The sequence below is a fragment of the Rhinolophus ferrumequinum genome, chromosome X, assembly GCF_004115265.2.
Source record: "Rhinolophus ferrumequinum isolate MPI-CBG mRhiFer1 chromosome X, mRhiFer1_v1.p, whole genome shotgun sequence".
Taxonomy (NCBI): Eukaryota; Metazoa; Chordata; class Mammalia; order Chiroptera; family Rhinolophidae; genus Rhinolophus; species Rhinolophus ferrumequinum.
In genome coordinates this window covers 2,409,355-2,986,070 of record NC_046284.1, presented here as the reverse complement: position 1 = coordinate 2,986,070, position 576,716 = coordinate 2,409,355, and the positions used below count along the sequence as shown (strand labels likewise).

The 576,716-nt window shown below is 40.5% G+C and overlaps 6 protein-coding genes across 11 annotated transcripts; 5 read left to right on the top strand and 1 right to left on the bottom strand.

The window, feature by feature from the left end:
• Positions 1–83,903: 83,903 nt before the first annotated feature.
• On the top strand, positions 83,904–111,129 carry NALF2 (NALCN channel auxiliary factor 2). The gene is made up of 3 exons (XM_033118826.1): positions 83,904–85,725; positions 107,651–107,822; positions 108,232–111,129. The coding sequence occupies exons 1-3, from the start codon at positions 84,865–84,867 to the stop codon at positions 108,615–108,617; spliced, it is 1,419 nt and encodes a 472-aa protein (XP_032974717.1). The 5' UTR covers positions 83,904–84,864; the 3' UTR covers positions 108,618–111,129.
• A 72,743-nt stretch (positions 111,130–183,872) lies between these two features.
• EDA (ectodysplasin A) lies at positions 183,873–474,362 on the top strand. 6 transcript variants are annotated; one of them, XM_033118371.1, is made up of 8 exons: positions 183,873–184,516; positions 397,969–398,074; positions 458,910–458,933; positions 463,550–463,729; positions 465,016–465,050; positions 465,943–465,994; positions 468,795–468,910; positions 470,711–474,362. In XM_033118371.1, the coding sequence occupies exons 1-8, from the start codon at positions 184,112–184,114 to the stop codon at positions 470,960–470,962; spliced, it is 1,170 nt and encodes a 389-aa protein (XP_032974262.1). In that variant the 5' UTR covers positions 183,873–184,111; the 3' UTR covers positions 470,963–474,362. The 6 variants fall into 6 exon arrangements, with proteins under 6 accessions (XP_032974262.1, XP_032974252.1, XP_032974270.1 ...); XM_033118361.1 differs by having other exon boundaries at positions 468,795–468,916; XM_033118379.1 differs by having other exon boundaries at positions 468,786–468,874.
• A 1,101-nt stretch (positions 474,363–475,463) lies between these two features.
• LOC117025069 (acyl-CoA wax alcohol acyltransferase 2-like) lies at positions 475,464–487,694 on the bottom strand. The gene is given in 11 exon segments (XM_033110837.1): positions 475,464–475,618; positions 475,826–475,855; positions 475,858–476,024; positions 476,599–476,625; positions 476,627–476,735; positions 476,993–477,191; positions 477,372–477,569; positions 477,819–477,977; positions 481,378–481,440; positions 483,690–483,771; positions 487,651–487,694. Coding segments are annotated over 11 exon segments (1,233 nt in total).
• Positions 487,695–492,726: 5,032 nt separating this feature from the next.
• Positions 492,727–493,602, top strand: OTUD6A (OTU deubiquitinase 6A). The gene has a single exon (XM_033110615.1). The coding sequence runs from the start codon at positions 492,727–492,729 to the stop codon at positions 493,600–493,602; it is 876 nt and encodes a 291-aa protein (XP_032966506.1).
• Positions 493,603–521,436: 27,834 nt separating this feature from the next.
• IGBP1 (immunoglobulin binding protein 1) lies at positions 521,437–542,654 on the top strand. Its single transcript, XM_033118115.1, has 6 exons — positions 521,437–521,959; positions 522,337–522,630; positions 528,156–528,351; positions 529,769–529,848; positions 530,564–530,676; positions 542,182–542,654. The coding sequence occupies exons 1-6, from the start codon at positions 521,766–521,768 to the stop codon at positions 542,325–542,327; spliced, it is 1,023 nt and encodes a 340-aa protein (XP_032974006.1). The 5' UTR covers positions 521,437–521,765; the 3' UTR covers positions 542,328–542,654.
• A 13,008-nt stretch (positions 542,655–555,662) lies between these two features.
• On the top strand, positions 555,663–574,432 carry DGAT2L6 (diacylglycerol O-acyltransferase 2 like 6). Its single transcript, XM_033108963.1, has 7 exons — positions 555,663–555,851; positions 565,082–565,192; positions 565,674–565,744; positions 566,108–566,312; positions 567,655–567,829; positions 572,183–572,394; positions 572,835–574,432. Exons 1-7 carry the CDS (start codon positions 555,767–555,769, stop codon positions 572,987–572,989), a joined length of 1,014 nt encoding a protein of 337 aa, XP_032964854.1. The 5' UTR covers positions 555,663–555,766; the 3' UTR covers positions 572,990–574,432.
• The last annotated feature ends 2,284 nt before the right edge of the window (positions 574,433–576,716 follow it).

The window sequence follows — 576,716 nt, the reverse complement described above, 5'->3', positions numbered from 1 at the left end:
GAGGCCTAGAAGAGGTGCTGTGTGTACAGATGCTATGAGAAGGTCTACAGAACCATAAAGGATGATTCTGGGTGTCACTGCTTCCTGAGCACAAATGTGGCCTGTGCCTCCCAGTGCATCCTTTCTGATTCTCCCAAACCTGCCCAGCCCCCAGGACCTGGCTGAGATATGACCTCACCACCTCCCTGACCTTACTAGCTTCCTGACCTCTCTGCCCTGATCTGCTGCCGACTGTGGCATTTGTAGAATTCACTAGATATTGAGTTGTCTGCTGTTGTCATCTTGAACTCTTCCTAAATCCTTTCAGAGTCGCTTATCTCTCTCCCCATCCAGACCATACTTAGTTCTTCATCATACACTCTGTTTCGAAAAGTATCAAAGCAGAAGCTAGACTGCAAGCTCCATGAGGGCCAGGACTCTGGTCTTATGCATCCTGAGCAGACTAGGTTTTGTATCAGAGTTCTGGATTATACAAACCAGAAACAGCTCTAGCTAACTTCTTCACATGGGAAGGATAGAGCTCACAGAATCCACCAGAGAATTCAGATCTAATAATTAAACAAGGGAAGTGAGGTACAGCCACAATCCTCCTCTAGGAGCAGACTGCTACATGCTGTGACTAACACTGCCACCTCTGGACACTTGTCCCTGTGCCAGGAGATTCGTGGTTCTGCTGCAGATATCACAGATAATCTCTTGCCATCAGTGAGAGCATCTATTTGGCTGCATTTGGGTCACATGACTGTGTCTGTAGCTGTCAGGGACCTGGAAGGAGAACTACCTGTCTCTCTTTGGCTTCTGGACTGCTTCCCACCTATCTTGAGAGTCTCCCCCAAACAAGCAAAGTGTTCAGAAAACGGTCAATCACCACTGCCGTCTCCCATGTAGTGCTACAGCAGCCATTCAGCAGTTGTGGGCTGAACATGATTCAGCAGTTTATAGAGGTTTCCAGAGTCCACTCAGGCTCCAGCCAACACCACTGCTACATACACATTGCTGTGGTCAGCCCCTCAAACTTGCTGCACAGTAAGGCATTGCTGCTATCCCAGACAAGTCCCCAAATGGAACCCTGAAATTGATAATCCCTGCCGAGCCTTGGTCTAGAATGACCCACCTTCATCCAGGCCTCACACGCCACCTTGTCCTTTCTGTGACTCTCCAGGCTAACATCTTCATTGTTTATCCTCCTGTTTCCAACTTCACCTCATCCTTTGACTTGGACACTCTTTCTTATTTTCTAACCTGTGATCTCCCAACAATCAATCCTGACTCTAATCCCAGCAAAATTGTTGCAGGCTGCCTTTGGCAGCATCCCACTCCACTCACAGCAGATCCAGGAAGCCCCCAACCCAACAGCCTAGCTCCACTGTCTTCATGAATCAGCCTATCACCCAGAGTACCATTTATATCTCCACTTCCACCACCAGAGCAGCACCAGTGCAGCCAGAACTGTTAGGAAGGACATGTGGTGGAGGAGGGGATGTTGGGTAGATGGCCATCTCTACTTGGGTCAGATGCTACCCATACAATGATTGACATGGCTCTGTCTCTCTTTACACCTTTAGCTGCAGCCCCATTTGCCTCAGGGAAGAGGGCCTGAAATTGCTGGGAATTTATTCCAGGTCTTGGAGAAGTCACACAGCAGTGAGTCCTGTGGTGCCCAGCACTCAGCTGATTACAGCCCGGGGCCCCTTCAGATTGGCTGGGAGCTTTCTCCCCATCTCAGGAAAGGCTTGGGGTTCCTAACCCCCACTCTCCTTGGTGTAGCTGCCAACCATTCTGTATGCCTTCCTATAGCTGCTTCTGTACCAACCACCAAAATTTGAACTTGGGCCTAAAATGTCAGCTCAGTTGCCTCAGCCTACCTCTAGTCACTCTTAATAACCTCAGCTTCAAGCTCACAATGCCAAGTGATTGTATCAACAGGGATAATCCCAGTAGATTGTGGCAGAGACAGCTGGCTGTAAGCAAAGATTTGTGCTTCCCTTCCACAGTACAAAGTTTTTGCTGGGAATCAACTGACCAACCAGGAACTACATTTCCCAGAGTCCTTGCATCAAAGTTAGGCCACATGCTGGGTTTTGTGGCAATAGGAAGTGGGCAGAAATGATAGGTGTCACTTACAAGCTGAGATAGTTAATGTGTCTTCCTCACACTCTCTTCCCCTTCTCTTGCAACCTTGGGACTTGTGCTGAATATGATGGATGAGGCGATGGATGAGGCTGGATCTCTGAACGACAAAAGGGAGCAGAGAACCCCCATACTTGCAGACCACATTGGGTTAATGTGAGCTGGCATTAAACTTTTATTCTGTTAAGGCTTTGAGATTTCAGGATTGGTGTTACAGCAGTCAAATAGCTGAAGCCAACTGTGCAGCCTAGCATCGTCTCTTGTAGCCTGGTTCTGAGAGGCTGTGGTCAGAAGTTTTGATCCACGCTTGATTCTTTGCAAGGCTTTTGGGCTCCTCTATCCACTTCCTTATATGTTTAATTTCATCCAAAAAACAGAGCTTTGGATCCTCTCTTCCATGTGGCCAAGAACTTGACATATACGTATACTTCCCCCAGCACTTTCTCTCCTCCAAAGAATTTACCGTCCACTAAAATCAACTATCAACCATGGCTGAAAGATTTTGTGCTTTCAACCCCTGTACTCCCTCATGAATGACACCCTGCAACCATAGTCTCCAGGACAGTTCTTCTTCTTTTTTTAAGTATTCTCTAGCACATCTGAGCCACTCCTCAAATTCCTTTCCCTGACCCCTACAACATACCCACCCTCAAACAGGCCACCAAACTCCAGAGCTATCGGTACCTGGCAGCACCCAACACGGGGTGAGCCCCCTGTTCTATCCCCTGTCTCAGGCCCCTGTGTTTCACAGGCTCCAATGTCTGTTTGGCCCTTCCAATCAATTCTGCCATACTCCTTGAGGAATATAGAAGGCCTTATCTCTCCAGATGCAAACCAATTGTCTCTACAAATTATGTGTCTGTGTCTGATTTCCTCAAGGAAACCTTAGGCTTGAACCTGCCTAGAAAATTCCCAACACATACACTCCCAGCTCCTTTGTGAAGCATCCATTCCCAAATGTGACCCTCCTCTGGTGACTTTAGTGCCGAGGTCACAGCTGTCTCCACCACATCCGTCTCCTATGGGCGGAGCTCCCGAGCATGATTACTACCACTTGGTCTCCTCAGCCTTAGGTCCATTGTACTAACAATTCAGGGAACACAGGCCCACTCCTGGACCCAGTTCTTCAGTCTGCTTTGTTTTGGATACAGCTAGACTCTGAGTCACACTTCAACAACACTGGCCCGGGGCCCATTTCCTGACCCCCCTCTGACACACACCATATAACCCCATTGTTATGCCCTTTAGCATCAGAAGAGTAGGCTAATACAGCCTACTGGGGGGAAACATCTTACTATAACCTGCTCTGTCACACGCAGAGTTCAGATCAATGTGAAGAATAGGTCTTTTACTCCCAGCTCTGGTTGTCTGTTGCAATCTGGAGAGTCCTCCCTCACCCTCCCCCCTCTGGGATTAGCTCCTCTGAATCAATGGCCTCAGCAGGCCTTTGTTTTCCCACTTTCAGGGCCACCCACAGAGTTGCCCTCTAGTGTCTCAAGGAGCCTCTTCTCTGGGACCCCCTCTCCCTCCTACCAACCCAAACTTCTTGGCCTCTTAAGCTCTCTGTCCCTTCAAGATCCCATCCCCTCTCCTCCTTGGCCTAAGGCTTGGGCTGTCACTCATACTGTTGTATCTAGTTTGTTCCTGAGTGGAGCTAGAAAGGACTTTGGACCCTTCTTTGCAGGTAGAAAGGGAGATGAAGGAAATCATTCCTCACTGGTCCAGCTTCAGGGTCAAACAATTACAAGACAATCAGGCCTTTCACAGTGATGAGAGTGACAGCCTCTTAGCACGCCTCCTGTGCATAATGCTTCTAAAAGAATCTTGTACTGATTTTCTCCCCTTTGGGTTGCATCACAAAAGGTCCCCAGCTTGGTATGTTCAGGGCCCAGGAAGGGTGCAGCGGGGAAAACCCTCCAAGCCACAATGGGCAACTCCATTCATAAGATATTACTAGGTTTCTTCACAACTTCTGCAGACTTCCACGCTGTCCCACCTCCCTCATCTATCCTATTCAGTCATTCATCCACTTATTTATCAAAACTCACTGTGCCAGGCCCTAAGCACGGTGTTGGGGGTACAGAGACAAACAGGATGTAGTCTCCACTCTCCAGTTGTTCCCAGAGCTGTGGGAGAGACACACAATGGAAACAGGTAAGTACAGTGTGCTGTAATCAGTACTATGACAGAAAGAAGCAAAGAAGAGTGTGGGAACCCAGAGAAAGATCACCTCAAGCAGCCTGTCACAGTGCTAGAGGACTTCGGAGGGTACCTGAGCTGAGGCTTACAAGGTGTAGGATGCCATCCAGGCAGAGGTAACAGCTAGAGTAAAGGTGGGGTGAGAGCAGCATGCTATAGGCAGGCAACTGTGTAATTTAGCTGCTGGAAGAGAAAGTGCAAGGGGAGGGTGTGGCCAGAGATGGGGATGGGAAGACTAGCAGGAAGCAGGCTTGGGGAAAAGTTGGGGCTGGGATTTCACCTGGCTCCTATAGCCCAAGGCTGCTGGTCCTGTATTTAATGACTGGAAGGGCACACTCTCCAACCAATCAGAATGAGGCAATGACCAATCAATCAGAACAGAGGCTGACTGTAAACTGTCTCACGGACGAATGACCCGGGAGAGGAGGGATCTCACCAAAGCTTTTGCTCCATGCTTGACCCCAGGATTCTCCTGAGTCTGTAGTGGGGGAAAAGATCTGGTAATAACTGTGGTTAAATTTCCCAAGAGTCCAGGAGGTGAGAATAAAAATCTAATATGGGTTGATTTAATGAAACTAAGGAAATTGACTGTATCTTGCACACCTGTGTTTGTCAGTTTAATAGAGTAAGGCAGCTCCTAAAAAGAGTTATCCTGGACCTAAAGTCCTCAGGTGCTTGCCTGTGGGTGTGGGGAGGGGGCAAGAAAAGGCAGAGTTTCTCTGGGTTTGCCTGGTGAAGCTAGCTTTGAGGGGGGCTGAAACCTCTGGGGACACCCCCTTCCCCAGTACATCTCTCAATTAAATAATTGGAGTGCCTTCTGGAGGGCTGTGGGGGCCCCAGGGCTGAGGAAACCTGAAATTGGCAGATTGCTGGGCCTGTTGCTAGGTGATGCTCTGAGCTAGAGGATTGGCATATGATATCCTTCTGAGTTCTAGGTGGCTGCAGCTGCTTCACAGCGGAGCCGGTGGGATGGGCCAGTAGCAGGGGCAGGTGATCATAATCACAGCAGGCGTGGGCTGCTCTGAGTCAATAAGCTGTGGGGCTGTGCGGTGGAATCCCTCTGGGTGGCTTCTCACTTGGGCTTGGTAAGTAGTACCAAGGGCCATTGGCACCTTTTTGTCGAAGCGTCTTCCCAAATGGGGCCACCACATAGGTCTCTGAGCAGAGGCAGATGCTAGAGAAGTGGCTGAGAGCATGGGCTTTGAAGATGAACTGCCAGACTTCAAACCCCAGTTCTAGCACTTCCTTAGCTATGCAAACTTGGGCAAGGTACTTAACCTCTCCTGTCTCAGATTCCTTGTCTGCAAAATGGGGCCACCTATCTCTGGTGATGTGGTGGAGGATTAGATGAGAGAATAGGCACAAGTGCTTAGCGCAGTGGCTGGTTGTGGGGACAGAGCCGGGAGTGCAGTTTCCAGGCTCTCGGCCTCCCGTGGACAGGTGCTGGCTCGGGTAGTGGATGGCCGTCAGCTGTGACTCGTTGGCCGTCAGCTGTAACCAGTGAGCCGTTAGCCACTGATATAACTGTCGTGGCTACACTAGGGGGTTGGTTGGTAGGCAGGCAGGGAGGCAGGGAGGGAAGTGGAGGGTGGATTGAGCATTGTGGATCGTGTGGCTCCTGCTTCCTGTGGCTCCAACCCAGCCGCCAGTGAGAATATAGTGATATGAAACCCCCAACCATGGCTCCGTGGGTGTTCCTTTTTGGCCTCGCCATATCCTGCGTTCTTATGCGGGGAGCGGGACCAGAGACCCTGCGTGACACTGGCACATAGTAAGCACCCACTCGATAGTAGCTATTGTTACAAGGGACCCAAGGCCAACGGGATTTCTGTGTTGGGGAAGGGAAGGGCCATTTTTGCAGAAAGATTGGCAGGTATGGCATAATGGCTAGAGGGGAAGGGGTCAGGTTTCCTTGTATAGCTTCTGTCCACGTCAGAATTGGGGGCTTTGGGATATCTGCACGGGACCTTGTGGTTGCCCAGACACAGCTTTTTCTCTTTCCCTTGGCCTCATAGGCACCTTGCCTCATATCCTGACAAGCCAGGATGAACAGACCTCAAGCGTCCACCAGGCTGGTGTGGTGACACAGGTGGAGGTTCTGGCTTCAGTTTCCCCAGGGATAATGGTGTTGGGGTGATGCCTAAGAACCTTTCTGCCTTCAGTCACTTCTAGCACTGTGGTGGCTGGTCCTGGAACTCTGCCAGCTCCCAGTGACCATAGGGGTTGACTTGCATCTCGTCCTGAGAGGCTTGTAAACTGCAGACAGAACCCAGCCCAGTGATGTTTCCCAGGTCCTGAAATGGGAAGTCACTGGAGAGTTCTGTAGCCCCAGCTGACAGCTGTCAGTCAGTAGTTCTGGCTTCCCCTTATAGTTACAATGTGACAGGAGAATCCCTGGGAATACAGGCCTGCTTTGGGGCAGTCTGCAACTGTTCCAGGCTATGGGGATTGCTGCTCAAGTCCATGAACTTCCAAAGCCCTTCCAAGGTGACCTTTTCAGTCATGAACTCTCCGCCCACCGCTGAGTAATCACAACGGTACATATATCAAGCACCCTGTGAAGAGTGTTAGCATGAGCTGGACCCGGATTCCAATTCAGACACTGCCAATTCTTGAACAGCTTTATTGAGATATTGTTCATATACTAGACGACTCACCCATTTAAAGTATATAATTAAATGGTTTTAGTGTGTACACAGAGTTGTGCAACAATCACCACCATCAATTTTACAACATTTTCATCACCTCAAAAAGAAACTCCATATCCATTAGCTATCACTCCCCATTCTCACCTCAACCCCTGTTAAAGAAAACCAGAGCCACACAGCAGTTAAAGTGGGAAAAACAGATTTTATTCAGGAACTATTGCAATAGGGGAAAAGAGACCTCAGTATACAACTTGGCTCAATTCCAAATGCAGCAAGAGCGGGGGCGATTTATAGCCAAGGAGCAGGTGGGGGGGTGGTGCATGTAAAATTACTAAGAGGAGACATCAGGGGTGGGGGATTCTTGCCAAACTGACATAGCAGGATTCTTGCTGAAGGCAGGCTACAGTAATCCAATATCACCTGGGGGATGCTGAGGGATAAAGAGCTTGGTATCGAGGTGATCAGATATTGAGGGTGATCAGATATCGAGAGTGGGGGTTCTCACTAAACTGACTTAGGAGGATTCTTGCAAAAACTGGGCTATGCAGGCCTGATAACAAGGCCCATGGACAAGGCCTAGTTGAGAAAAGGGCTTAGAGTAGCCTGACTAAAGTTTGGTAAAGGTGAGAGTCTTTGTCACCCCTCTAGCCCCTGGCAACCACCAATCTGTATTCTGTCTCTAAGGGTTTGCCTGTTCTGGAAATTTCATGTAAGTTGAATCATGCAGTATGTGGTCTTTTTTTTTTTTTTTTTTAGTATGTGGTCTTTTGTGTCTAGCTTCTTTCACTTAACATAATAGTTTCAAGGTTCATCCATGTTGTTACGTGGATTAGAACTTCACTCCCTTTTATAGTTGAATAATATTCCATTGTATGAGTATGCCATATTTTACATATCCATTCATCAGTTAGTGGACATTTTGATTGTTTCCATTTTTGGTTATTATGAATAATACTGCTGTATGAACATTTGCGTACAAGTTTTTTTGTTTGTTTGTTTTTCTCTGTGGACATATGCTTTCATTTCTTTTGTGTATATACCTAGGATTGGAATTGTTAGTTTATATGGTAACTCTGTATTAAACTGTTTGGGAAACTGCCAGACTGTTTCCCACAGTGGTCGCACCGTTTACATTCCCCTGCAGATATCCCAAAGCCCCAGCAGTGAATGAGGCTTCCAATTTCTCCACATCCTCACCAATATTTGTTATTACCTGTCTTGTTTATTATAGCGCTCCTAGTGGGTGTGAGGTGGTATCTCATTGTGGTTTTCATTTGCATTTCCCTGATGGTTAGTGATGTTGAGCAGTTTTTTATGTGCTTATTGAACATTTGTGAATTTTCTTTGGAAAATATTTTATTCAAAACCTTTGCCAAATTCTTAATTGGCTTATTTGCTTGTTTGTTTTTTTCATTGTTGAGTGGGAAGAGTCCTTTATTCTAGATGAAAGTCCTTTACCAGATTTGCAAATATTTTCTCCCATTCTCTGTGTTATCTTTTCACTTTCTTGATGGTATGCTTTGAAGCAAAACAGTGTTTAATTTTCATGAAATTCAATTTACCTATGTTTTATTTTGTCACTTGTGCTTTTGGTTTCATATCTAAGAAGGCTTTGCCTAACCCGAGGCTATGGAGATTAATTCTTAGGTTTTCTTATAAGAGGTTAATGGTTTTATACTACTGTAAATAGAATTGTTGTCTTAATTTCATTTCAGGTTGTTCATTGCAAGTGTATAGGAATACAACTTTTTTTGTATACTTACCTTGTATCCTGAAACTTTGCTGCACTTACTAACTGTAAGACTAGTTGTGTGTGTGTGTGTGTGTGTGTGTGTGTGTGTGTGTATTTCGTAGGATTTTCTATGTATAAGGTTATGTCATTTGTAAATAAAGACAGTTTAACTTATTTTTTTCCTCAATTTGGATGACTTTTATTTTATTTTCTTGCATAATTTCCCTGGCTTAAACTTCTAGTACAATGTTGAATAGAAGTGGTGATAGTGGGCATCTTTGCTTTCCTGATTTTAAGAAAAGAGCTTTTGGTCTTTTACTAATAAGTATGATATTAGCTGTGGATTTTTCATGTATACTCTTTATCAGGTTGAGAAAGCTCCCGCTATTCCTAGTTTCTTTCATGTTTTTATCATGAAAGGGTGTAGCATTTTTATCAGATGCTATTTCTGCATCTATTGAAATAATCATGTGGATTTTTCTCCTTTATTTTATTAATATCATGTATTACATTGATTGGTTTTCATATGTTGAACCAACCTTGAACTCCTGGGATAAGTCCCATTGGGTCATTGTGGATAATTCTTTTAAATGATGCCGGATTAGATTTGCTAGTATTTCATTGAGGATTTTTACGACTGTGTTCATTAAGAGATATTGGTCTATAGTTTTATTTGTTGTGATGGTTTTGTCTGATTTTGTTATTAGGGTAATATTGTCATAGAATGAGTTGGGAAGTGTTCTGTTTTTGGAAGCGTTTGCAAAGGATTGGTGTTATTTCTTTAAACATTTGCTGGAATTCATGAATGAAGCCACCTGGGTCTAGGTTTTTTTGTGTAGTGTTGTTGTTGTTGTTAATTTATTCTCTTTGCTTGTTATAGGTCTGATCAGATTATCAGTTTCTTCCTAGGTCTATTCCAGTAGGCTGTATCTTTCTAGGAATTTGTCCATTTTATCTAAGTTATCTTATTTGTTGGCATGTAGTTGTCCATACTATTTCCTCCTAATTCTTTTTACATCCATAAGATCAGTAGTGATATTCCCTCTTTCATTCTAGATTTTAGTAATTTGAGTCCTCTTTGTTTATTTCTTATTCAGTCTAGTCAAAGATTTGTCAATTTTGTTGATCTCTTCAAATAACCAACTTTTGGTTTTATTGTTTTTCTCTACAGTTTTTCTACTTTCTGTTTCATTTATTCTTATTCTAATCTTTATTATTCCCTTCCTTCTCCTTGCTCCATGATGTCTTGCAAGAGTAGAATCAATCAAAATATTTTACTTATGGCCAACCAAAACATTTGAAATCTAGAAAATGCTGTAAACCATTTCTCCACTGTTGCCACCTAATAGTCCTTTTAGTCCATAGAGAATGCTCTCATCCTGGATTCCCCTCCTTCTTTCCTCTGTTACTCCTTGCCCTCACTGCCACCCCCAGCATCCTGGCCCTATCCTGTTACTACTTCTTGTGGGAAAGGGTGGCAAAATCTATTGGCTCTCTGTGGCTTAGACCAGCAAGAAAGACTCTTGGCTGTGAGAGGAGAGAGGAATCTCCCATTCTTTAGATATGGTGCCTTCCAGACTGACAAGCCTCTCTGTTGTTTCTATCCATTCCCTCTCCTGAAAAAAAGTCAATGTATTATTATGATAAATGGCCTCCTCCTCACCTGAGATGGAGATGGGTAGGAAAAGCTGGATGACTTGTGATGTGAAAAGACACCCTCCCTTCTCACCAGATGTAAAGATGGTGAGAAACAAGCATCCTAGAGGAACCCTTTGCATTCTTGCAAACAAAAGTACTGCCACCCCCTTCAGGGAGTTAAGAGAGCCTGGGAGACGTGAGGGCTCTTGGCGCACCTGGCAGCAGCTAGTCACTTGAGAGAGATCTTCCCTGAGCATACTCAGCTAACTTCACATTAGTCATCATGTTGGATTTCCCAACATGCTCTGGGTGGGGACTGTCCCTGGATCCTCCAGTTAGACCCTAAGAGCATCCTCTTCTCAAGAATTCTAGCTGCATTTCTGTCACAGAAACATCTCCCACTTCCAAAGACTCAAACTCTGAGGTGTCCAGACACCGCTTTGTTGGAGGAGGGCTACTAATTCCTGATGCTTTGGAAAGAGCATTCCTACTGAAGATTGAGGTAGGCATGAGATCCCCCTCAAAATTTGTCACACACACACCACTATCTGTCCCCACATTGTCCTTTCTTCAGAAGTTTTGAGACTAAACAGCTAATCTGATCGTCATCATTATTTTTTTGAGTCGGGAGTTTCCCTTATCCTAATTACTTCCTTGAAGAATAGAGCTTGCTATGATACATTATGTGAGTGATTCTCAAAGTGTGGTCCTCAGGCGAGCGGCATCAGCATTCACCTGGGAACTTGCTGGAAATACACATTCTTGGCCTCTCCCCAGACCTACTCAATCAGAAATTCTGGAGTGGGCCTCAGCCATCTGTGTTTTAACAATTCCTCCAGGCAATGCTGATGCCACTTGAGTTTTGAAAATCATTGCATTATGGGTCCAGCTTCTGTTCCCCCTTCCAGCTGCACTTTGTAAAGCATCCTAACCAGTTCACTACCAGATACAGCATTTCTGTCCAGCAGTACAGTAGCTTTCACAAATTGTAGCAGAACCTGATCTCTGAGCAGTCATTTGGGTGAATTATACAGGTGTCATAGTGTTTTGCCTTTGTGTCTGGGGTACTGTGCTACCACCATCACCTGCCAGTCAGCAGATGGGAATGTATTCCTCAGCTTATCTGCAAACTGGGCCCTTATCTACCCGTCTGGGCCCTTGCCACTCATCCCTAACAGATGCCAGTGGTCAGATAGGGCATCTCTCCAAGTATCAGGAAGGTAGGTGGGAGACCAGGGGCATGCCCCTCATTATGTGCGTGGACTCGAAAGCCCCCATACCCATTCTACCTGCTGCTTTTATGGCCAGAGGAACCTCACCATGTTTATTTGAGTTCTTTAAATTTTCATTCAGAGGTTTGTTGGATAATGACAGGAGTACTTCTCACTTTTTAATTCCTGCCAACAGTTTCCATAACAACCAACTCTCAAATTTTCTCTCTGGCAGTATGCATCCAAGAAAAAAATGCCTCTCAGCACACCTGTGCCATCATGGATGCTCTGTGATTCCAGGTAAGGCTCACTGGGCATGACAAATGGCAAGATACCAATATATTGCCCAGGTGATGACTGTCTTATTCCAGGGAAAAAAATAATTAATTCTAGGGGTTTGGTAACTGATTTACTTCCTTGTAGGTTATTTGCATAGGCAAAATATTTACTGAATACTTGAGATGCAGTTGTCACATTTAGCCTGAACTTCCTTGGTTATTTTGGGCCAAAGAAATTTAATTAACTTTATATCCATTCCCTCCCCATATTGTTCAGTGTTACACATTGCCCATGTTCCATAGGGGCATACTCCTGAGGTCATTCCATCCACTTCTACAGCATGCTCAAAGGTATTCTGGCACTCATTAGGGACACTCTGTGCCTTTCCTGGAGCCTAACATTCGTGCTTTAGGAGGCAGCCCTCACATTCCCCAACAGAAAGGCTTATTCTTATATCTCCTCTATAGCCTGAAGTTCCAAATTACACCACTGAAGTGTGTCCCTTCTCCATCAGGGGAAATGAAGCTGGCTTAAATAGACAGAATTCATAACTACTCCGGACACAGGTTACAGGAGTAGCTTAGGCTTGGAGTCGTGCCCTTCCTGTTCAGAGAGGGAGCCCCTTTTCTATCACAGATTGTTTGTGGGCTTTGTAGGAAAGAATCCCTACGTCTCTGTCATTTACCCAGTTGCTATTGAATACTGCTAATGCAGCCACCCAGTAGTAGCATTCTATTCAGCACTGTTAAGGACATATGTTAGGCAGTTGTTACCTCCACTTTGAAGGGTAAGAATTTATCTGTGATATTTCATTTACTTCAGACTAAAAGCTCAGTTTTTCTGGTTACTTGAATTGTATGCTTAGCCCATCTATTTTTAAACCTCCTTGTTTTCCACTAAATGTCTTTATGAATTTAACTTTATTTCTGAGTACAGCTTTAGCTGCTTCCCACAGATTTTGATGTTTTCATTACCATTGGCTTCCAAATAATTTGCAATGTTCATTTTTATTTTCTCATTAACCCATGAATTATTTAGAATGTTTCAAAATATCCCATGTATGAATATGTATGAATATTTATCTTTCTATTATTGATCTTTCTTTCTTCCTTTTTCTTTGCATTGTGGTCAAAAAATATGGTCTGTATACGATAAACTTTTTAAAAAATTATCAAGAGTCAGTTTATGTAAACATTCCATGTGCATCTGAAAAGAATGTGTACTTTTTAATGGCTGGGTGCAAAGTTTTATATCACTACATATAAGTGCTACACATTATTTACATCATCAAACTTGTTAATATAGTTAGTAACACCTCTCTATTCTTTTTTTTTTTAAGATTTTTTTATTGGGGAAGAGAAACAGGACTTTATTGGGGAACAGTGTGTACTTCCAGGACTTTTTCCCAAGTCAAGTTGTTGTCCTTTCAGTCTTAGTTGTGGAGGGTGCCGTTCAGCTTCAAGTTGTTGTCCTTTCAGTCTTAGTTGTGGAGGGCGCAGCTCAGCTCCAGGTCCAGTTGCCCTTGCTAGTTGCAGGGGGTGCAGCCCACCATCCCTTGCAGGAGTCAAACCGGCAACCTTGTGGTTGAGAGCCCGTGCTCCAACCAACTGAGCCATCCGGGAGCTCAGCGGCAGCTCAGCTCAAGGTGCTGTGTTCAATCTTAGTTGCAGGGAGCGCTGCCCACCATCCCTTGTGGGAGTTGAGGAGTTGAACCGGCAACCTTGTGGTTGAGAGCCCACTGGCCCATGTGGGAATCGAACCGGCAGCCTTCGGAGTTAGGAGCACGGAGCTCCAACCGCCTGAGCCACCGGGCCAGCCCCAACACCTCTCTATTCTTAATTATTTTTTTTATCTAGTATTCTTCCCATATCTGAGAGCAGTATGTTAAAGTCTCCTACTTTAATTATGGAATTGTCAACCCCTCTTTGTAATTTCTGTTTTATATATTTTGAAACTACTTCTTTAGGTCCATATTGTTATTTTCTGCCTCCATTACATTTTCCTGATGAATGGTTCCTTTAATCAATATGAAATTTCCCTATTGTTCCCTTTAATGCTGTTTCATCTGCTAACAATAATGCTTCCTTTCTTTTTGTTAGTTATTTGCCTGGCACAGCGTTTTCTATCCTTTTATATTTTCAACCTTCCTGTGTCATTTTATTATAGCCACTGCTTTTCTTCTATACCCAAGCTAGAACCTCTGTGCTCTAACAGGTGAATTTAATCTCTTCACATATATTTTTACTATTGATACTTTTGGACTTAAATCTGCTTTATTTTGCTTTTTCTTGATTCCTCTTTGTTTTTCTGGACTGAAGAAATAGTTTTCTCTTTTCATGATTTTCTCTGCTGATTTGAACCTAAAATTTGAAAAGAAGGAAGGAGACTCAGAGAGGTGAAGTGTTTAGTTCAAGGTCACACACTTAAGTGATTTGGTGACTTTGCCAAGATTAAAGCCCATTTCTAATTGACTTCCGTCAACTGTCTCAGATCCTTTCTGGAATCAGGCAGAGTATAGATAAACAAACTCAAAAATCTGAGCTCTTTCTAATTCAGATTATAACAGCTAACCTTTACTGACAGCTGACTATGTGCCAGACACTATTCAAAGATCTCCCCATTTTGTATACCTCACTTTTGTCAGTTTGAACAGAAAGTAAGTACAACGTATGTGTGAGTTCTGCTGGGCAAGACTGCCCCCTGCCCAGTACTGGAGGCATCCACCTCGTCTACACGGACATAGCAGGCGAGGTGAGCACTCATCTTCCCAAATATATAAGGTAATCCACCAGTCTCTATCTGGGGTGTCATTCATTTTTTCATTTAACCAATATTCATTGAGCTCCTACTATGTACTATGCGTTAGTTTTTGCCCTCTTGGAGCTTATATTCTAGTGAGGAAGGCAGATAATAAACAAGAAAACAAAAAAAAAGAGAAAATTAAATTTTCACATGCACATTAACTTCTATAAGAAAATAGAGTTGAACATTTTAGAGTGACCTGAAGGTGGGAGCTACTTTAGATAGGAGAGTCAAGTAAGGCTTTCTATCAGCAGAGGTCTGTCTATACCTACAGGGGGCTATAGAGAGTACATGTATGTGTCTCACTGTCTATAGTAAGAGGTGTTCAGAGAAGCGTCTCCAGGGAAGGAATAATGAAAAGGAGCAAGCCATGTGGACATGGGGGTAAGCAGTCCAGGCAGGGGGAACAGGCCTTGAGGTGTGTTTTGCTGTGTTGAAGGTAAAAGAAGAAGGCCAGGGTGGCTGAAGGAAAGTGGATGGACAGAGAAATAGTGGGAGATAATGTCAGAAAGGCGGTTAGCGGCAAGGTTAAGCAAGGCCTTGTAGGCCATGGTTGTGAGTTGATTTTGTTCTAAGTATGATAGGGAACCATTGGAGGGTTTTGTTATTGCTGCTGCTTTTTGTTTTTGTTGTTCTATTTTTCTTTTAATCATGGAAATTTTCCAACATATAACAAATTTGAGAGAATCATATAATGAACCTCCATGTACATATCACCCAGCTTCAAAAATTCACATATGACTAATCTCATTTCATCTGTCCCCTCCACTCCTCCCATACACAGTGAATTATTAAACGTAGTCCAGAGATCATATCCTTTCATCTGTAAATACTTTATATATAGCTCCAAAAGATGAGGACTTTTATTTTTGTTAACATAACTGCAAACATTGGAGAGATTTACACATGTGGGTGGTATGGTATGATTTGTATTTAAAAGCTCACTCTGGCTATTTCTGGAGAGGAGATTAAAGGTGCTCAAGAGTGGCAGTGAAGAGATCATCTGGTTAGGCTACTGCAGTGGTCCAGGAGACAGATGGTGATGGTTTGGACCAGGAGTATCATTGGAGATGGAGACAAGTCAGGCTACTGTAGATAGAAGGTTATGAAGTTAAGAAACCTTATAATTACGAGATTCTAAGGGAGCTCCTGCCCCAAGACCACAGTTACCTTTGTCAGCATTCTTCAAATGCTTTGAAGAAAGAGGATGGTCCCACGGTACTCTACTCTGGGGTGGCCAAGGATGGTTGCTCTGCAGGTCACCCAAACCGTCAGGCTGAGGTATGCTGCCCAAATATATCTGAACTTCAGAGTCTCAAAGTACATGTGGGATACTGGTCATGACGTGGTAAAACACTCCTAGCACTGCTAGGATACCCAAAATAGGATACTTGACCTGGCGATCTGGGGTCCTACTTACTTGTGAGGCTGCTATAAACCTGCTGAGATCACTGCTCCTGCAGGCCTGTACCAGGATAAAGCCCCCGGATCACTGCTTGCCAGACCAGGGCACAGCACTGTAGCCACAGAAAGTCCTAGGTATGGTCAATGGAACAGGACAAGGACAAGTTAGACAAGTGGGGTTGAAGGTAAGATTTTATCTGGGGATTGGAGTAGGCCATAAGGTAACATGAAAGATGGGAGGAGGATGTGAGACAAATGACGAGTTTGATGCCAAGAAAACCAATAACAACTTGGAAAGGCAGTACACAAGCTGGGTCAGTGAAAGTGTTTCAGGATCTAGGCTGAAATCATTCAGGGGTGTCAGGGGCCAGTTCCAGTGACGTGGTTTGAGGCTTGGGGGAAGGTGGAGGTGGCTGATACTAGGAATCCCATCAGTCGGGATGAGACAATGGCAGATATCCCTCCACTCATCATCCCCTTCTGGGGTTACAGATGAAGGTGCATGTCTCCTGAGACCTTCATCTTCCTGAATACCAAGGCCCTCTGAGCTTAGCCAGCAGAAAAGGGATGAAAAGTTGTGGATTCAGTCTTATGTGGTCCTGATTTCTAGGCCTTGGTTGTCCTAGAGGAGTCTTAGCTTACTGTTTTGAATGGTGAGTAAAGTCTCCCCCATTTTTTCCCAGAGATTTCTGTCAATAAAAGTTCTGAATATGCATGCCTCTGGCCCTGGAACAGAGTATTCCCATTTCATATAGATCCAGGCCCTGGAAATGAGGAAATGATCCTGTCCCTCCCAGCCCCAGGAGGAGGAAGCTTCCTGAGCTTATGCTCCAAGAATCTCTCCAGAAGCCACATAGTTGGCCAGTGTTCCAGCAACTGGCAGGGTGGGCTGGACAGCTGCCTGAAAGGCCTTCATTAAGGGCTGACAACAGTAGACCAAGGTGGAAGCCACAGCCCTAGAGTAGGGAAGACAGGAAATGTGTGACCACGAAAGTCAGCAACTTATCCTTGTCGTACTCAGGGTTTCTGGAGAAAGAGTTCATGTGTAACAGGCCCATTAGTAGAGTTTATAATGGCGATGATAGTGATGTTGATGATGATAGTGTGATGCTTACCACTTATTGAGCAGTTATTGTATTCCAGACACTACACTGAATGCTTTCTATCCATGATCTCACTCAATCATCAGAGCAGTCCTGAGAGCTCTTATTATCCTCATTGTACATCTATGGAACCGCCAGACTCAGAGGGTTAATTAATTTGAAGGGTTAAGTAATGAAGTGGCTGAGCCCAAATTCAAGTGTATACATTCTGACCTCAAGGGCTGAGCTCTTCTTCGCTATGTTTCTCCTAGAAGGTGTCCATTCATAATATAACAAGTTTGCAGGGAATCGGTAAGGTCTGTGGGACTAGATCCCTGTGGATAAAACTGCATGACATTGTATAATATACTATGCCCTGGGTTGGCAAGCAAGCCCTGAATATGAAAATGGGGCATGCACGCAAGCACAACAGGAACACAACAGGAGCTCACTCCTTGGGTTATTTGTTCTTAAATCATTCCTTGTGCATATGGTAGGAGAGTAACATAGTTGTGAACATTAAACTTGTTACAACTTTGGTAGATGTCAAAGGAGAATAAAAACATATATTGGCAAAAAAAGATAAGAAAATGAGGCGAGCATGAAGGTAGAATGGCATAGACTTCCCCATGGCATAGACTTGATAATGCCTCTTCCAACATGCATGTTTGCATGTGAGTAGTAGATGGTAGGCTCACTCAAATACATGCACTCTTTTTGGCTGTGAGCAGGCAAGGCCCAAGTAACAGTTTTAGCTATGCTGGAAAACAGTTGTGGCCTCCAGTTCACATTCTAGCTATATCCACTTGATGAGATATCCCATTTCCAACACCTGAGATATTGTGTAGGAGCCCTGTCATAACCTTCTACAAGTGATCACCAAGTAAGTGGCATCATTCTAGGGAGAGCGTAGGCAAGACTGTGGAATTCCAAGGCACAGAGGCCAACTGGCTCCACCTTGACTCTTAGTGGCAGGTCATCTTTGGCAGGGATTAGTACATTCCCTTTTCAGTTCTTCCAGAAACCCAACATAACCACCATGTAGGGGAAGTTTTCCCGACCAGGCACATGGAAAAGCCCAATTTTGTCCTTTGTTGTCAGGCTAGACATCCTTCAGCTTTGCCCCCAAACTGAAAGTCAAGACATTCTATAGCTGCATCTCAAATCCAGGAGGGGTCTATAACCCAGGTGATTATTCTCATGGAGGTTAGTGTGGAGCTAAATAGGATTAACCATTCTATGTGATTGGTAGTCTTCACTCCTCATTTCCACCCTGACGTTTCCTGTAGATTCTCAAACTAACTTGGTTAGAAGTCCACAGTCTACCTTCTACTAGTTAACCACAGAATATTGTCACATGCCCTTTCAGTGAGCTTGGCAGGCACATGAGCCAAATTATCTGCCTGTAAAGTACCTGAGATACTGACCAAAGACACAGCTTTCCAAAACCGTAGAACATCTCAGCAAAATGCAAGAGACAGAAGAATTATATCTGCACTGAGATTTTGACTATCTGACACATTGATATATCAGGGCCCATATTTCAGTAAGACAACATGGTAGTCATTAATGCTATTTACCACTTACTTCTGGCTTTCCTCCTTCAGGCACATGGTAGAATTGCATTTCCCTAACCACTTTGAAGTTAGGCATGGCCATGTGACTTGCTTTGGCCAATAAAAAATTAGTAGAATTGACATAGGTCACTTCTGGGTGGAAACATTAAGTGTCAGTGAGTGATTCAGCTAGTTCTTTTTTTTAAGTTAGTGTTTTTTTTCCTTTGCATAAATACCCCAAAGTGGATTTGATGGATCACATGATAGCTCCATTTTTAATTTTTTTCACTGTTTAAGGAATTTTTATTGAAGCAAGAATTTTATAATCCAACGTACGTTTCCTTGCTCAGTTATCAATTCTGTTATTTAAAACAGAAGTAACATTCTAGGATATTCCACAGTAAATAATTATAAAACTAAAGAAAGGAATGCTTTAAATTTTCATACTTACAAAAAAACAAAAACAAAAAAACAAAACAAAAAAAACCAAAAAAACAAAAACAAAAACAAAATTTTCATACTTAGCTGAAAATTCTTTTTCCCAGAGTGTATAAAACGTTAGTTTTTTATATTTTACTATTTTTTGTTGTCTTTAAATCAATAAGTAATCTAGGACTAGCATTATATTTGCTAGACCTGGCATTTGCTTGGTACATAAGTTTCAGAGTTTCCTTTCCTTTTTAAAATTTATTTTATTAATTTTTGAGGAACCACCATATTGTTTTGTGTAGTGGCTATACCAACTTACATTCCTACCAATGGTTTACAAGGTTCCCTTTTCTCCACATCCTCACCAACACTGATTATTTCTTGTCTTTTTGATAATAGCTACTGTAACAGATGTAAGGTGATACCTCATTGTGGTTTTGATTTACACTTTGTTAATGATTAATGATGATGAACATCTTTTAATGTACCTGTTGGCCATCTATCTGTTTTCTTTGGAAAAATGTCTACTCAGATCCTCTGCCCATTTTTAAATTGGATGGTTTAATTTTTTGCTATTAAATTTTATGAGTCTTTTTTTTTTACCTACTATTTTGGATATTAGCCCCTTATCAGATATATGATTTGCAAATATTTTCTTCTATTTAGTAGGTTGCCTTTTCATTTTGTTGATGGTTTCCTTTGCTATGCAGAAGCTTTTTAGTTTGATGTAGTCCCATTTGTTTATTTTTGCTTTTGTTGCCTTTGCTTTTGGTGTTAGATTTAAAAATCATCACCAAGAGCTATGTCAAAGAGCTTGCCACCTATGTTTTCTTCTAGGAGTTTTATGGTTTCAGGTCTTATGTTCAAATCTTTAATTCATGTTGAGTTAATTTTTGTGGATGTTGTAAGATAGTGGTTCAGTTTCATTCTTTTCCATGTTGTTGCCCCGTTTTCCTAACACCATTGTTGAAGAGACTGTTCTTTCTCTATTGTTTATTCTTGGTTCTTTTGTCATAAATTAATTGATCATTTATGTGTGGATTTATTTCTGAGCTCTCTATTTTGTTCCATTGATCTATGTGTCTGTTTTTATGCCAATACCATACTGTTTTAATTACTATAGCTTTGTAATATAGTTTGAAATCAGTGCTAGTGATACCTCCAACTTTGTTCTTCTCTCTCAAGATTGCTTTTTCTATTCAGAGTTATTCATTCTTCCATATAGATTTTAGAATTGTTTGTTTTATTTCTGTGAAAAATGCCATTGAAATTTTGATCGGGATTGCATTGAATCTACATATTACTTTGGGTAGTATGGACATCTTAATAATATTAATTCTTCCATTCCATGAGAATGAAATATTTTTTTTTTATTTAATTGTATCTTCTTTAATGTCTTTCATTAATTTCTTATAGCTTTCAGTGTACAAGTATTTCACCTTTTTGGTTAAATTTATTCCTAGGTATTTGATGAATTGTAAATGGGATTGTTTTCTTAATTTTTTTCTGATAGTTTATTGTTAGTGTATAGAAATGGAACTGATTTCTATATGTTGATTTTGTATCCTACAACTTTACTGAATTTATTAGTTCTAGAAGTTTTTTGATAGAGTCTTTAGGATATTCTATATATAGTATCATGTCATATGCATATAGTGTCAGTTTTACTTCTTATTTTCCAATTTGGATGCCTTTTTTCCCTTGCCTAATTGCACTAGATATGACTTCCAATACTATGCTGAATAAAAGTAATGAGACTAGGCATCCATGTCTTGTTCCTGATCTTAGAGAAAAAGCTTTCAGCATTTCACAATTGAGTATGATGTTGGCTGCGGGCTTGTCACATATGGACTTTATTATGCTGAGATACATTCCCTCTATTTACACTTTGTTGATAGTTTTTATCATAAATGGATGTTGAATTTTGTCAAATGACTTTTCTGCATCTATTGAGATGATCATATGATTCTTATCCTTCATTTTGTTAATGTGGTGTATCACGTTGATTGATTAGATGTTGAATCATCCTTGCATCCCTGGAATAAATCTCACTTTATCGTGGTATATGATCATTTAATGTATTGTTGAATTTGGTTTGCTAATATTTTCTTGAGGATTTTTGCATCAGTGATATTGGCCTGTAATTTTCTTTTCTTGTGGTGTCATGGTATGGGTCTTTTTGAATTCACCTTATTTAGAACTCCCTGGGCTTCCTGGATCTGGATGACTTTCTTTCCCCAGATTAGAGAAGTTTTCAGCCATTATTTTTCCAAACAATTTTCTCCCTCCTTTTCTCTCTCTTCTCCTTCTGGGAGTCATAGAATGTGAATGTTAGTAAGCTTGATATTGTCCCATAAGTCCCTTAGGTATCTTCACTTTGTTTTCATTCTTTTTTTTTTCTTTTTGCTGCTCTAATACAGTGAGTTCTTGTGCCCTATCTTTGAGCTCACTGATTCTTTCTTCTGCTTCATCTAGTCTGCTGTTGTAATTCTCTAGGGCATTTTTTTTTTTTTAGTTCAGTTATTGTAGTCTTCAGTTCTGTGACTTCTGTTTGGAGTTTTCTTATATATTCTATCTTTTTGTTGATATTCTCACTGTGTTCATTCATTCTTCTCCCAAGTTTGGTGAGCATTTTTATGACCATTACTTTGAACTCTTTATCAGGTAAGTCACTCATTTCCATTACATTAACTTTTTTCCTGAGGTTTTGTTTTATTCTTTCATTTGGAACGTATTTCTATGTTCTTCATTTTGCTTGACTCTCTATTGGTTTCTGTGCATCAGATGAAACAACAACCTCTCCTAGTCTTGAAGGTTTGAAACTTATTGTTCAACCCTGTCATAGTTCTTGGTTGTCTTTCAAACATCTGTGATTGTCCAAGCAGGCTATTTTATTTTTAATAGCTCCCAGTAGTAGAGGTGTGCCAAGACCAGTCAGTGTCCCAAAGGTGAGGATTTTGGACAGAATCTAGATTCAGGTTGTTTGGAAGCCAGACCCTCAGAGAACAGCTTTTAAAGAATGCAAATATATATAGTTCTATAAGACTGCTGGCCCCCAGACCCAGACAGTCTGGAGGTGTCCCTGGGTAGCAGTCACAAAAATCAGGACTCCATATGAGTGTACAAGCTCCTTTCTGAGAGACACCAGTGAGCTGGAGCAAAGCAGAGAGAGAGCACAAAGATGGCATCCCCCAGCCTATGTTCCCTGAGAGCAGCTCCATAGCCTCTAGATGTGTGCCAAATTTGAACTCTGCATCTAAGTCCAAAACTCCAGGACTAGCAAGTAGGCCTCTTTCACAGAAAGGCTGAGGTGTGTTTCAGTCTGCTGTCAATGCAGTGTCCTGTGGGTGGTAGCCTGCCAAGAACGGTCTCTCCAGGTGATTAAGGGGTGTCCCTGGGTGGCATCCATAAAAACCAGTGCACCAGACACTAATAAGAGCTCCCCTTTGAGAAATGCTGGAACTCTGGAGCATGGCAGAGGGAGAGCATAAAGATAGTGCCTGCCCTCCAAGGTCTCAGGAAAGGTTTACAGTTAGCCCTTAGGTGTGTGTTTAATTATAAGCCTGCCCTTCATGCTGCAGCTATGATGATAAGTTAATAGACCTCTTCCTGGAAAGATTGGGCTCCTGGGCCTGTTGCTTCTTGCTGTGCTCTGGGGGGTGGTAGCTGTTTGAGAACATTTTCTTCATGGGTTACAGTCCTGTCGAACCTGTGAACATAAGCCCCACTGCTCACCAAAGCCAGGCATTGCAGAAGTGTTCCCTGGTGCAGCCACAAAAATCTGAGCAACATAGAAGGGTATAAGCTCCTTTCTGGAAGATACAAGTGAGCTGGAGCAAGGCAGGGGGAGAGCACAAAGATTATATTCACTGGCCTCCATTCCCTGAGATCTCCTCCATAGACTCCCTCAGGCCAAAGCTCCTGCACAAGCAAATAGAGATCTTGGATATTTCAGTTGCAGATCACCACCTAGTTGTGAGTTCCTCCTTCCTGAAATATTGTCACCCCAAAGGCACACGACGAGCTGTGTGACAAGATGAAGGCTCATTGCCAGGCAGATGCATGCACCATCAGGATATGGTCCACAGACTGCCAGAATATCTTCCAAAGATTAGAATAATGGGAGGAGAAAGATGCTGCTCCACTAGAAGACGACAGCCCATCCTATCAGGAGAAGCCTTCAGACAGTTCAACCATGATGCAGCCCTAGCAGACCAGTGAGGTCCATTCTAAGCACTACCGTGTTTCCCCGAAAATAAGACCTTGCCTGACCATCAGCTCTAATGCGTCTTTTGGAGCAAAAATTAATATAAAACCCAGTCTTATTTTACTATAAGACCAGGTATAATATAATATGATATAATATAATATAATAATATAATACCAGGTATAATGTAATGTAATGTAATATAACATAACATAACATAACATAACATAACAAAACATAACATAACACCGGGTCTTATATTAATTTTTGCTCCAAAAGATGCATTAGAGCTGATGGTCTGGCTAGGTCTTATTTTTGGGGAAACACGGTAGTTGTGCCACCCCAGACTTCTGATGGCCACAGATCGGGATTGCACTTTATAGGACATTGACATCCTTGGGCGTCTACAAATCCATGAGGCCATTGGGGCTAGTAAAGTCTTATTGAGACCATTGTAACCCATTCTAAAATGAGATTCTCACCTTGTGATTGGTGTTGAGCCTAATCTCCCTCCCAGGGCCACATGGCCTTATAGTTATGGTAGATGCCATTACCATGGTGACATACTTTTTCTCTTGCTCCAGATTTTAATCTACCCCAGCCACTGCTGCTTTGTTAAGTAAGAACTTCAATTTTGTCTCTCAAGTTTATAGGTTTGGTAGTCTTCAAAGTCCTCTCTGTCAACATTAGATGATTTATTACCCACCACCCACAAACTAGAGTATATACTGAGTCCAACAGCAGCACCATAGAAGGGTACCTCCTGGTCTAGAAATTACAACCACCATGGAGGCTCCACCTACCTCCCTACCACAAAGTCAATCTCTAAGAACTCCTTGTCCCTCTCCATCCAGAGCATATCCTGCTCTTCTAATTACAGGCTTCAATCTCTGCTTTCTCAAACCACAGAGTACCATCATAGCCACAGACCACCCAGGAAAACCTAACAGAAATTCTGTATGATACATCAGGAAACTACACTAGACTTATAACAGGCATCAAACACCAGCCAAGGCTCAGCTTGTGGGAAGCATCTGTATTCATCAGAGATATTGGTCTGCAGTTTTCTTTTTTTGTGTTGTCCTTACCAGGTTTTGTTATCAGGGTAATATTGGCCTCATAAAATGAGTTAGGAAGTACTGTCTCTTCTTCAATTTTTTTGAAGAGTTTGAGCAGGATTGGTATTACATCCTCTTTGAAGGTTTGGTAGAATTCACTAGTGAAGCCATCTGTTTCCGGACTTTTGCTTTTGGGAAGGTTTTGGATGACTGATTCAATTTCATTACTGGTGATCGGTCTGTTTAGATTTTCCAGTTCTTCATGGTTCAGCCTGGGAAGGCTATATGTTTCTAAGAACTTGTCCATTTCTTCTAGGTTATTGAATTTGGTGGCATATAGTCCTTCATAGTATTCTTGGATGACCCTTTGCATTTCTGTGGTGTCCGTGATAACTTCCCATTTTTCATTTCTGAATTTGTTAATTAGTGTCTTCTCTCTTTTTATCTTCGTGAGTCTAGCCAAGGGTTTGTCAATTTTGTTAATCTTTTCAAAGAACCAGCTCTTTGTCACATTAACTTTTTCTATTGTCTTTTTGTTCTCTATTTCATTTAGTTCTGCTCTGATTTTTATTATTCCCTTTCTTCTGCTGACCTTGAGTTTCATTTGTTCTTCTTTTTTTAGTTCTTTTTAGGTGTAACGTGAGGTTATTTATCTGGGATTTTTCTTGTTTCTTGAGATAGGCCTGTATTGATATAAATTTCCCTCTTAAAACAGCTTTCGCTGCATCCCAAAAATTTTGGTAGGATGTATTTTCATTCTCATTTGTTTCTATGTATCTTTTGCTCTCTACTCTTATTTCTTCTTTGACCCTGTCATTCTTTAAAAGCATGTTGTTTAATCTCCACATTTGTGGTTTTTCCTGCTTTCTTTTTGCAGTTGATATCCAATTTCAAAGCCTTGTGATCAGAGAATATGCTTGGTATGATTTCAATCTTCTTAAATTTGCTGAGACTAGTTTTATGTCCCAATATATGGTCTGTCCTTGAGAATGTTCCATGTACACTAAAAAAAAAATTTATAGTCCGATGTTTTAGGATGAAGTGCTCTATAAATGTCAGTTATGTCCATTTCATCTAATGTGTCATTTCGGGCTGCTATTTCATTATTTATTTTATGTTTGAATGATCTATGCATAGCTGTCAATGATGTATTTAAGTCCCCTAGTATAATTGTGTTTTGGTCAATTTCTCCCTTTAGTTCTGTTAGCAGTTGCTTGGTATATTTCGGTGCTCCCTGATTGGGGGCATAAATATTGACGACTGTTATGTCTTCTTGTTGTATAGTCCCCTTTACCATTATGAAATGTCCATCTTTGTCTCTTGTTACCTTTTTTATCCTGAAGTCTGTTTCATCTGATATCAGTATGGCTACACATGATTTACTCTGGGTACCATTTGCTTGGAGTGTCAGTTTCCATCCTTTCACTTTGAGTCTATGCTTGTCCTTGTAGCTGAAATGTGTCTCTTGGCGGCAGCACATGGTTGGGTTTAGTTTTTGACCCAATCTGCTACTCTGTGCCTTTTTATTGGTGAATTCAGTCCATTTACATTTAGGGTGATTATTGATATGTGAGGATTTCCTGTCATTCTAGTTTTCGTTTTCTGTTAAGACTGTGTCTCCATTGTTTTCTTTCCTCTTTGTTGTTGTCTGTTATTTGTGTGTGGTGGTATTCTATGATTTTTCCTCTGTTTCTTCTTTTATTACATTATATACTTCAGTTCTGGATTTTTTTTTGAATGGTTACCATTAAGTTTATGTAAAAGAAAGTTTCATCTTTAGAGAGTTCCATTTTCTTCATCATGCTTACTTTCTCCATTCCCATTTTCCGGTTCATGCCTTACTCTCCCCCCTTTGACGCTTTCATTGTCACAAATTATCCGTATTTGTGCTAGTTGAATAGCCTCCTTTAGTATTTCTTGTAGTGCAGGTCATGTGTTAGAAAATTCCCTCAGCTTCTGTATGTCTGGAAAGGTCTTTATTCCTCCTTCATATCTAAAGGATATCTTTGCTGGTTATATTATTCTTGGCTCATAATTTCTCTCTTTCAATAGTTTGAATATTGGTTCCACTCCCTCCTGTCTTGTAGAGTTTCTGCTGAAAAATCTGATGATAATCCAATGGGCTTTCCTTTGTAGGTTACTGTCTTCTTTTCCCTGACTGCCTTGAGGATTCTTTCTTTGTCGTTAATTTTTGACAGCTTCAATAGAGTGTGCCTTCGAGAAGGCCTGTTGGAGTTGAGGTAATCAGGTGTTCTATTTGCTTCTTGGATTTGAGAATCCAGTTCTGTCCACAAGTTTGGGAAGTTCTCATCGACTATTTGTTTGAATATATTCTCTGTTTCCTTCTCTCTTTCTTCTTCTGGTATGCCCATTATTCTTATATTGCTCTTTCTGATGGAGTCAGAAAGTTCTTGTAGAGTTCTTGCATTTCTTTTAAGTCTCAAGTCTCTTTCTTCTTCCATCCGTGTCATTTCCAGATTTCTATCTTTAGTGTCACTGATTCTTTCCTCCATCTGGTCAACTCTACTAGCTAAGCTGGCTATTTCATTCTTAATTTCTTCTATTGAGTTCTTAATCTCCAGAAATTCTATTTGGTTCTTTTTTAAAATTTCAATCTCTTTCGTAAAATGCTCATGTTGTTCTTTGATTGTGTTTCTAAGTTCATTAAGCTGCCTTTCTGTGTTTTCTTGCATCTCATTGAGTTTTTTCAGAACTGCAATCTTGAATTTTCTGTCATTTAAGTCACATATTTCCATGTCTTTAAGTTCATTTTCTGGACACTTTTCATTTTCTTCCTGAGCTGTCTTGTTGCCTTGGTTATTCATGGCAATTGATGATTTATTATTTCTCTTCCTAGAATCTACAGGAGTGGGTTCTGCAATAGGTTGATAGAAAGACGTCTTTCTTTTGTTTTCCAGTAGGTGTTGGTAGAATGTTTTATTTTCTCTCCAAATGCAGCCTTTTATTCTCTCTCACATTGTAGTGTTATATTTTCTCTGCACTATTCTGGCTTCTCACACAATGGGGAGATTCCCTGGAAGGTGGGTTTCTCCTCTGAACAGTTCGCCTGGGTCATAGTCAAAGTTCTTCCTGCACCAGATTCAGAGCCCGTGTGTTTCAGCAGTTCTGTTTACTCCTACAGGGATCCGCCCAGATAGTTGGGGCTAGGGGCGTGGTGGGTTGTGAGAGATGGACCAGAGCAATGGCGGCGACCACCACCACAGCCAGTCTTGCTTCCACAGCTCCCGCCCCTTTGCTGGAACTAGTTGGGCTGTGAGTCCGTGTCTGTGGTCCACAGTTCTCAGAACTGCAAATATTCTGTTCTTTTGATCTGACACTGCTACTCTTCTGCTTCTAGCACTGGGCAGGTGGGAGCAGGGCGAGCTCTGGGAGTTAGGGAGGGGGCAGCTAGGCTCAGTGCCTAAGGCTTCCATTCTCTACTCAGCAGTGAGGGCTTAAACCACCGTTTTCAGACTTCTTCCCTCAGTCTTTGCTCCGAGGTCTTTTCTGTGAGCGTTGGGTTCAGCTGTGTTATAAGCTGTCCCCTCTGCCCTGTAGGCCATAAGTGGAGCCCTAGCAGTCCGAGTTCTTCCCTCTCCAACAGCTGTGGTAGTTCCGGGATGCAGCGAGCTTGGAACACTGAGCTAGGTCTGCATCCTGCACCCATGCAGCCCTGTCTCCATACTTCTCCTTTCCCTCCTCCCCTGTTCATGCAATTTGCCCACTTTTAGGTGATTTCAGTAGTGTGCCTCTTAGTTTTGCCTGTCTGCTGTGCAGGGAATCCTTTGTGGAGTTAGAGTTCAATTTGTTGTAAATTCCACGGGAGACTTCAAGAGGCTCACCTCACGCTGCCATTTTTATGACGTCATCTCAAAAAAATTCTTAAAATTAGAGTAATATATACCGATACAAAAAGATGAATACAAGTCATGTTTGACTTCTGCAATTACAAGGAGTGCTCAAAGTGGTTACCATCAGTGTCCAGACACTTCTGATGATGACAAACTACTGCTTGTGCAACATTGACCAAAGTATCCACTTGTATACATTTTTGGGGCACCACTGGTATATTTAATATGAATACAAATCCCCCTTCAAGTCACACTATGTCACTTCATGGGTAGTTCATGTACCTCATAATTACAATATATTCCTAATTCTTCCTTCTTGTTCCTTATATCATTGCTATCATTCCTTTCATTTATACATATACATACATAGCATTTATTTATATATGTAAGATATATACATAATCAAATACACTGTTTTTATTTTTATTTTGAACAAACTGTTATCTGTTAGAGCAAAAAAACAAGAAAAATAAAAATTTTCGTTTTACTTTTTTTCTTTAAATTAAAATGTATTGGTGTGGTGACAATTGTTAGTAAAGTTACATAAATTTCAGGTATTCAATTCTGTATTACATCATCTATAAATCCCATTGTGTGTTCACCACCCAGAGTCAGTTCTCCTTCCATCACCATATATTTGATCCCTTTACCCTCATATACAACCTCCCTCCCCCTTTACCCTCTGGTAACCACTAAACTATTGTCTGTGTCTATGAGTTTTTATTTCTCATTTGCTTGTCTTGTTCTTTTGTTGTTTTTGTTTATATACCAAAATTAAATGCAATCATATAGTTCTCTACTTTTTCTGTCTGACTTATTTAGCATTATAATTTCAAGATCCATCCATGTTGTCACAAATGGTCCTATTTCATCTTTTCTTACCACCAAATAGTATCCCATTGTGTATATATACCACAACTTCTTTATCCATTCATCTATTGAAGGGCATTTTGGTTGTCTTCATGTCTTGGCCACCATGCATAATGTGGCAATGTACACAGGGGTACATATAGCTCTACAGATAAATGTTTTCATATCTTTGGGTAGATACCCAGAAGAGAAATTGCTGGGTCATATGGTAATTCTGTTCTTAAGTTTTTGAGAAACCTCCATACTGTTTTCCATAGTGGCTGCACCAGTCTGCATTCCTACCAGTGGTGTATGTGTGTTCCTTTCCCCCCTAGCCTCTCCAATACTTGTTATTACTTGTCTTGTTGGTAATAGCCATTCTAATAGGTGTGAGGTAGTATCTCATTGTGGTTTTGATTTGCATTTACCTAATAGCTAGTGAAGTTGAGCATTTTTTATATGTCTGTTGACTGTTGTATGTCTTCTTGGGAGAAGTGTCTGTTCAGGTCCTACACCCATTTTTTGAATTGGATTGTTTGTTTTTTTGTTGTTGAGTTGTATATGTTCTTTATAAATTTTGGACATTAGCCCTTTATCAGAGGTATTGTTTGCAAATGTCTTCTCCCATTTGGTTGGTTGCCTCTTTGTTTTATTGATGGTTTCTTTCACTGTGCAGAAGCTTTTAGTTTAATAGAGTCCCATTCATTTATTTTTGCTTTTACTTCCCTTGCCTTCGAGGTCAAATTCATAATTATGAAATCCTTTCTGAACCAAAGGTCCATTAATTTAGTACCTATGCTTTCTTCTATGCAATTATTGTTTGAGGTCTTATGTTTAGGTCTTTGATCCATTTTGAGTTAATTTTGGTGTATGGTGATAGAAAGCAGTCTAGTTTCATTCTTTTGAATGTGGCTTTCCAATTTTCCCAGCACCATTTCTTGAAGAGGCTTTCTTTTCTCCATTGTATGTTTTTAGTTTCTTTGTCAAAAATTATCTGCCCATATATATGTGGGTTTATTTCTGGGTTCTCAGTTCTATTCCATTGGTCTGTGTGTCTGTTTTTCTGCCAATACCATGATGTTTTGATTATTGTTGCTTTGTAGAATAAATTGAAGTCAGGGAGTGTGATACCTCTGGCTTTGTTTTTATTTTCCTTAGGATTGCTTTGGTGATTCAGGGTCTTTTGTGATTCCATACAAATCTGATGGTTTTTTGTTCTATTTTTTAAAAATAAAATGCCATTGGGATTTTGATGGGGATTGCATTTCAGTCCCTTTTCTCTTTGTTTTCAGTTTTGGAAGTTTATGTACCCTCAAACTTAGAGATTTTTTTTCTCAGTGAAGTCCAGTCTATTAATGAACCCATCAAAGCATTCTTCTTTTCTGTTACAATGTTTTTCATCTCTAGCATTCCCTTTTTATTCTTATAATTTCCATCTCTCTGTTTACATTATGAATCTATTCTTGCAGGCTGTCTACTTTTTCCATTAAATCCCTTAACATTTTAATCATAGCTTTTAAAAAAATTTTGGTCTGATAATTCCAACATTCTTACCAAATCTGAATCTACTTCAGATGCTTGTTCATTCTCTTCAAACTGTGTTTTCTGCCTTTAAGTTTGCCTTATAATTTTTTGTTGCAAGTTGGACTTGATGTGCTGGGCAAAAGGAACTGTGGTAAACAGATTCTCAGTAATGTAGTGGTAAGGTGTTGGGGGAGAGGAAGTGATCTATAGTCCTATGAGTAAGTCTCAGTCTTTTGGTGAACTTGTGCCCCTGGATTGTGAACTTCACTAGTGCTTCTCAGTCCCATCCCCCTTAAGTGGGACCGGACAGCTAGGTGGGGCTGGAGTTGGCTATTGCCCTTCTGCCACGTGGAAGAGTGGAGCGGGTAAGTTAGATATTTCCCTTCTCCACGTAGGTTAGGTTCCGCTAATATCCCAGCAGGTTAGGCTCTGGTTAAATAGTATACCTCGAATTGATGGTTGCCAGAAGGAAAGGGGGCTAAGGGGCTGTGTGAAAAAGGTGAAGGGATTAAGAAGTACAAATTGGTAGTTATGAAATAGTCACGGGAATGTAAAATATAGCATAGAGAATATAGTCAATAATGTTGCAACAACTATGTATGGTGTCAGATGGGTGCTAGATTAATGAGGTCATCACGGCATAATTATATAAATGTCTAACCACTATGCCATACACCTGAAACTAATATAAAATAATAAAAAATAAATAAATAAGAAAGTGGGTGATCCACTAAAAAATGTATAGCATAAGGAATATAGTCAATAATATTGTAATAACTATGTATGGTGTCAGATGGGTACTAGATTTATCAGGGGATCACTTCATAAATGTATGATCACTATGTTGTATACCTGAAACTAATATAATATTGTCTGTCAACTGTAATTGAAAAGTAAAACAATTATTAAAAAAAACAGTGTGTCCCGAGGGCAGACCTTGTTTAGAAGAACAGAGTGGTCTGGCATATTTAAAAATGATTTCTTTCCCTCTCCCCTTCCTGGAAGCATGAGGGGATTTTCTCCAGTCTTCACTGTGAGAACCCAGTGGAGCTCCTTGAAGTAAAATTCTCAAAAGCATGGGGGTCCCAGTATGACTGAATCCTCTTGGGGTTTTCAACTCTCAGTCTTGTCACTCTGAGTCTCTAGAAAGTCATCACGGTTCTGTCATTCTTATAGAGGTTTCTGCATGAGTTTCTGCTCAGGTAAAGTTTTGATGTTCTGTAACTGCCTGTATGTCTGTACAATTTGTGGGGGACAGCAGTATTCTCTGTGAGCTCACTTGACAAATCTAAGAAGAGTTGTGGATTTTTCCGTTTGCTCATCTTTTTACTTGTTGTTAGGATGATGTGGTGACTTCTAAGCACCTTACAAGCTGGACCAGAAACTGGAAGTCCTATGTGTTAATTTAAAAGATAAACATTTTTAAGGAAAAAATTCTCAACTGCACCCATAGTCCAAATGATGCCTCACTGCTTCATGCGAATGATGGTGAGTGTCATGATTTAGGCTTGAGACATGAGTTATAAACTTGTAGTGATAGCCTGTAAACGCTTAGTTTGTCTGTATGTCCTTGATCACTTAGGGGTTTGCTATTCAAGTAGTTCAAGCACTTTGTTCAGTACCAACTAAACCAGTAGTTTCCAAAAGTCAGTGGCATCAGAACTATTTTGAAAAAATTAATCCCAGTCCCCATCCCAGAATTTCTGATTTAGGAGGTCTGAGTGAGGCCTGAGGATTTCTTTGTTTGTTTTTATATTTCTTTTGTTTGACTGTGTTTTGCTTGTCTAATATTCTGAGGTTTCTATCATTTAGGAACTAGTAGTCTAGATCTCTTAGAATTCTAAGATCCAAATTCCAATGCACCAATATGCATTTCTTTGTTGTGGCCTGCAGGTGGTGCTGCTGTAGTATTCCAGTGTAACTCACACCAAGAACTAAAGGGAAAACAGGTTTAGGGAGGAAATTAACATAAATTTAGGGCCCTCGATCCAAGAAGAACAAAAGATTCCATTGTTCAGGTGACAGAACAATAAAGGTTAATTTCTACCGATCATATTACTAATATATTAACCCCGCAAGTGATTTGGAAATGACGTCTTTCACCCTTCTAACTCAAATGAGGTTATATGTAGATACCCAGCAGGTCCAGGTTTATAAATACCTGGGCTCCTCTCATAACACCAGTGCCTTAACTACTGGAGAACTGTCATTACCTGAACTCTCTCTTAACCTTTTACAAAAAGAGCCAGTGACCAAGTGGAGGAATTTGAAGACATAGTAAACTTCTGCCATAGATTTTATATGTAGACTCCTTGAGCCTGGGCTCGTGAATCAGAGTGTGAGTGTATTCACTTTTCAAGCATAGGAATCCTGACTATAAGACCCCAAAATCAGTTGAAGTTCTGAAACAGGACTAGAATTCCATGTGTTCTGAGAGCACCTCGCAAGTAGGTGACAACTTACTTGGCGAAGTGGGTTATCTGGCCACTAGCTTGTCCCAAAGACAATGTTGGCAGCACTTCTGGTGAAGTTCAGGGTCTCAATGCTTTGGAAATACCTAGCTGGAAGGTTTCAAGATAGGTATGTCTAAAGTCAAGCAGGCACAGGGCCAAGGTGTGGTGATTGATAATACTTAACTCTGGGTGAGCTTCAAGGGTATAGGTGCCATCAGAAGTGAATGCCGTTCAATAAAGCAGAGCTTCCCAACCTGTGTGCTGCAATGCAGACCTTACTCCCCTCAGCCGTAGGTGGCTGGGCAGAACCTGAGGCAGCTGGAGCCTGGACCAGTCACCTCTGACTATGAGTAGTCTCTGTTTCCCCCACTGTACTATACAAATGTTGTCATTTCTATGTGCAGTTTGGCATGAGAAAGACTGGGAAGTTCTGTAATAAATTCTGCCAGGACTAGAGCAGGCCTGGGCCACGTCAATAGCTGGGCCTACTAGACCCAATTTCCCCATACCCCAAAAGATCACCAATACATTTGTTTCTAGCTGTGTATCAACATCCTCTCTACAGTTTCTCTGATAACCAGGACATCTCCTGACTCGGTGTGAGGCTCAGATAAAATGAGAGTTATGCCTGAGCGAGCCTACCCCATTTTCCTGTCACTAGCAGTCACAATGTTTTCCAGTTATGGGTTCAGGCTATGCAGCATAGTCCCTTCTTGTGGCCTGCTCACTAAGCTGCTATCAACCAGGAATAGCTCTCTCTCCGATCCATATCCTCATGTACTGGTCCCTCCTTGTCTGCCTCAGGTGTGGTGTACACTAGTCCCTGTATCAGTGTGAGCAAGAGATAAAGTCAAATGACCAGCATGGTCTGAAGTGTAGGACATGTAGGACGGTGGCTGGTTCATTGGTCTAGATTAGACTCCCTCTTGGAAACATAGCCTCAGGGTAAGATTGTTCATGTATGGAGAAGGGTTGGTAAAATATGATAGAATGCTAGCTTACTAACCTTTGCACATGGTAGTGTCAGAACAGGCTGCTGTTGGCCTTTTCTATCAGGACTCAGATGTAACGTGACTAGAAATACCATGGAATCTTTCCTGAAAGGGATACCAGGCTCTATGTAAGGAACAAACTATCTTTTCATTGCCTATCTGCTTCCCAATCCTATCCCCTCCAGAGGTTAGGAGACAGGTAACCCAGGCTTTAAATAACAATCTACAGCAACACAGACAAAACCCGGTGGTGGAAGCCCAAGGACATGTGTCCTGGGATCATTAAAACTGTGAACACAAGATGAGCAGATCTGCCCTGGCTTCTGTCAGTTGGCTCTTGGGGAAAATGTAACTTTCCTCTATCATTCCAAATCTGCAATGAAACCTGATATTTCCATTCAGCCTTTTGTGGTGAACTGTTGAATCAAAGGAATCAAATCCATTCATAAGGGGTGTCCTGTGCCCTGTTCTCCCACTCACTGAGGCCTGTGCAGAGGTATCAACATCAAATCATGGGAAACTCTAGTTCAGGACTTGTAAGTGGTGACAGGGCAAAGCAAAGGGAAATAGTAGCAGAGATAAGCATGTGGAACAGTGTACAACTCACTGGTGGACATGAGATAAGCCTCCTATCTTCCCCCAAAATATACCAAACGGTACGGCTTTTGAGGTGAGAACTTCGATACTTGAGAAACAAGCAACCATCATAATCATATATTTTAGGAAAAGTTTAATGGTCTATAAACTGCTCACAATGTAACAAATGTAAAAAGAGACAAAGTTGTTTATGCACTATGTTTACCACTTTGAAGCTATAGCTCTATTATTTACCACTAGATAGGATAGGGACATACAAGCTCCACTAAAATGCAACAGGTGTTACCTTGAGGTAGTAGGATACTGAGTGATTTTTATTCAAATCTTTAGTTTATTAATAACTTTATTAAAATTAGTCATATATCATAAAACTCACCCCTTTAAAGTGCACAATTCAGTGGCTTTTAGTATATTCACAAAGTTGTGCGACCATCACCACAATCAATTTTAGAATATTTTCATCGCCTCCAAAAGCAACCTTGTACCCAAAAGTGATCACTCCCTAAGGTACCACCAATCAACTATCTGTCTCGTGTCAATGAATTTGTTTCTTCTGGGCAATTCATATAAACGGGGTCATATCATATGTGGCCTTTTGTGATTGGCTTCTTTCACTAGCATAGTGTTTTCAAGGGTCATCCATGTTGTAGCATGTATCAGTACTTCATTCCTTTTTATGGCCAAATAATATCCCATTGTATGAATAGACCACTTGTTATTTATCCATTCATCTGTTGATGGACATTTAGGTTGTTTCTATTATTTGGTGATTATGAATAATGTTGTTATAAATATTAGTGTACAAGTCTTTGGACGCATGCTTTTATTTCTCTTGGCTAGATATTTAGGAATGGAATTTTTGGGTTGTATCATAACTTTATTTTTAATTTTTTGAGAAATTTCCAGACTGTTACATTTCTCATTTTCCAAACTTTTTATTATGAATATCTATTACTTTTATGATCATGAAAATTCAAAATTCACAACAGAAAAAAGAAACCACAAACACTTCTTTAGCCATCATATACTAGTTGACTCAGATAATCACTCCAGGCTCAGCGTCCCACCTTCTTTTCCACATCTTTCCTTCTGTCTAACCCCTAGTTTCTGTCTCACTGGTATTGTACGTAAATGTAGGCCATTATGCCTAGAGCAAAGGAGCTACTGGCAAAGTCCCTCAGGTGAGAGTATACTTGCTGAGCTCAAGGGACAACAGCGAGTAGGCCAACGTGGCTGGAGTAGAGCAAGCAAACAAGTGAGAGTGCTGGGTGAGGCCAGAGAGGAAATGGTGTTGGTCAGGGAAGGGCCCCCGAAAAGCAGTATTTGAGCAGATGGCTGGAAGAACCTGTTCCAGACAAAGGGAACAGCCAGGACAAAGGTGGAAGCATACATGGCTTGTTTGAGGAATATCCAAGGAAGCTGGTATGGCTGCAGGAGGAAGTGAGGGTGACAGTGATAGGTGAGGAGGGCAGAGAGGTTTGGGGAGGGGCCGATTGTGTAGGGCCTTGAAGGGCACTGACAGGGTATTTACTTTTAGAGAAAAAGGGAGCAATAGGAGAATTATAAGAGAAGGAGGAACGTGATTGGACTGATTTTTTAAAAGAATCCCTCTGGCTGCTGTGTGAGGGGAGGCTGCAGAGATGAACGGGAGCTCTCTAAATGCGCTTTCTGAAGCAATTCCAAGGAACCCCAGCTTCACGAAGACTAGTATCCAGGGTAGATAGAGCGTCTTCAGCCAGAGGGGTTTTTTACTAACTTAAATCAGATCACAGCATCCCATTTACCACCCTCCAGTGTCTTCCTATCACATGCAGTAAACTGCAGCCTCCTTGCCTACGATTTCTTTGTCTTCATCACCTCTCACTCTCCCCCTTTCTCCCTCTGCTCCAGCCACACTGGGCTGCCTTCCTAGTTGTCCTTCTCCCCCACTCATCAGACTTATTCCTGCCTCAAGGTCTTTATACTTGTTCCAGAGAGGCCTTCCCTGACCTCTCACTATAAAGTAGCCCCTAGAGGCTTCCCTTCCCACAGCACCCAACTTTCTTCCTTCTCAGGACTTATATCCCTTTGTAATTATCTTGACTGTTTACTTAAGTTCGTCACCAGAATGTGAGTTCCATGAGGATAGGGTTTCTATTTTATTCAGTTTTCTATCCCCAATAACCTAGTATAGTGCTGGCACATAGAAGGCATTTATGTGCTTGCTAAACAGATGAATGAAAAAAATCAAGCCTTTCCCGCCTTGACTTCTCTACCACTGTAGACGCAGGTTAGAACTTGTTTTGAAAGAAAACGTACAAAAAGTAAAGGAGGCTAAAAATAAAACAAAGAAAGAAAATGCAACAAATATAGCAGAGCTTTACAATAAAGCACAGGTCCTTCATGTACATGCAGCCCACATCTAATGTCATATTTAATGATGACAGACTGAAAGCCTCCTGCTAATACCAAGAACAAGACACAGATGTCCACTTTTGCCAATTCTATTCAACATTGTACTAGAATTTCTAGGGCAATTAGGCAAGAAAATGGAATAAAAGACATGAAGATTGGAAAGGAAGAAGTAAAACTACGTCCATTTGCAGATGACATGATCTTGTATGTAGAAAATCCTAAAGACTCCACTAAAAACTACCAGAATCAATAAACAAGTTCAGCAAAGTTGCAGGCAGCTTCCAGGGCGACAAGGGCTAGTAGATGGGGTTTCCTGCCCCTCCCAGAGCTGATGGAATAGCCCACACAGTTCCTCGGGTACTATTTCCATGGAATGAAAGAGTCCAGACACACAAACACTCTGCCTTCCTGCAAGCCCCTCCCCCACCCCATTCCCATCACCCCTTTGTGAAAAGGTTGAAGGATTCTATTCTCATATCCTGTGTGCCCTGTTAGCTGTGCCAGCCAAGCCAATCTGCAGTCAAACTATAGTTAGGATAAGGAATCAGGACTCTAATGCATCTTTTCCTAAGCTTTTGTGTGCTGTCTTCCTCCCTCCCTCTCTCTGGTTTTGTTTTTCACTTGGTTTCCTAGCAAATTTCCTTTTGAGAAATTCCAATATTGTCTCATCTGAACCAAGGGAAATAGGATTTGTCTATATCTCAGCTGCTGCAGGGCTAACTTGGGAGGTCAGAAGTCCCTTGAGGTTAGGTGTGGGGGTGGCTGTAGCCAACACAGCTGGACATGCAAGAAAGGGATGGAGCTGTGCAGAATTAATTTCTTTCTTTTATTTTTTAGATATTTATTTATTTATTTATTTATTTATTTATTTATTTATTTATTTATTTTGGACAATGGCTTAAGATACTGGAATGATAGGCTTTTGGCTAAGAATCCAGTGCATCTCACTAGGGAAGAATGTGGTTGCCTGGAGACTTGCTGATCTGATCAAGAGGACTTCAACTGGAAATGAGGGTGGGGGTATAAAACATGCCCAATCAGAATGTAAGGCCACATACTATAGACAACAGCCTGCATGTCAGGGACAGAAGAATAATAGCGAGAGAGACATCCAGTGATTTGCAGAAAATGACTGGGAAGGAAATTGGCAATGGCAAGTTCAGCCTCAACTGTCAATATGCCAGTGTGAAGAGCGAGGAGTAAACAAAGCACATTGGGATTTTAACACAAAGAAAAAAAACCCAAAGGTATCACTGTGACTTAGAGGAAAGGGATTCACAACTGAAGTATACTCATGGGTACTTCTAAAGACACAAATCTGATAGAAGATTTGGGTTACCCACCAATAAGAAGTTGGCCCTTCGCCCACCTGCACCAACTTTATGGTATCCTGGGGGTTAGGTTAAGAGCAGAGAATCAAGGGAGGGAGTACTAGGGGAAATGAACACTAACTCCAAGAATTGTGGAAATTCATCATTTGCTAATTTATTTAGTGCCCTGCACTCATTAACAAGGAAATTAACAATATAAATTCAGATAGTGAAAAGGTCATGGAAAAAATAAAAGTGATAGACAGTGAAAGAGAGAGAAGAATTATTATAGTTTCAGTGGTCTTGGGTGGCCTATCTACAGAGGTGACTTTTGAACTGAGATAAAAACAAAGAGGAGGATGAACCATGCAAATGTCTGAGGGAAGAACATGTAAGCAGAGGAAACAGCAAAGACAAGGGACTTGCCACAGGGACAAGTTTGACCCATTGGAGAAAATGGAAGAAGGCCATTACCTTTTTCGGTTCTCCCAGATGCAGAGCCTGCCACAAGGATTTGATTGCAGATTGTTTTTCAGGCTATGCGGGAACTACCAGTAAGTCAGTAGGAAAATCACACAAAGAAAGGTAGCCAGTAAAGGGTATGTTAGTAGGCTAGCTATCCAGTGGGTAACAGTCCTAATACCTCAGGGAAACTCTTGGAAATGGGGCAAAACACATCTCAAAATTGTTCTACTCAAGGAGTAAGAGTTGAAGTACTTATTATACTTCAACTCCCAGAGTCACTGGGTAATGGCTGTTCTCCATGAGCAGAATGACCTTCCAAGCCTCCAGACAAACGCAGCCAGGCACAAAGATGCACACACTGGCCATTCTTCCAATGGTGAGAGCACACCGAAATGACAGATCTCAGGGATATGAGAAGGCATTGACAGTGTCTGTAATAGCTAGTAAGCCTGGGGACAGAATCAGGAAAAGGGCCAGCTGGAGAATCAAGCAGTGGCCAGATCACCTAGGCCCAAGGTTAGTTGCAAACTAGCAGCTAACAGAGGTGTTTGATTTGGCTGGCACAAAATTTTCTCTGGTTTCTGTTTGTTTTATTTTGTCTTTGTTTTTAATCATCAATAATTAAAAATCAAAAAATTTGATAATAGTGGATCTTCATTTGGCAAGGTGACTGTTGGAACTGAGTAGCAGATGCCCCATTTATGGAAGGATCATGTGCTGTCAAGTTAACCAGTCTTCCCTGAGTTTTGGATCAGTGGTCTAGGGCATTGTAGGCCACGGAAAGGAGTTAGGGTTTTATTCTAGGAGCATGGGCAGTTTTTTAAGCCAGGGATTGATGCAATCAGTCCACTCTGTGTGCAGAAAGAATCAAGAGTAGCAGCAGGTAGACAAATTAGGAGGCTATGGGAGGTAACCTGGGCAAGAGATAATGGAACCTTGGAAATGGGTTACAGTAGAGATGAAAAACAGTGAAGGAATTAAGTATATCATTTGGAGTGTATTTAAGAGGATGTGCTGATGTAGGAGGTGAGGAAAAAGGAGACACCTAGGATTACACCCAGATTTCTAACAAGTCACTGAGATAAGGAAGACTTGGGGAGGAACTAGTTTGAGGGGAAAATCAAAAGTTATATTTTGAACTTACTACATTTGAGATGCTTATTCAACATCCAAGAAAAGATGTGAAACAGGATATATGAGATAGCTCTTAAATGAGGGGTGAGGTCAGGGGAGAAGAAAGTAATTTGGGAGTTACCAGAATATAGAAATGGGACTGCACTTTCCATTTCTGACAATATTGTATGAGATACCCTGACAATAACTTCCTCCTGCAAAACACCTAGAAGAACTGGATAAAAGATAACAAATATTCTTTTAAATACATTGCTGAACTCAAAAGGAATCAAGAGAAATCCCCAAGAGCCAAAGCAAAGAGCTGAGCTTAAAAGAAGAGCCCTGGGCTGATGTTGCTTTATGAATGCCCTGGAGGCAACTATGGATTACTAATCAAGCAGAGGTTGAAGGGTTTTGGGTTTGTTTTTTTTTGACTTTTTTTTTTTTTTTTTTGGTTGGAGAAGAGGTATACCACCAAACATTACATTTATCATAAAAAACATCCCGTGCAGTTTTGTGTTTTGGATTTACCTTTTTTCCCTATTTTTAAAATTAGTTTCAGGTGTACAAAGCAATGTAATAGTTAGACACTTAAACCCTTCATGAAGTGAATACCCACCCCCCAAGCTACTACCCCTTTGACATATAGCTGTTATAATACCATCGACTATCTTCCCTATGTTGTACTCCACATCCCGTAACTATATATGCTGATATATTTAGTTATAGTTGGCATTCAATATTATTCTACTTCAGCTCTTCAGGTATATAGAGCATTGGTCACAGTCTATGAAGTGATCCCCCTGATAAGTCCAGTGCCTTACATGATCTTTACAACATTGTTGATTATATTCCCCCTACTGTATTAACTACCAATTTGTATTTCCTAATGCCTTCACCTTTTCACCCTGCCCCCAACCCCATTCCCATCTATCACCCTGATAGATCTAGTACCTATCTGGACCATACCTAGTTATTACAATATTTCTGACTATATTCCTTATGCTATACCCTACATCCCCATGACTATGGTGTAACAACCAATTTGTACTTCTTAATCCCTTCCCCTTTCACCCATCCTTAACCCCCCTCCTATCTTAAAGAAGTCCTTCTAAGAGTCCTTGTAATACTGGTTTGGTGGTGATGAACTCCTTCAGCTTTTTCTTGTCTGGGAAGCCCCTTATCTGTCCTTCAATTCTAAATGACAGCCTTGCTGGGTAGAGTAATCTTAGTTGTATGTCATTGCTTTTCATCACTTGGAATATTTCCTGCCATTTCCTTCATACCTGCAAAGTTTCTGTTGAGAAATCAGCTGACAGTCTTATGGGGGCTCCCTTGTAAGTAACTAACTACTTTTCTCTTGCTGCTTTTAAGACTCTCTCTTTTTCTTTAACATTTGGCATTTTAATTATGATGTGTCTTGGTGTTGGCCTCTTTGGGTTTATCTTGTGTGGGACTTTCTGTGCTTCCTGGGCTTGCATATCTACTTCCTTCACCAGGCTAGGGACGTTTTCTGTCATTATTTCTTCAAATAGGTTTTCAATTCCTTGCTCTCTCTCTTCTCCTTCTGGTACCCCCATAATGCGAATGTTGGTACGCTTGATATTGTCCCGGAGGCCCCTTAAACTCTCCTCAATTTTTTGGATTCTTTTTTCTTTTTGCTGTTCTGGTTGGGTGTTTTCTACTTTCTTATCTTCTACATCACTGGTTGGATCCTCTGCTTCATCTAATCTACTGTTTATTCCCTGTAATGTATTATTCATTTCTGTTATTGTATCCTTTATTTCTGACTTGTTCTTTTTTATGGTTTCCATCTCCATTTTTATGCTCCCTATCTCTCTGTTGAAGTTCTCCCTGAGATCATTGAGCATCCTTATAACCAGTGTTTGAAACTCTGCATCTGACAGATTGCCTATCTCTGTTTCACTTAGTTCTTTTTCTGGAGCTTTGTTCTGTCCTTTTATTTGGGACATGTTTCTTTGTCTCCTCATTTTGGCTCCCTCCCTGTGTTTGTTTCTATGTATTAGGTAGGGATGCTGTGTCTTCCAGTCTTAGTAGAATGGCCTTATGCAGTAGGTGTGCTGTGGGCTTCAATGGCACAGTCTTTCTGGTCAGCTGAGCCACACGCTCCAGGTGTGTCCCTTGTGTGGGTTGTGTGTGCCCTCCTCTTGTAGTTGAACCTTGGTTGATAACTGCACATCAGTGTGAGTGACTGACCCTTGGACTCACTGGTTATGAGGACTGGCCTTGCCTACAGTGGAAGAGTTGTTGTACAGGGACTGATGCTATGGCTCATTTTGAAGCTCGCCACTGGGGGTACCAGCTCCAGGAACACCTTGGAGGGGATCTGCTGTAGGTCTACTTCAGCCACAGCCCGTGTCCCACCTGGGGCCACCCAGTGGGAGACAGAAAGAAATCCTCAGACTGCTGCCACCTGTGCTGTACTTAGAAGCACCTTGAGAGGCCAAGCCACGAACCTAGGCTGACTGCCTCTGGTGCCAGCTTAGTACTGCTCAGCCAGAGGTACAGGGCACGCTCAAGCCAGATGCTGCTTGTCTGGGTTCCACGAACCTTTGAGAGTCTAGGAAAGTCTGCAGCTTGAGCCAAGACAGTCGGTCTGCATGAAAAAGCCACTGGAAGTGGCCTGGGTTTGCCCGAAAGTTGGGTGGGGCCAGGTCTCAAATCACCAGGGCATGGCAAACAACTGATGGAGACTCAGATATGGTGGCGCCTGTGTTTGCATGCGGGTAAAGGAGAGGCCTCAACAAAGAAATAATGGCCTCCGCTAGCTCCCCTGTCCAGGAGAAAGCCACCTCTCCATCCCCCGTCCCAAGCCAGACAACTCAATTCCCCGCCCCCCATTTGTCCCTGCTGCCTTTTCAGTTGCTGCCCCAGTGCTGGAGCTCCGAGCAAGTAATTCCATTGGTGAGTTAGTCTGTGTACAATCCCTTTAAGAGGAGCACCTGTGAGTGCAGCTGCACTCAGTCTCACTCAGTCACAATCTCTGCTGGTTTTCACAGCCAGAAATTATGGGGATTTCTCTCCCCAGCACTGAGCCCTAGGCTGGGATTTATTGCCATTCTAAGGGATGGGGGGACCCCTGCAGCCAAAATAGCCCTCCCAGTCTTTAATGGTCACATGCTGGTGTGGGACCAGTCTGTTCCGAGTCTCTGACCTTCGTACAAGTCTGGAGGTGGCTTCTTCTGCAAGTCCCTAGTTGTAGGGCTTCAGTTCAGCTAGATTTTAGGCAATTGTTTTGTAGATTAGTTGTAATTTTGATGTGGTTGTGAGAGAAGGTAAACACAGCGTTTACCTACTGTGCCACCATCTTAGTTCCTCCTCCTTGGATTTACTTTTAATATCATCTATATTTTAAGCTATTATACAACCAATCTTAAAGTAAAACATCAACAATAAAAAACAACAAATAATTTATACTAAAATACCAATGTCATCTCATGACTTATTTTTCCATATCCAAACCTGGAACACTCTCATTTTTATATTTTCCAATCCAATTTTTAAAGTAAATTTTCATTGAAATATAACATAAACAGAAAAGTACATATTATGTACCTTAACTGTATGGCTTGATAATTTTTCTTAAAGTGAGCACAATCTATAACCAGCACCCAGATCAAGAAACAGAACATTACCTCAGAAACCACCCACCTTTTATCCTCTTCTGGTTCACTGTCTCCCAAAGATAACTCCATCCTAATTTCTATCATAGATTAGTTTTATCATTTTGGAACTTTATAGAATGGACTCTTAAAGTATGTACTCTTTCGTGTCTGACCTCTTTTGCCCAATATTGTGTTTGTGCGATACATCTATACATGTTGTTGAGGATAGCAATAATTCATTCATTCTCATTGCTAGTTAGCACTCTTATGTCCTGGTAATAAAATCTTTGCTTGATCTATTCTGCTGTTGGTGTACATTTGAATTGTTTCCAGTTTGGGGCTATTACCAATACTGCTGCTATAAACATTGTGTTTTGTCTTAAACATGTCTATTGATGGGCATATATATGTAATTTCTATTGGGCATATATCTAGAAGTAGAATTGCTAATTGATAAGATATGGATATATTGAGCTTTAGCAGATACTGCCAAACAGTTTTCCAAAATGTACACTTTGTACAAATTTATCCTCCCACTAGCAGAGTATAAGAGTTTATAATTACCCTACTTCATTTTATAATTGTTAGCACTTAATTTTATTATTATTTTACATTTTTGCCATTCTAGTAGGTATGAATAAGTATCACATTGTGGTTTCAATTCATATTTCCCTGATGATTAAATAAAGTTGAGTATATGTCCACATGTTCAGTGGTCGTTGGGGTATCTTCTTTTTTTCTTTCAGGTTATCTTCCTTTTTATTATAGGTTTGTATACACACACACACACACACACACATACATACATACATATATATGTATATATGTATATATATTCTGGATACAAATCTTTTGTTGGATATAGTTGTCTGTATTACAAATACTTTCATTCACTCAGTGACTTGTCTTTTTATTTATTAATGGTATATTTTGATAAACGGAGGTTCTTAATTTTAATATAATTCAACATAATGTGTTCCTATATGGTTAGCACTCTTATGTCCTGATCATAAAATCTTTGCTTATCTTTTTTCTTTTAAAGTGGTAAGAGAAAAGTTTATTAGAAAAGATAATACTCTCCAAAGAATTAGGAGTGGGCCAAGCACTAAGAAAAGCGGCTCAAGGCCTAAATCTTTGCTGATCTCAAGGTCACGAAGATAGTCTTTATTTTTTTCCCTAAAAGCACTATTGTTTTGCCTTTAACATTAAAATCTCTGATCATATTACTTGCATTTTAATGGACATATAAGTGTAGTAGACAAGACCTTGGGCCTTTGTAAAAAAGAGGAGTAGGAACTAGGACCATCACACGCAAAAATGAGAATTCCCAAAGGACCACACCCTTAGCAAAGTATAGATTTTTAAAAAAAATTCCACTTGAAAATAAAAAGAAAACAAGCACGCTTAGCTGATTTGGCTTTAGCATTAGTGTTTATATATTAGACCCTAGCTCTAGCTATGCTATCTTTAGCTGCTTTATTTGACTCCTCACCTCACCCACAGTTTTGGTCCAGCCTGTCCAAGTTATTGACTACCTTCCTTCAGGGTGCCAGGGATGGTGCTCCACTAGGTTTTTTCAAACCCTATGAGTTAGATCAGAATTGGTGGGAGGGATACATCTAAGTCACCTATAGAAAGAGGAAATTCAACCTTCAATATAATGGTCACATGCTCTTTATTCTGACCCAGCGTCTCTTTGGAGTGTAATCCCTCCTGAATTCTTAGTTCATGTGATTTGGATGAGGGAAACCCATCCATTTGCCACACTTACAAGGTTGGAAAAATAACTTAGGCCTGGCTTATTAGATTCCTTCCTTGGACATTAGTAATTAGTCTAGGATTGGATAATAAATGTATGATCAATGACATTCCTTCTTGGTATTTTTGCTGGAACTATTGGGAAAGATGCACTCTTCCTCTCTGAGATCAAAGACACGAAAGGACCATGTAAGCCTGGAGCTTAGAGAGGCTGTCTTTATCACCACAAACCCAAGGACAAAAACCAGAAAAGAAAAGAAGCATAGCCAAGAGACAGAGAGACATAGATACTTGGTGATATCATTTGAGGCCTAGGTCCAGCTGTACCTGTAGCCAGTTGTACTCTTATACGTCCCCTTTTGTCTTATACCACTTTGGGGTGGGCTTTTGTCACTTGCAACAAATAGAGTCCTGACTATGACATTCAAACTCTTTTCAAATTTCACCTTGGGGTATATTGATGCAAATAGGCCAGAGAAATTTAGATATGTTCATGCCAGCTGAAGTTATGGAATTTACAAAAATGGTATTAATTTACAAAAATGTGATTAAGGCAGATTGTAACTTGCTCCCCTTGTCTGCCCTCCTTACCACAATTCATACATTTCTAGAAGACCACAGGTAAATTACAGAAGTTAAACCATTTTGAGTTGCCTACATCTGATCTGGAAGACACTCATTTTTCTTCTCCTAGATCCTCTGGAGATTTATTTGGGCTGCCTGAAAGTAGTCCAGGGCTTGGGATCAGAAGTCACATATGGCACCGTTAAGGATCAAGGTCATGAAGAGTACGTAAGGATTGAGTGAGCAGAAAAGATAGCTGTGGTCTGAAATAATCCTGTCCAGACTCTCTAAGTTCATCCTCTTTGGTTTTGAGGAGGCAGTGTGGTAAAGTATAAAGAACAGGGGTTTTGAGGAAAAATGGAGGAATCAAACTTCCTGATCTCAAAACTTACTGCAAAGCTGCAGTACTTACAACATGGATGGTCCTAGAGAACATTAAGTTAAGTGAAATAAGTCAGACAGAGAAAGATAAGTACCATATGATCTCACTTATTTGCGGAATCTAAAGAAAAGAATAAGTGAATGAACTAATCAGAAACAGTTTTGGAGACAAAGAGGAAAAACTGAGGGTTGCTAGATGGGCGGGGGGGGTGGGGGTGGGGGGAGGATGAGGGGATTGGAGGGCAGTCGGTGACCACAGGATGGCCACGGGGTTTGAAAATTAATCTGGGGAACGTAATTTAGTGGTTACCAGAGGGTGAGGGGGTTGGGGGGTGGGAGATGAGGGTAAGGGGGATCAAATATATGGTGATGGAAGGGGAACTGACTCTGGGTGGTGAACACACAATGTGATATATAGATGATGTAATACAGAATTGTACACCTGAAATCTATGTAATTTTACTAACAATTGTCACCCCAATAAATTAAAAAAAAAAGCTGCAGTACTTAAAACAGTGTGTTACTAGCACAAACACAGACATATAAACAAATTGAATACCATAGAAAGCCCCAAAACAAACCCTTACATATATGGTCAGTGTTTCACTTTCAACTCAGGTACCAAGACCATTCAATGGGGGAAAGGACAGTTGAAAAAACAAGAATATTCACATGCAAAAGAAGGAAGCTGGGCCCTTAGCTTACATCATATACAAAAATTAACTCAGAGTGGATCAAGGACCTCAATGTAAGACCTAAAACTATAAAATTCTTAGAATAAGACATAGGGTAAAATCTTCACAACATTGGATTTAGTAATGATTTCTTTTTTAAATTAGTTTCAGGTATAGAAAACAATATAGTGATTAGACATTTATATACCTCGCAAAGCGATAACCCCAATAAGTCTATTACCCATCTGACACTGTACATAGTTATTAGAATATTATTGACTATATTCCCTATGCTTGTACTTTACATCCATGTGACTATTTTTTAAACATTGTAGTTGACATTCACTATTATTTTATATTAGTTTCAGGTGTACAGCATAGTAGTTAGACATTTATGTAATTTATGAAGTGAACCCCCAATAAGTCTTGTACCCATCTGACACTATACATAGGTTTTACAATATTATTAACTATATTCCTCATGTTGCACTTTACATCTGCATGAGTCTTTTGTAACTACCAATTTGTACTTCTTAATCTCTGACACCAAAATCACAGGCAACACAAGAAAAAATAGATAAATCAGACTTCATCAAATTTAAAAACTTCTATGCATTAAAGGGCACTATTGAGAGTAAAAAGACAACCCACAGAATGAGAGAAAACATTTGTAAATCATATATCTGGTAAGGGATTAATATCCAGAATATATAAAGAACTCATACAACTCAACAACAAAAGAAACTAATAACCCAATTCAAAAATGAACAAAAGACTTCAGTAGACATTTTTTTCAAATAATATATACACATGACAAATAAGCACATGAAAAGATGCTCAACTCCACTAATCATTAGGAAAATACAAATCAAAATCACAATGAGATACTACTTCACACCTATTAGGATGGCTGTTATTTAAAAGCAGGATATAATGAGTGTTGGCAAGGATGTAGAGAAATTGGAACCCTTGTGCATTACTGATGGGAAAGTAAAATGGTGCAGCAGCTATGGAAAACAGGTTGGTGGTTCTTAGACATAGAATAACCATATGACCCAGCAATACCACTCCTGGGTATACCCAAAAGAATTGAAAGGAGGACTCAAACAGATACTTGTACACCAGTGTTTATAGCTGACTTATTCACAATAGCCAAAATGTGCAAATAATCCAAATGTCCATCCACAAATAAGTAGATAAACAAAATGTGGTAAGTACATACAATGGAATATTATTTAGCCTTAAAACTGAATGAAATTCTGATACATGCTACAACATAGATGAACCTTGAAAACATTATACTAAGTGAAGTAGGCCAGACACAAAAAGACAAATATTATGTGATTCAATTTATATGAGGTCCTTAGAATAGAAAATTCATAGAGACAAAAAGTAGAATGAAAGTTAGCAGGGGCCAGGAGGAGGGAGGGACAGAGAATTATTGTTTGAGATTGAGAAACTCAATCTCAAATCTCTGTACCCAGGGATTGAGAAACTCCTGGGTACAGAGTTTCTGTGGGGGGTGATGCAAATATTCTGGAAATGGATTGTGGTGATGGGTGTACAACATTGTTAATGTGCTTGATACCACTGAACTGTACACTTAAAATGGTTAAGATCATGAATTTTATATTACATATATTACCACAAAAAGAAAATGCAAAAATAATAAAGCCAAGATTACTAACTTAAAAAAAAATGAAACAGATGGAGATATAGGCATACCTCATTTTATTGTGCTTTGCAGGTATTGCATTTTTACAAATTGAAGATTTGTGGCAACAACCAGCCACAAATTATGATTTGCTGAAGTCTCAGATAATGGTTAACATTTCTTGGCTATAAAATATTTTTAATTAAGGTATGTATACAGTTTCTTTTTAGACATAATGCTATTGCACACTTAACAGACTACAATATAGTGTAAACATAATTTTTACATGCCCTGGGAAACAAAAATTACATGTGACTTGCTTTATTGCAATATTCGCTTTATTGTGGTGATCTACAACCAAACCCACAATATCTACAGGGTATGCCTATATACCATGCTAACACTAATCAAAGAAAGCTGGAGTACCTATATTAATCTCAGACAAAGAAGACTTCAGAACAAGGAAAATTATCCGGGATAAAGATGGGCATTACAAGATGATAAAGGAGTCAATTCTCCAAAAAGACATAACAGTCCTTAATGTGTATATGTCTAACAAGAGTGTCAAATACATGGGGAAAAAACTGATAGAACTGCATGGAGAAATAGGCAAATCCTCTATTATAGTTGCAGGCTTCAACAGACTTCTTTTAGTAATTGATAGATAAAGCAGGAAGAAAATTAGTAAAGATATAGTTGAACTCAACAGCACCATCAATCAACTGGCTCTAATTGACATTTATAGAATACTTCATCCAACAACAGCAGAACACACATTCATTTCAAGCTCACATGAACATTCACCAATACAGACCACATTATGGGCCATGAAACATACCTGAAAAGGTATAAAAAATAGAAATCATAGCAAAGTACTTTCTCAATCCCTAGTGGAATTAAACTAGAAATCAATAACAGAAAGAAAATTTCCAAAATACTTGGAGATTAAATAACACATTCCTAAATAACACATGGGTCAAAGAAATCTGAAGAGAAATTTAAAACCATTTTGAACAAAATAAAAATATAAATACATCTTACCAAAATTTGTTGGATGCAATGAAATTTAGAGGAAAATGTGTAGCATTAATGCATATATTAGAAACAATATAAAATCAGTAATCTAAGCTTCCACCTACACAACTAGAGAAAGTAGAGCAATTTAAGCCTAAAGCATGCAGATTAAATTAAATTAAAGCAGAAGTCAATAAAATTGAAAACAGGGAAACAATACAGAAAATCAACAAAACCAAAGCGGGTTTCTTTTTGAAAAGATAAATAAAATCAATAAAACTCTAGCTTAAACTGACCAAGGAAAAAGGGAGAAGATACAAATTTCCAATATGAAAAATGAAAGAGAGGGCATCACTACTGATCCCATGGACATTAAAAGGCTAATAAATGAATAATATGAATATTTGTATGCCCACAACTTAATAACTTAGATGAAAGGGACCAACTTATTGAAAGACACAAACTACAAAAATCACACAAGGAGAAATAATCTGACTAAGCCAATATCTATTAAATAAATTGAATCAATAATTAATAACATTACAAAAATGGAATACCAGTTCCAGGTGGTTTCACTGGTGAATTCCACCAAATATTTAAAAAAGAAATGATACCAGTTTCCTACATTCTCTTTCAAAAAATAAAACAAAGGTAGCACTTCCTAACTCATATAATGAGACCAGTATTTATTACCCTAATATCAAAACCAGATAAACTGATTACAAAAAAAGAAAAAAAGAAAACTGCAGACCAATATCTTTCATGAACATAGATGCAAAAATCCTCTACAAAATATTAGCAAATTGAATCCAACAATTTATAAAATGAATTATACACCATGACCAAGTGGGATTTATTCCAGATGTGCTAGGCTGGTTCAACATTTGAAAATCAATTAATGTACTCAGTCATATCAACAAGCTATAGAAGAAACATCATATGATCATAATTGATGCAGAAAAAACATTTCACAAAATTTAAAACCCAGTAATGATAAAAACTTTCAGCAAACTTGACGTAGAGGGGAACTTCTGCAAAACTTTACCTACAAAAGTTCATCTATAAAGAACATCTACAAAAATTCTACAGCTAACATCATACTTAATGATGAGAAACTTGACGCTTTCTCCTTAAGATCAGGAACAAGGAAAGGATGCACCTTCTCATTTACTCCTGTTCAACATTGTACTGGATGGAAGTCCTAGCTAGTTCAATAAGGGAATAAAAGGAAATGAAAGTATAAAAATTGGAAAGGGAAAATAAAACTCCCTTTGTTCACAGATGTCATTATTGTTTATGTAGAATTTTCCAAAGAATAGACAAACAAAACTCCTGGAACTAATATATACACAATATATATCAGAAATGAACAACTACAATTTGAAATTAAAAACACAATACTATTTACAATAGCATCAAAAAGATAAATATTTAGGTATAAATGTAACAAAATGTGTACAGGATCTACCTGCAGAAAACTACAAAACTCGAATGAAAGAAATCAAAGATCTAAATAAATGGAGAAATATTCTATGTTGACAGATTGGAAAGCTTGATATTGTTAAGATGTCAATTCTTCCCAACGTGCTTTATAGATTCAGAGCAATCTCTGTCAAAATCCCAGCAAGCTGTTTTGTGGATATCAACAAACTTACTCTAAAGTTTATAAGTATAAGCAAAAAACGAGAATAGCCAACACAATACTGGAGAAGAACAAAGTTGGAGGATCGACGCTACTCAACTTCAAGACTGACTATAAAGCTACAGTAACCAAGAGAGATCCAAGATGGTGGAGTAGATAAACACTGTGTGTTTCCTACCATAAACATTAAAATTACAACTAAATTATAGAACAATCAACCTGGAGAACCATCTGAGTTCTGGCTGAACAGAAGTTTTATAACTAAGGATATAAAGAAGCCAGGTTGAGAATGGTAGGAGGGGCGGAGATGAAACAGCCTGACCCCAAACCCCCATGTGGTGGTTGAGAATCAGGAGGAATATTTTGGCCACAGAAGTTCCCTCTGAAGGAGCAAGAGACCCCAGCCCCACATCAGACTCCCCAGCCCGGAGTACTGGTGCTGGGAAGAGGATCCCCCACACCATCTAGCTGTGGGGGGGAAAAAAAGGGGATTCCCATCATCTGGGTGGGATGTAAGGCTATGGGAAACCAAGACGTCCTCCTAAGGAGCCCACATACAGACTTTCTCCCAGGTAGTCACCCTGGGCTCTGGTGGGAAGATGGTGACTCAGAGGGCACCGAAGACATATGTGGGGCAGACTGAGGGGTGTGGTTTTGGGCCGAGGGCTAGAGGACAGTTGCCATTTTCCCTCTGTGGGGTACTTCTCCCATGAAGCCAGCAGGCTGGTGCCATCGCTCCTGTGCTGAGCCCACCCCCACAGGGCAAAATCTGAGTCTGATTGGCCTGGTGAGCTCTGCTGCTCCACCCTGCTGACTCACTGGGATCCCACCCCACCCAACTCCTCCAATGCCGGAGGCACTTTCTCCCAAGCAGCCAGCCCCACTCACATTGCACTTTTTCTTGGAAAACTATCAGAGTCCAGGTGCCCCAGGCAGGCAGCAACTGGCCTTGGTGTACTCTAAGAGTTTTGCTGAGTAGTTACTGGCCAAGTACTAGCACCAAACCAGATTTGACATTAACCTGGTGACCACAACTCTTCCCACTCGAGTGATTCCATGAGACCCTGCCTCACCCAATTCACATATTGCTGAGGCTTTATCAATGGATGAACCTTAAGGGAGCCAACAGGTGGCAGCAGGCCTCTGGGTGTCCTGGCTTTCTGCGGAGCTACCCTAGGCCCATACTGGTAACTGTCCTTGATTCACAGCATGGCCTCTCCCACATGCCTCTAACTTTAGCACAGGTAGAAAACAACCAAGGAACACTTTGTAGCTCCTATCAGGTAGTACCCAGGTGGTCACAGGCAGTGGATGATGTGGGCCTGCACTGGAACCCCTCCCAAGAGGCTCCAGAACCAACATACTTGGAGGTTGGCATCAGATCACAGCTAAACACCATCCAGTTAAGCCCCACAAGAGGCACACCAAAAGGGTGGTCTCAATAGGCACCAGATCCCACTGGGGCAAATCCCACACGGTGGGGAAAGTCCCCTGCACAGCAGCCCGTAAGCTGTGGACATGGCCAAACCGCACAACCAGTGGGCCAATCCCACCCACTAATGTGCCAATAGCATTCAAGGCTCAACTATAACAGAAGCGCACACGCAACCCACACAAGGGACACTCCTGGAGCACCCAGAGCAGGTAACCAGGGAGACTGTGCCACTGGGTCCCACAGGGCACCTACTACATAAGGCCACCTGGCCAAGACTGTGAGACATAGCAGATCTACCTAATACATAGAAACAAACACAGAGAGGCGGCTAAATTGTGTTTCTGAAGTAATTCTGGAAGTCCTCTTTCATGAGTGTTTCTGTGCTCTTGTGGTTGCCTTGATGTCCTGAATCGGTTCAAAACGTTTACCTTTCATGATCATTTTGACTTTGGGGAAGAGTCAGAAGTCGCACGGTACCAGATCCAATGAATAAGGTAGATGAGGACACACTGTAATGTTTTTATTTGACAGAAGTTGCCATACCAGAAGTGATGTGTGATATGGAGCCTTTCTGTTGTGATAAAAAAAATGTGGTGAATGCTGCTGCCAGGTGCCATCCAATGGAAAGGCAGGGATCTTCAATATGGGAAGTGGCATGTCGAACCTTAGTAACAGTGTGTGACAAGTTTCAACTTGTTCAGTACAGTCAGTCTGGTGTGAGCTACAGTTGAGAAAAGGTGTATTTTAAAGTGTGCCATAAATCATCTTCCGTCATGACAATGCTCTGTGTCCCACATTGCTTTGTTATATGGCAATTTCTGTCAAATAAAAACATTATGGTGTGTCCTCATGCACCTTAATCACCAGATCTGGCACAATGCAACTTCTGGCTCTTCACCAAAGTCAAAATGATTCAGGACATCGAGGCAGCCACAACACCACAACTAAAAGCACTCATGAAAGAGGACTTCCAGAACTGCTTCAGAAAGTGGCAAGAACAATGGGATAAGTGTGTTTGAAGCAAAGGGGAGTATTTTGAGGGCGATTAATGGCAATGTGTCTTTTACTGTAATAGATTTTTTTAACTTTAAGCATTCACCATATTGTTTGATCACACCTCGTATGGTGTCAGATGGACACTAGATTTGTTGGGGTGATAGATAGAAGAGGGTTGGGGGATAGGGTGAAAAAGGTGAAGGGATTAAGAAGTAAAAATTGGTAGTTACAAAATAGTCATGGGGATATAGTGAAGTATATGAAATATAGTCAATGACATGGTAATAACTATGTATAGTGTCAGGTGGGTACTAGACTAGTCAGGGGATCACTTCTTAAATTATATAAATGTCTAATCACTATGCTGTACACCTGAAATTAACATAAAATAATATTGAATGTCAACTGTAATTGAAAATTTTAAAAAGGAGGGAAAGGTGAAGGGGAATAAGAGGTCCAAATTTCCAGGTATAAAACAAATAAGTCATGAGAATTTAATACACAACATAGGAAATATAGTCAATAATATTGTGATAACGTGGTACAGTGTCAGATGGTTGCTGGACTAATCATGGTGATTGCTTTTTTAGGTATATAAATGCTGACTAACTATGGTGTACCCCTGAAACTAACATAATATTGTATGTTAGCTATGTTTTGAATAAAATTTTTTTTTAAAAGTAACCACTTGGTTTTTTTACAATAACCAAGACAGTTGGTAGTAGTAAGAGAACAGACAGATAGGTCAATGGAACAGAGTAGAGAGCCCAGAAAATTGATTCATACAAATATAGTTAACTAATCTTTGACAACGGAGCAAGGATAATTTTTTCAATAAATAGTGTTGGAACATTTGGACATCATTATGCAAAAGAAAAAAAATGAATCTAGACACAGTTCTTAAACTTTCATAAAAATCAACTCACAGTGGATCATTGACCTAAATATAAAGTGCAATACTGTAAAACTTCTAGGGGAAAACATAGGACAAAATCTACCTGACATTGGGTTTGGCAGAGTTTTTTTGTTTGTTTGTTTGTTTTTTTAATTTATTGGGGTGACAATTGTTAGTAAAATTACATAGATTTCAGGTGTACAATTCTGTATTACATCATCTATAAATCCCATTGTGTGTTCACCACCCAGAGTCAGTTCTCCTTCCATCACCATATATTTGATCCCCCTTACCCTCATCTTCCACCCCCCACCTCCCTTACCCTCTGGTAACCACTAAACTATTGTCTGTGTCTATGAGTTCTTGTTTCTCATTGTTTTTAGATATAACCCCAAAGGTGCGACCCAGGAAAGAAAAATATGGATAAATTAAACTTTGTTAAAATTCAAAATTTTGTGAAAGACACTTTTTTGAGACTCAAAATATAAGCTACAGACTGGAAAAAAATATTTGCAAACCACATATGTGATAAAGAACTTGTCCAAAATATACAAAGAACTTTTAAAACACAACAATAAAAAACAAACAACCCAGTAAAGAAATGGGCAAAAAACGTGAACAGACATGTCACCAAATAAGATATACAGATGGCAAATAAGCACATGAAAAGATGATCAACATCATACATCATTAAGTAATTGCAAATTAAACCAATAATGAGAGACCACTATACACATACTAGAATGGTGAGTTTTTTTAAAAAATGAAAATACCCAATGCTGGCAAGGGTACAGAGCAAACAGTAACTCTCATTCATTGTTGGTGGGAATATAAAAACCGCCACTTTGGGAGTCAGTTTGGCAGTTTCTCACAAAGCTACCCATAGTCTTATATGATCTAACAATTATACTCTTACGTATTTATTCAATTGATTTAAAAACTTATGCCAACTTGGAAAGCGTTGCATTTCTGGTGGCATCTAGAGAGCTCTTGCTGGCCCTTGAAAATCCAGGAGAGAAGGCATAAATCTCATGTTGGGCTGTACCCATATTTGTAGCATTTCTCCAAGGTGAACAGCCTCTGGCAGGTTGGAAAAAAATAAAAATATATATAAAAATAAAAATTAAATTAAAACCTATGTCCACACAAAAACCTGCATAAATGTTTATAAAAGCATTATTAATAATCACCCAAAACTGGAAAAAACTAAGTTGTCCTTCAATAGGTGAATGGATGAACAAGCCATGGTCCACTCATAAAATGGAATGTCACTTAATGCTAAAAATAAATGAGCTACCAAGCCAAAAATGACACGGGGAACCAAAAGTGCCAAGGAAAGTCTGAGAAAGTACCACAGCCAAGAGAAGCCCAAGGTGACATGACAACTACCTGTGATGTAGTGCCCTGAGTGGATCCTGGAATAGAAAAAGGGCATTAGGTGAAAACTAAGGAAGTCTGAAGAAACTATGGACTTTGGTTAATAATAATGTACCAGTATTGGTTCACTAATTGTAAAAATGTATCATACTGATGTAATATGTTAATAATAAGGGAAACTGTCTGCAAGGTACATGGGAAATCTCTGTAATATCTTCTCAATTTTTCTGTAAATTTAAAACTGTTCTAACAATAGTCTATTTTACAATGTTTGATAAACTAAAAGGTGACAAAGTCCATCTTATCATGGTTCTTATTTGCATTTCTTTGATTAAAAGTGATGTTGAACAGTTTTTCATAGGTTTATTGTCTATATATATTCTTCCCTTCATGATTTTCCTGTTCATGTCCTTTGTCCATTTTTCCACTGGAGTATTATCTTTTTGTTAACAGGTTGTTAGATGAAAGAAATTAACCTTTGTCTGTCATATGTACTCTTCCAATTTGTCATTTGTCTTTCAATCTTGATTATGACATTTTCTGCTGTACATAATTTTTTGTGTTTTTATGTAGTCAAATCTGTCAGTCTTTCCTTTATGGTTTGTGCATTTCATATCATGCTTTAAAAGGCCTCTTTTACCCTGAGATTATAAAACTGTTCACTCATATTTCCTTCTACTGGTTTTATGGTTTAATTTCCCCCCCATATTTCATATTGTTACACCAAAAATTTATATGGTATAAAAAAACTAAGGCCTTAATCCAGCTCTATTTATTTTCTAAATAATTAGTTTTCCAATAGTGCTTATTGAATATTTCTTCTCCCTAGTACATTGTAATGACTCTTTCATAATACAATAAATTCCATGTTTGGGTTTATTTCTGGATTTTCTGTTTTGATTTTACTGATCTATCTGTCTACTCCTAGATCGTGCAACAGTATTTTAATTACTGTAGCTTTGTAATAAACTTTAATGTCTGGTATCCTCTCTTATCAGTTTTATTTTTCAGAATTCTCCTGCTATTCCTTAATATTTATCCTGCCAGATGAACTTTACAATAATTTTGTAAAGTTCAAAAAAATAAGAACATCCCCTAAAACTCTTGGAATTTTCATTGGGAATGTTTTTAAATTATAGGTTAATTATGAGAGAATGGGCAGCTCTTACAATATTGAGTCTTCCTATCTAAGAAAAAGGTATGTTTCTTTATTTATCAAAATCTTGTTTTGTGGGGATGCTGGATGGTTCTCTTCTTTCGAACGGCACCCTCCACAACGAAGATTGAAAGGACAAAAACTTGACTTGGAAAAAAGTCCTGGAAGTACACACTGTTCCCCAATAAAGTCTCATTCCCCTTCCCCAATAAAATCTTTAAAAAAAAAAATCTTCTTTTGTGTTCTTCAGTAGAGTTTTATACTTTGAATCTCATACTTTTTTGTTAATTATATTTTCCTAGGTATTTATATTTTTCCGCCCATGAGTCTTAAACTTTTGTATTCCTAGGTATTCTATGGTTGCTTTTGCTGTTGGCAATTGAATATATTTTTTTTTATTCTTATATTTATCAGGGTGACAATGGTTAGTAAAATTACATAGGTTTCAGGTGTACAATTCTGTAATACATCATGTATACATCACATTGTATGCTCACCACCCAGAGTCATTTCTCCTTCCATCACCATATAATTGACCCCCCCCTTTATCCCTTTCTACCATCTTCCCTCCCCACCTTGCCCTCTAGTAACCACTAAACTGTTGTCTGTGTCTACGAGTTTTTGTTTCTTTGTCTTATAACTTTGTTGCTTTCAGTTTTATATCCCACATATGAATGAAGTCATATGGTTCTCAACTTTTTCTGTCTCACTTATTTCACTTAGCACAATAATCTCAAGATCCATCCCTGTTGTTGCAAATAGCAATATTTCATCTTTTCTTATGGCAGAATAGTATTCCATTGTGTATACATGGTCAGACAATTAAGTTCACAAACTTGTTGCAACTATGTTGCTAACCTTCTTTAATATCAGAGGGATTAGTCATTATGAATTTGTACCAACTGGACAAACAGTTAACCAAGTTTAGTATTTGGAAGCGCTGAAAAGGCTGTGTGAAAAAGACAACCTGAATTTTTCACCAACAATTCATGGCTCTTACATCAGGATAATCCACCAGCTCCCACAGCACTGTCAGTAAGGGAGTCTTTAACGAGTAAACAAATAATGGTATTGGAACACCCTCCCTGCTCACCTGATCTGGCCCCCAATGACTGCTTTCTTTACCTGAAGATAAAGGAAATATTGAAAGGAAGACATTTTGATGACATTCAGGACATCATGGGTAATACAACGACAGCTCTGATGGCCATTCCAGAAAGAGAGTTCCAAAATTGCTTTGAAGGGTGGACTAGGTGCTGGTGTCGGTGCATAGCTTCCAAAGGAGAGTACTTTGAAGGTGACCATAGTGATATTCAGCAATGAGGTATGTGGCACTTCTTCTAGGATGAGTTTCTGAACTTAATTGTCCAACCTTGTATGTGCCACTCTTCTTTATCCAATCATCTATGGAAGGACACTTGGGTTGTTTCCATGTCTTGGCAATTATAAATATTTTTAAATCTTTGTTATTTTAAATCTTTTTTTATTGACATATATGCAGCTGTTGAGGCAGGGATAAATAAATGAGTTTGCATAAATATGTGTATATGTATTAACACACACACACACACACACACACACTTCATTGAAACAGAGACCTCCAAGAGTTGGGGGCCGCTTTGTTCCTAGAGGATCCAAGCTCCTATTACTTTCACCCCTGAGCATATTTCTCCAGCTGAGGGCAATTATCTCAAGTAGGAAGGAGAACTATTAGCGATCAAGAGTACCATACCAGTGTAGTGGTGAAAAGAAAGGTCTCTGTGGTCAGACTGCCTGGAATCAAAATCAAGCTCCATCACTTCCTAACTGTGTGACACTGGACAAGTAACTTGGTACGTTTATGCTACAGTTCCCCCATGTACAAAATGACAATGATAATAATAGCATGTACTTCAGAGGATTGTTCAACATTAGATGAATTCATAGACAAAGTATTCAAAACAATGACTTGGAATAGTAAATACTACCTAGTAATTACTAAAATTACCTTGAACACCCCCATTCTCAATCCTGTACCATTCACACCATATAGCATTGTTGTTTTTATTTTTTCTTTAATTACTCACATGTAAGTTTTTAATATACAATTAGTGTGCATTGTAAGTTTATATTGAGTCAATCAATTTTACCTAAAATGTTACCCGGCTGTATAGCACATTATTGCCCACATGAAAATGGAAAACAAATGAATTTACAATAACTTTTGGCTGTTTTGTATTCTGAAAGTGTACACCTACCCTGTTTAAACAAAACACATCTGAACAAAATGTACTCAGACCATGTAATTTAGATTTTACGTATAATCTCACCATTTTGTGACTTTAAACACAATCTTGAATTTAAAAAAGGAAAGAAAAGAGAAGAAATAAAATGTATCTAATAAAATATTCAATGTAAAAAGAGGACTAATGGAATTAAGTGGCTCCTTTTCCCATTTTTACACTCTAAACAATCATCCCATCAAGATATATAATTAAAAAGTGCTAATCATGTAACATAGTTTTAAAATCATGGCAATCTAAAACATCTAAGCCAAAAAAAGAGAAATTGAGCTCTTGCCAGAAAAAGTATCAAGTCTTCCTAGGCAGCCAGACAACCAGAATCACTGGCACAGAGTGAGGGTGTGGGGGTTGGGAGAGAGAGAGAATTGCCCTCTCTCAGAAACCAAATTTGTGGACAGGGGGGATCTTGCCACAAGAAGCGTCTGACTAGAAAGCAATATGCTTCCCACATGGAGCCAGAAACTTCCTTCCACAACAGGTGACAGGCAGCACCAATGGCAAGGAGGATCCCACTGCAACAAGTGGCTTGGACCAGGAGGCACTCTTCATCCCTTTGGGCAGAGAATTCCTTTCCTCATCTAGATGCATCAGTCAACCAAACCTGGGAAAATTGTTTCCGCCCCCTCAGAGATCATTGGAAACCCAAGCGGCACCAGAGAAACCAAGCAGATGAAAAGAGAATAATAAAAGCTATGGAAATTACATTATCATTGAAACCAGAGCCTATAAAAGTAGGCCATGACCTATGTGCTATACCTAAACAAGATGACTGCCTGCTAAATAAAAGATTTAAATAGGACCCAGAGTCTCTAACATAATAGCCAAAATGTCCAAGACACAATAAAAAAATCATCTGATGCTTCATAAGAAGAACTAGAGCCAGGAAAATCACAACATGAATAAGAAAAGGAAGAAAAATACCAACACTGAGATAAATCAGATATTGGAACTATCTGTCAAGAATCATAAAACAGCCATCATAAAAGTGCTTCAACAAGCAGTTACAAATTCACTGGAAACAAATGAAAAAATGGTAAATCCTAGAAAAGTAAATGGAAGCTATAAAAAAAGAAATAAATGGAAATTATAGAACTGGAAAATACAATACAGAAATTAAAAACTTTCCACATGGGCTCAATAGTAGAGTGGAGATGGCAGAGGATAAAACCAGTAAACTTGAGGAATAGTCAATAAGAATTTACTATATCTGAGAAACAGTCAAAAGGATTGAAAAAAATGAAGAGAGTAGCAAATGCCTGAGGGACAATAACAAAAATCCAACATTCTTTTCACCAGAGTCCCAGAATGAGAGTGGAACTGAAAGAGTATTTGAAGAAGTTATGTCTCAGTACTTCTTAAAATTGGTGAAATACAAAAACTTACAGACATAAGAACCGGAGTGAACCCCACATTCAGGATAAACCCAAAGAAATACAAACCAAGGTACATCATAAGTAAATACTAAAGCACAGTCCCTAAAAGGAAAATTTGATAAACTTCATCCTAATTAAAAACTTTTCCTCTGCATAAGACTCTTTTAAGAGGGTGAAAAAACAAACTAAGACTGGGAAAATTATTTGCAAACCACATATCTGGCAAAGGATTCATATCTAGATTATTATATAAAGAATTCTCAAAACTCAATAGTAAAAAAGCAAACAATCCAATTGGAACATATGCAAAAATATGAATAGACATTTAAAGATTATATACAAGTGGCAAATAAGCATATCAAAATATGTTCAAGTCTTTAGGGAAATTCTAATAAAAATATACCTGTCAGAATGGCTAAAATAAAAAGTAGTGACAACACCAAATGCTGGCAAGGATGCAGAAAAACTGAATCACTTTTACATTGCTGATGAGAGCGTGAAGAGCAGATGGGAAGTTCATTAAAAAACTAAGCATATATCTCCCAGCAATTGCACTCTTTTATCCGAGAGAAATGAAAACTTATGTTTACACAAAAACCTGTACAGAAATGGTCAGAGCACTTTTATTCATAGTAGACAAAAACTAGAAACAATCCAGAAATCCTTCATCAGGTAATAGTGAAAAAAACTGTGGTACACCCATACCATGAAATACTACTCAACAATACAAAAAAAAAAAAACTACTACTGACAAACACAACTGCTTGGATGAATCTCCAGGGAATTAGACTGAGTGAAAAAAAGCTAACCCTGCAAGATTACACACTGTATGATGCCATTTAGATAGCATTCTTTTTTTTTTAACTTTTTATTTATTTATTTATTTATTTATTTTTTTTTATTTATTGGGGTGACAATTGTTAGTAAAATTACATAGATTTCAGGTGTGCAATTCTGTATCACATCATCCATAAGTCACACTGTGTGTTCACCACCCAGAGTCAGCTCCCCTTCCATCACCATACATTTGATCCCCCTCACCCTCATCCCCCTAGATAGCATTCTTGTAGTGACAAAATTATAGAGATGGAAATAAATTAGCGGTTGCCAGGAATTAGGGAGAGGCATGGAGGCAGGAGAAAGGGGGCTATGGTGATAAAACGGCAACATAAAGCAACCCCGTGTCTTAAAACACATATTTTATTATTCCATTTATATCTATAGAGACATAAAATAGATTAATAGTTGTTTAGGGCTAGGTTGTTAGGGGTAAGGGTAGGAGATACATGGAGGGTGTAGGGATTCTTTATGAGTTAAATGAAAATGTTCTAAAATCAATCATGGTGATGGATGCATGACACTGCATATACTAAAGACCAGTGAATTGCACACTTACATGGATAAATTGTATGGCACACAAGTTATAGCTCAATAAAGCTGTTACTGAAAAAGGAATAAAGTTTCTGATATACTCAATAACATGTAGAATATAAAAAATATATATGATCAAAAGATGTAGAATCTAAAAGAGTATATCATATTTGGCCGTGTATAATGTGCTACTGTGTATAATGCACACCCATGTTTTTGGCCCAAACTTTCAGGGAAAACAATCTTTCATTTTAATTTTTTAATTCAAATTTTATTTGTTTACATTTAGGTACTTGTTTTTTATATAATAAAGGAATTTTAGCTTTTTTAAAAAACATATTATGGCACAAGAAATTTTATGTAACAAATAATTACAAAACACAAGAACAGATTCAAGGTGCAAGATATTTTATGTAACAAATTTACAATCGTATAAGGTTAAGAACTCTTCGTCGTTGCAATTTCATCATAAGTTCCACGAAACTGATTATCGTATTCCAAGGTATTATTTTGCGTACGGATATTGTTATGGATTTCTAGAGTTACATTTTTAACACATGAGCATAAATAAAATAACTAAAAACATTTATACAGATATGGAATTAGTGCTACCCATGTATAATGCACATCCTTGTTTTTCCTTCAAAAATTTGGGCAAAAAAGTGCACATTATACATGGCAAAATATGGCATGTTATTCCACTCATATGAGATTTTAGAACAGGAAAACTAATCTATGGTAACAGAAAACATATTCATGGTTACCTGTAGGGGCCAAGGATTAACAGAAAGTGGAAATGAGAGACCATTCAAGTGTGATGGAAATGTTTTATATCTTGATTTCAAGTGATAGAAATACAGTGTATACATTCATGAAAACTCATTGAGTTGTACACTTAAGATACGTGCATTTCACTACATATAAATTTTATTTCAATTAAGAGAGAGAGTATAGGAGACAGAAGACAGGAGAAAGGAAGAGAGGGAGGAACAGAAAGGGAGAAGGGAGGGAGCAGACATAGGAGCTATTTATAAGGTAGAATCTATAAATTTGGGATCTTGTAGGATATAAAGGATCAGAAAGAGGAAGGGATCTAAAACAAAAGGTGGCAGAGTTATATTCTGTAAGAATCCTGACTTTAAATCCAGATAGGTGTGTAAGGGACTCCTCCAAGACCTAGTTGTGGGACTTGGTGGCAATCATCTCACCTCTCAGAGCTTTGGTTTATTCATCTGTAAAAATAATAATGATCCCTCTTTGACAAGTGTTTTATGAGAATTAATGAAATACTACATGTAAAGTACCTAGAGGGCTTTATTATTATGACTTTAGATTTCTGCCCCTAGATAGGTCAAGCTCTGCCTCTGAGGTGGGATGGGGTCTCAGATACAGGAAGGAGTTGTACAAGGGATACCAAAGAAAAGAGCCAGAATTGAGGGTGAGCAGCAGTTTTCCAGCATGCTGATGGATGGATTTGGAACCCAGGACAACAATTGCTAGATGTACTGCTAGAAGCCCGCTTCCCATTCAATTATTAAACTGGAAGTTGGGATCCCGGTTATATCTTCACTCTGCCAGCTCATACTCAAACAGGCATGAACCCTCCAAACCTGTTTTCTTTTCTCTGCCTGGGTGGTCAGGCTTGGCTTTCAACTCATTTTCTGGCTCTGTAGGTAGAGTGGTATTCTCTCTGAGAACAATGGTACATTTCCCTGAGGTCTACGGGGGAGCCTACATCTTTTGTATCAGATCAAAAGTCTGCTTCCTCTTCTATCCATGCCCAACAGTGTGCAGAGCCCAGAGGGTGGGAGTTGGGCCCACTGGGCTCTGGGCCACCTCTGACCTACCAGAGCTACCAGGCAAAGAGCAGTATAAGCTGAGTCATGACTCCGGGGTTAACTTGGAAGCACACTTGGAAGGATCACCCTCTTAGACTCTGAGATGGGTGCTTGGGCATCTTAGGAGGCTTCAGGCTGGTGATTTTGAGGCTGAGCGCACTCGGAGAGAAATCATCTCATTCCCAGTGGACGACCTGTTTCTCCATTTACTTCCCACAGCCCTAGGAGAGCTGTGAGGTAGGGAGTCTGGATACAGGCCAGAGGACAGCAGCACCACCCAGTCATGACCTGAACCTCCCCACTCTCAGGACTTGGCTGAGTTGTGTCCTGCCACTGTCCCAAGACAGACAGTCATATTCCTGACAGCACTGCAGAGAGGGCCTGGGTGGCTATAAAGTGTTGGGGAATGTGGCTAATCATTTGGAGGGCTGACAGCCGTTTTTTCAGAAGTCACCTCAGGTAGGAAAAGTAACCTTAGTTACCATGGGGGGGCAGCAGAGGCCAATTTATAGTACCCTTGGCTTAGACTCAGAACTGGGTTGGTATCTGTCTGCATGAGTGCAGGAACCATAGCCCAACTCACCTCAATCCCAGTACAGACCTGGGATCCCATCTAGGGGGTGGGGGGCAGTCCAAAGAGCAACCAGAGAAGTCAGAGGAGAGAAAAGCCTCCAGGACAGTGGGGCAGCCTTGGGGACCAAAAATGCCACAATAGAGAATTCCAAAACATAGCATGGGAAGAAGGAGATTATTTGCATATAGTTTAGTTCAGTCCTTACTATGTCTGTGCATAGAAATCTCCCCCTTACTAATTGACTTTCACAGAGAAACATTCTTCTCCCACTTTTGATATTCTAGGCTGAGCTCTCCCAGCCTAGAACTCAGAACAGCTGCCTCAACTTCTCCCCCAGATCACTCTAGCAATGGCTGTTTTTCATGTCATCCATGCAGGCCTCTCTGGCCTGGAAGAGACACCTCCCTACTTTTGTGATGCATAAATTTAGGGTACCCACATTTTATAAGAATGCAATTCAGGGATTGTAAGAAGGGTTTTATCCTCCCTCTGGGTACACCAAAAGGGTGAGTCATCAAAGGGGAAGAGTGTGAGTCTGGTAACCACTGCTAGCTTGATTAATTACTAGACTCAGAAGACATTGGACATCCATATCCTGCAAATGAGCTAAAAGCCAGAAGCAGTCCTGAAAGACAGGTTCTTACTGGCAAAGTTCAGAAGCGAGCTCAGGCTTCAGAACAGAAAGCCTGTTAACTGACATAGCAGAGCCCAAGATGGCATTCACTCAGGACACCATGTAGCTGATTGAATAAACAGGCCGAGATATGAGTTTAGACCAATCTGTGAAGGTGCTGAGCTTCACTGAAGGTTACCCCAGGGGAGTCTCATGTGCTTTTCTTCCTAAGATCCTAGACCATGTGTCAGGTTCACACCCACCCTGAGAGTTCCACTGGCTTGCCTCCTGAAGGCCTAGGGATTCAGCCTCCCCTTTCCTCTCTAAAGCTGCTGTTGGCAGTCATCCCTTGTAGTGCGGCACAGCTCTCCTTTGGGCTGGCTAAAGAGTGAGATACAGTCATCCTGGCACTCTCCCAAAGATAAATCTACAGACAACCCTCAGGTGAAGAGCTCTACCAGCCACCACCAAGGCAAAATGGAATGGAGATAACAAAAGCAACACATTGCACATAATAGGTTTGGTGAATGGATACACTGAAATGAACATAAAATGGCAATGGCTCCATCTTTCAAAGTCCCAGACTGAGGAGACTGAGATTCAAGAGGTTTAGCTCTATCTCTTGACTCCCTTCTGAGATGGCCACTAGAAGCTCTGTGAGGCTTTTTCCTTCTTTATTACTTATCCTGAAGGTGGGGATCACTTCTGCCTAAGCACCACCCACATATTTCTCCCAACTCATACCTGAGAAGCAAGGGCATGTAGGCCCCCTTTCTCTGTATCTCTGAAGATGGTCGCCTTGGAGGATGAACATGAACATCCAGCCCACAAGCCTGTTTCTATACACAGAAATTGTCCCCTCTGGGAATTTCCTCCCCACCAAGAACCAGACTTACTCTGCTGCTGAATGTGTCTTAAGCAACAGAACAGAAAAGAAAGATACCACAAGAGAAGCAAAAGGGAATGTGTATCTTGTCCTACAAAGGAAAGTTCAGGGAGGGCACCTGTACTGAGGGCCATGTATGAGGCACTTTAGAACCGTCATGATATTTCATCTATTCAACAGCCGTATGAAGTTGCTGTTTTTCCTATTTTACCGTAGGGAAGTACATAGGCTCTGATTGCTCCTGCTCAGAAGTGCTGGGCTGAGATGTAAACCCAGGCCTGCCCAACTCCAAAGTCTGTGCTATTTCCATTACCAATGTGCTGCTTCCCAAAGAGCCCACAAGGCCAACTGAAAGAGGCAACTTCTAGATCATGGTATCATGCCCCAAACTTTAGGAGGGGAACCACAGACCCTCCAGGACACAGGACAGTGACAGAGCTGAAATGCAGCACATGCCAGAAGCAGTGTGAGAGCAGATAGTGTGAAGGACTGTGGGAGAAGCTCGAGTCTAGGCAACACAGACCTTCCTTGGGTTGAAGTCCCATGGTGATCCAGATTCTACTGCTCAGGCCAGTTCCACTGTTTTAAGACCTCCACTCGCTTCCCTTCTATATCCAGCTGTGCTGGAGGCAGAGCATGTGGCAGACAATGAGCTGGCACTGAGTTGTGGAGGATGAAGGCCTTCCTTGCCCCCTGAGCCTACCTTTCACCACCTTCACTAGGCAGCTCCCTGTAGCACAATGAGGCAGGAAGCTGCAGAGAGGGGCTTTCTGGCCTTCACAGGCAATCTGCACCAAGTCCCAGACCAGGAGTCCTTTGGCCAAAGGCTTGCCCAGCTTAGGGGACTGGCTCCAGAGAGGATCTATAGAGCAGTGCTGGAGGGGGCCCATGTGCCCACTGCCAGTTGGAAAATCTACCCCTGTCTCTATAAGCAGGTCTCTTCTTGACCCATGAGAACGTACCCAGTGAATAAGGAAACTGCTGCCCTTGTTAGGAGAAACCCATTGCACTGAAAAGAGAATCTCCACGGGGAAGAGGCTGTGGTGGTCTCCCAACTCTGGCCCATTGAATGTTCCCTCTCCTCTCAGGGTCCTAGTTATTAATCTGACCTTACCACTAGCACTCCCTTGGTAAAAGAGAACACGGAGTCTCCAAGATTGGAGGAAACAAGACTTTGGGAAGGAGGCTGTGCAGGAGGTAAACTCCCAGGACCCTGACAGTGGGCCCCATGGTAGGGCTCTGCCGCTTTCTCATTGTCCTTGCTGCCACCTACTCGGCACCAGGCATATGCCACTCTCTTTAACACTCTGGCCTAACAGGGCCACAAAGCCCATCTTTGGTTTTCCCTTGGTACAGTAGAGACAGCAGGAAGCATTTGCATGAAGAACTTCCTGAAACACTCTGGGGAAAGTAAGAGCAATGCCAGCCATCCAAACAGCCTGGCTTCCACAGCACACATCTCTGAACCAACCATGGCTAACTCTTCTGGGACTCACACACTCCATATCCAGACTTGAGTGGCAGAGGCTTGGCTGCTTCCTTCTCTGCCCCATGGCCTATGTTCACAAGGCAGTCACCTCTTACCTCCAACCTCAGTGAGCAAGTATTTGAGGGATGGGTTCCTTCTGCAGCCAATACTACACAACCCTGAGTCCCAGACTTCCCAGAGGCCTCCTCCCCAGCCCTGGTTCCATCTCTGACAAATACATTGTTTTCTTAGGTGATCCTCAGGACTCCATTATCATTGATACCATTTATCATCCAACAGTTTGGATGAGAGCCAATCCCCTACATTGAGAGGCATGGCTTTGACCTGTACAGACCCCACAGTCTGACATCACTTCAGCCTTACAAGACCCTTAGCATTCAAATACCAAGAGTAGCCCACATACAGTATAACAAATGGTACCTCAAATTTCTGTACTGTGACATGTGGAGACTTGTACTCAATCCAAAACAGTCACCTTTATTATATTAAAAAAAATGTTTTGGATACAGCTGGGGCAGTGTACTTCTATCCTTGCCACGGGAAGCACAAAGAAATAGCTTTAAATTTAAGCGTGAAAGATAAAAATTGGAAGACCATTGCCAGTAAATGATGGAACTGAGACAGCTCTGGAAATTGAAAAGCCTCTACCCCATGGCCATCGTCAGCGTGGAAAAAATAATGGCCCTCCCAAGTATGGACTACAGGAGAACTTCTTTTGGGAGGGAAGGAAATAAATGAGGTCATCTCAGTGGGGCTAGGATCCTAAAATAGTTTCTTCCATGTCTTTTCCATTTTCCATCCCAGAGGGTGACTGAATCCTCTTTGCTCAAGCCACCCTTTCTGTGTATCAAACCCTAGAATCACAAAACCTTGGAATGTAAAAACTTTAGAAAGCATCTATTCCTCTTGTGGATATTCAACCACAAGCAGTCATTCAACTTCTGCTTAGATACCTGCTTGAAGATACCTTCACTGAGGGGAATTCACTACCTCTGGAGGCAACTATGATAGAAAGACCCTCTGTTTCTACATGTTATGGTTCATATTTGTTATTATAACAGTAATGCTAACAGATCTTTTAAAGCCACACCCCTGTGATGGTCTCACTTGAAGTATCTATTCATATACTCATTCATTCATTCCCTCATTCAACAAATATTGAATGTCTATATGTTAGGCACTATACTTGCTGATAAAGAAACAGGGAGAAACAAAAACAGACATGACTTCTGCTCTGATGGAGTTTGGAGTGTAGTGGGTGAGACAGTAATAAACGAAAGAATCACACAAATAAGGGTGAAATGCAACTGGGATAAGTTCTAGGAAGAAAGGAAGACAGTTCTATGAGAGATATAACAAAGGAAACTGACCTAGCCTAGAGGCTGGTCTAGGAAACGTTCCCTGAGGAAGTGATGCTGGAACTGAAATCTAAGTATTAATTAGAATTAGCCAGGCAGAGTGGATGGAGGTAGGTGGAGACAGTGTTCCAGGAAGAAGAAAAAGAATGTGCAAAGGCCCTGTGCCCAAAAAGGAATGGTAGATTTGGAACTGGAAGCAGGCCAGTGTGGATGGAGCATAGAGCATGAGGAAGAAAGTTATGTGAGCTGGAGATGTAAGTTTGCTCAAGATCTTACAGGATCTTTTAGGCCACATAAATGATTCTTCTTTCTCTTATGGGCCATAGGAAATTATTGGAGAGTTTTATACAAGATCGTAACACAATCATATTTAACTTTTGAAAACATCACTTTGGATGCTGTGTAGAAAATGAGTTGGAAAGAAGCCGGCATATATGTGTAGAGATCAATCTGTTCTAATAGATAAAATGAGAGAGATGGTAACATGGACAAGAGTGGTGGCTGGCAGTGTCATAGGGAAAATGTGGAGGCACTAAGAAACTTTAAAGAGGTAAAATAGATGAACTTAGTGATGATTGGATATGAGGGAGAGGGGTTGCCAAAAATGACTCCTAGGTTTCTGAATAGCATGACTGGATAGTTGTGGGTGCCATTCATTAAAAAGGGGAAACTGGCAGAGACAATAGGTTTGGTCTTGGATTTATTGAATTTGAGCTGTGTTTTAATCATCTCAGTAGAGATATAAATATGAGTTACATACCATAGGCATGGATGAGATTTCCTAGTGAGAGAGTATAGAGTGAGAAGATAAGGCAGCTTTGAAGAACTTCAACATTTATAAGCCAGTTAGAGTAAAATAAGCACCCAAAGGAACTGTAGGAGTTCTCTGAGGTAAGAGAAAAGCAAAGAAAGGAGGCTAACAGAAGAAAGTGTCTCCATAAAGAGAAAGTGGTCAATAATGTCAAATGCTACTGGGAAGTCAAGTAAGATAAGGATTAAAAACATATTTTGGATTTAATAACATGAAAGTCATTGGTGACCTGAGTGAAAGCACTTTCAGGGCAGTGATGAGGCAGAAGTGTGATTGGGGTAGGCTGACAAGTGAACAGAGACAACCCTTTTGAGAAGTTTATTTGGAAGGGAAGAAAAATGAATGATAATTGGAGGGGGTTGTGGAGTTGAGAGGGACATTATTTTAAGATGCAAGAGACGGAAGATGTCATCAAATGGTGGTGAGCCTCTGTAAAGCTCCCCTGGAATTTACAACTAATCAAACAACAATAACTCCACAAAGGACTCCCTGCACAGCAGACAGGCAAGACGAAGAGGCCCACTACTGAATTCACCTAAAGGTGGGCGAATTGCGTAAGCGGGGGAGGAGGGAAGGGAGAAATGCGGAGACGGAGCTGCCTGGGCGCAGGACGCAGACCTAGCTCAGTGCTCCGAGCTCACTTCATCCTGGAACTACCGCAGCTGTGGGAGAGGGAAGAACTCGGACTACTAGGGTTCCGCTTATGGCCCACAGGGCTGAGGGGGCAGCATATAACACGGCTGAACCAAAAGTTCACGGCAGAGACCTCGGAGAAAAGACTGAGGTAAGAAGGTTGAAAACGGTGGTTTAAGCCCTCTCTACCGAGCAGAGAACGGAAGCCTTAGGCACTGAGACTAGCCGCCCCCTCACTACCCTCCCAGAGCTCGCCCTGCCCCCACCTGCCTGGTGCTAGAAGCGGAACAGTAGCAATGTCAGATCAAAAGAACAGAATATATGCTGTTCTGAGAACTGTGGACCGCAGACACAGATTCGCAGCCCAACTAGTTCCGGCAAAGGGGAGGGAGCTGTGGAAGCAGGACCTGCTGTGGTGGTGGTCGCCGCCATTGCTCCGGGCCACCTCTCACAACTCACCCCGCCCCTATCCCCACCTATCTGGGCGGATCCCTGCAGGAGTAAACAGAACTGCTGAAACATACGGGCTCTGAATCTGGTGCAGGAAGAGCTTTGGAAGTTCAAAAGCTCTTCGCATACCCACACGGACACTGTGCCCTGTGACCCAAGCGAACTGTTAACAGAGGAGAAGCCCATCTCCCAGGGAATCCCCCCATTGTGTGAAAAGCCGGAATAGTGCAGAGAAAACATAACACTACCGTGTGAGAGAGAAAAAAAGGCTACAGTCAGAGAGAAAATAAAACATTCTACCAACAAGTACTGGAAAACAAAAGAAAGACCTTTTCCTATCAACCTGTTGTAGAAGCCACTCCTGTAGATGTCTAGGAAGAGAAATAATAAATCAGTAATTGCCATGAATAACCAAGGCAACAAGACAGCTCAGAAAGAAAGTGAAAAGTCTCCAGACAAGGAACTTAAAGATATGGAAATATGTGACTTAAATGACAGAGAATTCAAGATTGCAGTTCTGAAAAAACTCAACGAGATGCAAGAAAACACAGAAAGGCAGCTTAATGAACTGAGAAACACAATCAACGAACAACATGAGCATTTTACGAAAGAGATTGAAATTTTTAAAAAGAACCAAATAGAATTTCTGGAGATTAAGAACTCAATAGAAGAAATTAAGAATGAAATAACCAGCTTAGGTAGTAGAATTGACCAGAAGGAGGAAAGAATCAGTGACATCGAAGATAGAAACCTGGAAATGACACAGATGGAAGAAGAAAGAGACTTGAGACTTAAAAGAAATGAAAGAACTCTACAAGAACTTTCTGACTCCATCAGAAAGAGCAATATAAGAATAATGGGCATACCAGAAGGAGAAGAAAGAGAAGGGAACAGAGACTATATACAAACAAATTGTTGATGAGAACTTCCCAAACTTGTGGACAGAACTGGATCCTCGAATCCAAGAAGCAAATACAACACCTAATTACCTCAATCTCAACAGACCTTCTCCAAGGCACATTGTATTGAAGCTGTCTAAAATCAACGACAAAGAAAGAATCCTCAAGGCAGCCAGGGAAAAGAAGACGGTAACCTACAAAGGAAAGCCCATTAGATTATCATCAGATTTTTCAGCAGAAACTCTACAAGCCAGGAGGGAGTGGAAACAAATATTCAAACTATTGAAAGAGAGAAATTATGAGCCAAGAATAATATATCCAGCAAAGATATCCTTTAGAATGAAGGAGGAATAAAGACCTTTCCAGACATACAGAAGCTGAGGGAATTTTCTAATACACGACCTGCACTACAAGAAATTCTAAAGGAGGCTATTTGACCACCATCAATAGGGACAATTTGTGGCAACCAAAACATAAAAAGGGGGAGAGTAAAGGACTGAACCGGAATATGGGAATGGAGAAAGTAAGCGTGCTGAAGAAAAGGGAATACTCTAAATATCAAACTTTCTTTTACATAAACTTAAGGGTAACCACTCAAAAAAAATCCAGAACTGAAATATATACTGTAATAAAAGAAGAAACATAGGGAAACATCATAGAATACCACCACACAGAAATAATAGACAACAACAAAAAGGCAAAGAAAGAATGGAGACAAAGCCTTACCAAAAAACTAAAGCTAGAATGACAGGAAATCCTCACATATCAATAATCACCCTAAATGTAAATGGACTGAACTCACCAATAAAAAGGCACACAGTAGCAGATTGGATCAAAAAACTAAACCCAACCATATGCTGTCTCCAAGAGACACATCTCAGCTACAAGGACAAGCATAGACTCAAAGTGAAAGGGTGGAAATTGACACTCCAAGCAAAAGGTACGCAGAGAAAATCAGGTGTAGCCATAATGCTATCAGATGAAACAGACTTCAGGGTGAAAAAGATAACAAGAGACAAAGATGGACATTTCATAACGGTAAAGGGGACTAAACAACAAGAAGACATAACACTCGTCAATATTTATGCCCCCAATCCGGGAGAACCGAAATATACCAAGCAACTACTAACAGAACTAAAGGGAGAAATTGACCAAAACACAATTATACTAGGGGACTTAAATACATCATTGACAGCTATGAATAGATCATTCAAACATAAAATAAATAACGAAATAGCAGCCCGAAATGACACATTAGATGAAATGGACATAACTGACATTTATACAGCACTTCATCCTAAAACATCAGACTATACATTCTTTTCTAGTGTACATGAAACATTCTCAAGGATAGACCATATATTGGTACATAAAATCAGTCTCAGAAAATTTAGAAGATTGAAATCATACCAAACATATTCTCTGATCACAAGGCTTTGAAATTGGATATGAACTGCAAAGAAAAAGCAGAAAAAACACAAATACATGGAGACTAAACAACATACTTTTAAAGAACGACTGGGTCAAAGAAGAAATTAGAGGAGAGATCAAAAGATACATAGAAACAAATGAGAATGAAAATACATCCTACCTAAATTTTTGGGATGCAGCAAAAGCAGTTTTAAGAGGGAAATTTATATCATTACAGGCCTATCTCAAGAAACAAGAAAAATCCCAAATAAATAACCTCATGTTACACCTTAATGAACTAGAAAAAGAAGAACAAGTGAAACCCAAGGTCAGCAGAAGAAAGGAAATAACAAAAATCAGAGCAGAACTAAATGAAATAGAGAACAAAAAGACAATAGAAAAAAATTAATGTGACAAAGAGCTGGTTCTTTGAAAAGATTAACAAAATTGACAAACCCTTGGCTAGACTCACTAAGATGTAAAGAGAGAAGACACTAATTAACAAAATCAGAAATGAAAAAGGGGAAGTTATCACGGACACCACAGAAATACAAAGGATCGTCCAAGAATACTATGAAGGACTATATGCCACCAAATTCAATAACCTAGAAGAAATAGACAAGTTCTTAGAAACATATAGCCTTCCAAGGCTGAACCATGAACAACTGGAAAATCTAAACAGACCGATCACCAGTAACGAAATTGAATCAGTCATCCAAAACCTTCCCAAACCACATGGCTTCACTAGTGAATTCTACCAAACCTTCAAAGAGGATCTAATACCAATCCTGCTCAAACTCTTCCAAAAAATTGAAGAAGAGACAGTACTCCCTGACTCATTTTATGAGGCCAACATTACCCTGATACAAAAAACCTGGTAAGGAAAACACACAAAAAGAAAACTACAGACAAATATCTCTGATGAATACAGATGCAAAAATCCTGAACAAAATACTAGCAAATCAAATACAACAATGTATTAAAAAGATTATTCATCACGACCAAGTGGGGTTCATCCCCGGGGCACAAGGATGGTTCAACATCCGCAAATCCATCAATGTGATACATCACATAAACAAAATAAAGGACAAAAACCATATGATTATATCAATTGATGCAGAAAAAGCATTTGACAAGATACAACATCCATTTATGATTAAAACACTTAGTAAAATAGGTATAGAAGGAAAATACCTTAACATAATAAAGGCCATATATGACAAGCCCTCAGATAATCTCATAATCAATGGTGAAAAACTGAAGCCCTTTGCTCTACATTCAGGAACACGACAGGGCTGTCCCCTATCACCTCTGCTTTTCAACATAGTGTTGGAAGTCCTTGCCAGAGCAATGAGGCAAGAGAAAGAAATGAAAGGCATCCAAATTGGGAATGAAGAAGTTAAATTGCACTCTTTGCAGATGACATGATGCTATATATAGAAAACCCTAAAGACTCCACCAACAAGCTATTAGAAACAATCAACGAATACAGTAAAGTTGCTGGCTACAAAATCCACGTACAAAAGTCCATTGCATTCCTATATACTAACAATGAAATCTCAGAAAAAGAAATACAAAAAACAATTCCTTTTGCAATTGCAGCAAAAAGAAAAAATGCCTAGTAATAAACTTAACCAAGGATGTGAAGGACCTATATGCTGAAAACTATAAGACATTTTTGAAAGAAATTGAAGAAGACAAAAAGAAACGGAAAGCCATTCCGTGTTCATGGATTGGAAGAATCAACATAGTTAAAATAGCCATATTACCCAAAGCAATATACAGATTTAATGCAATACTCATCAAAATCCCAATGGCTTTTTTTAAAGAAATAGAACAAAAAATCATCAGATTTGTTTGGAACCACAAAAGACCCCGAATAGCCAAAGCAATCTTAAGGAAAAAGAACAATACTGGAGGTATCACACTCCCTGACTTTACCTTGTACTACAGGGCTACAATAATCAAAACAGCATGGTATTGGCAGAAAAACAGACATATAGACCAATGGAATAGAATTGAGAACCCAGAAATAAAACCACATAAATATGGACAGATAATTTTTGACAAAGAAGCTAAAAACATACAATGGAGGAAAGACTACCTCTTCAATAAATGGTGCTGGGAAAATTGGATAGCCACGTGCAAAAAAATGAAACTGGACTGCTGTCTGTCACCATGTACCAAAATTAATTCAAAATGGATCAAAGACTTAAGCATAAGACCTGACACAATAAACTGCATAGAGGAAAACATAGGTAGTAAACTTACACACCTTGGGTTCAAAGAGCATTTTATGAATTTGACTCCAAAGGCAATAAAAGTAAAAGCTAAAGTAAACGAATGGGACTATATGAAACTTAAAAGCTTCTGCACAGCAAAAGAAACCATCGACAAAATAAAGAGGCAACCAACTGAATGGGAGAAGATTTTTGCAAACAGTGCCCTCGATAAGGGGCTAATATCCAAAATATACAAGGAACTCATGAAACTCAACAACAAAAAACCAAACAACTCAATTGAAAAATGGGCAGAGGACCTGAAGAGACATTTCTCCAAAGAGGACATACAAATGGCAGATAGACATATGGAAAAATGCTCAACATCACTAATCATCAGAGAAATGCAAATAAAAACCACAATGAGATATCACCTCACCCCAGTCAGAATGGCTATAGTCAACAAGACAAATAGTAACAAGTGTTGGAGAGGCTGTGGAGAAAAAGGAACCTTCATACACCGTTGGTGGGAATGCAGACTGGTGCAGCCATTATGGAAGGCAGTGTGGAGGTTCCTCAAAAAAGTACGAATAGAATTACCATATGACCCAGCAATCCCTCTCCTGGGTATCTACCCAAAAAATCTGAAAACATTTATCCATAAAGACACGTGTACTCCAATGTTCATTGCAGCTTTGTTTACGGTGGCCAAGACATGGAAACAACCAAAATGTCCTTTGATAGATGAATGGATAAAGAAGTTGTGGTATATATACACAATGGAATATTATTCGGTGGTAAGAAAAGATGATATAGGAACATTTGTGACAACATGGATGGATCTTGAGACTATAATGCTAAGCGAAACAAGTCAGACAGAAAAAGCAGAGAACCATATGATTTCACTGATATGTGGTATATAAACCAAAAACAACAAAAGAACAAGACAAACAGATGAGAAACAAAAATTCATAGACACAGACAATAGTTTAGTGGTTACCAGAGGGTGGGGGGGGTTGGGAGATGAGGGTAAGGGGGATCAAATATATGGTGATGGAAGGAGAACTGTCTCTGGGTGGTGAACACACAATGGGATTTATAGATGATGTAATACAGAATTGTACACATGAAATCTATGTTTTTTTACTAACAATTGTCACCCCAATAAATTAAAAAAAAAAAAGAGTGGAGAAGATTTGAAGTCGTCATCCTGGACAGTGAAAGGTACTACAGCAATTTAGTACCTGGTAGGTTTATGTAGCACTCTTAAGGACTCTATTGACATTGGTGATTTATAGTGGAGCCGATCCAGTTTGTCACAATGTAGGTAATTGGCTGAGGTGAAATGGAAGAGATGAGGATGTTTAGGAACCAGAAGGTCCAACTGATGGCTGAATCATCAACTCGGAACCTGATGTTCCCCTAGGATGATGGCAGGACTTGCAGTGGGGGTGGGAAAGCCAGTGAGACAGAAACCAAAGTGTTCATTGAGAAAGAGTGTGTATTCAATTCCTAGAACTGCTATAACAAATGGCCACAAACTGCGTTGTTTAAAACAACAGAAATTTATTCTCTAACAGTTCTGGAAGCCAGAAGTCCCAAATTAAGGTGTTGGAAGGGTTGGCTCATTCTAGGGGGCTCTGAGGGAGATCTCTTCCATGTATCTCTACTAGTTTCTGATGGTTGCCAATAATCCTCGGCATTCCTTGGCTTGGCTTGTGGACCTGTCGCTCCAATCTCTGCCTCACATGGCTGTCTTCCCTCTGTGTGTGTTTCTGCATCCAAATTTCTCTCTTCTTATAAAGACACCAGTCAGCCCCCCTCCCCATCCAGTATGACCTCATCTTAACTTGATTTTGTCTACAAAAACCCTGTTTCCAAGTAAGGTCACCTTCACGGGAACTGGGGGTTTGGAGTTCAACATATCTTTTTGGGAGACACAATTCAACCCACTACAGAGGACATAACTAGGAGGTCTGTACATGACAGCAATGAGAAGGAGTGAGTGATGTATTATAATGATGTGAGCCTCAAAAGAGCTGTAGTTTTTGTAGGAGGAAGAAAAAAAGTGGTCTGAAAGTAGCAGTGAGGAGCAAGCAAGACACATGCCCCACCTCCTGACCCTATGGGATGGAAAAGACAACAGCAGCCTCAAGTAAGAAGGCAGCAGGAGAAAGAGAGCCCTCTGGGAAAACTAGGGTTTCTGTTAGTTACAGAGGTTGAGAATGCTGATCAGGGAGCAGCTGGTCTAGAGGGCAGCTGGTGGAGGGCTTGGGGGAGGTAGCAAAAAACTGGAGGGATGAATTGGGTCAAGAACAAAGCAGAGCAGTATGAAAATCAATTTAAGGATAGATGGGAGGCTTACAATCTGGAAGTACACTGATGATTTGAGGAGGTGCGGGGCAGGGTGGCTTTTTTTCTAGTACCTTTGAGAAGTTATCCGTCTCTGGGCCTGGTGGCCAGAAAATCTCTCTCTCAGCCTGGGTTGGAGGCAGCTGCAGGAGCTACAGACTCTGTATACCAGAAGCTCTAGAGTAATGGTGGCCCCAAAGGGGTTACCTCTCTGTACCTTTGCAACCTAGAGTGGGATGGAGTCTAGGGTGAGGTCACTGTGTCAGTTACCTAGGAATGAAGCTAGATTCCTCATATTAGAAATTAGAAGTGAGAGGGTAAGCCCAAGGTGGACTAAAATGTGGACATTTATTTCTGTTGGTTTTGACTGAGAATGTATTAAAATATCTAAGAGGAATCCCCTCAGTTGTAGGTCTTAAAATGGGGCTCTCTAGCTCTCTGACCCATCTGTGCCAACTCACCCAACAGAGCCAAACAATCAAGCAAGCTGCAAATGGTATTTGGTACTCAAATCTAGGCAATTGTCCAGAATCACTAACCTCTTCTGAGAGGAAGTAAAGTGAGCATGAACTCTTATGTTCAAATTCTGTCTCAGCCACAGCTATCTGTGTCACCTTAGACAAGTGATTTAACTTGTCTGTCCCTCACTTTCTTCATCTGGAAAATGGAGACAATAACAGTTTCTACCTCACAGAACTGCTGTCATGGAGGATTAAGTGACTTAATACATATAAATGCTTAGAACAATATCTTGTGCATACTAAGAACTATATAAGTGGTTTTTTTTTATTAGTTTCAGGTGCACAAGACAAAGTAATACTTAGACGTTTATCATTTATATCCCTCACACTGTGAACCTCCCTCCCCCATCCACTATCTCTCTGACATCGCACAGAGCCATTACATTTCCACTGTCTCCACTCCCAATGCTGTACTCCGCCTCTTATAAGTGTATACATACATATATATACATATATATAATATTATAGTTGGCATTCATTATTGTTCAGCTTCAGGTGTACAGTGCAGTGATCAGGTATAAGTGTTTGTTTTTATTGTTATTGATTCACTCTGCCATCCTCCCACCTAATCACTTGATACTACCCTGCTTGCTGAAATCTCCCAGGCTCTGAACCCTAACTTGAATAACTGCTTCTGATCCTTCCCTTATGGGGGCTCTTCCCTGGGTCTGTTTATCACTCAACAAAATAAGCCCAGGTCCTTCAACTGTTCCTCATATGATGTGGCTGCTGGTGTACCAGCCTAGTGACTCACCTTTGGACACTTTGCACTTTGTCATTGTATCCCTGTTTAAATGGGTTGTCCAGAAGGGAGCACAGTGCCCTGTGTGGTATGTGACAAGTGTAGAGAAGGGCAGAACCACCTTTTCTCTTGTTCTAGTTCTATATTTCTATTAATGCAGCCTAAAATCTAATTACCTCTTTTGGCAGCATCATCACTCTGTTGGCTCATATTGACTTCACAATCAAATAAAGGTCTTTTTCACATGTGCTGTTGTTGAACCAGACAGGTCTCTTCTATCCTGTGCTAGAGGACCAAACCAGCTGTAGTTGCTGGCAGTAAGTCAAGTCCAGCAGTGAAAGCCCAGTATCTGAGGGGTTTACTAAAAAAGAAAAGGTGGTCTAGGCAAGCAGTTGGTGCTTGGGGTTCATGGCAGATGCTACGCATTGTCTGCCCAATAATGACTTTCCTCTTCTTTGTTACTTCCAGAATCCCAAATTTGTTCAAAGCAACAATGTGCCCAGCTAAAAGTACTGGATTTCCCAGCTTCCTTTTCAGCTTAGAGTATCCATATGACACAGTTCTAATCAGAGAGATGTAGGTGGATGACACGGGGGAGAGTGTTCCACTCCGAATAAAAAGGCAAAGTCTCTCTAGAAGGTCCTTTGTTCTTAGCCTTCTTGCCCTGTAGCCGTTTCCCCTTCTTCCTGTCTATAATACAGATATGAGGCCTGGAGCTGCAGCAGCTGTCTTGTGAGCATGAGACAAAAAGCAAATAGATGAAAGCCTGCCCTAAGGATGATAAAGATGAAAAGCCAGGGTCTCAATGGCATTGTTGAGCTGCCTTATCAGCTCTGGACCATGCATCCAGGGAATTTTGTTGCATAAGACAAACAAACCTTTACCCATTTAGGCCACTATTGTATAGTTGTCTATTGTTTGTAGCCAAAAGTATACCTAACTAACATAGGGTTACAACATAGGAAAACTGGGGATCCAGATGGAGGGTAAACATGACAGCAGCAATTTAGACATTTAGAAATACCAGTGGGATCAGAGGAGTCCATCAGTACGCCATCAGGCCTCAGCCACAGGGTTGGGGCTCAGGGCCAGGACTCTCTCCCTAGATGGTAGATTAAAAGAGCGTGACTAGGCCTAGGCCTTGACAGGGGGCTCGTGGTCAGGCCAGGTCTCTGACTGCAGGACTCAGACACAGGACATGACACAGATGGCCAGGAATTAGAACTTAACAATAAGGTAGAGGGTCAGTGGAAACTTGAGATCAGACTCCAACTGGTGTCAAAGGGACTATTTGGTGCTGAGTTCCGGTGTGCAGGGTGGGGATATTTCAATCCTTCCTGTCTTAGGACAGGTGTAGTCTGCAGGTGGGAGAAAAATTACTCCAACTATGGAGGTAGGAGGAGAACAGAGGGTGGGGTCTAGGCAGAGCCTGACAAGCTTCAGCTCCAGCTATGTTTTAGCCATCCTGACGTTCTTCTTATAGGTTCTTAGATCCACCCTTAATTCCATGCTCTTGTTCCCATCTTTTGCCCATGACCTTTTAAAATCTGAGAGCTTAATGGAAATTTAACAAATGTGTAACCACATTAGTCTCTTTAAACGGTTCCCACTTTTTCTTCTTCCTAATTGTCAGAATTTCAATGTGGAAAACCTTCCCCTCCTCCCTCTACTTTAAATTGTCTTCCCCACTCCTGCCTTGTTTGAGAGCACTTTATCCCTCTTCCTGGGAAGTCTGGGTCCCCTCAGAAATGACCCACCTCTATCCCCTGGCTTTAGCCTCTGCTGACCTGAGAGTGGGTAGAAAGAAAGGGAAGAAGGCTGGCCAGGAACCACCAGCTCTGGGGAGAAGCAACCCTCTTCCCCACCTGGTTATTTTGCTCCAGGGGTCTGATGAGAGGCCAATGCCTTCCCTTCCCCCATCCCCATTTCTTGTGTATCTTGAGCAACAGAATGAGAGCTTCTTCGGACCACTGGTGTGCTACCATTTCTTTTTTGTGTGCAGCGGGTATTGTGTGGGTAAGTTATTGTTATATTGTGCTCCTGTGATAAATGGACCTTTGTGAGACACTTTCCGCCCTGTGTGTGCTGGGTGAGAGGGAGGGAGTCTTGCCTGAGTGACTTCTCACAGAAAGCTCCAGAGGTGCTCAGAGCTGATAGCCTAGGCCTGGCAGGCTGCTCCTTCATTGGCATTCAAAGGTGTCAATCACTGTGGCCCTGCCAATCAGCTATGAACTAGGTATTCGTAAGCTATTAGCCTTCTTTGTTAAACAGAACACTGAACCCTCCAAGGACTAAACAAAGAATGGCTCTGGAAAGGCAGTTGCTAGGTGGGCAGGGGGCAGTCATGCCAATGTCACGAACTCAAACCCTTTAGTTTCATCTTCCTTCTTCAGGCCCTGTCTCTACTTTATGCCTTACATTTAGGCCAGTCCTAGGTCCTTTCAATTCTACATCTGTCATTTCCCTCCCAAGTGCATTTCTTCTTTCCACCCCTACTGCTGCTGTCTTTGTTCAGCCCTCAACACCTCTCACCTGGACTATTAATCAGTCTTCTAACCAGTTTCCCTGCCTCAGGTCTCCCCCCAACCACCTCTTCAATCCAGTCTCCATCCTGCAACAAAAGTAATCTTCTAAAATTACAAATCTGATTGTGTCATCTCCTGCTGAAAATCTTTCAACCTCTTCTGTGACTCTTAGTATCCATGGGATAGTCCTAACTACTTAGCATGGCACCCAGGGCCTTTCATGATATGCTCCCTGCCAAATCCGTAGCCTCGTTTTTGGCTCCCATTTCACACCTAGTCCCAATGAACTACTTTGTAGGTTTCTGAACATGCCATTCTTGGCTTTGCTTCTGGGCATTTACACATGACATTCCCACTGCCTAGAACACCCTGCACACACCACCTTCTCTCCTATCTGTCTAGCCAAGTCTTACTCATCCGTTAAGACTTCAACTAAATTCCCTCAGCCCAAGATGTGTATTTTACTTATGTCTATATCTCAGATGCCTAGCACAGGGTCTAGAATATAACAGATCCTCAATAGACATTTGCTGAATAAACGAATGAATGAATGCCCCCCAACTCAAGTAGCTGTGTGCAAAATTTTCTCTGAGGGAAGCTGACAGAGTTGATCAGTACCACCCCCACCATGGGAGGAAGATGTCTCTTTCCTCCCATTCATATCCTCCTTATTACACTGGGTTGCAATTCCTTCTTTAAATTGTCGGCCTTCCTAATTCACCTGTGAGCATGTCGAGGGCAGGGCCATGTCTGATCCACCACAGTCTCCTATCTAGTCCCCAGCATAGTGCTTGAAACATAATGAATGAACAGGCCTCCCAAATGCCTGAGAGTTTTGTCCCTGGTCTCATATCCCCATACTCCCTTCCCCACTAGTCCCCACCACCAATGTAGCCAAACTGTCATACACTTAGCTTCACAACCATATAAGGCTCCTTCTCATCCTTGAAACTTTTCACCTGCATTCTTCTTGCTTGGACTTCCCTTCCCACCCACCCACCCAAATCCTGCTATTTCTTTAGGAACCAGCTCAAACTCTCTTTTCCAGGAACTTTTCATGCGTCCAACCCAGCCCACTCTGAGTAGTGCTAATGATGCACACCCATCTCACTTAGCCCTCGGTATCCCCTTATGTCACTCAGAGGAAGACCAAGACTCAGAGAGAGAAAGGAGTCTCTCAAGGGCACACAGCATTGTCAGTGGTAGAACCACTACCTGAACCCAAGCCTCCAGTCCATGAATCCTCCCACTAGACAACATATACGCCTTGTTTCCTCATGTAGACTATAATTTCCTTTAAGACAGTACTGCGTCTTCTACCCCTTAATCTTTCCAGGGCTTTACTGGAGTGTCAAGAAAGCTCTAGAGTCAGGCTGCCTGGGTTTCTGTCTTGGCTTCATTGGTTACTAGCTGTGTGACCTTAGGTAACTTAACCACACCAAATCTCAGCTTCCTATATGTAAATGAAGATAACAGCGGTGTCTACCTCCTAAGATTTTTGTGAAGTTTAAATGAGATAATGGATGTAAAGTACCTAGAGCAGTAACCTAACACCTAGTGTACACTCAATAAAGGCTACTTTCTTTGTTGTTACTATTCTTAGTATTAACAAATCTTTACTGGTAATTGTTGATTAAAAATTACAGTGTGGGAGTTACTGGGAGTGGGAAGGAGTGAGGAAAGGAAGTAAGCAACCGGACCAGTCTGAGATTTGGTGGAATCCAAACAAGGTTAGTGGCGGGGCAGGATGTTTGTACGTCTGAGTTCCTGGTGCCATGTGACTCTGTGAGGGCCCCAAGCACATGGTTCCATCGGGGCGGCTCAGCTTCCCTGACTCTCGCTCAGCTATTCTAAGCAGCCTATAGGGGGAGCCAGGAAGCTAGGACCCGGGAGAGGCTGCTGGAAATCTTACTAAGGGCAGAAACGACACCCCATCACTACTACCCATCTTAGCCCACAGTCTTGCCCCCTCCAGGACACTCTCCAAGCTCTGTCCTCTACAGCAGCTAAGCTGGGAGCTGTCCTTCAGCACCAGGGCCGTCCTGGCCTCGGGCAGGACAGTGACAGCGACAGCGGAGTTAGGGACACGGGACTGGTCCGATCTGCAGCCGGCTCCAGCGTCGCCTAGTCACGGGGAGCGGGGAGGCGACTCAGGGAGGAAGCAAGAGGCTACGGAGATGCCTCCTGCCTCCAAAAATCCCCCTCAGAAGTCCCCTAGCTTACGGGGGTAACGAGTGGCCGCCCTGGGAGGGAAGGCGGGCGCCCGGGTTGGCAGTGGAGGGACAGAGCCAAGGCCTGAGACTCAGCTTGTGGCGTGTGCACGCCGGGAGCGGGCGGATGAACGGAGGCGCTGAAGTGAATGGAGTTGGGGGTGGACTGGAAACATCCCAAACAGCACAGGCTGCGGCCGGGGGGGGCGGGGAGGGTGGGAAGAGTCCTGAGGCGCAGGCGCAGTCGGGGCCCCAGTCCCGCTCCCTCCTCCTCTCGGTGCCTCTTTCTCCGCCCCGCTTCCCCCCAAACACACTCGCACACGGACTCTCAAGGTGTTCTCCGCACAGCGGAAGATGGCGACAGACTGAGGGGGCATGGCCAGCGGGATCCATGGGGCCGTGCCGCTCGGCGGCCGCCACAGCGGTGCTAACGAGAGGCGGAAGCGAGAGGCGCACTAAGTAAAGCCCGGTGTCCGCGTCCGGCGCCTGTGGCGCCGCCGGGAGCCAGGTGGCCCGCCCGAGCCGGAACTCCGGGAGCAGCGGGCTAGGAGCCGGAGCGCAGCCGGCCCGGGACCGGCCCCAGAGAACGACCAAAGCACGAGCGAAGCCCGAAGGGCTGGGCAGCGGGTCGGCCGGCGGGCCTAGGAGAGCGCGAGCGAGGCAGGGAACGGCGCGGAGCGGGCAGCGGGTGGGAGCGGAGCGGCGCGGGGCGAGCGAGTGGAGCGGAGCGGGGCGCGGCGGCCGGGCCCGCACGGCGGCGCTGAGGGGCGCAGAGCTGCGCCGAGCCGAGACGGCCGGGACGGAGTGCGAGGCGGGCAGCCGCCGGCGCCGAGTGGAGTGTCGCGGAGCCGAGGGCAGCTGAGGGGCCCGACACTATGAGGAGCGCGGCGCCGCCGCCGCAACCGCCACCGCCTCTGTGCCTCGCACCGCCCCCCGCCGGGACGCCGGGCAGCGCCTAGCGGGCCGGGCGGCCGCTCCCGGGCTGCGAGCGAGGGAGCGCGGGAGGAGCGCGGGGACGGCACCAGAGCGCCCCGCGACTCCGGCCTGAGCGGGGCCCGGGGCGGGCCGGCCTGCCCGCCTCACCATGCAGCCCCCGAGGTAGAGCCTGGACGGCGCCGAGGAGCGCGAAGCGGCGCGCAGCCCGCCCGCCTGCCCGAGACGGCCGTCCGGCCTCGCGCCTGCCTGCTCCCTCCAGCCCGGACCCCCCTGAAATATGTTCAGGGGCGCTTGGATGTGGCCCGGGAAAGACGCCGCCGCGCTGACTATCTGCTGCTGCTGCTGCTGCTGGGCTCCCAGGCCGAGCGACAAACCTTGCGCCGACTCCGAGCGGGCGCAGCGATGGCGACTGTCCCTGGCGTCCCTGCTCTTCTTCACCGTGCTGCTCGCTGACCATCTGTGGCTGTGCGCGGGGGCCCGGCCCCGGGCCAGGGAGCTGAGCAGCGCCATGCGGCCGCCCTGGGGGACCGGCCGTGAGCGGCAGCCGGTGCCTCCTCGCGGGGCGCTGCCACTGCCGCCGCCGCCGCCCGGTGAGCCCAGCGCTTCCCCAGGCACCTGCGGCCCCCGATACAGCAACCTGACCAAAGCCGCCCCCGCCGCCTGTCCCGGGCCGGACTGCGGCGGCGTCCGAGAACCCAAGGGGCTGGACGCAGCTTGCACCAAATTGCAATCTTTGCAGAGACTTTTTGAACCGACCACCCCAGCCCCCCCTCTGCGGCCCCCTGACTCCCCTTCCCGTGCCCCGGCCGAGTTCCCCTCCGCCAAAAAAAACTTGCTCAAAGGCCACTTTCGGAACTTCACTCTCTCCTTTTGCGACACCTACACGGTCTGGGACTTGCTTCTGGGCATGGACCGTCCCGACAGCCTGGACTGCAGTCTGGACACCCTGCTGGGGGACCTGCTGGCTGTGGTGGCCAGCCCGGGCTCTGGGGCCTGGGAGGTGTGTAGCAACTGTATCGAGGCGTACCAGCGGCTCGACCGACATGCTCAGGAAAAATATGACGAGTTCGACCTCGTGCTGCATAAATACGTACAGGCGGAAGAGTACTCAATCCGGTCCTGCACGAAAGGCTGTAAGGTAGGGACTGGGGTCCGCGGCCATCACGACTGCTTGGGCAGCGGGAGCCGTGGCGGTGGAACCCGGAGATAAAAGGAGGTCTCCCCCTTGCCCACCCCACCTCCTCCCATCACCACCACCGTTCTCAATGTGGCACCGTGAGTGCTACCGTGGGACCCTCCCCAGACGAGGGGCCTCGGAATCAGGTCAGGTCATCACCTGGCCAACTTCTATTAATTCCAGGTTTGGGCACGGTCCGACTGGGGCCTCCTGGCGCCCCGCCCTGCCTGGGGAGGGAGGGGTCATGGGGCCCTGGACTGGCATAAAGGGTGGGAAGAGGGATCCGGCTCCCCCAGCCTCCATCTTCAGTCAGCAGTGCCCCGTCCTTTTCCTGGGCTGGAATTGAAAGTCCTGGGACCGGCTGGTGCAGGGGGGAGGCCAAAGGCTAAGGAAGAATATTTGGCAACCTAACCCTCACCCTTTGGCCCCTGTAAATGGCCGAGAAGAGGGGCACGCCACATTGTTGACCTTATGTGACCTGTGGTGACCGGTCAGAACCTAGGCAGGTGGAGCCCAGGGCTGCCTGTCTTCTCCCGAGGAGAAGCTCCTTGCCAGCTCCTCTTCCCTGACAAAAGAAGGAGCTGGGAACAGAGCACAGCGACTTGTGGGAGGGCTGCTGAAGGTTGGTGCATTACCAAACTCCCAGTGCCTTCCCAGCGACCTGGGGTGGCAGTGGAAGGACAGCTGGCTTTCTGGATGCTGGGGATAGGCATCCAGAGGCCAGGCGAGGCGAGGCCACTGCAGAGCCGGCCTGCCATGGGGCAGAGCTGAGTTGAGAAACTTCTTGACCCTCTGCAGGGTCATTCTGGACAATAGGTCTATGGGGGCTGTAAACATTTGGGACGTGGGGCAACCCTGTTTGCTCAGCCTGGCCAGGTGGCCTGCCTTTGGGAGGAAAGAGAACAGCAAGGTCAAAGGGTCAAGTGACAAGGAGACAGGGTGGGGTGGAGACTTCACCCATCCTGTAGTGGGGGGCTGAGAGCTGGAGAGGGAGACAGTTGCCTCCTAGCCTAGCTCATCTCCCATCAAGGCTTTGGGGAGGGGCAGAAAGTGCTCCTTTCCATCCAGCGTAACCCCTGTGGACTTGTGCAGGGTTCCATGCTCTTGGTGGGCTCCTTAGGGATTTGGTCAGGGGACTGGGGAGGAAAGGGGTAGCTCCTTGCTCCTGACTTCACTTTCTCCTTCTCCTTTTTCCTGTTCTCCTAACCTAGCAGTCTCCCTCCCGCCTCCCTCAGCCTCAGCTGACTCACTGCCTCACTCACACTACCAAATGAGATATTCCACTTCTTAAAGGTGTACAGACAGAGAGACACACACACTGCCGTACACCACCACCACTACCCCGGGCAAAGTCACACAGAGATACAGAGAGGTTGTCACACCCACAAACAGTGCTATAGGAGCACACACCGTGTCACACACGCTCATTTCCCCACAATGTCAGAGACACACAGGCAGAGGTACTGTGACATGAAGGACACATTTTGTCATATAGACACACACAATGGGAGCAGTGGGACATGGTCCACCAGCAGAAGAAATAAAGAATGTATGTCTTTTGTGGCCCCCCCTTCAACCCCATGGCCCCAACTATTTCTTTTTCCTCAGTCACCGAGATGAATGAGAGACCATGCCACAAGTTTCCTGTGGGGTTTTCCCCATGTTATAGCTGACTTCAAGCTCTATCTGATCCCGCACTAAATCATAATCGTTCATGTTGATTATTTTTACCGAGAAGTTTGGTGTAGGAGAAAGACCACTGGTCTCGTGGATTCAGGAGGTCTTATCACCTCTACCACTTGTTAGCAGTGTGACCTTGGGCATGTTACTTCACTTCTGTAAGCTTTCATTTCCTCATTTGTAAAACAGGGATAACAATCCTTGCTCTGCCCACATCCTGAGTCTTTTGTGAGATTCAAATGGGAAGGGGTTAGCTTTAGTATTTTGAAATAATCATATGACACGTAACATTGATGTAATGCCTAGGGTTTTCAACCTCTGTCACATATATAATGAGATCACAACTGCTGGCAATCCCAGCACCATTATTCCCATTTTACAGATGAGGAAACTGAGATGCAGGAGAATCAAGCAGTTTGCTCTAAGGTCACTCAGCCAATAAGCAGGAGGGCCCAGCCTCCAATGCGCATGTTCTGGTGCTAAGTCCATGCTTTTCCCAGGGCCTCCATCAAGTTCCTGATGGCCAGGACCCTCCCTCCTCTCCTTTGTCTCCTCTCTCTCACTCTCTCGCTCTCTCTCGCTTTCTCCCTCTCAAGTGAACTCCACCTGTTCTCTTGCTGCCTGCTGTGCCAAGAGAAGGGCAGTGCCAGCTCTACAGCTTTCTTCCTATCTCCCCTACCCCTCTCCAATGCTCTCTCTCAGCTGAGGCCTAGACCTAAAGGTCTCTTGATTCCAGCTGTATTGTGGGCCCTAAGGGAAAAGCCAGCCCTGCTCTCCTCCTTGCTGCAGCCCCTCTCTCTCTACCCTGTCACCCCACTTGTATCCCAGGCCTTCTTTGCCAATCCCTGATCCTGCCCCCAGGCTCCAAGCCTGCCTGTTCAGCCTCTACCCCAAACAGGATCCCTTTGAGATGATACCCATCCTCAAAGTTTCTCCTGGGTGGTGAGCCCACAGCCCCAGGCCAGGATAAGGGGGCTTCCTCGACTTCTAGAACCAAGCTTTAAGGCCAGGTGACCCCCATTTCCGCAGCCCTGTCCTGAGTGTCTCAGACAGATCTTTCCTGGGCAGCCTCAGAAACCCTCTTCTCTCCCTTTTCAGTGTCTGTCCCTGTTTTGGGCCACACAGGGCCCCACGAATCTTACCTGTCCTCACTGCTGCCTGTGACACCTCCCAATTTAGTACCAGCTGCAACATTTCCTTAATGTGCGACTGACTTCCTCTCTCTCGCACAGCAGGGTGATGAGAACTTAGGCAGGCCAATGCCCATCCCCACCCTGGCCTCTCCCAACCCCAGCGGCCATGCCACCCCACCCTTATATCCCTGTGCATACCCCTCCAAAGCCCTTACCACCCCCTCCATTGGCCCTCCTGGCCCTGCCTTGGGTTACTGGACAACCACCTCACTCCCCACAGCTTTCCATCCTCACCACCCTGCCTGGCTCTGATTGCCTCTTCCCCACTTCTGTCCCTTCCCTCCTCCAAATTCAAGGCATTCTGATTGAGGGGCGTGGCGGAGGTGAGAACAAAACCCTGGCCTCTTCTCTCACAGCTCTGGCCCAAGCAAGAGGGAGTAGAAGCCCAAGAGAAGGCCAGTTCTCAGCTCTCTTACTGGCCATAGGGCCACATCAGTGAAGGTCAGCGCCGAGTAAGGATGTGGTAGTTGTGCTCTATTCCGAATTGGCTCAAACCCACCTAGAAGACTGTATGTTTGGTTCTGGGTGTCACACTGAGCAGGTTGGGAGGAAGCTGGAACCCAGGTTCTCTTGGACAGAGTTCAAGGGGCTGTTTGATGTGGAGAAGAGGAGACTCAGAAGGCTGTGGTACAAAAGAAGAGGCCTGTCCTGCTGGTCCCCAGGAGGACTTTGAAAGTCCTGGGTTCAAGCCTAGCTCTTCTATGTATTATCTGTGTGACCTTGAGTTAGAGACTTCACCACTCTGAGTCTCACTTTTCTCATCTATAAAATGGAAGTAACAGCCTGTGAAGTTGTTATTAATGAGTCTGCACAGTACCTACGCCTGGCACAGCACAGTTACTCAGTTCACAGCTGTTTTCTTCCAAAGAGGGAACAGACTGCCTTAGGAGAAGGTGAGCTCCTGTTTCCAGGAAATGTGGGGCCTGATTCAGGCAGACCCCTGGAGGAAATACTGTGGAGATTACCCTAATTCCAGAGTATGGGGGGCATTGAACTAGATGACCTCTGAGGTCTGTTTCAGCCCAGAGTTTAGCATGAGCAGAGCCTGCTCTCTGAACAGCAACACTAGATGGGAAACACCCACACATGGGGGAGGGAGGCTGTCAGAGCCTCGCCTCGCCTCGCCTCGCCTCTGCCCATACCCACTGGGGCCCTGGTCTTCCTCCACTCTGGCTGGCAGCTGTTTCTCCCTCACTGCCTTCCTCTCTCCTCCCACCTGCCACAGCTTTCCTGCCAAGCAGGACTCCTGGGCTAGTGCTGGTGCTGAGAGCAGGGAACTCAGGGAACTGGGCAAAGAGCAGGGGCCCCAAGTTGGCCAGTAGTCCCTGTTATCACCCAAGCTTGCAGGCAGGGAGCAGTGCCCGACTATCAGCCTCCCTGACCTAGGATTCTTGCGGGCAGAGAAGGTACCATGGTCGCTGTTTGGGGGTAGAGGAAAAGGGCAGTGGTCAAGAAGCCACCTCCTGGAAACCATTGCAAAGCCTCCCCTGGGGACGGGCCTCGACATCCATGGGAGCTCACTGCCAAGGAATGTAAGCACTGGCTTTTCCTGGAAGAGGCAGGGATAGCGAAGAGAAAATGTTTATAGCTCAGACAAGGATATAGTGGGTTCAATGTGGGTCTGGGAAAGTGCCCTGGTGCTGCCTATACCTCTCAAAACCCCTTGAGTCCCATCCTGAGCCCCACTACTCTCACCCCCTATATCCCCCTCATTTTTCACCCACACTCAGCACCCTCCATCCATATACCTATGATCCCACAACCTTCCCAGTCTTCTGATGTTAGATCACCCTAGACCCTTCCCAAACCACAGCCACACCTCACTCTCTAGTCCTTACCCCACATCTACAATCCTCTACACCCCACTCCTCCCAACAGTTACCTCTGCCCCTTCCCACCCTCTCATTCGCTCCTCCCCTTCCCCCATGCCCTGCCTTGCTCCTCTCTATTCCCATGCTTCCCTTCTCCCATCCCTCTCTATTCCTCTCATCTCCCATCTCTATCTCATACCTCTCCCAACCTTTACCCCAGGTCCTTCACCCCAGCCCTCCTGGCAGTGAACCTCTTGCCCTTGACTCCTTCCATGACCCCTGACCTCTCACACCCCTCACCCCCCATTCACAGTTCACCTCCCTTATCCCCATCGCTCCTCCTGCCCCCCCCCCCCCCCGCTTTCATCCTCTGGTTCACTCTTCTCCTGCCCTCTTTCCCCCTCCCCTCCCTCTTTGCTCTTTTACTCTTCACAACATTCTCTCGTTCCCGCTCAGGTGGACATGTGCATGTGTGCACGCACACACACTTAGACACATAGACTCACACTCACACTGACACACAGTCTTCTTTATGTCTACTTCCCATCCTTCCCACAGGCTGGTGCCTGACTACTATAGTCACCATAGCAACAGGAACCTCCAAGAAGGATACAGTGGTGTCTCCTGAAGGTGGGTGGGGGGCCTTAAGTGGAGAAGGGAGCTCAGCAGCCTCCCACCCAGTCTCATGGTCTGGCTGGAAGAGTCTGCTGAACACAGAAGAGGGAAGGGTGAGGAAGGGGAAGATAGTGGGTGGGGTGGAGATTAAAGGAGGGTCACAGATCTCCGGACACATCACAAGTGTGAGCTTCTAAACCACATAGGTACATGTCGGTCTCCCAGGCATTGGTACCTAGGGGAACAGGCACACTCAGCCTTCCGTGTTGTGTGTGGGTGCGTATGTAGGAGGACACATCAGGCTCGAGGGTGGGAGTTTGCCCTAGAAAAACTTCTTCTTTAGGGCAGTTCCTTTGTGTCCCATCCTCTGAGGCTGTTTACCTGCTGTGTGCCCATGCAGACTGGGCATCATACCCGCCCCACCTCAGCTCAGGTCTCAGTCACGTGCAGATGTCAGCTGCATGTGTTTGCTACAAAGCCAAGGGCAGCTTCTGAGGGGTCTAGACAAGTATCGGCGTCCAGAAGCGCCATTTTCTGATGCTGACCTGGGAGTTCTCTGGGGAACAGGTATGTCATGTTCCTGTGGATATGCAGACCAGAGTGTGTGCAAATGACCAGAGATGCTGGACTAGACTTCTCTCCCTGGGCCTAAGAGTGGGTTCAGAAAAGCCTGCATTTTTGACGCCTTGAGCCAGGCAGGGGCTTAGAAGGGAGAGCAAGGGTACCAGATGAGCTACAGCTGGCCCTGGGAAGGGAAGGACTTACTATGGAGTGACAGGGGCTGCCAGTGCCAAAACTCCTGTTCGAACAGATTCTGGAGAAAGGAGCTGGAAGCTGAGCCACAAGTCCCTGGACAAGAAAGCTAGGCAGGCTGGCACCAAAGAAGAAAAGGGTCAGAAAGGGAAACAGAAGAAAATGGCAAGCTTTATGAGTGCCTGGGAGATGGCAGGGTCTTTGTATGTGTCCATGAACTCATTTTATTCTGACAGTCATCCTAGCAGACAAGTACTAGCATTGTCCCCATTTTACAAGTGAGAAAACTGAGGCTCAGTGAGGAAAAGTGACTTACCCAGACCACATAGCTAAAAGGTAGGAGGACTGGGCTAGAAACCCAGGCCTGTCTGTTCTTTCCCCAGTGCTCACATGTACAAGGAATGTGTTAATAATCTCCTCCAGCTATCTGAGGCGATGCACAGCTGGCTGCTGAGAGACTGGGCTGAGAAGCTGCACTGACCACAGAGGAAGTCCAGCTTGTAGGGCCCCCCTGGAGGGTCTTGGATCCAAAGTGGGGACCCACCCACATCTTCTTTGTTCAGTACCCTAGTCTCATGTTCTTGAGGCCCAGTGCCAATCACCAGTATCCTCTTGGGACAGTGATGGAGGATGGGCATGAGGAAGGGGGGTATTTGCTCCCTCCTTTTTCTGCAGGCTCTACAAATGAGACGGAGGAGCTGGGCTCCTCTTGACTGGAGAAAAAAGTATCAGTTGTGTTCTCAGCCTCAATCCGTTGGAAGGACCACCTGGGGCAGAAGAGAAGGTCCCTCATCACCCCCAGAGCCTGCTTAGGGCAGAAGTTCCCATGGAGGGGTTTTGGTGAGCCCTGGCCTGGGACGGCTAGGCTTCTCTTGGGGTTAGAAGGAAGGGCCAACTCCCCATATTCTGCCAGGAGAGGGATGTGTGCCAGTGGTGGGTGTCACTATTATTTCCTGTTTTTTCGTTGTTTCATTTTCAGTAGATAGCATATCTACCTGGCTGATCTGTGAAAGGTGACCATATCTGCTTAATATTGAACTCAATTAAAACTTCCAAACAAGTTAATCCTTCGAAATTATTATAGACTCAGAATATTTTTAAAAATACCCTTTCTTTCCAATTACAAAAAAAAAAGTCTTGGAGAAATTTTGGAAAATAGAAATATAACAGAAAAAAGGTCCCAGAGACACTCTTAATGTTATAGTGTATTTCCTCCTGATATGTCTTTCTGTGTCTTAATATATCATATATATGTGTATAACAATTTTTTATTGTGGTAAAATATGCATAACATTAAATATACCACTTTAACCACCTTTAAATGTACAATTCGGTGGCATTACATACATTTGCAGTGTTATGCAACCATCACCACTATCCATTTTTAAAATGCTTTTATTCTCCTAAACAGAAACTTTACACCCATTACACAATAACGTCCCTCCTGCATTTCCTCCAGCTCCTGGTGATAACCTCTATTCTACTTTCTGACTCTATGAATTTGCCTACTCTAGGTACCTCATATAAATGGAATCATATATTGTCCTTTTGTGTCTGGCTTATTTCATTTAACATAATGTTTTCAAGGTGCATCCATGTTGTAGCCTGTGTCAGTACTTCATTCCTCTTTATGGTTGAATAATATTACATTGCCTGGATGTACCACGTTTTGTTTATTCATTGCTATGGACACTTGGGTTGTTTCTACTTTGGGGTAATTATGAATAAAGCTGCCATGAATATTCATGGACAAGTTTTTCTGTGGACATATGTTTTCATTTCCTTCCACCTTTTGTCTATTGTCAATGATGTTGTTACGAACATTGGTATACAAGTATTTGTATCCCTCCTTTCAATTCCGTTGGGTATGTACCTAGATGTGGACTTGCTGGGTCCAAATGTGTAACTTTTTGAGGAACCTACAGTCTGTTTTCCAAAGCAGCTGCACCATTTCACATTCCCACCAGCAGTGCACAACAGTTCCAATGTCTCCACATCCTCGCCAACACTTATTATTTTCCATTTTCTTATGATAGCCATCTTAATAAATGTGACTATATATTTTTACATAGTTAAAATCATATAGATTTCTTTACCCCGCTCTTTTTAAAATATTGCTAAAGTTATACTGAGTATCTTTCCATGTAATTAAATATTCATAAACATCATTCTTGATGACTACAATATTCCATCACATGAATATAGTGCGATTTACTTAAGTAGTCCTCTGTTGTTAGATATTTACTCCCAACTTTTACTATTATAAATAATGCTGTGATGAATGTCTTTGTTCATAAATCTTTGTCAGATCTGTGATTCCTTTTTTTAATAAGTACTACCTTAATTATTTTTTCTTATTTCTCTACTTTACTGAGTTTCTGAAATCACAAAATAACACATGCTCATTGTACCAATTCTAACAATACAGAGACTTACAAGGAAAATATTAATAATGCTCCCATTCCCATACCTCCCAGTTCCACTGGCTGAGGTCACTGATGTTACAGTTTGTGTGTATCCTCCCGCCCCTTTCTCAGAGCTTACAGAAACATTTGCACACAAAATGCCTTTTTCTTTCTTTTGTTTTGCATACAAATGGGAGCGTAAACATTAATTGTGCAAGATGAACATTTGGGACTAATTTTACAGAATCAGAGTATTAACCTTTTAAAGGCTTTTTGACATGCAAATTTCTTTCTTACTAAATTTCTTTCCAAAAAGGATTAATCTAGTTTATACCCTCGCCAAAAATGTGGGACTAATTTCCCTCTCTTTTCCAGTATTGGGTATCGTATTTTTGAAGCTTTACTAATTGGGAGTTGGAAGTGGTATATATAACATTGGCTTTTAATTTGCATTCCTTAGGTCAAACATTTGTTTTTCTTGTTTATAGGCCATTCGTATTTCCTGTTTTGTGAATTGTCTGTTCATGTCTTATGTTTTTCTTATTGATTTCTGTGTACTGTTTTATATGTATTAATGGTTTTAACCTTTTCTGATCACATTTGTGGCAGTTTTTTTTTTCCATTTATTATTTGAATCTTAGAGCTAAAAGGAGGGAATGGGGAAGAAAGGAACTATACCAGCCACATTTTATATACTTTATCTCACTTAATTCTTACATTTGCCTTGTGAAGTGCATGTATATTTATGCCCACTTGACCTAGGAGAAGACAAGCTCAGCGAGGTTAAGTAACTAGCTCAAGGTCATCCATCTAGTAAGAGTTGGAGCTGAGATTTGAATCCAGGTCAAATCGAGGGATTTGATTGCCAGAAGGCAATGCTACTACCCAATCTGTGTCAGTGTAATTATACTATAGGTAAAGCTTTGTGCTAGTTGCTTTACAGATATTATTTGCAGAAAGGTTAGGATAGGTGCTTTTATTATCTCCATTTTGCAGATGAGGAAAATGTAGATCAGGGAATTTAAGTAACTTGCTTGAGGTTTCGTAACTGTTAAGAGCAGACCCTAGATTTGCCTGCAGGACTGATTGTGTTTAAAGATGTTTGACCCTGTTTTCACCCCATATATGCTGCCTCCCCAGGGACCATCTCTGTGGATCCAAATTGAGGCCCAGAGAAGGCAAGTACTTTGCTCACAGTCACACAGTGAATTAGTTGCTGAGTCCCTGCTTCCTTATAGGTGACTTGTCCAAGACTACCAGCTAGTTAGTGGCAGAGCCAGAATCTGAACCCAGCTCTGGCTAACACTCCATCTGACTGGAGCAAAGGCTTTGCAATGAACATTTATGGAGCAAGCTGGGAAGAAAGAACAATTAGGTAGAGTGTGCAGCTGCCCCGAGACCTTTCGGAAGGAACAGATTCTGGCATTGGAGTCTTCCAGGGCAAGGCAGTTCCAGAAACCTGTAAATGATAGGACCTGGCACAGGACTCATGTCCAAGGGCAATAAAACCTTTCGACAGGGAGACCGCTGCCCTCCCTTCACCAGGTGCCAAAGAGTACAGCAGTAATAGTGAACCCGGGGCTCTGAGTAGGGAGTTGGTGAGTTTGGAAGAAACAAAGCAGCAGTTGCTTCTTTTCAACTTCTGTCTCCCAGAGTGCACACATGCACGTGTGTCCATGGGAAGGGAGTGCTTTGATAGGGGAATGGTCATTTGTAGCCCCCAATACCCAAATGTTCTTCCCCCCATACACTGCTACCAAGAAAACCTTACTCATACAGGGAATGGGCTGAATACACTGATTTTAGAAAATCATCCTCCCATCCAGTGTTAGAAATGTCTGCAACTTGATCTGAAATTGCATCAAAAAGATTTGAGTAACAAGCTAATGACTTTGATGTTGATAGCGAAGTGGAGAGCCATCCAAGGAGAAATATGGCTTTAGATTCCAGGTTAATGCCTGTCTTCTCCATAAAGTAGGTGTGGAGACCTTGAATGTATTCTTTCATCTCTTGGAACCTCACTTTATTAACATTCGAAACTAAGGAATAGTATTGTGAGGCTTAAATGACATACAACATGCTAATCTCTTAAGATCACACTGCTTGTGAGATCAAAAGTCCTCAACAAATGGTAGCTACCATTATTCTTACTGGCTGTGTGACCTTGGGCAAGTTATTTAAACTCTCCTGTCCTTCCTGTACTCCCCTGTAAATACAGAGGGTGCCAAAAAATGTATACGCATTTTAGGAAAGGAAAAAAACTGTATTAAAATCATAATACTTGATATATACTGATGAATACAAGTCATGTGTATACATTTTTTTGGCACCCCCAGTATATCTCAACCTCGGGGTGGTTGTGAGGATTCAATGAGTTAATAAATGTCAGTTGCTTAGGACAGAGCCTAGCATCTAGTAAACACTTAATAAATGGTAGCCATTATTATTTTCACCTTAATTAGATATGTTTAATCCAAATGCCTGCTTGATACCCAGTTCAGATTAACAGCATTTGGGATATTCTGCTTAGGAGAAGGGAAAGGTAATTTGGGAGCAGGAGGTGAAGTTATCTGATGTGGAGGTGGGAGGTTAGGGACCACAAGGCACCTGGAGAGATTCTAGTGAGTGAGGGCACAAAGACATGCTTAGGTGGGCCGAGGCCTTGATTTACCTCATCCCCAGACACCAAGCACTGCGGACCAGTCCTTTGATCAGGTCTCTGTTCTCCCCATCCTCTCCTCTGTCTAGCAAGGCACTGCATTTGCGGAAGGGGGTAAGGCAGGGGTACGAAGCTGGTTTCATGAGGATCCCTGCAGAAGACGAGACATTGCTTCAAGCGCCTGGACCCAGGACTAGCAATGCGTGGCAGACAGGCATGCCTGGGAGGGGGCAGTGAGATTTTATGCCACGCACATCTATCTGTGTGCAACTCAGAGGAAGCTGTGGTTGTCACTCTCATTCTTGTGGTGGCCTGCACAGCCATTGGGCACAGAAGTCCCCAAAGCTCTCCTCCTCTCATTACTTCCTCTCTTTGGCTCTGGGACCACTCATTCATTCTCTTGGCCTGTTAAGCTTATTTGGCCCAAGCCCATGGCCCAGACAGTAGCGATGGAGTAGTGATCCAGGACTGGGCAGTGAGAGGCCTGAGGCTTTGGACTTTGGGGCTGAGTCTGGCAAGCTTGCTCAGGTCGTCTTGGGGATTTTGTTTGTTTGTTTTTTTTTTTTTTTGAGGTTCATGGCTGTAAGCTCAGTTTATATTTTTATTTTATTGTATTTTATTAAAATAATATATTTTCATAATTTTAAAAGACATGTATAAGCTGCATATATATGTGTATATATATACACACTCACTCTTCACACTTGAAACTCTCTTAGCTGTTTTTTCTGATATTTATCTCCATATTTCTGGTGGTATGCCAATACTGCCATTTCTTGACTTTTCTGTTTTAAATAACTGTGTATGTATGTGTGGGTGTGTAAACACACACACAGGTAGATATATACATATACATATATACACATGTATATATCATATATGTATCCTTGTTAGCATATATATGCTAATATATATCATATATACTGTTTCCCCGAAAATAAGATGTAGCCGGACCATCAGCTCGAATGCGTCTTTTGGAGCAAAAATTACTATAAGACCGGTATTATATTATATTATATTATATTATATTATATTATATTATATTATATTAAAGACCCGGTCTTATATTATAGTAAAATAAGACCGGGTCTTATATTAACTTTTGCTCCAAAAGACGCATTAGAGCTGATGGTCCAGCTTGTCTTATTTTTGGGGAAACATGGTATATATGACATATATATATATAAATATAAATATATAGTACATATAATATATATGGTATACATATTACATGTATATATATAATATATATATCCTTGTAGTTTTTACCTGTCTTTTAAATAATAAATATAGATCTCAATGTTTATAATTAAAAGAGCCCTCTGCTCTACCCCAAGCCTCACTCTTCAGAGTTAAGTACTTGCAAATCTCTTACCTGTTTCTTCTGATATTTACCTCTAAATCTCTAAATGGCATGCCAATACTGCTTTTTAAATTTTTTTTCTGTTTTAAGTATGTATTGCCTTATATTTTATTAGAGGAGGATTTGGTCCTATCATTACCAGAAGCACCATATGTGCACAAATACTTCCCCTCTCCTCGTACGTCCAGTATGGGCACATCACAGGTTCTGGTTTTAACAGCATTCCATGTTTACAGTATTAGGATTATAAACATTGTTCACTGCTGAGTCGTGTAGAATACTGTGATTACATCTCCTTCCTCGGTCAACTTGTTTTCCTGGAGTTAATACGTGCCTCTTTGTTTCTGTTTTCTTTGTTTCCTATGACCGCCAGTACATCCCCATTTTCTCCGTCAGTACTGTAAATTCATGCAAACATTAAACAACCCATTACTTGCACCTTTTTCTGGAGCTATCCACCTCGCTCCGATGTGGGCTAGTAGCTGTAGGCTTGGATTTCAAGTACATGGCAGGCCTCTCTTCTTTATACCCAGTTCCATGTGAAACCCAGAAAGCAATACACAGATAAGTAAGGTACCATCGCCACCCTCAGGGAGCCTAGGGTCTCAAGGATGTTTAATTTATACAGATATTTCACCAGGAGGCTCAGGCTCTTTGCAGGGACTGTGATCTAAGCTTTCTTTGATTCCACACTCTAGGCAGGCCTTCCCCTCTCCGTCTGCACTGAATACCAGAAGAAAACTGTACAGTCCCCCAGACAGCAGATGTACTCTTAGGCTGCATTAACAGAAATAGAGCTTCCAGAACAGGAGGGCTGATATTCTACTTGACTCTGTTGATAAACTCTATCTGGGGACTGTGCTCAGTTGCAAGGGAAAAATAGGAACTCATCTGAATAGGAACAACCAATATAGAAGAGAGAAGTGGAAACTACATCCCATGAAATAGTTGAAAAAACTGGGCATCTCTGGCTTCTTGGAAGAGTCTACACATAACTATCTCCATTTTTCTTCCCTCATGTTCCATTTTAAATTGGCTACAGTCTGGTTTTGCCCCCCCCCCCCCCCCCCCCGCTTCACCGATACTGCTGTCACCATGGTGAGACTGCCAACATGTTCCTGTTCCTGTCTAAGGACATATCTGCTGACCACTCCTGTTCTTTCAACTCTCTCTTTCCTTAATTTACAGAATGCCACTCTCTTCTGTTTCTCCTTCAATCTCTTAAACTACTCCTCCATCTTCATCAGATTCCCTCCCTCCATCTACCTCTTTTTTTCCCTTCTTTTTCCGCCTCCTGCCCCACTCCGGTTCAAGCCTTTGTTTCTCTGTCTAGTTGTGTAGGACACAGCTAGACTATGAGCCTTGCACTGCCCCCGGCTGAGGCAGTCGGCCGCTCACAGCGGCTCTCAGCAGCGCTTGCCAGCTGCCGGCCACTCATACTGGCTGCCGGCCACTCACACCAGCCACTGGCCAGTCATGGTAGCCCATGGCAGCACACAGCCACTCACACTGGCTGCCCCTCGCCGCACACGGCAGCTCACGGCTGCTCAGCTCCAGGGAGAGGTGTTGTTCACAATCTTAGCTGTAGAGGGTGCAGCTCCCTGGCCCATGTGGGAATTGAACCGGGGACCTCAGTGTTAGGAGCACGATGTTCCAATCACCTGAGCCACCCGGCCAGCCCCTCCATCTGTCTCTTAAACGTGTTTTCCAGGGGTCCACTGTTGATCCTTTTTCTGTCTGTACTCACTCTCCCTAGGCAATATCATTCACTTCCTTGGCTTCCAGTATTGCTTTATCAGTCAGGGTGAGCTAGGTTATGCTGTGATAACAAACAACTCCCAAATATCGGAGGCTTAACCCAACCAACAGTTATTTCTTGCTCACAATACATCTCTAAAACAGGTCAGCAGGGATCATGTGCTCATGATAGTCACCAAGAGACCCAGGCTAGTAGAGGGTTCATTTCAATACTGCTTCCATAGTCAGCATCAGAGGGAAGATAATATGGCATATCAAACACTAGCTCTTAAAGCTTCTTCCCAAGAGTGATCCATGTCACTTCAACTTACATTTCATTGGCCATGCCAAACATCAAAGAGTGTGGGAAAGTATAGTCCTACTATGTTACTAATGATTAACCCCTTAACTCTCGATGACTCCCAAATCTTGATATCTACTCCAGACCCTCTTTCTGAGTTCAGACCATTATATCCAACTGCCTCCTTGACATTTCTACCTAGGTGACCCACATATACTTCATATACTTCAAAGTCAACATGACCAAAAACTGAATTCATCTTCTTCACTGCCAAATCTACTCCTCCCGGTTTCCCTTCCTTAATGAATGAAAGTACTGTTCATCCTGCCACCCAAGCCAGAAACCTCGTTGTCATCTTGGACCCCTCCTTCTCCCTCATTCCCCACATCCACAAGTTATCCTGTTCATTCTACTTCCTTGACATCGCTTCTCACATCCACCCTCCCTTCTCTCTATTTCTTCTGCTGCTACTGCCCATCGTCTCTCACTCAGATTGTTGCAATAGTCTCCTAATTGGTGTCCCCATCTTCAGTCTTCATGCCTACACTCTGTCATACACACTTTCAGACATACTCATAAGTCTGAAAAGTTAGTCACAGAAGTGATAAGCTGTCTTTTAAAAAGCAATGGTTTAAAACTTGGTAAAGGCTGTCCATTTCCTCAGCATCCAGAACATAATATATGCGTGGCCTTATCACTGTGACTTACAATGAGTGATTCACATGGTTGTCTGTCCTGCTTCTTGAACATGGCAATGTTGTCTTACCTCTATGATCTGTAGCTCCCTAGAACAGTGCCAGACACTCAGAAAATGTTCAGAAAGTGCTCATTGCATGGACAAATGAATGGGAAGACCTGATTTGGGAAAGTTTACAAATACCTGCAGGGCTGGCATGAGGGACAGGAAGCCGACTCTTCTGCATGGCCCCAGAGGAGCTAGTAGGAGCCATGAGTAAAGCCACAGAGAACCATTATCTCAGCTCAAAAGAAGGAAAATCTTCTTTAACTGCTACAGTTGTATGAAGATATGAGCTGCCCTAGGACAGAGTGAGTGCCCTGTGACAAGAGGTTTAAAATGAGTAGCTGGATAGTGTTTGGCAGTAATGTTGGAGTGGAAATTCCAACCACAGATAGGAAAGTGGAGTGATGCCTCTCATAGTCCCTTCCATTCTGGAGTGGACGTGAGCCTGCCTCCTGTGTTTACCTGATTGATATGGATCATCTCAGCTCCTTAAGAGCTGCCCCTGCACTACGGAGACTACTTCTCCACTCCCCAGGCTGAGCCTGGCCAATCCAGGATCACCCAGCCACTGGCCTTTGAGCAGATGGTCTAAGAGGCATGCAGGCATGAGGGCCCTCTGGAACTGCACTGGCTCTGGGTTCTCAGCCACCTCTCCTGCCATCTCCCATGCCTTCCCTCCAAGCCAGTCCAGGCCAGACCACTTTGACTCATGACTGCTCATTCTGAGAAGCATGAAAGCTGTTGGTTAGTTTTACAGCCACTTAAGTGAAGCTATATCATCCACCTGGATTTGTCCTGTAATGCCTCTAATCCCAATTTGACTGTGGCAGCCCCAATGAGGTACAGCTGTGAGCAGCGCCATGCCCATGGTGTCCTCCCCCTGGGGTGGAGACTGATTTTGACCTTACCCTGTTTTCATCCAACTCTTTGAAAGCCCGGAATCAGGAAGAGGGGCATGTGGCTCTTTTCAGACCCTACCCAAGGAGGTTCCTCACACAATTCTAGCTGTGCTGATGGATGCAGTGCAAAGAGGCATCAGATTAGTCATCAAGGTACCTCCCTTCCAGCCCTGGCTTTGTAGTTGATTTCTTGCATGCCTCTGATTTGGCTGAGCCAATCCCCTTTGCTGGAACTCAGTTTCTCCTAGGTAAAATCTGGGGGCAGGGTGCTTACTGGTGTGCTGTGGAGAGTGGGTTTCATTCCCAAGCCCAGTCCAGATTGCCGCTGTGCCTGCATAGGCTCTGCAGCTGCAGCTCCTGGCCAAAGGTCCCAGGGGTATGTCAACAAAACAAGCCACCGAAGAGAAGGTCCGTAGGGAGAAACAGCCCCTATGGAGGGAAGCCACTTGGAATCCGAAAGGGAACTTGCCAACTTCCTGGTTGTCAAGAACTGAAGCTCTCCTCTCCAGAGGGTTTTCTAGCCCCAAACGAAGGAGTCCAGAATGGCCTCCTCTTTCTAAACCCTCTGGCCCAAGTCTTGGCTTTGGGCTGTGTGTGTACGCACACACTTGGATGCATTCACACAGCACCATGGGGGCCAGAAGTCAGTCACTTCTTTCTAGAGGAGCATGGGGATGAGAATGCCCTGGCCAGGGCTTCCAGCCAGGGAGCAGGAAGGTAAGACTCTCCAGGTCTTCCCATTCTTCCCTAAACTGGCAGCTTCAGAGCCCAGGAGAGGTGGGTGTCCCCCTTATCTTGCCCACTCCCATTTCAAGAGTGGCTTAGCAGCCCAGCTGGAAGGAGGGGTGGGACAGCCTTTCCAGCTTCCTTTTGGGGTTAATTGGTGTTCCCTCTAGTTACTCCCTGCTTCTGTCCCCTCCCAATTCCCATATCAACTTGGCTGTAGCATATAGAACTTGATTGCCTCAGATGGAAGAGGGGGTTCTGTAGGGAAAGAAGGGCACCCATCCTCTACCGCTTGAGGGTCCAGGGTGGTTAAGGTCACAAGACAGGACACGAAGAAGTCTTTTCCAACAGGGCCGGAGTTTGAAGAGCCTGAAAGCCCAGAAGAGGCCTGGTTCTCAGCTTTCCTCCTTTACCCATGCTCTTGTGTCCTGCCCCCTGAGTTTGGACTTCAATGGCACTGGCAGGATTGTCCAATAGGAAGAACCCTGGAGTTGGGGTCGAAAAACCAACTTGCAAAGTTTCTCCTTTTGCCACTATTTTATGACTATAGACAAGTCCTTCCCCCTTTTCTAGGCTTCAGTTTCCTCAACTATAACATGATGAAGTGGGGCTAAGGTGATAATTTTCTGCATATTAAAGTTACTTGAGGTGTTTTGAAAATCTACAGATGTGTGGGCCCTACCCACAAGCATTTTGACTTAGTTGGTGTGGAGTGTGAAGTGGGCCAAACGGAGAATCTTTAAAAGACTCTCTGAGTGATTCTAATATGCAGCCAGAATTGACAAACTAGAGCAAATGGTCTCCAATCCTCTGGCCCTGAGTCTTGGCTCACTGGGTCTCCCAAATGACTGTTGCCTGGAAATTTACTTCTCCCTGAATGCCCCAGCCCCAGCCAGCCCCACAGCGCGCCTAACAATGGCTCTTCCCTATGCTTGTGGAAGAATGCCCAGGCCCCCTCTGGCTCAGTCCTAACCCTAATGAGACAGAGCAAGCTACTTAGGCCCATCTAGCAGGGAGGGCTGCAGAGACCAAGGCCAGATTGCTGCCCAGATGGTAGCACTGAGAGTCAGACTTTTCACCTGAGAAAACCACAGGCTACCTCTGAAGCAGGTGAGCCAGCAATGGCTTCAGCTGGCTGTCTGTGGGCCAAGGAATTGGATTACCTCTCAACCCACCGCTCTTGTTCTGCCATTCTCCTCATTAGCTCCTTGCCTGTTCCTTTCTTGCCCTGGTATCCTCCTCAGGCAGTGTGCTCACCCACTTGTTGCTACAGTGACTCTGGCTTGGGGTTGTGGGGCTTGAGGGAGGGTCGTCTTATTAAGAAGGAAGGACACACTCCCACTGTGAAGCCACCTCTCTCCCCAGTCTCCCTCCCTAGACTCCCTCCCTCTCATTCAGAGCAGGTGAGTGGGAGGAGGGCTGGAACTCCAAGAGGGCCTCCTCACCTAGAAGTAGAAATGTTGAACAGGAAGAGCTCAGGGAGAATCCCATAGGGGCCTCTGAACCCCACCGGTGGAAGAGGGGCTGATGTCACACAGTTTGGGCTGAAGGTTGAGGTTAACCCTGGGTCCAAGCTGCAGAGATTATGGCAGAAGCTGTGGCCAGAGCCTCATCTTGGTACTGAGGCCCTTAGCTGTAGGGATTTGCATTTCTTTCTTGCCTTACATTTATTTCTTTCTCCTACCTACTTTCTGATCTCTTATCCCTCTTTCTTATCCAGGCTTTCTTCACAGCCCCTTCTTAGTCTCATCGTCTTATCCCTTGCTCTTTCTTACCCTTCATCTTCTGTCACCCTCCCTACACCTCTTTACTTCCCTTACACCCTCCATCTATTATTACTCTGCTATTTCTCCCCAACCCTGTTTTTCTTACCCCCTTTATTGCCACCATTTCTTACCCTCCAACTGGCTACTCTTACTTGCCCTCTCTCTCTTAGCCTCCTCCTCCCTTGTGCCCCCTTACCCCACTGCCACTCTCCATTACCCGTTGGCCTCCTCTCTGACCCCTCCAGCTCTCTCTTACTCTGCCTCTTACTTTCAATTCTTCCTTTCCACCCTCCTGTCACTTCCTTATCATTCCTTTGTGCATACCTTTTATACCAATAATATAAATAAAATGTAACACAACTATGCAAGAGACATGTATACAAAGATATACACTGAAGCATTATTTATAATAGTGAAAACTTGGAAATAACTTGGAAATAATAAATCTCCATCCACAGAAGACTGGTACCCTTTCCACTCCATTCATATAAAATCATTCTCTGTTCTTTTAGCACAGCATGCATTCACTCACCTCCATAGCTTTACTGAAGCTGTTGCCTCACCCTGGAATGCCCTTTTGTGCCATCTCTACCCAGCCATCTAAAATCCTGCCATGAGTCCTCGTTCACCTATTATCCCCTTGCCAAAATGTTTCCCAACTTTTCTATTTGCTTGCCTCCAGTGGCCAGGTTTAACCTCTTCTGTAGTATAGATCATATGCCAGAGATTAAATTTAGATGTGTCTACCCATAAAACTGCAATTTCTCTGAGAGTAGGGACATCTCTTTACTTACTCGACCTGTTCATTCAATCAAGAAACATTTTTTTTATGTATATTGTGCTGAATACACAATGGTGAATAAGTCAAACACATGTCTGTTGTCATGAATCCCACATTTTAGTGAGGTTGACAGAGAAAAACAAAACAAGGATGCAGCCAAAGTCATACCTGTGGTGAAGAAACAGTTAAGAGAAAGAGAGAATGATGAGGGAGCATCCTCTATCCAGAGTGGTGAGGGAGACCCTCTCTAAGAAGGTGACATTTGAACTGAGGCCTGAAAGATGTGAAGGACCTAGTCATGCCAAAAGACAGGGAAGAGCATTCCAGGCCAAGAGAACAGTGTGTATCAGGCAGAGGTAGAAAGTGAGGTTAGAGAGACAGAGGCTTGAAGTCTATGTTCAAAAGTTGGGGTTCTATTCTAAATGCTTTGAAGAGTTTGAAGCAAGGGCGTAACATGATTCGATGGCATTTTGAGATCACTCTTACTGCTGTGTGAATAGTGGATTGGAAAGACCAAGGGTGGAGGCGGGAAGGCCAGATAGGAGACTGTCATCCAGGTGACAAATGGCAATGGACTGCACAAAGCAGTGAAGTGAAATGAGAATTGGCATGCCTCGCGGATGAAATGTATGTGGGGACACAGGGAAAGAGAGGAACGAAGGCTTAACACCTAGGTTTCTGGCTCGAACACCCAGGTACATGATCATGACACTTACCTGAAATGGCCAAGACTTGGGGGTGAGAGCAGCTTTGGAGTAAAAAAAAAAAAAATTTGAGAACTTCATTTAAAGATTTAGAGCATATTAAATTTCAGATGCCAGTGAGATATCAAAATCCCAAGGAGTGCTTTGGTCCTCAGGGGGTTGATTTGCACCACTACCCAGGACCACGCATCACCACCCCCCTTTGGTGATGGCTTTGGAAAAGGCCACTGTGGCATTAAGTTGCCAAAGTCCATGTTCATAGTGGAGTTATTTGTGTTGCAGTTTGAATGTTCAAAGCCAGTTTAAGAGTAAGAAGCTTAGACCATATTGCTCAGAATGTGGTTGAAAGGCCTTCGGCAACAGAATGACCAGGACCCTTGTTCAAAACACGGATCCCTGAGCCCACCTCAGGCCTCTTGAAGCTGAGGGGGAGGGCCATGTGCATATTTAACAAGTGGCCCAGGGGATTCTGAGGCACACTGGAGTCTGAGAACCATTGCTCTGAGGAGCAAGTATGAGAACATGCCCCTGAAGATACGAAGACTGAATGTGGGCAGGGCTTTAACCAACCCCATGCATGAGTGCCCAGTGCATCCTGTTAAAATTCAGCTGCTGACTTGGGTTTGGGGTGGAGCCTGGACTTCTGCACTTCACATGAGCTTCTAGGTGATGGTGATGCTGCTGATCCAGGCCCACACTTTGAGTAGCAAGGAGCTAAATTAGTGGTTCCGAGTGTGAGATGATTTTGCCCCCTCCTCCCCAGGGACATTTGGCAATGACTGGAGACATTTATTGGTTGTCACAATTGGGGGGTGTGGGGAGAAATGCAACTGGCAACCACTGGACAGAGGTCAGGAATGCTGCTTAGTATCCTACAATGCACAGGAGAGTCCCCACTACAGAGAATTATCTGGTCTAAAATGTCAGTAGTGTTGCTGTTGACAAACTCTGGGCTTGATGATCACCAAAGATTACAGAGCAGGGAACCTTTCTTAGCTAGGACCCAGTACCTGATAGGAGTGGGCTAGAGGAGGGACAGGAAATATACCCATGAAGTGAAACTGCACAGCAAAGTTTCCACATGAAACGTGGTGTCTGCTGCACACCAGGGCTGAAGCCAACAGGACAGAGCATGGATTAGGTAGCGCTTAAAAGCACATGTGGTGCCTGCTAAGGCAGATTCCTGTTTTTATTAAAAATAACCCCTCACGTTTGTATTACACTTTAAAGTTTACAGAACGTTTTCATATGTGTCATATTATTTGATCCACACAACACCCTTATGAGATACAGCAAGGATTATTCTCTTTCTCAAATTTAGAAACTTAACACCATCAGCCAAAGAAATGTTTGCTGAATTGACTAGAACTGAAATTTACCCCATTGTAGGTGACCTCAGACAAGCCAGGACACCTGTTTGGGCCAACTGTAAAATGGTAGGATTGGATGGGATGATTGGTCAGGATGCCTCTGGCTCAGACATAGACATAACTTTGTGATTTTACCAATGAACAAATTCTAAGTCTTGGATGATTGCAGACTGGGAGACTCGGGAGTCTTGGCTATGAGATGGGAGATCTTGGGGTACGATGGAGTGGTCTTGACCTAAATCCTTCTTTTCCACCCCCGGGATCCTGCAGTTGGGTTGGTGACCACACCACCCAAAGAGTACAAGGACACCCCTCCTTACCCCTTTCCTCTGAGGTGGGAAGGGGCTGACACCTGGCTAATGCTCTTTCCTCTCCCCGCAGGCTGTCTACAAGGCCTGGCTGTGTTCAGAATACTTCAGCGTGACCCAGCAGGAATGCCAGCGCTGGGTGCCCTGCAAGCAATACTGCCTGGAGGTGCAGACCCGGTGCCCCTTTATACTCCCCGACAATGAGGAAATGGTGTACGGAGGGCTCCCTGGTTTTATATGTACAGGTAAAGGCAGGGCACTGGGGAGAAGGGAGGAGGCTGGAGCCCAGGGCAGGCACCAATTCTGGGGTGTGGTAGCAGGGAGGACAGCAGGGAAGTCAGGTTAGAAGCAGGTTAGTGGCTGGAGGAGCGGGCAGTGAGGTCCCCAGGTTGGAATAGAGCGAAGTGGAATGGGGGCAGACAGCAGAGAGGCCATCTCTATCTAGAACATGCCTGGCCAGAGAGTCATCCCACAGAAACCATCTGGGGTCCCTGGGAGAGGCATGGCCAGAAGGGGAAGGTGACAAGGGGCAGGAGGAAAGGAGTCTTGGGCAGGGCCACCACAGCAGTCCCAGCTTTGAAATTGTCCTCTCTCGGAAAGGCATAGCCTTCAGCCCCCTTAGCACCCCACCACAGCTTCCTTATCCATCGGCAGGGTTGCTGGATACTTCGCCAAAGCAGCCGGAAACCAAGTGCTGTGACGTGCAGTGGGTCTCCTGTGACTCGGAGAAGAAGAAGTTCAAGGAGTCTAAGGCTCCCAAAACCCACTACCAGCAATTCCACCACTCCTATTTCCATCACTACCACCAACAGTACCGCCACTACCACCCCCTCCATGACCCTCCAGGTCGCATCAGCCACAAGCCCTCCCTGCTGCCGGTCTCTGGGGGCTCCCGCCTCAGCCCCAGCAGGATCCGGCTCTATGTCCTTGTGCTCATGCTGCTCCATACCATGGTGTCCTTCTCCAGCAGCCAGGGTGGTGGAGGACTGGGGCTGGAGGCACTGCCTGCCCTAGATGAGGGCGTGACTCGGGAAGAGTGACAGCGGTGAGGGAGGACAGACCTCCACCACACACTGACGTCAGCTCTAACTCCTCCAGGGGGAGGGGGAGGGGGCTCCTCCGTGGGCGATAAAGGACCAGGTGAGGGGCGGGGGAAATGGGGGACCACACATAGTCCCCAACCTACCCCTACCCCAAAAGCAGCTCCAACAGAAGTGCCCGAGGGCCCCAGGAAGCTGCAAAACTCATCCAGGAGAAAAAGGCAGGAGCAGCAGGTGCCCCCTCCCAGGCCCCCATCTGTGGTGGGGCTTAGCAAACAAAAGGGGGTGAGCTGGGGCTGGAAATGCCCTCCCGTGCTGAGAGCCCTGACCCCAGGGAAAGAGGCTGCTCACCTAGCCTTGGTCCTGCAGGGAATGTTGGGGGGCCCAGAGGGGAGAAGCTCTTCCCCCCTCCACATTCCTTCTGTTGCCAAGATCCTTAATTCCCTCCTGCCCATACCCCTACAGGCAACGGCAGATGGTGCAGTGGCCCTCCTCCAGCGCCCCTGGCCCCACATGGGCGTGGGGCTGCCACAGGGAAGAGCCAGGTTGAGAGATGAGGGGAACACAGTCGCAGCTAGGTCGAAGCCCCAGTTAAACTGTGGCCCACCACCGTACACAATGAGGGGTAGTGGTGGGGTGCAGAGTGAGTGGCGAGAGTGAAGCTAGGGAAGAGGAAGAGGACAGGGGTTTGGGAAGGTGGCTTACACAGACGGCTAAATGGGCTGTTGCCACCTGGCTGTGGGGATGTGGATGACCAGTGTTGAGCCAAGCTCAAGGGCAGCTCCCCGAATCACTAAGGGTTGTATAAGGAGCCCTCTGGGGAAAGAGCTCAGGAACTGCGTCGTTGGGCTTCAAACCAGAAGGCTGAGGGCACATGGTCAGACTGCCGCTGTCTGAAGGGCCATATCTTACAGAAGGTGCACATTCTCCCAAGGGCCAGTCTTGCCCTGGAGATCTTGGCCTTGAGGCCAAAGACATTTCCATTTCTGATCTCCATGGAGAGGAGGGACTTAAGCCCAAGTGGGTCAGGCCTGGCCTGGGTCCCCATACTCCCCCATCTTGTCCTAACCCAGGCCTCCATGAAGGAGAATCTGGTGGCATTGCCCCAGGGCTTTCCAGAGATGAGCCTCCCCCATCCCCACCATGTCCCTGTCCCCAGCCTACCAAAGAGTGTCGATCCCTTCCCATCCCTGACCCCATGGGTTGCTATCTCAATTGTGGAACAACCAGACTCCTCCTCACCATGTAGTGGGTCCCCTGATCTAGCCACCTGTGCCCCTTGCTGGAGAACATCCAGAAACTGGCAAGAGGACCCGCTGAATAAAGAGAATGTACTGTAGTCCCTTGGTTGAAAGACTTGAACTGTTTAGTCAGGCTAGAGGGTTGAGCCAGAGTAGAGTCATCGAGAGCCCTTTGGGGGACAGCCTTGTGCTGATCTCCTGGGAGCGGAAGGCCACATTGCCTGGGACGTCTCAAAGCCAATAGTAGCAAACAAGCAAGGGAGCCAGAACTATGTCCCTGGGACAGGCCAAGTAGCTTTTGATGCCAGAAGGGTCTGTGTCCTAGAGTGTGTGGCCAGTGACTTAAGGGGAGGGGAGCCACATTAGGTGAAACCAAGAAGGGGATGGGAGAGGACAGCTGAAATTGGTTGGCTGGGAGATAAATGGGAGACTTCCCTTGTAGAGAGGGAATCATTCAAGGGCCTCAGCTGGGTCCTAATTGGACTTAATGAGACTGGGGAGTCCTTCCCTGCCAGTTTTCTCATTTCTCACAGCAGATCCCCTCCCCCACCCATGTGCCCTGCCCACGTACTCCCCCACTCCCCATTTGGCCCTCAGCACTTCGGGCCTAGTCACATACCCCATGCCTAGAGTGCTCTTTTCAGCTGGGGAGGGAAAGAGGTGCTGGCTCCTTTCCAGAGATTCTTATGTGGACGTGAGAGAACCTAGGTACTGCCTTCTAACTCCTGCATCCTCAGGAGGGGAAAAGGGACTGGGAAGTAAAGGGGGACCTTGGGGCCCCAGGGAATGGACCCTTGGAGACTCCCATCCTCTCTTCCCCCTCACCAAGTGCCCAGGAGACCCCTGGCTCAGACCAGCCCAGGGCCTTGCCCGGTGGCAGGGGAAAGGGGCACCTCACTCCACCTTGAAGTCATTTGACTGTCCCTATCCACTCCACCACCCAGATCTCCGACCACCCCTCAATCTGCCCTGCCTTCCTCCACAGGCAGCAGAGCTGGGCAGCTTTCTTACGCCATTTTCTACACTGTGCTTCATGAGTAGAACTTTGTTGCACTAGTTCCTATGACTGAGTCTCCAAGTTGGATTCCTACTAGTCCCCTGTCCCTTCCTCCCTCACCTGGCTATGATTCAGTTTGCCCCCGCCCCCTGCGTCTGTGTTTCGGTGAGAGTCTCTGTGTGTGTACTGCTTTCTGTTTTGTTGCATTGTGGGGCAGAGGCCTCTCTGCTCTTGTTCAAACCCCATAAAGAAATAAATGGTAAGACTTGATGATGACCTCCCTTCGTGGTTTTGTTCTGTGATGTCAAGCGCTGCCCGAGGAAAAAGTCTATGGCATGGGGAGGAGGTAGGACCAAAGGATGCTTGCTCCTTGTTGGCTCAAGTCTCAGAAAAAAAAAGGGAAACTGAGTAGGCCATTCTAGACAAGGAGTCACAAACTTGGCCTTCTGCACAGATCACGCAGATAAGTGTGTGAGCGAGTGAGTGAGTGTGTGAGTGAGTGAGTGAGTGAGTGAGCCGGGCAGGATAGAACTACACAGCTCAGTGTTGTGAGTGGTGAGAGCACAGGGCACAGGCAGTGTATAGGGGACAGCTCCAGCTCAGGGTGGCCTTGTGGAAATGTGGGCCCAATGTTGTCAGCTGTTCTAATTCTTCAAGGGGAGTCAGGACTCAGGGTTTTTACATGAAGCCCTCTAATTTCTAAATGTTGGTTCAAGTCAAAAACAAACAAACAAAGAAACCTCTGTGTGGACTAAATACTTCTGCAGGTCCCACATAGCCTGGCCATGGCCAGTTTTGCACATTTGTTGCGGCCTTTGGTTCTAGTGTACCAGGCCCATCTTGCCACCACTGGAGTGAAAGGCACTCAGGAAGAACTGCTGGAAGGACATCAGGTAAAGCCATCCACAATGACCACCTTGTCACTTAAATGGGGGGAGAGAAGAGGGTGAATTAGGAGGGAATCTGGTGTCCTCACTGAGCTGCCAAATTCCTTTGCCGAGGAGACACAAGTCCCCCAACTCCCCTGAAATCAGCATAGCACGGCTGTTAGGAAGTGGTCTCCTGAAGCAGTGTATGAGTTCAAAGTGTAGCACCGCCTACTTTTCTGACTTTGCACAAGTTCCCCGACTTCTTTGAGCCTAATGTTCTCATGTATCAAAAGGGTTATTGTGAGAATTAAATGATGTACACAGAGCACTGTGCACAACAGCTGGCGCAAAGGAGCTGCTCGAATATTGATCATTGTTATTGTCATTAGTCACTCAGTCTTTCTTCTCTTTCCTTCACCTCCACCTAAAATGGTCACCACGTTCTTTCCATTCTGCCTCTGTACTGCATGTCAAACCCTTCCTCTCCTTTCCACCGCCACTCCCACTCAGTAGCTCTTGCCTGGACTACTGCAATGGCCTACCAACTAACCTCTTGTTCAATTACTCCGGCTCCAATCCACCTTCTCCCCAGCACAGTGCACTCAGGCACTTAGGAGGCACTCGATAAATATTTTGTTCAAAGAACTGCTGCCATAAAGTACACATCTCATCTTCCTAAAGTGAACACATGACACCCGTGATCAAAAACATCAGATGGCCCCATATTGCCTGTAGAATCAAGTGTAAACTTCTTAGCATGACTTCCACAGCTCTTTGTGTTCTGATCCTATGCTCCCGCTCTGATCTTCCACCACAGACTATCACACACTCATGTTCCAGCTACGTTTCACTGCTGGTTGTTCACTGAATGAGCTCTGCAGCTTCTTGTCTCCTGCCCTTTGCTCACATTGTTCCTTCTGCCTGGAATGTCCTCTCTCCATCACTGCCTATCGCTGCCTTACGTTTTCCGTCTTCCAAGCTGAAAACTGTCTCGTCCTCTTCTGTGCTTCTGTAACACTTTGTACCTTCACCATGGTATTTATTACATTCTATCAGTATTCAGCTTATTCATTTAAAACATGCCTATTGAACAATTACTACTGTGTGTGAAGCACTGTACTGGGTGCTGGGGGACAGCAGTAATAGACAGACATTATAGACCCACAAGATAACATGATGTTATGTGTTTGGCAACCATAATGTGCTTACTACAACATTCGAGTTTTTGTCTTACCACATGTCCATGAGGGGTGCTGGGCTCTCTTGGTCTTGGGCACAGGAAAGAGAGGCAAGGTATCAGAGGAGACTACACAGCCATATTGCTGAGCGAGTAAAGAGCACAATGGCTGTGCCAAAGAAGTAGTCCTCTCAGCCACAGATTGTCCTTTGGCTCCTGGACATTGCCCTGCTGCAGCCCAACACTCTGAGCGACCCCTTTGACCTGGGCCCAGGCCCTGGTGTTCTCCCTTCAGTTCAACCTAACTGTAGACAGCCTCCATGTCTTCCAGCCTCAGCATGTGCAAGGAGGCATGGCGGCAATGGCTCACAACCCTGGCTGTGCAATAGAGTTACCTGGAGAGTGTTCACGCTGGCCCCAAGCAGAGATTCAGATTTAATTAGTCTGGGTTGGGGTCCCAGCTTCAGTACTGTGTAAGAAACTCCATAAGTGATTCTAATGTGCAGCCAGGCTTGACAATCATGGGATGAAGAGAAGGCTGGAAGTACATGAAGTCCTTGTTATTTTGAGGATAAGTGGTACTAGAAAAAGGTCACTTATAATGAATCCACTTGAAGTGGGTACCAACATTTCACAGTAGAGTGGAGAAAAGGGGACAAGGGTTTGATTTGGAGTTGCCTTTGAGAAATAAAATTGAAAATGTGGAAAATATTTTTGTTTAAATTTAAAATGTGTAAATAATTGCAAATATGCACTATTTCTAGAATAAACAAAAATGAAGCAAGCATTGGGGGGAATCACAGTTTCCTGACCAAAGTGCGTGAGAGCACGACATTGACTTTGGCTTCACAATCATAATCACATAATCAGTTTTTTCATTACTACTTCAATTTCATTGCTAGTAATCCACCTGTTTAGATTTTCTATTTCTTCCTGGTTCAGTCTTGGAAAGCTATATGCTTCTAGAAGTTTATCCATTTCTTCTAGATTGTCAGACTTGTTGGCATATAATTGTTCGTAATATTCTTTAATGATTCTTTGTATTTCTGTGGTGTCGGTTGTAACTCAATCATAAACAGAGCCTTGTTTTGTTTTTCCAAAATTAGAGAGCTTCTTCAATTATCCCAAGGACCTCTTGCAATCCTTTGAGAGTTGAATCATTCTCTTTGAAGCCTTGATCCTGTCATTACCCAGGTCAATTTACTCTTCTGCCAGTGGTAACTGGTCTATTTCTGCCAAATCCCATTTATCAAGGACTTTACATGACATTAGAGATGGTCTTCGACATCATTTTCATTGACTTCATGAAACCCTGAATCTTTTACAAGGCCTGCAGTTTCTACTCTGCAATTTATTTGCATTGCACACTACTAATAATTAACAAGGGGCTGAAAACGACCTTAGATGATGGCTGTGGATAAACAGTATTAGGGGAGGAGGGACTTATGTAGGACTCAAAATAGTGAAAATTGTGTGCTACACAACTTTGCCTTTCAGAAAGTCCCTTTTCCTTTGTGGGTTTTTAATCTGCTTACCTCTAAAATGAAGGGATAGGATTAGATGTTGTTATAAAAAATAAATAAGTGACCTTAAATGAAGTAACATATCTGAAAATGTTACACACAGTTCCTAGCACAGAGGAAGAACTCATAATTCCTGCTTTTTCTTCCCTCCCAAAACACTGTTAGATTCTTTTAGAAGACATTGAAGGACAAAAAAAGAATAGGGGGGAAAGGCATTAGAATAACTAGAAAGAAGACCCAGAACTTCTGGCAGGCTAAAGTTCTGACTTAATACTATTCCCTCTTGTCATATTCTCTGTGCAGGTTCACTAAACACTGAGCAACTATTAGGCTAACTGCAAAGGTGTGTAGAATCCAAAGATCACTCAGACAGGGAATCTGCCCTCAAGAAACTCCTGGGTTGGTTGGGAGGAAAACACATGAACAGGAAATTGCTCAAAATACCTCTAGAATGTGACAATTCTCCCAACTCCATTGTTCCCACCTAGACCAGACCATCGTCAACTTTCTCCTGGACGACTGCAGTGGCCTCCTAACTGGTCTTCCCCTCACCCCAAACACACACAGTCCACCCAGGGTGATCTTTTAAAAATGCAACAAATCATGTCTCTCCCCTGCTAAAATCCTCCAGTAACTTCCCATCTCAATGAGAATAAAATTGAAAGTCCTTACCATTGCCCACACAGCCTTCCCTACACGACTTGTCACTTGCCTACCTCTCCAATCTCACCCAGTATACTCCTTTCACTATCCTCCAGCCAACCCACCTTAGTTCTTTCCCTGATATACTAAGTTTGTCCCTAGCTCAAGACCTTTGAACATGCCCTTCCTCAGCCTGAAATGTTCTTCCTCCCGATTTTTGCAAGGCAGACTCCTTCTCATTATCAGATCTCAGCTCACATGTCACTTTCTCAGAAAGGCCTTTCCTGACTCCTCTAGGTACGGTAGTGCCCTTCTTGCCCCAGACACTATCAGATCACTCTGCTTTTTATGCAGTCGAGTGCTGGTAACAATTTGAAATGATCTTGTTTATACGTTGGTTTTCTTGTCCATTGCCTCTCTATGTGAATGGGAGCTCTGACAGACAACAGAGCAGACAACAACGTGTGTGTGCCCTGTCTTCCCAGTGCCTTAAGTAGAAGTTCACTGGGCGAATGGATGTGGATGTGGGTGAGTAGTGGTTTATTTGCACAGGAGTGAGTGGTAGTAGGATGTGTGGAGTGGGTGGCGACCGGTGAAGCTTGAAAGACAGCCTGCATTCAAAACATGGAAGACCTTTAAGGTCAAGCTAGGGAATTTGGGCTTTATACGGAGACTCACAGGAAGCCATGGAAGATTGTTGAGCTTAAAAGGAATATTACCAGTTCACCCGGAGTAAGATTTATCTAGTGCCACGTGCCAAACAAATTGGTGGGTGAAATGAATGGAGAGTCTGCTTTAACAGTCCATCAACCACTATGTGCCCCACCTTCCCACTAGCTTGCCTCCAGGCCTTCCTCCGTGGTTCTGTTCCTTTCAGCTCCCCCACTGTTCTGGGGCCACAAAAGAGCCCTGACTGCTGTTCCCTGCCACCGGCCGCTGGGTGGTGCTGTGGCTCCTCCTACCCGGGCTGGAGGCGTCAGGCAGGCGGAGGCGCAGCCGCCGAACCGGGCCTGGCGCGGGGTCCGGCGGCGGCTGCTGAGCGGGCTCTTTCTAGTCCTCCTCTTTCTCCCACTTCCGCGCTGCCCGGCGTCCAGGCCCGTTCCCGCCCTCACTCCCACCCCCACTCCCACCCCCACCCCCACCCTAGCCGGCCCTTGCCTGCTTCCCTCCGCCTCTGGCGGTCCTTGGCTTTCCGACCTGCCAGGCCAAAGTGGGGCCAGAGGCGGGACGCCGGAGCGGCTGGGGCTGGGTGGCGCCCTCTATTTTCAGCCCATCCAGGCCTCAGGCCTTCCTGGACCCCAAGGAGTAGACAGAGCTCCTGCAGCCTCCACCCTGAGCCGGGTCCAGCTAGGCCCTAACTAAAGCGAGGTCAGGGCTGCAGGAGCGGCCTTTTGATGAAAAGATGCCAGAGCCATTAAGGGGCCAATACACCGTTTATGTTAATAGCCCTGCCTTTCCTCTTGGCCTGTGGACCATGAAACCAGTCATCTGGGACTTCTCCTTTGGTCCCTTTAAGTCCCCTACTCCTCTATAACCCAGATGTCCTATACCTCTCTGTGTATGTTCTATATCCTCAGCTGATCCTTCCATCCTCACTGCTATTGTCTGCCCAGCTCCTCATTATCCCCCAACTGGCCTCCCTGCCTCCAGCCTCCAGCCTCCTGTCCTTGCAGCCCAGACTTCCGCTCACAGTGCCAGAAGCTTCCTGGAGTGGTGGCCTGGCATCCTACCCCTGGAACGGCTCCAGCTGCTTGGAAAAATCCAAAGCTGCCCTTCAAGACCCTCCACACTCTGACCTCACCATTTTGGCCTCGCCTCTACTCACATCTACAGTAAAAGGTAGGTGGCCCTGAGTAGAGAGGAGCTAGAACAGGAACTGAACACAGTGGGAGGCTCGCTTGGGCTCTGTACAGGGCTCCACCGGCATATGTTTGAACAGCCTTAACTCACGATCACACTGTCACAAGATTGGAGAGATGCAGAGAACACAGCACTGCCTCCCCTAGAGCACAGGAGCACATCCACGGTTATTCCCTTTCCCCCTCCCTTTGTCTCGCCTGTCCCCTGGATCTGTTCTGCTCACCTGCCATCTCTCTGTACCCCTTCCCAGCCACGTGGCCCACTCTCGTATGACCCCCCTGCTGGTGCATGAAGCTTTTTCTCAACAAGGATACACCACCCTTTCACAAAGTACTTGATGATATGCATGACCAGGTTTCTCCATAATGTTGAGTCTGAGTTTCAGCAGTTTTTTTCTTGAGGAGACTAATATTCACAGATGCTAAGGCTATAGATAGCTCTTCGTGAGCAAAGGTTGGAGACGCCTATATTGAATTTAGCCTTGTTGAATCCAGCACACAAACATGTAAATGAACGTGGAAAAGCATAAAAGTGAACAGGAAAATTGACAAAGGCAGATTTATTGGCAAACAAAGTACTGATGGTAAATTTCAGGCTGTCCTATACGTTTGGACTCCAGGAATCCGTGCCCAGAGTTACAGATGGCTTATTTGTGGTCACAAAAGTGGCCTGGTGGACAAAAGAGCTTGGGATGAAAAACTTAATCATGAGAAGGGGGAGCTCAGAGGAGACAGCCCATCTTTCCTCGCTCCATGTTGAGGTAGCTTCCCCTGGGAAGTCACAGCTTCCTGTCCCCCAAACAAGCTCTCCTGCTAAGAATATCTCCTTCCATGTGTACTACACATGTACACCCAGTGTCTTCCTGCTCCTCTGTGCAGTATGGATTCTTAGTTTGGGTTTGTGGATGAAGACACTGAGGCTCAGTGAGGCCCAAAGACCCACCCTCCTTCTCCCCCCCTAAACAGAAAACCATTAAAAACAAAAGAGCGCCAAAGGCTGGGACTAGAAGCCAAGAATTCCAACTCCAAGACCAATGCCAGCATCTTTTCACCCACAGTTTCGTGACCTGTTAAGGACCCAAAGCTAGGCCAACTGGCCCCGGCCCTGTACCCTCACTCTGTTCTCAAGAGCGAATATAAACACAGGCAGTGTGACTGAAACAACAGAAAGGGCTTTCACCTGGCTCCAGGCTATGCTGACACCTGGCCTGGGTCTGAATGATGGCAAGGGGAATCACTTGAGGTCTGCAGGACCAGGAGAGCAACAGCCAGCCTTAAGCCAGACACCTTCTAAAGCTGAGGTCTCCAACCAGAGGCTTTCAGAGATATTTTGTTTGGCTTGGCATTGTTGGTCTGTGCAGTGCTTACATTTGACTTAGGTTTCCGCAATAAGATATTTAATAAGAGTGTTTACTAAAAGTTCAGTAAGAGTATAGTCATTAAGAGCACGGCTTGCGTTTGTATCCTGAGTCTGCTGTTTGTGATTCTGGGAAGGTTGCTCAAACTCTCTGTACCTCACTTTGCTCATCTGTAAAATGGAGATAAACAATAGAGTTACAATGAATATTGAGTTATGATATCTAAAGCACTTGGAATAGTGCCTGACCTACACATAGTAAGTACTGTATAGGTATTCACTATTATTATTGTTGTTGTATATAAATTGAGGAGAGTTCGTATACAATCCATATTTCTAGCTTCTTAAACATTCCGAAGATCTGAGAGTACTGGGCCCCCATTGCCAGCTGGAACTGAATCTGTCTTCTTTAGGTGAAGTGTGCTCTCTCCTAGTCAGCCTCAGCCCCACACCTCCCCATTTTGTCCTTGACACAGAAGGTAGGTATCAGTTGCCATTTATCATCTTACATGCAGCTTGCTTCCTGTGTTTCCATTGTCTCTCTGGTTTCTAAAACTAGTCTCTCATCCGGCTGCTGCTTAAATGGCATAAAGATGTCACCATGTAGGAATTCTTAGCCAATGGGGGCATTGTTAGTCAATTGGGATTAGACCCCTACCATGCTTTGCCTGCCTTCTTCTTAATGTCCCAAAATGGCACTTAGATGCGCCCACTTGAAGGTCAAGGAAAGAAGCAAAGTGGTTAAAGGAGGCAAAATTAGGCCATGATATTCCAGAGAATTCCCTCCTACAGCCTCACAGTTGGGCTTAAAATCTGTCTCAAGGGTAGTAAGATAGACCCACACATATACCAAATTATGTATGTTCAAGAGTATTATAGCATTGTGAATAATAGAAATGATTAGAAGCAACCCAAATGTCATCAATAAAAGACTGGTTAAATAAATTTTGATACATATACACAATGGAATACTATGCAGCCATTAAAAAGAACATGATAAGCAGTGTATATGGAATACTTCCATTTCTGTGGGAGGGGAAGTGGGGTATATATATATATATATATATATATATATATATATATATATATATATGTATTTGAATAGAATATCTCTGGAAGGATATATGAATATAGCATAGGCATACAATATCTGTGGAAGGATATGTGAAGAAACTAGTGACCATGTTTGTCTCTGGGGAAAGGAATTGTGTGACTGGGGAAGGAAGGAGACAGTTTTTTTTCAATATATATCTTTTTACTCTTTTAAAATTTCGCATCATGAAGCTAACAAAAAGTATATCTCATTTTAAGAAATTCTGCAGTAGGTACAAAAGTGAAAATATAACAAACAAAAAAGTAACAACACTAACTCCAAAGTCTTTCAAGAGACAACTTGAAATCACCTGCCAGTCAAGGATGGCTGCGTGGGAAGCAACCTGGCACTTGTAGCACCCAAGTGCTTGTTTAGTAAGCTGCTTTGGAAAGTCATTTCCCCAGTCATCATTCCATGTCCAAGTGCACTTAAATCAGTTTCACTCTGGTCCTTCTTGCTCAGGCCACCTGCTTTACTCTGGTAAGCTTGGCTTTACTCAACTTCTAAAAAAATCCTGGTTTGGGCTGCCTCCTTGGCTCCCAGAAGTGAAGCCTTCTGGGAATGGCAGCCAAAGTGAAAAGGGATTTGGCAAGAGTGATGTACCCAAAGACCAGTACTTAGCCCCTCCTTCTCCAAAAGTGCTTCTCCCAGTTGTCTGGGAGGGAGCTGCAAGCAGGCAGAGCGAACCCTTGCATCTGGGGTGGGCGCCTTCCCAAACAAGGCACACCTCCTTTACCTGACCAAAGGTCCCCAATTCAATCCAACAGAACTGTTAAACCTTTGTTTAAAAAACTCTTCAAAGCCCTGGGCCAGGTGTAAAGGTACCAAGGTGCTGTGGATGCAAGGTACAGGACATAGTGCCTGCCTTCTAGGGACACACAGTCTGTTTTCTGAAAAAGTCTGAGTTGGAAGGAATCTAGAGAAATAACTGAGGTGATGGCTTTCACCCTGAATTCGAAGGGGGCTCTTGGGCTTTATAGAAGAGCTTCAGGGCTTCTGCAAACATTGGATGCATTGGCAGATTTCAGACAGCAGCCATGAGCTGTAACACTTCATTTCAAACGATTGATTTGATCAAAATCGCCCAATAATTTTGATTGATTCACTTGATAATAACGCAAATGACATAAATTTGAACTCAATAAACACCTTTCTATTAACAAAGCACTGCTTTTATGTGTTTTATATAGTAGGATTCTGTGTAAGATTTCATTAGAAGGGGGAGGGTTCTGCTGCTTGAAAAGGTTCTCCCTGTTTGACAGAGAATGGAACAGACTTAGAGAAAGGAAAGGACTTGCCCAAAATCATACAGCCTAGCAGAAGTACAGCCTGGTCCAGTACTAGGCCATGCCCACTATACATCTTAAATATTGAATACAAAATCTGAGTTAAGAATTGAGTTGGGTTAGGTGCATCCTGCCCTGTGGGATCTTAGAAGGGCTGGAATAGATATCCCAGGATACTTTGGAGCTCAACCAGTGCAGCAAACCGCCAGTTTTTCCATCACATGACCATCTTACGGGGCCTAAGCTTTCAACAGACCCCAGGCCTAGGCTCCTTTCTGTGAGAGGCACCACCCTCCTGCTTGCTGTGTTCTCTGAGACTTGCTGGGATTCCCGCAAGCCAGGGCCTGGGCTAAGAAAGCTGGAATTTATTACTCGCTCAACATGGCCTGACTTCCAGAGGCTGGGTTTGAGCCTCTTGCTTGCCCTTCCTGGGGACTCACATCTCTTGCCTTGTTCCAGCTCATTCAGTTCCTCCCTCCCAGGTGTTCACCCCCTTCAACACCCGCTTGCTGGCAGACATTCTTGTGAGCCCTCCCCCTTAGTCACCACTCCCTCTGAAACCACTACTGCAGCCTCACACCTCCTGCCTTTTATCTTGCCCCAGAAGCTGAGCCCTCTGGTCCCTTAATTGTTCAAGTTGCTCTTTTCTGAACTCACTCCAATTGAGCTCCATAAATTGAAGATAATTGGACTATCTCACTCAGGTTATGAGCCCCTGGGGCCGTGTCTTCTTGGTCTGGCACAGCGCTGCTCAGAAAGGGGGGTGGCAAGGGGAAGGGCACAGAGGAGCCAACCTAGGGGTCTGGCTCAGACCCTTGGGGAGAAGGCACAGGGTCACATACAAACATTCCTCCACCAGCTAAACTGCACCCTCGATCCCTGCTCCCTGCCCTGGTCCTCACAGGTCACACTGTGAGGAGACAGCCCTTCTCCACCAACAATGTTGAAAGCAACTGTCTGGTATATAAAGTGGTCTTTTCACTAGTGTCCAAGAAGTTCTAGGATTCTGGATAAAAGAAAGACCCTCACCTGAAATCTATGTAACTTTACTAACAATTGTCACCCCGATAAACTTTAAGTAAAAAAAAAGAAAGACCCTCTTTGGGGACCACCTGAGTGAGTCACCAGTGAAGAGCCAGAGGCTTATGAGGGGAAACTCTGACTGAGGAAGAATCCCAGGCCACTTGTCGTGAACATGTTGCGTTCCACACAATAAGATCTTCCCAGAGAAGTGTATGTTGCCACCCACCTTGGACACTGCTAAGAAGGTTGACTTGGCCACATCTAAGGTATCCAGGGAGATGGGAATAATTGTTGCTCTAAGGGGTGGTCAGAACAAGGAGTGAGGGGCTGAAGAAATAAGGTTTTGCTCCAAACGCAGGACTCCTTCTCTGCCCACCGTCTCATGACATCCCATTGTCTTGGTACTGCAGTGGACCAGGACATATCCTGGAGCAGCTTTTTGGCCAATCTCCCTGGACATGGGCGATGTTGTTTCCCCACCACCACCGAAGTCATGCTGCACAGAGTTATCCCTTCTACTTCCCATTTTGTCAAAACTCCTGTCACTGTCCATCAATACTCCTGAAGGCAGTGGAGCCCACCATCACACCTTTAGGCACACAGCCTGGCACAAAGTAAATGGCTGTTGAGTAAATAAGTGAATTAATGGATGCAATAATTGTGGTCTGAATTCATCCATGCTTTAGACCTCTTCAAAATCTACCTTTTTCCTTCCCTAGTGGGTCTAACATCATAGCATTCCCTCATGGGAAGTGACAATGGGAGGTCATACTGTCTGTCCTGTTGCCTCTAGTTGGGACTGCATCCAAATGCCCCAAAGTGGAAGGTTTCTAAGACTCTCATAAAATGAGGCCAAGAGGGAAGCCGTTGGGCTGTAGTTGAAAGATCACTCAAACTTGGGATCAGAAGATCTGATATGAGATCTGCTCTTGTACTTACTAGCTAGAACCTAAATTATAAGGAGGAAATGAGGCTTTGTGTGTCACTCCAGAGAGCATTTGGACATCCATTCATTCCACAAAACTTTACTGAATACCTAGTATGTCCCAAGTACTGTTCTAAAGGCTTTCCATCAATCTGGCTGCTAGGTGAAGTAATCATTGAAGAGCAAGAGTGCAGACAGGGAGAGAAGTTAGGAGGCTGCATCACTACCATGTTTCCCCCAAAGTAAGACCGGGTCTTATATTAATTTTTGCTCCAAAAGACACACTAGGGCTTATGTTCAGGGGATGTCATCCTGAAAAATCATGCTAGGGCTTATTTTCCAGTTAGGTCTTATTTTTGAGGAAACACGGTAGTGATGAGAGATAAAAACCTGAATGGAGGCAGCAGAAATGGAGAGAATAGACACTTTGGAGACCTATTTAGGACATAGAATTGATAGGACGGGATGGTTAATCAGAGGTGGGGATTGTGGGAGAAAGGACACTCTAGATAACTATACCCAGTTTTCTGTTGTGAGAGACTGAGTGGATAATGGTGTCACCAATAAAGACGAAAAACATGGGCTCTAGTTTCATAGTTTGATGGAAGAGGATTTAGGGAGATAATGAGCTTGGTTTGGGACGTGTAAAATTGGAGAAAGAGAAGGAGGAGAGATCCAATAGACAGTTAAATACATAGGTCTAGAGCTCAGCCAAGAGGCTTGACTGGACAGAGTTCTGGGAGTCCTCAGTGTGAGGCTATCTAGGGGAAATGATGAGGGCTAAGGACAGAACATTCAAATCTGCCAACTTTTAAAATACATAGAAAAGACTATGTATGATGTAGCGGTGAAGACAGAAGAAGCAGTCCGAGAGGTAGGTGGTGAGCCATGGTAGAGGAAAATCATGAGAGCCAAAGGAACTTTTCAAAAGGCAGAATTGGTTAGCACAGGTGGTGTGGAGAAGAGTTCCAATGGAAGAAAGATCTGGAAATGTCCCTTTGGATTCCGCCCTGACCATTGCCCATGGAGTTAGTGGAGCAGTGGGAGCCTGGTAGCAGTAGTTTGAGCAGCAACTGAGAAGTGAGGAATGGAGACACTGAATTAGACTACTCTTTCAAGAAGCTTAGCTGAAATCAAATAAATGAAGATGGTAGATGATGGAAAATACAAGCTCGAGAGAGAGTTTTTAGAACACGAGACACGTGTGTGTGTGTACACGTGCATAGTCTCAGGGGAAGAAAGCAGCAGAGGTTGAAGACTCAGTAAAGGAGTCATGATGATAGTATCCAGAGCACACACTAATTAGCCTCGTGCAGGAAAAGAAACACTCCTCTCAGAGCAAAAAGAAAGAGGAAAGGACTCTAGGAGGTGCAAATGAGCTTATAGCTGTGGAAGGGGAGCTCACACACATGGCCTCTATACAAAAAGGGGCAACGGTTTAGAATAGTGATGAAAGGAAATGGGAGACAGAGTTGAATAGAAATCAAAGGATCAACAGTGTTCAGAGAGCAACTAAAATTAGAAATCAGACATTTGTAGTGGTACCCATCTGACTGGCATCCCGTTTTTCTCCAGAAGTTCTGGCAGAACAGAGAAGGCAGATTTTCCAGTTGATTTGTAAGGTAAGTGCAATAGACAGGCAAGAGAACTTGGGTGGTGAAGTTATACTGGTGAGAATGATCCACCACAGGAGCCAGGATATATAGATAAAGAAGCAAGGGTGGGTGACTGCTAATAAATTAGGAGAATATGGTGGGGTCAAGGTCTGAAGTTGCAATGAGATGAAAGAAGTACCAGAGTAGGGAAATGCAAGATTGTAGTGGCACTCTTGGGATGACAGAATTTAGAGGTAGCAAGATTCTAGGTGATGTCAAGGTCAGGATATGACCATAAAGTTGGTTTTCTGAAGTGAAACTCATTAGAGTTGAGGATGTGAAGGATCTTTGAGGCCAGAACAGTGTTCCTCAAACCCGGCTCATAATGGAAATATTCATTGCAATCCTGGCACAGTAAAATCACCTGTAAGCTTTAAAATATATATATCGATGGTAAAGCCACATCCCTAGACATTCAGATTCAATTGGTTTGAGTTGGTCCCAGGCATCAGTATTTTTAAGTTTTCCAAGAGATTGCAGATTGAGAACCACTGGGCTACAGAATTAGGTGGAATCATCCACATGAATGTTGAAATTAGCCAGTGTGACAACAGGAGTTGGAATGGAGAAGGAAAATATAAACCAGAAGGGATCAAAATCCTGTAAGAATGTGGGAGAATGGACTACAATGATGGCGGGGGAAGGAGGACAGAGGTTGATAATATCAGATGGAAACAGGGTTGAAGGAGGAAGGGATTTTGCCTAATAGTGGAGAACAGTGGTCTGGGAGCAGCTGCAGGTATTTAGGTGATGCTGATCCTACTTTGAGGCAATGAGCTGTTGGGATGTGGGAAAAGGAGTTGGTTGCAGAGGAAGTATTGTGCCTAGGAAGAGGCAGATTTTAGGAATTAGTGCAGGAGGTATAGGGAGCACTCAGAGAAGAATGCTCATAGAGTGGCATTTACAGAGCATACATTGGAATCAGGGCTGCCACACTGCTCAGTTCCAGGGGTGCCATTCACATTGGGGGTGATGGGGGTGATGAAGAGGAAAGTCCAGAGCAGTGTGGGAGTGAGAGATTAAGATGATATTTGTGACCATATGAGATTTCAGTGCTCAGTCTTCTTGCTTCCGGTTTTTCTTTGGCTTCACGAAGAACTGATTAACGTACAGGTTTTGGATCCTACTCATTTCAGGTGGGTCTCTTCTTATGGCCTTCCCCTTATATTTCTAAATTCACTTTTTCTCTCAATTTTTCTCCACCTTCTTGGCCACTTACTCCATACAATTTTCTGATGGGCCCCAGCTTGAAAGCACACTATCGGGACTTGATTTCACCATGTCACGAAGTACAGAGGGACAAAAGAAGTCCCCTGGCTAAAAGAAGTCACAGCTGAAAGAAGTTTCACCTTTGGGCCCCAAACACTGCTGAATATCAGTGACAGAACACTGATTCTAGTGAAGGTTAGAAAATAGATTGCAAGCAAATGGGCATTCCCTATGTTAATTGTGCCTAACACAAATATCTGCTTGAGTTGCCTACTCCATGCTCTATTTTTCAAATAAAAGGCTCATGTAATCATGACCTTCCCCCCACCCCATGCTTCACCTCATCATCAGAGCTGTTTAGTCCAGAGTGAGACCACCCAGCCCTAACTCTGGGAAGGAACAGCCAAATCATATTTTGCTTGGTGTGGGTGGGGCCATTAAATATGATGAGCTATCAATCCCATAATTATGCTACTATATTAAAAAATGGATGTTTCAGATGTAATTAAGGTCCATAATCAGTTGACTTTGAGTTAATCAAGAGGGAGATTATGCTGGGTGAATCTGACTTAATCATGTGAGTTCTTAAAAGAAACAATAACTTTTCAACAAATGATGCTCTTGCATTTGGATATCCATAGGCAAAAAATTAAACTTGCCATAAACTTTGCACCTTATATAAAAAACAATTCAAAGTGGATTGTAGATTTAAATATAAAAGGTAGAGCTATAAAACTTTTAGAGGAAAACATAGGAGAAAATCTTTGCAACCTAGGAATTGGTGAAGAGTTACTAGATTTGACATGGAAAGCATGATCCATAAAAGAGAAAATTAATAAATTTGACTGCTTCAAAATTAAAAACTTGTGCTCTGTTAAAGACCTTGTTAAAAGGAAGTAAAGACAAGCTGCAAACTGGGAGAAAATCTGTGCAACCACGTATCTGATAAAAGAATCTAGAATGTATGAAGAACTCTCAAAATTCAACAGTAAAAAACAAATAATCCAATTACAAAGGAAGCAAAGGATATGAAGGGACATTTAATTGAAGAGAATATACAGATGGTAAGTAAGCACTTGAAAAGATGTTCAACACCATTAGCCATTAGGGAATTGCTAATTAAAGCACCTATCCAAAAGGCTAAAATAGACCCCAAAAAAGTGAGAACACCAAATGCTGGTGAAGGTGTGAAAAATTGGGTCACTGACACATTGCTGGTGAGAATGTAAGATAGTACAGCCACTCTGGAAAAGACTAGAGCAGTTTCTTTAGAAACGTTATATGCACTTACCATATAACTTACCAATTGCCATCTTACACATTTATCCTGGAAAAATGAAAACCTGTGTTGACACAAAAATCTGCACACAATTGTTCATAACCGCTTTATTTGTAATAGGCAGAACTGAAAACAAGCAAAATGTACCTCACAGGGTGAATGGTTAAACAAACCATGGTATATCCACACCATGGAATACTACTCAGCAATAGAAAAGGAAAGAACTACTGATACATGCGAAAGCTTGTATGGATCTCAAGGACATTGTGGTGAGTGAAAAAAGTGAGTCTCCAAAGGTCACACATTGCATGTTATATAACATTCTGAAAATGACAAAATTATAGAGTTGGGGAGCAGATTTGTTACCAGGGGTTAGAGACAGTGGGAGGGAAAAAGGTGGGTTTGACTATAAAGGAGCAGCACAGGGGGACATTTGAAGTGATGAAACAGTTCTAATCTTGACTGCAGTGGTGGTTACACAAATCTGTACATGTGATAAAATGGCATAGAACATGCACACATCTTACCAACATCAATTGGCTAGACTGGATATTGAACTGTAATTCTAAGGTGTAACCATTAGGGAATACTGGATAAAGTTTACATGGCACCTCTCTGTACTATCTTTACAACTTCCTGTGACTCTATAATTATTTCAAAATAAAAAGTTAAAAATGAGGGAGAGAGAAAGAGAGAGAGAGAGAATATGCAAGGAAAGGGCCATGTTGCAAGGACCCGAGGGTGGCCTCTCTAGGAGTTGAGAGTAATCCCTGGCCAACAGCCAGCAAGAAAATGGGGGGTTAAGTTCTACAGTTGCAAGGAACTGAATTCTGACAACAACCAGTGAGTTTGGTAGAGAACCCCAAGCTTCAGATGAGATAGCAGACCTGTGAACACCTTGATTTCAACCTAGTGAGACCCTGAGCAGAGGACCTAAGGACCCAGCTAAACTGTGCCTGGACTTCTGATGTATGGAAACCATGAGATAATAAATTTGTGTGGTTTTACACCTCTCAGTTTGTGGTAATTTGTTACGCAGGAGTAGATAACTAAGGCACAGACCCAAGGATGACATGCCATTGAACAGCTGGGAGTTTTGCTTCCAGGGGCCACAGTGGAGGCCTACACATTGTGACAAAAGAAACCAGCAACATCAGTGGGGAGGAGCCAGCCTCGGAGTTGAAACAGATGCTCATGGTCTTTCCCCCAAAATATGGTTTTTCAGTTCAGAGGCTTGAACTCCCTCCAAACCATCACAGCTCGGCTGGCTGCTTGACCCTGCAGTCGGCTGTCACATCCCAAATATGCTGTTCACAATCACAAATCAATTGCACACTGATGGCACTATGCACTTGCCCTGCTTCTTGCTGCAGATTTTCAGCTGCAGCTAATTCCTCTTGCAGCCTTCCTGGGCCTGCCTGGGAAGGTGACCTCGTACCCAGGGAGGGCCCCAGCTGCTCGAGCAGCCCTATCCAGTTCACAGGTGGCTGCGTCAAGCCAACCTGAGCCTCAAACACTGGCCTTTCCACCCTTCCTTCTATGCCCCAGAACCAGGGCTGGCCGGACACCCAGGCTGGCTCTCAGTGAATGCCATAAAGGTCAAAGACATAGAGTAGGATTGCACAAGTGGGTGAAAGCTTTCTTTCCATCTTGATTTATGCTGTTGCATATCATGGTCAGTGTCTTAGCCTACTCAGGCTGCCATAACAAAATACCAGAGATTGAGTGGCTTAAACAACAGAAATTGATTTTCCCACAGTTTTGGAGGCTGGGAATCCACGATCAGGGTGCCAGCTGATTTGGTTCCCAGAAAGGGCTCTCTTTCTGGCTTGCGGATGGCTGCCTTCTCATTATGTCCAAGGGAGAGAAGGAGAGAGAAAGCTGTGGATTGGCCTAATCTAATCACAGGAGTCCTTAAAAGCAGAGAACTTTCTGCAGCTGTTAACAAAAGAGGAAGGCAGAGGGAAAAGTCAAAGTTGATACACTGTTGCTAGTTTGAAGATGGAGGGGGGCACAAGGAAAAAAGATCTCCCTCAAAGCAGTGAGCGGTACCCCAGCTGACAGCCAGCAAGGAAATCGGGCCTTAGACCTACATCAACAAGACGTAGATTCTGCCAACGACCCAAATCAGGGTGGAAGTGGGTTCTTACTCCAAGCCTCTGGATAAGAGCCCAGGCCAGCTGAAACCTTGATCTTGATCTTATGAGAAGGATGGGCTATCCATCCTTCTGACCTACGGAATTGTGAGTTGATAAATAGGTGTTGTTTTAACCTGCTAAGTTTGTGTTAATGTGTTATGGCAGCCATAAAAAACTCATACAGAGGCTTTGGGATTTAGTCATATGAAGTGTCACCATCCCAGGCCCTAGAAGTTTGTTGCTAAAAGCTTTATTTACTTAGATATTTATGCATGAACTTTTCCACATATTTGTTGAGTGCCTCCTACGTGCCAGACACTGTGCTAGCCTTTGAGGATACAGTAACAAGTATAGACAGAGCTATAGCACTTGCAGCCTAGACCAGGGGCAGTAGTCTCTTCCTCTGGCCAAATCTGGAGGCATGCCTTATGACCTGTTACAGAATCCCCTTGGGCCCTCCCAGCACCTGAATGTTTGGTGCTATTCCCTAATGGTTGTGATAGGAATGGCAGAAAAGGGCACTAACAGAAAGGTGTATGCTGGGAAAATCTCTCTGAGGCCCTCAGCCCGGGCACTGCAATTCTGCTCCATAGCATGTAGGCATTCCTCAGGGATGCTTGTGGGGTTTTGGTATGGCTCTCAGCATCTTGGGACAGACTGAGGCCCAAACAGCTTAAATTGAAAGTTCTGCTTGGGTTTCTGAAAGAGTAAGAGTGGGGGTGGAGAGGGGAGGTGACTGTTATCTAGGACCCTTTTCAAGGTCCATAGTGGGTATTTGAAAGGAGGCCCAGAGAGGGAGGCACAATGATGGTAAATGTGCTTGAAGGGTATTGGGAAAGTGGCTGGGAGCAGTGAAAAACTGGCAAAAGATGGCAGAAGTGCCCAAGGGAGATGGACAAGAGCCCAGTCTTGAGAAGCAAAAAGAATTGGAGTGGGATTCTGGGTGGAGAAGCCAGGGAGAAAGGGGCAACAGTGAAGAAAGGCCCAGGCCTGGCCAAGCTCAGGGCTTCCCTCAGCAACTGAGAGGCTGGGTGGGGCCTAGACTTTGGAGAACCAATCCTTTTTGGGCAAAGCTGGGGCCTAAGCTTTCGGGGAAGTGCCAGGGGTGGGGCTGGGGACAGCTCAGCTCTCCAGCCCCTTAGCAGCCCTTCCTGACTCACGGGTAATCTGTTTATGTGTTTATTTGCAAGATTGGTTTCTGCTTCAGTGAGGGGGAGCTTGGCTCTCTGCCCTCAGGCCCCCAGTTCTGAGTTAAACTTCCCTACAGGGCGAGCTGCCTGCTCCGTGCCCCATTTGGCTGACTTTCCCCTGCCCTCTCTGTTCCTTTGGCCCCTTACTGGTAGACAAGGAAGCTCTAGGGGACTGGTCCTCCGAGACTGGCCAGGGTTCTGGTTCCCTACAGGCCCAGACATCTGGGGTGGGGGCAGGGTGGGTTTGGGCAGGAACTCAGGCTCCATAGGAACCTGAGAAAATCAAACTGAAATTCTGCCCAGGGAAGTCTGCAGTTGTCCAACAAGAGTTTCACTTTAATACATGTGGTAATTTTTTTGTTGTGCTTATTCAGACTGCAGCAGCTGCAGAGGGAGAGGCCCTGTGAGGGGGGCAATGAGACTGGAGTGGGGGTGGCAGGGTGGGGAGAAGGTAAAGGCTGGGTTGCCACTGAAGGCCAGAGCCTAGTGTGGGGAAAGGGGAGAGGTGCAGGCAGTTGGGGTTTAAGAGAGGAAATCCTCAGGAATCCAGGACGTTGTCTGAAAGAAGAGAGGGAGGGGAGGTGCAGTGGCAGCTAACGGGTGGGGTAAGGGCCTGATTGGGGTGGCACATCGTGTAGATGATAGAGGGGGGCAGAGGAGGGAGGGCCTGAGAGAACAACTCTTACTGTCTATTATCTAATAGAATATTGTCTATTATCATAACTCAGCACGTGAAGTATTTTTTTTATTGCAAAGCTGGAGAGATAAAATTCTGGAAGGTCATTCTGAAGGATAGGAAAGAGGCACCTGAATGAATCATCAGAGAAACCCTGGGGAAGTGGGTGGAGTTCGTAACCTGAACTGGAAAAGGCCTGATGATTCATTGGGCTCCAGACCTGCCAATCCTCTCTCCTCTGCCAATAGACTGAGAGCTGGAGGCATTCCTCAGACAAGACACTGGAACTCAGTGAGTGCTGGAATAGAGGGAGGGGAGTCAGTTTTGAAAGAGGAACAGACAGGGAAGCTCCTCCTGTCTCCCACCTTTGAAGGGGGGTAACCTGAGTCATAGAACTAGAAATGACTTGGTGGTCATCTGACCCAACATCTTTATTTTACACTTAAGGAACTGGAGCTCAGAGAAGGAAAGTGATTTCTCCAAGATCACAAAGTTGTGTTAGTGAACTAGGCAGATGAACAGGCTTTAGAAAGACGCCACATAGGCTATGAGAGAGAACAGCCTCACATAGCCTAGATAGAGTCTGCAAATTCTTGGTACTACTTAACCACTCCTGTGCCTACGGTGGACATTGCTAATTGGTCACTGCACCCCAACTTCAATGCTGAATCTACATCAACAGAGTGAGTAGGCAACTGCTACCAATGGATCAGCATTGACACGCAATTGAAAGCAATGTCAGGCCTAAAATAAACAACTGTGTCACAAAAGGGTAGAAGTAGTCCTAATGTTTCATTGGTTAGATGTCATCATCTAAAGCTCTTTTGGTAGCAAGCAACAGAAGGAAGAGTTGCCCTCAAGAAAGGCAGGAACCGAACAGCTTTGTAGACTTAAACAGTAGTTTAAGTGTCCTTAACTCATTGTTGAGTAGTCTACTTAACTACTTGACCCTTCCTCATTAGAGCACTACCATTTGTGGGAATCAGCTCCAATGACCAGCTCCCATGCTTTGTGTCCCCCTTTACCAGTTTCAAATTCCCCGGAGAGTGAAGTTGATTGGACAAACTTGGAAGAGATTTTTAAACCCTGAAACAATAAGTGATGGAGGGAGGAGAGAGTCCTATAGCGTACGGCAGACGTGACCATTGGGTCTGTGCATTGGGGCATTCCCAGAGATGCTTTCAGCTACAGTTGATAGAAAACACCTTAAAAAGTAACTTAAGCTAAGAGGGAAATTCATTGTCTTGTTAATATGATGCCCAGGGGCATGGAGTTCCGGGATTGATTGGTTCATTCATCATCAAGAACCCAGCATACTTCCATCTGTTTGCGTAAATAGCTAGTGGATAGACTGTCAACTGACTGTCACAGGGGTGTGACCACCACCCAAGTGATGTCTATCCCAGATATGCCTCAGGAAAACCAAAAGGGACCAAGAAAAACAGGCTAGGATTAAGGTGGGCTCTTCAAAGACCAGAGCCATAGAGACCTCTCAGAGGAGTTATAGAAACACCTGCGAGGCCTCCTGAAGAGCAGTAAAGTCCTTTCTATGGCTAGATGAGAAAGTTTCTTCTTCACTCATGGGACCAGTAACCAGGGTACTTCTCTGAGGATCAGTAAAGACTTTCCCAGGACCAGGAAGTAATTGGAAATGTTCCTCACCTTACCACCCCCACCAAAGCTAAATTAATAAAGCAGGTTCTGGAAAGGACAGAGAATCCCACCAGCCCTAACGGTGGCACCAACTCAGGCAATGAGTCTGAGTAGCGGTAGTTGAGCACCCAACTGAGACAGGATTTAGGCCAAGAATAGGAATGGGGATCGAGTGCCCTGTAAACTGTGTCAGCCAAGCTCATCAGTGGAAAGATCTGAGTTCCATTAGGAAAAGGAATCGGTCTTCTGCAAACTCATTATTTCTAGAGTTTTGTAATTTAAGAGAAAAAAATTGTTGTGTTCTCCTTAGCCTCTGAGAAAAGTTCCTTTTGAAAACTCCTATCTTGTCTCAGATCAGTTCAAGCAAAAAGGCATTTGGCCACATGGATGGGTCGAGATAGTTAGGAAGATTATCACGCTCCCAGAATGGAGGAGTGGAGGCAGTTGTGATAGACCATTTGAAGTCTTGGGATGAAAAGATGAAACCAAGGTAGACAGGGAGTTTGCATTTCTATGAGACTTGAAGTTTCTTCCTGGACTTTTCTGTCATGAAGAGGAGATACAGCTGACTGTTGTCTACAAATAGGGCACCATTTGAGGACTTTGGGTCTGAAGGCAAGATGGAGCTGGTGAGGATTCAGGTTGGGGCCCTTTGCAGGAAGGACTACCCTTGGGGAAGTTCAATCAATTCATCATCTCTCTCTCTCTCTCTCTCTCTCTCTCTCTCTCACACACACACACACACACACACACACACACACACCTTTGCCTCTGCCTTGAATGTGAAATTATGCATGTTACCTAACCTCAGTGAGCCCCAATTTCCACATTTTAAGATGGAGATATGAGATAGGGATTCTGTGAGGATCAAATGAGATAATAAAGTATTTAACATTCTTGGCCCAGAGCAGGTGGTCAAAGAGACAATAAAGTCAATAAAGCATAGTTTCTTTTTTCCTTACTTCAATGTGTGAGAGTGTGTGTGTGTGTGTATCTTTGTGCCTGACACTGGACACTCTGTTAGGGGCTGGGTATTCAGACATGAAATTACACAGTCCCTGCCCTCAAGTATCTTGCAGGCTAGAAAAGAAAATACTTAAGGAAACATAATTTACAATGAAGCCTCTAACAAAGGTATATGAGGTATGATCAAAACATATGGTGAATGTTTAAATTTAAAAAATGTATTACAGTAAAAGACACGTTGCCATTAATCCCCATCAAAATACGCCCCCTTGCATCAAACACACTTATCCCATCGTTCTTGCCACTTTCTGAAGCAGTTCTGGAAGCCTCTTTCGTGAGTGTCTTTACTTCATCTTCCATCATGACAACACTCTGTGTCACACATCACTTCTGGTATACGGCAATTTCTGTCAATTAAAAACATTACAGTGTGTACTCATCTACCTTATTCACCGGATCTGGCACCATGCAACTTCTGGCTCTTCTCCAAAGTCAAAATGACCATGAAAGATAAGTGTTTTGAATTGATTCAGGACATTGAGGCAGCCATAACCACTTAACTAAAGACACTCATGAAAGAGAACTTCCAGAACTGCTTCAGAAAGTGGGAAGAACGATGGGATAAGAGTGTTCAAAGTGAGGGGGAGTATTTTGAGAGGGATTAATGGCAATGTGTCTTTTACTGTAATTTTTTCATTTTAATTTAAACGTTCATTGTATTTTTTAAAATCATACCTCATACATGGGCTCAGTGGGAATGTGGGGGAAGTGAGACCAAGGTCTACCTGAGGAACTCAGGGAGGGCTACACATGGGAGACAGCATTTAATCTGTGATCTGAAGGATGAGTAGGAATTTGCTCAGTGAACAAGTATGGGGACAGTCTTCAAGGCAGAGGAAACAGTATGTACATAGCAGAGATGTATGAGAGAGTATACCTAACTCAATATTCCTGGGGCAATACCCCAGGTCTGATATGTTAGCATATCAGACAAAGAAGGTAAATTTAATCCAACAATTTGAGGCATGTTACTGAAGATTTTTGAGCAAGAAAGTGGCTTATCACATTAGTGATATTTAGGATGATTTGGAAGGATGGTGAAAAAGATAGGCAGGGGTTAGATGAAAGCCTACAATTTGGGGCAAGATGGGACCATAAGTGGAGTATTGGAAAAGTGAATGAAGAAGAGGAGGTGAATTGGAGGGTTACTGAGCAAACAGAACTTTTAGAACTTGATGAATAGGATGTGGCAAATGAGGGAGAAAAGGAGTCTAGTATTTTTCTGGTGTTTGGTCCACAGGGTAGATTATGAGAACATGAACCGTGATAGGCAACACGGGAGGAAGAGGGAACACAGTATGAGGCAGGGAGGAGATGATGAGTTCCATTTTGAAACGTTAGGTTGAAGAGCCTGTGGGATGTTCAGGTGGAGATGTTTGTAGGCGGCTTAGGAGAGAAATCTGAACTGGAAATGGATATTTAGAAAATAGCGACTGTTAAGAGGAGAAGAGGAACAGCAACATTAAAAGGTGGAGAGAGTTTGTCGAATCACTATGTTGCACACCTGAAACTAATATACTGTTTTATTCTAACTGTACCTTAATACAACTTTTAAAAAAAGTGAACAAAGGCCCTTGGAAGACAGTTTGGTAGTTCTTTAAAAGGTTAAACGTAGAGTTATCATTTGACCCAGTAATTCTGCTCCTAGGTATATACTGAAGAGAAATTAAAACATGTCCACACTAAAACTTGTACATGAGTGGATGAATGGATAAACAAATCGTGGTGTATGCATACAATGGAATATTATTCAACCATAAAAGGGAATGAAGTTCTGACACATGCCACGATATGAGTGTACTTTGACAATTATGGTAAGTGAAAGAAACCAGACACAAAAAGCCACATATTGTATAATTCCATTTCTATGAAATGTCTAGAATAGGCAAATCCAGAGTGACAGAAAGTAGATTAGTGGTTGCCTAGGGCTGGTGAGGATTGAGAAATTGGGGGGTGATGGCTAAGGTGTACAAGGTTTCTTCTGGGCAGAGGAAGAATGGCCCTCCGAGGAAACTGTAAAGGAAAAGTCCCAGAGATAGGGTAACCCAGAGCAAGAACTAGGGCAGATACATGTAAAATAGTTGCAGATCAGGAAAGTGTTCCAAAACAAGGGTCCATTCTGCCATGGACAAGCTATGGAAGAATAGGACCGCCTTTCTTCTTTCCTCCTCTGTTTTTTCCTTCTGCCTGGATAAAGAGACATCTCTGCTGTGGTCCCTAGAAGGCAGGAGGGTCTGAGCCCTCTCATAATCAGGCCGTAGGATCTATACTTATGCAAAACCCTGGGAGTGTATGAACACAACAGAAGCTTGTTTAGACAAAGGCAGGGCCAAACAAGAGGAGGGGGCAAAATCCTTACTAATGAGAAATCTTAGGATAATCATCCAGTCTCTTCCAGATGACCAGTTTTTTTCCTGGAAGGAATAGGAATTTTGTCAGCTGCTGCTCCTGCAGAGCTAAACGTCACTGGGACATGGTATGATGAAGTAGAATGGCCCTTGAATAGCCTTTGCTTTGGCAAAGTCCTCGTGAAAGTATACTGAATAAGTTGTTTTCTATGCAAGAGTCTACATAAAGTGTTTTAACCAACTGGATTGTTTGCCTTCACAATCCAAATCCATGAAGGGCGTGTTTACACTGGACCATGAGTACTGCCAGTGAAAAGGTCACTTGTCGTTTGTTTCTGTATGCCCAGCCTTCCACAGTGGACCTGATACAATATAGGTGCTCAATAAGGATTCCTTCACTGACCAATCAATTGGCTGAATAAATGAGTGAAGCAAATGGACATACATTAACCAAACAGCAACGTGTGCAAAGGTTGAAAGATAGGGGAAATTAAATTCCTGTGCTAGAGGAGTAAGGAAGTGAGAGAAGATAATCAAATTTCTAGGTTTAGTTGAGGGGAGCCTAGTTTGCCAGTTCAGACAAAGCAAGGAAAATTCCTGAGTGGAGCTGACATAATCTGAGACAGTAGGCAGTGGTGGACCTGGGGGAAGCGAAGAGGCATGCCACAAGCACTCCAATTCCAACCTTTGGAAACACTGTGCCAAACAAACAAACCTGCATGCCCAATTTGACCTAAGGGTCTTGCTTGATTACCTTTAGGAAGGCTTCTTAAGAGGAGGTGGTCTCAGAGATGTTTGAATGAAGGAAGAAAGAAAACTTATAAGTCGTATGGAGTGTGCATTCCAGGGTCAAGTTGGGCAGATTGCCCAGAGGAAGGGGACTGTGAGTTAGGGACACCGAAAGGCCAGCCAAGAGGGAAAGAAAAGACTGGAGAAATGAGGTTAATTGGAGCTGTCAGGTAGGAGACAAAGTCTCAGTAAGAGGACCATGACAAGCCACCCCAGGAGAAACAGACAGAGTTTGTCATTCCCTACACTGGGTTCTGATAGCACTTACAGCATGTCACAATTATTTGCTGAGGTGTTTGTCTTACCACCAGACCGAGCACATGGCCCTCGTCTGACTGTTCTGAGCATGCGCCCCAATGCCTGGCAATGCTTGTTAGATGGAATGATGGGTGGATGAATGGATGAGTGAATGAGAAGAAGAGGTGTATTTAAGGTGATAAACAGTTTTGGAAACCATCCAAAAGAAAAAAAGCTCTACGTGTAACAATGGTTATTGCAGCATTATCTATAATAGTGAAAAATTGGAAATATTTCAGTAAGTGACAGTGCAGCCACTCAATGGAATATTATGTGGCCATTAAAGTGATAATCATGAAGACGCTGTAGCAAATGATTATGATATAATTCTAAGTAACACAAGCAGAATATGAAATTGCATCTAAGCTATTGTTACAAGGATGTAAACCTGATGTATGCATATGGCCAAGCTGTGGAGAGGGGAACATGCAGGATGGACACTTGTCTTGTTAGGGAGACCACTTCATGGACGGTGTAGATGCCTGACTGCTGTAGTGTACACCTGAAGCTGAAGTAGAATACTATTGAATGTCAACTATAATTATATATATATATATATGTATATATATATATATATAGTCACAGGATGTGGAGTACAGCATGGGGAATAGAGTCAGTGGAATTGTAACAGCTATATACTATGTCAGAGGGGTAGTAGATTGGGGGAGGGGGTTATCACTTTATGAGGGGTGTAAATGTCTATTACATTGTTTTGTACACCTGAAACTAATACAAATAATAATAATATCAAGTTAAAAAAAAGAATGAAAACACATGACTCATCGGGGTGGCAGGATTATCAGTGAACTGTTTTGTTTTTTTCTTTCAATTTATGTTGATGTCATTTATGTCATTAAGAAGGAAAAAATAAAGTTGATAGGTGGGAGACAAAGTGAACCACGACCTTGAAAATGTGCCAAGATGGGAATCCCCACAAAATGATGGTGCTGAAGTGAGAGAAGGCTGAGGCTGAGGCTGCTGGCATGGCAAACAAGGGGTAAGTTTGAGAGACGTATGTGCTTATTGTCTGCTTGCTCCCACTTCTGCAAATCTGTGACCTTGCCAGGCTGTACCTGTGCTGAAATCAAGAGAGTAGAGATTTTGAAGTCGGAAGACCAAAGTTCTGCTGCTTGCTAACTCTGATCTTTTGGGTAAGTTTATTAATGTCTTTGAGTCTCAGTTTGATAATCTGCAAAATGGAGCTAACAATCATTCATTTACAGGGTTGTTGTGCAGATTAAGTGGAAGAGAATGCATATGAAAGCACTTTGTAAATGACAAAGCCTACACAGCTATAAATAGTTATTATTACCGTAATCATCATCATTATAGTTATTATGTTTCCCAACTTGGCCAGAAATTCCACCCATTAGAGATTTATTTCAATAACAAGCAAACACTTCTGGAAGAATTTGAAGGAGGAACTAGCAGTCAGTCATTCAAGAGTCAATATAGCCTAGTTCAGTAGTTCTCAACTCTGCCTGTTATTAGAATCACCTGGGGAGATTTTTTAAATGCCAATTAAGGCAGAATCTTTGGATTATTTCTTAAAACTCATAATTTGTGACTGGGATTGAGATGCATTGGCAAATGGGCCCTGAAATCAGGCAGCCCTGATTTCAAATTCCAGATTGAATTTTGTGTTCTTCACTTGCTGTGTGTGACCTTGAGTAGTTATATAATGTCTCCAGGCCTCACTTCCCTTATCTTTGAAATGGAAACAATATTACCTACCTCATATGGCCCTGCTGAGGATTAAATGAGTTAATATATGTGAACCTCTTTAGCACAATGCATGGAAAATGATAAGTGCTATGAGGAATTAGCTAGTTTAGGCTGCATTCCAGAGTCATTCTGAGGGACAAATCTTGACCTTAGCAGGGGAAGAGAAGATGCAACATGGAGTCTGCTTTATCACCAGTCTTGCTCTGACTTTCTAACGCCAGGTTTCCAGTGGTTGACCTCTTCGCTCGTATGTTCTAACACCTTGAGTTTGGGTTCCGGACATATGACTTTCACAACTGGCCCTCTTTAATGAAAAATGGCTTCCCTTAGAGATCCCATATGATATGCCCATTTCTCTCTTCAACACCCAGGCGTACTGTTTGCTATAGACTAGTTTTGGGTGCTGCTTTAGTAACAAGCAACCAAGCCTGTCAGTTAGGTCAGATCCCACCTGCCCACTTTCACCTAAGCCTTGCCCAGTCATGTCCTGCCCAACCAAAATCTTGCTTCTGAAGCATTTCAGAAAAAAAAAATGCCCACTAGATTTGTACACTCTGTCTTTCTGGAACAAAGAACACAGATAAGTGACCCCAGACTTCTCATCTAATTGGCAGGTGAGAAGGTAGTAGAAAGAGGCTGGGCATCTATGTTCACTGTGTATAATCTACATTGGTGACAGAGCATCTACAATAACTAAAAATGCCTGTACATGTTTTGTACTCTGTATTAGTTTCCTGTGGCTACTGTAACAAAATATCACACAGTTGGTGACTAAAAACAACACACATTTATTTTTTTTCCCACAGTTCTGAAGGTCAGAAGTCCAAAATCAGTCTCCCTGGGACAAAATCGAGGTGTCAGTAGGGTCATGCTCTCTCTAGAGGTTCTAGGGGAGAATCCAGTCCTTTGCTCTTCCAGCTTCTGGTGGCTGCTAGCATTGCTTGGCTTGTGGCTGCATCACTCCAATCTCTGCCTTGTGGTCACATTGCCTTGTCAATGTTTTCTCTGACTTCCTCTTATAAGGACAGTGTAATTTCATTTAGGGCCCACCCAGATAATCCAGGATAATCTCCCTATCTCAAAATCCTTAATTTAAGCAGATTCGCAATGTCCTTTTCTGCCATATAAGACAGTATTCACAGGTTCAGGGCATTCCGATGTGGATATCTGTTAGGGGCCATTATTCAGCCTACCACACACTGCAAGGTGTTTTCTCCTTTAATTCCCCTGAAGCCCTCTGCCTTGTTACCTCCTGCCTAAGAAATGAGGCCATTCAAGCTTCACGGATTTTGTTGTGTCTCTTCTGTATGTGTTTATGGTCTTTTGTGGTCTGTTATTCCTTTGAATTGCCATTGCAGGACCCTGCACACCAATGGGCTGGGAATACTGGCATTCTTACGAGAGATTCCCTTTGTTTGGCTTTATGGATCTAGGCCTCATTGGGCAGGCCTTTGAAGGGGCTGAATGGTTTGTTTCTCTGGAGACTGGACAATTACTGGCCTGGAGCTTTTTGTTCTAGCTTGAGCCCCATGCCCTACCTTTTTGATTCAGCCCCTTCCTGTTAGCACCCACTCCTTAGGCATAGCCTAATAGCCTACTCTGTGTCATGAATTAAGGGGGCTGTGCTGATAGATATATACACATAGATGTAGAGATAGACGTAGACATAGATGTATAAATAATAGCAGGGGAGAAAGAATCATAAGCATGATTCCAATGCAGTATGCTGGGTGTGACACTAGGAATCCTAAGATGTTATGACCCTGAAAGAGGAGAGGCCCCTGACCCAGATGTTCAGGTGGTCAGGAATGCCTGAGCTGCTTAGATAGAATCACTACCTCATTTGCCCTAATTCTCCCTGCCCCAAGATGCTCTAGGGCAGTTAGTACACTTGAATCGGAGGCCTAGCTTTCTCATTAGATTGCTACATGATTTGCCAGGTTACTGTATCTTCTGAGCCTCAGTTTCCTTTTATGCTAAAATTGAGAAGGGAGCATTTAATCCTAATAGTTATAATCCTTGTGAGGATTCGGTGGACAGTGTTTATAAAACATAAAGTACCATAACCTGTTCTAGTTATTCTTAGTTAACTATTCACTCAGTCTGTTCCTTCCTTGCCCACTCGCCAGCTTCCTGCAGGCTATTTCATGCTCATCTTTTGTTTTAGCTAATTCAATCCTGATTCTTTTACTGTTTCCTGACTCATTTCTTGCTCTACACACACCAGGGAACAATTTGTTTCTCACCTATTGTTCTGCTTCCAGTCAATCTCTTGCCAGTCATACATTAACATTTGCAAACAACCACACTTGTAGAGAAGCACTACTTCCAAGAGGGTTGTTTATCAGCCTTCTAAATTTATGCCCAGTCGGGGTGAAATTTCTCTATTGAGTTCCAGCCACTCATGCAGTAAACTGATATTTATTGAGCACCTGCTATGTACCAAGTACTGTGTTAAGCACTAGGGGTACGGTGAGAATAAGACAGCCTAGTCTATGGCTTCAGGGAGCTCATAGGCTTGTGGAGAAGTCATATTCAAGTTTAGTGTTAAGGTACCATCAGAAGAAAGCACAAAGTTTTGTGGGAACAAATGAAGGGGCAGTCCTCCCTTGATCACACATACTCAATGGGTAGGTGCAGTCAAGAGAGGCCCCCCCCCCAAGGGGATGATACTCTTGAGGGGGTGATATCTAAGCTGAGTCCTAAAGGATGAGTAGGGATTAGGGGAGATGGGGAAAGAACTTGCCTAACAGAGGGAATGGCATCTATTCTGGAGGAATTGAAAGAAAATTAGTGTGGCTGGAGTGTGAGGAGGGAACTGGTGAGTGGTGACCAATAAAAGATGAGGCAGGTCAGAGAGGCAGCTGCCTGAGTGTACTGGTTCATACTTAAAGTCATGTTTTGACTTTAATTCCAGGCAAATGGGAAGCCGCTGAAGAGTTTTCAAGAGTTACATATCTTATCTGCATTTAAAAAATTTCTTCTCACTGTTTCATAGGGAACAGATTGGACGGAAGCAAGAATTGGATGCAAGGAGACCAGTTGGGAGGCCCGTGCAGGGATCCAGATGAGAGAATATGGTGACTCAGATTGTTGGCATCCGGGATGGAGCAAGTTAGAGCAATGCAAGAGACATTTAGGTGGTAGGATCAACAGGATTTGCTTGGTGATTGATCAGATGTGGGGCTAAGGAGCAGGAAGGAGTCAGAGTTCCCAGATTTCTAGTCACCTCAGTGGACAGCAATGCCTTGAGCGAGGATAGAGAGCACTGGAGGAGGGGCAGGGGCAGGGTGTAAGAAAATAGATAATTGAGTTTTGACATGTTGATTTTAAAGTGTCTGCAAAATATCCGAACAGATTTCTGGATCTTAAGTGCAGGACTTAAGAATAGATGGGAGGGCGGGAAGCAGGGGGGAAAGGAGAGAGGGAGGGAAGTAGGGAGGGAGAATGAATGAGAATCAACTGAATAGGGTTGATAATTGAAGCCATGCAGGTCAATGGGATGACCCAAGGAGAGCATATAGAGAGAAATGAGGAAAAGGACTGAGGACAGAGCCCGGAGGAACCCCAGTCTTTAAGGAATGAGGCAAGAAATAGGAACACAAATTCTGCCTCATAGTAAATGTTGCTGAATGAATGAAAGGAGACTGAGAATAGGCTACAGATAATTAACCCTCTTTGGAATGGGGAGAAAAAGAGAGACAAGTCTTCAGAAAGAAGGTCAGACTGGAGCTAAATCGTGATACATGACTAGGAGTGCACCAGGAGACAAGGGATGAAAGTTTCATTTCAAGAATAAAGAGCATATTCAAAGGTACAAAAACATAAAAAAGTCATGACCTTTGCACATGGATTCCTCCAGATCCCACCTGTGTCTTTTCCTCTTATGATCTAGCTGTGTATCTTTAATAAATCCCTGTAAAAAATCTTAGCCATGAGTATGAAAAAAACAAAAGTCTGATTTACTATACAGGTGTCTTAGTGTCCAGTTAGACCTGTGTTCAGGATCTCTCCATAAGCAAGGAGGCCTAGATTCAGGATGGTAAATACATTCAAGGCAAGGATCTGTTTATTGTGATCTGGTTTTATATATATATATATATATATATATATATATATATATATATATATATATATATATATATATATATATATATTTTTTACCTTAGCTTGTGCTGTATTTACTGGCCCAGGGAGCACAGAAAAAAAGGGCTGCTTGCTGGTACAAAAACTTATCAATCATATAAGCATTGTCATCACAGTCTGGCATCCTTTTTCTCACACAGCAACTGTTCAGAGCTTGTTTTGTGTCCACCTATTATGTATTCTGCACCCCTTATAGAAGGCTTCAGGGCCAGTTCTGGGGATGGCAAGGTTGGTAATCATCCCTCTGCAGAAAACTGGCTGTGAAATAGGTAATTGCTACAGGCCAAACGCCAGAATTGAAAATGTGAACCCTTTCAAGGCCTGGGAAATTTGAAGCAACTGAGCTTTTTAGCAGCTGATAGGTGGAAGTGGGGAGGTGGAGGTGAATGACTTTGGGGGCCGACACACCCAGATAGCCTCGTGAGCAAGCGACAGGTAGGGTGCAGGATGGAGGGAAAGGAAAACCAGTAGTGCCTGCAAAGTCACAGTGGTGCATCTCAGTTACCTGGGTGTGAAGAGAGCTGTTACTGATTGGAGTGTGTTGTACCTGGGAAAGCTGTGGAGGCAGGAGGAAAGCTTTGAGAACCATGGGCCTAAACACAAGGAACAGGGTTTGGGGACTCGGTACAGAAATCTTTTCACTGCTTTTACTGGGATTGTGAAATTCAAAACCTGTAGTGTAGAAACCTGACTGTGCTGTTACTGCTTTCTATAATTATTTTGTTTTCTGTTTGGATCTAGTAAAATCCCTTTAGAGAATATAAAATACACTAAGGAAAATTGAACAATTGGACTTTTTCTTCAGTGTGGGCCTGATTTTTAAAGGGAGAGTGGAAAACCCCAGAGGTTCAGGCATCATGCATTCATTTATCCATTCATTCATCAAAGAGTTACGTATTTGCATTTGATAGGTGCTGAAGATTCAAAGAGGACTAAGGCACATCAAGGAACTTAGATTCTAATAGATGAGACATTCATGTAAACAAGTAGGTGTACTAAATGATTAATAATGGTACAGAGCTATAAATATAATCAGGGTAGATGATGGTGTAATAGTTAAGGTAAGTAATGCTACTTGCTATAATACTGTATGACCTCCCAAATATAAGGGACTTAACACAACAAAGTCTATTTCTCGTTCACATCAAAGTTTATTGTGGGTCAGCTTGGGAAGGGAGGCTCTACTCCACAAAGTCATTTAGAGATCTAGGCATGTTCCACCTTCCACTAAAGATTACTAGGCATCACCTAGCTGGCATATGGGGTGAGCCAGAGTGGAGAAGACATACATTCTCGTAACCATTTTGTCCCAGAAGTGATACAGCATGTGGTCATGTGACTCCATATAGATGCAAGAGGGCTGAGAGATACAGTCCAATGATATGCTGAGGAGAATATTTGAAAACAGAGTTTGGTGAATATGTAGGTAGACTGCCCCTGGAAGAGGCAGGAGAGGCTTCATAGAGGAGATGACCCTTGAGTGGAATATCTAAAAAGAAATAGTTGTTAGGAATTAGAGTGAAATAATCCTGTGGGAAAAATGAAACCCAAGAGGATGAAATGGGGTTGCTATTATAGGCTTATCTTTCCAGCTGGAAAATCTCTTTCCAGAGCTCATTTGACTTAGATCATTTAACTCTCCCTCACTCCCCACCCATCTTTTTCTTTCCTACTCAGTTTAAATAACATTTCCTCTAAAAAGTCTTACCTGATCAATAGACTAAGGGAGGTTGTCCTGCTATGTGGTCCCACAGTATCCACTGTTTTTGTTGTAACTATTTAAATGTCTACCTTTCTTCCTCTTCTGTATGGACCACAAGGCCAGGGACCGTGTCTCGTTTTATTCATCATTGTATTTCTAGTGATTAGCACTGTGCCTGTCAAATAGTAGGCCCTTGATAAGTATTTGTGTAATGAATACATCTGCCTTCGCAAAGCACGCTTTCTTATATCACTTTTCTTAGTCATTCATGCAGTTGATCAGTCAGCAGATATTTACCCCACCTTCAGTACTAGATATTCTTTTGTATACTGGGGTTAGTCATAAATGAAAGAAACACTGTCCTTTTTGTTTGATCATAATTGCCTGTATGCCCATTCCCTTGAGAGAAGGGTAGGGCGGTCAGCTCATCCTGGTTTACCTAGGGCTTTCCTGGATTTAGCATTGAAAGTATCATATCCCAGGAATCCCCATCCCCCCCAACACACACACACACACGAACCCAATCTTTGGCAATCCAGGACAGTTGGTCACTCTAGAGTAGGGTCTGTTTCTTATCTCTAACCTAGATATGTAGCATTCTACCTGGAACATGATTAGTTTTCAATGAATATTTGTTGAGTGCAGGTGGGTGAGATGGTGCATGAACATGGATGTAGACTTGGATGAGTGAATGGATGGCTAGGTGGGTGAATGGATATGCGTGCTCTGGGAACTTTTCAGAATTTGGAGAAAAGGAAAAGAGACACCAAGAGAGCTCAAAACACTCTGGAAAGGTCTACAGTAGAGGGCTGGGAGGGAGGGGGCACCCTTCCAGGAGTTTAATGTAGTAGCACTCTTGTCCTTCTTTCCCAGTCACTGGGATTAACATCCCCTGGCTACATCCTCAAGGGAGGTCAAGGTATAAATTAATATTTTCAAGACCTTACTTTGGGAAAAAAATGCGACAACCTTTGAGGCTATTGCATGGAGGAGAAATGTGGAGAGGTGAGAAAATAGCCAGAACTTCATAATAGTTGCAGCTAATTATATTTTAAATGATTTAATGGATATAATATAGCTAATAAAATTACATTTACTTTTTTCCTGCTCAGATTTCTGATAGAGAACAGTCAAAATTTTCAAATCATTATTTTAAGGACATTATAATGGCTCTGGATTTTTAGAAATCCATTCTCTACCGTCTTCTAGAATGCCCTTCAGCCCCAGCTCCACCCTTATTCCTCCTCAAAGATGACTCACTTTGGGTAAGTCTTTTTGGATTCCTCCAAGCACTCAGAGTACTCTGTTCATACCCTTTTACATCTACCCTGCCGCTTATTAGCTGTGTGACTTCCAGCTACTTACTTAACTTCTCTGAGTCTTAATGTCTCCTATAAAAGCATACATTATTTATCTCATAGAGTTGCTGCAAGGATCAAATGACATCTTCTAGCACATTACCTGGCATGAGCCGGCCTTTGACAAGTGTCAGTTGCCTCCCTCTTCCCCTTCTGTGAGCAAGGAGCTGTGCATTACATATTTATTTTTGGATCTCCAGCACAGTGGGCCTCAAATGTTTTCCAAGTTGAACTGTCCAAGAACTGTGGTCACTTTGGGGGATGATAGTAGGCAAACGCTCAGTTATACTGACATGGTGTAAAACGTGGGAAACAGAAAGAGCCTGGCACAAAACCATTTGCAGAGTTAAACTCAAGCCATGTCCAACTCATGAATTTCTGTCTACTGATTCAGTACTAACAATGTCTTTTATTCACTTTTTTGTTCACATCGCACCACTGGCATACTTATATCTTAGCAATTATCATATTATAATAAAATTACATGTTTATACTCTGTCTCCCCAACTGGGTTATAAATCCCTTGAATGCAGAGAGTGCTATATGCACTTATATTTCCTGTATCTGGGATAATTCTTGGCATGTAAGTAGCTATTTTATTTTTAAAATAGTTGAGCTGTTTTCACTTACTTTGACATATCTACCTTTGGTGAGAAACTTCTCCCTAATATGAATCTTGATTTTCAACTTAATTGGAAGTTCTTTCAAGGATGGAAGCCATGTGTCCCCTGTAGAGCTTAACACAGGCTCAGACCCACAGTGGGTCCGAGAAAATAGAAAAATTAAATAGAAAAATAGACAAATAGAAAAATTAAATACGCTCATTGCATATTTAATTGACCAATGCATATTCTCCTACAATAGACAGATGTCATTCTACATCATAAAGAACATTTCTGTGTGAACTAAGGATGCACAAGGTTCTGATACAAACCTTGCCATATCATTAATGCAATGCCATGTCAGATAAAATTTTATTCCAGTAAAACCAAAGAACAAATACAGTGTTCTTTCTTCTGAAAAAATAAAAAGAAAATGATGTTTCTGTTTTTATAAAAATAAAAAAGCAACAGATCATCCAAAATCCTACCATCCAGAAATAATCAGTGTTAATATTTAGCGAACATCATTTCAGACATCTCTCTATGCACTTATTCAGAAAAGAGATGGATGAATGTCTAGATAAAAATGATTTTATGAAAATAGGATCATAATGTTCAGGCCAGTTTTATTAAAAAGTATTCAATCTAATTTTATTTGAATTTAACAGAAGACAAAAATGAAACCAAAGGAATTTTTACGCTTTGGATAAATATTATTTTACCTCAAGAGATACTGACTCCACACTATGGACGAGAAGATTACACTGTTATATCTCCTCTCATCTCTTCTCCCCCAACTTCCAGATTTTTATTAGTTATGTTATTACTCTGTCAATGTTGTTAAGTGTTACATGCTGCTTTGCCACCAGCATCACCTCAGTTATTTAGGCAGTGTCTATGTAATCTCTCTCTCTCTCTCTCTCTCTCTCTCTCTCTCTCTCTCTCTGTCTCTCTCTGTCTCTCTCTCTCTCTCTGTCTCTCTCTCTATATATATGTGTGTGTGTGTGTGTGTGTGTGTGTGTGTGTGTGTGTGTGTGTGTGTATTTTACTTAAATGAATTCAATGTTCCACTTGTATTATTTTATCATGGTTTCTCTGTTCCTAGATTTTTAAATTTGATTTTTCTCTTGGTTGGCTGGATTTTGTAGAAGGTTTTATGAGTGCTATATTCCCTGAGTTCTGCCTGTAGCCTTTTTATTTAAAGAAATAATTGGCTGGGTATGATATCTTTGAGTCTCACTTAAACTTTCTGTCAACATTTTATGGACCTGCTCAATTGTCTTTTGGTTTTGAATATTGTTGCGAAGTCTGGAACCAGGCTGAATTTTCCTTCATATAAACAGCTTGGTTTTTTCCATCTCTACACCTGAAGAATAATTTCTTTATCCTTGATGTTTAAAAGCTTACTTACAATAGATCTCAATATCAGTCACATTTTTAAGTTTTTTGTGGAGCACAGTATGTCCTTCCTGTCTACAGATGTGGTTCTTCTTTCATTTCAGTGATAATTTTCTCTATTATATTCCTAACTACCTTTTCTACCCAATTTGTTGACTTCTCCATAGATTTTAGGAACCCTAGCCGGCTTAGTGAGATTGTCTTCATTTTCTGTGACTATTATACTGTCTATGATTGATGCAATGCCTTTGTCCTTTGCTTTGATTCACTATGATTATCACATACCTTTTATATTTTCTTTCATGTCAGTGATTCTATTTGCAGTGATGGTTATTTTGAGCCACAGTGTTTCTAATTAATTTATTACTTCTGAAACAGTATTGTTTTGTTTCTTACTCTGTTTCTTTAGTTATGCGATATCCTCATTCTATTGTTTATTATCTTTTCGTTCTTGTGTATTGAATTCATGTTTTATTGATTTCTAACATGTAAAACACTTTGAATTTTCTTGTGTTTCTTGGGTTATATATTCTTCTGTATGTTTTTCTTGTAAGAAATAATACAGGTAGGTCCCGTGCATTCTTCACCCGTTTCCCCCCAAAGGTAACATCTTGCAAAAGTACAATCATGTGCCCCATAATGACATTTTGGTCAAAGACAGACCATGTATATAACGGTGGTCCCAAAAAGTTCTAATAGAGCTGAAAAATTCCTATCACCTAGTGGTATCGTAGTCATCTTCATACTGTAGCGCAATGCATTACTCACGTGTTTGTGTTGATGCTGATGTAAACAAACCTACTGCACTTATCTTGTATACCATGTTTGTACTGTACCTTTCCTATGTTTAGATGCACAAACACTCACCATTGTGTTACAATTGTCTACATGCTATTCAGGTTTGTAGCCCAGGAGCAATAGGCGACACTATGTAGCCCAGGTATGTAGTGGGCGGCACCATCTATAGTTGTGTAAGTGTACTCTGTGATGTTCACACAATGACGAGATCACTTAATGACACATTTCTCAGAACATATCCTTGTCATTAAGCGAGGCATGACAGTATAGTACAAATCACAACCAGGATACTGACATCAATACGATTCATTTTATTCAGATTTTCCCAGTTTTATTTAACCTCATTTGCTTTCGTGCATTTATTTTTATGCAATTAACCAGGTGTACAGGTTAGTATATCCATAACTGTGGTCAGGATACAGAACAGTTCCAACACAAGGATCTCCTTGTGTTGCTTTTTTATAACCACACTCTCCCACCTGATTTTCACTATCCCTGACTCCTGGCAGCCACAAATTCGTTTTCCAGCTCTATAACTGTCATTCTTAGAATGTTATATAAATTAAATTATATGTTTAGGGATTGGTATGTGACCTTATAGGATTGGCTCTTTTCACTCAACATAATTTCCTGGAGCTCTATCTAAGTTATTGTGTGTGTCGGCGCTTTGTTCCTTTTATTGCTAAGTAGTATTCCAGGGTATGGATGTACCATAGTCCATCTAACCATTCACCTGTTGAAGGACATCTGGGTTGTTTCTAGTTTGAGGCTATTATTGGGAAAGCTGCTCTGGAACATTGGTGCACAGGTATTTGTGTAAATGTAAGTTTTCATTTTTCTGGGATAAATGCCCAAGACTGTAATTGTTGCCCCATGTGGATTTAATCTCTTGTTTACATGCTTTGTTTCTTCCCTCTCTCCTTTGGCTGTGGTTGTATGTTGGCACGATAGCCATACCATTTCTTTTCCCCTGCTTGTGCTGAACATGGACAGGTCTGGCCAGAGCTTCTATTTGCTTTGATATAATTTGGATGAGTTCCCTATGACACCCTTCCAGTGTATCTAGGACCTTTTCGTATATCCCTCCAAGGTCTTGTTTGAAGGCAGAATGTTCTGTTCAATCCATTATTCAGTAGCCTTCAGGTAAATTGTGGGAAGGGTAAACTCAGCTAAAGCTGTGACTCTCTTGCTGAGGGACCTGGACTCTCATTTCTGTCTTCTGATGTTTTATTCAATGTCCATATGTGGCCCATTTCCAAATGCCAGAGGTATATTCCACTCCCAAAGCTTTGGCTCAATATGCTGAGAAATAGGGAAGTGGGGAACCTCCAGAAAATGGCAAGCCCTGACAGCACCCACTGCCTTGGCTGAGATCCTACAGTAATATGTTGGGGCTTCTCCTCTTGACGGTATTTTCTGGACACTTCCCCAAATGCTCTGTTCCTCAACCCCTCCTTTTGCCAAATCCCTGTTGATTACTCTCCAAATGGGGTTTACTGCTAACTTACAGGATTTTGTTAACTTGCCTTTTTCCACCTAAGTGCTGGTTCTGAGGGTGGGGACAGTGTTAGGAACCTTGTAGCTCTGTCCCAAGGACTTCAATTTCCTTCCTTGGCTGCCCACTTTTTGAAATTTATATTTTGAAGCTTTGCTCTTTTTTCTTGTTTGTTTGCTGCTGTTGAAATTGTTAGTTTTTTATTACGATGTATCTTTGTTTATTTTGTTAGGTATTTGGCAGCTGAGGTAAGGGATTGAGTCAGAGTCTGTAGGTCAGCTTTATTCTATCAGCTTTTCCAGGAAATCTCAGATGGTGTTTTGTTTTGTTTTTTTTTCTCCTCTTTTGTATTGAAGGGCCTGAGGCTGGAGAAGGACAGCACTTTTAGGAAAGCAAGGAATCCATCTACAGAGATGGACCTGACCTGGGACCCCTACCTGATAATGAACCTTCACTTCTTTCATTCTCTTTACTCAACTCTTTCCAAGTTCTGTCAATTTGCCTCCAAATTCTTTCTCACGTGTGTCCCTTCCTGTCTATCTTGTTGTCATTGCCTTTAGTCTAGCTCTCATGTTTCTCCTGGATTTCTGAAATATTCTCCTAACAAGTCTCCATGCTTCTAGTTTCTTTCCCATACTGGCTATCCTCCCCACACTGTCACTGAGTCAATTTTCCTAAAACACCACTTGTATATACCCTCTCCATTCAAAGTCCATCAGAGACCTCCCAATTGCAACCACAAAAAAATATGAAGTTCAAACTTCTTAACCTGGACTACAATATTAAGAGCACCTGATATTTCTATGGTACTTACTAAATACTAGGAATATTCTAATTGATTTTTGTATATTGAATCATTTCCTCTTCAAACCTTTGAGGTAGTTGCAACTATCCTTATTTTACATATGAGGAAAGTGAGATGAGGGAGGTCAAATAATTTCCCCAAGGCTACACAGCTAGTAAACTGAAGAAATGGGATTCAAATGCTGGCTGTGTGGCTCCAGCGTCCATGACATTAAATCACCTCATGACATTGCATCCCTACAATGCCCTTTATCATTTGCCATCCTAAATGACCTTTGTAGCCTTATCATTCTCTCTTCACCACCCAAACACTGACATTTTGGCCACATCAAGCTACTCACTGTTCCCTAAACACACCATATTCTTTCACACCGCTGTTCCTTTTCACATGCTGTTCTCTCCATGGACGACTCTCACTACCCTCTACAGAACCTACATGGTAAACTCCTGTTCATCTTTTTTTTTCCTGCTGTTTTGTGCTAAAGTGCAAATCTAATTTTGTAATTTCTGGTTTGCCCTTCAGTGAAGCCCCATCACCTCTAAGATACTTGTATACCCAGCTTTCTCAGCACAGTAAACAAAGCCCTGCAAGATCCAAGCCCTGCCTACCCGGCTAATATCTTCATATCTCACATGCCACCCATACCAAACTACTTGAAGTTGCCTAAACTCACCATTCTGTCTCATGCCTCTACATTTTTGCCCATGTTCTTCCTTCTGACTGGAATTCCCTGTCCACCTGAAAGACTCCTACATATGCTTCAGTATTCAGTGCAGTCACCTTCTCTGTGGGGAAGCCTCCCTCCCCTTCCATTCTCTGTGATACCTGGCTCTTCCCTGCCCTCCTTTACTCTCTTTAAGCAGAGTTGGCTATTCTCTTCTCAGTGTCACACATGCATCTTGTACATTACTTCCATTGTACGTCTCATCACACCATTGCACCTTTTCTTTTTAAAGCTGTCTCCTTTTTTTGACCTACTCGAGGGGAATGACGGGATTTTTATCTCCTTAAAGCTTACTCTAACTTGTACCTGACACATAACAGGCACTTCCAAAATACATGTTGAACGAATGAATCTTAATAGTCCCAGTGCCTAGCACAGTGCTAGGACACAGTAGCTGTTCAACAAATATTTGTTTAGCTAACAAATAAATGCTTAAGCCCTTTTCTCACTATTATGTGCTCTTTTTCTAGGTACTTTCCTACTTCTTCAAATAGATCCTTTAGTGGAAGTTGCCAGTGCCCCCGAGCCAGCTTGTGTGTCTATTTTGCAAAGCAAAGGGTTACCCTGAAGGGAACAGCATTACCTAAGAAAACATGGCTAGAGGAGAGAGGCTGGGTCACGCTGGGAAGAGCAGAGAAGGGTAGAATATCTGCCAACACCTAACAGACTTAAGTATGCAAAGCTGTAGATATGGCTAAGTCTTTCTGGGGCAATGATTCCCAAACGTGAGTAGACATCAAAATTTTCAAGAAATAATTCTCTATGGGTCTCTGCATTTCTTGTGAGTAGAGGACATGACTGCTTATGTCTAGACTAGCTTTTCAAGGGTATTTGCACAGTGAACAGACTTAGAAGATAGAGATAGTATCTCCTTCCAGAAAAGGACAGATTTATTTCTGTCTCCTGTAATAAAGATAATCTCTCCTTCTAGAGTAAAGATCAGGCATGCTTATTGCCCATTATAAAAGATTCAGATTCCCTAAGCCTGGTGTTCTTCTGTAACACAGCCCACTGCATGTGCTTGCATCACTTGGCCCTCTTCAGGTCATCCTGTGAGAATTAGGACATGGGAAACTGACACACATGCCAATACTCTGAGTACTGTTATTGCTAAGTAATAATAATTATAACTATGTAATAATAATAATAACAACAATAACAACAACCACCATTGGCTCTGACCCAGGAATTTCATGAGTTCTGCCAGATCCATGAAACCATGCCACACTAACCTGTTAACTTGCAAGTTGAGTAAAATCTCAAACCCTTCACAATTGTTGACAAGAATCACCTAGAGAATTTGTTTAAAATGTAGGTTCTTGGGTTTTCCCTCAGATTATGATTTGATGGTTCTAGAATGAGGCCCAGTAATATGCATTTTTGATAAGTGAATCTGGTGTTTGAGGTTCTTAGACCTTCTTGAGAAATACTGACTCTAGGATTATGCTAACTTAGGTTTAACTATAGACAGAAGACAACGTTTTCTTCTCTCATGGACAGAGATAATCAGAGATTAGCACATGAGATCCTCTGGCAGTTTTTCTGGTTCAAAAGAAACTTTTAAAATAGAAAATATTTGCTCACAATAAGCAATACATAAGAGAAACTGGAGGCATCATCAAAATGGCGGCGTGAGGTGAGCCTCTGTAAAGCTCCCCTGGAATTTACAACTAATCGAACAACAATAACTCCACAAAGGAGTCCCTGCACAGCACACATGCAAGACGAAGAGGCCCACTACTGAATTCACCTAAAGGTGGGTGAATCGTGTGAGTGGGGGAGGAGGGAAGGGAGAAGTGCTGAGCCAGAGCCCCGCAGGCACAAGACACAGACCTAGCTTAGTGCTCCGAGCTCACTACATCCCAGAACTACCGCTGCTGCATGAGAGGGAAGAACTCGGACTGTTAGGGCTCCACTTATGGCCCACAGGGCTGAGCGGGCAGCATATAACATGGCTAAACCCAACGCTCACGGCAGAGACCTCAGAGAAAAGACTGAGGGAAGAAGGCTGAAAACGGTGATTTAAGCCCTCACTGCTGAGCAGAGAACGGAAGCCTTAGGCACTGAGACTAGCCGCCACCTCCGTACCCTCCCAGAGCTCGCCCCGCCCCCACCTGCCTGGTGCTAGAAGCAGAACAGTAGCAGTGTCAGATCAAAAGAACAGAACATTTGCTGTTCTGAGAACTGTGGACCACAGACACAGATTCACAGCCCAAATAGTTCCGGCAAAGAGGAGGGAGCTGTGGGAGCAGGACGGGCTGTAGTGGTGGTCCCCGCCATTGCTCCAGGCCACCTCTCACAACTCACCCTGCCCCTAGCCCCACCTATGTGGGCGGATCCCTGCAGGAGTAAAGAGAACTGCTGAAACATACGGGCTCTGAATCTGGTGCAAGAAGAGCTTTGGAAGTTCAAAAGCTCTCCGCATACCCACATGGACACTGCACCCTGTGACCCAGGCGAACTATTCACAGAGGAGAAGCCCGACTCCCAGGGAATCCCCCCATTGTGTGAGAAACTGGAATAGTGCACAGAAAACATAGCACTACCGTGTGAGAGAGAAAAAAAAATGCAGCAGTCAGAGAGAAAATAAAACATTCTACCAACAAGTACTGGAAAACAAAAGAAAGACCTCTTCCTATCAACGTGTTGCAGAAGCCACTCCGATAGATGTCTAGGAAGAGAAATAATAAATCAGTAATTGCCATGAATAACCAAGGCAACAAGACAGCTCAGAAAGAAAGTGAAAAGTCTCCAGAAAAGGAACTTAAAGATATGGAAATAAATGACAGAGAATTCAAGATTGCAGTTCTGAAAAAACTCAACGAGATATAAGAAAACACAGAAAGGCAGTTTAATGAACTCAGAAACACAATCAAAGAACACCATGAGCATTTTACAAAAGAGATTGAAATTTTTAAAAAGAACCAAATAGAATTTCTGGAGATTAAGAACTCAATAGAAGAAATGAAGAATGAAATAACCAGCTTAGGTAGTGGAGTTGACCACATGGAGGAAAGAATCAGTGATCAAAGATAGAAACCTGGGAATTACACAGATGGGAGAAGAAAGAGACTTGAGACTTAAAAGAAATGCAAGAACTCTACAAGAACTTTCTGACTCCATCAGAAAGAGCAATATAAGAATAATGGGCATACCAGAAGGAGAAGAAAGAGAGAAGGAAACAGAGAGTATATTCAAACAAACTGCTGATGAGAATTTCCCAAATTTGTGGACAGAATTGGATCCTGGAATCCAAGAAGCAAATAGAACACCTAATTACCTCAATCCCAACAGGCCTTCTCCAAGGCACATTGTATTGAAGCTGTCTAAAAACAACAACAAAGAAAGAATCCTCAAGGCAGCCAGGGAAAAGAAGACGGTAACCTACAAAGGAAAGCCCATTAGATTATCATCAGATTTTTCAGCAGAAACTCTACAAGCCAGGAGGGAGTGGAAACAAATATTCAAACTATTGAAAGAGAGAAATTATGAGCCAAGAATAATATATCCAGCAAAGATATCCTTTAGAATGAAGGAGGAATAAAGACCTTTCCAGACATACAGAAGCTGAGGGAATTTTCTAATACACGACCTGCACTACAAGAAAGTCTAAAGGAGGCTATTCGACCACCATCAACAGGGACAATTTGTGGCAACCAAAACATAAAAAGGGGGAGAGTAAAGGACTGAACCGGAATATGGGAATGGAGAAAGTAAGCGTGCTGAAGAAAAGGGAATACTCTAAATATCAAACTTTCTTTTACATAAACTTAAGGGTAACCACTCAAAAAAATCCAGAACTGAAATATATACTGTAATAAAAGAAGAAACCGAGGGAAACATCATAGAATACCACCACACAGAAATAATAGACAACAACAAAAAGGCAAAGAAAGAATGGAGACAAAGCCTTACCAAAAAACTAAAGCTAGAATGACAGGAAATCCTCACATATCAATAATCACCCTAAATGTAAATGGACTGAACTCACCAAGAAAAAGGCACACAGTAGCAGATTGGATCAAAAAACTAAACCCAACCATATGCTGTCTCCAAGAGACACATCTCAGCTACAAGGACAAGCATAGACTCAAAGTGAAAGGGTGGAAATTGACACTCCAAGCAAATGGTACCCAGAGAAAATCAGGTGTAGCCATAATGATATCAGATGAAACAGACTTCAGGGTGAAAAAGGTAACAAGAGACAAAGATGGACATTTCATAATGGTAAAGGGGACTATACGACAAGAAGACATAACAGTCGTCAATATTTATGCCCCCAATCCGGGAGCACCGAAATATACCAAGCAACTACTAACAGAACTAAAGGGAGAAATTGACCAAAGCACAATTATACTAGGGGACTTAAATACATCATTGACAGCTATGGATAGATCATTCAAACAGAAAATAAATAACGAAATAGCAGCCCTAAATGACACATTAGATGAAATGGACATAATTGACATATATAGAGCACTTCATCCTAAAACATCAGACTATACATTCTTTTCTAGTGTACATGGAACATTCTCAAGGATAGACCATATATTGGGACATAAAATCAGCCTCAGCAAATTTAAGAAGATTGAAATCATACCAAGCATATTCTCTGATCACAAGGCTTTGAAATTGGATATCAACTGCAGAAAGAAAGCAGGAAAAAACACAAATACATGGAGATTAAACAACATACTTTTAAAGAACGACTGGGTCAAAGAAGAAATTAGAGGAGAGATCAAAAGATACATAGAAACAAATGACAATGAAAATACATCCTACCTAAATTTTTGGGATGCAGCAAAAGCAGTTTTAAGAGGGAAATTTATATCATTACAGGCCTATCTCAAGAAACAAGAAAAATCCCAAAATAAATAACCTCATGTTACACCTTGAAGAACTACAAAAAAGAACAAGTGAAACCCAAGGTCAGCAGAAGAAAGGAAATAACAAAAATCAGAGCAGAACTAAATGAAATAGAGAACAAAAAGACAATAGAAAAAATATGACAAAGAGCTGGTTCTTTGAAAAGATTAATAAAATTCACAAACCCTTGGCTAGACTCACTAAGATAAAAAGAGAGAAGGCACTAATTAACAAAGTCAGAAATGAAAAAGGGGAAGTTATCACGGACACCACAGAAATACAAAGGATCATCCAAGAATACTATGAAGGACTATATGCCACCAAATTCAATAACCTAGAAGAAACGGACAAGTTCTTAGAAACATATAGCCTTCCAAGATTGAACCATGAAGAACTGGAAAATCTAAACAGACCAATCACCAGTAACGAAATTGAATCAGTCATCCAAAACCTTCCCAAAAGCAAAAGTCCGGGACCAGATGGCTTCACTAGTGAATTCTACCAAACCTTCAAAGAGGATCTAATACCAATGCTGCTCAAACTCTTCAAAAAAATTGAAGAAGAGACAGTACTCCCAAACTCATTTTATGAGGCCAACATTACCCTGATACCAAAACCTGGTAAGGACAACACACAAAAAGAAAAATACAGACAAATATCTCTGATGAATACAGATGCAAAAATCCTAAACAAAATACTAGCAAATCGAATACAACAATGCATTAAAAAGATTATTCATCACGACCAAGTGGGGTTCATCCCCGGGGCACAAGGATGGTTCAACATCCTCAAATCCATCAATGTGATACATCACATAAAATAAAGGACAAAAATCGTATGATTATGTCAATTGATGTAGAAAAAGCATTTGACAAGGTACAACATCCGTTTATGATTAAAGCACTTAATAAAATAGGTATAGAAGGAAAATACCTTAACATGATAAAGGCCATATATGACAATTCCTCAACTAATCTCATAATTAATGGTGAAAACTGAAGCCCTTTGCTCTACGTTCAGGAACACGACAGGGCTGTCCCCTATTTCCTCTGCTTTTCAACATAGTGTTGGAAGCCCTCGCCAGAGCAATCAGGCAAGAGAAAGAAATGAAAGGCATCCAAATTGGGAATGAAGAAGTTAAATTATCACTCTTGGCAGATGACATGATGCTATCTGTAGAAAACCCTAAAGACTCCACCAACAAGCTATTAGAAACAGTTAACGAATACAGTAAAGTTGCTGGCTACAAAATCAACGTACAAAGCTCCATTGCATTCCTATATACTAACAATGAAATCTCAGAAAAAGAAATACAAAAACAATTCCTTTTGCAATTGCAGCAAAAAGAAAAAAATGCCTAGTAATAAACTTAACCAAGGATGTGAAGGACCTATATGCTAAAAACTATAACACATTTTTGAAAGAAATTGAAGAAGACACAAAGAAATGGAAAGACATTTCGTGCTCATGGATTGGAAGAATCAACATAGTTAAAATGGCCATATTACCCAAAGCAATATACAGATTTAATGCAATCCCCATCAAAATCCCAATGGCATTTTTTAAAGAAATAGAACAAAAAATCATCAGATTTGTTTGGAACCACAAAAGACCCCGAATAGCCAAAGCAATCTGAAGAAAAAAGAACAATGCTGGAGGTATCACACTCCCCAGGGCTACGATAATCAAAACAGCATGGTATTGGCAGAAAAACATAGACACATAGACCAATGGAATAGAATTGAGAACCCAGAAATAAAACCACATAAATATGGACAGATAATTTTTGACAAAGAAGCTAAAAACATACAACGGAGGAAAGAGAGCCTCTTCAATAAATGGTGCTGGGAGAATTAGATAGGCATGTGCAAAAGAAGGAAACTGGACTGCTATCTGTCACCATGTACCAAAATTAATTCAAAATGGATCAAAGACTTCAGCATAAGACCTGACACAATAAACTGCATAGACGAAAACATAGGTAGTAAACTTATGCACCTTGGGTTCAAAGAGCATTTTATGAATTTGACTCCAAAGGCAATGGAAGTAAAAGCTAAAATAAACGAATGGGACTATATGAAACTTAAAAGCTTCTGCACAGCAAAAGAAACCATCGACAAAATAAAGAGGCAACCAACTGAATGGGAGAAGATTTTTGTAAACAGTGCCCTCGATAAGGGGCTAATATCCAAAATATACAAGGAACCCATGAAAGTCAACAACAAAAAAACAAAGAACCCAACTGAAAAATGGGCAGAAGACCTGAAGAGACATTTCTCCAAAGAGGATATAGAAATGGCAAATAGACATATGAAAAAATGCTCAACATCACTAATCATCAGAGAAATGCAAATAAAAACCACAATGAGATATCACCTCACCCCAGTCAGAATGGCTATCAACAACAAGACAAATAGTGACAAGTGTTGGAGAGGCTGTGGAGAAAAAAGGAAGCCTCATACACTGTTGGTGGGAATGCAGACTGGTGCAGCCGTTATGGAAGGCAGTGTGGAGGTTCCTCAAAAAATTACGAATAGAATTTCCATATGACGCAGCAATCCCTCTCCTGGGTATCTACCCAAAAAATCTGAAAACATTTATCCATAAAGACACGTGTGCTCCAATGTTCATTGCAAGCTTTGTTTACAGTGGGCAAGACATGGAAACAACCAAAATGTCCTTTGATAGATGAATGGATAAAGAAGTTGTGGTATATATACACAATGGAATGTTATTCGGCGGTAAGAAAATATGATATAGGAACATTTGTGACAACGTGGATGGATATTGAGAGTATGATGCTAAGCGAAATAAGTCAGACAGAAAAAGCAGAGAACCATATGATTTCACTGATATGTGGTATATAAACCAAAAACAACAAAAGAACAAGACAAACAAATGATAAACAAAAACTCATAGACACAGACAATAGTTTAGTGGTTACCAGAGGGTAAGGGGGATCAAATATATGGTGATGGAATGAGAACTGACTCTGGGTGTTGAACACACAATGGGATTTATAGATGATGTAATACAGAATTGTACACCTGAAATCTATGTAATTTCACTAACAATTGTCACCCCTATATTTTTTTTAAAAAATAAGTAATAAATAAATAAATATATATATATATATATATATATACAGACACATATATATATATAATATATATATAAAGAGAAACTTATGCACTGGATAGAGTAAAATGGAAAGAAATAGACACACAAGAATAAACATATGCCTTTGTCACTAAACTCAATTGTTTAATCACTGTGTAAACTAAACTTGAACTTTTCCTTCTCTTCTGAGAAAAAGTGGGAAGTCGGCGTTACATTCACATATAAATCTTTATTAGATTGGTTCCTCCAGACTGAGTTTCAACAAATTTATTGAAAATCTATTATGTGTTGAGCCATGTTTTAGGTTTCAGGAATACAGTGATGAATGAGACAAAGTTGCTGCTCTTGTGGAGCTTATATTCTAGTGGAAGGACACAGACACTGAACCCATAGACATATACGAGGTCTGACAATTAAGTTAGCAAACTTATTGAAACGATGTTGCTAACCTTTTTTGATATTAAAGGGATTATTCATTATGAATTTGTACCGACTGGACAAACAGTTAAACAAGTTTACTATTTGGAAGTGCTGAAAAGACTACGACGTGAAAAAGTTAAACAACCTGAACTTTTCACCAACAATTCATGGCTCTTTCATGATGGCAATGTAACAGCTCACACGACACTGTGTATGAGGGTGTTTTAGCCAGTGAACAAATAACTGTATTGGAACACCCTACTTAATCACCTGCTCTGGCCCCAAATGACTTCTTTCTTTACCTGAAGATAAAAGAAATATTGAAAGGAAGATATTTGGATGACATTCAGGGCATCAAGGGTAATACGATGACAGCTGTGATGGCCATTCCAGAAAAAGAGTTCCAAAATTGCTTTGAAGGGTGGACTAGGCACTGGCGTCTGTGCATAGCTTCCCAAGGGGAGTCCTCCATGGCCAGCGTCACCCAGCTCCTGCCAAGCCTGAAAACATATAAGTAGCTTCTTTTCACTGGTGGCTGACGTTCAGAATTAGCCCGCTTCCCTAAGGACATAATCTGGTATGTTTGAGGAAATCTCTAGTCTGAAGAATTGGGCTTCATTCGACATATGTTTACTGAATACATACCTGTATTCAGTGAACAGACTTAGAAGTCTGTGTCAAGAATTATTCTAGGCACTGGGAACACAGCAGTGAATAAGAGTGACCCCAACTCTCATGGAGCTTCTATGGCATTTGCCAGTTTGAACTCCACCACTCCTACCAATTTACACCGTGTCCACTCTCTTTCACTAAATTAAAAAGGCAACTGGATCATCTCATGATTCTCCAGCTGTGGGCTTGAATCCTCTTCAAACCAGATCAATCCCTGGAATCTAGAAACTTCTACCCAAACTTCGGTGATTATTACCACTATGCAAATACTACTGTTCCTGGTCCCCAAACTCCCAAGTGGCTCTCAAAACAAGTGTAAGTAAGATCTGGATTAGCCCCATCCCCTTGGACACTGTTCCCTTCCCCCATCACTGCCTGCCAATCTACTCTGTCCTCTTTCCCTGCCAAGGTTCCAGCATGCCTGTTGCTGTGGTTATGACTCTGACTCCCAGAACTGCTTCTAGCTTGCTTACTCATCGCTTGATGATTAAAGCTAAATGAAAACCAAGATAATGGGGGCAGCAGTGCCAGCATCAGCAGCTCCTCTCCAGTGAAGGCTTCCTTCCAATCAGGAAAAGGTTGCTCTGGCAACCAGACTTCCCACTTCTAATTTACCCTAATCCCTTTTTTATCAATGTCTATTACAACTGAATGAATTTACTTTTTTGAGACAAGTTTCTCAACTGTTTTTACAACGTGCTGTATGTCACCAATTAGCCTTTTCTTAAAGTGAATAAATCGTTTTCCTTTCTGAATGCTTTTCAACAATTATTTCAGGGTTTATTAGATGAAAGGCAGAATGCTGGACCTTGGTGGTAGATATGAAGAGGAGAATATATCTATGATGTATACGAAAGGGCACTGGATTTTGAGTCAGAATACATGGTATTGTTAAACAACTTTTTAAGTTTACAGGAGTCATACAAACTCATGACCAAAACCTAAAACAGCACAGAATAGCATAAAGTAAAAAATAAAAGTACTCTCCTCTCATTTCTCACGTGTAATATTTTTGTGTGTTCAAGTAATTTTTTGTATATATATATAAGCATATATGTATTTCATGATTCCCCCCACAAATGAGCTCACTAATGTACATATCATCCTGCTACTTGATTTTTGCTTACTATTTATTGAGCATTTTCTCTATCACATTTTTCAATTTTTGTTTTTTATTATTAGTTTCAGGTGTACAAAACAACATAGTGATTAGACATTTACACACCTCACAAAGTGATAACCCCGACAAGTCTACTACCCATCTGACACCATACATAGCTATTATAATACCATTGACTACATTCTCTGTGCTGTACTTTACATTCTGTGACTATACTTTTTGTTTGTTTGCTTTTTGTTTTGTTTTTTAATAGTTAGACATTTATCATTTATATCCGTCACACAGTGACAACCCCCCTCCCCCATCCACTACCCCTCTGACATTGCACACAGCCATTACATTTCCACTGTCTCTATTCCTAATGCTGTACTCCACTTCTTGTAAGTATATACATACATACATACATATATCTATATACACATATGTATACATATGTATACATATATACATACATACATATATATATATACATATATATATATATGTGTATATAATTGTAGTTGACATTCATTATTGTTCAGCTTCAGCTTCAGGTGTACAGTGCAGTGATCACGCATCTACATCTTCCCTGAGATGGTCTCCCTAACGAGACAAGTGTCCATCGGGTACCCTACAAAATCTTTACATTATTGATTACGTTCCCCAAATTGACGTTCATATCCCCGTGGCCATCTTGTGGTTACTGACTGTGCTTTCTAATCCCCTCACCTTCCCCCTTACCCCCACCCCCCCGCCCATCTAGCAACCCTCAGTTTTTCCTCTTTGTCTCCAAAACTGTTTCTGATTAGTTCATTCATTTATTCTTTTCTTTAGACTCCACAAATAAGTGAGATCATATGGTACTTATCTTTCTCTGTGTGACTTGTTTCACTTAACATAATGTTCTCTAGGTCCATCCATGTTGTTGCAAATGGTAAGATTTCTTTCTTCTTTATGGCTGCGTAGTACTCCATTGTATAAATGTACCACAGTTTCTTAATCCAGTCATCTACCGATGGGCATTTCGGTTGTTTCCATGTCTTAGCTATTGTGTATAGTGCTGCAATAAACATAGGAGTGCATAAAGATTTTTGAATTGGAGTTTTGGATTTCTCCGGATAGATACCTAGGAGTGGAATTACTGGATCATAGGGTAGTTCCATTTTCAGATTTTTGAGATACCTCCATACTGTTTTCCATAGTGGCTGCACCAATCTGCAATCCCACCAACAGTGCACAAGCGTTCCCTTTTCTCCACATCCGCGCCAGCACTTGTTGTTTGTTGATTTATTGATGTTAGCCATTTTGACTGGGGTGAGGTGGTATCTCATTGTGTTTTTTTTTTGCATTTCTCTGATGGTTAGTGAGTTTGAGCATTTCTTCATATGTCTGTTTGCCATCTGTATGTCCTTTTTAGAAAAATGTCTCTTCAAGTCCTCTGCCCATTTTTTAATTGGGACGTTTGTCTTTTTGGAGTTGAGTTGAGTGAGTTTTTTATAAATTTTGGATATTAACCCCTTATCAGATATATCATTGGCAAACATCTTCTCCCATTCAGTAGGATCCCTTTTTGTTTTATTGATGGTTTCCTTTGCTGTGAAAAAACTTTTTAGTTTGATGTAATCCCACATGTTTATTTTTTCTCTTACTTCCCTTGCGCGAGGGTATATATCAGTACAAATCTTACTCCAGGTAATATCTGTAAAGTTTCTTCCTATATTTTCTTCTAGAAATTTTATGGTTTCAGATCTTACATTTAAGTGTTTAATCCATTTTGAATTTATTCTTGTATATGGTGTAAGGAGGTGGTCCAGTTTCATTTTTTGCATGTGTCTGTCCAGGTTTCCCAGCACCATTTATTGAATAGACTGTCTTTACCCCACCATAAATATTTTTTAAAACTATAGTTGACACTCGATATTATTTTGTGTTAGTTTCAGGTGTAGAGTGTAGTGGTTAAACATTTCTATAATTTAAGAAGTGATCCCCTCCCCGGTAAGTCTAGGACCTATCTGACACTATAGTTTTTACAATATTATTGACTATATTTCCCATCCCCGTGACTATTTTGTAACTACCAATTTGTACTTCCTAAACCCCCCAACACCCCGCCTCTTCCAGCAACCATCAGTTTGTTCCTATACCTATGAGTGTCTTTCTGTTTTGTGTGTTCATTTATTTTGTTCTTTAGATTCCACATATAAATGAGATCATATGGTATTTGTCTTTCTCAGTCTGACTTATTTCACTTAATATAATACCCTCTAGGTCCATCCATGTTGTCACAAATTGTAAAATTTCATTCTTTTTTATGGCAGAGTAATATTTCTTTGCACAAATGTACCACCATTTTAATCTAATCATTTATTGATAGGCATTTCACTTGTTTCCATATCTTGCCTATTGTGAATAGTGCCGCAGTAAACACAGGGGTGCATGTATCTTTTCAAATTAGTATTTTGAATTTCTTTGGATAAATACCCAGGAGTGGAATTGCTGGGTCATAAGGTAGTTCTATCTTTAATTATTTGGGGAACCTCCATACTGTTTTCCATAGTGGCTGTACCAATTTGCAATCCCACCAACAGTGTAGGACGGTACCCTTTTCTCCACATCCTCACCAACACTTATTTGTTGATTTGCTGATGATGGCCATTCTGACAGGAGTGAGGTGATATTTCATTGCAGTTTTAATTTGCATTTCCCTCATCATTAGTGATGTTGAGCATATTTTCATATGAAGTCTGCCAATTAAGTTCAAAAACTTGTTGCAATGGTGTTGCTAACCTTTTTTTGATATCAGAAGGATTATTCATTATGAACTTGTACCAACTGGACAAACAGTTAACCAAGTTTACTATTTGAAAGTGCTGAAAAGACTGCATGAAAAAGTTAGACAAAAACGACCTGAACTTTTTGCCAACAATTCATGGCTCTTGTATCACGACAATGCATCAGCTCACACGGCAGTGTCTGTGAAGGAGTTTTTAGCCAGCAAACAAATAACTGTATTGGAACACCCTCCCTACGCACCCGATCTGCCCTCCAATGACTTCTTTCTTTACCCAAAGATAAATTAACTATTGAAAGGAAGACATTTTGATGACATTCAGGGCAGCAAGGGTAATACGACAACAGCTCTGATGGCCATTCCAGAAAAAGAGTTCCAAAATTGCTTTGAAAGGTAGACTAGGTGCTGGCATCGGTGCATAGCTTCCCAAGGGGAGTACTTCAAAGGTGACCATAGTGATATTTAGCAATGAGGTATGTAGCACTTTTGCTAGGATAAGTTCACAAACTTAATTGTCAGGACTTTGTATGCCTATAAATTTGGCAATTTAGATGAAATGGACAAATTCATTGAAAGAAAAAAATTACTAAAGCTCACATAAAGAAAATTAGATGAATAGCCCTACATTAATGAAATTGAATTGGTATTTAAAAACCTTCCCACAAAAGTTTGTTGTTTTTTTTTTTAACGAAAAAGAAAATTAATAAAAAAGAAAAGACTTTCTAAAAAAAAAAAAAAGAAAGAAAAGAAACAAAATCTTCCCAGAAAGAATGCCAGGCCCCAAATGACTTCACTGGTGAATTCTACCAAAAATTTCAGAACGAAACAACAGCAATTCTACACCAACTCTTATCAAAAATTGAAGAGGAGGTAATATTTCCCAACTCATAACAACTGATAACAAAATATTTTCTAAGAGGCAAGCACTATCTTGATACAAAAGTTTTCTAAACAAAATTTCAGCAAATTGAATCCAACAATATATAAAAAGGCTAATAAATATATCATGATGAAGTGGGATTTATCTCAGGAATGCAGAGATGGTTTAACATTTCAAAATCAGTTAATGTATTTCAGTATATTAACAAACTAAGAAGGAAAAACCGTATGATCATCTTAACAAATACAGATAAAAAACCACTTAACAAAATTCAATATCTATTTCTGATATAAATTCCCAGCAAAGCAGGAAGGAAAGGGAAATACCCTCAACTTCATGAAATGTATCTACAAAGAACCTGCAGCCAGTATTATATTTATTAATGAAAGACCAAGAACAGGAAAAGGAATGTCCACTTTTACCCTCTATTCAACGTTGTACTGAACATTCTAGCCAGTGCAATCAGGCAATACAAAAAAATAAAAGACATCAGGTTCGAAAGGAAACGTAAAATAGTTTTTATTCACAGATATAATCATCTAAGTAGAAATTCTTGTGAGATTTTTACAAAATCTCCTTAAACCATTAAGTGTGTTGATCAAGGCTGCAGGATACAAGATCAATATATTAAAATTATGTTTCCATATACTAGCAATGAAAAATCAATAATCCAAATTAAGGAAGCAATACCATTTGCAATAGCAACAAAATACTTACTGGTAACTAATCCAATAACTAATTCAAAATACTTAGGGATGAATCTGACAAAAGATGAGAAAAATCTGAACACTGAAAATCACAGAGTGTTGCTGGGAGAAACTGAAGAAGACCCAAATAATTGGGGAGATATATCATGTTTATGGGACAGAAAACTCAATGTTAAGATGTCAACTTTTTCTAAAATAATTTATAGATTCAAGTGTAATCCCAACTGATCGTTGCCAGAGGGGAGAGGCGTTGGAGAGCTGCGTGAAAAGGGTGAAGGGATTAAGAAGTACCAATCAGTAGTTACAAAATAGTCAAGGGGATGTAAAGTACACCGTAGGAATATAGTCAATAATAGTGTAATAAGTGTGTATGATGTCAGGTGGGTACTATACTAATTGAGGGGATCAGTGTATTAATTATATAAATGCCTAACCACTATGCTGTACACCTGAAACTAATATAAAATAACACTGAATGTCAACTGTAACTGAAAAAATAATAAATTTTAAGAAATCCTCAAAGGCTCTTGTAGAAATTGACAGGCTGATTCTAAATTTCATATGGAAATCAAAAGACATAGAACACCTAAAACAACTTTCTAGAAGAGCAAAGAAAGCTAATATTACCTGAATTCAAGACTTCTTTTAAAACTATAGTAATATAGACAGTGTGATATTGGTGCAAAATAGATAAAGAGATCAATGGAACAAAATAGAAAGCCCAGATATAGACTTAGACATATATGGACAATTGATTTTTGACAAAGATGAATAGGCAATTTAGTGGAGAAAGAATACTCTTTTCAATAATGTTAGAACAATTGGATGGATATCTGTATTTGAAAATAGAAAAACAAAATTCCATCCATACCTTGCACCTATAAAAACATTAACTCAAAATGGATTATAGACCTAAATGTAATACTTTGAGATAGAAGATCATAAATCTAAATATAAAACTTGTAGAAGAAAACAGAAAAAAGTCTTTGTGAATTGACATTAGCCAAAAATTTCTTAGATATAACACCAATAAAAAAATCCATAAAAAACTGATAAATTGGACTTCATAAAAAGGAAAAACTTCTGTTCTTCAAAAGACATGGTGAAGAAAATCGGAAGACAGCCCACAGAACGAGAGAATATATGTGCAAAGCATATATCTGATAAAGACTTGTACCAGAATATATAAAGAACTGTTGAAACTTATCACTAAGAAAATGAACAACCCAATTAAAAATGGGCAAAAGATATAAACAGACATTTTACCAAATAAAATATACCGGGGTTGCCAAAAAATATATACAAGTGAACACTGTGGTCAACGTTGCTCAAGCAGTAGTTCGCCATAATCAGAAGTGTCTGGACGCTGATGGGAACCACTTTGAGCACCTCTTGTAATTGCAGAAGTCACATGTGACTTGTATTCATCTTTTGTTATCAGTATATATTGAGTATTACAATTTTAAGTTCTCCTTTCTTAAAATGTGTATACGTTTTTTGGCACGCTCTGTATGAATGGCAAATAAGCACATGAAAATATGCTTAGCATCAATCATTGGGGAAATGTGAATAAAACTGCAATGAGAAGCAAACTATTAGAATGGCTAGAGTTAAAATTTTGACCATACCAAGAGCTGGCAAGAATGTGGAGGAAGCAGAACTTATACATTGCCAATGGGAATGAATATAAATTGTACAACCATTTTGGAAAACAGTTTGGCAGGTTCGTAAAAAGCTAAACATACATTTGCCATATTATCCAACCATACCCAAGAGAAATTAAAGCATATATCAAAAGAAATACTTGTACATAAATATTCATTGCAGCTTTATTTGTACTGGCCAAAAACTGAAAACAACTCAAATGTCCCTCAGTTAGGGAATGGATAAACAAACTGTGATATGTCCATACAATAGAATACTTCTCCACATTAAAAAGAAATAAACTATTCCATATGACTCCTTTTATATAAAACTCTAAGAAATGCAAACTAATGGATGATGACAGAAATTAGATCAGTAGTTGTCTTGAGACAAGACTGAATGGAGAGGGATTACAAAGGAGCATGAGGAAACTTTGGAGGGTGATGGGTGTGTTCTGTATCTTAATTGTGGTGGTGTGTGTATATGTCAAATCTTATTAAATTGTATACTTTAAATATGTACAATGTTATTATATGCCAATTGTATACCAATAAAGCTGTTAAAATATCCCAGCTACTTTTTTTCTTTGTAGATGTAGACAAGCTTATTCTAAAATTTATATACAAAGGCACAGGACCTTGATTGACTAAAGCAATCTTCAAAAAGAAGAATATAGTGGGAGGAACCACTCTACTTAATAGTAAGACCTACTAAATAGCCACGATAATCAAACAATGTCATATTGGAAGAAGGATAGACACATAGATCGATAGAACAGACTAAAGAACCTAGAAATAGAGCCACACAAATATATCCAACTGATTTTTGACAAAGGTACAAAACCAATTCATGTGAGGAAGCATAAACTTTTTAACAAATGATGCTAGAGCAATTGAATATCCATAGGCAGTAAAATTAACCTCTATCTAAACCTCACACCTTATACAAAATTAACTCAATATGGATCACAGGCTTAAGTGTAAAACTAAATTTTACTAACTTCACTAATTAAAACTAATTCCTACAAAATTTAAGGGAAAATAGAGAAAATTTCTGGGATATAGGACTATCCAGAGTTCTTAGACTTTACACTAAACAAATGATCTATAAAAAATATATTTATAAATTGGACTTTATCAAAGTTAAAGAAAACCTTTTGCTCTGTTAAAAGTTGTGTTAAGGGTTGGCCCGGTGGCTCAGGTGGTTGGAGCTCCATGCTCCTAACTCTGAAGGCTGCCAGTTCAATTCCCACAAGGGCCAGTGGGTTCTCAACCACAAGGTTGCCGGTTCAACTCCTCGAGTCCTGCAAGGGATGGTGGGCTCCGCCACCTGCAACTAAGTTTGAACACGGCACCTTGAGCTGAGCTGCTGCTGAGCTCCCAGATGGCTCAGTTGGTTGGAGCGCATCCTCTCAACCACAAGGTTGCCAGTTCGATTCCTCGACTCCCGCAAGGGATGGTGGGCTGCGCTCCCTGCAACTAGCAAGGGCAACTGGACCTGGAGCTGAGCTGCGCCCTCCACAACTAAGACTGAAAGGACAACAACTTGAAGCTGAACGGCACCCTCCACAACTAAAATTGAAAGGACAACTTGACTTGGAAAAAAGTCCTGGAAGTACACACTGTTCCCCCAATAAAGTCCTGTTCCCCTTCCCCAATAAAATCTTTAAAAAAAAAAAAAAGTTGTGTTAAGAGGATGAAAAGACAAGCTACAGACTGCGAGAAAATATTTGCAAATCACATATTTGAAAAAAGGACTTGCATCTAGAAAATATAAAGAACTCTCAAAACTTAGCAGTAAAAAATACCCAATCCAATTAGAAAATGGTTAAAAGACATGAAGAAATCAAGAAGATCTGCAGATGGCAAATAAGCTCATGAAAATAAGTCAATATCACTAGCCATTAGGACAATGAAAATTGCTCTGTGTTGTGGGCATAACGAGATATTCCTACATACCTATCAGGATGGCTAAAAAAAAAAAAAGTAGTAAAAACACCAAGTGCTGGTGAGGATTCAGAGAAACTGGGTTACCCATACACTGCTGGTGGGAATAAAATGGTATGTTCTCTCTAGATATTAGAATATCTCCTCTCGCTTTCCCTCCTTCAGGATTAGAAGCAGACAGCAGGAGCCAATAGACCTGGAAGGGTAGGCCAGGGAGAGGAGATATTCTAATATTAGGCTCCTAGATGGTAGGCCAGCACTTGTTTTATTTATTCATTGGCTTTAAAATGATCTGTAACTTACTTTAGAAACTGTACTCTGTAAAGGAAAAAAAAAGAAATTCTTTTTATCTGTTATTCTACCACCCAATACAATGGTTTCTGGAGATATGTTTTATAGAGTTACAATGAAAATGTCTATGCAATTGTGTGTTCTATTTTTGCTCTTAACCTCTTAATTTTATTGTGTTTAGGTTTTCTATGTTTATAGCAGTCTTCAGAATTATGATTTTTATAGCCTACATAATATTCCATTCAATCTATGTGTCCTACTTCACTTAACTACTCTGATTTTATTGGACATTTGACTATTAACAGTTTTTTTGAGATTGTACATAATGGTATATACGATGTATTTGTATATATAGTTTTTTTCCCTCTTTTGAATGATCACCTTAATCACAAATTTCCAGGAGTGGAATTGCTACATGAAAGGACATGAATTTTTTTGTTTTATGACTTCTGATATGTGTTGCCAAATTGCCCTTCCAAAGAATTGTCCTAATTTATCCTGCTGCTGGAACAGTATGAGGATATCTTTCTATCCTTTCCCCCCCAGCCAAATCAACATTGTGTTTGATAATATTTGCTACTTAATAAGTACAAAATAGTTATTGTTCTTTAGTACCAGTATGGTTGAATGTGTTGAATCACATCATTAAGAACCGGAAGGAATCTTGCACCTGGGATTAGATCTGGGTGGCTCCTGAATCATAATCTAGTGCTTTATTTATTTTTTTGTATATAAATTGTCTATTTCATACGTATTCCAGCTGCTTAACGGTGTGGGTTGTTGCTGGAGAGGGGCAAGGGTAAAGAGGCAACTACAAAAACACTCAGGTTACTCTATGCCATGTGTTGCTCTTCCACACTACATAAGAGATGCTAGGATGCCAGGTATCTCCAAACCGGTCAATGAAGGGATGAGACAAAAGGCAAGCCTAAGTACTGCCTAAGAATCGAGAACACTGCCAATGGAAAGAAAGACAGCGGCTTGCTTTTTCTTTCTGGACTTCTACTGGTTTTCAGGCATATAGAAAACCAAAAGGTGTGCAGGCACTTAATATAAATCAGTTACACAACATGTGAAGTGCTTGAAAAATTGGCAGAATTCTTCACAATTCTCCCTAATGTGTTCCTGGTTTCCCGATGGGTCTGTTCACGGGGATGGCATTTACTTGTACTTTGCTGCTAGACAAGAATCAAGGTGTATTTCAGCCAGATGTCCTGAGTTGGGCTCTGCAAGGCAGAATAAGGGAGGGAGATGTGTATTTTCTTATACAGACCTTCTCAGGCCATCACCCACTATTTTCAGTCTCATGGGTAGATTTTTCCACTTGTCAGATTTTCTAACTCTGGAGACTTTGGAAGAGCCACCTTGGTTTCTTTCTTTTCCTTTCTTCCTTTCCTTCCTTCTTTCCTTCCTTCCTTCCGTCCATTTTTCTTTGTTTTCTTTCTCTTTCTTTTTTTGTGGTTATGGAGCACTTTGATTTTTTTTAAGTTTGTTAAAGTTTATTTGGTATACAAGCCACCTTAGTTTCTTTAATCCATTTTAGGCATTGCTAATTCTTTTTTAAGCATCAACTTATATTTCCAAGAGTTTCCTCAGGCCATCTCCCTGGCTACCTCATGACCAGGGCCCCAAGGGTTATGGGGACTTGCTGACCTTATAGCAGTCTGGCTGCAACAATTCTTTCTAGTGTCAAGGAAATTTGTGAAAGACTTTGAATGGACAAAAAAGATTATCGGTTGCCCTGACTTATGCACTCTTCTGAGTTATGTGCCTTTCATTGGCTTGGAGCTATTTAACAACTGTATAAATTATAGAAAGCTGAGAGTAATACAAATCTTTTTCATCCATAGAAATGCAAATGAATTTTGTCTGGTGTAATGCAATTGATTTTTGTCCCATGGATATTGACCAGTTTTGCATCTATTTGAAAATTAATTCCAGCATTCCTAATTGCCTGTGGGAATCTGTGTCCTTTGAATTCTCCTTTGAACTGCTTGTAACATTTTACTGCTTCCCTCATTAATTAATGAGTTAAAAATTTTTTGACATGTGTTCCTTTTACTATATTTGCATAGGAGTCATGATTTTACCTTTAAAAATTATTCTTTAATGCCAGCTTGCCTTTTGACAGGGCCTTACTAACCCAAATGGGCCTCTTTTTTTGCCTTTTTCTATGAACTGGAAGCATTCAGCTCTGTTCACCATGATATTTTTAATTTAACTATTTTTTTAAATTAAAGTTTACTGGGGTAACAATTGTTAGCAAAGTTGCATAGATTTCAGGTGTACAATTCTGTAATACATTACCTATAAATCCCATTGTGTGTTCACCACCCAGAGTCAGTTCTCTTTCCATCACCATATGTGTGATCCCCTTTACCCTCATCTACCAACCTCTACCCCTTATCCTATGGTAACCACTGAACTATAGTCTGTATCTATGAGTTTTGTTTCTTCATTTGTTTTTCTTGTTCTTTTGTTGTTTTCAGTTTTATATACTACATATCAGTGAAATCATATGGTTCTTGACTTTTTCTGTCTGACTTATTTCACTTAGCATCATACTCTCAAGATCCTTCCATGTTGCTGCAAATGACACTATTTCATCTTTTCTTATGGCTTACCATACAACCCAGCAATTCCTCTCCTGAGTATCTACCCCAAAAATCTGAAAACATTTATCCATAAAGATATATGTGCTCTGATGTTCATTGCAGCTTTATTTACAGTGGCCAAGACATGGAAACAACCAAAGTGTCCTTCAATAGATAATTGGATAAAGAAGATGTAGTATATATACATAATGGAATACTATTCTGCCGTAAGAAAAGATGAAATAGTGCCATTTGCGACAACGTGGATGGATCTTGAGATTATTATGCTAAGCAATTTCTTAAAATAAGACAAAAATTAAGTTTGCTGCATCAATTTACTCTTCTTTTCATGAATGACATCTCGGTAGCATGTGATGCTGTCTGATAGTATTTGACCCACAGTAGAACTTCTTTCAAAAGTGGAGTCAGTTCTCTCAAACCCCGCCACTGCTTTATCAACTAAGTGTATGAAATCTTTTAAGTCCTTTGTTGTCATTTCAACAGTCTTCACAGCATCTTCACCAGGAGTAGCTTCCATCTCAAGAAACCACTTTCTTTGCTCATCTGTAAAAAACAACTCCTCATCCATTCAAGTTTTACCATGAAATTTCAGCAACTCAGTCACATCTTCAGGCTCCACTTCTAATTCTCGTTCTCTTGCTATTTCCACCACACCTGCACTTACTTCCTCCACTGAAGTCTAGAACCCTCAAAGTCATCATGAGGGTTGGAGTCCACTTCTTCCAAACTCTTGTTAATGCTGATGTTTTGACCTTTTCCCATGAATCACTAATGTTCTTAACGGCATCTAGAATGGTTCATTCTTTGCAGGTTTTCAATTTACATTGCCAGGATCCATCAGAGGAATCACTATCTATGGCAGCTCTAACCTGACAAAATGTATTTCTTAAAGAATAAGACTTGAAAGTCAAAATTACTTCTTGATCCGTGAGCTGTAAAATGGGTGTTGTGTCAGCAGGCACGAAAACAACATTAATCTCATTGTCCATCTCTGTCAGAGCTCTTGGGTGACCAGGTACACTGTCAACGAGCAGTCATATTGTAAAAGGAGTCTCTTTTTCTGAGCAGTAGGTCTTCACAGTGGGCTTAAGATATTCAGTAAACTGTGTTGTAAACAGATGTGCTGTCATCCAGGCTCTGGTGTTCCATTTGCAGAGCACAGGCAGAGTAGATTTAGCATAACTCTTAAGGGGCCTGGGATTTTCAGAAGGGTAATTGAGCGTTGGCTCCAACTTCAAGTCACCAGCTGCATTAATCCTTAATCAGAGTCAGCCTGTCCTCTGAAGCTTTGAAGCCAGGCACTGACTTCTTCTCTCTAGCTACGAAGGTCCTAGATGGCATCTTCTTCCAATATGAGGCTGTTTTGTCTACACTGAAAATCTGTCGTTTAGTGTAGCCACCTTCATTACTTAGCTAGAACTTCTGGATAACTTGCTGCAGCTTCTCCATCCGCACTTGCTGCTTCATCTCACACTTTATGTTATGGGGACGGCTTCTTTCCTTACACCTCGTGAAGCAACCTCTGCCACCTGCAAACTTTTCTTCTGCAGCTTCCTCCCCTCTCAGCCTTCATAGAACTGAAGAGAGTTAGGGCCTTGCTATGGATTAGGCTTTGGCTTAGGGAATGTTGTGGCTGGTTTGCTCTCTATTTAGACCCCTAAAACGTTCTCCATATCAGCAATAAGGCTGTTTCACTTTCTTATTATTTGTGTATTTACTGGAGTAGCACTTAGCACTTTCAATTTACTTTAAGAATGTTTCCTTTGCGTTCGCAACTTGGCTAATTGTTTGGTGCAAGATGACTAGTTTTTGGCCTACCTCAGCTTTTGACACTCCTTCCTCACTGAGCTTAAGCATTTTTAGCTTTTGAGTTTAAGTGAGAGACGTGTGACTCTTCCTTTCACTTGAACACGTAGAGGCCATCGTAAGGTCATTAACTGGCCTCATTTCAATATTGTTGTGTCTCACAGAATAGGGAGGAGAGGGCAAGAGATGGGGGAATGGCTGGCGGGTGGAACAGTCAGAACACACACATTTATCAATTAAGTTCGCCATTTTATATGGGTGTACTTCATGGAGCCTCAACACATTTACAATGGTAACATCAAAGATTGCTGATCACAGATCTCCATCACAAATATAATAATAATGAAAAAGTTTGAAATATGGCGAGAATTACCAAAATGTGACACAGAGACATGAAGTGAGCAAATGCTGTTGGAAAAATGGTGCTGATAGACTTATTCCATACAGTTTCCACAAACCTTCAATTTGTAAAAACGCAATAACTATGAACTGCAATAAAATGAGGTATGTCTGTAATCTCCTGGGTCTGTATGTATTTTCTGCTGCTATAATTTTAGTTTTGTTATTTTCAAGATCTAGTTTGGCTTGGCTGCAATATCATACCTTCCCATTACACTGTGAAATCAGATTGGGATGAGGAAAGGGTATCTACCATCAAACATCTAATAGATTCTACCTTGAAAATTACAGAAAACTCCTTATTTGGGGGGCTTCTGAATGTGCAAAAGAAGTTGTTCATCATAGCATAATGGAATGAATGTGGACTTTTCAATCAGGAAAGACCTAGACTTGAATCCTAGTATTACCATTTACAAGCTAAGGGAAATTACGCACATTACTTCACTTTTCTTTGAGCCTTTTTTTAACATGTAGGAAAATGAGGAACTTACCTTGAAAAGTGGTTCCTGAAAATTAAATTAGATAAACATAATGTAATTTTGTCTAGCATAGTGCCTGGCACATAGTAGCTACTCATTGCAAGGTAGCTATTATCTTAATATCTTACATTTATATAGCACTTTCCATCTTAAAAAGCTTCCTCTCGTACCTTCTCTCTCAGTATGTCTCAGTCTCTGTCTCTGTCTCTGTCTCTCTCTCTCCACACACAAACTGAGGTCAGACAATTAAGTTCGTGAACTTATCCTAGAAAAAGTGCCACATACCTCATTGCTGAATATCACTACAGTCACCTTTGAAGTACTCCCCTTGGGAAGCTGTGCACTGACATCAGTGCCTAGTCCACCTTTCAAAGCAATTTTGGAACTCTTTTTTTGGAATGGCCATCAGAGCTGTTATCGTATTACCCTTGATGTCCTGAATGTCATCAAAATGTCTTCCTTTCAATATTTCCTTTATCTTCGTGTAAAGAAAGAAGTCATTGGGGGGCAGATCAGATGAGTAGGGAGGGTGTTCCAATAGTTATTTGTTTCCTGGCTAAAAACTCCCTCACAGACAGTGCCGTGTGAGCTGGTTCATTGCTGTGATGCCAGAGCCATGAATTGTTGGCGAAAAGCTCAGCTCGTCTCACTTTTTCATGTAGCCTTTTCAGCACTTCAAAATAGTAAACTTGATTAACTGTTTGTCCAGTTGGTACAAATTCGTAATGAATAATCCCTCTGATATCAAAAAAATGGTTAGCAACACTGCAACAAGTTTGCGAACTTAAGTGTTTAACCTCGTATACATATAGAGAGGGTGCCAAAGAAATGTATACACATTTTAAGAAAGGAAAAAACTGTATTAAAATTGTTAACGCTTGATATAAACCGATAACAAAAGATGAATACATGTCATGTGTGTACATTTTTTGGTATCCCCAGCATGTATATAAAACACACACACACACACACACACACACATATATACACACATGTCTATATTAAACACTGATGCCCTAAGACTCAAGTTCAACTGTTCAACTTGGCACTTAACTTAGGCACTGATTATTCGTCTTGGAACTAGCCTTCCAAATTTCCCATCCTTCCAGAAGCCAGGCTTTTACCCTGTAGATTCCTTCCCTGGGCTTTTACTTAGCAAGTGCTAAGCAGATAAGAGAGGTGCTTAAATTCTAACAATAGGCTGCTTAATTTGCATTTCTTTGTCCAGGGCTAGTTTTCCTGAGTTGTTTAGAGGAAAGCCTTTGAATTGCAGTAATTTGGAGTCCAAGAAACTGTTAGGACATGACACTTCCCAACCCTTAAGAGTGAGTCTGTGAGTCTGGCCCAGCTCAGTTATAGTGGGAGAAGAGATAAGGCCATTTAAAGGCACTTTGTTGTCATGTTGTATTTGTGAAAAACAGAGTTACTTTTCAAAAATGGTATTCTAATTGTACATTGTATTAATTCTTCATTTATTCAATAGTTGTATCCCCAGCACTTAGAGTGGTGCCTGGCACATAGCAAGAACTCTATGAATATTTGTTGAATGCATGTAATACTTAAACCTTCCAAAGCCAATAGTATTCTCTCAGTATAATCTAGTAGGGGTACGGTAGGGGGTAGCTGAGGAGAGTTTGGGAAAGTTATTATAACTCTAGAGCTTTCAAATTCTATCTCAGGTTGCTTTTCCCAGAGTCAAGATTGAATCCTAAAAGTGCCTGACTCTCCCGAGCTCAGACCCTTAAATCTGTTCCCTAATTCTGACCAGGAAATGAATACTATGGGCACAGTCAAACTCTTTGGCTAGACCAAATAGAAAACATAAGCATGATAGCCAAATATGACAGTTTAGTAAGAAAAAAGAACTCTAGACCAAGAGTCAGGTACTCTGATAGAGTGACCTTAAATAAGTCATTCTATCTCTCTGGGCTTCACTTTCCTCCCCTGTTAAATAAAGGCAAATGGCTACTCTATCTACCACACATAGTTGTTTGGAGGATGTGAGAACCTGTAAGGATACTCACTGCTGAATACTTTCTTAAAGCCTTACTCTTGCCCCAAACTGAATCTGTGATCTCACTGTGACATGTAGCAATGTCTCTGTGGAATATGCACTCTGTTTCTAGGCTACCTGGTGGCCTGAATGGTGGTGCTGACACACATTGCAGGGTATCGATGCAAATGACATTCTGAAAGCAACAAGGTTTTCTATTTTTGAATGAAAAATTCTTCTCATGAAGTGAGAGCCTCCCCATATGCTCAGCCACCCATGAGTAGCCAAAGACTTTATTGCAAAAATAAATATTCCATGTTAATGTTGTGCCATCTTGTTCCCTTACAGCAAGAATTTTTATCTCTTTATCATTGCTTTATGAATTTCTGCAAATATTTCTATGCCAGCCATCAAACCCAGACCGCTTCTGCCTTCAACATCCTGTTTAAAATTCATCTCAGCAGTCTTTAATCCATTAGCAAAGATTTTCTAAGCACCTACTCAAGGTAGGCCTTGTGGGGGCTAAGATAGGCTCCCCCCTTTGAAGACCATTGGCTATAATCTGGGAAGAAATGAGACCCTCACGCAGAATGGGGGAATAATTAGCAATAGTTAGTTCTGTATTTTGAGTGCCAGAGGAGTTGTACAGGCAGTGTCCTGGTGGGGGGCACTGGAGGCCGGCAGGGTCAGTAGAAGGAACTAGAGCTGGGCCTTGAAGAATGTGCTGATTTTCAGTAGGCAAAGGGGAAGGGACAGGATATTGGAAAGAGGAAGGGGAGTAATGTCAGCAAAAGGCAAAAAGGCAGGAATGTAGACATTTGTTCTGGACAATGAGAGCTGCAGTTATGCAGAGGCAGAATTTTGGCAAGGCCTAATAATAGCATGGCTGAAATGGTAGTTTAGGGCCAGATTGGAGGGCTTTGGATGTCAGGCTAAGGAGTTAGGTTACTGTTCTGTAGTCAACGGAAAGTTATTAAAGGTTACTCTACAGAAGAATGACCTGATTGGGACCCAGATTTCAGCATATTCATCTAACCATAGTATGCACAGTGGCCTTGGAATTGGAGCACAAAGGTGGTGGCAGTAGCAGCCAAGCTAGTGGAAGAAGAAATCTGACTTCCATCTGGTTTATTACTCTGCCACTCCAGAAATCTCACAGTCTTTGTGTGTCTAGTTCTATGAAGCTGAATTTTGGATCTTTCTGTCAGTAGCTGGTAAGGTTGAGAACAGAATATGGAATTTTTGAGCCAGCCAAACGTGGATTCAAAGTTACACTCTACCACTTAAGTTACAATACGAATTTGGGCCAGTCATTGAACCTCTCGGTTAAATGCCTCCATTTTTCATCTGTGAAATGTTCATAATACTAACCTCACACAGAAGTTAATGAGAAAGTCTGGTGCATAGAAGATAAATGTTCAACCAATGTTCCTTTCCTTTCTTACCCCCTCCTCTAGTTAGCTGTATGGCCCTTTTGCATATCTTTCTCAGGGGGAGTTGTCTCATATAAAATGAGACAGATGTTCCTTCCTGCTTTACTATGTTGGAAGAAAAGTCCCACCTATCCAGTGACACATCTGACCAGTCTTTCTTTGTCATTCCTCTTACTCTACTGATGGAGGAATTCAATCATTCTATTCACATTTATTGAGAGTCTATTATGTGTTATGTGTCAGGTACTGTTTTGGTCTGATAGATAAAACAGTGACCAGAAACAGACAGTAATCTCTGCCCTCGTGGAACAGATATTCTAATTGTGGCAGTAAGGGAGTTACACAACAAAACAAAGACATATATAATATGTCAGATGGTGATAAATGCTAAGAAGAAAAACACAGCAAAGGAAGGGGGCAGAGAATGATGGGATACTGGTCAAAAAAAGGTTCTTTGATAAGGTGACATCTAAGAAGAGACCTGGAAGAAGTGAGAGAGATGTCACATGGCTATCTGGAAGAATAGCATTTCAGGCAGAAGGAAATACACATAAAAAGACCCTTAAGTGGGAGCATGCTTTGCAAGTTCAAGGAACAGCAAAGAGTTAAACGTGTCTGCAGCAGAGTGCAAGAAGAGTAGCAGGAGAGGAGCCCAGGAAGTGGCTACCAATCAGAACATGTAAGGCCTTGTTGGCTAAGGTAAGGACTCTGAGGGAGGCAGGGAGCCACTGGGGGATTTCAAGCAGAAGAGTGGTAAGATATGACTTAACTTTTAACAGAATACCTCTGAATACAGGGTAAGGAATAGACTGTAGGGTGGCGAGGACAAAAAACAAAAAGCATGGAGACCTGAGAGAAGGGTAAAATAGTAATTCAGTGAGGGAGCATGGGGGCTTGGACTAGTATGGTGACGGAGGTGGTGAGAAGTGATCAGGTTCTGGTATCCTTTAAAGGTAGAACTGACAACATTCACTGACAAATTGGATGTGGGGTGTTCAAAACAGAGAGGATTCAAGGCTGACTTCATGTCTTGAGCAATGGGAAGATGAACTTGCCATTTGCTGAGATGCAGAAGACCAAGGGATAAGCACATTTTAGGGGAGAAGAGCTTTGGTTTGGGTCATGTTGAGTTTAAGATGTCTGTTAGACATCCAAGCGGAAATGGAGAGGAAGAAGTTGGACAGAGGAGTCAAGAGTTCAGGAAAGGATGATGGGAACCAAAGGGTTCCATCTCAAACTTTAAGAATGCAAAAGAAGAAGGCGTAAGCATTTGGCAAGGGCAAAGTATGTAGATGCTTTTTTGTATTTCTGTTATGTTTTTGAATACTGTTATATGTTTTTCCTCTCATCTCCTTTTGGTGGAAGTCTCTTAGACAGCAGGAACTAGCATTTACTGTGCATTTATTATGTGCCAGACACTTTGACATATAGTATCCCATTTAAGCACAGCTATCTTACAAAGCACATGTTGTCATCTCTGTTTTACAGATGAGAAAATTGAGGCTCTGCAAGACAAGCAAAACCTACTTGTCCTGAGTCACACAGCTGATAAGTGAATATGCTGGGATTCAAAACAGAATCTAAGTCCTAAACCCGTGTTCCTCCTGACGGTCTATCTCCCTAAGTGGGTCAGAGAGTTGTCTCTGTGATCTCTGTGTCAATGATTTGTTCTGTGGATTAACTAAAGCTAAGCGGTATTAAGAAACCAGTTCCTGCCTAACTGCTTATTGTATTCCACCAGAGGCTGTCAATTCATTTTGAATATTTATTATTCAGGTATTGTCAACTAATATTATTTTAATATTAGGTCCAGACAAACAAAATTAGGAAAGGAAACTTGATGTGATGGAAATCCAATGAAATACTACAAACCAAAGATATTTGAATTTCTCAATTTTTTAGTTTTCTGGATTGTGTACAACTCTTAACACTAAATACAATAAAAGGATAATTGCACAATTGTCCTTTCGGCTCAATTTCTTTTATATCTTTCCATAATGTGTTATGTAGCTCTGCACACAGTAGGTGCTTCATAAGTGGTACTGACAGGCCATCCCTTGGCCCACTTCCCTTTTTGGAATTCTAGGTAGTCTAGGTTACAGTAGCAGGTTTCATGCCCCATTCATTTGACAAACAATACTGGTGCCTACTATGTGGTAAGTGCTATGTAGGTACTGAGACTACCAAAATGGAAAGGACACGGTCCTTATCATCAGGGAGTTCACAGTTTAGTGGTGAGAAATAAGAATACAATGTGGTAAGGGATATCATTGAGATATGCTCAGGATATGGTGAAAGCATAAAAGAAAGTCCATTTGAAGTGAGTTGTTGGGCCAAACCAGAGGGAACACATGATCTGATTCTTGAAGAATTTATCAGGTTTCCAAGGTGAGGGCATTCCTGGCAAAGAAACCAGTTTGTGGAAAGATACAGAAGTGTGAGAAGTGTTAACAAGTTTAATATTGTGGGAGTATGGGCTCCTTGTAGGTTGATGGAAGACGAGGTTGGAGAGGCAGATTATAGGTCATGCTAAAGAGCTGACATTTTGTTTCCTAGAGTATATGGGGCCAAAATAGTAAGAGAAATGAGTGACAAGGACAGTAATGGAGACTAGAGGAGGGACGTGGGGATGACTGTGTGGAAATTGATTACTCGCGATTTTCTTAAGGGGGCAGTTCTAGCTGACTGCAGCCATGTGGGAATGTGGATCCAGTGTTAGCAGACTTTCTCATTTGTTAATAGAGAAGCAGGATGTCGGATTTTTTAATATAAAATCTCCTAATTTCTAAATGCTGGCAATTAATTTTTTTTAACTCAGAGTTTTAGCCAACACTGAACCAAACACATATCTGTTTGTTGGATGTGGCCTGCAGGCTATCATTTTGAGACTTATGCTGTAGAGGATGGGATACTTATGGAAGCATAGTAGCTGACTGAAATAACACTTCAAAACTCTAACAAATGACTATGTACATCAATGGGATAACTATGTTGTCCCATTCCAACATTTCTGCTGCATATGAAGCCTTGTGTTCTTCCTCTGGGGAACCAAGATGAGGTCCCAGGTCAAATGCAACTTGTAGGGCCTTCTGAGGGCAACGGTGCAACCCAGTGTCTTAGTCAAGCTATTGAAAGCCTGATAGAACATGGTAAGCTGAGCCCAGTAAGGTCCCTGAGCATCACTAGCAGGAGACGGCTGTTATCTCTTCCCTTTTCACTTAGGGGGAGAAGGGACAGCCTTTTTGAACTGTGTATGCAACCAAGTTAGCACAGCTTATGATGACACAGGTAAAACACAATGTCATAGCTGTTAAAGTTCAAACTACTCATTTCACAGTTGGAAAAAACAAGGTCCCCAAAAGCACAGAGACTTGCTCAGGGTGACCCAGCAAATCAGTGGCAGGGGCAGGTCTACTGACTCCTAGTCTAGCATTATTTCTAATAGTTCTGGGCTGTGATAATTAAGGTAAATCAGCCAGGCAGTTTCCCTAGCATCTAGAGTTCCTAGACTGCACAAGCAGCACGGGAGATGAGCTGTTAAATGCCCCTTTTTATTTTCTTATCTGCATGACGGTGGTATTCTTTGCAAACTTGATATTTCATGAATAAGGGCCTGGAGTGTCTGGAGGAAAAAATTGGCTGTGGCTAATATATGTAAGGTTTTAGACCTCTGTGCTCTCCGGATTGACCTCCCCACCATCTGCTTTGTTTCTGTTTTGTTGTTTCTCTTCTTTTGTATTCCCTCTATTTTTCTTCTTTCCCACCAGCCTAGGTCTTACTTAGGCCTACTCTCTGCAAGTCAATAAAACTGCTAATTATTCATAACTTGGGACTGGGAGTGCCTAGTGGCCAGGAAGTATACATAACCTTCCCCCTCCCCTCCCACTATGGTCATGTAGCTGTCTAGAATCTCAGACTAGTAACTCTTGTCAATGGCAACTCAACTAATCCTTTTCATCCTTCACTTCAGGGTCTATTGTTCTGACGTTTGCCACTCTTTTTATTGTTTTGCTCTGAACCCGTTTCTGATTGGCGCAGCTGTTGAAGATGCTGCGGTTGCAGCAGTGTACATCTGGAACATTTGGCTGACTTGTTGAACCTTCCCCAGGGACTACTCCAGGGAGAGGAAGGGAGGGGTGGAGAGGCCAGAACAGTTGCCTGCAAATAGAGATGCCAATATTGTCTGGTCCTTCTGTGGGCCACCCTTGTAAAAATCCACCTCATTCTGTCTCTCAGTTTCCCCATTTGCTCATTGAAGGCACATGTTCTCCACTCAAAATTCCTTCTGCGGTGGAAGAAGAGAAAGTATACTGGCTATAGATTCTCTCATACAGCACTTTCCACATTGTAAAGGGATCAATATATATTTGTTGAATTAATTAGTATATCAAGAAATCCTAGGGGACTGTTATACCCTGCGTGGGGCAACATCATTTCAGTGCCACCCGGCACAGGTGGGCTTCTTCATCACTTAGATTGAGGCCCCAGACGCACATCAGGAGTGGGGCTGCCTCAGTCGCAACCCATTCTCACTCCCTGTGCCTCCCTGGCTCCTGAGTCTCCTTTTCTTTTGGCGCGCCATTGGATTGCAAACACAGCAGGCATGGTTTCATTCCAAACCCAGAACTGTTTTAATTAGTTTAACGTCTGTTAAATGCTTTGAAGATTGAAAGCAACAGATAAGTACTGGATGATGTTATTAGCAACTGCAGTTAATTGCAAACATTTCTATTAATACTAGTTTCTGCCTCCTTTTCTTTGCTCTACTTTCTTTCCAAGGTTCACCAATTCTTCTCAGACTCCCCCCTCCCTCTCTCCCCTTCCCCGTACTGGCGCTAAAGGGTTAAATTGGGGCGGAGTCCAGGGATGAACGACAAAGGCAATCACCAACTGGAACGGGGCAAGCGGGAAGAACTGGGTGGGGCCACTAGGCAGAGGCGAACCCACACGCCCCCAGGCCCCGCCCCACGGCTGGAAGCCCGGGGTGGAACGAAAGGGGGCGGGGCACCTAGGCTTGGCGGGCCCGCTGGTTGGGTGCCCCAGCAGCCGCTCGAGGGATGGGGCGGGGTCGGCCTGGGCCTCCTCCCTCATTCCCTCGGCGGGCCGAGCCGCCCCTCTCCCGCCCCTCCTCCTCCCTTTCCCACCCCTCGGAGTGGAGCTGCACATGCGGCTGCTCCCTGCTCCGTCCCGCCCAGCCTCGGTCGCGCTGGAACGGGTCCCTGCAGCCCCCAGCCCATGGCAGGACAGTAGCCGCCTGTCAGGGGTCGTGAACGGCTAAGGCAGACGCGGCGGCTCCCGGGCCTCAGAGAGTGGGCGTCTCCGGAGGCCATGGGCTATCCCGAGGTAGAGCGCAGGGAGCCCCTGCCCGCTGCAGCGCCGCGGGAGCGGGGGAGCCAGAGCTGCGGCTGTCGCGGGGCCCCTGCCCGGGCGGGCGAAGGGAACAGCTGCCGGCTCTTCCTGGGATTCTTTGGCCTCTCGCTGGCCCTCCACCTGCTGACGTTGTGCTGCTACCTAGAGTTGCGCTCCGAGTTGCGGCGGGAACGGGGAGCCGAGTCCCGCCTTGGCGGCCCCGGCACCCCGGGCACTCCTGGCACCTCTGGCACCCTGAGCAGCCCCGGTGGCCTGGACCCCGACGGTCCCATCACCCGCCACTTTGGGCAGCCGTCACTTCAGCAGCAGCCGCTAGAACCGGGAGAAACCACACTCCCCCCAGACTCCCAGGACGTGCACCAGGTGAGTCACCTAGTAGGGGGGGGACCCTGCCACCTCGAGCCTCGTTGGAGGGCAGGACCAGGGAGGGGGCGCGCAAGCCGGAGAGAGGTTGCCCCGGGGCAGGTTGTTCCCGGTCCCTGGCCCAGCTCACCCAGACTTCCTAAGGACCCCTGGGCTTGGGAGCTCTGGCCGGCGCCCGCCGCCCCCGGCTACAGGCTGCCTCTGGGAAAGTTGGCGACGCTCCCGGCCCGGCCGCGGCGCGGAGGTGCAGGCGCTGCCCCTCTGGCGGACTAACGGCAGCAGCTTGGCCCTTCCGCTCCTGGTGAGGTTCTCTGCCCGCGGTGCTTGTTTTTTCGTGTCCAGAGCTGATGCCAGCACTAGCAGGCTCCCCTTTGGAATTGGAGCTGTAAACAGCTGTAGTAACTGCTCCACGCCCGTTGAAACAACTTTTAATGGTACTTTCAGAGCAGGTCCTTGTGCGCTGACCAGAACGTGGGCTTGTTCACACTTACCTGCAACTTGAGACTGATTGTCCTCGGTGTTCTAGTGAGGATCAGCGCCCCTGAGGAATTCTGGTAGAAATATGCCGTCTTGCTAGGCAACTTCTAAAGAGCAATTTAAAAAATCTATGGAAATAAAACTCACCCTTTGCATGCCGGTTCAGACTTTTTTGGGGAGTGGGATGGAGAGGGACGGTGTGAAGTATCTTCCCTGCTGCCAGCTTGAGAACCGGAAGCTACTGGTGGAATACATTCCTCAGGAGTAATCTCTCAAGACCAGGTTTTTTGTTTGTTTGTTTTGTTTTTGCAATCTTAATGGTGTTTAGCCCTTGTTAGCAAACTATTAGCTTCAGTGTTTGTTTTCTACTTTTTCTAGCTCTTATTCAAGTACGTTTAGTGCACTTAAAATAAGTATTCTCTTGACCTCCATATTTTGTCTTATGTGAAACTTAAAAGGAGCATCCACGAATCCTTTTGAGATGGCTAAAGAATAATAGTGAATTTGTTCCTCTTGGGTAAGAGGGTAATTTGTGCAAATTAAGTTTCTTGAGGTGAGGGACCCAGGCCTTCTGTAGTTACTTCCACATCCAGTGTCATTGTCATACTCTGTAAACATTATTTTGCTACTTTGACCACCCATCCAAAGCTGGTGTCACATTCACGATAATACCGGAATATTAAGACTGACACGTTTTCTGTAATGTGCATTGTAAAGTTGCCCTGAGCCTTAAAATTTCTTGCTAGCACACTCCAACTTATATAACAGCTTATCAAAGAAGAGAATCAGTAGACATGCTTCTCATACTTGAAACTTTAAACACTGTAGCTAAATGATAATTAACTAGGATTCTGGCTCCCTTTATCTATCCACCACCCCCTCCAATGCCCAGTAGAAATACTTAGCAGCTAAACATTGATATTCTGTGAAAAGATGAAGGACTTGAACTTCTTTAGTCAAATGGTGGCCAAGGCTTTTTGGCATTAGGAATGGACAGACCCATGTTTAGAGGCTGAGGATTAGCAGGACAGCTGGACTCTTGGGCTTCTGTGATGATGCAGGACTCTCATAGGTCTGTAATGGCACTTAGTTGCCTGTTGTTTGCATAGTGCTTCAAGTAGTTCTGTCTAGGTTTAAATACAGCTCCCTATCTTCTGTCCTTTATTCTCTCTGTTCTAATCTTTTTGAGCAGTAGAAGCAAGCATACTGGCTCTTTACATTTGCTGACATCAATTGGAATCCATTTTTTAAGAGTTGTAAGGGACTATATGAATCCGTTTTGTGTCATCCCCTTGGAGAACACATAGGCTTTGAGGGGAAGTGATTTGTCCAAAGTCATACAACTATGGTCAAAATTAGAATGGAAGTTGGTCTCTTGACTCCTAGTTCAGTGCCCACTCCCCTAAAGAATACTATGTCCCAGAACCTTTTGCGGAGAGTGGGGTGGAACTCCATAGCAGAACTTTTACGAAGTAGATGGCTCAGGTCTTCTTCTATTCCACCTACATTTTGGCCAGACTAAGTTTAACCATGTATTCCTTATTCATCCTGAACTTCTCTTTCAGGAGTATTGGAGTATGCTTTGAAGGAATTTTAGCCCAGATTCAAATTAAGTTTATCTTTAGTATACCAAAGCACAAAAAGAGAAAAAGTTGATTGGCTATTAGAGTTAAATTGATACTGCTACATTTTGGGTAAAATTTCTAGTGCCCTGGTGCACCCTCTGCTGGCTTTGCGAGGATATTTAATTGCAGTATCTGCTGACAATCAAGATTCTAAGTTGTGCTGACAGATTCTGATTCATAAATAAGGAAGTAAACCGCCTTGTGGGATTGGGCCACGTAGGTCATATTTTTATATTTTAGTTTTCCAACACAGACAGTTGCTGTTACAGCAACTCTTAGGTAGAGAGGAAGAAAGATAAAAATAATACACCCTTTAATGGGCGGAACATTTAGGTTTCTCACCAGTTTATCTGCAAGGAGTGAAGGCAAACTGATGAGAAAAAATTGCAGGAAGGTCTCTTGAGACCCAGTGCGCAGAACAGTCAGAGCTACTTCATTGTATAAGGTCATTCAAACCCATCCATGCTTATGATACGATGGGCTCAGTTATTACTCAAGAAAGGGATCTAGAAACCACTGAAGATGTATGTATGTTATCCCTCAATTTAAAAACTTTTAAAACAAGATACAGAAAAAAAATAGGGCAGTCAGGATACATGGCAGAGAGATCAGCAAAGCTCTCCAAGGAAATTGTTACAGAAAAGCCTCCCCAGTAGGGACATAGTTGCTGATGATGAAAAGTGAGAGGGTCACTTCAGACCTGGAATCATCAGTGTCTCCTTCAGCGGGAGTACCTGTAGATTTATCTGGATACTCACCGGAGATGATCTCAAGAGAAACATCTCATTAGTCTCTGAGTTAGACAATACACAATATGATTATTAGAGTAAAAAAAATCACTGTTGATCATTCTGAGAAGAAGTTGGCCCAGTTGTGATTGTGGTCCTCAAAGACAAGAAGAACACAGTGGGCATCATCAGGAAGGGTGTTGAAAACAATGACAAAACCAAACCCATATTTTTTCCATATAAAAGACCAAAAGTGGATTTACATCCACAATCATATAGGGATTTCTCATAGTTGCTCCTGCAGGAAAATGTAACAACTGATAAAAGTCCCCAGAAACTCCATCAAATTAATCCAAAGGATGGAGGGACTTTCTAGTTGTTGTTTTTTAAAGTCTGGAGAGAGAGAGGTTGAGAGAGGGATATAATTAATCCAAGTCTACTAAACCTTGAGAGAGATGACTAAGGTTAATGGATTGGTGTAATTTAACCATCTAGTTCGGTAAACAGAAAGTCTGCTATGAGCCAGATGCTATGTTAGTTATTAGATATCTTTCAATACCTGAAAGATTATTTGAAGGAAAAGGCAAATAAGAGTAGTATCTCATTCAAATGATTGCCCCAAGAGATAATCTAAACTGAAACTCTAAGGCAGGGGTGTCCAAACTTTTTTCAACGTTTTTTACCAAGGGCCATAAGCGATAAAATACACAAACAGCTGGGCCACTCACTCTAGGTGAAGTACGTATTGCCTCACCTGGTTTATTTAAGTAAACTAAATCTATTTATGGAATTTGTTGTGGGCCAATTAAAAATGGATTGTGGGCCGCAGTTTGGACACCCCTGCACTAAGGTTTAAGAAGTATGTAGAAAAATATGTGTATGAAGTTGGACAATTAAGTTCACGAACACATCCTAGAAAAAGTGCTATATGCCTCATTGCTGAATATCCCTACGGTCACCTTCGAAGTACTCCCCTTGAGAAGCTATGCACTGATGCCAGCACCTAGTCCACCCTTCAAAGCCATTTTGGAACTCTTTTTCTGGAATGGCCATCAGAGCTGTATTACCCTTGATGTCCTGAATGTCATCAAAATGTCTTCCTTTGGGTAAAGAAAGAAGTCATTGGGGGCCAGGGCAGGTGAGTAGGGAGGGTGTTCCAATACAGTTATTTGTTTACTGGGCTAAAAACTCCCTTACAGACAGTGCCGTGTGAGCTGGTGCATTGTCGTGATGCAAGAGCCATGGATTGTTGGTGAAAAGTTCAGGTCGTCTAACTTTTTCACGCAGCCTTTTCAGCACTTCCAGATAGTAAACTTGGTTAACTATTTGTCCAGTTGGTACAAATTCATAATGAATAATCCCTCTGATATCAAAAAAGGTTAGCAACATTGTTGCAACAAGTTGGTGAACTTAATTGACAGAGCTCCTAGGTTGTTTAATAAGGGTTGATTCTGGACTGTTGGAGATATTTGGAATATGTTCCTAATTAGTTGAGTTGATGTCACAGAAGTCAACCTTAACTTTTCACAAAACATCTTTTGGTTTAACTAGATAGAACATCATTGTATCCAGATTTGACATTATTTATTAAGGCTGGTTGATGAAGAAAATAACAGGGAATCATTAAATCCAAGAATTTTTTTTAGAGATGTGGGATCCAGCTAAAAAAGTTTCCTATAGATTTAAATCTAGACTTTTCAGTGTGACTTTCAAGGCATTTGATCAACTGGCTCCATTATACCCATCTCATTTTCTCTCTCAATAACTCTACTCTTGTAACCCACCCACCATATCCTGTCTTAGGATCACTCTATAGTTGTTATGGCAGTTGTTTTGTTTAATAAATCTTGTGTCTTTATACTACAACTCCTCAGAAATCTACCTTCTTATTTGTTTTTTTTTCATAATACCTGACACAGTGATTGTTATAGTTAAGGTACTTAAATACTTGTTGAGTTGAATACTATTTTGGGCCGTTGGAGATATTTATGTGAAACAAAGACATTTTTCTCTTTATGTAAGAAGCCTGTTTTTCTTAGGACTTGCTAACCCTGTGAATTGTCAGCTCTGCTTAGGTGAGTAAATAGTTCCACTGGCAATGTTTCACTGGTTTCTAGAATCATTAGAAAGTGAAATGGAGAAGAACCTTAACTATATTACCTCTAAGATGGTGCAAAAAGCTTTCTGGAATGTGTCACTTGATATTTTGTGTTATTTGCTTTTAGTTCCTGTCTCTCTCTTTCTGTCTTCGATCTTGTGAAAAATAATCTGTAATTTATCTGTCACTACTGTATCGAGAAGCTCTCTTTATAATAGACAACTTCTGAAGCCATTTACTCCCCAACAATAATACCAAGAGAAACCACTTGCCTTGCCTTAGGGTGGCCCTCATAGAGTACCATCTTTATCTGACTACTCTATAAATGCTCATCACTTAGCTCTTCATTTCCTTTCTTTTTAAAAAAATTTTCTGTTGCCGTATAATATGCATACAGCAAAGGTCATAGGTCATAATTGTACAACTCGATGAATTTTTGCAAAGCGAACATACTAACGTTAGCAGAACCCAGGTCAAGAAATAGAACTAACATCTCACAACCCCCACCTTATGCTCCATCCCTATCTCTATACCATTCTCCTCTAAAGTTAATGACTATCCTGACTTCTAACATCATAGATTAGTTTTGCCCATTTTGAACTTGATATAAATCAAATCAAACAGTGTATTTTTTTCCCTCTCAACACTGTTTGTGATATACATCATGCTCTTGCATGCAGTTGTAGTTTTTATTTGTATTTTTGTATATTACTCCCTTGTTTGCATATACCACAGTTTGTTCATTTTGCTTATAATGAATGTTTGGATGGTTTCTTGATTGGGGTTATTATAAATAATGATGTTATGAATATTATCATACATGTTTTTGGTTATATGCACTTGAGTATCTGTTGAGTATATACCTAGTATTGGAATTTCTGGGTCATAGTGAATGCATATTTTCAAATTTACTGATAATGACAGTTTTTTTTTTTATTGGGGAATATTGGGGAACAGTGTGTTTTTCCAGGGCCCATCAGCCCCAAGTCGTTGTCCTTCAGTCTAGTTGTGGAGGGCACAGCTCAGCTCCAAGTCCAGTCGTCATTTTCAATCTTTAGTTGCAGGGGACACAGCTCACCATCCCATGTGGGAATCGAACCGCTCTAACCAACTGAGCCATCTGGCCGCCCCTCTGGAAGCTCAGCGCAGCTCGTTGTCTTCAATCCGGTTGTGGAGGGTGCAGCTCACTGGCCCATGTGGGAATCGAATCAGCGACCCTGTTGTTCAGAGCTCACGCTATAACCAACTGAGCCATCTGGCTGCCCCGATAATGACAGTTTTTATGTAATTTTACCAATTTACATTTTCACCAGCAATGTATATGAATTCTAGTTGTTCTACATCCTTGCTAATACTTCTTATTATTACTCTTTTTAATTATAGCCATTCTAGTGGGTGAGTTTGTAGTAATATCTCATTGTGATTTTAATTGGCATTTCTCAGAAGATTAATGAAGGTATACTCCTTTTTATATGTTTGTTATCTATTTGGATTTCTTCTGTACATATACAAGTACTTTGCCCCCATTTTTTAATTGGGTTGTTTGTCCTTTTCTTATAGATTTGTGGGAATTCTTTATATATCCTGGCTATGAACAATTTTTGTATTTTTTTATGTTACACTTTCCAAATCTCTATAGCATCCTTTGATGAACAGAAGCTTTTAATATTAATGTGTCTAGTTTTCCAGTATTTTCCTTTGTGATTACTGTTTTTTGTATTCCATTTAAGAAGTATTTCCCTACCTTGAAGTCATATAGATGTTATCCTATTTTTCTTCTAGAATTTTTATGTTTTTGCCATTCACATTAGATCTATAATCCATCTGCAACTGATTTTTGTATGTGGTGAGATACAGGGGTCAAGCTTTATCTTTTTCATATAGATATTTAACTGACCTAGTAACTTTTATTATAAAGAATGTCTTTTTCTCCACTTCTCTACAGTGTCACCTTTGTAATAAATCAAGTGTCTGCACATGTGTGAGACTGTTTCTGAACAGTTTGTTCTGTTCTATTAGTCTGTTTCTCATTGCTCCAATACCATACTCTTACTGGACTTCATAGTAAGCTCTTGATATTTGGTAAATCAAGTCCTTCTACCTTTCCCCTTTTCTTTACAAGTATCTTGGATGTCCTTGGCCCTTTGCATTTTTAAAATATATTTTAGAATCAGTGTGTCACATTCCACACACAAAAAAAGAGTAACTGTGGAGAATGATGTCAGCAGGGTGGTGGATTAGAAAGTCCTGGACCCTGTTCCCCCAACAAACACACCAATTCAGCAACAATTCATTGACAAATTCCCTTTGTAAGAAATTGAGCTAATTGAAAGGTTTCTGTACCTGGAGCAAACATGAAAGCAGACTCACTGAAGCCTGTGGAGAGATTTTGGACACCGTCTCACCAGAGTCCTTGCTACCAGCATAGCATCATATAATAAGGAAAAGACCCCTAGCTTCTCCTAGTTGAGGGAAGGGGTTGGTTCACACACCCAGAACTTCAAGTTTTCTGAGGACTGGCTTCTGTCTTGCCAGTCTGTGGGTTCTGCCTAGAGGAGAATGGAGGTGGTGGCTTGGGCTGGTAAACACCATAGATCCTCCGTCCTGCTGAGCACAGAACAAGAAGACAAAAAATTCCAGCTCTCAACATTCGCATGGGGAAGGAAAGAGTCTAGCTGTCTGTTCAGTGCTCCAACTTCTCCAAGGCTGCCCAAAAAAACTGGCATCTGACTTGCAAGTCTAGGAGCTCTGAGGGGTCCAGCACAGTCTAGCCTCCTGGGGGAGAACAGAGATGGTGCCTGGGACTGACAGATGCCATAGATCCTCCCTGCTTACATAGAGTGAGTGGATGAAACATCCCAGCTTTCAGCTTACTCCTTGGTATGGAAAAATTGACCTGTGCTTTCAGTGCCACAACTTCTCTGGGGCTGCCCAAAGAATTGGCATCTGTCTTTCTAGTCTTGGAGATCTGATGGATCTGGCACAGTCTACCCACCTGGGAGAGAATGGAGATGGCAGTTTGGACTGGCAAATGCCAATTTGCCCCCCCCCACACACACACACACTTAGCACAGAGTTGAGTACACGAAAACCACAGCTGCTTGCTTTTCCCTAGAGGGGTGGAAGAGTTGATAGCAGCCCACAGAATTTCTGACAGGGCTGATTGGTGGAGGTCTTCTCCTATACAAGGCCAGTCCATGAAGACTGGGAGGAGTGCTTGCTTTGTGTAATGTGCAGACACCAACACAGAAATTCAAGCAAAATGAAGAATCAGCAAAGATGTTCCAAACAAAGGAACACATTAAATCTCCAGAAACTGACCCTAATGAAACAGAGTTATAAGATTCACCTCATAAATTCATCAACAGATTTTTCAGCAGAAACCTTGCAGGCCAGAAGCAAGTGGGATGATATATTTAAAGTGCTGACAGAAACAAACGAACAAACAAACAAACAAAAACTTGCCAACCAAGAATACTATACCTTTCAAAACTGTCCTTCAAAAATAAGGATTTATAAAGACATTCCTAGACAAATAAAAGGTGACCTGCCTTATATGAAATGCTAAATGGAGTTTATCAACTTGAAATGAAAGAACACTAAATACCTAAATGGTAACATAAGAAAGTATAAAACAGTAAAAGTAAATATATAGACATATACAGAATACTGTATTACTGTAATAGTAGTGGGTAAATCACTTTTATTTCTAGTATACAAAGTTAAAGTACAAAAGTATTAAAATAACTATACTAAAAATATGTTAAAAGATACACAATATGGATAGATGTAAAATGTGACAAAAATAACAGTGTTTGGGGGAGAAGTTAGAATGTAGGTTTTGTATGCAATTGAACTTAAGAATGTAGGTTTTGTATGCAATTGAACTTAAGTTGGAACTTAAAATACACTGTTACAAGGTATTTTGTGTGAGTCAAGTTAACCACAAAAAATACCTATTGAAGTTACACAAAAGAAAAGGAGAAAGAAATCAAAGCATAGCAATACAAAAAAATCAAAGCACAAAGTAAGACAACAAGAGAGGGAATACAAATAAAACAATCTCAAGACTAACAGAAAACAACTAACAAATGTAAATCCTTCCCTGAAACCTATGTAACTTTACTAACCATTTGTCGCCCCAATAAGCTTTAATAAAATAAAATAAAAAACTGAAAAAAAACCCTTCCCTTTCAATTATTAATTTAAATGTAAATAGATAAAACACCCCAATCAGAAATATTGTGGCTGAATTGATAAAAGCAAGACCCAACTATATGCTTTCTACAAGAAATTCACTTTACATTTAAGAAAATAGGCTGAACATAAAAGAATGGAAAAAGATAGTCCATGCAAATGGTAACCAAAAGAGAGTGGGGATGCCTATGCTATGCTTTTATCAGACAAAATAAACTTTAAAGTCAAATACTATCAGAAGAGACAAAGAAGGACATTATATAATGATAAAAGAATCAATAACTATTATACATGCACCAGCATCAGAGGTTTTATATATATACATATTGACATTGACAGAACTGAGGGGAGAAATAGACAGTAATAGAATAACAGTAGATGACTTCAGTACCCCACTTTCAATAATGGTTAGTTTTACCAAGGATTGATCAATTTTATTAATCCACACTATGGATTGTTTGTTTTCTATTTAATTAATCCATTATCTTTTACATTTTCTTATTTCTACTTTTTTTTGCTAATTTAAAAATATCTAGTTTCTTGAGAAGATGCTTAAATCATTATTTTTTTTTCTAATAAGTGCATTTTAGAGTATAAATTTCCCTCTAAGTCTAGTTTTAGCATGACACATAAGTTTTGATATGCTGTATTTCCCTTATTCAGTATAAAAAATATTTTCTCATTTCTTTTGTGGTTTCTTCCTTAATCATTTTAAGTATATTGGTTTTCAAACATGGTAATTTTCTAGCTATCTTTTTGTTATTGATTTGCAGCTTAATTCCACTGTGGTTATAAAACATCTCTGTTTGATTTAGAATGCTTGCTATTTATGGAAACTTATGGCCTAGCAAGTAATTAGTTTTCATAAATGCTCTGTGTATAGTCGAAATAATATGTCTTATAATGTAATATTATTTATGAAACAGATCAAGTTGTGTTCAAATATTTTTTTGTCTACCTGTTTTATAAGCTGCTGAAATATGTGTGTTAAAAATCTCTCATGATGATTATGTGTTTATTCATATCTTCTTTTAGTTCTGGGAATTTTTGATTTATATATTTTGAGGTCATGTTATTAGGTGCATACAGATTTAGAACTAGTATATCTTCCTGTTGAATTGAACCTTTTATTATTATGAAATATCCCTCTTTATCTCTAGCAATGCTTTTTACCTTGAACTCTACATTGTTTAATATCAATACTGCTATTTTCTTTTGGATACAATTTGCATGACATACCTTCCATCTTTTAAAATTTTTAATTTTTCTACATGTTTTAAATGCATCTCTTGTAAACAGACGTAATTTTATTTTTTAATATGGTCTATCTCTTTTAACTAGCACATTTAATCAATTTTTGTTTAATGTAATTAATTATATATTTGGCTTTAAATATACTATAATACTCTTTGCATTCTACTTGTCCTGCCTGTTCTATGAACTTTTTATCTCCTTATTACCTACTTTTGGATTTTTAATCTCATATTTTTTTACCCTTTGTTAACTTTGTAGATATACATTCTTTTACTATTGTTTTAGCGTGTATTCTAAAGATTTCAATATGCATTCTTGACTTATTATAGTTTGATATAAATTAATTCTTTGACCTCTTTCTATACAGTGCAAAGGCCTTAGAATACTTTAACTCCATTTACCCACTGCCAACTATAAACTATTGTTGGTTTATAACTTAATTATATAATTTAAATCACATAAGACATTATACTTGTTGTTTTGTAGTCAATATTTATTTATAGTCCCCCATGTTTTCCCTTTTCTTTACTCTTTATTCCTCTTTTTTTGGTTCCCAAGCCTCTTTCTGGGATAATTGTTTTCTGCTGCAATAACACCCTTTAACATTCCCTTCGCACCCTTTAGTTTGTATCTGCTGTTGATAATTTTTTTCAGTTTTTGTTCTGAAAATGTCTTTATTTCACCTTCATTTTTGAAGGACATTTTTACTGAGTATGGAATTCTTTTTTTTTTTAACATTTTGAAGATTCCATGTCATTGCCTACTGGCTTTTATTATTTCTGCTGGGAAATCAGATGAAAATTTTATAGTTGCTTCTTTGGTAGGTAATGTGCCTCTTTCTCTTGCTGATTTTGATGTTTCTGTTTATCTTTGGGTTTTAGTCATTTAACCATGATGTTCTTAGGTGTGATTTTCTTTATATTTATCTTCATTGAGGTTAATAGTACTTGAGTTTGTGGCTTGATGGTTGTTCACCAGTTTTGAAACATTCTCAGCTATTATATCTTTAAATGCTGTCCTTGCCTTATTCTTATTCTACTTTTTTTAAGATTCAGTTACAACCTCTTTTAGACGTTTTCTCTACATCCCTTATGTCTCTTACACACCTTTTTTTTCTATATTTTATCCTTTTTTCTCTCTGTATTTCATTCTGGATATCTTACTCTGACCTATCTTTCAATTCATTGACTCTCTTTAGCTTTGCCTAATCTTCTGTTAAACTCACCAACTGAGTTCTTAATTTCACTTTTTACATATATTTTTCATTTCTAGAATTTCTATTCGATTCTTTAAAAAAATAGTGTTCACACACAGTGTGATTTATGGATGATGTGATACAGAATTGCACACCTGAAATCTATGTAATTTTACTAACAATTGTCACCCCAATAAATTTAAAAAATAAAATTAAAAAAAATAAAAAAATAAAAAAAATAGTGTTCAATTCTTTGCCAAAATTTACAATTTAATCTTTTCTTTTTTGGAATATATTAAGCACAATTATTTGAAATTCTTCATCTGGAACTCCATTATCTCAATCCTTTAGGGTATATTTCTATAGTCAATTGTCTCTCTTGATTTTTTAAATCATTTTGCCTTGTTTCCTCATATGCCTGGTTAGTTTGAGTTGAGTGGCAGATATTATGTATGAAACACTATAGTAGATATGGTTTGAGGCCTCAGTTTTTAAATCTTCATCCAGAAAGGATTTATACTCACTTCAGGCGGGTGGTAAGGGGCACTAGCAACCCCTTATCACCTTCATTCAGTCTGAGGTTGAAATAAATTTGAAGCTGGCCATGTGAAGGCTAATTTAGCCTTCCTTTCAGTATCTGTCCTTTCTCAGTTGCAACCTGACATCTAAGACTTTTTTAGGGTTCCCCTCATTGATGGGTCCTGAAGTCCATTGTTTGTTATTTTAGCTCCATGAGCCTGTCAAAAGCTCTGCTGTCTCTCAGCTACCTATTCTGTAATAGCCCTCCCTAGTTTTCTTGTTGTTTTCAGCAGGAAATTTGATCTGAATTACTTAGTCTTCCATAACTAGAAGCAGAATCAGTTCATCATTTCTTCAACAACTATTTATTAATTATCTCCTATATATCAGATACTGTATAAAGCTATGGAGATGTAACTGTTGAACTGGTTAGAGAGGATTAACCATCATGGAGCTTACAGTCAAGTGAACAGGCAAATAGGATATAATGTGATAATGTAATGATAAAGTTAAGGAGCACTAAGGAACAGTACCTGACCCAGACTTGTGAAATTAAGGAACATTTTCTGGACAAAGCATGTTTTGAGCTTAGACCTGAAAAATAAGTAAGAGATATCTAGAATATAACTGTTTTGGGCAGAAGCAATAACATGTGCAAAGGACTGGAGAGGTGAGACAGAACATGGCGTATTCAGGGAACAGAAAAATAGATTTCTATAAAGCTAAAGTCATCAAGACAGTATGGCACTGGCATAAGGATAGTCATATAGATTAATGGAACAGAATTGGTTGTTCAGAAACAACCCTAACATTTATGATCAATTGATTTTTGACAAATATACCAAGGCAATTCATTGGGAGAAAAGATACTCTGTTCAACAAATGGTGATAGGGCATTTGTATATGCACATGCAAAAAAGATCAGCTTAGACCCTCACTAGCCCCAAAATTAACTCAATGGAGGGAGACCAGAAGTTTGATAGTGAGCATGCAAGAGAGTATACAGGTATTGAATTATAATGTTGTACATCTGAAATTTATATAATGTTATTAACCATGTTACCTCAATAAATTTAATTTAAAAATGTATGATAGACAAAAGTGTCAGTGCCAAAACAATAAAACTTTTAGGTAAAAACAAAAAAAAATTCTCAAGACTTTGTGCTGGACAGGATTTCTCAGATATACCATCAAAAACACAGTCCAAGTAAGAGAAAAACCTGATAAACTGGACCTAATCAAAATATAAAAAATTTTGTTTCTCAAAAGAACATTAAATGATGTGATACAGAATTGCACACCTGAAATCTATGTAATTTTACTAACAATTGTCACCCCAATAAATTAAAAAAAAAAGAAGTCCAACCCAGTGAACCGAAACCCTATCAAAGATTAAAAAAAAAAAACATTAAAAATGGAATAAATGTGACAGACTTGGTGAAAATATTTGCAAAACATATTCAATAAGGAATTTATATCCAGAATTTATAATATAAAGGGCTCTTGGAACACAATAGTAAGACAACCAGAATAAAAATGGGCAAAAGATATAAACAAATATTTTAGCACAGCAGATATTCACATAACTAAATAAATGCATGAAAAGATGCTCAACATCATTATCCATCAGGGAAATGCAAATTAAAACCACACTGGAGACAAACACCGTGTAATCTCATTTATATGTGATCTTTCAAAAGATTTATATGGAATCTTTCAAAAAGCTGAAAAAACAAGCTCATAGATACGGAGAACAGATTGGTGCTTGCTGGATGTGGAGCGTGGGGAGTGGGCAAAATCGGTGAAGGAAGGCAAAACGTACAATCTTCCAGTTATAATATAAATGTCATGAGAATCTAATGTACAGCATGGTGACTACAGTTAATAAAACTCTATTACATATTTGAAAGTTGCTAAGAGAGTAGATCTTAAAAGTTCTCATCACCAGAAAAAAATTTATTTAACTATGTATGGTGAGGAATGTTAACTAGACTTATTGTGATATTTTGAAATATATACAAATATTGAATCATTATGTTGTACACCTGAAACTAATATATGTTTGATATCAATTATACCTCAATAAAAAATTGAGTTACCATTTCACATTTACTATAATGGCTATAATGAAAAAAGAGAATAAGAAATGGAGATGTTGAGAAATGGAAACGCTCATACATTGCTGGTGAGAATGTAAATGATACAGCTATTTTGGAAGACAATTTGGTAGTTCAGTAAGTTGACACAGAGTTAGCACATGACCCAGCAATTCTACTCCTAGGTATACCCAAGATAAATGAATGTATACATTCACACATAAACTTCTACACATTGATAACAGCGTTATTCATGATAGCCAAAAAGTAGAATCAACCCAAATGTCTGATGGGTAAACAAAATATTCTATACAATGGAATATTATTCAGCCATAAAAAGGAATGACGTACAGATACATGCTATAACATGGATGATCCTCAAAAATATTACACTAAGTGAGAGAAGCCAGTCACAAAAAACATAATGTGTGATTCCATTTATATGAAGTGTCCAGAATAGGCAAATATGTCGACAAAAATTAGAGTAGTGAATACCTGGAGTCGGAGGGGGAATGAGGATTAAGGGAACATGGGCATCAGAGAGCTTGTTGGATGGAATAAAATATTCTAGAATGGATTTACCACAGCCAGGGTGGTAGCAGTGGAACCAGAAGGAAAGGAAATGATGCAAGAGACATCATGGTTATACAGTTTGGTAGTTACTAAAAATCATTCCATCGTACACCTAAAATGAGTAAATTCTGTGGTATGTGAATTATATGTTATACAATATAACTGTTGTTTTTAAAAGTGTTTGGCACATAGAATATGGTCAATAAATATGTAGATGTTGTTTGTTCCTGAATGATACCTATCTTTAGAGGAAGAGAATCTTCAAGACTGTTCATTGCAATTACCCTCAGATGTAATCTCCCCCTAATTGATGTGTCCAGGATTCCAACTCAGAATCAACTCACTCAGAAGCTCCAGGGGTGGGGCGTTAGTCATGTATAATTTTAAACGCTATTGGTGATTCTGGTGTGCACTCCAGGGTGAGAATCTGTGATTTATGTAATTGTGGTTGGCTTTGGTATGGTTAGAAACTAGAGTACATGTGGGGTCCAATGGCTACTTGCACTACAGTGGACATACAGTAATCAGGAATCTTGATATCTCTCTCTCTCTCTCTCTCTCATAAAAATAGCTAGCTATCCCCAAATCCTACTAAGAATTTTTTTTTTTTTAGAATTGTAGGGTTAAAACATACATTACAGATCATGTATTACAGTCGTTCTTAATTAAGGGTGTATACTAGTCTTACCTAGGGAACTTTTTCCAAGCACACACATCCCTGGCCACACTCAGACATATATCATCAGAGTCTTTAGAGTGGGACCATGAGCATATATTGTTTGGAAAAAATATATGTTGATATGAGGTGATGCTAATGTCCATTCCATTTGAGAATTAATGCTCTAAAGGCAAAGATAAAGGAAGACTATAAAGGAGATAACATTTGATTCCCTGTGTCTAACTCCAGCTCCTTGTTATGGATTATTAGGTCTTTAACATATGTGATCCTAGGACTACCTTTGAAGACCAGTGGACCATGAGCTTGAATGGTAGTAAATGCTTAATGACCATCTCTGTGGGACACCATTTGGGAAATCAATTTATAAATTCTGTGTCTTTTGGGGAGAGAGTGATTTTAGTTGCCAGTTTCTCAGCCAGATGAAAGTCCTGTGTGCTTGGAATAGCAAAGGGAGGAGGGTGGTTCCCTGTCTCCAGTGGATTCACGGGGACTTCCCTGCTGCTAGCTGTCGAAACCACTTTAAAATAATAGGCTGCTGGGTAATCTTCTCCATGCACAGCCTCCTGTGGATGGCCTGCACTTCAGAGATAAAGAGTCATTTTTATTGGAGTGGTGGCGTACAGCAAGGCTTGAAATGAAATAGCCATAATGAAATTGATTTTCAAAAGGAGATTACTTCTGAATTTTTTCTGTGGTTGTGGATCGCTTTTCTTGTTTCATCCTGCCACACCAATGGCTTACAAGGGCAAGAAAATGTTGACCGTTACTAAGGTTTTGGATCAATCCACAAGGCTCCACGCCTAGAAGCATTATGTGCCTCTAAAGCACTTTTACTTGTAGTCTAAATGCTTAGGCTGCAGAAACTCTGAGGGTTTATTATGGAAGGAAGGGTCTTAACACTTGTCACAGTTAGTTAGACTTAGGGTGTGAAGGAAGCGAAGAGTTCAGGAGTTCCCTCAACTCAACCACCACTTCACTGAGTCCCTATTATGTACAGGATCAACCAAGGAGAGCAAACTTGCTTTGTTCTTAATGACATTACACACATTTTTTTAGTGCAGTTTGTTTCTGCTCGGATTCCAGCTGACATCTCAAATTCAGTAAATTAAACTGAACTCATCTCCATTCCTCCTCTCTCCCACCACACACACACACACACACACACACGCACACACACAGACACTGAATTTTACAAAATTCCTAGTTTCATTCAATCACTCAGGCATAAAACCTTGGAGGCTTTTTTCCTTTCCCCTTTCCCTTGCTACTCATATTTAGCAAGCAGTTGCTATGCTGATTCATACTCTGTGAAGTTGTTTTATACTGTTTGTGGTATCTCTTGCATCACTCCCTTCCTTTCTAGTCCCACTGCTACCACTCTGTGTTTGGCTTAGAGGATCTTCAAGGTTCCTCCTAACCAAGAAAATCTGCAATTCTACCTCAGTTCCTTATTACTTCATTCCTGCTGTGATTTCCCAGTTGAGAGTTATTTTCTTCTCGACTCCATATGCACACCTCAGCTTGATTATTTTTCTTCAAGTGCTCCTTTGCGATGTCACTCATTAGAGATCTTTTATGTCTCCCTACTGCCACTCTTCAAATGTCTTAAACTGCCATTCCAAGCCCCTCTGCAACCAAACTTGAACTGCTGTTCCACTCTTCTTGCTACTCTCTGTCTAGACTGGTCCATTCATAGGCTCCTCACATTCTGGCCTTTGTTCACACATTTCCCAAAGCAGAATGTCCTACCCCCAACCTGCCTCTTGGATCCATCCCTTGAGTTCCTTCACAGCTCAACTTAAACCTTAGTCTTTCAGTGAATTCTTCCTTGCCCTTCCATCTCAACACTTCTCTAAACCCCTTTTTTGGCATTTGTGTTCGGTTTTAGGTTATCTTGTTTCCTCAACTAGACGGGAAGGTTTTTGAAGGCAGAGACTGAATCTTATACTTCTTTGTAGCTCCTACAACTATAATACCAATCTGTACTCTTTTAAATATGAAAGTAAATCTTAAGATATTAAAACAATGTCCCTAGGTATTGGACTCTAAAACACAGTTGTATACATTCATTGAGGGTAATATCATGCTATCTTAAGGATCAGGTGATCGTTAATAGCATCTATCACTAAGGCTTCTTCCTTTTGGAGCCCTGATTAAGGTCATGCACCCTCCCAGAAAGCATGTTGGACCTTGGAGCCTCCACCTGCAGTTCCTTTCCCTCCTTCATATCTTTAGATGCCTTCCATAGAGCACACATTCATATTACACTTTGACCTGTTATGTATTTCTTGATTCTCTCAACCCAGCAAGTCCTTGCCTTTCCAGTGCTTTTGGAATTAATTTCTCCCACAAACTAGTGAAGGTACCTCAATTTCTTGACCTTCAGATCCTAACTGATTTGCTAGGTCATGGAAGGCTCCATACCCAAGTTTTCTTTCAAGTGGAAAGCCCTCCTCCATCATGTATTCTTTTTTTAAAAAAACAGTATCTCATTTAATGTGCAAATATGGATAAGCACTTACCGCAAGGACTCATTATATCTTGTATAACACAAAACAAGCCAGTATTGCAAATAACACAGGCCTAGGGAAAAGCCAGGGTTGTGGTTAGGTGTGTGTGCACCTGGTGTGTGTGTGTGTGTGTGTGTGTATGAGAGAGAGAGAGAGAGAGAGAGAGAGAGAGAGAGCAGAGAGACTGTGTGTGTGTATGCTTTTAAGTATTAAACTAGAATTCTGTCCACTGGGAGATGTCGTGTTATGTATCACAGCTATGTAGGTAATATCATTTTGTCTTTTGACATCATCCCAGTAAGAGCAATTTCAGCATTATTTCCATCTCTAGCAGGATTCACAAAGCATATGATTGTGACCTGAGCATAATGACATTATGAAGATATATTTACCAACCATAAACAATGTGTATGTAGATTGAAATTTCTGCCATTAAATTATCAAATCAAACAAATAATTACTCTGTTACACTGTGTAACAGTATTTCTAGGAGACATGTGATTCATAATTAAAAACATAAGACAAGTACTACTACTATTTTATAAACTGCCCTCTAATACTCCTAATTAACCCATTTTCTCCTTAGTCTCTGCCCTTACCTACTCATTCACAAAGTATCGCTTCCACCTGCCAAACCAGAGTGCCTCATGCTTGTTTTGGTCTAGTTTGGAGATTTGCATTGTCCTGGAAGTTGTGGAGAGTACTGGAATGAGTTCTGGCTCTTCACTGAGCAACTGATACATTGTTCTTATTTGTAAAATGGGAAAGGTAATACCTTCCCTGACTCCTTCACAGTGTTTTTCTGAAGATCAAATACAAATATTAATATATGTGAAAAATATAAAGCTGTTGTATACCTGAAACTAATACTGTATGCCAACTGTAATTGAAAAAAAATTAAATAAATATTTAAAAAACAGAAAAAAATATAAAGCTATACAGTTATTTCTTAGAGAACTTAATGATCGATGCATCTCTTTGTCTCCTTAATTGTGTAAACTTTTATTCTGATTGTTACCTTACATATTCCACAAAAATTCACAGGAATTGATGGCAGTATTGCAGTTCTTTAAGTTACGTACCTTTATGTGTACTTCCTTTTTATATTTGCAAATGCTTTCTTTCGGCCCGGACCTGTGGTAGTTCCTTTGCATGTGTGGTAAAAGGAGAACAAGACTGGAAATTGGGATACATGGGTTTGGGTCCCAGGTGAGTCTAGTTATATTCCCCTATTTAAGTTGGGTCACCTTTGTCAGGTCACTGTACCTTTCTGGCTCTCAATTTCCTCAACTGTAAAATGTCGGAAATTGAAGTCAGTGACCTATAAGTTCTCTTGTAACATTAACAATTTTCTTAGCCTGTTTCCTGCCTTGAGAGTTACTAGCCTAATAATTACCGTAGTCTAAATGCTTTAGGTAGCTATTCAAGTTCCACATCAATGTTGCTTTGCCAGCACCGTTATCTACAGTTTATACAGTAGATAACGTAGGAACCCCCAGTTATATAGAGATTGGATTTCTTATTGCATATTCCTACCTTCATTGTCACTTGCATCATTCCTCCTGTTAAAATTCCCTTTTTGTTGGTAGAATACTTCTCATCTTTAAAGACAAGTTTAAATTTCACACTTTTCTGTGAAGCCTTTCCTGATCACTTAGCCCTTCGTGATTTTTTTTTTCTATTTCATCTGAACTCAACTGAGCATTTGTGACATGCCAGACTCTCTGCTTGACACTGTATGAGACAGAAAGATAAAATAAATCCCTGACTTTAGAGACAGGCTGAAATTGCAAATGAGCATTCTGAGCAGAGGGAGCGAGCAATGTGAGCAAAGACTTGGAGACAGTAGAGTGAAGGGTGTGATTGGGTAAAGGCGTAGAGCCCATGGCCCTTAGTTATTTGGTCTATATATAGTCTTGCAACAGTTCTTGTGTAATATGCTACCATATAATATGAAATGATGGTTCATTTGTAAATTATTTGCCACCCAATTTTCATGTGTTTTTCTTAATAGTATTGCAGTTTCCTTTTGGAGTAGGCCCTCTTCATTATTGGGTAGGTAGTTTGGGTGGCATGGGAAATCTTGGTGCCTGTATCCCACAAGAGAAGCCAAAGGGATCAGGTCTTTCTTCTTACTACCCCAATAAAACTAAAGAGCAATGGCCACATCATGTAGGTCAACCAGATTACATTTTCATGTGGAACTGGCTTGACTTTTTATCTTACCAGTCTAGATCCATTCACCTATCACTCAAATCCCCCTCTTCCAATTACCCTCAAGTCTCTTGACTCCTTTTCTCTAGTTCTCCCTGCCTTAACAAAACTTCCCAAACTGGAGGTGTTCCATTCTCCTCACTCACTGGAATGCCCACAAATTTAACTCCATTCACACCCACTCTTGTTCTCCTGTCTCCGTAAAGTATGTATATTCCTTTGGTCCAAGACCAATCCTTTCACTTGGGCTTCGGATCCTCACCTCTCCCACTTTTTCATGGCCCTTTCTCTAGCACTCATTTTTTATCTTTTCTCTCAAATGTATTTTTCTTCTTAGCATATAATCATGTTCACGTTTCGTCTTGGAGAGGTGGGGGGACTTTCTTCAACTGAATATCTTCCTAAAACTACCCCTTTTCCCATTTCTCCTAATACTCAAGCGTCTGAAAGGAATGGAATAAACTTGCTGTCTACATTTTTAACAACTCATTGATTCTTCATCTTATTATGGTTAGGTTTCTATGCCCTGCTCACCACTGAATCTGTTCCTCCTAAGGTCACTGGTGACCTCCATATTGCAAAATGCAGTGGGACTCTTGTTGTAATCATATTTTACTTCTCTGTCATGTTTGATATTGTCCAATTCTTTATTCTCTTTTTCATTTGCTATTTTAAAAAGTTTTGGTAATAACCAGAGGAAGCCATTTGATATGAATTTATTGATGATAGGATAGTGTTGTTTCAATTATTAATGTTTCTCGGTGAATATTTATTAAACGTAAAGTTTATGTTTCTTAAAATTTTGTAATTGAGATATAATTCACATGCCATAAAATTCACCCTTTTAAAGTGTACAATTAATTGGTTTTTAGTATAGTTCCAGAGCTGTGTAACTATCGCCACTATCTAATTCCAGAATATTTTTATTACCCCCCAAAAAACCCTGTACCCATTAGCGATCACTCCACAATTCCCCCTTCCCTCTCTCCCCTACCAACTACTAATCTACTTTCTCTCTACGGTTTGCCTATTGTAGATATTTCATATAAGTGTAATCATATGTGTCTGGCTGCTTTCACTTAATATAATATTTTTCAAGGTTCATCCTTACTATAGAGTGTATCAGTACTCCCTTTTTTATGGCTGAATAATATTCCAATGTATGAACATACCACTTTTGTTTATCCATTTATCGACATTTGTATTTTTTTCTACCTTTTGGCTGTTGTGAACAATGAATGATAGTGTACAAGTTTTTGTTTGAACACCTATTTTCACTTCTTTTGAGTATATACCTTGGAGTGAAGTTGCTGAATAATAACTGCTAAACTTCCCATAATTGCTGAAAATTTTTACATTCCCACTGGCAGTGTATGAGGGTTCCAATTTCTCCATGTCTTCACAGACACTTGTTACTATTTCTCTTTTTGATTATATCCATCATAATGAGTCTGAAGTGGTATTTAATTGTTGTTTTGATTTGCATTTCCCTAAAGACTAAGGACATTGAGTATCTTTTCATGTGTTTATTGGTCATTTGTATATCTTCCTTGGAGAAATGTCCATTCAAATCCTTTGCCCATTTTTTATTGTATTCTATGTTCAATTGTAGGAGTGTTTAATGTTTTCTAGATACTAAACCCTTATCAGAGATATGATCTGCAAATATTCCTTCCCATTCTGTGTGTCGTAGCCCTTTGTTCTTTAAACTCTCCTCCTGGTTTCTGTGGCAATGAGCTTTCTTGTTTCCTTACCTCTCTTGCTATTCCTTCTTCAGATTCTTTCAGAAGATCCGCTTCTGCTCATCTCTTTCTTTAAATTATTTTTTTATTTCTCAATTACAGTTGACAGACAATATTATATTAGTCTCAGATGTAGAGCATAGTGATTAGACATTTATATAACTTACAAAGTGATCCCCCTGATAGGTCTAGTGCCCACATGACGCCATATGTAGTTATTAACATATTATTGATGATATTCCCTATGCTGTATTTCATATCTCTGTGAATAATTTCTAACTGCCAATGTGTACTTCTTAATACTTTCACCCTTTTCACCCAGCTTCCAAACACCTCTCCCCTCTGGCAACAATCAGTTTTTTTCTTTATGTCTGAGTCTGTTTCTATTTCTTTTGCTCATTTATTTTGTTTTTTAGATTCAACATATAAGTGAGATCTTATGGTAGTTGTCTTTCTCTGACTTATTTCACTTAGCATAATACCCTCTAAGTCCATCCATGTTGTTGTAAATGGTAAGATTTTATTTTTTTAATGGCAGAGTAATACTCCATTGTATATATGCACCACATCTTCTTTATCCATTCATCTATTGATGAGCACTTAGGTTGCTTCCATATCTCAGCTATTGTAAATAGCACTGCAGTGAATATAGGAGTGCATATATCTTTTCGAATTAGTGTTTTGGATTTCTTTGGATAAATACTGAGAAGTGGAATTGCTGGGTCAGAAAGTTGTTCCATTTTTAATTTTTTTGAGGAACTTCCAAACTATTTTCCATAGTAGCTGTACCAATTTGCAGTCCCACCAACAGTGCACAAGGGTTCCCTTTTCTCCACATCCTTACCAGCACTTGTTTGTTGATTTGTTGATGATAGCCATTCTGACAGGTATGAAGTTACATCTCATTGTGGTTTTTATTTGCATTTCTCTGATGCTTAGTGATGTTGAGCATCTTTTCATATGTCTATTGGCCATATATAAGTCCTCCTTGGAGAAATGTCTATTCAGGTCCTCTGCCCATTTTTTCATTGGATTGTTTATTTTATTTGGTGTTGAGTTCTTTACAAATTTTGAATATTAATCCCTTATTGAATGGGGATCATTAGTGAATGATACATAGGTTGTCCCACTCAATAGGTTGTCTTTTCGTTTTGTTGATGGTTTCCTTTGCTATGCAAATTCTTTTTAGTTTCATGTGGTCCCACTTGTTTATTTCTCCTTTTGTTTCCCTTGCTCAAGGAGATAGATAAGAAAAAATATTATGCAGAACAATGTCAGATAGTTTACTGCCTATGCTGTCTTCTAAAAGTTGTATGGTTTCAGGTCTTACATTTAAGTCTAATTCATTTTGAGTTTATTCTTGTATATGGTGTAAGAAGGTGGTCCACTTTCATTCTTTGCATGCATTCTTTGCATTCTGTCCCCTTTGCCCACCATCATTCATTGAATAGACTGTCTTTACCCCACTGTATAGTCTTGCCTTTTTTTGTCATAGATGAAATGACCATATAGGTGTGGGTTTATTTCTCGGCTCTCTGTTCTACTCAATTCATCTATGTGTGTGTTTTTATGCCAATACCATGCTGTTTTGATTACTCTAGCCTTGTAGTATACAGTTTGATATCAGGTAGCGTGATAACTCCAACTTTGTTCTTCTTTCTCTAGGTTGCTGTTTGGGTCTTTTGTGGTTCCATATAAATTTTAGGATTGTTTGTTCTAGTTCTGTGAAAAATGCCATTGGTATTTTGATAGGGATTGCAATGAGTCTATAGATTGCTTTGAGTAGTAAGGACATTTTGACAATGTTAATTCTTCCTACCTGGGAGCACAGTACATAGTTCCATTTATCTGTATCATCTTCAGTTTTTTTCTTCAGTGTCTTAAAATTTTCTGTGTACAGGTCTTTTACCTCCTTGGTTAAATTTATTCCTAGGTATTTTATTATTTTTTGATGCAATTGTAAATGGGATTGTTTTCTTAATTTCTTTTTGTGATTTTTCATTATTGCTGTATAAATATGCAAACAATTTCTGAATATTAATTTTGTATCCTGCTGTTTTGCCAAATTTATTTATCAGTTTTAATAGTTTTTTGGTGGACACTTTAGTGTTCTCTATGTATTGTATCATGTCATCTGCAAATGACATGATACAAAAAAACAGTTATCCTTCTTCCTTTCCAATTTGGATGCCTTTTATTTCTTTTTCTGATCTGACTGCTGTGACTAGGACTTCTAGTACTGTGTTGAATGAAAGTGGTGAAAGTGGGCATCCTTGTCTTGTTCCTGATCTTAAGGAAATCCCTTTCAGCTTTCCACCAGTGAGTATGATGTTAGCTGTGGGCTTGTCCCATATGGCCTTTATTATGTTGAGGTATGCTCTCTCTATTCCAACTTTGCTGAGAGTTTTTATCGTAAATGGATGCTGGATGTTGTCAAAGGCTTTTTCTGCATGTGTTGATATGATCATATGATTTTTATCCTTCATTTTGTTTATATGATGTATCACATTAATTGATTTGCGGATATTAACCAGCCTTGCATCCGGGAGTAAATCCCAGTTTATCACGTTGTATGGCCTTTTTAATATATTACTGGATTCAGGGTGCTAATATTTTGTTGAGGATTTTTGCATCTATATTCATCAGGGATATTGGCCTATAATTTTCTTTTTTTTGTGGTGTCTTTGTCTGGTTTTGGTGTCAGGTTAATGCTGGCCTTGTGAAATGAGTTTGGGAGCCTTCCCTCCTCTTCAATTTCTTGGAATAGTTTGAGAAGGATAGGTGTTAATTCTTCTTTGCATATTTGGTAAAATTCACCTGGGAAGCCATCTGGTCCAGGACTTTTGTTTTTTGGGAGTTTTTTGATTACTGATGCAATTTTATTAGTAGTAATTGGTCAGTTCAGATTTTCTGTTTCTTTTTGCTTCAGTCTTGGAGACTCAGATATGGAGGCTGCCTGTGCCTGCATCTGGGACTGGGCAGCGCCCAACAAAGAAACAATGGATTCTGCCAGCACATTTTTCTAGGAGAAAGGTACCCCTCTAGTCCTTGCCCTGAAGCAAGTCAATTCAGTTCCTCCCCCTATGTCCCTGGCATTTTTTGAACTGCTGCCCTGATGCTGGAGCTCCGAACAAGTGAGTTTGTAAGCCAGTATGTCTCTGTGTATTCCTTTTAAGACCAGCACAAGAGGTTTACATTTCCAGATATAAAACAAATAAATCATGGGGATGTAACGTATAGCATGGGGAATATAGTCAATAATATTGTGATAGTATGGAACAGTGTCAGATGGTTGCTGGAACTTAATCATGGTGATCATTTCTTTAGGTATATAAATGTTGAATAACTATGGTGTACACCTGAAGCTAATATAATATAGTCTGTTAGCTGTATTTTAATAAAATTTTTAACAAATAAAAAGACCAGCAGTGACTAGGTTTCTGACAGCCCATTGTCTTTTTGGACACAATCCCTGCTGGTTTTCACAGCCAGATGTTATGGGGGCTCCTCTTCCTGGCACTGGTGCCCTGGGTTGGGGAGCGTGGTGTGGGGATGGGACCCCTCGCTTCTCAGGGGGGACCTCTGCAGCTGAGAGAGCCTTCCTGAGTTTTAACCACCACACATGGGTGTGGAGTCAGCCCATTCCACATCTCCTCCCCTCCTACCAGTCATGGAGTGGTTTCTTCTTTATATCCTTAGTTATAGGACTTCTGTTCAACTAGTATTCAGATGGTTCTCAATAATGGTTCTATAATTTAACTAGTTGTAATTTTGAAGTGGTCATGGGAGGGGGCGAACACAGAGTCTACCTACTCCATCATTTTCTGCTCATTTCTTAAATGTTGATATTCTCTAGGTCTACATCCTTGGCTCTTTTCTCTTGTTTTTCTATACATTCTCACAGCATGACCTCTTTTAAACTCATGGCTTTAATTGCCACCATGTATGTGGGGAATGACTTTGAAATCAATACCTACAATCCATACCTCTTTCCTTTACTCCATTCCCACTGAGCTCCAGTACAATTTCTATTGGAAATCTCTTGGGTGTCCCACAGACAACTTATCCTAGGCTGAATTTATCTCCCTTCTACCCCAAACCTGCTCCTCCTCTGCTGTTTACTATCTCAGTGAGTAGTACTACTATGCATTCACTTATCCAAGTCAAAAATTTGGGAGTTGTTTTAAATCCCTCCTTCTCACTCCTTCCCCACCAAAATCCAAACACCGAATCATATAGAGTCTTTAATGATTGTTCTATCTCTCGTCTCATTTCATACTGCCTCAAATGTCACCCTCACCACAGTTTAGTTTAACTTCTGCTTTTCCCCTCAAAAGCTCAGTTCAAATGTCACCTACTCCAAAAAAAATTTCCCTGACTACTCTCTCCCAAGTCTAAAATAGATGCTCTTTTGTGTTCCCATAGAATTCTAGGCACACTGCTGTCACTGCTCTTACCTATGATATACTGTACTCTGTGAATGTTATTTAACCATTCGTGTTTCTCTACTAAACTGAAGTCCGTCTCTACTAAACCCTGTCTTATATCACTTTATATCTTCAGTGCCTAGAATGATGTTGTATACACAGTACATGTACAAACTTGTTTTGTTTCGTTACTCAAACTTTTGAAGGGAAGAATGAGAGTGTGATACTTTATCATGTATTCCAGAGCCAAATAACATTCATCCCTAGGCACAATAATGTTCAGGGAAACTGTTCTTTCTTCAGACTGTATGTAGTTTTGTGTTATCATATTGTCTGCTTAGGTCTTATTTTTGGGGAAACATGGTAGCTGTTCATTTATTGAAAGGACTCTGTTCTTGGTGGGACCTGGACTTGTGTGAGATGAACAGAAAAAAGAATAATTGTGCTCTGTCAGACAAGCCATCTCACTTTTTCAATCTTGTTCCAGTGGCGTGTTGCAAGGTTGTGACATTTTTACAAGTGGGACAAGGGATTGGAAGGAAAGGACATTGACACTCTTCAAGCAGCATTTTTTTTTTTTAATGTTGCTCTGGGAGATCACACAGTAGAGCTGACGAGAATTTGAGGAGACTGTCTTGTCCAGGTCCTCTGCCTTCAATCAGGTGAATTCTAAAGCATTCATGACAAATGTTCATTCAAGAATATCCAATGTGAATAGGGAGAAAAAGTATAAAAAGCATATATAAGAGTGCAAAAATTATTTATGCCAAGTAGTCTACAGGTGTACTTCAATATAGAGAAGAGATAAATGAGGAAATGACTGACGAAGATACAACTCTATATTATTGAATTCTGTTTTCTCATTGCCTTCTGTTAACACATGGGAGGTTTTTCTCAGAGTACTGAAGTATTTTTCCTGTTGAAGAGCCAAAGAAAAGAAGCCATTAGAGAGCAAAGAAGGATCTGGGCTAAAGGAGTGAGCTAGCTGCCTTGGGAAAGACCCATATCAGATAAATGAGTTACACTGCTTCAGGCTGCTTAATTAGTGAGTTTGAATTTGTAACTGACTGTGGATATAAAATCTGAAGACTGATGTTAGAACATAGTTTTATAAAAATATTTTTCATTCTAAATGGAGGATGGTAGAAAAGTAGTCTACATGGCAGTTAGATACATGGGCATGGCAGCCTGAAGTCAGGATTAGAATCCCAGCTCTGCCATTTACCACTAATCTCCTACTAGTCTTCTCCATTTCCTCACCTATAAGATAAAATAGTAAGCTATCTACTGTATAAAGTTATGATGAGAATCAAAGAGGAAATGTATATAAACCTTATAGCGCAGTGCTTGGTATATAGTAAGTGCTCACTAAATGTTAGGTGGTAGTAGTAGTAGTAGTAGTATTTTAATTAGTATTGTGCTATACTGATGAGACACTGAAAACACAAAGGGGGAAAACCTTGTTCAGTCTTAAGTAGATAAAATTCTTAGTTATTTGGTAGTGGTGATGATGGTAGCAATGAAAAAGGCTATCAATATTGTAAATGCATAGAGAGCCTTCTCGTAGGTACCTGGTCTCTATGATATTTCCAATGTGAGACAACATTTGCCCATTATATGAGGATTAAAGCTATCATATGACATTTAGCTTAAAAAATATCTCCACTGTCGGAGTATTACACAGCCATAAAGAAGAATGAAGTCTTACCATTTGCAATGATATGGATGGACCTAGAGAACATTATGCTAAGTGAAATAAGTCAGACAGAGAAAGACAAATACCATATGATCTCACTTATATGTGGAATTTAAAGAAAAGAATAAATGAACGTACCAATCAGAAACAGTCTCAGAGACATAGAGGAAAAACTGAGGGTTGCTAGATGCAAGGAAGGGTGGGGATAAGGGGGAAGGTGAGGGGATTAGAAAGCACAGTCAGTAACCACAATGTTGCCGAAGGGAAACAAAAGTCATTTTGGGAAATGTAATCAATAATGTTATAAAGATTTTGTAGGGTATCCGATGGACACTTGTCTCACTGGGGAGACCACCTCAGGGATGATGTAGATGCCTGATCACTGCACTGTACACCTGAAGCTGAAGCTGAACAATAATGAATGTCAACTACAATTATATACATATATATGTATATGTATATGTATATATGTGTGTGTGTATATATATACATATATATTCACAAGAAGTGGAATACAGCATTAGGAATAGAGGCAGTGGAAATGTAATGGCTGTGTGCGATGTCAGAGGGGTAGTAGATGGGGGACGGGGCTTATAACTGTGTGAGGGATATAAATGATAAATGTTTAATTATTACATTGTTTTGTACACCTGAAACTAATAAAAAGAAGTTAACCAAAAAAACCACATTTCCATTGTCTTAATACTTTAGGTTCTGCCTCTCCTTCCAAAAATCAATACAAACCAAAAAATTAACTGAAAACTACTTTACATTTTGTTTTTTTAATAACTCTTTTTAAAAAAATTTTGTTGGGGAATATTGGGGAACAGTGCGTTTCTCCAGGGCCTATCAGCTCCAAGTCATTGTCCTTCAATCTAGTTGTGGAGGGCACAGCTCAGCTCCAAATCTAGTTGCCGTTTTCAATCTTTAGTTGCAGGGGCCTTGCTATCCCATGCGGGAATTGAACCGCAACCTTGTTGTTGAGAGCTCACGCTCTAACCAACTGAGCCATCTGGCCGCCCCTCTAGAAGCTCACCGGCAGCTCGTTGTCTTCAATCTTGTGGAGGGCACAGCTCACTGGCCCATGTGGGAATCGAACCGGCAACCCTGTTGTTCAGCGCTTGCACTCTAACCAACTGAACCATCTGGCCGCCCTTACATTTTGTTTCTTAATTTAAGAAATATTGTAGTTCACCCCCCCCCACACACACACACCAAATTTTGACACTTTGCCTATGAATTAAACATAAAAAGAGGAAAAAAAAATAATGATCATGTTGTACCAAAACAGCCAGTGTTTTCATCTGATGGGTCTGTGACTTACAAGCAAGAGAAGGTCATGAATAGTTCAGTATTTGGAATCTGACTGTTTGCTAGATTAGGAAAACTCATGTAACAGGTTTTAACCCCAGTTTGAGGGAGTTGTTTTAAAAACAACTTTCTGATAATCATTTACAGTCGAGTTAGCTATTTTCATATTTGTAGTAAGGGTTTTTTGTCAGCCTGCTCTTTTTTTTTAATTAAAGGTTATTGGGGTGACAATTGTTAGTAAAATTACATAGATTTCAGGTGTACAATTCTGTATTACATCATCTATAAATCCCATTGTGTGTTCACCACCCAGAGTCAGTTCTTCCGTCACCATATATTAGACTCCGTTTAGCATTTCCTAGAGCCCCCCTCCCACTTACCCTCTGGTAACCTCTAAACTATTGTCTGTGTCTATGAGGTTTTGTTTCTTCATTTGTTTTTCTTATTCTTTAGTTGTTTTCAGTTTTATATCCCACATATCAGTGAATCATATGGTTCTCGACTTTTTCTGTCTGACTTATTTCGCTTAGCATTATAATCTCATGTTGTCGCAAATCATCCTGCTCTTTTACAGTTGGTTTTCATTACAGTTGGTAATGCGTTTGGGTCTTGATAACTGCATAAATGATTTTCTCAAGTAGCGTTGTGATGATACCAAGTGCTCTGTGTGCTTTTTATGGCTTCACCACCACTTTACATTTGAACCTGAATGTGCTGAAGCAACTTTTCTCTGGGCTAGTCTAAACAGCAACAACTAGGCACTGTAGTATAATAGATAAGTATAGGCTGAAGAGTCTCAGACCTGCTTGTTTTGTTTATTTTTTATTGCAGTAAAATATGCATAACATAAAAATTACCATTTTAACCATTTTTTAGTTAAAGGTAATAACATTTATACAATTCAGTGGCATTAAGTACATGCATAGTGTTGTGCAATCATCACCACTATCCATTTCCAAAATGTTTTCATCCTCCCAAATTGAAACTGTCCCCATTAAACAATAACTCCCCATTGTCTCCCCATCTGCCCCTGGTAACCACCATTCTGTCCTCTGTTTCTATGAGTTTGATTACTTTAGATACCTCCTATCAGTGGATTCTTACAGTATTTGCCCTTTTGTGACTGCCTTATTTAACTGAGCATATTGTCCTCAAGTTCATCCCTGTTGTAGAATGCATCAAAATTTCTTTCCTTTCTAATGGTGAATAATATTCCATTATAGGTGTATACCACATTTTGTTTATCCATTCATCCATTAATGGGCACTTCAAGTGCTTTCACCTTTGGCTAATGTAAATTATGCTGCTACCATGTTTCCCCGAAAATAAGATCTACTCCGAAAAGAAGCCCCAGTTAAGATCGTCAGCCAGACGGATGCATTTAGTACATTATGACGATGTTCCAGAAGAAGATGGCATGACTGTATTTGAATAAATGTAGATTGTTGTACATGAAAAAATAAGATGTCCCCTGAAAATACGCCCTAATGTGTCTTTTGGAGCAAAAATTAATAGAAGACCCAGCCTTCTTTTCGGGGAAATATGGTGTAAACATGAGTGTACAAATATCTGTTTAAGTCCCTGCTTTTTATTTTTTTGGGGTATCCAGAAGTAGAATTGCTGGATCATATGGTAATTCTCTTTTTAGTTATTTGAGGAATCACCAATTTATTTTCCATAGCAGTTGCACTATTTTATATTCCTACCAGCAATGCATAAGGACTCCGATTTCCTCCCATTCCTGCCAACACTTATTTCTTTTTTTAAATAATAATAATCTTACTGGGTGTGAAGTGAAATCTCCTTGTGGTTTGCATTTCCTTAATGATTAGTGGTACATTGGGCACCTTCTCTTGTGCTTCTTGGACATTTGTATATCTTCTTTGAAGAAATGTCTATTCAAGTCCTTTGGCCATTTTTTAATTGGATTGTTTGGTTTTTTGGTTGTTAGTTATAGGATTTCTTTATGTATTCTGGATACTAACCCCTTATCAGATATATGATTTGCAAATATTTTCTCCCATTCTATGGGTTTGCTTTTCATTCTGTTGTCCTTTGATGCACAAAAGTTTTTAATTTTGATATAGTTCAACTTATCTACTTTTTCCCCTTTGTTGACTATGCTTTTGGTGTCATATCCAAGAAATCATTGCCAAATCTAATGTCATGGAGCTTTTCCGCTTATGTTTTCTTCTAAAAGTTTCATAGTTTTAGCTCTTTTATTTAGGCCTTTGCTCCATTTTGAGTTAATTTTTGTATATGGTGTAAAGTAAGGGTCCAACTTCATTCTTTTGCATGTGGATATCTAATTTTCCCAGTACCATTTATTGAAGACTGTCCTTTTCCCATTTGGATAATTTTAGTGTCCTTGTCAAAAATTGATTGTATATGTGAGAATTTATTTCTGGTGTTTCTGTCTTATTCACAGTCCTGCTTTGAATCTTGGCTGTAATACTTACTAGGTGATAATCTGTGGGTTACTTGACTTCTCTGATATCTTCCCATGGTAGGAAGTGAGCTCCATGAGGGCAGAAATTTTTGTCTATTTATTATTATATTCTTAGTATTTAGAAAAAAATCAATCCACAATTAATTGCAATTAATAATATTCACTGTGGAATGAATCAGCAGTAGCCTCCCTCAGAAGACTGTTGTAAGAATTAAATGAAATAATATATATTAAGCATTCAGCACACTGCCTGGCAAAAAGCATGTAAGAAATGATAGTTATTTAAAATATTTGTATTAATTGTATAATACCTACGAATAAATTAAATGGTGAATATTAAACTGATACTACTATTGGATGTGTCTCTCTTCAGAAATAAGGCAAAGAGTGGTGTGGGTGTGGAGTGACCTTAAATTGAGTGTCCCTCAATTGAGGGGTACACAAGAACCAACACAACTATTTTCCTCCTGCTAAATCTCTGAGACTGGCTCTCTTATTTCTGGCACCCCAGTGACACAGGCTAGATGAACTTTGCCATTGGGATGCCAAAGGAGAAAATGAGGACTGTATGGGAAAGTGGAGGTAGGAAAGAAGGCATCTCAAAGGAATAGAATCAGTATTACCATGATTCTGTAACCATTCTGCACTAACACCAGGCCTGGTAGGAGGATTAGAGGGATTTGGATCATTGAGGGTCCATGATGTGCTAAGTGCCCACCACTGGACTATGAGATTTACATCTATTCTAATTCAGTCTTCACAATTTACCTGCAAAGTAGATATTATCCCCATTTTACAGATGAGGAAATGAGCTCTGAGAGATTAAATAACGGAAAGTAGGAGAACTGGGGTTTAAACCCAGGTCTATTTTGATGCCAAGGCCTATAATCTGATGCAACATAGATTTTATTTAGTTTCTTTTCCAAATTCCAACCCTTCTGGTAAGTGAGAACAACTAGTACAAATTTTTGAACTGATGTAATGCTTTATTTTGTTGTTATTTTTCTGATACATAAACTGCTAAGCCTTTTTGCCTTATCACCATATCCTATTCTGTTGTTTTAACTGGAAATTTGGAGGTTCCAAAGCTGCTAGCAAAGTTTTTTTCTGAGAAATGTAAAGTTTTCTAAATTATAAGCTTATGCATTTTTATACTTTGCAGTAGCAATTATAAAATGCAAAAGCAATTATGTTATTTGTAGTTTGTTGCATTTGGCAGGATTTGTGATGATGTGGGTGGTTGGGAAAGTGAGTATGTAAGTGTATGTGAATGTGTATGTGTGTGTGGATACATACATGTGAGTATATAACGTGTGTGTATCCACACACACATATAGGACAATAGTAGAAAACATTTGAGTCAGTAAAATCGACATTGAGAGAGATGGCTATAAAAGTTCCCAACTTTTAAAGTATGTCATTCTGGTGCTAAGTCTTGGACCAGTTTGTTTTACTCTGCCAGACCAGTCATTTTATAAACTCATGCTATTGTTACCAACATAATAAGTACATAAAATTTAGCTGGTTCATGAGAAAAGTTATTACCTTTGCCATAAGTTGATATGGAGGGATACTTTTCTGGGAGATTGGTGCCATCTTTCCAGGAGAATTGGCTGTTGCTTGGGTGTAAGCATGTGTCAGGACTTCCAGGGGTGCATTCCATCTGGACTGTGAGAGGGCAAGAGCTCAGACTTCAGAGCTGGACTGCATGGCTTTGAATCTTTGTTCTGACACTAGCTTTATGACCTTGACTAAGTTACCTAAAGAACTGAGGATTAAAGTTTATATGAAAAATGGGAATAATAACAGGTTATCTACCTCATAGGGTAGTCATGAGAATAAAATAATACATCTAAAGCACTTAGAAAAGTTCCTGGCTCACAGAAAGTGTTCAATAAATGTTAGCTGTTGTGGTTGTTATTGTTGATACTATTGTTATTATTAGTGTTAGTAGTAGTCGTATAGATCTGTCATGGTGATAGTGGGTGGGGAGGCAATACCATATAGCTGCAAAATTTGTGCTTTTGAGGCTGTGTAATTGAACCCAACTTCAGATACCCAATGTGTAATAAGACCAATCACTGAGTCATTGAGTATGCAATAAGGACATATTTATTTCAAGAGGCAGCCAAACCAGGAGATGGGGAGAAAGCCCAAATCTGTCTCCTAGATCCAGGGTTTGGGCAGGTTTTAAGGGTTTGGGAGGACAAATTTTAATTGGAGGACCTTAGAACCTCCTACAACACTGTATCTTCCCGGACAACAGACCCTTCACTTCTAAAAGGGTTTGGTGATCACTTCTTTAGATATATAAATGTTGAATAACTATGGTGTATACCTGAAACTAATGTAAGGTTGTATGTTAGCTGTATTTTAATAAAAATCTTTTTTAAAAAAAATAAAAAATAAAAAAAAATAAAAGGGTTCTGGTGTCAAGTTCCAGTTATATGCTCTTTTGGTTCCCTGAGGAGGGTGCGAGACTTTGGTTCCAGGTGCAGCAGGAGGTCAAAGTTCTGTCCTCTGCGCATGCTTCAGCTGCATGACTTGTGGTTTTGGTCTGTTGTCTCTGGAAAGCAACTCAGTATCTTATTAGGAACAGGACAGAACCATTTTGAGCTGGTTCTGCCTTTATAGCTAGAAGGCATGAGTTTCATTACTGCTTTTACTATTTATCAGCTGTGGCTTAGAACTTACCTGGTTATTCTTTCATTTGTAAAATGAATAATATCATACTCCTAATGTTTTCTGTAGGGGAGCGGAGTTTGTCACGCCAAAATGTGTCTTTGGCATAAAGATTGTCTTAGGCTGGTTAACTTTTAGAAATACAGTCATGGGAGAAGCTCTGAAAACCAAGTACACCCATTTGTTTATTTATTTATTTTTTTGATTTCCTTTCCCTTTGGAGTCAAATTCACAAAAACACCACTGAGACTGATGTCCAGAAGCTTAAGGACTATGTTTTCTTCTATGTATTTTATTGTTTCAGGGCTTACATTCAAGTCTTTAATCTATTTTGAGTTAATTTTTGTGTGTGGTGTAAGATAGTGGTCTATTTTCATTCTTTTGTATATGGCTATCCAGTTTTCCCAGCGCCATTTATTGAAGAGACATTTCTTTCTCCATTGGATATTCTTGCGATGTAAAAAGACAAAAAAAGTGATATATTTTCACTCATGTGTGGAATATGAAACAAAAAAGTAACAAGGGACCTAACAAAACAAAACAAACTCATAGATACAGACAACAGAATAGTGCTTATCAGAGAGGAAGGAGGGCAAAATGGGTAAAGGGGGTCAAATATATGGTAATGGATGGAAATAAGACTTTTGGTGATGAGCATACAATGGAATATACAGATATTGAATTATAAAGTTGTATACCTGAAATTTATATAATGTTGTTAACCAATGTTACCTCAATTTTAAAAAGTAGAAATTACTCTTTGTGAAAGATATTTACATTTGTGAGGGAAATCTCCATTTGTAAGGGGGTCTTTCTTGCTGTACCAGGAAGCGGGGGTTGACTTTATCTCTAGAAATTGTTATCAATGCAGAAGGCAAAGACTTAAATCTGGATAACAACCTCGCCCTTATTTCCTGTCTTTCCTGATCAGCTCCCATAACTGACTTCTTCCCCCCCCAACATCGTGTCTTCAGCTGAATATGGCAGTTCGTTAAAATGGTGGCTTTGGCCATTTTAATGAGTCACGCAGTTTTCTTGGGTTTCTCCTTCGTATACTGGAGGTATACATGTTATTAAAGCTTTGTTTGATTTTCTCCTGTTATTCTGTCTCATGTCAATTTAATTCTTAGACCAGCCAGAAGAACTTAAAAGGGTAGAGGGAAATTTTTCCTCCCCAACGTTGCATTACAGTATTATTGTGAAGACCAAATTGAAATCAAATATGTAAAAGTATTTGGTAAGGGAAATACTTCTATATGTTATATATGTGTTACTGGCATAGGGGTCCTTGCCCCTCTCAGGATAGACATCAAGAAAGTGAGTGAAACAGTTTGCAGAGAGAAAGGTTTATTAAAGCAAAAGCTTGGTGCACCAAGGAAGCACACTCCAAAAGAGAATGGGCATGGCTTCCCAAGGTCTGTGGGCATAGCATTTTTATGCACCCTAGCGCTTGGGGGCTGGGTTAATTTTGACTGAGGAGAGGAATATTCATCAGTTTTCCTGGAATGGGGCAGGGAGTTCTGCGAATTAGGTTGCCACTCTTTTTTGGTCTCATATGGGCCACTCCAGATGGCATGGTGCTGGCGACTGTGTTTAGTATGATAATAAGAACAGGTCACCCAGAGGACAACTCCTCTAACTGGTGCATAGGTGCGCTTTTAGGGACCTCTCCTAAATCTGATTACATCTCTTTAGCAGTTACTGCTCAAACCGTACTTGTTTCTTTTTGGTGAGAAAGTATGACTCAAGGTTGCTTCTTCAGCAGCAGATTTTGGCTACGTGACTACCAACCATATTCCCTCTACGTATCTACTGACCACATATGTATGTTGGTGTTTACCAACTTTCTTATAAAGAACCCAAGAGCTTTGAGAATGACTTATTTAAACTGACAAAGCATTGATGCCACCACAATTAGTATAATATAAAAGATAAACCAAGAGTAGAAAGCTTTTAATTATTATTACACTATTTGTTGAGTATTTTCTTTGTGGTGAGTCCTGTTATATACATTTTATAAATCTTGCCTCATGTATTTCTTGTAACAGCTCTGCCAGCTGGAGGTTGAGGAAAGAGCTTATCAGGAAGCGAGAACATGTGCGAAGTCCCTGGTGCAGGAGGGAGATGGCACATTTCAATAGAATTGCAGATAAAATACTGAATGCTCAGTTAAATTGGAATTTCAGTTAAACAGTGAATAATTTTTTAGTAGAAGTATGTATCATATAATACTTGGGGACATACTTCTACAAAATATTTGGTATTTATCTGAAATTCAAATTTAACTGGGCAGTCTGTATTTCTATTTGCTAAATCTGGTAAACCTAATTTAAGAGACTGAAAGAAAGCCAGACTGGCTGGATTAGAGAAGGTAGGAGGGAACATGGTGTGAGAAATCAGAAAGGCAGGCAGAACAGAGACCATGCAGGGTCTTTGGAAGCTTTGAGGAGGAGTTTGGTCTTTATTTTAAGGGGAGTGGGGAACTATTGAAGGGTTGTTAGGTAGTACAGCAAGTTGATCAAATTTGAGTTTTCAAATAGTACTATAGCTGCAGTGTGAAAATCTCACAGAAGAAACTGCAATTCAGCGAGGTTAACTTGCCAGTGCTCACAAAGCCAAGAAATACCATAGCCAAGACTATAATTTAGCCCTGATTTCAAAGACTTTTCTCTTAACTGAAATTGGAAGATGGCAGTGGCAGGTGAAAAGATTTTGGGAAAATACTAGAAAAGATGGAGTAGAAGCTATACATGTACAGAATTATTGAAGATACTGGGATATTGAGAGTCATCAAGATGTCTTTTGTTCTGTTAATGAGATGACTTTTGGTTGGAAAGCCCTTAGGGTTCAATCACCAATGGCCAATGATTTATTAAATGAGGCCTAGTGAGGCCTCCATAAAAACCCAAAAGGACAGGGTTCAGAGAGCTTCCAGGGTGGTGAACACATGGAGATTCGAGGAGAGTGGCTCGGAGAGGGCATGAAAGCTCTGTGCCCTGTGCATCTCTTCCATCTGGCTGTTCCTGAGTTATATCCTTTTATAAAAAAAAACAAATGGTAATCTAGTTAAGTAAAATATTTCTCTGAGTCTGTTAGCCACCTTGGAAAATTAATCAATGTCAAGGAGGTCATTGGGACCTCAAATCTGTAGCTAGTAATTCAGAAGTACAGGTGACAACCGGCTTTACAATTGGTATCTGAAAATGGGGCGGGGTAAGTCTTGTAGGATTGAGCGTTTAACCTGTGGATCTAACACTATGTCTAGGTAGATAGTGTCAGAATTGAGTTAAACTATGGGATTCCCAGCTGGTGTCACAGAGAATTGCTTGGTGTGGGGAAAGAACCCACTGCTGCTATTGGTATAAGAATTGCAGATAATCTTAATATATGTCTTTCTCCTTCTATTTTCAACCTTAATAAAAACATCTATGCAAAAAAACTAACATGCAGTGAATAACCTGAAGAAACCAAGGAATATAAACTTCTGTGTGAGCAAGAACTATTTCTTCTTTACTGTGTATCCCATGTGCCTAGAATAATGCCTGGTACATAGTAGGCTCTCAATAAGTAATAGCTATTACCTTTATGTATAAATGCATCACAACGCATATGACAATACAAAGAGCTAGTCATATTTTGAATTCTTATGAAATAGACTATTAGATAATGCATGATAGTTCCTGAAATGGTTTCAGTGAATTTTAAGTGCATATAAACTTGAGGTTTGGTAAATTATAACCTGGTCTATTATATTTAATCCAATTGTCAGAGTCAATAGGAAAATGGTAACTCTATTAAGTTGTGTAAACAATGCAATTTTGGTATCTCTCTGGGAACTAGATATTGGGAACTTACTGACAGATTTATAAAGTAGGGCTATTATTTCTTTACTTTCATTGGCTTACAGCAAGCTTCCCAGTAGAATAACGTTGCATGTTATGACATAAATTAACAAACATAATACCCAACCCTGTTTCCTTTGTCTCCTTGTAGTATGTGAAATAATAGTATGAGGCATGATCATCCGGGTAGAGGGCAGAGGAAAGTGATAGAAGAGGTTTGAGAGAAAAAAGATATAAAATAATTTCCCCAGAAAGCAAGCTTAATAGAGGTAAGACATAGATTCCAAATAGGCAGCATTTAGTACTTGCTTGTCTATGATAATGAATTTAAGTACAACCTGTCAGCAAGGTTGTATGATTTCCGCTAGGACCATTCAGCTTGCTCAGGTGCAAATTCAGAACAGGTAAATGGTTGATTTTATCCAGGATCAGCGATTTGCCAGACTAGCTTAACGGCAGGGAGAGATTATAATGGTAGGTTATAAATATGCTGGACAGGAGGAGATGAGAAAGTGGCAGGCTCAATATATTGGAGACTGGGTTAATTTCATCCATTTGTTCATTCAACAAAGAATCTGAGGGGTTAATATAGAATTTACAATATAAATATAAAAATGAAAAAATATTAAAATTAAACATAAAAATAAAATTATTAAAGTTAAACATAAGCATAAGATATATAACTATAAGTGTAAAAGATGGATGGAACAGAGAAGACAAATTATAATAAATGGTATTGACTGGGAGTAAGGGGCAAGTAGAAAAGGTAAAGGGATCATTAGGGATAGCCAGGACATATTTTTGGTGCAGGTAAAAAAAAGAGCTTTTAAACTGCTCAATATGTTTCATATGTGACTACACAATCTTTCATTTTGCCTTTTTTAGCAGGCTTCCAGCTTAAATACTCCCAGTAGAAAGTAGCTTCACTGTTCAAAAAGTTCATCATTCTTGTCTTTGACCTTTTGCCTCTGGCCAATGGAGCTGGTCCAAGAAATAATTTCAGAATTAACTGCTTAAATTCTCCAACTGATGCCTGTTGAGCTACTGCCAGTTCATAACTATCTCCTAAGAAAGGAATCAGATATAGTGCTTAAATATATTTATCAAAACATTAGAGAATTTTATATTGCTATAATGAAAAACAGTTTTTATTTCATATGAATGATTAAGGAGGTAAGTCCATACTTGATATTTGTGTAGAATTCTTAGCTATAAAAGCACTTTCCTGACAAACCCTCAGCTACTATCATAATTAATGGTGAAAAACTGAAACCCTTTGCTCTACGTTCAGGGACACGACAGGACTGTCCCCTATCACCTGTGCTCTTCAACATAGTATTAGAAGTCTTAGCTGGGGCAATCAGGCAAGAGAAAGAAATAAAAGGCATCCAAATTGGGAATGAAGAAGTTAAATTGTCACTTTTTGCAGATGACATGATGCTATACATAGAAAGCCCTAAAGACGCCACCAAAAAGCTATTAGAAACAATAACTGAATACAGTAAAGTTGCCAGCTACAAAATCAATGTACAAAAGTCCATTGCATTCCTATATACCGTGTTTCCCCGAAAATAAGCTCTAGCCAGACAATCAGCTCTAATGCGTCTTTTGGAGCAAAAATTAATATAAGACCCGATCTTATTTTACTATAATGTAAGACCGAGTCTGAAACATAACATAACATAACATAACATAACATAACATAACATAACATAACACATAACATAATATAACATACATCATAACAATATATAATATAACATAATACCAGATCTTATAATAATTTTTACTCCAAAAGACGCATTAGAGCTGATTGTCTGCTTAGGGCTTATTTTCGGGGAAACACGGTACTAACAATGAAATCTCAGAAAAAGAAATTTAAAAAAAAAGACAATTCCTTTTGCAATTGAAACAAAAAGAATAAAATGCCTAGGAATAAACTTCACCAAGGATGTGAAAGACTTATATACCGAAAACTATAAGACATTTTTAAAAAGAAATTGAAGAAGACACAAAGAAATGGAAAGACATTCCATGTTCATGGATTGGAAGAATCAACATAGTTAAAATGGCCATAATACCCAAAGCAATATACAGATTTAATGCAATCCCCATCAAAATCCCAATGGCATTTTTGAAAGAAATAGAACAAAAAAATCATCAGATTTCTATGGAACCCCAAAAGACCCCCAATAGCCAAAGCAATCCTGAGCAAAAAGAACAGTGCTAGAGGTATCATACTCCCTGACTTCAGGCTTGTACTACAAAGCAACAAGAATCAAAACATTATGGTATTGGCACAAAAACAGACACACAGACCAATGGAACAGAATTGAGAACTCAGAAATAAACCCACATAAATATGGACAGATAATTTTTGACAAAGAAGCAAAAAACATACAATGGAGGAAAGACGGCCTCTTCAATAAATGGTGCTGGGAGAATTGGATAGCCACGTGCAAAAAAATGAAACTGGACTGTTATCTGTCACCATGTACCAAAATTAATTCAAAATGGATCAAAGACTTAAGCATAAGACCTGACACAATAAACTGCATAGAGGAAAACATAGGTCTTAAACTTATGGACCTTGGGTTCAAAGAACATTTTATGAATTTGATTCTAAAGGCAAGGTAAATAAAAGTTAAAATAAATGAATGGGACTCTATCAAACTAAAAAGGTTCTGCACAGCAAAAGAAACCATCGACAAAATAAAGAGGCAACCAATGGAATGGGAGAAGATTTTTGCAAACAACACCTCCGATGAGGGGCTAATATCCAAAATATAGAAGGAACTCATACAACTCAACAACAACAAAAAAAACAAACAACCCAATTGAAAAATGGGCAGAGGACCTGAAGAGACATTTCTCCAAAGAGGACATACAAATGGCAAATAGACATATGGAAAAATGCTTAACATCACTAATCATCAGGGAAATGCAAATAAAAACCACAATGAGATATCACCTCACTCCGATCAGAATGGCTATCATCAACAAGACAAATAGTAACAAGTGTTGGAGAGGCTGTGGAGAAAAAGGAACCCTCATACACTGTTGGTGGGAATGCAGACTGGTGCAGCCGCTATGGAAGGCAGTGTGGAGGTTCCTCAAAAAAATTACGAATACAATTACCATATGACCCAGCAATCCCTCTCCTGGGTATCTACCCAAAAAATCTGAAAACATTTATACATAAAGACACGTGTGCTCCAATGTTCATTGCAGCTTTATTTACAGTGGCCAAGAGATGGAAACGACCAAAGTGACCCTTGACAGATGATTGGATAAAGAAGTTGTGGTACACATACACAATGGAATACTGCCATGTTTCCCCGAAAATAAGACCTAGCTGGACAATCAGCTCTAATGCATCTTTTGGAGCAAAAATTAATATAAGACCTGGTATTATTACGTTATATTATATCATATCATATATCATATCATATCATATCATACCCGGTCTTATAGTAAAATAAGACCTGGCCACATATTAAGTTTTGCTCCAAAAGACACATTAGAGCTGGTTGTCTGGCTAGGTCTTATTTTTGGGAAAACATGGTATTCTGCCATAAGTAAAGATGAAATAGTGCCATTTTTGACATGATTGGTGGATATTGAGGTTATTATGCTGAGCAAAATAAATCAGACAGAAAAAGTCGAGAAGCATATGATTTCACTGATATGTGGTATATAAAACTGAAAACAACAAAAGAACAAGGCAAATGACGAAACAAAAACTCATAGACACAGACTATAGTTTAGTGATTACCAGAGGGCAAGTGGGGAGGTGGGTGGTAGATGTGGGTAAAGGGGATCGAATATATGGTGATGGAAAGAGAACTGACTCTGGGTGGTGAGCACACAATGTGACATATAGATGATATATTACAGAATTGTACACCTGAAATCTATGTAACTTTACTAACAATTGTCACCCCAATAAACTTTAATTTTTAAAAAAAGTCCTTTCCTGTAGTCATTCACTTAAATATTCATAAGCTCCTGCTATGTACCAGACTAAGTACTAGAGGTATACTAGCAAACAAGACAGTAAAGGTCCCTGCCCTCAGAAATTTTCCGTTCATTCCTATGCACAGACCTTATGATTGTGTAGGGAGGGCAGCATTACCTGCATTTACAGATGATAAAAGTGAAGCTCAGAGTACTGGACTTGGACTCAAGCCAGGTCTTCAGATCTCGTTTTGTCTTTCTTCTGCTCTATTTCCTTCTTAGCATGATAGTGTCTGCCTTTAGTGATCAATTTTCGATAAATATGAAGGACTTTTGACCACATACTTCCCCCATGTGTCTGCATTCATTCCATTTGTATGTATTTATATGCAGGATAACTTAAGAAAGTTCTCCACCATTCTTTACATCATTAGAATATGTATTGTACTTTGTGATTTAAATTATGCTGTAACAGGTAGGGGGGGCATGTAAGCGGAGACAAGCCTAATCACACACAGCAAAATATTTGTGCTCCTGCCCCATGATTCCAGTCTTTGTCACTGATCTTATCATAGGAACCCAGTCTGTATCTCTGCCTTACTATCACTTAGGTGATAAACTACTCCTTTGTCCACTGACCTTGCCCACCATCAAATCTATTGCCAATTTAGGCCAACTTGTCTTTGCTTTCCACTCCTAATTTCCCAAGACCACTCTTTGCCAGGTCTTATCTGCACATCTCAGGTAGCTAGCTCAGTACTACTTGAGGGCATCTAGGATGACAGCTAACCTCTAAAATCCCACCTGTGCAGTGCTCTGTGCGCAACAAGTGTTCAGATGCTGTTATTGCCTAACTACAACCCATGTTGAGGCATTTTTGAACATCTCATGCGTCTTAGCTAAATCCTATCAACTTGATCTTCAGAGAGTCTCATAGTCTTATCCTGTTCCATTTCCATGGCCACCACTCTCATTCAGTCCCCTGGCATGCATGGACACTTACCTCCCTTGCTTCCTCTTCTTTTATTCACTTGGCAAAATCACAGTCTTAGTAACTTTCTGCCTCCTTTGTGCTTGTACTGTTGCAGTGAAAGAAGCTAGAGAAAATCACGTGACCGCACTGCCCATCTTACTGGTTCTTGACAAAACTGAAGTTAGACCCTTAACGCTGTTCTCCCAGTAGATCCCATCCTTCCCTCTTCCAGATTTTTAAAAATACTTTCTCCTCAAACCCCTGACACCACTACCCCCATCCTTAATCTTAACTGACAACTTTGTTTCTTATATTTACACAGTACTTAAGAGTTTAGGATGTACTTTTGCCTGTCTTTTCTGATTTCATCTAGCTTCTGTTCTAGGAAATGGCTGCTATGAGCAGCATTCTTCTTGAGAGCAAATAACTTGCTTATGCAGTTGGTTCTAGTTTTAGTTTACCTGTCTGCAGTTTAGAATTCTTCACCACTTAAAACTGTGCAGATCAACTTGTGCTTGCTAGCATTTGTCAATCTGATAAAGGAGGATCCGCACACCTGCCATTTTCACTCACAGGAACCTTGTGTGAGCATCTCTCTGTACACTGATCCTTTTACCAGTAAATCTTAGAGTAAAAAGAAACAGACTTGCCACTCACATTCTTTGCCAGATTAATATACAGCATTACAAAAACTAACCTCCGTGGACTGACTGGAGATTCAGTGAGTACTTTTACTGACTCCAAAATATATGATCGCAGTTTGATATTCAAGAAAAATACCATTTGGACTATAGCCTTAACTAGCTTCTATGGAAATACTCATATTTTAATAGCTCTCAATGTATTAACTTAAAAATTTCAGAGCAAATAAAATAAGGACGAGTTTTCATTTTCTTAAAGTATTTCTTTTTTATTAAAGGATTCTTTTTAGGTTGAGTGGGTCCTTGGTAGATTTTAAATGACTTCACTGATAGAAATTCCGTTTGTACCACTTTTCAGGAACATAACCTTTTGTGAAAAGGGAGCTGCACTTGTACAGGCAGGCCCTGATCTTCACTACCGTACTGTTCCTGGAAACTGCATCATAAAATGGATCATATTTTCCCACAGGAACAATATTATAATTGGAGCTTGTGTTCCTGACCAAAGACTCAGCATCAAATAAATCATAGATATAATCAACGACGTGGCATAAAAGCAAAGATATAGAACTGTAAATATCTAATCATTTAAAGTAGTTAAAAATTATGCTCCAGATCCTATAAAATGGACATAAATGTAGCATACACAATCATTATGCAAGGGACATCCATACATTACAAAATGTGCATAAAGCACTTAAAATGCAACCCAATTGTGCAGTAAATTTTATTAAAACATAACCTGCCCCAAGAAATCGATTTTTAGAAATAAATCGATAGTTTCTTTTGCTCTCCTGTAATACAGAAATTCTTGTGGGTTTGGGGATAGTGAATAGTCTAAATGATCTCACCTTGGTTCTCAAACCTGGCAGCGCATCAGAATCACCGGAGGAGCTTTAAAGATGCAGATTTCTGGACCTGAACGCCAGAGATTCTGAGTGGGAGTGGGGGACAGGAATATGTATTTAAATTGTTTCCCTAGGGAATTCTAATGCAAAGCCAGCTTTAGAACCCTAGGCATGAATATGTCAGTACCTCCTTTTTTATTATTAATTTTTATTAGATTTATTGGTTAGCAAAATTATGTAGGTTTCAAGTGTACAGTTCTATAACACATCATCTATATATCACATTGTGTGCTCCCAGAGTCAGTTCTCCTTCCATCACCATATATTGGATCCCTTTTACCCTCATCTACCATGCCCGTCCCCCCTTACCCTCTGGTAACCACTAAACTATTGTCTGTGTCTATGAGTTTTTGTTTGTTTGTTTGTCTTATTCCTTTGTTGCTTTCAGTTTTATATCCCACATATGAGTGAAGTCATACAGTTCTTGACTTTTTCTGTCTGGGTCTTGAGATTATCATGCTAAGTGAAATATATCTGTCAGTACCTATTTTTCTTTCTCTTCCCTTTTCTTTTTTCAGCAAATTGATGCATTCAAATTTATTACACTGAACATAAAATTTGTGCAGGTAATAGATTTAACAAATGTTTTCAAGGTGTTTCTTTCATTGAAAAACATTTTAAAAAGTAAAGAGTGTCTTGAAATTTGAAAAATATTTTAATAAGTCAGGACTCACTCCATGTTTCTCTACTCACCCACTCCTATCTAGCTTTGAATAGTCTCAGGAAGTGGCAGTTTTTTGACAACCGTCAGAGCTCTTCACACTTGATTGGGAGGTAATAAGAATTAAGTCATTAATCACTAGTCTTTTAAAAGTTGCTGCACATGTCACCTGTTACAGATATTTGTATGAAGTGTTTCTTCCCCTAGTAGATTGAAAGTTCTATAAAGGCAAAAACCAGGTCTTACATAGCCTTTATTCTCCACTGTATATCCCTACACATAGAAGGAACTCAGTGAGTATTTATTGAACAATGAATTATAGCACCTCCCCTAACTGGGAACACAGGCATAAGATGGTATTTCCTGGCTACTGCTTGTTCACTTTGTTTTGTTTTTTATTATTAGTTTCAGGTGTACAAAACAACATAGTGATTAGGCTTTTATACACCTCACAAAGTGATAACCCCAATAAATCCATTACCCATCTGACATGGTACACAGTTATTACAATATTATTGACTATGGAATCTAAAGAACAAAATAAATGAACAAACAAAACAGAAACAGACTCATAGATACAGAGAACAAACTGATGGTTACTAGATGGGAGCGGAGTTGAGGGGCTAGGTGAGAAAGGTGAAGGGATTAAAAAGTGCTTGTTCACTTTTGAGAAAATCTTTCTCTGGACAGGTTGCATTCATACGTCCTGACGTGAACCTAAATTTTATTACCATATCATTGAGAGCTTGGGGCTACTTAGATGTTACACACCTACCTCTTCTTTAAGGTCAGAAAACTGAGGCCTAGAGAAAAGGAAGTGCTTTATTTAATGTTGTCATGACAAGTTTTTCTCCTTTTCATGCTTTTATCCCTTTTTCCTTATTTATCACTATATTTGAGTACCTACTATGTGCCAGCCGTAAGCAACTAATGGTCTGTTTCTTCTAGGAAGTAAGAGGCATTTTCTGACAATGGGTAGAGCTGGAGAATAGTGTTCTGGAGGTTTGAGGACAGTGAAGAAAATTTGAAAACAGTTGTGATAGAGAGTGAAAAAGAGTATATTGACCACAGAAATACAGCAAGATTGGTGAGCAGGGTTCAGGGCCCTGCTGTAGGTAGTGAGTTTGATTTTATGTGTTTAAACCCATCTGCCTATTCTGTGAATGTGCCCCATCACTGGCGACTGGGTCCTGGTGGAGGGAAAGTGGTCAATAGGAATGATTAATGGTTGGACTTTGGCTATATGAGTACGAAAACATTAACCTCATCAACAACATCAGAGTGAGGCAAGAGATTTGTGATTTTGGCAGCGGTGTTACTACAGTGATGTATTACGGATCCTAAGCTGGATAAGGAAGGCAGTGAACAAAATTCTGACGAATAGGAAGAAAGTAGAAGGGGCGGGATCCATGAACCGGACATCTTGATGAGTTAAGAATGGTGATAGTAGGAGTAGTTGAACCACCAACCTGGAATATTGTGCTCAGAGAATGTCATATTTGAATTAGTAATTTTGGAGACAATGTTAAAGGTGATGATAACTTTGAAGGTGGCGGTGTAGGTGACTGATATGGAATGGAAAGAGAAATTCATTGGAGATGAGGTTAAGGAACTGAGAGGTCAAAGTATTAGATATATGGGTTGTACCACACTTTCATTATATTGTCTTTCTTTTCATGATAATAAAATACACCCCACACCCAGCCAATTTTTACTCTGTTAAAAAAATCATTTAGAAGCAAAGTTATTGGAATGAGGTGAATACATGCTATAGTCTGAGGCAATTCCTGAGAGCTAATAATGTTCAGTAGCTGTTTCTTCCATGTTTAGTAGTTTTACTATGAAATTTATTGTCTGAATCAAGCGTTTTTTAGGTGGAGGATGGGATCTTTATTAGTGTTCACAGGAGACACGTTTAAATGTCAGCTCTATGACAGCTATTCTAGGCTATGCAAAGTCCATTCTCCAAGGAATCTGAAGAACTTTCAGAATGGATATGTTAAATTAGCTGTTGCAGTAAGAAAGAGGTGTGAATTTGCAGTCTCTGCCTCCGCTATTTCCTTTGTCTTTGACACATGCTCAGGTTTTCTCTTTTAAAAAACATTTCCTCAAACACTGCTTTCCCCCTCAAGAACCTTCTCAAATGTTCTTCTTCCTTTCATTGCTATAAATATTTACTTTTTCTCCTTATTTGTTGGAAAGAGCTATTTTTCTTAAAATATATTGGAGGGAAGAGAGCCATAATCCTATCATCATAACATACAGCTTTTGTCATTGAGGGCATATACTCCTCTGTTTGCATATATGTATATAATTTTCAGTTTTAATCATAGACTGTGCATCTTAATAAGGCTAGAAGGCCTACCCGTTTGGGCTGCCACCGTGTATCTAGTATGTGCCTATCACATTAGATGTGCTCCGTCATTAAATGTCAAGGATGGGCTCTATAATTATTTGCCAAATGAATAAATGGCATATATTTTAAGTTTATATTTTGATTTTTTTCTGTTTTCCTTTTTCTTCATATGCTTTGTAATATTTATCAAGCAGTTTCTTATTTTGATATATCATAAATTACTAAACTATTTTCCTGTGGTGCGACATTTGAAGTAGTTTACATTTTTTTTTTATTACCGACAATGAAATATACATCTTCCTGCATTCATGTATTTGTTTACTATTATTCTTTTGTTGAACCATTTTTAAAGATAAATTCCAAGTAGTGGGTTTAGTAGGCAAAAGGATATGAGCATTTTTATTCTGTTGAGCTTATTAAAAGTACCTTTCTTAAATGCCTTGGAGTTTGGCTTCTGCCACTGGCACTTCAATGAAACACCTCTCTCAAAGGTCACCAAAGGCTTCCTAATTGCCAAATCAACCTGCTCGTTCTAAGAACCCTCTTGACTTCTCTTGCAATATTTAATACTAATTTACCATCACCTTCTTGAAATTCTCTTCTCTCTTGGCTTGATGACATGATATTATTTTGGTTCTCTGTCTACCTCCCTGACTGATTTTCTTCCTTGAATCCCCCAAATATAGTCTTTCCCAAGGTTCTGTCCCATCCGCTCCAACACTATTACCTCTACACCTGAAGCTGAAGTATAATAATATTGTAGGTCAGATATAATTACACACACACACACACACACACACAGTCACGGGATGTGGAATATAGCATGAGGAAGATAGTCAGTGGTATTATAACAATTATATAAGATGTCAGAGGGGTAGTAACTTGGAGGAGGGGGGTAATCGCTTAGTGAGGGGTGTAAATGTCTATTATGTTGCTTTGTACACCTGAAAGTAATTAAAAAAAATAACCCTTAAACCTATATATTTATCTCTGACCTCTTTCTTAAGGTCTAGATTTGCATTGCTTGATCTCTCATTAGTGTCCCATACCACATATTTATCACGTCTAAAATAAATTAATTTTCTCTCCCCAGTTTTCCCTAAGTATTCTATTCATGATAATGCTACTGCTATTCCTGGAGTCTGGACACAACAGAAACATTTTGATCCTTTCTCCTTCCTCATTCCATTCACTCCGTCAGTTGTCTTGTTCTACAAAACCTACTTCTTTTGTGTCCCTTGTTTATTTCACTTTGTTTTTTTCTGAATTCATTCAATTCAGTATTTCATTCATTCATTCAATTCAACAAATATTTATTGAGAAGTACTGTGTGCTAGGCACTATTTAAGGCACCGAGGATATAGGAGTGAATACAACAAACAAAAATCCTGGCCGTCATGGAGCTGATATTCTAGTGGAGGAAGACTCAAAAGCAGCTCAGTAAAATATATAGAATGCCAGATAATGAAAAGTTACATAGAGAAAAACTGGGAAAGTTGCATAAGAAAGATTGGGATAGAGTGTATGTGCGTACACAGTTTTAAATAGTATACTCCAGGAAAGCTAACTGAGAATGTGACTTTTGAGCAGAGATTTGAAGGTTAGGAGAGAGCCAGGCAGGCATGGAGGGGGCAAGCAGAACATTCTAGGCAGAAGGACTAGCAAATGTGAAGACCTCAAAATGGGGGAGAACATAAGTGTCCCAGAAACAGCAAAATGAGTAGTGTGACTAAAGCAGAGTGAGTGAAATAAATAGTAGGAAGTGAGATCAGATTGGTGAGGGGAGAGGATAAGATCACCTAGGGCTTTGTAGGCCATTGTAAAGATATTGGCTTTTTACTATGAGTGAAATGGGAGGCCATGGGAGGGTTTTGAACAAAGGAGCTACATGATTTGATTTTTTTATTAGCAAGATAGCTCTGGCTACTGGGTTAAGAATAGACTGAATAGACTGTAGTGGGGCAACGGTGGAAGCAGGCAGTAAGGAAGGAGTCAATTGAAGTATGCCAGGTGAGAGTTGATGATGGCTTGGACGAGGGATGTAGTGGTGAAAGAGGTGAAAGATTGTTGGGTTCTAGATTTGCTATTGATTGCATGTAGGATGTGAGAAGAAACAGGAATCAAGGTTTTGGCCTGAACTGTAGTTTTTCAATTACTGGTGTGTGTGTGTGTGTGTGTGTGTGTGTGTGTGTATGAGAGAGAGAGAGAGAGCTTGTTTCTTGGAACTCACATAATTTACATTATATCATATTATATCCGTTAATTTTCACCTGGGCTGTGTCAATATTCTTAATAAATGCTCAGTGGTAAATCTGATCTCCTCTCCTGGCCTCTCTCCTCACTGCTGTTCATCCTTCATAAAGTGAGGCACTAGTCATATGATCATCTTTGATGGTTTCCAATCGCACTTCATTCAGCAGGCAGACTCCTCTGGCTTACATTTAAGTACATCCATAGTATAAGCCCACCCTATTTCTTCAGCATTAGCCTTCACTATTCCCTTATGTATGTTCCAGGTAAAGGTTTACTGCTCTTTGAATATAGTGTTTAAATCACCATCTAACACTTTATATAGATCATACTTAGTTGGTATAGCATAATGGTAACTACAACAGTGCCTGATATATAATAAACACTCAGTAAATATTTGTGAAATGAATACCGTGTTTCCCTGAAAAGAAGACCTAGCCGGACAATCAGCTCTAATGCATCTTTTGGAGCAAAAAATTAATATATGACCCTGTCTTATTTTACTATAATGTAAGACTGCGTATAATATAATATAATACCGGGTCTTATATTAATTTTTGCTTCAAAAGACACATTAGAACTGATTGTCTGGCTAGGTCTTACTTTCGGGGCAACACAGTAATTGCAGTTTCCACAGCCTGAGATGCCTACTACTGCTGCCTCTTCCTCCTACTCTCTTCTCCTCATCAAGAACCCATGCAACCTGTAAAGCTCACCCATTTATTCCATGGAATACTCTGTGATTTCTGACCCTTCTCTCCAAACTAAATTTAATCTCTCTCTTTTCTTTGAACTCCCATGCTATCTTGTTTATGCTATTCTTACATCCCTTACCTTTCTTTGCCTTTCATTTGTATTCACTTTTGTTTACTAAATACTAAGTTCTTAAAGCAAGCACTGTGTGATACTCATTTTTATGTCCCCTGTAGTGTCTAGTATAATGCCTTGAACATAGTAGATGCTCAAGAAACATTTGCTGATTCAACTGAATTGAACTTCTTCTCCTATTTATATACTTAGTTTTATGTGAATTTTCAGAATTCCAAATCATGCTTCCAAAGTATTAAATCTCTATGCAGTTTATTTCTTAGGTATCCTAAATGTTCATGCTTAGAAAATTATACTTTTCTTTATCTGCAATTGCAGAAGAAGTAGATTTGTCTTAATCAACCCTTGTTTTAATTGCCTAAGGACTTTGTACTAGATCATAAATTTTTCTGATGGTAAAGGGAAGGGTTTGTCAGATATGGTATCATACAGCTGGAATCCAGTGGTCTAGAAGCCTCACCTAAGAACTAGGATGGAGAAGAAAGGCTTTGTGAAGATCAAGTATGTGTCCCAAAATCCATGCACTTAAGCTCATGCACTTTATAGGGTGAGCTCCTCAAATCCTCATTTATAATTTATTTACTCATCATTATGCTTAAATCATGATTATCGGATTTTCCAGCCAACAGCTGTGGAGAGGCAATTTAGAAATGTTAGAAAGGCTCATAGAAGGCCAAGGACTCAGAGCAGTGTGGGACTGGTAGCCCTACATTGCTTAAATAATGGGCCTCGAGGGCATCAGTGCATTATAACATAGTGTTATTGGTGTTCATAATGATGACCCAAATTCATAAAAAAAAGATTAGATTGTGAACACCCACCATATTCTACTCATGAATCTAAGCAGTGAGTATTGTCTTTAGATTTCTACCCAACAGATTAAATTAAAAATGGTTTCTTTTTTAAGCATTAAGCTCTCAACTAGCTGGGCAACTTGATTAACTCATTTCTGAAAGGTTACGGATAATCAATGTTTGCCTGCATTCAGCGTAGACTTTCTTGTTCAGGTCCCTCTAACTAGAATTGAAATACAATGGTGAAGCAGCATGAGGCAGTAAATCCAAAAGAATGAATTGTTCGTCCACACTACATTTATAACATGGGAAATATGATTATAGAACTGATGTTGGCTGATTGAAATGCTGTATGCTCAATCATGTTAGTGTTTCTTTGATAAGGCATGCCATTTGTTTAGCTTTGCTTGTTTATTCCAGTACTCTGGCCTGGAATTTTATTAGAGACTGTATAGCTAGCTGTACTTCTCCACCCACCAGAATGCTGACAGAATCTGAGCTCGAGTGAGATTGGGTAATAACTTGGAACTTTTTAACTTGGAGTGAAAATGGAAATAAGTATTTTGGAAGGTTTTCAATTTTAAACCTCTTGGTTTTGTTCTATTTGCTTTATAATGGGTGCCAGAACACACAAGTGTCTAATAGACTGGCAGTATTCATTACTTGTTAAACTTTTTTTCTAAAAACTTGCATCTTTCTAAGTCTTTTCAGTGACTACCCAGGGAGAGAGAGAACCAAGAAAATTTCCTGAAATGGAACCATTTACAACCGATGTGTTTCTGAATAATGGAGAAAACTAAAATTTAATTTTAAAAGTACTGTAATACTAAACAGCTCTTATATTTGAAATAAATTATTCAACTAATTTTTTATTTTCCCTTGGAGCCAGTTAGCAAATAACTTTTGTGTTGTAGCAAGATTGCAGCAAATGATTTCATGGGAACATTTATTCAAATGTTGTATTTTATTAGCTGATAATATCTGGGCCTTTATGATATAGAAACAAATACAATAAATATTTGAATGAATAGATTTAGCACCTAGATAATTTGGAAGAATCATTTTAAAACTTGGATGAACTATGACATCTAAAACTAGCATTTTAGGCCATCTTGCAACATGTACAATGCAAGATGCAGGGAAACAGATTTTAAAAATTAAGACCTTAAGCAACGTATTTTAGAAAGAACTTTATTTTAAGAATAATATAGATAGGTTTCTAGCATACCCACCCAAATATTTTTGTATATATTTTACCCTCCTGAGAAAGGCAGGACAGGATTTTTCATTGTTGTAAATGTGGATCAAGAGTTGTTAACCTCTACAAACTGAACAACCAAACTGAAGTCGGTTTAGAAGGATGTAGTATGTTATATAAATGTAGTATGATATGTAGCACCATAAGTTTCTTGTAATTTCTATAAATAGCCTTTTAAAATTCTATGCATTTATTTAAAACTAACAATAAACCCAATGCATGTTAATATAAATAGCATTTTTAATGAACAAGAACTATAATTTCTACTGCTTCATCAAGAACATTCTTAAGTGAAATAGTATTTCTTTTTCCACAAGTGCATGGTGGTAAAGAATACAATGGCCGCTAATATAATTCAGTGCCCTGCCTTAATCCATGCCTAGGTGCCAGCAATTTGCTCCACTACTGTTTTAAACAACAGCTTTATTGAGATATAATTCATATCCCATACACTTTATCCATTTTAAAGTGTACAATTCAGTGGTTTTTCATATATTCACAGAATTGTACAGCCACTATCAAAATCAATTTTATAGTCACCAAAGGAAGCCCAGTATCCATAAGCAGTCACTCTTCATTGCCGTCTAATCTACCCCTGCTCCAGCCCCTGGAAAACATTAATCTACTTTCTGTCTCTATAGATTCAACTATTCTGGACATTTCGTATAAATAGAATCACATAATGTGTGGTTTTTTATTATTGTCTTTTTCACTTAGCATAATATTCTCAAGCTTCATCCATGGTGCAGCACGAATCAGCATTTCATTCTTTTTATCGTTAAAGAATATTCCATTGTATAGATTCCACATTTTGTTTATCCATTCATCAGTCGATGGACATTTGGGTTGGGTTGTATCTGCTTTTGGCTATTGTGAATAATGCTGCTATGAATGTTTGTGTACATGTTTTTGTGTAGACATATGTTTTCAGTTCTCTTAAGTATGTACCTAGGAGTGAAATTTCTGGGTCGTATGGTAACTCTATGTTTAACTTTTTGAGGAGCTGCCAGTCTATTTTCCAAGTGACTACACTGTTTTATATTCCCACAAAGAATGTATGAGGGTTCCAATTTTTCCACATCCTTTCCAACACTTGTTATTATTTGTCTTTTTGACTACAGTCATCCTAATGAGTCTGAAGTGGTATCTCAGTTGTGGTTTTGATTTGCATTTCCCTAAAGACTAATGATATTGAGCATCTTTTTTTGCATGCTTATTGGCTAATTGTGTATCTCCTTTGGAGAAATGTCTGTGCGAATCCTTTGCCTATTTTTTCATTGCATTATTTACATATTTAATGTTGAGTTGTAAGACTTCTTTATATAGTCTGGATAGGAGTCCCTATTCAGATATATATGGCTTGAAAATATTGTCTCCAGTTCTGTATGTTGATTTTTTCACTTTCTTGATGGTGTCTTTTGCAACATAAAAAGGTTTTAATTTCAACAATGTCCAATTTATCTATTTTTTCTTCTGTTGCTTGTGCTGTTGGTGTCATTTCTAAGAAGCTATTGCCTAACTCAAGTTAACAAAGATTTACTCCAATGTTTTCTTCTAAGGCTTTTATATTACATTGAAGTCTGTGACCCATTTTGAGTTAATATTCCTATATGACACAAAGAAGGAGTCCAACTTCATTCTTTTGCATGTGGGGATAAAGTTGTCCCAGCACCATTTGTTAAAGACTATCCCTTTCTTCCATTGAATTGAATTATCTTGGCACTCTTGTGAAAAATCAATTGATTGTAAATATGAGGGTTTATTTCTGGATTCCCAGTTCTGCTTCATTGATCTATATGCCTATCCTTATGCGAGTTATGTTGAAAAATAGTCTATCCTCATGCCAGTACCACATCGTCTTGATTACATTGTAGCTTTGTAGTAAGTTTTGAAATCGGGAAATGTGAGTCCTCTAATGTTGTTCTTTTTCAAGATTGTTTTGGCTGTTCTGTGCCACATGTGAATTTTAAGATCAGCCTATAAATTTCTGCAAAGGTTCTGGCTGGGATTTTGATAGGGATTATGCAGAATCTGTAGATCTATGTGGGAAGTATTGCCATGTTAACAATATTAAGTCTTCTGATAGGTGAACGTGGAATGTCTTTCTATTTATTTACTTCTTTACTTTCTTTAAACAATGTTTTATAGTTTTTGATGTAAGTTTTGTACTTCTGTTCTCAAACTTGTTCATAAGTGTTTTCTTTTAATTTTTCTAGCTTTATTGTGACATATTTGACAGATAACATTATATAAGTTTAAGGTATACAATTAATGTTATATTGCAAAATGATTACTATGGTGAGGTTAGTTAACACATTCATCACCTCATATAGTTACTATTTTTTCGGTGTATGTGGTGAGAACTTTAAAAATTTACTTTCTTAGTAATTTCCAAGTATACAATACAGCAGGGTTAACTATAGTCACGATGCTGTACATTACATCCCCAGTACTTATTCATGTTATAACTGGAAGTTTGTACCCTTTGACCACCTTCATCATTCCAACCCCCACCACCCCTAAAAACCACCAATCTACTCTCTGTTTCTATAAGTTTAGATATTTTTAGATTCCACATATAGGTGAGATCATACAATATTTGTCTTTCTCTGACATATTCGCTTAGCATAATGCCTTCCAGGTGCATCCATGTTGTCACAAATGACAAGATTTCCTTCTTTTTTATGGCTGAATAACAATATATATGAGTATTCATGAGATATTGGTCTATAGTTTTCTTGTGATGTCTTCGTCTGGTTTTGGTATCAGGATAATGCCGACGTCATAAAATAAGTGGAGAAGTTTTCCTTGATCTTCTGTTTCATGGGAGAGTTTGTGAAGGATGGATGTTAACTGTTCTTTCAATGTTTGTTCGAATTCACCAGTAAAGCTACCTGAACCTAGGCTTTTCTTTGTGAGTTGTTTTTTGATTACTAATTTAATGTCTTTACTTGTTATAGTTCTATTCAGATTTTCAGTTTCTTCTTCAATCAGTTCTGGTATTTTTGTCTTTCTAAGCATTTGACCATTTTACCTAAGTTATCCAATTTGCATATATACAGTTGTTTGTTTATAATCCTTTTTATATCTATACAGTTGGTAGTAAGGTCCCCTCTTTCACTCTCAATTTTAGTAATTTGAGTCTTATTTTTTGCTTCATCAATGTAGCTACTTACGGTTTGTCAATTTTGTTGATCTTTTCAAAGAATATAAAACAGCCTTTCAAGAAGGGAAGCATCAAATTAATAATTAGAAGGCAGCTTCATAACCCCTATATAGTAGTCTCTTGTATAGTAGTAGTAAACATGTTTTTAGCCACATGTTTCTTAACATCTTGGAACTTTAGTTGGCTCATTTATAAAATGGAGTGATGAGGCTTGCCTCACAGATTTGTCTCTAAGATTAGATGAAATAACATGTAAAATCTCTAGCCCAATACCAATTCATGGTAGACTTTAAAAAAAATTCTCTATCCTTTTATTCTGCACCATTGTTCTTTGGTTGCTGGGTCTAATTTAGCAAAGTAAGCATTAGAAGTGAATTCTATTGAAAAGTCTGAAAATATATTTTTTGCACTGTCTGCCTACTGTTAAACCAAGATGATATTCAATTTTTTCATTAATACTTACGAACACACCAGTTTCTGAATGTAATCAGGTGAAACAGTGGTAGTTTAATATTAATCATTGGTGAGTCTAAAAGCACAACAGAGATCCTATGTAACAAACTATCATGCTGTATGTTATTTTCATCTATTTCTTATCTCAGTAATAATTTCATTTTTCTATCAAATCTCCATAGAGATAATTTCTCTCTTCTTAAAGGGGAGCACCATCTCTAAGATAACTTTAACATTTTCTTTCATGACATTGCCTTTTTAAGATTAAATTTATTGGAGAGACATGGGTTAGTAAAACTTTATAGGTTTCAAGTGTACAATTCTATAATACCTCATCACATTGATGTATTACAACAGATATATCACATTGTGTGTTCACCACCCAAAGTCAAATCTCCCTCCATCACCATATATTTGATGCCCTTTAGTCGGCCATAAGAAAAGATGAAATGCTGCCATTTGTGACAACATGGATGGATCTTAAGGTTGTCATGCTAAGTGAAATAAGTCAGACAGAAAAAGTTGAGAACCATATAACTTCACTCATATGTGGGATATAAAACTGAAAGCAACAAACAAACTAGACTAACTTTAACATTTTTGAGAGAAAATTATGACCTTTTAACAAACTTTTATGAGCTGTATGATAGTTTAGTACTGCTATAAAAATTCTCAAAACTCCTTTCAAATTGTGGTGTACAATTTATTTAGGTAAAGAAAAATATCTCCGACCCAATTTTACTTTTTATTATAAGTTTCTACATCCTGTTATTAGGATTTACATTCTCTTTCCTGAGTATCCTTTGGCCTAATCTCCTCCATAGGTGTGCACCCTCATTGTTTACTAATAATTTGAGGAAATAACATTTTTCTTAGAAACTTTGAGTCAACTCCTCTTTGGAAATAGGGGTTGAATATTGTCACATGTATGAACTTGGTGTTTGGCTCAGATGTTTCCATTCTTCTGAAATGAGGAATATTTGATGGTGCCTCACTTCACATGTTGTAACATGTAGCTAGCTGTTGTAACATGTAGCTCCCTGAGCCCCATCACTGGCTTTACCCTGTGGATGAATTGCAGAATGGGATTATGACTAGATTGTAATAGGATTTCCGTGGCCCAGCCTGACACAAGTAGATCACAAAATGTTGTAATTCTGATGATAGGAAAGCATTCCATTCCCCACGGTCCATGTCAGTAGAGTTTCCAAGAGCAACCTCTCCTCTCAGCAGGTCCCCAACTCCAGCCAGAATATTTTTTTCCCTATGGGATAGACAGTGAAGACTCTGAATGGATGAGAAGAATACATTCTTAAGGGACCTGCCTTAGCTAGCTCATGTACTTTACTAGCAGTGTGACCTTAGTCAAATTATTGAACTTCTGAGCTTCAATTTCCATGTGTATGATATGTAGGTAGTGAGAACAGGGTGGTTGTGAAGTTGTAATAAGATGATGTGTGTAAAGTACTTAACACAGTACTCAGCTAAGTGCTAGGAATCTTTGTCAAAATAACTTCTGTGCTATGACCCACCTGGGTGTCGCAGCAGGCTCATTAAAGCTTTCTCTGACTGCATTTGAAACTTGGGATTTTGGACTATTCAACCTTAGATCTGGTTTATTTTTTGGTTGTTGTTAAAGTTTATTGGGGTGACAATGACAATGGTTAGTAAAGTTATATAGGTTTCAGGTGTACAATTCTGTATTACATCATCTATATATTATATTGTGTGTTTACCACCCAGAGTCAAAATCTGGTTTAATTTTTGTTTTAAGATTTGTACAAGCTACATTACTACTGGTAACAAACTATGCTTATTTACCCTGTCCTATAATTGCAACTAACTCTGCCGTTGCCGGTCTCTTTTTTTTGGTTTCTGCCATGAAACCGTGTTTGTGCTAACTTATATATTGCCACCAGATCTTATAATCCTTCAGTGTCCCAACTAGTGTTCCCTTCTTGTCTGGGATGGATCAGGTCCCCAACTCAGCTAGGTCACATAGTGTCTTACCAGGAAAAGAAGACCCTGATGGCTGGGACATTGTTGTGAGGGCAGTAGATGAAGAGACTCTTGCGTTATAACAGGCAGGAGACAACAGGTGCTATTACCAAAGTATGTTTACAGACCCATAGGCTCTTAGAATTGGAAGATACTTAAAAGATTATCTAGTCCCATTCAGCAGTAATGACAGCGAACATTTATTGTGTTTTCTTTTTCTTTTTTTTAAAGTTATTTTTGTGACAATTGTTAGTAAAATTACATAGATTTCAGGTGTACAATTCTGCATTACATCATCTATAAATCCCATTGTGTGTTCACCACCCGGAGTCAGTTCTCCTTCCATCACCATATATTTGATCCACCTTACCCTCATCTCCCACCCCCCACCCCTTACCCTCTGGTAACCACTAAACTATTGTCTGTGTCTATGAGTTTTTGTTTCTCATTTGTTTGTCTTGTTCTTTTGTTGTTTTTGGTTTATATACCACTGATATTGTGTTTTCATTGTATGCCTGGCACAGTGATAAATGCTTACCTGCATACTTTCATTTAATCCTCACAAGAAACCCTAAAAGTATCCTATGGTTAGCTGCATTTTTATAAATGAGGAAACAGATTCAGAGAGGTTAACTTGTCTAGGTTTACATAGCTAAGAATGGACAGATCCAGGTTTCAAACCCAACTCTGATTCCAGAACTGCATTCCTCAATATACTCAATATAGTGCAAGTAGCCCTTCTAGAGTATTCCTGAAAGATTATTTGGTATTCTGCTTGAATATCTTCAAGGATGGTCAGTTTACTATTCTCTTGAGGCAGCTCTTTCCATTATTTGACAAATTCAGTGGTGAGTGGGGAATGTGTTGAGCTAAAATCTGATCCTTTGTAACAACAAAATCATGGATGATTAGAGTAGGAGGGACTGGAGGATTGCCTCATTCATTCCCTTCATTTTACAGATGAGAAATTTCAACCTAATGAAGGCAAATAAACAAGATCTCACAGGACTTCCAGAAATTTTGTCCTCTGGAGCCTGACAGAGTAACTCTGTTCTATACTCTTCATATCAGTGCTTTTCATAGTTAAGATAGTTTTTATGATTCCTCTTAATTTTACCTTTATGCCAAACATCCCCAGTTTTTTCATTCCTTCCTTCTATGAATGATTTGCAGGATTTTTATCATTCTGGAAGCTCTGTTGGAGCCTACTCAGTTGTTTATTTCCTCCTTTAAAATGGAGCACACAGAACTGGACCTCATACTTTAGAGATTATTTGTGCAGCCCAGAGTACAACAAAATGATGCCTTCCTTTAATCTAGTCATTAGACTTCTTTCTATTAGTATAGACTAAGATTGCTGTAGACTTTTCTTTTCAGCAACTATGTCATGAATTTGTGGCCAGATCAAGGGAACCATTTTTGAGACAAGAGGCATTTTTGAAATCATAGTTCTGAACCACTGGTTCAAGAATTATTTTCTTCAGCTCTGAATCTCTACATGCTGATTTCGTCAGTAATCTATTTTCTTAGAAGTTGATTTACTGGAAAAATGAAATAACATTTATAATTGTGTATTAGACCTTTTATTTTTATACCTAAATACCTACACGTAATTGGTTAATTTATAAGCACCAACATTTTTCATGTTTGCTGTCAGATCTTATTTAGATGGATTAGTTTATAGACCACTGACTTCGAATGGAACTGTGAAGCTAATCCTTATCCTAAGTCTAGGTGATGAAAGGCTTTCTTTCCCAATCAAAACTAATGATACCCCAGAGTTAAATGAAAATGGCCGATCTGGAAACCACCTGTATGCTGCCTCCTCAGTGCTCTTTCTCTGCTCTCTATCTGCACGTGGGAAAAGGTTGCAGGAGTCAGAGTAGCTGACCTGCAACTGACCTGAACGATATTGTTAAAGGGAAAAGAAATTGCAGAATGAAGAGAGGATTGGTTTTGATTGGAACTCAGACATCTTTACTAGTCCTTGGATGATTCAGGACAGACTTTTAAAGGAACAATCTCAAAGAATGGGAGGAAAGCACTAAGGATTGAACCTCTTTTTACCACTTTAGATGGTATCAGAATAATTGTGTTACATTAATGTTTGAAGATGCATATGCTTACTTATATTGTGGTATGTAGAAGGACTGTCATTTGCAAATATTTGAGTTTTTTTGCCTTTGAAAAACTTCGGCTCCCTAGACTACACTCTGTATCTCAATTTCCTTATCTATAAAATGAGGGTGAGTACTTAGAATGCTCCCTAGTTTCCTTATCTATCACCCCATACACAAAGTCCTGGCTCTCCACTTCACTTTTCTAGTACTTTAAACTAACTATGCTTATGACTGCATGTATAAATTGTGGTTACATGTACATCTGTGTTTTCTGTCTCCTATTAAATTATAATCTTGAAGGGAGGGACTAGTTTTCATCTTTTTTAACCTTTATAATTCCTGGTCTCGTGCTTCTATATTTAATGCACTTCAATATTTATTGTAATAATTTTAGTGGCCGCCTTGAAGTCATGATTTTATCTCATCTTTTTTCCGATAGAACAGTGAGAATTTATTTAGGCATATGGAGCAGCATGAACAAGAAATAAGTACAAAAAAGGAAAGGAGAGCAAAATAAGTGTACCTGACATAATAGAAGAGCCAAGTTAGCACACAAGGAATGAGAAATTATGTAAGTGGTTTAAAATTTCAGCAGAGAAGTGTCAATGACTGTTTCGAGAAGTCTGAGGGAAACGGCTAAGTGACATTACTCTTACTGATAGTGAGAATTGACTTGATTAGGCATGGGAACAGGGTTGGAGAGGAGCAAAATTAGAAGAGATGGGGCTGTGAGAAGTCAGTGGTCAATGTGAGAGCATTCAAGCCATAGATCTTTTTATCTCTAATAGTTCATTAGTGATATGTTCTCAAGTGCTCTGAGTATGAAGGAATCTAAGGAAAGCAAATGCTTTGGAATCAAACAGCCTGGCGCTCTCACTTACTACCTGTTAGCTGCATGAACTTGGCCAAATGACTTCATTTTGTTTAGCTTCAGTTTCTTTCCCCTTCTGTAACATGAGTTTTATGGTATGTATTGCAGAGGATTGTAGTAAAGATCACACAAGGAAGTGTGTGTCGGTGTAATAGTGCAAGCATTCAATAAACATTAGTTGTTGCTGGTTGTGTCTTTATGAAGTTTAAGTTACAGGGGGACAGCAAAAAGATGTGATGAAGTAGGAGGGTGTGAGCAGAGGTACTGTGTGAGAAAGCTAGGTGACAGGGAAGGGTGTGAAGAGGGCAGGAGTGAGGTGGAATTATTTTATCATCATCATAATCATCATCATCGATAACGGATATTTAGCACTTAATAATGTACAAAATGTTCCAGTACAGTATGTCATTTGGTCCACACTTTACTTCAACCCATCTAAACCATCCTCTGGAGACCTGATTGCTTTTGGCACGTGTGTGTGGAAGAGCTGTTGTTTAGTCAGGATGGTTAAGCAGCCAGAGGGAACAGAGTAGCGATTGTCAAACCTATCACCTTTTCCACTTCTTCTACCCCCATTCCCTTTTCCCTAATCTCTTTGGTTGGAAAGGGGTTGACCTTAGTCAATTTACTTGCCAGAGGATGTGACAAACACATTCACCTTTTCTCATGATCCCATTTTTGTCACCCACGCACAACCTTTGTTTTTTTAAAAAATTTATTTCTTTCCTCTGTTAATTTTTATTATTATTATTATTATTATTATTATTATTAGTTTCAGGTGTACAAAACAATTTAATACTTAGACATTTACACCCCTCATAAAGTGATAACCCCCCTTCCCCAATCTATTACCCCTCTGACATTGTATATAGCTGTTACAATGGAGTATTACTCTTCCATAAACAAGAATGAAATCTTACCATTTACAACAACATGGAAGGACCTAGAGGGTATTATGCTAAGTGAAATAAGTCAGACAGAGAAAGACAAACACCATATGATCTCAGTTATATATGGAATCTAAAGAACTGAATAAATGAGCAAACTAAACAGAAATAGTCTCAGAGATATAGAGGAAAAACTGACAGTTGCTAGATGGGAGGGGTGTAGGAATAAGGGAGAAGGGGAGGGGATTAGGAAACCTTTACTCTTTTTAGCAACACTTAAAAGAGGACAGTCTTTGAGGTTTGAAGTAAAAACTTCAATGAAACCCAAAGAAAGTTATCTGGAGCATAAATGAGCAGGTGAAACAAATTTGTTAAATCTGTTTTGGGAAAATAACAACCAGTTTTAAAGTCATAAATCAGCCTCAGGTTCACTGTTCCATAATCAGCATGGGAATGAGAAAGAATAGAATGTATAGGTTTTCTGAAGACATCCGAGAATACAAGCGCTGCCTCTAACATGGCTGATTCCAATGGTGGAAGGGAGGAATGTCTTTCTAGTCATATCCATAAAAATTGGGAAGCTTGTCCTTAGCTCTACTGTGATGTAGATGGGAGTTCAAAGAGCCCATTCATTTCGTCTTGTGTACATTGTGGTAGATAGCATTTCAAACTCTCACAAAACAAGAAATTTGGGGGATGAGATTAAAGTCTAACATGTACTACATGGAGAGACATAATTTCTATTAAATATTGATCTTTCACTTAAGACAGAGCTGCACAGATATATTTAGTATAGGATTATTGTTTGAAAAGATTGATTTTTTCCCCTGTGTCTATGTAAAGCAGAGACCCATAGTACCAGAGAATCTCTGGGTTAGAGCGGACATAAAGGTCATCCAGCTCAAGTCCTTATCTCCTCTCAGAATCATCTCTACAATGTCTCTACCACGTGGTCATCATCCTAGACTTGAAATGTGTCAGTAATGAGCAATTTGCCCTCATCGGAGACAGCCGCTGCCATTTGCAGGCTGATTTCGTTGTTTTAAAAGTATTCCTTATTTAATACTGTAGTTGGGTACCCTGTGCCTCCCCTCTATGGAAGCATAAATTCTCTTCCACCTTGACAGCCGAAGACAGAAATCACCATGTCCACCTGAATTGTGTATCCCCTGCTGCAGGCTAAACATCTTCTTTCAACTGTTTCTTTGTTACTTTGTTGCTCTTTCCACATTATGTATTGTGCTCATAATTTTGAAGCTGTATTTTCACACATCCTCTTGAGTTGTGAGCTTCTTGAAGGCATGGACCATATCTTATTTACTCATATATTTCAGTGTCTCTGATATATATAGCAAGTATTTGAATGAGAGAAACATGGTATTAAATCTCTTCACTGTCTAGGCTATTCTTATTTGGATGTTCTCCGGTTTATCCTTCATTAAACAAGTATTTGCTGAATGCCTTCTATGCCATTAGACACTGCCCTGTGCCAGCATTTAGGAATGTAACAGTGAAAGAGAGACACAGTCCCCGACTTCATGGAACTTAAAATCTAGTGTGAGATACAGACAAGGGAATGGGCATTATAAAACAAGGTGGTAAGGGCACGATACAGGAAGGATCTAGTATGTGGTTTCCAACCCAGGCTTTTGGGGTCAGAGAAAGCTCTTTCTTCCTATTGTTAAACAGGGAAAATGTTCTAGATGTGGTCTAACCAGGCCTGATGGATATATGTCTGTTATTGTAGTTTCAGGTAATATTAACCTTTTTAATGCTGATACATATTGTTAATTCATTCATTCAATAAAATTTTAATGAATACCTACAATGCCCAAGGAGCTGTGCTAAGAACTGGGGCTACACCAGTGGCTGGGGGTAGATTTACTATGAAGCTAGTGAAGTTTAAGTTCCAAGGCCCCTCATTTGCAGTGGTCCCTCCCAAGGTCCTATTGCTAATTTTGTATTCTTTTCTTAGCGAAGATCTTGCAATTTGTATATTATTCAAGCCCACCAAAACCGGTATCTGCCTCTGGCTAGGACTCCATAAATATACCACAGTTTGTTTAACCATTCATCTATTGAAGGGCATCAAAGCTGATTTCAGTTTTGGGCAATTACAAATAAAGCTGCTATGAACATTCATATACAGTTTTCATATGAACATAAGTTTTCAGTTTTCTGGGATAGATGCCCAGGAGTGCAGTTGCTAGGTGATATGGTAGTTGTATGCTTAGTTTTTTAAAAAGAAGTTGCCAAACTGTTTTCTAAAGTCCCTGTACTAGTTTACATTCCCAACAGCAACACATGAGTGATCCTGTTTATCCACATCCTTGCTAGAATTTTGTGTTGTAACTATATTTTATTTTAGCTATATGGATAGGTGTGTAGTGGTATCTTGTTGTGGTTTTAATTTGCATTTCCCTAATGGTTAATGGTGTTGAACATCTTTTCATGCACTTGACTATACTTATTATATCCTCTTTGGTTAAATGTCCCTTCATATCTTTGTCCGTTATCTAATAGGATTACTTGTTCTTTTTATTCACTGTTGATTTTTAAGAATTCTTTATACATTCTAGATTAACTCCTTTTTAAAATATGTTGTTTGCAAATATTTTCTCCTAGTCTTGTCTTTTTATATGTTTGCATAGGCTTTCACAGAGTGAAAGTTTTTAATTTTGGCGAGGTTCAGTTTATCAATTTTTTCTTTTATGGATCGTGCTTTTTATGTCGTGTAAGAACTCTGCCTAGCCCTAGATCCCAAAGATTTTTCTCCTATGTTTTTATCTACAATTTTTATAAGTTCCCTTTTGCATTTAAGTTCCATGATCCATTTTGAGTTAGCTTTTATATGAAGAGTAAAGATTAGGTTGAGGTTACTTTTCTTACCTATGGATATTCATTGCTCCAGCACCACTTGTTGAAAAGACTGTGCTCCCTCCATTGAATTGATCTTGAACCTTTGTCAAAAATAAGATGAGCCTATTTATGCGTTCCGATTTCCGGGTTCTGGTATATGTATAAACATATACATGGATCTATATGTTTACTCCACCAATACCACGCTCTTTTGATTACAATAACTATATAGTAAACCTTAATATGTGCTTAGAGTGATTCTGCCCACTTTTTTGTTCTATTCCAAGGTTTTTCTAGCTATTCTAGGACCTGGGCCTGTACATATAACTTTTGGAGTAAATTTGCCCATGTCTATAAACATCATTGCTGAGATTTTGATAGGAATTACAATAAACTTGTGGATCATTAGGAGGAGAATTGACATCTTTACTGGATTATCTTCCAATCCATGAACACAGTATATCTCTCCATCTATTTAGGTATTTGATTTCTTTTATCTTAGCATACATGTCCTGCACATGTTTTGTTAAGTATATACCTAAATATTCTTTTAGTTCAGAGCAATTTTAAGTGGTATTGTATTTTTAATTTGTGTTTTTATGTTTTAATTTTGGTCTTGTGTTTTAAAATTTGGTTTCTGTGTTTTTAAATTTGTTTCTTTTGTTTTGTTTTTGTATATAGAAAAGTAATTTAACATTTGTGTGTTGATCTATCCTGTAACTTTGGTAAACTTTCTAATTGGTTCTAAGAGTATTTCTGTAGTTTCATTGGGATTTTTTTACATACATATAGCGTCTGCAAACAGGTATAGTTTTATTTCTTTCTTCTAATCTATACATCTTTTCCCCCCAACTTCCAGTACAACGATGAGTAAGAATATCAAGATATCCTTGCCTTATTTCTATCTTAGGGGAAAAATATTCAACCGTTCACCATTAATTGTGATGTTAACTGTAGGGTTTCTGTAGATACTTATAATCAATTTGAGGTAAATGCCCTTGATTCCAGATTGCAGAGAGGTTTGTTTGTTTGTTTGTTTGTTTTTCATGAATGAGTGTTGGATTTTGTTAAATACATTTTCTGCATCAACTGATATAATCATATGATGTTTCTTCTTCATCATGTTGATTATGATGGATTACATTGATTGATTTTAAATGTTCAACCAGCCTTGTATATAAAACCCCACTTGGTCATGGTGTATAATTCCTTTTATGTATTATATAAAATATATTTTAAAATATAACAAATTGGATTCAATTTGTTAATATTTTGATGAGGAGTTTTGCATTTAAGTTTGCAAACAATTTGGTCCTTAGTTTTCTTTTTTTTGTATAGTCTTTTATCTGGTTTTAGTATCAAGGCAATATTAGCCTCATGAAGTGAGTTGGGTAATGTCACCTCCTCTTTCTATTTTCTGAAAGAGATTTTGTAAAATTGGCATTAATTATTTTTTAAATGTTTGTTATAATTCTCCATTGAATCCAGCTGAACTTAGAGAGTTGTAATTCAACTTTGAATTACAAATTGAATTTTTCTTTTTTTTTTTTTTAAATTTATTGGGGTGACAATTGTTAGTAAAATTACATAGATTTCAGGTGTACAATTCTGCATTACATCATCTATAAATCCCATTGTGTGTTCACCACCCGGAGTCAGTTCTCCTTCCATCACCATATATTTGATCCCCCTTACCCTCATCTCCCACCCCCCACCCCCTTACCCTCAGGTAACCACTAAACTATTGTCTGTGTCTATGAGTTTTTGTTTCTCATTTGTTTGTCTTGTTCTTTTGTTGTTTTTGGTTTATATACCACATATCAGTGAAATCATATGGTTCTCTGCTTTTTCTGTCTGACTTGCTTCGCTTAGCATTATACTCTCAAGATCCATCCATGTTGTCACAAATGTTCCTATATCATCTTTTCTTACCGCCGAATAATATTCCATTGTGTATATATACCACAACTTCTTTATCCATTCGTCTATCGAAGGACATTTTGGTTGTTTCCACGTCTTGGCCACCGTAAACAAAGCTGCAATGAACATTGGGGCACACGTGTCTTTATGTGTAGATGTTTTCAGATTTTTTGGGTAGATACCCAGCAGAGGGATTGCTTGGGTCATATGGTAATTCTATTCGTAATTTTTTGAGGAACCTCGACACTTACTTCCATAGCGGCTGCACCAGTCTGCATTCCCACCAACAGTGTATGAGGGTTCCTTTTTCTCCACAGCCTCTCCAACACTTGTTACTATTTGTCTTGTTGATGATAGCCATTCTGACTGGGGTGAGGTGATATCTCATTGTGGTTTTTATTTGCATTTCTCTGATGATTAGTGATGTTGAGCATTTTTTCATATGTCTATTTGCCAACAAATTGAATTTTTCTGTTGGCTAAAAGGCTATTTAGATTGTCTACTTCATCTTGATTGAGGCTAGTAGTTTGTGGTTTTAAAGGAATTTTCCCATTTCTTCTTAGTTGTCAAATTTATGATCGTCAGGTTATTTGTAGCATTCCTTTATTATCTTTTTAATTGCTATAAGATTTAGTGATAGACTGTTTCTCTGTTGACACTGTAATTTTTGTCTTCTCTCTTTTTGTAAGTATTGCTAGAATTTTGTCAATTTTATTGTTTTCTCAAAGAAACAATTTTTGTTTCATTGATTTTCTGTTTTCAATTTCATTGATTTCTGCTCTTCATTTCTTTCCTTCTGCTTCCACTGGGTTTATTTTGCTCTTTTTTTCCCCCTAGTTTCTTGAGGTTGGAACTTAGGTTGTTCATTTGAGACCTTTTCTCATTTCTAATGACAGCATTTAGTGCTACAGATTTGCCTCTCAGCACTACTTTAGCTGCATCCCAGATAATTTCCTATGTCGTATTTTCATTTTCACTCAATTCTACATTTTTTTTTTTTTGGATACGTCCTCTTTTACTCATGGAGTATATAAAAGTGTGTTTTCTAATTTCTATGTGTTTAGAGAGTTCCTGTTGTCTATTACTATTTTCTAGTTTCATTCCATTATGATCAGATAACGTACTGTATGATTTTAATTCCTTTAAATTTGTTGAGGTTTGTTTTATTTGCCACCATATGGTCTGTTTCATGAGTACTTGAAAAAAAATGTGTATTCTTCTGTTGTTAAGTGGAGAGTTTATATGTGGGAATTAGTTCCTATTGGTTTTATTTTTCTGATCTTCTATATCACCGTTAATTTTCTCTGTTGCAGTTCTATCAGTTGCTGAGGGTAGGGTGTTTAAGTCCCTAACTATAATCCTGATTTTTCTATTTCTACATTTAGTTCTATCAGTTTTTTCATGTGTTTTGAGGTTTTATTGTTTGTTGTACAGTCATGCATTGCTTAATGATGGGATATATTCTGAGAAATGTGTTGTTAGGCAATTTCATTGTGCAAGCACCATAGAGTGCATTTACACAAACCTAGATGGTGTAGCCTACTACACACCTAGGCTATATGGTATAGTCTATTCCTTCTAGGCAATAAACCTGTACAATATGTTACTGTACTGAATACTGTAGGCAGTTGTAAACAATGGTAAGTATTTGTGTATCTAAACATATCTAAACTTAGAAAAGGTACAGTAAAAATACAATATAAAAGATAAAAAATGGTACACATGTATAGGGCACTTACCACGAATGGAGCTTGCAGTACTGGAAATTGCTCTGGGTGAGTCACTGATTAAGTGGTGAGTGAATGTGAAGGCCTAGGACATTACTGTACATGACTGTAGACTTTATAAACATTGTCCCACAAGTCCTCCCCCTGCTTCCTTCCAACAGGATCAGAAATAGAACATCGAAGCTGTCAGTGCTGCTCCATGAACAGGGATGTGGGCTGGATTGATTGGAAATATCAAGGAGAAACTGGCTTGGTAAGGCGTAGATCATTATAATAGTGACTTGTCAGGAGGGAGTGAAAGGTGGCCTGAGGATCAGTAGGAATAAGAATCAAGATGGAGAGATAAAGGAACATAGGGGATTATCATGGCGATGTGGTTTTGACTATTACATGTTGGAGCAGTGGTCACATTAAGGAACTTTATGGTATTTATCAGAAAAAGGGGGTGTTTCACATGGAGAGGGTATAGAACTTAGGACTCAGTAATGGACTTTGGAAATTTGTTTTTGGTTCCATTGACCCTATCTAGCACAAAGGGCTCTCTCTCTGGCATTGAACTGATAGAAGAAATAAAACTTATCTATGCGTTACACCATTACAACCTGAAAATATTTCCAAAGTGCAGGGACAGGCTGGCTGCACACTTCCACAGAAAGCAAAGTGGCAGTTGCATTGAATACTTGTTAAGGTAACTCCTGTGGACCTGTGTGCTTGTACAGGATCTTAAGTCCTCAACAAAGATTTTATAGCGATGTACTCTGAAGACCACAAAGCTAGATCTGGAAGGGCTGTAGTATCCTTTGAATATGTAGCACCAGGGGAACATGTAGCACTAGGTTCCCCTGTGCTGAAACAGGTCGGTGGCTGACTGATTAAGGTGTAATCTATGCACTCAAAATCGAGGTGCCATAAGTGAGAGGGAATGTATTGCCAAGCCCCACAGATAATGCTCCCATCAGAGAGAAAAAAATTACTCCTGAACTACATATCCTTCCATTTCTTACAGGAAATTCAACTCCATTATATAATATTGTGGGACCAGTGTCGTATATGCATATGGTCCATGGTTGACTGAAACATCATTATATGGTGCATGACTGTACACACATTCAGAATTGCTCCGTCTTCCTGGTGGATTGATCCTTTATCATTATGTAATATCCCTCTTTGTAGTAATTTTATTTGCTCTGAAGTCTACTTTATCTGCTGTTAAGATAGTCACTTTTGCTTTTATTTTTTAGAGTAATGTTTGTGTGGTGTACCTTTGTCAATCATTTTACTTTCAATTTACCTATGTTGTTGAATCTAAAGTGAGTTTCTTATAAAAAATATATAGTTGAGCCATGCATTTTTATCCACTCTGTAAGTCTCTGTCTTTTAATTATTATATTTAGACTGTTTACATTTAAGGCAATATGTATATTGATGGTGCTTAAGTCCACCATTTTATTATTGATTTTATCTGTTTGCTTTCTCTGGTTCTCATTCTTCTGTTTCCCTTTTCTTGTATTCCCATGGGTTACTTGAACATTTTGAGCTTGGTTTATTTGTAGTGTCTTTGAGTGCCTCTCTATAATTTTTATAGCAGTTGCTCCGGGTATTACAATATACATGTTCGTATGTGACTTATAACTGTCTACTGGTAACATTTTACCATTTAGAATGAAGTTACCATTTAGAGTGAAGTTTGGAAATCTCACTTATATTTAGGTCTCTTTACCCTCCCCACATTAAATTATCGTTGTCTTGAGTATCAGATGGTGTTATAATTTTTGTTTGTTGTCAATGTCAATCATCAAATAAGATTTATGCAACTCATGAAAAAAATTGGTAGTCTATTGTGTTACTTACATTTCCGCTCTTTCCATTGTTTCTTTTTCCTAATTGTTCCTTATTTTATCGTTTCCTTTGTGTTTGAAGAACATCTTTTGGCCAGTCTTTCAGGGTAGATCTGCTAGCAATAAATTCTTTTTTCAGTTTTTCTTTACCTGAGAATGGGTTTATTTCTCTTTTGCTCCCGAATTATAATTTCACAAGATATGGAATCTATGGTTGACAGTTGTTTTCTTTTAGAACTTGAAAGATATTGTGATACTTTGTACTGACCTCCGTGGTTTCAGAACTGAAATCCTCAGCCTTTTGAACTGGCGTTCTCCTATAGATACTGTGTCATTTCTTTTTGTCTGCTTTCAAGATTTTTTTTTTTTTCGGTCTTCAGTTTTCAAAATTTTAATTACGATGTGGCCTGGCATGGATTTCTTTTGAGTTTATCCTGTTTGGAATTCACCCAACTTCCTGGATGTATGTCTTTTGCCAAAGTTTGGAAGTTTCAACCATTATTTCTTTAAATATTCTTTCATCCCCACATCCTTTCACTTGTCTTTCTGAGACTGCAATGATGCAAGTATTGAATCTTTTGTTATTGTCCCACAGGTACTGAGACCCTGTTCATGTTTTTTTTCAGTCTATGTTTTCTCTGTTGTTCAGATTGGATGAATTCTACTATTCTGTCCTCAAGTTCACTAATTCTATCCTTTGTTATCTCCATTGTACTATTGAGTCCTCCAGCAATCTTTCTTTTCTGGCATTATATTTTTTATTTCTATAGTTTCTACTTGGTTTTTTAAAACTGGTTTATATCTCTATTTTTCATTTGTTTCCAGAGAATAATTTATTTTTGAAGCATTTTATGATGGCTGCTTTAAATCTTCTCATATAATCCAAGTATCTGATTCATCCCAGTGTTGGCCTCAGTTGATTGTCTTTTCTCCTTCAGGGTGTTATTTTCTTGTTTCTTGACATGATGGGTGACTTTTGACTGTATTGTAGATATGTATCTATCACTTTAGGAGACCTTGGGTCCTATTTAAATCTTTTATTTTAGCAGACAGCCACGTTATTTAGGTTTAGCATGTGAGTCTTGGCCTAATTTTGTGGGTTGTGGTTCAAAGGGCAGTTTGATTTTTGTAGACTTTCTGCTGTTGTTTTGGTGCTTGGTTTATCTGCTACTGCTGAGGTTCCTACTGGTCCCTGTTGGTGGTGCCTGACGGGGCAGAAGGGGTTTGCCGAGACCTTCCACTAGATGTGTCTGAGTGAGGGAGGGGCACAGTGGGATTATCCACTAGTGTCCCCCACCCCCACACTGGCCCAGTGTCTCTGGGTAGGAGAGGAGAGTATTGGGTCTGTGAGACAAAGAAGCTTTCTGGAACCAAATGTTTCTTGTGATTTGAGTACCATTTCTGGTTCCGTCTTTGCTTGCTACCAGTGTATTTGGGTGGGGGTGGAGAGTTTGGGGCCCATAGGGACAAAGAAGCTTTCCAGACCAGGCTGCCTGCTGTAGCTGGGTCTGTCTTACGTGCCCTCCCTGTCAATCTCAGTATGTCTGGGTGGGCAAGGAGAGTCTTAGACCTGCTGTGGAAGGAGAGTACCTCTCCTAGCTACTTATTTCTGGCTAGGCTCCTGTGATATTGTTATTTATAAGAAATATGTATTTGTTCATTGAGTTGACTAAAATATGTTTCTCATATATATTTGGTCTTAGTTCATGGAATGTAGCTGACAGTTACCAAAACACTTGGAATTTCCTGAGTGATAAGAGCAATGGGAGCTTCTTTTGTTATAATATTTGGTCTCTTGTCCTCAGTCCTGGAATCGCTTCAGAGTCCTTAAGGTGAAATGGGTGTCTTGTGATTCATAAGCCCCTTTTTACCACAACTCGGTTTATGTTACTGAGGTAACTTTTAGGAAGCACCTAATGGTGGGGCTGGTTTCCAGAGGAACCAATCCTGATTAGAGGGTTGGAACTTTCATTTCTACCCCTTGCTTTCTGGGGAGGGGAGAAGGGCTGGAGGTTGAATCATTGATCATTGGCCAATGATTTAATCAGTCATGCCTATGTAATGAGGCCTCCATAAAAGCCCGAAAGGACAGAATTTGGAAAGCTTCCATGTTGGTGAACACATGGAGATTTGGGAAGAGTGGAATGCTCAGAGCAGGTATTGAGGCTCTGTGCCCTTCCCCATGCTTTGCCCTATGTATCTCTTCCATTTCACTGTTTCTGAGTTATAGCCTTTTATAATAAACTTGTAATCTAGTAACATTTTTCTCTGAGTTCTGTGAGTTTCTCTAGCAAGTTAATTGAACCCAAGGAGAGAGTCATTGGAACCTCTGATCTATAGCTGCTTGATCAGAAGCAAAGGTAATAAGCCTGGACTTGAAACTGACATATGAAGTGGGGGGAGGGTGGTTTTGTAAGACTGAACCTTTAGCCTGTAGGATCTGATGTTCTCTCTAGGTAGATAATATCAGAATTAAGTTTAATTCTTGGACACCTTACTGGTGTTGGAGAAGTGTTGGTGTTAAAACACCTCCCTAATCCACACATTAGAATTAGATCCAGAACCCCTTTATTCCCAATGGATCCTTTGTACTGGTGATGCTGGGCTTGCCTAATGTTGTCAGGGGGCTCCTGTTTGATTCTGGAGAGGAATGAGTACCTGGGTGGAGAATCTGGGTGGCCTTTTTCTGTTGGCTGAGGGGATGCAAGACATCCTGTTATTGTGCAGTTTCTCTAGTTCTGGGGTCCCACAACAACTCAGTTTCTGCTTACCACCCTTCAGAGTTCTCCTTTGGTTGTCTCTTGTGCCATTTTCAGGTTTTATGGTTGTGCATAGCTGGGAGGAGAAGGGAAAAAAACATTCTGCCCAGACCAGAAGTCTTCCTTTCTCTTTAATAATGTGTTCTATACAACTTGTTTAGAATTGCGATTAAATTCACCAGCTTGCAAACATGACGTTCTTCTTTTTGAAAATCAAGACTACGTTTGCCTCTCTCCAGACTTCTGTCCCTCTCTTATTAGTCACAATTCTGTCTAGACAGCAGTTTGGAAATCTTAGCCCAAGGTCTTTCCAGTGTCCTGGAATGTCATTATTCTAGGACAAGTGCTTCTTAATCTCTTCTTGTGTCTCTGTTTTCAGTTTCCTTCTGCTACTATTTGTTGTACCCTTTCTTGTTTCTTAACAGAGGATACATGGAAATAAAGTAGGAATTTACAACCCAGTTCCTACTTCATATTTCTTTTTATTGCTGATGGCAATTTGGAATCCCCTTGATTATCCTCAGAAAATACGTCTTTCCAAGGCTTAGGTTATTCTGAACCTTGGCCTTTTTAATATTTTGTCACTCTCTTGTGGTTATTATCATTGGTTATATCTCCTTTGTTACATCAGTAGAGTGATGTATACCAACTTGAGAGTCAGAGAGACTTGTGTTTGAATCTCACCTCTGTCTCTTTCTAGATATGTGACATGGATTGGTTATTTCATCTCTGAGCTTTAAGCTTTAAGCTTAAAAAACCAATTCCATAAAATGGAAATACTACTACTACTACTAATAGGACCAACTTCATAGGGTGGTTATGAGGATTAAGTGAGATAACAAACACTAAGAATGTAGGACAGTTCCTGACGAAGAGTAAGTACTCAATAAATGCTATTAATGTTGTTATTATATATTTTTAAAATCTGAGATTATAGACAACTTTCTACAGCTACCTCTTTTGATACTTGTCTTTTTCTCCCCTTTAAAAATAATTTTATAGTCAGAATTTCATTTTTGAGAGCCTTGCAGTCAGCTTATGTAAATTAAAGTTCTCGGGGAAGGAGATTGTGTACTGTTAAATTGTGAAATTTCATCTAATTTAATTGCGACTAGCATTCTTAATGTAGTGCTGATGATGGTCCTTTCACTGAGTAGTAAATGCAAGTTTTTCATAGCTCTGTCTCCATGCAATTGATGTGTAGGTGTTAAATTAGCCTTTCTGGTTAACCATCCATAAATACTTCAAAATACATACCTCATGTGGGTACCCAGCTTGCTTCTACATGCTACAAAAATTCTTGCTTGTTAGACATTTCACATTATCATATGTCCTATCTGTATTTCTTGCTGTGTTTTAAAATACAAGTAAATTCATGGTTATAGTACATCAGTATACTTCTCTGGTGAAAAATGAAGTTTATAAGACACTTGAATTGAACTCTCTGAGCAAGAATCATATCTAATTTTATATTTTGTACAGTGACCAGCCCATTGTTATTCAGATGTTTGTCACTCATGGTTGTTCCTAAACTGATGTAGCAATTGTATGAAGGTCAGTAAATTGACATCATTATGACTGTACTGTAACCTGTTTCTTCCAGTGTGTTTTTCCTCTGAGTTAAAGTTGATAATCTTTTTAATCTTGGTGAATTCTTTAGGTTTCATGTTTGATACCTATAATTCTGGAACCTCCCAAAACCATCTTAATTAGAGGCATGTTGGAATGTGTTTGAAATTTTTCTGCTGTAGTTTGGTTAGTTCTGGGCAGTATTATGTAATCTTAAGGATGTGAGTTTTCTTCGGGGATTCCAACTTTCCTGCTTTCTCCTACCTATTTTTTTTTTCTTTTCTTTTTTTTTTTTTTAGCTCTCCACCTCCTCCCTTGGGGAGAATAGGATTCCAAATTGTTATTCTTTTGGAGGTGTTTGGAACTAAGGTCTTGGTAACTAACCTTTGAGGGCCAGCACTGGCATTATGGTCAAATTCTAAATTGGGTAATTTAGATTCTGGTGTTAGGAGTCTAATTGAAATAGCACAAGGTCTAGTGTTTTCCTTATTGGTGTCATGAAATGGTGGTGTTCAGTGGCTAGGTAGGTGCTATGCTTTCTTAATGATGTTTCATTGGTGAATTAATTCCTAGATGTGGTTTGTTTATATGTTTGTAGAATGTTCTCTGGGGGAATAAGGGATTGGTTAGTGGTGGTTGGGGATGTTTTATGTTCAATTACAGGATTGTAACTTGATCTAAATAGAGATTTAAGGGACTGAGCCCTTGGTCCTGAACAGCAGATTACCCCTCTTTGGGCTTTCACGGCCCACTGTCTTTCCCTTGTCTCTTCCTTTAACCCAATCCATGACTTTGCTTTACTTAGAGAAACATATCCTGGTTTCTTCCTTGTGCAGAATCCTCTTGCTTCGACTGCTTCTACATTGTACCATGTATCTGGAATAATATCCTCTCCTTTGTCTGCCAAACCCTTTTTCTGATGTCAGCCTGAGAGAGCTAGAAATCTCCTCTCCTTCATTAAACTCTTCTGACCTGAGTGTCACAGAAGTGACAGCTCCCTGAGGTATGTTCATGTAAATACTTCTTGTCAGTCTATGTAGATGTTCAGTGTATTTATACTGCGTTCATGGTATGTTTGTGGGATAGTTATATGTGTTGTCTGGTATTTCAGATTTTTATATCCACAAAAGGGAGAAATCCTATCAGACTTTCTGCATATTCAGTCTCACCAGTAAGAAGTAGGCATTTAATAAATTGCTCTTCGATGGCAATGTCATTGAGGGCAAAAGTGGACAAATTTTCTCTGAAAAATTAGAACTTTTTTGCTTCTTGTTGAACTTCATAATAAATAACTGAGCTGATAAGCTTAGGAAATGAGACTCAAGTCATTTTAATTCTTGGCCACACAGTATCTATTACAATGTTTTAGAAGTTTTATTTCTTTTCCCTATAAACTAGTCAGGTGACTCAAAGATTTTATTTCATTGCTTAGTAATCTTACTACATTGCTTTGTAAGCACGATAATGCTGCCTTTGAATTTACAAGCTATTGGTTGGAGAAGTCTTAAGTTTCTGTTATTGAATTCTCCATGAATCTGACTGAACATGTGGTGGACTCTTACCTCTGGGAATGCCATTATCCATTAACTACCTGAGCAATAACTTTAAGGACAGAAACAGAGCCCTCCACAGTCAGAGCTTTGCCTTCATTTCCTCCTTTATGCTCTACTATACCCTGTCACTCAGCTCCACCAATACTATATATTTACTCAAATAAATAAAGATACTGTCATATCTTTACTCAAATAATGTTATCTCCTCTTGAAGTACCTTTTTTCTCTCTCTCCAACTTCTTATTCATCTGTCATATTCTTCTTGACCTACCTCAGATGTCTTCTATTCTGTGATTATTTTTTGACCCCTGCACCAGACAAAGATAGTTACTTCCATTTCTACCATATAGCATCTTCTACACACCTCTAATTTTAAACATTTCAGCATTGTATTTTCACCATTTGTGTCTATGGTCTTACCCCCACCAATTCTACTATGAGTTTCTTAAAGACAGGGACTTTTTGTTTTCCCAGAGGATTGCAGAGTTATTGACATATACCCTGTGCTCAATACATGTTGGAATGAATGAACCAAGGGCAGGCATGTTAATGGAATTAGAAATCATGACTGTAGGGACTTCTGTTTCTGGCTTTGACAGGCTAACTTGTATCAGACCAACCATCCCTCAAGAAGTACGATAAAATATGGATAAAATTATAAAATATTTGTTTGAAAGCATCAGAGAGCTACCAAAGCAACTAGGAGTCAAAATCCAAGAGAGCAGAGATGTACTGAGAGAGCCCAACTTTCTGTGCTACATTTCCCTTCAAAGCATTTGCCAGTGTAAGTGGTATGGGTAAAGAGACTGAAAAGCCAAACTGAAAGTAGTAATTAAGAGACAGAGAATTTGAGCTGAGGTTTTAGCAGTAGGACAGGGCTGTAAGGACAAAAGTTAGAGTTCAGGGCTACCACTATAAACAGACTTCGGGGCCCAAGATGTCTGAGCAAAAGAAAATACAATGAATTTAGTCCAGTATTTTATGATACTTTCCCCCTTGTGTCATTTACTGGTTTGTAAGTGGTACAGGTCAAAGAGTTTGAGAAGTTAAGCAGAAAGTGGCAGATACAAATCTGAGTAGCTAAGCATAGCTTACTGCAATTTCACAATGCTGGAGAGACAGAAATTGGAGTTTAGAGCCTGCCAAAGAGGAGGGACCCTGTTAATTACCCCAGGTTTTCAGTTGGGATCCCCAAAGGGCTAAACTCTAGGAGTAAGGACGAACTAGAAAAATACCATTCCTCACAAAGACTAAAACACAGCTTTAAATCAGCTCAATCTCAGGTAGGATTGAGGTGATCTGTCCTTCATCACCTGGCAGAAGCAGAAATAAATCTTCTCTGAAGGGAGATAATATCATCCAGAGCGCCTCTAACATTTAATATGTAGTGTCTGACATTTCATCAAAAATTACCAGGCTTGCCAGTATAAGTTTGCTAGGGCTACCATAACAAATTACCACAGACTGGGTGGCTTAAACAACAAAAATTTATTGTCTCATGGTTTTGGATGCTAGAAGTCAAAAATGAAGGTATTGGCAGGGTTTGTTTCCTTCTGAATGCTGTGAAAGAAGGATCTGTTCCAGGTCTCTCTCCTTAGCTTTTCCCTATGTCTCCACATTGTCTTCCCTCTATGTGTATCTCTTTGTCCAAATTTCCCCCTTTTTATTAGGATACCAGTTATATTGAATTAGGACTCACCCTAATGAACTCATTTTAACTTGATTACTTCTGTAAAGACCCTATTTCCAAATAAGGCCATATTCTGAGATAATAGGGGTTACAACTTCAACATGAATTTTGAGGGAAGACACAATTCAATCCATAACACTAGGGCATACGACTACAAGAAAAAACAGACAATAGAATGGCCTTGACATGAAGTCGAGACATTAGAGTTAGGAGACTCAGACTAACTGTGATTTCTATTTTCATAATGCTTGACAAGATGGAGAATTTCAGCAGAGAACTAGATTCTGTATGAAAGAAAGGAAATTCTGGAAGTGAACATTATAACAACTAAAATTAAGAATTTAATATAGGAGTTTAACAGCAGATTAGACACAGCTCAAGAGAAGATTGGTCAAGTACAAGATTGATCAGCAGAAAATGTTCTATTCAGACTGAAGAACCAAGAGGAAAAAAAAAGATGGAAAATACAAAAAATATATCAACAGTTTATTGGCTTCACTTTAGTGTACTTGTTGGGAAGCCATGAAAATATCAACTCAGCCTGTATAGTGAGCAATAGATTTACAGTCAGACGTAGGTTAGAACCTCAGCTCTGTCTCTTGATCTCTTACTGACTATGTGATCTTGCATTAGTGATTCTCTAAGCCACATTTACTCATCTCTAAAAGGACAAATAACTACCTGACAGGGTTGTTGTGGAATTAAATGAAATAATACATGTAAAAGTGCTTTGTAAACTGCAAATCCACACACTTGACAGCCTTTGTTCTTTATTGTGTAGAATATACAGTAACTTGGGCTATTTCTACTATTATGAGCAGTAATTTACAGATTTTTTTTCTATAGTCAACATTTGTCTTAAAAACACTTCAAAATAAAAGCATATTGCATCTGTGCATTTTCCTGGCAGGCCTCATTTTACCATCTTTTTTTTTTTTTTTAAAGATTTTTTTGGGGAAGGGGAACAGGACTTTATTGGGGAACAGTGTGTACTTCCAGGTCTTTTTTCCAAGTCAAGTTGTCCTTTCAGTCTTAGTTGTGGAGGGTGCCATTCAGCTTCAAGTTGTTGTCCTTTCAGTCTTAGTTGTGGAGGGCGCAGCTCAGCTCCAGGTCCAGTTGCCATTTCTAGTTGCAGGGGGCACAGGCCACCATCCCTTGCGGGACTCGAGGAATCGAACTGGCAACCTTGTGGTTGAGAGGATGCGCTCCAACCAACTGAGCCATCTGGGAGCTCAGCAGCAGCTCAGTTCAAGGTGCCATGTTCAATCTTAGTTGCAGGGGGCACTGCCCACCATCCCTTGCGGGACTGGAGGAATCGAACTGGCAACCTTGTGGTTGAGAGCCCACTGGCACATGTGGGAATAGAACCGGCAGCCTTCGGAGTTAGGAGCATGGAGCTCTAACCGCCTGAGCCACCGGACCGGCGCTCATTTTACCATCTTTGTTAAAAGTTAAATCTGCTTCTTTAAGATTGCTGAGATTTTCTGTTGTTTTTTTTTTGTTTGTTTGTTTTTGTTTGTTTTCTTCCCTATTCCTAAAACACGTCATAGAAATTTATCTTGTCTGGGTGAGTTAAAGAATTTTTATATGTGTTTCACCTATCAGCTTATATTTTCATTTTATTGCTGCTTTTAATCTTCACTTCTACAATCAACTCATTTAATAAACATTTGTTAATATACCGTGTGCCAGGCACTGTGCTAAATGCTTATGATAAAGGATGAATAATAGAGCTAGTAGGGAAGTTAGATAGCTTTATACTTTTGATACAGTAAAATGAGTGCTATAGGGGAGACGTGAGCATAAAAGAAAGGTTCCATCTATCTGTGGTGCTACTGAGAAGGTGAAATTTGAGCTAAGTGTCTAATGACTAGTAAAAACAACCTTGTGGTGAAAGGGCAGATGTGCATTTCATGTAGAGGAAACAGGGGAATTGAATGATTTGATGTATTCAGGCATCAAATGTAATTTGGCATGGCTAGAGTGTAGGATGTGAGACAAGAGAAGGGGATGGAGTGACAGACTCAGCTGGAAAAGTTGGCAGGTCCTTAACTTGAGAAAGGGAAGGGGGATAATAAAGGATTTTAAGCAGAGGAGTTGCATAAACTCTACACTGACAGTGATATGGAGGACGGACTGGAGAGAGGGGAGAGGAAAGGTAGCCAGATGAGTTAGGAGGCTGGTGCAACAGCCTAAGTGAGAAATGTTGAAGGCCTAAAGTAGGGCATTGATCGTGGGAATGGAGAGAAGAGCCCAGATTCTAGAGGTGTGAAAGATGTAGTAGATAGAACACATCTATCCATACCCCTTGGTATAGGGGTTTCCCTTCATAAATAAATGGATGGTTTGTATCTATTGTTCTCTCCCTAGGAAATTGCACATTTAGAATATCCCCATTGGGTGGGGGTTTAATGAAGGAACCAGAACAAATACAGAGAATACATGGACATATACCAGATAAGTAAAATGAATCCAGCTGGGTGGAAATTGATGTGGAAGTTCTTAGGATTTGGTGAAGTGAATAATGGGATCTGGGTGAGTTTGGTCAGAGTGGATATCCTTGGATGACTATTTCCTGGCCTCTCTTTTCTCCTTAAATGTCCATCACATCTCTTCTTTTCAGCTCCATGTTTCTCCTTTTACTGAGAAAAGAGAAACCAATCAGTTGTGAACCCCCAAAAGTTTCTACTCCCACACCCACTCATCTGCTTGTATCTGTGCCTATTTTCTCTCTCTCTCCTGTTACTATAGATTAACTGTCCGTGCTTTTATCTAAAGCCAATGCCTTCAACTATGCACTAGAGTCCCTCTTTTGCCCACTGCTACCACCCTGATATAAACCACCATTATCTCTGAACTAGATTATTTCAATACTCTCCCAATTGCTGTCTCTGTTTCCATCCTGAATAGGCATTACCTAGAGAACATTATGCTAAGTGAAATAAGTCAGATTGAGAAAGACAAATACCATATGATCTCATTGGCTTCTTATCTTAACAGTCCCTAACATGGCCTACACAAAGCTACCTCTGACCACCTTTTCTACCACTCCACCCTTTACTCTTACTACCAGTTAAACATGCCAAGCATGTCTTGGGGCCTTTGCACTTTCTGATCCCTCTGTTTAGAATGTTTCCCTCCCTCCTCCACAGATACACACCATCTGGTTTGCTTCTTCACTTCCTTTGGGTCTCTCTTCAAATCACACATGTCCTTCCTGGACCACCTTTTGCAGAACACACAACTCTTCTGCCCACTATCTTTGTTTGGCATGTTCTCCTGCTTTATTTTTCTTCATATCATTTATCCACTACTTTACAGTTTTCATTTATTTATTTTTTTTTTATTTTATGTTCTCCCCTTACAATGACAGTAGTCTTTCAGGATTGGGATTTTGTTTTGTTCACTGCTGTATCCCCAGTACCTAGATGTATTAGGTGCTTGATAAATATTTCTGAATGAGCAAATAGTGAATTAATCAATCAGTTAATTCATCCTGGAGGAGATGAGTCTTGAGGAGGGTTTTCAAAGCATGAAGAGATACGACTTGGTAGAAAAGAGGGGGAAAGGGCATTCCAGACAGAGGCAGTGTAGTGTCATTTATCCAGACAAGACTGTAAGAATGAGCTCCTGAGGTTTGGGGGACAGCAAGCATATTGTCTTACCACTATGAGATGGCTGCTAAGATGGGAATGGAAGTGATCTTCTTGCTTTTTAAATCCTATTGAGTCTTCAAACCCTCAAATTGTACCTCTTCTGGGGCCTCTTTTGACATTACAAGTTTTACTTTTACAACTAGACTGTTAGTTCCTCGGAAGCAAAAACCTTAGTTCAGTCTTATGTACCCAATAGATGTTCAAAAAGTATGTATGTGATGTTGGAAAGGTAAATTGCCCAGTGTTGTGAGTGCTTTAGTAAATTAGAAGGTCTACGTTTTGTGACTTTTTATCAGTGGACCACAATGAAAAATATTTATGACAGTTTTAGCCTACCCTCTTCATTGCTTTATGTAAGGTAGTGCTACTGAATTTGTATTAACTCCCAGATTAATCAATTTTCTGCTTTTATCCTGGGAAGATAGTCATATATGTCAACCTTCATCAAATTGTTCACTTAAAATTGATGAGTTTTATTCTACTTTAATTCTTCTTTAAATATTTGGTAGAATTCTCCAATGAAACCATGTCAACCTGGAGGTTTCTTTGTTGGAAAGTTTATAATTATAAATTAAATTTATTTAGGAGGTATAGAACTCTTCAGGTTGTCCACTTCTTCTTGAATGAGTTTTGTTATTTTGTATCTTTCAAAGAATTGGTCTATTGCAACGACGTTGAATTTATCGTTGAATTTATGGGCATGGAGTTGTTGTGTTAGCTCCACTTTTATTCTTGATATTGGTAGTTTGTATCTTCTTTTTTTCTTAGTTTGTGTAGGTAGAGGTTTATAAATTATGTTCATTTTTTTCAAAGAGACTTTTATTACATCAACTTTTCTCAATTAAAAAAATCATTGATTTTCTCATTATTTATTTCATTTTGGTTATTTTGTGCTTAATTTGGTATTTTTTTCTCAGTTTATTAATTTGAATGCTTAGATTATTGGATTGAGACTTTTCTCCATTACTAATGTAAGCATTTAATGCTATAAATTCCCATAGCCCTGCTACAGCTGTAGAATAGGAATGGCGAGAATGGACATACTTGTTTTGTTCTTGACCTTAGGGGGAAAACATTAAATCTTTCATTATTGTCTGGTTAGCTCTAGATTTTTTTTTATAGATGATCTTTATCAGACTGAAGAAGTTTTTTTGTCTATTCCTAGTTTGCTTAAAGTTTTTATCAAGAATAGACATTGAATTTTGTCCAAAAAAAATTTTTTGGTACCTATTGTGATGATCATCTGCTTTTCCTTCTTTATTCTGTTGATATGGTTAATTATGTGACTAATGTTTGAATATTTTATTGAAGATTTTTACATCTATGTTCATGATCTATAGTTTCCTTTTTTGTAATGTTTTTGTTTGACTTTGGTATCAGGATAGTACTAGCCTCATATAAAATGAATTGGGAAGTTCTCCCTTCTCTTGTGTTTCCTGGAAGTTTGTGTGAAATTGGTATTGTTTTTTCCTTAAATATTTGGTAGAATTTACCAGTGAAGCCATCTGCTCTTGAAGTTTTTCTTGTTGGAAGGTTTTTAACATGTCAATTTTTAAAATAGATGTGCAACTATTTGGATTAACTATTAGGTTGGTGCAAAAGTAATTGCAAATTAAAAGGTTAAAAATAATTGCAAAAACCACAATTACTTTTGCACCAATCTAATAATTCTTCAGTGAGCTTTAGTAGTTTTTATTTTTCAAGGAATTGGTCCATTTTGTCTAATTCATGGGCATAGAGTTATTTGTAGTTTTCCCTTACTATCTTTTTAATGTTTGTGGGGTCAAGAGTGATGCCCCTTTTAATTTCTAAAATTGGTAATTTGTGACTTCTCTCCTGTTTTCTTGGTCAGTCTGGCTCTAGGTTTATCAATTTTATTGATCTTTTAAGATGACCAGATTTTGGTTTGATTAAAAATAGAAATATAACAGAGACAAACAATGTCATTGATTTCTACTCTTATCTATATCCCTTCTTCTCCTTGCTTTGGGTTTAATTTGCTCTCTTTCTCTAATGTTTTAAATTGGGAGCTTAGGTTACTAATTTCAGTCCTTTCTTCTCTTCTAATATGACAATTTAATGGTGTAATTTCCCGTTCACAGTGCGATAGCTACATCCAAGAATTTTTTTTTTCAAGCACAACCATTTTATTGTTTTAAAAATTGGTCTCTAAAGCTCCAAGAGATTTTTATATGTTGAATTTTCATTTTTATTAAGTTCAAAATATTTTAAACTTTCCTTTAGAATTCTCCTTTGACTTGTGGTTTATTTAGATGTGCGTTGTTGAATTTCCAGATATTTGGGAGATTTTTTGCATACCTTTATGTTACTAATTTCTACTTTATTTCCATTGTGGTTAGTGAGCATTGTATATTTTCAATTCCTAAAAAATCTTTTTGTCACACCTATTCAGATAGCTACTATTAAAAAACAAAATAATAAGTATTGGTGAGGATGTGACAAATTAGAACTCTTTTTTTTAAAATTAAATTTATTGGGGTGACAATTGTTAGCAACGTTACATAGATTTCAGGGGTACAATTCTGTATTACATCATCTATAAATCACATTGTGTATTCACTACCCAGAGTCAGTTCTCCTTCCATCACCATATATTTAATCCCCATTACCCTTATTTTAAATTGGTGCAGCCACTATGAAGAACAGTATGGAGGTTCCTCAAAAAATTAAAAATAGAACTACCATAGGATCTAGTAATCCCACTTCTAGATATATAGCTTTTGGTAATGGTATTGGTATTGTGGAAATGTAAATGGTGTGAAATTACATTCATAAATTTACATTTCATCTCACTGATTTGGACTGACTGCTCAAATATGTTTTCAATCTGGAGCCTGTAATCTAGGTACAAATACATTGAGCTGAATTGTAAAATTTTAAACAAACAACAAATAAATCCTGCTGTCACATGCTATAGCATGGATGGACCTTGAGGACATTATGCTAAGTGGAATAAACCAGTCATAAAAGGACAAATACTGTATGATTCCAGTTATATGAAGTATCTTAAGTAGTCACATTTATAGAAACAAAATAAAATAGTGATTACTAGGGGTGGGGAGGAGAGGGAAAAGGGACGTTGTTTAATGGTTATAGAGTTTCAGATTTACAAGATGAAAAACTTCTGGAGGTCTGTTGCACAATGTGAATATACTTACTACTGAACTGTACACTTAAAAATGGTTAAGATGGTAAATTTCATGTTATGTGTCTTTTACCACAATTTTAAAAAAGACTTTTTGAGGTTTGTTTTGTGAGCCAGAATATGATCTAACTTGGTGAATACTCCTTGTGCACTTGTAAAGACTATTCTGCTCTTGCTGGGTGGAGTGTTCCATAGATGTCAATTAGGTAAAGTTCATTAGTAGAGTGTGCATTTCTATATCCTTACTAATTTTCTGTCTACTTGTTTTGATTGCTAAGAAAAGAATGTTAAAATATCGAACTGTAATTGTGGACTTCCCTATTTATTCTTTTCAGTTTTATCACTTTTTGCTTCATGTACTCTGAAACTCTGTTATTAGCTGCATACATATTCATGATTGTTATGATTTCTTGATGAATTGATCCTTTTATCACTCTGTCATATCCCTACTTATCCCTGGTAATATTCTTTATTCAGAAGTCTACTCTGTCTTAGTTTAATATAGCTACTTCAGCTTTATTTGAATTATAGTTTACATGATATATAATTTTTCTTTCTTATATTTTTATTTCTTTTCAGGTTTTTTTTTAAATTTATTGGGGTGACAATTGTTAGTAAAATTATATAGATTTCAGGTGTACAATTCTGTATTACATCATCTATATATCACATTGTGTGTTCACCATCCAGAGTCAGTTCTCCTTCCATCACCATATATTGGATCCCCCTTACCCTCATCTCCCACCCCCCACCCCCTTACCTTCTGGTAACCACTAAACTATTGTCTGTGTCTATGAGTTTTTGTTTCTCATTTGTTTGTCTTGTTCTTTTGTTGTTTTTGGTTTATATTACCACATATCAGTGAAATCGTATGGTTCTCTGCTTTTTCTGTCTGACTTATTTTGCTTAGCATCATACTCTCAAGATCCATCCATGTTGTTACAAATGTTCCTATATCATCTTTTCTTACCGCCGAATAGTATTCCATTGTGTATATATACCACAACTTCTTTATCCATTCATCTATCAAAGGACATTTTGGTTGTTTCCATGTCTTGGCTACCGTAAACAAAGCTGCAATGAACATTGGGGCACATGTGTCTTTATGTATAAATGTTTTCAGATTTTTTGGGTAGATACCCAGGAGAGGGATTGCTGCGTCATATGGAAATTCTATTCGTAATTTTTTGAGGAACCTCCACACTGCCTTCCATAACGGCTGCACCAGTCTGCATTCCCACCAACAGTGTCTGAGGGTTCCTTTTTTCTCCACAGCCTCTCCAACACTTGTTACTATTTGTCTTGTTGATGATAGCCATTCTGACTGTGGTGAGGTGATATCTCATTGTGGTTTTTATTTGCATTTCTCTGATGATTAGTGATGTTGAGCATTTTTTCATAAGTCTATGTGCCATTTGTATGTCCTCTTTGGAGAAATGTCTCTTCAGGTCCTCTGCCCATTTTTTAATTGGGTTCTTTGTTTTTTTGTTGTTGAGTTTCATGAGTTCCTTGTATATTTTGGATATTAGCCCCTTATCGAGGGCACTGTATGCAAAAATCTTCTCCCATTCCATTGGTTGCCTCTTTATTTTGTCGATGGTTTCTTTTGCTGTGCAGAAGCTTTTAAGTTTCATATAGTCCCATTCATTTATTTTAGCTTTTACTTCCATTGCCTTTGGAGTCAAATTCATAAAATGCTCTTTGAACCCAAGGTGCATAAGTTTACTACCTATGTTTTCGTCTATGCAGTTTATTGTGTCAGGTCTTATGCTTAAGTCTTTGATCCATTTTGAATTAATTTTGGTACATGGTGACAGATAGAAGTCCAGTTTCATTCTGTTGCACATAGCTGTCCAATTCTTCCAGCAGCATTTATTGAAGAGGCTGTCTTTCCTCCGTTGTATGTTTTTAGCTTGTTTGTCAAAAATTATCTGTCCATATTTATGTGGTTTTATTTCTGGGTTCTCAATTCTATTCCATTGGTCTATGTGTCTGTTTTTCTGCCAATACCATGCTGTTTTGATGATTGTAGCCCTGTAGTACAAGCTAAACTCAGGGAGTGTGATACCTCCAGTATTGTTCTTTTTTCTTAAGATTGCTTTGGCTATTCGGGGTCTTTTGTGGTTCCAAACAAATCTGATGATTTTTTGTTCTATTTCTTTAAAAAATGCCATTGGGATTTTGATGAGTATTGCATTAAATCTGTATATTGCTTTGGGTAATATGGCTATTTTAACTATGTTGATTCTTCCAATCCATGAACACGGAATGGCTTTCCGTTTCTTTTTGTCTTCTTCAATTTCTTTCAAAAATGTCTTATAGTTTTTAGCATATAGGTCCTTCACATCCTTGGTTAAGTTTATTCCTAGGTATTTTATTCTGTTTGCTGCAATTGCAAAAGGAATTGTTTTTTGTATTTCTTTTTCTGAGATTTCATTGTTAGTATATAGAAATGCAATGGACTTTTGTACGTTGATTTTGTAGCCAGCAACTTTACTGTATTCGTTGATTGTTTCTAATAGCTTGTTGGTGGAGTCTTTAGGGTTTTCTATATATAGCATCATGTCATCTGCAAAGAGTGACAATTTAACTTCTTCATTCCCAATTTGGATGCCTTTCATTTCTTTCTCTTGCCTGATTGCTCTGGCAAGGACTTCCAACACTATGTTGAAAAGCAGAGGTGATAGGGGACAGCCCTGTCGTGTTCCTGAACATAGAGCAAAGGGCTTCAGTTTTTCACCATTATGAGATTAGCTGAGGGCTTGTCATATATGGCCTTTACTATGTTAAGGTATTTTCCTTCTATACCTATTTTACTAAGTGTTTTAATCATAAATGAATGTTGTATCTTGTCAAATGCTTTTTCTGCATCAACTGATATAATCATGATTTTTGTCCTTTATTTTGTTTATGTGATGTATCACATTGATGGATTCGCAGATGTTGAACCATCCTTGTGCCCCGGGGATGAACTCCACTTGGTCGTGAGGAATAATCTTTTCAATGCATTGTTGTATTCAATTTGCTAGAATTTTGTTTAGGATTTTTGCATCTGTATTCATCAGAGATATTGGTCTGTAGTTTTCTTTTTTTGTGTTGTCCTTATCAGGTTTTGGTATCAGGGTAATGTTGGCATCATAAAATGAGTCAGGGAGTACTGTCTCTTCTTCAATTTTTTGGAAGAGTTTGAGCAGGATTAGTATTAGATCCTCTTTGAAGGTTTGGTAGAATTCACTAGTGAAGCCATCTGGTCCCGGACTTTTGCTTTTGAGAAGGTTTTGGATGACTGATTCAATTTCGTTACTGGTGATCGGTCTGTTTAGATTTTCCAGTTCTTCATGGTTCAGCCTTGGAAGGCTATATGTTTCTAAGAACTTATCCATTTCTTCTAGGTTATTGAATTTGGTGGCACATAGTCCTTCATAGTATTCTTGGACGATCCTTTGTATTTCTGTGGTGTCTGTGATAACTTCCCCTTTTTCTTTTCTGATTTTGTTAATTAGTGTCTTCTCTCTTTTTATCTTAGTGAGTCTAGCCAAGGGTTTGTGAATTTTATTAATCTTTTCAAAGAACCAACTCTTTGTCACATTAATTTTTTCTATTGTCTTTTTGTTCTCTATTTAATTTAGTTCTGCTCTGATTTTTGTTATTTCCTTTCTTCTGCTGACCTTGAGTTTCACTTGTTCTTCTTTTTTGTAGTTCTTCAAGGTGTAACATGAGGTTATTTATTTGGGATTTTTCTTGTTTCTTGAGATAGGCCTGTAATGATATAAATTTCCCTCTTAAAACTGCTTTCGCTGCATCCCAAAACTTTTGGTATGATGCATTTTCATTGTCATTTGTTTCTATGTATCTTTTGATCTCTCCTCTAATTTCTTCTTTGACCCAGTCGTTCTTTAAAAGTATGTTGTTTAATCTCCATGTATTTGTGTTTTTTCCTGCTTTCTTTTTGCAGTTGATGTCCAATTTCAAAGCCTTGTGATCAGAGAATATGTTTGGTATGATTTTAATCTTCTTAAATTTGCTGATGCTCATTTTATGTCCCAATATATGATCTATCCTTGAGAATGTTCCATGTACACTAGAAAAGAATGTATAGTCTGATGTTTTAGGATGAAGTGCTCTATATATGTCAATTATGTCCATTTCATCTAATGTGTCATTTAGGGCTGCTATTTCGTTATTTATTTTCTGTTTGGATGATCTATCCATAGCTTTCAGTGATGTATTTAGGTCCCCTAGTATAATTGTATTTTGGTCAATTTCTCCCTTTAGTTCTGTTAGTAGTTCCTTGGTATATTTCAGTGCTCCTTGATTGGGGACATAAATATTGATGACTATTATGTCTTCTTGTTGTATAGTCTCCTTTACCATTATGAAATGTCCATCTTTGTCTCTTGTTATCTTTTTCGCCCTGAAGTCTGTTTCATCTGATATCATTATGGCTCCACCTGATTTTCTCTGGGTACCATTTGCTTGGAGTGTCAATTTCCACTCTTTCACTTTGAGTCTATGCTTGTCCTTGTAGCTGCGATGTGTGTCTTGGAGACAGCATATGGTTGAGTTTAGTTTTTTGATCCAGTCTGCTACTCTGTGCCTTTTTATTGGTGAGTTCAGTCCATTTACATTTAGGGTGATTATTGATATGTGAGGATTTCCTGTCATTCTAGCTTTAGTTTTCTGGTAAGGCTGTGTCTCCATTGTTTATTTGCCTTTTTGTTGTTTATTATTTCTGTGTGGTGGTATTCTATGATGTTTCCCTCTGTTTCTTCTTTTATTACAGTATATATTTCAGTTCTGGATGTTTTTTGAGTGGTTACCCTTAAGTTTATGTAAAAGGAAGTTTGATATTTAGAGTATTCCATTTCCTTCAGCACGCTTACTTTCTCCATTCCCATATTCCAGTTCAGGCCTTACTCTCCCCCTTTTTATGTTTTGGTTGCCACAGATTGTCCCTGTTGATGGTGGTCGAATAGCCTCCTTTAGTATTTCTTGTAGTGCAGGTCGTGTATTAGAAAATTCCCTCAGCTTCTGTATGTCTGGAAAGGATATCTTTGCTGGATACATTATTCTTGGCTCATAATTTCTCTCTTTCAACAGTTTGAATATTTGGTTCCACTCCCTCCTGGCTTGTAGAGTTTCTGCTGAAAAATCTGATAATAATCTAATGGGCTTTCCTTTGTAGGTTACCGTCTTCTTTTCCCTGACTGCCTTGAGGATTCTTTCTTTGTCGTTGATTTTAGACTGCTTCAATACAATGTGCCTTGGTGAAGGCCTGTTGGGATTGAGGTAATTAGGTGTTCTATTTGCTTCTTGGATTCGAGGATCCAGTTCTGTCCATAAGTTTGGGAAGTTCTCATCAACAATTTGTTTGACTATATTCTCTGTTCCCTTCTCTCTTTCTTCTCCTTCTGGTATGCCCATTATTCTTATATTGCTCTTTCTGATGGAGTCAGAAAGTTCTTGTAGAGTTCTTTCATTTCTTTTAAGTCTCAAGTCTCTTTCTTCTTCCATCTGTTCCATCCAGGTTTCTATCTTCGACGTCACTGATTCTTTCCTCCATGTGGTCAACTCTACTACCTAAGCTGGTTATTTCATTCTTCATTTCTTCTATTGAGTTCTTAATCTCCAGAAGTTCTATTTGGTTCCTTTTAAAAATCTCAATCTCTTTCGTAAAATGCTCATGTTGTTCTTTGATTGTGTTTCTGAGTTCATTAAGCTGCCTTTCTGTGTTTTCTTGCATCTCGTTGAGTTTTTTAAGAACTGCAATCTTGAATTCTGTGTCATTTAAGTCCCATATTTCCATATCTTTAAGTTCCTTTTCTGGAGACTTTTCACTTTCTTTCTGAGCTGTCTTGTCGCCTTGGTTATTCATGGCAATTACTGATTTATTATTTCTCTTCCTAGACAGCTACAGGAGTGGCTTCTGCAACACTCCTGTAGGAAGTTGGTAGGACGAGGTCTTTCTTTTGTTTTCCAGTACTTGTTGGTAGAATGTTTTATTTTCTCTCTGACTGCTGCCTTTTTTCTCTCTCACATGGTAGTGCTATGTTTTCTCTGCACTATTCCAGCTTCTCACACAATGGGGGGATTCCCTGGGAGACGGGCTTCTCCTCTGTGAATAGTTCGCCTGGGTCACAAGGCACAGTGTCCGTGTGGGTATGCGGAGAGCTTTTGAAGTTCCCAAGCTCTTCCTGCACCAGATTCAGAGCCCGTGTGTTTCAGCAGTTCTGTTTACTCTTGCAGGGATCCGCCCAGATATGTGGGGCCAGGGGTGGGGTGAGTTGTGAGAGGTGGCCCAGAGCAGTGGCTGCGACCACCACGACAGCCGGTCCTGCTTCCACAGCTCCCTCCCCTTTGCCGGAACTGGTTGGGCTGGGAATATGTGTCTGCGGTCCACTGTTCTCAGAACAGCAAATATTATGTTCTTTTGATCTGATAGTGCTACTGTTCCGCTTCTAGACCTGGGCAGGTGGGGGCGGGGCGAGCTCTGGGAGTGTGGGGAGGGGGCGGCTAGTCTCAGGGCCTAAGGCTTCCGTTCTCTGCTCGGCAGTGAGGGCTTAACCACCGTTTTCAGCCTTCTTCCCTCAGTCTTTGCCCCGAGGTCTCTGCCGTAGCGTTGGGTTCAGCCGTGTTATATGCTGTCCCCTCAGCCCTGTGGGCCATAAGCGGAGCCCTCGCAGTCCGAGTTCTTCCCTCTCCCGCAGCTGCGGTAGCTCCGGTATGCAGCGAGCTCGGAGCACTGAGCCAGGTCTGCGTCCTCCCCCCGCGCGGCTCCGTCTTCGCGCTTCTCCCTTCCCTCCTCCCCTGCTCGCGTGATTCGCCCACCTTTAGGTGAATTAAGTAGTGGGCCTCTTCGTGTTGCCTGTCTGCTGTGCAGGGAGCCCTTTGTGGAGTTATTGTTGTTCGATTAGTTGTAAATTCCAGGGAGCTTTACAGAGGCTCACCTCACGCCGCCATTTTGGTGACGTCTCCATATACATCTTAATTTATCATAATCCAGTTCATATTTTTACTAACTTAATTTCTGTGACATATAAACACTTTACCCATATATTTCTCTATTCCCTCCTCCCCTTGTTATTATTGTTATACATACTATATCTATGTATGTTACAAACCAAACAATACATTGTTATATTTATTACTTTATATAATTTATACATTTTTTTGTTTTTTTCTCATTTTATTTTTTTTAATTGTGGCAAAATACATTTAACATAAATTTACCATCTTAACCATTTTTAACTATATATTTCAATGTTGTAGAGTATATTTCATATTGTTATGCAACCCATCTCCAGAAGTTTTTCATCTTGCAAAACTGAAACTCTGTACCCTTTAAACAACTCCCCATATAATACCCCTTGTAAGTGGATTCCTATAGTATTTGTCTTTTTGTGATTGGCTTATCTCACATAGCATAATTTATATTTTTTAAAGAAGCTGAGAGAATAAAGGAGAGCAGGTATATATTTATAGAGTTTATTATATTAACCTTCTTACCACCATTCTGGTTCTCTTTCTTCCTGTAGATTCAAGTTACCATCTGTTATCCTCTCATTATTTCAACGCCGCTTGTTCTCACCCACCTTCCTGGTGCTAGTATTGTCAAATGTATTATATTTCTATATGTAATTTGCCCAACAATTCAATAATATACATATTGTTTCATGCAATTAAATTAATTAAAAGAAAGAGAAAAATATGCATTTTACTATCTTTTAAAATTATATACTTACCTTTACCAGTGCTCTGTTTTTTATTGTGGAATCAAATTACCAGGGTTCAGTTTCTTTCAGCCTGAATAACTTTTTTTTTATCAGTTTCAGGTGTACAAAACAATGTAATCGTTAGACATTTCACCCCTCACAAAGTGATAACCCCCCTCCCCCAATCTATTGATGCTCTGACATTGTATATATCTATTACAATTCCATTGACTCTATTCCCTATGCTGTACTCCATATCCTGTGACAGTGCAGTGGTCAGGCATCTGCACCATCCATGAAGTGGTCTCCCTAATAAGACACGTGCCCATCTGACACCCTACAAAATCTTTACAACATTATTGATTGTTTTCCCCAAACTGCCTTTCATATCCTGTGGCAATATGGTGGTTACCAATTTGTGCTTTCTAATGCCCTCCCCTTCTCCCTCAGCCCCACTCCTCTCCCATTTAGCAACCCTCAGTTTTTCCTCTAACTTCTTTTACTATTTTTTGTAAGGCAGGTCTGCTAGCAACAAATGTCTCTCAGTCTTTGTTTATCTGGAAGTGTCTCTGTTTCACCTTCAGTTTTGAAAGATCGTTTTTCTGGATTGACTATTCTTGGTTGTTTTGTTTTCTTTCATTACTTCGAAAATATATTACTGTCTTTTGGCCTCTCTTGTCTTTGATGGGTCTTTAGCTGTTAAACTTGGGTTGCCTTGTTTGTGATGAGTTCTTTTTTCTCTTGCTGCTTTCAAGATTTTAACTTTGCCTTTCAACAATTTTTCAACTTTTTTTATATGACTTGCTTGTATATTGATCTCCTTACCTTTATCTTGCTTAAAGTTTATTGAACTTCTTGTATGTGTAGGTTAATGTTTTTCACCAAATTTGGGAAGTTTTCAGCCATTATGTCTTCTAATATTTTTTCTGCCCTTTTGTCTCCTCTCCTTCTGTTACTCTGTTACATACGTTGGTATATTTAATGGAGTCCTGCATTGCTCTGAGGCTCTGTTTATTTTGCTTCATTCTTTCTGTTCTTTGGGTTGCATAATCTGCTGATTTTTCTTCAGGTTCACTGATTCTTTTTTCTGCCTGTCAAATCAATTATTTAGCCCCTATAGTAAATTTTTTACTTCAATTGTTTTTTTCAACTCTAGAATTTGTGTTTGGTTCTTTTTAAAAACATCATTTCTATCTTTTTATTCAGATTCTGTATTTGATAAGGCATTGTTATGATAGCTTTGTTCTTTAACTGTGGTTTTCTTTAGTTTTTAAAAAAACATTATATCATTTGCTTTGAAGACTTTATTTGCTGAGTCCAATGTCTGAGCCCTCTCAAAGATAGTTTCTATTGCCTACTTTGTTGTTCCTGTGTATGAGTCACACTTTCTGTATCTTTGCATGTCTTATAAATTTTTTTATTGAAATTTGGATAATTTGGATGATGTTGTAGCAATATGAATACTGGTTACAGCCCTCCCCTTCCATGGCTTGTTGTTGTTGTTATTTATTTGTTTAATGACTTGGCTCTACTAGTTTATTGAAGCCTATTTTTCTCACATTGTGAAGCCTGTGATGCCTTCAGAGGAGACATCAAGTCTGGTATATGCACAGTCACCTTGAGATGGCAGTGGTTTTAGCAGAGCCCTATTTGACTGTCTCTTTCTCTGATTTCTCTGTTTAGGTATCTGTCTTTATTGGCATCACAGCCAGCTATTATCACCATTTGTTTCCATGTGGTTATTTTATTGTTTTTGACAATGTGCTGGGGTGTAAACTGCTCCATCTGATCCAATTAAATTGAAGCCCTTTTGCAGGGGTAACTTTGAGACCAGTAATTGAGATTTATTCTGATCCTGGGATGCCTCTTGTTAGCTGTACCTTCCCTGGTTATCTCTGTTAAGCTATCATGGAGGAAGCAGTCCCTTCTTAAATGGTCACCATCAAAAATCTCCATTGTTTTCCACAGTGCTCTGAGGCTTGAACTTTCTCATACTCTGTTCCAAATAAAGTAAGAATGGAGGACTCCATAACTTGGGAAGAGTTATGGAGTCCTCTATTCTTATGGCCTTCCTGTGCCCCTGGGGAAAACATCTATAGCACTCCTGTAAAGCTGGAGGTTGAGACAGTGGTCTGCTTCTCTTTCAGTTGTTACAGCCCTCCTTTATTTATGGTGTGATATGTGGAGGTGGTAGCTTCTGGACTTCTTGGTTTTCCTCTCCTGGTGTGCAACCTCATCTTATAAATGAGCTTAGATGAGGGCATTTGAGGCCCAGTATTGTTGGTCTGCCATGCGTGGAGTAGAGATTCTGCCCTACAAATGGTAGCTGGGTAGAAGGGGGTCCCAGAACTTTCAGCCATGCCTACCCAAATTAGAGCTTCTGAAACACCAGGTTGGGGGATGACTAATATGGGAATCCTACCCAACTCCACATAACACTGTAATCGTAGGTTGTGAGCTAGGGGGAGAGAGGGCCCTGTGTTGTTGTTGGCTGTCACTGCAAGAGTAGAGTTTCTGTCACACAGCTGGGGAGCTGAGGGGTGGGGACAGGGCATGCGTCATGTCTTACATGCCACAGAATCTCATTGCTCTTACTAAAATTTAGTAGATTTTTTTGAAGAAATGTTTCGTTATTTCCTGTGTACACTTTAGACAATTTCCAGAGAGTCTTAGTGGTTGTTAACTTTCTTTATATTTTTCACCAATTATGGTTCTTTAGCTGGGCCGAAAATCTGTTGAGGTCTTTATGCCACTGTCCTAGAAGTCATTTCCCCACCCCTGTTCCTTTCTGATGGTTTTATCCCCAGCTTTGAGTAGCTTCTTCTCATGCATATGCAAATTTGGTAATCAGCCAAAGATTCAAGGGGACCTCTTTGTAGCTCTCTGGATCTTATATTCTGTGCAACTCCCTTATCTCTTGTACTTTCCTCCACAATTTCAAATCACATTGGCCTCTCTGAACTCCAAACTCTGCCTCTTCAACACAATGAGACCAGTAGTAGTAGGGCTGTTTTCGAATTCCCTCTCCTTGTACTATGGCTTGAAAACTGCCTCTACACAGTAAACTGGGGCAATAATTGCACTTACATCATTTATTTTTCTTTAGAGGGATCAAAATCCTGTGCTACATGTTGTCTAATATTTTTTTTAAATGTTGTTTGATACCTTTTTTTCTGGTTTTCTAGTTGTTTAAGGAAGGAGGGTAAATCTGATCAATTTTACTCTATCTTGGCTGGAAATAGAATTCCTGGTTTAGTGCTCTTCAGCTACTTTCTTCTTGCATAGTGATTAAGAGCTGAAACTCTAGGTTTGAATTCTGCCTCCAGTGGTTAAAGCAAATCACTTTACTTTGCCTCATCTTCCTCTTCTACAAAGTGGAGATAATAAGAGTACCTCCCTTCTAGTGTTATGAGGATTTAATGAGTTAATACTTGTTAAGTGTTTCTAACAGGATATGGTCTGTAGGAAGCTGAAATAAGAGCTTTACCTACTATTATCACCCACACCACTGCTGCCTCCACTATTACTACTACTATCTTTATTTCCCACATATCCATGGGGAAATTGCCTAAGGTGTCACTTGTAGGGATATAGAAAAGGACTGGACCGTAATATTTAGTAGTTGTTGCTAATATTGACATTATATAGCAGTTGGATTTTTTTTTAAAGATTTTATTGGGGAAGGGGAACAGGACTTTATTGGGGAACAGTGTGTACTTCCAGGACTTTTTTCCAAGTCAAGTTGTTGTCCTTTCAGTCTTAGTTGTGGAGGGTGCCGTTCAGCTTCAAGTTGTTGTCCTTTCAGTCTTAGTTGTGGAGGGCGCAGCTCAGCTCCAGGTCCAGTTGCCGTTTCTAGTTGCAGGGGGCACAGCCCACCATCCCTTGCGGGAGTCGAACCGGCAACCTTGTGGTTGAGAGGATGCGCTCCAACCAACTGAGCCATCTGGGAGCTCAGCAGCAGCTCAGCTCAAGGTGCCATGTTCAATCTTAGTTGCAGGGGGCGCTGCCCACCATCCCTTGTGGGAATCGAGGAATTGAACTGGCAACCTTGTGGTTGAGAGCCCACTGGCCCATGTGGGAAACCAACCGGCAGCCCTCGGAGTCAGGAGCATGGAGCTCTAACTGCCTGAGCCACCGGGCCGGCCCCAGCAGTTGGATTTTTTATGTATGAACTCTCATTTGTTTGTCTTAATGTACAGACTTAAGATGGTAGACTTTTAGAGATGGAAGAGATTATCTGTGTCGATTCACTTACTTTGTGTACAAGTAAATAAGACCTATACAGCTTATTCCCTGGGCTAAGATTACATGACAAGTCAGTCTCTGACTTGCATTAAGTGCTCTTGGTGTCACACTATGATATTACTTGGCTTTTCTGTAACCAATGCCCTGCTCTACCACCATCCAAGTGAAAATGGTGCTAGTACATCTCGAAAATTGTGTGATTTTAAAAAATTGAGGTATAACCAAAGATAGTGTTAACTGCCCACATAAAGTCTTAGGGTAATTCCCCCTAGATAGGTGGATATGTCCAATACCCAGACATTAGCAGAATATCCATGGCCTGTTTCTATTTTATAAAGATCTGGAAATAGTTAAGGTAGCTAATTTTGGAAATGTGTTGCATTTCCATCTGGTCTAAATCAATGAACTTCAACTTCATGCTACATGAGATGGAGACATTTTATGAGACACCAGATTTAGAGACAGTTATATAATGTTCCCAGAATCTTCTTTTGGTGTTATAAGAGAAATTTAATTACTTATTTGGGCACAAGTGATGTGGTATCGGTAACATCTGATGAAGAAAGCAAGTGCATGCCTCCCGTTGACTTGGATACTCTTCTTTTAGCCCTCTAGCCTTCCCTCTATGAATGATGTGTCTTTCAGGAAAACAGTGCATTGGTGTCTTACTCTTCAGCATATCAAGGTGATATAATAAAACTGGTAGCCCGTTATTGAGCATCTGTGTGCCAGGTATTGTGCTATGCTCTTTACATGTGTTACCTCATTTAATCCTTTTAGACACATTTGGAAGTAGGTGTTATATTCCAATATTACAGAGGAGGAAACTGAAGCTCAAAAAGATGAAGTATCTTTTCCAAGATTACATAGCAAGCCAGGTGTAGACATGCAATTCTGACCCAGGTGTCTGACCTGTGCCTGTCATAAGCCTTGTCATTGGAATTATTACTGTGTTCTTTGGTCATAGCTTTACTATCTAATACATGGCTCTACTGCATGAAGTCTTTTAAAAAAATTTGTTTATTTCTTTTTTCAGTTACAGTTGACATTCAATATTATTGTATATTAATTTCAGGTGTACAACATAGTGGTTAGGCATTTATATCATTTATGCAGTAATCCCCCTGACTAGCCTAGTACTCACCTGACACCATACACAGTTATTACAATATTATTGACTATATTCCCTGGACTGTACTTTACATCCCCATGACTGTTTTGTAACTGCCAATTTGTGTTTCTCAAACCCTTCACCTTTTTCACCCAGTTCCCCAACCTCCTCCCCTTAAAGGCGATGTTATAAAGATACTCCAGCATATCTTTGTACCCAAAAGATTAACAGAGAAAACAGGTAATTAAAGGTTGTACGTTAGATAAGAGTTTGGTTAAATAATACAAGAAGCTAGAGAAGTACTATGGATTGGACCCCTAAATGGTATCCAGCCACTGGTTTTACCAGACAGCAGGCGATCTTTGAGAAAAATAGGATGTTAGAGCCTAAGCAAAATGACATTGTGATTTAGAGTAATAAGGGTTGTGGGGCAGGGCAGGTGGTGCTGCTAGGTGCTGTATATACTTCTTATCTGATCCTCATAATGGTACTTTAAAGTGATATCATCCCCATTTTCAGTTAAAGAACTTGAAATTTAATACCTTGCCAAAGGGCACAAACTGGTATATTCTTGTGGAATTTGGGAGTCACCCTCTAAGGCTGTCTTCTTAGAACCCATGTTTTCTCCTCTTTCTTACTCTGCCTAATGTGGTGTCCAGGTAGCACTGACCTTCCAACTAACTCTTCTTCATCTCTGCTTTGGAATTCTGGATTATTTTTCAATGGACAGAAAAATGTATTTCATCACTTATTCTTTTTCCACTGAAGAACTATGTGGGGTTTTTTTGGATCACACTTAATTCATCTGGAGTCTGTGAATGACAGGAATGGTGATCTTCGAACAGTTCTCACATACTAATTAACATGTCCAGTTTCTATGCTTTATCTTGCATATATAGCATTATCAACTCGATAATGCTCATCATCTCGTACTGATCACAAGCTACGATATGTTTTCAATTAACAAAAATCTAAAGAATGATTATCTAATAAATACCATTTATCTGGGAGATTAAACCTTTCAGAAATGTGGTCCTTTGAGGGAAAAGAGCATAAAATAACCTTTTGTGGAAAGGTTGGGAAGCCACTGCACTAATAGATCAGAGCAGCAGTTCTTGTAGTTAATACTATGTGAGATTGGTGATCTTGCCAGCTAATGATTCTGCCTCCTGTCTTCCAAGAACTAACCTTTAATCAGAACTATCACAAAAGAAAAAAACAAATACATGGCTTTTTTTTTCTTTAGCTCTCCTGTACTCTGGAGAATCAAAGCAGTCTTTTTTTTTTTTTTTTGCTAATTAGGAAGGGAAAGACCCCACAAATAAAATACTAAAAGCATCACTAATGGAGTTGACTTATCTCATCAGTATTCCAAAATATTGAGTGTCCCAGAAACATTTAGTCATAAAAGCTACATTATGACCACCAAGATCCTCTACTGTCTCCCTCCAGCCTTCCTTTCCCCTTACCCCTCTCTCATTCTCTCTTGTTTTCTCTCATTCTCTTGCTCTAATTTTCTCTCTGTCTCTCTTCTTCTCTGTCTCCTCTTTCATTCTCTCTCTCTGTCTCTCTGTTTCTTGCTCTCTCTCTCCCCCATGGTTTGCATTGTAGCTGCCTCTCCTTTATGCAAACACAAAGAGGTCATGTTTGCTCCAGGTTGCCATGGAAATGTTACAAGTAGGCCTTTGAAGGAAACTGGCCTGCTCCATTAGTAAAATCACACCCAGATCTTCTAAGGTTGGTAATTCAGGGAAAGTTTCTACACAGAGATTATGGCTCAGAACTCTGAAGTTTAGCTACCCCTCCCAACACAAATGTCTGTTCTCCTACAGATAGTTTTCTTCTGTTGTGTCTTCTTGGAGATGTGGGTGTAATTTTATTATGAGAAAGGGTGGATTTCTTCAGACTTCTCTTATGATTTAATTTCTTTTCTTCTTCTTTATTCCCCCCACAGAACAGAACATCTTTTGTAACTTTCAGTATGCTCTTTTTCAGAGCAGAAAAGAGGGTACAAATTGGAGTCTTGGGCATATAAAATCTGGCTTGGAGTGGAAGCAAAAGTGTTTTGAAGTGAAAGGTGAACAGTCTTAACTCCTGCCAGGGGATGCAGATAGGAAAAGATGAAGGTTTCTCTGGTCAAAGGGGATTCCTCTTCCCCTTCTTGGCATCAGAACAAAGAAGTTGAAGAGAGCCACCAGACTCTGCCTGGTGACAAGAGAAGTGGGCCATATTTTCCTGGCTTCTAGAAATGTAATGAGAGAAAATACTTGGTACTGCCGTAGTCCCAAGTGGGAAGTGATTTGCTGTCTGGTATAACAGTAGAGAAGTGCAACCTAGGGAAAGTCTAAGCTTCAGTTAGAGGTCTAACCCTAGCAGAGGCTTCCTCCATGCCCTGCAGTGGGCAGCTATTTTCTCACTCCCAAAAATATGTTCTGAAAATGTAGGGACTGGAGGAATTACAGTTATGAACGGACATAGTCCCTACCCCCATAGAGCTTACAGCCCTACTGGGGAGGGGGGGTGATTTCCAAAATAGCTAAGAAAATTTCATATATAATAAATATGAAGAAGGAAATCAACAAGATAGTAAGATAAAGATAATAATGGTGGAAAGGATACTTATTATTGGATGGTTAGAAGGCCTCTTTGAGGAGATAACATTTAAACTAAGCCTTATAGCTGAGATGGATGTAGCCATACAAAGAGCCAGGAGGAAAAGGATGTTACAGGTAAAGGAAAAAATAAGTTCAACGGTCCTGAGATTAGAAAGGGTTTGGCTTTATTTAGGAACCAAGGGAAAACATGAGTGGTGTGAGACTTCAGCAAAAGCCACATCACTCAGAGTGGGGTTTATTGGTCATGATAAGGAATTTGGATTTCATTCTGATTGCAATGGAAGGCCATTGGAGGATTTTAAATAGTGCAATCGATCAGATTGTGCTTTAACAAGATTACTGTCTACTGAGTGGGCAATGGATTGTAAGAGGTCCAGAGTGGAAGCAGGGAAACTAGTCAGGAAGCAACTGCTTTTGTTAGAGAGATAACGTGATCTTGAATTAGGATGGTAAAAATGGAGAATGAGAGAAGTGGAAGGATTTGGGTTATAATTTGAAGATAGAATCAACAGGGCTTGCTGATAGATTGGATGTAGAGATAGAGGACAGAATTGAGACTATCTTCTCTTTCTAGTTTTATAACTGTCTAGCTCAAAAATAGAGTGATGGAAGGGTGGTGGTTAGGACTAGCAGGTAAGGCAGTGATTTAGAAAAGGACAAGTCTGAATGAGGCTGACAGAGCCCTGGACCTGACAGACGGACAGCAATCAATTCAACGGTGAGCCAATGGAGAGGGCAAGTGTAGGAGGAGGGGAGTAGCTCCTCGGAGACTGAAGGTGAGGGGAGCAGTTAGCAGATACAGAAGAGATCCTGCCTGGCCCAGGAGAGAATGGGAAAACCTGCAGTTCCAGGATTTGAGGGGAGGGTTTTGGTTTTTCTTGTTGCCTTCATTGTGATCCAGATGCCCTGATTTTAGCCTTCAGGTTAATAGGATCCAGAGATACACCTGTTAAACCTATAATATAAAAGTCTTTGAAAATGAAAACCACATTCTTCTGCTTATAAAAGAGAGTTGATTAGATAAAGGGATGAGAAATTAGGTGATTTGCAAAGTTCTGTTCCTGCTCATCTCTCAGAAATGTGCCAAGCTTTATTACTATGGAATGTGTTAAAAAAGCCTATCGGATAAGTGTGCGTCATGTAAACAAGGGAGGATCGGTGATGCTAGTTGCCTTTAAAGAATTGTACCTTTTATTATTATTATTATATTTATTATTAAAATAATAAACATTATTACATTTTTTTAAAAAAAGGAAAGAAGCTGATCTTTAGGATAATCAATAAACCAACAAACGTCACTTGTCTCCTTCATGAAAACAGCATAGTATAGTGCCTAAAACATAGACTCTTGAGCTGCCTGGGTTCTAATCTCTGCCCCACCACTTATTTCCGGTATGGTGTATGAGTCAGTTAATTAACCTTCTCCAAGCCTAAATTTTTATCATCTATAAAATGAAGATAATAGAACCTCCCTCATAAGGTTGTGTTGATCATTAAATGTTTTGATTTTTATAAAGTGCTTAAAACTGTGTCCATATTAATGTTTGCTAAATAAGATAAAATAAATAAGTACTTCAATAGGAGGCTAATCAAAGAATGTAGGACAGGCCCAGAATACTAGCTCATTGGATAGAGTAGGCAAGACAGAGAAAGACAGGTTTGGAGTAGCTGTGAAGTAGGACCAGAGGTGAAAAATCCTTAACTTCTCTAAGATCACTGAACTACATACAAGTACTATAGACAACTCCCTGTTGACATACGGTCTAATAGGGTATTAGTCCCTGAAAACCACTGTTGGTCCAAAGTTTAATACCTATGACTCCCAATGTGTTCTTTCAGAAACAGTTCCTCTCACTGGAGTTTCTTTTTTCTCCTTTCTTTCTTTCTTTTCTTTCTTTCTTCCTTCTTTCCTTCCTTCCTTCCTTCCTTCCTTCCTTCCTTCCTTCCTTTTGTTCTTTCTTTCTTTCTTTCTTTCTTTCTTTCTTTCTTTCTTTCTTTCTTTCTTTCTTTCTTTCTTTTTTTCACGGGGGAGCGGGAGGGGTTATCACTTCTGTCAGAAAGATGGATGAAGTAAAAAAGGCCTTTGTCTTATAGTTTATCTTTTTCTTGGAGAAGTGGCTATAAACTATTTATTACATACATAATGTGTTTTTTTTTCCCTGTTAACCAGGACTTGTCCTCCTCCCCCGCCCCCCCCTCCCGAGTAGTTCCATCCAAAAAACTTACAATTGCATTCTGTCTATGTTAGAGGAACTATCAAGTGGTGCTTTGTGAGCATCAAATGGCAAAAGTCGGCATCTGTGGATGGCTCAGGTTAGTAATTATAAGAAGCACATTTATCTTATTCCATCTGTGGAGTGCAGCAGAATTGAGGCCCTTTTTAGAGTTACAGGGCTGCATGGGTTTGGAGAGGTCTCATCCATCTTCCTTCCTCTAGGCTCAAGTCTACCTAAACCTTTCTAGAAAGATGAATATGTTACTTTTAAAGGGCCTTTGGGAATGAAATTTGGTAACCTCCTTCTAAGTCATTTCTGTGTTCAGGACTTTCACTGTCAGGACATTTTTCCTTTTATTCAAGTAAAATCCCGTTACAAAAACAAAAGTATTTCCGTCCTCTTTTGGAGACTCTATAGTGATGGTGCTTCATTGCACTGACTACAGTGGACAAAATTTCTACACATCTATACAAGCGTTGTTTTTTTTTCTCTTGGCCCTGATTCACTAACAGCTAGTTTATAATACAAATATCTGGTTTTGTGTCTGCTTTGTGGGGGGAAGAAGAAGTGTGAGAGGTTTGCTTTTATAACCTTTCCTCATTACTGCTAGGTTGTGATCACTTGCTAATTTACCATTAACAGCATGAGGTGAGCTCTCTTATTTTCTGCTCCTATGGGTTGGGAATGTGATTTCCAGCAATACACCAATTATATAAAAAAAAAATCTACTCAAAACATAAACAAGAGGGTCAGTTGAGGGGAGATCAATTAGTGATAAACTCTTACCTGTATTTAACATGAGTCCCTTTTCTCTTTCCCAGTGTTTGTTAGCCTCCTGGTTCTTTTGATTTTTCTCATTTTCCTGAATGTAGCCCATGAAAAAGTCCTGGTAGATCCTGCTGGACTAAGAAGAAAGTAGTTAAGCTGTGTCTCTTTAGTAATTACAGTGTGCTGCAAATAATTTAGTAATTAAGGGGGTGCTGGCCAACCATGGATGGTCAAGTGTGATACCTCACAGTTAACATTTTCTTAGCCAACTTAGTTCCAAAGTTGAGCATTAGTTGAAATCTCTCTTTTTTGAATAGTGTTGATTGTATGATCCCAAGTATTTAATGTTAATCATCTAACCCAATGTATCTCTTTTAGGAGGTACCGTGTTTCCCTGAAAATAAGACCTAGCCGGACCATCAGCTCTAATGCGTCTTTTGGAGCAAAAATTAATAGAAGACCTGGTGTTATTTTAATATAATATAAGACCAGGTAACACAACACAACACAACACAATACAATAGACTGGGTCTTCTATTAATTTTTGCTCCAAAAGACGCATTAGAGCTGATGGTGCGGCTAGGTCTTATTTTCAGGGAAACACGGTAAAAGGTTATCACCTGGTATACATTAAAGACTTCCTGTAATTTTTTTATAACTGAAAATGTATTCTAACTTCATTCCAGCAGATACTGTGTTAGCTGCTTAACAGTAACATGTTCATAAGCAAGAAAATCTTACTCATTTAATTCTACCTGGAGGGGCACTGAAAAGCATTGTGAACAGAAAACTGATTTTTAATGATAAAGCCATTGTAGATATTGTGTCAAGATGTCATTTTTTTTAAATTTTATTTTAATAATCCAAATTTTAATCATCCTCATGTCACCTGTCATGTCATATGTTATTTTTTATTAGCCATACACCTCTGAAATGTTCACTAAGGGGCAGTGCTGATGGAATCTACACCTGTCCAGATATGTTTGTACTGCCAGGTATTGATGGAAGAATAACTTGAACATTGTGCATAGATCTCCATATGGGCTCAGTCTCTTTATGGAATTTACTTTTTATGTGGCTACACATATGAACGTAACAGTATCTTTTGGTGATGGAGCCATTATTTTCTGCCAATTTGTCTCATTTTTGTGGTGTATCACTCAGAAGTAGGGTTTATACTGAATTGTACTTTGGATGCTAAAATGATTATTGTTTCTATCCCTCCAATTCTACTACCGTATGCTCTTCTTTGGAATTTTCCTTTAAGACTATTTGCAAATGTCGGGTACAGTATTCAGAAGGTGTCCATTTTCATCTGGATACACAAAGAGCAAGGGCCAGGCATTGTGATTCATCTAGATAATTGAGCATAAGCCCCAAGTTCCAGTGGGGAGGGGGTAGGGCTATTGCCCATGAATTGGATGAAATGGGGAACTTGGATAAATTGTTCCAATGACATAGACTGTTTTCCTAGAGAAAGAAGATTCAGTGTCAAGTTGTTATCTCTCTGTCTTTAGAAAGAGCTTGTTTAGCAATCACGGTTTATGGATTATCCTAGTGTGCTTGCTTCTCCCTCTTCCGTTGCCCACATTTGGGCTTTTTCACTGTTGCTTAGACCTGGGGATAACATTTATAGTCAACAAATACTTTCTGAGCAAATACTTAAGTATAAACTTAAGGAGACAATTTGTAAAAAAAAAAAAAAAAGAAAGAAGAAAGAAAGAAGAAAGAAAAAGAAAAGAAAGAAAGAAAGAAAGAAGAAGAAGAAAGAAAGAAAGAAGAAAGAAAAAGAAAAACAGATAGAGACCACATCTTTTTCTTTCTATATTGTTACTTATGAAAATAATTGCTGAGGTTGGGTTTTTTAATCAAATCTGACTGCTGATTTCCCATAAGAATTTATGTACTGTCTGATCTGGTTTTCTTCTAATGCATTTTTTATTTTTGAAGTTTACTTCAACTTATTAAATATTTGCATTAATTGAAGAGTGGGATTTATTGTTCAGGGGAAATCAATGGCTTTATTTCCTTAACCAGCATTGTTCTCCTGATAGAGCATTGTAACTAATAGTAGCTGGAATATACTCCATTCCAAGTTTCCAAGTAGACCAGTGTCATTTTTTCTGTATAGCAGGAGTGAATAAGATTATCTGTAGATTAGCCTGAAGGAAAATGGCTTTGTGTCTTACCTTTGTAACAGCCTCTTGGAAGGTATTTAATTTGATACTGTTATCTGTAAGAAATAGAATAAAGCAGGATGAAGCATGTACACTCAAATGTGTAGCTGACAGCACTCTTGAAAGCAGAAAGTGCTAATTTTTTACTTTAAAAAAAACTGAGAAAGGGCCCCAAATAATTCAGGGGAAGAAAAATGATGCTCAAGTGAAATCACATGACTCAGTGGATAATTCCAGTGAAACCCAGGAAGAACCGCATTAGTGATAGTCTGTAAGTATACACAGTGCTTTATAATAGGTTGATTGCACTAAACAAAGAAGAAAATCCTTTCTCTGAGGAGCTTACAATCTAAAGACACAAGTTGGTGCGGTACAATATGGAATGAGAACAATAAGTGAGCCCCATGGTGGGTGGTCTTCATAGCTGAAATGCTTCAAAAACAAGTGCATTCCTGGAAAGGTGCAGGTTGGAGAGGGAGTGGCCCAGGCGTGCAAAGAAGTGGAAGGCTGTTCTTTGGGGGCTAAGGGGTAGGGAAAAGGAAGGGAGGGTTGGATCCTGTGTCTGAAAAGAGGCTCAAAATAAGAATAGGTAAAGACATCTGACTGACACTGGCATGGTAGAGCATTGTAAGCAGCAAAGAAATATAAGTGTATGTCATTGTCATGTCCTGCTTAGCTTTGATTTCATTACATTTTTGTTTGGTGAAATATTTTAACACAAAAGGTTAGCATTAGAACTTCCTATTTTCACAGGTGTTGTCGGGAACAAATTTGTTAATAAATGCTTCATTGTTTCCATGTTAGCTTGTTACAGATTCTCATAGTAAATGTCCCCCAAAGGGTCTCTACTTTCCTTACAATTGAACTAACGCTGACCTTCACATCAATGAAGATCCTCATTCTCACCCTCCTTCCTGCCCCCTTTTCACTACCCAGACTCTTCTCCACCTCTGTGCATAAGGTATTTCCTTTAGTCTCACTATATCCTTTCATACTCTGCCTCATTGTAACAGGGATTTGAGTTGATAACTGAGAAATGAATACAATAACAGGATTAATAAGTTGGCAGCAAAATGAGTCTAAAGGGAAAATAAATGTAAGAAGCTAAAGAGAGCTCAGGTTAAAGTTTACACCAAGTAAACAGCATTGGGGACTTCGTGGTTGTGCCCTTAGTTTGGTTCTGAGTGTCTTAGCTGACAGACCAAGGAGGTCTGTTATAAGATTTGCAGGTGTCAATATGGTAAAATTAACCAAGTTCTCAAAAGAAACACAGATTTTTTTTTTCCTGAGACCCATGAGAAATTCCTCCCATGGGTTTCTATGAATGCCAGTTTGGTGAGTTTGGATTTTATCCTGAGGGCACTGGGAAGCCAGTGAAAACTTGCTCCAGGGGATGACATGCGCAAAGCTGTATTTCGAGCAGGTATGTATACAAAAGTTCAGATAAGTGAGGGGAAACTAGAGGTAGGGGAATCAGTTAGACATGAGCTCTAATGGTCTGGACAAGGATGTATCAGAGAATGGAAAGGAAAGGAGAGCTAGAAGAGGGGTTAGGAAGATGAGCAGGGTCATTGCTTAGCTATGAATGGAAAGGGAGGAGTCATGGCTGTCTGTGGGGTTCGGGTCGACTTAGAGTGATAGTACCATAATCCTTTGCAAATGTGTTCAATTAGAAAGCACAGACAGTCAGGAAAAAGGTAACATAACCACTCTGGATGCTTGTAATCATATTTTGGAGCAAGCAGAACAAAGAAAATTGAAACCTACCATTTTATATTTTATGAAGTGTTTACATACAGTATCTTATTTTGTCATCATGACAGTCCTATGAGGGTAATAGTGAATGTTCACATTTTTCAGTTAAAGATCTGAGACTTAATCATTAAGTGATGCGTCTAATGCCATATAACTAGTACGTGCCTCGTTTCCCCTTCTCCCCCATCACACTGCCTTAAGAAGGCCTTCTGCTTGGCGCTGTTGGTATAATATTACCAGATGACAAAAATCAGGACAAGCTTAGAGTTTTGCTATCATTATGAACCTCAGTTTCTTACTTTGCTTTACTACAATTTTTCCACTGGGGACATTTGCTATGAATAGGATTGTTTGCCCCTACACTAAGTGTCCCCAGACTGCTATGCTTTTAAAATTTCATATCTGCTTTTTATAGTTCTTTAATCTCTTCCACTGCTGTCAGCTGTTACTACTTGATGTATTTGGCAGCTCCCCTACTCCAAATCAGTTGTGCCCTTGGAAACCAGATAAATATGCTTGTTACTTTTAGACACAATTTTAAGAGTAATATATATTAAATGAGGATCGTCATATGAACACCTAATCCTAATGTTATGTTATATATTTTTATGAGTAAAGCACATAAGTGTGATCATCCTTAGAATGTACATTTTTGTCTGTCTTCTAGGTTATTGGCTAATTCTGGATAGTTGAAGGTGTTGGATTAAGTTACCTAGAAAGGTAAGGGGTTGATATATAGATCTAGTACATAACCCCTGACCGTTACTTTAAAAAAAAAAAAAAACAACGACAGATGTTATTGTTGGCAACAGGGAAATGTAATAATACTTTACAAACAGGAGGTTGTGAATTTTGGGTGAATATAATCTATTTACCAAATGTTTAGAATGACTGCCCAATCCCCTTTATTCTAGAGAGATTTGTCACTGTTTCTCTCAGTCCCCAGTCCCCTCTGCTGGAAAGGTTGCAGACATTCCCTTTCGTCTCCAATAAGTCTTCCCTACAGAAAGTGTCACAGAAACTTCCAACCAGCCCTCCTCCGGTTCACTTGTGTCTCCCTTTCTCCCTCTGTGAGGAAGGCTTTTAAAAAAGATTTATTCACTATCCACAGGGACACTGTTCCTGTAGAAGCACTGCACTCCTCAGTGTGAAATCCGTCACAATTTTTTTTTCCAAATCTACTTTTCAAATTAATTTTTAAGATGATGGACCATTGGTACTACTTAGTACATTCATTAAGCAACCTGAACGGGGTGGACATGATAGAGAAGGAAGAGGAAAGGTGATTTCCCTTTCCACCCTGCTGAAGGATGAAATTAAGAAAAGTTGATGCCCTTAGAACTCAGCAAGGTCAATAACTAAAACTCTTGGACTTTAAAATGTTGGTAGGTAAGATTATATTCTTCATAGTCTTGGGAAGGGAAAGTGTTTCTTTCTACAAGTAGTTTGGAACAAAGGAGCTACTTTTATTGTTAGCTAGAAATAGCCACAAATCACCTAGTGCCCAGAGAAATGGGAATGATTTTGGATTTGCTGTGGTCTATGGAAAATAAAGCTGTGATTATAGAGCATTTTATGGCTCTGAATTGGGATTTGGTAGAAAGTTTCTGGTTTGATGCTCTTTGGAACCTATGAATGAAGATAAGATTTACAAAGATGATTGGTAGGATCCAATTCCTGATGCTCTTATCTGATTTCATGAAAGGCATGAAAGTATTTTCTAGAAATAGGCAGCGCATCCAGCCTTGATTCATGCGAGGGAGATTTCCTAGAAGCGTTTGCTCTTTAGTAGTTGTCCTGCTTTGCATGTCAGTATATCCATTTTAGAGAGACCTTTCAGAAGGAGAGAAATTTGCTTTTCATGTTTTTGCTTTCATGTATAAGTGTCTATTACAGGAACATACATTTGGTGGGCATTCAAATGTCTCTCATGAGATGTTTATTGGGGAATGAAAAATGTTTTCTGAGGGGAGCAAGTGGTATGCTGTCTAAAGATAATCAGACGTATCAGTTTGAAAATATAACAACGCAACTGAAGTATCTAGATTGAAAGGAAAGCTGTGAATTATGCCTACAGAAGGCTGCAACTGCTCCCTTATGTGACTTCAGTGCTGTCAGTATAATGAAGGTAAATTATTGAACGTTTAAATAGCCTCACTTACTGAATTAAACCAATCAGTGGCTTGATGTGTTATGTTTGGACCTAGAACTAGAGAAGCTTCACTTGTTATGGTGCTTGTGAGCGCTGAAGCCAACCCGGTATTTGAGGGACATTATGCAAATTTCCCTAGAACAGCAGGGTTTAAAATTCTGCCTGATGCATCAATTAGCTTTAGCGCCCTGTGGCTAAACAGGATATGATGATGGGTGAGTACCCGGCCTAAGATTTAAAATAAACCAGTGAGATTTGAGGTTTTAGACTTTAATTGCATTTCATCTGTCAACTACATTGAACTTTCCTTTAGAAAACCAGACTAAATTCACCTGCCCGAGTCTACAGGGCAACTCTGCTATAATAAATCTTCATTGGTATCAGTAGATAGAATAGGGACAAACAATGAGCTAGCCAGAAAGTGAGAGGTGGGCAGAAGGGATATTTTTTGAGCTGAGAAGAGAATAATGGAATTCGACCAAAAGAAAATTTTATCCCTCCTTGCCCTTCCTCTCTGCCACTAACTTGGTCTAGTACTGAGCCTTGCTGGTAGATCTCTTCTTATTTTTCTTTATTTTAGCTTTATCCCACCACTACCACCTTCATTCATTCCTTACTCTTGAGACCCTCTGTCCTAATGGAAATTCCCTATTAGGTATGAAATAATACTTTCCCTTACATAACAAGAGAAAAATACCAAGGAAAACTGTTAGTTTCCCTTTGTTTTTGCTGTATTTTTGAAAAATACTTTCTACTTCCCCCCTTACCTTTATTGATGCTACCCAAATAAAACCTTTATCAGATAATCTCTTCTCCCATATTTTTTATAAAGGGACTCTATTATAAATGACTGGAGCTGAGAGCATTGTGTATATCCAAGGAGCAACATTCTCTGGATGGTATCTCGATCACTCTGACATCTTCTCATCTACAGTGCCATCCCAGGGTATTTATAATCTTATGAATGGTTAGCATGAAATTCTCAAACCAAAATTATTTTGAAGTCACTTTAACTTAAAATGATTTGGATAAGATCCCCAAATAAAAACTGTCATAAGCATGGTAGTGACTAACAGTTAGAAATTGCTGCTTTGGAACAGTGGGTTTTAAACTATTTCATTTCTGGAGAAAAACAAAATTCTATTGACACTCCATCCTAAGGAGAGGAACAATCATGTATCACCAAACAGCTAAATTTCTGTTCTCCCCTAGTTCCCCGTCCCCAAGAAAAGTTTTCTAAGGCTGTGAGAGAATGTGACATGGATAAGGAAGGAGCTGGCCCATTCATTCATTTATTCTACAACTATATATTGATTGCCTACTGTATTGCCACCATTGTTCTATCTGCCTTGTCATTCTGAAGATAATGTTCCTTCGTTTGAAAATGCCCATTCTCTAGTGACAAATAAACTATGGTTGAATTAGAGTTACCCTCGGTTCCATTTCTCTTGAATAGTCAATAATTTGGTACTATGTCGGGTGATTATGAAGTACAGTAGTACCTTGGTTTTCAAACATCTCTGTTGACGAACATTTCGGTTTACGAATGCCATAAACCTGAAAGTAAATGCTTCGGTTTTTGAACACACCTCTGAAGTCGAACATGTCACACAGCTTCCGCTGAGTGCAAAATCCTGAGGCCTAGCTGTCGGCTGTGTTCAAACGTTTCAGAACTTGAACGGTCTTCCGGAACGGATTACATTCGGAAACCGAGGTACCACTGTATAGCACTTTTGCTCTCCCACTCTAGTAAGTCTCTCTAGCCTGCAGAATCTTACCTATCATTCATAACCACCATTCGTGTTTGTTGAATTATGCTTCTAGTTGTTTCCAATGTCTTGATTTTATTTTTCATTTCTTTGTAAACATTTTATGTTAAAATAATTATTATTGATATAATTTAATATAAATTATAAAAATTAATATAAAATTATATTTTAAAATAATACAAAATTTAATGTAAATTTCCATCAAATAACATTTTACTTAAAAAAATTTTACAGGAATTTGCAAAAATAGTGCAGAAAGGTCTGTGTACCCTTTGTCCATCTTCCCCCAGTGGTTGCATTTTACGTAACTAGAGTGCAATATCAAAACTAGGAAACTGACATTGGTACAATGTATGGATATAGTTCTTTGTCGTTTTACCACATGTGAAGGTTCGTATAACCAATCAAGATACAGAACTATTCTATCACCATAAATATCTTCTTCTTGCTACCTACCCCTGTAGAGTAAACCTCACAGCCTCCCATCCTTAACCTCTGCAACTATTGATCTGTTTTCCATCTCTAAAACTGTAATTCTATAATATGACATAAAAGAAATGACACAGTATGTCACCTTCTGAGATTGACTTTTTTCCACTGAGCAATGTTGAGGTGCCTCCAAGTTGCTGCCTATATCAAGAATTTGTTCCTTTTTAATTACTGAGTAGTATTCCCTGGTATGGATGTACCATAGTTTGTTTTATCTTTGGCCCATTTAATTGTTCTGTTTCCAAATTCACGGATTCTTTCATTTGTTCTCTCCCTTCTACTGTTGAGCCAATCCATTGAGTTTTTAATTTGGCTATTGTATCTTTTTTAGTTCAAAAATTTCCATTGGGTTCTTTATATCTTCTTTTTCTTTGCTGAGCCATTCTATTTTTCATTTGTTTTAATTGTGTCCATAATTTCTCCCTGAAGAATTTTATGATACCTGGTTTGAAATTCTAGTTAGATAGTTCTAATCTCTTGTCATGATATTATTGGGGTCTGTTGCTTGTCTTTTCTTTTTCAAGTTGAGTTTTTCCTGGTTTTTAGTATCATGAGTGATTCTTAATTGAATCCTGGACATTTTGGGTATTATGCTGTCAGTTCTGGATCTTTTTAAAACCTGTTTCAGCAGACCTCTTCTGAAATTGCACCTGTAGGGGAAGAGGATACTGTCTGTTTCCTGCCAGGTGGGTATAGATGTATAGGTTCCCCACTCAACCTTCCTTTTCCTAGTCAGGGAGAGGATGCCTTGTTATTGCTAGATGGAGGTGGGAGTTTAGGCTCCCCTCTAGGCCTCTACTGACCCACCCTGGCAGAGATGGGGAGGACTGCCTGTTTACCATTAGACAGGGGTGGAAGACCAGACTTCCCAAATGGTTTCTGACACCAAGGATGGGGGAAACCTCGTTATTGCCAGGCAAGGATGAAGGTCCCTGCTCCCCACTCAGTCTTCTCTGACACTCTCCAGTGGGAGGTAGTAGGAGTACTTCCTTACAGCTGGGTGGAAGTGGAAGTCTAGGTTTCCCACTTGGCCTTTGCTGAAGGTGATGTGGGTGGGGGCACTGTTTTATCTATGGTGTTTGGGTGGGATAGGGAGGTGATTATCTAAAAGTTTTCTCTCTTGCAAGTCTGCCTTTTTCCTGGTCCTTTGGCTAGAAAGAGCAGGTTTTCTTGGAGCTTAATGTTAAAAACTTAGAAATCCTTAAAAATAGTAACATAATTCCAAATAACATTGTGATTATGTTAAATATGCCATATTTTTTCTTACAGTTTCTCAACACTTTTATTAAGGTATAAGAGACATACAATAAAGCATGTGTTTTTTTTAATTAGTTTATTGAGGTGACAGTGGTTAGTAAAGTTACATAGGTTTCAGGTGTACAATTCTGTAATACATCAGCTATATATCACATTGTGTGTTCACCACCCAGAGTCAATTCTCCTTCCATCACCATATATTTGATCCCCCATACCCTCATCTACCATCCCCTCCCACCTTACCCTCTGGTAACCACTACTGTCTATATCTATGAGTTTTTGTTTCTTCATTTGTTTGTCTTGTTCTTCCGTTGCTTTCAGTTTTATATCCCGCATATCAGTGAAATCACATGATTCTTGACTTTTGCTGTCTGACTTATTTCACTTAGCATAGTAATCTCAAGATCCTTCCATGTTGTTGCACATGGCACTATTTCATCTTTTCTTATGGCTAACTACACTACCCAGCAATCCCTCTCCTGGTTATCTACCAGAAAAATCTGAAAACATTTATCCATAAAGACATATGTGTTCCGATGTTCATTGCAGCTTAATTAAGGGTGGCCAAGACATGGAAACAACCAAAGTGTCCTTCGATAGATGATTGGATAAAGAAGATGTGGTATATATATACATATACAATGGAATACTATCCTGCCAAAAGACAGTAAAAGGGACCACATATATTGTGATGAAAGGAGAACTGACTCTGGGTGGTGAACTCACAATGTGATATGTAGGTGATGTATTACAGAATTGTACACCTGAAACCTTTGTAACTTTACTAACAACTGTCACCCCAATAAATTTAATTAAAACAAAGAAATAAACCAATCCTTTTGCAATGTATTACTTTTGCACTTTAGTTAAAAATCAATTGATAATATATGAGCAGGTCTATTTCTGGACTCTGTAATGTTTCGCTGATTGTTTTGTCTATCTGTACACAATAATATACTCTCTTGATTACTGTAGTATTATATTAAGTCCCAAAGTAGTGTAAGTCCTCCAGCATTGTTCATTTTCAAAATTGTTTTGACTATACTAGGTGATTTGCATTTCCTTATAAATTTTAGAATCAAGTTGTTAATTTCTACAAACATTTCTTCTTTGTGGATTTAATTGGTTATTTTACTACTTACTTAATGTAGGAAACTGAGATCATTAATTTGAGAACTTTCTTATTTTTTACTAATGTAGGCATTAAGTGCTATAAATTTCCCCTGAATTATTAATTCTGATATATTGTATATTCATCATCATTCAGATAAAAATATTTTTCTCATTTCCCTTTTGATTTCCTTCTTGACCCATGGATTAATTAGAAGTATGTTATTTAATTTCCAATTACTTGATGATTTTCCAGATGTATTTCTATTCTTGATTTCAATTTTTAATTCCATTGTGGTGAGAGAATGCTTTGTGTGACTTGAATCCTTTTAAATTTATTGAGACTTGTTTTATGGCCCAGAATATGGTCTGTATTGTTAAATGGTCCATGTACAGGTGAAGAAAATATGCACTCTTCAAATTCTTAGTGAAGTGTTCTATAAATATCAATTCATTCACCTTGGTTGGTAGTGTTTGTAAAGTCTTCTATTCCCATACTGATTTTCTGTCTACTTATTCTTTCAATTCTTGAGGAAGGAGTAATGACATTCCTGAGTATAATTGTGCTATTTGTCTATTTTTCATTGCAGTTCTATCAGTTTTTTGGTTATGTTTTGTGAAGCTCTGTGATTAGGTGCATAAGCATTTAGAATCGTTGTCCCCTTTATGAACTGACCCCTTTATCACTACGAAATGACCTTTTTGTCCCTGGTTATATTCTTTGCTCTAAAGTCTACTATGTGTGATTAATATAAAAACTCCAGCTTTCTTTTGATTAATGTTAGCATGATATATCTTTTTTCATCCTTTTAACCTATTTGTGTCTTTATATTTAAAGTATATTTCTCATATAGTTGAGTCTTGCTTTTTTTTATCTAGTATGACAGTCTCTGCCTTTTAATTGAGGTGTTTAGACCACTTACATTTAATGTGATCATTGATACAATTAAGTTTAAGTCTGTCATCTTGTCATCTGTTTTCTATTTCTGCCATCTATTCTTTTTTTTATGAATTTGCTTCTATTTGTTTATTTTGTTCTGTAGATTCCACTTATAAGTACAATCATGCGACATTTGTCTTTTGCTGTCTGACTTATTACATTCAGCACAATACCTTCTAGGTCCATCCATGTTGTTGCAGATTGCAAGATTTCCTTATTTTTTATGGCTAATTAATTTTCCATTGTATATATGTACCACCTCTTCTTTATCCATTCATCCACTCAGGGACACCCAGTTTGCAGTATTATTTACATAAGCCAAGATATGAAGGCAATCCCATCTATTCTTTGTATCCTTTCTCCTCTTTTTCTGCTTTCTTTTGGATTAAATGAGTATTGTTATGATTCTGTTGCATGGCCTTTGTTGGGTAATTAGCGATAATTCTGTTTTATTACTTTAGTGGTTGCTTTAGGGTTTATAGTATACACAAAAAGAAAAAGTAATATTCACCCATGTAATTATCATTCCTGATATTCTTTGTTCCTTTGTATAGATCCATATTTCATCTGTTGTCATTTTACTTTTTCCGGAAGGATGTGCTATATCATTTCTTGTACTGTGGGTATGCTGGTGATGAATTCTTTCAGCTTTTGAATCTTTGAGAACGTCTTTATTTCATCTTCTTTTTAAATTAAAATAACTTTGTTTGAGATAATTGATTGGTGTGCATATGTGAGAAATAATACAGAGAGATCTTATGCACCCTTTACCCAGTTTCCCCCAATAGTAACATCATACAAAACTGTAATACAGTGTAACAACCAGGATGTTGACATTGATGTGGCAAAGATACAAAAAAATTCCATTACCATAAGGATCCTTCCTGTTGCCCTTTTATTAGCCACAATCACTACCCCTCCCCTATACTCAACTCATGGCAGCCACTAATTTATTCTCCATCTCTAGAATTTTCTCATTTCTAGAATGTTATATAAAAGGAATCATATATTAGTTGTTCTTTTGAGATTGGCTTTTTCATTCAGCACAGTTCCAAGTTGTTTGTATCGATGGTTCATTCCTTTTATTGTTATAGTTTAACCATTCACGTGTTGAAGAATACCTGGTCTGTTTGCGGTTTGGGGCTATAATAAATTATGCTGATTGGAATACTTATATACAGGTTTTTGTGTGAACATGAGTTTCCATATCTCTGGGATTACTGTTCAAGAGTGAAATTGCTCGGTTGTCTGGTGGTCGCTTAGTTTTATAAGAAACTGCCAAATTGTTATCCAGACTAGCTGCATCATTTTCCATTCCCACCAGCAACATATGAGTGGTCTAGTTTTCTACTGTCTTTCCAGTATTTGGTGTTAATCACTAATTTTTGTTTTGGCCATTTGGATAGGTGTGTAGTGATATCTCATTTTGATTTGAAGTTGCAATTTTCTAATGGCTAATGAGGTGAAATATTTTTTTTCTGTTATACATGTCTTTCATTTTGCTTTTTTGTTTGTTTTGTTTTTTTTGTTTTTAGTTTCAGGTTTTCAAAAAACATAGTGATTAGACATTTATATACCTCACAAAGTGATAACCCCAATAAATCTATTACCCATCTGACACTGTACATAGCTATTACAATATTATTGACTATAGTCCCTAAGCTGTAATGAAATCGAATCAACAAATAAAAATCAAGAGGTGAAACATCTTTTTATGTGCTTATTTGCCATCTGTATATCTTTTCTGGTGAAATGTCTTTCTCTTCATGTCATTTTCTGATTTTCTAATTGGATTTTTTTTATTAGTTTCAGTTGCACAAGACAAAGTAATACTTAGACGTTTATCATGTATATCCCTCACACTGTGGACCCCCCTACCCCCATGGATTTTTTTTTAACCATTGCATTTTGAGAGCTCTTTATATATTTAACATACTAGTCTTGTGTTGGATATGTGGTTTGCAAATATTTTCTGCCAGTCTGTAGCTTATCTTTCCATCCCTTTAAGAGGGTCTTTTGAAGAGCAAAAGATTTAATTTGGATGAGGTCCAATTTACCGCTTTTTTTTTCAATGGATCATGCTTTTAGTACCAACTGTGAGAACTCTTTGCTTAGTTTTGGATTCTGAAGATTTGTTCCTGTGTTTTTTTTTTGCTTTACTTTTTTAAGTTTTGTAGTTTTACATGTGGCACTTAAGTTTGTAATCGATGTTGACTGAATTTTGTATAAGGGTGAAGTTTAGTTCAAAATTGATTTTAAAAAATCGATGGATATTCAGTTGCTCCAGCATCATTTGTTACATTGAATTGCTTTTGCTTCTTCATCAAAAATCAGTTGCGCCATGAAAAATAATAAAGTATGTATACATGCTACGACTTTCATGAAACTTGAAAACACACTAAGTGAAAGAGTTAGATGCAAAAGGCCACATATTGTGTTATTCAATATTTTATTAAATTGTTATTCAATATTTTTATGAAATGTCCAGAATATTTTTATGAAATGTCCAAAATCTATAAAGACAGAAGGTAGATTAGTGATTGCAGTGGCTAATGTGAAAACAGAGTAGGAAGTGATTATATTAAGGGATTAAATTTGTTTTCGAGTGGTAAAAATGTTCTAAAATTTGATACTGGTGATGGATGCACAACTCTCAATATACTAAATACCACTGTACACACCTAAAAGGGTGAATTTTATGGTATGTGAATTATATCTCAATAAAATTGTTATAAAAAATAAACAAATTGGGCATATTTTTGTGGGTCCATTTATGGATTCTCTATTTTGTTTTATTCATGTGTACATGTATCGCTCTGCCAATACCACACAGTATGATGTCAGCTGTAGGCATTTTGTAGATGCACTTTACCAAGTTGAGAAACTTCCTCTCTATTTCTAATTGCTGAGAGTTTTTTCATGAATGGATGGATGTTGGATTTTGTCACATGCTGTTTGTGTCAATTGATATGATCATATGATCTTATTTATCCTGTTGATATGGTGTACTTACCATATTAATCACATAATCAGTAATGCTAATTGTTTATCGTATGTTGAACCAGCCTTGAATACCTGGAATAAGACCTACATGGTCATGCTGTAAATTCATTTTATATTTTTATTGTGGCAAATTTCATATAACATAAAATTCACCATTTTAACCATTTTAAAGTGTACAGTTGAGTGGCTTTTAGTAGATTCACAATGTTTTGCAATTGTCACCACTATGTAATTCCAGAATATTTTTATCACCCCCAAAATAAACCCTGTCGCCATTAAACAGTCACTCCCCTTTTCACCCTTTTCCCAGGCCCTGGCAACCAGTAATCTACTTTCTATCTCTATAGATTTAGACATTTCATGTAAATGGAATCATATAATACATGGTCTTTTGTGACTGGCTTCTTTCACTTAGCATAATGTTTTCATTCATGGTTCATCCATTTTGTAGCATATATCAGAATTTTATTCATTTTTAAGACTGAATAGTATTCCATTGTGTCAAAATACCACATTTTGTTTATCCATTCATCTGTTGATGGGCATTTGGATTGTTCCCACCTTTTGTGAATAATACTGCTGTGAACATTGGTGTATGTAAGTGGCGATTTGAGTCCCTACTTTCAGTTCTTTTGGTTATGTGTCTAAGAGTGGAATTGCTGGATCATATGGTAATTGTTTGATTTTTGGGGGGAACTGCCAGTCTGTTTTCCACGGTGGCTGCTGTGTGTCATATTCTCATCATCGATGCACACGGAGTCCAATTTCTCTACATCTTTGCCAACATTTGTTATTTTCCTTTTTTAAAAAAAAATACCCATTCCAATGACTGTGACATGGTATCTCATTGTATTTTGATTTACATTTCCCTAATGATTAGTGATATTGAGTATCTTCATGTGCTTATTGGCCATTTGTATGTCATTTTTGGAGAAATTTCTGTTCAAGTACCTTGCCCATATTTTTAGTTGAAATGTTCTTTTGAATATTGTATTGTAGGAATTCTTTATATATTTTGGATGTTAATGCCTTATCAGAGATATTATTTGCAAATATTTCTTCCATTCTGTGGGCTGTCTTTTTACTCTCTTGATAGTGTCCTTGGATATATAAAAGTTTATGGTTTTGTGGGTGCTGGATACTTTTGTAGTCCATTAAATATTCTTTAGCTCTGTTGTGGGATGTAGTAAGTTTCTAGGAGACAGTTTGATCCTTTCAGGTATTGCTTTTAAGATTAGATAGATATAGAGTAGAGCTCAGTCTACTACTAATTAGTCCCTACTCCTTGGGCAATACGTTATTGGTTACTCTACGCAATGCCTCATGAATTAGGAGTTTTTCCATTCTAGCTGGCATAAGCCAGCATTATTCATGGGCCCTGTGTGATCACTGGGTGCTGTGACTTTCTAATACTTTTGGATGTCCCCACCCCTCACCCCCCACCACCACCCAGCTCCGGTTTTTAGATTGTTTCCTCACATTTGTGCAATGGCACTGATCAGTACTCTGCCAAATATTCAAGTGGGAAATTTTATAGATCTCCAGGATTTCTTTCTGTCCTGCCTCTCCTCTCTGGTACTTTGTACTGTGAATAAAAACAGAATACCCGGGTCTTCTCAGACTTTCAGCTCTGTCTCAACTCAGAGAGTCTGCCAATCTCTACCTGGGTTCTTCCTGCACTGCAGTCAGGAACTCTCTCAGAGCTCTAAGTTGGGTAATCATTGGGCTTACTTCATTTGTTTCCAGTCTCTCAGGGATCATTTTTCTTTGCTGTCTGGTGTCCAGGGTCTTGAAAACCTTTGTTTTATATATTTTGTATTAAAAAATTTTTTTGATTGCTTTGTTTTGGGTGTTTCAGGCTGTTACTCCACCTTGACCAACAATAAAGCTGTCCTATTGTTGTAAATTATAAATTTTTACTGGTTACTCTACTCAGAGAAATCTCTGACTCCAGAGACTTCCCTGAAGGTGTACCACTTGAGTTCTTTAGATATGTCATATTTAAAGGTTAAATACGCAAAGGTAATAGGGAGATCAACCTAATCATCTTAGTTGTTCACTTTTTAATTTTCCAGCTCTACCTACTCAACTAAATGGAAACCTTTGTCCCTCTGCAAAGCACCTCTCAAATTATTATTCTATGTTAAACAAAGACATTAAGGAGTGGGTTGTAGAATAGCATGATTGCTCCCATTGTCCCCAATCTCCCATGTTTAAGATAAGCTCCATGTATCCTAGTTCTCCCAGTAAAATATTATGGCTTTATTATCCGTGAACCTAAACTTTTAAAAAACATTATTTGTATTTACATTCGGACCATCTTTTTTTTTACTACCCACCACGAGAAGTATTCCTTCCGTTTTTGTTAGTGTTTCCTAGACTGAAATCTTTGAAACTTCAAACAGAACTCCATTCTTCTAGTACTTTTGATAGACATGTTTGGGTTCACCTCCTCCATGCTGCTCATGTTATGGTATGACTTTCAACTCCAAAGAGAACTCACTCATCTTGTTAATCTATTATTATCATAATCCCTTTGATCATTTCTTTATTTCCATTCTATCTTAATATATTACCTCCCAGATTGTATCTAAAATATTTATAACACAATGTGGCGGAGAAGAATAATATCCTTCCATTTGTTTTTCTTGAAAATCCCTAGTATTTTTAAAAACTTTTTAACTTTAGAAGATATCACATAGATTTTATGTCTTGTGGAAATATTCCCACGTTTCTTTTTTGGCTTATACAATTAACTCAGAGTATATCACATTGTAAGTTATTTATATTATAACTCACCAAATTCATTCCATTATCTATATAAAAACTCACCTAATTGGTATAATTTGTTTTATAAGCTCAATTTTTTTCTCATTTGTTATAAAGCCAATAAATTAGAATAAAAATCGCTTTAATGAATACCAAAATTTGAAATAAAGAGGTTATAGATGATAGTTACATCCTGTATCTGTCTCAACATCTATTATATTTCTTTATTTTGGTTTTGATGCATAGTATGGAGGAAATCCTAATTCACACAGATGAATAACTCTAAATGCCAACAAATTTTAATAGCTCATCTTGCAATCATAGATTATTATTTGATTAACTGATCCTAAAGCCTAAAAGAGTAGTAGGAAACCTATTTTAAAGTGGAATTACTATAAGACAAGCATCCCAAGCTCACAAATAAATGCATAAATGATAATACAGAATATTAACATCTTCAGTTGTTATTTTACAACTGATTCTTATAACCTAACAAAGGCATATTTCGGACAGATGTACAGAGGCTCAATTTGATGCCAGGCAAGTCTTAGGCACATATGCCATAGTACTGTACTTGCTTTAAATTTTTATAAGAGCAGAAATGCACAGCCCTGAATAAGAGGGAAGCAATGACCTTCCTAATCATCAACCTATCCAGAAGAATTTTAATAAATTCACAGAAATGCAGGACAAGATTTATTCTGTGGTTTGAACAGACACTAGTTGACTTGCTAAAACAAGTTAATGAATAGGTGACCTTCAACATTATGTATTGGTATATAATATAATCAATGTTTGTGTTGATAGTTTGTCATTTTTATTATAGCTTTTAAAATAGCTAAAAGTATTTTTGAATGATTTTCAAATTAAGTATTGGCAAGAACCCCTAAAGAACCTCTGTATCCTAGAGTTCTGAGACTACATTTTTAAAACCATTCAAAATCTAAATATTCTTATCCTTTGACTAACTTATTTTTGTTACTTTTTCTTCTCAAAATTTTCAAATGCTGTTAGTTAAGGATATTTCCTTTATACAAAACTTTGAGCTTTTTCTCCAATAGCTTATGACAATGGTTTCTTTTGATTCCGTTTCATTTTTTTGGACAGTTTTTATAAACTTGTCTAGTACGGTGGTTAAACTTGTTACTTTGAAGGTCTATAGAGATCTCTAATGAATGTGGGGATGAGTGTCTAGGTATTTTGTTTGACAGTTTCTCAGTTCTTTGGTATGATGGCCATAAATCATGGCAAATTGTATCTTTATAAGTGGTAAATTTGATTTATCACCTGTGTTTCTTAAAAATCTTGGGTGAATGAGACCCCAATTAATGTAATTATGTAGAGTTTGTCATTTTGGGGTTAGGAGTTACCATCAGTGAATTTAGTACATTTAACCTGTGTGTTTCATAAGCTAATTTGGGAATAAAAGACTATCTAATATCCTCTAGGCTAGTACGGACTCAAAATGTATTTGTTTAATCTCTTTGCTAGTCCTTTTTCATGTATAGCTATATCATTTTCACTGTGATCTTCAGGTGGCCCTGTCACTTTCTTATATGTCATGTGGTATGACCAGAGCCATGAACTGAGCTAGACTACATTATTTTACTTGTGATGCTATATGAGTTTTATGGAGAAGAGAAGTTTTATGATTGCCCCCAAATTAAGCATAAGCCGTTTCTATACAACATAGTTTTATGACATTGAAGATAAATTAGCATTTCAGAAAAACTTTAGCTAAAAATGCATGTGAATGTTGAATATGCAGCATATGAAAACAAACTAATACCTTTTCTTGTTTAGGGAATGATTTTTACATGAGCCTCCGGTAAATAAGCATTCTTGTAGATTGTTTCCTCTTCATGTGATTTACGACTCCTGTCATAAGAGTCACCACTGGGTTTTTGTAACAAAGTGTAAATTCCTATTCTTGTTGAATCTATATAATGGCTGCATTTAGTGAGTTTCTGAGGTTTATAATTTAACCCAACCTTTTCTTAATTTTTAATGTATAAGTTTTTCCCAATGGTATTTACATTTGATTATAGTAGTGTGATACAAAAGTCAAAGTTAATGTGCTGGGATTTAGAAATGCTGACAAGTAGAGGCTCCCCTAAATATTGCTGAAACTTTCATTAAACATTTGAATTCAAACTGGTGAACCAAAGTGAGGATATTTATAGTTACAGATAAATGAAAGGAAGTATGGTTTTGCTATTGGTCCCTAATATTACTGATTGAGGGAAAATAACTGGAGACAGGAGTTGAGCCACCGTCCTAAACAGTGATAAATAGTGATCTGAAACTCCTACCACTAAGGGTTTCAGAGTCTGAATGCCAGGAAGTACTTGTTAAATGTCTCCTCCATGATCTATTTACAGTTATGGCTTTTGAATGGCCCTTCATTTTCCTGTCTTGAAGAGCTTGCTAAGTAAACATTCTAAAACTGCTTGTGGTAAACCATGATTACATCCTATGGTTTTGACAATTGATAGGTTCATTGGATCTTTATGCTGGCTGTTAAGTGCAATAATCATTAGTTTGTACAAAGTCTCAGAGGTCTGGCTGTCTATCTCCCTTGACTTTTAAGTTGCAGTTAAGGTAACCTCCTGTTTGAGCTTGATTCCTGCTACTCCAAGTTTTCTTAGTGATGAAATTGAACAAACCACTGAATGACCTATGAATCTTTAGAATGGTACAGTAAAAACACTGTATAATTTTCTGGCCCAAACTTCTATCTCAGGAGTCAGCAAACATTTTCTGAAAACGACCTGTCACAACTATTCACCTCTGTTCTAGTGTATAAGTAGCCCATGGACAGTATATAAATAAAAGAGCACAGCTGTGTTTCAATAAAACTATATTTATAAAAACATGTGGCAACATTTCTCCAAAGAGTAGATATGAATGGCCAACAAGCACATGAAAAGATGTTCAACATTATTAATCATTAAGGAAATGCAAATCAGAACCACTCTGTACCCCACAAGCATAGCTATAATTTAATAAAAATAGAAAATAATATGTGTTGGTGAGGATTTGGAGAAATTGGAACTCTCGTATATTGCTGGTTGGAATGTAAAATGGTACAGCCACTGTGGAAAACAGTTTGGCAGTGCCTCAAAAAGTTAAACAAAGGATTACCATATGACCCAGCAATTCCACTTCTAGGTAGATACACAAAAGGATTGGAACCAGGTATTCAAATACTTGTACACAAATGTTCATAGAATATGTTCACAATAGCCAAAGGTGGAAACCACCCAAATGTTCGTCAATGGATAAATGGATAATTAAGTAGTTGTATATTCATACAAAGGAATATTAGTCAGCCATAAAAAGGAATGAACCTTGAAAAACGTTGTGCCAAGTGAAAAAAGCCAGACACAAAAGGCCATGCTGTATATGATTCCTTTTATATGCAATATCCAGAAGAGGCAAATCCATAAAGGCAGAAAGCAAATTAGTGGTTGCTAGGAGCTGTGGGGAGGGAGGAATGGAGAATGGGGTCTCCTGTAGGGGTGATAAAAATGTTTTGGAACTAGACAGACCTGATAGTTGCATAACATTGTGAATGTACTACATGGCACTTAATTGTTCATTTTAAATGGTTAATTTTATGTTATGAATTTCACCTCAATTAAAAGAAAAAGACAGTGACCCTGATTGTCCAGTGTGCTGACCCCTGCTGTCCCTAATGCATAAGTACCTTATATTTTCTATCTCTGAAATCTCTTCTATCCTGATGTCATTTTGGTTGCTTGCAAATATGTTCTGAAATAGCAACAGAAGCTTTATGTCCATAATGCAACTTGACTACCAATAACTGACTAAGAATATAACACCAAAATTTCTCTGAGCACTTTGTCAGTCACTTTAGTATTTGTGATTTAAAGAGAGAAACAAAAACTTGTGACTACCGGTCTTAATAAAAAATATTATTAAGCTATCTGTATATGTATGTGGTGTGTGTGTGTGTGTGTGTGTGTGTGTGTGTGAATGCATTTCAAAAAAGAAAATTCTGTACCGAATGACCCTTAGCCTCTATAATATTATAATGGAAGACACAAACATTAATAGAGCACATATGGATGAAATCCTGTGTGTATATATAATATCTCTTATATCTTATAATATGTTCTTATATCTTTATCCTATAGGGCAGAGATTGGCAATTAGGGCTTTTAGGCCATAGCCCAACCCACTGCCTATTTTTGTAAATAAGTGTTCTTTTAATAGAAGCTTTATTGAGATCCAATTTCACATAACATGCAGTTCACCCATTTAAATTGTACAATTCAGTAATTCTTAGAATATCCACAGAGTTGTACAACCATCACTACAATCAATTTTAGAATTTTTTTTATCACTCCAACAAGAAACCCATTAGCAGTCACTTCCCATTTCCCCCTAATGCCCTCAGCTCTTGAAACCACTATTCTTTTTTCTATTTCTATGGATTTGTCAATAATGGACATTTCATATAAGTGAAATTATATACTATGTAGTCCTTCGTGACTGACTTCTTTCACTTAGCATAGTGTTTACTAGGTTTAACCCATCTTGTAGCATATATCAGTACTTAATTTCTTTCTATGGCTGAAGAATATTCCATTCTGTGAAAGTACTACATTTCATTTATCTACTCATCAGTTCATGAACATTTAGGTTGTTTCCATCTTTTGGCTATTATTAATAGTGCTTCTATGAAAATTTATGTACAAGTTCTTGTGTAGTTATGTATTCATTTTTCTTGTATACCTGGGGTGCCAAAAAATGTATACAAGTGGACACTTTGGTCAACATTGCTCAAGCAGTAGTTCACCATAACCAGAAGTGTCTGGATGGTGATGGAACCACTTTGAGCACCCTCTTGTAATTGCAGAAGTCAAACGTGACTTGTATTCATCTTTTGTTATCGGTATATATTGAGTATTACAATTTTAATAGTTTTTTTTCCCGTCTTAAAATGTGTATACATTTTTTTGGCACCGTCTGTACATACCTAGGAGTAGAATTACTGAATTATATATTAACTCTGTGTTTAACCTTTTGAGGAACTGCCAGATTGTTTTCCAAGGTAGCTGAACCATTTTACATTGCCACCATCAGTGTGTGAGGGTTCCGATGTCTCACTACCCTTACCAAGACTTGTTATTATCTGTCTGTTAATAAAGTTTTATTGGGCTACGAGCACACTCATTCATTTATATATTGTCTGTGACTTCTTTCACAGTACAATGGCAGAGTTGATTAGTTGTGAAAGGCACTGTATGTCTCACAAGGGTCAAAATTTTTACTATCTGGTCCTTTACAGAAAAAAATGTGCCAGCTTCTGCTGTAGAGGTATTCTTATGAAGTTGAAGTTTATCATGTTTGAATATCTTAGTGAAGTTTGCTAATTAGAGAAATTCTCTAGTACATTCCTTGTATGACCCTCTTAAGTGTGTATAGAAACCTATAGTTGCTTAAACCTGTATAACCAGTATCCGAGATATCCAACTGTATCTATTACACAGAAGTTTGATGATTAAAAAAGAGAGGATAATTCATTGTCATAGTTTATTATCCAAAGTTTTGTGATAATTGTAAAAATACCAGAAAAGGGAAGTACAGTATCAAAATATTAAATAACAGTAACATGTCTCCGAACATGGGAAATATATATCTTGAAGTATCATAGAATGGGGAGAGAAAGGTTAAGTTTTTAAGGCAGGGAGGGGAATTTTCAGAGAAAAGACATATTGGACAGACTTTTGAGGATGAGGCAGGTGTTAAATCTTGGAAAAATCTTCAGTGCTCACTTTGTTCCCAGAAGCAGCTTGTTTTCCACTAAGGGAGCTGAATACAGACTGGGGTGGCCAGAAATATGGATAACTGCTATCGAGATCTTTCCTGTTTTGATAAGGAAAAAAAGACTATAAATGAGGTGTGCCACTGAGATGGGGATAGGAGTGGGTGGGGAAAAGAGTTTAAAAGGTGCATCTGTCACACAGAAAACTTGACTTCTTGGCCCCTGAACAGTTTTGTTTACTTTCAATTGTGTGTAGATAAATAACATTAGATGTACTAGAAAACATTAAACAGCCACTAAGGTGCCTTGGACTGAAGGGAAGAGGAAGGGTTAAGAATCATGGCCCACAAGTTATTTTGATCTTCTGTGGCCACACAACATGTAGCTTAGCAACTGTGCTCACTTATGAGGCAACTAGTGCTGCATTGTGTGATTATGAAGTGGTACTTGTTTTAAATAGAGCCACTTTCATTGTACAGGTGCTTTATTCCTAGAGGATTTCTTAATCAAGGTGTCCCAGTGCTAGAGTTCTGTTTTAAATATATTATAAGAAGTCACAGCATAGGCTAGGGAGCAAGCCAATAAAGCATACATATGATGCCTGGCTTCTCTTTTGTGAATTAACAGGTAAAAAGACCTTTGAAGCCAACGCAGGACAGGGAGATTTAACAAAGCACCTAAAATATAACCCGTCTGAACTCTCAAACTATTAATGGAGCAAAACAACATGTACACACACACACTCGAAATGAAAAGAGGTTTGAGTGAGTGATATGGGATACTTTCATCTTTCTTCACTTGTAATACAGAATTACTTCTTGTATAGAATAATTGAGTTCATTCACATCAACAAATGATTTTCAGTGAATCATTTACCAGGTAAAAGAAATAGTCATATTCTTCAGAATCTCAATGTTGTCTTGATAAGTGTGAAGCATAAGTGTATCTGTAGATCAATAGTGAATTATAAAATAAGGAATTAATATTAGTTATGTCAGAAATAAGTTTCAATTAAAATTAAACGTAGGGGTACTGGAGGAGGGTACACTGTTGCCATTGCAGTTAAAAGTTAAAGCAAAGCAGTGAACTAGTTCTCATTGGATGAAATATGAATCATTTCTTGAAGGATCTGAAAATTTTTGAGCAGGCTGAATGGCTGAAGAGATGTTTGGTGAGCTCACAGTAAGGAATGCATCAGATCTTTCTTTCTTTTTTTTTTTTAAGATTTTATTGGGGAAGGGGAACAGGACTTTATTGGGGAACAGTGTGTACTTCCAGGACTTTTTCAAGTCAGGTCACTGTCCTTTCAATCTTAGTTGTGGAGGGTGCAGCTCAGCTCCAGTTGCCGTTGTTAGTTGCAGGGGGCACAGCCCACCATCCCTTGCGGGAGTCGATGAGTCGAACCCGTAATCTTGTGGTTGAGAGCCCGCGCTCCAGCCAGCTGAGCCACCCGGGAGCTCAGCAGCAGCTCATTGACTTCATTCTAGTTGCAGCTCGCTGGCCCATGTGGAAATCGAACGAGCAGCCCCACTGTCCAAGTTCGCGCTCTAATCAACGGAGCCACCCGTTCACTCTTGGATCTTATTTCTTAGCAGCATAATAACTAAACAAAAGATTTATGAAATTAACAGAGATCTTGGGTAAGGAAGTCATCTCAGATCCTTGGGACACATTTTTCAAATGACTGCTCTAGGCCAGCTATCTATATTTCCTCTGTACCTACCCTCCTTTCTTAATGCCTTTCAGTATAGCATACATCCACTGTCAACATTCTATGAAAACCAGTATAAATGTAATTTCAGGCTAAATCCCCAACTTGTTGGCCTTTACTCAATCCTCATTCTTTATGACTTCTTTGCCATAATTGATGTACCTTCTCAAAAGTATTCATTGGTCTCTTTGGTACTGTGCCAACCTAGCTTTCCTTCTGCCTTTCTTTTTTTTTTTTTAAATTTTCTTCTGTGTCCCTTCTTGTTTCTTTCCCCCTCCTTTTTTCTGTATTCATTCTCTTATAAGACTGTCTACTTTTCAGGCTGCAGTTGTGTAGTCTCTTGTCATAGCTTCAGAAAGTAGACAGGTGATCTGTTAATATAGTTTAACATCCAGGGGCTGATGGCAAAGCTTTCCAAAATGAAGAGGGAGAAAGAAGTGCTTGGAAATTTGGTAAGTGGTAAAATAATGTATTAATGTTGGCTCTAACGTGAACATAAGGCTTCTGACTCCCAGGCCTGTTTTAGAGCCCTTTGGGAGATGTTTTCTGAAGGTTTATTCTGTCAGGTATCTTGAGCATCTGGAGTACTTTTTTGCTATCAGTGCAGTGTCCTGCTTAACTAAATTATCAATCCTTAACAAAAACCTTAATTATCTCTGATTTTGTGAGTATTCACTAGAGATTGGTGATGAAAATATACAGAGGAAACCTAGGAATAGTCAATAGGACCTTGCCATGAGAAGGCATTTTAAGGCCTTTTTTCCTAGGGGTGTGTGGTGTGTGGTGGTGTGGTGTGTGTGTGTGTGAGAGAGAGAGAGAGAGAGAGAGAGAGAGAGAGAGAGAGAGAGAGAGAGAGAGAGAGAAATCATATCCTACTTTTGCCTGTTATGTTGCTTAGCAACATAGTTTATTTAATCCTAGTTCAGTTGATAGCTCATTAATCAAAAAGAATATCCATTTTGTGACCAACTCAATGACTGAAATAGCCTGCTAACACAGGAGTCCCTTAATGCATGTATCATACTTGTATATTTAGTGAGACTATTTAGGACTGCAAGTATAGCAGAACAAAGGATGAAGCACCTGGCAACAAACTTTGTGTGATATTACAGAATAATAGTTTAACATGGACAGTGTCTGACTGTCTTCTTGGAGTAAGTGGAGCAAAGTTTCTGGAGGCTCTGCTCCACATTATAATTTATTTATTTTTATTTTATTATTTTAAAGGTTTTATTCAAATATAGCTACAAACAATAGTATATCAGTTTCAGGGGTATTCAACATTTATATACATAAAGAAGTGATCACCATGATGAGTCCAGCAACAGTCTGACACCGTACCACAGTATCACAATATTATTGACTATATTCCCCATGCGGTACATTATATCTCCATGACTTATTTGTCTTATACCTGGAAATTTGAACCTCTTATTCCTCTTCACCTGCTCCCCTTTAAGTTTTTCAGTTACAGTTTACATTCAATATTATTTTATATTAATTTCAGGTGTAGAGTATAGTGGTTAGACGTTTGTATAATTTAAGAAATGATCCCCCTGACCAGTCTAGTACTCACCTGGTGCTATACATAGTTATTACGACATTATTGATTATATTTCTTATGCTTTACTTCACATCCCATGACTATTTTGTAACTATCAGTTTGTACTTCTTGCTCCTTTCATCTTTTACAACCCAGTCCCCCAACCCCTTCCCCTCTCACCCCAACAAATCTAGTACTCATCTGGCACCATACATAGTTATTGCTATATTATTGACTATATTCCTTATGCCATACCTTAAATCCCCCTGACTGCTTTGTAACAATCACTTGTACCTCTTAATCCCTTCCCCTTTTTCACTCATCCCCAACCCCCTCCCATCTGGCCAACCATCTAAAGGTTCTCTGTATCTATGAGTTTGTTTCTGTTTTGTTTGTTTATTTTGTTCTTTAGGTTCCACATGTAAGCAAAATCGCATTTCATCTGTCTTTTTGTGTCTGACCTACTCAACTCAGCACAACACCCTACAGGTCCATCCTGATGTCAAGATTTCAAGAATCCTTTCCCTTCCATGGCTGAGCAATATTCCATTGCATATATGTACCACCCTCCTCTTTATCCATTCTTCTATCAACAGACACCCAGGATGCCTCCGCATCTTGGCCATTGTAAACAATGCTGCAGTGAACATATGGATGCACACGTCCCCTTGAAGTAGCAATTGGGTTTCTTCAGATAAATACACTGAAGTGGGATTACTGGTCCTTGTCTCTTGTTATAGCCAGTGTTTTAAAGTCTATTTTGTCTGGTATAAGCATTGCTACCTCAGCTTTCTTTTTTTCATTTTCATTTTCATGAAATATCTTTCTCCATCCCTTTACACTCTATGTGTGTCTTTCAATCTGAAGTGAGTCCTCTTGTAGGCAGCATATGTAAGAGTCTTGTTTTCTTATCCGTTCAGCTACGCTATGTCTTTTTCTATGTATTAGGTAGATCTACTACGTCCCCCATTCTTGGCCAGGTGGCATGTAGTAGCTGCTCTGTGGAGTGCAGTGGCACAGTCTCCCTGGTCACCTGTACTTGTGTTCCAGGACTGTCCTTTGTGTGGGCTGTGTGTGTCTTCCTGTTATAGTTGAGCCTTAGTTGCTATTGGTACATCAGTGGGTGGGATTGACCCACAGCTGATTAACTGTAGGGTTATGCCACGTCCACAGCTTACGGGCTGCACTGTAGGGAGCTTACTACAGTGAGTGGGATTTGTACCAGCAGGCTCTGGTGCCTGTTGAAACCACCCTTTGTATGTGTAATTTGTGGGGCTAATTGGGCAGTGCTCTGCAGTGGTCTGAAGCCAACCTCCAAGTATGTTGGTTCTGAGGCCTCTTGGGAGGGGCTGCAGTGCAGACCCAGGTCACCTATTGCGTGTATCTGGCCAGGGACTACATGGTAAGAGCTACAAAGTGATCCATGGTTGTTTGCTGCCTTGCTAACCCTGGAGGGACATGGGAGAGGCCATGCTGTGAAATGAGGGCATCTGTCACCAGTACTGGGACTGGGGTAGCTCTGTAAAAAGCCAGGACACCCTGAGGCCTGCTGCCACCTGCCAGCTCCCTTAAGGTTCAGCCACTGATAAAGCCTCCTGCCGAATGCAAGTTGGGTGTGAGGCAGGGTCTCAGTGAGTCATCAGGACGGAACTGCAGAGCTCACCAGACCAATCAGATTCAGATTTGCCCGTGTGGGGCTCACCAGACCAATCAGTTTCAGCCATAAACTTAAGGGGCAGGCTCAAAACAAGAAAGATGGTGCCAGCCTGCCGGCTGCACAGGAGGAGCACTCACAGCAAAAATGCGGACTGTCCTCCTGCCCTCGTCTCAAAGCCACACAACTCAGTCTGCCCCCCAAATGTCTCCGACACCTGAGTGACTGTCCCTTTGCTGGAGCCCAAGGTGAGTGCCTGGGAGTGAGAGAAGTCTGTGCACAGGCCCTTTAAGAGGACACCTGTGTTTCCCGCTGCCTTCCGTGTCCCACCTCTGTAGTCAGAATCTCCAGTTTTTCACAGCTAGATGTGGGGGGCTCCTCTTCCCGGCATGAGTAACTCTGGGCTAGGGAGTCTGGTGTGTGGCTGGGACCCCTTGCTCCTCTAGGGGAACCTCCATGGTTGAGATATCCCTCCTGATTCTCAACCACCACACGGAGGTTTGGGGTTAGCCAGTTCGCATCTCCGCCCCTCCCACCAGTCTTGGCATGGCTTCTTCTTTACATCCTTATTTATAAAACTTCTGTTCAGTCAGACTTCAGATGGTTCTCCAGGTTGATTGTGCTATAATTTAGTTGTAATTTTAATTTGCTCACGGAAGGAAGCAGGCACAGTGTTTATCTGCTTCTCCATCTTGATCTTTCCACACTATAATATTTATATTTATAAATATACCACTGGTGCCAGCTGTTCACCTGTGGTCCAAGGTGCCTCATAAAATTTCTTGCATGAATTGTAAATTTTGGCAGCCAGTAATTTTCTTGTTACTTATTTTTGGTTTACTTAAGCAAATGCTCTAAATCTGTATAGTTTTTTCACACCCCATCCCCCCAAAAAACAGGCAATTAAGCAGTGTAAGTGAAATACAGTGCTTTGCTTTGCATTGCAATAAAATATTGCCCTTTGAATGGCATATATGCTTGTGCATAATTTATGACAGGGGCAATGTACCTCCTTTGAGCTTTTTTACTATTTTATTAGGAAAATACAAGCATATACACAGATAGAATAGTATATATGGACTCCCCATTTATGCATACATCACCCATCTTCAACACCGTCAATCCATGTCATTGTTTGAAAACAATATTTGAATTTGCAAAATTGGAAAATTAATTAAGGATTCTCTATTTCTATCTAAGAACTTGATAGAATTCAGAGATAATTTGGGAAGTTCTGCAGATTGAAAAAAAAAAAGAAGAAGAAAATGTAAATATTTATGTATCGTGCAAATCCTTTTTAAGTGTTTCCCTGTATTAAATACTTAATTCTCACAAAAACCCATTTTATAGGAACGATATTATTATAATTTGGAGTTAAAAAAAATCATCTGAGACACAAAAAGATAATGTGTCTAGAGGTACCCAGCTTGTATGTGAAAGAATTGGATTTGATCCCAGAAACCTGTCTCAAAAAATCTATGTTATTAACCCGTCACAAGAGGGATAAGATGGAGAGAATAATGTGATATCCAATTGAAGGCCAATCAGAAATGAAAGCTGAGTTATATGAAATAATGTATGCCAATAGGAAAATTCAAATTTTATAAAAATTTGATTAACTCAGCTTTTCAGGGCTACATCTGGTTCACAAAGTTAAGGCACACCTGGAGATTGAAAGAGAACCCAGTTAAAAATGAGAGAAACCCTCTGATACAGGTTTTATTTTGTAGTCTTCTTCTTTTATCAGTTAAGATCCCTTTATCAGTTAAGATCCCTTTGGCTACAAGTAACAGAAAAGCCAAGTAACTCCAAGTGGCTTTAACAAAACAAGATATCTTTACATATATCTTAGTAAGGGGTTCACTATTTGCACCTGTCATTCCAGTATTTTTTAACTCAACAAATATTTAATGAATGCTTTTCACTCAGAAATGCGTGAGTTGAAATCTGAAGGATGAATAGGAGTTAACGAGGCAAAGAAAGGAGTGACTAGGAGAGATTCTTGATAGAAGAAACACCCTGTGCCAAGACCAAGTAGCGTAAAAAAAAAATCATGGCATATTCATGGGACTGAAAGACTAGTGTGGCAAGTGCAGAGAACAAAGGGAAGAGTGGTTAAAAAAAAAAAGAAAAAGTAAACAACTAGGTTTGAGACCTAGGCAGAGGTCAGACTCTGCAGGGAATTGTAGGCCACAGCGAGGTTCCTAGCCTTTAGCCTAATCGTGATGGGAAGCTACTGAAGAGCTTTAAGTAACGGATACTGTGATTAGCTTCACATTAAAGTTGTTTTTTAACTTTTTATTTGGAAATAATTTAGACTCACAAGAAGTTTCAAAAATAGTGCGGGGAGTTCCAATGTATCCTTCATCATATTTCCCCAGTGATAACATCTTAAATATCCATAGTACAATTATCAAAACCAGATAACTGATGTTGATACACTACTAATAAACTACAGACCTCTTTTGCATTTCACCAGTTAGCTGTAACTATTTAAAAGATCGCTCTGGCTGCAGTATAAAGAATGCTTTGGAGGACTAGAGCAGATGTGGGGACACCACTGAGGAGGCTATTGCAACTGTGAGGTGAGGCGATGGTGACTCAGACGAGGATGTTGGCAGTGGAGATGCTAAAAATTAGATTCAACAGATATTTAGGAGGTGAAATACATAAAAAAGACTAGGTGATTCATTTAATGGGATGTTGAGAGAAGAAAAATAAGGATAACTTCTAGGTTTCTAGCTTGGAGAACTGGATAGAAGGTGGTGCTGTTCCCTGAGATAAGGACTAGGTTTATGGTGGGGGGGGGATCAGACGCTCACCCTTGGATAGACAGATGGAACTGTTGAATAGGCAGTTGGATGTGAAACAGAAGAGTCTCTGAAGCTCAGAAGAGGGACAATTTGGTGTTTTGTAGTGTGGATGTACCATGACATATTTAATAACCATTCCTGTTAGACATCAGAATTGTTTTCAAGTTTTTATCTTTACAAACAGTGGTACAGTAAAACATTATTGTAGCTAAAACTTGTTTAACAGCCATAATTATTTCTTCAGGATAATTCCCAGAAGTGCGATTTCTGAACCAAAGAACACATATGTTTTTATTTTTAATACCATTCTCTAAATCATTAAAAACATAATCTGATACTTTATTAATAGTTTTTAAGTTAGAGTGCTTGATGTAGAAGGTCTTGAGACCTGGTAGATTGTGATATTGCTGTTAAGCACCAAGAGACATCATAATCAATCAAAAACGTTTCTTGTGCTATCTGGAGTCAGTGGATTCCCAGGCATGCACAGAGTTTAATATTCTAAGAGAAGCTAGAGGCTTGACAGTAATGGAAAGAAGCTTAGAAAATTTTGCTAAGGAAAAGCAATGTCTATCAGTGTCCATCAGCCACTGATAGAATATGTTATGATAGTAACCATCTTTATCCATTCCTCACTGTGTATTTTTTATTTAAAATATTAGATAATTTCTCTACGTTTTAGGAAAGTAAATTTTGTTTCTCTAGAATTCATTCTGTGTCAAACTTTTGCTGTTCTTTAAAGCAGAGCATATTTGAGAAGTTACTCTTTTTGTTTTTGAAACACAGAAGGAAGATTTATTAAGTAAGAGGAAGGTCGCAGGGCAGAGTGTGCTGGAAACTACTGCGTTGAGTCTTGGTTTGGTCTCAAGTTTTATCGAGAAGTTACTCTTAAAAGCATAGGAAATGTATTTAGGACCTTGGGTAGGGAAATTCTTTTTTCTTTTAAAAATGTTTTATTTTAAAATGTCATACATATAGATAATATATAAAATATATACATAAAAATTTGAGGATTACAAAATGAATACCTGTGTACCCAACACCTATCATAGGAAAGGGAACAGATTTTTTTTCTTAAATCTAATTTGATCAAAATTAGGTTATTATTTTGACTTTGACAGAATTGCTTGAGATAAACCAATGATCAACCATAACATAAAAAGTTGATAAATTGACACATTCAAATTTTAGTTTCTGTTCATCAAAAGATACCATTAAAATGTGAAAATGCAATCTACAAATTGGGAGAAAATATTTGTAACACACATACAGGATTGTTACCTAGAATATATAAAGAATTTCTCAAATCAGTTTAAGAAAAGACACTCATTAGAAAAATGGTTTGAATAGGCGAGTCACATAAGAGAAAGTATATATGATCCATAACATGAAAAGACTCATTCTCACTATCAGGAAAATGCAAGTTAACACCACCAGGTAACATTTCATGCCTATCAAATTTGCAAAAGTTACCAAGTCTGACAGTTTCACTTTGGCGCCAGAATGTAGAACATTGAGACATTCTCTACAATGCTGGTGGGGGTGGAAATAGATATAATGACTTTGGAGAACAATACGATAATATCTGTTAAAGTTGAAGATGTATATTAGCTATGACCCAGCACTTTCACTTCTAGGTGAATTCCTAGAGAGTCTCTCATGATAAGTCATGAGACGTGTATATGAATATATGTTTACAGGCACATTGTTTGTAATAGCAAGACTTTGGAAACAATTGAAATCTCCACAAAGAGGAGGATAAATAAATACAGTATATTTATACAGTGGAATAGTATACAGTAGAGGGAAATGAATACACTAGAGCTACATGAATCAATATAAATGAATATCATAAACATAGACGTGTATATAGAGAGACATGGAAATGATAAACACCGAAATTCAAGATGGTATTTAACTACTGAGCAAGAAGGGTAAGGTGATCAGGGATAAGGTACATGGTACGAATTCAACTGTACTGGCAATGTTTTGTTTCTTAAGTTGAGTAGCAGGGACATAGGCATTCATTGTATTATTCTTTGTGCCTTTTTATACATTTGAAACATTACAAATGGTTTTGGAAGTGTATTAGATTGGATTAGAGTCAGAAGGAGAACCTAGCTTGCCACGAACCAACTGCAAAAGTTGGGCCTATTAAACTCATTGTCAAACTATAATAAGCACTTGCCAATGACTGTCTGGAAATGTCTGTGCTGTTCTCTCTCAGTTTCATCATCACCCAAATTCGTAAAATAAAATTATACACAAAGGCCATAAAATACAAAAATAAACCTTGCAATGTCATAAACTTTGCCTTTGGTCTAACACATACCTGACCACATGGTGTTTAAGTTGTTTTGAATTCTTTATTCTATCCCTGGCTACCTTGATATCTTGCTAGGCTGACAAATAGAAGATTCTAAATGATTGAGAACCAGCCATCTGTATTTAAAGACCTGAAACAAGCAAGCCTAAGTGATCAAAGAGTAGATTCAGTAGATGTTGTTTCTTCTTTTAGTGTGTTAAGGTTTTTGTGGCGGCTGTAATAGTTCTGCATAGCTGATACAGATACAGAGATTTTTGAGCTGCATCCATACCAACCCTTCTGTGAATGTTCTCTGTACTGAAATGGATTTTTTCGTTTCAGTATTTGAAAAAGATGATTCAAAGGATGATTTTTTAAAATTTGTTTTAGAAAAATGGTTCACATGCCATACGTGATCCCTAATATCACTGAATTCTATTGCTCTTAATCATCACTATCCTAACTTATCTTTGAGAAAGGGTGTGCTTTACTTTCTAATGGTTCTTTGTTATAATGTAGATAAGATTTATGATTATTTCTTTGAAGATATACAACCCAAAGGATCATAGACATCAGAGTTGGAAACATAAAGTTATTTCATCTGCTGAGGATGCGGAGGCTGTGACTTAATCATTGTCTCCACATCCATGAAGTATTATTTCAAGAGGGTGCCAACCACCAGTTCTCTCATGAGGACAAAGCTATAATATAAGAAACGGGCTTGAACTATATTGAGAGTGTTCAGTTACACATAAGGAAGAGATGCTCAATAATTAGGTTTATTAAATACTTGATCAGTCAGTCAATCAAGGGAGATAGCTGAATCCACTCCTGAGAAAAATCCTTTGAAATAGGATAGGCAATCATCTAATATGATTGGCTAGTGGGAATGATCTTCAAGTAACTAAACGGTCTCTTAGGACTCCTTCCAAATTTAGGATTCTGTAGAAATAAGTTAATTAAAACCTGTTACCAAAATAAATATGTAGTTTTAATACTAGGTAGAATTGTTTCATAGGTTTACAGTAAGTGTCCACCAAATTGGCATAGAAATCTGGAACACCCTGTATGTAGCCTCATTATAATGTTGTTATAGAATCTTTGTTATTGATACTGTTGTTATTGTTTCAGCTGGAACATCAATCTAATACATGACAAAACTCAGGATCAGACATTAAGTAACTTGCATAAGGTCATAAAATGGCACAGCCCTAGAACCTAGCTCCACATTTCTACTCCTCGTTCACAGTTTTCTATCGCATCACTCTAGTAACCCCGGACTTTCTGTTCTGGGACTGCTGGGAGGTGAGGATTTCTTTAACATGGCTTTCTGAAACATCCTAACCAAATCCCCTGAGATGTCCTGGACCAATTTACTAAAGTCAAATTCTGTTCTGTATCAGAGCTACAAGAAGTGTAGGAGGAGCTTCAAAAAAGCCTTGAATTAACAAACATTGTCACTTTCCCTGCCTCTGGCGTGGCCTGGGTAATTATGTAGTCAGTCTCCCTCTACTACACTCAGAGGAACCAGGTTTACTTTTGTTCACTACTGAATCTACAGTGCCTGGCACAGACAAGGTACGTAAATATATGTTAAATAATGAATAGTTATGAATAAAATTAACTTTCTTTTATTAAACAGGCGTATATGTTACACTGGGCCACTGGATATTTTTAAAGCTGGTATATCCTCTCTTTGTTTTTCAAAATGCTTCCCCTAGATAAGTCTTCTTTCTTCTTTCTTTCTTCTCTTTCTTTTCTTCGTCTTTCTTTCTTCTTTCTTTCTTTCTTCTTTCTTTCTTCTTTCTTTTTTTTCTTTTCTTTTCTTTTTCTTTTCTTTCTTTTCTTTTTCTTCTTTCTTTCTTTCTTTCCTTTCTTCTTTCTTTCTTTCTTTCTTTCTTTCTCTTCTTTTTTTCTTTCCTTTCTTTTTTTCTTCCTTTTCTTTCTTTTCTTTCTTTCCTTTCTTTCCTTTCTTTCTTTCTGTCTTCCTTCTTTCCTTCCTTCCTTCTTCCTTCCTTCCTTCTTCCTTCCTTCCTTTCCTTCTTCTTTCTTTCTTTCTTTTCTTCTTCTTCTTTCCCTTCCTTCCTTCCTTCCTTCCTTCTTCCTTCCTTCCTTCCTTCCTTCCTCCTTCCTTCCTTCCTTCCTTCCTTCCTTCCTTTCTTTTTTAGAAACATGGACAAAGCTAAACTAAACAGAAAACCTTTCACTATTTCCCAGGTAGGAGTTTCCATGTTGGTTTGCCTCTTGTGGTTAAGTCAAACTCACTGTAACAATTAACAACATGTTACGCTATTAAACTCAGTACCAACACAAAATGCTTTAATTAAGCAACCACGTGCCCAAGATGCTGGTTGAAATTAAGCAGCTGTGGTCCCTGCTTGTACTCTCAGACAACTGATCAGGACATGCTGTATGTGTAAAAGGACTCAAATCTCTACAAATGGCAAATAGGTTTCCTAAATTATTTACATGCATGTGTTTCACTTGGTAGGTAATATGCTCTGATATAGGAAAACCCACTATACAAAATTTAAATATTAAGATGAACAAACTAAGGTTTAAGTTCCGGCATATCTACTGTTCATTGACTACTGTGTGCCAAGCATTATGCTGAGGGCTCTATATATTTTTTCTAATTTTTGCAAAAACCCTGTATGATAGACACTATCCTCAACACACAGAAAAAAACAGGCTTGGAGAAGTTAAATATTTTCCCATTGTCACATTGTATGACAGAATTTAATTTGAATTGATCATCTATGATGTTTCTATTGTACTATGTACCTTTTGTGATGTAGTAGAAGGAATGCTGAATAGGCAATCAAGATCTCTGAAGTTTAGACTTTGTTCTGCCTTGGGGAAGTCACCTAATCCCTCTAGATTTCAGTTTTTCTATAAATGGCGAAAGATCATTTATTGTCAATGTTAGGGTATGCCTGTCGTGATAGTATTTCCTAAATGAATAGTCTTGACTCATTCTATGAACAGGAGAGAGTATTTAAAGCTGTGACTATCAACATAGCTAAGGCCCTTTTGTATTTTTTTGGAAGTACATATTTATTCATCCAACAAGTATTTGTTGAGTACTGGAAATATTCAAGGCACTGTGCTACGTGCTGGAGATACAATGGTATGGGGAGACAAAAAGACAATAACCTCCCTTCATGGAGCCTACAGTAACTTAGTGGGAGAGCTAGACACCAAAAATCCAATAAATGTAAAAATATATAATTGTGTTATGTGCTACAAAAGAGAGAAATATGATGCCATGACAGCATATGATAGGGTGCCTTGAACTCAGTTATTATGACAATGATGGAGGATTCCCAGAAGAAATGATGATAAGGCTGAATCTGCAGGAAGAGTAGAAGTTAACTAGACAGAGAGGGGAATAAATAAGATATTTCCTAGATGAGGAATGACACATTCAGGGTCCTGTGGTGGGAGAGAGCATGGCAAATTCGAACAGATGAAAGGATTCAAGTGGAGATGGATCAGAGAAGAAGAGGGAGAGAGTGAAGCAAGAGGAGGCTGAAGGGTAGTTAGAGATTGAACCACTCCGGGCTCGTAGGCCATGTTAAGAACCTGGTTACACTCTGGTTAAAATCCAGCTTGCTTTGGACTTTTCAAAAAGGAATGATGCATTTTATATTGTATACTTCTGTGTACCCAATGTTTTCACAGAGAAATTATGTAGTTATATGTCCTCTACACCTCAGCCAATTCAGAAGAGTAAAGAAAGTTGGAAATGTGACTAAGTGACATACAGTTGTAAATGGGAACTAGGAAGAAAATTCTAGATAAGGAGAATTAAAAATCTGACACATAGTATCTTAAGAGGATTCAATATACTAAGTAGGCAAAATTTAAAATGTAACATGTTCTCCGTATCTATGAGTTTCTTTCTGTCTGTTTGCTCATTTATTTTGGTTTTTAGATTCCACATATAAGTGAAATCATGATATTTGTCTTTCTTTTTTCATTTAGCATAATACACTCTAGGTTCATCCTTGTTGCAAATGGCAAGATTTCTTTCTTTTTTATGATTGAGTAATGTTCCATTGTATATACCACAATTTCTTTACCTAATCGTCTATTGATGGACACTTAGGTAGCTTCCATATCTTGGCTATTGTAAATAATGCTGCAATGAACATAGAGGTGCATATGTGGTTATATTAAGAAGAGTTTCTGGGCCGGCTTGGTGGCTCAGGAGGTTGGAGCGCAGTGCTCTAAAACCGAGGTCGCCTGTTCGATTCCCACATGGGCCAGTGAGCTGCGCCCTCTACAGCTGAGATTGTGAACAGCAGCTCTCCCTGGAGCGGGCTGCCGTGAGCACGCAGAGGAGCACCCGAGGTGGGCGGCCAGCGAGAGCTGCCGTGAGCCGCTGTGAGCGGCCCACCGACTACTGGCGACCGACTGCCTCAGCTGGGGGAGCGCAAGGCTCCTAATACCAGTCTGGGCCAGGGAGTTGTGTCCTACACAACTAGACTGAGAAACAACGGCTTGAACTGGAATGGGGGCGCGGGGAGGCGGAAGAAGGGGGGACAAAAAAGAGTTCCTATCTTTCAATGATACTAAAATATTTATAAATAAAGGTGTGTCTAGAAATTGCTATTATACTGGGGGGTGCCAAAAATATGTATACACATGACTTGTATGCATATTTTGTTATCAGTATTTATTGAGTATTACAATTTTAATACAGGTTTTTTGCTTTCTTAAAATGTGTATACATTTTTTTGGCTGTTTTCTCTCTCTATATTTATATATATATATATAGAGAGAGAGAGAGAGAGAGAGAGATATGTGTATATGAGTTCTGTTTTGTTTGCTCATTTGTTTTGGTTTTTAGATTCCATATATAAGTGAAATCATATGATATATATATATATATATTATATTTTTTGAACAGATATTGTATGAGATACTGCTAAATAAGAAATAGTACTGTATATAAGTAAGAGCTAAAGTGGGTATTGATAGTGCTGATGGATCAGGACAGATTAGTGCTGATAGAAATGAGACAAAGAAGAAATGGCTGTGGGCTAGAGCAGTCTGGGAAAACACACTGTAAAGGTGATTGGAGCTGAATTCTTCCCTGGGTACTAAGTAACATATGGAGTACTGGAGGAGGGCATATTAGATAACTCTACAATGTCTCAAAAACACAAAGTAATAATTTCAGATTCTGAAGGATAGAGAAAAGGAAATTGATTTCTTAGCCTTTGCCTCTGCTTGCCATAATTCTCCCATCCATCCAGAGTAGATAATCTAAAGACAAGTTGAGGAGTCATCTCCTAGACCAGATCCTGTGCGTGTTTATCTAGCAACCACTTCTAATGCCATACACTTTCAAAGTACAACAGTACCTTAGAGACCATCTGGTCTACTTCCTTTATTGAATAGATTGGGAAACAGGCTCCTATCATGCATTGGTTCAGAGCTATCCACGTCCACCCATCTGATCACTAACAGGGAATACTCAGAGAGATATCATTTAAAGAAAGAAGTGGGGGCAGGAGAAGACCTGAGTGTGTCAGTATAAAGAATGTGAACTTTGGAATCAGACAGGGTATACCAAACCAGATTGTATAACTAATGACAGCAATTATACTGACCTTAGAGTTATATTTCAGCTTCATCTTTTTATCCCTATTTTGTTAATTTTATTATTTTCTTATTTTTATATTGTGTATTTATTATAGATTGTTAATTACAGGGAAAGGATGCAAATTACAACAACCAAGGAAGAAGCCCATAGAGCAGAGTCAGGGAGGGTTCCAAATATGAAATGCCCATTGTCCTCCCGGCATCAATATGTGTCAACACACAAAGTATCGCCAACCCAGGAAATTCACGTGAGCTTCAGCGTCCACACTTTTTACTGAGGCTTCATTATGTAGATATGATTGGTTGATTGAGGCTTCATTATGTAGATATGATTGAGGCTTCATTATGTAGATATGATTGGTTGATTGATTGCCCATGTGGCTGAACTCTGTCTTTAGGTTGACTGATACTGCATGACCCAAACCCCGATCCTAATTGATATCATTGTTCTTTCTGGCATGGCCAGCCCCCACACTAAGATTCTCAGATGTATAATATACTTGCACTCCTGGGAAAAGTTAGGTTGCAGTAAGATCTCACTGGCAAATATTGTGTTTGATAACAGCGTTTTGAGGTATCCTATGGGTAGCCAGGTAATGTGATTGTATCCCTGTGAAGGTGAAGGCAAACTGCAACTGAAAGGATATTGAAATAGGCACTGAATATTAACCAAATCTATAAAGCAAAATATTTTCAATTGTTGATTGGATGGCGTTAGTAATTTTAATGTTATTGGGTATGGGGGCCTTAATCAGGAGTACCATGATCACTGTTAAATTTCATTCATTTTTATCAGCTTTAGGCATTGACCAAATTGGGCCTGTTCAAGGGAAATACAGGGGAATAATGGCCTCTGTCTCAGCAGATCTTGTATAATGGGTCTTAACTCCCGTAGGCCTTTGTGTGAATCATCTTGAGCCACATTAATTATTTTAACTGTGTCAGGAGGTCCTTGGGGGTACCACTTGTGAAGCTTATTGTAAGTGCCAAATACTTAACTATATTTCATTCTGCTATTCTTCAGTCACAGCATCAATGCCTATTATGGGATATTTTACTTCAAAGAGCACTATGACCATGGGAAATTTAGGCAAGATAATAGTTTCAATTGTTAAGATGAGGCATACCTATTTGTCTCTATTTTATGTTTGGTGACTCCCCTAAAAGTATAGGGGGTACCTTGTTTAAATTTAGTGGGATCCTCAGGTATAATTATAAATTGAGAGCCAGTATTGATTAAGGCCATGAAGATTTGCCAATTGGTGCATCTCCATAGATGTTGAAATTAATTTAGAATCTGTGTTGTAGAGCAAAGCCAAATGGCACCCTGTAAATCTCTCTATTGCATAAATTTTTAAAGTAAATTTTGAGTTTCTTGTTGGGGTAAAACCATGGGCCTCTGTTTTAGTTCTTTTCAAGTTTTTTTCTTTTGTTTTGTGGTTGTTGGACAGACTTTAGGGAGAGGAGTTCCTCTCTTCCCTGCTCATATTTATAAGTTTCTTTCTCCAGAGAGTCCCAATTCAGTACCTTCAAAGTTAAGGGCCTCTCCATGATGATTGTTGCTTTATTGGGATTAATGACCCAGGCTTAAGTTGAGTTTGAATTAATCTCATGACATGTTGACAAGCTACGGCACTCAATTGAACCCAGGGTCTTTCTTGGTCTTTTTACAGTTGTTCAATAGGGTCATGGTGTCCTTTGAATCTTTAAAAGGGGTGGGAGTGAAGCATTCAAGGCTGCTTTTCATAAGGTCCTATGCCAGTGGGTGCCGGGGTTGTCTTTCTATAACCCTGAGGATCAGGATCTTTTGGTGGACATAGGCAGCAACAAAGGTATTCATAGAGTCCTAGTGAGCCATCTGATTTTCAGAGTGTAGACTTCAGCTTGCCACATGGTGACTTCTTTTCTTTAAATAACCAACCACCTCATGGGCCCATATATTATATAGGATATAGTCTTTCCCCTGAACAACCTATAAAATGAGAGCAAAGGCCTCATTAAGACATATAAGCAGGGCTCTGGAAGCGGGTAAACGGGGTCTTATATATGGTAATGGAAAGAGAACTGACTCTGGGTGGTGAACACAGAATGTGAGATATAGATAACGTATTACAGAATTGTACACCTGAAATCTGTGTAACTTTACTAACAATTGTCGCCCCCAATAAACTTTAAAAAAAAAAGACATATGACCAATGGTCATTGGGTAAGAGTCATTCCCCGGAGCAAGCATTAGCCATGCCTTATGCTAGAATCAAAACACGTAATTCAATATGAAACACATAGCTAGGCCCCAGAAGGTATATACAACCCAAGGCTACTTTAAGGATGGCCCCAATCTCATACTCCTATCCTTAAAGTCATTTACCAAAACGGCTGAATTAGATTGGCTAATCCATAGCAGAGGAACAGGGGGAAACGCGGTTATAGAGCAGCACAACTCAGCACAAGCTGGCCAGCAGGCAGCAGCACAGCTCAGACTGCACCCTGGCCTGCAGACAGCAAGCCAAGAACAAGAGAAGAAAGACCCCCGGACTGTGGGTTATTGGCCCAAAATCCTACTCACGGTGCCAGTCGTACAGTAGTTACCTTGCAAGGGTGGTATCAACCCCCGACCCAAAATGTGGTTTGGATGTCAAGACTAAGGATGTCACACACACGCTAAAAGACTATGAAAAGGTTTATTACTGATATAATAAGGTTTTCTGGGAAGAGCAGAGCTGGCTCCCAAGCCTGTCTGAAATGGTTTGTGTGAAGGGAGAGGTGAGTGGCTTGGTTTTTATGTGGTTAGGTGGTAGGAGCAAGGTGAGCTTTATTACGCTGACTGTGACTGGCATGGTTTGAACTTCTCTGCCAGCACCCTTGAGCCATGTCAGGCCTTTCTTATCAGCCTTGCCCTGATATGGGGCAAAAAAGGGAAGAAAGAGGGATGGGGCTGAAATCTATCATTGGTTATAAATCAAAAATGGAATCAGACTCTATTATAATTGTCATCTCTAGAAATAAATTCCAGTAGAAGGCAAAGTAGAAGCTTGCCAGCTAAACAAGAAGGCTAGAGGGAAAAGGAAAGCATGTTCAGCTTTTTAAAATAACTACTAGCATTTTAAAGTAGTGATACTAATAATCTCAGATTTCTTCTTGTTAAATACATGAGCCTTCTTTTGCCATTATATTGAAAATTAAAATGTAGTAGTGATATTTATTTCCCTTCCACTATGTAATTCTATTTTTAGGAGTCCTATATAGAGTTGTTATGTTTTATTTTAAACATGTATGGTTTTATTCCTAAAGATTTCTTATCTATCTTAAAGCCAAATATTGCCTCACAGTAACTGAGATCTTTGGTCTGGTGGGGGACATACATGTCTACCATTGCAATATGTGAAGAGTGTCTACATGGTGCTGGGAATAATAATTATATGGATGATATTTTTGCTGTATTCCTCACTAGGAGGGAAATAAGTTGAGAACAACCATATTGAAGTACTTTGAGATGTATAAAGCAAAACAAAATGGCAAGTAAATACCATGCCTCCTTTTGTCTAATTTATTCATTTTGAGCTTAAGTACTTAGAGCTTTTGGTCCTCTTAAAATATATTTTTAGAATTTGAATTACTTTGGGACAGTGTTTGATGTATTTCTAATTAAGATTCAATTGTAGTTTCTAATGGTCTTATTCTCCAGATTATGGAACTGTGTGTTCCTCTTTCCATAATGGCTGATTGCTGCTGGAACAAATGACACAACTGTGCAGATTGCTAATACTATAAAAATTATGGTTTCCAAAGACCTCAACTGGGCCCTTGGCACACCATTTAGCAATCCTTGTATGTATCCTTAATTATCCCCCTCTCCTATTGGCAGTGGCTGCCATGGTAAATCTTCTCCACCTTTCTCATGACCACTGCTCCAAGCATTCTCCTTGGTATAATCTATGCCAGTTTTATCAGCCTCACCTCCTATCATTCTCTGAGACAGTTGTGCTCTGTGCATGTCTGACTACTGAGTGGGCTGTGTTGCTTTAGGTATCTGTACCTTTACACATGTTAGTCCTCTCTCTGCCTGGAATCTACCCCCTGACACCAAACTTGACTAAGTGCTGCTTTTTTCCAGACTCATTTCACGTGTCAGCTCTCTGGGAGGTCTTCTCTGACAGCCCAAGCATGGCTGGCCATTCCTTCCTTGCAGCATCACTGGATGTAGTATTTTATGCTGCTATAGAATGTATTATACTATATTGTACTTGTTTACCTTTATAACTATCTTCTCTAATAAACTGCAAAGTCCTAGAGAGCAGGGACTATCTCGTTTATCTTTGAATCCCTAGTTCCTAGTATAGTGCCTGGCATAAACAGAAATATTTATTGAAGGAGAAAGGAAAAGTAAACAACATAATATTAGAAGTATGCAGCTTTGAGAACACAAAACCACTTTTTTATTACTTTCAAACTTTTAAGTTAATTTTCTATGGTATATCACTGCTTCCTTTTCTCTTAACCTTTAGGAAACTTTCTTTCCATTTATTATATGCTGAAAAAATTTTAGAGAACTTCAACAAAGACAGCTGTCTGACAGCTGTACACCATCTGTGCTTTCAGGCCTGGGTGAAAAACATCTGGCTACTTGAGAATAGAAGCTCTGTCCTAAAGGGGTTTCCCAGGCTGGTGGCATTAGTATTCTACAAATACGCCTGGCATTGTCCCGTTTTGCCATGTCCATCTAAATTACGAAGCTTCTTTTTGCTTGTGCACCTCAATGAAGGTAAAAAGAAGAAATATTAGCATGTTGCTACATTTTACCCATAAAAAATGCTTTTGTAGTAAAAGACATCACAGTAAAGTAAGTAATCCAGAGCAGCGTATACACGTGGACTCACACATTTATGCTGTTAGGCAGCAATCTTCTCTTCAAACATAAAAGCAAAGTAACCTCCAAGCACTTTTTCTTTATTTCCCTGATTTGGAACTACTGTAGAGTCTAGTTCCATTTTTAAAAAGGCTTGTAATAAATTAGGTTCCCTATGTCACCTGCAGTGCTATCTAGCTGTACTTTACCCTCGTTGGACAGTGTCCTCTAACTTACTTATACAGACCAATTCTGATAAATATTAATTACCGTGAGTAGCATCTTGTGCGCACACATGGTCTATTTCAAATGTCCTGCCTTTAATAAAGCTGTGCATAGCTATCAATAATGATAGTGTTTGAATTTCCAAAATTGTATTCAAATACCATTTATCTCAGATTTCACAACTGTGATCCAGGATCATCCAATATCATTGATGTTATATTCTGCAATCAAGGAATAAAATACTTAATAAGTGGTTAATCTTACTAATAATTTAAAGGTACCTGAATTTATAAATTTGGTAATTAACCTTCATTAGCTTAACTTTAATATTAATGCAGATTGATAGTAGTTCAAATTTTAGTGCCAAAATCCTGACCTGTGTGTGTGTGTGTGTGTGTGTGTGTGTGTGTGTGTGTAAAGCATACACATGGAAGTCTAATATGCCAGCAAATGGTTAATAAAATGAGGTAGCATGACAGTGGTGCCTAGCCCATTTGCAACACGTTTTCTTCAGAGTACCCATTATATTTTATCTATACCTATTATAGGGCACTGGAGTGCATGACTCTTGCTCCCACTAGAGTGCAGTCTTCTTGAGAGGACCATTTTTAATTCAATTTTAAATCTCTCTAGCACCTAACATTGTGTTTTGCATATATCAAGTTCTTAACAGATGATTGTTGAATACACTTGGTGAGTATGCCACAACTCTGTTATTGAGAATTGGGGCCCTAATTCTTTACCTTCCAAATTTTTGTAGCTGCTCTCAGAGGTAGTATGGTTCTAAAGTAACTTACTAAGAAATAGTGTGTCCAGAGGAAGCAAAATGTCTAGATGATCTAGAATCCCTAAACAATGGCTGAAGGACATGGGTCCTAGAGCAGAGCACTAAGGGGCAACATAATACTTGCCTTTGAATATTTGAAAGGGCAGAACTACAGTCAATGAGGGAGATTTCTGAAAAGCCAATATTGGCTTAGATTAAGAAAAAAATCTTCTAGTATCTGAGATGCCTCACAATTGAGTGGGATGCCTTAAACACTGAAGGTGTGTAAGCAGTAGAGTGGTGACCGTGTGGAGTGTGTTATGTGGGAGGTAGACTAAATGAATTTTGATGTTCTTCCGTGATTCGATTAAAGATGTAAAAGGCATTAAATGGTAGTCATGTTTCCTGTTATATCATATTTTTCATTAACCCACCAATGAAACAGCCTTCTTAACCTTTGTAAATTGTTATACCATCTTATTCAATGGCACCCAGTGTACCCTTTAGCTCTTTCTGTTTGCTCTGGCTAGAGTATTCTTCCTGTAGATAGAGCTTCAAATAACAGTGCCATTTTTATTGCTCCTATCTCAGCTTCACTTCAGAAAAGCCTTCCCTGACCATCCTTTTAAAATAGTTCACCCCCCTCCTCCATCTCCATCCCATTACTCTCTATCATATAACCTTGTTTATTTCCTTCAGAGAAATTATGTACTCTATTATTTTCTCGTTTGCTTGTTTCTGTCTTTCTCCGCTCAAATGTAAGCCCCCTGGAGGCATGCACGAACCTTGTCTGTTTTATTCCTAGTCAAAGTCCTAATTCTCAGGACAGTGCCTTGCATAAAGTAGGAACTTGGTAAATATTTGTTATATGGATAGATGAAGACCCTCTCGCACATGTTGGGTTTTCTGTTAAAACCATTCTGGAGTTGGAAGGTCCTTGCTCAGAGAGGTTTTGTACTTCTCTACCACCCCCAATCAAGTACTTGGATGTCCAAGGTTGATAATGTATCAAAAAGTGGCCCTTTTTCTGACACTCCTTTCAATAAGTTTTCTAAAATACAAAAACAAGAACTAGAGCATTCGTGGGAAAGAATGTTATTGCAATTAAAATTTTGTGTGCTTTATTTAAGAATAAATGATGGCCATAACAGAAGGTTGTTTGCAAAGATATATGTTCATGTTTGGTTACTTGGGCATCCTCCAGTGATTTGCTATAATTTAATTACTTAACTGATGGCATCAGAAAATAGAAACACCTGAGACATTATAGTAGCACCTGCTTCTGAAATCACTACAAAAGTGATCTTTATGGCATTTTCCCCCAGGGTTTAGTGAAGCTCCCCACCTACTTACTTCCTTACTTCTAGGCTCACTACGTAGTCATGTTTCTTTCTCTTTTTTTTTTAGTTTCAGGTGTACAAAACACCGTAATGATTAGACATTTACACTGCTCACAAAGTGATCACCCCAACAAGTCTACTACCCATCTGACACCATACATAGCTATTACAATACCACTGACTATATTCCCTGTGCTATATGGGGAATATAGTCAATAATGTTGTAAAACCTGTACGGTGTCAGATGGGTACTAGACTTATTGGGGAGATTGCTTCATAAATTATATAAATGCCTAACCACTGCACTGTACACTTGAAACTAATATAAAATAATATCGGATGTCAACTATAATCACCAGTCATGTTTTTTTCTCCTAACTTTAATGATTTTTAAGGACAATTTCATCAGTTCTACTGATATCAAGTCACATTTGTCTTTTCATAAATTCTCTAAAAGCACATCCTTTTATCAAAACATTTTAGTTTGCAATGATCTTGTGTTATAGTTTGCCATGACTTTATTTTCTATATTCTACAGTATTATCTAATGTTTTTGGTTAGGGTTTTTGGCCAACTTTTTATTGACATTGACAGTCAAATATTTCCATTAGTCCTAGTCTTCCTCTGTCTTTTACCCCTATATTCTTTCTTCCTATCTTTTCTTTCCTTTTTCTTCCTTTTTTTTTTTTCAATTGGGGAATACCAGGGAACAGTGTGTCTCTCCAGGGCCCATCAGCTCCAAGTCATTGTCCTTCAATCTAGTTGTGGAGGGCGCAGCTCAGTTCCAAGTCCAGTTGCTGTTTTCAGTCTAGTTGCAGGGGGCACAGCCCACCATCCCATGTGGGAATCGAACCGGCAACCCTGTTGTTAAGAGCTCGCTCTCTAACCAACTGAGCCATCCAGCTGCCCCTCCGGCAGCTCAGCGGCAGCTCGTTGTCTTCAATCTAGTTGTGGAGGGTGCAGCTCACTGGCCCATGTGGGAATTGAACTGGCAACCCTGTTGTTCAGAGCTCACGCTCTGACCAACTGAGCCATTCAGCTGCCTCTTCCTATCTTTTCATTTTGCTTCTTCCCAATACATTTTTTTATATTTATCTGAATTTTTTTCTTGTGTGATGTGCCATCAATTGTCACGGACGAAATGGTTCATCATAAATTATTTCTTGAATTTACTGCAAATTTTAACTGAATTATTTGAAGCCAGAATGGCTCCTTGTTTCCTTCCAAAGACAAAAGGCTGTTCATGTCCACACCTGCTAATCTGAGCCTTGGGTGTTTGATCCTTTGAAAGCCACAAACCAGTGTTCAGAAAAATGTGTGTGTGTGTGTGTGTGTGTGTGTGTGTGTGTGTGTGTTTTAATGCCAGAATACTGGCTGCTGGTGAGGTAATGATTTATTAGGCAAGTTAGCCACATGTTTTAAATGTTATCATTATGGCTGTTAAAGTTCCAAGTATGAGAAATCCTAGAAACTAAAAAACAAAACAAAACAAAACAAAAAAAGACAATTCTGCATAGACCTCAAAATACTAAACTTTCATAAGCATTATTTGCATGTATGCCATGTAAGATTGCCACTGAAAATCAAAAGAAATTAATGAAGGAAGGAAGGAAGGAAGGAAGGAAGGAAGGAAGGAAGGAAGGAAGGAAGGAAGGAAGGAAGGAAGGAAGGGAAAGGAAAGGAAAGAAGGGAGGAAGGGAGGAAAGCAGGGTGGAAAGAATTCAAGGAAAAGCAATACTTGTATAAAATCATAAATGACTTTTAACCATTCAAAAAATAAAAAGTATGATAACTGATTGTGTATCTTTTGGGTATCCCATGGAAATTTGCCTGAAATAGGGAATAGGATAGTGTTTGATATGAAATAAGCTTGTAGAAATTATCAGGGGGCTAAGTGAGTGTTTGATGAAATCGAGTGTTTCCCAAATACCAGCCTCTGCTGGAATATTCTGAAGCCTTGAATGTGTATGTTTGTAGAGTAGCTTTTCACAGACTTGGTTCTTCAGAACTCTAGTGTAACAAGATATGAATAGTTTTACTTGAGAGGAATAGAGGATTTTGCAGCCAAAGAAGTTTGGGGAACACCACATAATGTACTCCCCCCTTGGATACTTATAAGTTAATGTATTAAAAGCAGTAAAAATATATTTTCTTTACCTTGTTTTATCCAATGTTTCCAAACTTACTTGATGAGAACTCCTTTATTATGGGTCAAATATTAGTATCTTATGAGACACTTGCTTTTCTCAGAGCACAGTTTTGAAAATTCTGTTTTAGAATATCCCCCAAAATCTACTAGCTGGATAAGCCATTCTCTTAATTCTCTAATTGGAAACATGCTATATCTTTTCTTTAGCAAGTTTGTTAATGTGTCTGATGTATCTCATCAGCAAACTTGAAAAATAAGTCTAGATAACCGTCTAAAGGTGCATGAACAGTTGAAACAAGCACTGCAATCAGAGTTACGTCCCTGTTCAGTTCTCCATTCCTTATTTCTGCAGTCACTCCATGGTGCCACCACACAACCCTGTGCCACTGCCGCAGAACCTGTCTTCTGGCTTTTATTTTGGATTCTTTTGTTTTAATTGTTCCATGGGATGATGGAACATTGTATTGAAGACTAACTGAATTTCCTGGCATTGCTTAAGAGACTCATAAACCAGAGTTAAATGAAAGCTTATAGAAACAATTAAAAATGGAGTTGTAGTAATTTTATATAATTGTAACACAGCTTTTCTTAGCACCATGCTTCTTTTTCTATTCTCCAAGGCACATATGAATAAATCCCTATTTCTATTCACTGTATAACATGCTACAGAGAGTTCTCTATGTGACAAGCAGTTCAACTGAAAGTCTATGCCTGCAATTTAGAGTACCTGACCTTGTGATTTATGAATGGTCATGGAGATATACACTCAGCAGGAAATGCAGATCTCTGAAAGCAAATGGATCATCCAAGGGAATTAGTGTTATATCTGTGGAATTAATTGTCCCCTTTACCACACTTTGTTGAAATGTGTGTTGGTGAGACCTAGTGCTGTGTGAATTCCCTATGGGGTTCTCCAAGTTAAGCTTTCAGGGGGACCTGGGAACTGAGAAACTGATCCCAATATGATCCTACCATTCCATTTAAACTGACCTTTCCATTTTAGAGCTTGACAGTGGTGACACATTTCAGACCTCATACAGATGTTAGATTCCTTTGGGGCTCCTCTTTGAAACCACTGTTCGCTTTCTCTGCCATAGTATTAGGTTGGTGCAAAAGTCATTGAGATTTAAATAGTTAAAAAAAATTGCAAAAACCGCAATGACTTTTGTACCAACCTAATATCTCAACAATGTAAGGAGGACTTCTCACTTTTTTTTAAACTTATGAGCATGCTTTAGTCTTGAATCACAAGCAATATCAACTATTATGTATTCTAAGGATATTCAGTATATTAAACATCTGGATTTAGAAGAAAATGTCACAAAAAATTAGAGATAAGAGGGACTTCAAAGATGATTGAGTACAACCTGCTACTTCTGTGGATGAAGAAATAGAAGCCAATGAAACCTGAGGAGTGTTTTTGTTTGCATCAGCATTCTGGCTTCAACAGAGTTGAGGATCTCTCACTTTCCATATCCACATATCTCCTCATTTTGAACTTCACCGTATACTTCATGGTAAAGAACAGACTCTCCCTTTCAGTAAGCATATAGCATATAGTAGTGAAAATCTATTTCATCTACTCTACCTTTCAAATCAACTGCCAAAATGATCGTCACATCATGTATCTCTTGTTTGCCCTCAAAACTGCCTATCTCTCTTGTGTGGCTCTTAAGTTATTTATTTCACACTGACTTTCAGATTCTCATTAGCCTTTAGTTTTTGGCAATCCAGATTTCTTCATTTTCAAAATGTCATTTTCTTAGTCTAATTTCTTGAGCATACACAATGAAAAAAAGTTAAGTCCAATATTGTAAATATTTAGAAACCACTTGTACCCATATTATTTTATTTTTAATTACAGTTGACATGAAAAATTATATTAGTTTCTGGTGTGCAGCACAGTGGTGAGACATTTGTATAACTTATGACATGATTCTCCCCCCCATAAGTCTAGTACCCACCTGGTACCATACATATTTATTACAATATTATTGACTCTATTCCCTATGCTGTACTTTACATCCCCATGACTATTTTGTAACTACCAATTTGTACTTCTTAATCCCTTCATCTTTTTTACCCAGCCCCGCAACACCCTCCCATCTACTAACCATCAGTTTGTTCTCTATTTGAGTTTGTTTCTGTTTATTAGTTCATTTATTCTGCTTTTTAGATTCCACATGTAAGTGAGATCACAAGGTATTTGTCTTTCTCCATCTGACTTATTTCACATAGCATAATACCCTCTGGGTCCATCCATGTTGTCTCAAATGGTAAGATTTCATTTTTTATGGCTGAGTTATATTCCATTGCATATATGTACTACATCTTCTTTATCCAATTGACTATCGATGGACACTTAGGTTGCTTCCATATCTTGGCTATTGTAAACAACGCTGCAGTGAATATAGGGGTGCATTTTTTTTTTAATTAGTGTTCTGGATTTCTTCGGATAAATACCCTGAAGTGGGATAGCTGGATCACTTGGTACTTCTATTTTTAACTTTTTAAGGAACCCCCATACTGTTTTCTATAGTGGCTGCACCAATTTGCAATGCCATCAGTAGTGCACAAGGGTTCCCATTTCTCCACATCCTCACCAGCACTTGTTTGTTGATTTATTGATGATAGCTATTCTGACTAGAGTGAGGTGGTATCTCATTGTGGTTTTTATTTGCATTTCCCTGATTAGTGGGGTTGAGCATCTTTTCATACGTCTATTGGCCATCTATATGTCCTCTTTGGAGTAATGTCTTTTCAGGTCTTCTGCCCATTTTTTAATTAGATTGTTCTTTTGGTATTGAGTTGTATGATTTCTTTATATATTTTGGATATGAAGCCTTTATCAGATGTATCCGTAGCAAATATCTTCTCTGATTCAGTTAGTCATCTTTTCATTTTCTTTATGACTTCATTTTCTGTGCAATTTTTTTTTTTTGGTTTGATGTTCCATTTGTTTGTTTTTTCTTTTGTTTCCTTTGCCCAAGGAGACATAGCCAAAATATTACTAAGAGCAATGTCAAAGAGTTTACTGCCTAAGTTTTGTTGTAGGAGTTTTATGGTTTCAGGTCTTACATTTAAGTCTTTAATCCATTTTGAGTTTATTCTTTTATATGGTGTAAGAAAGTGGTCTTGTTTCATTGTTCTGCATGTATCTGTCCAATTTTCCCCACACTATTTTTTTTTTTTAAATCGAGTTTCTAGGTATCCCATCTTTTTTTTTTTAATTTATTTTTAATTTATTGGGGTGACAATTGTTAGTAGAATTACATAGATTTCAGGTGTGCAATTCTGTATCACATCATCCATAAGTCACACTGTGTGTTCACCACCCAGAGTCAGCTCCCCTTCCATCACCATACATTTGATCCCCCTCACCCTCATCCCCCACCCCCCAACCCCTTACGCTCTGGTAACCACCAAATTACGTTCCCCAGATTAATTTTCAAACCCCGTGGCCATCCTTCCCCACACTATTTTTTGAAGACACTGACTTTACCCCTGTGTATATCCTTGCCTCCTTTGTCTTAGATTAAATGACCATATAAGTGTGGGTTTATTTCTGGGCTCTCTATTCTGTTTCATTGATCTATGTGTCTGTTTTTATGCCAATACCATGCTGTTTTGATTACTGTAGCCTTGCAGTATAGTTTGATATTAGGTAGCATGATACCTCCAACTTTGTTCTTCTTTCTCAAGATTGCTGTGGCTATTTGGGGTCTTTCGTGGTTCTATATAAATTTTAGGATTATTTTCCAGTTCTGTGAAAAATGCCATTGGTATTTTGATAAGGATTGCATTGAATCTGTAGATTGCAGATTGTAGTATGGACATTTTAGTGATGTTAATTTTTCCTATTCATGAACATGGTGTATGCTTCCATTTATTTGTATTGTCTTCATTTTCTTTCTTCAGTGTCTTATAGTTTTCCTGTACAGGTCTTTTAGCTCCTTGGTTAAATTTATTCCTAGATATTTTATTTTATTTTATTTTATTTTATTTTATTGATGCAATTGTAAATGGGATTGTTTTCTTAATTTCTCTTTCTGATAGTTCCTTATTGATATATAAAAATGCAACTGATATCTGAATATTAACTTTTTATCCTGCTACTTTATTGAATTCATTTATCAGTTCTAATAGTTTTTTGATGGAATCTTTATAATTCTCTCTATATAGTATGATGTCACCTGTAAATAATGATTGTTTTCCTTCTTCCTTTCCAATTTGGATGCCTTTTATTTCTTTTTCTTGTCTTCTGCTATGGCTAGGACTTTCAATTCTATGTTGAATAAAATTGGTGAAAATGGGCATCCTTGTCTTGTTCCTGATCTTAAAAAAAAAAAAAAAAAGCACTTTTAGCTTTCCCCCATTGAGTATAATGTTAGCTGAGGGTTTGTCATATATGGCTTTTATTATGTTGAGGTATGTTCCCTCTATTCCCACTTTGCTGAGAGTTTTTATCATAAATGGATTCTGGATTTTCTCAAATGCTTTTTTTGCATCTATTGATATAAGCATATGAGTTTTACCCTTCATTTTTTTTATGTGGTGTATCACATTAATGTGTGGATATTGAACCAACCTTGCATCCTTGGTGTAAATCCCACTTAATCATGGTATATGAGCTTTTTAATGTATTACTGAATTTGGTTTGCTAATGTTTTGTTAAGGATTTTTGTATCTATGTTCATCATGGATATCGGCCTCTAATTTTCTTTCTTTCTTCCTTTTTTTTTTTTTAAACATCTTTGTCTAGTTTTGGAATCAAAGTAATGCCAGCTTCATAAAATGAGCCTGGGAGCCTTCCCCCATCTTCAATTTTTTAGAATAGTTTGATAAGAATAGGTGTTAATTCTTCTTTGAATGTTTAGTAAAATTCACTTGTGAAACCATCTGGTCCAGGGCATTTGTTTTGGGGGTAGTTTTTATATTACTGATTCAATTTTTTTAGTAGTAATCAGTCTGTTCAGATTTTCTGTTTCTTCTTGATTCAGTCTTGGAAGATTGTATGTTTCTAGAAAAGTGTCCATTTCTTCCAGGTTGTCCAATGTGTCGGCATATAACTGTTAATAGTATTTTCTTTTTTTTTTTTTTTTAATTTTGTATTTTTTTTTAATTTATTTTTAATTTATTGGGGTGACAATTGTTAGTAGAATTACATAGATTTCAGTTGTGCAATTCTGTATCACATCATCCATAAATCACACTGTGTGTTCACCACCCAGAGTCAGCTCCCCTTCCATCACCATACATTTGATCCCCCTCACCCTCATCCCCCACCCCCCAACCCCCTTACGCTCTGGTAACCACCAAATTACGTTCCCCAGATTAATTTTCAAACCCCGTGGCCATCCTGTGGTCACCGACTGCCCTCCAATCTCCTCACCCTCCCCTCCACCCCCCACCCCTCCCGCCCATCTAGCAACCCTCATTTTTCCTCATTGTCTCCCAAACTGTTTCTGATTAGTTCATTCACTTATTCTTTTCTTTAGAATCCGCAAATAAGTGAGATCATATGGTACTTATCTTTCTCTGTCTGACTTATTTCACTTAACATAATGTTCTCTAGGTCCCTCCATGTTGTTGCAAATGGTAAGATTTCTTTCTTCTTTATGGCTGCATAATACTCCATTGTATAAATGTACCACAGTTTCTTAATTAATAGTATTTTCTTAAAGTACTTTCTGTGGTGTCAATTTTTACTTCACGTCTTCATTTTTATTTTATTTATATAGGTCTTCTATTTTTTTATTGATGAGTATGGTTAAAGATTTATAAATTTTGTTTATCTTTTCAGATAACCAGATCTTGGTTTCATCAATTATTTCTATTGTTTTTTAAGACTCTATTTTGTTTATTTCCACTCTGATCTTTATTTCTTTCCTTCTACTCGCTTTAGGCTTTCTTTGTTCTTCTTTTTCAATTTCATTTAGGTATAAGGATAGATTGTCTGTTTGAGACTTTTCTTGTTCCTTGAAGTAGGCCTGTATTGCTGTGAATTTCCCTTTTAAAACTGCTTTGGCTGTTTCCCATATTTTTGGGGAGTCTGAAGCTGGCCACTGGGTGTGTTCTTTGGTTCCTCTTGAGAGGGGCTCCAGTGCAAGCCAAGGTCAGCCTCTATCAGTACCCAGTCCTGAGCCACCTGGTAGGAGCTATGAAATAACTTATATTTGGTAGCTGCTTGTGCTGGGTTTGGAGGAAACTGGAAGGGGCTGTGCTGCAAACCGAGCCCATAGTGACAGGCCCATATTATGACAGATACAAAATATGTAAAGTTATGAATCCAACTAATCAACATTTTAAATGAGATACATCCTAGCCCATATTTTAAGTTAGACTATACCAATTTTATTGAATTATTGAATTTCTATCCAGCTGTTTTCAACAGTATGGTAACAAACAGGCCAAAAGTTACTTTTGTTTATAGAGATTATGTCCAAATGGCTTTAAAGCCATTCACCAGGCCACTTCAGACATGCCTATTTCCTTTTGCTTCTATTTATCATCTATCCTCCTCTCTTCATGAAATGCATTTATTTATCCCCTTCATCCTTTTTTTTTTTTTTTAACCTAGACCTACAGTTTAACTTTTCCAAAAGCTGTAACTTGGGCTTGGAACTTCCTACCCTAAATACCTCAGCTTCTTCCCTTCGTTCATCCAGGAAGCTCTTGAAGTCCCACATGCTCATTTTATCATTTTGCATTAACAAAATAATTGAGGGAAAAGCCATTCACCCTTTTTCTATCTCAGTCTAAAACTACTGGGCTACTTTGTCTTAACTTTGTCACATCACAATAATTACTTACTCCTTTGCCTAGTCATAAGGATAATGTTATTTTAAAAAATGTATTCTATTCAATATTCCATTGTGTATATGCTCTTCATGCCTATCTATGTGAGTTTCCTCCTTACTTTTTAGAGAGTATGCCACAAATTTTTGCTGACAAAGAATGAGATAGAGGGTGAAGGTGGGGAGAGGAAGCCAACTCTGTCATCAATAGGTGACAATCAGTCAGGTGGTAAATTAGTTTAAGAATGGCATTATTAGCTAAGGTTGGGTAGCAATATGTGGTATGGGTAGCAATCAAATTGGTTATGAGCCGAAAACTATTTAAGAGTTAGAATGGACTGACTCTCTGTCCCATTCTTTCCCAAACTCTGCTGCAGTATGTTAACAAGTGTTATAAGAAAGAAGGGGAATGTGATGACATTTAACCTGCTGTGTTTACTTATCATTCCCTTGCCTGAAACTCTTCAATAGCTATACTTTGGCATCAGTTCCTGCCTACCTCTAGAATTTCATCTGGTGCCATGCTGCTCTGAATTCAACTGTGCTCCAGCCACACTGACTTTTTCTTTGTTTTCCCCCTCAAACTCACCAAGCTTGTTCCTAATTCAGACTTTGCATGTGCTCTTCCTTCTGCCTGGAAAACTCTTCACCAGGCTCATGCATGGCTGGAAAGAGAGATCACTCCTCTTTCATGTCTCGCCTCACACGCTAGCTCCTAAGAGAGGTCTCCAAACCCATTCTTTTATCTGTTGATTTATTTCATTGAAATTATTGTGTTTAATTAATTTTATTCTTTATTGTCAGTCAGTCATTCATCTAGAATGAAAGCAGGGTCTCTGCTTATCTTGTTTGCCTTTGTGTTTCCAGAATATATAGAACAGTGCCTGACATATGGTAGGGGCCCAATGAATATTTGTTCAATGAATGAATGAATGAAGTGAGAGAGATGTTGTGAAAAAGAATGTAGGAAGTAATGTATGTCGGAGTCTAGTTGACCAAAAGAAATCTCAATGGATTAGCCTTTTTAATATGGTCAATGGTGTAGAGAACAGCAACAGAAATTTCAAAAATCATGATTAGAGTGCCAAGGTTTGTGCTCCAAATTTTGTCTTGAGGGATATGGAGAACTATGGAAGGTTTAGGAGAGTTGGGATACAGAATTAATGGAGAAACACTAAGGCAATTCATTTCCTTCAGGCAGAATAATTTTATTTTGTAGTCTCTATTGAAAGCTGGATAAGCAGTACGGGATGTGAATTACAGTAAATTATGGAATTATAGAAATAAACTTTTGGAGATGACTTTTAAAAGCAATGAATTTGTGACAAACAGAGTTTTTGGCATCTTCTACCCAGGAGAGCTGTTAGTAACAAGGAATCTGGATGATTCATTTTTAGTCTGGACTAGCCTGAGTGTAGTCCAACGTGAAGGTAATGGAAAAGATAGGTTTTCTATAGGACTCTTTCAGTGTTGTCATTCTGCTTCTCTGACTTTGAGAAGAAAGAAAAATATTTTTATCATCTACTATATAGACTAAACTCATTTCTTTGAACAACTGGTTTACTAAGCATTTATGTTGTTCAAGGCTAGAGACTGTAAGGTGTGATATACAAAGGTGCATCTAAAGAGGAAAGTGCCTTAAAGCAGCTTATGGATTAGTAAACTACATTTGATAAAAATAAATGAACAAAGGAATACAATTTTCTCTAAAAAGTTAAGATGTAACCTCCACTAAACCACTGCAGCAATCCTTCAACACTTTAAATTTGCTAATTTTACAGAGACTTGAATTTTAATAGGTTGTCCTTATTCTCTTCTATTTGACCATTTCCACCTTGAGAGATATTTATCATACCTTTCATTTCATTATGTAAAATATTTCTTAGTCAATGCAGTACAGTGGAAAGCATACTAGATTTGGAGTTAAGAGATCAGATTTTTCCATCCTAACTTTGCTTCCCATTAGCTGGGTAAGTCAGTTGCCTTCTCTGTGTAATGAGGATAAGACTCGCCATGCTTACCTCATAGATGTACTTTGTAAACTGTAAAGTATCATGTATATTGAATGAGATTATAAAGACTCCATTAAAATGAAGTAGTGTATAAATGAGACAACACTTTCAAAAGGGGGGGGATATAAGGAGAAAGAAATGTAGTTTATAGTGAATTTGTAACCTAGCCTTCTATGGTTTGTAGGCATCAATAACAGAGCTCTGGCCCAATTTTGACCCAATTGAGATGGAAGAGAGGATGAGAAAGAAGGATGAGAAAACCTCGAATATCCCCATGTTTTTGAAAGATAAACTCTGAAAAATCTTATTGATTGGAATCACTATTTTCTGACTTCTTAAATATCCAAACGGACTTTTGATTAGCTCCTTTTATATAAATGGTGAGAAATAATGGATCTTGTGCTGTTGTGTTGATCTTCTAGTAGAAATCAAGGTGTTTGAATTTCTGGTACAGAGTTACGCTCTCAAACATGGTAAGTTTTACCTGCCTTGACACAGCCACGCAGTACTCTTAGACATTGTGTGCCTATCCCTTATACCTCAGCCTTGAGGTGCATTGGAAAAAATGTATCAGGCTACTAAATTGTCACAAGCCCAGTCTTCCTAGACCTGGCAGAACAAACTGTGTACTGCAGGGCCCCTTCTCTCAATAGTTTTTGGTTGGATTCTGCAACTTTGGCCACCACTTGCATGTGGTTTTCCTCTGCAGACATTTGTTTAGAACACACCACATCTGCTTTTGTCTCCAAAGTCCCACAAGCACAATTCATTCAATCCTATATAAAAATGGCATGAAATGAGGATGATGAAACCTGTTATAGTGGTGACCAATGAGTTTATTTCCCACTGCCACCTGACATAATTGACATCAGCTACAGCCTAATTCCACTCATTGTTTCCCAGGAGTGACCTCAGTGTAAGTACATTTCTCCTTTTCAGGCTTAAATTTGATTCTGGTGGAATGTGTAATTAAAGCCCTGATGAGTGGAGAAGAAGGAAATGAGAGAGAGGAAAATAAGTAATTATCACCAGTTGGTAACCTCATAAACTTGGCTTTTCATGGGTGTCATAAAATAGCATTCAGAATGTATTCAACTATAGTTATTCTCCTAGAAACTCCAGACATATTCAAGCATGTTCATATATTAGAGTAGCTCTAGTTCAAACACAGTTGAACAGGAAAAAAACATTTTCAGTTTACGTCTTTGATTTGAAACAGAGACTTTGCTTGTATGGTAGTTTGTGGATAACATTTTACATCTAGTTTTGTTACAGTTGGTTTTAGTGATGGTCTTTTTAACACAGAGATCTGTCTGAATCTTGGATACATTCTTCATACATTTGACTAATTGGAAAATAAGTGAAATTGGTCTCTTCATTTGTGGATTTTTCAGGATACTTATTCTTCATTTTTCTCTTTGACATGCTTTTGTCTCCCAGTGCCTAATTGTAGCTTCAGACCTACCTGTATAAGGCTTTATCTGCCAAATACTTGACATCCTAATAGGAAAGAACAATTAGCAACCTTACGTATTGTTTCTGTGTTAGACTTCTTTTGCCAGGGTTAATTGGTTAGCCTTTGGCCTTGATCAAATCTGTTAGTTTGAGAAGTTATAAAACTCTTCCTTTGATCTGGAGTGGTGATCGCCAGTCTCCAAGATGTCCTCTATTTATCCCAATTTTCTGGTACTTTCACGCCCTTGTTGTTCCTACCCACAATTAATAGGGCTGATCTGTGTAGGATACTATGGAAATGATGGAGAATGACTTTCAAGGCTACATCATAAAAAACATCGAAGCTTACACCTTGCTGCCTCTTGGACACTTATTCTGGAGGAAGCCAATGCCATGTCATGAGGGTACTCAAGCATTCTACAGAGAAACTAGAATTGAGGCCTCCTATAAATAGCCAGAAAATAGCTGAGGTCTTCTGTCAATAGCAATTTGCACCATCTTAGAAGAATCCTCCAGTCCCAGTTACATCTTCAGATGACTTCAGCCCTAGCTGACATCTTGATTACAACCTCATGAGAGACCCTAAGGCCAGAACTATTTAGCTAAGCTGCTCCTGAATTTCTGATCCCAGAAACTGTGTGAGATAATAAATGTTTGTTGTTTTATGACACTTAAGTTTTGGGGTCATTGGTTATGCAGCAATAGATAACTAATACAGGAGTCAATGTTGAAATTCAAACATGGTCTGATTTACTCAGGGCCAGGCTCAAAAAACAAATTTTCAAGTAGGTAGTTTTTAAATAAACAGGTTTTTGAAAACAGGGCTAATGGGAAATATAAGTCATGAAGGTTTTACTTTTTATGTTATTGTTTGTGTTATTAATTCCATCAGTCACCAAAAAGAAAAAAAAGTGAGAAGGGACTACCTGTGTTAGAAAACAACAAAAATGTGGTCTCTCCCTCCACCCACTTGTCTTGGTAGTATTGAGAAGAAGGAATATCAGTTTGTTACCATATTACCAAATACATAACTCTCGGGAATAGTTGCATGATTCTGGGTACGTGGGAAATCTTCAGTAACATTTGTCTAATTAATTTCTGAGACGTACTAAAAGGAAATCTTGGTCTCTTCAGATTCCCGGAAAAAATGTGCTTTGGAACCCATTGATACCAGCCCCAAACTACATTGTTCCCCCGCTCTTACCTAATAATTCTCACTGCAAAATTGAAGAGAACAGAAAATTTTGAGCATGTGAGAGTGGCAGAGATGTAACTAAGCAGCTTGTTCAGATGTTAACGAGAGTGCAGGACTAGCTGCTTTTGAATAACTGATTGATAAGTGGATCACCGTGTGGAATAAGTTATGTGTATGGAATTTGGAAAAGTGAAATGGAACCCAGGGTTGTGATAAGAATTATTGGTGATTATTGAAAGATCCAAAACAGCAGTAATGCAAGTACCTTTCTAGCACCAGTGAGCAAGGTTCTTATAGACATATGCCTCTCAGTGGCCTCTGCTAGATATACCAGACATTTGGACAAGCATGGTTTCAAAAATATTGGGGGAACTGATAAATAAATGCCTACTATTTAATTTTTAAATTACCATACAGTAAAATTTGTTTGGGGAGGAGAGTTGTACCGTTCAATGAGGTTTTTTTAAATTAAAGTTTATTGGGGTGACAATGGTTAGTAAAATTACATAGGTTTCAGGTGTACAATTCTGTAATACGTCATCTATATATCATATTGTGTGTTCACCACCCAGAGTCAGTTCTCTTTCCAACACCATATATTTGATCCATTTTACCCTTATCTACCACCTCCATACACCCTTACCCTCTGGTAACCACTAAACTATTGTCTGTGTCTATGAGTTTTTGTTTCTTCATTTGTTTGTCTCGTTCCTTTGTTGGTTTCAGTTTTATATTCCACATATCAGTGAAATCATATGGTTCCCGACTTTTTCTGTCTGACTTATTTCACTTAGCATTATAATCTCAAGATCCATCCATGTTGTTGCAAATGGTACTATTTCATCTTTTCTCATGGCAGAATAGCAAGCATTCCATTGATATATACCACATCTTTATCCAATCATTTATCGAAGGATACTTTTACATATATAGATTCATTCAACTACCACACAGTCAGGATACAGAACAGTTCCATCACTCAGAAAAACTCTTTTGTAGTGCCTATTTATAGTCATATTCTCCTCTCTCCACTTATCCCTCGCAATCACTGATATGTTGTGTCAGTGTGGTTTTGTCCTTTCAAAACTATTATATAAACGTATGTAAATGCATGTAGCCTTTTGAGACTGGCTTCTTTCATTCAGCACAATGCCTTTGAGATTCATCTGACTTTTCGCTTGTATCAGTAGCTCATTCTATTTTGCTGAATAATGTAATATATCTTGGTATGGATGTTCCACAGTTTGTTATCTGCTCACACACTGAAGGACATTTAGGTTTTCTGCAGATTTTGCTGATTATAAATAGAACTACTATAAACATTCAGGTACAAGTTTTTGTGTGAATGTAAGTTTTCATTTCAATACAAACCTAGGAATATAGTTGCTGGTTTATATGGTAAGTTTATGTTTTACTTCATGAGAAACTGCCAAGCTGTTTTCCACAGTGGCTGTGCCAATTTACATTCCCACCAGTAATGTATGAGAGTACCATTTTGTCTACATCCTTGCCACCACTTGGTGTTGTCACTAGTTTTGTTTTATCTTGGCCATTCTAATAAATGTGTAGTTGTATATTCATAATGATTTTAATTTTATATTTCCCTAACGGCTAATGATGTTGAACATCCTTTCATATGCTCTGTTGCCTATTTTTTTATTTTGCAAAAGATATTTAATTAAATACAAAAGACCATTTTAACACCAAAAAAGTAAATAATTGTAGCGTCATGAAAGTATCAGCACATTGTGTTGATTATTTTCATTTTACCACAGTCCAGTTGAAATTTGAGTGTGACTATGCATTGGTCTACTGACAAGCCTTTGGGATCTCTACAGTCTAGCACTTGTTATTTTGGCATTAACATTATTGTAAGAATGCATGGATCGATGTAGTCAATTCCTTTTACTGAAGGCTTCTACTAGATAAGTCATCACTGTCTCTCCACCATTTGTAGAGAGACACCATTTGTAGGGTCACATGTAAACTTTGTGGTGTGAAAGTTCAGATGCTTCATTATTTTTCTTCCCACTACCTTTTTTAGCTTTATCTTCTACCATCCCCTACTACTTTGCTTCCAGCAACCTCACTTAGTTTACTGTCCCTCATGGGACCCCAGTCTTCTCCTTTCTCTGAAATGCCCATCAAGCCTATTCAAATCCTATTTATTCTCCAAGTTGTTACTCAGTGGTACACAAAATGTATTCTGAGAAACAGCTGCACTAGAATAATCTGGAATTGTTAAATATGTTGACTTCTGGGCCTTGCTCTGAGCTTACTGAGTTAGACTTTCTGGTGGTGGACTGCAGTATGTTCCATATGTGATCCTTAGGCAAAACTGAGTACGCAGACCCTTGAATCTAGCTTTAGAATCTGGATGCTGAAGTCCTGTCTTGGTGAAGCTATCGTATGTGTCTCCCATTCCAGAGTAATTTTACCTTTTTCTAAAGGACTGTGGAACTCCCCTCCAATTTCAATTTGTCAGCAGCAGTCATTTTGGCATTTCATCTATTATATTTTATTGTGGTTTAAATGATAAGTATTATTTAGTTTGTAATCCACTGAAGGATAGGGATTCTTTTCATACCCCTCTTTAACATGTGTCTAGTGTAATATAGCATGATATAATTCACACAAATATATATATATATATACACACACACACATATATATATATTTATATACATATATATACATATACATGTGTATATGTGTGTGTGTGTGTGTATATATATATTTGAGCTAAAGAAAGTAAACCAGAAAGAGAGAATGTGAGAGTAAGAGAGAAAGAGAAAAGACAGTGAAAGAGAAAACAAAGTGCAAGCATATGGCCCATGTACACACACACACACACACACACACACACACACACATACACACACGCAAAATTCCTATTTGTATAATTAAATCATGTATATGCTTTTCCCTCTTCCATTACTCATTCCTTGAATTTGTCTTTTTTCTGCCTTCTTGGCCCTTTGGGAAAAATAAGGACAGGTGACATGTACATACACAGTAGCTAGAAAAGGTCAATTTTATGGATAGCAAATGAAACCAGTACATTCTTCTTGGAAGAGGGTCCAATACACCTCTTGCATCTAGGTACTCTAAATGTGTTAGGAACTTTGTGAAATATGAAGACACACTGACCTTCACTTATAGACATCTAAATTTGGACATATTATTTCCATCTCTCCTGGTAGTGGAGTTCCGAGATTCAAGAACGATTGTTTCTAATCATTTTTCAAAGGCATAGTTACTCTGTGAACAGTGATGATGTAAAGCTTTGGGAATTTTGCCTTTGATTTGAAATACTTTCTACTTGCAGTGCTAAATTGATTTAAGCCTTTGAGCATCCTATTGACACTTTAAAATATCTTAAGTATTTGTGATATGAAGAAGTGGCAATGTCTCATTGCTTTTGTAGTGTGTTGACTAGCCAAGCATGATTGTCCCTGAAACACATAATGTTCATTCCACTTGCTCCTCAGTGTTTTACTCATACCATCAAAATTTCATGTACTATCCTCCCTTCCTGCCCAAATCTTTCCCATTATTCAAGTCCCATAGTGGTTCCCACCTCCTCCATGAAACTTTCTGTTACCACTCAAGCCCACAAGGGTTTCTTCTTCCTGTGAACTCTTAGTTCTTTCTGTCTATAGATCTTATTTGACACATAACATATAGATTGTCTGGTAGCATAGGGTTGTTTTGTTGTTTGACTCTTGCATTGTTTAGCTCTCCACAGGTGAGTGTCTCGTTTTGGGAGCTAGCTAAAGTTCCTTGATGTTAGGGACCTTTCTTTTAAGACTTTTCTAGCACTGAAGAAGTGAACAAATGAATAATTAGGTAATTATAGCAACACACTGACCTTTGTAGAGACAACTGTTGGTGAGAACAGGTGGAAAATGCCACAAAGTTAGTTTCTTAAAGTGACAACCAGTATGAAAATAATTATATGTAAGTAGATCTACTGGGATATAACACAACTTTAAATAGTGTGTATTTTTTATCCTTTGCTTATAAAAATGTGTTCATAATTTGCAGTGGAGAATAACTAATGATGTGACGGTGTGATTGAAGCTGTATCTATACTTGACCTGCATACTGATCCATGACAGGCATGGCCGAACTGCTCGTTTTCACCATCTTTATAATCAATATTAATTGCTGTGTCTGAATCCATCATGTGATGAGTCCCATTGGTTATTTAGACAATCCTAGAAAACAGATGGTTAGTGCCTTGGTCTGTTGGTTCTACACATATGGATGTAGCCTTATATCCCTAAGGACAAGATAACAGTATACAGCAGTGCTGTGGCTTGTTAGTAGACTTGATCTATTTCAGACGGTAGCTAAGAAACTGGACTTTTTGCCGTTTTACAAGGTCCAAAGGAGGAGGAAAGGCTTGAGCCCGTGCCATCTTGTGAAATTCTTTTTGATTCAGATGCTACTTGTCTAACCCAGCCACCTAAGAGTCACCCTTAACTCTTCCCTTTCTCTGACTTGTTTCATCCAATTAGGAACCAAACCCTACGCAGTCTAGCTCTATAGCATCTCTTGAGTCGATGCTCTACTCTCATACTACTGCTGCTGCCTTATTTCAGAGTTTCCTATTTCATCAGGATTAACATTTTCTCTGCCTACAGTCTAATCTGCCTCTCTAAAACATCTTTTAAACTGTCATTGTGGGGTGGATAATGGTTTTCCTTCTTAAAATGCTTTCATGACTCCCATTGCTTAAATGATAAAAATCTAGTCTTTAGGATGGCACCCAAAGCCTTCAGTTAGCTGGTCCCTGCCTAGCCTTCCAGACTCATCTATGGAAGATTTTATTTGTATTCTAACATTATACGAGGTGTGATTGAAACATACAGTGAGTGTTTAAAATAAAAAATAAAAATTATTACAGTAAAAGACACATTGCTATTAATCCCCCTCAAAATACTTCTCCTCAATTTGAACACACTTATCCCATCATTCTTGCCACTTTCTGAAGCAGTTCTGGAGTGTCTTTAGTTGCGCTGTTGCTACTGCTTCAGTGTCCTGAATCGATTCAAAACATTTACCTTTCATGGTCATTTTGACTTTGGGGAAGAACCAGAAGTCGCACAGTGCCAGATCCAGTGAATAAGGTAGATGAGGACACACCATAATGTTTTTATTTGAGAGAGATTGCCATATACCAGAAGCGATGTATGACACGGGGCATTGTCATGATGGAGGATGAAACCATTTGCCCATTTCTCAGGCCGTTTTCTACACACATCATTTCTTAAATGCTCTAATAAGCCCTTAAAATATTCAGAGTTCACCATAGTGTTTCTGGGTACAAACTCAGCTCACAGAATTTTATCAGGGTCAAAAACACAATTAACATTACCTGGAAGGCACTAGGCAGCAGTAGTCACCATATTTTTCGATCACACCTGTATATACATATTATCTATCTACCTACCTAGCTACCTACCTATCCTTAATTAACAGTTCAACATACTTCTCTAATACTTTTTTACTATGTATTTTTGGCTACCTATTTTTAAAAATTGTGGTTAAAAACACCTAATATGAGATCTACCCTCTTAACAAAATTTTAATATGGTATTGTTATCTGTAGGCACAATGTTTCACAGTAGATCTCTAGAACTTAATCATCTTGTATAACAAACTTTATACCCATTGAAAAGCAATTCCCCATTTTCCCCCTCCCACCAGCCCCTGGAAAACAACATGCTACTTTCTGATTCTATGAGTTTGACTACTTTACATACCTCATATAGGTGGAATCATGCAGTATTTGTCCTTCTGTGACTGGCTATTTCACTTAGTATAATGTCTTCCAGGTTCATTCATATTGTTCCATATGGCAGGATTTCTTTCTTTTCTTTTCTTCTCCTTTTTTAAGGCTGAATAATATTCCATTGTATGTACATACCACATTTTTCTTATCCATTTATCTGTTGATGGACAGTTAGGTTGTTTTCACACTTTGGCTATTGTGAAGAATGTTATACTGACCGTTGGAGTGCTGCTATCTCTTCAAGATCCTGATTTGTATTCTTTCAGACATATACCCAGAAGAAGGATTATTTCATATGGCACTTCTATTTTTAATTTTTGAGGAACCTCCATACTGTTTTCCATGACAGCTGCACCATTTTACATGCCCACCAACAGTGCACAGGTTTCCAATTTCTCCATATTCTCACCAACTCTTGTTACCTCTTATTTAATTTATTTTTTTAATAGTAGCCATCTTAGCAAGTATGAGAAGACATCTTAATGTGTTTTTGATCTGCATTTCCCTGATGATTAGTGATGTTGAGCATCTTTTCATTTACCTCTTGGCCATTTGTATTTCTTTAGAGAAATGTCAATTCAAGTTATTTGCCCATTTTAAAAATGGATTGTGTTTTTGCTATTGCATTGTAAGAGTTCCTTATATGTTATGAATATTAATTCCCTATAAATGGTATGATTTGCAAATACTTTCTCCCATTTTCAGATTGCTTTTCACTCTGTTGATGGTTTCCTTTCCTGTGCAGAAGCCATTTAGCTTGATGTGGTCCCATTTGTATATTTTTGCTTTGATACTTGGGCTTTTGGTCATATCCAGGAAAACATTGCTTTAGACCAATGTCATGAAGCTTTGCCCCCTGTGTTTTCTTTTAGGAGTTTTATAGTTTCAGGTCTTAATATTTAAGTCTTTTTTTTTAATTAAAGTTTATTGGGATGACAAGTGTTAGTAAAGTTACACAGGTTCAGGTGTACAATTCTGTAATACATCATCTACATATCACATTGTCTTTAAGCCTTTAATCTATTTGGAGTTGATTTTTGTGTGTGGTGTAAGATAGGACCCCAATTTCATTCTTATACATGTGGATATCCAGTTTTCCCAGTACCATTTGTTGAAGACACTATCCTTTCCTGTGTATTCTTGACACCTTCGTCAAAGATGAGGTAACCATATAGACATATGTTTATTTCTGAGCTTTCTTTTCTATTCCATTAGTCTATATTCCTGTTTTTATGCCAGTACTATACTATTTAAATTATTGTAGCTTTGTAATATATTTTGAAATTACGAAGTATGATGTTTTCATCTTTGTTCTTTCTCAAGATTACTTTAGCTATTCAGGATCCTTGTGGTTCCATATGAATTTTAGGTTTCTTTTTTTCTATTTCTGTTTTAAAAAATGCCATTGGGATTTTAATATTGATTGCATTAAATCTGTAGATTGCTTTGGGTAGTACAGTCATTTTATCAATATTAAGTCTTCCAATCTATGAACATGGGATAACTTTCCATTTACTTGTGTCTTCTTCAATTTTTTCATCAATGTTTTATAGTTTTCAGCATAAAAGTCTTTCTCTTCCTTGTTTATCTCTAAGTATTTTATTCTTTTTTTATGCTATTGTAAATGGGATTGTTTTCATAATGTCCTTTTTAGGTAGCTCATAAGTCTATAGAAAAGCAACTGATTTTTGTATGTTTGTTTTGTATCCTGCATCTTTACTGAATTCATTTATTTTATCTAACAGTTTTTTTGTAGATTCTTTACAGTTTTGTACATATATGATCATGTCATCTGAAAACAGATCGTTTTACTTCTTCCTTTCCAATTTTGATTATTTTTATTTATTGCCTAATTGCTTTAACTAGGAGGACTTCAAGTACTATGTTTAATAGAAATGATGAGAGTGGGCATCCTTGCTTTGTTCCTGATCTTAAAGGAAAATCTTTAAGATTTTAACCATTGAGTATCATGTTAGCTGTGAGTATTCATATATGGCCTTTATTATAATTCATTGAGACAAATGAAAATGAAAAAACAACATACCAAAATTTATGGATACAACAAAAATAGTACTAACAGGGAAATTTATCAGGATAAATTTCTACATTAAGAAAGATATTAAATAAACAAAGGAACTTTATGCCTCAAGGAACCAGAAAAGGAAGAACAAATGAATCCCAAAGTTAGCAGAACAAATAATGAAGATTAGAGCAGAAGTAAATTAAATACAGAACAGAAATGTAATAGAAAACAACAACAACAAAGAAACTCGGGTGTTTTTTTTTTTTTTAAAAAGATAAACAAATTAACAAACGCTTTGCTAGTCTAAATAAGAAAAAAGAAAGAAGACATATAAACAAAACTGAAAGAAGAGATTACAACTGATGCCATAGAAATACAAAGGTTCATAAGTGACTACTATTAATAGTTGTATATCAACAAATTGGATGTCTAGAAGGAATGGATAAATTCTAGAAACATACAACCTACCAAACTGAATCATGGAGAAACAGACTATCTGGACAAACCAATAATGAGTAAGGAATTTGAATCAGTCAGTAATCAAAAACCTTCCAATAAAAAAAGCTTAGGGCCAGATGGCTTCACTGGTGAATTCTTCCAAACATTTAAAGAATTAACACTGATTCTTCTTAAACTCTTCCAAAAACACTGAAGGAGGAACACTTCCAAACTCATTTTACGTGGCCAGCATTATCCTAAGACCAACACTAGACAAAGACACTATAAGAAAAGGAAACTACAGGCCAATATCCCTGATGAACATAAATACAAAAATCCTCAACAAAATACTAGCAAACAAATTCAATAGCACATCAAAAGTATCATATCCCATGACCAAACAGGATTTATCCCTGGAATGAAAAGATGATTTAACATATCTAAATAAATTAATATGCTACACTGCACTAACAGAATGAAGGATAAAAATCACATGATCATCTCAATAGATTCAGAAAAAGCATTTTACAAATTTCAACACCCTGTCATGATAAAAAGTCTCAACAAATTAGTTATAAAAGGAATTTGCCTCAACATAATAAAGGACGTATGTGTTACTTTGTTTTTTTAATAGCATGTCCATTCTTTCTTACAAGGCCTGACAATTAAGTTTGTGAACTTGCTACAACAATGTTGCTAACCTTTTTTGATATCAGAGGGATTATTCATTATGAATTTGTTCCAGTTGGACAGTTAACCAAGTTTACTATTTGGGAGTGCTGAAAAGGCTGCGTGAAAAAGACGACCTGAACTTTTCGCCAACAATTCATGGCTCTTGCATCACGACAATGCACCAGCTCACTGGGCACTGTCTGTGAGGGAGTTTTTAGCCAGTAAACAAATAACTTGATTGGAACACCCTCCCTACACACCTGGCCCCCAGTGACTTCTTTGCCCGAAGATAGAGGAGATATTGAAAGGAAGACATTTGATGACATTCAGGACACCAAGCGTAATGCAACAACAGCTCTGATTGCCATTCCAGAAAGAATTCCAAAATTGCTTTGAAGGGTGGACTAGGCACTGGCATCAGTGCATAGCTTCCCAAGGTGAGCACTTTAAAGGTGACCATAGTGATATTCAGCAATAAGGTACATAGAACTTTTTCTAGGATGAGTTCGCGAACTTAATTGTCCAACCCTGTACAGTTTCAATCTCTTTGCTGAAATTACCCATATGTCCTTTTATGCTGTCCACCTTTTTCAGTAACGTCTTTAACATGTTAATTGTAGTTGTCTTAAATGCCTTGTAAATTCCCACATCAGAGCCTGGTTCTATTAATTGTTTTGTCTCTTGACAATGGATTGTTAACCTCTGTGCATGCACATGTGTGTTTTGTGTTTGCATCTCACAATATTTGATTGATTGACCTTGTGTGTAGAACAATAGAAATTGACAAATCCTCATTTTAAAAGGCGTCAGTCATCTCTATGTTCACTATTGCACATAGCAATCAAAGATTTAAATTGTTGCTCCAGGTATTGTTACAGTATATAGAACTACTTCTATTGAAGGATAGTATTTCTGTGCTGTGTTTGACTAATCCTAATGATCTTTTCATATACATTTTATTTCAATATAAGTTGACCACAGAACTCATTGTGTCAAAATAAATATGAGTTTTAGATATAGTAGTAAAGATAATGGTAGCTGTAGTGAGGAGTAACTAAATGCAAAATGACATCTGTGCTGAGATAGTGCTTAGCCTTAGCTGTTAACTTTTGAAGCAGAATGAAAAAAAGAATGCTAAATTGAGATATACATACCATGTTTCCCGAAATAAGACATAGCGGACAATCAGCTCTAATGCATCTTACGGAGCAAAAGTTAATATAAGATCCGGTATTATTACATTACGTTACGTTACGTTACGTTACGTTACGTTACGTTACATTACATTACATTACATTACATTATATTATATTATAAAATAAGACTGGGTCTTCTGTTAATTTTTGCTCCAAAAGACGCATTAGAGCTGATTGTCCGGCTAGGTCTTATTTTCGAGGAAACATGGTACAAGAAACATTTCACTTTCTCTTCTTTGCTCTTTTAGAATTGAAAATAATTCACTTATCATATAACTCACCCATTTAAAGTGTACACTTCATTGGATTTTAGTGTATTCACTGAGTTGTGCAACCATCACCACAATCTAATTCTAAAACATTTTCATCTCCCTAACAGGAAACTCCATGCCTGTTGGCTGTTATTCCACATTCCCATGTCTCCCTCCCTCAAGCCCTAGGAAGCTTTGAATCTACTTTCTATCTCTATAGATCTGCCTGTGCTGGATATTTCATATAAATGGAATCGTGTAAAAGTTTGCCTTTTGTGATTGGCTTCTTTCACTTAGCATAATATCTGCAAGGTTTATCCAGCTCATATGATGAATCAGGACTTCATTCTCTTTTATTTCCATTAAATAATCTAGTGTATGGATAGTCCACATTTTGTTTATCCATTTATTAATTGATGGGCATTTGGATTGTTTCCACCTTTTGACTGTTATGACTAGTGGTATCTCACTGTAGTTTGATTTGCATGTCCCTAATGATTAGTGATGTTCAGCTTGTTTTCATGTGCTTTTATTGGCTGCTTGTATATATCCTTTGGATAGATATCTACTCAAATCCTTTGCCCAATCTGTAATTGTTTTTGTCTTTTTTATTATTGATTTATAAGCGTTCTTTATATATTTTGGATACAAATATATGACTGTAAATATTTTCTCCCATTCTTTGGATTTTCATTTTAATTTCTCATGGTTCTTAAAGCACAAAAGATTTTGCTTCTGATGAAGTCTAATTTATCTATATTTTGTTGTTATTGCTTGTACTTTTAGTATTGTATCTAAAAATCTATTGCCTAGCCCAAGGTCATAAAGATTGATTTCTGTTTTCTTCTCCAGTTTTATAGCTTTAGCTCTTTCATTTAGGTCTCTATGATCTACTTTGAGTTAATTTTTATTTATGGTATGGCATAGGGATCCAACTTCATTCTTTTGCATGTGGGTATTCAGTTGTCCCAGTACCATTTGTTGAAAAGCCTGTTCTTTCTTCATTTAGTTGTCTTGGCATCCTCTTCCCTTTTCTTTAATTCAGAGTGAGAATGTACGAGGTGTATGGGTTGTTAGAAAAGGACAGGAGAGAAAAAAAATCTTATGTAGTGGTCTTTAGAAGTTCAGCTTTAAGGTTGTTAAATCTTCATGTTTCTCGTGAATATAATATGCTAATGGACTTAGTAAGATACTGCTTCACTACAAAGTATTGGAAGGTACATATCACATTTTCAGAAAGTGTGTAACTTCACCATTTGCAAATATAAGCCACAGGTATGTTTCTTGGATAAATATGCACCACTATAAATACTGTGTACAGAAAGGTAACTGAGTTTTTAAATGCCTTTTTTGCTGAATAGCCTGGGTTCTGGTGTAAGTGTCTTGCCACATGTGAACTAATACTACATTTTCTTTCAATTTCTCTTTCATACCCAATAAGACGTTCAGTAAACGGAAATGATGCAGGTAGATACCATACTTCCTGAGGTTTAACAGGAAAAGTTTATGAGCTGCCAATTTTAAATAATCCCAGAAAATAAGTGTTTGTTATGGCTTCTCTTTTAGACATGAATAAACAAAAATTTCATAATTATTGTGTGACCCCAGCTACTATTGTCTCAACAATGCTAGGGACCAAAAAAATCTTTCAGCTCTCATACCATATTACAACACTAGTATGCACCAATTGAAACATAAGAACATTAGAAATCATTTAATATTTAGCCCTCAAGTTTAGTTTGTTTGACACATAGTGTTGTACAAATTAAAATTCATTTCCTCAATTTTTTAAATAAAGAGATTTCAAATAAAAGGTTGAACTTTAAACTTTTCTTGAAATCTAGACTCTGTGGCAATACTGTGCCTGCATTCCTACATTGCATAGTTAGGCTGGAACTATATAGTTAGGCTGGATGCTTGTTTCATTTTCATTCATTATTGCACTTACACTTGTGTTTTATGTAGTAATGCATTTCATTAATTTCTGTTACCTGCCTGGCCCCTCACACCTGATTCCATAGTTGCCCTCTGTATTAGTTTTCTAAGGCTGTCATAACAAATTACCACAATTGAGTGGCTTAAAACAACAAAATTTACTCTCTCATACTTTAGGGTGCCAGAAGTCCAAAATCAACATGTTGGCAGGTTTAGTTTCTTCTGAAGGCTCTGAGAGAATCTGTTCCATTCGTCTCTCCTAGCTTCCTTGCCTTGTAGACTCACCACACAGTCTCTGCCTCTGTCTTTTCATCATGTGCCTTCTCATCTGTGTCTGAGGGTCTCAACTCTCCCTCTACCTGTTTCTTATAAGGATACCTGTTACTGGATTTGGGTCCCACCCTAAATCCAAGATGATCTAATTTCGAGATCTTGATTATATCTATAAACACTCTTTTCCCAAATGATGCCACATTCACTTTTTCCAGGGGTTAGGACTTTGATGTATCTTTTTGGGGTCACTATTCAACCCATTACACCCCCATTTTTCAAATAAGAAAACTGAATCTAATATAGGTTAAGTTACCCATCCAAAATTATATTGGTTGGTGCAAAAGTAATTACGGTTTTTGCAATTGTTTTTAACCTTTTAAACAGCAATTACTTTTGCACCAACCTAATACAACTATTCTGTAATAGAGTTGATTCAAGAACCCTAGTCTCCTAACCCCCAAATGGGTTTCCTTTCCACCATCCTATGCTGATGGTTCACTTCTGATCAGTTTATGTTCCGAATAAAATAGAGAACAAACAGAAATAATAAGTTGCCTCTAGTTTTGTTTGTTATTTTGCATGTTGGAGACCTTTAAAAGTCACAGTTCCTTTGAAAGTTTCTGTTACTCTATATAAAAACAGCAGTTTTGTTTGTTATTTTGCGTGATGGAGACCTTTAAAAGTCACAGTTCCTTTGAAAGCTTCTATTACTCTATATAAAAACAGCACAGATTAGTAAAAAACAAAAACCAGTTGCATGTTAATGCAAAGCTGTCTGAAGAAAATATTGTTCTAGTTCAAAGCCCAGCTCTGCTACTAACTTGCTGTGTGATCTTGGGCAGGTCTCTTCTGTCTAGGCTTCCATTGGCCCATTGCAAAATAAGGGAGATACACAAGATGACTTCTAAATTTCCCTCCAGCTCCAACGTCGCGGAATTCTGTTTTTGCAGAGTTATTCTGAATATGGTTAGTCAGCCACTTTGAGGTCTAATTGTTCAGCTAAGGTGTCTGTAACTCTAGCTTGTTGGGGGTACTTTACATTTAGTTTTCAGTGGTGAGAATGGATTTGTGCTGAGCCATCCATAGCCGTCTTCCCCCACCCCTTCTTTGTATCCTTTCCTGACCTACAAATATGGACTCTGATGCCACTGAAGAACAAGGCAACTGGTAGACCAAGATATCAAACACTGATTTTAGACACATTAACACCATCCTAAAACAAACAAACCAACAAAGTACTATTTTGATTATAAATTAGGTAAAAGAGTAAAACTAAAAGATTTTACATTATATCAAATTTGTTCTGATAAACTGTTCTCACCCTGGTTTTTCTTCATTGTGCTATAAGGTTTCGATCTCCTTGACATTCAACTTCATAGGCTACGACTTTCCAAAACAGCAATTATCATTTGTTCTGTGGCTAGTTTGGGAAGCTTACAAGGTCTGAATGAGGAACCAGGAAATTTGAACCTTCAGCGAAATCATCCTGAGTACAGTTCATTAGCAAAGATGTGAAAGTTTATTCCCTTTAAAATAAATTGAGTTTTTATGCAAATGGTGCAGTATATTACTTTGCTATGACTGCTATATAAAATACCACAAACTGGATTGCTTAACCAACCGAGGTTTCTTTTCTCAGTTTTAGAGTCTGGACGTCTGAGATCAAGGTATCAACCAGGTTGGTTTCTTTGAGGCCTCTCTCCTTGACTTGCAGAAGGCCACCTTCTTGCTGTCTCTTCACACAGTCTTCTCTCTGTGTGTGCCTCCCCGGTGTCTGTCTGTGTCCTAATCTCCTCTTTTATAAGGACACCAGTCAGATTGGATGAGGGCCTGCCCTGACAGTCTCATTTTAACTTAATCACCTCTTTAAAGGCCCCTTCTCCAAATAGTGTACTGGGGGTTAGGGCTTCAACATGTGAATTTGCAGGGACACAATTCAGCCCCTGACACGTACCATATTATTTCACACATTTTGAGATATTAGAGTTAGAAGGGACTTTAGAAACTTAGTACAATCCCTTATTTTGCAGGGGCTAGAGACTGAGGCACAGGAAGGTTAAGGTGCTAGCATAGAGTGAGTGGCAGAAGCAGAATTACAAAACAGCCTCCCTGGCTCCAAGTTCCATGCCCTTTCCGCCAGCCATCCATATTGCTACTTTAGTTCATTTGATTTGTTCATGTCTTTAACCCCTCTCTTGCACGAGTGCACTCTCTCGCTTGCTTGCTCTCTTGCTCTCTGTCTCTCATTTGGGATAGAGCTAACAAAATATACAGTTAGCTCTTTTAAAACTATATTTATTTCTATTTTCCTATACGCATTCTCCTCTACAACTCACATTTTGAAAAGGAAAAAAAATGAAGGGATTTTTCTGCTTAATTTCTTATCACTTTTTCCATTTTATACATACACTTTTCGTTCTTGCTTTGAAATACCAGAATTTGTTCTAAAGTAAATGAACTGGTCCTTAGCTGGATAGACAAAGGACTAAAAATCAAAGGAACCTCAGCTTTTTTCCACCTTCTGGGGATCCAAGTTGGAGAAAGAAGATTAGCACAAACCTACGTGTCTCCCCTTTCTTTTTACCTGGTCTCTTTCCTCTTACAGTAGGAAGTCAAAAAGTAGAAACTTTGATACACACCCCTCCTCTCCACCTACCCTTGCATCTCCCCTCATCCTCTCAAGACAATAAGTAGCAGTATTGAAATGGTGTTGTAAAAACTGCCTGAATGTTCTTTCTTTAGCCAGACGTATTTAAGCTCAAACCTTGGAATTTGAAAGGAAAGAAAATTCTTAATGCAAATGTACCTTTTCTTCACTTGTAAATCTTTTACATTCTGCCTTTTTAGAGTGAAATACCGAGACGAAAAGTAGGAGAAATTTTGAGTTGTAAAGTGCAGGATCTGCACATTCCAAAGATTTGTTAAAATTAGGTATACTCTTCCATGTAATTCTTGAGGGCTTATTTTTACTTAAACTCTTGGCATAAGCTATTTGTTGTCAACAATCAGTTAGTTACTTCAGTGGACCAGGGAACACTTTCCTTTCTCTAAATCCCCAGTTGTCTGTGTCTTGAGAGATAGGTGTTTAATGACAAAAAGCCATTCTTTAAACGAGTCTCTTTGGATAACAGTTCCCCTGCTGTCCCTCTTTTACCCTGCTGATGACAAAGAGAGCCATCTGGTTAAGTCATCCCTTATGGAGACATGAGAGGTGCAGGGATTCGGTCCCTATTGCCTCTGGTGTGATGTGTCAGAGTTTGATCTTGTTGCCCACTTATTCAGTGCAGACAGAAACACTGGGAGGCACTAAAATATTAGAGATGCCTGTGCCACCGAGGTGCAAAAGGCAGTGAAATCTGTATCTGTCAAGCAGATCTGTATGGCACCACAATCTTAATGATTTTGACTCCCTAGGAGATAGAAACATAGATTAAATTTCATTGGCATGATCTCAGACTGGATGTGAATATGGAGTGAAAATAAGTGCAGGCTTATATTATTTAATAAACAATTTGGACAACATGAGATAATAAAGCCGTGATTCCTGTCTCAAGATTCTAGGAATTTCTGATTTGGCAGTTAGGGTTTGGCTGTAGGGCTCTCGTCTTTCCCCTACCCAGTCATTTCAACTGTCATTTCCTATATATATATTTTAAAACATGTAACGTAAAGTTCCACTTTTTGTATTTCAAAATTTTAGTTTCTATTTAAATTTATGTGAACAGAAAGTTCCTTACCTTCTAAAAAATGTTCTAAAGTACTATGAGAAAGAATTTCTTCCTGGTTTGTGAATATATTTATATAAAAGAATCTTGGGTATACAAAATAAAAAATAGTGTTGTTACAGCCTTAAATATTTTTCTTATTAAAAATGATGAAGTTGGAACTGCCCTGGTGCCCTGGTGGCTGCACGTATTGAACACGTTTACTTTGCACAGTGATAGAGCACATGCATCGCCAGCTTTTTCCCATCCTTGTTTTCACTGGTTGGAATAGCAAGTGCCACTATGTTTGTCGTATCTGGAGCCAGGTTCTGACAGACAAAGTACTCTTGCTTTCTTCTCCTTTTACAATTATTAAGGCATTTGCACTGCTGTAATTTGGTGGCTGCTACTCTCACTGTGATTTTGAAGTGTTTTTCTCTATTACGAAGTATCGTTCTGAAGAAGAGCTATTGTGTAGTGGGATAGAAATGTTGAGCTCTAGTGGATGGTTTTTTTGTGAGATCATAGCATCCAATAAGCCGCAGAGGAATGTACTGAAGGCAGATATTTGAGAACCACTTCTATTCTTCTCCAGCACCACTGCTCATCAGAGGCATAGAACTCGCTCTGTGGGCTATATCTGGTGGGCTAGATTTGCCGCAGTGGATTTAGCGAATGTTCCATGTTAATCATAGCAACCAGCAATTGCTTTAGCATTGCTCCAGGTTGTTGTTTACCACAGTCTTTGATTGTTTTGTAATGAAGTGTCCTTAGGCTGACTACAGACCTCAGGTCTGTTTACCAAACCTGAGACATTTTCAGAAATACGCTATTCCTAGTAGCACAACCCAGAATTCTAGAAGACCATGTTGCAAATAGGATGGAGGTCATAATTCCTGTCTGAGTACTGAATGGTCCACTTATCACACTTTACATATGTAAGCATAAAATTTCTTAACCGTTGCTACCCATTCTATCACTATTCATCAATTCCATACACTTACATAGCACTTTACATTCTCCAAAGTACATTCACATACATTCTTGTTTAATCCTTACTCTAGCTAGCCCTGTGAGTTTAAAATTGTTTTCCATTTTACAGATAAAGAAAGTACGGTTAAGATTTCGGAGCTAGGAAATATTAGAGTTGGACCTCCATTGTTTCCATCAGCTCCTAGCCCATTACATTTTGCCTGTTACACCCCAGCTCTCGTCGTTGTGGAGTCCGTGTGTTATAATGGAGCCAGACTGCCTGGATTCAAAGCACAGTTCTTTTACTTCCTTGTAGCATGACCTCAGCCAAGTCATTCAATGATGAAATGAGTCGGTATATAGAAGGTACTTGGAACCGTGCCTTGAATAGTCTGCATTATATCAGTGTTGCCTTGGATGCTTCTATTAATCAGTAGCGACATTATTGCATAGTGCGGTGGTTACAATCTCAGAGTCATAATGCTGATTGCCTGGATTCAAATCTGGACTCCACCACTGAGTAACTGTGTGATCTTGGGCAAGTTACACCAGCACTCTGTGCCTCAGTTTCCACACATAGAAAATGCTGGTTACACAAAGAAGGCTGCTGTGACTATTAAATGAGTTAGTCCATGTAACATGCTTAGCCTAACACTCGATGCATAGAGCCCCCACTTGCCTTATTCCTAACATCTTGGCTGCAAACTCAGACCCATGAAGTGTCTGTATGGCAGTTGTGTAACGTATATGGCATATGTAATTCATCAGTTCTCTATAGTCTAATCACACAAGCCAGTGGTTTGGTTGTCATGGTACTTGTTCGGTAGGAATGTATTCGTCATATAAAAAGTTATTTTTGGTCAATCAATGTGGTATGGTAAAATGAGCATTCACTGGAGATCTAGTTCCAGTGCTGAATGGGCTTTCAAGTGAAATTACAGAGCCTACATAAAGTATTTTAGCAAGAGTAAGAAATAATAAGTTCCCAGTCACCCTCTTTTCTTTCTACCACTTATGCTATGAAGCTATAGTTTCCAGCCTATAGTGGAATGGGCCTGCACTGGTAAGATAGCATGACACTATGTTTAGGGACAAGAAAATGTTTCTAGTTTGAATTTGAAGGTTTTTCAAGTACTATATTAGAAGTTAATTGGCAAATGAGATTTATTTAGCAGTTACTTTAGAAGTCACTTGGCTAGACCTCATTTGTTAAGCACTTGAGTGGATCCTATGCACAGCTTGCTGGGCAATCCCTCAGTTTCTGGGATGATTTTATTCCAGAAGGTCATTTTCAGTCTGGTTGCTTGGCAATTGTACAAACAATGTTATTGTGATGGCAAAGCGCCCAGGTGAGTCCACAAAATTGGATTTAACCTGTGATGGGACTGAAATTAGTACAATACTGAATACTATGTAGAAACAATGTCATGTGCAAGAATGCCATCTCATGAGAATGGCAGAGTTAATTACAGGTTGGGGATATAGATGGGGGCTCTGGGAGATTCTTTCTGAAGAGTGCTTCCGGGTACTTCCAGTGGACATTAGAATTTGGCACCGGTTTTATGTCTAATTTCACTTCAGAAAGGGTGGCTTTCCTTTTCCTTGATACAGGTACCTCACTAACAGTGTTCTGACAGCTATCACACATGATTACAGTCATTTGGGGTTCACAAATAGAACAAAGACACTGAAAGACAGGTTATCTTTGAAGTAACTAGGCAAGAAAAAGGGAAGATAGAATGATTTGCAGGGAAGATATGGGTCTGTGTGAGAATATGTGATTGTTTAAGGTGGAGTTAAGTAAGCACAGTGAATGGTTGAAGAAGACAAGTGGGAGCTCCGCTCGTGCACAGGCTCCCAGCGGAAAGGAAAGGGAGTTTTCCGTGCTACCCCAGCACCTTTTGAACTTCTAGCCACACATTCTTCCTGTATTACTGTTCTTCACACGTGACCTCTCTCCCCTGCTAGACCACCTCTTGGAAGGCAGAAATGATTTCTTATTCACTCATATGCTTCCAACAATACCTAGTACACAGTAGGTGTAGGACACACCATACATTGACATAAAATCAGATATGATGTCATAGCTGAATCCATTTGCTTTTTATTGGCCAGGGCAGTCAAATCTATAAAGCTGTCCCCTTAACTACCATGAGGTACATAATACTAAGTATTTGCCAGAGTTGAATTCAGAATTGTGGTATCCCAAATGGAGAACTGAGAATCCATTCATGAATGGCCAGTCTGGTTATAGACATATTCTCTTCCTCCCTTTGACTCAGCTCTTCTTTCTCTATCTTCCTGCGTTGGAGTAGGTTCTAGCCAAACGGAGTTTGCAAACACTCTCTACATGGGGTTTTTGGAGTCTCCCTGACTGACAGAGCTCTCTGGGAATACGGATTTTATAGCTTCCCTCAGGAAAACATAGCAACATGCTGCTTCCGAAGAGGTGGGGGTAGAGTTTGACGGTTGATTCTTTGTCTTCCTCTTTGCTTTCGTTCTGTTTGACCCCTTCCCTGATTCATTCCTGCTGGATTCAAAGCCGCATGCTGAACCACGGGGAACAGTGTGTAATGAAACAACAAGCTGCTCCCAATTTTAAATATTGCATGTTCAGGCAAAGGCAGAGTTCCTTTTCCTCTAAAGCTATAACATTAAAAAAAAAATTCCGTTTGATATTCAGAGTTATTTGATCTGGCAGTTTAACAACTGTTGATGTTTTAATTGCTTCTTTAAAGGATTTCATCTACATTTCTAGGTTTATTTTTATTTTACTCTGAAGGAATGTCAATATTAGCCATCACTCTGCCCAGTAAGTTACCATTGCAGGATGTTGGAGTAAAATCCAGTAATTACTGGGGCTGGTAACTTAAGAGCACGCTGAGAAACTTGGCAGTCTTCCTTTTCCTGAGGAGGCATCCCTTCCCGTGGAGCTAGAAATCACTTATTGTTCTGAATCAATTCTAAGCGGCTGTTGTACTTTGGAGATCAGCTTTCTGTGTTCCTTTGGAAGAGATTGAGGTCATTCTATTCTGGGTGAAAAAAAGGAATTTTAAGTCACTCTTAATTCAGACAAACGTGCAATTGTAAGATGTGCTAGCAAGAAAGACTTAGTGATCTTATAATCTCGTAGGGTCTCACTTCATTTTTCTTTGTTTATTCATATTCTCCCAGGACCAAATAGAATACTTTGTTGCCATGCTACTTACATGTATGCAACTAGCCACTTGAATTCTCTGAACAAAACCACTCACATTCAAAGCTCTTTGGAGATGAAAAGGTCTTCTGAGATCATCTAGTCTAGCCCCCTCTCAATGCTTTAACTTGTATTCGTTAATAAAAAGGAGGGCTAGTTGAACTCGCATCTTTGCTCTTTTGTTATATTTCCTTTGAATTATTGCCATCTAAAAATGTTTATTAAGTACTTACAGGCTGACCCCAGTATGAAGCAATTGGCTTCAGAAGGCATGGTTCTTAGAGTTTGTAGCTTACATGAGAAAGCCAATGGCACTGGCGCACTACATATTGACTTTCACCTTTTCTCTTCTGAAGTTTCTTTACACTCCCTCACTGCCACCCCCGCCATATGCGTACATTTTGAGGAAATGAAAACAAATCTCCGAAACATTTATTTTTCTGCTTTGAAGCAGCACTGCCAGAAAAGGCTTACTTCTGCAGGACATGCTTTATCCTTGTCAGGGATAATCAAAGGTTAAATGAAAGGACCAGCCAACTGATTGATGAGGAGTGCACTGGCTAGGATGGTGGGGAGAAGTGGCCTTAAGCACCAGGTGTATTATTCAGCTGCCCTTTATCTTTTCCTGCCTTTACCCTCTCTCTCCTATAGTAGGAATATCAGACTTTATACTTAAGACCAAAGATTTTATATTTACAACTGTATTTTTAAAAAAAATTTAGATTATAATGGGCATTCAATATTATATTAGTTTAAAGTGTACAGTGTACAGCTGAGAAATCTATATAATTTATGAAGTGACCCCTCCACCCTTGATAACTCTAGTACCCACCTGACACCATATACAGTTATTAAAATATTATTGACTATATTCCCTGGACTGTATTTCACATCCCTGTGACTATTTTGTAACTACCAATTTGTATTTCTGAATCACTTCAGCTTTTTCACCCAGTCCCCCAAATCCCCTCCCATTTGACAGCCATCACTATCTTCTCTGTATCTATGAGTCTGTTTCCGTTTTGTTTGTTCATTTATTTTGTTCTTTAGATTCCACATATAAGTGAGATCATATGATATTTGTCTTTTTCATTCTGACTTTAGTTAGCATAATACCCTCTAGGTTGATCCATATTGTCACAAATGGTAAGATTTCATTCTTTTTTAATGGCAGAGTAATATATACATATATCACCTATTCTTTATCCAGTCATCTATTGATGGGCACTTAGGTTGCTTCCATATCTTGGCTATTGTGAATAGTGCAGCAGTGAACATAGGGGTGCAGATATCTTTTCGAATTAGTGTTTTGGATTTCATCAGATAAATATCCAGGGGTGCAATTGCTGGGTCCTAAGGTAGTTCTAAATATTTATGTATTAATACTTTATACTTACACAATACTCTCAACAATCTTTTTTTGGTAAATGGACCCCAATTACTAGTTTGGCTGTCTGGTTCCTCCTCTGAAATAAGACTAAAAGTGCTTAAAGTCTAGAAACTTCCAAATGAAGCTCCTGACTTTTTCTTACTGGTCATTTCTTGTGCCGCATCACTAGCCTTAAGGTCAGCCCTTCTCTGGGCTGTGACTTTATGATTGTAACTCTGGACTATTTTCTTCTTTTCAATAGATAACACTCAGACATTGAAAATTTAAGAGACCGCTAGCATGTGAGGAATTTCAGAATATAAACTGTGGTAGTTAGAAAATGATATGTACACAGTATAATGTCAGAACCTCTTCTTGCCTGGATCCATTTTACTGAATCTGTCAATGTTGACCCCCCACCAACCCTTCCCAGCCCAAGTGTCTGTCTTATTCACTGCTATAAATCTGTACCCTCAACTACCTTCCCATTTCTAATTACAATATTTGTGTGATCACTCACTCGTGAAACTCTTCAAGTGACCTCTTCTCACACCAAATTTCTCTCCTAACTGGTCATCCTGACTCATTCTTTCCTTTATTTATTGTGCACGGGTTTTTTTTAAGATTGCCTGGGTTCAACACATTTCATGCAATGTCCCATTCTTGCAGTCAGTCTCTTGCTTGACCTCCTACAGGGCACAAATTTACATTTATACTTTTGTTTGCACAATAAGGGACAACTCCTTTCTACCCTGCAGAACGGCTACCCCAACTTGCAAACAGTGGGGAGGAGGTTTTGAACACAAGGACACAAAGAAGCAGGGTAATTTCACTTTTTTAAAGCAATTTCTAAAATATCACATTGAGGTGATGGTGTGAAAGTACTTTCCTGAAGTTAAATTTGCAAGTGTCTGCCTTCCTCTTCTCTCCTCTGGATATCACACTGACACATCTGCTGTTTGAATTGGATTTTGTGAAGGTTTGGAATCGGGAGTGGCAACACAGAATGCTGTGGCTTTTGGGATGTCTTTCTGTTGTTTCCTCCTGAGAGCCAGGATGATGGGATATGTTACAGTGGTGCTGTCTATATTCCCAGTCATCAGTGCAAATTGACAGCAGCACCATAAAGTCAGGTTTATTGGCAAAAAAAAAAAAAAAATCCCACAGCTTGTTAGAGTATGAGTTCTACAGTATTTATGCAGGAAAAAAAAAGAATACTTTTAGCTAAAGATAATATCGTATCTTCTCTTTATTACCACGCATAGCTGGGAACATAGAAGACGTTCAGTAAGTATATGGCAAAGTTAAAATTGTTGCCTTGATGACAATTTCACTTCTCAGAATGTGGAGTAATTTAAACAAGGAACTGCTACTCTGGTCATAATGCTGCACAAGAAGGACAAGCTGGTTGGCAAAATAGTGGTGATAGGAACCTTGGGAGAAAGTGAGTGTGTCTTCTTAGAGTTTGTAGTAATGAAGGAAGGAAGTTCTGTTGTTTATGGTCCAACATTTTTTATAGGCTTTAAAAAACATATTTTAAAAATTAGGGAAATGAAAGATAAGTATGTCCCCCTTGTCCTGACATACCACATTTTCTTAAACGATGAGCGATTCTCAGAATCAAATACTCCTAATTTCTGGGTGATAGAGAAAGGAAGGGAGTGTCTAAAACTGTCATACTCACGTTTTCTTATGCCCAAAACACTAGAAAGGACATGACACATACCTAGTAATAGTACTCAAGAAGCTACAAGAACACATACCACAATTTGTAGAGAAGAATGTGCAGTTTGAAACCCAACCAAAAGAGGCATTCTCCCTTCTCTAGCCCCTAAAGCATCATTGATCAGTGTGACTTAATAGGAAGTTCTTTGGTAAGTTCCTATGTGACACAATAATTGGAAGAGCATAGAAGCAAGTACACACTGCAGAGAAGGCTATGATAATTTTAAGAATAATGTCAGGAAGGCCGGAGCCTTGTAAAAAATGTAAGGACCACTCAGTGTGCACATATATTTAGTTCCATTTACAGCAAGAACAAGGAACAGCTAGGCCTGCTTGGCATGCTGTTAACAATAACAGCTGTCAGAATTATTCACCCAGACTTCTTTATCAATGGGAATGATGTTCAAACAGAAAAGAGTGGATGAAACATGGTTAAGAAGCAATGTGAAGCTCAAGGTAGATGAAAATTTAGAAAATATATATCTATTCATTTTGAGTATCTTAAGTCTCCAGGATCTAAGGGCACTGAAAAAAACTGCAAAGGTAATCACAAAACTTACCACCTTTTGAGGCATCATAAAGGATGAGTTCCATAAGATCAGAAATGGACAAAAGCCCTGATTTTCTCAAAGCAGGGGTGGGGGCGGTGGAATGGGAGTGAGTTGCTGAAACTATAGCTCTGAAATATACCAGTGACTCCCAGCACAATTCTAAAATAGATTTTCAGACAGTTGATAGACATTCATTAAAGAAAATAATGATCACCGAGCTCTCCAAGCTGGTTCTGTAAGAATAAGTCCTTAAGAAAAGAATACTTACGTGTCATTTCCTGATAGGATTCCTAAGTGAGCCTTTAAGGGAGAGACATCGTGAGATAGTTAATCTTGTGTTATCCATGTGGAAAAGAGGACATAAGAGAACTTTGAGAGCAATTAGAGGGATTTGTCCTTAGTTAAACTCTATGTATTTATTTCAACCTTCAGATAACTATGCAGTGCCTTACCATAGAGCTCTCTCCTGGTCAACATTTTTATCACTAACTTGGACCAAGATATTGAAGGTGTACATGTTAGGTTTTTAGATCATACAGACCTAGAAATAATAGCTAATATGTGCATGACAAAATCAGGACTCGGAATTAAGAAAGGCTTGAATTATAGGCAGCAAGATTCAAGTCACAGTTACTATGTACTTATCATTGGTCAACCTGGTACTAACCGGGGCTGAATATCACACTTCAAGAATCATTGGGAAATACTGCATCTGGAGAGGGGGAAACCTCCAGATAGCTATAAAGCTTTTTTCCCCAAATGATTTTTTCCCCTTTTTTCCCTACCTTTTCTCCCTTCTTTCCTTCCCATGTATCCATTAAAAAATATACTAAATTAGTAATGCTCTCATAGTGATAATCAGAGCTCTGCTTGTTTCTACTTTGTACAAAAGATTCTTTGTGCCACCAGAGTGAACTATCAATATGCCTGCTCTTTTCCTTTGTAAGTATGTGCTTGAGGAAAAAACAAGCACAGTTTTAAAGGAGTAAGTCCATAATCATTCTGTGGAAGGGGTTAGGCTGCTCTGTGTCCACTATTCACACAGTGAAATATTTTGTCTTATAGATGTCTCTAGAACTGTTTTGTCATTTAGGATGTCACCTGAAAAGATTAAGGATATAGTCCAAGCATTCCAGTATCCCCTCTCTCGTCTACCAATGCATATAAGTTTTCTTGAACTGTTTTTATGCATTTCTGTTTCTAGTCTAAATCATTTCTTAGTGTAATAATAATGAATTCATAAACCTTGGGTAAAGTAGTATGAATTTTCTTTGGCATAGATGTTTAGTATTGTTGTATCTCTCTTTTAATTGAATATTCAACAGGTATTGAGCTATATGCTAGTTATTGCCTATGTGCTAGGTAGTTTCATGCCTATTATCTTTGCCCCTTTTTGAAAGTGCTTGTGAAGTAAATGGCATTGCTCACAGGTTTTAACTTTAGTTTTCAGCAGGTTTTCTTTGATGTGAGCAGGTAAAGTGGTGTGTGTGTGTGTGTGTGTGTGTGTGTGTGTGTGTGTGTGTGTGTGTGTTGATCCTGCTAGGGGTTTACTGTACTTCTTGAATCTTTGAATCTATGAATTTATATTTAGGTGTTAGACTGTTTGCTATGTCACAGGTCTCTGAGGCTCTGTTTATTTTTTTCTAATCTTTTTTTTTTCTGTGTTGTTCAGATTGTACAATTTCTATGAGTCTATCATCAAGTTCACTGATGGTTTTGTCATTTCCAGGGACTGCTGCTTTCAAGTCCATAGAGTGAATTTTTATTTCAGATTGGATTTTTCTGGTTTAAATTTTTCATTTGGTTCTTTTTTACAGTTACTGTTTCTTTGTCGAGATTTCCTGTCTTTTAATTCATGACAAGTATATTTTCCTTTATATCCCAGAGTATAGTTACAATAGGTGCTTCAAAATCTTGTCTACTGATTTCAAATGTATGTATCATTTCAGAGTTGGTCTCTGTTGATTGTCTTTTCTATTCAGAATGGATCACCTTTCCCATTTTTTATCTGTTAAATAATTTTGGATTGCTATACTGGATATCATGCCAGATTATGTTATAGATGCTGTCGATTCTATTATGTTCTTCTACATTTTTTAAAGTACATATTTAAGTTGGCTGAAAATGTGTAAACCCTGTCCTTCCTGCAGTGGGAGGCAGCTCAAATCTAAGTACAGTGTTTGTAGGTTTAGCTGGGCTGCTTGCAGTCTGCTCTGCGCATAGAATTCTGTGGTGAACCAGAGTCAGACAGAATTCATATGCAGACTTTGGGATAGCCCTCTGGCTTTCTCCTTTCCAGGAATTCCTCTCACTTTCCAATGGCTGTGGTTGCCCTGGAACTCTGTTCTCTAGTTCTGCAAGCCAGTGAGACCACAGATTCCTGACTTCTAGCCACCCCATGAGGTGCTAAAAGCCATTTTGAAAACTGGGAAATTCATTCGTTTTCCCATCTTTCAAATCTAACCCCCCCACCCCGCCCCCGTACCTGATATCTGCCTGCTTTTGTTTATTCTCCAGTGCCTTCAGGTATTTTTTTTTTCCATTCTATCCAGATGGACAGTTGCTATCTGCAGGAGGGTTAGTCTGACAGGACCTTATTTGGCCATTAGCAGAAGTGGAACCATCCTGTAATGTATCTACTCAAACATTTTAGAAGAGGAGACAGACTCAGAAAGATTAAGTGACCTTCCCAATGTGACATGGCTAGAAAGTAACAGAGCTACAGGGTAAATACAGGTTGTCTGGATCCAAATCCACAGTATCTCTATATGTTACTTTTAAGTGTCAGTAATTTCTCTTCCTCAGGCATTATTCTCCCAGATGAGTGAGTCTTCTTTTGTCTCTCCTCACCTAATACCTATTACCCATCACCTTTATTAATTTTTCCTATAGATGTCCATTAAATCTTTCCCAACTTCCTGCTAATCACCTTTAGGTTCCAACCATAGTTCAGCAGTGGGTTTCATTGCATAAGAGGAGGAAAGTTACGTTTGCCTTTCTTTCTACTGACCTGTCGGATGCCCCAGCAATGTCTTTATGGAAGAGCTTATGGGGCTCTTATAGATATCACATCTGTATGGAAAAGCAGAAGCTTGGAGACTGTAATCTTCCATAATTCAGATTATTCTCATTCCTGCTAAATATATTACCCTACTGAACCCTCACAGGAAATTTTACTTTTTCTGCCCTCTCATGAGTCTCATTAGGTCTTGTTTTTGTAATGCTTTCCTGTTGTTATAGCATCTTCTACAGAGAGAACTTTGTGTCATCTTTCATCTTAAATGAACCACACTCTTCCAGATCACCAGCGAAAATGTTAAAATGCGCTGTGAGGTATGACTAAAAAGAACATCACAGCAGGTACGATGCATGCAGAAACTACCCTGCACCTATCACTGTGCTAAGAGCCAAGGTATAATAATGAGTAAAACAGACGTAGCTTTTGCCCTCCTGGGGCTTTTGTAGTTTAGTGGAAAAGTCAGGTGACTCAATACGCAATCATCGAAAGAAAAGTAAGTGTGGGCGCGAGGAGAAGTGCAGGGTGCAGTAGTACCTCTCTGGGAGGCGGAAGATAGCGAGAGTCTTCCACAGGAAAACTTAGATTCTGATCTCTGTTCTGCCACTAACTTGGGCGGCTTCCTTGTCGTATCTCTTCTTTTGCCTTCAGTTTTCTTACGAGTTAAAGGGAAGTTGTTGGGCAAGGTGTTCTTCAACATTTTTTCTAACTAGTTAATTCTTCAGTCTCAGTGGTGATGTACGATACCCTAAGCAGACTTTGAACGCAGAAACACCTGAGTTTGATACCCTTTCTGAGCCCCAAGTTCCCCAGCTACAAAAATGGGAATAATAACTATTTCAGGATGCTGGTATGAGAATTCAATAAAACCAGATATGCAAAGCTGGGATTACAGAACTGCCATTGGCTAAACATGCACCGTAGCTAATTAGTGGTTTTAATCAATGGTAAGTGATTTAAAACACTATTTTTATAGTAAAATTTATTGAGTATGAAGTAGAATGCAAAGATTATGTGAATGTCTAAGATTAACCGAAGGAATTTTCTATTTCAGTACGTACTCACAGCCGCTAGTAGCATTAGTCTCCTCTGCTCTTATGGCTATTTTCATACAAAACAAAATTGAGAAGCGCTGTGTGAAAATACCTAGAATGGTGCCCAGTGCATAGTAGGAGTTCAATAAATTATAGGATCAGTACCAACACAGATCTGGGGAATGCTCATCATTTACAATTTCTCATCCAGAACATTCTCCTTTGTTTACTAGCTTTAAAATTGTTCCCCTGCTCCGACAACTCATTTTTATTTTTAGGCAATCTTCAGTGTGTGATGTTTAAAAAAATGAACTTAACTGAAAACCCAAATGAATTGCATCCATTGTTTCCCATTGGTTACGTCCTTATTTACCTCCTCAAAGAACTCTTGAAAATGAATCAAAATGTGATTTCTACTTACAGAAAATATGTTGCCTTTCCCCCACTGGGTTATATTTTCATTTGTATATTTGATCTCATAGAGATGACGGAGTTTGAATTTAACACTAAGAGACTGTTTCAGAACCACAGTAAGCTTATGAAGCCCAACTCCTAGGCAAAGGAATATCATAACATGGATAAATAGGATGCACAGATAATCCTCAAACCTTCCTTTAGCTATTGTTTGAACACGTTGTCTTATCAAAAACTGCATGCCAGAGGAGGAAAATGGCCTGATTTCTCTTTTCATTTTCTCCGCCAAGTCATGCCTACTGTAATTCTATTTTATGCTAATCACCCCTTTACCCCTAATTCCCTGCCATTTGGATTTTCTATTGTTTAATAGTAACATGTTTAATGCAATATGGTTTAAGTCGACCTCAGATTTTTTACTACCCTAAAAAGATCACCAATCCCTGTGCACGTACAAAATGTATTTTGAGGTTCTCTTTTCATGTATAGCCTATTCTGTAACATCTGGTAATTTACAAACGTTGCACAATGTAGATGCTTAGTAACCATCTATTAACTAACTGTATACCTTCTCATGGGTATAATTACACTGGAAAAAAAACACAAAGGAATATCAGCAGGAAGGAAATGGAAGGGAATTAATGATGGTAAAGTACTCATGGGGATGAATTACCCACAAACCGAATTATTTCCCAAAATCAAGTAGACTAACCCATCGTTTCTGCTAAAGAGAGCTGAAAACCTGTTGAAAGTGAAAGGTAAGTTGAACTCTCTGGAAAGAAATCATTATTCTGAAATAATCTGCCTTACCGTGAAGTGACAGTTCTCTAGAAATGTGTTACCTTCTCCTACAGAAAGAACCTTAACTCCTTTAACAGCCAAGTGGGTTCATTTCCTTTCAGTTTTTTTTCAAAACCATTTCTTAACTTTATCTGACTTTCTCAAGTGAAGGCAGTCAACTCTGGTGGTACCTGTACACACACCCTGGCTTGAAAGAAAGCAAAGCAAAACCAAACCTCTGGAAGAATTAAGCATAGGGTTCTTTTGAAAGTAACTGGTTGTGTTCAACCTAAATAGATTTATTTTTGACAGATACGTGAAGTATTTGTGACTGGTTAACAGTAGGAACTATAATAGATTTTGTAGTCTAGCAGGAATTGAAACTTGAGAAATGGCTATTGACGATGAAACCCATAGCTGAAAGATAATTAACCATTTGGAGTACTATAGACTGGGGCAGAAAAGCCACTGTTAATTTATTACGTTTTTCATCCCTATTACAGAAGACCCTTGGGTGCATTTACAAACACATAGACACCAAACATAACTAGGATCACACCTGGGCTATTCAGCTTCTCCAAACTCATTAACTAAAAAGATATAGATTAACTGGAGAGAGTTCAGAGAAGAGTAACAAAAATGATTAAGGGGCCAGAGGGATTGATTTATGAGCAAAGATTAAAAGAATTTTGTCTATACAATTTAGCTAAGTGATGACTAAGGAGGGAGGGGGTGGGGACACAACTGTCTGAAGGGTGTAAACACCAAGGAGAGAGGAGAATAATTTACTATGCAACATGAGAATATAACTAGGGCTAATAAGCTATAATTACCCAAAGGAATAACAGAATAAATATCTCAGGGAAACTCAGAACCATAAGACTGCCAACTTGTTTCTCAAGGAGACAGTCGCAGACACTTACAACCCTAGTCTGGTCCAGATTAACAAGCATGTGGTATGAAATAATCATCTGATGCCATTGAGTGCCCTCCACCCCACCCCCTCTCCAACGGTCTTGCCTTTTATATTGTTACGGCACATTTCAAGTCCAGCCTAGTACACAGGTCTATATAATTTTGCCTTTATTGGTGCTTGTGAGTCTTTCAAAGTCTAATTCCAATAGTGGCATAGGAGAGCCCTTCCTTTAGGATTTACTATGAATTCAATTGTAAAGCACCAAAATAAGGGACCAAATCTGCAGGTGAGAAAATCTTGGATTCTGCTTGGGGTTGAAAACAAATCAGAAGTCATACTGTTTATGTTTGGAATCTCCCATAGTGAACTTTCAAATTGTATTTCATATGTTAAAAAGTTCAATTGGAGCATTATCTGAAGGAAAAAAAGACACTAAATATAAATCTTTGTAGACTTCATGATTTGTGTAAACTTTGGAATGTGGTTCTTCAGAAAACAAATTATTCTGTGGGTAACTGCAGGCTAAGTTATTTGGCTAATTCCTATTGTGCTATCATGACATTCCACAGCCAGATAAGATTTGGCATGTCACTGCAGTGAAAGCAGCTTCTTTTGTATGCATACTTTTCTCCTCCTTTTTCCTTTGTGTTGGGGATCTTCATAGGGTGATCCCACTCTGGAAATATCTTTGTCTTCTTCTTCTTCACTATCGCTTTGACAAGTTCTTCTGGTTTTAGCTTAGATTACATACTTCTTTGTCGAGTTTTTTCCTAGGTAAGTGATACTTAATGCATTATTTTAGATAAACTTTTTTTATTTTAGAGCCGTTATAGATTTTCAGAAAAGTAGCAAAGATAGTAGATAGTACAGAGTTCCCGTATACTCCATCCCCACTATCCCAGTATCCTATGGCATTGGCATGGTACATTTGTCACATCAAGTGAACGAAGACTGATATATTATCATTAACTAAAATTCATGCTTTATTCACAGTTCCTTTGTTTTTACCTAATACCCTTTTGCTCTTACAAGGACCCATCCAGGATGCCACAGTACATTTAGTCGTCATGTCTCCTCTCCTCTTAACTGTGGCAATTTTTCAGTCTTTCCTTGTTTTCAGTGACCTTAACAGCTTTGAAGAATGCCGCTGGTTGGCTATTTTGTAGAATGTCCCGCAACTGGAATTTGTCGGATGTTTTCCCCATGATCACACAATAGGTTTGGGGGAGTAAGACCACAGAGGTAAATGCCATTCTCAACACATCATATTAAAGGTAAATACTTCACAGGTGTTATTAATCTTGGTCACCTGGCTGAAGTAGTGTTCATCGTGTTTCTCCACTGTAAAAGTATTGATTTCCCCCTTTATATGCTGTAGTCTTTGAAAGTCATGATGCACAGCCTACACTTAAGGGATGGGGAGTTATACTCTACCTTCTTGATGGTGAAATATTTATGTAAATTATTTTGGATGCTTCTGCCTGGTTGATTTGTCTGTTCTCACCCATTTGTTTGTTTGATCATTTATTTATAAAAGTATAGACACAAGGATATTTATTTTATACTTTGGGTTATAATCCAATACTACTTTATTTTGTTGTTCAAATTGTTCCAACTTTGGCCACTGGGAGCTCTTACAGTTGGCTCCTGTGTCCTTTTGACATACCACCATCCATGTGCACTTTTACTGAATATTTCTTTACTCGATGGCACTACAAGATGCTACAGACTCATATGCATATTTCCTGCCCCAGTCAGTCCTATTGTCAACCAGTTCTCCAAGGATCCTTGATTCTTTTTATTGAAGATGGTATTAAAAAGCAAGATCTCAGTGCTAGATGTACTATCGCTAAAGGGGTGTCATTACTTCTAGGTCTTCTTAGCTGACAGACGAAATACCTATATGTATACTAGCGCACATGTGTACACATATGTATAAACTTTTCTATATGTAACCATCTGTGTCTACATTAAGCTACACATGACTTTATACTGATGTCTCCAACTCTAATCCATTACCATATGGATCATTCTAGCCTTCTGCCCTGTTTGTCTGTAACCTCCCATTCCCATCTAACATCCATTTACTTAATCATGCAATTCCAGTACACATATGTAGTGATTTCAGAATTGTTAACCTATACCTGCGTGGGACAACTTTATCAACTAGAATGCATGACTATCTATAACTAATTTTCATATTTAGTCTGACAAACTCTACTCATTTCCAAAGTTACTTAGGTCACCTCTTTTTCTCCCCACTCCCTTCAGTGAGGTTGTTTCATACGTATGTAATATAATTAGATTCTTCTGTCACATTCTGCATTCCATCCTGTGATCAATCCCCTGATGACCTCTTAAACAACTTTTTAAATTTTTTTGGTGTACGTTAAGATTCACTGTTTGTGCTGTAAGGTTCTATGGGTTTTGAAAAATGCACAGTCATGTATCCACCGTTATCGTAGTATACAAAATAGTTTCACTACCTTAAAAAAAATCCCGTGCTTCACCTATTCAAGCTTCCCTCCTCCTAGTCGAACCTCTGACGACCACCAGTCATCTGTTTACCATCTCTATCGTTTTGTCTTTTCCAAAATGTTACATACCGTGTTTCCCCAAAAATAAGACCTAGCCGGACCATCAGCTCTAATGCGTCTTTTGGAGCAAAAATTAATATAAGACCCGGTCTTTTTTTAGTATAATATAAGACTGGATCTTATGTAATATAATATAAGACCAGGTCTTATTTTAGTATAAGACCGGGTCTATAATATAATGTAATATAATATAATATAATATAATATAATTAATATAATACCAGCTCTTATATTAACTTTTGCTCCAAAAGACGCATTAGAGCTGATGGTCCGACTAGGTCTTATTTTTGGGGAATCACAGTAAATGGAATGATGCAGTATGTAGCCTTCTTAACTGGCTTCTTTCACTTAGCAATATATATTTCAGATTCATCCCTGTCTTTGTGTAGCTCTTTTATCACTGAGTAGTATTCCGTTTTACGTATGTATGCAAATTTGTTTATCCACTCACCTGCTGAATGACATCTTGGTTGCTTCTAGTGTTTAGTGATTATGAATAAAGCTACTTTAAACATTTACTACTTTTTGTGTGGAAATAAGTGTCAGATTAGTTGGGTAAGTATTAAGGAGTGCAATTGCTGGGTTGTATATTAAGACTATGCTCAGCTTTGTAAAAAATAACTGCTAAACTGACTTCCAAAGTGGCTGCACCATTTTGCTCTCTCACTGGCAATGAATGAGGGTCCCTGCTGCTCTCCATCCTCGCCAACATTTGGTGGTGTCAGCGTTTTCGATTTTAGCCTTTCTAATAGGTGTGTGGTGGTATCTTGTTGTTGTTTTAATTTGCATTTCACCAGTAATAACCTTGTCCACTTTTGATTGGTTACAGTCTTTGAATGTTTTAAATAATAGTTTTCGTTTTCCTGAACAATTCTCCCTTTATTGGAATTGAGGGAGCAAATGCTTATAATGTATTAGGCTTTGCTTATATTGGAAAAATGTACTTAGAAGTCAGGCTACTACCTTTTTATAAATGTGTGGGTTTTGTGCTGCTGTATTGATTAACTGCAACATAAGCAAAGTCAATTGTTATGCAGAAAGTTGGGGAGTTTTATTGGTAAGCAAGATGCCTGTAAAATAATTGGGGTTTCTTTGGATGTGTCCAGAGCTTCCTTTATTCTCTTCTCCCTCACTACCATCACCATGCACACATAAACACAACACACCCTATTTCTATTCTTGCCACCTGAACATGGAAATGGCAGTGAGAGCGACTAAACTGTGCTCAAAAGATATATGCCTTATGATTTCTTCTTGCCTTAGGACTAGAGTGGCATTCATTCCTTTTCCCTTCACAATGTGACTAGCAGATATATAGTTTTTTCTAAAACTATTAGTTGCATCTGATTTTGATTGCCCTGTAACCCAAACTTAGGTCCTCCCTCTCTGAGCATACCTAGTACTACCATGTTCCCCGTTTCCCTTCCACACTGCAAACTTGCCTTACCCACTTCAGTCCCGATTGCATCTTATCTGTGTGTAATTCCTTCAGGGTCACACTAGGTACAAAAAGTTAATTGGTTAAATCAACTTTCTTTTAAATGTTAGGGAGAAGAATGCAACTTGATGGAAAGAGAACTGAGTCTGGGTGGTGAACACACAATGTGAGATATAGATGATGTAATACAGAATTGTACACCTGAAATCTGTGTAACTTTGCTAACCATTGTCACCCCAATAAACTTTAATTAAAAGAAGAATGCAGCAACGTTATGTCAGGCAGTGTGGTGGTTCCTCAAAAAATTACGAATAGAATTACCATATGACCCAGCAATCCCTCTCCTGGGTATCTACCCAAAAAATCTGAAAACATTTATACGTAAAGACACGTGTGCTCCAATGTTCATTGCAGCTTTGTTTACGGTGGGCAAGACATGCAAACAACCAAAATGTCCTTCAATAGATGAACGGATAAAGAAGTTGTGGTATATATACACAATGGAATACTATTCGGTGGTAAGAAAAGATGAAATAGGAGCATTTATGACAACATGGATGGATCTTGAGAGTATGATGCTAAGCGAAATAAGTCAGACAGAAAAAGCAGAGAACCATATGATTTCACATATGATATGTGGTATATAAACCAAAAACAACAATAGAACAAGACAAACAAATGAGAAACAGAAACTCATAGACACAGACAATAGTTTAGTGGTTACCAGAGGGTAAGGGGGGTGGGGGGTGGGAGATGAGGGTAAGGGGGATCAAATATATGGTGATGGAAGGAGAACTGACTCCGGGTGGTGAACACACAATGGGATTTATAGATGATGTAATACAGAATTGTACACCTGAAATCTATGTAATTTTACTAACAATTGCCACCCCAATAAATTAAAAAAAAAAAGAATGCAACTAACCTGGAATGAACGTCTACAGTGCACTAGGCACTTTCACACATGTTCTCATTTCATTCTCACAACAACCCCAGGAGGTGACTGTTAGTCCCATTTTATAGGTAAGAACATTTAGAGGAAAGTGGTCTGCTTTAATACGTTTGTCCATGCAATTCCCTCTGCCTCGGATGCCTCTTCGGTTCTATCTCTATCAAACTACCAAATTTTCAGAAGCCACTTCAGACTTTACTTCCCTAGGTGTTGGTCTCAGCCTTGCCCATGTTAATTTCGAAAAGACTCTCCAAGTAATTCTGATACTTGCCCTGTGTTAAGAGCCACTGTGCTAAAGTGTGCCTATGTAGAAGTCAAGGTCCATATCGTCCTGATATTTGTATTCCTACTACATTGCACAGTATCTTCTGGATTCCATGGTATTTTATGAGTCAGTGTTTAATAAATGAATAATTTGGGGTTTTATGGAAATGCAGGTACTTTTTGCGTGTTACTGTGGGTGGGTAGATTTAGAACCTTTTGAGTAAATTTATTCAGATAATTTCTAAATCTTTGGGGAGCAATAGAAGTGATTTTTGGAAGGAAGAGGATGCTTGTCATATTTTTATTCTTTTTGGAAACAAAAAACTACTGTTCTCATAATGCAAACTGCAGAAAGTAAAGTCTGATCGTCTATTTAGCTGGTGCAGATACACAGCTAAATAATTGTAAGCAGATAATTGTAAACCAGGGACACTTCCCTGGGGAAATGGGTTGCCATCGGAAAGAGGAACTGCATCAAGTGTTAAACATGTATTAAAGCGGGCAGAGATTACATTTTTAAATAGTGGAGAAACACTACAGTAGGAACTCAGAAAAGTTTTGGTAACCTAATATCCTTTACAAAAAACAAACTCCCCTTGGTAATTGAAATTCTTTGATTGCCTTGATCTCTATTGTATTGAATGTTGCTAGAAATAAATGTGCCACCAACTTACACTTAGAAGCTTCCATTATATGGGAAAGGTATTGTTTCAACAGACTTTGACCTTTACTGGCAAGAAATAATATAAAACATTTCTAATCATTTCTCAAGCAGGATATGGCAGCACTTCCCACACAACTAGCTATCAGCTGATCAGAGATGAGGGCTCTGATTACTGTTTCAACAGTTACCATTAGTACAACTCAAAATGAAAATTGCTCAAGGATCTTAGTACTAACATTTCCTCGCATTATTTATTTCTTAGAACTAGGCTCTGCATGTTTCCAGTTCAATGTCAATTCAAGACCCCAGCAAGACACTGTACAGCTGACTTGATTTGCCAAAGAAATTTGAAAACTTCTTTAAAACTATTAGAAGCATTCTTGCTGTGTTTTGGCTCATCATAGAGCTGGGGTAATCAGAGAGTGAGCAAATGATAATTTAGGTCCTTAGGCAAACATACAAGCTTTGAAGCTAGAGTATTTCTAATTGCATGCCTAATGCTTGATTGACATGATTCTGAGGTTAGACAACAACTACCCCAAGAAGCTGCTCCTAGTTTCTGATTGTTTACCAGTGACCCTCAACTCCCTCACTCAGACCTGTGCTTTGCAAACTGGCAGTGGTCAGCCAGGGTTCAAGATGTGTCTTCCTGGAGCATAGATTCTACTCTGGGTTAAAGAAAATCACTTCATTATCCTTAAACAAATTTATATTTTAACAGAATGCAAAATTTCTCTAGAATGGGTAGGAAGGGCATTAGGAAGTGTGGAAAAACTTGTAAAGCACTGCCCTGAGTTATGGCCCCTTTTCTGGAATGCCCTTATCTCTCACCTCTGCCTAGAAGTCTCCAGCTTACTTTTCAAAAGCCAGTTCAAAAGATCTTCCTCCCCATCTTCCCTTCTCCAAGCAGAATAACTCCTTCCTCTGTGATTTCATTGACTTTCCTCCATCACCTTACTATGGCATTCATCCCATTAATATGGTTAGCTGATTATCTCCTCACTAGATCGACTGTAAGCCTCAGAAGAACAAGGTCTACAAGGTTCTTTATATCCCCAGTGCCTTGAACAGTATTTAACTAGAGTAAGTGCCTAACAAACAGTGGATGGATGGATGGATGGATGGTTGGTTGATAGGACAGACAGACAGGAAAATGTCCATTTATCAGTGTCTACCCATCTGAACAAGAAATTGAGCTCCTCTCCTAATGTCCTAATTGAGGCCTCTGAATACAGAAGTAGGTGCCCACTGGGTTGCTTTCAATTTGTGTCTCAGTTATGCCTTAACTTATTTTTTTAAATGGGGGAAAAATCGAAGTGACTCATCCTACTAAAAGGCTCAGGAAGAAAAATCATATGATCAAAGCAATCAATTTAGGCAAAACATTTAATAAAATCCAATACTAATTTATGATAAAAACTCTCAAAAAAATTAGGAATAGAGGGGAACTTCCTCAATCTGATAAAGGACATCTACAAAAACCCTATAGTTAATGTCAGACTTTGCGGTGAAGACTGAAAGTGTTCCTTCTAAGATTAGGAACAAAGTAAGGATGTCTGCTCTCATCATTCCTAGTCAACATTGTGCTAGAAATTCTAGCCAGTGCACTAAGGACAGAAAAAAAATATATAACAGGCAGCCAGTTTTGACAGGAAGTAAACAGTAAAAATCACATGAAATCTACAAAACAACTACTAGAACTAGTAAGTGAATATAACAAGTTCTCAGGACTCGGAATCACTATTTAAAAATCAATTATATTCCTATATACTAGCAATAAATAATCAGAAATTGACATTTAGCAAATACCTCTCACAATAGCATCAAAAATATGAAATAATGTTAAGATGTTAGTTTTCCCCAACTTGATCTGTCCTAACTTTTTTTTGGAGAAATTCACAATGAGATTCTAACATTTGTCTGGAAGGGAAAAAGGACCTAGAAAACAACTTGAAAAAGGAACAAACTTGGAGGACCTATGCTATTTGAGTCAAGGCTTATTAGAAAGCAACAGTAATCCAAACACAGTATTAACATAAAAATAGATGGTAGGTCAAGGAGCAGAATCCTGAGTCCAGAAATAGACCCACACATCTATACGTGATCAAATGTAAAGCAATTCAATGGAGAAAGCAATGGAGAAAGCTGGAACATTTGGACATCATCATTATCAAAACCAACCTTGATGAACACCCCACACTCGATGCAAAAACAAACAAACAAAAACAAAACCTTCAAAATGGATCATAGACCTAAATGTAAATTCTAAACTATCAGGCAAAGATTTTTGAGATATGACACCTAAAACATGATCCATAAGATAAAAAATTGGTAAATTGAACTTTTCAACATTAAAAACTCTTCTTCTTTAAGACGCTGTTAAGACAATTAAAAATAAAACATAGACGGGAAAAAAATATTTGCAAATTACGTATCTTATAAAGAACGTGTATCCAGAATGTTTAGTGAATTCTTAAAACTCAATAATAAGTAACAAATAACTCAATTTTTAAAATTTGTTTTTCAATTACAGTTGACACTCATTTTAAAATGGATGAAAGATTTAAACAGACACTTCACAAAGATATATGAAAAGATACTCAACATCATTAGTCATTGTGGACAAGCAAATTAAAACCACAATGAGAGACCACTACACACCTATTAGAATGGCCAAACTTAAATAGACTAACCATGTCAAGTTTGGATGAGGATGTGAGAAATTGCAATTCTTACAAAATGTTGGTAGAAATATAAAATGATGCATCCACTTTAGAAAATAGTTTGATAGTTTCTTATAACATATACTTACCATGTAACCCAGCAGTTCCATTCCTAGGTATTTCCTAAGAGAAATGAATGCATATGTCCACACAAAAACTGGTACATCAATATTCATAGCGATTTTATTTGTAGTAACTAAAAACTGGAAACAGCAGGTGAACGGACAAACTCTGTTACATCCACAGAATAAAATACTACTTATCAATAAAAAGAAATGGACTAGTGATACATGTTATATATAACATGGATGAATCTCAAAAATAATTATGTTGAGTGAAAGAAGCCAGACCAAAAAAAATAAATAAGCGTGCACATTGTATGATTATATTTCTCTAAAATTCTAGAAAATGAAAACTAGCCTGTAGTGGCAGAAAGCAGGTCAGTGGTTGCCTGGGAATGCAGAAGGCATCGGAGACTGAGATGAGTGGGACAGGATTACCAAGGGGTAGGAATCAACTTTTGGGGGCAATGGATATCTTCATAATTTTGATCGTGACGATGGTTTCACAGGTGCACATGTATGTCAAAACTTCACAAGTTGTACACTTAAATATGTGCAGTTTATCGTATCCCATAAAGCCATAAAAAGTTACTCTGTGGCTGAGAATGAAGCTGGTCAGAACTTACGCATCGTTTGTGTTAAATTCCCGTGGTTAAGAGAGAAAGAACACAATGGTTGGAAGAAAGGCAGGTTGAGTAATAGAGACAGGAGTTAACGCTTAGCTGGCCCATTGCCAGCACTCATTTTCAGGTGAGGGTTCTCAGAGTCTGGTTTGAGTTTAGTAGGGGCAAAAGATTTCTGTTTCAAGTCTCCTGGTAGGTTTTGAAGTAGCCAAGTAATATCTGCACGTAGTTCTAAAAAATATGAACTATGTACATGAAGGCTTACAACGTAAGCAACATTTCACTGTTCTAACCCTCCCCACCCCCCGTCCTAATCCTCTAAGATTATTATCTTTAACTTTATTAACTGTTTCTGTTTAGTTCCTCTGGTGAATCCTTCCCTATACACGGTTATTACTTGATTGATCTATTTTAGACTTTATTAATTTTCTGCTATGATAAATGAGGTGTTACCTCAATTATTGTACCTCTCATCCCAATGTAGTTGTCATGCTTTTTATTTCCTCTGTTCGTTTGTTTGAGGAACATACTTAGACCTTCATTTCTTGTTCCATAAACTATAGACAGAATCTCTTAACTCTGCTTGTAGGATGAGCCCTGCTCGTCCCTTTATCTCTCATCTCTTCGACCTACTAACTCATGTCATTTGTACTTTTACTCTTCACGTTGCCAAGAGGGATAACATTTATATTTTGTCCTTTATCTATAATTAAGTATCTCTAAAATTAAGTATCATGCTTTTGTATATTGGTTATTTCTGAAATTTGAAAATCAATATGCAGTGTTTTATTACTATAGGCATTTAACATTTTTCTCCTGTCAAGTGTTATGAGAACATTAGCATTTCTTAATTAGTATGATGTTTTGTTTTTCTGGGTTTTTCTAATTGCCTTTATTTTTATTTTTTCTTGCACTGTATGTAGCATTTCTTAAAGGTGGATACAATTTTGAGCCCCACTCCTCTTTTTTTTGGATGCCTCCATCCTGGAGCCCTCCTTGCTTCCATTCGGAGTGAATGCTCCTGAGATCTGTTGTATAACCTTGGACTTTTATTAGTCTCTAGTGTTAGGTCCACTGTTTCCAGAATCCAGTGTGTTTCTCTGACTTTTCTTTACTCCCTCATTTTGCTGGAGTAGATTCCTTACTTCCTAAAAAAGGAAGTGAGAGGTGAACTTGGATTCTTTGCAATCTGAAAATGTCTTTCTTTTGCTAGCAAGCTCAATTTATAGTTAGCTAGGAATAAAATTATAGGTTCAAAATAATTTTCCCTCAGAACTTTGAAGGCATTTCTCCATTGTTCTCTCTAACACCCTGTGTTGCTGATGAGACTACCAACCTATTCCAGTTCTTGTTCCTTTACCCGTCAATGGTTTTCCTCTCTGGAAGCTTTTAGGGTCTTCTTTTCATTTTTGATTACCTGAAAATTTAAAATGTGTCTAGGGGTTGAGCGAAATGGCTATCTACCCCAAATATGAGGACTGTAAGCCTCATTCGTGTACATAGAGCCATTATACTGGGGTGGGGGCGCGTCTATAAATTCTAGAATGTAGATGTCTTTGCTCTGGGACGCTAATGCTCAGGCTCTAGCTACTTCAATGCTTACATAGCTTACTCAATCTTTTCAGAGAAGAACATTCCAAATTTTTGTTTGTTTGTTGTGTTTTTTGCCTTGGAAATAAATGCCTGAATGCTAGGGGTTGTATACATGGGGGTGGGAGATGATTATTCAGTACACGGGCTTTTAATGAATTCCTCACATTTCATTTTCACCCTCTCCCATACTTGGCATTTTCAATTTTCAAACTTCTCTGGGGTCCTGCAGGGCAGACCAGCATCCTCCCAGCCTATAAGCCCCCCTCTGTCACTTTCTCTGCCCTTCTTTATCAGGCAGCATCCTATCCACTTTGTCTTTCAGAAAGATATTGAAATCTCTCTTCTGTTGATTCATTCCCTCTATTATTCTCTTCATTGTATATTTTTTATTTATTTAATGGAATCTTGAGAGAGAGAGGAGCTAAAATCGTTTGGTCAGCTGCCTTGATCCAGATGTCTACATATTTGTCAAATTTTAAAGTTTGTAAGCTTTTTGTGATTTTGGGGGAAAATATTTGTAAATAGGAGCAATTAGCTATAAACTGGGCAAACCTACATTGTTTACCCATTAGGAGAAATTAGAGGATTCGTTAGGGTTAAAGCTCTGTGAAAGAGATTAGTAGACAGCGATGAAATCTAATTCTCCATTGCTCTGTGGAAAGATGGCTTTAGTCCCTAAACTAACAATCAAACAATGGATATGCATAAAATTGACTCTAATGAATAGACCATTTTGCTATACTTCATTTCATTTGTTTATGTTTTATCCTAATTTCTTTTCTGTTGAGATGTTCTGGAAAAGATTTATGAGGCAGTACCCAGCATGAGGCTTTCTTCACTCACTGTCACGGTCATAAGCAAGAGTCAAGAATTTTCTTCTGATTTCCATAGAAACACCCCGATACTGGATTCTAATCAACAGCTGTATTGAAAAAAAGTTTCTCTCAGTTTTACAGCTATCGGTCCACCATCATGTCACATAACCAATTGTCTTGTATTTACCTCAAGGGGGGCCCTGGCTGCACTTGCATGCAAGAGGCGCTAAAAGCCCCAGTTATCTGAGGCCAGCACAGCGGCTTTAGATTTAGCTAACCTCACAGTGGAATGGTCTTCCTGGCCTCGCAGTTTTCTCACCAGTCGTTTTCTGCCCTTGGTGATTCTAGTTTCACAGTGTTTAAAGTTCTGAAGTTGTGTCCTAGGCCCTTTACCATTTGCCCCAATTCTCAGGTTTCTACTTCACAGGCATTTATTACAGGTGAATGTCTGCTGATTACGTCACCACTGATTAACCTCTCTTCCCCTAAGATCCTTGTAACTTAGACTCTCCTTTGAATTCAGTTTCCTGTACTTACACCCTATCCTGCCTGACATCACCCTTTGGACTGATCTCTGAGATTCACCCTCTGTACTCACATTCCTGTTACCTATCCAGCCCCATAGGTATGTCTGGACCATTGTATCTAGCCTTTTATTATCTGAGCCCTAGTTACAATAGTTGAACTTCTGTCTACAACGCATTTCCACATCAACATAAACTGAATTTGACTCATCTTTCCCTACAATCTCTCCCACTGCTTAATTTTCTACAATGTGTAGAACATTTGTGCCTTCTTAGAATCAATAGCCATCTGTTTCTTAATTTGCTTCTTACCTGTGTCCTAGTCCCCTCCCCCTCAACTTCTGACTGTTGCAATTCTCACTTTTAATCTTGAATATTGTGGTCAAATGTGACTTAGAGGTCGTTTATGTGGTTTAGGTCTCCATTGGGAACCAAAACGGATTTTGTAAAATGCTAATCATAGGGAAATTTTAGACAAGGGGAAACCATAGTTTAAAATAAATAGATTGCACAGGCAATCTTATTTTGGTCATAATGCTGCTCTAACCCTCATTAGTCCATCTGTATAAAGGTAAATTGCAACATTGTTAGAAAATTTTCAAGAGCCATTTAAGAATTCATAATTACAAGGATACATTTAAGCTAATGTTTTCTGAATCAAGAGCTCACGTTTGGCTGGGATGGTTTTATCCTGGTGCTTCTATAAGTTCTATAGATACGTTCTAATTTATAAACTTATTCGATTCACAAATTATAGCCTTTAGTGATTTCCAGGTATTACAAGTGGGAGTGTATGTTTCTCTCCTTATGTGTCCAAGTGCCTTTCACTTTAGAAGTAGGGAGTTATAAATTAAATAAGCAGGAACTCCCAAGTGAAGTCAGTGACATGCAGTATATATCGCTGCCCTTCTTGTTATGCAAAGATGTCACTACTGATTTCACCCACCCTTGTGGGAAGCAAAGACTGAATCTTCCACCAGACGTTCTTTCTATATGACTTACATACACACTGCTTTTTGAACTAGGGCTGCAGCTGCTATTTATACAGCCTGTCACTGTCTGTATTTCTGTGTTCATCTTGTGGTCAGCTAAAACCCTTTGCTCAAAAAGAGTTTCTAAATTCCATAGTGTTGCATTCCAAGCTGCTCTCTGCTGCTGTTTGCCCAAGCAGCCCACAACTATGTAATGTTATTTGAAGCTATGCTTTAGTGCATCCTTTAGAGTATTTCGTATGCCACCCCTGCTTATGGTTATTCCATAAAGCTCACCATACCAAACATACTTGGGTATCCTTCTGTCATTGCAGCTCTGTACATGTCACCAGTGAATATTGTTTTAAGTTCATAAAGCAGCTGACTTCCAGAATCTCAGTAGTGGTGGTCCTCTCTTGCCATTTCACATTAAGCATGACTCCAATTCTGACAATAAAACAGCTCAATGAGGTAGATGTGACATCTGTGGTGGGTGTGAATTTCAAAGTCATACAAAAGCTGGGCACAGCTTGCATTGTCCATTGATGAGAATCAACTCAGTAAGCTTCTATTTTGTCAGTTCTGTTCTGGATGTTAGGAATAGAGCCGAAGCTAGGCTACAGATGATCACAGCAGGAGTCCATTTTCCCCCTTTGTGTTAGTAGTTAGTTGTGTTTTGAAAATAACTCATCTTTCCCCTTAATGTGCATCTTAAACAGATTTCACCTTGTCCAGAGGATAAGTCCACACAGGTTCCGAACCTACAAATAGAGCTACCTTTGAGTGGCTTATTACCAACAGGGTTAAGAAAAATTAATATTAAAGATACATTAGGCATTATTTGATTAAGTGTTAGCTGATCCATATAGCCCAAAAATCGGAGGTAAGAAAAGCCAAAGACGGAAGTGTTCTGTAGTATGATTTCTTTCTGATACCATACTATGATAATATCTGCAAAGAGCGATAGTGTTCCTTTTTAGTCTGCTTTCTACTTTACAGTCACTTGCATTGTTGAGCAGTGATTTTTTAACTCAAGCTGCCTAGGGAGCAAAATTCAGTGACTGCTTTTAGCTGTATGTGGCAAATGGTGCTTTGTGTTTAGCTTCCATGTTTTGCTTTACTCTATAATTTCAGTTGCCATCAGACATTTTTACAACAGGGGATAGCAGTCCCTGGTACTCATACCAGAGATGTCAAAGGTGCCAGTTTCCTTTGACATTTGGCTTGATTGCTGCCACCTCTGTCCCCACCCTGCTGTTGGCAGCCCCCGTGGGATGCTGTGATCATTGTTGAGTGTTCTTATTTGCGTGCTGTCTTGGAGGGGGCACACTCCATTCAGCAAACAGCTCATACTGCGATTCCCTTCTTGTCACAGTGCTTTTAAAACCTTACTACCTCCTGTGCTGTAGTGCTGTCATTACACTACAAAGCATCTCAGGATGATTTGCATGTTGTTTGTCTGTTAAAGATCATGTCTACTTCACTGCCCTCCATATGATAAGTACTCAGTGTTTGTTCAGCAGACACCACCACCCTGAGTGACTTTCTCCAGGCCTTTTGTGGAAAATCAGAGCATGTTGAGTTAAGGGTTCTTACAAGATTGGAAGTATGTTCAATGTCAGCTTCTTTATCCATTTTCTGTCCATGACATACCCATCAAACTAATTTGGGCAAACCTACTTCACTCATAGGTACTCAGATGCTCACATTTTGGTATGGTGGAATCACTTAGCATTTTCAGTGTCCAGATAATGAAGAGGTCGAGGAATGAACAACAATACAGCAGTTTCTCAGAATGTGGTTCAAGGACTACCTGCATCAGAACCCGGTGGTGAGCAAGTTAGAAAGTCACATTCTGGGGTCCCACCTCAGCCTACTCAATCTAGAACTGGGGAGGGGAAGGGCCAGTATTCTGCATCTTAACACTCATGCCTCATGATCCTGATGCCACTGATCTATAGTCTCTCTTTCTTGAGATGCCTTTGATTTCAGTACTGTGAGTAATGCTGCGAGTAATGAATGAGTCCTTACTCTACGTCCCCATGGTTGATCGTAAGAAATGAGGTCCAGTTAGGGGGAAAGACAATCCTGCCTTTAAAGGATGAATTACTGTCGTCCTATTATTCTTTCAACAGATAGATATCTATTAGAGGCCTTCTATGTGCCAGGCCCAGAGCGAGGCATTGGGGATAAAATGGATAAAATGTGGCCTCTACCCTCAAGAAACTTATGAGTAATTTCCTATGAATTATCTAATACAATCAAATACATTAGCCATGAAATATAAAATAAATTCAATTATTCCATGTCATGGTAAAAAGAAAAAAGTACCCAATAATTTTGTGGGTTTAGATATTAGGGCAAAATACCTTTGTAGTAATATCTGGAGAGTCAATAATGGATGCATCCCTCATGTCTCACTATGAACGAATTGTTTCCAGCTGAGATCCCTGTAACCTGCAGGTGCTGTTTACCATGTAATTTTACCATAGGAAACAAGGGTGTAATCAGTTAATAAAGTGTAAAGAATTAGATTTTTTTTTCCCTTGAGCGAAATGCCTGGTTGTGGCCAACATTCCTGATGCCTCCCCTCTTGTGCAATAGGAAAGCAATATTCAAAGAGAGAAAGCTGCTTTGTTTATACTCTGCAACTTGCCTCTGAAGGCGAGGCTTCCAGACTTTTGGTATGAGCAGCCACTGATCTTTGTCTCCGTTAGGGGCAGGAGGCTAGTTTTCCCTCCTGCCCCTAACGGAAGCTCCAATAAGAGCTCTGTGAATAAGGATCTTCTTTCAGTGTAAGAAGGGGTTTGTGTTTTTTTCTTCCGGTTTATGGAGAAAGCAGAAAGGATATTCAAAGCATTGTCACATGCAGGCAGTCCCCTTCTAATAAACACTTGGTTCATGAATGTGTCATACTCATCAATAGACTCTCTTAAGGGGCTTTAAGCTATTCCTACTACCCATGGAAACTGGAGTTGTTTCTGCTGTCTGCACGATTTTGTTTCTCCCTCAGTCCCCTCTTCTGGGAGCTTGAGTTCTCACAAGCTCCCATCAGACGCTTAGGAACAATTACTATGTAAGCACGTTCTCCTACTGCTGCCGCCAGGATGCAAGAAGGTGCTGGAGGCCCTGCCAGAATACCCACAAGAGCTGAGCCCATGAGGGAACATAAAGAGTATGAAAGAAATTCTGGAATTGTAGCTGTGATGGTGGGGACGTACTTCATGTGGACTTCAAAATTCCTTTCCCCTAGACATAGCGTTATACTGTAATAACATGCCCATTTAAAACTCAGTTATCTGACAAATTCACCTATCCAGACCAGTCAGGACTCAAGCAATAAACAAATGGCCTATAAGCCACCAGAGAATATGCATCTTATGTATTGGAAAAGCCATTCAAAAACTCATTGACTGCCTGTTTATTCTGTTTGTACATGGTTCTAATTAGTTTTAACAAGATGTCAAGCCTATAGCAGATTATAAGCAGCAAATTTGAACATACTAGAAAAGATGTTTACAGGTAGGTAAAGTGAAATCTGATAGTTGACAGTAAAGTAAGAGACAAAAAAAACATTAAAAAGAAGCTTAAGCTTTCAAAACACAACCACAATGAAGCACTATTTCACATCCACAAGAATGGCTAGAATTAAAAATATTGACAACAGTGTAATGAAGATCCAGAGCACTGGGGATCCCTCAGACATTGCTGGCGGGACTATAAAACGGTACAGTCAGTCTGGAAAACAGTTTGGTAGTTCCTTATAACAAATACTTACCATAGAACCCAGAGGTTCCACCCCTTGGTGTTTATCCAAGATAAAAGAAGACAGATGTCCCCACAAAGACTTGAGCATGAATGCCCATATCAGCTTTAGTCATAATAACCACAAACTGGAAATAACCCAAATATCCCTCAACAGGTGAATGCATTTAAAAGTTGAGGTACATCCATACAATAAAATACTACTTAGTGATAAAAAGGAATGAACTGATACCCACAACAACATGAATGAGTCTCAGAGATATTACGTGGAATTAAAGAAACAACACACAAAAGTCATGCAATCCTATTATATGATTTCGCTTATGTGAAGTTCTAGAATAGGAAAAACTAAGCTATGGTGAGAGAAATCAGAACAGTGGTTGCCTAGAGTGGGGAGTCACCCTGAAGAATGACTGATACGGCACAAGGGAAAATTATGGAGTGATGGAAATGTTCTATCTTGATTTGGGTGATGGTTACAAATGTGTGTACAGTTTTTCAAAACTCTTCAAACTTGATGCTTAAAATTTGTGCATTTTACTGTATGTAGATTATAACTGAAATTTTCATAAAGTACAAAAATTTATAAAGGGGAAAAAAAATCCTTCAGAGGAGCCCCTGCTGCAGGATGAAGTCTAAATTCCTTAACAGGGTCTGGCCCTTATTTCATATCTTTTGGCTCATTACTTGCCATTCTTCTCCACCTCCTACCACTTATTCTAAGTTACTTGTCTTTCCAAAAACTGCTATTCTCTCTCTTTCCTCCGAACCTTTAAAAACAATGCTCCTTTTGCCTGGAATTCATTTTCACTTGCCCATTCATCACTAAATCTTTGACATCCTTCAGGACTCAGAGAAGTAGCTCCTCCTCCAAGAAGCCTTGTCTACTCCCAGTCTGTATTATGTTCTTTTCTTCTTGCTCCCATAGAACCCTATATTTCTCTCTAACAAAGCATGTATTGTTCTGCAATATAATTGTAATTTTTAAAAACCTCAAAACCATAGTGGACTGGGCCCATTGAATGTACAAATAATCTTCTACATATTCAGTAAGCCCTGAGTTAAGTCATATATTGTACAATTTCTGTTTAAAATAAGTTTCAGTACTCAAAGTTATCAAGAAAACTCTTCTATCCAGAATAACTTGTTCTTTTGGTGTTGCAAATGATTGTGATTGTATAGCAGCTTGGGTTTATATTATTAGTAGTATAATAGCTTATTTCTGTTGTGGGTTAAGTAATTTTCTATGGGCTTTATCTGGAAACCTAGCTAGACTTTATTATGTTGATTCTAGGGGAAAATGCATTTTATAATTCAATGAAGTGTCTCAAAAATACTGCTCAGTTGAACCATGATAAATTGCTGATATTCAACCATTTTTGACATCAAAAATTACACTTTCATATGGTTCAGCCTCAGTGTTTTTAAATTAACCTTATGGCAGGTTGGAGATTACCTAAACATTCATTTATTAACTTTGTATTTAACACATGTATATATTCTGTAAGATGCTAATCTTGCACATTAAGGCTATTGGGTATAATTGTTCTATGTAAACAGTAAATCACAGGGTTTTAAAGAAAGTTTGTGTAGCATGTTAAGGCTTTCTTGAGTCCTACCCATTTTTTTTTTCAATTAGTGAGAGATGCAGCAGACATGAAGATTCTGGAATTGTTTATTTTTTGAGATAACACTAGGGTGAAAATACAGATTCATTTTTTCTTTTTTAACCCTCAAACTGTCTAACCAGTCTATTTTGAAAATTAATTTTAATAATAGTAATAGCTACCATTTATTGAGTGCATACTACATACTTGGTACTATGCTGACCCTATAACTACTTTATGAGCAAAGTACTATTTATTATCCCTATTTACAGATGAGGAAATTAAAGCTTAAGTAACTTGCTCAAGGTTATACAGCTATAAATGGCAAAGTCGGGATTAGAAGCACTGTCAGTCCTACCACTCTGTCCACTATTTACCTCGAGCACATTTTTTAACCACAAAGAGGCACTCGTGCTGAAAGATTATGATTCATTTCAGCAAGTATATATTTAAGCTGTGATTATCGTTAGTGGAACCAGGCCCATTCACATATGAAATATTATGAGAAGTCATCAAAGGACAGCAGCACATCAAGTACCAAAATGAGTCTTAGAGACCCAAGTGCTGTAGGAGTTCTGTAGGAGTCTAAGTAAGGAAGCAAATAAGTGTGTGTTCTGTTATGAGTAACTCCCAGGAGAGCATTGACATAAATGGTATCTTCCGATCATAATTGAATGCACAACATTCTGGGAACAAACCAAAAGTTTAGTGTAAATAGGAATGTGGAAAAATCATGGATGCATAATAATGAAGTCCAAGAGGGAGTAGCAAACTCAAGTCTAATTCTGGGCAGACATCAGTACTATGTGAGGAAGGTTAGAAATCCATTCCTGGGCTCTCTGAATCCCAGAACTATATGGAGAAATGGGACTTGAAGTATTACTCCTTAGATATTTGGGGCAGAAGAGCCTAGGGGATTCAGAGCTTAGCCAAACTGCCATGCCTAATGGTATCAAGAATAAAAGGATTTGTACAGTGGGGGGGAATATGGGCTCAGACTTTAGATACTGAATTTAAGGTGAAGGTAGATTGTCTACACAAAACTAGTTTTTTATGTTGGCTGTGGTTGACTGGGGTCAACTTTTGACTCATCTACTGGTTATTTTTACAGATGGCCCTTCTGAATTTTTTCTTCCCTGAAGAAAAGTCATATTCTGAAGCAGAAAGTAGGCGTGTTCGTCGCAATAAAAGAAGCAAAAGCAGTGAAGGAGCAGATGGTAAGTCTCCTTGGGTGGTCCTTTATCCTATCTCAGTTAATGAGAGTACCATCCTGAGAACTACCTTCTCAAGTGTGCTTCACCATCTCATATATTGTCCACAGGCCCGAGGTCACAGAAGAAGATTTTTCCAGCCTATCCTACTAGTCAGTTGTTTTACATAGAATTGACCATGTAGGACCCTCCCTCCTGCAACCCCAGATACCTTCAGTCCTTTCACAGAATGTGTCTGAGAGCCATGGTAGCATTTGTATCTCTCAAGATCACCCTCCATAAGGACCTCATCTCTCCTGGGAACATCCCATATCTACTAAAGGTTCCCAGGAGGATTCAGTGCTGTCCTTGGAATCGACATAGTGTTGTGCCATGGTGGCACTTGCATGATATGTTAATTCCAATGATAATCGTGTCAATGTTGATTTCAGTTACCATGTTCAAATATGAGCTAGAGCTTCTAGAATTTATTTGTAAGTTTCTTGACAGCAGGAATTTCTTTCTCTTTGTATAACCCCAGAATCTAGACTAGCATGTGGCAAATTGTTCGTGTTTATAATGTAAGTTGATGATGTTGATTGCCCCTTCAGCTAGGTTATCATGTGCCGTGAAAACCATCCCTACTGAGGGTAAAATAGATTTGAGTCAATTAGCAGTGCATTTTGTTGGGCATAACAAAATGTTGAGCTAGCTCCTGGGCAGGGTCTTTGAATTGCTCTATTTCAATATTCCTCTGTCAATGATAGAGTGCTACCTCTTTGGCACAGGCATTTGCAGAATGCATAGCTCTGGGCTGCTGCAAAGCCATCTGGATTCAGAGGCAGCATGTGCTGGCTACCTCTGCCAAAGATGTATGTCTGGGGTTATAAAGCAATATGACTCTATAAAGATGAAAATGAAAATTTTAAGCTGACATTTGTCAATGTGAGTAAGGGCCAATGATGGAGGCAGTACCAGGAGGCATAAGCTATTAAAGAAATGGGGCCAGGACTTTGTCAGTAGAGGCAAGAAGAAATAGAATGGATGAAGTTTGAAAAAGAGCCCAGAACAAGGACCCTGTAATAAAAAAAGAGAGAGACTCAGAGAAATAAGATAAGTGGGGTGTTCTAGTCAATGCAGGTGGCAGCAGCATTGAGCCCTTGAATGGAGAACTGGATCAGTAGGGCCATTTTCTAGAGCAGACACTTTGCATACAATTGATGACCAAGTGGAAGCCTAAGGAATGTGGTCCATGAAGTAAAAGGCACCTGTTATTTGCATACTGCTTGCAACCCATCTCCCAGAGGTGTCAGAAGGCTAGAGGAAGCTCAGAACTAAGAGTCATGGTCTCTTTCCTCTCACAGTCACCTCACCCTCCGATGCATGTAGGTCTTTCCACCATTGAGTCTTCCCCTGAGGCTACTCCCAGTACCATGAAATCTTTTATATTCCCTGGTTACTAAGGAGGAGAAGAGAGAGATGGTAAGAGCAATATCACCTTATGTGGTGGGCATGGTCTTCCCTTCCTCTCCAAATGGGAAGTCTAATAACTTCTAAAGTTTACCTCTTCATCTGGCCTCCCGTTTTGTCTTAAAGAAGGCAGCTTCCTCCACTTTCCTAAACCACTTTATCTGGATCTGGCTACCAGCATCTTTGCTACTGATCTTCCTCACAGTGTTTATTCTGTTTTGATACAAAATAGTTTTTCTCTCTGGTGAAGGCCTAAGCCTCTCTTCCTAGTTTTAGCACTTCTTATCCAATTTCCTCCTGATGTCATACTCTAGTCAGTCATTAGACTCTAGTTACTTTGTGCCAATGCCAACTTTCTCATGTAATCACGGATATTTTTCTTTAAACAGCATAGCTAGGAGGAATCCAAGAGTCCCATAGAGTTAAGAGTATAGAATGTCTGGAGGTCCTGAGATTTGATTAGATTTCCAGCCTTTTACCTGGGGGGCTATAGAACCATTTCTGTAGATGTGGTGGGTGCTTCAATGAGTTAAAGGGTGGCAAGCCAATTCAAATCTCCCTTACTTGTGAACCGTTCCTTTTACTCTGCTGAGTGGATGCTATATTTATGCAACATATTTATCAAATATTTCCTGAGAAAATATAGCAGCTAGATTATATAATACTAGAATAGAAATGCCATGAGGATATTGGTATCTGTCTGTTTTGTTTACTTTTACATCCCCATTGCCTAGAAAAGGATCTGACACATAGTAGACCCTCAATAAATACTTCTTGTTGCCCTCAAAGAGTTTAACTTACAGTGTAAAGAGACAGACAATAAACAAAATTGGTGTAAGTGCTGTGGAGAAAAATAATAATAGGGCAAGAGGAAGAGAAAGTGATTGGGTATGCTATAACATGATCAGGAAAGGTCCTTCTAATAAGGGAACATTTGAGAAGAGACCTGAATGAAATGAAGGTGTGAGCCATGCAGATATTTTGTGGTGGGAGGAAGGAGGAGAGAAGAACTAGTAAATACAAATGTTCTGAAGCAGAAGAATGGGGTTGGCGTGTTCCAGAAAGATCAGTGTGGCTGGGAGCAGAGTGAGCAAGAGGGAGAAGGAAGGAGATGAGATCGGGGAGCAAAGCCCAATCTAGAACCTTGTAGGCCAAGGTGAGGACTCTGGCTTTTACTCTGCCTGAGATGCGGAACCACTAGAAGATTTTGAGCAGAGGAATGACAGAATCTGGTCTATGTTTTAACAGAATCCCTCTGGCTGCTGCACTGAAAATAGCTGCAGCGAGGACAGAAGCAGGAACATCTGTTAGGGGAGTATAACTAATCCAGGCGAAAGATGATGGTGGTTTAGACCAAGATGGAGGCAGTGTGGGTGGTAAGTGGTCAGATTCTGGATAGAGTTTGAAGGAATAGCTGACAGGATTTGGGGTTTGATTAGATAAGGGGTATGAGAGACAGAGAAGAGTCAAGGATGGCCCCCAGCTTTGGACATAAGGAACTAGACCAGTAGAATTGATATTTCTGAGATGGGGGAAAAACCAGGGAAGCGCAGGGTAAAGGGATGTAGAGAAGGAATTAAGAATTCCGTTTGGCATGGATATATGTTAAAGAGGCAGCCGGATACATAAGTCTGCATTATGTCTCATGACAATGAGCTGACTCTGTTTTATGAAAAGAAAGAACTTCTCATTGAAGAAGTGAGTCAATCTATTATATAAACCCTGTGAACAGAGTAAGAGGTAGGATGGGATAGGTAAATCAGAGTGGGGTGATTTAAGGCCAAAAATAAAAACGAACAAACTCTCAGGTGTTGATTCTAAACCCACAAGTGACTTGACATATTAGAACAAAAATGTAGCTATCCAGATCAGATTTGCTTCACAAGCGTCAAAGAAAAGGTGATTTACCTTGAATATTTAAGAACATGACAGAGATTTCAGGAAGAAAACGTTTTTCTAAAGTCAAATTAGAGATAAGTTTAAAAAGAGAGCAGGGAAATCAGTTCTAGCGCCTTGTATAATTTTTTTTGACATGTTACTATCCTTTAATTTCATTTCAGTTCACGAAACTTTGTTATTTAGCAAGCCTTCTAGGCAGTACCAGAAGAAGCATAACGATGATAAGACCTTCAGAGAAGCTTGCAGTTTAATGAGGGAGCAGATACATTTGTAGGCAATGGGGAGTTAGGTCCTGGAGTTTACCAGTACATAGAAGGCCCTCAAATATTTGTTAAATGAATGACGGAACAGACAAATCAGGGGAGGAGTCTAGATTTGCCATCGATGAACTATAGATATTAATTTTGATGATCTTCACTACTCCCTGTGGGAGAAATTTTTTTTTTCCAAAAAATGGTTAATTCATACTGAGGAAAAGCAAGGGATGTAATGATTCTTAGGAGCTGTGTAGGTTCACCAAGAATAAGTCAGGCTATGGAAGCCTATGGCCCTGTTTGCCCCAATCTTTCTGACCCACTATTCAAGAAACGATTGCTTCATCTCCATTTCTCCACTTGTATTACTCTATAAATGAAGGTGCTGACTAGGAAACAGGAGCCCCAAATACAGGGTTAGTTCCCCTCCGATATAAATCCTGGCACTTTATAACTTCAACTCTTAAAAAATAAGTGAAGTCTTTTTCTTGACTACAGCTTTGCCTTAAATTCACTCTTCCTTTTTTGACTTGGCTAAAAGTATTTGATACAGGTTTTAAGTTCAGTTTTGCTAATTATATGCTAATTATATAGTTGTTGTTGTTCTGCAAGGAAAGCATGATCCCTTCATTGTAGGTGTTGTGAGTCACAACAGTTCCAGAAATCCGTGCCAGGATTTCCTGCTGGGACCCATCCTTGTGATGTGTTTCTGAAGTAATCATAGCTCTAGGTGACTTCTTGGTCACCTCTTGCAGGGTACTCCAGAAATCTGCAGAACTCTGTTTTCTAGTCAGAATGAAATGTAGAATATATTCAGAGGGTCATGAGGGCTTAGAATCAGATTACATGGATCCAAAATTCCCATGGAGATAGTTTCCTTATTTTAACGATATTATTGTAAAACCATTTGTACTCTTCCTCTAAGAGCATTTGCAGGAATCAATCAAAATATTAATCTCTCTCCACACCCACCCTCTCCCCATGTTTCTGTCCTAATAAGACAATAAAAATAAAAGTGCAGTATGGTGTAATAGAAAAGGTACTAGACTGACTCATTATTTCTGGATCCCAATCCTGAAATCATTGCCACCTTACCAGCTATGTGACCTTGGAGGAATAATATCTCTCTGAGCCTCAGTTTCCTTAGCTATAAATGAGGATAATTAGCCCTGCTTACCTCATGTAGTTGTACTAACCAAAAGTGTTAATGTATGCAAAAGTGCTTCAGAAATTATTAACTGCTGTTACTGTGTTCTCTCGGGAAAATGAACATAATAGCATGGACTCTCAGGCATTTTAGGCACCCATATTCATTTTTTTAAATTAAATTTGTTCGAGTGACAATTGTTAGTAAAATTACATAGACTTCAGGTGTACTGTACAATTCTGTATTACATCATCTGTAAATGCCATTGTGTATTCACCACCCGGAGTCAGTTCTCCTTCCATCACCATATATTTGATCCCCCTTACCCTCATCTCCCACCCCCCTCCCCACTTACCCTGTGGTAACCACTAAACTGTTGTCTGTGTCTATGATTTTTTGTTTCTCATTTGCTTGTCTTGTTCTTTTGTTGTTTTCAGTTTTATATCCCACATATCAGTGAAATCATATGGTTCTCTCCTTTTTATGTCTGACTTATTTCACTCAGCATAATAATCTCAAGCTCCATCCATGTTGCCACAACCATATTCATTAATTTACAGATAATCATTATCATTTCCGCAAGGATACTCTCTTTCAGCCAATTGTCCTTTTTCAAGCTCACTGATGCTATCCTAGCCCATAGGAAGAAGACTTGAAGCCTCAAATCATGGCCTCCCTCATCACAACAAATGATCACAGCTGTATAGTTTGGCTGGCTGGCTGTGGATGTGTGTCCCTTTTGGTCAGTATCACTTCTTTGTAGTTATCTTTACTTTTAGACTGATTAAAAAAAAAAAAAACCTTAGTGTTCTTTTTGCTATTATAACAGAGTAAAGGGAAAAACTAAGATTGAAATATATCCTTTGTCAGTTGTTTCTTAACAATAATAATGGAATGGGGCACAGCTACCATTAAATTGATACAGATGGATGTGAAAGGCTATAGCTCAAAGAAACACTTTCTGCCGATAGAAATGCTAGAATTAAGAAGTGCCCTCATTCTAGTATTGCTCTAGCATTTATTGCTTTTCAGTGAGCCATCACTGTGCTATTATCAAATGAAAGAGACTAAAATAATTTTGAGAGCTGATAGACCCTCAGGGGCTTGTCCGCAAGACAAAATTAAAGTTTTGAAGGTTTACTATATGTGTACCCTTGAAGAGGATGTTGATTTCAGATGTAGAGTCCTGAGGGTTGTCTGCTGGTCATAGAAGCCAACAGCCAAAGTGCCGACAGCAAAACACTCTGTAAAGTAGATTTATGTCAAATAAACCATGTGATTTCACTGCTATGTGGGATATAAAACTGAAAACAACAAAAGCACAAGACAAACAAACAAAAAAACAAAAACTCATGGACACAGACAATAGCTTAGTGATTACCAGAGGGGAAGGGGTAAGGGGCAGGTAGATGAGGGTAAAGGGGATCAAATATATGGTGATGGAAGGAGAACTGACTCTGGGTGGTGAGCCCACAATGTGATATATAGATGACGTATTACAGAATTGTACAGCTGAAACCTATGTAACTTTACTAACCCCAATAAACTTAAAAAAAAGGACACTAAGTAAGCTAAAATGCCTTAGCTTGCTCATCCCTCAAAATGCCCTTTAAAGCTATATTTTCTCTGATGGAACTGCAGTAAATGATCTCTACAGTCTTTTACCACTGACACTTGGTTGACAAGCATTTTTAGAGTAGCAGCTACTTATAAGACATTGTACCAGACTCTGTGGTCAGTATAGCTACAAACTCCTGTCTTCAGTACCTCAGTCCTAAGGTGAACTGTGTACGGAGGTTAGTTAAAGATTGGGCTGCTTAAAAATATTTATGAGATTTTTTTTAATTACGAAAATAATACATACTCATTGTAATAAACATAAGGAATACAAAATAATGTAAGGTAAAATGTGAACATGCCTGCCTCCTACTAGAACATGCTGTAAAGGTAAGGTATCTTTGAGGCATAATAATCTCAAGATCCAACCATGTAAGTCAGACAGAAAAAGTCGAGAACCATTTGATTTCACTGACATGTGGGATGTAAAACTGAAAGCAACAAAGGAACAAGACAAACAAATGAAGAAACAAAAACTCATAGACACAGACAACAGTTTAGTGGTTACCAGAGGGTAGGGGGGAGAGGGGTGGGAGATGAGGGTAAAGGGGGTTAAATATATGGTGATGGAAGGAGAACTGACTCGGTGGTGAACACACAATATGATATATAGATGATGTGTTACAGACTTGTACACCTGAAATCTATGCAACTTTATTAACCATTGTCACCCCAATAAACTTTAATTAAAAAAAAAGATATCTTTGAGGAATATCTTACTTGCCTAAAGGGGGTCACAGGCCCAGCTCACCTGAGGTTCTCTAAGGGTACTTCTGGTCTATCTCACTCTCTCCTAAATTCCTTCTAGTTATTTGTTTCTCAATATTAAGAAAGGTGATGAACTCTAAGCCAGGACACCTAGACTCTAGTCCCAATTGTTATACCAGCAGTATGACCCTGGGCAAGTCTTTACTTCTCTGCTCTTTGTTTATTTTCCCTAAAGGTTAGACCAGAATTGGTGATTCTCAACTCAGGTGTAAGAGATTCAAAGTCATCTAAAGGAGTTTTTCAAGGTGTACACACCCCTGGAAATTCTGACCACTCTGCACACCATGAAGAAATCTATAGTGGGGTAGTACTATTACTTATGAGATTGTATCATATCCCTCAGATGTATAAGAGTAAGAAAATGATATTCAACTCCTAGAATAGATGGTCTGATTGTTTTCTTCCAATTCTGTTACAATTGCTCCCAGCTATTCCTGATTTCTATAATATGATAATAGCTTGGGTAGTTTTAGCCAGTTACATGATGTCTGGATGATTAAACACTGAGGGTTTCAGTGTAGATGGTCAGATGAGCCTTTTCATTACCATCCATGAAGAGGCTCAGGAAGGATTAAGAGCATGCACATGGCTTCAAGAAGTGAAGGCTGAGAAGGTTAACCTGTTGGCTAAGTGGTGAACTGCCAGCTCCCTTTTGGGTGGCTCCTCAAAATATCACAGGCAGATAGATGTGTAGGCAGATGGCTGCTGTTGGCTCTGTAGTGTATTGTTTATGCTACCCTGCCTTGTTCTAGAGTCTACTCCTAGACCAGCAGGGCCTTTTCTGTCTCACAGGTGAGGAACTACTACAGCTTCTTTTTTTTTCATTCATCCATTCAAAAAATTATTATTAGTACCAACTAGTTGGTGAATAAATGTTTATTGATCACCGTTCAGAACACTAGGGACACAGTGGTGGACATGATATGAGTAGGTTCCTACCCTCGTCAATCTCACAGTTGGTTCAACACTGTATAGTAAGTGGGACACTGAGGTAGAAACAGGGTACTACCGTGTTTCCCCGAAAATAAGACATCACCGGACCATCAGCTCTAATGCGTCTTTTGGAGCAAAAATTAATGTAAGACCAATATTATATTATACCCGGTCTTATAGTAAAATAAGACTGGGTCTTATGTTAATTTTTGCTCCAAAAGACGCATTAGAGCTGATGGTCCGGCTAGGTCTTATTTTCAGGGAAACACGGTAGGGAACATCTCAGCAGCTGATCTAGACCTGGGAATTCCGACAAGTTCTAATGGGGGTAACATATGACGTGCAACCTGACCAATACTAACGACTTAGCCAAGTGAAGATGTGAGGGAAAGGTAAACCAGGCAGATAACACGTGTTGGAAGGCTTCCAGTAAAGGGGAACTGGGCTCATTTGAGGAACTGAAAGAAATTTGTGTGCTTAGTGTACATTTCTAAAGCGCAGGTGATAATAAATGAGCTGGCCAACAGGGGCCAAACCATGCAGGGCCTCAGAATCCAGTTTATGGAGCATTGAAACGATTCTAACAGCAATGGGGAAGCACTGGATCAATGGCAAGAATAGATTATATGGGAAATATCTTCAAATGCTAAATGCACATATTCTGATCCAGGAATTCCACTTTTACTTCTAGCTATACTCACATGTGGGAAATCATTTGCCAACAGTAATATTATTTGCTGTACCATTTGTAATAGCAGAGTATTGGAAAGACTCTAAATGTCCATTATTTAGGAAATGATTAAATAAATTATGATAAATCTGTAACTGGTAACTGTAGTTACAACTCTGGGGAAGAAAATTGAGTGTTTGAGGTTGGGGTGGGGAGAGAGTTAACTTAATTTCCATGCTTCTGTATCTTTTGAATTTTTTAAATATTGTGTGTGTTACTAATTTAAAATAAACAATGAATTTATTTTTTTAAATAAGTAAAACATGCATATGTCATTTTCTACCCATCACCGAAATACATTGCTAATGAGGAGGTGGGAAAACCTATATGTTTGTGGAAAGAATATAAGTTTCGTTTTTTACAGCTTTATTGAGGTATAATTCACATTTTAAAAATTGTACATATTTAAGGTGTACAATGTGATATTTCAATATACATATACACTGTGAAATTGTCACGTCCAGTGCAACACGGGCAGTGAGGGTGCAACAAGGGGCGGCCTGGGTTAAGTTTTTTAAGAAAGAAAGAAACAGAGACTTAATGCAGTTAAATCTCTCCGAAGGCCTTGCGTCTTGCAGTCTCAGAGGACTGGAGCCCAGAATAAGGCCGACTGGAGGTTTTTATTGATAGGTATACAAATACAAGAAAGTAACATTGTTTCTTACACCGTCTGTGAGACTCGTACATCATAGCAGAAAAATGTTTGTTCCAATCACCCTTTGTCTGTAAACAGCCAAAGCACAAGGTCCCATGATGTCTTAATTAAGGTATGTACCCTCTCAGGGTCAAGTCTCTCATATTGTAACAGCTCTGTTGAGATAAGTGGAGAGAACTGTTCTTTGTTGTCCTCATGACTTCTCTCACAAACAGGTGCAAGGGAAAAGCCAGAGCTAGCTTTTCCCAGGCAGGGGGAAGGGGAGGCAAGGCCCCTTCCCATATTTTTCTAAGGCAGCTCATTGGGGGTCCCCACTCGGTTCCACCTGGCTTAGGTTGTATCTCCCATGAGATATCTTACCCGTCTTTGGCTGTAAAACATCTTTTGGGGACGAGACAGAGAGACATAAGGTGTAAACACAAGGATGGAACAGAGTCCCAGAAAGGCACAGTCTCACAGACTCTTCTTTCCTTAAGGAAAGACACGGGGGAGACAGTTGGCTAGGCTGTTGTATGACTACATGAAATGATTACTACAATCAAGCTAGTGAGCATATCTGTCACCTCACATAGTTACCTTATTTTTGTGGTGAGAACACTTAAGATCTATACTCTTTTAGTAAGTTTCAAGTACAGTACACAATATAATTAACTATAGTCACCATGCTGTACACTAGATCTCCAGAACTTATTCATCTTGCGTAATTGAAACTTTTTATCCTTGGCAAACACCTCCCCGTTTCCCTTACACCCCAGCTTCTGGCAACCACCATTCTACTCTCTGCTTCTATGACTTTGACTTTCTTAGGTTCCATATAAAAGTGATATCATGCCATATTTGTTTTTCTGTGTCTGGCTTATTTCACTGAGAAAGTAATGTCTTCCAGGTTTATCCATGTTGTAAATGGCAGATTTCCTCCTTTGTAAAGGCTGAATAATATTCCGTTATGTGTGTGTTTCTCACATTTTCATTTTCCATTCATTTATTGATGGATACTTAGGTTGTTTCCATATCTGGGCTATTGTGAATAATGTTTCAATGAACATGATAGTGCAGATATCTCTTTAAGATCCTAATTTCATTTCCTTTAGCTATACACCCAGAAGTGGGATAGCTGGATCATATGGTATTTCCATTTTTCATTTTTGAGGAACCTCCATACTGTTTTCCATAGTGGCTGCACCGATTTACTTTCACCAACAGTGTAAAAGGGTTCCCTTCTGTCCAGATCCTTGTCAATAGTTGCTGTCTTTTTTCTTGATAATAGCCCTTCTAACAGGTGTGAGGTAGTGTCTCATTGTGGTTTTGATTTGCATTTCCCTGAAAGCTAATGAAGTTGAGTACTTTTCATATATCTGTGGGCTACTCATATGTCTTCTTTGGAAAACTGTCTAATCAGGTCCTTTGCCAATTTTTAAAAATCAGGTTATTCATTCATTCATTCATTTTGCTATTTATTGAGGTGTTTAAATTCGTTACATATTTTGGATATTAACTCCTCATCAGATATATGGTTTGCAGATATCTTCTCCTATTCTGTAAGTTGTCTCTTCACTCTATTGATTGTTTCCTTTGCTGTGCAGAAACTTTTTAGTTTGATGCAATCCCACTTGTCTATTTTGTTTTCATTGCCTGTGCTATGACCTATTTTGTTTGAGGTCATAGCCAAAACATCATTGCTCAGACCAATATCAACAAGCTTTCTCCCTATATTTTCTTCCAGTAGTTTTATAATTTCAGGTCTACGTTTAAGTCTTTAATTCATTTTGAGTTGATTTTTGTATATGCTATGAGATAAGGATCCAATTTCATTCTTCTGCATGTGGATATCCAGTTTTTGCAGTACTATTTATTGAAGAGACTGTCCTTTACCCATTGTGTATTCTTGGCACCCTTATTGAAGATCAGTACTCTGTAAATGCATGGATTTATTTCTGGGCTCTTTATTCTCTTCCATTGGTCTACTTATATATCTATTTTTATGCAAGTACCGTACTGTTTTGATTACAGTATCTTTGTAATATATCTTTAAATCAGGAAATGTAATACCTCTAGCTTTGTTCTTTTTGCTTATGGTTGCTGGGGTTATTTGGGGTCTTTTGTGGTTCCGTATGAATTTTAGGATGGTTTATTCTGTTTCTGTTGGAAATGTCATTGGAATTTTGATAGAGATTGCATTGAATCTATAGATAGCTTAGGGTAATATGAACATTTTAATAATATCAATTCTTCCAATCCAAGTACAGAGGATGTCTTCCCACCCCCACCCCTTCTTTTTGGTCTTTTTTCAATTTCTTTCATCAGTGTTTTTGCAATTTTCAGGGTACAGATCATTCACTCCCTTTGTTAAATTTATTCCTAAGTATTTTTTTCTTTTTTATGATATTATAAATGGGAACATTTTCTTCATTTTTTTTTGGATAGTTTGTTGTTAGTGTATACAAATGCAACTGATTTTACATGTTGATGTTTTATCCTGCAACTTTACTGAATTCATTTATATTTCTAACCGTTGCTTTTTTTTTTTTTTTTTGTAGAGTCTGGGCTTTTCTATATATAGGAGCATAACACCTGCAAACAGACAATTTTACTTTTTTTCTTTCTAATTTGGATAACTTGTATTTCTTTTTCTTGCCTAATGACTCTGGCTATAGGACTTCAAGTATAACACTGTGTTGTTTAAAAGTGGTGAGGGTGGACGTGCTTGTCTTGTTCCTGATCTTAGAGCAAAAGCTTTTGGGTTTTCACTGTTAAGTATGATGTTAGCTGTGGGCTAGTCATATATGGCCTTTATTATGTTGAGGTACATTCCCCCTCTGCCTTCTTTGTTGTGAGTTTTTATCAGAAATGGGTGCTGAATTTTGTCAAATGCTTCTACTGCATCTATTGAGATGATCATGATTTTTATCCTTCATTTTGTTAATGTTGTGTATCACATTTGAGAATACAAATTGTTACACCCATTCTGGACATTAATCCAAGGCTCTAATAAAATTAAACATTAGGATACCTTTGATCCAGCATTACAGTTTTGGGAATCTATCCTACAGAAATATAATACCAGATCATAGGTCATATATATAGAAGAATGTTTATTACAGCACTTTTTTAATGGCAAAAAAGGGATAACCCTAATATCTATAAATAAGGAAATGGTTGACTAAATTATAACATAGCCATACTATTGAATATTATACAGTTATTAAAAGGAATAAGTTAGAGTTTTATGTATGGACCTGAAAGAATAGCCATGTTCCTTTGCTACCGTGTTTCCTGAAAATAAGACCTAGCCAGACCATCAGCTCTAATGCGTCTTTTGGAGCAAAAATTAATATAAGGCCCAGTCTTATTTTAATATAAGACCGGGTATAATATATAATATAATGTAATATAATATAATACCAGGTATAATATAATATAATACTGGGTATAATATAATACAATACCGGGTCTCATATTAATTTTTGCTCCAAAATATGCATTAGAGATGGTGGTCTGGCTAGGTCTTATTTTCAGGGAAACACGGTAGGTAATAAAAAGCAAGTTTCAGAGTAATGTGTACATTATAATCCCATTTCATCAAAAGAGAAAGATTTTAAAACTCTAAAAATATTTATAAATGTAGATATAGCTATATAGATATGAACATATCTATAGATGTGAACAGATGTGGGAAACAGAGGCACCAAAATGAATTACTGATTTCCTCGGGTGGAAGGGGGTTGGATGGGAAAGGGATGACTGTTAGGTGGTTCTTTATAGAGTTCTGTATTGTTTGACCTGTTACAATAAATGTGTGTTACCGTAATTGATAAAAGTGTAATAAAAGAGTGAATAAAATGGGGAGAAAAATGGACTGGAGGGGACATGAGGGAGACAAAAAAATCAATCAGGAGGCTGCCGCCATGATACGTAGAAGGAATGATGGTGGCTGAATTAGAGTAGCATCAAAGCAGACAGAAGTAGACAGATTAGTTAGTAGATAGAAAAAATTAGAACTTGGTGATTTGATTGAAGGGAGAAAAAGAGGAGTCAAGGAAGCCACCCAGGTTTCTGGCAAGGTACTGTATTATTCACTGAGATAATGATCAGAGGAGGAAGATGTGTGGTTTTAGACAGATTGAGTTTCAGGTATCTGTGGGAAATTCAGGAGGAGAAAACCTGTAAGCAGTTAGAGATATGCATCTGAAGCTCAGGAAAAATACCTGGGCTGGGAATATAGATATGGAGATCGTTAGCTATGTTAGGTCTCACTGTTACAAGTGACAGATAGCTGGACTAAACTGGATTAAGATTTTTAAAAATAGGGCATAGGGTTTATTGGCTCGTTTAACTTTAAAGTCCCCCATGAAGCTGGCTTATAACATGGCAGAACTTTGGGGCTCAAGTGATGTCATCAGACTTTCTCAGCCTTCCTTTGTATTGACCTCATTCTTCAGGCAGGTTCTCCCTATAAGGTAGCAAAAGTAGCTATGTACTAGCAACTCTAAGATTACATGTTACCAATTTAGCAAGGCCAATGGAAAAAAAATGTGCCTTATCCATCCATTGAATTCAATAAGAAAGATGTTGGCAAAATTGGTGAGAGCAGCTTTAATAGAGTAATAGGGACAGAAGGGCTGAGAGTCAAGTCAGATGAGTAAGTAGAAAATAACAAATGTAAATTAAAGAGGGGGATATTTTGTAAGCATATACTATTGCAAAGCACTGTGTTGTACTATACCCAGGGATTCAAAAATCAGTAAGATAAGGTTTCTTAGTTCTGGAAGCCCGTGGTCTTCATCAAAGAGAGAATCTTGTAAATAATTCCCAGAGGTGATAAGTACTTATATGGAGGTATGATAAGATTGCAGTGGAAGCACAGAGGAGGAAGCCACAGAATGACCAATCAAATACAGCAAATACATCTCCAAGAGAAGTACACAATGGCTGGCACATACTAAGCATGCATACATGAATGGATAAGGTGACATTTCAATTGGATTTTGGAGGGTGAACGGGACTTTGATTAAGAAAAGTAGAAAGTGCATTTCTGACAAAGGAAACAGCAAGTGCAAATGCTAACCAATCCCCTAGGTTTGTTGCCTCTCCTTTTGGCTTAGGAAACCTAATATGTAACATAGGAGGCTTGGAGGAAGGACTGAAGTAAGCCAGAATCATTGGGCAGACAAAAGATAACAAGAGCCCAGAACCGCCTGACAGGCTTTCAAATGCCCACTCAGGCATTTGATAAATGGCATTTTAATCCCAAATTATCTTGGCATCTTCTCTACCTCACTACATCTCTCCTGTACCCTCCATGCACTTGAGAAATGGACTCCAAGCTGACTTAGAAGACCTGGATCCTATGCCATTAACATGTATAGAAATGTAGAGAGAGCTGTTTTTGAAATGGTGAAGTACCAAGAATGCTTTGTTGTAGGCTTATGAATCTCGGCTGCATCTTACCACTGCTTCCAACAGACAGTCTCTAGTACTGTAGTGCATTAGGTCAGTCATTTAGTGTCTGGCCTCACTGGGGTTATATATACCCCAAGCCAGGGATCTGATCAACCTGTGCTGTTTGTCACATGGTATACTAGAAAGAAGGTGGCTTTGTGCAGATCTATTCTCCCTATAGCAAAACAATTCGTGGGCCTGGCCTGCTGCCAAAAAGTTAGAGCTGTCATCTTTATTGATGAAATTCAGGGCATCATGATCTTACATTGTGCCAGAAGAGTGACTTAGTAATTCGCTATGTTTTGATCCTAATCTATTTAGAAATATGATTTCTTAAAAAGGAAATAGAAAAAGAATGTGTTTCTCATGATAGCTTCGTGGTATCTCCTGAGAGGATGTTCAGTTATTATGGATACAGCAATTTGATTCTCTCTTCGAATTTCAGATATACATCCTCTCTTCAAAAAAAAAAAAAAAAAAAACTACATTGAAATGATCAAATTGTAAACTATGAATTGCATGCTTCCAAAAATGAAATTTTATATTTCAGGTCACACATTTAAATCTCTACTTTGTTCAAAAGAAAAAACAAACTTCTTACATGAGTCATGAAGTCATTGGTTTGGATAGTGCACTATCTTTACGAGTCATCTCCAAAGCTCTTTAAAAACATAGCTTTACATTGTAACCTATTTAAAGGCGAAGGGTATATTAGTGGTGCACATATTTTATCTCAGTTCAGCATTTTGAACCTAATCTGTTCTCCCTACCCCCTAGCATGGTATGTAAGATCCAGAAGCTTTCAGAAACAAGGCCCGAATTTAGTACAGTAAAGCTCCCAGTACATGGACGAAATATGCATGCAAGAAGGAAAACTTCAGTTCATATCAGGAAGCAACCTTTATGACCCTTGATTTCTCTCAGACTGCTTGGGTTAAGGAAAGAGCATAGAATTTAAAGCCACATAGACCTGATTTCAGGTTTAAAATCACCGAGACCTAATTTCAAATCCTAGCTCTGCGGCCTTGGCCAAGTCATGTAACCTCTCTCAGCATAAGTTTTCTCATTGTATAAAGACAGTAACGATGATACTTCCTTTTATTAGCTATTATAAGGATTACAGATAGTATAAAATGCCTAATTCAGTGCTGGCACGTAACAGGTGTTTTCTCAAACACCGCAATCAGTTAGCCACTTTAATAGTTGAGAAAAGAAGTTCTCCTGCTTATTTCACAGGATTGTGATGATCGAAAGAGATAAGACATACTAAAGCACTTAAAAAAATATAAAGTACTGTCCAAGATTAAGGTGGAATCTTTATTTTAAATAAGGGTTGTCTTAAGTGTTCTTTTTTCTTCTCCCACCAATGAATTAAAAATTAAAGAATAAAAATTGGGTATCACAAACTGCTATTACTATTATAATTTAATTGTTACATCACATTTTGTCCATCTTTCAGAAATATACAGAATATGATTTTTGTAAACAAAATGGAATTATTATTGGTACACCCCAATTATTCAGAGGTCCTTTATTTAGCAACCTCAAACATCTAGAACAGAGCTCAGAACTGCGCAAAGACGGAGGGTGAAAACCCCATGTCTGGGAACTAAGTCTCAATGCACTGAGGCCTCTCACTCTGTACCTGTAAGAGACGCTTGGCACCAATCTCACGAAGCCTCTTATTTTAGTGTTGTATTAGGTTGGTGCAAAAGTAATTGCGGTTTAAAAGTTAAAAGTAACTGCAAAAACTGCAATTACTTTTGCACCAACCTAATACATAAAACAAAAGTTACTTACCAATATAATGAACTTGTCGGACAACTAATTAGAATGGGAGAAGGTGTCTACTAGATATGAGAAAACTGATACCCTAAGAAGGCACAGTTAGAATTCTAACTGTGCAAACCACAAAAGAATTCTAAAAATAACTGGCAAAATAAAATCACTCGGGACTATTAACATAGGGGTTCAAACTTCCCCCTACACCTTGGTAAACACTGAGTGTCTCACGGTATGTTCCAGTAGGTCATTTTCATAGTGATGCTTAGTCCTCAATAGACAACTGTATCTGACATGACAGGACAGGGAAATCTCAAAACATTCTAGAAATATTTCCCTCACATTTCAAAATCTGCCGTTAATGGAGTACTTTAAGTTACCCAGAAAACCCACGAATGTGGGACCTCTTACATGGTGCCAAGTAAGTGAGGTGTTAACTGTGTATAAAGCTGTTAGGTGAGAACAATATCTCATTGTAATTAAAAAGAAATCTGAGGTATAGTGTGTTCAACCAACTCTATTAGAAACTGTCTTAAAATTACATAATAAATTCTGAAATATTTCATAAGGATTTTTAAATCTTTAATAACAATCAAATATGCTAAACACAAAAATTACCCAGGACATAATTGAATAATTCCTGATGTAAGATGTATATCAGAATCTTATAGGACCCTAACTATATCACTTATGAATATCAAGTATTGGTCAAAGCTGTACATGTAAATGTTGAAGATTGACTGCCTCTGACCTGGGTTGAAGTGCTGAGATCCCCGCTGGCTGGTTCTCTAACCTGTAGCAAATCAGCCTCCTTGTCGTGTCACAGAATGGCTGTAAGGGTCAAATGAAGTGATGTATGCTACATAAGTGCAAATGCTACGTAAACTATACAGTGAGGTTCAAGTGTGAAGTGGGACTTTGCGTAAAAGTTGAATGTAGAAAAAACATAGTCTGTAGGAGTTTATTGGTTTGGGGAGTTTCAAAGAAATAGGGCAGTACAAGAAAACCAAAGACCTACTTGTACTTAGTCTATCATGTAACATTGCCATGGGATGGCAACCACAGCCACAAAGTAAGCGGTCTTCCCTTTGTCACCGGACCCTGCTGCTTACAACTTCTTGCTTTTACTAAATCAGTCCCCCCTCCTGGACTGCCTTCTTACTTTCCCACTTCTAATCCTTACCCATCTTTTCAGGGCCCCGCTTGAAAGTTACATGGCCTTAATGAACCTCCATTCAGAGAGCGCATCTGCTTATTGACAGTCTTCCATGTGCATCCTTACAAAGCAGTTTGTAGATCTCGTTCATGGACTTCTCTAGATGAGGAGCCACAAGAGGTTAGGGATCCCTTCTACCTCAGCATAGCGACTTGCATAGGATGAGCAAACAGTCAACTAGTTCATGAGTGTTTGCAGATTGGAAGGAGACCTGCTCCATAGGCCCATGCTAAAGCCCTCTTTGAATGGAGGATGCTGTATTTGAAAAATCTTAAGAGATAGGCAGTAGACAGTGCACATGTCTCGGAGGCCACAGGAGTTGCATATAATGGCAGGTATTTGCTGAGTCATGGAGACATTGACGGAAGGGTTGTTATCAATGTTTGTTCATGAGGGAGCAACCTGTGGGCCCTTTGCATTTCTACTCCTGTACCACAGTAATGATGCTGGCCACTAACGGCTTTTTCCAAGGGCAATTCTGTTCAACACACATAATGTTCCATTCTCACATTTAAATAAACACAAAGGAAGAAATAAAAGTTGCATTGTAATTTATCATCACATTTTTATTATCTCACCCTTCATTCCCCAAGTTTTATTACTTCTCTGACTGCTGTGGTATCGTGTGGCAGATATTGACCTTTTCTCAGCATAATTCACATGAGGGACTCCCTCCCTGGCGTCCCTGCCTGCCGTTCTCTACATTTTCCTAGCATGCTGGCCATAAAGAGGCCCCTTTCTTCCCTGCTCAAGGAAACCTATCAGAATACCAATGAGAGTGACACTATTATAGGAACACTATTAAACCTATTCCAGTTTTTATTTAAGTAAATCATGAGTGACCTTCAGTACTCTGTTAGCAACAAAGTATTTCCAACACATTGCAATAACTTAGTTGTAAATCGCTGGGACAGTAACACAGAGTTTGGTTTTACATTTAGGGGCATGGGTTCAAGTTGCAGGTATGCTACTGATTTGCTACGAAACTTTGAACATGCTTATTAATCTCTTAGCCTCAGTTCCTATAAAATGGCAATAATCATAAAAGCTACTTCACTGGTTTACTGTGGAAATTAAATATAGTATGATTTGAAAAGCACATTTCAAAGTGAGGGTTGCTAGATGGGAGGTGGAGTGGGGATGAGGGAGAAGGGGAAGGGATTAGACAGCATAAATGGGTAACTACAGTATTGACACGAGGATATGAAAGTCAGTTTGGGGAAGATAATCAATAATGTTGTAAAGATTTTGTAGGGTGTCAGATGGGCACTTGTCTTATTAGGGAGACCACTTCATGGACGGTGTAGGTGCCTGACCACTGCACTGTACACCTGAAGCTGAAGCTGAATAATATTGTATGTCAACTATAATTTAATATATATATATATAGTCACAGGATATGGAGTACAGCATACGGAATAGAGTCAATGGAATCGTAACAGCTGTATGCGATGTCAGACGGGTAGTAGATTGGGGAGGGGGCTTACCACTTTGTGAGGGGTGTCAATGTCTAACTATTACATTGTTTTGTACACCTGAAACTAATAATAATGATAATAATAATAATAATAAAAGAAAAGCACATTTCAAATATAAGCCCTGGACAAATCTGAGGTCTGCATCCCCACACACACCTGTGTCGTTCTCCTTTTCCACACTTGGCCCATGGCTTAGGCCCTCAACTACAGATTGCTTTGTTTCATTCCTAACTTTCTGTTCCTCAGTACTTCTTCCTTCAGAATCATTCCTTGTAGTTGATCCAGCTAATACTCTCAGATCCCTGTCTTTCCATTAGAACCAGCTATGTTAAGTCCTAACTCCTAGAAGTTATGCTTACTGTGCTCCTAGTGATGAACTTGAATGCTCTTCTCTTGCCCTGCCAGTACCCCCAGTATATACCTGCACACGGCCCAGTACAGAAAGACAACTTAGGGGATGCAGAGGAAAGGGATTGAATGCCAAGAACAAGAAAGGTGGAGGGTCTAGGGAAGACGGGACCTCAGTTCTTTAGATGTGTTGGCATCGTCCAAATTTGTAAGGGAACCTTGAGTGGTAGGGCCTGGCCCTACCCACTGCTGTTTTTCCAAGCTTTCACTCCACTTGCTGCAGCCCAGGAGAGCAACAGGCAATTGGAGAACTGGGACCAACTACCATTCATAATGTTTCTTGGGCCTCCGCAATGAAAAGTCATGGCTTGAAGTCCGTGCCAAGCAGAGAGCTAAAGCAGGGATCCCCACCTTAGGAGTTACAATCTCTATTGTTGCCTGGATTTTGGATTTTTTTCCCCAGGCCAAGACTCCTTCTCCTCCCTAAAAGAAGTGCCATTTAACATATATTTATACAAAAAGCTAAAATGAACTGAAATTAATGTTTCAAGAATCTCCTCAAAAAAATCAGAGACCCAGTGGGATACTGTAAGACCAGAACTAAGAATCACCGTTTTGGTGTATTGATCTCCAACAAAGGACCCGATCCTTTCTCCTAGTGGGGATGAAACAGGCCTCTGATGGAAGCGTCATGAGCTGGAGAAAACATGATGCATCCATTTTTCTTCAGTCGTAGGTTTTTCTCTATTATCAGGAAACAGTTTAATGGAGGTAGCTGTCAGGGGGGAAAAGAATCCATAGGTCAGATTTGGATTATGTGCTAGATCTTAAAAATGTTCTTTCTAAATTCCCTGAGGTCCTATACAAAATCATTAATAAAGGAATAACTTTTTTCTTTCCAAGGCTGGGCTAAGTGCCATGGAGATTACAGAAGCTCTGTTCACATTATTGATTGATAAGTTCAAAGATTTGGGATGCATTTCTTGGAACAAACACCAAATAATTTAAAATGTTTTCTTGTTGTCCATTCAATGAAATGAATTCGTTCAACATCATGTCCTTAAGAAGCATACCAATGAATGTTTAAACCATATTCCCTATGATCCCAGCCCCTTGCATGTGTTCAGACCTGCGTGAGAGAAATAAATACAAACCACCCTTACTGCTATTCTGATTAGGATCTCTTTCCTCGCCCTTTTACAGCGAAATGGCAGACTTGAACTAGGCATTCCAACCAAGGCTTTTCTGAAACACTTTTTAAGCCATTGTTCAAAGTTGTCCTATCTACCCTTGAGTCTGTTATCATTTTTCTTTCAACCTAACTTTTTACTCCTAATTCCAATTTGTTTGTTTCTTTATTGGTTACATATTTGTTTTTGTCTTGCCTCCTCCTCCTATTAGATTGGCAGTTCCTTGAACTAAGAAACCATGTCTAGGTTTACTTCCATAGCAACATAATACACATGTCCAGAAAATACTTATCAACAAAATTATTACCTTAAAACCCATTTGCCCCAAACCCTGCCTGGGTTTATCTTATGCTACCTATACCTTTGTTTAAAAGCCGTAACTGCACATAACATGGTAAACTTGATCAGAGCTCACAAAAAGATAAATTGGATCTAGAAACACAAATGGACAACCTGTGAGAGTTTTACATATTAGTGGCCTATTTTTCACATTTTTAGTTTGCTTATATAGAAATGTGTTCCGTTTATGGAGCACTGTGTGATCTAATTTATTGAACAGAATGGTAGACTAGACAGAGCATTTAGTTGAAAATAGATTTGGAATTCAGATGTAGTTCAGCCTCTAACTAGCTGTAGGACTTAGGTGAATCAGCCTCTGTTTAATTTATTGGGCAAGGGAGAGGAACAGCCAAATACCCATCCTGATCACCTCACAAGGGTATTAACAGGACCAATACATCAGAAATGTATCAGATGAGATCTCACTGTGGTTTTGATTTTGATTTCCCTGATGATTAGTGATGTTGAACATCTTTTGATGTGCCTGATAGCCGTCTGTATGTCTTCCTTAGGGGAAAAAAAAATGTCTGTTCAGGTCCTCTACCTATTTTTTAATCAGGTTGTTTGTTTTTTGTTGTTGTTGAGTTGTATGAGTTCTTTATATATTTTGGATATTAACTCCTTATCAGAAATATCATTTGCAAATATATTCTCCCATTCAGTTGGTTGACTTTTTGTTTTGTTGATGGTTTCCTTTGCTGTCAGGAAGCTTTTTAGTTTGATGTGGTCCCATTTGTTTGTTTTTGTTTCCCTTGCTATTGGTGTCAAATACACAAAAACTAACACCTGTCAGAATGTCCTTTATCAAAAAGACAAGAAATAACAAATATTGGCGAGGATGTGGACAAAAGGGAACCCTTTTGTACTGTTGGTGGGATTGTAAATTGCTGCGGCCTCTCTGGGAAATTATTTGGAGGTTCCTCAAAAAACTAAGAATAGAGCTACCATATGATCCAGCCATTTCTCTTTTGGCACTTGTTGGTAAAAAATGCCAGCCTTTAGACACACGTGTAATTTATTTGAAAAAATATTAGCTCACTTTTATTTTTTAAATTAAAATAGAACACTTTATTAAAATACCGAAACAGTAATATGAATAATGTATTAAATATGATACACAGCAAAATTCCAAAGCATCTAAATAATACATCGCTCACTAATTATTGACTGTTATGATGCTCATTATTTTTAAAGCAAGTTTATTGAGGTGTAATTCACATACTTTATATACTTCACCCATTTAACATGTACAGCTCGATGGGGTTTAGAATGTCCACAGAGTTGTGCAACCATCAACAAAATCAATTTTAGAACATTTTCATCACCCCAAAAGAAACCCTTTAGCTATCATTTCCCCAGCTCCTTCATTTCTTCCCCCAGCGATAGGCAACCACTAATCTACTTTCTGCATCAATTGATTCACCCATTCTGGATGTTTCAGGACAATAGACTTATACAATATGTGATCTTTTTCTTAGCATGTTTTCAAGCTTCATCCATTTTGTAGCATGTATCTATACTTCATTCCTTTTTTCTAACGTGATAAGACATATGTAACATGAAATTTACCATTTTTAAGAATACAATTAAGTGGCACAAAGTACATTCACAGTGCTGTGCAATCCATCACCGTTCTCCATTTCCATCCTTCCAAAGGGAAATTCTGTATCCATTAAACCGTAACCCCCCATCCCCCACTCTTACCAGCCCTGATAACCACTCCTTTACTTTCTGTCTCTATGACTTTTCCTATTCCAGGTACCTCATATAGCAGAATCATACAATATTTGTCTTTTTGTGTCTGGCTTATTTCAATTAGCATAATGTCTTCAAGGTTCATCCATGTTGAAGCATGAATCAGTACTTCATTCTTTTTATGGATGAATACGCGTAATGTTCCATTGTCTGAATAGACCATATTTTATTCATTTACCAGTTGATGGACACTTGCGTTATTTCCACTTTGGGCTCTTAGGAATACTGCTGCTACAAACATCCACATACACATTTCTAATGAAAATATGTTTTCATCTCTCTTGAGTATATACCCAGGAGTATAATTTCAGGGTCAAATGGTAACTCTATGTTCTACCGTTTGAAGAACTGCCAGATTATTTTCCAACGCAGCTGCACCATTTTACAATCCCACTAGTAGTGTATGAGGAATCTAATTTCTCCACATCCTCACCAACACTTGTCTTTTTGATTATAGCCATCTAGTGGGTATGAAGTGGTCTCTCATTGTGGTTTTGCTTTATATTTCTCTGATGACTCATTAGTCAAGCATCTTTTCATGGGCTTATTGGCTATTTGTATCATCTTTGAAGAAATGTCTATTCAGATCCTTTGCCCATTTTTCAAGAGGGTTATTTGTCTTTTTATTATTGAGTTCTTTATATTCCTGTATTCAAGTCTTATAAGATATGTGATTTGCAGATATTTTCTCCTATTCTGTGGGTAGTCTTTTTACTTTTTTCGTGGTATCACTTGCAGCACAGTTTTTAATTTTGATGAAGTACAGCTTATTTTTTTCTTTTTTCACTTCTGTTCCTCATTATTTTTTTACTGTTTCTGTTATAATTTAGAAAATAAAAATGCAGGATATGTTTTCTACTCCCCATGTGATTTGATGTTCGGTCACAACTCAAGTGGCCCTGCTTTTTCTATTTACTTGCAGGTCTCCATAGCTTCTTTGACAATTGTAGTCTACCTTTGCCATCTTAGCTTCCCTGCAGAACTGGATAGTCTAAACTGGAAGACAAGGAGCCATTATTTCCTCTTCCTCGCCTTTCTATATGGACTGTTCCTTCCTGCTTACAGTGGCAGAAATGGAATGAGATTATAGTCATAGAGATATCTGTGCATTAACATCTAACCAACCTATACATGGTCTCTTTAATAATTGATTGAATTTTGCTTACAAAGACCTACTATCGTAATTATTCTGTAACACTTAACTATGATATTAGTTATTAGGCTCTAGCAACCTGTACTTTTCAGAATAGCTTAGTTACAGAATGTTTTAGCCAAAGAATTTGTCTGAGCTGATTTCTATCCGAGATAAAATTTCTGCCAGAACAAAACTCATACACATTTAAATCAAGGACCTTCGATGGCCTCCAGGGTTCCTTTCAGCCATGAAATTATATTAATTTTAGGCAGAGTTGAAATTATTTCATTGAAACTATTTAACATATCTAATTCATTTATCCTGGACTAAATAAGGCAAGTGCTGTGATACAGACCTCAAACTCTGTTCTAAAAAATAGCTATCATCGAGGCGGCCAGGTGGCTCAGGTGGCTGGAGTGCATGCTCCTAACACCGAGGTCACCGGTTTGATTCCCACATGGGCCAGTGAGCTGCACCCTCTACAGCTAGACTGAGAACAACGGCTCAACCTGCCGTGAGATGCCGTGAGCAGCCAATGGCCGGCGACTAACATGGGCCAGTGAGCTGAGTCCGAGAACAACGGCTTGACTCAGAGTTGTGGGGGGGAGAGGGAGGAAGGGGAGAAAAAACTATCATCTATTGCTTTCTGACTCTGTTCCAGGCACTGTGCTAGGCTCTCTCATCCTCCCATCACCCCTGCACATAGATGGAAGTTATTTTCATTTTACATAGACATAGGCATCACCCTCTGAGATGGTAAGTCATTTGAGCAGAGGGGACAGGTAGTGAGAAAAGATGAGAACAAAAATCAAGTCTTTCTTGTCTTTGTTTGCCCCTCTGGGCAGGAGTCCATTTTGCCTTTTTGATGCGTCCAGACCTAATCTTAACCTTAAAGTAAATATTCATGTTGCACTTCTCTTGCCTGAGTTTTGGGCAAGCTGAGCTTTCTGAGCTACTTAGCTGGAAGCTTTTTCTGGCCATAAGCATTCCACTGGGGTTACAGGGCATCAACTCACATTACTGTCTCTGGGTGGAAAAAAGGTAAAAGTGAATCTTTTTATTAGTTTCAGGTGTACAAAACAATGTAATAGTTAGACGTTTACACCCCTTACAAAGTGATAACCCCCTCCCCCAGTCTACTACCCCTCTGACATCGTGTATAGCTATTACAATTCCATTCACTCTATTCCCTATGCTGTACTCCACATCCCGTGACATGAATATATATATAAAATTATATATATATAATTATAAAGTTATAAAATTTTAGTTGACATTCATTATTATTCAGCTTCAGATTCAGGTGTACAGTGCAGTGGTCAGACATTTACACCGTCCATGAAGTGGTCTCCCTAATAAGACAAGTGCCCATCTGACCCCCTAAAAATCTTTACAACATTATTGATTATATCCCCCAAACTGTCTTTCACATCCCCATGGCTATATTGTGACTATTAATTTGTACTTTCTAATCCCTTTACCTTCTCCCCCTCCCATCTAGCAACCCTCAGTTTTTTTCCCTATATCTTTGCTAAAGAACAGAATAAACAAACAAACAAAACAGAAATAGACTCGGAGATATAGGGAAAAAAATAAAAGTGAATTTTTTTAATGAAAGTTTAGACTCTTTAATAAAGCTGCAAGACATGGACCCACCCCCAAAGTGCTATCATGGTAATGTCCATCTCTCTCTACCACTAAATTGTTTTAGGTTAGTGGATAGGACCTTGGACATTACTGCCAGTGGTATACAGTATCATTAATACACCATGAAAACTCAAAATTTAGCTTCAATTTTCCCATTCCTATACCAGAGAAACAATCTTGTACTATAAAAAGAAGCCTATACTATAAGATAGAAGAGAAATGAACAGAAAATGTTTAGGTTGCATTGCATAATTTTTTAAAGTTTATTTGTAGCTGTTAAACATCTGCCAAGTACATATTTCCTAAAGGAAAAGAAAACAATTTGGTTGTTTTTTGCCTTTCTTTGAGCATCTTGGGCATATATTCTGGAGACTATTGATAGTAAATAATTATAAATATTAGGATACGATGAACATATCACCTTTCCAGACATACGGAAGCTGAGGGAATTTTCTAATACACAACCTGAACTACAAGAAATACTAAAGGAGGCTATTCGACTACCATCAACAGGGACAATTTGTGGCAACCAGAACATAAAAAGGGGAGAGTAAAGACCTGAAGCGGAATATGGGAATGGAGAAAGTAAGCGTGCTGAAGAAAATGAATACTCTAAATATCAAACTTTCTTTTACATAAACTTAAGGGTAACCACTCAAAAAAAAAAAATCCAGAACTGAAATATATACTGTAATAAAAGAAGAAACAGAGGGAAACATCATAGAATACCACCACACAGAAATAGTAGACAACAAAAAAAGGCAAAGAAACAATGGAGACACAGCCTTACCAGAAAACTAAAGATAGAATGACAGGAAATCCTCACATATCATAAATGTAAATGGACTGAACTCACCAATAAAAAGGATAAGATGAACATATCAATCTTTTTCCGTTCCAAGTGAATGATGGCTCTTGGTCCCATAAGCTGTAACATACATAAGTACAGAGATTGAATTTAAAACATGGGAGAAGCAGAAAACAACCATTATATGGTCAAGTGGTAGAAATATTAGATAAATGTAGACGTAATTGTCAGAGATTAGTCATGTTCTTTAAAAACTTTTTCAGAGTTGTTAATCACCAACTTTGGGCCCTCACTTTATGTATTTTATGTCACTGAATTCTCATAACAATCCTGTAGAGTTAGTATTATTCTCATTTTACAGATGAGCAAACTGTGGCACAGAGAGATTAAGTAATTTGTTCCGAGCCACCCAAATCATTAGTGGCAGATGCAAGAGTTGATCCAAGATCTTCTTGACTCCAGAGTTCTTTCAACCATACTGCCTCCAAGTGACTTTAGCATGGTCAGACAGTTGTTGTTGTTTTTTTGTAATATCCAGTGCTATAATCAGCCTAGTCCTAATAATGCAACGGCATCTGAAGCATACGGTTTGAGAGGGTAGGGAGTGTTTAAGGGCCAGAAAATGGCTTCTAAGACAGGTGTTGTAAAGTGAAGACATGGGCCTCACCTCTTCTGAAATGATTAATTTCAAATTGTGTACTTTATACCAAGAATCCCAAAAAGTCACTAGTATTTAGAGTTGAGATTTTCAGTATGGGGAAATGTTGCTGCTATTGCTTTTGAGACTTAAAGCAGCTGCTGTTGCAACCCCCAGCCTGGGGATCCTACTTCCACCATTCTTACTTTTACTTAACAGTAACTGTGAAGGTCAAATCTTATTTTATGCACGAGGAGCCAGTTTCCTTGCTACTTATATCTTTCCCCCAAGAAACACAAAGAACTTTACAAACCCACAGAGGAGTGTTGTATAGAAAGAGGACTTGGGCCACACCAAGAGTGATCAGTTTAACATTCCACAAATTTCCAGTAAAGTTAGGAATTGTATCTTACATGGCTTTCCATAACACTAGTAAATCTCCATCTCTTTAAATTTTCCTAGACACTCTTTCACTATGGTTTATTCCTTAAATCGTTACTACTGTCAGAAATCCCCTTCGCTATCAAAAAAATCTGTTTTTGAGGATGTTTTGTGCTCTGCTGATTTTTTTCTTAAAAAAGAAAATAGGAAAGTTTGTGTTTCTGCCAAGATGGAGAAACTCCACTCTTTCTAGGTCCTCCCTCTTACAACTAAGAGCTCCTAGACATGACGCAACAAACAAGACTCTGAAAAGTGGACAGAACAAGGCAGACTACCTAGGAACTTGAGAAACAGTGCAGCAGTGGGCTCTGTGGGTTTCCTTTCTGCCTCCCAGACAGTACTGTACAGAAGCCTCCAATCTATAACTTTCAACAGGCACGGCCAAAACAAACAAACAAACAAACAACCTTCTAAGAAAAGCCTGATCCCCATACCTAAAGGAAAGGGGGAAAGAGTTGCCTAACAACAGAGAATCTTTTTGACAATACCTGCCTTACTCCAGCCAAACAAACACCAATGGAAAAAATTGTACCACCACCCCTACTGCCCCACAGCTTCAATGGGGCCTAGTAGGAAGTGAATCTTCCACTCCACCCCTTCCCACAAAAAATCAGGCAGTGTGCTCTGCTTCCACTGCTGGGGTAGTGTTGGCAGAACTAAGCAGGCAGTCCTTCAAATCCCCCTATCCGGCAGAAGCAGATGGTGCTCCTATTCTCTTCCAGAGTAGTGACAGCCCAGTCCAGTGACAAGCTAAATTGCCACCCAGAAATGAAGAGAGTTAGCAGCTTGGTGCAGGCAATGCTAGTTGCACTGGACTTCATGTCCATGTCAGTGGGGCCCAGTGGGGAGGCTGAGCTTCCACCCCTTTCACATCAAATAGACAAAGGGATGCATGTCAGAGCTAGTAAGCACTCCACTTTCCCCTACCCAGCCCTGGTGTCAGGAAGGCCCAGTGGGAAGCTGAACCTCCACACCCACCTGGCAGCAATGAGACTGAAAGAGGCAATGTTAAGCAAGGCTAGTCAGCACTCATGCCCCCCCTCCCCTGGTGTCAGTGGGGCCCAGTGGGGAGTAATGAGGCTTAACAGCAGTAATGAGGCTTAACAAGGTGGTAAAAGGTAGAGCTAGTTGTTAATTTGCTTCTCCCCCTCCTTCCTGGTGTCAGCAGGGCTCACCAGGGAGCTGACATTATATTTCCATTCAAAGATAACAGAAGCCAGAAGCCCTGTGGATCAGTACCCCACTTTCACTGGGATAGTGTCATTAGAGCCAAGGGGGTAACTGAACTTCCACTCCACCCATTTGCAACAAGGAAGTGTGAGTCAGTACCCCACTTTTCCCAGGGGGAATGTACATATGCACCCAGCCCTCACATTATACCTCCACACAGGGACTGCCTGCTTTTAAAAGAAGATTAAATGGGATCCAGAGTCTCATAATATAGAACCCAAAAACCTTCAGTCAAAAATTACTCGTGAATGAGAACAGACACCAACACTGAGATGAATCAGATTTTATCGGACAAGGATCCATAATAAAAAAGATCCAACAAGTAATTACAAATTCTGTCAAAACAAATAAAAACATACAAAATATCAGCAAAGAAATAGAAATTATATAAAAAAGAAGCAAATAGAAATTGTAAAACTGAAAAATACAATAACTGAAATAAACTCAGTGGGTGGGCTCAATAGTAGAGTGGAGATAACAGAAGATAGAATCAGTGAACTTGAGGTCAGAGCAGTAGAATTTACTCAATCAGAATAATAGAGAGAAAATAGACTGGAAAAAATGAACAGAGTCTCAGAGAATCTGTGGGACAATAACAAAAGATCCAGCATTCATATCATCAGTTTCCAAAAAGAGAGAAAAAAGTACTGAAAGAGGACTCAAAGAAAGAATGGCTGCCTTTAAAAGGAAGGAAATTCTAACATATGCTACAACATGAATGAAACTCAAGGATATTATATTAAGTGAAATAAGCCAGTCACAAAGAGACAAATACTATATGATTCTACTTACATGAGCTGAGGTACCGTGTTTCCCTGAAAATAAGACCTACCCCGAAAATAAGTCCCAGTTAAGACTGTCAGCCCGACGGACGCATTTAGTACGTTATGACGATGTTCCAGAAGAAGGTGATGTGACTCTATTTGAATAAATGTAGATTGTTGTACATGAAAAAATAAGACATCCCCTGAACATAAGCCCTAATGCATCTTTCGGAGCAAAAATTAATATAAGACCCGGTCTTATTTTTGGGAAAATACAGTTTAAGACCTGGCCTTATTTTCGGGGAAACACGGTACCTACAGTACTCAAATTCATAGAGAAAGTAGAATGATGACTGACAGGGGCTAGGGGAAGAGAGGAATGGAAAGTTGTTTCATGGGTATAGAATTTCAGTTTTGCAAGATGAAAAGTTTTAGAGATTGAGTGCACAACAGTGTGGAGGTACTTAACACTACTGAACTGTACACTTCAAAATGGCTAAGATGATAAATTTTGTATCATGTGAATTTTATGACAATTTTTCAATTTAAAAAAGAAACAATGGCTAAAACTCCCCAAATTTGGCAAATACATAAAGCTGCAGATTCAAGAAGCTGAGTGAAACCCAAATATAATAAACCCAAATAAATCCATGCCAAGACACATCATAATTAAGCTTCTGAAAACTAAAGAGTGAAAAAAATCTTAAGCATAGCCAGGAAAAAAATGATGCTTTACTTATAGGGGAACAACAATTCGACTGTCAACAGATTTCTTATTTGAAAGCATCAAGGCCAGGAGGAAATGGTACAATGTTTTTCAAATGCTGAAATACAACTGTCAACCACAGATCTATATCAAGAGAATCCCTTCAGGAATTATGGGAAAATAAAGGAATTTTCAAGTGAATCAGAGTATTTGTTGCTACCGTGTTTCCCTGAAAATATGACCTAGGTTGACAATCAGCTCTAATGCATCTTTAGAAGCAAAAAATAATATAAGACCCGGTCTTATAGTAAAATAAGACCGGGTCTTATACAATATAATATAATATAACATAACATAATATAATATAATATTGGGTCTTATATTAATTTTTGCTCCAAAAGATGCATTAGAGTTGATTATCCAGCTAGGTCTTATTTTCGGGGAAACACGGTAGCAAACCTCCACTTAAACAGCCAGGTGGCTCAACTGGTTAGAGCGCGAGCTCTGAACAACAGGGTTGCCAGTTCGATTCCCAATGGGCCAGTGAGCTGCGCCTTCCACAATTAGATTGAAGACAACGAGCTGCCACTGAGCTTCCGGAGGGGTGGCCAGATGGCTCAGTTGGTTAGAGCTCGAGCTCTCAACAACAAGGTTGCCGGTTCGATTCCTGCATGGGATGGTGGGCTGCACCCCTTGCAACTAAAGATTGAAAACAGCAACTGAACTTGGAGCTGAGCTGCGCCCTCCACAACTAGATTGGAGGACAACGACTTGGAGCTCACGGGCCCTGGAGAAACACACTGTTCCCCAATAAAATTTATTTTTAAAAAATGGCTAAAAGAAGTTCTATAAACAAAAATGATAACAGAAGAAGGCACAGAACTTATGAAAGGGAAGAAGTATATCACAATGGTGAAATTAGGGGTAAATATAGTACATTATGCTAGTTCTCATGATTTTCTTAAATCATTTCTGATGATTGAAGCAAAAGTTATACACCATCTGATGTAGTGCCCAATGTATGTGGAGGAAATACTTAAAACAAGATATGTAACTCAAAACCCCAATCAGATATAACTTCACACCCACAAGGGTGGCTATAATCAAAAAGACAGAGGCAACAAGGACATGGAGAAATTGGAACGATCATGCACTGCTGGTGGGGATGTAAAATGATGTACCCCTTTTGGAAAAAATCGTCTGGCAATTCCTCAAACTAAACATACAATTACCATATGACCCAACACTTCCACTCCCAAGTATATAACCAAAAAATTGAAACAGATATTCAAACAAATACTTGTACATGAATGTTCATAGCAGCATTATTTATAGTAGCCAAAACTGGAAGCAACCCAAATATCCATCAACTGATGGATGGATAAATAAAATATGGTATATTTATACAATGGAACTTTATTTGGCAATAATACTGGTGTATGGTACAACATGGATGAATCTTGATAACATTATGCTAAGTGAAAGAAACCAGTACCATTTTCTGATTTCATTTACAGGAAATATTCAGAATAGGCAAATCAATAAAGACAGGAAGTAAATTAGTGGTTCTGGAGGGGTGGGGGGAGTTGGATGGAAATGAGGGGTGACTGCTAAAGAGTACAAGGTTTCTTTTTTGGATAATAAATTGTTCTAAATTGATTGTGTTGATGTTTGCACAACTCTGAAAACCATTGAATTGTTCATGTTAGATGGATGAATTGTGTGGCATGTGAACTACACCTCCATAAAGCTATCATTTTAAAAATGGTACATAGACCTAAATGTAAGTAAGATTTCTAGACTTCAGTAGAAGTACTAAATCATTGATCCCAGTAGACTGTCCTAAGTTATGTATGTATTGCAATGCCTACAGCAATCACTAAGAGCCACTAGGAAAACTAGACTGAGTGAAATACTCAAAAGCATCATAAATGAAGATAGAATCCTTTTAAAGTATTCAAATTACCCACAGGAAGGCAGGAAAGAGAAAACAGGAATTACAATAACGGAAACAAACAGAAAACAAAATGTAAAATGGCAGACTTTAGTCCTAACAGATCAATAATTACATTAAATGTAAATGGTCTAAAGACACCAAAAAAAAAAAAAGAAAGAGATTAGCAGAGTGGATTATAGAATATTACCCAACTATATGCTGTCTACAAAAAAATTCATTTTGAATACAACAAAATAGGTTTTGAAAGTAAGAATGGTAAAAGATATGCCATGCTAAAATTAATGAAAAAGAAGCAGGAGTGGTTATATGGATATAAGATAAAGTGGAATTCCAAGCAAAGAGAATTATGAGAGACAAAGAGGGACGTTGATATGATAAAATAATCAATCCATCAGGATGAAGTACACCATCCTAAATGTGTACACACCAAACAACAGAGCTTCAAAATATATGAAACAAAGAAGAAAGAGATAAATCCACAAATGTAGCTGGGAACTTCAACAACTTGCAACAATTGATAGTACTACTAGACAGAAAATCAACAAGGATATCAGAACTGAACAACACAATGAATCCACAAAATTTAATTGGTACATATAAAACACTATTCTCAGCAACACCAAACTACACAATTTTTTAAGCAATCATGGAACATTTATCAAGATAAAACATGTCTAACCACTATGCTATATACACCTGAAACTAATATAAAATAATATTGAATGTCAACTCTAATTGAAAATAAAAATATAATATTCAGGAGTCAAGAATTTAAAGTCATGAAATTCTTGTGTGCTCTAGACTTTGCTTTAGTGTTGTCTGTTGAAATTAGTATATTTTTGTTTGATTCATCAAATTCCCTTAGCTATTTGAGGGGTCAAGTATTCTATTTTAGAAATTAATAAATTAGCTTTAAAACTTTTTTCAAAAGCATGTCCTGGGCTATAGAATAAACATCACCAAATTTAGGAGAATTGTAATAATAATAGAGTATGTTTTTCAATCATAATGGAATCAAACTAGAAATCAATAACAGAAAAACAACAGGAAATTCTCCCAACACTTAGAAATTAAACAGCATGCATCAAAATAATTGATGGGTCTAAGAGAAGTTATCAAAGGTAATTTAAAAATACAAAGACCTCAGTGTAATTAAAATCTCCCCCAAAAGGAATTTCTAAGCCCAGATGTTTTCACTGAATAACTCTACCAAATATTTTAAGAATCATCACCAATTTTACACACTCTCTTCCAGAAAATAGAAGAGGAGGGAACAGTTCCCAACTTATTTTATGAGACCAGTATCACCCTGATATCAATACCAGACGAAACAGTGCTAAAAAGGAAAACTAAAGACCAATATCTTTCATCAAATTAAATGCAAAACTCGTCAACAAAATATTAGCAAACCAAATGTCACGATGTATAAAACAATTATACACAATGAGTGAGATTTATTGCAGCCTTTATGCAAGGCTGGCTTAACATTTGGAAATCAATAAATTTAGCCCCACATAGCAACAGGCTAAAGAAGAAAAATTATATGATCATATCATTTGATGTTGAAAAAGCATTTGACAAAATCCAACACCCATTCATGATTGAAACCCTCAACAAAATAGGAATAAAGGGGAACTTTCTCAAATTGATCAAAAGCATCTAAAAAAAAAAAAAACCTACAGCTAGCATCCTACTTCACTGAATGCTTTCCTCCTAAGATTGGAACAAGGCAAGGATATATGCTCTCACCATTTTTACTCAACATAGTTCTGTAAGTGCTTTTTTTGGAGAAGAAATAAAACTTTCTATTTGCAGATATGATTATAGAAAATCCCAAGAGATCTACAAAAAAAAAGTCCTAGAACTAATATATGAGTTCAGCAAAGTCTCAGGATACAATATCAAAACAAAATTCAAATACATTTCTATAGGCACTTGTCATATTTGAAGTTAGTTTCATGTAGACCACTGTACTTGAGTTATGTTTTTTAATCCACTCTGCCAATCTGTCTTTTCATTGGTGTAGTTAGACCATTTACATTTAAGGTAATTTTTTTTATATGTTAGGGCTTAAATCTGCCAAATTATTTTTTCTCTTTATTCTCCATTTTTCATTTCTGTTTTCTTTTTCTGCTTTCCTGTGAGGTACTTGACAGTTTTTAGAATTCCATTTTAGTAGTGTTTTTTAATGTATCTGTTTGTGTGGATTATTTAATGGTTGCTCTTGTATTACATTATATGTACACAACTTATCAGTTGACTGGTGTTGACATTTTACCAGTTTAACTAAACTTTAGAACGCTTGCCTGTCTTTAAGTCCCTTTACTCTCCACCCCCCATTTATAATTGTCTTAAATATTTTTCTACATGCATTGTGAACTACATAAGACAGTGTTATAACTTTTTTTTTAAAGCTTTTTTTTTTTTAAGATTTTATTGGGGAAGGGGAACAGGACTTTATTGGGGGAACAGTGTGTACTTCCAGGACTTTTTTTCCAAGTCAAGTTGTTGTCCTTTCAGTCTTAGTTGTGGAGGGCGCAGCTCAGCTCCAGGTCCAGTTGCCGTTGCTAGTTGCAGGGGGCATAGCCCACCGTCCCTTGCGGGAATCGACCCGGCAACCTTGTGGTTGAGAGGATGCACTCCAACCAACTGAGCCATCCGGGAGCTCAGTGGCAGCTCAGCTCAAGGTGCCGTGTTCAATCTTATTTGCAGGGGGCGGAGCCCACCATCCCTTGTGGGACTCGAGGAGTTGAACAGGCAACCTTGTGGTTGAGAGCCCACTGGCCCATGTGGGAATCGAACCAGCAGCCCTCAGAGCCAGGAGCACGGAGCTCCAACTGCCTGAGCTACCCGGCCGGCCCAGTGTTATAACTTTTGATTCAATTGTCAAATGTAATTCAGAAACGTCAAGAGGAGAAAGACTATTGTATTTACCTTATTTTACTCTTTTCTTTTGTTCTTTCTTCCTTCCTGATGTTTGACGATCCTGCTTTTATCTTTTTCCTTTACTCACTTTTTTAGGTTAGATCTGCTTGTGACAAATTCTGTTAGTTGTCCCTCGTCTGAGATGTCTTGATGTCCCTATAATTCCTGAACAATATTTTCACTGGGTATAGGATTCAGTGTTTGACAGTTCTTTTCTTTCAGCACTTAAAAAATGTTGTGCCACTTCCTTCTGGCCTTCGTGGCTTCTTACAAGAAATCCATTGCCATTTGAATTGTTTTTCCCCACTAGGTGAGGTTTCAATTTTCTCGGCTGCAAAGGCTTTTTTCTTTGTCTTTAGTTTTCAGAACTTCAGTTTAATGTGACTGCTATTTTGCCCATCAACTGAGCTTTTTGTTTTTCTTTTTCACTTCTTATATTTCCATTTAGTTCTTCTTTATATCTTCCATTTCTTTGCTGAGACTTTCCATTTTTTGTGAGGTTTTTCATTGTTTCCAAGCGTGTTCATAATTATTCATTGAAGCATTCTTATGATGGCACACTTAAAAACCTTTGTCGGGAGCATTTGAAATCTTGCTCTCAGGCACATAGCAACAGTTGGGTTCAAATAAACTCATAACAATTCTCTACAGGTAAAAAAAAAATTCTCTACAGGTTTGGAAAATAATAATAATAATAATAATAATAATAATAATAATGAAGAGGAGGAGGGGGAGAATGAGAAGGAAAAGGAGAAGAAGAAAAAGGAGACCTTTGTCATAGAATCCTATCATCTCACTGTTGGCTTCACTTGATTGTCTTTTTTCATTCAGTTTGAGACATTCTTGGTTCTTGGTATGACAAGTGTTGTTGTTTTTTCTTGTTTTTTTATTGAAACCTCGATTTTTTTACATTTTGTTTTAAGGCTCTGTGTCTTATTTAACCATTCTGCTTTAACTGACTTTTTGTGATACTGTTCTGTCAGGGGAAGAAGGGGTTGCCATCTCATTACTGCCAGGTAGAGGTAGAGGTACAGGTCCCGCACCTGTTCTACTTTGACACCTGAGGGCTTCTCATTACTAATGGGAGTTCCAACTCATCACATGGTCAGTCTTTTCTGACACTGTGTGTGGGGTCTAGTTACCTGCTGGCTGTGATGGAAGTCCCAGCTCCCTGCTTGGCCTTCTCTGACACCATATCAGGTGGGGATTGGGGCACCTTGTTATAACTTCATAAGGGTGGAATTCTAGGGTTCCCACTCGGCCTTTGCTGCTATGGGTGGGGGTGGGGTCACAGGTGTTTTTCCTGTAGTGTTTGGCTGGAGTAGAGATGTTATTTTCCAAAAGTTTTTGCTCATGCCAGATTGCTCCTTTCCTGATGCTTTGGCACGAGAGAGGAGGATTTTGTTAGGGCTTTTTCTTTGTCTGTTCCTGTTGGTATTTCTGGGTTTCTGGCTTCTTCAGTTTCAAGTGTGGTATATGAGGCAAAAATAAAACCTAGGGAACTTATCACTCTGTTATTCTTCAGGTCCCAAGGTCCCTAGTCAGTTTGCCTTCTTCTATTCACCTTTCAGAGTTTTCTTATATTTGTTTTATTATACAGTATTCAGGATTTTTTGTTGTACTTAGTGAAAAGAATAAGGAAAGGTATGTCTACTCCAGGAAACTTTTATCTAGTTAATGGCTACATGATCTGTAATGATTCCCTGTTTCATTCCTTATGTTGGTAATTTGTGTCTATTGTACTTTTTACTTTATCAGTCTTGCTACAGGTTTGTCGTTTGTTAAATTTTTTTTTTCCAAAGAGCCAAATTTTGTTTCTTTGATTTTCTCTTTGTCTTCCTGATTTCAATTTCATTGATATCGGCTCTTGTGTTTATTAATTTCTTCCTTTTGATTACATTGGGCATATTTTGCTCTTCTTTTTCTGGTTTCTTAAGGTAGGAATTTAAATTATTTCTTTGAGACCTTTCCTCTTTTCTAATATAAGCATTTAGTGCTGCAAAATTTCCCTGTCAGCACTGCTTTAGTTGCATCCCATAAATTTTGATATGTTGTGTTTTTATTTTCATTCAGTTCTGTATATTTTTTGTTTCCTTTGCACTTCTCTTTGACTCATGGGTTGTTTGAACTGTTTTCTAGTTTGCAAGTGTTTGTAGAGTTTCCTATTTTCTTTGTATTGTTGATTTCTAGTCTGATTTCCTTTTGCTCAAAGAATGCACTCTGTATTCTTTAAATGCTTCTAAATTTGTTGAAGTTTGTTTTTTGACCCAGGATTTGGTCTGTCTTTGTGAATGTGCCATAAGCATTTGAAAAAAATGTGTATTCTGCTATTGTTGGGGAGAGTGTTATATAAATGAAAATTAAACCCATTTGGATGATTGTAGTGTTCAGTTCTTCTCATCTTTGCTAATTTTCTATCTAGTAGGTCTGTCTGTTGCTGGAAGTGGGGTGTTAAAAGTTCCCTAACTAGAGTTGGCCCGGTGGTTCAGGCGGTTAGAGCTCCGTGCTCCTAACTCCGAAGGCTGCCGGTTCAATTCCTACATGGGCCAGTGGGCTCTCAACCACAAGGTTGCCAGTTCAACTCCTCGAGTCCCGCAAGGGATGGTGGGCTCGCCCCCTGCAACTAAGATTGAACACGGCACCTTGAGCTGAGCTGCCTCCCAGATGGCTCAGTTAGTTGGAGCACAGGCTCTCAACCACAAGGTTGCAGTTCGATTCCTCAAGTCCCACAAGGGATGGTGGGCTCCGCCCCCTGCAATTAAGATTGAACCCGGCACCTTGAGCTGAGCTGCCGCTGAGCTCCCGGATGGCTCAGTTGGTTGGAGTGTGTCTTCTCAACCACAAGGTTGCCGGTTCGACTCCCACAAGGGACGGTGGGCTGTGCCCACTGCAACTAGCAATGGCAACTAGACCTGGAGCTGAGCTGCTCCCTCCACAACTAAGACTGAAAGGACAACAACTTGACTTGGAAAAAAAGGCCTGCAAGTACACACTGTTCCCCAATAAAGTCCTGTTCCCCTTCCCCAATAAAATCTTTAAAAAAAAAAAAAAAAGTTCCCTAACTATAATGTGGGATTTGTCTATCTTTTCAATTGTTTTCATTTCATACATTTTGAAGCTCTACTGTTTGGTGCATACACATTTAGGATTGCTATGTCTTCTCGGTGTATCCAGACTTTTATCATTTTGTGATATCCCTCTCTGTCTCGTAATTTTCTTTGCTCAGAAGTCTATTTTATCTCCTAATAATGCAGCCAGTCCTCCTTTGAACCCATGCTTCCAAGCTCAGTCTTTTAATTGATGTATATTTATTTAGACCATTTATATTTAAAGTAACTTAATATGTTAGGGCTTAAGAAGTATACCATTTATTTGTTTTTGTTTCTTTTTTTTTTTTTGCCTTACTGTGGGTTTTTTGCACATATTTTAGGATCCCATCATGTTTTATTTATGCAGGTGTGTGTGTGTGTGTGTGTGTGTGTGTGTGTGTGTGAGAGAGAGAGAGAGAGAGAGAGAGAGAGAGAGAGAGAGAGAGCGAGATTTATCATCATCTACAAATATCAACAATTTATCATTTTGAATTAAGTAGGAACCTTACGACACTTAGGACCATTTAAATCCTTCCCACTTTTAAACTATAATTGTCTCAAGGATTTCCTCTACACAAATTGAGCACAACAGCAGACATTGTTATAATTTTTACTGAACCATCAAATATGACTTAAGAAACTCATGAGAATCAGGATAATGTATTATATTTACTTATATTTTTACCTGTTCATTGTTCTTTTCTTTCTAAACTCTGAGCCTTTTGTTATTCTTTTCTTCTGGAGAGCTTCCTTTAGCCATTTTTAAAGGCTATATCTGCTAGCAAAAGATTCTCCTAGTCTACCTTTGGGATTCTATTTCCTCTTCATTCCTGAACGATAGGTTTACTGGATATAGAACCTGTGGTTGACAGTTCTTTTTTATTTTCAGTACGTAAATAATGCTGTGCCACTTCCTTCTAACCTCCATGATTTCAGATAAGAAATCTACTGATCTTCAAATTAGTGTCCCTTTAAAAGGAATACATCATTTCTCTCTAGTTGCTTTCAATATAATTTCTTTGCTTTTAGTTTTCAGAAGTTTAATTATGTTTATTGGTGTGGAGAGGGAGAGAGAGAGGGAGGGAGAGACAGACAGACAGACAAACAGAGACAGGAACAGAGAGAGACAGAAGAGGAGTAGAGGGAGAGGAGAGGGGAGGGGAGGGAAGAAGAGAGGAGAGAAGGAAGGGGGCTGCTTATCTATTTGGTGTTAGCTTGTTGAGTTGGTAGGCTTATGTCTTTCACCAAAATATGGAGAATTGTCTGCCATTATTTCTTGGAATGCATTTTCAGTTCCACTCTTTTATTTCTTAGTTTCAGGTGTACAAAACATCATAGTGATTAGACACTCTGTCCTCTCCTCTTAGACCTCCCATTACATTAATGTTAGCTATTTTGTTACTGTTTTGCAGGTCCCTGAGGCTCTCCTCACTCTTATCAGTGCATTGTTTCTCTGTTGTTCAGATTGAATAAACTCCATTCATCTCTCCTCAAGTTTATTGTTTCTGTCTTCTGTCCTCTGCACTCTACTATTGAGACTATTTAGGGAGATTTTTGGCTTCAGTTATTTTAATTTTTAGTTCTATAATTTCCATTTCATTGTTTTTTTATTTATATTTCTTTGCTGAAGTTTTCTATTTTTTTCATTTATTTCAGAGGAATTTATAACTAATCAGTGAAACAATTTATTGTGGTTGCTTTAAAACCTGTGCCAGATGGTTTCAACAATCTAATTCATCTCAGTATTGCATCAGTTGATTTTCTTTTCTCATTCATTTGTGACTTTCTGGTTCTTGGTATTATGAGTTGTTTTATTGTATCCTTGGATATCATGTTAGGAGACTCTAGATCCTATTTCAATCTTGTATTTTAGCAAGCAGCAGGTCTGCTTAGGTGTCATGTGTCAGTTCTGCCCTATTTTTTGTGAGCTATAATTCCAACAACAATTTAATTTTCTAAGCCCTTAGAGTGTTACTTTGGTCTGCTCATGCTCTGGCTCTACTTGAGCTCTTGAGCTCCTGCTTGGCCTCTGATGGTGCCACCTGTGGGGGCATAAGGTGCTTCCATTGGCCACCCAGTGTCATCATGTAGAGGGTTAGGAATGCCAGAAATGTGGGACCGAGAGCATTTTCCCATGCCTGTTCTCTGGCCACCCAGCATTGCTGGGTCCTCCACTCTATCTCTGCTGGTACTTAACAGGGGAAGAAATCACTTAACTGAGATGCTTTCTGCTGCTAGATAGAGTGCCAGGAAACACAGGTTCCTTATGGGTCTTGGGTAGAGGTTCAGAAATCCCCGAGCCTGGTTCATCTTCTGCCACTCATTAGAGGGCCGAGAGATAATTTTTACAGGAATGGATTTCATATGTTAAAGTCACCTAATATAATGCCTATGTGATATAAGCCGTAGTGTAATTTTATCATATTGCCACCACTGGATGTTGGTGTTGTATTGAACTATCATTTTTTCCTCCTTTGAAACCAGTGTCCATTGTTTTCCAAGACTGTTACGAAGAAAGTTGTAATAAGTGGCAAAAAATGAAAGGTTGGACATCAGAAAACCTGAGTTTGAGTCTTGACCTGCTTTTGGCTGAAGGATCCTAGACAAATGATCTTTTCTTCCTTGTAAAACGGAGATTCTCTCACCCACACACAGAGTTAATGTAAGGATTAAATAAAAAAAAAATTGCAAATTCACTTTGTAAAATGATATTCAAAGGGAGGTGGCACTTTTCTTACCCATCAGTTGTTCTCTATAAGTCGTTTCTGTTCTTGTCATATCTGTACCATCAGCATCCCACTGGATGACCCTCGTGCACCAACCCTAATGCCCTTGTTCTTAAATTTTAATCCTTGGCTGGTACCAGGCTGACTACATAAGAATCACCTAAGGCTTGCTTTTGAAATTCAGATTTCCTGGCTCTACCCCAGATTTTATTTAGTAGATCTGAGATGAGGCCCTGAAATCTGTATTTTTAAAATTCTCTCCAGAAAATTCTTTAAACACAGCCAGATGTGGGACCCACTTTGCCTGAAACACTTAGCTCCAATACCTTGCACATGAGAGACAGTCAGAAAACAGTTGTTAAATTAAAGAAATTCTGGAAAAGAGCAATCCATATGACTACAAGGCTAGAAAATTGGATCTTTGGAGGAGAGCAGAAAAGAGCTAGAGTATATGAAACCAAAGAAAGGGGAACATTTCATGGCTTTTTTTCTATTCCAAGTGGATTTTGTGAAGACTCAAACAAGATGTTCTCCATTTATGAAACAAAATAAATAGGCAGTGCGCTTAAATGGTAGCAAGAGCAATTTTCAGTATATACCAGTAAGAATTTCTTGAACTTGGGTGGGATTCAGTGTTAAAGCAGGTTATAGTAAGAGGTTGTAAACCGGCCTTCCATAACGTTCCAAACTCCTACCCTCCTGGGTCAAAGGGGACCTAGCCACATGATCTCTGAACATTCCCTTCCACTTATGTGATTCCAGCTGCATCATGGGTCTTTAGAAGAAAAGCCTGGTAAATTAAACTAGCAATTATTGCCTGTTAAAATGCTAGTGATATTAAGGGTTTTCTTTGAAAAGTCTTAGTCAATAGGAGCATAAGACTATGAATAACACCAAAATATTTAGCTGTCTATTGAAACTTCTTTACAGTATCAAATAAAATGGGAACAGACACAACTAGACCACAGCTTGGTTAGTAGGTAACAGATTTATTGGACTTGCTCATTTTAAAAATTAAGGTTATAAACAACATATGTCAAAAATCCTATAAAACTGCTCTGGGAATCATCTTCCTGGAAAGCCAAAATCCCTACTAATGTTCTGAATTTGCTTTGCAAAACTGAAAGATGGCATCTTATAGATTTGCAGTGCTGGTTCAAACAATGCTTCTTTGAAAGAGAGCTTACTCTGCATGGGTGTGCATTCAGTAGCAACCCCAAAGTTTTAAACACCTGGTCTCTTCCCAGACTGTAATCCATCCAATCCCTTGAGAGAAGACAGCTTCTCTATTTACAAATACAGGTGGTGTTGCTATGAGTTACCATTTTCTGGACGTTTTCGAACATAGTTTATGATCTGAAAGCAAGAGGAAGTCATATGAGAGTGAAATCACCAGATCTTCAGTTTATCCTGAAGGCTAGAGACTTGCGGAGAATCTCAACTGGCTCTTTTTGTTTTTGCTGTCACATATGCAAGTCTCCTGTTGAATCTCTCTGGTCCACTGTTCCCTCTAATGAAGACATGTTCTGTGCTCAGTGCAGTAATATCCTCAGAAGCAGATGTCTCCCATAAAGCATGACCTCATTCCTTGGAATGGGAAGAGCCAGCAGTAGACTGTTGGGGTAATGTGGGGGGAAAGGCTTTGTTTAAAAATAGTTATCTTAAATAATGTGTTCAACATTTTTATAAATTTTTATTAAGAGGCAAATCTAGTTTGTTGTTGTTTTTGTTAACCTCACTCCTCAATTCCAAAAGAGGCAACCACTAGGCCAGAAGGAAAAGAGTCCTGACAGAGCAGAGACACTTCCATCCAGTTGTTTGTTAAAGACAGTGTGACAAATTTGGGAATAGAAGGGTGAAATGTGGGATTTTTCCAGATGCTAAATCTAGGCTCTGTATCAGACCCCACTGAATCACAGCCTAGATTTCAGCAAGCATTTTATAACAGTCCTGTAGCTCAGAGGAAATAAACTCAAGTGCCCAAAGAAAGTTACTGACCCAGATGCTCTCAGCAAATTAGGCAAGTGGGAGCATTGCTATACAAGGAAAGGGGAGAGGGAAAGAGTAGTCCAATTAGAAATATACAGCTTGAAGCCAGTCCAAACTTGCTCAGGTGGATGGGCTTTCCAGGCTATTCCTATTCCACATATAGGGCAGTTCCTGAGCCCTGACTTCTCAAATTATTAGGAATAACTAAAATTCACGAAACCCTGCACTCTCTGACAACCTATAACCAGTCCACATGTCCCAGCACACAAACTTCTGTTTGTGTCTATGCCCAGAGTGGGCACCCTAAGGAAAACAAAGGTCTGAGGAGCTAATTTCCTAAAGACGAAAGGCAAAGACCTTTCCACAAACAACTTCACAAGGAAATATAAGGTCCTTACCATCTGAGCTCTGTACCTGCAATTTGTAAATGTAGTCACTACATTCCCATAAGAGATCTGTTTCAGTGACAGATGTGCATTAATAAATGAGGACATGCCAATAGTTTTGTAAATATTAATGGTAATAAATACTGAAATCATATTTCCTTCTCCAACTCCCTCATTAGTCACCTTGGCCAGCAACTAGTCCTCCTCCAAAGAGCAATTTAAGTTTCATCCCTGCCGCAAAGCAAACCTTTCCAGAGCAAACCCCTTAGGCTTCATTTCTCATGCTCCTTGAGTCCATCCATTCTTTTCCTTCCTTCCACACTTCATCTTTCATTCTTCCCACATCTGATTCCTCTGGAGGCAATGACATTGGTACCTAAAATGAAAGTACACAGAAAACCGGTAAGAAGAGATCAACAGACATTTTTAAAGTTAGTGTGACTGGGTAAACTGGTAAACAACAGCAACTGAGTTCGTATTATCAGTTGTTCCTCAAGGAAGTGGTACACACTAGGAAAAGCAGTACATTTTTTAAACAAAGGGTCTTCTACTTTTTTTTTCTACCAGGGAGAAAAACTACCCAATGACATCCTAGGAAACAGAGGAGTTAGGCCCAAATCAAGATATGACAGAACAAATACTTCTCATGGTATAAACTGTTTCAAAGTATAGAAAGAGAAGGAATGCTTCCCAGTTCATTTTATGAAATTGGTATAACCTTGATAACCCTTTCAAAAACAGCACCAAAAGGAAAACTAAAGCTGTCTCACATAAAAATCCTAAATAAACTACTAGCAAACCAAACCCTGCAATATAGTTAAAGTATAATATGTCGTGACAAAGTAGGGTTTGTCCTAGGAAAGCAAAAGTGCTTCCATCATAGGAAATCTCTTAATATCACATTATCAGCTCAAAGGATAAAAATGATACGATCACCTCAGATGCCACAAAGGTATTTGATAAAAATGTAATATCCTTTTCTGATCATTCTTTGAAACTAGGAATAAAAGGACATTTCTTTATAAAGGACATTTGTAATAAAAGGACATTCATTTATTTAATATGATAAAGAATTTCTTGGCCTAATAAATAGCATAGTGCTTAATGGTGAATAAGAGGCATTCCTGCCAAAATCAGTAATAAGATGAAGAGGCTCAGTATAACTGCTGATGTTCATTCAACATTATTCTTGAAGTTCTAACCAACACAATAAGGCAAGCAACTGAAATAAGACGCATAACTATTGGGGAATTATATAAACTACCATTATTTACAGACATGATTCTATAGCCTGAAAACCCAAGAAAACTGATTGAAAAAAAATATGATAAATAAAAGAGATCACCAAGATGGCCAGGTCTTTGTGTGTAATACAAATATACTACTAAACTCGAGTGTTCAAGCAACATTTAAGAGTTGAATATAATTGAAAGAATCAATTGAAATGAAAAAAGACTTTCTACAGGAAGTTTAATCCTTCAAGGCCGTTTCAGAATATTGTTGTGCCTTAGGATCATAATTCTGAACATCAATTCATATTAGATTAAAAGGCTTGGTTATTTGAGCTTTCTGTTTGCTTGGGTTTTGAATGAATAATATTTATATGATTATGAAATTTTGCAAAGAATTCACTTTGTACTTGTTGAGTGCCTAGAGACTATCTTATACATGCCTTTTATGTTATCTCTTCTAATCCTTACAATAACTCTGTAAGGTAAGTACTAGTATGCCCATTGTACAAATGAGGTTGCACTCAGAGATGAAGCAATTTGATCAACATCATACAGTACTTAGGAAGTGGCAGAACTGGGACTTCAATGCAATTCTGTGGCTTACGATTATATATTCAATCTCCCTACAAGGGAAAAGGTATTTCCTGGAACAAAATTCTGCAGAGTACAATGTGTAGAAGATAGTATGGACAGTGGGGGTGGCAACACTGAAAATAGAAAATACAGGCTAACATTATGTTGCAGGATAACCTCAGATGAAGCCAGGCATTTATTTTCCTCCTGGGGAAAAAAAAATTGGATTGGCTCTTCTTAAGTCAAAGTATTGAGCAGCACTTCCATCCCCGAGCAGGCACTAACGTAAATCACCAGAGTACACACAAGTTGAGCATCAGAAATCCCCAGGTTGTTCCATTGTAAGAAGAACCCAGTGTGACTCACGTTGAGCCCCATCTCTGATTAAAGGGACACCACATGCACAGCAACACATCAGCCATCTTGAACTATTCTAGGACTAAGTCTAGAACCGTGTTGCATATGTGTGGTTCTCCGTGTAACTGCTGTTTGTGGTTTGGCTGATCAGCTGATGTAACTGCACTCCTCCCCAGGGAAGGAGAGCCAGGGGACCACACACCCACTCTTAGCAAGGCTGACAGAATTACTTTTGGGAACAGCACATGGTACCAACCATCTGAGCCCATTGATGGGGTTGACCTGCCCACAGGATGATAGGGTAGCTCTGATGATTTATGTCATGTCCCAAAAGTAGATTTTTCTCTGACCCCTCTCCTCTACCCAGCAAAAAAGGATGATAAATTGCTAGTGTAACCTTTTAACATGTTTAATGTGTTAACACTTCTGAACTACTAAAGCAATCCACTTGATTCATGTGCATACTGCATAAAATAATTCCTTGCATTTTCTTAGCACTCCACACTTTCCAAAACTTGATTTTGTTTCTATTATTTCATCTACCGACACCCCCATTTCTACCATGTTTCCCCGAAAATAACACCTAGCCAGACAATCAGCTCTAATGTGTCTTTTGGAGGAAAAATTAATGTAAGACCCGGTATTACATTACATTACATTACATTATACCCGGTCTTATATTACAGTAAAATAAGACTGGGTCTTACATTAATTTTTGCTCCAAAAGACGCATTAGAGCTGATTGTCCGGCTAGGTCTTGTTTTCAGGGAAACACGGTAAAGATTGAATACCCCAGATTTCAAGGCCAAGTGAAGAGGAGAATAGTGCTACCATTAACAGAAATGAAGGAACTGGCACTCACAGCTTGACCTATAGCAGTGGTTCTCAACCTTAGCCATACATTAGAATCATCTGGAGAGCTTTTAAAAATTCTCATGTCCATGCCCAGCTCCAGACCACTTGCATTAGAATATCTAGGATGGGGTCCAGGCATTGTGTTTTTGAAGTTCTCCCGATGATTTCAATGTATAGCCAGATTTGAGAACCACTAACTTAGAAGATGGGTTCAGTCTGAAGCACATGAGTTCCAGGTAATAGGAATGCATTCAAATGTCAATGTCACAGTGATAGTTGGAGACGTGCGAGTATGATTCTCCATAAGGATTGAAGCCCTGGAAAGAAATATACTGATGAGAGAGTGTGTAACTAGAGAAAAGTAGGGGCCTGAAGGCTAACCTTTGCTATTCATAGTGTTTAGATTTCTCTGTTAACCTAGTTTTCTTTTTTAATGCACGTGATCTAATAATGTAAAAATCATATATGACTAATGGAGGCCTTTGCGGAAGGAGCTGTACATGCATCTGAAGGGATCAATGGATGTAATTTATTTAAACATTCATAAAACCTTTAATTGAAGTTCTGCAGCAAAGGTTATTATGCTTTCAGTTGTGTCACCATGCACTGTAGAATTAGAGGGACCATCCTATGAACAGGGCTTAAACTCAGGGATAACGGATAGTAGTAAACGCCCATCTTGCTAGGTTGGGAAGCATAAACAGTAGAGTTTCTCTAATAGCTCTTTCTGGTTTTCTTTAACATTTTCATATATGGTCTTGCAGTGAAATCTGTGAGTTCGCAGATGATAAATCATTTAGTCCAAATACCCATAGTAAGCTGCCACTTACTAGCTGTGTGACCCCCTGACAAGTTTCTTACCCTCTCTTGTACTGTTTCCTCAGCTGTAAAACAATGAAATTGGACATAAGCATCTCAGCTAGAAATTCTATAGCTTAGCTCCCCTCTCTGTGTGTACAATGAAAACAACACATAATCAAGTTCTTTAGCTGATTAGAGCAATGTTAGAGAGTGACGATTATAGGGTCAAGGACCATAGAAAGCAATTGTTATACAGAATTATTCGCTATACAGAGTTTATTGTCACCAGATTGGCAAAGCACTCTTTCTGCCAGCCATCTGCTGAATCATAAAAATAGCTTTGTTATACAGGACCATCCTTTGTAATTGGATTTAACCTGTACCGAAGATTTCTTCAACAATAGATTTATAGATCTCTTATATAGCATTTTAGAGCTGAGGTTCACAAAATTTTAGAGTAAGAGGTCATCTACTCTATACCTATATTTGGCAGAAGGAAAGAGAAATGCAGACAGGTGAAGTGATTCACCCAAGGTCAGATACCAAATAAATCCTAGAGCTATATCTCTGGACAACTTAGTACAGTTCTCTTCTCCCTACACTCAGTTCCCAAAGCAGTCAGAAATGTAACCATTTGGGTCCTCAGACAGACCTATTTTGAAGCTGTCTTAACAGGCCTATCAAGTAAGAATGTGGCTTGATAATAATGGTGATGAAAAATGAATGTGATGATTATAACTCCTATTTATTGAGTACCTATATGTTCCAGGCTTTGTGCTAAATACTGCACATTATCTGACTAATCCTCCTGACATCCTTTTAGAGGTCTATATTATTGTCCCAATTTTCAAAAATGAAGAAACTGATTCAGAGAAGTAAAGTAACTTGCCCGAGGTCATACAGCTATTGAATTCAAACCCAGTTCTGAAAGAATAACAAAGGTCATGCTCTTTCGACAACCTCAGTGTTTCCCAAACAATATAATCCAGAACATTAATTCAACAAAAGATAGGTATTTCTTGAAAAAAGTTCTGTGGCCAAATAAATTTGGGAAATGCTTCATTTCATATTGCATTTCAGAGTCACATTTCCCATTTGTGTATTAAAAGATGTGAGAAGTCTTCAGTGAAGAAATCTTTTCTTTTTCCTTAATCCTTTGTTTCCCAAACTTTTTTGACCAAGGAATCCTTTTTCTAAGAACATCTGTTAAATCAAACAGGACGCTGGTGCTCCTTGAAACATGGTGTGAAAAACACTGCACTAGACTGCATAGTCCATTCCATTCATCTTTGTAATTTTCTTCAGAGATTGTGGCTCTTAGCCCTGGCTTTTTCATCCTACCCATTAAAGTGACCAACAGCTCAGTGTTGCAAAATATTTCCTTAGCAAGAATACACACTTGTCACTTAGGGAACATCTTTGGTGATATGAAGAAACCTGCATCTCATGGAAGTTTGAGAGACCATTAAGCATCTGAAATGTCAGCAGTCAGTGGGACTTGTTTTAGTGTTGCCTGAACTACAATAATATTTTTGATACCATTTTTACGTCTTTCCCAAACCAAACCAGAACTGAGCCAAAAAATTTTGTAGCTGATCATAGTTCATGTTTTTGGAGCCCAAAGCTCCAGACATGAGCCCCTGGTGCAAGGGTTAGAGAGGAAATCCTTGGATGAACAACACAAGCATTCTCACCACAGAAGTACTTTCAGAGATTAGGTTGGGGTGGGGTGGGAGGAAATCAATTTGAACAACCCTACCTTTTTGTTGCCTTTTTGCCATGCTTCAAGCACATGTTAGAACAGTAATCTGGGCTCTGAACATGGGCATTCCATGTGGTTCTCATTCAAAATTCTCACTCTTTGAAGCTAATGGCTTCCATCTTCTTCAAATGTATTAAACTTGACACACGTATTTGTGCATTCTCTCTGTTTACAATTCTAATAGTGTGAGATAGAACATGAAACAAACTCTTAAAGTTACAAGATTTGAAGATACAGACTATGTTGAAGGTGGTTTTCATTCTTTTTAATAAAAGTTCCAATCCTATACCCTCCTCATCTGCCAGCCATTGTTTTTATTCCCCACTTATTGTTTCACTGTTGTACTGAAAAAATGTTGGCCACGTCCAGTTCTCTGGTGTAGCTCTCAGTATAAAGGGAGGAAGGCATGAAATCGTTGAGCCTACTACCTGTATAACTAAAGAACAAATAAAATTAAATAAACATTTATTGAGTACCTACTATAAGCACATCACTTTCACTTATTTAGGCCGCAAGACAACTCTAAAAATTGATAGAATTATGCTCATTTTACAAATGGGCAAATTTGATACTATTATTGGTATTATTAGCATGACTCTGTTTCAGTAGAAGGTACTGAATTCAGTAGAATTTTTGGCAGTTATGACCTTGGAGTCAGAAGAATCTTTGTTCACATCCCAACATTACCACTTTCTTCAGTTATTCACTTATTCATTCAACAAAAATTGTATCAAGTACCTACTATAAAAGAAATACTTTTAGGTGCAGGACACACAGAGATGAATAAGGCATAGACCTTGCCCTCAAGGATTTAACAATCTAGTAAATGGAATAATCACATAATTAGAAAATTGCAATTTGATAAGTGTAACAGTTTATTATGGAAACACAGAAGAAGTGTTGACTGAGCTGAGTCTTAAAGGATAAGTAGGCATTGAGAGAAAGATGGAATGGAGAAGGAAACTTCAGGCTGACAGGCTGGCATGAAGAATGGTACAGTCAAGAGGTATGTGGAAGGGGGTGTGATGGATACAGAGCCAGGGCTTAGAGGTCCGTGTTGAACCACATGCAGTTCAGTGTTGCTTTTAAACTTAGTGGATGTTTTATAAATTTATTTTCATAATTAATATACTATGTTTTAGAGTCGTTTTAGGTTTACAGGAAAATTGAGCAGAAACAAAGTTCCCATATACTGTTTCTCTCCCCCACACTTGACAACCACTTACCTTTTTACTGTCCCCATAGATTTACCTTTTACAGAATGTCACATGATTGGAATCACACAGTATTAAGCCTTTTCAGATTGGCTTCCTTCATTTAGCAATATGTATTTAAGGTCCCTCTGTGTCCTCTCATGGCTTGATAGCTCATTTCTTTTCATCACTGAATAATATTCCATTGTATGGATGGACCTCAGTTTGTTTATCCATTCGCCTATTGAATGACATCTTGGTTGTCTAATTTTTGGCAGTTATGAATAAAGCTGCTATAAACATTCATATGCAGGTTTTTGTGTGAACATAAGTTTTCAGCAAATTTGGGTAAATACCTAAGAGTGTGATTGCTGGTTTGTGTGGTAGGACTATGTTTAGCTTTGTTAAGAAACTGCCAAACTATCTTCCAAAGTGGCTGCACCATTTTGCATTCCCACCAGCAGGGAATGAGAGTTCCTGTTGCTCTATATCCTCACCAACATTGGTGTTGCCAGTGTTTTGGATTTTAGCCTTTCTATTAGGTGTGTAGTGCTAATTGTGTTAATTCGCTGTTCCCTAATGACGAATGATGTTGAACATCATATGCTTATTTGCAATCTTTATATCTTGTTTGGTGATGTGTCTGTTCACATATTTTGCCCATTTCTTTTTTTTTTTAATTAAAGTTTATTGGGGTGACAATTGTTAGTAAAATTACATAGATTTCAGGTATTCAATTCTGTATTACATCATCTAAATCCCATTGTGTGTTCACCACCCAGAGTCAGTTCTCCTTCCATCACCATATATTTGATCCCCCTTACCCTCATCTCCCACCCCCCATCCCCCTTACACTCTAAACTATTGTCTGTGTCTATGAGTCTTTGTTTCTCATTTGTCTGTCTTATTCTTTTGTTGGTTTTGGTTTATATACCACATATCAGTGAAATCATATCGTTCTCCACTTTTTCTGCCTGACTTATTTCACTTAGCATTATAATCTCAAGATCCATCCGTGTTGTCGCAAATGGCATTATTTCATCTTTTCTTATGGCAGAATAGTATTCCATTGTGTATATATACCACATCTTCTTTATCCATTTATCTATCAAAGAACACTTCGATTATTTCCATGTCTTGGCCACCGTAAATAAAGCTGCAGTGAACATCAGAGCACATGTCTTTACGGATAAATGTTTTCAGATTTTTTGGGTAGATACCCAAGAGAGGGATTGCTGGGTCATATTTTAATTCTTATGAGTTTTGTGTGAAAACTTACGTTCATACAAAACCTTGCTGGGTCATATGGTAATTCTATTTTTAATTTTTTGAGGAATCTCCACAGGATGTGAAAGACCTATACAGTGAAAACTATAAGACATTTTTAAAAGAAAGTAAAGAAGACACAAAGAAATGGAAAGACATTCCATGTTCATGGATTGGACGAATCAACATAGTTAAAATGACCATATTACCCAAAGCAATATACAGATGTAATGCAATCCCCATCAAAACCCCAATGGTATTTTTTAAAGAAATAGAACAACATGGATGGATCTTGAGAGTATAATGCTAAGCAAAATAAGTCAGACAGAAAAAGCAGAGAAACATATGTTTTCACTGATATGTGGTATATAAATCAAAAACAACAAAAGAACAAGACAAATGAGAAACAAGAACTCATAGACACAGACAATAGGTTAGTGGTTACCAGAGGGTAAGGGGGGTAGGGGGTGGGAGATGAGGGTAAGGGGGATCAAATATATGGTGATGGAAGGAGAACTGACTCTGGGTGGTGAACACAATGGGATTTACAGATGATGTAATACAGAATTGTACACCTGAAATCTATGTAATTTTACTAACAATTGTCACCCCAATAAATTAATTTAAAAAAAATTAAAAAATTAAAAATTAAAACAATAAAAAAATTAAAAAATAGAACAAAAAACATCAGATTTGTATGGAACCACAAAAGACCTCAAATAGCCAAAGTAATCATAAGAAAAAAGAACAATGCTGGAGGTATCACACTCTCTGACTTCAGCTTGTACTACAAAGCAACAATAACCAAAACAGTATGGTATTGGCAGAAAAACAGACACACAGATCAATGGAATAGAATTGAGAACCCAGAAATAAACCCACATAAATATGGACAGATAATTTTTGACAAATAAGTTGTCAAAAGTTTTAACTTTCATGATGCTCAACTTAATTTTTTTCTCTTTCATGGGTTGTGCTTTTAGAATTCTACCTAAAAACCTATTGCCAAACCCAAGGTCAGCTAGAATTTCTCCTATGTCATCTAGGAGTTTTAGAGTTCTGTGTTTTAAATTTAGATCTGTTATCCTTTTTTTTTTAATTAAAGTTTATTGGGGGTGACAATTGTTAGTAAAGTTACATAGATTTCAGGTGTACAGTTCTGTAATACATCATCTATATATCACATTGTGTGTTCATTATTTTTTTTAATTAAAGGCCTTTTTATTTTCTTGATGGTTTTCTTTACTGTGCAGACATTTTTCAGTTCGATGTAACCCTACTTGATTGTTTTTGTTTTTGTTGCTTTTGATGTAAGATTTAAAAAATCATCACTAAGACCTATGTCAAGGAGCTTACCACCTATGTTTTCTTTTAGGAGTTTTATGGTTTCAGGTCTTACATTCAAGTCTTTAATCCATTTTGAGTTAATTTTTGTGTATGGTGTTAGATAGTGGTCCAGTTTCATTCTTTTGCATGTGGCTGTTCAATTTTCCCAACACCATTTATTGAAGAGACTGGCTCCTTTTCAAAATTGAATATTCTTGGCTCCTTTGTTGTAAATTAATTGACCATATATGCATGAGTATTTCTGAGCTCTCTATTTTGTTCCATTGATCTGTCTGTTTTTATGTCAATACCCTACTGTTTTAATTACTATAGCTTTGTAATATAGTTTAAAATTAGGGAGTGTGATACCTCCAGCTTTGTTCTTTCTCAAGATTGCTTTGGCTATTCAGAATTTTTTATGGTTCCATACAAATTTTAGGATTGTTCTGTTTCTGTGGAAAATGCCATTGGAATTCTGATAGGGATTGCATTGAACCTGTAGATTGTTTTGTGTATTATGGGCATTTTAATATTAATTCTTCCAATTTATGAGCACGGAATATCTTTCAATTTATTTGTGTCTTCTTCAATTTCTTTCAGTAATGTCTTGTAGTTTTCAATATACAGGTCTTTCACCTCCTTGATTAAATTTATTCCTAGGTATTTTATTCTTTTTGATGCAATACTAAATGGGATTGTTTTCTGAAATTTTCTTTCTCATAGTTCATTATTCATTTATTGAAATGCAACAGATTTTTGTGCATTTATTTTGTATCCTGCAACTTTACTGAATTTATTATTTCTAGCAGTTTTTTGGTGAAGTCCTTAGGGTTTTCTGTATACAGTATTATGTGGTCTGCAAATAGTGACAGTTTTACTTCTTTCTTTGCAATTTGGGTGCCTTTTATTTATTTTCTTGCCTAAATGCTCTGACTAAGACTTCCAATATTATGTTGAACAAAAGTAGGAAGAGTGGACATACTGGTCTTGTTCCTAATCTTAAAGGAAAAGCTTTCAGCTTTTCACATTTGAGTATGATTTTAGCTGTGGGCTTGTCATATATGGTCTTAATTATGTTGAGGTACATTCCCTCTATGCCCTCTTTGTTGAGAGTTTTTATCAGAAATGGATGGTGAATTTTGTCAAATGCTTCTTCTGCCTCTATTGAGATGATCATATTTTTATCCTTCATTTTGTTAATGTGGTGTATCACGTTGACATTTGCAGATGTCAAACCATCCTTGCTCCCTGGAATAAATCCCACTTGATCATGGTATATGAGCCTTTTAATGTATTCTTGAATTCAGCTTACTAATATTTTGTTGAGGATTTTTGCTCTAAGTTTACTAAGGATAATGGCCTGTGTGGGGTGTGTGTGTGTGTGTGTGTGCGTGCGTGCGTGCGTGTGTGTGTGTGTGTGTGTGTTAGAGAGAGAGAGAAAGACAGAGAAAGAGAGAGATCCTTGTCTGGTTTTTGTATCAGAGTAATGCTGGCCTCATAAAATGAGTTTGCAAGAGTTTTCTTCTCTTGTATTTTTTAGAAGAGTTTGAGAACTGGTATTAATTTTCCTTTGAATGTTGGGTAGAATTACCCAACAGTGAAACAATCTGTCCCACACTTTTATTTGTTGGGAAGTTTTTGATTACTGATTCAATCTTCTTACCAGTAATTGGCCTGTTCAGATTTTCTATTTCATCATGATTCAGTCATGGTAAGTTGTATTTTCTAGGAAATAACCCATTTCCTTAGGTTGTCCAATTTGTTGGTGAATAATTGTTCATAGTTGTCTCTTATGATCCTTTGTATTTCTGTGTTGTCAGTTATAACATCTCCTCTTTCGTTTCTGGTTTTATTTATTTGAGTCCTCTTTTTTTCTTGATGAGTCTAACTACAGGTTTGTCAATTTTACTTATCTTTTCAAAGAACCAGCTCTTTGTGTGAGGTTTTTTTTTAGCATTTTCTTTATATTTCTGTCTTTATTTTATAGACCAGTTTTATTTTCACAGAAAAATTGAGAGGAAGGTAAAGAGATTTCCTCTATATACCCTGCTTCCACACATGCAAAGTCTTCCCCCATTATCAACATCCCTCACTAGAGTGGTATATTTGTTACACTTGATGAACCTACATTGCCACCCAGAGTTCACCCAGAGTTGACAGTTTACATTACAGTGCACTCTTGGTGTTGTATGTTCTATGGGTTTGTGAAAATGTATAATGACGTGTATCCCTCATTACAGTATTATAGAGAATATCTACACTGACCTAAAAATACTGTGCTCCACCTGTTTATCCCTCAGTCCCCAACCCCTAGCAACCACTGATCCTTTTAGTGTCTCCATTGTTTTACCTTCTCTAGAATGTCATATAGTTGGAATCATATAGTATGTAGCCTTTTCAGATTGGCTTCTTTCATTTAATCATATGCATCTAAGTTTCTTTCATGTCTTTTCATGGCTTGATAGCTCCTTTCTTTTTAGTGTTGAAGAATATGCCATTGTCTGAATGCACCATGCTTTATTTATCCATTTACCTACTGAAGGACATCTTGGTTGCTTCCAAGTCTTGGCAACCATGAATAAAGCTGATATAAACACCCATATGTTAGTTTTTGTGTGGACACCTTCTTTGGGTAAATACCAAAGAGCATTAACTACTGAATTGTGTGGTAAGAGTATGTTTCCATAAGTACCCTGTTTCCCCGAAAATAAGACCTAGCCAGACAATCAGCTCCAATGCATCTTTTGGAGCAAAATTAATATAAGACCTAGTATTATATTATATTACATTATATATATTATATTATATTATATTATATTATATTATATTATATTATATTATATTATATTATATTATATTACATTATATTATATTAAGACCCGGTCTTATATTATAGTAAAATAAACCCAGGTCTTATATTAATTTTTGCTCCAAAAGACGCATTAGAGCTGATTGTCTGGCTAGGTCTTATTTTCAGGGAAGCATGGTACTATCTCCCAAAGTAGCTGTACCATTTTACATTCTTACCAGCAATGAATGAGAGTTGCTGCTCCATATCCTCAACAGCATTTGATGGTGTCAGTGTTCTAGATTTTGGCTCTTCTAATAGGTGTATAGTGGTACATCATTATTGTTTTAATTTGTATTAATATTTCCCTAGTGACATATGATGTGGAGCATCTTTTCATGATTGCTTGCCATCTGTATATCTTCTTTGGTAAGATGTCTGTTAGGGTCTTCAGCCATTTTTAATTGCATTGTTTGTTTTCTTATTGTGAAGATTTAAGAGTTCTGTGCATGTTTTGGATAACAGTCCTTTATCAGATGTGCCAGATGTCTCATTCTCTTGATATTGCCTCTTGCAAAGGAGAAGTTTTTAATTTTAATGAAGTCCAGCTCATAAATTATTTCTTTCATGGATCTAAAGTCATTGTCATACCAAAGGTCATCTATGTTTTTTCTTATGTTATCTTCTAGGAGTTTTATTGTTTTGTATTTTACATTTAGGTCTGTGATCCATTTTGAGTTAATTTTGTGGATAGCATAATATTTGTGCCTAGATTCATTTTTTTTTTAACCTGGATGTCTAGTTGTTCCAGTACCATTTGTTGAAAAGACTATCTTTGTCCCATTGTATCCTTTGCCCTTTGTCAAAGATCAAGTGACTATATTTATGTGGGTTAGCGTTTCCTTTTGATTCTTTGAGTTTTATCTCTCTGCTTATATTACCCACCTGTTTTTGCATGTTGTCCAGTTTTTCCCTTAGCATATTAATTATAGCTATTTTAAATTCCAGGTGTGATCTCCAGAATCTCTACCATATCTGAGTCTCGTTCTAATGCTTGGTTGGCCTCTTCAGCATATATATATATTTGCCTTTTAGCATGCCTTAGACTTTTTTGGCTGAAAGTCAGACATGATGTACTGGATAAAAGTAACTGAGATACATAGGCCTATAGTATAAGGTTTTATAGTTATCTTACTAGTAGGAGTTTGTGTTTACTCTTTGCTGTAGCTGTGGTGTCAGATGCTAAAATGTCTTCTATTGTTCTTGTTTTAGTCTCCTCTTATTGTCTTTGGGTGTCCCTAAAAACTCCTTAAGTCGAATGTGAGACTTGCAGTGTTCTTAGCCGTCATCCCATTATTACACAGGAGCCTTGTTCAAGTGGTGGTAAAGTGTGAGGGGAGAGGAAGTGTTCTGTAGTCCTAGGATTAGGTATCAATCCTTTACTGTGCCTGAGTTGGGTATTTCCTGTCCCCCGGGTCAGTAATGCTCTGGGAAAACCCAAGTCAGGCTCTGAAAAAATAGTTTTCTTTGAGGGCAGACCTTGTTAAGGAGAATAGAGAGATCTGGGTATATTTCAAAATAGCTGTTGTTCCTCTCCCCTTGCCAGAAATACAAGGGAATTTTTCTCCAGTCGTCACAGTAAGAACTTGGTAGGGCTCTTAAAGGTAAAATTTGTGAAAATGTGAGGGCCCCGATAAGACTGGACCCCCTTTGGGTTTTTAGCTCTTAAGCTAGTCTACACTGAGCCTCTAGCAATCTTTCCATTACATTTTTAAAGTGTTCTTACTGATACTGGCTTTACCTGCAGACTTCTACTCCCCGTAATCTGGGATTCTCTGTATCCACCTGTCTGTCTCTTCATCATTCAGAACAGTGGTTTGCCTTGTGAATTCAATTCTCTGACGAATCTAAGAGATGATTGTAAGTTTATTCAGCTTTTTTCTTGTTGTGAGTATGGGAGTGACAACTTCCAAGCTCTTGACATGTCAAGCCACAAACTGGAAGTATATACACTTATTTTGAAGTTTTCAAAACACATCTAGAATAACATGCATCTTTCTGACGTTTCAGCTTACCTTAAAATACCTATGGGCTGTGTGACCTAGTGCAATTTATTTAATCCATCTCTTCATCAATAAAATAAGCATAAGAATATCTATTTTGCTGGATTGTTCTAAGACCTAAATGAGATAGATATGTAACTAGCAAAGTGCAGGGCTCATATCTATTCACTCAATGTTAGCTTTAGTTATTATTTCATCTATCTTCATCAGAACCCTAAGCCTTGAAAACAGACAACATATACAAAGTGTTCCCCAATTTAGAAGAGGAAGAATCAGAAGAAAAGGATAACTTGTCCTATGGTCAGTTTGTGGTTGAGTCAGGACCAGAATCTGGCTAACCCTGATGCTGTTACGAGACCCCCTTTTGTTAATGTCAGATAGAAAACCGCCTGCCCATATTGATCCAACCTGTCAGATCTCAATTTTCCTCCTTTCAAAGCAGTCCCAGGGACTGCACAGCTGTCTGCCCACTCTAATGCATTTGTGCTTTTGGCCTACAGAAAGCATGATGGTTGCAAACAGAGGGAATTGGAAAATGGTATAGAAATGTAGCCTGTTACTATGGAAACAGGCATGTGACAATGGTAGTGCTCCAAGTAGGTATGAGACAGGTTCTGAATCATATAGAGAAAATCAGTGAATAACTCTGAAAGTTCATAGAACTCAGCAGAGGATACTGCTTTTGCTCTGGTTCGAGATGCTCATGTATAGTATGGGATAGTTCTAGCTCCCTGGCATTTTCTCTCTAGAAACTGGAAAACTACAATGGCCTCAAGGGAAAGAAATGGGTATGGCGGTTATAGGGCCAGGACTTAGGAGGTTCATGTTGAAACTCATCAGAGTTATTTACTGGCCATGTTGAGCTATATTAGAACAAAAGGAAGTCCTCTACTGCTCAGATGGTGTATTCACTAGCACTTGTGGGAAATGTGATAGTCTGATGACGACCTTTTACATACTTTTTCATCGTCACTTTTGTCCCAAGGGATAATGCATTGTCCACTGAGTAGAAGCTCTCTGAGAGCCCTTTTGTGACACAAGATGAAGTGGAAGAAAGAACTGGCTTTGAGCCCCTATTGCTCTCAGCACTCTTCATATCATGGTCATTTTGGAAAATAAAAATAAAACTTTTAGTGAACAGCTTACCTCACATGATATACTACACCAGATTAATTAAACATTTAAATTAAAAAATGAAACTGTAAAACAACTAGAAGAATATAGTTACCTGGTATATCCATACTAACAAATGATAATGTAGAAGTTATCAGGCATTTTTATTTGATTGTAATTAAAGTTGTTATTAAAACAGTGCATTTTGTAAAAATACATATTCATATGCATAGAAAATTTCTAGATGTGCATAAAAATGTTAATAGTGGTCATTCGTGTGTAGTTTAATAAGCTATTTTTTCCTTTTTGCTCCCCTTTTTTATGTCTCTATGTATGCGTACATTTGTGTTTGTATAATGAATAGGTATTTCTGGTAGAAAGAGATCAGAAGTTAGAGATTTTTAAACTTCCCTTTCCCTCTTTTCACTTGTACATATAGGTCAAACTTCCTGCAGGAAGTTGGTTTTCCTCAGCTAGCCAGTATAATTCCTTAAGTCTCCCCTCTTTAGTATATTCTTATCCAACTGTAAGTTCTTTGACGATGGAGTTGTGTTTCCTTATTTACTGTGCAACCTTCCGTAGGACTCCTGGTTAACACCTGGGTGCTTGCTGATGGTCTGATGTCCTCAAAGCCTGCTTTGAAATCTCATGTGACAGTGCTAACCCTTTCACCAGCAGAAATGGTCAGCAACTTGGTACAACTTGTCTGGGAGGGCATTGTGGCTGCTATGGCTGTCACCCGGTGCTTTCCCAGGCTGAGCTGGCTGCCTGGTGGCTGGTCACTGCCCAATGGGCTGGGCCTTCTGTGTAACTCCTCCCCCAAATAGCTTTCCTATTCAATGAGGTGGTCCTTCCCCAGTGTAGTTGCTGCCTCTTAGTATGTGTATAGCTGTGCTTCCTTGCCAGAACCTCCATGCACAGCCTCAGGAATTTCTCAATGCTGTTAAAAACATAAAGGATGGACAACAAAGAAAGAATCCAAAGGATTTCCTATTTTCAAAGGACCTGTGTCAGCTCTGATGGCCACACTTGGCAGCCATGTAGGTTAGAGACTTGACTGACTTCTAATCGAGCCTGCTCAGATAGAACCTCTGAGAGAGCTGCTCTTCTAGGTAAAAATCATTCCGGGCTCGTTGCAAGGATAAAATAAGATGATAAATGGAAATAGGTTTCATAAACTATAAAACAATATACAAATGCTTCGTATTCTTTTTGTGAGTTCAGTGGCTTAATGCTGTCCAATAGTGTCCTCATGGGGTGTGGAACAGATTTTAAATACCTGTATCTAAAGAAAGTCAAATACACCTACACAATGAAGAGAGTTGAGTACCCAGGAGGGAAACACGTACACTATGGATGTCTGGGTAGTGGTTGTCACCCAACTATCTGAGAAAAGCCCGGGATTTTCTGAGTGCCCTCAATTGATTAGAATTGTTTCCTTTGGAAGTAATTTCCAAGAAAATGCTTGTGATTTCATTGCTGATAAAACTGTTGACACTTCTTTTAAAGTGTCCATTAACTCTTGGTAAATTACAGTGAGAGTGCATGTGGCCCCCATATGAATATACGAGTAGTATGGTTGCACTGTTTTAATAACTACCCACTTCAATCACAATAAGGAAGTGACTGAAAAGTAAATTCTCACTGCTCTGCGCCTTCCATGAAAATGACCCTTTTTTCCTTCCAGCTTCATATCAGTCCCTCACCTGAATGCATGACTCTTCATTCTCAGGACTCGCAGAACGATGGGAATGCCGTCCTCAGGTTGAGTTCTGCGCTTCTGGGCATTTCAGCTCTATGGAGGAGCACTCATTCCCTCACTCCAAAGACTGAGCCTGAAAGATTTTTTTCTCCCTTAGAAAGCATCTTCCTTGTAATTTCCTTGTTACAGCGATCAGAAAACAGTCAGAAACAGACGGGGAAAGTTTGATAATTGGGAGGTAGCTTACCAATTACCTAGTCCTTGGTGTGATGCTCCCTCAAATTTGCAGCGTCTTGGGGGTCCTCCTGGGACTGTCTTGAACTTTCTGTTCATTTCCAGTGCATTAATTTTCCTTTTTCTTTTTGTAACAGGTCCAGTTAAAAATAAGAAAAAGGGTAAGTTAAGCTCCTGATTTTATAAAATTGCTGTTATGTCACATCTTTTCTAAATTTAGAAGAAAAAAATCCAGGGAGTAGGATTTTTATATTATAGTCTTTCAGTGATGGTTGTCTATTAGGTTAGTCAATCGCACGGGATCTTCTTGAGTATTGTAGCTTCCAAAGAACGAGAAATAGAGATCATTTCTCAATGATGATACATGAATGATAGAATTGCTTCTATGGCAACATATGAAAGTTGGTTTCGTTTTTCTTTCTGGCTCCCTCTTCCATGCAATTCAGCTTACATATCTTTCCTTTATTCTTTGTTGCTCTTTCCCCGTACCCTCTCCTTTCTCCTTTTCCCCCCTCCTTTATCAAATCAGTGATCGTGTATGAATGAAGTCGGGAGACAGCTTGTAGGGATTAGGGATACTACCTCCTGAGAGATGTCAGTACCCTATTTCTTGGCCTAAAAGCTATCCCTATCCTATTTCTAAGCTAATCAGGGAAGGTATTTCTTGCTTTAGGGTTTCCATACCACATTCTCTGTAATAGAAAAACTACGCTAGAGTAATACCCGGATCTTTTAGTCTTTTCAAAGAAGCTCTAATTGAGTGGATCCATTGTGCCTTTGTTGGGTCAGTAAGTCTGGCCACGGGACTGGCCCAAGAGCTTGTACGAGTGCTTACCTGAGGACAATCCAAAGACAGCACAGTTTCCCAAAGACAGGACCAGGCAATAGGGGCCCCTCCTGAGGACTACAGAACCAACTGCTAAACCAGCTCTAAGTACCTATTTGTTTGTGTTCTGAGCTGGGAGGAAAAATAGACTGAAATTACTGATTTTTCACTAGAATGCTTTCAATGAAATTATTCCATCTATTAAGATTTCTGGAGCTTTATAGAATAGATTATCAACCCCAGACTACGCCCAAAAGACTGGCTTCAGCTGCTGCCAGCCTCTTGTCTGAGCACGAGGGGACTTTGGTGGCTTGATGTGCCATATACCCTGTGGAAAGCTGCATCCCTGTGATGAAGAAGCTGAGGAGTGGCCTAGATATTGTCTTTTAAGAAAGTAAATTTGACTTTCAATGATGTCGTTTGTAACTCTTGTCACACATCCCTTTAAGACAGAAATTATAACAAAGCTAGAATGCTCACCTTGCTTGGACAAGGATACTCTCTGCTCTTAATACAAGTCCCGGATGACTTCCCTTTTTAATAAGTAGACTTGAGAGCACTTTTTAATTACGGCTCCAAATTTAGTTTTGGTTTTTTTCTTCCCCTACTCAGTTGTTCACTAGACAGTGAATAAGCATCTTATATTTGTTAGGAGGAGAGATACAGACATGAAGAAAAACAGTTCCTTCCCTCAAAAATCTCCCAGTGTAGTCAGAGTCGTGGAAGTACACATAAGTAATTACAGTACAGTGTAAAAAGTACCATCATAGAAGCGTGAACAACGTGCTGTGGGAGCACACAGAGAAGGAACAAGTAGTTCTCCTTGGGGGAGTGAGGGACCCCATCTCAGAGAAAACAGTATTTGAGCCAGACTTTGAAGGATGAGGGGAAAAGAGAGGAAAGGACATTCCAGCAAAGGGAATAGCATCTCAAATCTCTCAGAAGTATGAAAGAGCATGGCATGCTTGAGGAACAGCCAGTAAGCTAGTGATTTACTAGAGGATGGGGCATGTGGGTGGCGGAAGGCCCCAGTGGTGAGCACTGAGAGAACACACTTGCCAGAGGCAACAGAAGGCAATTGTCTAGGCTAGAAGCTCTGGAATTATAACTCAGATTTCAGTGCCTCTGGGAAGGACTCAGGTCACTGCCCTGCACTGCTACCCTGTATAAGGGCCATTACTGAGGGGAGAATTCACATAAGCCTTAAACATTTACTTTGGCTGAAAGTGATTTAGAAGCCATCTAATACAGATTTCCTCGGACATAGTGAATAGGCACATGCCTGAAGAGGTGAATTGAGTTGTTCATTTAATTTCCATTCTTTAATGGAATTTCCTCTCTCTCTCTCTCTCTCTCTCTCTCTCTCTCTCTCTCTCTCTCTCTCCCTCGCTCTCTCACTCTCGCTCTCTCTCATTCACTCACTTTTCATTGTTCTTTCAACAGTTTGGACTTCGCTAAAAGGTTAGCAAAATACCCTTTCATGAAGGTTAGCTTTGAAAAGATGTATACATTCTTTTATCTAAGACTACAAAGGGTAACTTTCTAAGTACAAAAGTCTCTGGGCTTTTGTGCCACGAAGTGCTCTGTTAAAGTAAGGAAATCGGAGAAAGAATTCGATCTTCTAAAGTCATCTTCTCAGTCCAGGGGTCATCCTCCTCTCTGGGCCAACTTTCCACAAGTATGAGAAGCACACGTGCTTCAATCTGCTTGCAGAGGAGCAGAGACGCCCAGCTGCAGAACTAGATCACAGCAAGAGCTTTTTCCCAAATGCCTTCTAACAATTTCATAAGTGAACATTCTCTATTTACACTGCAACCATTATTATCTTTGACTGGAGTTTCTGGCTGTAATTCTTCCAAAATTACATTACCAATCACAGGAGATTCACTCTTGACACTGAAGTTTGTACTACCCACAGAACGCCCTCTTGCTCGAAAATCAGTGTTAGGCCTAGAAAAGCTGGGACATAGCCCAACCTGATATGCACCAGCTTCTGTGTCTACGCTGTCCAGAGAACAATGTGGGAGAAGCAAGCCTTATAACCAGGCTAGGGAAGTTTCCTGACTGCCAGGGGTAAGTCATTCCTCCTCATGGAAGCTCAGTCTTGCGAGGAAACAGAAATCATTGAGACCAAGCTCCTCATTTCACCGATGGAGAAACTAAGGCTCAGGGAGAGGAAGGGATTTGCCCAAAATGTGTCCGTGGCAGAACTGGGGCTAATAGCCTTATCTCTTGACTACAGATTCCTTGTCCTTTACACTACACTGGCTGGAATTGAAACCTGGGTGCCGAATAAGCCTGACTTGGAAGCTACCCAAATCTGAAGGGAGATGGCTTTCCCATTCAGCATCTTGAAATTGGCTAGATCTAGAAACTGGGCAGATCCAATCTTTGTTGCTAAGTTCAGGGAAAATGCTAACGCTCCTGCCTCTAGGCCCTTAAGGCTACAGGGACACCCGGGAGTGGCTCTCTGTGCCTTCCTTCCTTTCCTCCCTGGAGTCAGGGCCCCACAATGACCCCTTGTTTCATTCCAAATGCAGATGTACTTAGATGTGGACAACTGGCCTTTTGAGCAGCGTTGCCATGGGGATTGGGTTTTCGAACATGCAGAATTATTCTTCAAGGGGGACCTGATAAATCAGGATAGGATTCTCCTGCCTGAGAGTCTGGGGAGCAGGGAGTTGGAGTCAGTAAGGAGGTATATAAGTGAGACTTGGGAGAGTTATATTTAAAACTAAGAAAGTACGACAAGTAAAAACACTGTGATGGAGTCCGATAAAAGACTTCCATTCCTGGGACTTGCACAAAATTGTGAGAAAGTGGTGAAGGAAGAAAGGAAGGAGACCACCACCTGTTGACCACCTGCAGTGCTTGAATTGGGCTGCAAGGAGCAGAGGAAGTCAACAGAAGGAGCTAGAGGTTTGGGTTGAAGACTCAGTTAGCCTAAGTACGTCCTGGTGGGAATGTTGCAAGGACTGGAATGTGGAACAGGGGCCAAGACTGTTCTGGAAGGGGGATTTGCTGGGACTCTGAGGAAAGACTCTGGGAAACTGGATTATTTAGCCTATAAAAAGGGGAGTTGATAAGTGACTTAATGTCTTTGAGCATACATAGGTTATTATGTGTATGATGATAACTCTTCTTCTCTATCTACACAAAGAATCGAATAAGAACTTAAACTGCCACAGAAAGGATTTCCGTTAAATATACAGAAGAACTTCCTAACAGTGAGGATGATAAACATTGGAACAAATGGGGTTTAGAGAGGTCAGCTGAGAAAGCAAAACCTGTCTGCTGCCTCCTCATCAGCTCTTTCTACTCCACTTCTACTCACCCCCTCTCTCCACGCCCCCCTCATAGCCCAAACTCCTATCCGTTCCTCATCCCCAGCTAGCAGCACCTCCATCGCCGCAGCTCCTATAGGAAACCTTCCCGGAGCTGATGTTATCTGTAAGGGCAGGCTGTCCTCCTAGCTTCCTCTTCTCATCTGCATCAAGTCCACTGAACTGGGAAGTAAACATGAAAGCCCAGCTCTCAGTTCTAGGAAGTGACCCATAGGTCTGGCCCACTTGGTGATTCAGATCCTTTGGACTCAGCTGCAATGTACCCTCCTGTTTTAAGCCTCCCCTGAAGTGATCTCTTCAACATTTGTCCATTCAGGTAGCTTTTCTACTTTACTGTGACGGTGTCTGTTCTCCCACTAGACTAAGCAAATTGACGGCCATTTATTTCTATATATTCAAACTCAGCTCTGTAAATGATGATTCATGAAAGGGCGTGGTGGGGGGGGGAGAGAGAGAGACAGAGACAGAGAGACAGACGATAAAGTTGTCACCTCTTCAGCAGCCGGAACTCCCAGAGGGCTGACTTTGTCATGGGAAGTCTGCAGAACTCTTGACAGTACATTGTGAGTCAATAACTGCAAATATAACATTGAATCTTGTCTTCCAGGAAAGAAAGCAGGACCTCCTGGGCCCAATGGTCCCCCAGGACCTCCAGGACCCCCAGGACCCCAGGGACCCCCAGGGATTCCAGGAATTCCTGGAATTCCAGGAACAACTGTTATGGGACCACCCGGCCCTCCAGGTCCTCCTGGTCCTCAAGGACCCCCTGGCATCCAGGGACCTTCTGGTGAGCTCCTGTTTCTCCACCCCTCAGGCTTCTTCCCAGTACTTTAATAGAGCATGGCTGGGAGATCCTGGGAGCGGTTTCAAATGGTGCTGGTGGCATTGGTGTGCTGTAGGAAATGCAGGTCTCCTGGCTCAGTGTAGAGCTAGGAATTAAACAAGCCAGTAGGGCCTGACCTGCTCAACCCTTCCATCACAAGCCGTCCCTTCCTCTAGGCTTCTCTGGAATGGGCCAGTAAATTCATATGAGTCTGACACAGAGGCCCTGAGGGATTGCTGGAGTTCTGGTAGGAGATGGATTGGCTCTGCTCCACAAGCTGATGTTTGCTTGGAAACAACAGTCTCGTCCCATGAACTCTAAAGCACCCTTCTCATAGAAGTAGACAAGTAGTCGCTGATGGCCAGGGAGTTAAAGACTTACAAGGCACTTAGGCTATGAAAGAAGCAACCCAGGCACCAAGACCATCCCGTCAAAGAACCAAGGGCTCCTTGCCTCACCACATTGCCCATTTGAATGGCATTCAATCTCTTTCCATCTTTCCCTTTGGGCCCAGAAGGGCATCCAAGAGGTATAGATGAAGATCCTAACCTGATAACTGGACTTCTGAGGAGTCAGACTGCCTGGGCTTAGGTCAGTTGTTATGTCCCTCTCCTGCTCCCCTCTTGTATCTTGGGCCTTTAAAGAAATGGACTCCTTACAGCTGATTTCTCTGGGTCCAAGAATTCTGTAGCAGGACTCAGATTCTTTGACTCACAGTTCACACACAGCTAGTCAGTGTTACTGTGCCCACAAGAAATGCAGTTGGGGAGTTTTTTTCACTCAATGTTTCCACAAATATTAATTGAGCACTTTCTACATTTAAGAGAGGTATTGCTAAGTGGTCCTTGTTCTTGTGGAGTTTATGTCCTAGAGGAGGAGAGAGACGATTAAAGAAGCAAGACACTTACAAATGACAATGCACTCTATGAAGAAAATTAATAGAAAGGGAGCAAAAGGCTAAAGAAGCAAACAACATCATCCCAGGGTCACACAATGACAGCAATGCCCTCTCATCTGGCTCTATGGGACCTCGGTGGGACTTCTCTGGGGCCAACATTGGCAAGAGGCCAGTACTGGGTGCCAGGCCCCCTGAAGATGCAAGTCAGGGACAACAAAGAGAACGAAGGGGTGTCCTCTCCCATCCCGGGGTGTGGCTGCAGGGAGTCGGGCTCCCTGCCACTGGCTGCCTGGGTGAGGAGAAACGGAAGTAGCAAAAGCATGCCCTCTGATGGACCGGTCCTGTTTTGCAGGTGCTGCTGATAAAGCTGGAACTCGAGAAAACCAGGTTAGCTGGGAATTGCTCTTTTCCTGGGGAGGAGGGAAGGCCACAGGCTGAGCCACCTTTGAGTTTGCTGCCTGTTAAATTTGTGAGGATACCCTGCAGGTTCTGAGGTTCTCTGAGACAGAAAAGCTTTGCCCCAGGGCCTGCCTTTAGCTAAGGGAACTGAATCTCGCTATGGTCATTTTCCCCATTCCACAGGAGACAGACTGTCACCATATCCGGGCTCAGGAGTCAGCTGAAATGAGCTGCCAGACAGGCCTACTCACCTAGGCCTCTGAGTCCCCAGCCACCCAGACCCCTTGTCGACACTCAGACTGCCCTCAGACCGCCTGGGATCAGGAGCTTAAAAGTTTAAGAGTATGTCCTTGAAAATCAGCCAACCAGCTCCAGGGCAAGCCCAGCCTTAATGGCCTGAAGGGCTCCTCCCTAGTCTTTGAGCTCCCTAATCTGTCTCTATTGGCAGGTTCTGCTGCCTTCCCTTGTCTCATCTCAGCCTCCCTCTCTACAGCTGTGTGGCCACAGTTAAATCTCCACAGCTGTACAGTGCTGGATGGCTTGCAGGGCAATTTTGTATCCATCACCTCATTTGATCTTCAAATATCCCTGTGAAAGAGGGCAGACAGAGAGTCTTATAATCCCCATTTTATAGGTAGGGAAAGAGGCTCAGAGGCACTACATTCGGCTGAGCTCACATAGCTAGGAAGAGACAGAGCTACAAAATCATATTACCGTCTAGTAGCAATGTGGTCACTAGCATCCCAAAGACAGGGGAGAGGGACCAGAAGTGAGATACGGAAGGAGACAAGAAGTCCCAGGTGCAGACATGGAAACTGGTGGCTGAGCAAGCAGTCATTTCTCCTAGTGACGTCTCTCTCTGTCCTTCTCGTCCTCCCAGCCCGCTGTGGTGCATCTGCAGGGCCAAGGGTCAGCAATTCAAGTCAAGAATGGTAAGAGTCCAAGTAGCTTGTCTCTAAGGGGAGCGTCCACAGGGTCACCCGGCCTAGCTCCTGCCTGCCCCCAGGTACCCTTGGCACTAAGGGCCCAGCCTCTACTCCATTTTGCCCTCTGCTGTCTGCCCTGGGTAATTGCTTGTACCAAGGCCGGTTGCTGCACCCAAATTGTAATTAGAAACACTGATAAGGAGTTGAAAGGGACTTGAGATGTCATCTAGACCTGGAATTCTTGGCAGATGGAGGTCATTTCCACATCACCATGAGGATATGTGTAGTTTGGTCAACATGTTCACAATACACGTTAGAGAAGGTAAAACGACATATACTTCAATCCTTGTTGTCTGATGGGTCTGCACAGAAAATAGGTGGAGGGAGTGTTTCAGGGAGTACGTGATGCTTGCGTCTACAAAAAGGGGGAACATGTTTAAGGAGGTTAAGAAACATTGACTTAATGTAATCCCTTCATTTAAAAGATGGAAGCAGAGTCCCAGAGAGATTGGGTAATACCATAATAAATCTCACGGCCCTATATTTGTGTGGCATTTAGTTTTCAACGTGCTTTCTTTGCTTTTTATTTTATTTTTATTTAGGGGGAGAAGTAGTTTTCAGTTTATCAAGTTATTATATAAAAGACTTATAATGATGTCTCCTCCTTTTCAATTATTTATTTAGTTTTGCAGTTACAGTTGCCATTCAGTATTGTCTTACATTAGTGTCAGGTATACAGCGTAGTGGTCGGACAGTTATATAATTATGCAGTGATTCCCTCGATTAGTCTAGTTCCCACCTGGCACTATATGTAGTTATTACGATATTATTGACTATATTCCCCATACTGTACTTGACATCCCCGTGACCATTTTGGTAGCTGTCTTTTATTTTATTTGATCCTCATGGCAGCCCTATGAGGTAGGTATTAGCTCCGTCTTACAGAGATAGAAACTGAAGCTCAGAGAGGTTAATGAACTGGCCCAAGGTTTCAGCTGGGATTCAAAACCATATCTGTCTGACTCCACTGCGCTGTGCTACTGCAGTGATATGTGGGTACACTCCACTGAATGATTAGCTTTAGTGTTTTCCTCAGAGAGATGTGAACATTCATTAAAGAACAGTGCTTTGAAATAATGTCCAGACCCCAGGGTGCACAAAGCCTAAAATGCATGAACCCCCAGGAACCTTGAGAAGCAGCAAGCCAGCCAAGATGCCAGGTGTTTACAGAGCTCGGAGGGGAGGGGAAGGGCTGTGAGTGCAGACAGAATAAATGAGGGTTCAGAAACCTGCTGCATGGGGACAGCTTTGAATAGCCCAGTCAATGCTGAACTGGCTGGGCCAAGCTTCCTTAATGACTGACCTTGGCTACATCCTGGATTGCCACCTGTATGCCAGACTGCATAGACTCAGAAATATAAGTAGGAGCAGAATGGCACCAAAACCCAAACAGTCCTGCTGGGACCAGGTGCCTTGGGCCCCAGGGCCTTGGCTGGGCCGTGATCACCACCTGTCCAGGAAGGAGTGAGACAGGCAGGAAATAGATTTGTTTGGGTGTCTGGATGGGTGGCCTGTGTTTATTCTGTACCAGAAGCAACTGATTTTGCTCCCATTACCACATCACAAGTTCCAACCCGTCTATGCTGATCTTTAGTTACAAGGAGCAGAAGTGAGGGGTCAGGGGTAGGAGGACGTCATGCAGAGGGGTTTCAAAGGGCCTGAGCCAGGACTCCTCCCAACTCCTAACCCATCCATTTATCACCTCAAGGGAAGATGGCTGCCTTTTCCAGAAGGCCAGTTTCCTCACACCTCAGAGAGGGAGGCCTCCTGAGACTTGCCAAGGATGAATGTTGGAAATGTAATTTCTTGGATGAAGAATGGTTCCGAGGGGGAAAGATCCAATGGGCTTGTACTCCCTGCTCTAGTGGTGGGAAGGCACCACCCCATTTCCACGGGCTGGAAAGGAAAGCTTTTTTTCCTCCACCCTCACATGCGTGGTCCCAGTGTCTAGCCAAGGCAGTAGGACTGCCCCACCACCCCAAATGGGGTGGGGCGGACAGACAGATGCTTTGCCAGGGCTGCTTCAGTTCCCAGACACCCTTGCCACCCCCTTGGCTGGTTCTAATGCTGCTTGGCAGTCTATCCCTCCCTCTCATAAATACCCTTCTCCCCAATGGGGCCTTATTACTGGCGGTCATGCGCTCTGGCTGCCATGAAGTCTGACTCACCCCTGATCCCTAAGGTTCTCCAGGTAGACAATTCCTTGGGCTAAGCGGTTTCCTGGGGGCCCAGGGAGACTTTGCAGAAAGGAGTGGGAGGGCAGGAATCTCTTAAGGAGAAGGAGAAAATCCATGAACCTATAAGACAGGAGAGGGATTCAGGAGTCGTGGCTGGTGAAATGGAATAGTAAGACCTAGTCTGCCACTCAGTGTCAGAATTTTGCCTGTGCAGGCCTCAGAACAACAAAGAAAATAGGTCAGGGTGCCCACTCTCTTCTTACTCCCCTCCCCGAATTCCAGCTAGAAGGTGTTGGTTCAAGACCCTTCCAGATGGAGGGGTCAGCAAAGGAGAGAGGAAGACAAACTGGCAGACCCCAGGGGCCTGAGGCCAGCCTGGCAGCTGCTTTACAAACAGAACACTCTCTCTGCTTCCAAATACTGTTCTTGAAGCTTGGCCTCCTGGGCTCTCCAGGTTGCATTGGGAGAGGGGCGGGGGTGTGTACTGCTTGCAAGTTTTTGTTTCTGTTGCCCAGATTATTCTGACATGTACTGAGTGACTGCCCTTCTCTCATACTGAGATCTTTCAGGTGGAGTGCTCAATGACTGGTCTCGCATCACTATGAACCCCAAGGTGTTTAAGCTACATCCCCGCAGCGGGGAGCTGGAGGTACTGGTGGACGGCACCTACTTCATCTATAGTCAGGTAGAAGTGAGTACGGTCTTAGGCCTAACTCTTCTTATATCCAGAATGCAGATCCGGTGCACGCCACATAGGGGCACTGTGGAGCCAGCCAAGACCAGCCAATGGCTAACTTCCTGCTTTGGCGGGTGAGGGGGCTGGGGGGCACCGCACTGGGAGGGATTTGAAAGAAGGAAAGAGAGAGGGACCTGTTTTGTTTTGTTTTTTCCTAGCCAAATATCATTGAAAAACTGAAAAGAGGTCCCTACCACACCCTGCCATCTGATCCCCTCTTGCAAGGCCCCAGGCCCTTGTTTCCCCTGCTAAGCTGTTTGGTTCTACTGCCAAAGTTGAACTCTGTCTCAGTACAATCTCTGAAAGTCACTTCCAGAGCTGCTGAGAACCCCACATACACATCGCTAGCTTTATAATGAATAGTGCTCTCCGCCTCAGAAAGATTTCTGACTGTCTTTCCTTCTTCTCTCTCCCATTTGTTTCTCTACCTTTCTGTTTGTTTCTCTGTTATTCTTGCCTCCTTCCTGCTGTCATTCTCCCAGCTCTTTTCTCTTTCTGTTTTTGACTTTGTCCTGCCCGGGGCCCACTCCCCAGGTCTGCCAGTGCCCATCCACTTCCACCCCTGCTGGTTGCTGCCACTGGGTGGCTCTTTAGAGCTAGAGATAGCTGAGCCTTGAGGTTGGCACTTCCGTGGGCGGGCATCAGGCAGGCAGATGGACAGGAGGACTATGGAGCCAGCACAAGGGTCTCACAGGAAAGTGGCCAGAGTAGGTGGGTTAACGGGCCTTTGCTAAGCCCACTGAGCATCCTGGCACAGATTGGGACTTGATCCAAGAAATTGCGTGGCAGCTGAATATACTATTCCCTCCTGAAGAGCCTGTGGAGGAAACAACGCTAAGAAAGTGATTTAGGGTGACAGATGAAGGTCCCAATCCCCAGGGGGCGCATGGATATAATCCTAATGTCCTATAGGCTGTTTGTTCTAAACTCCATTTGGTGGGGAAAGGGTTCAAAGCTTGTGGTGGGGTGTGAGGGATAAGGGTAGTGAAGGATAAAAAGAATTAATTTTCTGGGCCTAGGAGAGAATTGGGAGTCGCTTCAGGCAACTCGATGCAAACTGGGAAAATCCCCTTCACACCCGGCCTTTGAGCATAGGTTAGCACTTCCTTCTAGCCACAAAGTAACGTTAGGGGCCTGGGTTTTACCCTTCCAAATTCTTTATCTCATTTGTGGTGGATAGCTCTCCATGTCTCTCTATCTGTTTCCTCACTCATCAGACGAGAGGGCCAAGGGACACTGAGAATCAGTGAAAGAAATTCAGCCACAGAGCAGGGTGGGGGCATTGCAAGCTGAGTGAGCCGCCGCCATTAAAGAGCTGAGGAAATGGCAAGTTGTCACTGTTCCCTCTGTAGGAAATCAGCGACTTCTAAGTTAATCAGCAAATAGTCCTTGGGACTTGAAACTAGCAGTGAGTTTGTATCTGTCTGTGTCTGTAGCACTGACAGAGCACCTGATGTGTGCAGGGCACTGTGCTTCATGCCAGGGTGGGGGAAGGGGGATTAAGGGGAGGTAAAGAGGCCAGGGAGGCGTGGTCCTTGCCCTCACAGAGAGTGTGCTGTTGGAAGAGAGATTTACTCAGCCACCCAAGCCCCATGAAGTACGGGCAGGACGGTGAATAAGTCTGCCATCCCGCCTTTCCTGTCGGCTAACTAGCACGCCTTCCCAGGGAAAGTCCCATCCGTTGGTCACAGGGGAGGGCCCCACCATTTTCCTCTCTCCCCCAATCCCTTCTTGTTGCCTCTCACCCAGGTGTACTACATCAACTTCACGGACTTTGCGAGCTATGAAGTGGTGGTGGATGAGAAGCCCTTCCTGCAGTGTACCCGCAGCATCGAGACAGGCAAGACCAACTACAACACGTGTTACACGGCCGGTGTCTGCCTCCTCAAAGCCCGGCAGAAGATCGCCGTGAAGATGGTGCACGCCGACATCTCCATCAACATGAGCAAGCACACCACCTTCTTTGGAGCCATCAGGCTGGGCGAGGCTCCTGCATCCTAGACTCCCCGCGATTGGCCCCACCCATGCCCCTGCCCCAGGTTTGGGAGCCGGGAGCCCCAGAACCTCTAAGTGCTGCTGTGGAGTGAGGTATATGGGTGTCGCAGCTGCAGAGAGAAATACCCCACTGCTATTTATTCCCCAGTGACTCCAAGATGACAAGGCCTGCTTGCCTTTCCAGAATGACCTTGAGTTCACAGGACAGTTGATGGAGGCCCAGGGATGACATGACGCAGAACCTTCTTCCTTGGCTCCATGTTGACTCTTCAAGCTCAAGGTCCCTGTGTCAGAGTTACCGTTTGTTGCACTACAGTGAGGGTCCAGGGCAGCAGGCAAGAGAAAGCAGAGGTGTACTCCAGACTGTGGGGGAAATGTCCAACCCTAAGGGGGCTGCTGCTCCTCTCTGGGGTGGGGGTGGGGGCACGGGTGGGTGACGGGGACGTGTTGCAGACTAAGGAGATGGGCAGGGAGGGAAAAGGTGGGTGCCTGTGGCAGAGACCAAGGGAGAAACCTGCCAAGCGGGCATCCTCGCCAGCTCTGTGCTGCAGCCAGCCAGAGGGTCAGAGAGCTCTTCCCACTCAGGCCAAGAGCCAGGCTTTGGGGACAGGAGGTGTGCTCTTCCTTGGAGCGGTTACAGGGACTGGCCACAAACCTGCCTGCATGAGAACCTGAAGCCAGACTTAGGGCCACATGTGTTTCACTTTGTTTACAGCTGTGCTTCAGGCTCAGAAAACTCCCTGGGTCCCCTCCCAATTGCCCCCCTCCCAGCCTGACTAGACCTCCTGTCTTCTTTCTCCACAGAGCCTACCTCTGTCTGAGACAGGTGCCTAACCTGGGACCTGTGCTTATGTGAGTCTGGCATGCTCTTTCTATTAACTGGGCACAGAGAATCTTCCATTTAAGATTTAAGCAACACAAATATTCATCTAGTCACGTTGTGTGGGGGGCCAAAGTGTTGGACTGGATGACCTCCAGAAGTCCCTTCAAATCCTAATATTTATGCAGCTACCTTAATAGCCTACTTAAATTCCAAACCCTCGCCTGCCGCTGGGCCTTGGCAAGGCAGAGCTTTTCTGCCTGACCCAGAAAGGACGGCATTTTCTTCCAGTTTGCTACAACTCAAGTGGTCATTAGCCCAGGCCTTACCTGAAAGGGCAGCTTCTCACCAGATCATACGGTAGGACTGTCCAAGGGTCTTCTAAATGCCTGGGCCCAGCCTGCTCCGAGGTGCTGGGTTTAACCCAAAGCTGGGAGGTCCGGTCTTGTCCACTCTGCTACTCTTGCTCCTTTTGAGGAGATGCGGAATAAGTTCTTTCGGACAGCTGAAATTTACCAAGAGCAACAGGTACGCATGCCTCAGTTGTGCCTTCCTTTCTAAGCAACTGCACTGCTTGGTCCTTCAATTGTCAGGGCAGGAGGTGATGGGCTGTGCCACCATTGTCGGATTGTTAATGTCAGTCTTGCAAACCCAGGTGAAGCAAACGTGAGGCGTGTGTCTGGCCCCAGCTCCTATAAAGTGCCTTAGACAGTCCTCAGTTGTAGCAGGAGCACATGAGAATTTCTCCTTAAAGTTTAGAAAGTATTTCTCTATTATCTCCTTTGATAATGTTACAAATCCCACTGTGTAGACGAGGCTCAGAGAGGTTAAGTGCCTTGACCGGGATTTCACCCAGCTTAAGTCACGGGTCTGGGGTTCATTCATCCAGGTCTGACTCCAAAACTATTCCATTGCACTGCTGAATTTTATTGAATTTGGGGTCCAGAGAGAACCAATAAAAATGGTAACCTCGACCCCAAATCCTCGAGGGTTCTAGGGAGAAACCCAGAGATGCTCATTTTCATCCCTTAATGGTAACACCTGTTCTCTTGGCTGCCAGGGGCTCTGTGGCAGAATATAGTAGGACATACCGTTGCGAAACGGCCATCAGCCTTAGAGCTCTTGTGTTCAGAAGAATCATCTTGGCACCACGTCCAAGCAGCTAAGGCCTTCGCACCCACAGAACTTACACCCCTCATGTATGGAGCCCCTACTGCAAGTGATTACCCTACAGATGGGTTACAGCAGCTGGCCCACCTCCCACAGCTACTAAGTGACTCCCGTCTCTTCCGACCATACCACAGACAACTCGGTACCAGCAGGATCACTCAGGAATGGCGGGAAGAGCAAGGACTGGTTCTAAAGCCCAAAGGCTGTGAGGAAGGGAAGGAAAGGGCTTCCTAACTGTGCCCCTAAAGGACATTCTGACACCCATGCTATTCTCCCGATATGGAGGGCATTGTTGGGGAACTAGGATTCCCACAGGACCCATTATTCGTTGTGAACCCTCAAAGGGTACCCTAGAGGTAGCTGGGGAGCTCTGTTGCAGCCAAGTTATTGGCGAAGTATTGAAGCAATGTACTAGTAAGAGAATGTGGAAATAGAGTTGCCGTTTGGAATTAGGCAGTGGGCCAAGGCTGGCGTGGAGAATGGGACGACACTGGGCAGCTAGCAGATGACGGATTTGCAGGACAATTACATGGTACAAAAGGCAGCTGTCAGGGGCTGCTCAGCTACTGGCTCCTTGGAGAAAGGAGTTTTATATCCCCCTTCATCCATCCTGAGCCACATTTCTTTTGTTGAACAGGAAAGGGCTAGGAACCCTGGAGGTGAAAAAGACTTTGATTCACATGTGAGTCCGTGCGTTTTATGTAGCTTCTGGTGGATGCAAATAGCTTCAGAGGACTTTACAGCTAGAAAGGCCCTGCGAGGGATTCTAGCCCCACCTACATTCGACCCCTTGTTACTCGTGTGGAAACTGAGGCCCAGAGAGGGCAGGTGGCCTGCCCAAGGTGAATGAGCCACGGCTCGCAGACTCAGCAGAGTGAGTGGGTGGAGCAGTACCTGTCCCATGCAGCCCCCCTCTAGCTCCTACCCACAGACTCAAGGCTGGAACGCTTGGCCCCCTTCAGGAGCCTGGCCAGGCAGGCAGAGAGTGGCTGCAGCCTTCATCAGAACTCTTCCTCCCCTTAAGGCATTCTCCCAGCTCCTGCCCCTGGGCTGGAAGGCTCTGGACTGGCCTAACACCAGGAAGTTGTGAGGCCGCCCTGGCACAGCCTCGGGCCCCATTCCTGCCTGGAGGCTCTCCTAGACCTTGTGAGCACAAAGAAGGAACCGGGTTTTTCCTTTTACTCCATTTCAGGGCTCTCTCCAAGCGGAGGTGGGATATGTGTCATTTCTTTAGTCAGAAAGCTTCCAGCTGGGGTAGGGGTGGGCTTTGTTATGGCCTGGAGCAGGCCCAGTGCTGCTTTGGGGGTCAGCATCCAGTGTGAGATACTGTGTACATAAACTATACATAATGTATATAAAGTGGGATGTAAGTTTGTGTAAATTAATGGTTTATTCTTTGCAAATAAAGCTTTTTTCCCCTCTGTTCTGGAAATCGGCTTGAGCACTTCCGAAGTGCTAGGTGCTTCTTTGTAAGTGATGCCACGCATGAGCCAGGGAAAGACCAAGGCACCCATTCCAGAGGGGGCGATAGAGGGATGGTAGTCTGAATTTCATGTCAGATAATGCCTCCTCCTCTTTGTGGCCCAGACCACACATCCCATCCCATCACCTTAGGTCTTTTCCTGTAACCACATGTCGGGTCCTGTGAAAAGGAACAATACCCCGAGGCAGACACAGCAAGGCGTCACCCTCAGCTTGAGGCCGTGTCCTCTATAACAGAAATTTCAGGCCTGGGCCCGAAACAGCTTGGGTAGATCGAGCCTCCAGCTCCGCATGATGTCATCCAGTTTTGCAAATGAGGAGACCAGTGTTCGACGAGTTTAAGTAGCTCACCCAAGGTCACCCTACTGGACTTAATGGTTGTAGAAGAATAATTCTGTGTAGCTTTCCCAATTACAAAGTTCAGTCACATTTAATATCACTTGATCTTTCCCAACAGCCTTTGAGGTTAGCAGAGGAGAGATCACTAGTACCATTTTACAGATGAAGAAACTGAGGCTCAGAGGTGATTCGCTGCTCCAGGTCACATGGCTTGAAGGTGGTAGAGCCTGAACTCAAAGCCAACTGGATCTCAAGTCACCCAGTCCTGGAGGACTCTCGATGCCAGGAGATGGGGCTGCTTGAGAGCTGGAGAAGGAAAGGTGCGTGGGGAACCCAGGCCCTGAAAACAGACTAGTTGGAACAGAAGCAGTATCAGAAGGTTGGCTTTTTATTCCATCCATTGTCTTCCTCAATGCTGATGAATGGTCACATGTGAGGGATCCTAAAGGGCACCTCTCCCCAGGGCCTTCCCCGCCTTTTGAGGCCCTCTCTCTTGTAGCCCCAAGGAAAGGCAGAGAAGAGCTGGAAGGAGAAGAGGTAGGAAAGAGGAAGAGGGATCCGGCAAACAACCAAACAGCCCCTCGTCATATTGAGGGCTGGCCAAATCGGGAGCAGGAGCCCCATAAGTGATTTCTGGTCCCTGTTTCTGTGGTTCCACACCTTCCAGCCAGCCTGAGAGGCTGTTGGGGATGTCTGTCAAACTTTCACCAGCTCCTGAGTGTCTGAGCCATCAAACTTGACCTTGTGCTGGTCGAACAGTCTGCGTAGGGTACCCATATAGAATGCGTGGTATTTGTCCACCATCTCCTGGCTCAGCTTCTCAATCTTGGGCACCGGGAGAGGCTCCCCAACTGCCAGAGCAGACAGACGAGGAAGAGACAGAAGCATCAGAACAGCTCACTCCTGAGAAAAGGCCTCAGCCCTAAAGCCCAGTTTCTCCCCATCTTTCCCCCACCTCATCACTCATCCTGGCCAACCTCCCTACCCATGCACACAGGTGCAGCCTCAGAACTGGATCTAGATCCTGGACAAGGCTGTCAGCAGAAGGGCCCACTCACCGATGGTGCTTACAGGCCGAGCACAGGGCGCAGCGCCCAGGAATTCTCAGTGAAGTCATACCCAGAGAAGGCACAAGGATAGATGTGTGCCATACTGTGCAACCACTTCTGGAAGCAATCGACCAAGCCTCCAGGAGTGAAAATGTACTGATTGTAGAGGCCTGTCTCCCCAAAGGCATAGGCAGGGAGTAGAGGCCCCCTGCAGAGGAAAGGCATGTCCTTTGTTGGCCAGAAAGGTAGAGACCCAGCTGAAAGCAGACATGCTCCCCGCTATTGGTGCCTGGGTCTGCCTATGGGCTCCTCAGCCCCTAACTTAGCTAGGCCTAAGTCCAAGCCAAGTGGGAGGGCCTCAAGGTCTACCCTAGACTGTCTGTGGGGGCAAAGTAGCAGCAAGCTAAAGGAAGCACGCCCCAACTCTCCTGTGAACCCACGGGTCTAAAACACTGGAACACGAGCCAAGGAACATTTCATTCAGCTTGCGCCCCTTTAACCCACACGGTAATTTCAGCTCTCGCTAAGATGGAGTCGCAGCTGATCACCTTTCACAGAGGGACCGGCCCAGATCAGAGGCTAGTGTGAGGGACACAAGGTTCAGGACTGGCCCTCTAGCCTTTCTTCATAAGCAGAAATGGCTCCAGGACCAAGCCCAGGCTCTACTCCAACACAGAAGCAGCTGTCCACCTCCATTTTTGGGTATCATTTCCTCAAAATGCCTTCTCCTTCCCTGTTGGACTTGCGGACCCTCCCCCAGTCTGGACCAGAACTGTCCTTACCCATGCTGAAGGGCCGTGCACACAAAGCAGGGTGGTACAGCCTGGCCAGCTGTCTCTGCACTCAGCCAGCATGTTTCCTGTGCCCTTCTGGGTAAGCAGACAGTCCATGGGGGACTGGCTCACAGAGCAGGCCCCTGGCAGGCAGAAAAAGCCGAAAGATCATTGGCCGCTTCCCAAGCCTCCTAGCTTTCCTTTACCTCTTCGAAGGAGGGGGGACCCTCATATCAGGCAGGTGAGCCTGGGGCAGCTTGTTAAGACCAGAGGGAATCACAGAGTCGGCCTTTTTCTCACCCACTCCCCCAGCACTTCCTCCTCAGGGAGCCATTTTTACTTTGGCTTTAACACTAGGAGACAACTCACCTGGCATAGACAGGTGAGGAAAGAGCCAACTCCCTAGACATGGCATAGTCTCTGAGGAAAGACACCCAGAAAAAGGCTCCCAGTGTGAGCATCCAAGGGGTGATACCGGGAAAGATCATGGAGAAGCCTGAGGTGTTTGTGGCAAAGTGGCCAAAGCATGAATATGACATGAGCCCATGAGGGTGGCGGACAGGGACGTAGTTATGGCTGGGGGAGATATGAGTCTTCAAAACCTGTGGAATCAGGAGGGGCATGGCACGGAAGAGGGCTGTTATGCCCGGCCATGCAGGTCGGGTAACGCACAACTCCGGGGGTCATCATTCACGTGGGCCTCTATGTGAATGATGTCCCTGACCCCCACCCTGACCCAGCTTCTAGCCCTGGGACCCAAGTGGGGATCTGGGGCTACTCACCTGGAGTGGGAAGTACTCGTGGTACTGTTTCCATACGCACGACACCTCATCCAGGTAAACCAGCAGCCACCTGAAAACAGAGCCAATGTAGCCAAGTTTTGCCACCCCCATTTTCTTCTTCAGAGTCCTTCTGGGGCTGCCACAGGGAACTGTCACTCCCTGCCACTTCCTGCTCTCTAACATGACGACCGGGATGGGCTATGGTACATCAGGGCCAATGTAGGACAGGCCTAGCTTTGCTTCACTAGCTGCCCTCCCCTAACCCACTACAATTCTGATCTGGGCCTTTCTAGCACCTTGAAAAGACCCATCCCCTCAGCTTCTCCAGGTCAGGAAGGGACAGGCTGAGGGGCTACCTGGGAATTGGCCAGAGCCTCTCAGGATTATAGGCAGAGAAGAGGAAAGAGCATGTGGCAGGTGGAAACAGAGCCCCAGCAAGGCCCTTACCTCGCTCCAGGGTCTTCCAGGCAAAGCCAGCCAGGTAAGAACGAGCACAGTGACAGGCCAGTAGGGCGTGAACACCACCAGGTACAGGTTGAGAAGGATCCCGGTGGTTACATCAGTGAGTTGCGAACAGTCCCTAACACTTGCCCTCCCTCCGGGGTTCTGTCCCCACCAAGGTCGCACACACTGTCACCCATGCTCACTCATTCAACATTTTCACGTGCCCACGTCCCCAGTTCCCCACATCCTCTCTGGCCTAGGAAACCTGTTCTGGGTCTAGAAGGCAAGGTGTTTTCCTCCCCAGCTCTACCCCAGGCAGTAAGCCCTCTACGCCCCAGGACCTGCTCCAGCACTGCTCTGGGCAGCGTTCAATGGCCAAGAGCCAGTGGTGGGTCACACTGATGTGGCCACCAGAAGTTGGGAGTCCCAGAAAGACAGAGCCAAGGACAGTTTGCCTCCAACTAGTGCTTTCCATCAGTGGAGAGAATACCAGTGAGAAGACCCACCTCCAGCCAGGTTGGGAGCACACACACTGGCTAGGATAGAGTCAAGTTTGGGGCTGTGTTAAGTTCCAATAAGATCAGGACACTGTAGGTTAGAGTAGTTGGGACAGACTTAATGGAGATGACTCATAGGGAAGCACACTCTCTTAGAAATATTCCTGGACTGTTTTGAAAATCGCTGTGAGTAAGACTGTGTGAGAGAAAAATGGGTCAAAATAAAGGTGAGAAAGGATAGAAATTGAACATGGCAGATTGAACACAAGTTTTTATCTTGACTCCTCGAGGGAGCCTCATGAAAATTACCATAAGAATATTTTAAAAGATGTATATCCACAAGGAGAAAGAATTAGAGAGATGCCACTGGTGGGTTAGAGATATCAGCAAAATGTTTGCATGCTGGAAAGTATAAGGAGGAGGGAGCAACTGACTTCAAACAAAGGGAGCTGAAAGCTAGTTACCTGCCAGGGCAATGAAAGCTAGTTACCTGCCAGGGCAATGCCTACAAGAGCAAACCCGGGAACGACTCAGAATTTGGAACCACCAGGTGTCACAAAAAGCAAGTGTGACGCTCAAGGCTTGATTGAAAGTCTATCAAAGAAGTACTTACAAAGTATGAAAAGATGCTCAACCTAACTCATGTTTAAGGAAGTGTGAAATAAGGCTACAACTCATTGTTTCCCTATCACTTTGGCTTGGAGGAAGTAAGTGTGCATGAATTCTCCATTCTTTGTCCTGCCTTTGCTGTGCTAATCTCTGAAGCCACATTTCACAGCATCCCCATTTGGTGAGACCTCCAACAGCCTGAACCTTAGCATCCACAGAGAACAGACTCCCACCAACCTGTGTTGGACGTTCAAGATGAACAAGAAGTACACATTTGCTAGGTTTGCTCCTGAGATTCCAGAGTTCATTTGTTACCACGGCCTACCTAAGCCATCCCAATGAATACACTTGGATTTGCCCATTTTACAAATGAACAAAGCAAGACTCAGAGAAAATACATAACTTGCTAAAGGTGTGGAGATAGAAAGCAGTAGAGCTGGCATTTCAACGTAGGCAGCCTGGCTCTAGAGGCTGTGTTGTTAATGCCCATATTTCACTGCCTCTTGGCTATAGGTGTGTGCCTGTACATGTGCATGCGCGTATTTGTGTCTATAAATTCTGGTTATATACTCAGGAAACCTTTAACAGCTCTGAGAAGTGTGACTAGCGATGGATTGAGGAGGGACACCAAGCCCCTCCCTCCATGTGGCCTGGCTAGAGTGGCCTTCAATAAATGGCCATGCTTTCGCCAATGCAGTGTCAGCTCCTAGCCTTGGGGACTCTGCTCTCTGTGAGAACATAGTGGCATTGAGGGCTGGGGGTGAGCCAAGTGTGTGGGACTAGGACAAGAATTCAAGAAAGACAATAGGACAAAGCCGAACATCCTAAAGCTTCCGGATCAGAACAGGAGCTACACGCAGAAATTGGTTGCAAGTGCCACGAGGATGCTGACTCTGATTTCTGAGGAACCTGGAGCCAAGGCCAAAGAAGAAAGTGGCCTTGTTAACAAAGCAGAAAAAGCCCCAGTCCAGACAGCGAAGCTGCTCTTCCTGAGAACAGTAGCAGCAGACGGCAAAGCTACGGCCCGTTTGGAAAAGCAGGTGCTGAAACAGTCCACCTCTGAAAAGACCCCTTCCAGTAGATTCACCTCAGACTTTTCTGAGCCCCGGTAGCTGGAGGGATGAGAGTGAGGATAGCTGCCACTGCAACCAGACAGTGATGGGCTCAGCCTCACTAAAGAGCGTGGCCCCAAAGCCGCCACCACTTGGAGGGGGCATGCAGAAGCCCAGCGGGGCCCTCGTCCTCAGTAAGAGGCCATTCTGAGTGGCTGTTTTTCACGTTTCATCAGGACTTTTTACGTATGCAGAAGGCCTGGCTTCCTCCTTCCTCTCTGGTCTAGCATGTTCTCCAAGGCCACGTCCATACCCACCCTCCCAATCCGCAATGAGTAAGGACATGCAAGAGGTAGGGAAAGGAACCCATAGGCTAGAAGCAGGTTCAGCTCCCAGGCCAGCTCCTCCACTTCCCAGCTGTGTGATCTTGGCCAGACCCCTTATCCTACATGAACTTCAGCTTCCTCATCTGAACAATGAAGATTATTAGACACATGAGGTACTTAGAACAGTGCTTGGCATGAAAAAAAGAAAGGGAGTGCAATACATGTTCGCTAATACTGTGTGCGTGTTAGCTATCATCAGGAGTGTGTAGTCATGAGGATGTGTTATTATATATAATAATAGTCTCTAGCTCATAAGGTTGGCATGAGGCTAAAATAAAATAATAGCTGTGAAAATACCTGGTACAAAGTACCTAATGCACATAAATTGCTTTCTTCTGGTCTCTTCGGCTCTGACTGCCTGTCATTCCTGGATTAACATTGCTCTTCTCAGCACTGGGGGGTCCTGGTGCCCACCCCATCAGGCCTATAAGGCCTCCATGCCCTGTTCTCTAGGCAGTCCTCCCTATTCAGTGGCAAGCCCCAGGCTCACAGAGCCTGCCAGCATTCTTTCTTCCCAGATCTCATACAAGGTCATTTAGTCCATGCCCCCTGCCTCCAGCCAGCATCTAACTCACCTTCACACAGTGTTTGTGGCAGAGATGCTGGGACATGTGGATTCATAGATGGATGATTTCTTGCGGCCCAGAGGTTTGCAGAGCTTCCCTCTGTCACCAGGACAACTGTCTCCCACCAACGCTCTGCTCCAGCCCCTGCCATTGCCGTTAAGCCCTTTTCCTTGGCTAGCCTCAGTGGAACTGCCCTCTGTGCCACAGTGTAGACCCAGGACAGTTCACCATACACATCTGCAGCAAGGCTCTCCCACACACACGTGCACACACACCCCTGCCTAGGCACTCACAGATCCTACGAGTACCATGCCCACGTATGTCAGGCTAGAGACCAGGGTGACCAGCCGTCTTCCTTTGTTGGGAGCAGTCCAGGTTTTAGCATCACAGGTTCTGCTTAGTCCCAGGCAAACCCAGAAAGTTGGTCACCCTGTCAAAGGCTGAAGACTCACTGATAACCAAGATGCTGAGAGCCCACTGGGAATAGCAAAGACCTCCAGGGCAGCCTTGACATCCTTCGTGGGGCGTGGGGGGCAAGACCATGATGCCTAGGGTCCAGTGGCTCCAGGTAAGTGCTGTTTCGCTCAGGGGCCTGTGTTGTTTCGTCTCTTCATTCTTTCTTCTCCACCTCCTGCCTAGTCTCCCCACCCCTGCACAGGATCACAGGACTCCATGCTACCTCTGCTTGTCCAGTTCCTTTCAGCTGCCTACCCACCTGCAATTGTACCCACTTGGACGTGGCCTGGGCTAGGATTGTGACACCCCCTTGCACACCTGCATAGACAAGTGTGGATGAAGCTGTGGTGTGGGAGGTGAGTGGGGGGGGTGGGGCTGACAGGAGCCTTCAGAACCAGTGTGGCTGGAGGAGCGGCAGGGAGGAGCCAGCATTCCTGTTTGAGGCCCAGCTGTCTATGGTCGCTCGGTGACGGTGTGATGGAGGGGAGGAGAGAGGCCATGGGCCAGCCTAGAAAGACTTTGGCCTTTTGGTCAGTCTAGGAGAACTCACTAGTTTCCGTGAACAGATAGCAGGTACAAGTGTACAGTAGGCGCTGAATGCATGATTTATTGAATAAATAAACAAATGTGACTACATATCAAGTTATTCTGTGTACATGAAATTCTAGAACAGGTAAAACAAATCTATAGTGGAAAAACCCAGAGCACTGGTTGCCTCTGCTAGGGGTTGACTAGGAAAGGATACGATGGAAATTTTGAGGGTGGCAATGATGTCCTCTATCTTGGCAGAGCTTTTGAGTTACACAGGTCAAAAACTCATTTGTCAAGCTCAGCAAATACACACTTAAGATTTGTGCATTTCTCTGCATCTAAATTTTACCTGTAAAGTAAAAAAAAATTAATTACCATAAAGTAATTAATGTATCCATTAATGCTTAAGTGTTTGAGGGTGTAGATTACTGATGGCTGCAATGAACTCTGACATGCATGTCGGATGGATAGATTGATGGATGCATTGACGGGTGTGTTGATGGTAGGTGCGCTAAATCAATATAATGCAATGTCTATACGGTCTCGTTGTGGGTTGGTCACTGTACAATTCTTTCAGCTCTTTTGTAGATTTGCAATTTTGTATAACAGGACTTTGCAAAACCTTTTTAAACGTGATTTCTCCACACTTGTACCTCTGCACATTGGCCTTTGTGTGTGCATCTATATGTACAAAGGTACATGCGGATCTAGTCGTCAATCCGTGCTTATATTCTACCTCAGTAGGCGGCATCTCCAGGTATGTGTCGGTGAGCTAAGGCGATGTGTGAGTATGAAAGCATCTCAGTCCAGCCAGCTGTGTGCTACGGGCCAATCAAATGAAATTGTGACAGGCAGGATGCATTTCTCAATACAGCACATGATCAATGAGGGCATGTACATGACAGGAACTGTTCCGGCCAGCTGTGTGGTATGAGTGAGCAAAAGAAATTTTAAAATTCATGCTTTCGTGACATTTACGTTCTGGTAGGGAAAGACAGATGATAGAAATTGGTTAATTAATAAACAGATTATATAATGTGTTATAAAGTGATGTGTTCTAAAAAGAGAAAAATTGTTGGGACAGAGTAAGACGGACCCGTTGGAGGGGGGAAGGGATTGGGTAGGAAGAGCAGCAGACTTTGCAATTTTAAAAGGAGCACTCAGGAAAGGCCACGCTGCAAAAGGCTGACCAAAAGCTTGCAGGTGATGAGGAAGTGAGCCATGTGTCTGTCTGGACTGTGAATGTTCCAGGCAGAGTACAGCCAGTGCACAGACCCTAAGGTGGGGTGTCCCTGTGGGTTGTGAGGAGCAGGAGACTTGAGCAAAGTGAGTGAGAGGAACTGAGGAGGTGAGGTCAGAGAGCTTGGTGGGTCCAGATGGTGTAAGGCCTCGGCCTTGCACTCTGATTCAAATGGTGAGCCATTGTACAGTTTGGAGCAGACGAGAACTTGTGGTTGCCTCGTGGTTTTAAAAGGCCAGGGAAAGAGGAGGAGACTTATGAGGGGCTAGCACAATATTCCACATGACAGATGATGGTGACTCAGGCCAGATTGGTGCTAGTCAGGATGGTGGAAAATGGTCAGTTTCTGGATGTCGCCTCTGAAGTAGAGGCTCCACGTGGGCACTTTCTTTTCTGAAGCTCAGATGCCTCTACAGGGTAGTCCCATTGGTGAGCACCCACCATGAACCCCACTTTGGCCCGGGTAACTTCCTTGCACTCAGCCTGGTCCCATCCAGTTCTGCAGGAAATATGTGGAGAGTGTGGGGTGCAGCTCACCTGCTTGGATGGAATGGTGGTTCTGTGGAGGAGCTGGTAGGAAGTGAGGCTGAAAATGGTGGCAGAGCCAATCTCCAAGAGTCTGGACACAGGGACTAGTTTAAGCTAAATCCTATGGGCACTAAGGACGTGAGATCAGCTTCTGAACAGTGATGGTGACTTGTGCCAAATGCCACATCAGGATGACTTTCAGTCACAGGGTAAGTCAGGGCCCAGGGGCCCACCTTCCCCCATGACTGACACACAGGTTCCCCCTTTTCTCCTCTAATACCTACTTGCAAGACCAGCTTCACCTCCACTCAAAGTAAGTGGATGGGCTTGTGGGACTTTCTCCAACACAGAAAAGCCTATGGGCCTAGCCATTTCTCCCCATTAGACTGACTTGATAGCCCACATCTTATCCAGGCTCCTGTTTGGGAAATTTCTTGAGACTATCCCCTATTGGGGAACAAAGGTCCATAAACACTGAACAAGGTGAATGGCGAGGGATAGAGAAGGCTCTGGCAGATACGAAATAGTCTGTCCTGGCTATCTGGTGTGGAGTTGGTGGGGGGAGGATGGGGAGAGGAGCCACAGACAAGGTTCTGACTCGGCCCCTGGGTCAATAGTGAGGATGAGGAAAATGGGAGGAGGAGCACTTCTTGCAGGGGGTGTGATGGAGCGGATTATAGCTTAGTTTGGGCCACCATTTGTGAGAGGGGCCTGCAGGACACACAGGCCCTGTGATGGCCAGGAAAGCTCACTGCTGTTTCTAAAATGTGTTCTGCTGACCTGGTCTTTCAGAGACGTGTTCCAAGGTCAACCACAATGGGGGCCAAGCAGAAGACTCTGGACTTGTCAGCTCCCACTTAAAACAGAGCACTGGCTGTTTTTTTAAGATTTTTTTTTTTTAATTGGGGAAGGGAAACAGTACATTATTGGGGAACAGTGTGTATTTCCAGGACTTTTTTCATTGGGAAACAGTGTGTTTTTCCCAGGACCCATCAGCTCCATCCAAGTCAAGTTGTCCTTTCAATCTTAGTTGTGGAGGGTGCAGCTCAGCTCCAAGTCCAGTCACTATTGTTAGTTGCAGGGGGCGCAGCCCACCATCCCTTGCAGGAGTCGAACCAGCAACCTTGTGGTTGAGAGCACGTGCTCCAACCAACTGAGCCACCCGGTCACCCGGGAGCCCTGGAGCTCAGTGGCAGCTCAGCTGCAGCTCATTGTCTTCATTCTAGTTGTGGAGGGCGCAGCTCACTGGCCCATGTGGGAATCGAACCAGCAGCCCCGTTGCCCAGAGCTCGTGCTCTAACCAACTAAGCCACCCGTCCGCCCCACCCCCACCCCGCTCTCTTTTAATCTGCTTCCAATGGAAGCCCACAAAGATTGTATTTGACAAAAGGGCGGGGTGGGGGAGGAGAAGCTTCTGCGAGGCCCAGGGGGAGCCTAGCAGGGAAAGGATCTGAAGTTCCCTGCCAAGAAGAAGCTCCCATGGTGGGCTGTGGGCCAAGTGCATGGGGCCCAGAAACACGAGGGGCCAGCGCTAAAGCAGCAAGTGGAGACTGTGGCCAGCCTGAAAAGAGAGGAAGAGCTCCTAGCAGAGAAAAAGAATGCCTGGAGGCTGAGTGGGTACCCCGTGCACTGACCCACCCCTGAGGGGTTCTCATTTGTATCCAGCTGGCCCTGAGGACTTGTGTTTTGTTATTCCTGCCTCTTCGTTCATCTGTTCACCAACTGTGGGGACAGAGCCCCAGAGAGCAGTTTCCAGGCTCCCGGCCTCACGTGGAAAGGTGCTGGCTCAGGTAGTAGACGGCCGTCAGCTGTGACTAGTTGGCCATCAGCTGTAACCAGTTAGCCACTGGCCAGTAATATAACTGCCGTGGCTGAGCTAGCAAGCGTGGATTGTAGTTAGCAAGGGAGTTGGTTGGTTGGCAGAGACGCGGATGGCGGATTGCGGATAGTGTGGCTCCTGCTTCCTGTGTCTCCAACCCAGCCGTCAGCGAGACTATAGTGGTATGACTCCCGTATTTATGGCTCCGTAGGTGTTCCTCTTTGGCCTCTCCATATCCTGTGTTCTTATGTGGTGAGCAGGACCAGACACCCTGCCTGACACCAACCCTGACTTCTCACCCCCACACCCTGATCTGGGAGCTCTCAGGAGCAGAAACTGGGTGATACTGGGTCATACTGTTCTCATATGGCCGGCCCCCAACACAGGCCACACAGTAGGTACACGCTGATGTTTGTTATAAAAATGCCTGAGTGGGTGGAGGCCTGACTTGTGTGACTACCACTAGGCAAATCTCTGGGGCTTGGTTTCCTCAAATGTAAATTTTTCAACTTGTGAGAATGCAGACAAGTAACAGGTGGCCAATCACTTTGTGAACTGTGAAATATTGTCTACCTGTAGGTTGCTGCTGTTACTATCATTAAGAAGGGGGTGGGGAGGGGAGGGCACGGCACTGAGGAAAGAAAGCCCAGAGTTCAACTGGGCCTACCCTGGGATGTGCTTTCCTGCAAACAGTGTTACCTTGGAGAATGTGTGTCAGAAAGTCAAGAGCAGAATCAATGACAGGGTGAGTATTTGGAATATTCTAGAAGCTCTGACTCCCCATCTGCACAGAGAAGGCCATGTGCCCAGCTCATGCATCTGCACGCATCCCACCATCGTAACACCAGACAGAGAAATGGTCAAGGCTATTTGGGGGCTTCCAGTCCTCAGTCCTATCACCCTCTATCGTGTCTCCATCTCGTCCTCTCAAAATCTCTGTAGATTTTGAGGATTAGAGACTGTCAGAACTGCAAAGTTTCTCTGAGATTTCTAATTCCAAGCTACCCAGGGAGGGCTCTTCATAGCCTTCATTGAGCCCTTTGCCAGTGACATCCCTCTTCCTGCTCTCAGACCCAGGCTCAACTCCCCACTGATCCTACTTTAGGCCCTGGGAAACAGACAATAATAGAGAAGGCTCTGGCAGGTACGAAATAGTCCAGCCTGGCTATCTGGTGTGGAGTTGGGTGGGGGAGTGAGAGGAGCCACAGCCAAGATTCTGACTCGGCCCCTGGGTCAATAGTGAGGATGAGGAAAATGGGAGGAGGAGCACTTCTTGCAGGGGGGCGGAGTAGATTATAAGCTTAGTGTAGGCCACCATTTGTGAGAGGGGCCTGCAGGACACGCAGGCTCTGTGACGGCTAAGAAAGCTCACTGCTATTTCTAAAGTGTGTCCTGCTGACCCTGGGCTTTCAGAGACATGTTAAAAGCTAGTCCTTCCCTTACATAGCAGTTTTTACCCCACCCAGGTAAGGTTACCAGATGAAATACAGAATGCCAGTTACATTTGAATTTCACATCAACAACCAATAATGATTTAGTATAAGTATGTCCCAATTATTGCATGGGATATGCTTATACTAAAACATTATTTGTTGTTCATCTGAAATTCAAATTTAATGGAGTCTTGTGCCTGTATGTGCTAAATTTGGCAGCCCTAAGACCAAGGATCACATAGTCAGCAGTTGGCACAGTGTGGCAGCCAACACCAGGCCTTGTCTATCATATCCAGACAGCATACCCCACTCAGTGGCTCAGGAGGTCTCTGTGTCGCCCTCAGTTTCTCAGCACTTAGTGGTTAGGTCAAATTCTTTCAAAGGGTGTCCTCACTGTGCTAGGGGAGTTTTCCTGCACACCTCACACTCACCCCTATCCCATCCATTTCCTCTGCTTGCTGGGCAGGCATTGGGGTTCAAGTGCCAGTTTTCCCTTTGTCTCATCTGCCAAACTAAGAATGATCAGGGGGTGGAGGCCTGACCAAGAAACCAAAACGAGAGGTTAGTGATGGGAGAAGGAGAGGCTGAAACTGATTCAACTGGAAGGTGCCAGAGCCCCAAATGCCTCAAAGGACTTGAGATGGCTGCTCTCCTCTGCCCTACTGGGCAATGGGTACCTTTCCTGTTTCAAAGGGACCCCAGAATTTGGGGGCCTCACCTGGCAATTTCTCCCAAAAGACTCACTTCCACCTCTAACCTCATGCCACTGGAACAGAAATGAGTCTAAAACCTTCTCTTGTGTACTCATGTGGTCCCTTAGCAGATGTGGATGGGGACAGAATTTACTCTGAGTATAGAGACCATCAATGAGGAGGAACAAAGGGAGAAGCAGGGCTAGAACCCTAGTCACAAGTGAGATTGTAAACATCTGTTCCAAAGCTCAGCTTAATTTTTGCATGTCATTCTGTAGTTATGTATTTTTTTGTCTGTCTTTCCCTGCTTGGCTATAAGCTCCTGGAGGTTAGGGATCTTTGCTTATTTTATTCACTGCTTAGAACAGTGTCTGGCATGTAGCAGGACTGATAAATGGGGGCTGAATGAATGAATGAATCAGTGAATGAGCAAAGCAGATCAGGGGTAAGAGCAAGGTCAGAAGCAAGGTTGGGATCAGTACAGAAAGTAACCATGAACAGAGCAAGAAACTCTTGTGACCTTGGAGCCTTAAGGGACAGCTGGGAGGATGAAGAAAGAGTAAGTCCTCAGTGATGTACTCAGAAACCTTCAGTGAAGTTGGCTCCCTGTTGCCCAATCTCCCATATGCCCTTACATTCCAACACCTACAGCCCAGTGATGTAATCCCTCATTAGCGAGTGCTGGGAGGAAAGTGATTCTACAGATGCCCAGGAGCTGTGAGTCCTGGATAGTATGAGATGATTTCCTCACATCCTCTCTTGTTATACCAAAATATCCTTGTGTGCTATTGTGTCTAATTAGGATGACTTGAATATAATGGCTTGTATTTGACAATTTCTCAACAGCCCTTGAGTTCACTGGAAAGCTCCCTCTGATGTGAGCTAGGAGCCCAGTCCAGACAGACACTTAGGGACCATTAAACTCTAAGCTAATGAGGATGCTGATTACCATGGAAACTGCTGTTTCTGGTGGCCTCTGAAGGGGAGGAGGAATGAAGGTGGTGAAGTGGAAAGGAGTGATGTGGGAGGATGGAATGGGAGCAGGAGCTGGGAGATAGGGTCTAGGATATGGTAGAGGGAAGCACCTGCCCTTCTTTACTGTCTTCCTTGGTGCCAGACACTGAGCTGGGGGCTTGACATACATTTGATCATCACAAGATAGGCATTCATTCTCTTGCCCCTCCCTCCTCATTGACTGGCAAAGCATATGTTGTTAAATCAGCAAGACATCTTACCGCCATTCCCACTGCTTCGTGTTGGAAAAAGTAACATTGAACTCCTGGCTGTCTAATTCTTATCAAAAGCTGAGCTGTGAGAAATGATACTCATAGAGAGCTTCCTAAAAAGTAGGCAGCCCATCCATTGCTAGGGATGTCCTTCTTGACAATGCAGGCAGGGCCCATTACCTGGAGGTTAGATCACAATCTCCAGATGGGACAGTGTGTGTTGGGGGGAGGGAGGAGCGTAGTGGGGGTAGAGAGGGTGGTAGACTTAAGTGCAGAGCTGGAAAAAGCACATTCTATATTGTAATAACTGTGGGTTCTTAACGCAAACTACAGATAGTAAACCTCAACATTTGCAAAGCTGGTTTTTCTGCACTTCAGGCCACAAGAAAACAATGCACACAGTGGGGCTTGACATTCAAAGGACTCTGTCATCCTTTCTGCTGAATCTGAAAAAGTAATCTGGATTGCAGCAAACAAGCACACTCAATGTGACCATAACTATCATGCTATCAAAGTCTGAAAGATGTCTCTTTCAGGCTCAGCATAATGGTTTTCTAAAATTATTGCGTTGGTTCATTTTTAAGCCACAGTATTTAATTTCTTTGAAAGATACAATTGACAGTAAGGGAGGGTATGAAGTATATCTGTTTATTTAAGATAAGATGAGGGAAGATGGAATCAATGTACTTTGCCCTATTTGTCCTATTACAACTAAAAACCCTGGACATTACGTATAAAAGAAACAGAAGAAGACTCTGAAAGAGAGAAGAAGGCAGACCACCTCGGTCCTCAGGAGGGGAGGAATGATATCAATTTTCTTGTTGCCTCATATATCTCAGACTTGGAGCTGAAAAAGTCAACAGCCCAGACACACCAATAGGCACAGACTGAAAGAGCCCTGACCAAAGCCTACTCCAACTCCAGCCAAAACCAGAAAACAAACTATGGCCCTGTCCCCACCTCCACTAGCAAAGGCTAAGGTGGGGGGAGGGCTTAAGCTTCCACCCTCACGAGGCTGGAGCAACACCCCACACCCTTTCTTGCTGGTGTGGTGTCAGACAAAGTCAAGTACAGAGAAGAGACTTTCATCCCCACTGTCAGGTAACAAGACCCACCCACACTCTCTACCAGCAGAGACAATGTGGGGAGCTTAGAATTCCACCCCCACCTAGCAGTAATGAGGTACCCCCTCTCTCTCCCTGAGATGACTATCAAAGAGGACCCAGCAGAGAGTCAGGACTTTCACCACCACTCAAAAATAAGGAGGCCAACCTCCCCGAGTTGATAAATGGCTTTAACACAATTCCTATGAAAATCACAGCAAGATTTTTTTTCGTAGGTACAGACAAGATTATTCTAAAATTTATATGGAAAGGTAAGGGAATTAGAATAGCTAAAACAATTTTGAGAAAGAATAAAATTGAAGGAAAAGGTCTACCTAATTTCAAGACTTATTACTTAGCTACAGTAATCAAGACTGTATGGCGCAGGTGGAGGAATGGACACATAAATCCATGGAATAGAACAGAGAACCCTGAAATAGGCCCACACAATATGCCCAACTGATTTTTGACAAAAGTGCAAAACCAATTCAATGGAGGAAGCATAGCCTTTCCAACAAATGATACTGGAGCAGTTGGACAGCCATAGGCTAAAGATTGAACCTTGACCTAAGCCTCATACCTAACACAAAAATAAACACAAAATAGGGCGGCCGGATGGCTCAGTTGGTTAGAGCGCGAGCTCTGAACAACAAGGTTGCGGGTTCAATTCCCGTATGGGACGGTGGGCTGCGCCCCCTGCAACTAAGATTGAAAACGGTGACTGGACTTGGAGCTGAGCTGCGCCCCCTGCAACTAAGATTGAAAACGGTGACTGGACTTGGAGCTGAGCTGCGCCCTCCACAACTAGACTGAAGGACAATGACTTGGAGCTGATGGGCCCAGGAGAAACACACTGTTCCCCAATATTCCCCAATAAAATTTTTTTTTAAAAAAAGATTGCTACTTTTTAAAATAAAATAAACAAAAAATAGATCACAGATTTAAACTGAAAGCCTGAAGCTATACATTTTTCAGTAAAAAAACAGGACAAAAATCTTTGGGATCTAGGGTTAGACAAAGAGTTTTGACACCAGCAACAACCTGCAGAAGGAAAAATGGATAAATTGGACTTCACCAAAATATAAAACTTTTTCTCTGTGAAACACCAGCTAAAGAAATGAAAAGGCAAGTTACAGTGTGGGAGAAAATATTTACAAACCACATATCCCCCAAAGAACTAGTATCTAAAATATATTTTTTAAAAACCTCTCAAAACAACAGTAAAAAAAAGTCCAATTATAAGAGAAGCAAATGACATAAACATTTTACCCAAGACGATATGGCACAGATGGCAAACAAGAAAATGAAATATGAACATGTTTAGTCACTAGAGAAATACAAATGAAAACCGCAGTGAGATGTCACTATACATGTATCAGAATGGCTAAAATAAAATAAAGAATGACCACACCAAATGCTGGTGAGGATGCAGAGAAACTGGGTCCCTCCCACAATGCTGATGGGAATGTACAATGGCACAGCCACTCAGGAAAACAGTTTCTTAAAAAACTAAACATACATTTATAATATGATCCAGCATTTGCACTCCTGGACATTTTCCCTAGAGAAATGAAGATGTGTTCACACAAAAACTTATATATTGATGTTTATAGCAGGTTTATAAATAACCCCAAACTGGAAACAACCCAGATGTCCTACAACAGGTGGACAGTTAAACAAACTACAATACATCCTCATCATAGAATACTACTTAGCAATAAAAAGGAATGAAATTTTGATATATGCAACAACTTGAACAAATATCCACTTTCCTCATTTGTAACAAGGGGGAGGTTGTCTCAAGGGCCTTCCCGTTTGGGAATTCAAGATACAACTGAGCAGCGTGGGACACGATGAGACCACATTCAAAAGAGCTTGGGGCTTCTTAAAGCTGAATTGAATTTTTTTAGAAATTTTAGAGATTCAGAATAATCTGAAAGAAGTGACTTGATGAACGCCAGCTGTTGTGCTTCCTGAGCATCCTAGGGAGCCCATTTTGGAAGCTGGGAACCCAGAAGAGGAGGTTAGGAAAGGTGCATTCTGTTAGCACAAGCCAAGAGATCTGTGCAGTTGTGGTGAATGACTTTAGGGAGAGGGGCTGTTACCTTTTTACACTGAAATAGGACAGGGTAGATTCGAGACCTAAACTAAAAGGACCAATGTTCCCAGAAACGCAAGGAAATGTCTTTGTTCTAATATACAAAATTAAGGGTTCACCAGTCAAGGGACCTCAAAAGCTGGAAACAGCCACATTATTTCTTGAACATTAGGAGTAATGGGAGGTCCAGTGTCAGAGCACATTCAGCTGGTGGTATATTTGTCATGCGATTCTCAAGTACAACCAGTGCCTGAATTGTGTTCAGCCTTGGAAATGAAGTAGGGAGTAAAAGTCTATGAAAAAGTCTACAAGCCCAATCGCTGCAGGTACCATGCAAAGGTAGAATCACTGCACGTACGGTGCAAAGGCGGAATCTTACAGGTCGAAATTTGAACCGGCCGTTGCTACAGGGTCTACGGGGGGCGTATTTAGGGTCTCCCAACAGCCAATCCTAGTGTGAGACGTATTGGGGGCGTGGCCATTGAGAGACAGTAGCCAATGGCTGAGAGGGCCATGAATAAAATTGGGATACCCAGCCCCCTCGAGGTGCGGAGGAGCAGTGGCTAGAGGAGGGTGAAAACCTGCGGCCTAGTCGGGACTCTGAGGTTTTAGTGTGAACTGTAGCCGGTATTTGAACCATCACCGCACTTCAGTTCTCGCCTGCCGTTAAACACCATGGAGGAGGCGCAGAATGAATACCAGCGGATGTTACGACGCCACCAGCGCGAAAAGAGGGAGCTGCAGGCCCACATCATGGCCATGAAGAGCGCGGTCCCGAAGACCGACAGGAAGAAAAGAAGGCAGTTGCTTCTTGAGGTGGCTCGCCTTGAGGCCGAATTGGAGCAGAAGCAGAAGCAGGAGCTGGAGGATTTCCGAAGTGCGTTCCCTGAGAACAGCGGCCTCGGTTCCGTCACTGAAGATCTGGCAAAGATGGATCTCGAGAACCAGCATCCCCGCTTCCTGAGGGCCCAGAAAAGGAGGGAAAGGAAGGCGGCGCTCGAAAGAGAGCGCGAGGAGAGGCTTACGGAGGCCCAGGTCGAGCAGCTGACCAGCTACCAGCGTGATGAGGAGAAGAGGCTGGCCGTCATCCTGGAGGCCAGGAATCTGGAGATAAAGGAAATCCAGGCTGATGGCCACTGCATGTACCGCGCCATCCTAGACCAGGTGACGGCCTTCGAGTCCGTGGAGAACCTACGGGCCCGCACCGCCGAATACATGCGGTTGCACGTCGACGAGTTCTTGCCCTTCTTTAGTGAATCTGAAACCGGCGAAGCCTACACCCGCGACGACTTCTTGCGCTACTGCGACAAGGTTGTGTGCAGCGCGTCGTGGGGAAGCCAGGTGGAGCTGAGGGCCTTGTCGCACATCCTGCAGAGCCCCATCGAGGTGATCCAGGCCGACGCACCCATCTTAATCATCGGGGAGGAGTACACCCGGAAGCCGATCACCCTCGTCTACATGCATTACGCCTGCGACCTCGGTGAGCACTACAATTCGGTGAAGCCTCTGGAGGCCGGGGCTGTCGGGGGCGCCCCCGCGAGCCTCTTCTAGGCCGCTGCCGTTGCCGTCCTTGCAGCCGTTGCTGCCGTTGCCGTTGCCGCCGCTGCTGCTGCCGCCATTGCCACGGCTGCTGGTGCTGTTGCTGCCGCCGCTGCCGTTTCTGTTGCCGGAGATGTTGCTGTTGCTCTTCCTGCCGCTGCTGTTGCCGCAGATGTTGCCGTTGCTGTTGCCGCCGATGCTGTTGCCGCCGATGCTGTTGCCGCCGTTGCTGTTGCTGCCGTTGCTGTTGCTGCGGTTGCTGCTGTTGCCGCCATCGCTGCTGTTGCTGCCGCCACCGCCGCTGCTGTTGCCGGAGATGCTGCTGTTGCCGCAGATGCTGCTGTTGCCGCCGCCTCCGCCGCTGCTGTTGCCCCAGATGTTGCTGTTGCCGCAGATGCTGCTGTTGCCGCCGCTGCCGCCGCTGATGTTGCCGCCGCCGCTGCTGTTGCCGCAGATGCTGCTGTTGCCGCCGCTGCCGCCGCTGATGTTGCCACCGCCGCTGTAGTGGTTGCCACCGGAGCAGAAAGCCACCGCTGTGCCTCCTCAGTAGGCTGTTTTTTCCAGTTTCTCTTTCTTCATTTCTCAGGTTTCTCTTTCTTCATTTCTCAGGTTTCTCTTTCTTCGTTTTACTCAAAATTCCGCCCCAGCCCTTTCCCCCTCCTGCTTTCCTTTCTCGCCATTCTGTCTCTTCTCTCTTCCTTCATTGGGTCCTTTACCCTGCAGGGTACAGGGACTCGGTACAGGGAAATGTCTGTGTTGTATCCCTCGAGGGGAGTCAGTTTCATAAGTTCCAACCACTTCTTGCCCTTAAGGGTCTTGGCCTCTCTCGCTGATAAGAATTAGTCATGTTACGATAACTGGAGGATAAAAGTGGAAGCTTGGTTTGATGCATTGTTAATTTGGGAGAAATCAGTTTAGCTCAGAATCTTCAGATTGGTGCATGGCTGTATTGCATTACTTAGATAAAGTTGGTGTTTACATGCACAAAATGCTTTGTGATTGCCTTTGGCTTAATTCTTTGACAAAAATGTATCGTGGGCTGTTTTTTGCTTTCCTTTTCACTTAAGCCCACCTACTCAGGAAAAGTGTCAAGTTATGAGCAAGACCTCCTCTACTATTGCTTTTTCTCATAAAAAACGTGTGATTTCAAATTAATTTTAGTTGTTTGTATGTTTGCTAAATTCTAAATAATAGTGTTTGTTAAATTTAGAAGTTAAACATAAGTGTTAAATATAGATTTATATATAAATATACACTGCAAGCTAGATAAGGTTTACTTTAAGATGTGAAAGATCTCAATTTGTTAAACATAGGAATGGATATGACTTTATTCAAGTAGTTGATGTATTTCATTATATCTACAACTGGTATGAAGCAAGGAGACAAACAGATAGGGAGTTTAATTTGCTGTAAGGGGTAAGTTTCCTTTATTTTCAGAAACATAGAAGTATTAGTTTATTCAAATAGTTGATCCACTTTGTTATATCCACAACTAGTATGAAATGTGAAAGATCTGAACTTAGTCATTTTCGTTAATTCGTATGAGTTCTTAGAGATAGAGAAGTATTTGTAAAAGATTTTAAAATGTATTAAAGCAGATGATCCATTTTGTTATATCTACAATTGGCATGAGATAAAAAAACGAGCAATATACTTTTTTCGATATGTGATACTTGTTGATATTTTGAATTTGCCAAAAGAATAGTAAAAGTGAAATGGTTTACAGTAAACAATTCAAATTTTTGTTAATATTCAGATGTGTTTCAGTGATGTTACTTAAATTTATTTTTAAAAATTCTTCATATACACTAAATGTTCTAAAATAAAATATAAAATGTATGCATTCCAAAAATTTTTTTAAAAAAGTAATTTGTTTAAAAATTAAAAGCAGTTGACAAAATACCTGGTTCTCTATTTTTATGTAGCTGACTTAGCTCATACAGAGTTTGCATCCCAGCGAAGGAATCTGGAAGGTTGTGGGATAGGAGTCGAGGGACAGGTGAGGCCCTGAGCGGAGGCATGGGCCTGCGGTTTGGGTGGTAGCCTGGAGCAGAGCGTTTCTCAGGGAAAGCTTTAGGGGGAACTTTATCTTGAGGCTGTCCTGAGTTGATGTTTCAGTCTATGAAAAACATGAAATGGTTTCATGGGGAATGGGAACTACCTGGAGGGCCTGGCTCTAAGCAGGTCTGGATTAAGGAGCAGGATTAGGGAAGTGGACATGGGTGAGGAAGGGGTAATAGGCTGGTGACAAGGACCCTCAGCCTGGCTGGTCTAGGGTCTAAACTGATATAGGATGAAAAACGGATTCCTGGCTTTTAAAGGGGAAGGGCTAGGGAGGAGGCACTGGCCAGAGGGTTATCTGCACATAAAGGAGGGGTGTTTGATGGGGATGGGGCAGTTGCAGGGTAAGGGTACACTGACTGAGGAAGGGGGCATGGACCCTGGCTGGAGAAGAGGGCACTGCCTGGGTAATGTGGGCTTTGCTGAGAGTGAGGACAGTGGCTGGTGCTACCCAAGAAATTCTTTGGCAAAAGATACCAAAGACAACAGAGTCCCATTTTACAGGCTTCTCCCTGAATGCAAAAGTTCCAGTCTTGGGAACCCTTAAGATTTCACTGGGCCTGTCCCAGCTGCCTCCCCTGGGTCTGCCTTCAGCTGCAAGGAGAGGGAAGAGATAAACCAGGCCAGATTCTTCCCCGGGCCAGGGGCACAAACCTTCACTGGGATCTGGCAGGACCTGAGGGATTTGCAGCATGTTGCATTTTGTACCAGTGACCACAGTCCCTGGGGACAGTGACTATTCATGGATAAAAGCTATGGGGCACTGTTCCCGAAAGAACCCAATTCCAGAAGTCACTTTCATTCATTTACTTACTGTTTTTCATTTGCTCACTATCATGTCTTTCCCACTTTTGCCATAGCAGCCAAAAATAAGGTACATCCATCTGGGTTTGAAGCCCAGCTCCTCCATCCACATCTTAGCTTTGTGACTTGGATAAGTCACCAAATTGTTCTAGACCTCAGCTTCATCACCAATAACATGGATAATTAATACCTATCTTAGAGATATATCTTTGCATGTTAGGTGCATTAAATGAAAATACATATAAAGTGCCCAATAGATGTTAGCTATTGTTAGTTTCAAGTTTCATTATCTAGGAGTCCAAGATCATAACATTATCAGCTGTGACAAAATCCCTTGATTTTGTCTATGGTGACTTTTGGGACCACTTGGCCTCTTCCCACAGATTCTGCGGTGGAAGCAGAGCCGCTCCCAGGGCTGTTTGCCCCAGCTGTTGCTGCCACAGCTTCCTGAGCTGCAGTGCAAAAGCAGAAGCCACTGGAACTCACCCAGAATGCCCTCCTGGGGCAAGGTAGCCTCCAAGCAGTGAGTCCTCAGGCCACTCAGTGTCTTCCTTCCTGGCTTTTTGTACACAAGCACATACATACAAGCACATGCTTTGAAAAACAAAATTGGCATCATTCGATTCAAGCGATTTTTTTACTTAACAATACATTATAAGCATTCAGTACGGTTATTTTAATGCCTGCATCCTAGCCTGTGAATCTGCCATAACTGAATTATCTTGTTCTGCTCTTAGACATTTAGATAGCTTTCAATTTCTCACTACCATCATTATGCCACTGTAATATCCTTGTAGCTGAATCTTTGCCTGTATTTCTGTTTGTTTCCTTTTGATAAGATTTCTAGAAGGGACCTCTGTCAAAAGGAGAGGCTTTTAATGCATACTGGTATACTGCCCTCCAGAAAGATTGCCCAGTTTACACTCTCAGGGTCTGAGAGTGTTATTTTCCTGTGAAGTTGCCAGCGGTGACAATTATCATCTTTGCTAATTTGTTGGATGGAAAATGTTGTATTAATTGACACTTTGTTGACTACTAGTGAGGTGGAAAATTCTTCTGTTTATTAGCATGTCTATTTCATCATGCAGAAACAAATAATTCTTCATTTATTGCCTGTTCCTGAGCTTTGCTTAATTTTCTATGGTTAAGTTTGTTTTTTTTCTTAAGGATTTTTAATAGGTCTTTCCACTTATCATTTGAATATTTAAAAAATTAGTTTTTCCCCTACATTATTAGCCTTTTAGTTGTTTCTGACTTTTTGCATATGCTGAAGTTTAAAATCGCAGTGGCATCTCTCTATTAATCTTTTTCTTTATGGGGTTTCTGTGTTGTTATCATGCTTAGGGTTTTCCCATCCCAAGGTTGGATCAATATTCATGTATAATTTAATTCAGGTTTCCTATGCTTTCTCTTTCTATTGAACTATATTTAACATACCGTATCCACCTGGAAGTTCCTTACATATAAGATAAGGACTTAAATTTATTTTCCCCAATTAAGGCAATTAACCAGTTAACCCAGCACCATTTATACTACAGATACGCATGCTACACAACATTGTATTTTAAAAATGTTCATTACAGCCTTTTTCGTCAAAGCAAAAATCTAGATACAACCTAAATATCTTCAGTAAGGACTAGTTGAATAAATTTTGGATCATCCATATGAATGGTTTCCTCTAGGGAGAAGAGGTAGAAATGGGTGAGTAGGAGGAAGATGGTGAGCTTAATTTTTTGACTATATACTTCTATATAGTTGAACTTATTTATTGTGGAGATATATATATATATACATATATATATATATCTACACATATATATGTATAGCAAAAGAATTGTACACATTTTAAGAAAGGAAAACTGTATTAAAATTGTAATACTCAATATATACCAATATATACTGATAGCAAAAGATGAATACAAGTTACGAGTGACTTCTGCAATCACAAGAGGTGCTCAAAGTGGTTACCATCAGCGTCCAGACACTTCTGATGACAGCGAACTACTGCTTGAGCAATGTTAACCACAGTTGCATACATTTTTTTGGCACCCCCATGTGTGTGTATATGTATATATGTGTATATAACCATTTAACTATTTTGAAGTATACAGTTCAGTGGCATTATGTACATTCACATTGCTGTGCAACTATCAGAACCACTCCTCTCCAGAAGTTTCTTATCTTCCCAAACTGAAACTCCATGTCCGTTAAACAATAACCCCATTCCCCTCTTCCCAGCCCCTGGCAACCACCAGTCTACTTTCTGTCTGTCAACTTGACTACTCCGGGTGCCTCATAGAAGTGGAATCATACAATATTTGTCTTTTTGTGACCAGCTTATTTCAGGGAGCATAATGTCTTCAAGTTTCATCCATGTTGTAGCATATGTCAGAATTTTTCCTACCTTTTCAGAGCTGAATAATATGCCACTGTGTGTGTTCACCGTGTTTTGTTTATTTATTATATTGAATTTTTATGTAGAAAATTTAATCTATGTATTATCTAAAAATAGAAAATTTAATTTAAAAAATTAAGATGGTTTCCTTTCTTCTTTTTGCTCTGGAATAATTTAAATAGGATAAGTATTATCTGCTCCTTTAAAGTTTGAAATAATCCATTCACTTATGAAACTGGGCCTGGGCCTTTTTTAAAGTGAGGGTCTTTGACAGTCAGGTACAGTCCTTGGAAGAAAAGCTGTGCAATGTAAAAATAATCATAATTTATCAAAAATATATAGGGACGAAAAACAGGAAAGAGACAAACATGGAGGTATGAGTGAATGTGACAATTTTCTTATCTCTTAGTGGGTGAATCAAAGATACCATTTCACTTTTCAAATTAAAAAATTGAGATACAGGGTTAAGCATGGTGCTTAACATTATAAAAATAACTACTAGTAGAACTAAAAACAGATTGCCTATGATCCCACTTAGAAGACTAAAAAGAAAAGAACAAAAAAAAGAAATCTAGCACTTGGTGCAACAGATAGAAAACGAAGGCCTTTTAACATGGGTGTGGGAGGAACACGGTAGCTTGTGCATTTTTCTCCTGACGTCTTCATTTTGACTTTGATTTAAATTATTTTGCATACGGAAATACCAAGGTTGTGCTATGCTGCCGTGGTCTGTACCTAGTTTCAGAAAGAAGACATCTCTTTTGGGTTCCTTTTTATTTCAGTGGGTCTTTTCTAGGGCATTATGCGAATGCATATTTACTCAACCATCAAGTCCCAACTTCACTTTGAATGGGAAAAACGTGTCCCCTAAAAATGTTTATTGCTTTTGAATTAATCTTGCCAAAAAACCTCGTGAACCACTGACCTAGATGATTTCTACAGGGCCTTTCAGTTCCCTCTGTCTTTTTGTCTGTCTGTCTATCTATCTGTCTGTCTGTCTGTCTGTCTGTCTCTCTCTCTCTCTCTCTCTCTCTCTCACACACACACACACACACACACACACACACACACACACATCTAGGACCTGTCTCTGAATGCATTGTGTGTGACCCCACAGCACCACCACAAAGCAGAAGCAATGGAGAAGCAGTTTTGGTTTGGCCTAAGAAAGAATGTCCTGATAATCAGAGGTATTCAAAGATATAAAGACCATCTCACAAGGTGGTGAGCTCTCTGTAATGGGAGGTGCTGTAAGCCCAGGCTGGATAACCACCCCCTCCCAGAGGCTTTCAAGTCACTCAAGCATCTAATGGCAATTTACAAGCTTTCCACCTCACCTGAGCAATTAGAACACCAAGGTGATTTGTTTTGCATGGAGGTGGGGAATGAACCAGAAGACAGGCACGAAAAGCCCCAAGGCATAGGACAGTCTGGCCTGGGAGCTGGGGGAGCAGCAAAGGAGATTTGCTAGGCCCCTTCAACCCAGCTGAGTCCTCTTTCTAGAACCACAGAAATGTGAATCCCTCCCCCAGGCCTGATCAGTCTGCAGGAGTTTGGGAACACACCAGTACGGTTGAGCTGTAGGAGTAGCCTGATGTGGAGACACCACAACTGCAATGTTGACTCCAGCCCTTGTTCCTAAGTGCAAACCTGCTGCTTCAGCCAGCTTGGAGAGTTGCTCAAGGGACCTGCTCTAATGAATAGCCTAGAATGACTGGAACACATTCTCAAGTGTGTAAATAGTGCTTCTGCAATATTTGAGGGGGCTTGAAAACAGCTTGTTCTCTTAAGTGTCCCATTCAGTTCAACCAAATATATTGAGTATCTTCAATAGCAGACACTGCTGGCTGGGTAGGGGCCCAGGAAGGCCAAGGCCAGAGCCCCAAAATAATTAGTACTGTGTTCGTGCTCTCCAAGGTAGCCTCAGAGCCTCGGAGGTGAGACTCACACAAATCCTGTGACCGCGGAGCCAAAGCCCACCAGTAAGTGCTGGGGTCCACTAAGAAAATGAGGCAATGAACTGGGCCGGCTTGGGGCTGATTGGAGCAGGGAGGAAGAGGGAACCGGTAGCCTTGAAAGGTCAGCTTAGATGTAGGCAGGCAGCCATGAAGGGAAGGTTATTCCAGGCTGAGAGGACTCATTAGGCAAACACAGGTGGCAGTGGCAAGACGCCGATAGTGAACAGTTGTTTGCATCTCCAGCAGTTTCCCTCCATTCCCACAAAGAGCTCCCACCTTCCTCTTGAGGTGCTATCCTTCTGTCACCCTCTTGAGGTGAAAGGGGTTCACTGCCAGGTCCCCACCCCACTTCAGGCCTGCTAATCAAATCACCACTTCTTCCTGGTCACGGTGATTGGTTCAAAATAATCTGGGGCCCGTCCAATCAGAGTGAAAAAAACAGGATTTGATGAGCGCATGCGCTTTGTTGCTCTTTTGAACCCGTGAGAAACAATTTGGAGCAGTCGTGGTGGTGTGGGGGCGCTGCAGTGACCGGCAGCTCCGGTGAAGTCACCATGGGAAAGCACCAAATTGAATTAGCTCCTAGGAAGAGGCTAATAAGGCCTTTCTGGGATTGAAGGTGAGTGAGTTCAAAGTTCTTAGAAAAAATCTGTACTGTGGAGCTAGAGTGTTACTCTAGGCAGGCAGTAGAATCCTTTAAAAGTTTGTTTTTCAGAAGGAATGAGACATCAGAGCTATGCTTTAGGGATAAGGAATCTGATGGCATTTGGGGGAAAAGATGGATTGCGAGGAGAGAGGTTGGAGGCAAGAAGATGATTTGAGAGGCTCTCTTTTAATCCATGATGCTGACCTGGCCTGGGGCTGTAACAGCAGAGAGAGAAAAGGGGACCAAAGTGATGGACGCTGGGAGTAGAATTAACATTTGTTTTATGTGAAAAGTAAAGACGAAGGCAGGATCAGAGGTGATTCTCTGGTTTCTGGCTGGAGTAACTCAGGAAATGATTCACTGAGATAGGCCCTTAAAATCCTTTAAATTGCCAATCAAGTAGAATATTCCTAGCTTCGTGTATATGCAGCCTTTGGACACTAAAGTTTTTTTGTACCTCTGAGCCAAAGTAAAGGGAGTGTGTAAATATGAGCGAGCATGGGCTATCTTAGAATGGGTACATAAGAAACTGCAAGGAGACAAACTCAGTGGCTGAGGCTAGGCTGTGAAAGCACTGCTTATTCAAAATATAAATATAGTTTAAAATTTTAAATAGAAAATTAAAAAATAAAGACAGTATCAAGCCAAGCATGTTTCAACAGTCACCCGGAGTAACTCTCAACCATACAGTCACCAAACTGAGAATTATTCAGCTGATAATAAGACAGACGCTTCAGCAGGACAATGTAGGTAAGGCTCGGGCATTCTCTCTGCAGGTGTAATGTACTCTGCATCCTTCCTCCTGTAGTTGTCCAGTACATAACTGCTTGACCAGTGTCCATAGCTTCTCTTTGACATCTACACATCCCGTCCCTTTCAAGGAAAGCAACGATTCTCAGAGATAATAAAGTCTAAATCCACATGTTAAAAGCAATATCATTTTTTCTTGAATTTGGATCCACGATGTATTTTGCATTTTGCATCATTTAGAAAGCACTTTTTCTTTCTTCTCCTTTTCCTGGCACAGAGACGTAAGGCCCACGGCGATAGCTCACCCTAAAGCAGAACCACTAACCATGGTGACACCAAGAAACTGTAGCAGCAGCTTTGAAATTCAAAAACTTTTTGTTTTGCTGTGTGTGTGTTTTGTTTTGTTTTACTTTGAGCCAGGTCAGATTTTTTGCCTCGGTGTACTCCCCTCACTGGTCTTTGAAAATACAAGGGAAGTCCCCAGAGGCTAAGACAGGGAGGGTAACAGGCAGATAGGATGGCAGGGAGTAACTCTTACAGTTCCGTATGCATAGAATTAGCAGGACAAGAATAGACACCACTGTATTCACAGTTTTCTCCCAGTGGAAATATAGGTGAATTTAATTTCTCCAGATTATGGACAGTGAGCACATATTTTATTTTAAATTATATTTTAATAAAAACAAATCAGTGTAAACATTCCTAGGTACTGTAAGACACTCATTAAACTGATTTTGTAGTATTTTACTGCAAATAAAATACCTTTCTTTAAATAAGAAAAAAATCATTTTAAATCGCAAATGCTTTTTTTGTAATAAAAAAAGAATCAGTCATGATTTTTTTTCAATGAATAAAATTTCCCCAAACAGGCTTGCTCTAGATGTTAAATTTTTAAATGTTTCAGTGATGTAGTGTGCTAACTCTGTACCCAATAGCTAACATCATTAAAAGTTAAAATCTTCCTTTAAACACTGAAAATCATTATAACGAAAAATTAAAATTAAAAATTAAAAAACTCAATGTTTTCCTAAAAATAGCTTCATATTTTAAGGACTTATTAGAAAAATTAAGCTGCAAAGTAATTTGTAAAACAAGATCATACAAGCAAATAGGTAACCTATGATAAAATTAATTGTCCTTCTAAATTTTTAGGTATTATATAAAAACCATAAACGTTAAAAATAAATTTTTACAAATGGGACAATAATTATGAGAGCAGGGAGAGTGAGGCAGCTGGGGGTTATGGGACTGCATTTCTTGATCTGAGCACTAGTGATATAGGTATATTCATTGGAAAATCTCACGGACTTGTACCCTTATGAAATAAGCACTTTTCTGTATGTGTATTATTCTTCAATAAATAATATTAAAAACTAAAAAAGAGGAAGAAGTCAAACAATTGAAGGTCACAGAATTTTAGGATGAGGACTGAGACTAACTCGGTTGATGGATAGTGTGAATAATAATAATAACTACCATGTACATGGCTAATAATTATAGTGAACACCTACCGTGTTTCCCCGAAAAGAAGACCTAGCCGGACCACCAGCTCTGATGCATCTTTTGGAGCAAAAATTAATATAAGACTGGGTCTAATATAATTAATATAATATAATATAATTAATATAATATAATACCAGGTCTTATATTAATTTTTGCTCCAAAAGACGCATTAGAGATGATGGTCTGGCTAGGTCTTATTTTCGGGGAAGCGCAGTACCATGTGCCAAGGACTGCTCTAAGCACTTGTCATATATAGGCACACCGTGCAGATATTGCAGGTTTGGTTCCAGACAACTGCAATAAAGTGAATATCATAGTAAAGCAAGTCACACAGATTTTTTGGTTTCCCAGTGCATATAAGTTTTGTTTACACTACACTGTACTCTGTGAAGTGTGCAACAGCTTTATGTCTAATAAAACAATGTACACACCTTAATTTAAAAATCCTTTTTTGTAAAAATGCTAGCAATAATCTAAGCCTTCAGCAAGTCGTAATCTTTTTGCTGGTGGAGGGTCCGCCTTGATGCTGATGGCTGCTGACTGATCAGGGCAGTGGTTGCTGAAGTTGGGGTGGCTGTGGCAGTCTCTTATGCTCGATTGACTCTTCTTTTCATGAATGACATCTCGGTAGCATGTGATGCTGTCTGATAGCATTTGACCCACAGTAGAACTTCTTTCAAAAGTGGAGTCAGTTCTCTCAAACCCCGCCACTGCTTTATCAACTAAGTGTATGTAATCTTTTAAGTCCTTTGTTGTCATTTCAACAGTCTTCACAGCATCTTCACCAGGAGTAGCTTCCATCTCAAGAAACCACTTTCTTTGCTCATCTGTAAGAAACAACTCCTCATCCATTCAAGTTTTACCATGAAATTTCAGCAACTCAGTCACATCTTCAGGCTCCACTTCTAATTCTCGTTCTCTTGCTATTTCCACCACACCTGCACTTACTTCCTCCACTGAAGTCTAGAACCCTCAAAGTCATCATGAGGGTTGGAGTCCACTTCTTCCAAACTCTTGTTAATGCTGATGTTTTGACCTTTTCCCATGAATCACTAATGTTCTTAACGGCATCTAGAATGGTTCATTCTTTCCAGGTTTTCAATTTACATTGCCAGGATCCATCAGAGGAATCACTATCTATGGCAGCTCTAACCTGACAAAATGTATTTAATAAGACTTGAAAGTCAAAATTACTCCTTGATCCATGAGCTGCAAAATGGCTGTTGTGTCGGCAGGCACGAAAACAACATTAATCTCATTGTCCATCTCCATCAGAGCTCTTGGGTGACCAGGTACACTGTCAACGAGCAGTCATATTGTAAAAGGAGTCTCTTTTTCTGAGCAGTAGGTCTTCACAGTGGGCTTAAGATATTCAGTAAACTGTGTTGTAAACAGATGTGCTGTCATCCAGGCTCTGGTGTTCCATTTGCAGAGCACAGGCAGAGTAGATTTAGCATAACTCTTAAGGGGCCTGGGATTTTCAGAAGGGTAATTGAGCGTTGGCTCCAACTTCAAGTCACCAGCCGCATTAATCCTTAGTCAGAGTCAGCCTGTCCTCTGAAGCTTTGAAGCCAGGCACTGACTTCTTCTCTCTAGCTACGAAGGTCCTAGATGGCATCTTCTTCCAATATGAGGCTGTTTTGTCTACACTGAAACTCTGTCGTTTAGTGTAGCCACCTTCATTACTTAGCTAGAACTTCTGAATAACTTGCTGCAGCTTCTCCATCCGCACTTGCTGCTTCACCTCACACTTTATGTTATGGAGACAGCTTCTTTCCTTACACCTCGTGAACCAACCTCTGCCACCTGCAAACTTTTCTTCTGCAGCTTCCTCCCCTCTCAGGCTTCATAGAACTGAAGAGAGTTAGGGCCTTGCTATGGATTAGGCTTTGGCTTAGGGAATGTTGTGGCTGCTTTGCTCTCTATTTAGACCCCTAAAACGTTCTCCATATCAGCAATAAGGCTGTTTCACTTTCTTATTATTTGTGCATTTACTGGAGTAGGACTTTCAATTTACTTCAAGAACGTTTCTTTTGCATTCGCAACTTGGCTAATTGTTTGGTGCAAGATGCCTAGTTTTTGGCCTACCTCAGCTTTCGACACTTCTTCCTCACTGAGCTTAAGCATTTTTAGCTTTTGAGTTCAAGTGAGAGAGGTGTCACTCTTCCTTTTACTTGAATGCTCAGAGGACTTTAAAGAGTTATTAACTGGCCTCATTTCAATATTGTTGTATCTCAGGCAATAGGGAGGAGAGAGAGAGAGATGTGTGCTGCTGATGCCGCTGGTCCGCAGATCTAAATCATTATCCATATGTTAGGGTTGCTGCTCTGGTTGTAGTTATCATTGTGATTATCACTCGTTGTTTCATGGCAGAGTTGTAATAAGGGTTGCAAACTCCAATGCCCATGAGGATTAATACAAATGGGTAAGGGAAGCCAGATGTCACTGAATGAATGATAAACTGTTTGGATTGATACCCAGCATAACACCAAATGCAGAGGGTACGCACCTAGCAGGTACCAGTCTGGGAGCTCTATTAGTCTACATCAACTTCCTTTGTGTGTGCATGGGCATTTAATTCTTTGTGAGGCCCTTCATTTTGATCTCAGTTTGGTAGAGATCCTAGGGTTTCTGAGAGGGGAGCAAGAGAATAAACCAGTTGCTCTTAAGGTACCTCTGGACTCCCTGGGACATAGACCACCTCCTCTTTGACAAAGTGAAGGTTTCTTTGGCATTTTCCTGAAGTTTATCCTTTTGAAACAAAGGGCTTACTTTTCTTCATTCAATACATTTAGCAATGGGTATCTATTTCAAGCCGTCCCTCCTCATACTGACACATTAAACAGAAGGTTTGTCATGGTCATTTTTGGCCCGTGCACTACAGGACAAACCCCCTGTTGGAGCAGTAAGAGGTGAACTTAGCAAAGGCTAGAGTCAGGTCCTGGGCCACAGGAGAGTCCTACATATTATTTCTCCCTCCAGCAGAGCAGGAAATTGGAAAGGAGAGTGGTTGTAATGGTACGGAGATTTAATGATGGAAAACAGTCATTTTGCCTTGAGGAAATGTTCTAATTCTACAAATCCAGTCCCAAGTCCACTACTCTGTTCCTAGGTTTGGGGAGAGACACTCATCTGGAAAGGGAAAGGATTATTTCTCAAGCTGTCACTTAAGCCCGATCAAAGCACCCCTATGAATGTTTGCCTTTGTTGATTCTTGTGGCATCCTGAACTTTCCCAGAGGGAGGAGATCTTAGAGTACGCTATTTAGTCCAGCTCATCACTGCCACCGCCCGCCCAGCAACACCTCAACGTCTTCTCTATTCCTGAAGCAGATTTGGCATTTCTTTTCCTGAGTAAACGTTTCTCCCCCAAACAAGAATTTTACCTGCCGGGAAAGCACTGTTGTTGGGCTCGGGTCTTGGGTGTAAGTCAGTCTTCAGTGAGTGTGAGTCCTTTATTTCAGGGTCAGGTGCTAGAAGTCACAATGCTCAGTGAAAGTATTGTTCTTCCATAGAAGGCCCATCCAGTAAAAAAAATGCAGCAGGGAAAAACACTTAAGCCCAGGTTTATAATCTTCGATAGGAAACACCATCTCAACCCCTGTGGTCCACTTGGGAAGTGGCACTGGAAAGTAAAACCCACTCATTTTACAGAACAGACAGGACACTGGACTTCATTTTCTTACACCCCCCAACCCTCTGTCATAATACAAGCACAAATACCTCCCCAAAGGAATCATACTAACTTTTAAGAGTGGGCAGCCTCTCGTTGCACACAACCTGGGCACACAGCCAAATGAGCCAGCAGTGGGAAACACCAAGGATTCCAAGGAGGGGAAAGGACTAAGAGAACTAGCTCCCTCACCTAAGGGGAGTGAAGAGGTGCTTCCAAGGCTCCAGGGCATCATCCGTTTCATAATGTTCTCTGAACATGTGGAGGTAGTCTTACTCCCAGGAGCATCCAATGAGACCTATACCAGTCTGTCTCAGAACCCTCCCATTCAAATTGCACCTCTGTGCTGGATCAATCCTTCGGCTGATTTAAACTCGGAGGAGCCAAGGTCAATGCCAGCTGGCCCTTCACAGGTGAGATGACATAGATAATAGGAGCTCCAGCTAGACATGAAAATATGCCCCAGGACGGAGAACAAACAGGACCCAGTGGGGTCTGCTCCCAAATAGAAACATAAGAGCTGTTGCAGAGAGGCTGTGTTGAGCTTGCAGGAAAAGGTTGCTTTGAGAATCAATCCCATCAGATTGGAATTCCAGCTCCCCCACTTGCTAGCTCTGTGACTTTGAGCAAGTTACTTCACTGCTCTGTGCTTCACTTTCCCCATCTGTAAAAATAAGAGGTACCTGCCTCTGAAGTGTACTGTGAGGATTTAATGATGTCTTTTGAAAGCACTTGATGCAGAGCATGTGCTAAGTGATGTGTTCCTTCTCCTCTCTTGGCAGAATATGTTTGCTAAGGCGGGGGGGGGGGGGCTCTATTCCTTGGACTGGTGCCAAATCAGAGGCCTCCAGATTCAAGAAACAAAAATTAAGACCACAAGGGTAAGTGAAGCTGCCCTCTGCCTGCCCACCGTGTGCTGTCTGTCAAACACATCACTGATCCTGTTGGCCCATGGGCACGTTTGCGGGGTCATCCCTCTATACCAGGCTTGCCACAGTGTGGCCTTCTCATGACCAAAAGCAGCCATTTGCAAGACAGCTGGTCTGAGGGACGTTTCTCTGTGAAGCTAATTAATCCATGAAGTGTTTTGAACTTTGCCCCCTCCTGAACTTTGCCGAGCCCTCACAAATCGCCATCACCTACCCTTCTGCTGGCTAACTTCTCCTCCTACTGACCTTGACCTTAAGTATGACTTCTACAGGGAAGCCTTTTCCCCACTGGACTAGAAGTTCCTGAGGGAGGGACAGGCCTGCTTTGTTGGGCTCTATAACCCCAGCAGCTAACAGTACCTGGCACATTGAATGTGCTCAAACTATTTTGTTGACTAACTACATATCCCTGTGGTCCCTCTCAGCCTTAAGATTCTAGGGTCATACAAGGCAGGCTGTTCTTCTATAACCCCCAGTGGCAGGGCCACGACTAACCAGCCAGAGTCCAGAGAAGGGTTCGGGATGCCCTGAAACGTGACAGATCTCTTTTCCCCTCTTTTTCTCTCTTTTCTCATCAGCATCCCTATTGAGGTGGTGACAGAATCTGCAGTGGCCATTCAGCCTCCAGCACAGTGGAGAGGGAGAATTAGGCAGCAATCCTCATAGCTCTCGTGGGTCCTGACAAAGGAGAGCAAGCCAGGATGAACATAGCACTAGCTCTGGGTTTTCCGATCTCAAAACAAGGTGTAAGTCCTGGGTGACAAAGTCCCTAACTGCCCCATCCTGGCAGACGGTCTCAGGCTGACAGATGTGTAGGGGAGGCCTGGGTCGGGGAGTCAGGACTGCCGAAACTCCGACTGCCAGGAGAAATGTGGTTCCTGGAGCCGGAGGTCAAGAAAATTCTCTCCTGCTGAGTGTTGGAGAAGAGTTCCCACATGAACAAGAAGTGCGCAAGTGCGCAGAAAGAGGCAGGCCTGAAGGGACCAGCCACCAGAGGCTCAGATTGCAACTGCTCTTCTGTGTGTTGGCTTCAAAATCAAATTCCATTCTAGACAAATTTCCTTATTGCATGCAAGCTGCTCTGATTTCAAGAGTGTCAAGTACACGGCCAAATGCAATTATATTTTAAGCACAGCACTCACTTGAAATACCGCACAAATCTCTAAACCAATTTTAATCACATTACAGAGAGGGCACACACGCTCAGCAATCTGAAACCCCACCTTATCCAGAGGGCCTTTCCTGATTAGTTAGAAGAGTGACCAATTTGCTGGCTCTGCCCGTGCTTCCCTCCACTCTCCGCTGTCAGATGTGCATTTATCCCTGTTCTTGTACGTGATGGACATGTGTTGGTCGATTATTCATTCTGCCTTGGTTGCCTGTTCGCTCAGTTAATCACATGCCTTTTATGCCTCAGCAGCTTTTTGGCTTTTTCTTTCTGGTACCCTTCTGTGAACATAGGCCTGGCCTTGGAGTCCTTTCGTGCAGGGTTTGCTCTAGCCCCACCCCTCCCCAGGTGCTTGGAAAGGGTTCTTTGAGGATGAAAACTTAGGGAGCCATAGGGCAAAGCAGGTGGTTGCTGGGACAATATGTGGCAGCAAGTCCAAACTCCCCCAGAATTCAGGCAGAGCTGATTTGTATCTGGGCTGTGGGTCTAAGTGCCTTGGCGTCACTCTGGTCTGGAAGACTGGCACACTCCTTGCAGGCCTGCATCACCAGAGATGCCTGCATATGTATTTCTGCCATGTGGTGGCTGCAGAAAGGACTGGGCGATCCCTGTGGTACCCAGGCTGCTGACTAAGACCTGAGGGAAACACTTTCAGGGGCAGCTGATAGGACAGAAACCAGAATCTGGCCACTTACAGGGTCTGCTACTGACTGGTCTTTGGAGTTCTTCCCATTGGAAAACCTAGGTTGCTGATCTCTGTGTTGCTCCAAAGTCTTCAGGACCATCTCTCAGGCAAGCAAGGATTCCAGGCTCCACAGACAGCCTGAATTTCATGCTGGGTCTTGCTATGTCAGCGCTCTCTCTATATATGTATGTATGTATGTATGTATGTGTGTGAGTCTCTCTCTCCTCTACTGTCTCTTCTTTCGCTCTGTCTTTCTGTGTTTCTCCCCTCTCTGTCTGAGTTTGACAATCTCTCCTCTCACTCTGTGTCCGACTGTGTCTCTCTCCTCTCTAAGTGTCTCCTTTCTCTCTCTTTCTCTCTCTGTGTGTCCTGTGTGTCTCTCTCTGTGTGTCTCTTTCTCCTCTCTGTCTGAATGTGTCTCTCTCCTCTCTCTCTCATCTCTGTCTCTCTTTACCTCTAAGTTTGTCTCTCCCCACGCTGTCTGTGTCTGGATGTGTCACTTTCTCTTCTCTCTGTCTCTCTCTGACTGAGCGTGTCTGTTTCTGTGTGTGTGTGTCTGAGTGTGTCTCTCTTCTTTCGCATTCTCTCATCATTGCCCACCCCATATGGCCAAATACAGAAACTCCTATCTTTTTCCCTTTGACACATCCCCACATCTAAAAAGGTAATTTCACTTAGAAATGAAGGGAAAGGAGGTCACTCAGAGCACAGATGTTTGTCTCAGTCGGATTGCTAAACCAAGCCCCCTTTTCTCTTCTTCTGTTGTGTCCTCCCAGAACCTGGCTCACTGTGATATTTAGGAGTTGTATTACAACTTGCTGGGCCTCTAGCATCAGATGGAGGAGTTGGGGTATCAAGGTGGTGTCAATGGAGTAGATAAATGACTTTTAAGGTCCATCCCCAATGTGAGATTCTAGAATTCTGAGATTTTACATTTGTGGTTTACTTGAACCTGAAATGACTGGACAGTATTCAGTCCTGGACAGTATTCCCATGCATTAAGGGGAACAAACTATATTACATCCAAGGGAGAGTGAGGAGAATGGAACAGGGACTGGGACCATGTCACTGTCTCACAGTCAACATGAATTAAGTGTCTACTGTGTGCCAGACACTGGGCTAAGCACTGGGCATACAGAGATTAATACAAATTTAATAATAACCAACATTCACTGAGTTCTCATGATATGCCACATACTTTTGTAAGCTTTTTGTATGTATTATCTGATATAAACCCCATTTTGTTGGTGAGGAAACTGAGGTACAGAGAGGTTACATTGGGTGACAGTTCAGTACCATGAGGATAAATTGAAAGGGCTAGGGCTGTCTAGCCTGCAGAAGAGAAGATTCAAGGGAGTGTGGGTCTCTTGTCTTTAGAGTTCTATCCGAATCCAAGAGAACAGCTGTGTTTGTATGTGGCCCCAGAGGGCATAGCTAGAGCACAGGAATGGAAGCAAATTTGGACTCAATACAAGGAAAATATCTGCCTTTCGTTCAGAGCTGCCCATGGCTGGAACGGGCTTCCTGGAGAGTAAGGAAGATACCTAAGCAGAGGCTGCACGACCGCTCAGGAATGCGGGTGGGGAGGATGTGCCTAAAGGTGTCTTGCAGTTCTAATGGGCTGCATATCTCTACTTTCTGGCTTAAAGACCCAAACTTGACTCCTTTAAAGTCCTCTGGGGATCCACTCTTCAGCTACCAGAGAGAAACATGGCCACCTCTGCAAACAGAAAGCCCCCATGGCCTGCTCATGCTCGTCTTCCTTCACATATTTCCTAATTCTCTTGTCCCCTCCCAAGGGGATTTGGGTCATGCCTTGCCAAAGAATCACACCCACAATCTTTTCCCCAGCTTCCTACTCAGGCATTGGGTTGAAATTGCTGTTGTGAAACTGCAGACCAAGAGCCAAGCGATGGTTCTTTCTCAGTAGGGTGGTCAGACCACAGCAGACGACCAAAAGACCCCCTTGTCTCATAGTGGGTGAATTACAGTCACCCATGAATCAGGCCCAGAAGCCCCTCTGACTGTCAAGACACACACTCTGGCCTTCCTCTAAGTTTGGCTCACTCACACTGGCCCTAAGCAAAGCATCCAGCAGTAGAGAAGATTGCTAGAAATAGCCAAGCTTGTGAGGTGGCCAGCCATGGGCCTAAGGGTCACATCCTTCGGGGCCTGCAAGCTATTGGTCCAGACCAACCAGAGAAGAACTGCCAAGGCCCTTGGGAAGACTGCTCAACTTGTGGTCAGAGAAGTCAAGGCACTGAGCTCGTGTATGCACAGAGGCCGTGTCGTGGAGCCCTTCATCCCAATGCCTTACAGAGAGAGCTTCTGTGAAGAGAACTGCGGACCTTGGAAACTCCCTGCGATTCAAGTCAGCCCCATGTGGCCAGAGAGATCCAGGAAGCGAACAGTGGCAGGGACAGACTCTTGAATGTAAGACCTTGGGCTTGTTTCTTCAAAAGCCCAGATGCTTCACTAGTAATCCTCCCTGAAGTGTTGGAAGTGGGAGCTTTTGAGAGTCTCTTCCCCTATGTCACCATGCATCCAACAACAGGTGCAACCACTTGTCCCCCAAATTCATAGTTTCCAGCCTGGACATAATCTCAAAGAACCAGCTGGGAAAACACTGAAAAACGTTTCTCTGGAGATCCAGAGATGTTAAGGGCAAAAGGACAGTGGAGAACTAGGGACTAGCCTCGGAACTGGTGATTCTGTAGGGCTGTGGGCAGTCACATTCTGGAGACAGTTCCAGACTGTGCCAAGGTCCTGAAGGGCAAGAAATCTACCAAGAAGTCTCTTGGGAGTGACTTAGGTCAAGTGGAATATGCCAATATAATGCCATTCAGGTTGGATGTTATGTCATAGTCCCCCCCAATCAGACTCCACCTAGTTACGTCTTGGTAACAACTGGCAACCCCCTAAGCTGAGGACAGGGGATTTGATTCTAGAAAGGCCAGGGGGTTCTCAAGAGGTTAAGATAGAGGAGATGGTATTGGATGGGGGTGAAGTAGGGAGGTACTCAGCCAGTTATGACTCAGGTCTAATACCTAAAATTGGTATGCTCCATCTCGCTCCTCGGCTGCAGATAGGCCATTATGACTCAAGAGGAGCTGTTACAGGTTGAGGAGGCTGAAGGCAGAGCTGTAGTGAAGAATTCCTGGCCAAAGTGAGCTCCCACAGCAGGGGCAAACCAGCCACTTCCCAGGATGCACTTGCTGTTCAGGTTGATGTCCAGCAGCAAAGGGGATCCAAGCCAGGTGAGGCATGTGGTTTTCTGAGAGATTTAGGCTCTCCAAGGAGCTGACTTTGGCCTCCTAGTAAACAGTCATGTCACTGCAGAGGCAGTTGGCTGAGAGGTCCAGACCTGAAGGTGACACACGAACTGGAGCGCTCTGTCATTAACCAGATGGTTATGGTCCAAGCGGTTGGATGCCAGGATGAGGGAGCTGAGTCAGTAAAGCTGGTGGAGGGCCTCTGAGGCCAGAACCTCCAGCTGGTTGCCCCGAAGGTCCAAGCCTTGGTCTGGCCTCAGTTGCACCATCTACCCTTGGGGTTTATAGAAGGTTGTGAGAGAGGTAGAGTTGTTTCACACTCCGTGGGAGCCCTGCCAGCAAAGTTTGGATGCCAAGGCCCTGGTAGGAAACACAGCCTGGCTGTCAGGATTGGGGAGAGAAAAGACCGTCTTGTGAGCCAGAGAGAGTAGGGTGGAGTTAAGGAGGAAGAGCTGGACCCCTTTTACTCAAAAAGAAAGGTCTTGAGCGCCTCTCTTGTCACTGTCACATACCTCATCTCCAAGAAGTGTGTGTGGTGGGGGCGGGGAAGAGGCATGGGTTCCTGCTTTATAGATGAAAGAAGCTCAGAGAAGCAAAATGACCTGTCCAGGATACAGTGTTTTAACCCAAGTCTGGCTGACTCAAGCCCCATTGCCTTTCCATTATTCATCTTGCCTCCTTGAGTGTATCTTTTTCTAGTTCAAGAACCCCTTGTTCTCTATGGCAACAGGAAATTTGTTTCTATCCATGAATGAATCAGGCAATCGTACAGTACAATACAATCCTCGAATGTTAGCTAGAGCTACAAGAGACCTTAAATACCATTTCTCTCTGACAATGCTCACTTTAAAACTGGAACAACAAAAGGCTTACAAAGGGGAAAAGGCTTGTCCAAGGGCATGGCAAACCTGAGTCTGCCCATTCACCCTCTGTCCCAGGAGCTCACCAAGGAGGTGTGAAGAAAAGAGGGAGAGGCAACAATGAATCCATTTCTGGATTCCTTAGGTGGGCACTACGTATCCCTAGTTACACTTACTTGGAGATGGAGCACCCACCCAGAACAGAAGAAACCTATTTCTAGCCCTTTCCCTTGGGAAAGGGTCAACCAGGGAGGTTCTCCTACCTGCAACCCTTTCCCATTGCCTCCCGCCAAAAAAAAACATAACTTACTGGATAAACATGGGTTGTAAGGTAAAAAACACATGGGTTCAATTCCTGATTTCACCACTAACTAGCCTAACAATGTTGGGTAAATTCTGTAATTTCCCTAAGCCTGTTTCCTCATCTGTAAACTATCGATACTAATACCTCCCTCATAGGGTAGTTGTGGAGATGCGGCACAGTGATATCTATATAGCACTTAACACTAAGTCTGCATCTATAACTATTCATTCATCCCTGTCTTATCCACCACAAGCCCCCATATGTTCACCCCAGGCTGGGCCAGGAAGGCCCATGAGCTGAAGAGACAGCAAGGCCAGAAGCAGGTGGGGCCTTGCTGTTCGGCTCCTTCAGTTTTTCTCCAAACCATGAACCTGGGCCAGATTTGGGGTACTTTTAAATAAGCTCTGCCAGGGCAGGAAGTGCCCATATAGGATGGGAAAAAGCAAGAACCAACAATCCTTCCTGGGGGAAAGATAAGGCAGAAAACGTAGAGGGGCATAAAAGCCTTTTAAAGTGAAAAGGAAATAGAGGAGAGTTATTGGGCTTTTCTAACATCTTGGGAGTGCCAGGAAATGAACAAACTGGGATACCTCCCCTAACTGGCCTATAAGTTTCCCTCAGTCCTTGGGGGCCAGTATAAGGAAACCCCTTCAGTGGAAGGGAAATCCAAGCACTGAGTAAACCGGCCTGCCTCTCAGCCCCTGTTTCATGGGACTCTGGCTCAGAGATGAGAGGGAAGTCAGAGTGTGGGGGCCAGGCTGAATGTGGGATAAGCCCTACCACTTGGCAGGTATTGTGCTGGGTACCCCTTCCTCCTCTCATTCAATTAATTAGTGCCAGGCCTTGTGGGGAATAAAAGAGCCTCAATTATCACCCATATTCATAAAACAAAAACTATTCCATGACTTACTTCTCTGGCCCTAGCTCTCCTTTTCTTTTTCTTTTTTTTTTTTTTGTTTCTTTTTTCTTCTTTTTTTTTTTTTTAGGTAAGCTCTTAGAAAAATTTGGTTGCTGATTTCTCCCTCTGAAAAAAAGACTCATGGATTTCATCCCTTGGTCTACATCCCTACCACTTCTCTAATCTAAGCCCAGCTTATCTCTCCACCTGCCTCCAGTCTACCCTCCTCAAAGGCAGTGGGACCTCCAAGCCAGCAATTGTAACCACCTACTTCCTTGCTTTCAACTCTTTGACGGCTCCCCACTGCCAGGCGGATCAAGTCCAGCTTCCTTCACCTGACACCTGAGGCCCTTGGTCACCTGGCCCGTGCTATCTGTCTTTACATTTTGTCGCTCCCCCAAAAAAACATGCATTTCAGTCATACCTAACTACTTACAGTTCCTGGAATATACCCACACTGTTACACACCTCTCTTTATTTGTACATTTGTTACAGAACAGAAAGAGTTCGTGCACGTGGCACCAGCAGTACCAGACACTAAACACCGAGAATTGCTGTGGAGAAATATTGGCTATTGTATTGATGAATGGCGCCACCCAGGAGAACGGGAACCCAGTGCTCAAAAGCCCAAACTCCCCCATGGTGTGTAGGTTACAGATGCTATGGGGGCAAAATCACAAGACAGGTAGAGTTCAGCATAGGGACTAGAGTCATTATTGTGAATGTCTAACCAGTACATTGTTTTGTACACCTGAAACTAATAATAATAATGATGATGATAATAATAAATAAGTAAATAAAAGACAGGTCGGTTAGGGGTTCGGGGTCGTGCTGAGAGCTGATTGGTCGGAGGTGAGGTGAGGGTAATGAATCATTTCTTCAGGTCTCGAGGAGAGCTCTGAGGTCTGCTCCAGCTTCCCTCTGTCCGGTCTCAAGAGAAAGTAGCTAGGGGGTAATTCTACCTCAGGGCTCAGGAACCAAAACATAACTGAGGTCAAGGTGTTCTCTTTATCCTGCCAGAGCTCTGAACCTGGTGACCATTAGTCAGGCCCGGGCTACTGTCTTTCTTCTGCTGCCTTAGGGGACTGCTGATCATCCAGGGGAAACGCTAGGTCTCTGAAGGGGGGGAGGGGGGGAGAGAGAGAGAGAAGAGAGAGAGAGAGGTGATTTCTAGAGCTAGGATTTAAAGCTAAATTTAATCAAAGTCATAAGGATCCCGGTTCCACATTGTGTTGTTTCTCCCTGGAATGCTCTTTCCAGATGGACTTTCTGGCAGAAGTTGACCTATTCTACAAGCTGCAACTAAAATGTGGTCTCTTTTGTGAAGTCTTCCTTGATCTCCCATCTTTCCTTGGCTTCAGCCTTCTCGTCAACTGGGCAGCACCCTCGTCATACTCCCTGGCCAGTTTTTGTCATATCTGGTCTTGTTTATCCCCTCTTGTCCCGACTTTTCTTCAGTTGAGCCTTATTCTATACCAGACACTCCTATTGAATCTTCACACCACCCTATGAGTTTTGTACCATTATTATCCTCATTTTTACAGCTGAGAAAACTAAAGATTAACTAATCTAGGTCAGTTACCCAACATCACCCAGGATACAGGGTTAATCGGCAGCACGGTGGAGATCCAAATCTAGGCTGACTCAAAAGGCTTAACCCTGGTACTTCAGTATCTAGTTGTTACCTGTTTAAGGGGTGTAGTAACTCTAGGAGAGGTTTGCAGAAGCAGGGCAGAAGTAGAGATGAAATTTCTTTAGGTCTGGGTGCCCTGGGATCCTAGAGGATGCAGGGACTTTGGGGCAGCCCAATGGCTAGTAACTGTGGCTTCTTCTATCTGAGACATAGCAAGGCATGACAACAAAGAAACTCGTAACTTTCTAAGGAGAAAATAAAGCAAAGTTTCAGATACTGACCCTGACAACTTCAACAGTTCACACAAATCCTCTGGCCGTGCTAGACAGAGGTCAGGCATTCCTGGGCAAGACTGACAGGTGGCAGGGAGAAGGCAGAGGGAAGCAAATGAGGCTGGAGCTCGGGCTCCGACTGCCACCTTGTGGTTTTCCTTAGAGAGGCAGGTGGATGGGGCTAGGGTCCTGCCTTGGCACAAAAGGTTGCTCAAGTGAGCTGGGCGCTGGCGCATAGCATTCCTTCATTCACTCATTCATCCATTCATCTATCCATTCATTTCTTCATTCAGTCAACAAAGGTGTGTCATACCAGACACAGTCTGGGCACTGGGAATAAAGCAGTGAACAAAACAAAAATGCCTGCTATCTTTGAGCTTATATTCTAGTGGTGGGAGACAGACAAAAAATAAGTAGATGGCATTATGTGTTAGATGGTGATGAATGCTATAGAGAAAAATTGGGGAAAGGGGAGAGACAGAGGCTTTGCAACTTTAAATATGCCATTTTAAATAAAGCCTCACTGAGAAGGCAAAATTTGAGAAGACTAGAAGGAGGTAAGGGAGGTAGCCATGGGGATGTCTGTGGGAACAGGGTTCTGGGATAAGGAAACAGCCAGGAGAGTCCCTAAGGTGGGAGCATATGTGATGTGACTGAGCCACACTTTGTCATCTGTAAAACAAGGGTATAACAACCTATTTCTCGTGGCAGCTGTGAGGAGTAATTGAGAAAAGGCATGTAAAGTACTTAGCATAGTTACTTGGCAGGAAGTGAGCCAAGAAGGTAACTGAGAAGGTTACTTAGTGTTATTACTATGTAACATTATTCTTTTGACACTGAGTCCCCTACCTAACAGGTGTCAGGTGCTATGCTGCGGTAAATAGACATATAAGACACTCCCCCTGGCCTCAAGCAGCTCTCAGTCTGGGGAGAGACAGCTGTGGGTAAAGAAAACCATACTCCAGTACTAACATAGGGAGATGAATAAAGTGCTCGAAGAGCTAAGAGGAGGGCACCTCACTTGCAGGCAAAAGATCGGGAAATGCTTCCTGTAGGAAGGGAGCCTTGAGTCAGGCCAGAACTAATTATTATTATAATAACAGAAATTTGCCAGGCAGACAAGGGAGAGAAGGCAGAAGGCACAACCCATGCATGAAGGCCTAAGAGAATATGATAAGTTTGGAGAACTAAGAGAGTTTGCTAGAGGTACAGCTTAGGACCCATGGAGGAATAGGAGCAAAAGGATGTCAGTTATCAGAACAGAAAGGATCGTATAAGTCAGGTATGGAGGTAGACCTTTAACAGAATGCCCCTCATGCCAGAATGAGTCCCTCCATTCTTAGCAAAGTCCTATTTGATTATGTGTTTACCGGTCTCTTCCATTGAACTATGAGCCCCTTAAGGACTCAACCCCTGTGTCCTGTTTTTTTTAATTCCCAGCGCCTAGCATTCAGGTAGCACACGACGAATGTGGAAAGAGGGGAGGAGGGGACTTCTGAAAAGTCACACAGCTGCTCAGTAGCAGAGGTAGGACTCAAATCTAGGTCTCTAGAGTATTTTTAAGTGCTATACTACATTCCTCAGAGTTGGATAGAGGAAGAGGGGTTGAAATCTTTAATTTAATGCAGTCTTTATTGTATGTTATATTATATTATAGTAAAATAAGACCGGGTCTTATATTAATTTTTCTTCCAAAAGATGCATTAGAGTTGATGGTCTGGCTAGGTCTTATTTTGGGGGAAACACGGTATATACTGTTGCCCAGTTCATTTTAGCTGTGTGATCTTGGGCAACTCACATAACTTCTCAGGGTCTGTTTCCTCAACTGCTAAGTGAGGGGGCTGGGCTAGATGAGTACTTTTTATACTGTTTCGTAGAGCCCGTTAGTCCATCAGAGGTGCCTCAATGTCTTGGGTGCCACCAAGCAGGTTGGGAAAAGATGGACTGAGTTGGCAGGCTTCTGTGTATCCACTTCAAACACAGGAGCCCTTGTAGAAAGTATGGCCTGTCTAAAACTTGCTTTGAAAAAAGAGTTCTGCTATGACAAACAGTTTAAATACCATTATATTTCCATGATTTCTAAGGGCCCTTCTGGTTCCCCTAAACTAAGATTTTATGAAAATCTTCCACACACAACAGGAATTAAATGTGATAAAGTGTTTACACACACAGACGTAATAAAGAACTCGTTTTTATTATCACTTTTTTCTAACCACTTTTTAGTCTTGGTATCATCTCAAAATAAGATGTGATACAATACTTAAAATGACAATTCAAATGTATAATATGCACTCTGAAAGTAATTGGCTACTCACATAAAGACGATCATTTTGAAAGCCATAGAAAAATGGCTTACAAAGTTCAGGACCAAATTCAAGTTCTGTTTTTTTTGTGTTTTTTTTTCTCTTAGGCAACAGTTATACTGCCTTAATCCAAGCAAAAAGCACATGAACAGATTTTCTTTAGTCTCACCATTACTGAGTCCCCAAGTCTCCTCCACAAGTACTTTCTCCTTTGTATTTGTGGCCCAAGATGACCCTGAACGTTCACTAGATGACTCTAAAAGTGTACTCCAGTCATTAGAGTTGCCAGACAAATCAAATACTAGGTAGTTTGCCAGAGCCTGCCTTCCTCCTCAGCTTCTAAAGTGGGGTATTGCAAGGGAGGTTTATTAGAATCACCTGGGAAGCTTTTTCAACCTACAGGTATGCATGCCCCCACTCTCTTCTCCCTCTTGCGAAGCGTGGTTTTAGATAAGGGCTTCATTCTGTCCCACACAAAAGGTCCTATCCATCATTTTAAATCCTGCTCAATTTAAGATTGGTGGAATAAAAATAATTGAACTTAGAAGAAAGACACTGGCTTGTCACAACTGGTTGGACAAGTCACTTAACTTTTCTGGTGTCAGTGTTTTTCTCTGTTGAGGTTCTCTTCCAACTTTGAAATTCCATGACTGCATGTCATGTCTAAGAAGCTTCCTGAACGCCTAGCACAGAATGACTTGTGATTTCTTAGTTTTCCAGCAGCCTATGCAACATGACATATCCCTGAGTTATATACTGTCCTATATTGCCCTCTAGTTGTTTTTACATGAAAGTTTTTTTCTTCTCAGCTGTAGTTAATTTAAAATATAGTTAGTTTAAAAGCTTATTTTTTGGGACAGGCAGCATGCATTCTACTTAAATCTCCCAGGACAACTCGGGATGTGTCGTAAGGTAAGCAGTGTATATTTATATTGATTTGTTCAAAGGAATGACATCCCTTCTTTCAAAGTCCTGGAATTCTATTTTTACATCAGTGCTGTCCAGTAGAAATATAATGTGAGCCCAATACGTAATTTTATAGTAGGCATATTAAAAAAGTGAATAGACACAAGTGAAATTAATTTTAATAAAATATTTAACCCAGTATATACAAAATATTAGCATTTCAACAATGTAGTCAGTGTAAAAAATGAGATGTTTTATGTTCTTTTTCTGTAATAAGTTTTCAAAACCTGGTGTGTTTCACATCAACAGTACAGCTCAATTCAAAATAGCCACATTCCAGGGCTCAATAGCCTCACGTGGCCAGTGACTACATACTGAAACGGCACAAGATCTGCATCATTGGGCTGCTTTCCAAACCGATCACGTATTTTTCTATTCATACAATGACACCGAGCACTTAGTAAGTACCAGGCACTGGGCTGGCCAGAGGGGTGCAAACGTGAATCAGACTCAGTCGGGTCAGGGAGCTAGAGGCGTAAATCACTAAACGGTAATACAGTCATAGATGCTCTGATAGAGATGCATTTCTGTGACTTGGTGGGGGAGAGGGGGTCAAGAAGGTTTCACGGAGGAAGTAACTTTTGAAAGTGTGTGTGTGTGTGTGTGTGTGTATGTGTGTGTGTGTGTTGTGTGCATGTCTTGTGGTGTGAGTGCAGGAGGATGACGTGAGCGGGAAGAGGGCGGGCGGGCGCGGGTGGGCTGGGCGGATCCCCGAGCTCCAGCTGCGGGCCGACGGAAGCCGGGAGGGGCGCGTCCAGCGCCGCCGCCCCGGGCCGTCGGCGAGCGGAGCTGGGGTGGGGGTGCCTGGCGGGGCGTGCGCGCGGCGGGCTCGCGCCGCATTCGGCCGGGCGCCCCGGCTTTGCTCGGGGTCCTGGTTTCCCCAGGGGCGCCCGCCTGTAACAGGCAGCCGGTTAGGGGCGTCTATGGTAACAGTTGCCAGCGCCGCCAGCCGCTCCCCAAAGTCGTTCGGGGCTTCGGTAACAATGGGCGGCGGGGGGCAGCGCCCCTTCCGGTTTCGTCGGTTCTAACCGAGTTCTTTAACGGGGTGTCCCCTGCGCCCGGAAGTGAGGTGTTTGGAGCTCCTCCCTCCCCCAAGATGGCAGCGGCCGAGGAAGACGAGCTACGGCCGCCGCGGCTCCCCGAGCTCTTCGAAACCAGCAAGCAGCTTCTGGACGAAGTGGAAGGGGCGGCGGAGCCCACCGGTTCCCGGAGGATCCAGGAAAAGGTGTTGAAGGGGCTCGAACTCCTTAACACGGCTGCCGAAATGATATCGCAGCTCGACTTGTTCAGGTATGGAGGGGCTGGCAGCTGAGGAGGAGGGTAATAATGGTCCCCTCTCGGTAGCCGCTGAGCCTGGCTGCAGGACGCCTTTGAGACGGGCGACCTTTCCTGCCGACTCCCCATTGCCATCACCTGGGCATTGTTTGCGTTCTCCCCCCCCTCTTCCGATTAGTCGATGACCTGCGTCCCCTCTCCCCAGTGGGGCTCTTTGCAGAGGCATTGGCTGTGAGCCTGCAGCCACTTTTCATTGAAGGAAAACGGCCTCCATTCCCGGTGCGTCCTCCCTTTGCCTCATTCCCAGCCTAGCCTTCCCCTCCCCCCAGGAAGCGGGGGCTGCCGTTTGAATGCCCGACCAAGCTTCACAGTCTCCTCTTTGCTCTTTGCAGCCCAAATGAAGATTTGGAAGAGATTGCTTCCACCGACCTCAAGTACCTGATGTTGCCAGCATTTCAAGGAGCGCTCACCTTGAAACAAGTCAACGCCAGCAAGCGTCTGGATCATTTGCAGTGGGCTCGAGAACACTTTTTAAACTACTTAACTCAGTGCCAAAACTATCACGTGGCAGAGTTTGAGTTGCCCAAAACCAAGAACAACTCAGCTGAGAATAACACTGCTGGGTCCTCCATGGCCTATCCTAACCTCATTGCTATGGCATCTCAAAGACAAGCTAAAATACAGAGGTGAGTCAATAGCTATAATTTGTAGACTGTCCAATGGCAGTGCTGTTGGGGGGTGTGCATGTGGTTTGTTTGTGGTTTTTTTTTGGGGGGGATGTCACTCTTTTGGTTCTTACTGAGCATAGGCTCCGGTGAGAGCAAACTCTCCTGAGTTTTTCAAGAAGCCTCTGCCTTTGTTGAGACGATCGTGCCTCACCATCAGACCCCTGCTCCCCTATGGTTGCCAACAGCAGCGTGTGGTTTAGCAGAGTGTCCCCCAATCACTTGCACATCACGGCATAGCAATAGTCACATGGCACAGTGGGCAGATATCTGAAGGGCACAACGTCTTGCAGCTGTGGTGTACTTTCAGCCCATTGATTGAGAAGCTCTGTTCTGACAGGACTGCATCAGTGTAACATCCTGAACTAATCTTAGTCCTGGCACAATTTCATCGTGTGACCTTGCACAAGGTGCTTATTGTCAGTTAAAATAAAATAAAAAAACATTCAGTGAGTGCTCAGTGTCTAGGAACTATGCTGGCCACCATGGGTGCAGACTGAGTGTAAATATTTGTGTGAGTCTGGGAGGTCTGCGTGGAGGAGCATCCAGTCTATGCATCTAGGGAAAAGATGCATAGAAACAGTAGCAATGTAAATGACGTGCTAGGAAGATGTACAAGGTACTGTAAGAGCAGACAGGAGGCCAACTAACCAAAGACGGAGCAGGAGAGAGGAGAAGGCTACCTAGAAGAGTTGACCCTGTGACCAGTTGTTTAAGGATGAACAGGAATATTATCTAGAGGAAGAGGGGAGGAGGGCATTAGCCAGCTGCAGAGCCATTGAAGAGCCCTGCTGGGGTGGAGATGTGTGGGTGGGGCCTAACTAAGTGATTGGCTGATGTTAGAACTCTAGGGGTGGTGGAAATGGGGAGGGAATGATGCTGAAGAATTGCAGCATTCAGACCAAGGAGAGGTGGGGTGTGAGGAAGGTGAAGGAACAGTCTCGTTGCTCGGAACATGGAAAGGACATTGAATCCCAGTTCCACCATTCAGTCACTCTGACTTTGGATAAATTGCTTAATCTTTCAGTTCCTTAATTTCCCCCACTGTAAAACTGGACAATAATAGGTCCTTCCTCATACATGAAAAGCACTTAGCACAGTGTCTAAGCGCTCACAGCCAGCTATGGTCATATCTTTGTGGCTGAGTACAGGTTGTGGAATCAGAGACCTGGGTTTGAGAACCAGCTTGACTTATAAGCCATTCGACTTTGGGTAACTTATTTAACCTGTCTGGCATTGGGTTTCCTCATCTGTGAGATCTAAGTAATGATGGTTCCTACCTCAGGGTTAAGAAATGTAAATAAGATACGGCATAGAACACAGCACAGTCTCTGGCACCTAGTAAATAGTCTGTAAATGTTACCGTTAGGCCACGCCAAAGAGCTGAAACTTTGGTTGGTGATTGGGATCCACCGGAGTTTTCCTGTTTTTAAAGAGCAGCATGGCCATATTTGCATTTTAACTAGCATACTTGGGCAGTTAGGAAGCAATGTGAAGATGAAGATTAGATCCTGTTAGGTCACAGAGCTGATGAGGCCTCACTGTGGCAATGGCAGAAGGGATGGGGGAGTGTATCTATTTGGGACGGTTGAATCTGCAGAAAACCTGGTGATCAGTTACTTGTGGGACGTAGGGTAGAAGGAAGCAGCAAGGAAGATGTGTGTTCCTGACGTAGGTGGATGGCTGTGTCGCTCATCAAGCTGGGCAATGGAGGAGGAAGAATAGATGAGGTGTAGGGGAGACAGCGAACTTGGGATTGAGTCATGTTGCAGTTAAGGTGCCTAGGACACATCCAAGTGATGTATCTGGTAGCCTGAAACTCAGGAGAGGCCTGATCTAAAAAACTGAACATTCATTCATTCACTTGACAAGTATTTACTGAGCTTTTCCTGTGCCAGGAACTGTTCTAGATAATGGAGAACCAGAGAGAGTTTATGCCCTCGTGGAGCTTTTATCTTGGTGAGGAGACAGACAATAAGCTAGTAAATAATAATGTAATTTTAGGTGGTGAGGGCTATAAAGAATAAGAAAGTATGGTTAGGGGCTGGTGAGGAAATGGGATAGACTGATAGGAAGTGGCACAACGTGAGCAGAAGCCCAAGGCAGGGTACTTTGTGGGATGTAGAGAGAATGGAGACTGGTCCAGTTTGGCAGATGAGAGTGGTGTAGTGGGAGGTCAGTGGAAGAAGTGATGTGTATAGAATATTGAAAGGGAAGAACGAGGCAGAAAGACAGGTTAATGTGTTACAATATTATTTCCGGCTGGGAAGAAGTGATAAAAATGAAGTGACAGCTATCAGAGATAATACTTTTACAAGAAACACTGATGTGGTTGGAAAACAGATTGTTCAAGTCTGATTGACTTTTTGTGAGTCCTCCCTCCCCCGCCCCACGATTTTACATACCGAGGCCTTCCTACCTAAAACACTTGAATGGTACATCCTCTCTCTCTCTCAAAACCTGGATCTTCGTGTATCTTCTCTACTCCAATTCCCAGCTTCAGGAAGTATTAATCTGGTTGATTAACTGCACCTCCATTCTTTTGAAAGAAATAAAGAAGTAGAAGCTAGGGAAGTAATGAGTCTAACTTTAGATTTACTGAATTTAATTCCTGAAGTGACAACTGGACAGCCATGTCCGTGGACAGATGGACATGTGTAACTAAAACCTGTGAGACACTTTTGTAGCTAGTGCTAAAAATTTAGGAGCTTTGGTGGGTGTGGCTAGTTTGCCAAGGAAAAACGTGTAGAGAAAAAAGCCAAGGATAAAACCTTGGAGACAAGTTAAAGAAGGAGGAAAAGGAAGGAAAGAACAACTAAAGGTAAGAGACTCAGCAAGGTACATGTAGAAGTACTTACAGAAGCCTGGGGCAGAAAGAGAGCAAAAGTCTGTCCTCTGTGAAGCCTTTCCCTACCTGTCACCCACACCGCCCGCCCCTCCCCCCTCCCCCAGCTACTGTACTCTATGTTATGCATCAATTATGTGATTCTCTAGATTTGGAATTTCTAAAGGTCAGCCATCGTAACTAATTGCATCTTTAGTACTTTAATTATATCTTTGGATTCTTGGTGCCCAGCGCAGACATTGGATCCTTGAAGGTACTTGAGGTGTCTTTGGGAGGGACAGATAGAGTGGTCATCAAGAAGATGGAACCGATATGATGTAGCAAAAAAAGCCTTGACTTAGGAGTCAGACAGAGCTGGGGCGACCAATCCGATGTCTACCACTTAATTGGTGGGGCATCTTCCACCCCTTCTAGCCTCAATTTTCTTATCACCTATCAATATTTGTATTACATTGCTGCTTACAAAGCACTTTCATGGGTATTGTTCCATGTGATTCTCTTTACAACCCCATGAAGCAAACATTATTATCCACATTTTAGAGATAAGGTAATAGGCTCTGAGAATTGACATGCCCAAAGTTACATCGCTAGTTAAGTGGCCAGGCTGGGATTTACACACAAATCTTGAAATTCCCAGTTCTCATTGTGAACTAGGAATTGACCTTCGTAGTGTTTTGCTCACAGGGCTACCTCGGATGCTGTAAGTTATTGGTAACGTTACACAAAGTGCCCACTTGTGGGGTAAATGGCGCAGAAGAGCCCAACAGGTTTTATAATAAAGAATGTTTCCAAAGCAGTGGTTCTTGACTTCGCCTGGGTCATGGACCTCACTGAGAATTCCATAAAAACGACCGAAGTTTTCCGTGGGGGAAAAGAAAAACACATACGTGTAGAATTCTGTATAAAATCTCAGGGTTCAAGGACCCCCTACCGGAAAAAAAAAAAAAAAAAACCTCTCTCCGTGGACCTCAGATTTGGGTGAACACCTGCAAAGAATGGGATTCCAGACGTAGATATTTCAGGACACTTCTCTTGGAAACCATGGAGTTTTTCCTTCACTCCTCTTTCCCTCAAGCCCTTACATTCAATCAATCAGCAAATCCTGTGTGTTTTATGTTTTAAATACATCCATGTCTCACCATCTTCCTATTTCAAGTCACTCTCTCTCACCTGGATTGTGGGAGTATCCTCTTAATTGGTTCCCCTGCTTCCACCCTTGTCTCCCAGTCCCCATCATCTACAGTCCACACACCACAGCCAGAGTGGCCCGTATAAAAAAACATTGTCATGTCACGCTATTCATGTCGTGTATTCTGTTCAAAATCCTCCAGTGGCTTTTCCATCTCACTCGAAATATATTGATATACTGTGTCTTATTCCCTACAGGGTTTTACAAATGAGGCCCCAACCATGTCTGTGACCTCATTTTCTATCATTCTTCACTCCATGCCAGCCATACTGGCCTCCTTGCTATTTCTCAAACATGTCAGGCCTGGCACGCTCCCACCCAGGACCTTTGTATTTGCTTTCCCCCCTCGGAACACCCTTCCAGATACTGGCATGGCTTGCTTCCTTATTTCCCTGAAGTCTTTGCTCAAATGTCACCTCCTCAGAGACGTCTCTCCTGATCACTTTGTACATAGTAGCAGCCTCTAGCACCATCCATTATGCACTTTACCTTGCTTTTTGTTTCTTCACGACACCACCACCTGACTCCTTATCTGTTTGTTTTTTTGTCTGTCTTCTCCCACTAGAATGAAAGCTTCAGGAGACCAAGGACTTTCTTTTTTTTCCATTTATTTATGGGGGAACAGTATGTTTTTCCAGGACCCATCAGCTCCAAGTCAAGTCGTTGTTTTCAGTCTAGTTGTGGAGGGCGCAGCTCATGGGCCCGTGTGGGAATCGAACCGGTGACCTGGGTGTTATGAGCACTGCGCTCTAACCAACTGACCCAACTGGCCGCCCCGACCAAGGACTTTCTTGTATACACAGCTGTGTCTCCAGCAGTGAGAACAGTGCCTGTCGAATAATAGGTAACTCAGTAAATATTTATCAAAGGAATGATACATGAGCTACTAGAATGCATCCTGGAAAAGGTTGGCAGGGTCGTTATGAGTCTTTAAATTACAGTGGGATGAGTCAGAGCTGGAGGTGTGTTGCCCAGCAGAAAAGAAAAGATGATCATTTTTCAGCCTGTTTCACAAGGAATTCCTGCATCAATGGCAGGTAAATGCCCCTGAGGTTCTGAGATTCTCTGAAGCTGTAATTGCCAAATGGACATTGTGTGCTACTAAGTACCCAGCCTAGTAAAGGTGGATACAGTAAAATGACTAAGGCACTCCCATCTCTAAAGACGATGGGAGCAGTTGCTCAGATCAGGTTACTTCTCTATTTTCCTCTATCTTTCTAGCTTCACAATGTGTTGGTCAGCGCCTGCCAGTCCCGTCCTTGCCTTGTAGTCTTGCCTTGTAGAGAACTGCCTTGGTGGCAGGTTCTCAGGTATAGAGTCTGTGTTTTTGCCAAAGTGGAAATCGGCATGCTGACTGCCTGGTCACTTGCAAAGGTAAAGTCTTATTGTGGCCTTCTTTTGAAGGAAACCTCTTTATTTTGAAGTTCACTGTGATGCTTTTCTGTGGGACAGGTATAAACAGAAGAAGGAGATGGAGCAGAGGCTGTCTGCCCTAAAATCTGCGGTGGAAAGTGGTGAGGCAGATGATGAACGTGTCCGTGAATATCACCTCCTTCACCTTCGAAGGTGGATTGGCATCAGCTTAGAAGAGATCGAGAGCATTGACCAGGAGATAACAATCCTGAGAGGAAAAGACTCTTCCAAAGAGGTGAGCCTGCTACGCGCTGCCTCTGCAGCTCAGAAAGCTGCTGGCGGAGGTTTGAATGTTCTGTGAGAGCGATGAATGAACATCCTTGTAAGTCTCCAGAAAAATGTGTCGTCTTATGTATTAAGATCAGTGGAAACAGGCTCAAGGTTCAGTAGGGTGGCTTTCCCTCTAGCGACAGGAGTGTTCCCCAGTGCTTGCTGACCTGTAACACTTGGGGTCATCTGTAATTGTGGAAATTGGCGTGGGCTGTGGGAGGTCATGAGTGCTAAAGGAAGGCATGGGGAGGTGGGCCTTTAAAATCTGTGCTTGGCTGTGTGTGTAAACAAAGAGGCCGAGGACTAGGGTGGTAATGCAGAAGTGGAACTGGGGGAGAGGAAAGAGTAGAAAGAAGATGATAAAATGACAGGCGGGGAATGTGTTTAGGTCGGGGAGGAATCCGAATTGAAGCGTACACAGTGACACGCTCTGACACTGCTGGCAACCCGGGGTAACACGATCAGAACCCTGTTTGGGAGCTGCCACCTCAGAAAACCAGCCTCTGCTGCCACTTATTCATGGTTTTGATACAGTGTGAATTGGTCACAGGCATTGATTTCAGTCCTCAGAGAAACCTCCTCCTAATTCAATTTATGCTACTCAGTCCAGGAGCTTCTGCCTGGAAGTAACACCTACCTGTTTACTCATGTTAAAGGATCAGAGAATGAACAGTGAGCGGTCTGAGACCATAAGGGCCCTGGAGCATATGTAGATGAGTGGTTTTCAAACCTTGTGAGGCTGGACTCTTCTGGGTCCTCCCTGCCCCCTTTGTTATCATTGTTTTTTCTTTAACATTCTTATTTGGTATTGAGATTGGCTTTGGAAGTGATGCAGTTAGATCCAAGTGAACGCTTTTTCTTTGACCAGACTATTTCCTTGAGCTCCTGGATAGCCAAGGTCCTTGAAACATTTCAATACACCTATATATGGAAACCACTCAGCCATTCTTCCGGCCTTGAGTTAGGAAGAGCCACTTCTTAAGTCCCCTGGGGGATTCTTGACAGTTAATAGCATAATTACTCTGAAAGGGGTTTTAGAAGAAGGGTCTTAATTCAGCTTTAGCACTGAAGGCCAGGCCCAAGGGATTCAGATGGAAGATGGAGGAAGGCTTTGTCGGCTCCTTTGGAGGTGGGTATTTTCAAACCAAGTAATGTTTTACTTATGGTGAGGTGATTCCTGAGAGCTTTCTCTTTCTCTCAGGCATCCTCAGAAGAGCTAAGCAACCTCCACCATTAGTATTCTGCTGATACGTCTCAGAGACTGATATGTAGGGAATGAGTGAATTTTGAATCCAGGCTTTTCAAGCGCCCAAAGACTTACGAGTCAGCATAATGGGGTGGGCAAAAGGCAAATGCATTTCTGAAATTAATTTCCTTTATAGGCATCAACTTCTCACTCATCTCGTGAGGACAGGCCTCCAATGAAACCCTTCATTCTCACTCGGAATGCGGCCCAAGCCAAGTAGGTAGTGCTACAAAAGTGGGCTGCCTTTGCAGGCCCCTTGCTGTTGGGGTTCCCTTGCATGATAGCAGACAGAATGGGCATTGCTAAAAGGTCATAGCCCCACATGGGGGGCTGTTGTTCATCAAAGGGCTATTACCTCTTCTGTTATGTTCTCTCTCTCTGTCTTCAGCAGACATTTCCCTCACACTTGAGCTTAAAAAGAGACTCAAAAGGAAACCAACTAAAATAATTAGTGAATTAATTCATTGAAAACAGAAACGAGAAAGGAATCTAATAGACGGTTGTACACTTTTAAATTGTTTCCCATTATTGCCTTTAGCTACAGTTCTCGAAAGGATGTAGTTGCCTCCCTGAGTTCTTGAGATGTTTTTCCATAGGGTGGCAGGAGAGGCTTCTTTGTGCACCTTTCAGATGCACCAACTATAAATACCCCTGTCATGGTGTCATCACTGCTCTGTGGGGCATTGGCCTCTGGGATTGCTCCCTGGGAGGTGATCCTGGGCTATTTATCTTCTCATGAAAGCTCTTGACTTTAATGCCCCTTTCTGGGTGCCCCTTTTTACATATCCTCACAGGAGTTTGCCCAACTCCTCAGAAGGTGGCTGGGTAGAGGAGGGAGGATGGAATAGACAGAGGTTTGTCGCTAAAGAGAAGAGGCTTTTTAATAGTGCTGTTTATGTTGAGTTTTCTAAATGCAGTGTGATTCTCGCAGAGTGTTTGGAGCTGGTTATCCAAGCCTGGCATCTATGACGGTGAATGACTGGTATGAACAGCATCGGAAATTTGGAGCATTACCAGATCAGGGAATAGCCAAGCAAACATCAGGTATGGAGGGGTGGGAGGGAAGTAGTTACACTACTGGTCCCTTATTCCCTAGTAGTTAAGTTCAGGCCAAGTATTGTTGTCCTTTAGGAGCAGAAAGAATCTGGACAAAGATTCTGAGTGGTAGATTCTAGGCAGTATTTTATTTCATCTATTATTAAAATAAATAGCAGGTGCTTCTGGGAGGATGGGGGCAGTGAGGCAGCATACTTTTTGAATCTCTTCAAATATCATGGCATAAAAACAGACTGAGCAACTGATAGCAAAACCAAAAATCCACGGGTAGCAGTTCTGCTTCTGGTAATAGCAGATCAGGTTGTATCAGGTCAACCATCCTACAGATAACAATTACAGCTGGACAGACTATTACAGAACAACTACCTGAAGGCACTGGAGAGTGGCCAATGGCAGATATAGACTGCGGGACCCTAAAATTTCCAGTTCCAGTACTGTTTCCACTATAGCACAGAGTAAAGAAGAGTGGTCATTGGAAAGGCTTTCCTGTTTTTTATGGCCTGTCACCTATGGGCAAACAGCAGGTGCTGCGATGTGGGGGTAGGTAAAACTGGAAACTTGCAGTCTTATTGGTTGAGGAATGGGAGCACTGAGTTCAGGGTGACTATAGCAACTGAAAAGTTAGAAGGTATCCCAGAAAGGAGAGAACCACGGAGGAGGAGCCCCAATTCTCTATATAAACCCTTCCCAAATCTCTGGCTGACTCCTTAGCTCTGCATGTACAACATATTCTCCATGCACCCTAGATAGGGCTACAACAACTGGGAGAATTCACCTGGTTCCCAGTGCAGAGGAAATAGAATTTGGAATTTTGGTTCTAGACAAATTAACTTCCTGCTAAAATGAAAAATCAGTACTCCTTAGAGGAATGAGACAGAATTCAGAATCTATACAGCATAGCATTCACAGAGTCTGGGATTCAATCATAAACTACTATACATATGGGGGGGGAACGGAAAATGTGACTTATACACAAGAGGAAAAGCAGTCAAACGACCCCAAGATGACTCAGATGCTGAAATCAGCAGACAAGAACTTTAAAGCAGCTTATTTCTATACCCAAGAGCAAAGGGAAAAATATGCTTGTAATGAATGAAAAGATAAAACGTCTCAGCAGAGAAAGGGAAGAACTCTGGAACTGAAAACTACAGTAGCAGAAGTTTAAAACTGATTGGATGAGCTTAATAAATTGGTAGTGATAGAAGAAAGTGTCAGTTAACTTGAAGATAGATCAAAGCAGATTAGCGAACTTGAAAAATAAAAAAGATTGGAACAAAGTAAACAGAGCCTCAGTGACCTGTGGAACAATGTAAACGTCTATCAGACATACAATTGGAATATCAGTAGGAGAGAAGAAATAAAGAGAGGGGGCCAGAAAAAATGTTTGAAGAAATGATGGCTGAAAATTTCCCCAAATCTGAAATGCAAACGTACAGATACGGAAATTGCAGCAAACCCCAAGCATGTTAAATACAAGAAAACCACACATAGGCACATCATAATCAAATTGCTGAAAACCAAAAAAAGAAAATGTTAAAAGCAGCCAGTGGTAAAGTACACGTTATATATAGCAGAACAATGATGGGAATCGTTGCTGACTTCCCATTAGAAACTGGGAGCCAGAGGTAGTAGAGAACATCTTTAAAGGGCCAGGGGGAAGAAACCCTGTCATCAGGAATTTTATATCCAGTGACAATATCCATAAAAATGAAGGCAGGTCTTCAGGCTGAAGGAAATGATGCCAGATGGAAACTTGGATATTCAAGAAGGAATAAAGAGCAGCAGAAATGGTAATTATGTAGGTAAAGACTAAGGGCTATCTCCCCCCACTCCCAACTTTTTAAAACTACATATGGCTTCTTACAGCATAAATTATATATTGTGTGAGGGCTTATAATGTATGTAGATGTAATACATACGACAGCTATAGCAAAAAGGATGGATAAGTGGAACTATTTTTTTTGTGAGATTTTTCTATTTTATATGAAGTGGTGCATATTGTCTATTGTTGTGTAACAAATTACTTTAAAACTTAGTAACTTAAAATAATAAACGTTTATTATCCCACATAGTTTCTGAGGGTGAGGAATCTAGGAGCAGCTTAACTGGGTGGTTCTTGCTTAGGATCTCTTGAGGTTGCTGTCAGCCAGGGCTGCAGTCTTCTGAAAACTTGACAGGCTAGAGGATCTGCTTCCAGCTCTTTGACTCATCCCTGTGGCTTTTGGCAAGAGGCCTCCCCATATGGCTCTCTCCATAGGGTTGCTCACAGGTTAAGAGCTTCCTTCCTCAGAATGAATGATCGAAAAGAGAACGACCAAGATAGAAGCTTCAGTATCTTTTATAACCTAATGTTGGAAGTGATATACCATGATTTCTGCCATATTACATTGGTCCCCAACCCAATACAATGTGGGAGGGGACTACTTTAGAGCACAAATACCAGAAGACTGGGATCATTGGGCTCCATCTTTGAGGCTGCCTATACCACATGGTACATTATTAACTCTAAGTAGACTGTGAGGTTAGGGAGGAATATTGTATTCCTTAGAGCAACCATTTTGAAAAATAACGCATCAATAGAATGTGAAAACAAATCATAGACTGGCAGAAAATATTTGCAAAAGATCTGATAAAAGACTGGTACCCAAAATATACAAGTAATTCTTAAAGCTCAACAATAAGGAAACAAACACTCTAAAAAAAAAAAAAAATGAGCCAAAGACCTGAACAGACACCTCCCCCAAGAAGATATACAGAGGATAAATAAGCACATGAAAAGACACTCAACATCATACATCATCAGAGAAATGCAAATTAAAACAACAGTGATACCACTACAGCACTATAAGAAGAGCCAAAATCCAGAGCACTGACAACACCAATGCTGGCAAGGCTGTGCAGGAATTCTCATTCACTGCTGGTGGGAATGCACAATGGTGCAGCCACTTTGGAAGACAGTTTGGCAGTTTGCTATAAAATTAAACATATTCTTACTGTACGATCCAGCAGTTGTGCTCCTTGGTATTTACTCAAATAAGTTGAAAACTTAAGTCCATGCAAAAACCCACACACAAATGGTTATAGCACTTTATTCATAATTGCCAAAACTTGGAAGCAACCAAGTTGTCCTCAGTGGGTGATGGATAAATTGTGGTCCATCCAGACAATGGAATAGTATTCAGTACTAAAAAGAAGTGAACTATCAAGCCATGAAAAGACATGGAAGAATTCTAAATGCATATGGCTCAGCCAAAGAAGCCAATCTGAAAAAGCTACATATCATATGATTCCAACTATGATATGGAAAAGGCAAAACTATTGAGACAGTGAAAGGATCAGTGGTTGCCACAGGTTAGAGGAGAAGGAAGGATGAAGATGTGGAGCACAGAGGATTTTTAGGGCAGTTGAACTACTCTGTGTGATACTCTAATGGTAGATACATGTCATTATACATTTGTCCAAACCCACAGAAGGTACAACAGGAAGAGTGACCCCTTGTGTAAACTGTGGACTTTGGATGATGATGACATGTCAATGTAGGTTCATCACTTACAACAAATGGACCACTTTGGTCGGGATGTTGATGGCAAGAGGACTATGCTTACATTTAGGTGGGGGGTATATGGGAACACTCTGTACTTTCCATACAATTTTGCTGTGTACCTAAAACTTCTCTTAAAAAGGCTATTTTAAAAAATAATGCAAAGAGACAAAGCTATAATCAGTAGCGAAATTAAAAGGGAAGAAGGCAAGAATAAACAGGAACAAACAACAGATGAACAGAAAACCAATAGCAGAATGGTAGATCCAAAGCCAGCCATACCAATAATTATTGTAAATGTAAATGCAATAAACTTTCAAATTAGAAATCAGATTATCAGACTCAACTGTAAGTTGTCTATAAGAGATGCGTTTTAATTATGAAGGCACAGATTGATTGATAGTAAAATATTTAAAAAGGTATCTTGTGCTAATAGTAAATACAAGAAAGCTATAGTAATATCGGATAAAGTAGACTTCAAGAAAAAAGGGGTTACTAGATATTAAAAAAGGACATTTCATACCAATAGAAGAGGCAATTTATCAGGAAGATGTAGCGATCACACATGCTTGTGCCTAATTACAAGCTTCAAATTACATGAAGAAAACATTGACATAAATGAATGAAGAAATGGACAAATGTACAATCATAGTTGCAGATTTTAATACTTCTCCTTCAGTAATTGATAGAATTACTGGGACAGAAGGTCAGTAAGAACACAGAAGATACGGACAACACTAGCAGCCACATTAACTTATTTGACATTTAAAGAGCTATATCCAACAACTGCAAAATGTAAACCTTTTTCAAATTCATATGATATGTTCACCAAGATAAACCATCTTCTGGACCATCAAATAAGTCTCCATAAATTTTCAAAGATTGAAATCACATTAAATATGTTCTCTGACCACAGTGGAATTAAATTAGCAATCAGTAACAACATACCTAGGAAACCCCCAAATATTTCTTAAACAGCACATTTCTTAATAACCCTTGGGTCAAAGAAGAATTCAGGAGGAAAATTAGAAAACATTTTTAACTGACAGTGAAAATACACCAAATTTGTGGGGTACAACTAAAGTAGTTCTAAGAAGGAAATGTATAACTTTCAGTACTTATATTAGAAAAAAGCAGACAAAATCAATTCCTAAGGTCCTACTTTACGAAGGTGAGGGAAACAAGGACAAAATAAACCCAGAGTACATAGAAAAGAGGAAACAATCAATGGAAACGGAGAATCTGGGACAGGGCATGATGGTGACATACAAATATTGAACATATGTACACCCCCATGACCTGGCAGTTTCACTCCTAGGTATAGACCTAAGAGTATAAGACTATATGTCCACAAAAGGTTTGCAAAATGTCCATAGCAGCATTATTTGTAATACCCCAGACTGGACACTATTTGAATGCCCGTACATAATAGAATGGATAAATAAATTTTAGTATAGTCACATAATGAAATACTATTCAGCAAAAAGGTTGAAGTAACTATGGGTCTTCAGCCTTAAGTGACAAATATAGCTGAATTTTGTAAACATGATTATGAATGAAGAAAGCTAGATACAAAAGTATATACTGTATGATTCCATTCATATGAAGTTCAAACCCAAGTGAAACTTGTATTTGCTGGTTAAAAGCCTTAGTGGGGGATCATGAATGGAACTTGACCTGAGGGAGACTTCTGAGTAGTTAGTAATATTTTATATCTTGATCTGGGTACTGATTACATGGATGTATTCATAAGTGAAAATTATTGAGCTATACTATGTGTGTGTTTTTCCTACATGTACGTTCTACTTTAATAAAAACAAAAGAAAAAACTTATGGACAATATTTACAATAAAACTAGGTGACACTATCCCTGTGAACCTCAAAATGAAAACAGGTAAAGGAAATCACCCATAAGATCAACCACAAGATCAGCAAGTGATTGGCATCTGTATAGAAGAAAGCAGAAAGAGTTGACAGACCATGTGAAAGATCTGACAAACAGGACAATTCCATAACAACAAACAGATACTCACTAAAAAGTGCTGCAGTCCAATTTATGAACAGCAGTTGATACGAGAGAGGTTTTGCCCGCCAATAAAAACTGGATACAAGGGATCCATAGTCCAAAGGTCTGAAAGGGATGGAGCAGTCTGGTCCTTATTGAACTCTTGAAAATGACCCACTAGATTTCCCTTCGAGGACAGGGTCCCACACTGGGGAGAAACTGCTGAGAATAGAATTGAGATTGAACAGAACAGGCACAATAACGAAAAGGAAAGTCCAAATCACAGTAGAAGAGAGGATCAGAACCAGGAACTCTAATCAAGCAAGTCATAGTTCTTAACACACATAAAAACAGCAGAAAGGGAGCCTCTGTGAAGTTAGAAAAGCCACCCTGAACCATACTTATTTCTAAAAGTTCAGGAAAACGTATTACACACATGAATGAACAACAGATAGTGATGCTGGTTGCACAGCTCTGAATTTAATAAAAACCACTGAGCTGTGCAGTGTAAATGGGTGAGTTTTATGGTATATGAAATACATACCAATAAAATTGTTAAAAAGTGAACAAAATTATCAAGGTCAAAGTCCGCACAAAATTATTATAAGGGGAAGGAAAGAAAAGCATTCCAGAAATACACACTCAAAAAATAAATCTAAAATACACAGTTTAAAAATGAGTTGGAAGACATTAAGAAAATTATGTAAGACATGGAAGAACGATATAAAGCAGTATTAGAAAAACTCAAATGTGGTGACAACTTGGGGAAAATAAGAATCATTTCAGAAATGAAGGCTAAGGCAGAGGAAAACAAGGAGTGAACACAACAGAAAATGCCTTACTAAGGTAAAAGAAAAATGTCTTAAATCAAAATAAACAGGATTAGGGCCTGCCCGGTGGCTCAGGCGGTTAGAGCTCCATGCTCCTAACTCCGAAGGCTGCCGGTTCGATTCCCACATGGGCCAGTGGGCTTTCAACCACAAGGTTGCCGGTTCAATTCCTCGAGTCCCGCAAGGGATGGTGGGCTCCACCCCCTGCAACTAAGATTGAAAACGACACCTTGAGCTGAGCTGCCTCCCGGATGGCTCAGTTGGTTGGAGCGCGTCCTCTCAAACACAAGGTTGCCAGTTCAATTCCTCGAGTCCCGCAAGGGATGGTGGGCTGTGCCCCCTGCAACTAAGATTGAACATGGCACCTTGAGCTGAGCTGCTGAGCTCCCAGATGGCTCAGTTGGAGCGCATCCTCTCAACCACAAGGTTGCCAGTTTCGACTCCCGCAAGGGATGGTGGGCTGCGCCCCCTGCAACTAGCAACGGCAACTGGACCTGGAGCTGAGCTGCGCCCTCCACAACTAAGACTGAAAGGACAACAACTTGAAGCTGAATGGCACCCTCCACAAGTAAGATTGAAAGGACAACAACTTGACTTGGAAAAAAGTCCTGGATGTACACACTGTTCCCCAATAAAGTCCTGTTCCCCTTCCCCAATAAAATCTTTAAAAAAAATAAACAGGATTAGAGAAAAAGTGACAAATACTAAAGATAGCAAAGACCTAGCATACGGGTAATAGGATTACCTGGAGAAGAAAACCAAAGCAAGGTAAAAGAATAAATGCTTAAAAGTAATATCAAGGAAACTTTCCTGGAACTTGGGGGGAAAAAAGATATGATTGGAAAAAGCACTATGTACCTGAGAATTCTGACTCCAAATTACCAATAACAAGATACATTCTAATAAAATTACTAGATTTGAAAGAAAAGGAAAAAATGCTGTGGACATTTCAGCAAAAACAGCAGGTGGTTTATAACAGAAAGAAAATTAGATCACCCTCAAACTTTTTGACACCAACACTTTATGCCAAAAGAAAAATGAAGTAACAGATATTTAAAATACTCAAGGGGGAAAATGTGAGCCAAGGACATTATATCTGGTAAAACTGACTTTTAAGTATGAAGGCTACAGACATTTATCAACATGCAGGAATTCAGGAACTATTGTTCCTTGAGGAATTTGCCAGAGAATGAGCTTCAGACAGTCAAGATGATGAGAGATACGTTAACATAAGGACAGGTGGCGGGCTCTAAAAAATAGTTACTTGTAGAACTAAGACTAAATGAGGGTTAAAAGGGAGAGAGTAGAGTATGTAATGCCTTTTTTCTCAACGCTCAGATAATGTAGATATTTTTTAAATGGAGAAATGGGGGAAGCATATGCAAAAAAACTTCTCAGTAATTATATTGGTGACAGTGTGTTGTTATTAGCATTATTCCAAGATTGTGTGTAATGTGAGATAGTAGAAGTGAGTACTTATGAGATATTATGATTCTATCTTTGACAACTAAAACTTTTAGTGTGGAAGAATACAGATGTAATTCAAAAGAGTTTAAGTCAGAAATAAAACAACGCTGTAGTTCTAAATATGAACTCATGAAACGTTTTCTTTAAAAGTAAACACACACACGCACTCACACACACACCTTTGCTTTATTCATTGAAAAGGCTTAGAAACAATGACCAGCCCATTAGTAATGAGCATACCTAGTAATTTAGATTGTGGTCTTGAAATACCATTCCCATTAAAAGAAACCAGGATGTCTTAGAGAAACCAAGTCTGGGGTAGGAAATATACAAGATGAGCTTGGAAGATCTTGTCATAAAAGATAGGGAAGAAGCTTTCAAAGACTGCTAGGATCATATCAAAAGGACTCAAAAACAAATTTGAAGGTATTTCCACTGGCCAGAACCATTTTGGCTTTGAAAAGGATAATTGCCAGTAGCAACGAGTGCACCCAGCACCCAGATCTTGGTTTCTAATACTGTTCTTTAGTTAAAGGAACCAGGGCTCCATAGAGAAATGGCTGGTTCTAGGGCTGGGGCAGGAAATCTGTAAGATGAGTCTGAAGCATCTTATAGTACTAGAAAACAAGAGCGCGCGCGTGCGCACACACACACACACACACACACAAGGACAATTGGGGTATGTTACTGGGACATAAAGGCTCTGAAAGAACTCTCACTGGCCAAAACTGGAAGAATTTCAGCAGGAAAATAACAGAATTGGAATATAACACAAGGAATAAAAGAAATATCCATGAGTCTATAGTGATAGAAATAAATGATTAAATCAATAAGTGGGGGGAGAAAAGAAAAATCTCCACTACGGAAAAATTCCAAATAATTTGTGTATATACTCCTATCTCGGGGAGACAAGGTCACACTGTATGTTAGGCTAGGAAATCATCCTTTATTCTGAGTCCCCTCTCAAATGATGCTGTTACGCAATGAAGCTTACTTACCAGTTGGGGATCACATGGACCAGAAAGCAGTCACAATATAGTCCAAACAATGTCACCACCATGAAAAACATAAAACTGTCCCTCACATGCATTAACACTATTCACTGCCTGTACCTTTTAGAAATCAATACCTGTTCTCTTAAATTTAGAGAAATCATCACTGCAAAGTATGTACAAAGCAGCTCCCTTACCCCACTTGCTTCTCCATCTTGACCCTCCCAGTCACCATGGCCTTGACCTGGGCTGCTTGGAGCTTGGGTCCCCTCTTTAGCTGTGATGAGAAGGGCACTTCACCTCTGTGGTCTTCTCCCCCAAACCCTCAACCCCAGTCTAATCATAAGAAAGACACCAGGCAGCCCCGAACTGAGGCCCAGTCTACAAATACCTGACCAGCACTCCTCAGAACTGTCTAGATCATCAAAAACAAGGAAAGTCTGAGAAATTGTCACAGCCAGAGGAGACAAGGCATGATGACTAAATATAATGTAATGACCTGAATGGGATCCTGGAACCAAAAAGGACATTAGGTAAAACCCAAGGAAATCAGAATAAAGTATGGACTTTAGTTGTTAATAATGTATCAGTTCAGTCCATCAGTTGTGATGCATAAACCATAGTGATGTAAGATGTTAACAGTAGAGGAGATTGGGTACAAATGTATAAGAAATCTACTATCTTCTCAATTTTTCTGTAAATCTAGAACAATTCTAAAACTGAAAAGTTTAAGTATTTTTTTAGAAATCATTGCAATTGGTTGAAACCCATCAAATATGTTTAAGTCCATGAGTTCATAATTATATTTAAAAACAAAAACTTCAGAGGATGATAAGGAACCAATTTACTATCTTGAAAAGTGGTAAGTAAAGTGAAAGAGTCAAGCATTTACCTTGCCTTTTCTCTTGGGTAACATAGTAGATGAGGAGAAGCCTGTCTTTATAAAAGCATTCTAGTTAATAAAATATAAATGTAGAAATTAAGAGTATCACCTTTTTGAGACCCCCGGAAAATTAATGGATCCAGGCATCGAGCAACAACAGCTGGTAACATGACAATACATGAGACACAAGTGTTTTGTGCCCCCCGTCCCATGAGGGAACAGTGCGCCGCCTATAATCACACCGAAGGGATCAACCCCGAATAAGATCAAGCGTCTGCATGAACTTGCCAATCTGCAGAAACACGGAACATGTCTGCAATCAACCAAATCCAGATCTGGGGAAACTACAGGTCAGATGCCCTAGCTTCAAGACATAACTTGGATAGAAGAGGCACCTGTAGATTAAAGAGATAGCAAAATATTTTAAATGGGCAAGACTAACCTCAGACACATTCTGCTAAGGGAAAGAAGTCAGCCGCAAAAGGCCTTGTTACATGATTCTCTATATGACGTGTCTGGTATAGGCAAGTCCATAGACACAGAAGGCAGAGTAGTGGTTGCCAAGGGCTGGGGGAGGGAGGGAATGGGGAAGAACAGTAAATGGGCACAAGGGATCTTTTAGGAGAGATAGGAAAGTTTTTTAATGGATTGTGGTGATGATTGCACAAGTTTGTACTGAAGATCACTGACTAAAACATGAATGTACAAATGGACAAGTCTGGTGTCTTGGGAGGCACACTTGGGTCATAAAACTATAATAAATCCAGGAAGTTATTACTGTAAAAGGTGGTACAGTTGTTATGTTTGGGGCAGGGAAGGGCCTGTGATTTGGAAGATGTTCACGGAGACGCTTTGGGGATGGGTACAGAAGATCTATTTGTTGACCTAGGTGGAAGCTATAAAGGTATAGCCCCCTTATAAAAACTTAATTACCGTGTTTCCCCAAAAATAAGACCTAGCCGGACCATCAGCTCTAATTCATCTTTTGAAGCAAAAATTAATATATAAGACCCGGTCTTACATAGTATTTTACTATAATATAAGACCAGGTCGTATTAATTTTTGCTCCAAAAGACGCATTAGAGCTGATGGTCCGGCTAGGTCTTATTTTCAGGGAAACAGTATATATATGATTTCCAGTATTCTTTATTTTATGATAAAAGGGGTTTTAAAAAAAAGAAAAGAACGTAAGACACCTAAGCTATTAGAAGGATCAGGTCCCCATGTATTTCATTCTTCATCACTTGTCATGTGGACCTCGGACCCAGTTCCAAGTGTGTGCAAAATAACACCGATACTCCTTTCCAGTACTTGCAGATACCCTGGGATTGCCCATTTTACACACACGCAGAATTGTAGAACCCAAACGGGAAGTGGGTGGAGGAGGGAAAGTCACCTTCCGCCCCCGCCTCCCTCGCATATCACAAATTATAAATCCAAAATATTTTTGGTTTGCTGGGGATTTGGTCGGTTGGTATTTTGGTGTGTTTTTGGTTTTGAGGGCGTGGTGTTTGGCCATTTTACCAAGACTTCTTTCCCAAAGTAGAATTCATTCTGAGGGGCAACTTTTCTGTTGTTGCCTTCTTATGAAAGCCACTCAGGGCATTGTTTGCTCTGTTGTTGAACATGTCCTCTCCCCACTTGGGCTGGCCTGGGGTGGGCAGCTGGCTACATTCCTTATTCTCATTTTAGGTCATTGTGTTCAGAGCGGTGCCAAGGCCCCCGACATTGCCTCAGTTTTTCATCCCCGCTTTCTCTTTTTGCTGCTTTAGCAGAGGTCAAAAGAGCAGGTCGGCAACAGGAGGATGAGGAGCAGAAGGAGGAAGAGGATGGCAAGCGAACACTCCAGCAAGCTCGGGAGTGGGACGACTGGAAGGACACCCATCCCAGGGGCTATGGCAACCGACAGAACATGGGTTAGTCTTCACACAACAAGATGGGAAGATGGGGACGCACACACCTTCCCGCAAAGGAAAGCTGTGCCATCTGCTGCTTCAGCTCTACCACAAAGGCATAGATGCTTCGTCCTGCTTTGTGTTCAATAAAGTGTCAAGCAATTAAGTATGTATTTATACCCTAGGTAATTAACCAGCAATCTTGTTTTGGCATCCTAATCATGATGTATTCTGATTTCTTAAGTGGAAAGAAAAGAGTACTAAGAAACGACTCTGTATAATCAATGGCTGTATGAATTCTCCTTAAAAATAATGAAAGTCCAAGTAAAATAACAATAGTGCAAGTCTCTTCTATTACTCGAGCCTGCGCAGAGAGATGGGCATGCCATGCTTTTTTGTGGGGAAGGAGCTCAGTTGTGGGTCCCTGGGCTTGCACAGATCCTGGTTGTCTCCCTTTAACCTGGGCTGTGAATTTCCCAACCGCAGAGCAGCCAAGGCTAGCTGGGGCTTTTATTCTTCCTACCCCACCACTGTGAAATAACCCAATACTGCATTCCAAGGGGCAAGCACAAAAGCCAGGACTTTCCCTACCACACAGCACAATTTTCAGGAATCAGCTGTACATGAATGAAATGGAACAGTCCTATCTACCTGGTCTTCCTAGCCTTGGCCGGGAGAAAGAAACAGATGCACTGGGAGTGCTATCCTGGTGGTTGCATCTGAGGCCAGGGCTTTGACTCGCATGGAGCTACTTGCCATAACCTAGGGTGAAGCAGGCCTCTTAAGCGGGCCCTCCTTGCCTGTGCTGTGCAATATGTGGCTTAGTGTGAAGTGGTAAATGTGCCACGGTGGCCATTTTGCCGGTTAGTGGGGTGCCTGCAGTCATGCGATGACCAGGTGCGGAGGACGAGATGGCACAGATGACACTGAAAGGGAATTACTGTGTGCAGCGGATAGAAGATATCCTCAGCTCTTGGGTTGATACCCTAAAAAAGCAGCCATGTGTTGAAACAAATGATCTGTATAGAGAACATACTTTTGTTCTATGTGCCTTTGGTACACTTAGATTTTCTTTCGAGAGGAAGATGACTCAGCCTTCCTATTCTGGCTTCTGCAGTCTAGCCTAGCAGAGGGGATTGAAAAGGAGACTCCCTGTCCCCTCTTGTTTATAGGGTGATAAGTGGCTGTCGGTTGATGAATAGGAGGTTGTGTTTAGTGGGAGATGCCAGAAGGAACTACCAACAGTACATTTCCATACTGCTTAATAAAGGACTCATCTCCCCCTCAGATGAGCTTGTGAAACTGGTAGAGTACAGATTAAATGCCCAGAGAATTGGGGAAGCAAACAGTCGTTTTTTAGCTCTTTCAGTGACTGCCGGGCTGCCTCTGACAATGGCTTCTTTCCTGCCCTGGAAGCTCCACCCTGAGTTCATTCTCAAAGTGGGCCAGGTTGGGGCTGCCCCCTTGGTCTGAGTCTATGTAAAGATGGAACTTCAAGACGATCCAGCTTGATTAAGCCTACACACATATTCTGATACCTAAGAAGCAAACTAGACAAGGTGGGTTCCAATAAAATTTCTCTGAACTGCTCCCGTTTCCTGGATGTCTGTAGATGAGCTATCTTCTAGGGTTGTGAGAATGAAATGAATAATGACAGTCATGATAATAGAATCAAACAACAATAATAAGTGCTTTCTGTTCTTGAGCTCAATGACTGCAGTCTGTCCGTAGGAAGGGAAAGGAAATGGACAGGGCCCTGGACCCAGCCCTTTCACATACTGTTAATACTCAATGACCCTCAAAAGAGGTAGCATCAGCCCCATTTTATAGATGAGAAAACAGGCCCAGAGAAGCTGAGTGCTTTTCTCAAGTTTACACTAGTAAGAAGCTATGCTATCATTTTCCACATGCTTCCCAATTGCTTGTGCTTTGAGTTATGTCTTAAAGCTGCTTTAAAAGAAGCAGCAGCTTTAAAAATCCAAACCCAAACCACCACTTATACATCACTGGAGCTCTAGAAATTCCTTCTTAGCTGACTCACCAAAGAAAAGGTTATGCCAGCTCCCCCTACCATTTCCCTCTCGGCTCAGAATAAGAAGACAGTGGCAGTGAACAAGCCCATCTTCCTGTTTCCCTCCCCAGTTCGTTTTGCCTGACTGCCTGAGAGACCAAAAAAGAACCACCTTCTCTATTCCCACCAGAACTCAGCCTTTCTGGGTCCTAGAGTGAGTTGGGTTTGGTCGACGCCGGGAAGTGAGGACTCAAAGCTTTCAACAGATAATAAGACTGCTTTACAGTTTACAAAATGCTTTCACATGTGCTGCTTATTTCATTCTTGCAACCTGCAAGGCACGAAATGATGCCTTAATTTTACAGAGACAGAAACTGGCTCTGACTTCAGTCACACAGCTAATCAGCAGACCTGGCAGGCATCAGTGGAGCCAAAACGTTTGCCCCCGATAGCTCTCACCTGCGGGCCAATTCGATTTGGAAAATGTGGGCACTGAGCACTATTTCTTTTAATACTACCGCGTTTTCCCGAAAATAAGACCTAACCAGAAAAGAAGCCCTAGCAGGATTTTTCAGGGTGACATCCCCTGAACATAAACCTTAATGCGTCTTTTGGAGCAAAAATTAATATAAGACCCGGTCTTATTTTCGGGGAAACACGGCATTATGCATTCATTTGTCCTTCTACTCTTCTCCCTGTCAACACCCCTGTGAGAAACACAGGGTATGGGGACTGTGCTCATTTCAAGCCCAAGAAGTGGAGTGAAGAGCCTTTAGAGTCAATTCTCGAGACTGCCAGTCCCTAGCTGGGTGACCCTGGGCCGCCCAGGTCACCTGCATCTCTTCTGTCATTTAAAACAACTTGAAGCATGTCATGCAGGGTCTCTGGTCCTGCTCCCCGCACAAGAATGCAGGACAGGGTGAGGCCAAAAAGGAACACCCACAAGCCATAGGTAGGGGAGTCATACCGCTATATTCTCACTGGCAGCTGGGTTGGAGACACAGGAAGCAGGAGCCACAAGATCCGCAATCCGCCATCCGCTTCTCTGCCAACCAACCCCACTTGCTAACTGCAATCCGCGCTTGCTAGCGTAGCCACGGCAGTTACATCAGTGGCTAATGGCTAACCGGTAACAGCTGACGGCCATCTACTGCCCGAGCCAGCACCTTTCCACATGAGGCCAACAGCCTGGAAACTGCTCTCTGGGACTCCGTCCCTACAAAGCATTAAATAAATCATAGATGCACAGTTTATTTAAAAAAAAAAAAACTTGAAAAGGGAGAAACAATTGAAGTCAATCCACCTCTCTGTGTCATGTGAACCCCAAAGTCGTCCTCTGCTTCCCCTGGGCTCCAGTCCACTCAACAGCACAAGAGATGCATTGCCACCCATGTCTGTCGGACACCCTACAGCAAAGTGCTGTTGTTACCACTGTGTTCTTGCCAGAAATCTCTCCAACGCCCGCACATCATTTCCTCACAGGTTGCTTTCAACCCATTCATCCAAGGCACAGCTTCACCTCACCCTGTTCACTCGTGCTCAGTAACAAGAACACATGGCTTCGAATCCCAGCTCCTCCCCAGTGCAGGCAACACATGCCCTGCTTACTCACAGGCCAGACTGAGGAGCCAATGAAATGGTATCTGTGGGAGCCCTTTGTAGGGTTCCAAACAGGGCCCACGGGGGAGGAGGAAGAGCGGCAGGCTGTTAGGAAGCCAGGGGCACAGGGTACAGGATATATTTTTTCTTATTCGGGGGTTTCACAACTTTATTTCCATCCTGCCCCTCCGATGGTCTCTCAATCTATCTTCTGTGTATCACCAGCAGCGAAAAGGTTTGTGAAATGCTTTTCTTTGCATGCTGAGATGACCAACAAAGGAGAGAATTGCTATCTGCTCTGGGAACTGAGAGCCGGTTTTTACATACCTGTCCACGAGGCCACCTTTTGACAAACGCATGTAGCAAAGTCTTCAGTTTCAGTTTCTTGTCCCAGCTGGCAACAAATCCCTCACCAATGATCTAGGCCAGCCATATACTGACCACCTACTATACGAGCTCTGACAATTAAGTTCGACAACTGGTTGCAACGCTGTTGCTAACCTTTTTTGGTATCAGAGGGATTATTCCTTATGAATTTGTACCAACTGGACAAACAGTGAACCAAGTTTACTATTTGGAAATGTTGAAAAGGCTGCATGAAAAAGTTAGACGACCTGAACTTTTCGCCGACAATTCATGGCTCTTGAATCACAACAATGCACCAGCTCACACTGCATTGTCTGTGAGGGAGTTTTGAGCCAGTAAACAAATACTGTATTGGAACACCCTCCCTACTCACCTGATCTGGCCCCCAGTGACTTCTTTCTTTACACAAAGATAAAGGAAATATTGAAAGGAAGTCATTTTGATGACATTCAGGACATCAAGGGTAATACGACGACAGGTCTGATGGCCATTCCAGAGAAAGAGTTCCAAAATTGCATCGAAGGGTGGACCAGGTGTTGGCATTGGTGTATAGCTTCCCAAGGGGAGCACTTCGAAGGTGACTGTACTGATATTCAGCAATGAGGTAGCACTTTTTCCAGGGTGAGTTCGCGAACTTAATTGTCAGACCTCATATACTAGTAGCTTTACATTATTTCTAATCCTCACGACAGCCCAAAGCAGATGGTGTTATAGCCTCAGTTTGTAAATGAGGAAATTGAGGTTCAGAGAAGTGATTTCCCAAACATCACTCAGCCGTCAGTGGTAGAGCTGGGCCCGGATTCTGGGTGGCCTGACTCCAGAGGCAACGTCCTTCCAGTCCTCCACACTGCCTGCCTGGGAAGCAGAGTACAGGGGACACAGGAAGATGGGCAATACAGCCTGGTGGCACGCTGCTCTAGGGACACCCTCTCCCCATTCTCGAAGTTTGGAGCAACAATTCCATTGCCTTTGCCTGCCAGGCCCTTCAGGGGCTCAGCTGAGACTTGCTGACTGGGGGAAAAGCCCCACATTCTATTCTCACCTGCTCTGCCCTTCCAGGCCCAGCTGGTCTTTGTACAAGTAAATCTGTTAAACCCTCTACTACAGCCTCTCACTTAGATGCTCCTACATATTTTCTAAGCCCACCTTGGTCCACCAGGCCCGCCCAGACAACTAAGACCAGACCCAGCCCATCCGTGTATGAGGCTGGAGGCCGGGGCTGGGAGGAAGGTTTCAGCCTGAACTCTAAGACCCTTCACTGCTAACCGACAGATACCACCTCTGCTATCCTGGTGCCTTTGGCCCTGACTCAGACACACTGAGAGATCTGCAGACAGACTTCTCACCAGCTGGAGGTAAGCTGTCTTCTCCACCTTCTCCCTGGGGGAGGTCAACCCCACCCCGGCCTCCTGACCACATGTGTGCTGTTGCCAGTGACAGCTCTGACCTTACTGCTGCACCCCCGCATCTATATCCTATGGCTCCTCTTCATGAACAAACATAACTCAAATTCAATGGTCCTGAAATGAGTTCATCACATTCCCCACCCCTCACGCTCCATCACAGCTTCTTAGGTCCACATCGCCTACTTAGTGCCTCGTCCTCAGAAGCTCTGCATTGTCTCTGGCTGTTTCCTCCTGACAAAGCGAGCATTCAATGTTTGTGGAATGAATTACGGAATGAATGAGTGCCATCATGCATCACACTTCTTCATCAGGCATATTCATCAGGATCCAGCCTCTTCTTTTCATGTTCAAACAGCTTGATAGAAAACAAAATCCAGAATCCCTTCACCTTAAAGTGCCAATCATTTCTCTCAGACCTTTTCATCTTAACACTGAAGAGGCCACATGTTTACAAAGTGCATTCAGTGTAGGAATGTGCTTTATATTCTGCTTTTAACATATCATATACTACAGAGTCTGCCTTACAATAATTTTAATGACTTTTAATGACTGCACATTAGTTTATAATGTTGCTATATAATAGCTTACTTAGCCAGCCCCAGATTTTGAACATGTGGATTATTTCCAGGTTTTTACTGTTTGTTCCTTTATTCATTTAACAAAATAAATTACATCATTTCCTTGTATGTGCATAAAATATCCCTGGCGGGGAGGGGTGTTGGGTTGGAAGAGGCCTGGAGTGGGACGGAGACTTTTCACTGAATTCGCTATCATCCCTTTTGAATTTTGAATTGTGAATATTCTGACTGTTCAAAATATATATACCAAAAACTTAGCAAGCATTGGCGTGGAAGCTGGGTATGAGGTGGGGTCCACACTCCCAAACTAACTCCCTGATTTGGGGTCTCCCAGAGGAGAAAGCAGGGTAGAGAGTCTCAGGGAATGACATTTTCACTGCACCTTGAAGCCTGGGTATGCGTTGTTCAGGCTGGTAAGAGACCACTATGGGCAGCAGGCCCAGAATTGAAAAGGGCACTTCCCATCTGGGGAAGGAGGCTGTATCTGGCGTGGGGTGAAAGTGTTGGGAAATGAGATTTTCAAGGAAGGCAGAAACCAGTGTGGACACAGCTGTGGCTGCCAGGCTCTGAGGTCCGAACTGGATCCCAGAGGCAATGGGAGACTTTGGAGGGTTTGAAACAGGGCAGATACTAAGAGCTGTATGTCACCGTGATCCTCTAATAGCATGGAGACTAAAGGAAGGGAGACTAGCAGAGAACATCCTACTGATGTCCAGGAGACAGTGCCAAGGGCCTGAACTAGGGGACCAGCTGTCCTGGCCTGCCCAAGACCATCCTGGTTACAGCATTGACAGTCCCATGTGCTGTGCAACCACTCCCTGGTGAACAGAAATGGTTGGTCACCCTAGCCTCCCCGTGACTTCTAGGAGACTTTGAAACACCCATCCAGTTGTTCCCTACCCTCCACCTCCACAGTCGCCTCCTCCAACCACCAAACCCGTGTCTGCTTTCACTTGATTCTAGACCTGCTGACCTCCAGACATAAAGAAATTTGTAAGAAAAACCTCCCCATGTACCAATTTCCAGCCTTCTTTCCTACTCCCTTCACGAAACTGAGGTTCCCGTCAAACTAAACTAGTCCCTGTGCCAAAGCAAACCTTTAAACTTTTGTGTCCACTGGGCCACTATAGGAAAGATCATGCTCCCTATTTCTCTGCCTGTTGGAGCCCATTGCAAACACCACCTCCCCACAGCTCAATACAAGTGTCAAACACTGCTCAAGGAGCTTTTCAAACAGCACCACTAATCCTCACATCAACTAAATATAATTAGTCCCTTTTTCCCCATGAGGAAACTGAGACTCAGAGAGGGAAACTCTCTTGTCCAAAGTCACACAGCTACTAGACTCCCCCCTCGCTCTTCTTTGGAATTCTATGATGGCCCCAATCCTTGTGTTGATGGTGTACGCACTTCCTTCACTGTCTACCTGTCCCCTGACCCACAACACATACAATTGTCAACCTAGAACAATACCAGCCTTATAGTAGGACCTCAATAAAAATTTGGTGAATAAAGGAACTATGTATGTACCTTTTATCGTACTTTAGCCTGGTTTCTGGCATTAAATACATTATCTACAAATGACTTTTTTTATTTTAAGTTTTTTTTATTAAAATACAGCTAACATACAATACTATATTAGTTTCAGGTGTACACCATAGTTATTCAACAGTACCTACCTAGCTCTATACAGTGTTATTACCACATTATTGATTTTATTCTCTATGCTAAAGACATGATCACCATCATAAGTCCAGCAACCATCTGACACTGTACCACACACTATCACAATATTATTGATCTTTCCCCCCTTTTTTAAATTTTCAATTAGAGTTGACATTCAATACTATTTCATATTATTTCAAGTATACAGCATAGTGGTTAGACATTTATATAATTTATGCAGTGATCCCCGTGACTAGTACCACCTGGCAGTGTACATAGTTATTACCATATTATTGATTATATTCCCTATACTTTACATGCCCATGACTACTGTATAACTACCAATTTATATTTCTTAATGCCTTCACCATTTTCACCCTGCCCCCAACCCCATTCCCATCTATCACCCTGATAGATCTAGTACCTATCTGGACCATACCTAGTTATTACAATATTACTGACTATATTCCTTATGCTATACCCTACATCCCCATGACTACAGTGTAACAACCAATTTGTACTTCTTAATCCCTTCCCCTTTCACCCATCCCTAACCACCCTCCCATATTAAAGAAGTCCCTCTAAGAGTCCTTGTAATACTGGTTTGGTGGTGATGAACTCCTTCAGCTTTTTCTTGTCTGGGAAGTTCCTTATCTGTCCTTCAAAAAAAAAATTCTAAATGACAGACTCACTGGGTAGAGTAATCTTGGTTGTATGCCCTTGCTTTTCTTCACTTGGAATATTTCCTGCCACTCCCTTCTGGCCTGCAAAGTTCCTGTTGAGAAATCAGCTGACAGTCTTATGGGGGCTCCCTGGTAGGTAACTAATTGCTTTTCTCTTGCTGCTCTTAAGATTCTCTTTGTCTTTAACCTTTGGCATTTTAATTGATGTGTCTTGGTGTTGGCTTCTTTGGGTTCATCTTGTTTCAGACTCTCTGCACTTTCTGAGCTTGTATATTTATTTCCTTTGCCAGGTTAGGGAAGTTTTCTGTCCTTATGCCTTCAAATAGGTTTTCAATTCCTTGCTCTCTCTCTTCTCCTTCTGGTATCCCTATAATGCAAATGTTGGTGCACTTGATGTTATCCCAGACACCCCTTAAACTCTCCTCAGTTTTTTAGATTCTTTTTTCTTTTGGCTGTTCTCGTTGGGTATTTTCTGCTACCTTATTTTGTACATCATTGGTTGGATCCTCTGCTTCATCTAGTCTACTGTTGATTCCCTGTAATATATTCTTCATTTCCATTATTGTATTCTTTATTTCTGACTGGTTCTTTTTTATATTTTCTATCTCCATTTTTATGTTTCCCATCTCTCTGCTGAGTTCTCCCTGAGATCGGTGAACATCCTTATGACCAGTGTTTAGAACTCTGCATCTGATAGATTGCTTGTCTCCATTTTATTTAGTTCTTTTTCTGGAGCTTTGTTCTGTTATTTTATTTGAGACAAGTTTCTTTGTCTCCCCATGTTGGCTCCCTCCCTGTGTTTGTTTCTATGTATTAGGTAGAGCTGCCATGCCTTCCAGTCTTAGTAGAGTGGTCTTATGTAGTAGGTGTGCTGTGGGCTTCAATGGCACAGTCTTTCTGGTCACCTAAGCCACACAGTCCAGGTGTGTCCTATGTATGGATTGTGTGTGCCCTCCTCTTATAGTTGAACCTTGGTTGATAACTGCACGTCAATAGGAGGGACTGACCCTTGGGCTCACTGATTGTGAGGACTGGCCTTGATTACAGTGGAGTTGTGGTGCAGGGGCTGACCCTACAGAGCAGGATCTGCCTCAGCAGGACTCTGGTGCCTGCCCAAACCTCCCCCCACCTGGAGTGTGTTGTACTTGGAGGCAGCTGGGTGATGCTCCAGCTCGTTTTGAAGCTGGCCACCGTGGGCACCAGCCCCAGGACCACCTTGGAGCGGATCTGCTATAGGTCAAGTTCAGCCACAGACCGTGCCCACCCACGGCTACCTGTCAGGAGGCACAAAGAAATCCACAGATGGCTGCTGCCAGTGCTGTGCTTGGAAGCTCCTTGTGAGGCCAAGCCACAAACCAAGGTGGGCTGCCACTAGTGCTGGCTTAGGGCTGCTCAGCCAGAGGTACAGGACACACTCAAGCCAGATGCTGCTTGTCTGGGTTCCGTGAACCTTTGAGAGTCTAGGAAAGTCTGCAGCTTGAGCCAAGGCAGGCGGTCTGCATGAAAAAGCCACTGGAAGCAGCCTGGGTGTGCCTGAAAGTTGGGCGGGGCCAGGTCTCAAATGTCCAGGGTGGGGCAAATGAACAGCGGAGACCCAGAAATGGCAGCCACCTGTGTTTGCATGCCGGGAAGGGAGAGGGCTCAACAAAGAAACAGTGGCCTCCACCAGCTTCCCCGTCCAGGAGAAAGCCACCTCTCCAGCCCCAATCCCAAGCCAGACAACTCAATTCCCCCCCCATTTGTCCCTGCTGCCTTTCCAGCTGCTGCCCCAGCACTGGAGCTCAGAGTGAGTGATTCCATTGGTGGGTAAGTCCGCGCACAGTCCCTTTAAGAGGTGCCCCTGTGAGTGTAGCCGCACTCAGTCTCGCTCAGTCACAATCTCCGCTGGTTTTCACAACCAGAAATTATGGGGACTTCTCTCCCCAGCGCTGGAGCCCTGGGCTAGAGTGAGGCTGGGATCTCTCACTCCTTTAGGGGATGGGGGGACCCCCACAGCTGAAATACCACTTCTGATATTTAATGGTCACATGCGGGTGTGGGACCAGCCTGTTCCGCATCTCTACCCTTCCTACCAGTCTGGACGTGGCTGCTTCTGCAAGTCCTTAGTTGTAGGGCTTCAGTTCAGCTTGATTTTAGGCGATTCTCAATAATGGTTGTTTTGTAGATTAATTGTAATTTTGATGTGGTTGTGAGAGAAGGTAAACACCGCATTTACCTACTGCGCCATCTTGCTATTCTCTCTACAAATGCTTTTAATTGAGCTGTAGTTGCAACACCTAACCAAATAAGAGTATGGTGGAAGAGGGATGATCTGAAGAAAACACAATGTTGCAAAACTTCAGCTATCCAAAGCTTTCTGAAAATGAGTCATTCTGAAGGCTGAGGGTGAACCTATGAAGCCAGGAAAAATAATTCTGGGACTGCTTCTTTTTCAGGGTCACCCTCACTTTGACCACTCCTTCTGAGCTCCCGGGTTACCTTGATCTTCTTTTACTTCCATTCTTCTCCTTTCTTCGTTTTTCTGTTGCTCCTTAGAAGCTCTTAGCTTTCCGGCTCATCCCAGACCCCCTATTCCTTCTAGTTTGGTGAACTAATCGCAGTCTTTCCTGGACTGCCCTCTATGGCTGTTGTGCCGAGCCACTTTCTCTTCACTGCAGCATTTCATCTTCCATAAAGCCTTCCCTGATCTCAGGCTAGTGGGTGCTTCCCTCCTGCGCACCCCAATACCCTACACAGGTGTCTAGGATTACATCTACCTCACATGCTACACTGTGAGTTTCTTAAGGGTTAGAATTATGTCAGCCTTAAATGTTTGGAAATGAAATTGGCAGACCTTTTACACTTTTTGGCTACCTTTCTTTTGGCACTGCTTACTGTGAAGCAGCTGAAGCTTTTGCTTCTTGATTGGTTTAATTGTAATTGGGAAATCATGAGTGCTGGATGTTCAGGGTTTGTCTGCTGGCCTACTTCTCTTCTTCCTGCTCTGTCTCCATTCCCTGGTATTTACACTTGTCCACTTGGCTCAACAGAGCTGCACCTCAGACAGCATGCTCTCTTTGTGGGGGAGAAAGGGGTGGCCAATCAAGCTCTTGGCCCAGCCCTGCAAGTCCATCTTGCTTGAGGAACTAGGACACCAGACCTCCCTCATTTGTTCTACAAACATTTACTTGAGTCCCTACTCTGTACCAGGCCCTGAGCCAGACATTAGGAAAACAGAAATGAAAATCATTCTGACCTTGCCCTGCCTCTGGCACGCTGTATGACCTTGAGTCCTTTCTAGGCCTCTTCCATTTACCAACATGATCTGTAAGGGGACGTGGAGCTCTCAAATTGTGGATCTTGTCTATGCTGGATACGCCAACCCTCTTCACATCTGTGCTTTCTGTTAAAAGAGCCAGGCCTGCCTCTCTTACCTCTCACCCTCCTCCCCTGCAAATTCGAGAAGACCTGCTCCAATACATCTCACCCTGTATGTGGCCAAGTAGCCCCAGGAAGCAGCTTAAGAACCCCAGCTAGCTAGGGCAAAGAAAAGAAACAAGAAGCAAAGAAAGGGGTAACACATCAGGTGGCCATCTAGGGTACATTGAAGAATAAAGCACACCCCTGCAACATACCAAAAAAGTTCCCTAAGCTCAACTCTGAAGAGTCAGTGTAATCAAGAGGCCTAAACCAGAGTTGGAGAGTAGAGAGGAAGACAGAGTTCTGCTAATCTCCCTGGAGAAGGCTAAGGAATCAGCATTTCCTTTCACTTGTAGAACACTTGACACCATGTTTGTATTTGATTTTCTTAGCAACCCTTTTCATTATATTCAGAAGAATTTTTTGAGCACCTTGTATGCTCAAGGCTTTATACTGAGTATACTGGCCTTTTCCTTTAGGGCACGTAATCACAAATTCAAGTGTATAGACATTTTTTGTGATTTCTTTGTCTGTTTCATGTCTGTCTCCTCCACTAGCCTGATAAATTCAGTGGCATGAATCATGTCCATCTTCTTCCCCACTGAATCCTCAGCAGCTATAACAGTGCCTGGCGAACAATTAGTCACTCAATAGATAATAACAGAAAAAAATGAATCCAGAGGTTTGGGACCTGGTGACAGTCTTTAATTTCTCAAAGGCTGGTATGCAGAAGCAAGCCTCTTATCCTGAAACCTAATAGATATTCAGTAGACATTAATTGAACTAAACGGATAATAACAGGAAACACATAATGTCTGCTGTGTACCAGGCCTTCTGCCAAGCACTTTACATTCATTCACCCAGTTAATCCTCAGAACATAATCCTATAAAGTAGTACTATTATTATAGCCATTTTACAGATGGGGCAAGCCGAGGTACAGAGGTTCACCTCTTGTAGGTGGCACAGCTGAGATTTGAACCCCAGCTAGCTGGCTCTAAAGTCCATGTCCCTGACCTTTATACTGCCTTCCAATAATGAATGCTGAAACTGAGATCTAGAGAGATGGAGCAATTTCCACAGGTGTCAGGGGAAGAACATGATGGACCTAGTACTGGAACCCAAATCGATCTGCTCTCTGTGTGATGCTTTCCCTATGCTATCATATGGTATCTGGCCGCTGATACAGAGCCCCTGGGAATAGAGGCACAAGGAAGGATTTGAAAAGTCGAGATGTCTATGCAAAAACAGGCCCTAAGTCATCTAGGTGGCTCTCAGCAGAAGACAGGAAGGTGCAAAGAGCAGCGACTAGGGCACAAATGTGGTCACCAGGTCCCTTTCTTAAGCAGTGAAAACTAGCAGGTTGCTTTCAGAGGTCCTATTTGAGGCCTAAGCCATTGTCTTTTCCTGCCCTAATTTATCAAGCAACTCCCCCAACCCCACATACACACACAGCTAGAACCGCCCCAAGGCCATTTCTGCCTCATTGCAACTGACACACCTGGAGAAAGGATTGTATTAGGGAGGTTAGATAGTAGGATCCGAAACGTGTGTGTGTGTGTGTGTGTGTGTGTGTGTGTAGGAAGTTGGGGCGGGGCAGAGAAACGGGGAAGATTAGAGGAAAGGTTAGGTCAACCCTAAAAGCTCCACAGCTAAAGGGACTCAGTGGTAAGACATCGGAGCAAAGCACCTGTAAGCAGCTCGGCTTTAGGGGTGCTGGCCTTCTGTTTGGGCTTCTTGCCGCAACAGAACAGCACCACATGGCCTTCCTCTCCCAACTAGATCTTCAGGAGATCCTCCAAACCCTCTCTGTTTTGCAGTGGATCCCAGTCTACATAATTTTAGGTGAGTAAACCCAGGAGATGCAGAGCACATGGGGACAAGCCCGGAATCCCCAGATGAGGGCTCTGAAGAAATCGTTAGGTTGGTCCCCTCCCTCGTGCCAGGACTGTTCCTCCTCACCCAGGAGATGGCTACTGTTGAGTTCACTACGTTTCTCCCCTCTCAACTGAGGGGTGTGAAGGCCAGAAGTGAGGCTGTGGTTGTTCTGGTTTAAGGATCACCCCAGCCTTCTCAGGACTGCCCCTCTAGTTCAGAGTCATATTCAGGGACTGGGGCAAAGGCAGTGGTGGCTTGCAGAGTTGGTGCTACTAGGTAGGTGTAAGATGATTTTCCAGCATATGGTAATGGTGACAGAATTCTAGAAAACCTGAGGGCTGCTTGACTCATTAGACAGAATTTTGAGAAAAGGTCACTTGTTCAGTGGACTCAGGGTGTGGCAGTCATCAGTGCTGGACAAATGGGCTGAGAGCTCCAAGCTTTTTCCAGCCAGAAACCAGGGCTTTGTGGGCAGCCAGTTACAGGGGCAAGCTTGGAAACTGGACGGGGAGAAATGTCATCCTGAAGAATGAGACGTGTAGGAGGCAGCCTGTTCCAACCCATCGAAGGCTGTATGATCCCTTAGAGCAGAGGTTCTTAACCAGGGGCCTATGGACCTCGAATTTGGGGAGCAGGGGTGGACAACTTTGAATTTGAATAGGAAAAATTACCTCTTTATTTTCACTAATTTCAAATGGAAATGAGTGTAAGCAACAAATCACAGAAGTATTAGCAGTACCTGTGAATTTGTCAGTAATAGAAATCACAGAGATTTGCATATCATATGCCAGTTGTTGCAGGCATCTCGACATTTCATTTATGCTCATGACTACTTCAAAATTCTTAGTTATTAGAACTACCATTAGGTCTGGTTATTTAATGCATAGATCAAGAAGCTCGTGTTACTATATCACATTTTTGTAATGTTTTCAAAACTGTGTTTTAATAGGATGAGTTTCCTTTGTAAGTCTGTATATTTTTATTTTGTGAATTTAAAAATATTATTCAGAGAAGGGTCTAAACAAATGGGTGTTCAAATATCTCTTTGAGACCCTGCTTCTAATTCTTTTGGATATATACCCCAGAGTGGAATTGCCAGGTCATAGGGTAATTCCATTTAAAATATTTTTAAAGAACGTCCATACTGTTTTCCATAGCAGCTGCACCATTTTACATTCCCAACAGTGCACAAGAGTTCCAATTTCTCCACATTATTGCCAACACTTCTTTATTTTCTGTTTTGTTTACAGTAACCATCCTAATGGACATGAGATGCTATCTCCTTTGATTTTAATTTGCATTTTCCTCACGATCAGTGACGTTGATCATCTTTCATATGCTTGCTGGCCATTTGTCTTGACTTCTTTTCAATTGATTATCATTCCATTTGTCTTCCTCTACTAGTTTAGGTGTTATACATTCTGTTTCTATTCTTTTAGTGATTCTACTAGAAATTACAATACGAATCCTGGGCCTTGGAGGTTAATTGGGGTTGTGATGCACACAGATGTGCCTGAGATATTCGATCTGTTCAATAGTTATAGAGAAAATACTAATTATAAGACTCTGGCTCTCCTTGCTGAGACCACAATGAATTAAGTACAGGACCTTTACTATCTAGTAACAAAGATAGGCCAATTATTCATCCCACCATTGTACACATTTTACATATCAGTGCTGGAGATATACACAAGTCATTACAACGTAAGACAGATTGGTAAGTAAAAGAGCCAAACAAAGCCATATTAGGGTTTCCGAGAAAGAAAATATTACACCAAGTTGAAAGGATCAGATAAGGCAGAAATGGGAAGCAGTGTGGCATGGTGAACAGGATATGGGCTCTAGAGTTCGTCAGATTTGGATAACGATTAGATGTGTGACTTTGGACAAGCACTGTACCCCGTTTTAAACATCAGTATCCCCATCCTCTCAGCCAAGTCCACAGTAAGTGTTGCATATAAAAAAAGTGTCCCTTCCTCCCTCCCTCCCTTCCTTCTTTCCTAATCTCCTTCTTCACTTTCTTGCTCTCTTTCCTTCATTCCTTCTGTCTTGCTCAGAGTCTCTCTTGGTATTTCTCCTTCTTCCCCACTGATGTTCAGCATCCTGGCTGATTACTGAGCATTACTGGAAGTGGTGGGCAAGGAAATAGGAAAAAGGGAGAGAAAAAAGGCAGAGGGACAAAAAGGAGGGAAGAAGTGAGGAGATGAATGAAAAAAACTGTTTGGGGGAGATGTGGAATACAAATATTCATGACCCTTAGAATTAGGCAATGGCCCTGACAGTCCCTCTGGGGGCCAGGTTCCATTTAGAAGATAGTTCTCCATCTGTCTCTTCTTTTCTGGGCTTCAATCACCATCTACCTAAACTGTTGTAATATCTTCTTTCCCTGCCCTCTACCCTCTACTCTCCACCCTCTCTGATCTACTAGAGATTGCTGCTTCCAGAAGAGTCTTTCAAAAGCATCTTTGATTACAGCCTTCTCCTGCTCAAAAATAGTCAGTGGTTTCCCATTGCTTACTCGGTGAAGCACAGATGCGTTAGCCTGGGCATTCAGGCCCTCCTCCACTCTCTGGATCTAACCCTTTACCAGCTCATCCCCCTGCTCTTCCCCTATATGAAGCTTGTATAACAGGCACTCTAGTCACAAAACAAACACAGGAGTGGGTACTCTCCCACTCTTTCACCTCTGCTCGGACTATTTCCTCCACTGGAAATGCCCTGATCTCTCTTCCTGGAAAATCCACGGACAACCCCTCCTTTGAGACATTGTTCAAGTCATAGCTTCTCAGCAAAGTTTTTCAGACAACACAAGACAACATCACTTCCGAAAGTCCAGAGCATTTTGTGAAAATAGGTTGGGTAGCAGCTGTTATATACCCTTTGTTCTCAATAAGCTCCATGAGAACAAGAGCTATGTCTTGTCGTTGCTGTATTTCTCCTAAGACCAGGCTTGATACTAAATTGACAATCCTTCCAGATTTCTTCTTCCTCAGTAGAGACCTTTAAGTCCACCTCTTATTCTTTTTTTCCCTCTCCTGGACATCTGTGTGTGTGTGTGTGTGTGTGTGTGTGTGTGTGTGTGTGTGTGTGTGTCTTCTTTCTCTAGCTTCTTTTTTAAAGTTATTTTTCATAAAAACACATTATTTATGTTTTTAGTTTTCTGATACTATAAAAAATAGAACATAGTCTTGGAAGTCAGACAGACAAGGTCTGCCATTTACTTGCCCTGTGACCCTGTGCAAGTAGGTCTCTACTATTTTCTGGCAAGTAAGTCATTCACCCTCCACCATTGTAGAAACAGAGCACAGTACCTGCATTTCCAGACCATTCCCAAAGATCAAAGATCCTCAGTACATGTTCATTTTATTTTTTTCTGTTATAGAAATTGGTATTACTTGGAACCCAACCACTCCACCTCATAAAACACTGCCAACCTCGCCATATGATCAATAGAGGAGTGACAACCACTTTTGAGACAGGCATCCTAGACTCTGATTTCATTGCACCTTCAGGAAGAATGAGTAACTGGGTACTAGAAAATTAGGCAAATGGAGACTTTAATACATTTCTAGCATTCCCACAGGTCCCTTTAAGGTATCATTCACTAATCCCTCTCCTTCACCCCCTACATCCAATCAACTGCCAAACCCTAAAAATTTTGTCTCTATATTATTGTCCAAATTGGTTTGAGAAATAACAACTCATTTTAGGTTCCAATTGCCTCATCTAAATCACTGCAACTCTTAGCTGATCTGCCTACAGTTTCTCTTGCTCCCGCAGTTATCCCAAATTATCTTCATGATACACAGATATGATCATGCTACTTCTCTGCTCAGTAACTTTCACTGGTGTCCCATTACCTTCAGCCTCAGGCCTAATCTCCCCAGCTTCCTTCCATCTCCTTTTCCATGGCTCCCCAGGCTCCCTGTACTTTTGGAGGTTATGGTGTTACTCATGGGCCTTGGACTCCTCCATCTCCAGACTGCTGTTCAAGTTCTTCCTTGTGGCTGGAAGGCTCTTCCTTCACTAATCTAGCTGTCAAAATCCTACTCTTCTTCCAAAATTCAACTTAAATCTTACCTTCTACAAGAAGCCTTTCTAGGTTCCCCACTAGTAAGGAATGGTGTTCTCCTTAGGTTCCCATAGAATGACATTTGAACCCTGACTATACAGTTTTCATCCTCTGCCATGCATCCGTTATTTATGGTATGAGTCTTCTCCACTAGACTCTGAATTTCTGGAAAACATAAATTTTATTTTCCACATGTATTAATATGAGTTAGCACCCACAAAGTACTTAAGATAGCTCTTGGCACATAATAAAGATTCAACAAATGCTCCATACTTTTTTCCCCCAAAGCTTGGAGTGAACTCTCTGAGCCTCAGTTTCTTCATATGTAAAGTGGAGATGATAAAATTATCTACCTTTCAGGGTCATGAGAATATTAAATGAGGTAATATATATTAAAGGCTAAACAGAGTTCTTCTTAATAATAAATACTGGACACGTGGTCTCAATGACCATACTTGCATTATTTTCATCATTTCCATACTTACTGTGTTCATCCTCCTCCTTCTAGTCCCCAACCCTGTCCCCACAGCTTCTAGTACAGAGATTTCACATGAGGTGTACTCATTCAATGTTTGCTGAATTATTAAATTACCTTTTACCCCCACAGATCCTTATATTTACAGTCAATTTAAATCCAATAAGTAACCACAAAGCCACAGAAATTCATCTTTGACAAACGAGTCATGTTCTTGGGTTTCTGAAGGCTTTGAGTCAACTGATTAGGATGCTGGGTTTTCGCTTTACACTGGAAATAACTGGTTGCCTATAGCATTATACACACATGCACATGCTGGAATCTCAGAAAACCTTTCCTTGTTTGGAATAAGGGCATTGGTAGTTTTTCTTTCTGTTAGCTTTCACCTGCCACTTGGAGAATTTTCAAATCAAACTTCTCCCTGTGCTACAATTGGACAAATTTTATCCTAAGTCATCTCCCCATGCTTGGTACTGTGCTAAATAAAGGCTGTTTAAAAGAAGCTACTGTCTAGTAAGGTAAGGGCCAGACATATGAAGTACTAACTAAACTAGCAACAAAATCAAATAGGGCTAAATAGAAGCATAAATAATGTTCTGTGGGTGTGTGGAGGAGGAAGCCTCTCACCAAAGAATCAGCTAAGATATCATCAAATTGGTATCATGTGAGCTAAGCCTTGAAGGCAGAGAGAATTTTGATATGCAGAAAGTTAGGGAGAGTTTAGTCGGGATAAGGAATAGCATCCCCAAAGTCATAAAGATGTGAAATTGCATGGTGGGTTGAAGGAATGGGGAGTAAACTAAGGTGATTGAGCCCTTGTGTCCCATACTTCAGCCATTTGCATCCCACCGTCTGGTTCTTTCCATGACTGAGTACCATCTATGCTATTATTACTCGACATTTTTTTTTTCAAATTCACTCATTTCTGCAACCTAAATTAATGTATTTTAACAGGAAACTTTATATCACTGCCATGAATTCACTTTCATTCACTACACTTTAAAAAATAACTTTCCATCCATATAACACCGCAGATTATCTAGTAGTGTTCTAGAATGGTATGGGGACCACACTTTGAGAAGTACTGGGCTAGAGCATAAGGGCGATGAGTACAGGTATTGTGAGATGAGGCTAGGAAGGTATGGGGGGCTATTCCATGGAGGGCCTTAGATACCAGGCTAACATGTCAGGCTTTATTCTGTCAGCAGTGGGAAAATATTGAAGGTTTCAGAGGAGGCAAACAACATTATCTGCTTTTAAATGTTGCAAACATTATTATGCTTTTTAAAAAATATCTGGCAGCAGCATGCAAAACAGACTGGAGAGGAAGAGACCAGCAGGCAAAGAGCAGACACATGACTTATCCATAAAAAAAGTCCTAATGGGGTCTTTACAAAGATTAAATAAAATATGCACATAAAACACTTAGTTTGACATGATGAGTGTACAATAAATATTGGCTATTACTATATGGGGACAGTGAGCAAGCGAGATGAATCAGAGATGATTTGAAGAAAGAACAGACTTAGATTCATATTGCCACCATCTTTAACTTAAGGTAGTAATCATTAGTAATTCGAGGCTGTACAGGTTTAAATTTATTTTTTTAAGAAAGTCAGGACCAGGGTTAAAGAGGGACATTACATAATGATAAAAGGGTCAATTCACCAAGAAGACATAACTATCCTGTGTATGCACCTAACAATAGAGCTTCAAAACACATGAAGCAAGGATGTAATGCAGAATTGCATACCTGAAATTTATGTAACTTTACTAATAACTGTCACCCCAATAAACTTTAATTTAAAAAAACTGACAGAACTGAAAAGAAAAATAGACAAATTAACAGTGATATTTGGAGACTTCCTCAAAAACTACAGACAACCAGATCTTATCCTAGATAAATAGATAACCTGTAATTATTAATTTCATTAAAATAAATTTTAATTTTGGAAGGTTAAAAACCTTCTAAAACAGAAATGTGCAGTCCTAGATTGTTTCAATGGCAAATTCTACCAAACATTTTAAAGACTTGACTTGGAGTTTTTATCCTTTTTATCTCTAGACTGGGCTGTTCTTTTGGAGGCGTGGGACCACTTAATTGACACCTGTGATTGACAAGAGGCTATTACCTCATCTTTTTAGACTGATAATGAGGCCCAGGTGAAATGAAGGTCGTTGTGGTCTTTACTGAGCAGGTGTGAGTGGCCAGTTTAATCTAGTTAGGTATTTTGTTCCTCCTAGGGATAGATAATTACAATGAAAAGGGGAAGTTTGGGACAGAGAGGGGAGGTCTTTTGGGCAGTAATGCAGAGACCTGATGTCTATCTCTAACTGCCTGCCTTGTTTTTCCCATGAGAGACGTGATCCCCATAAAATCTCTATGGGAAGCTGAGGGACAGAAGGTCTTTTTTTCTGTGTCTGCTTCCTGCTGGGCAGGGGCGTAGAGCTGTCTCTACCTATTGGGGATTCATGGAACTCTCACCCTATCCGATCGCAGATGGGAGGAGGGGGATCTCGAGATCCGCCTGGAAGACCGTGTTGGCTTCTTTGTCTGCGACTGGCAATCTTGCTGGGGTATCCTCTGTATCCCTAAGGCCCCTGCATGAGGAAAAATAGACTTTAATTAATAAATCCATAAGCCCTATAGAGCCTGTGGCCATTCAACCAGTCATTTAGGAAGCATCAATTGTCCAGGAGCTGGGCCCAGAATGGGTTGGAAAGAACATCAACAAGTATGCTGGCCTGGGGGAATGTTAAAACCTATTTGGTTTGTGGGATGGAATTATCCAAGAGTTAGGTCCAGAAGGGCTTGGGGGATGTTACGGAAATCACAGGATTTTAAGTAGTTATCTGAGAGACATCCTGTGATTCAGGCTAGGAGCAATCTTTAGTCTAGGATTCAGAAACTGAGCAGAAGAGGAATGAAAGCCAGGGACTAAGGAGCTAAGAAACTCCGGAAAAGGAGACTTAAAATTTCTGTAGTGAGCGGCCTCTCCCATATCAGTACCACATTACACGTCTAGTAGAAAGACTTGGCCATCTTCAGTACAAACTAAATTAGGAGCTTGCCTTTTATGAACTTCCTCCTTGATAATCCACTCCAAGCTTCCTCACTTGAACATGGACCAGATGTTGGAAGCATCTCCTGATGTCCAGGCCACAATATCTAAGGGAGGGTCACACATACATACACACAAGTTGTTGTTCTTCATCATTCTTGCCTCAGATCCCCTTGCTTTTTGTCATGGAACTTCTTGTTCCATGAAACTTGGCTCTTCCATGTTTGGCCTCTGTTTCTCCTGGTTCTTTAACGCATACTTCTGTCGCCATGAGTGACACTGATGACATTCAAACAGCTTGGGTCTGGCAGGCCTGCCCTCCAAGGACACTTACAGTCTCCTGGGGTGCCAGACATGTAGTCCAAGTAGATTCCACAAGGCAGGATGGTGTTTATCAAGGTATGGCTCTTGTTAGACGGCCTTTAGGATTTGTGTATATCTGAAGGAGATAGTGTATAAAAGGCACACAGTTAATCCACCTATGCTTTTTAAGTTTTTAAATGACATAAATGCTGACTAAACACAAATTAATTAAGTTTATCTATTCTTGAGAAGAGAAAACATTTATCTTTCAATCAGTCTACAGGTATTTATTAAACACCTATTGTGTGCAAGGCACTGTTCTAAATATTGGTGATACAAACTAAATTTATTTGAAGCAAGATATAAAATCCTCCCACCACTATGGCCTATTTAATTCACATGCTTACATTAACCATCTCAGCCAGCTCTTGTAAGGGGAATTCAGTCCGTCGCTAAGGTTTCTTCTACTCCATGACACTACTTTTTAAAGAAATGCCCACTCCGTCTTTTTCCTGTTATTTTCATCTATGTCCAAAATGTGGGAGACAAACCTGCTAGTAGGTAACTCTGGAGTTTCTTCCCCTTCTCTGAAATTTTATCCACCATGCTGTGCTTACCTGGTCAAAGAAGGCATTCCCTTAGCTGGCTCTTTCTTTATTCACAATATGTATACTTAGCCCCTTTCTCATGAACGCAGATTTAAAAAGGGAATTCAATTCCCACCCCTGTAACATGTATCACATTTGCATTTCGCAGCCTGCTGTGGCCCTTCTGAACCTTTGACACATTTTGAATGGGACAAAATTGAATGCAGCCAAGCAGTTTCTAATACGTTTTCCTCTCAGCACCAAACAACTTGTACACTGCAAGGCAATCCCTCTCCCCTGGAACATGCTGACTTAGCAGTTTCACAAAGGAAGAAAGGTCAAGCTTTTAGAAGGGACTTCTGAGGTCCCAGATGGGGATGGCAGCCACTGGCCCGAGGTGCTGTTCTTTTCACTTGCCAAGTAATGCTGTCTTTTGACTCTGGCTCAGGGTCTGGTCTGAGAGTGTCATGGTTCTACTCTTTCCTCAGTTAAGGTCTCAGCCGTCAAGGGGGCCCAGATTCAGGGACTCAGCAGTCCCCCTGGACCACAGCAGAACTAGGTGGGTTGGGGAAAGAGGGAGAAATGGGTCTCACGCCAGCTTTGACCTGCTCCTTCTGTATAGAGCAAAGATCGGAGTGATGAAGGGTGTATTAAACTTCAAGAGAACTGAAGTGCATGAACCCTTTGTGCCCCCCCAGGATGTATTTCGATTATCCTTATACCCTACTTTCTGCTATACACTAAGTTCTGGATCTTGTCTGTGCTCGTCTTAGCCTGGCTCGCCTATGATTGGAACACCCACAGTCAAGGTAAGAAGTACGGGAAGAGGATAGAACCACAGGGAGAAGGAGGTGGAGGGAGAAAGTAGGAGAGGCAAAGGGACAAGGGGTGGGGAGGGTAAGGGAAAAGAAAAGGGGAATATTGGAAAGGGGGAGAGAAGGGGAGATGCAAAGGGGTAGAGGGAAGGGGAGGGAGAGAGGGGAACAAAGCTCAGCAAGGAACAGAGGTGTCTGCCAGGCAGCCAGGAAGAATTAGACGGTTGAGGTTTCTGCACAGGTACATAGCCTCACACTGTTTCCCTCTCACCTTTATGGCTGGCTCCAGAAAAGAGGGGCTTCCTATGTCTTCTTGGGGGTTGGATTCAGGGACAGCACCTACCGCTCTGTGCCCTGGAAATACAGAAGTGTGAGAAAGCGGCCGCTCCTGAGGAAGAACCCTCTACCTCTGTGAAAGGTAGAAGCATTGGCGCTATCTCACTCGCCCTTCTTCCCTTTCCTTTTGTACTCACAGGTGGTAGGCGGTCAGCTTGGGTACGAAATTGGACTCTCTGGAAGTATTTCCAAAGTTACTTCCCAGTAAAGGTAAACTACCCTTTCTTCTGGGTGCACTCAGTCTCTGGGGCCCAGACTCTTCCTCCCCGCTCAGCTCCATGTTTCCAAAGGCTTTGGTGGCCAGTAGTGAAGGTCAAGGCCCAGAGGCATAATGCAGATTAGGGGCCCAAGATGGATGGGCAGGTGAGGAGATGGATGAGTAGCAGCCTTTCCTTACAGTGACAAACCCTCTGAGCATCATAACCCTGGTAATCCTATGACAATGATGAGATCCTAATGAAGAGGAGTTTGGGGTGCCCCAAGGGAAACAAGGTCTACCTGCTGGGATCTGAGTTCACATGTCCTATCTTCCTTCTTCCTGTCTGCTGTTCTGACTCCATCTCCCTCTAACAGCTGGTGAAGACTCATGACCTCTCTCCCAAACACAACTATATCATTGCCAACCACCCCCATGGCATTGTGTCTTATGGTGTCTTCATCAACTTTGCCACTGAGGCCACTGGCTTTGCTCAGATTTTTCCGGACATCACTCCTTCTGTAGGGACCTTGGAAGGGATTTTCTGGATCCCAATTGTGCGAGAGTATGTAATGTCACTGGGTGAGTATCAGAAATCATTCCCTTCCCTAACCTACCTCAGGGCTCCAACACCAATAATCCCTAACAGTCAGTCCAATTGTCATTCCCTGCTGGAAGAGGATGGAGTAGAAAATGAGTCCAGAACACACTGCACCAGTAGTATATGGCTAAGCATCGGGTTCTGTCCACAATCTGGGAGGCAGGGTTTGGTTAGGCAGCAGGGTAAGTTATGGGCATTCATAAGTTTCCAGGAATACATTCAAAGGAGGATCAGCAGGCTGAAGTTCAAGATCAAAGCCAAAGTGGAAAGCAGAAGGCAAAAGCCAAATATCAAACCCAAATGTAGGGGAAATCAGGCATAAATGGGGCAGCTCAGCTGAACTTTGCCAGACTCTTTCTGGGATGTTGGTTGGCTTCTTTTGGCTAGTCCTTTATATAGCAGCTCTCATCCCAGGGCACCTTAAAGACATTTTAAAGTCCTTCATAATAGCTGATACCCTTCTGGCCCATGACCTTCATCTCCTGGGAACCCCTTCAAACTTGCATAAGACATCAAGGGATAAAGGATAAGCATCTGTCAGAATCTAGGACAACCTCCCCATGCCAGGCTTCAAGCCTGGGTACTGTGACAAATGTCCTTATTTCTGGATGAATACTCATCCTTGTGATCACCAGGAAACAACCAAAGCCAAATAATAAAAAGTAAGATATATTTATCTGGAGGGGCCAGGTGGACCACGAGAGTCCCCTCTGAGGTTGACATGAACCTAGGGCAGTGGTCATGACTGAGTACTGGAGGCAATTTCTGCCATCCCAGGAGAGAAAAGAAGTTAAATGCAGGGCAAAGGAGGGACGCAAAAGTGAGTAAAGACTGTAACTGTTGTTGAACAACAGGGTGTCATCCTCATTCCATGGTTCACCTACATTTCAGTTTGGCTTGGGCAGGCTCCTGGGTCTGCCTACTCTCCAGAAACCCCAGCCAATGGCTCCCCTTCATCAGGATGCTTTATGCAGGAAGCAGGTTAATGGTGGCTAGACCTGATCACCCTTAGGGAGAAAACTCTGGTGAGTCTCCAGTGTTGTCAGGCTGGGGGGAGTGGAAGAATGCTGTGGTTCATGGGTAAAGAGGGAAAGGATGGGCTTAAATAATATTGAGCTAAAAGGAAGTGGGCAGAGGAACTCAGTGTCACCCCAACTGTAGTAACACAGGCTCCCAAGGCAAGTAGCTGACCCTAAGGACCAACCTCAGGCTAGGGCTAACCCAGCGTGTGTAAACAACAGTCAAGAAACAGAACTCTCTCCATCGCTTACCCCATCCTCAATCACCAACTTTGCTATGCCACTTGACTTTTTGGTTTCATAGGTGTGTGCCCCGTGAGTGAGTCGGCCTTGAAGTATTTGCTGACCCAGAATGGCTCAGGCAATGCTGTGGTTGTTGTGGTGGGTGGAGCTGCTGAATCCCTCTTGTGCCAGCCAGGAGCTTCTACACTCTTCCTTAAACACCGGAAAGGTTTTGTGAAGTTGGCACTGAAGACAGGGTGAGTCCCTTGGTTCTGGTGCCCTATTGTCAGGGTACCATAGGTCTTCTGTAGCACCTCTCCAGGATGGTGTCCTTCCTTGGAAACCGTTAGAGGGGGCTCTCTCTTCACTATGATTAATTCTCTCTATTCCTTCACACTGTACTGTAAAGGTGTTTGGGTCTCCAGACACATTTTGGTGGGCACTTTTCTTATTTGAAGTTGGAGAAAGAACAATAGGAAATCTTTTCTTCTGCCCATTAACCTGGTAGGCTGGGGGTCTAGAGAAGTGCGACTGATTCTCCATCAACCCATTAACTGAGAGGCCCAGAGAACCTACTCAGGGCAAGGAAGGCACTAGCGTTGATGCTATGGAGATTGCAAAGATGAGTAACACATGGCTACTGCCCCCCAAAGCCCATATAACCTGCTTTGAGAAATAGAATGCATTCATATAGCAGTTATTGAACGCCTACTATGTGTCAGGCATAGTCCTAGGCATTGAGGATATAAAAATAAGGAAGCCCTGGTCTTCACCTTTAAGAAACTCAGTCCAATAGGGAAGACAGGTGTATGCACATATAATTACAGAATGCATCCAGAAGGCAAACACTTACCACCTCAACTACCATCCCCTGGTTTAAACTACCACCATCTCTACCCTGGATGAGTACAATAGTCTCCTAAGGGCTTTCCCTGCTTCTATCCTGGCCTCCCCCACATCCAAGCATCTATTCCCACTGTAGCCAGGATGATCCTATTAAATGTGAGTTACATCACATCACCCTTCCAAATGCTACAATGACTCCGATTTCACTCCAAGCAAAAGCCAAAGTCTTTTTTTTTAAAATTAAAGTTTATTGGGATGACTATTGTTAGTAAAGTTACATGATTTCAGGTGTACGGTTCTGTAATACATTATCTATATCTTACATTGTTTGTTCACCACCCAGAGTCAGTTCTGTTTCCATCACCCTATATTAGACCCTGTTTACCCTCTTCTAAAGCCCCCTCCACCCTTACCCTCTGGTAACCCCTAAACTATTGTCTATGTCTATGAGATTTTGTTTCTTCATTTGTTTGTCTTGTTCTTTTGTTGTTTTCAGTTTTATATACCACATATCAGTGAAATCATATGGTTCTCTACTTTTTCTGTCTGACTCATTTCGCTTAGCATTATAATCTCAAGATCCATCCATGTTGTCACAAATGTTCCTATATCATCTTTTCTTACTGCCGAATAGTATTCCATTATGTATATATACCACAACTTCTTTATCCATTCATCTATCGAAGGACATTTTTGTTCTTTCCATGTCTTGGCCACCGTAAATAAAGCTGCAATGAATATTGGAGCACACGTGTCTTTATGTATAAATGTTTTCAGATTTTTTGGGTAGATACCCAGGAGAGGGATTGCTGGGACATATGGTAATTCTATTCTTAATTTCTTGAGGAACCTCCACACTGCCTTCCATAAAGGCTGCACCAGTCTGCATTCCCACCAACAGTGGATGAGGGTTCCTTTTTCTCCACAGCCTCTCCAACACTTGTTACTATTTGTCTTGTTGATGATAGCCATTCTGACTGGGGTGAGGTGATATCTCATTGTGCTTTTTATTTGCATTTCTCTGATGATTAGTGATGTTGAGCATTTTTTCATATGTCCATTTGCCATTTGTATGTCCTCTTTGGAGAAATGTCTCTTCAGGTCCTCTGCCCATTTTTCAATTGGGTTGTTTTTTTTGTTGTTGAGTTGTATGAGTTCTTTCTTTATTTTGGATATTAGCCATTATCAGAGACACTGTTTGCAAAAATCTTCTCCCATTCAGTTGGTTGCCTGTTTATTTTGTCGATAGTTTCTTTTGCTGTGCAGAAGCTTTTAAGTTTTATATAGTCCCATTCATTTATTTTAGCTTTTACTTCCCTTGCTTTTGGAGTCAAATTCATAAAGTGCTCTTTGAACCCAAGGTCCATAAGTTTAGTACCTATGTTTTCTTCTATGCAGTTTATTGTTTCAGGTCTTATACTTAAGTCTTTGATCCATTTTGAATTAATTTTGGTACATGGTGACAGATAGCAGTCCAGTTTCATTCTTTTACACGGGGCTTTCCAATTCTCCCAGCAGCATTTATTGAAGAGGCTGTCTTTTCTCCATTGTATGTTTTTTGCTTCTTTGTCAAAAATTATCTGTCCATATTTATGTGGTTTTATTTCTGGGTTCTCAATTCTATTCCATTGGTCTGTGTGTCTGTTTTTCCGCCAATACCATGCTGTTTTGATTGTTGTAGCCCTGTAGTACAAGCTAAAGTCAGGGAGTGTGATACCTCCAGCATTGTTCTTTTTTCTTCAAAAGCGAAAGCCTTTACAGGGGCCTACAAGACACTAAATAATCTGGTCATTATCCACCTCTCCGACCTCATCACCCATTGCTCTCTCCTTTGCTCACTCCATTAGAGCTACACTGGCCTCCTTGCTGTTCCTCCAGCAAGATTTGCTTTAGGGCCTTTGTGCTAGCTGTCCCCTCTGCCTGGAACACCGTTCATTCACATAATCGCTCGGCTCATTCTTTTACCTCTTCCAGGTCTTGCTGAAATATCTCTTATCAATATGGTCTATCTTGACCATCCTGCTGTATTTTTCACATTGCAGTTATCATCTTTTTATATATCATCAATTTTATTTACTTATATATCAGGTTTTTTTATTGTCTGTCTTCCCTCAATAAAAGGTAAACTCCTCAGATTTTCCTCTTTGTCTCCTGAGGGTTGCTAGATGGCCGGGGGCGGGGGCAGTGGGGGTCAGGGGGAAGGTGAGAGGATTATAAAACAATCAGTAACCACAAGATGGCCATGGGGTTTTGAAAATTAATCTGGGGAATGTAATTTAGTGGTTACCAGAGGGTAAGGGGGTTGGGGGTGGGAGATGAGGGTAAGGGGGATCAAATATATGGTGATGGAAGGAGAACTGACTCTGGGTGGTGAACACACAATGTAATTTATAGATGATGTGATACAGAATTGTACACCTGAAATCTATGTGATTTTACTAACAATTGTCACCCCAATAAATTTATAATAATAATAATAATAATAAAATAAAATTATAATATGAAAAAAAATAATAAATCACAAAAAAAATCTAACCAAAAAAAAAAAAAGGTAAACTCCTTGATGACAGAGATTATTTTTAATCCATTATGTTCACTGATATATCCCCAGGGCTTGAAACATTACTGGTATGTAGAAAGAACTCAATAAATATCTGCTGAATGACTGACATGCTATAATGGAGATATATACAAAGTGCTATGAGAGCACCAATTGATAGACTTCTACCCACAGTAGAAGGTGCACAAGTGGGTGACATCTGAATTGTGATATGAAATATTAGTAGGAATTACCAGTCAGACCAAAAGGGAGAAAGAACTCAGGGGACCTACAACATATGAGGCCTTTCTCCAGGCTGTAGGGATCCATAGATAAATGATACAGTTCCCAACTTTGATCACCTTGACAAACAACTGCGGAGTCAGCCAGGAAAGGAGATGACTGCATTAGAGTGAGGATAGTGTTAGTGTAGGAGAAAGATGAGCATTAGGTGAGGGGTACATAACCCATATTGTGGGGGGAGGAATTAGAGTTGGTCAAAGAAACTTTCTTCAAGGGGATTGGCAATTCCTACCAATATTTCATATCACAATTCAGATGTCACCCATTTGTGAAACTTCTACTTTGGATAAAAGTCTTTCTATCAAATTGGAGCTGAGCACTGAAGATCAAAATAGAATGAGCCTCGTGAAGATAGAGAGAAGGCATTTCTGGCAGAGGGAGCAGAATGTATTAGGTTGGTGCAAAAGTAATTGAGCTTTTTGCAATTATTTTTAACCTTTTAAACCGCAATTACTTTTGCACCAACCTAATACAAAGACACACAAACAAGAGAACGTCACACAGTTAGTACGGCCAAAAGAGGTGGGGAGAGGGGAAGCTAGCCGGATAGGCAGAGCTGGAGCACAGAGGCCAGGCTAAGCCCTCTGGTACAAGCTGAGGAGTTCTGAAAATATTGTAAAGAGAGGAGTGACATGTGCAGGTAAGCAATTTAGGATGATCACTCTGGATTCTGGTACAATAAAGGCAGTTAGATTACCTGCGATTAGTTTCTCCCCGTCACAGGAAAATGTGCAGCAGCTCCCCACAAAGGGGTCAGTTCGGAGCGTGGGGCATAGCAAGAATGAGACACAAGGCTGGAGATGCTTGAGTGCTTGGGTTCTTGTCCTATAATGGGGAGATTGTAGAGGTTTCCCACCTTGGGGAAGGTTTCACTGGGCGGAGTTTCCTAGGAGAACTCACACTTCTGCCCTTCTTTTTACAGAGCGTACCTTGTCCCTTCCTATAGCTTTGGAGAGAATGAGGTTTACAATCAAGAGACCTTCCCTGAGGGCACGTGGATGAGGTTCTTCCAAAAAGGCTTCCAGGACACATTCAAAAAACTCTTAGGAATAAATTTCTGTACCTTCCATGGCAGAGGCCTCACTCAAGAATCCTGGGGTTTCCTGCCTTTCAATCTGCCCATTACCACTGTTGGTGAGCTTTCTAGTATCTCTGAATCACACTGCTCCTTGATTACCCCCACCCAAGTCATACATCAAGTCCCAGGGGACCTGGCACACAGCTGGGATGGGCAATGGGGATTCCGGTGGGTGTGGTTGAGGGCAGGGTGGGGAGGACAACTGAACAGATAAGAGTTGTAGCCATTCACGGTGGGACAGAGTTCAAGAACTGCCATGAGAGCGTCCTTATTCATTTACATTCCTTCAGCATTCTCCTGGGCTTGCTCTCATTCTCTTGAGCATGTGTGAGATTAGGTATTTGGAGAATATGGGACAGGATGGGGCTGGAGCAGAGGGAAAAACCAAAGGAAGGGGAGGGGACCCACATACGGAGTTTCAGTATGTGGCTTCCTCTGAGGGATGGGTAACTTGATTTGGGAGGGAGCTCTGATGCTTGTCTCTTCTTCCCCACAGTTGGGGAGCCACTGCCAATCCCTAAGATTCAGAAGCCAAACAAAATGACAGTGGACAAATACCACACACTCTACATCAATGCCCTGCGCAAGCTGTTTGACCAGCACAAAGTTCAGTATGGCCTTCCTGAGACCCAGGAGCTGACCATCATATAACAGCAGCTGGATTCCCTTATTACCAAACCCCCAAAGCCTTGGGGGATCCAAATAAGGCCACATGGAATGAAGAATGAAGAAGAGAGGATCTCAGGGATGGGTGACAAGGCCAACAAAGCCACAAAGTACTAAATGAATCAGCTTTGAGGGAATGAACCAGAGGAGCAGGGTAACACTGGGCAACAACCCAGTTTAGCAAGCAGAACCTTGTGAGTCCACAGATCTTTTCTGCCCCCTAAATCCAGCCAATGATCTGATCAGAGGAATGAGAAGCCAAAGAACACCATACCCCTTCCTCCCAAGCCTTAGTGACACCATCACTATTTAGGTTTAGGCTTAAAAGCCTTGTTGAGAACAGGGATGGTTGTTCCCCCCAGGCCCTTTCCTTACAATTCAGGGGCCACCACAAGATAAACCTTGGACCGGAACCATGGTTTCCTGATCCAAGTAGACAGGATTCCCTCAGTTATGACAGTTCTCCAATGGCAAAAACTTTTGCATGCAGTTATGCTGTTTCTCTTATAAAAATAAAGCTCTAGATACATAAAACTAGATATGACTATTTTCTATTTACTCTGTGGTTTACTACTGTATTTCCCTCAAACCCAGCCAAAAATCTAGTCTGTGGAGAGCCATTTTCCTCTTTTTCATCCTTCCTTTATATTGCTCCTGACAGAAAATGTCAGGGAGTGGAACCATCTGCTGCACAGTGTAGGAGACAGGAGCAGAACCAAGGGGCATTGACACAGGTTCCTACTGAGTAGGCCACGTCATTTCATCCCACAGAGCCCCCCTGGGTCAGAAGGGAGGGAGCCACAAGACTGTGCACCTGCTGTAAGTCTACTTTGTTAAGTACCAACCAAAGATCTTTCTAATGCACCAACCACCACACCTCCCACTCCTCATTTCCTGGACATGTATTATTATGCTTCATTTTCCTCAGTGAGGTCCCATGGCACCCCACTTAAATTAGTTCATAAGTGTGGGCAAAAATGGCATGGATTCTACTCAGAGTGGTCCCAGGTTAGGCCTCAGGGAGAATAATTTATTAGTTAAAAACCTTTTTATATCAATAGAATGGAATTGAGAGTGCAGCAACAAACCCATACGTTTATGGTCAATTATTTTTTGCCAAGGGTGCCAAGACAATTCAATGGAGAGAAAAAATAGTATTTTCAATAAATTATGCAGGGGCAACTGCATTTCACATGGAAAAGGATGAAGTTGGAACCCTACCTAACAAAAGAAGACAAATAGATAAATTGGACTTTATTAAAATCAAACACTTTTGTGCTTCAAAGGACACTATCAAAAAAATGAAAAGACAACCCACAGAATAGGAGAAATTTGTAAATCATGTCTGTGATAGGAGTCTAGTATCCAGAACATATATAAAGAACACTTACAACTCAATGAAAAAAAGACAACCCAATTAAAAATATTGCACACCTGAAACACATATAAAGTTATAAACCAGTGTTATCGCAATACAAAAAATGGGCAAAGGATTTGAATAGACCTATTCTTCCATTGAAAATACACAAAATGAAAAGGTGGTCAAAATCATTAATCGTTAGGAAAATGCAAATTAAAACCACAATGAGTATCATTTCACACCCACTAGGATGACTATAATAAAAAAGACAGACAATACCACGTATTGATGACAATATGGAAAAATTGGAAGCTTCTGACATTACTGATGGTAATGTAAAATGGTGCAGTCCATTCAGAAAACAGGTTGGCAGTCCCTCAAAAAATTAAACATAGAGTTACCATATGGCCCAGCAATTCCACTCCTACATATATACCCAAAGAATTGAAAACACATGGCCACACAAAAATGTTCACATAGATGATCATAGCACAATTATTTAGTAAAATAATTAATTAGTAAAAAGGTGGAAACAACCCAAAAGTCCATCAACTAATGGAGGAATAAACAAAATGTGGTATAGCCATACAATGGAATATTATTCAGCCACAAAGTAAATGAAGTACTCATACATGATACGACATGAATGAACCTTAAAAACGTTATGCTGGGGCCGGCCCAGTGGCTCAGGCGGTTAGAGCTCCATGCTCCTAACTCCGAAGGCTGCTGGTTCAATTCCCACATGGGCCAGTGGGCTCTCAAACACAAGGTTGCCGGTTCGATTACTCGAGTCCCTCAAGGGATGGTGGGCTGCGCCCCCTAAAAATAGCAATGGCAACTGGACCTGGAGCTGAGCTGTGCCCTCCACAACTAAGACTGAAAGGACAACAACTTGAAGCTGAACGGCTCCCTCCACAACTAAGATTGAAAGGACAACAACTTGACTTGGAAAAAAGGCCTGGAAGTACACACTATTTCCCAATAAAGTCCTGTTCCCCTTCCCCAATAAAATCTTTTTAAAAAATGGGTTTAAAAAAAACCACGTTATGCTAAGTGAAAGAAATCAGACAGAAAAAGACAAATACTATACAATCTCACTTATACGTGGAATCTAAAGAATAAAATAAAGGAACAAACAAAACAGAAACAGACTCATAGATGCAGAGAACAAACTGATGGTTGCCAGATGGGAGGGGGGTTGGGGGCCGGATAAAAAGGGTGAAGGAATTAAGAAGTACAAATTGGTAGGTACAAAATAGTCACAGGGATGTAAAGTAGGGCATAGGAAATATAGTCAATAATACTGTACAATTATGTATGGTGTCAGGTGAGTACTAGGCTAGTCGGGGGGGTCACTGCATAAATTATATAAATGCCTGTGGAGGCGCACCACAGTAGCACAGGTGAGTGCCCCTAGGCATTTCTAGCTGATAGTATCACTATGGATGGGGGGGGGGAGAGAGAGAGAGAGAGAGAGCGAGAGAGAGAAGAGAGAGAAGAGAGAGAGAGAATGTGGACCTGGGGTTCTGTCTTTATTGGTCTTTATTGGGCTCAAGGGTGGGGTGCCTAGTCTGTCACTGGTTCACTCTTTATTGGTGAATTTAAAACCTAAGTGTGGGAAATAAAGTATGGAAAGGGAAAGTCAGATCACTCGAAAGGTCAGCTATCTAGGTTACCCAGGGCTCTCTGAAAGGGGGACTTCACCAGTGGAGTGGCCTGGCTCTATCTGATTATGTAGCTGGCAATGTTTATTTGAGATGTATGTCTTTGAAATCAAAAGTTTAATGTCAGACACTTACATTTCAATCAAAATGATCAGCATTGACAGATTACTGGAAAATTCCAGACTCGTTAGTTATGTTTCTGGGAGAGGTTGAAACAATAATTAGGTCAGGTATTAAATCTGAGTTTGGTATTTTAGGCTTTAGCACAAGTGATACCATTTTGGCCCTGGGGTTTTCTTTTTAACAAAGTGAAACAGACTTGAGAGGAATAAATATAAAAAAGAAGACAACCAAATTATGTTTAGAAGTGACTTCTTTCTTATCAAAACTAAAATCCCCACAGTAATACCCAAATTCCTATTTACACTGATACAACATCAATTGATAATAAGCTGAAGTGTGGGTGACCAAGGAAAAGAATAAGAAAAGAGTAGGAGAGGTAGGCAGGGATCAAATTACACAAGGTGGTAGAGGTCATGGTAAGTACTTTAGTTTCTATTCTGAGTTATATGGAAAACCAATGAAAAGTTTTGAATGAGAAAGCGATAACATCTAATCCCCTTTACAACATTCTTCACTTTTTTGGGTGGGGGGTCAGTTTTCTTCAAATTTGAAATTTTTTCACTCT

Excerpts from the sequence above, each read along its gene's own strand:
- IGBP1 (XM_033118115.1), top strand. The coding sequence starts at position 521,766 with ATGGCAGCGGCCGAGGAAGACGAGCTACGGCCGCCGCGGCTCCCCGAG. Across the intron at positions 521,960-522,336 it reads TCGCAGCTCGACTTGTTCAG|CCCAAATGAAGATTTGGAAG; the intron begins GTATGGAGGGGC and ends TGCTCTTTGCAG. Across the intron at positions 530,677-542,181 it reads AATAGCCAAGCAAACATCAG|AGGTCAAAAGAGCAGGTCGG; the intron begins GTATGGAGGGGT and ends CTGCTTTAGCAG.
- EDA (XM_033118344.1), top strand. The coding sequence starts at position 184,112 with ATGGGCTATCCCGAGGTAGAGCGCAGGGAGCCCCTGCCCGCTGCAGCG. Across the intron at positions 398,075-458,909 it reads AAGCAGTGAAGGAGCAGATG|GTCCAGTTAAAAATAAGAAA; the intron begins GTAAGTCTCCTT and ends TTTTTGTAACAG. Across the intron at positions 465,051-465,942 it reads CTGGAACTCGAGAAAACCAG|CCCGCTGTGGTGCATCTGCA; the intron begins GTTAGCTGGGAA and ends TCGTCCTCCCAG.
- OTUD6A (XM_033110615.1), top strand. The coding sequence starts at position 492,727 with ATGGAGGAGGCGCAGAATGAATACCAGCGGATGTTACGACGCCACCAG.
- NALF2 (XM_033118826.1), top strand. The coding sequence starts at position 84,865 with ATGTTCAGGGGCGCTTGGATGTGGCCCGGGAAAGACGCCGCCGCGCTG. Across the intron at positions 85,726-107,650 it reads CCTGCACGAAAGGCTGTAAG|GCTGTCTACAAGGCCTGGCT; the intron begins GTAGGGACTGGG and ends CTCTCCCCGCAG. Across the intron at positions 107,823-108,231 it reads CCCTGGTTTTATATGTACAG|GGTTGCTGGATACTTCGCCA; the intron begins GTAAAGGCAGGG and ends ATCCATCGGCAG.
- DGAT2L6 (XM_033108963.1), top strand. The coding sequence starts at position 555,767 with ATGGCCTTCCTCTCCCAACTAGATCTTCAGGAGATCCTCCAAACCCTC. Across the intron at positions 565,745-566,107 it reads AAAGTTACTTCCCAGTAAAG|CTGGTGAAGACTCATGACCT; the intron begins GTAAACTACCCT and ends TCCCTCTAACAG. Across the intron at positions 566,313-567,654 it reads AGAGTATGTAATGTCACTGG|GTGTGTGCCCCGTGAGTGAG; the intron begins GTGAGTATCAGA and ends TTGGTTTCATAG.